Source organism: Podarcis raffonei, chromosome 8, assembly GCF_027172205.1.
Source record: "Podarcis raffonei isolate rPodRaf1 chromosome 8, rPodRaf1.pri, whole genome shotgun sequence".
NCBI classification, from domain to species: Eukaryota; Metazoa; Chordata; class Lepidosauria; order Squamata; family Lacertidae; genus Podarcis; species Podarcis raffonei.
Window position 1 is genome coordinate 49,678,301 of NC_070609.1, and position 556,778 is coordinate 50,235,078.

The 556,778-nt window shown below is 45.3% G+C and overlaps 4 protein-coding genes and 1 non-coding gene across 13 annotated transcripts; 4 read left to right on the forward strand and 1 right to left on the reverse strand.

Moving 5' to 3' along the window:
- The first annotated feature begins 38,330 nt into the window (after positions 1-38,330).
- On the forward strand, positions 38,331-283,574 carry ZNF469 (zinc finger protein 469). 2 transcript variants are annotated; one of them, XM_053399953.1, is made up of 5 exons: positions 38,331-38,524; positions 113,080-113,146; positions 212,119-212,265; positions 263,437-263,507; positions 269,125-283,574. In XM_053399953.1, the coding sequence occupies exon 5, from the start codon at positions 269,327-269,329 to the stop codon at positions 282,023-282,025; it is 12,699 nt and encodes a 4,232-aa protein (XP_053255928.1). In that variant the 5' UTR covers positions 38,331-38,524; positions 113,080-113,146; positions 212,119-212,265; positions 263,437-263,507; positions 269,125-269,326; the 3' UTR covers positions 282,026-283,574. The 2 variants fall into 2 exon arrangements, with proteins under 2 accessions (XP_053255928.1, XP_053255929.1); XM_053399954.1 differs by lacking the exon at positions 263,437-263,507.
- Positions 181,294-181,372, forward strand: TRNAA-UGC (transfer RNA alanine (anticodon UGC)). The gene has a single exon. It is a non-coding gene; the product is annotated as a tRNA-Ala (tRNA).
- A 19,029-nt stretch (positions 283,575-302,603) lies between the features above and the next one.
- On the forward strand, positions 302,604-414,368 carry ZFPM1 (zinc finger protein, FOG family member 1). 6 transcript variants are annotated; one of them, XM_053399955.1, is made up of 10 exons: positions 302,604-303,059; positions 355,178-355,309; positions 361,687-361,782; positions 390,293-390,426; positions 401,913-402,018; positions 404,747-404,956; positions 405,823-406,047; positions 406,891-406,986; positions 408,354-408,509; positions 410,205-414,368. In XM_053399955.1, the coding sequence occupies exons 1-10, from the start codon at positions 303,020-303,022 to the stop codon at positions 412,487-412,489; spliced, it is 3,480 nt and encodes a 1,159-aa protein (XP_053255930.1). In that variant the 5' UTR covers positions 302,604-303,019; the 3' UTR covers positions 412,490-414,368. The 6 variants fall into 6 exon arrangements, with proteins under 6 accessions (XP_053255930.1, XP_053255931.1, XP_053255932.1 ...); XM_053399956.1 differs by having other exon boundaries at positions 406,942-406,986; XM_053399957.1 differs by lacking the exon at positions 406,891-406,986.
- Positions 414,369-457,350: 42,982 nt separating this feature from the next.
- LOC128419368 (thyrotropin-releasing hormone receptor-like) lies at positions 457,351-464,076 on the reverse strand. The gene is made up of 3 exons (XM_053399963.1): positions 463,575-464,076; positions 462,249-462,684; positions 457,351-458,549 (listed from the first exon to the last, which is right to left on the reverse strand). The coding sequence occupies exons 1-3, from the start codon at positions 464,033-464,035 to the stop codon at positions 458,130-458,132; spliced, it is 1,317 nt and encodes a 438-aa protein (XP_053255938.1). The 5' UTR covers positions 464,036-464,076; the 3' UTR covers positions 457,351-458,129.
- A 22,345-nt stretch (positions 464,077-486,421) lies between these two features.
- ZC3H18 (zinc finger CCCH-type containing 18) lies at positions 486,422-545,831 on the forward strand. 3 transcript variants are annotated; one of them, XM_053399964.1, is made up of 19 exons: positions 486,422-486,580; positions 496,401-497,041; positions 500,732-500,816; positions 502,089-502,243; positions 503,921-504,013; positions 506,268-506,425; positions 508,617-508,649; positions 509,355-509,481; positions 510,504-510,766; positions 523,206-523,406; positions 523,916-524,041; positions 526,510-526,611; positions 528,005-528,148; positions 529,690-529,842; positions 531,050-531,210; positions 539,639-539,844; positions 541,496-541,592; positions 543,108-543,204; positions 544,899-545,831. In XM_053399964.1, the coding sequence occupies exons 2-19, from the start codon at positions 496,415-496,417 to the stop codon at positions 545,101-545,103; spliced, it is 3,033 nt and encodes a 1,010-aa protein (XP_053255939.1). In that variant the 5' UTR covers positions 486,422-486,580; positions 496,401-496,414; the 3' UTR covers positions 545,104-545,831. The 3 variants fall into 3 exon arrangements, with proteins under 3 accessions (XP_053255939.1, XP_053255941.1, XP_053255940.1); XM_053399966.1 differs by having other exon boundaries at positions 539,642-539,844; XM_053399965.1 differs by lacking the exon at positions 486,422-486,580 and adding an exon at positions 486,893-486,915.
- Positions 545,832-556,778: the final 10,947 nt, after the last annotated feature.

Consider the following 556,778-nt stretch of genomic DNA (forward strand, 5'->3'; position numbering starts at 1 on the left):
ATAATTGTATGCAATTGGCAGAATTGGATTAAATTTGCAGGCATAGGCATCCCTATTGTATGCATGAACATGGCATACAACTTAAAGGTGTTCCTAGGCACTGCTGCTGATATGTTACTTCTGCATCCCTTCCAAAAACACTGTAAATTGGAAGTAAAGAGAGAGCCCTGCTATAGTTGCTGAAAGCTAGACCTGCCAGTCACAGAACTACACTCCCCTCCCCGGCCTCTCCCTTCCCCTCTGCCAGGCATTTTCTAGTTTTGGTGAGGTTGGAGGAGTGTACAAAAGAGTATCAAACTAGTAAACTAAACAAAAAAATAGAAGTCCCCCCAGCTCGGTTCTAAAGCTTCAGAGCCAGCCTGCTTTCTCTCATACTACCTCAGATCCAAATATCTCTGAAATGAACCTCAGACTCATGCTTCGTCTAAAGTGAATACATAGTCATCACTGGGTTGGGCCCAGCTACCCCCCTATCTAGACAGGGATAGTCTAACTTCTGTAATGATTCAGAAACCAGCTGGTACAGAATTCAGCAGCCAGGCTGCTCACCAGGGCAAGACGGTTTGAGCATATTACACTGATCCTGGCCCGACTGCACTGGTTGCCAGTTAGTCTCCAGGCCCAATTCAAAGTACTGGTTTTGACCTATAAAGCTTCAAATGGCTCAGGCCTGCAGTACCTGAAGGAATGCTTCTCCCCATATGAACTGACACGAACCCTGCGACCTGAGGCCCTTCTTTGTGTACCCCTTTCAGGAGAGTGGCAACACGAGAACGGACCTTTTCTGTGGTGGTTTCCTATTTGTGGGATGCTCTCCCCTGGAATGCTCTCACCGGCACCATAATTACTTCTTTGGTGATCACTCGTAGCCGAGTAAGATTGTCTGGTGCCAGGCAAAAGCATTTCTCTTCTCCTAGGTCTTTGGATAATTAAACCATCTATGGCCCTTTAAATTGTGTGGAGATGGTTTATTGTTTTGTTTGTTCCTATGTTATGTATTTTTGTATCTTTGTATTGCTAACCACCCTGTGATCCTCAGATGAAGGGCAGTATAGACATAATAATGATAATGATGATGATGTCACTAAAGTGGGTGCCAGGCCATTTCAAGCCATGTATGTCATGGGCAGGTCTATGAGTTGCACCCAGGCATCTAAATGCATCCTACTTCATTGCATGCCTTGAGGCCCACCACCTCCTGGAGGCAGGTCATTAGGAAATACAAAGTCGTACATTCCATTTTGAAAATGATTGCAGACTGATTTTACCCATATACCTCTTGGCAATCAAATATTTCTTCTTCCCCCACTTTCCCCCTCACTTTTGGTTATATGGCTCCTGAAAACTGGCTTTTGCAACATGAAAAATAACTATTGCACACTTGTGGGATGTCTTTCTTCCAAATAGATCTCAAAGCAGTTAGCTGAGATTTCTTTTTTCCCTGAATGCAAGGGCGTGTGTTTGTGCGTGCATACGCGAAGATCATTCCTGGAAAATGATGCTTTGAATTTTGGTTTGGGGGGGTTGCATTTGTAGTATGCTGGAATGAGCAAGGAGATGCAATTGTGTTGAGCCAATTGGGATTATCTGGTAGCACAGTAAATTAGTGTTACTTGATACATGCAAAGGGCAACAGTGGAGAATCCAGCAAGGGGAATTTTGCATGGTGGAATGCAATTAGCCATTTACAACATGGCAAGAAATCCAAGGTTAACACCCTTGTTCTTGTAAAATAGCATTTTGGGAATTTTCAGTAATGTTCTCTCCTGCAGTGTAATGAATTAGTCTGGAAGAGAATTTTACAAAGGAACACTTTGCTCTCAGCAGCAGATATGCATGGGAAATTGCAATTGGGGAAAAATATTTTGACTTGAAACAAAAATGTGTTCTGGGCTTGACAATTTTGTTGTGGTAGTGTATTTCCTCCCCCCCCCCGCCTTAATAATAAATTAAAGCATAGTTAAATAGAAAGCTAGGCTGAGCAAATTTGACAGATTGCTACGTACCCCAATCTAGAAGAAGGAAGATTAAGAGTTTTGGTTTGCCAAATCTTTCCCAGACTTCCTGCCTGACCTTGGACTTCATCACTTACCTCTGGGACTGTGTAAAACGGAAGGGAAAAAAAGTTGGGCTTTTGAAATTCCATCTCCCATGCCAAGAACAGCCATATTCCTGTACCAGATTAAATTATGTGACTTAAAACTTTGCCTACATTTGCTGATTGGTGAAATTACAGGAGGGAAATTCTCTCATTTCAAGGCAAGTAGGAAAAAAAGTATTATTTTCATGCCCAGCAAGATTGTAGAGTTCTGTGGTGGGACAGAATAGACATTATCTAGAAATGACATTTCAAAAACGCAACTTTTCTAGATTCTATCAATGAAAAACAACTGCTTTAAAGTGGAATCAATCAGGCAACTGTAAAGTAGGCTCCTTGCAAAACAAGGTAAGAAAAGCCAACACTTTTCTTTTTTTTCTGATGCAGTCTGGATCCCTATATTTAATTTGTTTTAGGAGGGGGAGAATGGGTTTATCCTGTTTTCAAGCAATGCTGATTTATGCTTGCCTTTATTTCCCTGAGTCATCGTTCATTTGATTAAGACATTTGTATACAGTCGTACCTTGGTTTTCAAACAGTTCTCGAACGTTTTGGCTCCCGAATACCGCAAACCCAGAACTGTTCCGGCTTGCAAACTACTTTTGGAAGTCAAATGTCTGACGGGGCTGCCACGGGCTTCTGAATAGCTGCAAGAGCTTCCTGCAGCCAAACAGAAGCCACGCTTTGGTTTCCAAACGTTTTGGAAGTTGAACAGACTTCCAGAACGGATTCTGTTCAACTTCCAAGGTATGACTGGACTGCTTTTCCAGAAGCTCAAAGTGGTTTACACTGCAAAAGTTGGCCACTGTGAGTACAGGATGCCAGGGTAGATGAGCCCCTGGTCTGATCCAGCAGGCTCTTCTTATGTTCTAAGTGCTGCATGGCTTTAGCTTTAATTGGTACTGACTCTTGTTAAGTCCCCTTGAAAGAGAAAAAAGATAAGCTCCTCTTTTCCCTCTAAAAAAAGGGGTGGGAGAAGGAGTCAGCATCAACCATGTAATAACAATCTTCTTTAAGATATATACTAAAATGTGTGATATGCTTATTGGAGAATTAAGAGAGCAGCTGGATGCAGGGCCATCGGAGGCAGTCACTGCTGGACCAAGCCTAGATTCTGAGCTTTCATTAAAGAAAAGTAAGTAAGTAGACCTTTTGGAATGAAAGTTATGAAGCAAAAAGTGCAGGCACCATTCATAGCTATTGCTTTGTGAGAGATGAGCCTGCTCCTTGCTTTCAATGTCTTTAGCTAGTTTTGAAATGGCAACATAGGAAGCTGCCTTATACTGGGAGTCAAACCATTGTCTATCCAGTGCAATGTTGTCTACACTGACTGGCAGTGTCTCTCTAGGATTTCAGGTAAAGGACATTCTGAGCCCTACCTGGAAACACTGGGAATTGAACCAGGAGCCCGCATGCAAAGCAAATGCCGTGTCACTGAGCTGTGGCTCTTCCCCTATGTAACGTAATATTGACAAAACTACAACAGCTGAATTAAACTGCGGGTTCTTCATGTGTATGTATGTGTAACAGAGCTGAGCCAGAAAAGCAGAAATGTCTTAATGCTTTCTCCCAGCATTGCACTCTCTCCTCATTCTCCTCTTGCCTTTGGGAATCTGCAGAGAGTATCTTTCCTGATTGTGTCCAGGAGGAGGAGGGTTAAGAATGCACAGAGGAGGGTGGGAAGGGAATCCCTCGCTTGGAACTTGAGACTTTCCAGCTGAGAGGGGGATGCAGACGTCACTCTCCTCACTGCTGCGCTCAGCTCCCATGTCAAAGGAAGTCCAGGGAAAGAGCATCAAGGAATCCAGCACCACTGAGAATACAGATATGTAATGCCATCACTTCCGACTTCGGTGAGTAGAGAGAAAAGTGTCAGTCTGTGAAATAGCTTTGCAAAGGTTTTGAAACTTTCTCTTTGGAGACGGCCTCAGGACCGGATACGGGAATCAATTTAAGAACAGAAGCCTGCTTTGCTACCAGGGGCTCAAGAACAGTCTAATACAGCTTATGCAAATGCTGTTACGATCCGGTGAAATCAAGTCAAAGAAATGTCCTGGGATGGTTATCTGTGATACATGCACACCTGCCAAGAACGCAGAACAAAAGAGAGAGAGAGAGAGAGAGAGAGAGAGAGAGAGAGAGAGAGAAATACACAGGGCTCTTAAACTGTGAATGTTCAGGCAGCTTCTGGAAAAGGCTCTTTTTGGTTTGGGTAGCTGCCTGCTTTGGTCATCCCATGCCTTGAGACTGTTTGATGCTGTGCTTCTTAAGCTTGTGACCTTTAAGCATTAGGGGTTTCCTCAGATGGGGGGGGGATGTCAAGTCATCCACTTTAACTCAATGTGGGGATGCATTGGAAAGAAGTAACAGGGGGCATTGCCCATCTGTAGGTCCCTTTGCCCTGCCTTAAAAAAGTAAAGTGCGGCCATGAATCTCCTCCCAACACACAGAGCATGAATTTATCATAAATGAAATGTCTAAACAATCGATGGCCTTTTAAACTGAGGGGTGGGAGGTTGTTTGTTTTTGTTCGTTGCTACAGTGTGTATTTTTGTGTTTTTGTATTATAAACCTCCCTGTGATGAAGGGTGGCATAGAAATTTAATAAATGATAATGATAATGTTACAGCTGAATGGTTTTCTGAATGAACAATAGTGCTGTGGTGGGTCAAAGTTTTTGCATTTGTGTTTGTCCCACAGAATGAGAAAGGCAGCCAATATCTTTCCTCTGGATCAAGCAAGATGCAAGCTTTCAAGCTGCACAGGAGTCTTCAGGCTGCATCTTTTGAGAGTGTGGATGTTTGTGTGTGAAAGACACATTTTTTTGTGTCTGGTCATGATGCTTACTCACCCTATGTCTAATTATTCAAAAGGACTCTTCTGTGGATTCTGCTTTACACTGCACAACAAATTGGCTTGGGGAAAATACCAGCATACTTTTTTCTTTAAATGTAGTTTCTGCAAGGAAAGAGAAAGAAATACCTGATGAAATTTTGGAAACTGGGGGAAGAGGGGCAGTCATAGAAGGGAATAATGGAAATATGTGTATTTTCATGCTACTTATGAACAGAGGAAGCAGAATAGATTATGAGAAATGAATAAGCTTGTGTATATTTGCATTTGCTACTCAGGCTTTCAAGTTTTATTTTGTTTTTAGTCACAGGGTGGTGATGGGGTTGGGGGTAGTGCAGGCCAAGAGATAGACTTCAACACCCTCTTCCTTAAATTGGTTAAGAAAGGATTCTCAGCTGAACCTGCAATAGTCCAAATGAATTGCCCTACCTCTCTTCCCTCTCTTGGCTCCAGTCATATCCCTCTGAAATCTAAAGTGGTCAAAGATCAAATGCAGTCGCTATCAAATACAAGATCAAATACAAGTATCTTCCTGCTAAAAGCCTCTGATGATGACACAAACATCACCTGGTGCTTAAGGGCTTCACTAGCTACATATTCAAGCCCTTAAGTATGTTTTTTTAATTAAAAAAATTAAAAATTAAAAACCAAACTGCCAGCATGGAGGGCCTGATCCAAATTGGGACCCTAGTGGGTGGGTCCTTGACTTCAACTCAGATGCCTTTGGGAAGCCTGCAAGCAGGGCCTTGGGATAACTGGGTGCTAGCCTGTCTAGGGATTTAAAGGTCAAACTTTTAAAAGCTGCCAACCAACCAGAAAAAAATAAGAAACTTCATCTGCCTGGTGGTTTTGCATTTGGGTCCACTTGCCAGGAAATAAAAATGATCAGTGGGGCCAGGAAGAAAGGAAGAAAAGTGAGCAGTGGATGGGATGAACACATGATAGAACATTCTGTGAGCCTGGGGTGGAGGAAGTGAAGTCCCCCCCCCCGATTCCCATGGAAAAAGCAATTTCACACTCACCCTTAACTATCCCCTGGTCCTCTGCTATACACTGTAGTGGAATCAGCAGATTTTGTATCAGGCTCCTCCCCCAATTTGATGGGGGCCTCACAACACTAGACTCCACCCCATTAGGCCCCACCCCCTTGCTCAACTCCCAGACCCACTCTTGACCCTGACCCCAAAGGCTCCACCTTTGTCCCGCCCAGATACGACAATCATTATTTTCTATTTTGAGGTTTGGCAATGCTCTCCGGGTGGTCTCTGTTTTTGATTTCCGCTCTTGTCTCTTCCCCCATGCTGCTTTTGTTAAGTGCATGTTTTCCATTACAAAGCTTTGAGACAGGCTAATGGGACAGCCACATTTTCCTAGTATAAATGTATTCCCCCCCCCATTCCTTAGAAACCATAAATTCCAGCTGTGCATCTCAGAAGGAGCCATATTTGAGGCAGGTAGATTTACGAGTGTGGCAGGCTTCTCTCAGTGAGGTCTCCCTTGCAGGGAGAGGAGAGGCCTCTGGGGAGTCAAGTGAGACTATTTGTTGTGGCTGTAGTGGTGGCCATGTGGGAGACTTGAGACCTCTCCAGATGGTTTTAACGGCTCTTGATTCTGTTTGCCTAAAGCTTGATCCGGTTTTGGGGAGAGATGCTTTGAGTGGAAATGCATCACCAGAAGAAAGGAAGCAAATTAGCATTGAAAATTGTGTACTTTTTAAAAATAAGTATAGATGCCTGCTGGATCAGGCCAATGGCCCATCTAGTCCAGTGTCCCCTTCCACAGTGGCCACCCAGATGCCTGTGGGAAGCCCTTAAGTAGGACCTGAGCACAAGAACCCTCTTTCCTCCTGTGATCTCCAGCAACTGGTATTCAGAAGCATTACTGCCTCAGACTGTAAAGGCAGAACAATAGCCATCCTGGCTAGTAGCGATTGATAGCCTTCTCCTTCGTAAATTTGTCTAATCCTCTTTTAAAGCCATGTAAGTTGATGGTCATCACTGCCTCCTGTGGAAGAGAGTTCCTTAGTTTAACTATGCATTGCCTGTAGAAGTATTTTGTCTGTTTTATCTGCCCTGAATCTTCAAACATTCAGCTTCGCTGTATGTCCTTGAGTTCTAGTGTTACAAGAGAGGGAGAAAAACGTTTCTCTATCCACTTTCTCTGTGCCATGCATAATTTTATGCACTTCTATCATGTCACTTCTTGAAGTGAAGGACATGAGGCAGGAGTTGATAATGCAGGTGAGCTGCGCACAGGTGGGTGCATGCAAGCTGCCGGCCAGCAAACCCAAGCAGATACATTTTGGGCTGTGACCTTTATATGTCTTCCGGTCCCAAGATCGTGGGGTGGTACAAAGTTATTTTGGCACCTGTTTCCACCGCGTCATTTTCCCCTTGCACAGTATATGACAAAGGAGACAAAAGGTCTCAGGGACAAAGGTTACAGGCAGGACACCGCAGACTCCTGAGACCGCAAAAGGTTAGACAGAGGCAACGATGTTCAGACAGCTGTGGCTTGTCAGGGGGGTTGCCCTGCACCCCAAGGTCATGCGTGCAGGCAGACTGTGGCTGCCTGCTGGTGGGGAGTGTGCTCCCTCCGGACCCCATTCCCCACTCCGCGATCATCCCTACAACTTCTTACTTGCCTTTTCTCTAAACTAAAAAGTCCCAAACACTGCAACCTTTCTTCCTAGGAGAGCTGCTCCATCCCCCTGGTCATTTTGGTTTCCAACTCGACAATATCCTTTTCAGGGTGAGATGGCCAGAACCGTACACAGCTTTCCAAACGTGGTCACACCATTTGTATAATGGCATTATGATACTGAAGGATTTATTTTCGATTTCTTTCCTAATGATTCCTAATATGGAATTTGTTTAGATATGTATGTTGGGTCCATACTGGTTGTACCTTTTATGTCTATTTGTGGTTGTTTTGTGTTGATTGTTTTGATCTTGTTGTCAGAAGCTTTGGGTTTCCTTTCAGATGAAAAAAAGCAGAGTCCAAATATGAAGTGAAATGAATTGGTTGGTGGAGAGAATGGGTGTGCAGGGTGAAGGAAACAGGTGCATGTTGGATGTGCACAGGAAAAGCCTATTAATATGGTTGGCTCCAGTTCATGGCCTATCTCCTGTCCCCCCCACAGAATTTGGCACTAGTTAGGGGCCTAGTTTTTCTATTGCTTCTCTACAGGCCCTCTAAACTGCATCCTCTGCCTAGTGGTGGAGAATGCATGGATGGCTTGCAGTGGGCTAGGGAGAGTTATCACATCAGGTGAAGCCTTTTCCTGCAACTGTCACATGTCCAGTGATTGTACAAACAGGCCCTGGCAGAGGAGGATTTAGGGGAGTGCAACTAGTTCGGTTACACTGGATGCAAAGCCTCGGGGGTGCCGCTGGGGGGGAGGGCGCAAGTATGATTTACAATGGGCACCAAATTTAGGTGTCGCACAGGGTGCTGCTGAAATTTGAGACCCCCAAGATCTGCCACTGGCCCTGAAGTTTGTACTCAAAGAGCCACAATGCAACACAAAATTTGGTGGGTCTAGTTAAGTCACCTAGTTTAAACATGCTTAACTCTGTTTTTTGAATTTGGAGTGCAAGATAAAACCCTGAAGCAGAGTTCTTTTGACATGTTGGTTACTGATTGTTTTCCAGGTTCCATTCAAGGTTTTGACCTTTAAGGCCTTAAATGGCTTGCGATCCGGTTCTCTGTCTTGTTATGAGTCTGCTTGGGTGAGATCTGCAGGAGAGGCTCTTTTGAGACTGTTACCCTTACAAAGGAGAGAGGAATAGCAACGCCACTCTTAGTGAATCAGAAGCTGCATATGTTTTGCTAGCATAACACCTCCACCTGCAGAAGCCAGCTTAATGGGCTTGCGTGGAGAGGGCTTTCTCCAGTGCCGCTCCACAATATGGAATGATGCACTCCCCTGTAGTTCATGCTGGTTCACTCTGCTTTCACATCTTTTTAATTTGGCCAGTCCAATTGCTTTTAGTATGCTGCTTTGGTGGTATACAGAAAGGCACTGTGATAATAAAGTCTATTCACTCCATTTTTTCTATCCTTAATCAGCAAATATATATATATTTAAAAAAATAGTTCCTAACTTTGCACATTGAGGAAACAAGGTGCAGGAACACCAGAGCATATATTTAAGTAGGCTGCCTCTTTGACCCATTCACCTACAGTGCTGGACTCAGAGGCATTTGATCCGAAGTACAGTCTACGATTTGCAGTGGCCAAAGAACAAGCCTTTTCCCGTTATTCTTGTAAACCTTCAGAAAGTTTGTTTAGATTTCTGCTTTTTATTTCCTTTTCCTTTTTGCATGGGCACGCACCCCAAGCCTGTGTACATGTGGAGAGGGCAAAATGAATCCATTTCATGGTTTAGTCATGGTGGAAATTTCATCAGATTTTACGGTTTCTCATGAATGCGGGGGCGGCGAATCACATTATAGTGCATACCTAATGATTATGTAGCATGCAAAAGATTTTCAATGGTTGCATATTAAAAGCTGATAAGATGGCAGTTGTGTTGTGATAATGGTTTTTTTGGACGGACGATGAAACGATGTGTGGCGTGAGCAGAGTCTTATTTGTCAATGCGTCATAGCTGGTTGCTGTACCTCTGCGCCTATGTAATCCTTTCCAGAAATGACAACTGGTCTGAGAAATTACCTTTCCCCTCTCTGGACAGCTTTGTGCCTCTCTAGGCTAAAAAAGCTGAAGGTATGAATTACCGGCGGACTGGGAGGGCTGTGGTGAGCACAAGTAATAATGATGGTTCCTGGCTTAATCCCAAGTAAAGGTAGCACTGAAGTAGTTCCCTCCCTCCCTCCCTTCCTAGTATTTATAACCAACTCTTTCCTAAAACTATGGAATATGCTTCCACAGGATGTACAGTAGTGATGGCCACCAACTTGAGTGCCTTTCAAAGAAGATTAGACAAATGGTGTCCACAAGGCATCAGTGGACCTTCGGCTAGGCTCTGTCACCTTCCTTCTGGTGCCACCCACATGTGCTGTTCCTGCTGAACCTCCAAGACTGCAGAACCAGCCTACCTGAGCATTATTTCTTCCAGCTTGGCCCCACAGACCAATCCATGCTCACCAAGCTCCAGACATACCCACCACTGGTCCCTCTGTCCCTTGCTGACTGCTCTAGAATTTGGCTTCTGCCTCTTTTGGACCATGCATCTGCTTGTGTACCACTTTGACTGCCTGCCCCTTCTCCCAGACCCTGCAACTTGATAGGGTCATAGAATTATGGCCATTCTTAGGGAACCGTGATGGATGATGGGGACTAGGGAATAAGTCATTTCCAGTCAATTTTGGGAGGCTGCAGTCTAGATACATTTTCTTTTATGTTTGAAAGACACCGGTTCCTGTTTTCCCATCCACTTGGGCTGGCTGTGTTCTCTGGCTCTGTGCTAAGGGCTTATAAAGGGGTCAGTGTAAACAGAGCTGAGGAGGACTTAATTATGTGAGCTTGTTGGGATATTTACCTTTTTCACTCTCTCTTTTATTAAAAAAGTCCAAACTCTTGATTGGTTTGGATGCACAACGTGACTGGGACTGAAGGAAGTCAAACTTGCAGCCCCAAAGTTCTCTGGTTGGTTTTGAGCCATGTGCCCCCCCTTTTTTTTGCCTGGTGGTCCCATGTGGCTGGTTTTTCTAACTAGCTTCCTGTTTCCTGGGAAATAAAGTTGACATGCTTGGATGGTCCTGCCGCAAAACGGCTTCCTTCCCCCACCTTTTCTCTTGCTTTAATGCTGACCCAGACTTTGCAGAGAGACCTGTCTAGCACTGCTTGCTCTTTAGAATGTTAGATTTTCCCTCAGGACCTAGTGCTCACATTGAGGCTCAGATCACATTATTGATGCAGACCACAGAGTGCTAAGCAGTACTGAAGAAGAAAGTTCTTTTGAGCATGTGCAGATTGACAGTTTGGGATGGGGGGGCGTCATAGATCAGAGGTTCTAGACCAGATGCTGGGCAGATTTTAGGCTTTCAGGATTTACTTTTTTTTTTACTAGGATCCTCGACAGCCCCCCCCCCCCGTCAGCTGGAACCAGTTGCAAAATAGTGTCCCATTGAAGTCCCATTCAGAACGACTCATAGAATTGTAGAGCTGGAAGGGACTCCCTGCAATGCAGGAATCTCAGCTAGATCATACATGACAGGTGGCCATCCAACTTCTGCTTAAAAATCTCCAAGGAAGGAGAGTCCACCACCTTTTGTGAGAATTCATTCCACTGTTGAACAGCTCTTACTGTCAGAAAGTTCTTCCTGGTGTTTAGTCAGAATCTGTTGTCTTGTAACTTGAATCCATTGGTTCAGGTCCTAGCCTCTGCTCTATCTTTCATGTGACAGCCCTTTAGATATTTGAAGATGCCTATTATATCTCCTCTCAGTCTCATCCAGACTGAACATACCCAACTCCCTCAACCGTTCCTCATAAGGCTTGGTTTCCAGACCCTTTGTCATCTTGGTTGCCCTTCTCTGTACATGTTCCAGCTTGTCAATATCCTTCTTAAATTGTGCTGGCCAGAACTGGACACAGTACTCCAGGTGTCGTCTGACCAAGGCAGAATGGAGTGGGACTATTTCTTCTCTTGATCTGGACACTAGACTTCTGTTAATGCAGTCTAGAATAGCATTAGGGGTCGTCCCCCGGCATGCTGCATCACACGGTTGGTTCAGGTTAAGCTTGTGGTCTACCAGACCCCTAGATCCTTTTCACATGTACTACTGGCAAGCCAGGTGCCCCCATCTTATATTGGTGCAGTTGGTTCTTCCTGCTTAAGTGTAGAACCTGACAATGAAATGGTTGAATCTGTAAATCCTGATTTTGCAGTTTTCTGATTCTTTCAAGTCTGATTGAGCCATTGAATATGCAAGCGTCTTGGAAACCAACATGAGTTTACGGGTTGTTTCCCCACAATAATGTACACTTGGCATGTAAAAGCTGAAAACTAATAAAAGGGGGAGGGCACAGGGCCATAATCCCCGGGAAATGTCTCCCACTGAAGCCTTGTTTGGTGGGAACTCTGCAGGAGCATTTGCTGGCTAGCCTTGCACCTTCAAGAGCCTGCAAAATTCCCACCACCCATGACTGGTGTGTGGCCATTGCAATTCTAGTTTAGGTATCTGAAGTGAGACATAAATCTGAATGCGTTTGAGCATGGTGCTGTCTTCAGGATGCGCTATTTGCAAAGCTGAGTCCATTTTCTTAGCTGAGTTTCTGTTGCAGACACCCATTAGTCATGAGGCAGGTGATGGATGAGTTTGTTTATGGGCTTTTAAGTTTTCACACAATTGCGTCAGCACCTTCCAAAGGGACTTGAGAGATGGCTACAGGATTTTAAACAGGAATGACATCTAAATGCACTAAATGTTAATCAGAGACAGCTGTGAGTGGCTCCAAGGAGGCCTCCCCCTTCAGATTAGAAAGCGTTAATAGCAGTTTAATGTTGCTGCAGCAGCCATGGCAGCCAGTCCTTTGCCTTGCCATCTTGGCCAGCCTTTCCTGATCTGATAATGTGCCGCTTGGAGAGAGCTTTGAGCAAAGGGCAGGGCCTCCTTGTGAACCCCCAGCTCAGGGGCTGCATCCAGATGTGAGTCAGCATCTGTCCTGAGGGTGGGTTTGGGTTGGGTGTGCAAGAGCCTCTCAGTCTTGTCAAGAAAAGGACTTCAACCCAAACATGACAAGCTGGGCGCGAGAAGCAGTGTCTTGGCGCTGGGTGTGTTTGCTTGCAGAGCAATCTGGGTCTTGACAACAACGGCTGGCAAGGAAACAGGCACTCCCCCACCCCACCATCAGCTTTTGACATCAGCCTCCCTCTGTGCTCTTCCAAACCTGAGAGCAGAAAAGGTTTTATTTGCTCTCCTTTCCAAGCCTTCCCCGGGGGCCCTTTCTGACTGCCCGTGCTCTGCACGCAAGATCCCCACCTGCTGCTCTTGCTGCTGCTGCTGCCTGGAATGGAGTGGCCTGAGAGGAGACAGATGGCTGCGGTTACCTCTCTCCACCCTTTCCCGAAGAGGAAGCCGAATGATCCAAATGAATGCATGGGAATGAATAGGAAGAGGCAGAACCACCTGCTTGATGGGTCCCTTTTGCAAAAAAGGAATCTCCTTTCCCAGAGCAAGGAGTTGCTTGGGGATCTGATGGGGGAAGCAAATTCACATGGCCTCGGTGCAGATGATGTGAAATTTTCACATTTTTCGTGGGGGATTCAGCTGGCTTGTGGTGGGGTTTGTGTTAGCATACAAAGCCCAGCGTCCCTCATGTGAGCCTCCCTCCAGAGGAAAGACAAGCATGGAAGGCTTGTGCTGCTCTTCCTAAGAATTTTGCATTAAAATAGTGAGCTAAATCATAAGAGTGTAAGAGTCAGTGCTAGATTTAAGGCAGTGTAGGTGGTTCCCTTGCACAGGGTGCAGAATCATAATCATGATAAACAACTTATATTTATATGGGGGGAATTGTCCTTGCTCAGGGCACCATATTACCAAAGTCCTCCCCGGAAGAGTCTTGAAGCCGGTAGTCCAGCATCCAGTGGCCAGCCTAATACCCTAATGGGAAGCCTACAAGCAGGACCTGTCATCAGCCTGATTACCCAGCCATTGTCTGCTGTGGTCAGCAGGGGCTTTCTGAGGACCCAGGGAGAGAGGCATCATTTCCAGCCAGGCTACCTGAGAGTCTTTAACTGGAGGTGGCAGGGATTGGATCTAGGAGCCATGGTGTCTGCCACTGAGTTGTGGATGCTTCCCGTGCTCAGGAGAGACCCATATGGACAGCTTGTGGATATTCTAATCATTTCAGAAGATGGTTGCATCTGAACCTATTGTCCAGAGCATGGTGCACCTACCATCAAAATCTGCAGTTCCCTTGATCCAAATGCTGCTTTTCCTTTTGGCTTATACTGGGCAGCTTGGCTGTTGTTCAGCCTCCTCCTTTCTGTAGACTCGCAGCCTTGAGAACAGTTGTGCAGGAAGGCCGAGAGGGAAAAGGTTGCTGTGAGGGGAGGGGGAGTACGAAAGAGGAGGGATGGGGGAAGAAATTCATTTTGGTTCACATTTAAAGGTGAACGTACCTAATTTGCACTTTCTGATACAATGCACAAACTGAAACACAGCCATCTATCAGAATTAACAACTCCTCCAAATTTTGCAACCCACTTCTCCATCCAAATGCATATGCTAGAGCAGGGGTGGGCACCCTAAGGCCTGTGGGCTGGATGTGGCCCAATCGCCTTATCAATCTGGCCCATGGACGGTCTGGGAATCAGCGTGTTTTTAAATGAGTAGAATGTGTGCTTTTATTTAAAATGCATCTGTGGGATATTTGTGGGGCATAAGAATTTGTTCATTCCCCCCCCCCAAAAAATATAGTCCGGCCCACCACATGGTCTGAGGGACAGTGGACCGGCCCATGGCTGAAAAAGGTTGCTGACCCCTGTGCTAGAGTAATGTGTGCATCAAAATGTATGTATCGTTGAAAATAACATTCAAAAACTGCATTATATAAGCGGAAGTTGCTTTGCAAAAATGTCTGTGCTAGGCAAAACGGCATGCAAAAATGTGTTTATTAAGAGAACTTGGCACTAAAATACTGCTGAATTTTTATGAGGGCTTTTTTTAAGATCTGCAAACTGATGTGGAAATGTGGACAACTAAACTTTAGAGTGGAAATGTAGGAAATGGGGATAAATTAAATTTTAAAATAATTGCCCATCCCTACTGAAGTGGAATCTTGGTGTTCAAAAGACAGGCCTCTGCATTGCCCCCACCCTCTTGCCCCCCTCCTGGCTGGCGAGAGCAAGACACATCAGATCAGGAGGGAGAAAGAGCTGCTTAACGTGCACCATTTATTCAGTGGGCTGGACCTGAATCTCCTTGGGGCCAAAGCAGGACATGCTTGGAGCCCCTCCCCTCCCCAGCATTGCAGGCAGGTTCCTCCAGAGAGCCCTGGCTTCCATTAACCCTTCTGTTTCCTTGGTTTGGCCCTTTCCCCATCCCAACAGCAGGTGACCATGTGTTTGGCATCAGGCAGCTGCCCAGCCCTCACATGTTTGCCTCTTGGCGGTGGCGGCTCCTCCTGCCATCTGGAACGGCCTCCGCCTTTATCTCTCTTCAAATCTCGGTCGAAAACATGTCTGTTCTTCTTTGCCTGAGATGCCTAATGTGTCTCTCCTCCTGCTACTATTTACGACTTAGCTCCGTCCCTCTTCGCTCTCACTTAATGAAGCTGAGGGCTGCACAGCTTCATTTCTATGGGCAGCGGGGGAAGCAGTAAACCTTTGCTCTGTGCTTCATTGGCTTGCAAAAGGGGTGCTTTGATGCCGAGCTACCAGGTGCAACGTACACATTTTAAAATTAAAATTTCCCCAAATCCCGCATCTTACGTGGTACAAGCAGCCTGTACAGGTGTTGTTTAGTTTAAACTGTGCAAACAGAGCAGGAGACTCTTCAGCATTGAAAGGACCACAAGATGAAGCATCTTAAATGTTGTTTTATGCAGTATGCACAAAAGGATGAGTGACTCCAAATGTTGACACATTGTGTGTGTGTGTGTGTGTGCGCGCGCGCATGCATGCACACCCACCCACCCACACAACCACCCACCCACAGCAAATATTTGAGCCTGCAACAATTGTGTTCTCCATCCAGGCCAGGCATACACTTGTTTTACTGGTGTGTTGTAATTTGCTGATTTCATTCTCTCCATATGCTGCTGCCGCTGCTGCTGGCCAAACCTTCACTCACACAACCAACCCAAACACTTCTTTTCCTCTTCTGAAATCTCCATTGGAAGCCCAAACAAAGGAACTGGAAACATTCACTTTCTAGAAGTCTTGGGTATTAATCCCACTGCTATTGCCCTGGTGTTGTTTGCACATTAGGAAAGCTTATTTACGTAAGCGCACCGAGCCTTTGAAGCCCCTGGGGCTATGGTGTGTAAGAAAGAGGGGGCAGACAAGTGTGCTAAACTGCAGGAGTGTGTTGTGTTAAACGATGGAACTCACTCCCACATGAGGCAGTGATGGCGAACTTAGACTGCTTTAAAAGAGAATTAAACAAATTCATGCGGGAAAGGGCTATCGAGTGGCTGTGCTCTGCCTCCACAGTCAGAAATTGTAATGCTTCTGAATACCAATTGCTGGAACTACAGGAGGAGAGAGTGCTCTACTGCTCAGATCCTGCTGGAGGGTTCCCCAGAGGCATTTGGTTGGCCACTGTGAGAACAGGATGCTGGACTGGATGGGCCCTTGACCTGATCCAGCAGGTTCTTCTTATGCTCTTACTGAATGTGTTCTGTCTTTTGCTTTTATTTATTTTTTATTATTTTTGCCTTGAGGAAGTATCCTCGACGTCTCTGAGAGAAAGTCATACACTTTCCTGTTATTTTTGTTCCCTCTGTCTCCTTTGGCCAACTTCATGTGTTGGGTCTGGAGACCTGATCAACAGACATGACCAGCCACCAATAGCTTGAGATGATCGCCCTCCTAAGGTTTGCAAATCAAAAAGAGCAAAATACTAGCTCCTCTGCTGACCTACAAGTTCCCTCCAGCTTGTCTCTATGTGACAGAAAGAGGGTTTTAAGGTTGTGGTAGAAACCGGCAAGCAGACTTGGGCTTCCCCTGAAAAGCACTGCTGGCCCTGAAGAGTTAAAGCTAAATGCCAGCAGAGCATTATTGGTTGTCATGGCGGGGCTCTTCAAGCCTTTGGTCAAAGGGCAGGAATGCCAGCCCCCTGCAACCCACTTCCCTGAAAATAACCCTGGCACCTTGAGGAAAGGGGACAAGGTGACAGCCACAGCCCAGCTAACTTTACCTGTTTGGCCCTTGGGGTTGGGGGCAGGGAGATATGAATCCAGTCACCAGGCCGGATCCAGTCCCCCCAACCCTAACATATTAGTTGGAGGTAAGGCTCATACAAATTGTTAAGTGTGTTAATGTTGATTATTGAGCTGAGATGTTGTGTATAGGAGGGGAAACACAGTACAATCAAGTCAAGCTTAGGGGATGGAAACAAAGCACATAAAAACATGCTATTTCCATTGGCTTTTGTGTCATTGGAAGCCTCTGGTCTTGTTTTGGAACTGGCTCAGCTTGCTGGTTAAAAGCTAGATTTTGTGGCCAGCAGGACACCCCTCAGTTAGGTTGAGTGTTGGGAACTTTTGACCCTCCAGAACCTCTGAAATGCAACTCCCATCATCCCTGGCCATTGGGATTTTTGGTTCAGCAACATCTGGAGGGCCAAAGGTTCCCCACACCTAGACTACAGAGAAATGAGGTGTCTGGGTAAGAAGTGAGCAAGGAATGAGCTGCTGGTACCTTGGAGAGGCAGAATGGCCAGATTGTGGCCAGATATGAGCAGAGTGAAAGTAAGGTCCATTTTGAATTCCCCAGCCTGTGATTAGCACCCCCAGAGTTAATATGAAAAGCTTGTATAAAGTTCAGTGAAGCAAGAAGACTGTTCTCTCCCCGCCCTTCATTATTTCATTATCTTGTTTGTTTGGGCTGATTTCTGTTGAAAGAGTTATTTAGAGTTTGAACCTGTTATTAATGAATGTTTATACTTTGATTCCATTCCCAGTATGGTTCAAAGGTTGATATGATCCCTAAATTTGAGTTTTCTCTATTATCTCATTGTACAGGCTGAAGTTCAGGCTCTCAACCTGGGAATCAAAATAATTACGTACTTTTAAAAAACATCCATGTACACTTGAGGGTACACTGGTTACTGAGAAATGGTGGCTGTGTAATCTTACATATCAATGTTTGGGGGTGGTTGTTGCTCTTTATTCTACTTGGCTGTGCCATCCTTGCTTCTCTCTCCACCTTCACAAGCCTTGGACCCTCTAAAGTTTGCTTTTCTAGAGCCTAATCTGTTAGCGGCATGAATGGGAATAAGCCCATTTGTTTCTCCTGATTGACCAGCGAAATCTGACTGTGTGCCCTCTGGGGGATGAGCAGTTGACAATGAACGATCTGCTTAATTTCTTGTGCATTTCATTAGCCGCCTGTTAAGTGGCTCATTGACTGTTGAGTAATGTTAAGTGGCAGGCTCAAAGGCTCAGGGGCAAGCGTATCAACAAGGGGCGCCAGCTGAATGCAAGAATGGTTTGGAGTAGGGCAGTGGATAGCCAGCCTTGCATCTCAAGTGCCCTAAAAGTGGCACAGGCAGTGGGAGTTTGCTGCACACCTGCGTATCAGCAGGAGGCACTGATTAGCCAGTGGGGAAGCAGGATGCTGGAATAGGGTGAACCCACCTCCTTCTGGTCCTTTGGGGCTCTTCTACTTAGGCTCCCCTTGCTTCTATCTAGTACTGCTGTCCCCCCTATTTGGGAACTGCCACCACTGGCCCAGGTTCACAGGAATTTGAGACTGAGGCATGTGAGTCTTACAAATCATTTGGAATACTGTGTGCACGTCTGGTCGCCTCACATCAAAAAGGATAATGTAGAGCTGGAAAATGTTCAGAAAAGGGCAATCTAAATGATCAAGACGATGGAGCTACTCCCCTACAAGGAAACATTGCAGTGTTTGGGACTTTTTAGTTTAGTGAAAAGTTAAGTAAGAAGCGACCTGATAAAAGTTCATAAAAATTATTCATAGCGTGGAGAAATGGACAGAGGAAAGTTTTTCTCCCTCTGTCATAACACTGGAACTCATGGATAGCCAATGCAGCATAATGCTGGAGGACTCATGATAGGCAAAAGGAAATACTTCATGCGGTGTATAGCTAAACTATGGAACTCACTGCCACAGGAGGCAGTGGTGGCCACCAACCTAAATGGCTTTAAAGGGGGATGGGGCAAATTCATGGAGGAGAGGCCTATTGACAGCAACGAGTGAGAAGGGTTGTAGCTAAAACAAGGTGAGGCCTCCCCCTTTTCTCTTTCTGCCATCTCTCTCTCTCTCTCTCTCTCTCTCTCTCTCTCTCTCTGCTACCTGTGGGTGACTAGGCTGAGGGCCACAGGTTACTCACTCCTGGGCAAGACTGGCAAGTACTTTGCCCTGGGTGTAAACATGGCAGCATGTTCTGCTCCTTTGCCTGTGATTCAAGAGACCTGAGGGTTGGGCTCAGCTGAGGTCCTTGGGCTGCTGAGCCCCAAAGTTCTGGCCGCAGCTTTCCCCTTTGCTCTGGCTTTGGATCTGGCCTTTGCCGTCTCCGTCCTTCTCCCAGACTGCCGAACAGATGCTCGGCAGGCCCTCTGCCGATTTGCCTACTCCATGTGTAATGTGACCTCTGTTAAACAAATAGCCGCAGTAATCGCCTCCAGATCTTCCGCTCACTTTGATCAGCTTAAGTATCGGTTTATCTTATGATATAAATATGTAAAATATCCCACTTGTTTTTCCTTGCTGGATGCAAATAAATCATTGCCTCAATTTATATACACCAGTGGGGGAGTGCAGAAGGGCGGGTGGGTGGGGCTGGTCGGAGAGGGCCCATAACTCATGAGAGGTGGAGACTTGAAGGTCAATACTTCATGAATGTTGATGGGTCCCTTTCCAGCACGTCTGCACTCAGCGTTATTTAACGGTGCTACTCTCCATCATGGGCTCTGACTGCAGCAGCAATTTCAAAAGGCGTGTCACCAAGAGGCTTCTGCTGGGTTCACTTTGACTTTTTGCATTGAGTTTGCTCGCAGCGTTGCTGTGATGGATTGCAGCACCTTGGTGAGTCGCCGCAATGCCTGGCTGGATGGCAGACTTGGCCCCAGCACGGGCCCATCCTGAAACAATTCTCTCTGTTAACTCTTTCCAGAGGGGCAGCTGTGTGAGACTCTTGCAGGGCATCAGAAAGATACAATGTCAGGGTGCCTGTGTTATCACCAGCAACTGTTTTGTGGATGACTACTGTTTACATTATTATCACTTTGCTTTCTGCATTGCATTTTGCTCTGACCTCACCGTTTGCAATGCCCTTCCAACCATTTATACTCAGCGTAATACTTTTGCATCTGCTAATATGAACTGTGGTCCACCCATGTTTCATATTTAAGGTACTACAAAGCCTCTTTTTTGCTTATCTTTTTCGATGTGAGTGTGAGCCTGTTCCACCATTGAAAAGGAGCAACAACCTTCCTTTGTTGTTAAATATGGCTGACAAAAACAAACTGATGCCATTATTTTTTTTTTGGAAAAGACTTTTAGTACTGTAAATTTTTCCATTATTTGCACTAGAAATGTTAGGGTCAATAGAAATCCAGCGTGTGTGTCCATGCCTGCCTGTACTGGTGGGGCATCTTATGATACTTTGCACATGCCCAGATGCATCTTCTTCTTTGGAATTACTTCTCTTGTTCCGAGGCTGAAACTTAAGCATTCAAAAAAAATTTAAGATGGAGCCCAGGCTCAAGAGAAGCCCTGACCAGTTCCTGTTGCCTCTGTGAGTAGCAAAGGCGCTATGCAGACTGGCCCAGATGCAAAGGAAGATGCTAGGCTGCCTGTTTCTTTAATAGTGGCATAGAAAAAGGGATTTTTGCACATGCCTCTGGTCTCACTCTGATTTCAGCTTCACCACCCCAATTCCATTTTTGTCACAGACACCCAGAGGCTCTCCTTTGCAGTGGCTCAGATGATGGCAGTCCGTTGTTTCATATAACAACAATGTCCCTTAAATGTATGGTGTGTGTGGTTGGGAATTGTAACACAGTGAGGTTTAAATGGCAGTTCCAATGATTCATTTTTTGGGGGGTGGGAGGTGGGGAAGAAGTCTTGTGCTATTAAATATACGGTGATCTGAGCTTAATGGCTGCTGCAACAAGAGTTCCCTTTAGATTTCCCTGTACCAATGAAATTGATCTCGGGGAATGGGCACCATTCCAATATCGGCCAGCCAGTGAGATCTGTTGCCAAAAACACCTAGTTTGGCAGCTAGGGGGACCCAGGGACATCTCTCAGGGGCCCAGGCTTGGCCCCCTGATGCACCAGTTGCTGACAGAGCGGTGATGGCTGTGTTTTCAAAAACCGAACAAGGAGAGAAACGGCGACTCCCCTGAAAGGAGTTGGATATTGAAAACAGGTGGGGGCTTGATTATATGATCATTTCCCCATGTTTATTTTAACAGGGGATTGCCGATGATTTGTGGCCTAACAGTTTATAATAATTATCGCAATGTTTTGACAGTTTGAATTGCACACTCTCCTGTCAGTAAAATAATACAATATAAAAGTGGGAAGTAAAACACAGCAAAGATAACAGACTCCGTTTTTGTGAGTGTTATTGCAAATGCGCTTAATTACTGCCCAAATAAGGGGGGGGGATCCAAAATATGTAGAAATCCACATATTTTGTCTTCCAGTTGTAAAGCCTGGGTTTGTTCAATACTTTCTTTCAGAATGCTAATTTGGCCACCCCCACCCCCCAGCACCCTCTTAGAAGATTCAGTTTCTTGCATTATTTTTTCTGGTTCCTTTGAAAATCTTGGAAGGAACCTGCACCCCTTGGTAACAGCCATCATGAAATTGTCTTTTGGGAATTCCCGCTTGCGCTATTTGACCAGTTATGTTTGACAAGCTCATGAAAACCTTTCATTGGGGGAAAACCAGATTCTGTGCCTTTGCTTCAAGTCATCTGTATTTATTTTATGAATTATATGAAGGCCAGGGAAAATTGCAGATGCAAATGTTTGGATACTTTCTGGGAATGGTTGCTAGAATGATGATGGAGGCTTGCATTTACAGCAACTTCTGATGCTCTTAGTTTGATATTTTTGATACAATTGCTCTGCTGGACAGGAAACCTCAAGGACCTCTGGCTGGGGATTTTTTTGGGCCCCCAAACCTGAGAACCAATGTTTTTTAACCTGGAAATTCCAAAGATTGGACTTCTGGATGCAAAGCATGTGTTCTAAGTACTGATATAAGCTCCCCTGGGCAGCACAGGTGGGATTGGGGAGTGCGTTCTGACATGCATGTGTATTTGGAACTGAGTAGATTGTGGCATAAACTGAACTTTCTGTGAATAAGTTTTATATCCATAAATCTCTCTTTGTGTATGTATGTCCCCACCCACCAATCTGCCCTTTAATCCATTTGCATCCATTTATCCACCCATCTATCCATCATACAGCACTTAGGACAAGTTTGTTCTGGATCCTAGTAGCATGCAGTGAATCACAGAAATCATACATTGGTTACACTGGCCAACAAACCAGAGATCAATTCTTCATGGCAAAATGTTTGGGCTTCTGCAAGTGCTTTGATGTACAGGATCTGCTTTTATATACATGCGTGCGCAATTTATTTATAGAATTTCTATAGCACTCCTCATCATAAGTTATCCTGGGGCAGATCACAACAATATAAAAGCTACCTAATGATAAAAGTACAATTAAAATATTCTGGCAGAAATGCACCTACCTTTCACATCTCTTCCAAATATTCAAAAACAAAACAAAACAGAGATCCACATTTTGGGTACCACAGGTAGAATTGGGGTGGGGTGAGTGCCTCTGTTCTGAACTGAGCAAAATTCCAGCAGAAATCCAACCCCCTAGGAACATGCTTTGGGTCCATCAGTTAAATATTAATAATGCTTAATCCATATTTTATTGGCGCAACTGTAGCTTTGTGATGTCCTATGGAGTGAGCTCAGGAGTGATCCCAAGATAAGATATCCTGCATAAAAGGGCATGGGAAGATTAATGAAACACATTTGCCCTGGTGAGTGAGATATCGCAGGCAGTGTCAACAATATTTATATTGTGTTTTAAATATTCTTCTTATTCCAATAGTATTTTGCTATCTCTCGGTGCTCAAGGACAGATGGAAAAGCTGATGAGAGCAATGTCAAAAATTTGAAATCTTCCCTGGCTTAATTTTATTCTTTGATCGGAAAGATTCATTCCCCCATTGCGTGGTTTTGTGTCTCTTGTTGCTTAGTCTTTGCATCTTGCAAAAGTACGGTCAGTTTCGCAAATGAGGCCTTTGCTCTTTCCAGGATTCTTAAGATATTGGAAGCGGGAGTGGCCATCACTTATATCTCTTTTAAAGAACCATGAGCTGCCATAGCAGCTGCTTGCAAAATTGTTTTCTTCTTTGCTTTTCTTTGCTTTTGCACTGGACAAATGGGCGGGGGACAGAGCACCCTAAGTAGCGGCTTCAGTGCAGCATTGTGGACAAAATAGGAATGATAATCCTCATCCATTTGTAAGAAACACTGAGGTGATATCTACACAAAAAGTTAAGGTAGCGAGGGCTTCTGGGTTAGCGCCATCGGTAATGGCGGAATTCCTCTGACTAAGAGGAATTTACTCCGTGAAAATCGGGTCTAGCCGTCACGGCGAAGGCAGAGACCCTTCAGAAATCATAGGCGGGTGAAGCCTGTGAACGTGGGATTCGGCGGGCACCCTTTGCGCCTCCCCTACTCGCGGGGAAACCCGTTTTCGGGGCTCCGGAGCGAAGTGGGGTGAGCAGCGCGGTGCTGTGAATCGACTGCTTTTTCCACGGAGTGAAGCCGCACAGCCGTTGCCGGAGAGCGGTGACTTTTTCCTGTGAACAATTGGACTCTAAAAGACACTACCCGTGAGTAGAACAAATTGGAAACTTACAAAAGAAGAAAGATTCAATTCGGAATTGTAGCGGGGAGGCATAAACAGGAAGTCCGCCTTCCGCTTTTGTAAATAGAACAAAGCAAAGAGGCTGCAAGCTAGAGTCTTGGAAAGCCGATTGGAAAGGATTAATTTCAACCTCAAAAAATAGTACAACCCCCCCTGGGAAGCAGGAGAAGAGGGGGGGAAGTTTTGGACTATATATACCTGCGAGAGAGAGGGAAGGAAGCTAAAATTCCATTGCTCAGAACCTGGGAACGGGCTGCAAATAGGACAATAAGGCTGCCATATCTGAAACGCGCTCTGACTGCTAGCTGTCAAAGAGAGATACATTGTTTTTAACTGTTTTTAACTGTCCCCCTCTGACTTTAAAAGGGAGAAAAAAGTAACTGAAAATTGAAACTAAATTTCTTGCTTGAGTTATGTTTTAAAAGGAGTTATTTTGAATCAATACAAGTACGGATTGTAACTGTTTCCCCCTAGAGGAAGTTTCGGAAACTGTTATAAGAGCTGGATCAGGGGAATTTTCCACTAGAAAGATAAAACTGCCTGACTGTGGGATTGACCTTGGACTTTCTGAGTGTTATGGCAGATGGGAAAGAAAAAGCAGATTCGTCACTCCCAGAAAAAACAACAAGATCTGGGAAGTCTTGGCAGCGAAGAGCGTCAGCATCTGGTCCTTCTGCCTCACCTGCAGCTGTACCAACACAACCTAAACCAAGAGGAATGTCATCAGAAGAAGTTTTAGCGATTGCATTAGGTAAGATAAATGAATCTTTGGAAAAACTTAGCAGGAAGGTAGATGCGACAAATGTAAAAGTGGATGCGTCAAATGCGAAGGTGGACGCTGCAAATACCAAAATTGATATAAATACAGAAAGTATAAATAGTTTGGGACAAAAGGTGAATACCAATATAGAAGCCATACAGAAATTGATACAGGAATCTGCTTCGACCCGTCAGATTGCAGAGGAAACTAAGGAAAAAGTTGTTGCAGTGGAAGTCAAGGTAACTCAATTGGAAACAAAGAGAGTCCCAGATATACAGAGACAAGTTGAGGACCATAAGTTGATTCTTTCTATGATTGAGCTCAAGGAAAAACAGATGAACTTGAGGATCAGAGCTGTACCTGAATTGGAGAAGGATAGTTTGATAGAATTTCTTATGCAGGAATTTGCAGAGTTTTGGAATCTGGATTTGGAACAAGAAGGAGTGAAAATCGTGAGTGCTTTTAGGCTTGGAAGAGGAGGGAAGAAGAATAGAGTAAGAGACTGTTTGATTACCCTCCGATCTAAAGAAGAGAGATATAAAATTTTGGGTTGGCACTTTCAGAAGACTTTGGAAATACTGCAGACAAGAGTGGAAATATTCAAAGATATCCCGAAATACCTTTTGGACCTTAGGTCCAATTATGGAGATTTGGTTGCTCTGCTGAGAAGGAACAGAATCATCTTCAGGTGGGAATTTCCCCAAGGCCTATCCTTTAGCTTTAAAGGAAGGAAAATAAAAATAAGATCAGTTGAGGACAAAGAAAAATTTCTGAGCAATCACAAAGAGGATCTACAGAAGGGACTTGGAAAAGAACCAGGAGCATCGGACAGAAGATCACCAGATAGAGGACTAGAGCAAAGAGTACTGGACAGAAGATCACCTATTCTGGACATAGCAAAGCTATCTTTTGGACTGGACTGCCCAGCGAAAGGGATACCAACACCACCAACAGAACAAGAGCAAGCACTGGGCGCAGTTGGAGGAGATTTAAAGTAACTATATCATGGCACTGCAAATATTAAGCTGGAATGTTAATGGGATGAACTCCCCTGAAAAAAGACGGAGAGTCTTTCATGTATTAAAAAAAGAACAATTGGACTTGATTTGTTTACAAGAAACACATGTGATAAGGCTACATAGGAAAATATTGACAAATAAAAGATTGGGACATGAATTCATTTCATCAGACAAAGTTAAAAAAACAGAAACATTGTAAAATTAATGAATGTTAGAAGGATGTTGGAATGATGTTATGTGACTTTAGCAGGAATGATATAAAGGATTTGGGAAAAACTGACTGTTAATTGGTGAAAGGAGGGAAAGTAAAGCTACATTATACTAAGATAAATTACAGGACTAAAATTTGAAAAGATGGAAAGGATTTGCTGAAATAGATAACCAATCTAGAATACAAAAAAGGGAGGTGTGAGGAGGTCAAGGAAATAAGCTAATGAAAGATAAGTAATGGGAAGATTTGTTGTATTTTTCTTTGTTTTTTCTTTTTTGTTTAATGGATTTTATTTTTCTGTCCCCCCCCCCTTTGTATCTTATCCTTTTTTCTTTACCTATTGTGATGTGTTGTATTGTTTTTTGTTTAAAATGATGTTTTTTACTTTTTCTTTTTGTACCCCTTAAAACTTTAATAAATATTATTTTTAAAAAACAAAAAGTTAAGGTAGCCTTGCTAGCCCAGAATCAAAATCCCAAACCCCATGTTACAAAATAACCAGCAAGCATTTGAGTTCTCCAGAATTCTTAATCTGGCTAGATTATAAACTGAGCTAGGAAGATGGTGAAGAGTTCTGGAGAGCTTGAAGCTTGCACACTATTTTGTGATATTTGGTAGAATTGTAGTTTGCAAGTTGAAATAGGGCAGCCTAGCATGATGGGAATTGTGGTTTGCAGTGAACTCTGCTGAAAATGGTGTCAAGTCAGTTTCACCAAACACTTTTTTTTTTGTGAGGGGGTGGAAAGGCGGTCTCTGTCCATGTACATCTGGAGGATTCTCTAAAAGATTTTCATAGGGTTGCATTAAATGAACAAGCAAAACTCAGGCAAAAATGATTCTGCAACTTGATAGACGGATTTGTTCACTTTCAGCTATGAAGGGGGATTAAGAAGTAATTAGTTGCAATTTATTTAATTGCCATTTAATTAAGCCACCTTTAATTGGGCTCTCATTTAATTAACCTAAATTGCACAATGCAACACTGTGCTTCCTGTAAGATACCTGCTAATTGCATTGGCCCGGGTAGGATAAAACTCAAAACATTCCTGGCAATTAAAAGCAGTGCTCATCTATGATTTGTAGCTTCTATTAAGCCAGCACTGGGCTTCTTTTCCTCCCCCCCCCCCCCGGTTCTCCATCTCTCTTCTCCCTACCCCCAAGATGTAAACAGTGGCAGGAAACATCTCAGCTGACACATGGGCATTCACTTGCTTTCTTTCCAAAGATCAGCTTACACAGCCTGAAAGCTGAAATGAAATACTCTGCAGCAATACTGGCGGATTGACCTTTTCCTGCTTCTCTGGATATTGTGTTTTATACCCCTTTAACACCCACACCTCCCCTCTGGCTCCTTAGCAGTGGCTTGACAGATCCTTGCGTTGGTGCAAGCCAAGCCTGGAGAGCATTGTTTTTTTTAATAAAATAAAATTGTGCTTTCCATCTCCCCATCTGCTCTCCCCATCACCCTTGACGGCCAGCCTGCCTTGTGGCGTTTGGATGTCTCCATATATGCCGAAAAGCACAAAGCAGACAGCACACAGGTAGCAGGTTTTATGGGACCCCCTCCTCCCTGCTGGAGAAGTGTTTTGTCCCAGTTCTCAGAAAATATACATTTCATTGCTATTTAAATCACCGAGGATGGTGAGTGAGTCTTCACAGCGAGTGCTCTTGGCTGGATATGAAGACCATAGACACGGCACTGAGCCAGTGCCTCCCTCCCCAAAGCAGGCTTGCTGCTCGTCCTGCCTGTTTTCTGAATCTGGTAAAATGAGGCTGTCAGGTCACCTGCAAGGTTTAGCAGACGGGCGCATAGAGGCACACAATGAAACATAAGGATTTCTTTCAGACCAGACTTTGGAGTTTGACTCCGTGGGTAGTGGGGACGAGGGAGGGCTCCAGCTAGATGGCTCTCTGAGATAGGAATGGCCCTTGCTGCTGCACCACATCTCTGGGTGCATAGGGGAAAGAGCGTTGTCTTCTCACCCACTTACCCTGCAAATGTTTTCCTGACTGCAGACCCTTTTCCTTGGTCCATAAATGAATGGAGTATAAGGAAGGGTCTGCAAGTAGGAAACTTATGGGGGAATCATATAGCCAACTGTTAAGAGATCCTGGCAGGGGGGAACCCGCTTGAGCGCTGCTTTGTTGTTGTTGTTAATTAGCATTTTAATCCCAAGCTTTCGCCAAGGACCTTAGAACTAGTACAGCCCCCCTCACCCCTGTTCCGTTTTATCCTCACAACAGCTCCTGTGAGGAAAACGAGCCGGGGAGAAATGGGCTGGCCCAAAATTACCCAGTGAACTTCAGGGCTGAGTGGGGTCTGTTTGGCCTGGGTCTGTTTGGCCTGACTCTAACTTCCTAACTCAGTGTTGTCTGGTGCCCATTGGGACTGGTAGGGTGGAAAGCAGGGAGGCTAACAGTTGGTGACGCCAGGACAGGCAGAACCAACACATTCTAGCTTAGGCCCCATTTGCCTTCTCCCTGCTGAGTTCCACAAGGGCTATTCTGAGAGTAAGGAGGAGGTAACTGACAGGCAGGGCTGCCCCCTGGGCTGATTGTAAGAAGGCAGACGGGCTGGCTGAGGTCCTGCTGAGGTTGGCGGAACAATGCCCCTTTTGCCCTGAAGGGCCGGCCTGCTCTACACTGACTCTTCCCAAAGGAGCCCAAAGCCTCCTGAATTCTGACACTTGAGGCATCAGAATATTGCCCATTGAGTGCTGGCTGGTGTTTTTTTTCCCCGCTGGAACTCACCGGAATTCAGTTCCCGCACCTCTCCGGTGGATGTCATTGCCATTACAAGTGTGATTTCATGGAGAGTTTCGACACCAGTTTTTCTAGAAAAATAGCAAGAGTCCTAGCAATTATGGTTTAATTTTTGTTTTTAATGACAAAGGTCATATTTGCACGACCACTGCGTTTTTTGTTGATGTTGCGCTTGTAAAAAGCTCTGTTTGTGGTGAAACTGTCATTGGACCATCCTGTTGTAAGCACAGAGGCAAATATATTGGACTCCACACTTTAGGAAAGCTACTTTAGGAAAGGGTCACAGTGGCATGATTCAGTAATTACTCCCTAAAACAGGACCATTGGAAGCGGTCTTCTACTGAGTCAGACACTTGGTCCCACTAGCTGATTATTGTTGACACTGACTGGCAGCAGCTCTCTAGGGTTTCATGCAAGTGTCTCTCAGAGCCCCACTTGGAGATGCCGGGGTTTGAACCTGGGACCTTCTGCATGCCAGGCATGTGCTCTATTCCTGAGCCACAGCCTTTTCCTAGCCTGTTGTTGATACAGCTGTTTTAAGTGACTGCTTTATTTGGCACTTCTGTAAACTCCCGGAACGTTCTGCTCTGGATGGTGGGTTAGGATGGGCAGCCACAGTATGTTGAGCTTGTTGCCTTTTCACATGGAAAGTTCTAGTTCCTTCCAGCTTCCTCCTTATCTTTTAGGCAACGGAAGCCAATCTCTTATTGTGACCAGGCCGCCAGTCCTCCCTGCTTCCTTTCCCACAAGCGCGAGCCCAGACCTATGCCAAGAAACAGAATATTGTTGCCCAGCTCTTTCCTCTGCCATGGCTTTGTCCCTCAAGTTGCTCGTCCAAGAATGTCCTCCGATTTCCCAGTGGACAAATTGGCTTGGCTGCTTTGGCTGTGAATGCCTTTTGGATTTGCCAAAGGTTTGGCTTGGAGTGCCTGTTTCAGCCTTGATGTGCCATTAAGCTCACTTGGCCCGTGGGCTGCCATTTCAAACAGCAGGAGGCGTGGAGGTTCTGGAGCCCTTGCTGGGTAATTTTGCCTCTACAGGATGTCTTCTTGTAGATATCCAAGACGCAGAGGTGGAACTGCAAGCCAGCAATCCTCGCCGTAACTCTTTTGTGTTTGAGCAGAGGGTGGAAAAGGAGAGCTTCATTGCATAAGTGCATCTAAACAAAAACAGGTGATGAGTATTAATAAATATAAATCTTTTATTCTTTGGTATGTTATTACATAATAGGTCGTGTGTCAGAGCAGGAGCCAAAAATAAAGAGCTCCAAATAACACTTAAATAAGGAGATATTCTGCTGTCCAGAGTTAAAGTAAACACAAAGGGCTGGAGCTAACTGAACCTTACTCAGAGTAAACCCACTGAAATAAATGGACTTAAGTCTAGTTGCCTCCATGAAATTCAGTGGGTTTATTCTGAACAAACCAGTGGGTTAGATCCTAGTGGAATCATAAAACAGTAGAGTTGGAAGGGTCCTTGAGGGTCATCTATTCCAACCCCCTGCAATGCAGAAATATGCAGCTGCTCCATACGGTGATTGAACCTGCAACCTTGCCATTATCAGCACCATGCTCTAACCAACTGAGCTATTATTCTTAGCGCTACACTGATTTCACTGGGCCTATTTTAAACATACCAAGGCCCCATTTGGACTACACATTTAAAGCAGTATGATTGCAATTTAACAGTCATGGCTTCTCCCAAAGAATCCCGGGAACTGTAGTTTGTTAAGGTGCTGGGAGTTGTCAAGAGACCCCGTATTCCGTTCCCAGAGCTACAGTTCCCAGAGTTCCCTGGGAAGGGAGACTGATCGTTAAACCACTCTGGGAACTGCAGCTGGGGGGAGGTGTGGGGTCTCCTAACAACTCTCAGTGCTCCTAATGAACTCCAGTTCCCAGGATTCTTTGGGAGAAGCCATGACAGTTAATTTGCAAGTGTTTAAAGTGGCATGATACTGCTTTTAATGTATAGTGCAGACAGGGCCTGAGGCTGGATTCCATGTATCACATCCAATCCCCTCATTCCACAACTTGCCTACTGAGAAGGGCAGCTACCCAAATGCCTTGGACAGTGATCGTGACTGGTCTGTAGACCAGGGTAGGGGACCTGCAGCCCCCCAGATGCTGTTGGCTCCTAAGACCCTCAGTCATCATGGCCAATATAACACTGCCTCATGGGAAGTGATTCATAAACGAAATGATAAGAATAAGAACGATGAGGATGTCCGTATCAGTGAACAGGGCCTTCTTGGGCACACACTGGCAGCAGCATCGGATGGGAATGCTCCTGTTCTCGCCTTTTTTCTCGTAGTGCCGTCTTCACAGTTGTCCTCCCTGGGTGGTGCACTTTGCATCCCTCTCCCCGCTGTTTCTCCTCCTCCTCCTCCTCCTCCTCCTCCTCCTCCTCCTCCTCCTCCTCCTTCTTCAAATGTGTGGGTTTTTCACACACTGCATTCCTTGAGTTTGTGGTCTGTGTATTCAAAGAGTTGAGATCTTGTACCTGGCAGCAGCTCTGTGTGCTCAAAAGTGCTAATTTTTATGGCTGCTGATTTACGGCCCTATGAAATTGGCTTTTCGTCTTGGAAAAATAATGCATATGTGGTGTGGATCCCAGGATTAGGGCTGCTCGCTTTCCATCACCCGCTCCAGCATTCTGAAAGACCTGCTCTGGAGGGGTGTCATCACAGCTGCTTCCTTCGCAACTGTCTGAAAAAAAAGGAAAAGAAACACCCCCCAAAACATTGTGCTGGGAAAGCAAGACTTTTTGCAGATTCCAATTCTTTTGTTTCATCTCCAAAGGCAGAATCGTTATTCTCAATATGCTGTGAGTGTACTTGCTGTTAGGAGCTGCACTCCGCATGTGTGTTTTAAATATATCTTTTTAATATCGCAATTTTAATAGTACAAAACAATCCCCTCCTCATCTTGTAGAGGGATACAAGGAGAGTCTAAAGTAAAACAAAAACAAAAAGCCACCAAAACCATTAATCTTGTCAGTACATCCCATCAGAAAGTATAACAATCAAAGACCACCATGTTCATAGCAGCCAGAAAGCTTTTTTTGCTGCTGGAATATGTCTCTGTTTCACTTTTGGTTGCACAAACCTCAAAAAAGCACCAATATGCTAATTTGACTCTTCATATTTTGTTCCTTTAGCCAAACGTAGGTTATTTGTTAATTCCTCCATCAAAGCAACTCATCAAGTCATCGTATACCAATTAGCTATTTTAGTGCCATTTAGGTCCTTCCAATATTGAGCAACAAACTAGCTGGGCAGCTGCAAGAATATAACCAAGTAGAGGTTTGAAATGGCAAACCCTGTTGTTGCTTTGAAAAACGCTTAATCTGGAGATTACAATAGTTGCTGTCCAGTCATTTTAGTAATTTTTGCAAAGACCACAGTCCAAAACACCCAACATTTTTTGATGAGCCTGTCACATATAGGAGATGCTCCTTTTAAGAGATGTAACACTGGAAATGGGCTGTCGACTTCAGCATTTTAAGGCTGCAACTGATCAGTTTCATTGGGCAGTTTTGTCTCGACACTATAGCTTTGGGAGAGCTATGAACCTCTTTAATACCTTTTTGCTGTTGCTTTATTTCCACCTTTCTTCTTCTGTTCTTGAACAATTTGGGGTATGTGTGTGTCTATTGAACTTTCTCCTTCCTAGAGCATCCCTAGCCAATCAGAGATCACTTAGCGAATGTGAGAATGTCATGCTGTGATGTAGCTCATCAGATTTGGCTAAGTGAGGACATTCCTGATGGCAAAGGTGATTGAGAATGAATCTTCACCTAGGTGATTCCAGCCAATCACATCACCAATCCCTCCCCACATCTCACGTGGCAAATGTTACAGCTACCAGTAGTTTTTGTCAAAGATTTTCCCATTTGACTTAACCCCCCCCCACATTTTTTCTGATGCACAGTTGAGGGAGAGGCTAGATAAAAGTTTATAGCTTCTTGTTTCTGACATTATTCAGTTCTTGTTTTTTTTTAGAAGATATTTATTAAATTTTCCAATTTTTTATACAAACAAAAAAACAAACAAAGAGATTAAAAAAAACACATATAGTTCATAAAGCATACTTTTCAATAACAAATTTCTCTGACCTCCTCATACCTCCCCTTCTTGTATTCCATTTCAGATTATTTGTTCAGCAAATCCTTAACTTAAAGCATTACAGCTTATAATATCACCTTGTTTTCTATCCAAATCCTTTTTTTTCATCCATGTTCCTTTATGACATTATTCAGTTCTTGGAAAGCGAAAAATATCCCAGGAAAGTGCCTTTTTCCAGGGGGCTGTTTTGGCAGGAAGGCTTTGTTCTGCAGTTAAAAGGTACTTACAGTAACTTACTGCGTGGGGAGGAGGAGGAGAAAACCCCTCAGTGCAAACCAATATGTAGAAAGAAATGCAAAGTGACAAATGATGTCAAAGGTTGCCTCTCACCAGCACGTGCCTTAATTTTGTGTGTGTCTACAGATGTGTCCAATTTAGTTTCACAAGCCTCTTTTGGGGAATCCAGATGGCCTTTGAACAGGGTGACTACAGACCTTATCCAGCCAGGGAGACGTGTCTGGACAGGTGCCTGGATGCAAAATATCCGTTTTAAAATTCAGAGAGTTTTGTGACCAGCTCTTTCAACTTTTCACTGCATTATCTATTGTCTACTGCTCAATCAAAAAGTGCAGTTCTGTATATCCCTCTCTACTTGTTCACTCCCTCCGGATCCTCAATAGTGGTGTGTTTTTGGAGGGGGGAGATATAGCTGAATGTTAGAGCATCCTTTTGCATACAAAAGATTCCAGGTTCAGACTTCAGCATCTTCAGACAGGACTGGGAAAGACACCTTCCTCTCGCCTGAAACCCCAGACAGCCACTGCCAGTCAATGTAGACGATACTGAGCCTATGCAGTATAGAGCAATAAAATGTCTCAGCTTGAAGCAGCTTCCAGTGTTCCTATGAAATGTTCCTCACACAAGCTGCTGTTGAAATCCAAACAACTGCATCTAAATGGTTTAACCTCAAGGTTTTGCTTAAATGCTCTGCTCTTACGCTTTCCTTTAAAACCCTATTCAAATGTCAGCCTTGCAGCTGTGAAGTCTCCACGGGTAGCCAGTTCTCGTTCTTTGCCTACAGCGAGGGGTAAACCCTCTATTTTTGTTTTGTGAGTGAAAGATCTACTGTTTTTCCACTGTCCTCTTCCAGGAGGGTCTTCTGATCCGAACGACACTAAAGGTGTCTGCAAATATTTTCTCTCCTCTCCAAGGGGCTCTCTTTATCACTTCCTGATCCCGGCAGGTGGATTTGGTAAAGCTCTTACTGTTTATGGCTGCCACATGTTAACAGTGCACTCCTTTGGTCCCCCTTCTGGTGTTCTTCTGAGTAATGGCTTTTCTTCTTACTCTTCTCAAAAAGGACAACAGCCCACTTAAAATTAAGCAGCTATTATTGCAGCATTCTTTTATGAACTGCTCTTTCAGTTTCTTCACTCACCATTGGGTTGCAAAGATGTGACTCACAGTCCTTCACCCATGAATTGCCCGCATGAGACTCTCTGCCTTCAAACACATTTTGGGAGCATCTGTTGGCCCAGAATGTGGCTGCCAGGATGTCAGCTGGAGCTGGCTGATTAGAGGAATGTAACACCAGGAATTTAGGACGATGCCTTATAGCAAGTCAGACCATTGGCTCACTTAGCTCAGTGTTGTCTACACTGACTGGCAGCAGGTATTCAGGACTTCAGGCTAGGGAGGTTTTCCAGCTCCACCTAGAGATACCAGGGTTGGAACTTGGGACCTTTTGCATGCAGATCAGATGTTCTACCACTGAGCTACAGCCTTTCCCAACCAAGTCATTGATCAATCTAGACTAGCGTTGCCCTCTCTGACTGGCAGTGATTCTCTAGGACTCTCCTGCACTTTGAACCTTTTTGAACTGGAAATGCCAGGGACGTTCTGCCTGCAAAGCAGGTGCTCCATCCAGTGAGTTGTGGTCTTCCTCTCCTCTTTGGAATAAATAGCACTGGTATCCATATCATCTGCATTAGCTTCCAGTTTGTGGCAGACTAATTCCAAAGTTTTGAGTTTATTTATTTTGTTCCTAAATTTCTCTCCCACCCTTCCTCCCAATGGAGCCCAGAGTGGTAAACATCAAAAGGTTAAAATAATACAATTAAAGGTGTGTTTTTTAATCGCACAACATTTGAAAACCATCTCAAAACAGTTTAGAACATCTAAAAGATTTAAAGGCAATCCCATTCCCTCATAGTTGCTAATGTCCAGTGTCTTTCAGCTATCAAATGTTTTAAAATGTCTCCTGAAAGTCAATAACGAGCAAGACAGACACACCCAACCAGTGGGTGTATTTCACAAATGGGGAGTCACCACTGAGAAGGCCACCAAACCAGGCAGCGGCCAGAGGGAGCACCTTTAATAACCCTTAAGTGGCCTGGGATCAGCTGATCTCCTCCTGTACTAATCATTGTGGTCTACTTCTGGGATCTTCCCATGATCCCTTCCTGCCATTGGAAGTGCAGTTGGTGCAGGGAAAAGACAGTGTTGTGGGTCCTGGGGCTGCTCCAGGTTTTGTTTTATACCCAGCGGCTGCTAGGCTAAACCTGGCATGGACTTCTGGGGGCTGCTCTAGGCCTTGTGTTGCCTTGGTGGCTGCCAGGCCTGGCACGGCCTTCCCAGGGCCACTTAGGCTCACATCGTCTGGAGACACATCGCCTCGTGAGCAGGAAGCCAAAGACAGCAGGCGGAAGGAGGGGGAAGGGGGGGGAGAGCAGGAGGGCCAGGGAGGGGGAGAGCAACAGAGTTGCGGGATGGTTGGGGGGGGAATGCCCTGAATTTTCCTCACAAAATGTTGAAGGGTGTGTCATTGCAATTATTAAATATTTCAATACACCTTTTACACTGTTACTACTATTCATTGTTAAAGCCCTCTGAGAATTGCCACTCTGTGAGGGGAATAAGGGCCTCTTAACATAGGGTTGCCGTATTTCAAAAAGTAAAAACCAGGACACCCCGAAATTGATGAACTTTTTTTAGACAACCCCAAGTTGTTAGGCCAAAAAACATGACTGACTTGCCTAAGATCCAGGACAAAGTGCCACCTTTTGGAAATCCCCCCCAATTCTGCCTTCGAAATCTTGGTAATGTCCGGGAAAATCTGAACGTATTGCAGCTGTATCCTAACAGTGCTTGACCCCCTTAACCAACTACAGGGGGAAGCCATGGCTATTTAAAATGGTTCCACAGTGCTTAAAATGTGTGGTGTGAATGTGGATACTCTCACTCTCTCTCTGTACATAGATAAAGATATTCTCAACCAAGAGTCACCACTTTTGCTGTAAAAGCTTTCCAGCCTCAGGAAATGTGGCTTTGATTGTGACAGTCCTCACTCTTTTCCCCCCTCTTCAGCTGCCTGAGGCAGCCATTTTGTGCTGGCAGCCATGACATTTTTATGCTACCTATCAATGACCATTTTGATATGCGGTTTTATTTTGATGCATTTGTTTTATGCTTTGGAGACAGTAGGATAAGCTAAGATAAAAACATCATAAATAGAGCCATTAGTCAAAGACCTAGTGTGGTGTAGTGGTTTGAGTGCTGGACTAGGACCTGGGGGACCAGGGTTTAATCCCCACAGCCATGAAGCTCACTGGGGCCAGTCACTGCCTCTTATTCACCTCACAGGTTTGTTGTGGGGATGGGAACTATGTGCACCACCTTGAGCTGTGTCCTTGAGCTCTTTGGAGGAAAGCTAGAATATACATGTAGACATATTCAATTATTCTTTTTATTGCACTTTGTATACAAGGAAACGTTTTGGATAGCCACAGGCAGCCTTTCTGGCCCGCACCCTGCCCCACATCCACTCAGAGCAAACACTGAGCAGGCATTCAGTGCTTCTTGCCCTATGCAATTGTACTCTGCAAACAAATTATTTTGTGACATTAGCTTGATATTCTCAAATCCAGTAAGTGCTGAGTGAAAGCTGAATCGGCATAGGAAGCAGGTAAAATGATTATATTGTGGAGCTAATGCTCGGCCTATTTAACGTCTTGTTCTCAAAAGGAGATGGCTGCCATGTTGATTATCGGAAAGACTCACTCTAATGGAGTCTGTGCAATAAAAGGAAAAATAAGATGAAAACCAGGCGGGATTCAGTATGTGTGATTGAATCTTGGCCTTTTTGTGATCAGAGTTCCTTTGTTGCTGATGAAGCAGGATTGGTGAATAGCCAACCCTGATGGAGGAACCAGCTAAGGTGTCATTAGGCTCTTCATTCAGTCCAAGCTCATCCTTCCCTCCTTTCAAGAGGGAAGAGAGCATCCTCTTTGTTGATGAGCACAATTTGAACATTTGATACTTTAAACTCACTTTTCTTTGCTGATGAGCTATTTATACCAGAGCAAAATCAATGGAAAGGGAGGGTCCCTGCTTTGGTGCAGTGCCAAGATTGCGGTCGGGGGGGGGTTAAGTTCAAGTTAGATTTTACTCATTTCTTAATTTCAAGCATTTGGTATTGTAGCAGTGGAGTTTTCCCCATTGTTTGTAAGTGGACCCACACCCTGAGTTGCTCATTATTTGGGTTTGGGATTCATTAGCTAATAGCACCATGATTGCAATCTCAGAGCCTCTGGAAAAAAATACTTGGGAATAGAAAGAAATGAATAATTTAAAATAAAAAGAATAAATCTAGATACAAATAGCAAAAGAGCAGGGTCAAACCACTTGGAATCAGATGTGGATGTTTAATTATCCACTTTTGCATGGCAGATTGTTCTGTTGCTCAGTTGTTTCAAATGAACCTGCTGAAGACTGCCTGCTCTTCATTATTTTATGTCTCTTTTTCTCTTGGGGGGACAAAAAACCAAACATTTCCAGATAATCCCAAGAATTTTCAAAGCAGTTTAGAACAAATATATAGAATCATAGAGCTGGAAGTGACCCTGAGGATCATCTAGTCCAAACCTCTGCAAGGCAGAAATATGCAGCTAGCTGCCCCATATGGGGATCAAACATGCAACCTTGGCGTTATCAGCACCTACACCTGTAACCCGCTTTGAGGTGTTGCTGCTGCTGCTGCTGCTGCTGTTGTTAATCAAACTGTATAAATTTTATTAAATAAGACAAATTAATAAAACAGCATTTTTCCTTTAAAAAAACTCTCTAAAACAATAAAAGTAGTAGCTAAGCAGTAAATAGCATATATAAAATATTAATTGTGTTTAATATATGCTTCTTATTGTGCCCTTCCCTGAAATCCCAATAGAAGAAGTGACCAGGAAATATAAATATACTGTATAAAGCTCACAGGAAAAGCATAAAATGCACATCAGGTTATGCACTTTAAAAGTCTGAGCAATTTTGCCATCAAGGTGTGGTTGGTTTCACCTGTGCTGCTCTTGAAGCCTTCAGAAGGGAGTTGTTTAATGGATACTTTGACTTGGTCTGTTGGTAAGCTGCATGCTTACTTAAACATTTATGTGGGTTAAATGAACTGTTCGTTGTTGATTTTTAGTTTCCCCCCAGAATTATGTTCCTGTGATATTATATGTCTTATTATGTATTGTTATTGTATTACTGGAATAGATACTAGATACTAGAAACTGCTTCTGGGTTTTGTTTGTAGGGCAGCAGATTGTACTATAAGTACAAAGCTAAGGGATTTCAGCAAATGAGGGGAGAAGTTCTGCAACTGAGAGGTGCAGTTTGGTCCCAGGACATTTTGAACTGTGGTGGTTTCTTTATAATGGGGAAACCTCTTTATCCTTTCTTTGCTTTGGTGTGTGGGTTTTTTTATCATCACTTTATAATAATACAATCACAGCATAATAATAAACATTTCAGAAAATCATCTAATGCATTCTTCTTCGTACTCAAACTTTTCAGAAATATAATACATGAGTTATATTTTTCTTAAAATATAGATTAAAAAAACCATCCAGCAATAAATTCCATCTTACAGCTCAGTGGTGGATATAATTTTCTGATTTTGGAGGGAGGGGTGTAACATTCATTTTGAAGATAAATATTGGTAGCTATTCAGAGATTCCCTCCCCCATGTTTAATGCTTTTTAAAAATTGTATTCACACAGAAGTCCCTCTATACATGTATTTTGTTTTATTTTTTCTATTCAAGGTTGGTTCTGAAGCAGCAGGGATGATTCCTCCTCAACAAAACCACTTCTTCAAGAATCCTGAACTAGGCATGCCCTCATTATGAGGAAAAGTAAGCCACATTTCTCTCTCTCTTGCCTGTGCTATACGGAAGGGAATATACTCTACCTTACTCTCACATAATTATGTATACCGAGGTGAAACCTCTAAAAGCTTTCAATTTTCTGCTTTCCCTCTTGCCCTTGATGAGTAAAATCTTGTTCGTTTTAAAAGAATTGTGTAAAACAACCTGGCTTTTAGTTTTTCTCAGTTGATCTAATCTTCCTGCCTGAATGCCGTTGTACCTAAGCGGAAGGAGAGTTCTCAGTGATGCTGTTATTAAGCTGAAGGGAAAACATTATTTCCACAGGATTGCGTGCAAATGTTACATGCACCTCATTCTCTCAGCAGTTAGGGAACAAAGGGGGCTTGGTGCATACCTTGGCTTTGCTTTTGTTGGAAGGAAGGTCTCTAGAAGCTTGTCTTTATGATGTGTGGTTCTATTTGCTCTTATATACAGGCAGAACGTAAGAGAGAAGGTTCATAGTATTAACACTCCCCAGCAGATCTTGGCTTTCCCCCAGTCAATTAGGCATAGCTTTGTTTTCTCACAGAGAACAAAATCCAACCCTCATTGTGCTTTCTAGCCCCCACTGACAAAACTGTGTGGTCAGTTCCACTTTTTTCTTACAGTCACTGACTTTTGCAGCCGGAGGAGAGGAGAGGACTTCTCTGCGACTTACCTTCTAGAAATCTCCCCAGCTATTTAGTTCCTACTCAACACTTTTGCCCAAGCTTAAAATAACAAAGCCAACATTTAGCAAACTTGGCTAGGTCTATTAACATAACAAAGTGACTGCTTTGACCTACTTTAGCAGTTTCTATTACTTTACAGAAATCCCATCTTACAGATATACAATTTCAGGTTTGGAGGGAACCCCAAAGATGACACCTAGAGGAAGCATTAGCAGGACCATCCTATAAAAGCATAAAAACCAATGGCCCATCTAGTCCAGCATCCTGTTCTCACAGTGGCCAGCCAGGTGCCTTTAGGAAACCTGCAAGCAGGACCTGAACACAAGAGTGCTCTCCTCTCCTGCGGTTTTCAGCAACTGATATTCAGAAGCATTGATGCTTCCAATAGTAGAGGGCAGAGAACATAGCTGTGGTAGCTAGTAGCTATTGATAGCAATGCCATCCAGGAATTTATCTAATCCTCTTTTAAAGCCGTCTGAGTTGGTGGCCATCACTGCCTCTTATGGGATCCAGTTTCATAGTTTAACGATGCTCCGCATGAAGTACTTCCTTTTATCTGTCCCAAACTTTCCAACATTCAGCTTCATTGCATGTCCACCACTTCTAGTATATCATGAGAGAGGGATGCATTTTCCATAAGCCTGAATGATTTTTGCTGGATCCACACATGCAATTAAAAATTGTTCATGTGCAACAAGTCATGCAAGCTGGAGCAGATCACACGAGCTTCTGATTCTGCACCATTTTCTGAATGGCTTGGAATCTGATCTATGCCTTGATGGGATGGGAAGCTGCAGGATGCAGTTTTGAAGGAAGAGCAGTGTGGCAGCAACTTATAAATTCATTGCAATGTGCCCTACCGAGAGAGAGAGAAAGAGAGAGAGAAACATCTGTTGCAGGCATACCATCATTTTTCACTACAAGCCTGTAATGTTTCATGGCTTCCCCCTTGAGGATGGACTCGTGACTTCTCAGAGCTCCATTCATTTCCCAGCTGCTCTCTATCCTCACACACTTAACATGTGTAAGAAGAAAAAACCTCCCCTTCCCCCTCTAAGAGATCCTGAATTTCTGACATGCTTGTGATGCTTTCTCAGCCCTTGGAATCCCAGCCTCTGGTCCATCCCTGCTTGCATTAATAGCCCACAGCTGCATAACATTCACAAGTGACCGCAACACTCCTGGGAGAAGGGAGAGGTTTTGGCTATGCCACCGATGGAGGCTCAAGTGTTCCCCTTGCTTATGTGAGATGCGCCATGTCCCTGGCTGGCTGTTTATGGCCCTGGATGTTATTTACAACTTGGAGAGGCAAAATTATTCTTTGAGAAAGCAGCCAACATTTTAAAAGTGTCTTGAGTGAAGCCACTTCCCTGGAGAGGGGGAGAGAGAGCCAGCACACGACATGTTTGTCACAGTCTCCCATCCTTGGGTGAAACCAAAGCAACACAAAGGCCCCATATTGGCACCAAGACAGTGGTTGAATTGTTTCCAAATAGTACTCACTGTTTGTTTCATCGTTGTTTGTGTTTATTATCCAGCTCGCTCCGGAAGCTTTCAGTGGCAGAAATAATTGTGAAAGGTGGAATTAATGTGCATGGCGAGGTTAGAATGCCAGAGAGACAACCGGCATTTGACCCCCACTCATATAGTATATACTATATATACTATATAGTATATAGATTAAAGTATATAGATTAAAAAGGCCTGCAACATTTAATCCATGGATCAGTGAGATTAGATGGTTAAAAATGAAAATCTTGTTTACTTAGCTGAAATCTTTAGAATCTGTCAATCTTCTGCTTCATCAGTGTCGTTTGTGAGGTTGATGGGCAAAATGCTGTTTTTAAAACAATCGTCCTTCTTTGTTTGCTTTTTCTCAAATCACTAAATCTTACTCAATTATTTTGGGACTTGCAAGAATTGGATGGTGGCACTTGCCCTTTCCTTGGCAACCCAGTGTGACTTTGGAAGACAGAACTGTTGCATTCTTCTGAGGATGCTTCTTTGTGCATGGTTTTTGGTGTGTGTGTGTGTGTGCGCGCGCTCATGCACGCGAACCAGAGGTGCCATGTTCAGTTCCACTTCCAATAATACCAGTGTTGGATCAGTGCCTCAGTCCATAGACACCCGTAGCTGCCTGCCTGCACATGCACCCAAGGGAAGACATGATAGACATTTCATAAATAGTTAGAGGAGGATCTGCACCTGTGGAACAGTTGCCTGGCACTGGATCAACAGATGCCCAAGAGACAAGACTTTTAGAAAGGGTTCCAAGGGCGGGAGGGAAAATCTGTCAGTTTGAGTGTCTCTCAGTTTCTCATTGTCCCAATCTTAAATTCAGTTCTCCACAATTCCACAGAAAATCGTGATTATTATTATTATTATTAAAAAAAACTCTTGAAACTTTTCTAGCATTTAAGTAATAATTAAGAAAAAACAACAAATGCACCAAGCAACATCAGCAGGAAAATATAGTAGCAAGGAGCTATACACCACACACACACACACACACACACACACACACACACACAGTAAGAGAGAGGGGGGGAGAGAAGACTGAGCAGCCAAAGGTTCTGATCCACATCAGATTCTGTTGCTCTGATGAGGTGAGAGCCCAGGCGGAAGGCAAAGCTGTGAGTTGGAGTTGACCTGAAGCCAAGGGACACCCAAAAATACCGAAGGTGGTAGTCCAGAGGCCAGTGGCTAAGTTTCAGAACCATGGCTAGTGATTCTGCAGCAAAGGCAAGAAGTTTGGGACACAATCCTCCCTTGTTCGAGCACCCAGTTTATAAAGTCGTACAATCTTACCTCTCTTGCAGTTTGTCGGCAAATTGCGTGCCAGTTTGTGGGTACCAACCACAAAGCCCAATCTGGGGTTGGATTTGGCCACGTAAAAGTGTCCTGGGCACTTAGCCATGTGTGGTGTGGAAATGGCATCTCAGCTGCCAATTAATATCACCCTGTACTTCCATCATGGGTTGGAAATCATTTATATCCATCTGTTCCTGCGTTTGGTCTTGGAAGAAAGAGAATAATATAAAATATATAATTCTGTGGGCCTCTTCCCCCCTCCCCCGGCCCCAGCCATTAAATGTAAACAGATGTTTGAGACATCCTTATGATATATACACATGGTGGAATAACAACTCTGTGGTAATCACTTTAAAGCGGCGGCCAGGGAGATATGAATCTTCCGGTGGATGTGGAATGCAGTGCTGAACTTCTTATTTGTAATCTTGGAAGGGAACATGACATTCACGGGCCGCTTAAGGACAGCGGACGTCCATGGTATGTCCTTATTGACATGCAAAGTTTTATGGGGCTGAAAATTGGTTCAGGCTAATTATGCTGGATCTATCTCTGCCAACGATGCAGTGGGACACAGGTTGGGGGGCATTTAAGCTGAGATGAAGCTCTGCTCTTAGGGATTTAGTCTGAAGTTTTCTGCTGACTTTCAGGGCTAAAAAGCAGCAGCTCAGAATGGCATCATACAGTGATATATATAAAACCCACATATATGTATATATTGTATTTATGTATATATTCAAACAGCAGCATAGATATTGCAGTCTAGGCCAGAGAATGAATCTTGGTATAACAATGGAAAAAACCAACAAGAGTTTTGGGAACTCCAGCCCGGCATCATCAATTAAAAGCAGATCAGAACAAAAAGATGTTTAAGGCCCCATGAAACTCATATAATAAGAGAGCCAAATGTGCATCCAAGTGGGAAGCAGTTCCACAAGAATGGGCCTGTGCCACTGAAAAACAACAACAACTGTCAGGATTCAGCCTGGCTCAGATTTGGGACATGGGGTCTCCTTGGAAAAGGAACAGCAGAAGACCCTAGGTGATCTCCACACTTCCAGTGGTTGTTCCTCCCCATCACCCCCAGGGGGGCTACAGGCAGTGGTGGACTTCCAGCTCTAAAATTTCAGCAGCACCCTGTGTGACGCTAAAATTTGGCACCCCCCCAGCTCTCGTGCTCCGTTCAACAGCGTTGTTGTGGTGCCACCTGCAGTGTGCTGCCCAGTGCTACCCTAACAGGGTATAGATGAGATGGCAAAATAGGCAGGATCCAGGAAAGGGCGAAGTCTCCAGCCCATATATCATCTCTGAGTCTGATTAGCTTCACTGCTATAGCAACAGTTAATTTAGAGCTCTGCCTTCCTGAGCTGGGGAAATGGAAAAAGGCCCCGTTGTTTCAGCATGCCTCCAAAAACCCAATGTTCTCTCTACACTGTTTTCAATGTATTTTGGAATTCTTTGCTTCTGAAATCTATGCAGTCAAACTGGGGTTAGATACTAGCAAATTATATGAATGTATACTATGTCTCTTAGAGACACCAGGACCTGAATCTTCTGCATGAAAAACACATGCTCTACTGCTGGGCTTGATAGTCTCCCCTTTTAAAATGGGTCTAAAAGAAGAAACTGAAGAGTAAATGAATGCTCCATACAGAAAGCAGAGCAGATCCTGGGGAAGCCTGTAGCTCAGTGGAAGAGTATCAGCTCTGCATGCAAAGTCCCAGGTTCAGACCCCAACGGTATCTCCAGCTAGGGCTGCAGATCAACTCTGTCTGAAACCCTGGAGATCTACTGCCAGTCAGCGTAGACGGTGCTGAGCTAGATGGATCCATGACATTCTGTCAAGCTTCCTGTGTTCCTAATCTTCAGCAATGTGCAATTGGGTGTGTGTGTGTGTGTGGTGGTTCAGGAGCTGGGATGTGACAAGACTGTCCTTATTTTTATCTATTGGAGAAGATCATATCCTCACTGGCCGTCCTTTCCCTTTCCTTGGCCTCCTGCGTCATGTTGCTTTTGTAATAAAACAAAACAAACTATTCCAAACCCACAAAATATCACATAATGTAAGCATGTAAATTGAGCAGATTTAATCTGATTTTATATACCAGGCGGATACTCACATAATTTATTTGGAGGGCTGGATGTCAGTACAAGATATGGGGTTCCTTGGGAGGGAGAGAGGGGAAAGTTACACATCCATTAAAATATTTTTATATGTTATATGCTCTTAATTTCTGCACAGCCACAAAATGTCAGCTGAGGACAAATCTGACACTGCTCGGGGGAGACACCTGTTTTTCTCAGTCTTTCCCTTTCTCCTGCCATTCATGTAGCACTTCTGCGTCAGCCTTGAATCTGACCCCAGGCACTTTGGTTCAGGTTCAAATAATCCCTGAAGCGTTTGGCTCCTTTTCCAAAGTGCAGTCAAATCTTGGAACTTTTCTTTAAAAAAAAAAAAAAAAAGACACCCACCCCAAAGCGACATTTTCAGTGTCCTGGATGGATCCCTTTGCCTCTGAATTCTGGATTTTCAGCATTCACTAGCAAAGAACCTGCAATGCTGGCCTGTAATTGCTGAGTGTCAAGTTTGTTACACGGAGACTAATGATTAAACACTGAGAAAAACTGATAAAAGTGGTGAGATAAGGGCGATTTGGCTTTTCAGATGGAAATGCCTTTGGGGAGGCTGGCTGTTTGAAGTGGAGGATAATCATCTAAGACACGAGACTGTGGGAGCTGTTGGCTGTTTTGCTCTGGATCACGTCTAATGACTTGGGGCTAGCCAAGCACAGGAGAGGAGTGGGCTGTTTGGATTATGGGTAACTGAAGCACTTTCTCTCTCTAACTCTCTCCTACTGAGCTAAAGTACACTGCCCTCTGGCGTAAGTACGAATGGTGATGTTTTGTGCAATCTAGTATTTTTCTTCTACTCTGCTGATTAAGATAACCACTTTGGAGGAAAATGGGTCTCCTCTTCATTTAATTGTTGCATAGAAAATTGGGTTTTGTTTTTTTCTACTCACAAGCCCCGTCTCACCCGCCAAAATCCCACCTTCTGCCCACCTGGCGAGCTCTACACAGTCAGTCTCCTTCCTATCTCTCGGTCTTAGGGGTCCTGCTATAGAGCTAGTAATTTTTATTGTATTGCTTATATTTATTGTTTTAGATTGCCCATCCTTTGGGGTTGAATTCCTCACTTTAATTCTATGTACATCAGAGACACCATATGAATAAACGCTAATGCTAATGCTAATAATAATAATAGCAACTTGTCAAAGGCACCACAACCTTGTACTCTCAGACCCAGATCTTGGTGGGTGGGTGCATTAAAAAGTGTCCTGACTCTCACTCTCAGACACAGTTTTCAGCCTGAGATTCCTGGAGGCTTTACTCCAAAGTCAGCACACAGTTAAGGTGTAGATGAAGATGCAGGTTACACACAGTCATTACATCAGATGCAGACCTCTAAGATGCACGGCGAGGTACAAGCTAAGACACCTCAACCCCTGACATGCCCCTTTTGTTCTCTTTGTGAAGAGCAGAGTGGGCACCGTCATTTGCACATTTGGTTCTTGTTCCAAGCAAGTGGACACTCCTGGGAGTAGGCTGGGTCTGCCAGTGGAACCTCAGAGATGGGACTTGGGTCTCCTTGACCAGCAAACCTAACTTACTTTGTGGCAGTAGGGATGGGTGAATCAGTCCATTTCGGTTTCTTTGCTTCTCATTTGTACAATCTTAAATTCAGTTCTCTACATTTCAGCAGGAATTTGTGATTATTTTTTTAAAAAACCCTCTTGAAAAACCATCAATATTTTAGTACAAATTTCTCCTAATACTCACATTTTTGCAAAGCAGTACAATCCCAAATACAATGTAGTTTTGTGTGTTATTTCCCCTAATGTAATCCATTTTAATGCACACTTTACACTGACATGGTCCAAAGGAAAGCAGAGCAATACATTTGGCACCAGCTTGGCTGCAGGAGTTGACAGAAGGAGCCATGCAAGGCACCATCCAACCATCTTAGGTACTCTCCAGTGGCACAAAAAATCTGGCTGTTAAACAGAAGGTTGGTTGCTCAAGCCTACCCAGCAACTGCTGTGGGCAGGATTCCTACATTGCTGGGGGTTGGACTAGTTGACCCTTGGGTTCCCTTCCAACTCTACAATTCTATGATTCTAGGGTTTACTCCTTAGCTGTCTCTTCTCTCAAATATGTGCCGCAAGGCTGTGAGTACAGATTTTTTCTTGGGACTTCCTGGTGCACATCTCCCCAGGGGTTTTGCTAGGTACTCAAAGCACGCAGTGGGCAGGGTGACAGGCCCATAACACCAGTTTGCATATATGTATAGCAAATTAAGACTGTGAGTGGCTGTGAAAGGAGTCTCACCAGTGCTGCACTTTGCAGGGTATATTGCAAACTGAAAAGTTTGGAACCCACTCAGCCGGAATACTGTTGGAATCAGCAGAACCATAGAGTCAGAAGGGACCCAAAGAGTCATATTGTCCAACCCTCTGCAATGCAAGCGCTGTCCCAACCGTTTCTTTGGTCTTTCTTTCCTTTCCTTTTAAATCAATCAGAAAAGCCAACCTGGAGGTTTTCCAGTGAAAAGAGTATAAAAACTATTTGAGAGGGAGCGAGAGAGAGAGAGGGAGAGATTGAGAGAGGGATGCTACTAGTAAATTTTGGAAAGATCTAATGGAAGGCATCACAAATGACAACAAAGAATTATTTTTTCGGAAATTTGCAGTGCCAGGGTTTAGGCAAAGGAAAGCAGTGATGGAGGGACAAAGTCCAATGTCAAAATTGTTCTTATGTTTTGAAAATATGGCTTTGTTCAAGAGGCTCCAACAATGCCTATTGTGGCGAGGACAACTTTTGAGATGTTATCGTATTGGCCGCTGGTTAGCAAAGCAGAAGCAAAGTGCCTTTTCGAGAGACTGCTCCCCAAGGCCACCCACTCTTCCCCAAAGCCCTGCAGAGGCATGCTATACCATTCTGATTTATGACTAGTGACACACAAATGTACAGAACTGCTGAACTTTTCAGGACCCTCAGAAATGCAGACTTGGTGTGCTTTTTTTATTCTTTAAGGAATGCTGATGTGCGCATGAATTGGTAATATCATAGTGGACTTTGGCTGGTCTTGATATGAACGTCCTCCTAGTTCTATGTGTTTTGGGCCAGAAGAACTCTGAGACCACCGGGTCTCAGCTATGCTCTTGGTTACACCTCGGTGCAATGTACAGATGACTCACTTGTGAGCTGGGTGGGCTCCCTCCTTTGCAATCAGAATTGAGAATAATAATTCAAGGATGGAGAATTGGAAAGGGTTGGTGAGAATATCCTTGTTTGGGGAGAAGGAGGGCCAACTTTAGCTGTTCCGGAAGGGGAGATGGACAAGCCTTTTAGTTTTTGGAATGGGGTTTTCAGAGGCTTTAGTAGATTGGCTTATGTCCATTGTGTTTCAGGGATGCTTAAAAAAACCAAGCTCAAGTAAACATGCAGCCAATAAAGTGTTCAGGCATTATTTCCCTGAACAGAAAGAAGATAAAAGAGAAAAATTATTATTATTAATCAGTGCAATACAATTTGAGCTGACTGTTGCTCAAGCTGAGATTGATCTTGTTGGTTCTTGGTGTTGAGGTTTCTTTTGTATGGGTAGACTTGGTATCAGCATTACACAGTGAGGTATTTCTGCACTGTGTGCCACTTCCCTGCATATTTATAAGTCAATTCCACTCCATTTTTGCATTAATTTGCATGTTTTAACCCCTCATCCTTATTTAAACATGCATGTCTAGATATGCATTTTATCTCAATGTATACATTTCTAAAATAGCACATTTTGAGTATGTTTCCTGAGCCAAGAACTGTATTGCAAAATTCCGAGAAGTGCAAAATCTATGGGGTAATTACATTCTGATCCAGAAGCTGCAGTTAGCACAGAATGCTGCAGAATAGTTGCTGACAGGTGTGAGATTCTGTCAGCATATATTACCCCTTTTCAGAGATCTGCATCAGCTGCTGATTTGTTACCGGGCCAAGTTCAATGTGTTAGTAAATAAATCCCTTAACAGCTTGGAATCAGTTTTCTTGAAGGATTGCATTTATCCCATATATGCCCACTTGACTGCTTTGATCTGTGGCAGTATTACAACTGACCCATCATGTTCATTTCACACTTATAAGGATCTCTTAGTGTGGCAGCTCCTACACTTTGGAACTCTCTGCCTACTGACATTAGACAAGTACGTTCGCTGTTGTCTTTCCAACGCATACTAAAAAATGTATGTATTTAGGCAAGCCTACCCAGCCATATAACGCAGACATATATTAACTTATATTGAATATACTTGTAGATTTTTTCTTTTTTATAAACTTATTTTCAATGTTGATTTTTTAAATTGACAATTTAATATTAACATTTTAACCAACCAACCAAAATACATAGTATTAGTCCAAAAGATGTGAATTAGGCCAGTTCATTTCAAGTGTGGGTCAGTTCGCATTCTCCCCCATCGCTAGGTGGGAGCCATTTGTTTAAAAAGTCAAATACTTAATATGTAGCTAGAAAATAGTGAAATGACTGGAATCCCCCTCATCAGTCTTGAGTTTCCTTGTTAGGTTTGTCTTCTTTTCTGTTTGTACAATGGCTACATTATTTTATTAAAATATTCCTTCAAATGAATAATGTGAATATATTTTGAAAATCTAAAACACTTTTAAAAAGACAATTAAAACACAGTTGTGTATTTTCTGCCTCTTTTTGGACAACATTGAGTAACACCAGATTTGCAGTTATTTAGATAAATGTAATCATCAAGACAGGATCCTTCAACTCAGATAAAAATCTTTTTAACAAATGAGCACATGCTGGATATTTAGAGGGTGTTGCTGGTTACCAAAACTTTTTAACTGCTGGAAAAAAACACTCCTGTCTTTTTGCAAATTAGACTAAATTGAATTTTATTTCCATTCATGTGAGGGCTTACTTACTAGTAAATTGCATTAGACGCTCACAACCTCCCTTTCTCTTGCTCAAAGGCTTATTTGAGGCCTGTTGGATTTCAGCTTGGAAAATGAGCTGCAAATTATGTAAGTTCAGGGGTTGGGGGTTCGAGACGGCAAGCTGAACGCATCCAAACGGTGGTTTGTAAACACAGTTTAGAGTTTAACAAGAGTTTAATTCCAGACTGTATATATTTCTAACATCTGTGCAATTGGAACCAGACATGGGTGCTTTATTAATAGAGATCTATAGGGAGAGTTTTGTAAAAGAAAAAAAATAAATCCATAGCTAATTTGCTTGTTTTCAAATGTGGGTTTGGGGCCTCTTTTTGTTTTGGAATAAATTTCCTCATTGGACTCCAAAATTTCTCTTTAATAATGCAAGGGAAGAACTGATCTTGAAAATAGAACATCTCAGGGCACCAAGCCATTGAATTCAATATAAGATTATGGAAAGACCCCAAAGCTAGCTAGGCAAGCTCCTCTGAAGCTTTCTGGGCTGTTGAATCTCACTTCAGCACTAGCGATGGGATAAGATGGCACCTGAGGACAGGAAGAGTCAGGAGTGTATGGCAGCCCCGGTGGGATGCACAGCTAGCTGTCTTCCAAAAGAGGGGAACGGATGGGGGGACCCCAGAGGATGGCGGCTGCGGCGGGGGGGGGGGGTTGTCTGCCACTGCTGCCCCCACAGTTCTTGCTGCTTGAAGCTGTTGCCGCACTGCAAATCTGCAGTTTTGACTAATGTACTGTTTTTGTAAGCAATTTCTCCTGATATTTTTGTGGATATATTACTTTTTAGGCACACATTTCTCTAATATGTATATTTTCATTGTTTGGAGAACTGCATTGCAAAATTTTGGATAAGTGTGAATTTCATAGGAGGGCTGTGTTTCAGTTCTCGTATTGTTTTGGAAAGTGTGAATGTAATAGATACAGCATTGGGCACAGCACTCAACCGTGCATGTTTCCTGCTCACTATGCATGGTCCCCTTTGCCTTTTCTCCAGCCCCAGTGTAGAATCCAGCCATTTGTCAGTATGGAAATTGGTCTTAAATGCATCTAACACAGGGACAGTGTTGGCAGAGAGGAGCGTGTTGGAAAACTGGGCACCTTGAAACTTTATTATATGCAAAGGGAAGCCATATGCGGAGCGTGAAATGAAATCCTCTGAACCGGTAACTAGCGATTACGATTTATGTGACTGGGTGTTAAATGAGAGGATTGTTCCTTTCAGCATCATCAAACCAGTGTTGTTTCTGGTTTCAGCTTGCTTGGACTAAACAATGCTTTGGAAATGTGAGTCTCTTTCAATTCTGTTATCAGGCTCCAAAAGAGCAGGGGCTGGTGATATCCAAATTCAGGGCACGAGACTAGCCATCTTCAACTTAGAGGTCTCTTACTTAGCATCATGCCTCCGATTGTGGGCAGCATCTCATCACTTAGAAGATTATGTGGTCTGAGGAGAAGGAATGTAGATCAGTGACAGACTGTCCCCGGTTCGATACCTGGCATCTCTACATTTTTTTTAAAAGGACCAGGGAGCAGGTGGTGGGGAAAGGCCTCTTTCTTCCTGTGACCCTGGGAAGAGGCTGCCAGTCAGAATAGACAATGCTGGTGTACAAGAACAACTTAAAGCTGCTCCTTAGACTCCCAGAGTAAATAATAAGGTGTGACTAGTGACCAGTATTTGTCATATTCATTAAAAGCCTGTTAACGTCTTCTTCTCTGTTTTAGCATTCTCAGATTCTGTATTTCAAAACCCTCACTCAGGTCCCCAGGCTCTGAGCTTGCATGGAGATTTGGAAAGTCTGAAGATCTCAAACACCTGGATTTTGAAAGTGATATTTGGGTTCTATGAGCCTATTGCCAATTTTGGGGATTGACTTTCGTTCTTAATAAACCTCAATGCTTGTGGTCAAGTCTTTGGGAGAAGATCCTGCTAGCAAGGGAAGTCTGCCCCCCATCATAGGCTGTGTGTGAGATATAACTGCTTGGCCCCACTTGCTCTGAGGACCTCAATGGGCTTCTGCCTGGTAGGTGGAAGGCAAAGGGCAACACCAAGGAAGAGGGCAGGAAATGCCACCTAAACAATCCTGGCACCATATGGGCACCATTATATTTCTATTCTTCTTACCACACTTGAATGGGATTTTGTATTCTGAGAATCTTTTGTAAGCCACTATGAGAAGCTCAAGGGAAAGAAATACTCAGAAGCAATAGTTTGTGAAACAAGGTATTTCTATTCCTCAAAACACTGTGTAATCCCAGGACACAGGCACAGAACAGCAGTAACCCATCATGCTGACAAAGAACACAAACTCTGTGATCTTCTAGTCCTTGCATGGTCTCTCTTTGCACATTGGCACCACTATGTGTCATCATAGTGACGCATCCAACACAGTGGAAGATCTCCATGCAGGCGTTCTCTCCCTGTGCTCCCGTTCTGAAGCACCTCCTTTCTCTAAGTTGGTTTTCCATTCCTCTTCTCCCACAGTTAACAAGTGTGCTTACGGAATCCATGAGTTCATTGGAATCCTGTTCTTAGATCCATTTCCAGGAAGTCTTCCCCCCCCACAATGCACCAGGCTGTCTCCATTACCCTCTGGAACGAACAGCGTTAGTGGATGCTGCGAGGTTTAGCCCTGTAGGCGAAGGTGGTTTGGTGTACGTGTTTTGCAAAGGGGGCAGGGGTCGGGAATTAAGCCATACAGAAATGTAGTCAGCTGCTTTGGCCTCTGCATTCTGCTGTTTATCCCCAGACCGCCTCATGGTTTGAGTAACCACCAACAGCCACAATCGCAGCGCACACAAAAGCTGTCTGAGAACAGCCCACCAAGAAAACATCTGGAAGCAGCAGTAAGCAAATCACATGCTTTCCACCACCAGGGCTTGAAACTTAGAACCACAAGACATGTGAGTGGACAGCCAGCCAGGAGTTGGGTTTCTTTGTTTTTTGAATACAGATTTGGGGAGATAGTGTCTATGTGTGTGTGATTTGCCATCCCTCTGCAGCCAGTAAGAAGGGGATGTTGTTTGGCTTTTCCTGGTGGCTGGAAACAAGAGGTGAAGCTTGGAAAGCATCCTGACTACTACCTTTGGTCAAAAATCTCAGACTCTTGGCCTGGGAAACCCCCAAAGCCTTATTGATAAAATTGACACATGGTCTCACATTAGCTCCAAGTGCAGGATACAGAGTTCACAAGCAGAGTTCTGGCATAAGCAAAGATATTGTCCCAACATCTGACCAATTATTTCCATTGCTTTGAAAGAGCAAGGTGAGTCTTCCTACAGGGGGCGCTGCTGGGTCTGTTCATGCCATCACAGACTATGGCACATCCTTGGTGATGGGATGTGAGTTCAACCCTCCACCTCTCCCTCTGCCTCCATCTCAGCCAGCTCCTCTGATTGGCCACTTGCCTCTTTGGCTTCTCTGGGACCTCTGTTCTCAGGAGGCACAATAGGGACTGGCCCAGCCAATGCCCCTCCCTTACCTAAGAACATATGAACATGTTGGATCAGACCATGTCCATGAATTCTAGTGTGAGGGAAGAGGGAGAAAAACTGTTCTCTATCCACTTTCTGCATGCCATGCATAATTTTTATAAACTTCTACCAGAACCCAATTAAATACAGAACCAAGCCTCAGAGGATTGTGAGCTCATAATTTAAGGGGTCTGAGTCACAAGATCATCTATGAACTCATATATGTGCTCTGGAGTACTGGTGGTTATGGAAATCGTCCTCAAGCTGCTGGCATGAATGGTACATTGTTCCAAGAATGGGTGGTTCCCGGTATAAGATGTGAAAGTGCTCTTCATCCATGTTTGTCGAAGTGAGGTCAGTCACCTGAAGCGTTTTCTTGTTGAGGTTCAGGATGGCCCTCTTTATAGGAGAGGGGAGCAGAGAGCCATGATATGAGTATGTCAGCAGCCTGGGAAAGTGGAGCTTCAGATTTCCTGGATGGCTTTCACCGGTCCTTGCTGTGGACCGTGTAACAGCCAATGCTGTAGATCTGATGAGCACTGCATTTTGCTCCAAAACGGAGCAGCTTCTGAAGTGTCTCACTGTCACTCTGGAAAACTGGATCCCTGCTTAAGTGAAGCAATACAAAAGCAGCCGACTGTAATATTTTTTGCTTGTTAAAGTTACGGAGTTTCCACTTTGGGGGCTGGCAAGGAAATCTCTGAGAATCTCAGGGCCTGGAGTGTGCGCCTCTGCCCCTTTCCAAAAGAAACCTCAGCATGTGCCAGTTCTCATTATTTATAATGTTCAAAGCGTCCGAGCCTTTTAAAAAAGGTATTATTGAGAGAGCTGGGCTTAACAAATAGATCATTTTCATGGGATTAAGCTGTTCGAAGCAGAGCAGGGTCCCTTTGCACAGAGAGAATGTGTCCCATTGCCTGGATTACATGCTGAAGCTTACTGGAAACTTCCTGGCTTAAAAAGAAAAATGCAAAGGAGTTTATAATTTTCAAGAAAATAATATCCAGATATCTAACCTCAAGCCACAGTGGAGAAAAAATCAGACTGAACTCTTTGATTCACCACCTGATTATATTTAGTCATTGAGTGTTGTGTGGGTTTTTTAAATCAAGGGTTTTTTTGCAGATAGCTGGGAAGAATTTGGGATGACCTATAAAATGGGATTAGGATTAACAAACAGGATCAGCAATAAAAATGTTGCCACATGAAGTGCTCTTGTTCAGGGTTCCAGCCAGTCAGTCAGCCAGCCAGCCAGGACTCTCTTTATGATGCTCCGTTCCACCCCCACCCCAGTTTTTGTCCCTCCTCCAAAAAAAGAAATTGATCAGAATTCAGTGCCCATTGATTATGCTGAATCCTCATTGGACTGTTCAGGGTCCCCCACTCAATATTTTAAAGAGACTTTTTGTACTTTTTCAAACCTTGAGGCTCCCCCAAGACATTGGTGCTTCCTGCTTTTGTATGTATATGGTGCTGATTTGCTACATATGGATAGGCAGTTGAAGAATAGCCCTCCTCAGGCACTGGGGTGAGGCTTAGTACTGTGAAGAGTGTCAGGGTAGTGGCAGCTGTGCTCTTGGGACAGGTATTGCAGAAGGCAGGGAGGTCAATAGTAGGTGGAGCCAGAGCCAATGACAGGCAGAGTCATTTTGTCTTCCTCCTCTTCCTTGCTGATTTCTGCAAGGACAGCACTTGAGAATGAGGAAACTGACATCCTGTGCTGGTTGTAAGTAAGAAAGCAGGCAGGCGATGGGCAGAAAGAGCTTGGAAAGGCAGCACCCCATTTCCCCTTATGGACTGGGAAGCGTGTGCACACAAGTCTGTCCGCCAACACCCACACATGTGGAGACTTATTTTAGACCTTTGTGCATTGAGCGTGAACATCCTGAGGTGGTGTCTGTGCACAATTCATTTTGCTGAGTGCACACAGAGAAACCTCTGTGATGGGGAACCCGGATGAGGCAAGGTTCCTGATTGTGCTGAGGCTTTAAGCAGATTCGGCTAATTGCAGACAGAACCTACCCCCTTCAGATCTCCAAAGGTCTGAGAGGAGCACCCCATACATGGAGACATTGGTGGAGGCCTGTCGGCCATGCCCCACCATCCCCTGCACATTTTTAACCTTTGCATGTGTCAGCGGAAACCTGAAGAGAGCTTACAAGTTCTCTGTTCTTATTTGTGATTTGATTACTCTCCCCCTTCTTCTCTGGATGGAAGTGTGTGTGTGTGTGTGTGTGTGTGTGTGTGTGTGTGAGAGAGAGAGAGAGAGAGAGAGAGAGAGAGAGAGGATTGTAGGTGTTTACTGGAATTTGGAAGATCGTTCCTGGTTCTAGCTGAGGGATGCACAGTTGCAAAATCTCAGAAATACTTTGGAAGGAGTAAAGAGAATGCCTGCTCAAGCCTGTGGGTGGGAACTACTTGAAGGAGATAAGCTACTGACACAGAGAGATAAGAGGCTGATAAACAGGAGAGTTAATGTCAGTTCTGTAAGAACAGAAGAAATTAAGAAGAGCCTTGCTGGATCCAGGCCAGTGGCCCATCTAGACCAGCACCCTGTTCTCACAGTGGCCAGCCTTATGCCTGTGGGAAGCCTGCAAACAGGACCTGAGTGCAACAGCACTCTGCCCACCTGCGTTCCCAGTAACTGGTATTCAGAGGTCTAATGCCTCTGACAGTGACTCATAGTCATTGTTGTTAGTAGCTGTTGTTATTGACTTGATTTTAACTAGACCCATTTCTATGTGAACAGACCGCTTAAAGTTTGGTGTGTGCCACTTATACTGCTGCTGCACAGTGACAAACTCCTCCCCTCCTTGTAGTTTTTTTAACTCAATTCAATTCAAAATCCTTTATTAGGCATATCACACCTCACATTAACAAACAAACATCATATACAGACTGTATAAAATACGGGCTCAGCGAACACAATTTATCCCAGTCCTATCCCAGTTTTTTTAACTATAAGGAGCAGCAACGCTCCAGAGCGGCTGCCTCCTGGCATCTGCCATTTTCTCCCTGCTCCTTCTCAGTGCAATGGACTGATGCAAAATCTGGTGCATTGTGGGAGAAAGCAATATGGTGGCTTGTAGTTCGATTGTATCTTCTGCCCGGATCTCCATCCTTATAATAATAGTAATAGTAATAGTAATAGTAATAGTAATAGTGATAGTGATAGTGATAGTGATAGTGATAGTGATAGTAATAATAATTTATTTGTACCCTGCCCATCTGGCTGGGTTTCACCAGCCACTCTGGGCGGCTTCCACAAAGACCAAAAATACACTAAGATGTCACACATTAAAAACTTCCCTGAACAGGGCTGCCTTAAGATGTTTTCTGAATGTCAGGTAGTTGTTTATCTCTTTGACATCTGATGGGAGGGCGTTCCACAGGGCGGGTGCCACTACTGAGAAGGCCCTCTTCCTGGTTCCCTGTAGCTTTGCTTCTCGAAATGAGGGAACCGCCAGAAGGCCCTCGGCGCTGGACCTCAGCGTCCGGGCAGAACGATGGGGGTGGAGACGCTCCTTCAGGTATACTGGGCCGAGGCTGTTTAGAGCTTTAAAGGTCAACACCAACACTTTGAATTGTGCTCGGAAATGTACTGGGAGCCAATGTAGGTCTTTCAAGACCGGTGTTATGTGGTCTCGGCGGCTGCCCCCAGTCATCAGTCTAGCTGCCGCATTCTGGATTAGTTGTAGTTTTCGGGTCACCTTCAAAAGTAGCCCCACGTACAGCGCATTGCAGTAGTCCAAGCGGGAGAGAACTAGAGCATGCACCACTCTGGCGAGACAGTCCGCGGGCAGGTATGGTCTCAGCCTGCGTACTAGGTGGAGCTGGTAGACAGCTGCCCTGGATACAGAATTGACCTGCACCTCCATGGACAGCTGTGAGTCCAAAATGACTCCCAGGCTGCACACCTGGTCCTTCAGGGGCACAGTTACCCCATTCACAGTTACCTTGAGATGGTGAAGACAGGCAACGTGGAGGGATCTGCCAGAGTATAGTGGGCTCTGTCCGACAGGTTCCCACGGATGCTATCCAGTAAACCCTGGGCTCAGTTTCTCCCCAGAGGTGTGTGAAGTGTGCTGGTATATAGTTGACTAATTATTTTGTGTAAAAAAATAAAACCCTGATCATTTGAATGGTCATCATTTATCGTCATCTGATAGGCCTGGTTGCAAGCTGCTTGGAGAACCTTCATCCCTACAGATAGTCGTGGGAGGGTTTTGATCGGAGCTGCCTTCTGTCTCCACCTTAAAATGTCTTATTTTGTTTATGGAGGAATTGGAGAGAGGGACAGCGTGAGAAGTTGGGAAAACATCCCTCGCTTTGGACAGCTTCTCTGATGATATAAAACACAGATAAGGCCAATTGCCCTGTAACTCATACATGGAGGATGGAGGCAGCTTTCTCGCCATTTTCCACATATGTGAATTCTCCTGTGAGCCTGCAGATTCATAACAAGAATTCCAGCCAAAGGGGCTTGGAGTGTGTGGGACCATTTTGAGCCTGAGAAGGAGAGCATCTTAAAAGTTTTAATGGAGTCACAAGCCGAGGCTCTGATGATGTAACAGGAGTTGGTTCCAACATCTGACAGAGTACGTTTTGCTGTCATTTATTTTGTTATTCACACATTATCTCTCATTTCTAGTACGGTTTTCTAGTAACCCATCTCTTTCCATTCCTTTCTTCCTCTTTTTATATCTCAGCGTGACCAGTTCATATAAGCAGTAATCATTAAATGGTATGTTGTGAACTGACTTCAGCTACTGATTAATGTTTACATATTTCACACTCTAACCCTCTAACCAATTAAAATATAGTTTGCCCTGCCAGCAGCCCAGTCATTAGCACCTCAGTTTCCAAAGGCCTGTCTGAAGAGGAAGGTCTTAGCCTGCTGGCAGATGGATAACAGAGAGGAAACCAATCTAACCTCTCTTGGGAGGGAATTTTGCAATATGGGAGCAGCCACAGAAAAGGTTCTCTCTCATTGTCACCACCAACCATGCTTCTGAGGGTGATGGGAATGAGATGAAGTTGCTCACTCAAATACCTTAGTACCCATGATCCCCCCCCATGACTACTTGGAAATATGTTGGAAATATTAAATTCTTTCCATCCCGCCCCCCACCTTTTTCTCTTTCTCTTTTGGTGCTCTTCTCTGCTGTTGCCCTAAGCACGAGCTTAGTCTGCCTGTTGGCTGATCGATCTAGCTCAATATTATCCACACTAATGAAAAGCAACTGCCCAGGGTTTCTTCTTTCACTACCCTAGCTGGTGATGTTGGGGGTTGGCCCTGGGACCTTCTGTGTACTAAGGGTGTGCTGCACACCAACTTATGGCCCCTGCTGACTCCAACCTTCCTGTGTGACATATGAGGGGGAAACCCATTATTGTGGCCCCTTAACCTCAAGCACAGCCCACCCACTAGTCCACCTCTACTTTTGGCTCTTTCTCCAGTATCCTCTTTTAATTCCCATGTGACTTTCTGTCCAAAGAAAATGGACAACTGGTTTGTTTGGTCTGAATGAGAAATCAAATGGTCATTCAAGAAAATGGTGATTAGCAGGCATCAGGGGTATGAATGAGGAAGGCAGGAGTGTCAGTTGGGGAAAAGTCAGCATTAGGAGGAATCTTCTGACAGTGGAGCGGACTACCTTGGAAGCTGGTGGACCCTCCTTCATTGGACATTTTTAAACAGAGCCTGGATGGCCATTTGTCAGGGATTCTTGAGCTGCGATTCCTGCATTGCAGGGGATTGAACTAGATGACCCTTGGGGTGCCACCCAACTCAACAGATCTATAATTCTATGAATGTACTACATCCTTGTTAATAATCCAGCAAAAACATTTGCTGACTTTTCCATCTGATCACATCAGTTCCAGAATTGCCATTTTTGGTTCCATTTTCCATCTGAGAAAAACAGTGGAGCAGTTTGGAAATTGTAGTTGGAAAAAAAAACACACGGGCAAACCCCCTCAACAGCAGACATATCTCTGGCTTGGCCACAAGTCAACCAGACACTTGAGTACATGTGGCTCTCAAGCCAACCCAGTCAACAGTGAGGCTGTCCAGATGAATTTCCCATAAGTTGCCGCCTGGCCGAGAAACGTTTGTGGTCTCCTCAATGGGTAGCTGTTCTGTCAGGTGAACTCGAAGGAAGGAATCCTCCTGCCAAATAGTGTGTGGAATGTTGCTATGTGTGGGATGTTACCCTGCATACCTCTCCAGGGAAGGGCTGCAACAGCTCAATGTTACGATATCATAATGCCGTTATACAAATTTATGGTGCGACCACATTTGGAATACTGTACAGTTCTGATTGCCTCACCTTGAAAAGGATGTTATAGACTGGGAAAAGATTCAGAAACGAGTAAGCAAAATGATCAGGCAGATGGAGTGGCTTCCTTATGCAGCGTTTGGGACTTTTTAGTTTAGAGTAAAGGTAACTGATGACATGGTAGACGTTATAAAATTGTGCATGGCATGGAGAAAGTGGAACACAGGAATTTGTGGGCATCCAGAGAAGGTGAATGTTGTTTGTTGGCCAAGTGGCCAACTTCTAAAGACAAGGCAAGGGACCACAACAGGACAGCCACAGATGTCTTTCCCAGGTGGTTCATCTATCTAATCACCAGTGTGATGTAGCGGTTAGAGCAGGGATCCCCAAACTAAAGCCCGTGGGCCAGATAAGGCCTGTGGCACATCCAGGTCGGAGGAGGCCCGTGCACATGCGCACAAGCTATTTCTGGTGCTCCTCCGATCCGGAAGTGCGCCAAAAATAGTGTGTGCACACGCGTATGGGCACACGCTCCCCCGCCCTCCGACATGCCGCACGATTGGCACTGGAGACACCGGCCCAAGGCGCAGTAAGTTTGCTGACCCCTGGGTTAGAGGGTTGGACTAGGACTTGGGAGGCCAGGGTTTACTGGTTGACCTTGGGCCAGATATTGCCTCTCAGCCTAAGCTCATATGACTGTTGTGGGGATCAAATGAGGATTGGGGTGAAACCATGTATGCCACCTTGAGCTCCTTCAATAAAAAGGTGGGATATTAATCAGTCAGTCAATCAGTGGCCTCACCTCACACTCTAGTTTTTTAAAAAATGGCAGGGGAGTCAAAATAAAAGTATTCCCGGCTTCTATTTTTATTTTTCCTTGACTTTGTGGTCTTAAACAAGCAACACCCCCCCCCCCAATCGCATCATCTTTCATATAACCATTTTGTTTTGCTCTGCTTTTTACTCTCCTCTGTGGAAAAATCCTCTCTCTGTTAGACCAGATTATCAATGGGGAAAACCGAGGCGGCTTCCAGAGCAGGGCTGTTGCCTCTTCCCCCTCATCTCTTGCCAGTTGGCGTCCAATGCGGAGGGCTGCCAGGGCCGCTGCAGCAGCAGCATATTTTGGGGGATGCTCTGAGGTTTCTCCTGTTCCCTGAGGTTTGCTGCTCTATACTTGAATTTCAATGCAAATATTGAGCATAAACACACACACAGGCGCATAGACAGCAGCCTTTAATTGGGCCAGCAACTGGGAATGAGCTGATACGGTGCCATTGAACCACCTCTGATCCTCTTTTCCTGTCCTCCTCGCATTGTTGCTGAGGAAAGCATCCTTTCCCCCATTCGGTGGTTGGTTTGCTGCTATCCTCCTTTGATAAGGCAGCCGATGTTTTGTCTCTCCAACGGCAGCAGACAATGCTGTTTTGTTTAGATTCCTGTGTTTTTATCTGTGTACCGAATACCGTACACGGAGAGCACAAAGGGACCCCAGCACGGTATTAATATTCTTCATATTCTTATTTTTCTTCCTTCATTTCCTGACCCAGCTGTGGTTTTGTTCCTGATCGTTTGGGACGCCAGATGTGCTCAGAAGTGAAGTGTCAGCTGAATTAAAATGAAAATGAGGGCACTTTTATGTGACCACTCTTTGTAGCAATGATGGAAATTATTATGGCTCCGGTGACTGAAGGCTCCTTTGTTTGTGTCCACAGGATCTGGACCATCAGGCCACCTTGCTGTGCTGTTCTCTCTCTCTCTCTCTCTCTCTCTCTCTCTCTCTCTCTCTCTCTCTCTCTCTCTCTTTCTCCCATTGCTTTGGCCTTGAACTTTCTTCCCAGGCCTGTGGATCAGCATATTTGTCATTATTCACTATGGCCATGTATATGGAGACTCCAGGTTCAGGAATAGTCTAGCTCTGATTTACCAGTTACTGGGAACTAAACAGAGAGGGGGCTCTCTTGCCTTCATTTCCTGCTTCTGGGTTTCCACTGGCCATCATGACAAGCTGGATGTATTGGACCTTACATTTTTTTTCTCTCTCTCCCTCTCTGTTAAAAAACCCTAACAACCATCAAACTTAATGAACACCTAATTTAAGGAAGGAGAGTAAATGATGCAAATTTGCAGAAATGTATTTAATTTTTATCATTGGGATTTCCTAAGTTCAAGAGTTGGCCTTTTGTTTGATGCAAGAAAAAGCCCTGAACCTGGGAATGGTTACTTTGGTGAGCAGCAGGAGGACAATTGGGTAACAAGGAAGTTTCCGCAGGAGTCATATTCAAGAAATTTTCTCTTGGGGTGGCTGTGAGCAATACGTGGGCCCAGCTTGTGCACACGTTGTATTTAAGAGAGCAGGAATGAATAACTGGAACTTGCCACATGGGCTTTGGAAGTACAGCTGATGGCTCTCCGAACCCCTATTACATTACTTTCCACAGATCAAGAACAGATTCACTTTAAAATAACACTGCTACACCATACTGGTATCATTTTTCATGTAAGGTGTCTGAATTAATAAATATTTATTCATAACATACTGATCATCACATGGTGATAATTACATTTGGTTTAACTGGGAAAGCTGAGAACTTCGGAAAGAGCTGCCAGCCACCATGTGGGCTTTTTTTTTATTTGTGAGTGTTTGCGCCCCATGGGTTTCGTACACTAAGGAAGCTCTGAAGAGTTTTCAGTGTTCAGTTTCAGCTTCTCCTCTTTTGGCAAGGAAGATGTAGCTTCTCGCCCGAAATGGGGAGGGGGTTTGCAAAAGGATCTTGAACCTTCAGATCTCTAAATCAGAGGGGCTAAGCTCTGGCCCCCAATATCCCTTCTCACAGGCTGTGTACATGCTATACTTTTAGAGCGCCCCCATTCAAGAATCCAGGGAACTGTAGCTTCCCCCCTCACAGAGCTACAATTCCCATCTCCCTTAACAAACTACAGTTCCTATGATTCATTGCAAGGGAAGGGAATGCGCTTTGAATGTGCACCTGTCATTTGAAGGTGCATTGTTAGCCTGGATAGCTCATTTGGTTAGAGTGTGGTGCCAAGGTTGCAGGCCACATATTCCTGCTTTGCAGTGGTTGAATTAGATGATCCTCAGGGTCCCTTCCAACTCTACAATTCTATGATTCTGTGATCTGGCCTTGTCTGTCCATCTGCCCCTACTCCTTTTTCATGAAAGACTCCTTTGGGTGAACATAAACCACAAACAACCGTGCCTGTAAAATCGTATCCCTGGTTTTCTGACACAAAGGGATGGGCAAAAGTTCAGCAGTCAGTGCACAGCCACACACCTTAGCGTTATAGTCTTTCAGCAGATATTGCAGTGGTAAGTTTTTTTAAGTGGGATTGGAGGGGAAGAGATTCTCACTCTCCTGAACAGTCAGTCCACTTCGCTCAAGGAGCAGTTTTCAAATAAACTTCTAATTCCCAGCAATAAAAAGAGATGGGTTTTGGAAAGTACAAACAAATTAAGATTACGTGCTGCTGACTTCTTCCAAATAGTATGTTTGTGAAATGAATTCCCAAGTTTTGCTGAAGAAACAACATCCTTGCAGATGTTGTGAATAATTTAAATTTTGAACAAATGAACCTCTTGATCTGTTTTGTTGATCATTCTTTCTTTTCTGAAAGATGGGAACACTTACCAGTACCTTAAAGGAATGTCCATGACAGATACTGTCTGAAGAGTGAGACTCACAGCTAGGTCATTTTAGACCTCTCTCTCCCCCCTCTCACCTTTAGATTGCCCTAGTATGTACAGTATTATTGCAGTTAACATTTAGTTTCCCTTCCCAGGCTTGCAACCTTTGTTCCATGCTTTACAACTGCTTCTACATCTACTATATGTTTTGGGAAGTGGTTTCTTCACTATGGATTTGGACACATCTTAACCAAATTTTGCATGGTGGTTCCCAATATTAAGGAGCAGGGGGTTTTTGAGGCAGGGCTTATTACTTAACCAGACTATACCTTTAGACCCTAAACTTGCTTTTTTTGTTGTTCTTTTACTCCAATGCTCTGGATCTGTCTCAAAAGGATCTTATTTTTCATCTTACAAAGGCGTCGTGGCTCACCATTTTGAATCATTGACAGACTCTCAGAAGTGTGAAGTCTGGTTGACAAAATTATCAATAGATAAGTTGACAGATAAGGGTATGTAGGGGAAGTAATCAAACCAACACTTTTGCTACTACATGGTTCAGTTTTATTTCTTATAAGCTTGGCTGGTTGATAATAATCAATTTAATGCAGGTATGATCACATCTTGATCATACACATGACTTCCTCCAAAGAATCCTGGAAACTGAGCTTTGTTAAGGGTGCAGGAGATTGTGTGGGCCAAACTACAAGTCCCAGAATTCTTTGAGGAAAACCACATGCTTTAAATGTATTTTGTGGGTAAATATGTGTGGGATATACATAAAAACACGCCTCAAATTGTGTAAGCATTCACATTTCCCCCTCTTGTTCAGCACCATTCTGCGCACCCACCCCCATGGCTGTGAGCTTCTGGATGGGCCACTGTTGCGATCCTTCCCAAGCGGGATTGTGATGCAATGAATATGACGACATTACAACACTGTACAGTCTGTTTGATGAGTTCACTGCGTTCATGCGGGGAGCAATATATATGGCTAAGTGAACATTTTCACAAGGATTGCCAAAAAATCTGTCGAAAGGGTAGGCTCCCTCCCCTCTTTTGCCCTGCCAAAAATGTTCCCTAAATTTGTATGCGGTTTTGGCTTGGCTCTAATCTAACGCAGGAGTCATTAGAAAAATATATCTCTGTGGCGGATATTAGACCTAAGATTGCAGCCAGAGGTGCTTCCAAGAAACCCTCTGACCTTACATGGAGTCCTAATCATCTGACATTAGCTGTGTTTGTTCCGTTAGTGAGGTCTTTCATTGTGTAAGGCACAGTGGGAGTGCAAGAACAGTTTTTCACTTCCTCTGAGCCTAATCCAGAATGAGCCTGCTAAAACAAAGATTTGCATTTAGCTGGATAGTCCCTAAGAGGCCTAGTGCTTAATGCGTGTGCTGTGCTCTCTCTCTCTGTGTGTGTAAAGGCACAAACTTTGCCTCAGGTGGTTTGCGGGTGTGCAAGTAAAGCTGCCTTTTCCTGACAGCCCAATCCTAGGATCTGCTATAAACAGCACAATCCTCTATGTGTCTGCTCAGGATAAACTCCCATTGGGTGCCTGCCTTCCCCCTAGGTGAGTGAGTATGGGAGTGAGCATCCCACCCATACACATACTACTAGCTGCTCCTGCCCTCCTCATCTTCTTTTGCTTGGTTGGAAAGTGATGACCCCTCTTCCATGCCCGGATGGTGTATAGAGAGATGGGTGTGTAGAGGCAGCTGACTTTTGCGTGGCTGGAATAAGCGCCACGCCCATTGCTCCACCCACCCCTGGCATGCAGCCCCAATAAGTTTGCTCATGAAATGATGCGGCCTGTGGGCTCAAAAGCTTCTCCATCGCTACAGGATGCAGTGTAGGGTTGACATGTGAATGCGGGTCCTGCCCAGACCACCAACAAGAGGCTCGTACTTGAGAGTAAGGAAGAAATATTGACTGAGGTGGAGAATACAGATAGGCTCAGCAGTGGTAATGAATGGCAGCAGCCGCTATGGTCAAGCTAGGGGACCAGAAAGCTGAGAGGCTAGCCAACCTAGAAGCAGCGGTCCAAGCTTACAGAGTCCAAGATCGGGGCAAGGAGTTTGGAACTGAATGGAGTTGTTCCAATGGGTTTGCAAGCCCACCCACCACACTTTTAAAGACAGAGCAAGGCTAGCTCACTTGTGAGGCTCTCATGGCTTGTGAGATGGTTGAGTGTGCAGATGCTCACCGGGAGGAATTACTTGTTCCCAGTGATGGGAGCACTGTGGAGTCCTTGCTGACCAGGTTGGGCCCTCCCCTTCTTACTCTGGTTCCTCCAACCCGGTGGTCGGTTGACACCCTTCCTGGGTCCCTAGAAGAGAAGAAAGGAAATGGGAGTCCTGCTTCCCCTTCCTTTGTTATTCTCCTGTCCTCTCTCTTCATCTGCCTCAGGACTCCTGACAGGAGGCACCATCTCCACCTGCATATATGCATGACTCTAGCCTTAGTTGGGCATTTTGCTTTGGCGTTTTATCAGTGCATTATGGGCATAGAGCAGCTGTCTTAAACCTTTTCAGACGCAGGACCCACTTTTAACCCAAAGACGTATTTGGGGACCCATTTCTTAAACTTTTATCATGTATTTGCATGGAGGTAGTGTTCCTGTTGCGACCCACCTTGGATCACGTTGTGACACGCTAGTGGGTCAGGACACACCAGTTGAAGACTAGCAGTGTAGAGCATGGATGAGCACAGAAATTCTGCCTCGCCTTCGTTGGGAGAAATAACACCTGCAATGAGGAGTCATTGCTCCCCCCATAATTTTGAACGTGGCGCTCTAGCTACAGCCTGTCTCCAGTGCTAGCTGTCTGGAAGGGACACTTAAACCATGCTTCAATTTTACACCTTTTGATATATGTTTTAACTGGAGCTGCTCAGAGAATGTTGAAGAAAACAGAGGAGTTTCCTGGAAAAGAAAATTTCCCAGCAATGGCTCCACTTTCCATTTAGCTGTACTCTTGGCCTTTAAAAGAAACACAAACCCACAGGAGCTGATCCTCTCCCTGCACCTCACCTATTCCATTTTCTTTCTGGAATGGCAGAGCATCCTTCACAGAGGACAGCTGTGTGCATGTGTGTGGTGGTTTTGTGTGTGTGTGTGTGTGTGTGTGTGTTTGTGGTTAGTTACTGGCCTTTGAAGATATTATTGTTTTCCAAGAAGGCTTCCTTTCCTTTGTAAGGTTTTGGAGGAGCCAGCAGTCCTGGCTGCTTACCCTCTGCACCCACAGATGAAGCCATCGCAAGCCATCCGTGGATGTAATTAAATCTGTTTTCCAATCAGATAAGAGCGGAGACGATTAGGCCTTTCATTTGCTGTGACTAGTGGGGGAGGGGGGAGTTTACAAGAAATAAACAAAGGGGGCTGCGCTGAAAATCTATTAATACATTTCCATCCTTTCCAGAAGATACAAGCGATAAAGATGTAGGCCCAGATGTGCAAAACCGTATGGCGATTAGCATTCCTCTCGCGCGGGGGGCTGGGGGCAGACAAAAGAGGTTGCATTGCAAAATATAGCCCTGTGGCCACCCAACATTAATCCCTCTATATATAATGCAATGCATGGAAAAAGTGGCTGGAGAAAGTATTTCTCCCCCTCTCATAACACTTGAACTTGTGGACATCCAATGAAGCTGAATGTTGGAGGATTTGAGACAGGTAAAAGAAAGTGCTTCTTCATGCAGTGCACAGTTAAACTAAGGAGGCAGTGATGGCCACCAACCTAAAAAGGTAAAGGTAAAGGACCCCTGACAGTTAAGTCCAGTCGTGAACGACTCTGGGGTTGCAGCGCTCATCTCGCTTTACTGGCCGAGGGAGCTAACGTTTGTCCGCAGACAGTTTTTCCAGGTCATGTGGCCAGATTGACTAAGCCACTTCTGGCAAAACCAGAGCAGTGCACAGAAACACCATTTACCTTCCTGCTGCAGCAGTATCTATTTATCTGCTTGAACTGACATACTTTCTTTTTTTTTTTAAAGATATTTATTGAAATTTTCCACTTTAATACATTAAAAAATCAAAAAACAAAAAACAAAAAAGTTAAAAACACATAAAGTTTACAATCCTTATTTTTCTATAACATATTTCCCTGACTTCCCCACATCTCCCCTTCTTATATTCCAATTCAAATTGTTAGTTCAACAAGTTCTTATCCCCAATTTTTGACCTTTTTGTATTTAGTTCATTTTAGAAAAACCAAAACTGGCATACTTTCGAATGGCTAGGTTGGCAGGAGCTGGGACTGAGCAACAGGAGCTCATCCCCTTGTGGGGATTCGAACTGCTGACCTCCCAATCGGCAAGCCCTAGGCTCAGTGGTTTAGACCACAGCTCCACCTGCATCCCATGAGGCCACCAACCTAGATGGCTTTAAAAGAGGGTTGGACAAATTCATGGAGGAGAGAGAGCCATCAATGGCTACTTAGGTTTGCCATATGTCCTCTTTTTCCAGGACATGTCCTCTTTTTCATGGGTATATAAAATGAGAGTCATCATAGCGATCCATAGTTAAAAGTAGAAGTCAGCAAATGTGTCCTCTTTTTTGCTCTTTAAAACATGGCAACCCTATGATGACTATGCTGTGTTTCTATGATAAGAAGCAGTACAGTGGTACCTCGGGTTACATATGCTTCAGGTTACATACACTTCAGGTTACAGACTCCACTAACCCAGAAATAGTACCTCGGGTTAAGAACTTTGCTTCAGGATGTGAACAGAAATCATGCAGCAGCAGCAGCAGCAGGAGGTCCCATTAGCTAAAGTGGTGCTTCAGGTTAAGAACAATTTCAGGTTAAGAACGGACCTCCAGAACGAATTAAATACTTAACCTGAGGTACCACTGTAATGCTTCTGAATGCCATTTGCTGGAAACCACATGAGGGTAAAGTATTCTCCTTGAGAGTTTCCCACAAGCCTTTGAGAACGGGATGCTGGACTAGATGGGCCCCTGGTCTGATCCAGTAGGCTATTCTTATGTTCACAGCTATATTCGAACAGTGGTAGCCATGGCAGCAGCTGTAGATGGTTCAATTGACCATGCATGCATGACCAATGCAGCCGAAGAGCCTGGCTTTTGTTGAGGAAGCAGGTGTTGGCATGCAAAAGACCCACCAAGCCAGCTTCCCTGCATCCTTCCCTTCTTCCTCTGTGTCTAGCATCCCTCCCTGTCCTCTGAAACCCTGGGAGCAGAGGCAGCCCTGCTAAGGGTCATGGCTCTCCTTGTTGCAGCCAGCACAATCTACAAGCCTGGTCCAAAGGGAGAAGAACATGAGTGGGAGACTTGAGAAAATTTGGCAGCTCCCTGGAATTGTTTTCTTCTCCCCCCGCTTCCAAAGTTGTCTTAATTATTTTTCACTCTGCTCTGTGAGCTGGGAGTTTGCCTATAGTATTTTGGTGGTCTGACTTTCCTCCTTCCTTTCTTGTCAATGAATCAAGAGGCCTTTTGTTTTCTCACAACACACTGCGAAACTGCAAATGAGCACAGTCATTTACAGCAGGCATGAGGGACATCTGCGGCCCTCCAGGAAATGATGCTGGACTCCAGCAGCCAGCAGCCCCTGCAACTAACATGCCCAATGGTCAGGGAAGATGAGTGTAGCAGTTCCCCCAATCCTTTTTCTGAGTCTGCACACTGCCTGCTTTGATTTTGTGATTCACTCAGATTAGGTTTGATGTTCCTTTCACATTTACCTTGAAAAACTAACCTTTTCTTTAAAACAATAATAGATCAACAGAAAAAAAGCTTAAAACAGAATTTGTCACTCCCTCCATTGAGAATGATCTCCCCTGCCAAATAGCAGGCTTTGTCTAAGAATGCCACTGCAGCCTAGAGAGCCCCCCTGGTAGATCTTAACATTGTCTTGTTGCATTCAGTGGGATTTCTTACCTACACTGATTTTTACTGCGCAAAGAGTTTGCAAGTTCTTGGTCTCAATTTTTGGTTTTGTGTCATGGAGCAAAAGAAGAGATTGATTTAGAGAGAGACTTAGCAGATTCTCTTCAATGTTATGGGGGAAATAGAGTTTTCTTGGGGGTTGAGAGAAGATAAGTTTCCTTGTAGTCTGGGCCATTCTGTAGTTTACTGGGGAGCACAGTGCATGATAGTTGAAGTTCAGTTCAATCACTAGGCGTTCCTTGTTCTGATGAATAAGATGTGAATCAAAGCATTTTTTAAAAAAAAAGCAACTTCCCCAAAAGCTGCCCTTGGGACTTTCTGACCAATCTGACCTCCAGGAATGACTAAGAGCCATTTCTTAATGGAGATGAGCAAGATGGACCATTGATTCTGGCGCAACAGATTCTGTTCTGGTCTCACATGAATCATTCATGCCTTAGTTAGTTAGTTCATTGTCTCTTTCTCTTATTACATGAAGGAGATCTGCTGAGTGTTCCTGGAGTGGTCAAGAAAGAATGGTGCAAGCCCCTTGAGGAATGTGATTGCATGGTGACCAGACACAGCTGGAGTCATGTAAACAAACCAGAGTGTATCTGATGTTGTCTTGTTCCAGGCAGGACTTGAACCCCATTCATATAAATGAGGGGTGATGGAATGGCCATTGTTAATGACACAGATGCTGCCTAGCACAGGAAGTGGCTTGTACACGATTGCTAGCCTTGCAAATCAAGAGATCACCACTACAAACCACCTCCAAAGTCCGACTTGGCTTAGGACCAGGACTGCAAAGCTGCATTGAGCTGGAGGGCCTAATCCCTATTTCACCCACCCACCTACCTCTGTAAGCCAAGACTGGCAGGTGAGTGGTTCCACCCACCTGTCAATCACCTGGTGTCAGAATGACATCAGGTAGCCTGGTATTACCTAGTGCAGGCATCCCCAAACTCCGCCCTCCAGTTGTTTTTGGGACTACAATTCCCATCATCCCTGACCACGGTCCTGTTAGCTAGGAATGATGGGAGTTGTAGTCCCAAAACAGCTGGAGGGCTGAGTTTGGGGATGCCTGACTTAGTGCTTCGCAAGCCTTTGTCTGCCAGATGAACAAATGAGCTGGCCTGTTAGAGCCGTGGGCATAGCCAAGGGGGCGGCAAGGAGAGGCAGCTGCCCCCATAAATAAATAAAACTGACTGAGGTTCTGCCCCCTCACAACAAAAGGCCTGGCCCCCTAACAAAAATCCTGGCTATGCCCATGGAACTTAGAGCTGCTTAGCAGTTGCAGTGCTAAACCTTGGATATCAGGGAGGGAGGGAATGGGGGAGGGGAGGAAAGCAGGATGGAAGGAGGGAGGGAGTGAAGGATGTGCATGCTGGAGGGATCCTCTTCTTCCCTAGAACTTCACTGTACACTGCTAGGTGTCTTGCATCACCCAGCGGGCTTCCCTCCTAGCTTGAGAATCACAGTGCTATCTATGTGTTTAGCAAGATGTCACAACTGTTCCTTGTGTTGCTCAACAATATAATCCAGATTTTTTTAAAAAGCAACAAAACACTACAATGCTCCTAAACAAGCACCACTTTGTGACAAGGAGTGGGAAGAGGCATTCTGCTGGGTTGTGCTTCTTGTGAAATGTGTTTCTAGCTATGATTTGTTATAATACACCCTGCTTTTGTTTTTTTGGACAAAACAAAGCTTTATTCCTGAGGTTTTTAATTCTGGCCACCTTGGTGAGAAGTGACGTGATTTTGCAAAACTGGCAGGGGTCACATGGCTCCCCCCCGGCTTATGAGATCATAAACCAATTTCTATTTGGCTTCGTCCTTTTTCAGTAAGACAAGATGTTAAACTGTGTATGCACACAAACTTTATTTTTTTAAAAAAATTAGGGGACAGGATTACGATGAAATAGCTGAGTTCTTTATTCCCTGGTTGAGTCTCACCCACAGAAAAGGCTTCAGGCACATTCTGCTTCTGGTGCTGGAACTGGGGAACATTGCGGAAAGCAATGTGTACTTGTGGATGTACACACTTCTGCACCACAACTATTTGGACCGGAATGGTTGATGCCCCACTTTCTGACACAAGCAAAAAGGAAATCTGTTTTTCAGCCTTCTCTTTAATATAGGACTTGGGTGATAAATTCATTTCTTTAACTCGGCATGACCTTGCTTTTTGTGCAAGGAACAAGGCATTTGGGAGAAATTGTCCTTGCCTCTCTTTCCTGCTAAGGCTTTAACTTCCTTGGTCAATTTTTCTGAAAGTGCCATGGTTCCAAATTTTTGTTTCCATTGCGTCATTTGCAAATACTCCAAAGATTTCCAATTTGGGGCAACATGATGTCGGGCTACTAAAATGAAAGTAAACAATCTGTTGTATCTCAGATTGACATTTTCATTTTAAAAGCCAGGTATGTTTTTCTTGAAGGGCTAAATTTCGCACATTGTTCCACCAGTGTGTAATGTTGATATCGGAAAAGTTTTCCATTTTTGAACTATTGTGCAATTAATAGCTATTAATAAAAACATTAATAGATCCTTTGCCTTCATTTATCCATTTATTCAAACGAAGAAAGCAAAACCAACTTGGGTGAGAACTGAATCAGATAATCTTCTGTATTTCTGCAAAAACCAAAATAGTTGCACCAGTGGGCACTTCCACCACAAATGGAAATAGGGACCCTTGTTCCTGCATCCCCTCCAGAACAAAGAAGAGCTGGAAGCAATGCAGGAACTCTTTATGGGAGTATAATACCATCTGTGGTACATTTTTAAAGCCAATTTGCATGTACTGTATCAGCAGAGATAGCCTTAAAAGGACGGCCTCTCCATGCTTTCCCCCATTTTCCTTCATCAGTACTCTTCTCCAGGTCTGTCCTGTCATCTCTTGACATGTGCCCTGTCTGTCTGTCATTGCTGTGGTGTGAGAATCACAACAGTCTAGCTCTGAAATAATCAGTACAACAAATGAATGGGCCACTCAGCTCATTAGGAGCATCACTTTCCTGGGGTCTATCTGCTTTATACGTCAGTGAGTTTAATTGCCTGTGGCATTTGTTGTTGTAGTAGTTGTCGTTTTAAGAACCATGCTTTAATTCCCTATTTAAAAAGTAAGAAAAGTGTGGGTTGGATTATTTCCTCTTTGTTTACGCAAAGTAATTATGAGCATATTCTGGGAACGTCTCTGGAGCAAAGATCTGGAAATAGTGGAAGCGGAGCAGGAATGTGCAGGCTTTGAAACTGGCATCCTCAAACAAGTTTTTAAAAGGACAGGAATAAAAATAAATGTGCAGCTCCAAACTGCAACATGTGGTTGCTCTTCTGCCTCCTTCTCTGCTGTCAGGTGAGTGATTTACACAGGATCAGAGTCGTTCCAGAAATTGAGCGCAGATTAGCATGTCTTTTGGAGATGCACGAAGCTCTAATATGTTTTTCTAAAGGTGTGGCATGCCTACGGTGCTGTGATTGACAGTTTCCCATAGAGAGCACATTCTTGCCCCCAACTCTGGGATTTGTAGCCACATGGACATGCCTGCTTATATCCACAGTGAGGTAGCACAGGGGCACAGGAGTCTGCCTTATACTGAGAAAGATCATTGGTCTGTCTAGCTCAGTATTGCTTACACTGACTGGCAGTGGCTCTCCAGGGTTTCAGATAAGGGGACATTCCCAGCCCTGCCATTTTGTTACATTTTTTGAGCTGTAAACTGTCCCACAAAATCTAGAGAACTGCAGAATCTGATGGATAATTGTGTTCTGATCTGCACATTAGTCCAATATTATTATTACTCACCTACCATTTTCTAAGCACATGTATTTAAAGATAAGACAGTCCTTGCCTGAAAGCTCACAATCAAATAGACATGATTCAAAAGGAAAAATGAATGGGGAGGGGAGAGGAAAGCAAGTGTTGGAGCAGCTACACCTTTACTGGGCAAGGTTGGCCTCCCCTCTGTCCCTTGCCAGGATGACATTAAGAACTGACCTCTTCATTTTGGAGCCATCTTCCTTTGATCTCTGGGGCAGAGATGACATAGGAAAAAGAACGAAAAGGAGGATTGAAGGACTACAGTGAAGAAACTGTAGCTACACATATGTAAACTTTGTTACAGTTGGAGACTAGGTCTCCAAGATTAATGGATTTAGATTCTAGGAGAATTGCAACCCAGCACTTGACTAATGTGGAATTGCTGGAGGGTTAATAACTGAAGCCAACCTATATATGCCCCCCTTGTTCTTAAAGCAGCCTCCTCCCAAAACAATAGTTTGGAGAGCTACATGTTGATAAATAACCAGATACCCCCCCCATAAGCCAGTCCCCTGAACAACTCTGCAAAAATGGCTTCATTGCTTGAGACTCGGGCTGCTTTACAGTTATGCTCTGTTGTCCCACTTATAGACTCTCAAAAAACTCAGAGACAGGCCTAGAATTTTTCATTTCAAGGATTTTTAATTTCAAGGATTTTTAATCCTGCTCATTAGCCAAAGCAGGCCTATATAGCGGCTGGAACATCACTAAGTAAATAATATTTACACAGCAGCTTACAGATAACTAATAATATGTTGCCCTGATGCTTGCTATCTAAGAAGTCACAGCATGAAAGGAAAATGGATTGGGAGGGAAGAGGAGGTGTTATGCAAACTTGGGTACAAGTTTTTAGTTTTGATGACCAGTCCAAGGGAAAGAGGTGCTAAAAATTGCTGGCCTCTCAGCTGCACTAGTGGAGTGACCCTGTTTCCTTCCTCGGCTGCAGCTTGATGTAATGGCTGCTGCCAGGTGACCATTGATGGAAGCAGGAATTATCATATGTGTATAAATGTTGCATATGTTTGTATGGTTGTTGTTGACTGCAGCCCATTTTTCTGCTTGTGTAACGTTTCCCTTGCCCCACTCTGCAAGATAAAAGTCTTCTAGCTTTCTTGTGTCCTGACAATTTTGGTCAAACCTTGAAAGAGCTGCAAATCAGAAGCAGCCAATGCACAGCGGGTCACCTGGCTGAGGGCTGCCCACATTCCAGCTATAAAAACACACCACTTGTTCCGTTCACGCAAAATGCACAGATGCACGGCGAGTGACTGCCAAGTAGGGTTGGGAGGAAGTGCCATTTGGATATGAAAGGAGAGCAACTGTGCATCTCATCCCAAAAGGGGGGAAAATACTACTTTGCAATGCAGTCAAAAAATGCTGCTGGCAAGAAGAGGCAAAGGATGGGGAGCACATTAAGATATTTCCTTGGTTTGGCCCACGTTGATGTTATTGTGTCCACTGATTCTGGCAATGCTCTGTTGCCATAACTCACCGTGACTTTCATGGAGCCCAGCTCTGGATGGAGCATAAAATTGTATTTCCACTGATTTCAATTCCTGCAGACAGGACTGAGGATGAGACTCGACACATCCACCTAATCCCAGGAGCAGGATTTTGATCACGAGTCTATAAAATTCTAGATGTGGAACAGAGTCAAAATCACTGCTCTTTAGCTCACAAGAAGCCCAGCACCAGATGGAAGCGAGAGCTCAGCTGCACTCTGCCTCTCCAAGCCAAATAAAATGCTCCATGTGAGCCACCCGCAATCATAGAATTGTAGAGTTGGAAGGGACCCTGAGGGTCATCTAGTCCAACCCCTGCAATGCAGGAATCTGTCAGGGGCTGGGCAGAGGAGGAGGAGTGCAGGAGACCGCCTCCCTATCCTGATCCTTCCAGGGAGGAGGAAGAGGAAGACAGTAAAGATTTACAACAGTAGTTTGCAGGAGGTCACATCTCAGAGGCAGATGAAGGGAAAAGTTGGGAAATAATGGGAGAGGAGGAGCAGGCAGAGCCGGAGCAGCAGCTGACTAACACGTTGTCACTGGAAAGCATTCCAGACCCACCATCTCCCAGAACCCGGCAAGCCTTAAAAGAAGGCACTTAGTGGCACCCGTAGAGGAGATGATGATGATGATGATGATGATGATGATGATGATGATGAATGAGGAAGTGGGAGAGAAGGGGGGCTGGAGATTCACTCGGGAAAATGCCGTTATCCAATAGGCTGGTTTCTATAGCGTCTCTCTGTAAATTTTGAAATAAAAAAGGACTGTAAGAAACTTTTCCTTGTCTTTATAATTTCCTTTTTTTTAAAAGCGTTTATTAATTTTCCAATAAAAACATCTAATTAACATATCAAATCAAATCCAATAAAAATAAAAAATAAAATATATAAAAGTCCAATTGTCTTCCAAATTATAATAATTTTTGTTTTGGCTTCCCACGGTCTGAATTTCGAAGCGCTTTCAACATCATAGTCCTGTCTCTCATCATTGTCTTTATAATTTCCTGGGCAACCAGCCGGGAGCTGCTGACAGCACCCTGACAGAATCTCAACTAAAGCATCAATGACAGATGGCCATCCAACCTCTCATAGGAAGTCTTCAGGTCCAAATCAGCTTGGAGGTCTGAAATGTACGCTGTGTGAAAAAGTCTCCCTTTTGTAGATTGGGAATAACACAAATCAGATCAGCAGTTAGGAAGAAGCATGCAGAGTTCTGGTCCCTGTGACGCATGCAATGACTCAGAGGCAGAGCACCATAGTATACAGGAGAGGTGGTTGAGATGCTAGACTGGTACTTTGAGGTGATAATTTCAATAAATTGGTGTGGTCTAATAAATTAAGGCTGAATCCTGGAAAGACAGAGGTGTTAAATGTCCTGATTTTTTGAGAGTGGGTGGCGAGATGGCCTGTTCTGGATGGGGTTGCACTCCCCTGGAAGGAGCATAGCATGGGGGCGCTCCTGGATCCAACATTGTCACTGGAGGCTCAGAAACCCAAAATACAGATTCACACATCCAACCTAGACTTGGGCAAGCTTCAAAATGGCTAGTGGACAGCTTACCAAGTGACCAACAAATGCATCACTGGGAAGCTTACACTTTAGAAAATAGACATCTGTATCAACCCACAGGAAATTTACAGAGCGAGGGACCTAGGAAGCTAGAAGACTTTTTGTACGATTGAGCAATCTTCTCATCCAACACTTTGCAAGACAGTGGAAAACAGAGGAGCCAAGTCTCTGACCTCTAATGATGCAGCCTCCAAGTTATATTGCATTAAATTGCCATCCGTCATGCGAGGTCATGTGGTGTACCATCCAAAAAGGCCTGCAACTCCAGACACAACATGTTATTCCACCTGCCTCTGGTTACAGGAGGGAGCATCCAGCTTGGCGCGTCAATTGACTCCATCCTGAAATTCCCTGAGAACAATCAGGCCACCCTCTGTGGGATACTGAGTTGTGTTTGTGTTGGATAGTCTACCTGCACAGCAGCTTGTCTTGGTTCCTGGTGGTATCTCACTGTGAAGTGACCGGGGCGGGGAGGGTGGGAATCAGCTTACAGCGAGAGGGAAATGGTTGCGTGAATCTATCCAAGGGTCAAAGGCCAAGAATCCACAGTGCAATTCTTTGATTTCTTTTTCTCCTTATTCCCTATTAATCTTTGGAGAGAGAAAGGGAGATTTCTTAATTTCAGTACAGCAGAAGTAATTGTTCATCTGTATTAGTTCTAAGAAATCCATAGCATCACCCTGAACCCAGGAGCACTTTGTGGAATAACATCAATCCGAGGACAGATTCCCACTCCAGGAATATTTCAATTAGGCCTGGAATACAGGGAGAAGGGTCCAATAATACAAACTACATTTTATAATATTAAATCATCAAGTTATCAAACAAATCAAGGGGATGATCAAGGGGGATGAAGCAACTCCCCTATGAGGAAAGTGTACAGCATTTGAATCTTTTCAGTTTCGTGAGGAAGAGGTGATGTGAAAGAGGCATATAAAATTATGCATGGTGTGGATAGAGTAAAGGTTTTCTCCCTCTCTCATAACACTAGAAGTCAGGGACATCCAATGAATCTGAATGCTGAGACATCTGGGACAGACAAAAGGAAGTACTTCAGGCAGCTTATAGTTAAACTATCAAATTCACTCTCACCAGGAGGCAGTGGTGGTGATTCTAAAAGAGGATTAGACAAATTCATAGAAGAGGAGGCTATCAGTGGCTCCTAGCCACAATGGCTATGTTCTGCCCAGTGGCGTAGCGTGGGGAGGAGGCCACAGGGGTTGTTCCCCTGGGTGCAAAATTGTTAGGGGCACAAACTTTCAACTTCCAGTGCTGCCTCAGTACAGCTATGCACTTCCATCACTGGGCTCCATTGAAAATGACTTCTCCATGCAAACCAGGAAATTATTTCTCCAGACAACAGAATAATTCTTCTTTTCTTACCTCTGTGGCTGTGATCTTCTGGGTGCTGTTAGGCAGTTGAATGTGCATACGTACTCTGTCCCTTTTCCTCCCTCCGTGCGGCCCCAGGCATGGGCAGCCTATGCTATACCACTGGTTCTACCCCTCCCCATCAGAGGCAGTAATGCTTCAGAATACCAGTTGCTTGGAACTGCAGGAGAGGAAAGTGCAGCTGGGCTCAGGTCCCAGTTTTGTGCTTCTCATAGGCATCTGGTTGGCTTGACTGATCCTGGGTGGGCCAATAGCCTGATCCTGCAGGCTCCTCTTATGTTCTTAAACAATCTGAAGTTAGCCAGTGTTCTAATCAGAGAGAATATCTTCAAACATAAATCATGCACTATACTCATTCTCTCAAGCAATTTCCCTTTCCTGACTTTGGCAGTGGCAAATTCATAAATTGCTCCAAGTGGCTCAAGCTCTGGGGGTCACTCCAGGACTTGAGGTCACAAGGCTGCCTAGGTAGAGGCTACAGCACATGTGGGGGAACATTTGACCCCCCATATTTTGCTGAACTACAACTCCCATCTGCCCTGATAAGTAGCCATGGATGATGGGAGTTGCTTTTCAGCGACATCAGGAGGTTCAAAGGTTCTCCACCCTGGGCTGCAACAGCCAGTTAAGTGGCTTAGCATATGGGGGCACCTATACACAGGCCCAAAGGTTCCAGGTTCAAGTCCAGACAGCTTCTGAATCAGCTCATCTTTTCTTTTCCCTCCTTCGTTCTTTTCCCATCATGCCATTCTAGATTGTAAATGATTATTGTAAACTGTAAACTGTGTGAAATGCTTGGGGAGAAATGTGGTATAGCAATACACACAAATAAATGGAAAATGTTTGGTTTCCAGTGGGGTAGTCAGGTCTGTTCCAGAAATCAGCACCCACCTGGACAGAATAGGGAAGGATGCAGGAGGGATCCCTTGGATGGCCATGACTGCCTGGGAGAATGTTTCTGGGGCTGTGCGAATTTGCTCTTGGCTCAGCTCAGGGGCAAGATAGTTGCTGCAGGGTGAGGCAGGGGAGCAATATATACATTTTCTTCCCATAAAAGATTGAAAGCTAAGTATGAAGTGAACGGTCTTAGGAATAACACAAATCCCAATGAACTCTAACCCTTTGCTTGATGCGCTTCCAAAGCAAACTGTCTTGATGTCATATCATTTGTTCATTGCCACAACTGGAGGCCACACAGCCTCACACAAAAAGTGTGGGAACTGTCTAGAGATGGGGCCGGCTTGGTTTGTTAAATTGAAAGGTTGCCAGTCTTCTTCTGGTTCAGTCATGGGCAGTGCGATTTATTGACCCCGCTCCAAAAAGAAAAGAAAAACACACACCATATTTTGTGCCCCAGAATAAATGTATGCATTGGGAGTACATTAATGCACAAACGCTTATCTTGCATGTGTAATTTGAGTTCCAAAATGAAGGTTTTCTAAGAATTTAGGGTTGTTTCTAGTGTTATTTCTATCCAGAGTGGACCTGTTGAAGTTAGTGGACCTAAGCTTGTTTATTTTTAAATTTTTTTACATATGTATTTATCATCCACACTTTTCTAAAACATCTTTCATGACAGATAGCAACACAGGAGAATAAAATCAGCATAAAAGCTTCATTAAAAACATAAATAAATACTGATTGGTTAAAAAATAAAAGCCCTGTCTAAATAGTATACACTTTATTGTTTCAGAGGCCTGCCCCAAACTTTGTTTTGTTTTGACCGGCTTGCCTTGACAAACAATTTAGTTTCTTATATTCGGTTTGAAAATTGTATTGATTTTTATGCATGTGTTAATGATTATGGTTTTATGTACATTTGCTGCTTAGCAAATGCAACAGTTGTTTTATCTACAAAACTGTGTTTCATCTACAGTTTTATCTGTGCCCTGCTTGGAGAGCTATTTTTTTATCAAGCAGTTTATAAATCTTCTAAATAAGTAATCAACTAACTAGCCAGTTTGATGGACCTTAGGTGTGATGTGAGATTATCGCACTAGGGATGAAAATGGCCGTACTGTTGTCTGCCCCTTGCAAACTGAAGAATCGTTTTCTTTTCATTTTAAAACGAGTTTCAAGATATCTAGATGGATAAACTTCTTGTTTTGGCATGCCAGATCATTTTGTTTTGGTCTGAGTTTCTGACATTTGTCTTTTTCCACGAGAGCTTTCAGCACTTCCAGCTCAAGGGAGAAACGGATATTTGAAATGTCGTCATTTTTGCAACACAAATCTAAAAACATTTGGCTGACCCATGCAAAAAGCAACAACACAAGGCTGCTGACACCTTTGGGGTGCCAAGGGCGGAGTCTGTGACTTGGATTCTTTTGCACAGGAGGTTTTTGAGGAGAGCTGGTTGCTTTCTAGGTGTGTATCTGAGTAATTCTGCACCTTCTCTCCCAACATCTCACTCCCTGGACTTTGAGTGTTCAAGCCAAGCTCTGATCTGTGTTCATTCCTTGCACTTGAAGGAAAGCACACAGAAGTCACTAGAATAGCCATAGACCAGGGTTTCTTTCCTTGACCATGGATTTGGTAGTTCTTGATTTGTCAGAGTCCAACATCTCAACTCATAATCTCAGCTTGTGACCCAAACATTCTCTTGCAATCACAAACGTCAAAATTCAGCTTCAGATTCTTTGTTTCAGTTATCGTGTTAGTCTGATGAATCATATCACTAAAGTTGAGCAAATGATTAAAGCAAAGAACTCCCCCCACCCTGATCTGTCTCCCTTTAAACAAACCTCAGAGAGATACCAAACTATATTAAGAAACTTTGGATACCAAACTGTATTATAAATCAGTCATCCATCTGTCATGTATTTTCCCCCCACAAAGCAAACAAAGGCACAGCTTTGCAACTTGACTATCTAATGAAATCATAGTAATATTTATTACATTTTCTTGCTTACTTTGAGAAAGCAAGGCTGGACTTGCTTGTGTTATGATCCCTCCCCCTATTCAGGAGGAATTGATTAATTTCCTCCTCCTTTTCTTGGTGACATGAAACATTCATGCAGATACCAAACTTGTTACACTCAACAGAGGAGGCACATTCATCCTTTATGGTAATTAATTTGAGGCTTCATCAACTTATAGAAGGGGTTTTCCAGGAAGAAGTCCCACCACTCCACCACTGCTAGTCTTTTGTGAACATAAATGCACCTATATTTTCCTGTATGTTTGTTCATTTGATCTCTTAGGGTATGGTTTCTAATTAAGAGAAACTTCAGTCGTGTGCCCAGCCCTGAGCACTTACTTAGACAAAGACCCTATGGAAGCAGGATCAGAGCCAGCCTGAGGCAGTGGCTAGAGTGTTGTGCTAGGATTTAGGATAGCCAAGCTCAGATCCTGAGTCAGCTATGAAGGTCACAGGTTGATTTGGTTCAGTCAGTATCTCTCAGTCTAACCGACCTCACAGGGTTGTTGTGGGAATAAAATGAGAAGTGAAGGGCCACAGGTGCTACTTGGAGCTCCTTGAAGAGAGGCAGGATAGAGATATAATAAATAAGTAAATACATGTCTGTATAATCCAAAGGTTAGTGGTACTTCCATCTGAAAAGGAACAAATAGCAGTCCTCAGTACAGATGGCGACAGACCCACATCTTAAACTCAGGAATTAAGACAATCTGAGTGACCAACTCAAGCTCTCATTTGACTTGGCCTATTCAATGCCTAAGGCTCCTGCAGATCTTTTTCCTAAAACACCAGCAGGACCTACTTTAAACCTACTGAGGGCAGAATGCAATTTACAAGAAAAAATAAAATAATATTAAAAAATTAAAAGCAGCCATTTAAAACCTTCAAAACTATTTAAAATCAACAGTAGGATTGAAAAACATGTCAACATTCTAGTTATCTGGGTAGACTCGTGTTAAACAAAAACTTATTTAGCAGGCACCAAAAAGAATACAGCAAAGGCACTTTGTCTGGTGTCAATAGGCAGGGAGTTCCAAAGTGTGGGGGCTGCCACACTAAAAGTTTGATTCCTTACAACTGGTGCCAGGTAGGGAAGGGAAGAGTGGTTTTTACCTCCCCTCCCACCCCATCACCATTTCCCTAAACAAAATTACCCTTGCCTGGCTGCTGCTTGCCTTTGGCGGGTGGAGGGAGGAGGGCAGTTCTGGTCTGGTAAAAGGGAATCTCTCTCTCCCCCCTCCTCTTGCTGCTCCAGATTGGCATCATTCCCCTATGGCTGCACTTTAGCAAAAACAAACCAGACCTCACATATAACTCATCTTGGTCCTCATCAGAGCCATCCTTCTTGGCTCTTGGAGCTGTCCAGGGTCTGGCAGAGCCCCTCTGCGACCTGAGACTCTTCCCCGTGATTCTGCTTTTCAAGCTGACCACTGTTTGTCCCTCCTTCCAGTGGGCTTTCTTTCTTTCTTTCTTTCTTTCTTTCTTTCTTTCTTTCTTTCTTTTTCTTTCTTTCCCCTACCCCATCTCTCTTTCTAAAGAGACCAAGGTGACAAACAAGCAGTAACACAGATTCAAAAGAAACATAAAACCCTTAAAAAACTCCAAAGATACACTCAGATTAACAAGACCCTCAACTAATAATTGTGAATTGATTGACTACAAAGTCAGTGGCTGAAAATGAACAACCAGAAATTTATGCAGGTTTGAATGTATTTTTCCGCTTCTTCAGTCAGGCTCTTTTGGCTGCCCGTCTCTCACCTGCCTGCATGCTGAAGTAGGCTTGCCAGGTCAAGAGCACCTCAGACCCTGATATTCCAAGGCCCACACCTGAGACCTAAGGGCAGCCCCTGGTGATGTCCCAGGAGAGGGAACTGAGGAGGGCAGATCCCTTGCAGCGGTTCTCAACCTGTGGGTCCCCAGATGTTGTTGGACTACAACTCCCATCATCCCTGAGCTCTGGCCTTGCTAGCTAGGGGTGATGGGAGTTGTAATTCAACAACATCTGGGGACCCACAAGTTGAGAAAGGCTGCTTTAGAGTGTATATGCTATAATGCACTGCCAGCTCTTGCTGGGCTGAAGCTTGCAAGGTGAATACAGTCTTCTTAATTTTTTAAAAAATTTAAAAGCACACTCATCCAGCTGGAGATTTAAGCTGTTCACTTGTCACCTGGAGAGGGCCAGGCCTACTCCTTTTAACTAGCTGATATAGTTTTTATACTGCATGCTGCTGCCTTTTTCTAATACGTATCTTGTTTTCTCTGCTGTTTTGTAAATGCCAGTCAGCAGCTGGATGAGTCTTTCTTCCACCACCTTCTCTGTCCCAGCCCTCTGCCTGGGACCCAGCTGGTTTTCCTTGGCCCAGGGTAGTGTTACAGTTAAGGAAGTCAGAGGTGGACCAGATTACCCCAACCTTGTAAAGAAGGCAGTGCTGTGCACACTAAAGACCTGCAGGGTTTTGGCAAGTGAGAAGGTACGTGAAGCTCCTCTGCTGGCCCGTTCCCATGCAAGATGTGCAAACTTCCCGATGCAGCTGTCTTTCGGATGCATTGTGGTAGATTGACATGAAGTCTCAGCGCTCCACAGCTCTAAGGTGGCCTGTGATTAAGGGATGATGACAGCATGACGCCAACTCTTGGCAGCCAAAAGGATTAGCCTTGCGGACTTTTGCTGTGTGTGCATCATAATAAGATCTTACATTAATTTCTCTGAAAGAGCATCTCGGAGCCAGGAGCTGGTGGGGGGAACCACACCAACCCTCCCCCTTCCTTTTGGCCCTGTTCAATCTGCCTTATTAATTTGCTTCCCGAGGTACATGAATGTGGGAGGCAAGCATGTGAGTGCAGGTCCTGGGGGGTTTTTGTAACTGAGAGAGAAGCCCGTTTTCAGCCTATTGAATCCCTTGGTTGTCTCATGAGTTTGAATATTGCAGTAGAGTAGGTAAAGAACCGAGCAAGTAAATGGCACAAAGGCAAGAGCCAATTCATTGAACAGCGAATGAATGTGTGGTGTCAGAAGTGCGATATGTGGCTAAGGCTGAATTGAGCTGAAGGGACGGCTGCTGGGGCCTGAGTTTGAAGTGCAAGGTGGCAGCTTACAAGAAGTCAAGTACAGTGGTACCTCGGGTTACAGACGCTTCAGGTTACAGATGCTTCAGGCTACAGACTCCGCTAACCTATAAATATTACCTCGGGTTAAGAACTTTGCTTCAGGATGAGAACAGAAATCACGTAGCAGTGGCGCAGCGGTAGCAGGAGGCCCCATTAGCTAAAGTGGTGCCTCAGGTTAAGCACAGTTTCAGGTTAAGAACGGACCTCCAGAACGAATTAAATTCTTAACCCGAGGTACTAGATAGTAGAGGAGAGAAGCAAACAGGCTTCCCATAGGTCAACACTAAGCAATGACTGAGGAGGGGAAGAGGTATCTAGTGACCTTAAGAGGCCAGATAACATCCTCATTTTCTAGCTGCATAAGCCATTATGGGCCTCTGTATGAGACAGTGTGGCACTTGCAATATGCTTCTGACACCATGGAGGCTGGTGCAATGATCTCTCTCTCTCTCTCTCTCTCTCTCTCTGATAGCCAGTGGTTGCTGGTGCCCATTGAGACTAGTGGGGTGGAGGCAGGGAGGTGGAGCCAGAGCCAATGATTGGCTGAGCCAGAGCCAATGATAAGCAGAGCCAACAAATATTCTAGTTGGCATCCTTCTGCCTTGAGAGACAATGGAGTCCACCAACAGGGGTGAAGTCAAGCAGCTGTGTTAGCAGCACCGAAGTGACCTCCCTAGGATGCAAGCCTGGGCAGTGTGTATGGAGGTTCTGAACTGCCCAAACGACAAGACCCCACACTTGGCCTCATTGATATGGTCCAAAGGAAAGCAGAGCAATACATTGGCACCAGCTTGGTTGCAGGAGTTGCTGGAAGGAGGTGTACAAGGCACCACCCAACTGTCTTACGGATTCCACTCTGGATTTGTGTAGCATTTACTCCTTAGCCCTTTCTTGCAGAATAACTGAAGGTCTGAGTCACTGTTGCATGCAAGTGACTTCATTGCCCAACAGCTTGTAGATCCAGTTGCTGCCTTTCATTTTGCAAATCTGACAACCAGGATTCTCAAACCCTGTTGGTTGTTCAGGAAATGTATCCAGAAGAGCAGATAGTTGGTTTTCACATTGGAAGAAAAAAACAAAAACCACCTGTGTAGCATTCCCTATGTGGCATTGTCCAAAGAAACGTCTGATTGGGGATTTTATCTGGTGATGTGGAGGTCACACACAGCTTAGGAATGCAATGTAAGCTCCAAGCCAAGCCTCAGAGCCTCTTAGATTGCTTCTCTGTGCAGGTTTTCCATAGAACTTGGCAGCTGTTTGAAAGCTTTGAGATTGAGCAAGGAAGACAAAGGCTGCCTTCCTCTTGAGCTTAGTTGCTGGCTCCTGTTTTACTCTGCCTGGAGGTTAGAAAGGAGAGGAGTGATGTCATCAGAGGCTGCAGGGCAGGGAGTAGCTCCTTTCCTCCTTCCCAGCATGCATTTCTCTTTTAGAACTCTCACCCACTTTGGATGAAATGTCCCCTTCTAAAAAAGAAAAAGAAAAAAAGCCTGCACACACCATACATTTAAAGCACATGACTCCCCCCAGATAATTCTGGGAACTGTAGTTTACACCTTACAAAGCTACAATTCCCAGCAACCTTAACAAACTACAGTTCCCAGGATCTTTGGGTTTTTATGGTGCTTTAAATATATGATGTGTATGTAGCCATGGCTTCCCTCAAAGCATCCTGGGAACTGTAGTTTGTTAAGGATGCAGGGAATTGTAGCCCTGTAAGTGGTGAACTACAGTTCCTTGGATTCTCAGGATTGTTGTGTGATTTAAATGCATGGTGTGTATGCAGTCATGAAGCTAAGTGGTGAATGTGTCCAGTTGATGGGTGAAACTATTTTATTTTTTATTACATGCCTGCCCTCATTGGGCTGTTGCCATTGACATTACAAGCTTTACTTTTGAAAATGAGTCTTTAAAAATGCTTCAGATTCTACCATCCCATTAATAACTCACACAGACATTACAGCTCGTTATTAGTTTTGTCACATTGCTAATAAAAACAGATGGGAGCAGCCAGGAGGGAAACTTGGGGTGATGAGCTGGGGAGGGGAAACAATGAAAGGCGGTGGTTTTTCAAGGTCTGAGAGAGGATTTCAGTTATGGAATGGACTGGATTTCACCCACCGCAAACTGGCAGGTTCTGGCATTTGGGGGAGGGGTGTCACTGTTGGGCTTATGATGGAGAGAAGGGCCTCCTTTCCTCTCCAGCTCCAAAGATCATTTCCATAACCATAGTGTCTCAGGTTTGGAAGTGCTTTTTCCATGGTGGATCCTTCATGTGGAATTCCCTCCCTCCTGAGGTGCACCTGGCCCCATCTCTCCCTATATACAGGTGCTTAGCTAAGACACACCTTTTTCAGGTGGCATTTGGAGGAGGAGGGTTCAGTCCCTGGAATCTCCAGACAGGGCTGGGAGAGACCCCTGTCTGAAACCCTAGAAGCCAGTGCCAGTCGGTCTACTGAGCCTGATTGCCCAATGGACTGACGCATTGTAAGGCAGCACCCTATGTTCCTATAAGCAGTGTGTGCTGGTTCTGAGAGCCAGCTGGCAACCAGCACAAGAATAGGAGGGTCACCACCATGTGGTCAAAACTATGAAAGAAAGACGTGAACTAGGCCACCTAGTGTTCAGTAGAGGTGAGATGATTTAAGACAACAGAAGACCTGAGAGGAGGAGATTGCATCGTCTAGGCAAGAAATGACCAGGTGCCAACCAGAGTTTTTGTTGAGGGAGAACAAGGGAAGGGTTGTTGTAGAAGGGAGAATACATGATTTGGAGTGTGTTTATTAGTGCTGGACAGAAAATTCCCTTCTGTGTTCGAGCATCCAACATCAATTATTGAGGAAAGAAATGGCACCTCATAATTATCAAAGGGAAGAGAAGATTATAGTGAAATCCTCATGGGTGGGGTCAGTGATGGGCTTTTGTTGTGTTTCTTTTATTTTCATAGGGTTTCGTGACTGCCTTTTCTTTCATTCCTCAAAAAAATCACTGCAGCAGGCTCTGTTCTGCAATCTTGCTGGGTGTCTGCTCTTCCTGGAAATTTCATGGCATCCTTTGCTGGGCTTTCTTGTAAGTGGGAGAAATCCAATGGCTGGTTTTTCTTTTTTCACCAGTCTATGAGATTGGATGTCATTCCAGCAAACTCCCCGAACTGTGTTTGGAGGGGTGTGTGTGTATGCACAGCACAATCACACAACCTGCCGTGTTTATGAAGCAGACCTTTCTGTAACATCAGTGACTAATGGTGTTAGGAATGCTTGGCATCCCCTTTCTTGTAATGCTAGACCCCCATGTGGAGTTCCTTTTCACTATTCATCCAGCAAGACAGCCAGGGGAAGTAGGGGAAAGTGAAAACAAAACAGCACATTAGCAACCAGGGCAATATCCCAAGCATGTGTGAGGTTCCTGCTGCTTGAGAGATGTGTGAGAAGTAGAAGAAGAAGGGTTGAACAGTGTCCCCACATGGGTAGAACATGAGGGAATATTCATTATTCATAGACCTTGCATTCTTGGGAGTCTCTTCTGCCATTCTCAGAGAATCACTGGACCTTCATAGCACCCCCACCCCTGAAATAGCTGAAAACTATTAGAAGTTTGGGTGCATCTCAGCTTGCCAAGAGAAGTTTGCATGGGTTAAAATAGGGAGAGTAAGAGACTTCCAGAATCTAACTTTAACTTTATCTTTATGCTGATTTCTATCTGTTTGATGTTTAGACTGATGAGTCTTAGGTTGCATCCAGTTCACAGCTTTCTGCTCCTCCTCTCAAACTTTCTCTGGACCTCAAAACAAGAGGCCACCTTGGATAGATCTTCTGATTACAAAGGTGCTGGCCAAAGGTGAATGCAGCCCTCAGGCTAAAAAAGGTTACCCCCTACTTGCTCTAAATCAGGGATTGCTCTCATTTTGCCCCTTTGTTGAATTGTTTTCCCCATTCATCCTGAATTCCAATTTAACCAGGGTGATTTTTTAAAAATAAATAAATTACATCCTTTCTTAAAGATAAAAGTACTACAATGACATGATATGAGATGCAGTTTAGAGTAACAGAGCATCTAAATGAACAAATTAACATCCAGGCAATAAATCAGAATAATTAGGAATAGTAAAAGGTACAGCAAAGTTTTACCTTGATGTTTGTAGAAAATAATTCAGCAAAATGCATAACATCTCATTGGACTGCTAATGTAGTGTCGAAAAATATCCGACTGGCCTTTTGGATTTCCAGTCAGCCACTCCAAAGAGCCAGGCAGCATTTCCCAATGAAGCTGTCATTGAATTTGGGACTAGCTCAAGCTGGACCCTTTAATTGATGCGTGAGAGTATCAATAGTTAATATTTCCCATATCTTGTCATACAATATTTGAATAGTAGGATCCACTCCCCACCCATTTTGCTGCAGTTTGGAATCAGAGGTGGATTTAAGGGAGCACAATGATTTGGTCGTACTGGGCTGGGTGCAGAGCCTCGGGGGCACTGCAACTATGATGTTGAATGGAAGGGGAGAGAGCAGGGCCCCCCTGAATTTTGGTGTTGCACAGGGTGCGACAGAAATTTGAGACCACCCAGGACCACCCAGGTCCAACTGTTGGAATGTTGCTGTTAAAGGAAGGGCAACCGGGTCTCTCTTAATTAAGGTTACCAGTTTTTTTCAATGAATCTGGGGACACTTTTCAACTTCAATGGATTTTGTATGGGGACTGATTTGTAAATCTGGGGACTGTCCCCGGATTTTGTATGGGGACTGATTTGTAAATCCGGGGACATCTGCTAACCTTACTCTTAATTCCGTCCAGCTCCCTTTTAACTCAGCCTGACTATTTGTAGGAATCAAAGAGCGAAAAACACCCTTCGCATTTCTTAATGTGGGCAAGAATCCTTTCCCAGTTACTAGGACCATTGAAATGAATGGGGTAGGGTAATGAATCAACAATGTAATTTATGTAACTTATGCAAGTTACATAATTAGCTACACTCATTTCACAAGTTACATAATTTCACCACAGACCACAGTGACACACGTTACGTTATTTTTTGTGGAAGATAAACTGCAGCAGAATGGAAACAATGGAGCATGCCACAAATAGAAGGCAAAATGAAAAATGGTGCTCTGCTTCCTGTTGGGCTCCCTGCCTTCCAGGTTGTCAATCTCTTTTTTTGCTTTTATAAATTTTTATTCATATTTGCACATATATCCAGGAAAAACATAAACAAAAAATCCACCACATACCTTATACAAATTATATCCACTTCACAAATCATAAATAAAATACATCAATCTCAATGGTCACCAGCCACCACTGCTTGGGTGTTATTCCTGCTGGGTTCCCCCTAACTCACAAGACAATGCCTGTTCTTCATGATAGTTAGCCAGAACCTGGGGGTCCTGCAGATTCAAGAGGTAGCCGCCAGAACAGGGTAGATGGATTCTGTCTCTAGCATATTGTGACTCTGGAGGGCCTTTAAAATAGCACCAGCCCAAATTTTCCAGTGAATCAAAACTTTTATCTGACTGAGTACATTGTTTTGTTTTTATGTGTACTACTGGATGTTGTACAATCAAGTTATTCTAAGCTGGAACTCCTGGCCGGTTGGGGCTTTGGAAAGATCCTTGTCTGGAAATGGCGAACTTGCACATGGACTGGAAATGCTTTCTTCCAACTCAACCTTGTTACAGCTGGCCCCGATAGGGCTTTCTGTACTTCTTTTACTACATCCACTTTGATTTCTCCGGACTCGTTCCCGACGCTCAGAAGGTTCCTGACTTTCCTTTTCTCCTTTGCCCTCTCCTTGCTGCGTGTTTCAGGACCATAAACATGATTGATCGCCATTCTCTGTGACCTGCTGAATTATTTACGGATCTGCTGGGACCTCGGGGCTGCCAACGAACAGGCGTGCTTGGCCAGGGGAGCAAGGGGGCCAAGGGTTGAAAGGGAAAACCTCAGCGCATCCTGGAACCTGCTTGGAGCAGAGTTGAGATGCAGTGCCAGTGACCTCCCAAAGAGCTTTTATCTTGCACTTAATCGAAAGGGGTGTTTCGCGCGGGGAATCTCTGAACAGTATCGGCTTGGAGGCTTTTATGCCTGGACTGTGGGGTGTGCATATTAAGGAGATTATTTTTGTTCTTATTTTAGTGTTGTGCAAATTCATTCCAGACTGAGAACCAAAAAAAGGCTTCACCTCCCTATTAACTCTCTCGCCCAATTGCTCCGAAGCCGCATGCTAGACTGAACTGGCCGTGGTTGCATATGTGGTTAGGGTACCCGGGGAGTAAAGTACCGTCAAGCCAGGATCATGTGGCCCCTTTCTCTATGTGGCGCAGCTTCTCCATCTGGTGGGGATGAGTCCATGTTGAACGCTGACATGGCATTCTGCTGTCCACATAATGTTTATTCTGGGGTGGGTCTGGGAAGGTGCTTCCTTCCTGGGAGAGCTGCAAGAAAACTATACTGCAGCTGTGGCATGCAGAAAAGTGATAGGAAAGCTGGTAAAGAGAGGAAGACAAATGCTAAATGGTAGGTCCTACTTCACCTTCTCTCTCCCACTTCGGTGAATTAACAGAGGCCCCTCTGGAAAGGAGGAGGAGAAATGGAATGAGAGAGCAGGGCTGCCACTTTGTTTTTGAGGGCTGGGATGATACGGAATGTCTCAGTAATTAAATAAATCAAGGTGACAACATTGTTTTTTATTATAAATATTTTTCTTCCTTTCATTTTATAACACATATTAACAGAGAAAACAATTCAAACAACAGATAAAGATTAAAACAGAAAAAAACAAAACCTTTAGACAAGCAAAGTTACATATGGGTTAAGTAATAAAGTCCAGGTCATAAAAGGGAAAAAGAGAATAAAAGTTGTCTTCACATAAAGAAAGGATATGAATGTTATTTGACAAAATTCTATACAATTTTGTTTCTGGATATTAGCAGTTTTGCAGTGTTTAATGAATAAGTAATTGGTTAGAGTCATCAGTTACAAATTCAACTAAGGTTCAACAAAAAGGACATCCCTACTGAACCAGGCAGCAGATTTTGCTGAGGATGTCAGTGTTCCCTGCTTAGAAACCAACCTGCCTTTATCTGTGCCCCTAAAAACCCTGCTGCCCTATGAGGGATGACTTAGGGTTCCTCGGACAATTGCCCTTCTTCCCCACTTTTCTTCCACTTCCTGTGCAGTCAGTTGCCATGCAATTAAACTGAGAAAATGAGATTTGCCACAAAGAAGCTGTGAGTGATTAACAGCATCGGTGGGCAGGCTTTTGCTGAGCTGTTAAAACCCATTGAGCTAATGACTGCTTTGAGAAAGCACTGAAAGTCATGCCTTCTTCCTAGCAGCAAAGATAGGTCACTACTAGAATTTAGTATCTTCAAAGCCAAATGGTAGGGAGGGAAAGAGAGGCTCCAGAAGGATGGACCTGGGTACAAAGTGTAAGAGAAATTTGATTGTTTGCACTTCATTTGCACTTTTGAAAACAAAAGTGACACAAAACTCAGCCACCTGAATTTTGCAGTTCTTTGAATTTTGCAATGCAGTTCTCCAGCCAAGTGACATTTAGAAAAATGCATATACTAGAGGAAAGTGTGCATAAATACATATTGTTATAAGTGTGGCAGGTCAGTCTGGATGATATCTTTGGGTCCCTTCCAGGCCTGTAGTCCTATATCCAGTGAGGTTTAGAATCGTATTAGAAGAGGCCGCTGAACTAGGCAGACAAGTTTCTTTGTAAAATAATGGCTTTAACTGGTTGTTTAAGTACTGCCATTTACATGTCCACAAGACATGTTGTCATAGAGATAAATGGGTGGATCTTTCCCTACCTGATTTGACTGGAGGCCACGTCATCCTAGGCTGCAGAGCAAAAGACCAAGGAGGCACTGTGTATGAGAGTTTTGGCTGATGCTGGAGACACATCTTGCGCTGTGCTGGAGCCAGAGTGCCAGCTTCTGAAAAAGGTTTATGGGAGTCCAATGCGATGTCCTTACGTTATATGTGTGAAGTTGCGAGGAGTCAGGGAACGGAGGTGAACACAGCGGCAGCACAGCCCCCCGAAAACTGAGCCACACCTCTGTCTGACTATCTATCATCTATCTGCAGCGCATGGAAATGTGGAACACTGAGCTTAACATTGAAAAATGAGAAATTGTGAGATACTGAAATTGACAGACTTGCTCATCCATAGCTGAGCAATGGCCGAGGCTGAAGATGAACTCATGCTTTGCTCTGCAACTTACACCATCAAAGAAACGTGAGTGGGGTTGCCTCAGTTAGGGCATAACTACTCAACAGAACCCATTCCCTCCTTGCCCTGGGGAACCCTCAGAGCTATGAAGGAAGTGGCTGTGGATCTTGGACAGAGAACCCTTCATGCCCTTCATTTGGGTGAAGCCGCAACAGTGAAACAGGAGTAAGCCTAACCCATTTTGTACAAAACCTCATTTTCTCCAGGAGCGGCTGCAACTTTGGATGCCTCCCTTGGAGATGAAAGATGTGAGGAGCATCTGGAAGTTTCTAGGACTCCGGGTGCTCTGGTTGAAGATTTATGGAGGGCAAACAATTGAAAGGCAGATTTCCACCACTTCTAGCCAGGAGGCTGATTACGCTAGCAGGGGAAAATCTTTGTAGTTGCTTCAGAAATAAGGCTGCTAAAAAAAATTAAAAATGCTTGGATGGTTTGTTTGTTGGTTCATGTTTTTAAAATGATTTTTAAGAGTATCTCATTGTTAGGAACATAGAAATCTGCCTTATATCAAGTGAGACCAGTGGTCTGTCTAAACTAGATTTTACTTAAATCATAATTTGAGTAGGGACTTGTGAACCTCTGTCTGCCCAGCCCACGAGCTGAGCCAGAAGAGGATTCCAGAGCAATCTGAAAGACATAGCACAAAAAGAAAAGGGGCAGGAGGAGATGAGGAAAACAAACTCAGACACTGGTTCTTAGTTACATAACCCTTATAATAATTAGCTGGAATTGACGGAACCATGTGAAAGCACAACTCTCCTGTGTGACATCAGCAGTACAGAAAGAGGAAGGAAAACTGTGAAATGATCCAATTTTAATTGTGATTTGCTTTGTAAAACTGAGAAGAGATACTAGGGGTTGCTGTTGTTTCCCTGCTGATCTCCTTCAAAATAATGGGGCTGAGCTTGTAATTGTTAAGTCTGATTGCATCCCTGCTAGGCTATGTAGGTGGGATCAAAGTGCTCCCCCTCCCTCCCCCCCTTCCCCAATTTTCTTTTGCTGGGCTCAAGAGCTGCCAGCTGATCCGAGGCCAGTTCCCAATGGCTGCCATTAACCTTAAAACAGTCTCATATTGTTGGCTTAATGAGTCACCCTTGTATCAACAGAGAGGCCAGCCAAAGATATCATTTCTTCAAGGGGAAATTACTGGAAAAGACAATCCCTTCTTAAAATCTAGCCTCACCTCCCGCACTGGCACCCAGTAGCCAACCTCGGCCCTGACTTGGCAGAGCGCTATGAGGTTGGACGGGTGTTGTATGAGGGAAGAGGAACGAAGCTGCATGCAAAGGAAAATGGAGATTGCCCCCCTCCGTCTTTCTTAAAATATACTCTGATGTCACCCACTCCTTGGGTGAGGAGCATGTTTTGTGTCTTGAAAGGGAAGGGGGAAATAAATGAAGATTGCAGCATGTTCCCCTTTGATTAGGGCTTTGCAGGAGAGAAATGTCTACCTCTCCTTTAAGAGCCAGCGTGATGTAGCAGTCAGAGTAGACCAGAATGCAAATCTGTACTTGGCCATAAAACTCACTTGGGTGACCTAGCGCCAGTCACCGCCTCTGGGCCTAACTTACTTCACAAGTTTGTTGTGGGGATCAGATGAGGATAGGGAGCACTGTGTACACCACCTTGAGTGGGATATTAATGCAAATAAATAAGAAAAATAACACAGTTGCATCAGTCCAATGACCCATCTAGTCCAGCATCCTGTTCTCACAGTGGCTAAACAGATGCCAGGACACAAACACAACAGTACTCCATGCCCCTGCCATGGCTTCCAGCAACTGGTGTTGAGAAGCATTGCTGCCTCTGACAGTGGAGGTAGAACATAGCCATTGTGGCTAGTAGCCACTGAAAGCTTCCTCTTTCATTAATGTGTCCAATCCTCTTTAAAAGTCATCCAAGTTAGTGGTCACCATTGCCTCCTCAGGAAGGGAGTTCCTTAGTTTAGCTATACGCTGAGTGAAGAAATCCTTTTTTCCTGTCCTGAGGGGAGAAAGTTTCTCTTCTCTATGTTTCAAGGCTGAGCTAGCAAGCTGAAGCTGCTGCCCAATTAACAAAACCCCTAAGCCCCCTAGCTTCTCCCATAGCTTTGTCAAAATGAGTATATTAGGAAAAAAATTATTCACTCAGTTGATTTCGATTCTGAACAAAGGACTAATAAGTGAGCACCATCAATTCCTGTTCCTGGTTTATTTTATTTCAGAATTCTCTGACATCCCTATTGACAACATAGCATAGGACAATTATATTTTCCCACCATACCATATGTTTAGCCTGGAGAAGAGAAGACTTGAAGGTGATATGCTAGCCATCTTCAGATATGAAGGACTCTTACATGGAAGAAGGAGCAAGCTTGTTTTCTGCTGCTCCAGAGGGTAGGACCCAAATCAATGCATTCAAATTACAAGGAAGGAGATTCTGAGTCAACATTAGGAAGACCTTTCTGGCTGTAAGATCTGTTCAAAAGTGGAATGGACTACCTCGGAAGATGGTGGACTCCCCTTTGTTGGAAGTATTTAAACAGAGGCTGAATGGCTATCTGCTAGGGAGTCTTTAGCTGTGATTCCTGCATTGCAGGGGACTGGACTAGACCACTCTTGAGATCCCCTACAACTCTACAATTCTATGATTCTGAAAATTGCCTCATGGCCTTTTACATCAGTGGAGGACAACTCATGACAGAATGAGTGGATGAATGCAGCATCATAATCAGGGTAAAATACCGACAGCAGGGCCATCCAGGCAGGACTACGGGGCAGAGATCCAGAGCACCCTGCTCAGTAGAATGAACAGGAGAACTCCCAAGCATTGTAGGACTGGCACACCACACGAGGAAGCAAGTGAAGTAGTACTGTACACAGACCCACCCCCAAGACCATTAAGTCCAGGATCCAAAGTTACCAAACAGCGCCACTGACGAATGGTGGGGCATGCTAATCAAGATGTGTCCCGAAGGCTTGTGGTATAAGGGAAGTGAAGGTGTAGCACCCTGCTCGTGGTTAACGCTTAGCTGGAATGAAATATTCAACGCAGCAATAGAGAAATTAAAATAATAATTTATTTGTCAGACAAATAAATAAGAGGCACAGTGGTATATGGTTACCAAGCTCTGGCCTGGCCTCCTGCCATTATGGCCAGCACTTATATTCCCTCAGCTCAGCCCCCTTGCTCCTCCTTTGGCTGCCTCTGTCCAATCAGCCTGGTTAAAATTCCTATTGGCTGTTTGCTAGAACCAATCATAAAAGATACACCCATTTCCTATTACCTTTTATGGGAGACAAAGAGCTATATTTCCTTCTATTTATAATTGGCAAATAAGTAGTCATATATCTTACATTTACCTCGACCAGGCACCTTAATTACCAAATAACCTTTTGCCCTAGACTAGGCGCCTTAACTAACATTTCATCTTTTGCCCTATTGCCCTATTCACTCCAAAACAGATGATGGCTAATTTTATCTGAACAGATCTTTTTGTTCATCTCCCCACACATTATCAATGAAAGATCTCCTTCTTTGGAGGTCACCAAGCAAAGGCTCGACAACCATATGTCAGGAGTGCTCTGATGGTGTTTTTCTTTGCTTGGCAGGGGTCTGGACTCAATGGCCCTCATGGTCTATTCCAACTCTTCTATGATTCTATTTAACATTTCTTACTTTCTAAATCCTTTGCATAATTACATTTAAGCCAATATTTCATAACATATATAGTTTTTTTTTAGAAGAAAGGGAACTTAGTAAAAGCTAAGCTAAATTCTAAATTCTAAAGATTCAAAGCAGTTTCAGAGAGAAGCCTCTTCCCTAGCCAGCTGCTGTTTGTATTAGCTCTTGCCCTTTTAACCTTGGGAAGATGTGGCTCAAGTTTAATGGGAGGCACCATAATTATTACTATTTGTGTTTTTGCAACCTTGATTGTATTCTATAATTTGTATGGTCAGTGTGACCTTTTGCTCCTAGCCTGTAATTTCCTTTTACAACCCTGAGACACTGCTATAGATCAGGGGGGCCCTTGATCAAGAAGATAAACAGCTGCCAGAGTATGGTTTCTGCCTGGCATGAGAGATACAAACATTTACAAATATATATTTCTTTAAGGTCATTTTTAGAATACAGGAATCTGATCAAAATATAAGCCTTGATTAAAATGCAGGTTATGATCAGATGCCTCATTCCCCCCTTTCAAGCTCAAGGACCTTCCCAAGTGTCCTTGATAGCTTGACCTTCATCATATTCCTGAGGTAAAGCTCTGTATAGGGCCATGATATGAGGTAGAGTTTCATTTGAAATCATCTTGCTAATTGTACTTCTAAAACATGAAATGATACATGGCACCATACACAAAACCATTACTACTACCGTCAAGAAAAACAAGCAAGACAATAGTATCACCAATTGGTGAGCCATCCCATATCCCATCCTTCCCATGTTTGTACTGGGACATGTGCTATATTCTCCATCTTTGTAGCCAACACACGGATTGCCTCACCATTATCAGAAATGTTAAAGCAACAGGCATTCCCTGTCAAGTTCAAGACTCCACATAGGCCTCCCTGCCTGGCAAGTACATAATCCATTCCCATTTTCAGCTGCAAAATGGCGGCTCTACTTTCATCCAACTGTTGTGCAATAAGTCTCAAACTCTGGGCCGTTGCATTGGTTACAAGTTCCACTACTGCTTGCAATCGAATTATTCTGTTTAGATTATAAATAGGATCCCGAGCCCCTTGTATGAGCTCATCAGGATTCCAGGAGGCAGGTTCATAATAGGCTATAATGCGCTCTGGTGGCCAATCATCAGTATCGCTCCAACTTTGGGTACTTCCTCCTGCTATATGAGAAATATCAGCGTTTCTTCGTGTACGCTTGGCTGAACTAGTGGGCATAATCCACATTGGTGGTAATACCCATCCCAGGAAACAAAACAAGTCCCACTCCATTTGGAAGGGAGTTTCTTGTATGCCCATTCTCCACATATCCACCACAACCATCGGGTCTGAGGTTTTTGGTATGTGGAGTGCATAAGGCGAAATATCAAAAGGGGTACAGAGTTCACAGTGCAGTATGTTAGATTGCCTTTTTCTGTCACAGTTATGTTCCACACCATTTTCCATGCATGAATAAAAGGAGGTGCACAGGGCAAGGTATTCCGAGTTCGATAGGTAGTACCGTTTGCCCAGGTTTGACTATTCTTAATATAATCCCAAGTATAGTGGCAATGAGAAGAGCCTATCATGGTAGAATCAGCTGCCTCTGATGATTTATGTACACAGAATTCCCCTTGTACAGGTATAACTCGTATTGGTTTAGTTGAGTTCCATCTCAGCTAAGCCTACCCACATATTGTGGTCATGGCGGAATCCATATTTAGCAAATTTGGTCAGATTCAAGGACCCTTCCCCTTCCCAAGGGATCAGGATTAATAATAAAATCATGTTGATGTCTAGTATATGCATTCCTTCCACAAAAGATTACCTTATTGTGATAACAAAAAAATATTAGCCCCAATATAATTCCTCCAGTGACAGAAATGGGGAACCACCAAGACCAAAACATATATCCCAAGGATCCCCAATGAGTAATATCTCTGATAATTGTTCCACGGGGGGGGGGGGCAGTCAATCAATTGTATAAGAGAATCTTCCCGTTCACAATCGCTGGTTCAGATGCTCCTCAAGCTTCAGGCGTGCGCAGGTCAGCCAGCTTCCAGGTTGTGGCTGCAGCAGGCCAGTCGTCTAATGTTGCCCGTGACCTAGCCTGTTCCCCGTAGGGCTAGATACAGGGGTTTTTGGAGAGAGTCAGTTTTAAAGGATTAGAGGGGTCACCTTTGCACGTCCAACTGCCTTCGGACTTCTTCAAACGGGAGTGATGAATCCAGGGGGTCACCTCAGCTACCTTCACCGCTGTTGGAGTAGAGAGCAAGACGGTGTAAGGTCCACGCCACTTAGGTGCAAGTGGATCATGTTTCCACTCTTTCACCCATACGCTATGCCAGCCTGGAACTGATGAATCGGCTGGGCAATGCTGCAAGGCGTGTGCTTGAGGGCCCACCTGTTAAGATAAACAACAACAAAAACACGGGAGAGAGACAAAAACACGGGAGAGAGATTGCACTTGTCCCTGTGTCACATGGTCTCCTATTTGTTTGAGGTCAGCTGGAATATCCTGAACAAAGGAGGGTGGCCTCCCATACAGGAGCTCAAAAGGTGACAACTTAAGTCTTTTTGTGGGTGCGCACCGAACACGAAACAGTGTTATGGGTAACACATCATTGCTGTGGCCAGCATTACCATCTTTTCTTTCTGCCACTTCTTCTCTTGTTTCTCAGCCTCATCCCTATTCCGATAAACTCGGCGTGCAATGGCCATAATTTGGCTCATCAGCATCCCTTCCCATCCTTCTGATTTCTGAATTTTCTTACGAATGTCAGAAGCACACTGGGCCACAAATGTAGCAGTAATCATTCTGCTGTTTTCAGGGGCTTCAGGGTCAAAAGGAGTCCATATACAATAGGCTTCCTGCAGCCTCTCTAAAAAGTCTCCCGGACTCTCATTAGGTTTCTGTTCTACTTCTGAGACTTTAGACATATTAGTGGGCTTCTGGCATGCCCTGCGGATACCTTGCACAAGCGTCTGGCGGTAGGTGGTAAGCCTGGCCAGGTGAATTGCATTGTTTGGATCCCAATTAGGATCTTCCAAGGGAAAGTTATCCTGGAGATGACGGGCAATATTAAAAATATTTCCCACTCTGGCCTGCTCACGCAAATATATCTGTGCCTTTTCAATTATGTCTCTCCTTTCCTCAGTGGTGAACAGAGTATTCAGGAGCTGGCGACAATCTGTCCAAGTAGGACTATGAGTATTTACTATTGAAGTCACCAAGTCCATCATAGCCTGAGGTTTTTCTGCGAAAGATGGGGTGTGTGTTTTCCAATTCATCAGATCCGTAGTTGTGAATGGAATGTACTGGAGGGTCGAAGTTCGAGGTGGCCGTGGTCCGGGTTGCCCGTTAACCAGCACAGGCTCCTCAAGTGCATCAAATACTCTTCTAAGAGGGGCTACTACGTGACCTTTCTCTTCGCTTTGCTCTAGGGGCCTCAAATCATAGGGGATGGTATCTGTCCCAAGGCGTTCTTTTAGCAGCTTTATACGCCTTGCTGTATTGCTTGCTGACCGATCAAGGTCTCCCTGTAACTCCTGTAATAGTTCTCTAGGATTTGGATGTACAGGGGTTTGGGGTGGGCAATTGGTTGTTCCACTAAAGGAGACTGTAGATGGAGTTCTACTGGGACTCACAGGTGGAATAACCACTTCTGCTTGGGCTTTATTATAGGACTCCAAGGCCTCCTGAAGATATTTATCATAATCTATCAAGGAATCAAGTTCTGTGACTCCACCCCCATTATTCATTCCACTTTCTTGCCTTGGGGTTACAACTGGTGGAGTATTTGGATTAGGCTCCCCTCGATGTGGAGCATAGGGTGGAGGTGGAAGCACCTCTTCCTCTGGTCCCTCAAAAATGGGTTTGAGTTTATTTGGCAAGATTCCTTTCCTAGCTTCGGCTTTTACAGCCAATAATTTGCATCGTTGGACTTTGCATTCCCTTATCCATGGAGGATTTTTATTTAATGTGCTCAGCCAAGAATCTATATATGAAAATTGTTCTGGGCACCCTCCAGTTTCTTTGGCGATATTAGACCAAAGTTTGCTTACTAAATTTATATCAAAGGTTCCCTGAGATGGCCATTCAGTATTTTGTTTCGGCCACTCTAATTCACATAACGTTCTCAAGCGCTCTGGCGTCATTTTGACTCCATATGCCCCTGAGAAGGCTTTCTTAAAATTATTTAACATACATTCAAGAGGTGTATTTCCCCCCTTTGAACCTCCAACTCCCATTATATGGGCCTGTGAAGTATCCACTCAGTCACTCACACACTCGCCTTACTGAGAAACGAAGTAGTACCCACTCCACACTTACAGATTGTACTTTCTCACACATACAATGCGCTGGATACTTCACCACACTCTACCTCCCAACCTTTCCCTTTTCCCTACATCAGATCACCATCTGATGTACCCAGCCATGTAGCGTACTCAGTTTCCCCTTACTGAGACGCAGAAGTTTGATCAGGACTTCTCTTCCTCCTAATTAATTGGAGGGCCAAACCCTTTGTGCACTTACCCTTAGCTGGTTCCCAGTTTATTTCTCTGGTTACCCCCGGTCCGTCGCCGTCGGTGGGCAGGGTATCAGACAGACGAGACTTCTGCGTTCCCCTGGAAAAATGTTCCAGTGCGCGCTGGGTAAGCAGTCAGTGGTCCTCCCTCTTGTACCCTGCCCAGTAAGGCGAAGGGGCTGCGATCCAGCAGACCACTTATCCGAGTCACAGAGGCACCATAAAATGTAGCACCCTGCTCGTGGTTAACGCTTAGCTGGAATGAAATATTCAACGCAGCAATAGAGAAATTAAAATAATAATTTATTTGTCAGACAAATAAATAAGAGGCACAGTGGTATATGGTTACCAAGCTCTGGCCTGGCCTCCTGCCATTATGGCCAGCACTTATATTCCCTCAGCTCAGCCCCCTTGCTCCTCCTTTGGCTGCCTCTGTCCAATCAGCCTGGTTAAAATTCCTATTGGCTGTTTGCTAGAACCAATCATAAAAGATACACCCATTTCCTATTACCTTTTATGGGAGACAAAGAGCTATATTTCCTTCTATTTATAATTGGCAAATAAGTAGTCATATATCTTACATTTACCTCGACCAGGCACCTTAATTACCAAATAACCTTTTGCCCTAGACTAGGCGCCTTAACTAACATTTCATCTTTTGCCCTATTGCCCTATTCACTCCAAAACAGATGATGGCTAATTTTATCTGAACAGATCTTTTTGTTCATCTCCCCACACATTATCAATGAAAGATCTCCTTCTTTGGAGGTCACCAAGCAAAGGCTCGACAACCATATGTCAGGAGTGCTCTGATGGTGTTTTTCTTTGCTTGGCAGGGGTCTGGACTCAATGGCCCTCATGGTCTATTCCAACTCTTCTATGATTCTATTTAACATTTCTTACTTTCTAAATCCTTTGCATAATTACATTTAAGCCAATATTTCATAACATATATAGTTTTTTTTTTAGAAGAAAGGGAACTTAGTAAAAGCTAAGCTAAATTCTAAATTCTAAAGATTCAAAGCAGTTTCAGAGAGAAGCCTCTTCCCTAGCCAGCTGCTGTTTGTATTAGCTCTTGCCCTTTTAACCTTGGGAAGATGTGGCTCAAGTTTAATGGGAGGCACCATAATTATTACTATTTGTGTTTTTGCAACCTTGATTGTATTCTATAATTTGTATGGTCAGTGTGACCTTTTGCTCCTAGCCTGTAATTTCCTTTTACAACCCTGAGACACTGCTATAGATCAGGGGGGCCCTGAGTATGGTTTCTGCCTGGCATGAGAGATACAAACATTTACAAATATATATTTCTTTAAGGTCATTTTTAGAATACAGGAATCTGATCAAAATATAAGCCTTGATTAAAATGCAGGTTATGATCAGATGCCTCAAAGGTGGCTGTGAAGAGACAGCGCAAAGAAACGGACTTCACAGGGAAAATTCCCTCAGAGATGCTGATGCATCTTTCCAGAGTTTCTTCCTTCTGGCATCTGGTTGGTTTTAAAAGTGGGTCACGGTGTGTGCGCATGGGTTAGAGGACATCAGCAGTGGTGCACTAGGGACATACCGGAGGTCCCTTTAATCCTGCATCCTGCCTCTGATGTTGCCAGTGTTGTATGTTTAAGAAGAACATGTAAACCCTCCATAATGCACCTAATTGTGCAATATTCCCCTATGGGAGAGGCTGCTTCCTAGACCCAGCTGGCGCATCTGTGCTCCGTGCACGAGCCTCATCTTGATCTAATATTCGCTCCTTGGCTCTTCCAATAATGAACTCAGAGCAATTTCCCTCATGCTTTCACCTTTTAAACATGCTCTCGTGTCTTTGAGTGCACTTTCCGTCCGTCCGTCTCCAGAAGCTTTAACTTGTCCAAGAAGTAAAACATGCTCCCTGGAGGTCCCAGGCTCTCTAGCAAAGAGAGCAACGAGAGAAGGAAAGGCGAGTTTGAAGGTTGAGAGATGGGCTTCCTGGACACGGAAAGATTCCCCTCTCTTCGTCTGCGCAGCCTTGGCATTCAAATGAAGTCAATAACTCTGTTTGAAGGGCTGCTGCAAGATGTTTCCATAATTGGGGTTTGGGGGTGGGAGGAAGAAAGAACAGGCTGGGTAACTCAGAAGAGCATTTGTAGCAGGACATGAGGTCAGAACAAGGTCAGTTCTTTAGTTGTATCTACAGTGCAAAAGGCAAGACATCCAAGGCCTGATTTGGGTGTTGAGGATGCTTTCTGTTCTGTTATGGCCACAATTAAAAATGGCTAAACAGACCTCCACCCCTCATGCGGATCTTATCTGATGTCCTTGTGGGGAGCTTTTCCTCTCTGGTGCAATCTCCGAGCCTGACCCCTGTCTCCTTCCGCTGCACCTGGTTGAACTGAATTCCCCAGTGGACCTGTCCATGCTTCAGCTTCCTGCCTTCTGTTGCTTCTTTCATTGGCTCTTGAGCAATATATCAGGAGCACTGGAGGAGACTAGTAGTATCTACTCTTCGGTTACCCCTTCTGATTTAAATTATGACCCAGAAACATCTCCTTGTCTCCACATGTCACAGATTTCATCAGGTTAATTCTATCACCAAATAGACTCAGAGTTCATTCTGTTGTTCCGCAAACTGCAGTTAAAATGTGTGCCTGCCTGCCAATGAAGCGGATTTCTCCCTGCCCTCAGTTTCTTCCCCCTGCCATGTATTAATATTAGCAATTTCTGCAGTTAATTTTCTTTCAGTTTAGAAAAGTGCAGACACAAGAGCTGAATCTGGGAGTTGGGGTTGCCATTCTCTTTAGTGTTGGGGAAACCTTTAATGGAAGGGAAACTGCTGGCATTCTGCCTGGTACACCATCCTTCGAGAGCAAGGGCAACATTTCTCCCACTTTCTCTTTCTCATATATATTTTCTTTCTCCCCCTCTTATAACACTAGATCTCATGAACAACCGATGAATCTAAATGTTGAAAGAATTCAAGACAGAGAAAACAAAGTGCTCCTTAACACAGTGCACAGTTAAATTCTGGATCCTACTCCCATATGAGTCAGTGATGGACACCAATGTGAATGGCTTTAAAAGAAAATTAGACAAATTTATGGAAGATAATGCTGTCAATGCACATGGAGCCACAATGACTATGTGTCTACCTCCATTCTCAGAGACAGAATGCTTCTGAATCCCAGTCGCCAGAAACCGCAGGAGGGGAGAGTTGCTGTTGCACTCAGGTCCTGCTTTTGGGCATCTGCTCTCACTGGGAGAGCAGGATGCTGGACCCCATTTGACCAGGCTCTTCTTACATTTTTATGTTCTTAATTCAGTGGAACTTTCCCATGTTAAACTTGGTGTCAGTGCAACAGACCTAGTCAATGAGGTGGCACTGGATTATTGCAGGGAACAGAACTTCTGCACGTCTCTGCTGGGTGACTCATCATTGTTTATAGCAGGCTGCTTGGAGGACACTAATGGAGTGCAGAATTCTCTTACTGCAGTCTGGTTATTATTATTGCACCAATGTTGGGGGGCGTTACTGAAATCCCTAATCTTGGTTTATTTATGGAGTTGGCTTTAGTTGCTTAAAAACCCCCATTTCATCTGTGATTATGGCTGTCCTTTGTCAAGAGAAAGACTTTGGCACCGTCTTGCTTCCCTTTTGGATATTACAATCCTGGCTGTTTTGATATCTCTAACTTGAAGCCTCATCTTAAGGGATGGACAGTGATCATCAATTCCAGCCAGCCATCGGGGGAGACCGGCTAAATTCCAAAAATGATTTGCAAATGTTCTCTTCATGTTTTCTCAATAACCTAAGCATATTCTGAGGGAATGCAGTGTACCAAGGTAGTGTTCTTGGTCCTTTTTTTAGCTTGATAAAAGCGGGACCATTTCTTAGTGGGGCAGCCCCTCCTTTGCATGCTGAAGACCTCAGACTCATTTCCTGGAATCACCAAGTTTTTAAAAAATAAATCAGATAGGACATGATGGGGTAACACTCTGCTGGTCAGTCTAGAGAGCTGCTGCCCGTCAGAGTAGACCTTGGGATCAAAAAGGACCTGGGAGTAGAAGAGGCATTTTAAAAGTACAGTGGTACCTTGGAAGTCGAACAGAATCAGTTCCGAAAGTCCATTCGACTTCCAAAACATTCGGAAACCAAGGCGCAGCTTCCAGTTGGCTGCAGGAAGCTCACTTGTGGGTTTGCGGCGTTCAGGAGCCAAAACGTTCGAGTCACAAGGCGTTTGTCAACCAAGATACGACTGTATAGTGCAAAAACGTCTGAGCCTCAGAAACAAAACATATGGGCATGTACAAAGATAAGATAATTCCACAACACAACAGTATTTGTTATTTTTTCTTTACATTGTATGGTTCCTAGTAATGGCGACTGGTGATTAATAACAGTTGGTTATGTATTGATATTTCTTGACTTCACATTCGTATGAATTTGGTTTGGGGCTGATGGCAACTTTATAAGCTCATCAAGGCATCAATGAACTCAGAGGTTTGGGAAGCCTAGTGTGTGAAGATGGGAGAAAGTTTCAGAGACCTTTCCATCTGGAACCCTGGTGTACAGTATAAGGGTCCAATCTGTGTTGGTGTCTGTTAGGCTGTTGGATATGTGGAGGACACTTTGACAAAGCTTGAGGCTCAGGAAGGCAGGGGAAAGCTATTGAGCTCTAATACTGCAGATATCCAGGGTCCATGCTTACAAATTCCAAGGTGGAGAGTATTCCACTGGTGTCACTTTAACCAGAGTTTGCTGCTCTGCTCCTTAACTCTTATTGAATACTCTCACGCAGCACCTCTTTTGTTTCAACTTTTATTATTTTCAATTATAATTCAAAGCAGAAGACTTCAGCATACTTAGTGGTGTGGACTACGCAAAATAAACACATTCACTTTCTTGTGACACTTACAATATCATAATTTTTCAATATGAATTAGCTGATAGTTTATTTTGGACAGTATCTTGGCTGCATCTGCCCTTGTAGGAGATTTATGCCAAATGCAATCTTTTTGATATCAAATATTACTAAGCAACTGAAACCCCAGATGGGCTTGGACAGGAGTGGCTGAGTAGGATTATATTGTTATCACGTTCCCTACATTAGTAGGTGAGGAATGCTTAAAAACAACAACACAAAAACCTCCTCATATGTGTTAGTGCAGTTTAAATCAATGGGGGGGGGGGTAGAATCTGGTATCGTTCAGATACCTTTCAGTCTCCCATTAGTCCTGCCTGAAATAACGTTCTGTGTGATCTAAAAGTTTGCCAATGGATTTTACCAAAAACAGGGGACGTGGGTGGCACTGTGGGTTAAACCACAGAGCCTATGACTTGCCAATCAGAAGGTCGGTAGTTTGAATCCCCGCGACGGGGTGAGCTCCCGTTGCTTGGTCCCTGCTCCTGCCAACCTAGCAGTTCGAAAGCACGTCAAAGTGCAAGTAGATAAATAGGTACTGCTCCAGCGGGAAGGTAAACGGCATTTCTGTATGCTGCTGTGGTTCACCAGAAGCGGCTTAGTCATGCTGGCCACATGACCCGGAAGCTGTATGCCAGCTCCCTCAGCCAATAAAGCGAGATGAGCACCGCAACCCCAGAGTCGGCCACGACTGGACCTAATGATCAGGGGTCCCTTTACCTTTACCTACCTGTTTTTCTAAGAAGCACAAACATTGGAATAACCTGTGTGTAGCTGTTGTGAAACCCATAGAATTGTAAAGTAGAGATGGACACCCGAGTCCTAGACAGGCTAAGTGAAAGTGAACCCCATGGAAGCCAGAGGCACCTTTCTGGTATGGGCACACAAATGGAATCCCTGTACACAGGTAATTTGTAGCCCCAGAACATGTGCAGCACACCTTGTGGATCTGTGTAGTGAGCAGGATTATGTCTATGATGAGGACCAGGAGTTTAGGGTCAAGACTGTAGCTCAGAAGACAACCAACAAAAATGGATTTCATAAGTCCTTATGGTTGTTAAGAGACTTCAAGCCTGGAAAGATAAATACACACTATCTATTACACAGGGGTTTGAAGACCATAACACCCTGGCTGCATTTGAACATGCTTAAAAAAATTAAATTAATTAAAATTAAACCCTAACTTTCTTTGGATACCTGTTTGGACATTTGGATGGTATATAATGGGATGCAGCTAGACTGGCAAAAAAAAAAAAGTGATTTATATGCGTTGTTTATGCGATATAACATTGTGCCACCGGATGGCAATGTGGAATCCCATTTTTCTCTACCTGTTTTCCCTGTTTTTTCCCAGGCCTCTCTGATGTGTCTAGATCCAGCCTTGATTTGTATGTATAAACTTTAGAAGAATGTACTGGTGCTTATTGTGTTGGTAATGGGAGCTCCCCGCCCCCTTGTCTCTCTCTCTCTCTCTCTCTCTCTCTCTCTCTCTCTCTCTCTCTCCATTCATTTTGTTTTCCTCTTTAATAACTTTGATTGAAAAAAACTGTATCTCAGAGCACATGCTTTGCTCAAGAAGAAGGTTGCCTCTCGTTTTGATCAGCATAATGAATTGAAGATGGAGCTGTCTTTGTAGATGATCCGGAAATTGCAGTTAGCACAGGATATGGCTCCTTGACTAGAAACTGGTTCTAGTTGTTCGGGTCATATTAAATATCCCAATCTGTTTCTAGTCCAATTGTGACAGAATCAGGAGTGCCAACTTGGCCCCGTGACAGTGGGTGCCCGGGGCCATGGGTGCCATGCAGTGTGCATGGCCCTGGCACCCAAATTTGTGGGTGCCCAGCCCCTTCATGGGGAATTTTGTGGGTGCTCAGGTACCCAGTGCCCCAGGGGGTTGGCATCTATGCTCTGAATAGCCACTTATTTCCATACATACCAACCCAGTTGAGATACCAACCAACCCCTGAGATCATCACTGGAGGCTCAACTCTGTGTACCTCACACTCTGAGATATGGAAGGTGACTATCACTGAGGTGGGCAAAAGGTACATCTGGATTTACTCTGGCTGATTTGCAACAGATGGGCAAGGATTCTGGTTTAAGAAATAGCAGCAACAATATGACACACACACGCCCCAAATGTATGCTCTGAATTGAAGAGAGGTTGGGGTAACCAGGAGTGGGGTTTTGTCTGGAAGTTCTGCTCGGATCTAGGACTCAGAACAAATCCCTGGGCTCAGAATTCTCAGATTCTAAATTTATGTCTTGTGCTGCCTGAAATCCAGGAGAGCCACTTGCCAGTACAGAGCTAGGTGAACCCAATAGTCTGGCTTGGTCTGAAGCAGCTTCTCACAATATGAGCATGAATGGGCAAAAAAGTGCTAGAAAATTGCCATGGAATTGTCACTGCAGCACAAACTTTAAGAACCTTTTAAAAAATAAAAATGCAGAAACTGCATTTTCTTCCTCCTGCCCCTTCCCATCTGCTTTCTCTGAATCAGTTTCCAGCTTGTAAATCTTATTCCCAGTAGGCTCTATACTAATTAGGTAACTAATAAAATTTAGCAAACGCCAGGCATATTATGAGAGTGATTGCGTGATTGCTGAAATATGCCTCATTAACACCCGGCAGGCACATCCCTTTGCTACAAAAATAAGCAATCACAGCAAAGGCCTTGCAAGTGGCGGTGAGGATAATTGTCCTCCCTGCAAACGAACTCCAGAGGACTGTTCAGCAAATGGATTCTTTGGCGATGTTGCATTTGGAGAGGTGTTTCAAAACGTGGCATCCTGGTCATACACAGTCCCTACATGTGAGCAGGTGCTCATATTTTGGGCTTTCGGTTCAGACAACTGTGGGCAACACATTGTTTAAGGAAGGAGGCGCGACGTTAGAGGTGAAGCTAGGAACATGGCCTCACCCCCATGTAAACATGGCAGTGCCTTACATGCGAGTAATGTGTTGCCATGCAACTGCTGGTCCATTACAGAGTTTAAGCAAACTGTCCCCAGCTAGCCCCTACCAACCTGTTTCCTTACTTGTAACCAGCTGAAGGGGGGCACTCCTGAGTGTCAGAATTGCCACGGTAAAACTCTGCAGAGAGGAGGATGAGGCAAGACTAGAATTAGCTGGCTCTGCCTGTTGTTGGCTCTGCTTCTATCTACTGTGAACTCTCTGCCTTCTGCCGTACCAGTTCTAATAAGCAACAGCCACCACTGCCATGCAGACTTTCTAGGGGTCCTGTTAAGAGCTTACTTAAGAAGAGCCTGCTAAATGAGGCCAGTGGCTCATTTGATCCTGCATCCTGTGATCACAGTGGCCAAGCAGATGCCTCTGGAAAACCTGCAAGCAGGTGCGCTCTCCCCTCCTGTGGTTTTTAGCATCCTGGCATTCAGAAGCATTGCTGCCTCCAACCTTGGAGTCAGAGCATAGCCCCCATGGATAATAGCCATTGATAGCCTTCTCCATGAATTTGTGTAATCCTCTTTTAAAATTGAGGGCCATCACTGCCTGCTGGGGTTCTGCAGTTTAACTGGATAGCTTTGCTTTCCAGCCCAAGTATACTTCCAGGGCTGCTTAGCTCTGCCTGATGGACAGGTTCCCACATAGCCGTGGCAGGGAGGCGGGGGGCAACAACCCACAAATGAACAGATAAATCACAGTTTGTGTATTTTCCATCTACCTCTTTTGTTTATTTATGCATTTCCTTACATCATTTTAACTGCCTTTCAGCTTAAAATACACTGCTCAACATGCCAGGGTATTGAAAAACAGCCGAATCAGCGCTCCTGATCTTTTTGACACATATATGTTTTGGAATTATTATTATGTTTAAATCTTTCTGTGTATGTCAGAATTTGTACTATGTGTTGTGGTGAAGAATCAGAAACCTCAAATGGTGAAAAAATCGTTTTGTGTCAAATGCTTGTCCTTGAGTTTGGTAGTGAAACTTTCAGACTTCTGTCATTGCGGCTCTAAATAAAATTAAATGAACCATGTGCAGGGGAGACCACAAAAGCAGAATTTTTTCTTTTGGGGCAAAATGCTCAACAATTTGTTTAGCAGCTCCACTTAAACTAATAGCCATAATTGGGAAGTTGCCTCCTCCCCCAATCCAGTTCTCTGATTGCTAATAAGAAAGTGACAGATCTGTAATTTTCCAGTGTGTTCTTTTGCTTCTGAATTCTATTGGTTGAAATGTCAGCTGCCCTGCTGGGTCAGAGTAAAGATCCATTTAGTTGTCAGGATTCAGTCCTACCAAAACTTAGAATCTGGAATCTCCTCAAGAGGAGGAGCTAAGGGAAATGGACCTCTCAGATGATCTGTGCACCATCGGCAACACTGAGGAGTTGGCCAAATCCAGGCCCAGATTAAGACCCTTAAACACTAGAAAGATTATGGTGCCTCCTGCATGCAATTCAAAATAAAAACAATATTAAACCATACAATAAAATTTTAACAAAGAAAACATAAATTTACTGAAACACATGGCAAGATCAGATTTCCTCACATTATTTCAGTCTATGTCAGTAGGATGCCCCGGTGGTTTAGGTGGGGATACTTAATAAAAAGGAGAACAGGAAAGATTGGAGAGGAGTGTGGAGTAGTGCGTAAAGAAGGCTAATGAAGGTCTGATTTTCCTCATGGTGACTACTTTGATGTTGTTGAGTTTTTATAAAAAATATCAAACTCTTTCATTCATATATATATATAGAGAGAGAGAGAGAGAGAGAGAGAGAGTGTCCCTGCTTTGCCGGGGCTCTAACCATGAGCTTAGTCTGCCTATTGGGAGATCTAATGCATTAATTCATTCATTTTCTCTCTCTCTCTCTCTCTCTCTCTCTCTCTCCACACATCAGCTTTTGCCAACCTGGTACCCTCTAGACGTTTTAAGACTACAACTCCCATCAGCCCCAGCCAGCTGGTTGTCAGTTCCTTGTTTTGGAAAGCCACACTGACATGATGTTTGTGAACCTTCTTGCAATAATAATAATAATAATAATAATAATAATAATAATAATAATACATATCTCAGCTGATATTGTGACTCAGATTTCATGCACCTGCTCCTACCTTTTCTGCCAGGGAAACTTGACAAGAGAGAGTGACAGACAACCTGTCTTTCACTTTGACTTTCCCGATAAAACACATGGCTAGTGAAGCAAAAACCCCACATCTTTTTGGGGGCCCACATCTTGCAGTCTTTCGACACGCTCCAGTTTGAGAAGAAAGGGGGTGGCTATTGAATGCATGAGCCAAGCATGCAGAGTCTGTGTTTCAGAAGATAACAGGTCATTGCCAGGGTAGCCTTTTGCTTGGAGGAGGCAGTCTCCTAGCACCAGGCTAATTCCTTAGCCAGCAGTGGCCTTGGTTTCTCCCATTCCTTTGGCTAGTGCTCTGCCTTTCCAGATGTGAGGTTATGAGTGACTCACTAGCCGTCATTGTCCCACCTTCTCCAAGCTCTTCTGAAGCCTTTTCTGTCTGCCCTCTAGGGTCCATGTAACACCTTCCTACAGATGCAACTGGAATGGGGGGAAAGCAGGGGGCAAATTTGGACCCTGGCTCATTCACTTCTAAACCAAAAGCAGCTGGGGGGGGGGAATCCAGAAAATGTTCTCTAGAAGCAATAGCAATGATAAGATTAATTATTAGGGGTGGGAAGAACTTACCCTGAGTAGCTTTTCATCTTTTTTTCTACTTTGTTGAGCTGACTGGTGGCTGCTTTCAGATGAGGTGGCAATTTGGTTTGCCAGGACCACTGACTCTGTTACCTTGCCCTTGTGGAGACCTTGTAGGACTGCATCTTCATTGCCAAGGCTAGGGAGATAGTAGACTTGTGGAAGTGGGTAGAGAGCAGCAGTGGAACTCTCCCCAGACCAAATCCATCAATGGCCCTTGCTTCATACGTCAAGTGTTTTTGTCCAACTGGAATGTGTCTTTGAACTCTGATCATGCCTCTTAGGAACATAGGAAGCTGCCTTATACCAAGTCAGGTCCATCTAGCTCAATATCCTCTACACTCACTGGCAGCAGCAGCTCTCCAGGATTTCAGGTAGAAGTCTCTCCAAACCCTACATGGAGATGCCATTGGGGATTGAACCTGGGACCTTCTGCTTGCAAGGCAGATGCTCTACCACTGAGCTATGCTTATGGCCTTTAAATCATGCCTCTTGTTTGCCCAGATGCAAAATAGAGAAGGGTGTGTCAAGTGTGTGTAGGAACTAGCCTTCTGTAAAAAGGTGATTTGGGGGGGGGGATAACCAGCCACAGATAACCAACATGCTTAAGCCTAATTAATGTGTGATGGGGTTAATGCCATAGAGTAAGATTCCTGCCTCTCTCCCTCACCTTGGGTAATCAAGCCTATTGCTCCCCTTCAGTCTACCTGAGAAGCTCAGTGTGTAAAGAGGTCTGAGCTGGTTGCTCCAAGCTCAGTCCACATGACTCTTACAAGATTCTCTTGTGTTCCTACACCAATAATTTGGAAACTTTCACCCCTGTAACTAAGCCAATTTTTATTGCCTGTTCAACTTTTTCTGAATGTTGTGTGGAAAAAGCACATGATTCTGACGTTTGGAGAGTTTGTAAGTAAAACATTTTAAACTTACCAAACATTTAGTCTTTTTCTACGTTATGTAAGAGGGAAGCTTTGGAACTCACATGGACATATTTTAAAGGTCTAACTGCCTATATTTCCATGCTTTGCTGCATATTGTGATTTTAAATCTCCTGGAGCTTTCTTGCCAAAGAGTATTTGCCCCAAACCTAGATCTTGGAATCCTCCTTTTTCTATTTTTCCACTAACAAAATCTGCATTTTTTTCTCTGCCCTCTTTTACTTCTGGTCCTGCCCACCATGGGCATGTGGCCATTGGAAGAATGCCCATAAGGGAAAGTGTCCCTCAGGCTTGAAACGGCATTGCTCTGATGTCAGTGTTGCAGTACATTGATTGGGTGACCTAACCTGGGCTGCTTGACAGCATTGACCTGTAAGCATAAAGCACTCACTGTTGGCAGCTGCCTGATGGTGGAGGCCAGAAATTGTAGTATAGGCCACTTAAGTAAAACACTGATTTCAAGAAGAATCGACTTGGAAGCCAGTGTTCAAGAGCATGTGCTACAAAATGGTCTTCAACCAGAGCTCTCTCATCTAGGGACTGGGAGGGACCAGGCAATTCTTACACTCCAAGAAAGGCCTTGGCAAGGATATTTATAAGCCTTGTGTATTCAGCAGCTCTTGGAAGAGATTGGAGAGGCATGGCTCAGTCCTGGATCTAATTTTTTTGTGGCATCCCAAGTGCTTCCTTCTTCTTCATCTTCCTCATCCATAACTTTTCATGAACGATGTGCCCTAGCTGCAAAGCCTGGAATGGGATCCAGGACTCATCGGATGTTTAGAAGTCTGATTTTGGCTTGGGAGACCCATCAGCCTTTGTCAATAACTTCCATTCTCAAAGTTTACAAAGCAGCGGGTGTTTGTTGTTGGCTCTGCCAGTTAGGCCTGGCAGCCTCAACTGTTCCCGCTGCTGCTTATCACTTCTAGACTTCATTCAGTGCTGGCAGTCTCAGGTCCTCCATCTGGACACCAGATTTGGCTGGGACCCTTTGGCGGATGATGCATGAGGCGGAACCGAGTATGAGAGCCCTCCTAGCTCCCTCCTTCTCCAGCCTTGTTGGCTTCTGACAAGAGTGAAATCTGTAAAGTATTAGCAGATACGGATAGGGACCCAAGGGGGACGTGTAAGGACAACAGCTGAGACATCAGTTAAAAGTCACAGCCAACTTTATCTTTCGGAGGATCCCAATGAGGAACCTTGAATGTGGGACCTAAGCAGATTTTGCAGGTTTTGTTTTCCATGTGATTTCTCCCACTGCCACCCAGTTTGGACTCCAAGTTCTGGGGGGCCCTTGGGCAAGGAGCTTCCAGTTGGTCCTTCCCCTTTGTGAGCGGACCAATATCCTCCTTGCCCATTTGCTTGCCCCCTTCCTCTGGGCCCAATCCACACAATCACATGGAAGGAGAGTGCAAGAGAAGGGGATGAAGAGGCTTTCTTTCTTCAGGCCTCAGGTTCAATCCCCAATGGCATGCCCAGTTAGGCTGGGAAATATCCCCTGCTTGAAACCCTGGAGAGCTGCTGCCAGTCAGTGTAGGCAATACTGGTCTGCCTCTTTACTGCAGCTCCCTATGTTCCTAGGTAGGTGGAAGAGAAGCAGCAGCAGAGTCTGGGGGGGGGGGGTGTCAGTCATGGCCCCTTCGCAGGGTTGTGGGCATTGGCAGGAGCCCAGCAATTCCAACTGCTGATGCTGGCTCTGTCTTGGGATCTGCTGCATGAAAGTTGTCCTGCACCCTCTAGCCTGCTGAGGGCTAGTCTGCTGCCATTTGAGGATGTTGAAGTAAGGTTCAACAACCTCAAGGTGGCATCCTGCCCTTTGTTTGACTCATGCAGCAAAATGCTTTGGGCCAGCCCAGGGTTAAACTGAGTCAGATCAGTGGACCGTTTAGACTATGGCTATTCTCTGTGACTAATACTGGCTGAAGGTCTTGCAGGTTTACATTTATTTATTGGAAAAAAAAGACTTTTATACTGCCTATTAGTCCCAACAAGGGCCCCTAAAGCTGTTTACACAAAATAACCAAGTCAAACACCATCAAGGAACATGAATTGAAGCCCATGAATCAAAAGGAGCAGCGTTAAAACCTTCACTCAACGCTTAAAATGCCGCATAGGATAGGCATCTTTTCAGTGCTTGCCTAAAGGCCCTCAGGGATGGGGCCGATCTCACAGTTGGGTGTTGCCACAGAAAAGGTCCCATCTTATGTTCTCTCCAGCTGAATCTGTTCTGGCATTGGGACTTCTAACCAGGCTTTTGAAGGTTATCTTAGCCCATGAGGAGGTTCATGGTTTTTGAAGCAATGCAAAACCCTGCAAGTTCTGTTTACCAGAGGTGAAAATGTGATGGCTGCCCACCATGCTGCAAGCAGTGATTTGCTCTCAAAATGCCTTCAACTCTCTTTAACAACCCGTTGCCTGTTTGCAGAACTATTGTCTATCAAAACAACTTTTTGTGTCCAGCGAACTATACTGTACATTCCCTATCTTTTAAAATATTCTTCTTCTTCTTCTTTTCACAGCTGTCCCAGCACACATGCAAATCCAGGCATTTAAACATTTCTTGCTAACTGCTGACAACTTTTAAAGGTAAGCACAAAACATCACTATGTGAATTGTTTCTATTAACTACACTGTTTCAGTTATTTATTTCACTTGGGAGTGAAGATCAAGTGCGAAAGGGGATAAAAATACCAGTTCTCTGGTCATACCTATCAGATAAAAGTCTCTCGTTGCAGAAATAAATATATTCAGAGCCAAGGCAATATGCAAATTGTGTTAATGGAGTGATAGAGATGGAAGCTGACTATGACATTCATGGTATTCAGAACTGACTGGAGACGTGAGACTCAGGTTTTTGGATTCAGTATGTCTCATGGCCTCTGATCCTGTGTGCGGTTTGTGCTTCTGCCCAGTTATGGGAGTTGTGAACCTGACTTCCATCAGCAGTGTACATCAGGCTGTGCAGTTAATAAAGCCTCAGGATGACGGGTCATTGTGGTATGTAAATGTGGGTAGGCAGGAAGGTTTCACTAGGAAGGTGCCTTGAAGGTAGGAAAGGTGGGGAGGCAGGGGGAGAGAAATTAATTCAGTTCACATCTTAATGCAAACCTACGCAATTCACAGTTCCTGAACAAATACAAGAACCAAATGCAGTTATCCTTCAAAATTCACACTTCTCTGAATTTTGCAATGCAGTTCTTCAACCAAAAAACGCCTATGAAAAATGTGTACGTTAGAGGGAAGTGCACACAACAATGGGTGTATTGGCATACTGTATTTGGAAAAATTATTTGCAGAAATGCATATATTACAAAAAAGGATATGTTAAGAAAAATGCCTATGAAAATGTGTAGGAATTCATAGACTTTAGAATGGAGAAATTAAAAACTGAGCAAATCTGAAATTGTCAACTTTGTCCCTTCCTCCTTGAAGGCACTGAGCAATGGGTTGGCTGCCATAGCTTTGGTGTTCTGTTTCATGGCATTGCCTTGTTTTGCGCATCACCCATCCAGCTTGGGCAGTTGGCAGCAGGAGTTAGGATTGTTGGTTGTGGACCAGGGTTAGCAGCCATCTCTTTTTCTGTCATCTGCTGCAGGTTCTGTTATCTCCCTACTACTTTGTATAGTGTTGAACCAGAGGAATTAAATCTTTGTGGATTGCTTATGAACAGGGTTGATGTGCATCTCCCAGACTAGTGTGCAGATCAGAACTTAGACTGTTAACCAGCATTTGCACATCCTGATTGTTCCAGCGTAGTTGCTGGTTCAACGACAACAACAAAATCAATATGCATTTTAAAAAGCACAAGTTTTGGCATGTATTTGCATGGAAGCTCAGTTCAGATATTGGAAGGAGCACACAGTTTGGAATGTATATTTGTATACAGATTCTAATAAACATATTTATTTTTTATAAACTTCTGAAATATAATTTGTTCTGAAACCTATTTCAAGAGAACATGTCTGTATGCATTTAAATGTGAATCTTTACACGCATTTTTTTTTGTAAAGAAGCTGATAAATGCAGAAAAATGGGACAGAGGAGATTGACGGATGCATGCATGTAAAAGAGATGCAGATTGAGAATAGGCTGGTCAATCCGTCTCAAGCTTCAGAGAACATAGGGGCTCTGCCTGCTGTTTGTTCACCTTGGCCCTTGATGGACCAAGATCACCGTTTCTACTACACCATCTTTTTGCCACCTCCAGGCATTTGGTACTTTTTAGTTTAGGGGAAAGGCGAGTAAGAGGTGACATGATAGAAGTTTGTAAAATTATACACGGCATGAAGAAAGCGTACAGATAATTATTTATTTTCTCTATCTCTCATAACACCAGAACTTGTGGACATCCAATGAAGCTGAATGTTGGAATATTCAGAAGGACAGATAAAAGAAAGTCCTTCTTCACACAGCACATAGTTAAACTATGGAACTCACTCCCACAGGAGGCAGTGATGGCCACCAATCTGAATGGCTTTAAAAGAGGATTAGACAAATTCATGGAGAAGAAGGCTATCAATGGCTACTAGTCATGATGACTATGCTCTGCCTTCACAGTTGGAGGCAGCAATGCTTCTTAATACCAGTTGCTGGAAACCACAGGAAGGGGGAGTGCTCTTGTGTTCAGTTCCTGCTTGCAGGCTTCCCATGGGCATCTGGTTTGCTACTGTGAGAGCAGGTTGCTGAGGCAGATGGGCCTCCCTTCAGACCTCCACCATCTCCCAAGCACTACAGCAGCTGCCTGTGGGGACTGCGCTTGCTAGCTTAATTCCCACCATTTGTGCTCAGGTTAGATTCAATTCATTGATTTCCTGTTCAATGAAGCCATCATCCGTGCATATGCTGTTGCTCCCGGATGCACAACAGATGTCAGAACTGTAACAAACCCCAGCTTAACTCTTGTGATTTCAAATCTGGTGGAAGATGGTGTGAGGGAAAACTCTTCAGAAGTATTTCTCAAGAAACTATAGGGATACCTATGGATTGTGGCTAACAACACGTGGACTTGGTTTCACATACCAGCGGTGGGTGTGCAATGGAGCCAGAGTAAAGAGTACTATATACACAGCTTCTATCTGCAGTTCCAAGGCTTACTACATGGGGCAGCTTCGCACACAGATCCTGGCATCTCCTGCCAACTTCTAACTCCTGCAATTTATTTCTTCCATTTAACTGTACCGGCTCAATTGCACCATGATGCATTTTTTAAAAAATGCTATGGAAAAGCAATATGTGCCACTTAAGAAGGGCAAAATACAGGAAGTCATCAGCCAACTAAAATAGTCTTGCAAAAGGATCCAGTAAATTTTACAATGTCTGGCTGCCATTTTTAGAATCTGAAACCAAAAACTATAACATAATACTAGGCCAGGCAGACTGTAATGGGTGGATTTTTGGAATGTGTTCCTCAGGTTCAATGTTTATTACCATTTCATTTTTTGCATTGTTTTTCAATTTGAATTTTGCGACAAATTAGAATAATGAAGTGGATTTTTTTTTGTTTTTTTTTTTTAAAAAAATAACAATCCTATTTTTAGCAAGAATTAGCCAGCTATTGTGCTGAAAGTATCCTGGATTTTGTAGCTTCTATAGCCCAAAGGCAGTTGACCTGGAGGGAATGTATGTATTTGCAGTGGGGTGTATGTATGTGTGTGATCGTGTTCATTGTGTAGAAACAGACAGAGAGGCAGAGGCACCGGCGTGTACACTGAAGTAAGTTTCTTTGGTTTCTACCCTGCTTTACAGTCAGGATTGATTCCCTAAGCAAAATATAAAGGAAATCCACACAAATTGATATCAGCACATCTTGTGTGTTTGTGTGTAGGGGAGAATAGTTCTGACCCCTAGCATTTGGTGATGCTACCCAGGTTCTAGTGCTGAGTGAAGCTGATGGGAGTCAGATGTCCAAAACAGCTGAAGGGCAAGAGGAATTTGCTCTAGAGAAATAATAATAATAATAATCCTTCCCAGAGAAGGATCTGGGTTGAGTGGTGTCAAGTGGGAAGAGGGCTGTTGCATTTGTGTCCTGCCTGCAGGCTTCCCTTGGGGGCATCTAGTTGCCCCCTATGAGAACAGGACTTTGGACTAGATGGGCCACTGGCCTGATTCACCTGCAGGAACATGTACCTTCAGACTATTGTTCTTTATTAAGCTCTTTAGTTCTTTTTTGCCAATGCAATCCGGAATCATTAAAATCATCATAAAACAAAGTATAGCAAAATACAAAACACATTCATATTTTTAAAAGGCAGGATTAAAAGATTCCACCCGCTAAAGTTGGTGTTATACGCTGAAACCATCTTGCCCCGGTGAGCAATCTGGCTGCTGAGTTCTGCACCAACTGCGGAACAGTCTTCAAAGGCAGCCCTGTGTATAATGCGTTGCGGCAATTAACCTACAGGTTACTAGAGTGTAGTGACCAAAAGTGGCAGAGAAGGGTCTGTCCCTCAACTGCTTCCTGGGACCATTTCAGGCTTGAACTTTGAACTCAGGACTTCCTCATGCAAGCCATGTGCTCTACCGCTGAGCCAAAAAGACAGGAAGGCGCGTGGAGCTGTCATTGAAGCCAAAGGGGTTTCCAATATCTTTATTTCATTATTCTACAAGATATATGTGTGTGTGTATGTGTCTCAGATTGCTTTATGGTTTGGTGCTGCTTGTTTTAAAGCCATTCAAGGCTGGTGTGCCGGCAAGGCTGGGTGCCAGCCAGGAAATTCCATGAAACTAAAGATGGACCCTGTACAAACAGCCTAACATGCCTCAGATGTCTTTTTAATATCGGAAAATGGAGGGTAATAAGGAGCACATGGGAGTTGCAAATAATGAGATTATTAACAAATATACTGAAATGAAGACATTTGACTGCACCATTTAAGCAACAACAAGAGCAACACCCTGCACGGCTCCCCCCTCCCACCACGTTTCATCTGGGGTTACTTTCTCTTCCTCTCTGCTCCTCTCTTTAATGGGGATTCTCACAGTTTATAGCTCCATAATCGCTTGTAGACATATATATTTAGATGTTCCCTCCCTTGCAGACAGAAGAAAGCTGAGTCTAGCACAGAGAATTGCATAAAGATGGAGTGGTTGGAAGCGATTCTAGTAAAACAGAGAGTGGAAAACGAGCCCTGGGTCTGAAATGGAAAAGAGGGTCTTCTGGAAGGAAACAAGTGAACCAAGAGAAAAGGAAAACGTATAAAGGATGGGTGAGAGTTCAGCAACAAGCCCATGGCTGGAGGCTGCAATACTTCTGAATGCCAGTTGCTGGAAACCACAGGAGGGGACAGTGCTCTTGTGCTCAGGGCCTGCTTGCGGGTTTCCCTACAGGCATCTGGTTGGTCACTGTGAGAACAGGATGCGGAACTAGATGGGCCATTGGCCTGATCCAGCAAGATCTCCTTATGTTGCTAAGATATTATTATACAGGAATGAACTTTATTGCGTTCTCAGTCATCTAGAAGCAAGGGCAATTAAGGCAAGAGTTTCCAGCCATAAAAAACCTACATAGGATGAGATGTTACATAAGACAGAAGCCATATTACACTCTCTGTAAAAATGGGAAGAAGAAGAAGAGTTTGGATTTGATATCCCGCCTTTCACTCCCTTTAAGGAGTCTCAAAGCGGCTAACAATCTCCTTTCCCTTCCTCCCCCACAACAAACACTCTGTGAGGTGAGTGGGGCTGAGAGACTTCAGAGAAGTGTGACTGGCCCAAGGTCACCCAGCAGCTGCATGTGGAGGAGCGGAGACGCGAACCCGGTTCCCCAGATTAGGAGTCTACCGCTCTTAACCACTACACCACACTTAGAGAGACCTAAGTCCATTAAAGGGTCCTGCCCCTTTACCAGGCGGGTTTAAAGACATCAATGTCTCTGTAGCAATTAAAATGGCTTCGTCTTCACCTTACGGCTTTCATTGGCTTCATTCTGCTGCTTTTATGGAGTAACTGCTTTCTTTTATTCTGGTTCTTTGGCTTTTTTCCATTGTCAGTTTATTTTTTTGTTGGAAGCATCCTTGAGGATCTTTATAATGGAAAGGTGAGGTTCTAACAACAGTGATAAGCAAACCAATGGTACCTTCACATTGTCAGTCTGTGACCTCCTTTTCTAGTCAGCAGTGGGTGTCCATCAGGTTGCCAAACTAAGATTCAGGGAACAAGTGAGACCATTCCAAAGTGGCTTATAAAATCTTCTTGAAGCCACCTAATCAAGCCAGTATGAAGGTGGTTTGATTCAGTGGATCTTGATCAGGGAACTATAAGTAGCCTTAAAACAACGGAATTCTATCCTGAAAGTTGTGTGTTTCACAAATGACATCATTCTTCTGACAAGCGTCACAAATGACATTTATTTATTTGTTTGTTTTATTTAACAAGACAGACGTGGCTGCTTAATCATCCCCCCCCCAAAAAACCCCTCTAAAAGAGCAATCCTAATCATGTCTACTCAGAAGTCAGCCCTATTGAATACAATGGGGCTTACTCCTACAATGGCAGGTTTAGGGTGGCATTCAAAGTCGTTTGCATAAAATAATATAAAAAGTTCACAAGAAAATGTTGATAAAACCAACTGGCATTTAAAAGCAAGGAGGCATAATAACACTGTCAAAGCACAGATACAAACAGCAGTTCTACAGACCAAATGTGCATCGTAAAGTTACATGTCTAAGTAGGCTTGCCTGAACAGAAAAGGTTTTAGCAGGCATCGAAAACAGCACAATGAAGTTGGCTACCTCATATTAACGGGCAGGATGTTCCAGAGAATAGCTGCTACCATAACAAAAGACCGATTCCTCGCAAGTGCAGAAGGAATGTTATACAGCACTTGTCCATAATGCTGGTATTAGTGTTATTTCTAGGAAATTAGAAAGGCTATTTCTGAAGAGCACCTTGTCACCAGGTTTTCATGCCCTTTATCTGAGCCCTGAATCATGAGAACTAAGTGGGAATTGGAGAGGATGAGAAACATGATTTTAGCATTACCTCGCTGGCCTTGAGTAAGTTTTTTATGGAGCAATTTTCCTTTGGACAGCACACTTGTAAGGATCATCATTACATCTGCTTGCTCCAGATTGTCCCGGAGAATTTAGTTCTTCCTTTTGATAAACTAATAGTTTTCACGTTGCATTAGTATTGGGGTTTTGGAAAGGGGTACGGAAATGGCAGATGTGCCAAAGGAAAATAAAAGAATAGATTTGTTGGAAAGAGGCCTCCTTTGTTTGACGGAGACCTACAGATGCTGCAAGCCATCACATGGGCTTGCCTATCCTGAGTTCTTTCCCAGCAGAAAGGATGAGTAGTTTTGCAAGAGAGGTCATGATGATCCTGCCTCCCATATATATTTTCTGGCCCCACTACTTTGTAAAGACACAAAATTTCAAGAGGTGTACCCTTTAACTGATTGATGACTTCAAGTAATCTCTTAAAAGCCATTTTAAACAACGAAAGAGGTGCATCTGACTAATCAGGCAACATATCTTTTTTTAAAATGCTTATTTTAAAAAGAAGCACTTATATGCTTAAAAAACTATTACTACTACTACTACTATTACTATTTATTACCTGCCCTTCACCCTAAGGTCCTGGGGAAGGTTACAAAGATTAAAAACAACATTCATATTAAACTACAATATTAGACAAATTAAGAACAGTGTACAACAACTCTGTTGCGGATGCATCATCCCCATATTCATTTTCTCCCTTTCTTCAGCAACAATAGTTTCTCAACCTGCTGAATTCTCTATCAACTCCTATGGATGCATAGAATAATTCAGCCTCCTGGCTTAAGTTTCTAGTCCTCATTGTGCTATCCGGATATAGGTTCTGCTGGTGCAAACACCAAGACTTGGAACAGCATAGAGTGCAGAAAAGGATGACTACTAATCATCCATTGCTACTTCTAGTAACATTTCCATCTCTACCGAGCAATTTCCCTTTGTCTGGTCTGCTGGAGCCTACGTTGCAGTCGTGTCATTAAGCTCAAGTACTAAAAATATCTCCAGGCACCGGGGAGGAAACTGTTGCTAGTGCAGGTAACCAGATCCACACATTCTTGGCTTTGTCTCCTGTAAGGAAATGACATAGGAAGGAGAGAGAGAGAGAGAGAGAGAGAGAGAGAGAGAGAGAGGGAGCGCAGGGAAGGGACCCTGTTAGTTACAGATTTGATTTATCAAGCCCAATACTGCCTTGACAAATAGGTTTTTAATCAAGCCTCTTTTTGAAATGAGGAGTTTCGAAATCAAGGTGAAAACCAGCAGGCCATGCATGTGATGTGAGTGCCTTCATGGGACACCTGTTACATATATTTGCTGTGATGTCATCCCGCTGGCCCAGTTGTGCTAGCTAGGATGTGCCATAGCCTCAGGAGGTTCATGAAATGGTGTGTTTGGTAGATGGCTCCAGAGAGTGGAGTAGTGTGTTGGCAAAGCATCCTCTGATTTCACTGGGCCTCTTGGCTGGATCAGACCAATGGCTCATCTAGTCCAGCATCCTGTTCTCACAGTGACCTCTCAGATGCCCCATTAGTAGGTTCTGAGTTGTGATTATAGTATTCAGAAGCACACTGTATCCAACAATAGATGCAGAACACAGGCATCATGGCTAGTAGCCACTGATATCTGATCTCACTGGGAGGACCCCTGGCAGCCCTTCCAAGACTTCTGAAACAATGCTGATCTTTGACCTTCAATGACTCTTCCCCCTGGTGATAGCATGCAGTTGCTCCCATGTGCAGGATGGTTGTTTTCTGTATTAGGACCACAAAAACACCATAAACATGAGTTAATGGTGATGTGCTAAATTGCAGTGCTGTGCCTGGTGGCGGCTGCACCGTACTGGCGCTCTGCAGCGAAAGTGCCAATGCAAACCCTGATTTTAAACAGCCATAGTGTGCCCAGATAGTTATGCAACTTGCAGCCCAAATTAAGTAACATCACACAATTTGCATGATTTAGTCTACCCTTCATGAACTGGAATAAGAAGTCAGGCTTTGAGCAACAAATTTTATGCTTTTTGGCTTGCATTAAACGTGGCTGCACATGTTTATTCCTAGAGAGCTGGGATCAGGTACCACCTTCCTATAAAATGTAGGCTCTGTTCTCCAAACTCCTTGTAGCTGAAGGGGAATAATTATCAGAAACAAACAAAATTAGCCCTGCATGCTTTGCTCAAAACAATAAAGCTCTCCCATTTCCCAAACACTTCATCTTATATAGGCATCCCCCCCCCTTCTGTGACATAAGAGCCATTTTCGTATTCCTGTTAAGCAGGAATGGAATTACAGGGGCTTTCCTTTTCAATGGGGCCACATGGATTTGCTTATGGAGGGCAGCTCTAGGAAGGGCCAGAGATCCTTCAGCCTGAGCCTCAGAGCTTGCAGTCAATAAAGTCATTGACATGCTCCTCAGTAGATAAACAAACACTCTTCTTTCTTTCTTTTTTTTGGGGGACAGACAGGAAGGATGGAAAATGATTCATAGGAAAATGGAGTATAAAATATACACTAGCATTAGGTATTACATGTGCCGAGTTTTTGTTGGCTGCCCAAGAATGCTGAGGTTTCTCTCAAAGGCTGATGCCATTCTGGAACAATGTCATTGTGGAGAGTTTGGTCAAGATGAGACAATCGTGTCTGGCCAGTGCTCACCAGCGAGAGGACTAATGTGTTATTTGGCATTTGGAAACTCTTTGGCAGGCAAGATTTCTTGAGTGTCTACTCATCTAGTCGGCTGTGGCATTTTGCAAAGAGAGCTGGCCACTGTGCTGAGAATGCCCCACCCCCACCTTGGCGGCCTGCCTTATTTTCTTTCCTCCCTCCACAGTAGCCACAGAACCAGCCCCGAGTCACCATGTAACATCCTTGGGCAGTTAGCAGGGACCCTGATGCCCCAAAGAGCTGGGCAGCTGCTCTTTAAATTTCCCACAATGCCTCAGAACAATAGTACATCAGGGTGACTGTCTCTTGAAACAAGCATGGAGAACCTGTGGCTCTCCAGGGGATGCTGTTGGACTACATTTCCCATCATCCCTGATGTTTGGCCATGCTGCTGGGAATTGGAGTCCAACAGCATCTGGAGGGCCAGAGGTCAAACCTCACCCCCCTCTATAATTTTTGTGATAGGTTTTCTACAGTGCTTGGGGGCAGAGGCAGAAGCCCACCAGCCGCCTCACCAGAATCTTAATCCCCAAACTAAAATTGGTTGTGGGGATATTGCAGCATGTCTGCTGTCTCTGTATCGGCACAGGGTTCTGAGTACACAGAGAAAAGTCAAAATTTGCAAGTGGGGCCCACTGTTGAATGCATTTTATGGTATGTGCACATACTTCTTTATAAATAACTTGGATGAAGGAATTGAAGGCATACTCATCAAATTTGCAGATGACACCAAAATGGGAAGGGTGGCTAATGCTGCAGAAGACAGAATTGGGGTTCAAGATGACCTTAACAAATTGGAGAACTGGGCCCATACCAAAAACATGTATTTCAATAGGGGCAAATGTCAGGTTCTACTCTTAGAACCAGCTGCATCAATATAAGATGGGGGACACCTGGCTTGCCAATAGTACATATAGAAAGGATCTAGGGGTCTTAGTAGACCATAAGCTTAACTAGAGGCAACAGTGTCATGCAGTGGCAAAAAAATTGTAGGCTGCATCTACAGTATAGTGCCTCAACCAAGGGAAGTCATAGTACTACTCTATTCTGCCTTGGTCAGGTCACACCAGGAGTACTGTGTCCTATTCTGGGCACCACAATTTTAGAAGGATATTGACAAGCTGGAATGTGTGCAAAGGAGGGTGACCAAGATGATCTGGAAACCAAGCCTTATAAGGAACAGTTGAGGAAGTGAGGTATCTGTAGCCTAGAAAAGAAGAGATTGAGAGGATATACAAGAGATATCTTCAAATATCTAAAGAGCTGTCACATGGAAGATGCAGAAAGCTTGTTTCCTTCTGATATGGAAACTAGGACATGAACCAATGGCTTCAAGTTACAAGAAAGGAGATTCAAATTAAACATCACCAAGAACTTTCTGACAGTAAGAGCTGTTTGGCAGTGGAGCGGACTACCTTGGAAGGTGGTGGACTCTCCTTCCTTGGAAGTTTTCAGGCAGAGGTTGGATGGTCATTTGTCATGGATGCTTTAGTTGAGATCCCTGCATAGCAAGGAGTTAGACTAGGTGACTCTCAGGGTCTCTTCCAACTCTACTATTCTATGATTCCACATCATCTGTTTAACATTTCGTAATCCTGTGTTGGTAGTCCACTGTAAATCACTATTCCTAGCCCTGCCAAAAGCTTTGCAAACTGTTGGACAGCTGCCCCTTTGCCTCTACTCTCTCTCGCTGTCTCCCAAAAAGTTAATTCATACCCTTTGGGGCATAAACCTTCATTAGCGTGATTAGTTCCCATTTAAGTCAACTCAACGGCAGCTCAGCATATGGTGTTTGGCAGCACCGAGACCTCGACTCGCTGCCAGACCAATGGCAGCCGTCGAGTGAAGTCACCGGCGGATCTTTTGGAGAAGGGGGGCTCCATTTGTTTGCTTTGGCAAGGTGAGCACCTGCCTGAAGGGAGCCGAATATGAAAGAGTGACATTAATTGTTTTATTTTTAAAGGGCCAGGCCAAGCCTTTGGCAGTGGCCAGAGAGCCTTAATTAATCCCCTTTGTATTCTGACTGACGTGCATTGAAATGGCTCTGGAAAAGTCTGATCCATGCCGAAGCAGCATTAAGTGCTTGAAAGGGAGATGGCGGGAAGAGACAGGCAAGGTGGAGAAGGGGATGGGGAGCAATCAGAATGAAGAAGAACAAGATTTCTGGAATTTTCTGCCATTTTCCTTCCAAATCCTTCAGGTTGCCTGTTTATGGGAAGATGTCAGAGCACCATTTGCACACACCTTCTCCCAGCTACATGTAGCAGAGTGGCCCATGCCCATCTCAGGGGCAGGGAGTCTGGAGGGAGGGGTGTAGAAGAATTTCAGTGAAAGCAGAAACAGGGGAGGAAATTGCCGACATTGACTAATTCGTCCCATGCCTGAAACAGATATCAATCCAGTGAATATGGTTGGTATCCGTTCTTGTTGCTTTCAGTTCATGATGATACATAATGGACTATGCCCACCCCCCATTTGCACTGTGTTTACTTTGCATTGAAACAAATGGGGCAGAATAACATAATTTATGCATTTAATTACATACATACTGTAAGTTACATAATTTTGCCACAGCAGAGAGTGCAACAAGCAACATAGTTTTGAGTGGAAGATGAACTGAAGGAAAACGGAAACAGTGCTGCATGCTGCAGCTACAGGGCAGAATGAGAGATGATGCTTTGTTACATCCTAGCTGGAAGACAAGAGAGTTATTCCAGTGGTGCAGCTGGGCAGTGAGCTGGAGTCCTGCTGCTGCTGTTCTCCACCTGGTCTGCTCATGAGCCATAAATTAAGGGGCCTGGTGTGGTCCTCTGCACTGTTGTCACTGAGGCTGTGAGTTAGAATTTCCCGGCAATTCTGCCTCTGTGATTGGGCTGGGAAGCCTTCTATTAAGGACTTGCTTGAAGGGCTGAAGCTGAGATCAGCATCAGACCACTTTCACTCCTCCAAGCCAATCCTCCAGCCTATGTCAGCTCCAGGTTCTGAGAATCGGGTGCTGGAGCAGGTGGGCCATCAACCTGACCCAGCAGGCTCTTCTTATTTTCTTATGGCAGCCAGAAAACTGTAAGTGGGACCCACCATGGATCTTATTTACATTTTCCCATTCACATCATCTATTGAACTTCATGGAGGTTTGAATTAACATATTTTGAAATTAATGTCAGACACATGAGCACATGCCACATGTTCTGCAAGAATGTGACTCATTGAACACACATTCTGGATCCATGAGAATCCTTGTTCTCCTGGCTGTTTCTGTTAGCACATGCCTCAAATGTTCCCTAACAAAATGCTGATTTAATACAGCTATGCTTTTCTCCCCGAAAACAGCATTGTGTGTGTGTGTGTGTGTGTGTGTGTGTGTGTGGAGTGTCTATTGTATGGTTTTGGGTTTAGGACTCCAGAAAGCGGTGAGTGTTTCTTTTTAAGCTATAGAGAACTTCATCACTGAATCTATGGCCTCAACATTAAAACTTGTTTTCAGTGCATGGGCTCAGCCCCAGAAGAAGTTAATAAATAAGTAAGAAAAGAAGGCCTCTAAGCATGCACATAATACTTTTCTCTTATGAATAATGACAGCCTGCTGCATATGAGCTAGAAGCAAAGTCTTTCAGGTGCTAGGGATTCCAGACAGATTTGAACAGAGAACCGTTAGGTAGAAACAAGCTGAATAGGGACCCCCCCCCCATTGCCTGCAGGAATGGAGTGGCTGGAGAGAACTTGCTGGGTGTGCTTGGACCCCAGTCACCATCTCGCAGCTGAACCTACCTTACAGGGTTGTTGTCATGATAAAACAGAGCAGGACACACCATGTACATAACATTGAGCTCTTTGGAGAAGAAGCCAGGTACAAATGAAATAAGAAGAGGTCTACAGAGAGCTTCTCCAAAGGCAAATGTTCAGTGGGCAAAAGAAAGAGGAGAAATTTGGGGGTGTTTGGGACAGAGCAGGATGAAGGTCCTCATGAGGTTTGGGTTAGGAAGGTGCATACTGTTTCCTGGGGTGACCTGAAGCATTGGCTGCTTTACACTTTTTCTTTACTGTTGAAAGAGAGCTGCATTTTGGGGTCAGAGGGCCCTGCACTGCAATCCTCTGCTTGGGAACTGGGATCATTTAAACCCCTGTCAACAATAATATACGCTGGCAGGGAGTCTGGAGGGAGGGGTGTAGAAGAATTTCAGTGAAAGCAGAAACAGAAATTGCCGACATTGACTAATTCGTCCCATGCCTGAAACAGATATCAATCCAGTGAATATGGTTGGTATCCATTCTTGTTGCTTTCAGTTCATGATGATACATAATGGACTATGCCCACCCCCCATTTGCACTGTGTTTCCTGTGCATTGAAACAAATGGGGCAGAATAACGTAATTTATGCATTTAATTACATACATCCTGTAAGTTACATAATTTTGCCACAGCAGAGAGTGCAACAAGCAACATAGTTTTGAGTCCTTGGACCACCTTGTCAAAGTGTTAGTAAATACTACAATCTCCTTCAGTGTGGATTTACCCTCCCCCCTGCCTCCTCAATAAACCTTGACTTTGCAAACAATTTACAAAAGCCTGTGGAAACATTTGCACACCGATGTTTTGCAAATCCCTAGTTACTTCCTCTCCATCTAGTTGTCTAAGTGCTTGGGAAAACACTGAGATTCACACAGTGTATAGTGAATCTGGTATTTGCTCCTACAAGAAGAACTCTGGTATTTGCTCCTACAAGAAGAAGTGATGGGCACCAACATGGAAGGTTTTAAAAAGAGGATTAGACAAATTCGTGGAGGCTATGTTTTACCTCCATTGTCGGAGGAGTCAGTATATCCTTCTGAATACCAGTTGTTGGAAACTGCAGGAATGGAGAGTGCCATTGCGCTTGTGGTCTTCCCATAATAGGTATCTGGTTGGCCACTGTGAGAACAGGATACTGAACTAGATGAGCCCCCTCTGTCTCTTCTTATGTTCTTACATTGTGCTGAATTCAGCAGTAAGACTGGTGTGGGGACTGGTCCTTTCCTCCTGCATGGGAAGGCAAAACAGAGTGAAGGGCCAGCATCCCTTTCTGATGACTAACAACTCAGGTGAGTAATGGAGCAATTGCAGGAAAATTTTCAACTCTGAAGCCAGCTTTGTTTGATCTGCATCTGGGTGAGTACAGAGAGTCATGAGAATTGCCACTCCCCCCCCCTTCCCTTCATTTTGGATATGTTTGTTAATCACATGTGACACATCCTCTGCTTTGAAAACAAACATGAATGAACGAACGCAGCAATTAGAAGATGAGAAAGAAAGCCATTGGAAGAAAGTTGCGGTTCTAAGCCCTTTGTTAATGATACTTGCCAATGATCCAAATTACTCTGTGGCTTTAATCGGTTGTTTGCTGTGACTGATCCTTGCGAGCTTTGCCAATACAGTCTCCCACCTTCAGAATGGTCTCAGAACTCTGGTCGCGCATGAGGCAGATTTATGGTTCCAATGCATTAATGTATGTGAAGGATCTTTCAGAGAGCAAAGGATTAGTTTGCGGTTTGAGCGCTTTGTGAGTCATACATGCTTATATGGCTGTTTACATGATTATGGATTAACTTTAATGATACTGGAATCAAATCTTGCTTATTTGAGACAAACATGATTATAGAGGCCTTAATTCTTCCTTTTACACACACGTGCAGTTTGAGACAGCAAAGTTAACAATTTATGCACATTTCAGACTCAGATTTGTCAAAAAGTGATTTGGTATAGTGCATGGATGGGCGAACATCAGACTTGGGAACCAGATGTGGCCCTCTAAGACTTTATGTCTGGCCCCCAGGAAGCTCCTTGGGCTACACCTCCTGCTCAGTCACCAGACTCACTTTGCACCCTCCTTGGGTATTTTGTCTGGTTGGAATGTGGCTTGGAACTCTGATAATGGTGCTTCTTATCCTGGTTTCTTAATGCTGGTCATTGAGTGTAATAATAAAGATTTAATTTGCTGCCTGCAACAAATACAGGGCTGAATGGAAAATGATGCCTTCTTACATCCCAACCTGTACCACAGACTTATTATATGCCAATCATCAGATTGCTCTCTCTCTGTCTTGGTTTCTTCATAACACAAGATAAATAATGGCCTTCATTAGAAGATGGCTTCTATGGGATACATAGTAAAGATTTCAGCTGTTCAATCCTCTATGTGTCTACTCAAAAGTAAAATTCCAGAGGCTTACTCTCTGGTAAGTGGATATAGGATTGCAGAATTATCACAAGCATGCCATCAGGAACATACACTGTGTGTAGCACAATTATATCATTAATGTGTTACTTATATTATTATTTTTAAAAATACCAAATAAACTTGCTTTCCTTAATCAGAATAAACCCCAAGAAGTGGATGTAAAGTTTAATAAAAACAACACTTTAACAGCACTTTAACTATAAGTACAGTTACACAACGGCAGATGAAACTATTGACCTGTGATTTGAACTTGCTGCAGACCATAGCATTCAAGGAATCCTAAATCTCTGTTTGCTGTGAATAGATTGGAAGATGCAGCCCTGCTCTTGTCCAAATGAATGCTTGAGATGGACTGAATTCTGCAGCCCCCCCCCTCCCGCCTACAAACTCTGCCTTGTGGGCTTTTCTTAATTGAAAAAGTCATCACGAATCACCTGTAGGCTCTATTGAGGAACCCATTTTTGGTTGATTAGAGATGCCTTCCTATTAGCCATGACAGAATGTGTGCCCAGTGGTCTGGAAACAAACTCTTGGCTGTCAAAAGAATTGAGGCTCCTCTCCCTCAGTTTCAGCCTGAACATTCATCCCTGTCTGGTTACTGCCATAACCAGAGGGAAAATCCAGTCTACTGCTCCATCCATTATAGCATCATCTTCCTTCTTGACTTCTGACTGGGGAGAGGGAATGTGCATGGACTCTGCGAGATACTTTGTCAAATTGTAATGAATCTGCAGACCTTTCGGATCTGTATCATCAGAGGAACAGAGCTAGGAAATTGCAATGGCTTGTTCATGATCTGTTATCCTTGGATTGCAATCCTCAACTCAGTTCAAACTATGATTTAATATGCTCCTCCCAGAGGGGGAATTGGAGACCCAAAGCGACACAGGATCAGAATCTTTTGATACATTCTTCTTCTTCTTCTTCTTGGGATAAGCAATCATATAGTCAGGTCCATGGTTCAGTGGTAAAGCACACACTTGAATGCAGAAGGTCGCTTTGCAGTTCCTGGCATCTCCAGAGAGCAAGGCTGGGTTGGGGGGACCTTTTCTCTGCCTCTGAGACCTTGGAGAGTCCCTGCCAATCAGGGAAGACAATACTGAGTTAGATGGACCAATGACCTCACATATTATAAGCCAGCTTCATGTGCTCAAATGCCTGGAGTGTTGCTGGTGGGATGTGGTTTGTAGCCTGTGATGTGTCAGCCATAGGCTTAGTTCACACATCCATCTGGCTTGAATAGAACTGGCTCGAAATGTCTGGGGAGAAACTCACACCATAAGTAGAGTGACTACATCTCCTCCTCCACAGAAGACAGTCCCCTGTTTCTAAGCATCCCCTGTTAGAAAAGCTATCTGGGCCAAACCTGTTTTCTAGATAAAGAACCCTAAGATGGACAGACCAGGTGTGTCTGTCTGTATGTGTGTGTGTGTATGTACGTGCATGTGTGTGTGTGCGCGCACACACACACACACACACACACGTGGGCCAATTGTCATGGGCCTATGATTTTGAGGGGGGGCTACTCTGATTCCCCCTGGTAATAGGGGAGCCTTTGGTAAAGATTATTGAAATGGAGCCTACATTTCCCATCTGGTCTTGGCCTGTTACCACATACCTTCCAACATCCAGGTGATCCAAATCAGGATGCTTGCTTTTTTGTTCCTGAGCTTTCACAGGAACCAGCTGACTTGGGATAGAGTGCCAGACCAAAGAGCAGGACATTCCGGGATCAAATCAGCACCCTGGAATGGCTTCTGTAATTCCAAGATGTCCCACTTAAATTGGGGCAGCTGAACGGAATGTTACCAGCTTTGCACAGCCCTGAAGATGGGAGAGCAGGAGAGGCGGTGTGTGTGTGTGTGTGTGTGTGTACAGTGAGCACCCGGACAGAAGACTGTGCAGGCACACTGTTCATTTGGCCACAGGCAACCCCATCTCTCTTCTCTCCACTGTCCCATGCCAACTGAGTCTTTCGGTGTGTATCATCAGTGATCTGGCTGTTACAGGATGCACCTCTTAACACCTCCAAGTTGCAAAGGGCAGTGGTGCTGGTGTTCATGGAGCCTTAAAATCCATCACCCTGCAGGGAACTTAAGAGACATAACTGAAGAAATCTGAGAGAAGGCCATACTCAAAAAGTGATCCCTGAGCCCCTCCCTGCCATCTGCAGACTTTCTCTACAGCAACTTGGTTCATAACCCCTCGTAAAATCTTGCCAAAGACAAGTCATTAGACAGCAGTGAAACCCTAGACTTCCTTCCCATCTGTCTCTCTTAGACGCTTGGAGAACGTTTATGGCTTGCTGCTATTTCAAAACATTTTGTCGTCCCCCCCCCCATTCTTTCCCACCTCCCGGTGATCTTTCTGATATATCTACTAACAGTTGCAAGGTATTATTTCATTCAAGGGACTGTGGGGAGAGGAAGTCCTCAGTGTAAATCCAGTACTACCAGTCCACCTATTGCAGCTTGCAAGTTCTGAGGCCAGCCTTAGGCAGATTGCTGGAGTTTACTCTGTGGTGTGTTCAGTGCTGGATTACCCAGTAGCTGGACTAGCATGTGCCTAGGGCACGAGCCGAGCAGGGGTCCCAAAAGTAAGTAAATAAGTAAGTAAGTACATCTTTAAAAATGATATATGTATATATTAGAATTTTGACATTTGATATTTCAAAAAAGGCATCAAAGTAATCATCATGGAGGGAAATCAAAACTTTGTTAGAATTTCTTACACTCCACTGCAACTCCCCCCCATTTTTCTCTTATCTTTTTATTGCTGACCCCCCCCCCCAAACCAGGGAGCATCCTACTAACATAGATCAAAATAATGCAAGGAAATAAGATCCTGTCTGCAAATGTGATATGAAGGCTGGCAACATTAATTTCGCTGTATGGGAATCCCTTGCAGACGACCACAGTGGCTGGAGACACTCGGGTTGTGTATCCACAGCAGTGACCAGAGGAGGAATGACCACTGGGAGGAGCGCAGGGAGAAGAAATGCCATGGTACATCTGCAGCAGCAAAACTGGACGCCTTCATCCGCCCCACCTGCAGTAAAACAGATCTCTCTTCTGTTGGTTTCTACAGCCACAGCAGGCGCTGTAACTCTCCAACGGTTTGACTTCACCCCTGAACGTGCACTCTTCCATTGTTTCCTGAGACAGACAGATGCCAACAACAATTAAAAGCAACAAATATCAAGTTACCCATTTTATTTCAAATTTGGTGGTTAAGTCGCATGCCCTTCAGTCATTGACATCATTTGAAAACTTAATTTTGAACACAACTGAATGATCAAAGAAAAATGCCGATACCTTATAAAATAATTAATGCTCTGACTATTGGACAATGCTAATCAGTCAAACAATAATGGGAAACAGACCTAGGTACTGAAATTGAAGCAGTGGACTGGAATAATTCATGGGCAAAAAACCCTCTAAGATCTCTGTCAACCTGCATAAGAGAAAGTTCTTTTAAGTTAATATATAGAAGGCATTTAACTCCATTAAGATGCAGCTGCATTAACAAAACATCCTAACCAATGTTCTGGAGAGGGTGTAACACAGTTGGTATGACATTCCATATGTGGTGGTCATCCGAACATGTGCAGCCATTCTGGGAGAGAGCATTTGTGGAAATAAGCAATATTACAAATCAGTATGTACAATATAATCCAAGTCTGAATTTATTGACAATATTCAAAGAAGAACAGTGCAATTTACAGTCCAAGGAACTACTTTTCTTTCAGTGGTGGCATGACTCCTCATAGCACAGAACTGGAAAGTACTTGAATATCTACATATCACACAATGCAGAGAATGTATGGACAACTGCTTTATCAGAAGAATTGACACAACGGATGTCGCCTTGAACAGCACACGTGATACATCTGACTTAATTGAAATATGGTGCCTTTTTATAAGATTTTCTAACAAACATTACAACAACTGGCATCCACTGAGTTCACAAACACAAATGTTGACAAGGCTTGTTTGCCACTGTCTCATGTGGCTCCCTCCCTTACTTGCCTCCTCAGGAGGGTTTTCCACCCTCAAGTCTTATTTGCTCCTTCCTTTATTTTTTTGGCCTCTTCTCCTTCTTATCTGATTGACTTTGTCTGCACTGTTGTTTGTTTTGGTAGCAAAAGCTTAATTCTTAATTTGGAGAAGTTCATTTCCGCCTTTAGGCATTCTCACAGTTTGTTCCTGTAAGTGAGAAGAGGGCTGCTCCTTCCAAGAGTATTTTGCCTTAGTTCCTGAAATTCTTCCGCTCTTGGCTTAGGGGGAATCAGGATTTCTATTTCTGCCCTTTAAAATCTACTTCTGAACACTATTTACCAAAGGATTCCCACTCTGCAAGAAAGGCTTTGTGTGTGGTGAGGGGCACTTTTTAGGTGGAGTGGGGTGGGGGAAGATGAGCCTAACACATTGTAAGGATGGATTTGTTTTTGGTACGAGAAGCGGATCACTGCACAGTGTGATCAAATGCAGAAATATTTCGATGGGGGTTCTTTGTGTTCTGTTTTGGTTCTGCAGAAGTGCAAAGTACATCTTGAGGTGCTCATCTTTAATTTTTCTTTCCCTTATCTTTTCATAAAGATAGAGTTGAAAGCCTCAACTCAATGCAGTAGTAGCAAGGAGAAAGCTTTTAAGGAAAGCAGCAGTAGCCCAGAAAAGCCTCAGCGGTGATTTGCCTGCCCACACTGGGAAGGCTGATACTGCATTTGTGTTTGATTGCAAATAAATACTTTCCCCCCTGCCACAGATGTAGCTTAAAAACAGACAGGATGATGGCATGGAAAAATACCACTGTGCAACAATTTGATGCTGTCTGAATTCTCCGAGTGAACAAAGAATACCTATTCCAGATAAACTGGGTAGCAAACACAACCAATTGGAGAAGCAGGGAGAGAAGGAGAAAGTAGCAACTATCATTAGCAGAGAAGCCTATAAAAGCAGAAGGGAGGATAGGGTGAAGCTTGCATGCCAAACCCCTCCACCCACCTCGCCAGACCTTTTAACTGGCCTCTCGCTTTCTTTGTTGGACCAACCTCATTGACGTCCTCTTCCTTCTGTCTCCAGCGAGTTGTCTAGAGAGACAGGAAGAAAAAAGGGAAACAAGGGAAGCCTCCCAAATCAGGTGTGAATTGAATTCCTCGATGCTGTTCCTATGTTATCCTAGCAACCAAGCCGCTTCAGTTGTGTTCCAGACAGACCGGCCCAAAATAGAAGACTGGGGAGTACCCAAATGCAGGTGGTTGTCATGTCAACTGGACTGTTTGGGTCATGAGCTTTAAGACATTTTGGAAATGAACAGATTAATGAGAGAAGCTGGCCAAATGTTCTGGCTAGGGTTTGCCCGGGTGTGGCCTGTTTGCTGATAGATGATGAAGCTCTCAGTGTTAACAGCAGTTCAGTTTGCTGCTCTGCAATCCCTTCCTACCTCTTGAGAAGATAACCCAAATTTTCATTTCACTTCACTTTTAATTTGTATACCGCCTTTCTGTATTGCTGTATATGAGGCATTTTTCAAGCCATAGAAACAACGAATATGCACATCCTATAATAATCCAATCTAGTGCAAATAAATCATAATAAAAATATGACTTTATGAATTAAGAGACTCCCCCACCCACATCTTTTTGTGAATGTATGCTAAAAATATCTTACCTCATTTTTGTGATTTAATATACTATATGATAACAGCTGCACAGAGTTAGGTCAGGTTTTGGACAGTGTTAAAAGCATTGTCAGTGACTAAATGGGAGGACAAATTATATGATATATTTATAAATGATATTTGGCTAAATATATAAAATAGCTTTATTCAAAATCTACCTAGCAGTTCAAAAGCACGTCAAAGTGCAAGTGGATAAATAGGTACCGCTCCAGCAGGAAGGTAAACAGCGTTTCCGTGCACTGCTCTGGTTCACCAGAAGCGGCTTTGTCATGCTGGCTGCATGACCCGGAAGCTGTACGCTGGCTCTCTCAGCCAATAAAGCGAGATGAGCACCGCAACCCCAGAGTCGTCTGCAACTGGACCTAACAGTCAGGGGTCCCTTTACCTTTTACTCACTGATCACTGAAGGACTGGAACACACTTATCTAATGAAGTTGCATTTGCTTTGAATTTATTGTGATACTAAGGAGATAGGTATGTGTGTTAGAATACTAGAGTAAGTATTGATTAAGGCTTGCATGTTTATTAGTTGTACATTTTGATAGGCATCTATATCTTCAAATTGGATAATGCTGGTGTTAGGGATTGGATGAAACTAGCAATTTTGCTTTCTCACCGTTTCTCCCTTTTCCAGTCTTCAGTTCAGTTTAGTTCACCTCAGTCCCACAGCAGTTTCCTTCCTTCCTTCCTTCCTTCCTTCCTTCCTTCCTTCCTTCCTTCCTTTTTTTAAAAAAAGCTTACATGAAAATTCATTAGCATTTTAATGCACCTTTCTCTTAAAATGATATGCATGTTTTAAATGCATTTTTGCATAATAAAATGTTTTTGCAAGTGAGGTCTTTTAATAGGATGTACCTATATAAACATTCTTTGCAGTAATATATGTAATTTTTGGCACATACCCCTCCCAATCCAATGCATTTTTGTATACTTTTTTGGTTGGAGAATGTTGCATCCCAACATTCAGATAAATGTGAATTCTAAAGAATTGCTGCATTTTAGTTTACATATTGCTTTGGGAAAGGGCAAATTAGGTATGTCTTCATTAAGATTTAAAGTGAGCCAAATCCCCCTTCCTTACCCCTATCCACTGTGCCTTAGTAATTATGTCGTTCAGTTTTCTTCCCATAGTGTTTTGTGTATTTGCCTGCAGTGATAAAATGCAAGAAAGCAGGTTTCTTAATATTATCTTACGAATGCATAAGATTATTTTTCTGTGGAGACTTACTGATGTGCCCCCGTGTATGGCTACACCACCACATTAAAGGAGTCTTGACTGGGACTTGGGGAGCAGCAGTGATCTGGCCAAAATGTTGTGAAACTGCCCAGTAATTATTTTTTTAAAAACAATTTCATGAATTTGTCTTACCCCAACTTTATTTCACTAAATTCTCCAGCAGGTTTAGTTAGCAGATTCATACCATATAACTAAATTTTATTTAATTGTTGCAGTTCTATCCCACCTTTTCTCCAAGTAACTCAAGTGCCTTTTTATTTCTAACAAAGCTTGTTTCTGTCACTGCCTTTTCTTTAGAGGGGGCCCATATTGAATTCCCCAGAAGTCAAAAAGCACCTCAGAATGCATATTTCTGTGAGGAAAAAAAGGCAGCTGTTCTAGGCTTCTAGTACGTTTCCAAGCACAATTCCAAGTGTTGGTGCTGACCTTTAAAGCCCTAAACGGCCTCGGTCCTGTATACCTGAAGGAGCGTCTCCACCCCCATCGTTCAGCCCGGACACTGAGATCCAGCGCCAAGGGCCTTCTGGCAGTTCCCTCATTGCGAGAAGTGAGGTTACAGGGAACCAGACAGAGGGCCTTCTCGATAGTGGCGCCCACCCTGTGGAACACCCTCCCTTCAGATGTGAAGGAAATAAGCAGCTATCCTATCTTTAAAAGACATCTGAAGGCAGCCCTGTTCAGGGAAGTTTTTAATATTTAATGCTGTACTGTTTTTAACACTTGATTGGGAGCCTCCCAGAGTGGCTGGGGAAACACAGCCAGATGGGCGGGGTATAAATAAATTATTATTATTATTATTATTATTATTATTATTATTATTATTCCCTTCCCACCAAAGAATTTTACCTCAGCCCTGAAATATGGTTGGCACAAAACAGCTGATTTCAAGGTGGTGGAAGTGACTACAAAATGGTCCTTGCCATGAGCCCAGACCTGGACTTGATATAACTATACATGCAATAGAATTGAGGTTAGGTTAGATAATTTTGATCATGTTTTATCAGTGCACATAGGCAGCTATGGTAAACTACGCCCTGACAAAATTCAGAAGAAGAAAAGCTGCAATGGAAAAGCAGCAGACCTCTAGTGTGTCCATTCCACTTTGGAAAGGGGATGAGATAATCTGGAACTCCAAAGATCTAGAGAAAATGAGGAGAAGAATTTAAGAAGCAACCCAAGTTTTGAAATGATCTGCCTCTGAAGTGTGCAAAAAAGCCATCCATCACACAAGCACACTGTCTGTTCTCTGGATTGCTCCACTGTCTAAAAATAAGCTGCTTGTCGAAAATAGAAAGGTTTAGAAAACTGACAGCTTTGCAGAGCAGTCCGTTGAAATCTGTCAGCCGCTTCTTGTATCTTGCTGTTTATGGTGATGACAGGCTAGATAGCAGCTGTGTCTAACTGGCGAAATTCTCGTCTTCCCCTTTAAACAGTTCGCCAAAAGGTCAGTGCAGGCAAGATTGGATTCTTCTTCCTGCCCTTCCCAATTTTAACAGAGAAAAGATTCCTTCATTTACTCTTATCCTGGAATCAAAATTGGCAATAATGTCCAGTCAGCTTCGCTTGGCCCCAAGATAAGCCTGGTTCCATACGCATGTCAAGCAGCCATGCTTAATGGACATCAGACATGACAACTCAGGTCTTATCAAGGCTGTCACCTGAAGGTGTTTTCTTTCAGCAAGGGAATTAAGGCATCTCAAGGAGAACTTCCAAAAAGTGCGCCAACGTGTCTCTGGAAACGATCTCCCTTTGGCCTCCATGTAGCACAAAGGTTTGTCAGCAACTAACATGATTTGGAAAATGCAAAAAGCTGGTTTCTGCAGCCAATTCTCAAAGCCAGGGATAAATAATTCTTGGAGTCATCATGGGCCCAAAGCACTCTAGGGAGCCATAACATAAAATTGTCTATGAATTGCACTGCTGGCTTGTTATTCCATACTACAAAGTTGATTTATGTTGTATGATATAGCTATATCTATAAGAACATAAGAAGAGCCTGTTGTTATCAGACCAATGGCTTATGTAGTCTAGCATTTCCCACAGGCCTCTGGTTGGCCACTGTGAGAACAGGATGCTGGAATAGATTCAGGAGGCTCTTCCTATGTTCTTATCCTGTTCTCACAGTGGCCAACCAGAAGCCTGTGGGAAACTGGCAAGCAGGACCCAACCACAAGAGCACTCTCCCCTCCTGTGCCTTCCAGCAACTAGTATTCAAAATTATTGTTGCTTCTGACTATGGAGTAATCAATAGTAATATTGATGATTAGTTGAATTCAGGATTTTTCATACTAAGAATTTCTTCATTAAGCCCATCCCCTTTCCAATTCTGCAACATCCCTTCCTGTATTGTAAACAAAAAACCAGTTTATCAGAATTTCTTCCAAAATACTTCCTATCAGGCATTTCAACTGTGTTAATAAAAGCCTGCTAAAATGCTTGGGCAACCCAGTCAAATGGGTGGGGTACAAATAAATTACAGTCGTACCTTGGATCCCGAACGCCTTGATACTCGAATGTTTTGGCTCCCAAATACCGCAAACCCGGAAGAGAGTGTTCTGGTTTGCGAACATTCTTTGGAACCTGAATGTCCAGCGGGGCTTCCGTGGCTTCCGATTGGCTGCAGGAGCTTCCTGCAGCCAATCAGAAGCCATGCTTTGGTTTCCGAACATTTTGGAAGTCAAACAGACTTCCAGAACGGATTCCATTCAACCTCCAAGGTATGACATCATCATCATCATCATCATCATTAGCTAGAAAATCATGTTTTTAAGAAGAGAGGAGTGTCTTCCTTTCCTTTCCTTTCTACTGCTGAAGTGTTATTTGTATGGTAGCTGTTCTGGCTACTTTTTGCACTGAAAAAGAAGTAGTGATGAGAGGTAGCCTCTCACCCTCCCACACCTCCCACTTTCTCACTGAAGTTCCTACTCCACAGTTATCTTCTTCAGCATAGGATCCCAGACATACGCTTAACATCTGGGGAGGGAGGAGAGTGTCTTTGGGGTGATAGCAGAGGTGTGGTAGAAAAGCAGTGGTTGGGTAGAGGATTAAACATGGCATCTCCACTGAAAATTACACACACACGAGCAACTGCCGAAGGCAACTTGCTCTCAGCAGCTTGCTCTCTAAGTAAATTGGCTCATTGGGACTTAGCAATGCACATGGTTGTTTGTGGTGTGTAGTATGGCCCTGAGAACTGACAGGGAGCAGAGGGATTGAGCTTTTGAAGCAGTGTGCCCATCAGACCGGCAGCCTCCTCAAGCCCAGGTGCTGTTGGAGTCAATTTATGGAAACTGCGCTCCAACACATTCTGGCACTCATTAGGTTCCCAGTCACTCTTCATCAGCTGCAGAAAATGAGAGAAAGTTTTCATGTTATCACTGTGATCAGGAAGATGATTGACGGGTCTCCGGTTCACCATTGCGCAACACCTGCAGGGAGCAGATGTTTCCCAAATGCCAAGAGATTCTCTAATGAGCAAATGCAGATCTCACCGGCTGCCTCTTTCCCAGTTTTGTGGCCGTGGCTTCTGATGAAGCAGAGGGGAAGCAAACACCTCAAATAAGCCTGCTCCTTTGCCAGCAGACGGGCTTGATGGGCAGGGTTACTCATCTGTGTTGTCTCTAAAATGCATCCCAATGAAGCCCCCATGCAAGTACCAGTTATGGGGGAGTTTTCTGTCAAGTTTTACCAAGCCCTCCTTATTACAATGTTGGTTGAAAGCTGGGTCTCAGTCTTCCCATTTTCTCTCTCTGCCTTTTTCATATGGCTGCTGGTTTCTGACCTGTTTGCTTTTACAGGGGATTGTGCATGTGTTTTGCTTTATTGTATATTAGAAACTCTTTTTCTAAGCTGATTTGTGTATTTTCAAATGGAAAAGTGACAGTAACACTCCTTCTATACTTATACAAAAAAACCATGTAAATAATAATACAAATTATTAATTAATTGTATTAATTAACACCAGTTTCTAATAATATGAAAGCTTTACCATATTCTCATGCCTTATTGAATATGAGACCGCCTACTCGTGTAATACACCAGTGTTGGAAGTTTGGGTGAAACTCCACTTGCAGAAGAGGAGTATGCATGGGTTAAGACAGGCAGAGATGGGCAGGTTGATTCCTAGACTACCCTTCTGTCTTTAATCTCTTGAGCTGACCTCTCTATCTCTTCTTTTATGTTGGACCGATATTATCTGGTTGCATCCCGTTTACAGCTTCCTCCTCCTCTCAAACTTCTCTCGTGGCCCTCAATATGAAAGAGCTAAGCAGCAAGACTTGCTCTTCTCTAGATTAGTGAGTTAGGTTAGAACTAGAAACTTTTCTATCCAAGTTATGCACTTCCTACAATAAACAACTTTTATTATTTTCTTGCCTGCAAATATCTCTCTGTGTGCAATTGCAACACGTATAGTCTACTCTTCAACCAAGAGGTACTCACCAAATGCTGCTAACTTTGGATACAAACAGGTTTCAATAGGTAATTGACTCAGTTAATCCCAACACTTAGATCATCTGGGGAAATTCTATAGGTGGTACTACACTGCTTTTATTTATTTTTTTGAGTTCCCTGAATTCCTGTTTTTTTCTGTGCTTTTACGCTACTGTTCTTCACTGGTTTTATGTTGCATTTTAAAAAATGACATTGTTTATTGTTTTCATTCTGTACACTGCTTAGAGATTTCCATGTCAATTGTGGGTGTGGCCAAAAGTAGACACAGCCACCTCACATTCTCATGCAAACACTACCATGCATGCACAATATATATTTATTTATAAACCTGTTTGGATACCGCTATACCAAAACTAAACAAACAAATAAATCCCTGCAGATCAGCTGGAGCAGGATGTTATCGCTCCCTCTGTTCTAACCAAAACCATTAGTCAGGTTATTTGTGGGGAGGGGGTGGGGGGTGATTCACACCCTAATCAGGGCACTGGTCACCAAAATCAGTGACCTCCATTTCCCCCAGTCCAGTTGTCCACATTTCCTTCCTTGGCTGGAGAACTGCATTGCAACGTTTGAAAGTGCGCAAATTTCAGAGGATGTCTGTGTTTTGGTTTGTGTATTGTTTTGGTGAAATTGGGTAGGTTGACCTGCAAATGTGAACTGAATTGAATGCCCCCTCCCTGCCCCCAGTATGGATGCAGGGAGGAGGAGCAAAATTGTGCCAGCTGCATCCAAAGCTGTGAATAGCACCTGCGTTCACATGCAACATGCGAATGCTGCTCAGGAAAGTGCTTGCATCAGGGATCCTGACTGGCTGCTGCTCTCTGTCCAGGGCCAAACTAGGGTGGACTGAGTGGCACTGCAATGTGTGGAACACTTCTCAAGAGCCTGCCAAAGCCTTCTTGACTCTGCTAGTTGACAGCTTTAGATTATTAGCAGCTTTTGAATCTTTTCCTTGTTCTTAAATCACACAAATGAAGCTTTCGAAAAGCCTCGTTGATAAGATCTCGGCTTCCCTTGGTGAAGTCATTAATTCAATATACTTGGAATGCCATTCCAATTAGCTCGCAGAATGGCCCCGAGAGCCGAGATGATCGTTTTATGTTTTGGGATTATTACGTAACTCGCACGCTGCATATAATTCTGCCCTTTATCTCCCTGAGCCCTGCTCTATATCATGGGCAACAAATGTGCAGCCCCCTCTCACTTTCTCCTTTGGGGATCAAGTCAATTGTCCCAGCTTAAGTACATTAAAACAACGCTGTCACTGTTAAGTCCCCCCCCCCCCCAAAAAAAAGCCAGGGAAAAGCAGGCTTAAGGCAGATTTTAATTGCCTGTGCTTCCTGCCTGTTATTACAAAGCCTCAAGGAAAGCACATAATACTGCTTGCCATTATGTCATGAGGTTCCTGCGTCTTTCTGCTGGAGATGAGAGGAGAGGGTATCTCCATGCAGACCTCTTAAACACTGGATGGCTAAGACCTGCCTGCTATGTGTCTCCCAGACTCCTGGAACCAAGGCTTGTTTTGAGCCTAAGATGAGTCCCAGGAACATGCTACAAGAACACATGAAGAGGAACACATGAAGAGAATTCTCTGTAGCACTGTGCATGAATGCCCTGGAGCATTTACAGAGGGCACGAGCACCTAGTTTTGCTGTTAGGGTAGGGTACTGCTGGATCAGATGGTGTGTCTTCCTGGTGGAGAGTTGCACCCCAAGATCTTTCTTTTTTCAGTTCATATTGATGGATGTAGTGCAGGGGAACCAATGTGGTGACTTCCATAAGAACATAAAAGAGTCCTGCTGGATCAGACCAAAGGCCCATCTAGCCCAGTACCCTGTAACCATTCAGGTGCCCATGGGAAGCCTGCAAGCAGGACCTGATCACAACAGCACTCTCCCCTTCTACCGTTTCTAGCAGCTGGTATTGCAGGACCAGGCATTGGACTTCCCATACCCCAAGCTGTATAATAAGAGACCAATAAGACTGGGTTTGGAGTCAAAACGGGCCACAACCTTATTGAATACAGATGAAAGAGGTTTGGCTTGGGCATGAGGCAATCTAAATATTTCCAGCCCGCCCACCAGAAGTGACGCCTGGTCAATTCAGGCAGGGGTTCCTAAGACTTACATCCAATAGGGTGACCCCCGCAGGGACCGCCATCTGGGGGAGTACCTTCAGCCCAGCCCCCCCCCCCAGGGCACATGGCCACTTCCACCCAGATGCCTTTAACGGGATACCCCAGCATTTAGAGGGGCAGGCGGAGACTACCAGGCAGAGGGCCTTCTCGGTAGTGGTGCCCGCCCCGTGGAATGCCCTCCCATCAGTGTTGAATGGTTTCTTTAAATGTAAAGGTTCATCATTGTTCCACCCGATGTGTATGTCTTTAAGGGGGCAGAGCAAGGGCCAGAGCAAAGTAACGAGACCCAGTCTTACAGCTGTGAAACATAGCAGGTGCTGCTGATTTGTGTTACTCAAGCTGTGTCAGCAATTGGGTATAGTATATAAAGAGCAGCACCTAGCTCTCCCATTACCCTGGGGGATGGGTTGGTGGTTGGGTCATGTTTGTTTGTTGATGTATTTAGTGTATAAGGAGTTTTTGTTTTTGTTATTAAAACCTTGTTTAAGTTATTTTTGAGTCCCTTTTTAATGCATGGTCTCCCTAGCAGGCTTTCTGCAGCGCTACTAAACTGCAAATAGCCAACAATCAGATGTCAAGGAAATTAACAACTATCTGACTTTTAGAAGACATCTGAAGGCAGCCCTGTTTAGGGAAATTTTTAATGGTTGGTGTTTTATTGTATTTTTAATATTTTGTTGGAAGCTGCCCAGAGTGGCTGGGGAAACCCAGCCAGATGGGCAGGATATAAATTATTACTACTACTACTACTACTACTACAACTACTACAACCTTCCCTCCATCCAAAACAAAGGATTGCCCCAATGCCCAACCAGTTGTGACAATTGCTATGAGGTAGACAAAACCACCGGGTCAGTGCCAATTAGCCTGGTGGGCAAATTTCTATCCAGCCCCTTGAAGGATGGTGACCACCGTAGCCACAGCAAAGTCATTGATTATCAGTTTAACCTATGGGTGGGTGGGATGGGGAAACCTGGCGCAGGAACAAACAGGCTGAGTCCCAGGTGCTTGCTGCTTAAATGGGCAAGGGGCAGATCCAAGGGAAGCCCACTGTCGGCTCCATCGGCGTCGCTCCTGGCACAGCCTCCGCCTATCAGGAAGGGCACAGCAGTTTGAATTCCCATGTTGGGGCCCCAGTGAAGCCTCCTCTGTCCCGCAATGCTGCCGCACACAAAGGGGTGAGCAGGCTTCAGAGACAGACTACCTTCAACAGTGGGGCTATATTGTTGGACTCCAACTCCCATCATCCCTCACCATTGGCCTTGCTGGCTGGTGTTGATGTCCAACAACATTTGGGGGACACCACCTTGGCTTAACTCTGGTGTAGAGCATATTCTAAGCTGTACCAATGAAGTTTGTGCATGTGTGTATGTGAGAGAGTGTCCACCACCTTCCAAGGTAGTCTGTTCCACTGTCAAACAGCAATTACCACCAGAACATTCTTGTTTAGTTCGAATGTCCTTCACTGCCTCTTGACTTTGAACTGTACTGAGAAAGTTTCAAAAAGTCTTCTAAACTAGTGCAACCTCTCCACTTCTCTCCCCTGTGAACCAAATACGTAGGAATGTCAGGCAACCTTTACATTCCAACTGCAGCTGCAGCAGCCTTCTTTATCGTAGAATATAAACGGCAAACCACAAAGAGGCTGTTTTTGACTCTCTGTAAGTCAGATCGTGTACCATAGGATTACAAGTCAGCAAGAGAGGAACTCCTAAACTCCTCTAAACCATCATGCCAAGCAAATTACAGGATGAGGCAGACGGCGTAACCAGAGAAAAGTTGACATAAGATGGTGTGTTTACCAAAGTGTGACTGGAGCATGTCAGAAAGGATGTGATTTACAAGGCACTTTCCTGCTTCAGCCATCAAAATAAGATGTCGTAAAGGATTACTCGGCGTGTCAGTGGAAAGCTGTGTATGGAATGTCTTAAATGACACATGAATAAACACAGTGGATGTTCTCTTTATCCCTGTCAGCCTATCAAAATCAGTGGCAGCGGAACAAAACGATGATTGTAAAGTTTCCATATTAAATCATGTGATGTGTAAATCCCAGATTGTTTATGATATCCCAAAGAGATCTATTTCAGTGCCTTACATTTCAGTAGGGTTTTCTTGCTGTTGCTACTGTCAGAATTGCAAAAGATGTGGAAACTTGTTATTGCTTACAGGATTGAGCAAAGACATATTTCTAGATATAATAGAAAGCATTTGTTCAGGTATGAATCCTTTTGCTAAGTTTTTTCAAAATTAATTCTTAGGCACAGGTAATTAACACAGCTGCTCACCTATTCCTCTGTTAATTACCGTATTTTTCGCTCTATAACACGCACCCAACCATAACACGCACGTAGTTTTTAGAGGAGGAAAATCCGTAGGCATGCCACCCGTAGGCATTCCCTCCATAACACGCACAGACATTTCCCCTTACTTTCTAGGAGGAAAAAAGTGAGTTTTATGGTGCAAAAAATACGGTACCTCATTGTGCTGAAAGCTCATTCACCCCAAGGTGTGAGAACTGCATGTGGGCTTTCAGAATCACATTCTGCATGTGCTCAGGGGCAGATTCTTCTTTATCATTTACCTGTTACTCACAGGCTGGCCTGGCGGATTTGAAGCCAACCAGTTTACCAGCAACCTTCTTATGCATTTTGTTGTGCAGAAACAACATTCTGCTTGTGCACAACATCTCACTGGTGGAAAAGGTATACTGCAAATTGACCTTAACTTAGTGTAATACTGGATGGAACACTGCTTTGTTTTTAAAATGCAACAACATTCATCTCTAAATATGGATTTTATTGCATATTTATATAAAATGCATTTAAATATACCTTTTATTTCAAGTCAGACATTTCTACATGTACTGAATCCTAAAATGCACATTATTTCGTGGTACATTTTGGGGGCTGAGAAACTTCACAAATTTCAGAGGAGTGCAGAATTGAAAAGATAAGTGTACATCCTAATCCAAAGGCTGCTCTAGGAGGTGCTAATCAAGTCAGTTTCATTTTAGAAACTGCAGAATTCCTCAAGCATCCCTATTGAGAACGGGTGCCATCTAAATCTTGAATACCTGCCTACAAGAGACAAATTCTTAGCTATTCTCAGCCTGGGGTTGCTGCTGGATTGCAAGAGGAGGGAATGTGTGAGATTGTCTCGCACCAAGCCCCATTTTGGTCTGTCTAGCTTAATATTGTCTGTGTCAGGGGTGGAGGACATGTGGCCCTCCAGATGTTATTGGACTCCAACTCCCATCAGCTCCAGCCACCTTGGCCCAGTGGTCAGGGATGGTGGAAGTTGTAACCCAGCAATATCTGGGAAACCACAGTTCTAGCCATCATGACCCTCTTGCCAGATGCCAGGGGCTCCGAGGGCTGTGAGTCCCCCACTTCCTCTTGGTACAGCTGCCTCATATGGTGAGCCACTAGGGTTACAAGAAGGCTGGAGCATCTACCAAGGCACAAAATCATGTCTAGCTTATGCTCAGCACTTACGGACAAGGGGATCTATCTGTTTCATTTTTTCATACATCTAATATTTAATTCGGTTTTCCACATACCCACACCAGTGTGCAGTTTTATTTTAAAAGTTCTCATGAAAATTCATCAGTGCTTCACTGTGAATTTCTCCTACTATCCACGTTTTTATATGCAATCTTGTATTGCATATAATACAAGATTAAATTTTCCCTAATACAATGCATTTTGTATGATGTTATGTTCGCTATTGTATATGCATTTCTATGCACACTTCACTGTAGTTGCATGCATTTTTGCACACATTACTTGGCTGGAGAACTGCATTGCAACATTTGGAAAACTGCAAAGTAAAGGACCCCTGTTCCAGATTTTACCTGGTTACTAATATTTCTGGGCTTTTGAAATAAAACAGAGGCCTGTGCTTTTGAAACCCCTGGAAGAAGTCAGAGCCTACTGTCAAAATAGTGGGTCTTCAGGGCCAGTTGCCTGGGCATGGATGCATTCCTATTCTTTGCTTCCTATCCTGGTGGTGCTTGCAGACCTACAGCACTCACTTCTAAAACAAATGGGGCTATTAGCCTCTTAATGTGTGTGTCATGGGATTCATTCTAATTTTCTAATCTGACATAGTGCAAATACTTTATTACATAGTGTGGCCTCTTTCCAACCATAGAGTGAAATGAGGGTGGGGGGATGTCTCTCTGAACTGTTCCCAACCTCCTTCCCCAAATGGCCTGATGGCTTTCTTTCCAATTAATGGGGAATGAGAAGCGTATGGGAGATGCCACTGGGGCATTGCAAAGTGATGAGGTTAGTTAGAAACTAAGGCACACAAAGCAGAGTAATCCCTCATAGCCAGTGCTGAAAAGATGGTATCTCCCTCCAAGCCTATCTGTTCTGATGCTGGGCTGTCAGCTCAGGATCTTGGCTCCAGCCTTCAAAGCATACTTGCTTTAATTGTTGCTGCTCTCTTTCTGCCAAATGAGAAGCCACAGAGAGGTTTCTTCTCTTTGCTGTAAACTGGGAAGTTATTAGGAACTGAGCCCAAGCTGTGCTTGCTTCTTACATGGGCATTATCCCTTGCAAATCTCCCCACTTAAGATCTTTGCTTCTTGGAGAAAGCTGCCCATCTTTTCTTTAATCTTGCAACACTATCTGTTTAATCTTGATAATACGCCTTCAGCCCACTTCCTCCTTTTTCCTTAATGGCTTCTGTTTGCAGTTTCTCAGGATGAGGCTCAGTGCTAGTGCCCAAAATGAGCACAACTCATCTAAGCCCCTTCTTTCATTTAAGTGGCTTGGAGAGTTATTTTGCAAACGTGTCTCTGCCCCGTAAGATGCAATACAGAGAGTAGGCATGGGTTTCTTGAAGAAACTCTTTCTGTGGGATGTCCGTGTTGGTGGCTGTCCAGAGGCATGAGAATGGGGTTGCTGCTGGATTGAAAGAGGAGGGAATGTGTGAGGATGTCTCGCACCAAGCCCCATTTTCGGTTTATCTAGCTCAGTATTTTCTGTGTTGGGGTGGAAGTCGTGTGGTCCTCCAGATGCTCTTGGACTCCAACTCCCATCAGCTCCAGCCACCATGGCCCAGTGGTCAGGGATGGTGGAAGTTGTATCCCTTCCAGTCGGGATTCAGGCCTCATCATGGGACTGACACTGCCTTGGTCGCACTGGTTGATGATCTCCGGCGGGCTAGGGACAAAGGTGAGAGCTGTTTCCTAGTTGTGCTGGATCTCTCAGCGGCGTTTGATACCATCGACCATAACATCCTTCTGGACCGTCTTGAGGGGCTGGGAGCTGGGGGCACTGTCATACAGTGGTTCCGATCCTTCCTCCTGGGCCGTGTTCAGAAAGTGGTGGTGGGGGATGAGTGTTCAGACCCCTGGGCTCTCACTTGTGGGGTGCCTCAGGGTTCTGTCCTCTCCCCCATGCTTTTCAACATTTACATGCAGCCACTGGGAGAGATCATCAGGAGGTTTGGGCTGGGTGTTCATCAGTATGCGGATGATACCCAGCTCTACCTCTCTTTTAAATCAGAACCAGTGAAGGCGGTGAAGGTCCTGTGTGAGTGTCTGGAAGCAGTTGGAGGATGGATGGCGGCTAACAGATTGAGGTTGAATCCTGACAAGACAGAAGTACTGTTTTTGGGGGACAGGAGGCGGGCAGGTGTGGAGGATTCCCTGGTCCTGAATGGGGTAACTGTGCCCCTGAAGGACCAGGTGCGCAGCCTGGGAGTCATTTTGGACTCACAGCTGTCCATGGAGGCACAGGTCAAATCTGTATCCAGGGCAGCTGTTTACCAGCTCCATCTGGTACGTAGGCTGAGACCCTATCTGCCTGCAGACTGTCTCACCAGAGTACATGCTCTGGTTATCTCCCGCTTGGACTACTGCAATGCGCTCTACGTGGGGCTACCTTTGAAGGTGACCCGGAAACTACAACTAATCCAGAATGCGGCAGCTAGACTGGTGACTGGGAGCGGCCGCCGAGACCATATAACACCGGTCTTGAAAGACCTACATTGGCTCCCAGTACGTTTCTGAGCACAATTCAAAGTGTTGGTGCTGACCTTTAAAGCCCTAAACGGCCTCGGTCCAGTATATCTGAAGGAGCGTCTCCTCCCCCATCGTTCTGCCCGGACACTGAGGTCCAGCTCCGAGGGCCTTCTGGCGGTTCCCTCACTGCGAGAGGCCAAGTTACAGGGAACCAGGCAGAAGGCCTTCTCGGTAGTGGCGCCCGCCCTGTGGAACGCCCTCCCATCAGATGTCAAAGTGATAAACATCTACCTGACATTCAGAAGACATCAGGGAAGTTCAGGGAAGTTTTTAATATGTGACATTTTAGTGTATCTTTCATCTTTGTTGGAAGCCGCCCAGAGTGGCTGGGGAAACCCAGCCAGATGGGCAGGGTACAAATAATAAATTATTATTATTATTATTATTATTATTATTATTATTATTATTATTATAGTAGCCCAGCAATATCTGGGAGACCACAGGTTCATCACTTCTAGTCTACGCAGACTGGAAGGCTTCCAAGCAGGGATCTTTCACAGCCCTACCTGAAGATGCCAGAGATTTCACTTATAACCTTTTTGCATGTGCTCTACCACTAAGCTACAGTCCTTCTCCAAAAGGTACCACCACTCTATCACCCTGGACAGGAAGTGAGGATCATAGGCCTCTCCCCAACAAACCAGATCAAGAATAAGATTGGGTTTTAAATGGGCAAATTTGCTAAAATTTCTGAGACCACCCTTTTTCTTTAATTCATCCAAATTCATACTGTTTTTGTTAAGGGCCATAGCTCAGTGGCAGAGCATCTGTTTTGAGTACAGAAGGCCCCAGGTTCAGTCCCTGGAATTCTTAGGTAAGGCAGGAAGAGACTTCTGTCTGAAACCTTGGGGAAGTGCTGCCAGTTAGTGTTGACAAGACTGAGCTAGATGGACCCGTGGTCTGAGTTGGTGTGAGGCTGATTCCTGTGCTCCTCAGTTGCATGCAAGTAGTGATTTCAGCACCACAGCAGCAAATTAGAGCATAAGGAGAACAGGTCAATGGCCTATCTAGTCTGGCATCCTGATCTAACAATGGCCAGCCAGATGCCTGTTGGAAACTCTCAAGCACAACAGCACTCTTTCCTCCTGTGGTTTCTCGCAACTGGTATTCAGAAGCATACTCATGCAGCATTCATGCAACCTCTGACCATGCAGGGAGAGGATAGCCTTCCTGGCTAGCAGCCATTGATAGTCTTTATCTTCATGAAATTGTCTGACCGTTTAAAGCCATACAAGTTGGTAGCCATCACTGCCTCCTGTGAACATGAAATCAATAGTTTTACTATGCACTGTGTGAAGAAGTACAGTGGTACCTCTGGTTACAAACTTAATTCGTTCCGGAGGTCCATTCTTAACTTGAGGTGCCACTTTAGCTAATGGGGTCTCCTGCTGCCGCCACACCGCTGGCCCATGATTTCTGTTCTCATCCTGAGGTAAAGTTCTTAACCCGAGGTACTACATCTGGGTTAGTGGATTCTGTAACCTGAAGTGTTTCTAACCCAAGGTGTTTGTAACCCGAAGTGTTTGTAACCCGAGGTACCACTGGACTTTCTTTTATCTGTCTCGAATCCTCCAACATTCAGCTTCCCTGGATGGCTACAAGTTGTAGTGTCATGAGAGAGGGATTAGAAACTTTTTCTATCCACTCCCTCCATTCTGCACATTATGTTATACAATTCTCCTATGTCACCTCTTACTTGCATTTTCTTTAAACTTAATAAGCTGCAAATCCTGCAACCTTTCGTCATAGGGCATAACTTCCACAAAGGGGATAATTAGCATTCTCATGATCACACCCCCTTTTCAATAGTCCAGAGTAACCCTTCTAATCTAATTCATCTTTGTGGTACCATATTTCCAGTGCTTTTTTTCTTAAAAAATGTTTAGGGGTACTCTCATTTTCCTACTCATATTGAAATACTGCCCCTCAATGAGGCCAAACTTAGATTCACAAAATGTTGAGGGGTATGCGTACCCCTGCATCCCCCCAGAAAAAAGCACTTCATATTTCCATGCCAACATCAGTTTAAAATTGTGAATTATTCCAAGAGGACATTATGGTACTTTAAGACGACAATCCTATAACATAGTGTGACCTTGAATGAAATACACATTTGTGAGACGTAGAAGCCAGTGTAGAACCATCAGAATTGTATTCATTGAACCATGAAAAATGTCTCCTGAGATCCCCAGACACCTTCTTTCCTACACCCACTGACAGGAAGCACACCAGAATAATGATGAGTCCATTACTCACTGCACAGTTAATATCACTGCAGGGGACTGGAGGGATATCTAGTGAGACATTCTTTTTAAATAAAAACTATTTTCCCTGTGCTTGGGAGGCAATATTTTATACAAGAAGCTCTGCATTTGTTTTGCTTGCTGTAAGAAAATACAATAAAGGAGAGTGCTCTGTTTTTATCCTTATTTTATGGGTGGATATATGGCTGCAGAGTGTGCAAGGAATGGATTTTCAAAAAATTGTTTCTGTGGTTAGCAAGCCAGGCAGCAAATTCCACAGCTGAGGCCTACTTACACCTTGACCGCAGTCATGACTAACACTGACGAGGTGTTTGAAAACAAAGAGGCGTCCTTCCCTGCCCTTTCCTTCCTTTCCTCTCCTGCCCACTCCACAACCAGGAGTTAACTTTAGAACACACAGCTGTTGGCCTCCATTCATGAATCAGTGTTTCCTTTCAGAGCTCACTTGAATAGCTGAGGAATGTTTCCTGAAACATCGGAAGCAGAGCACTAGAACTGCCTGCTTCTGAGGAAGATAGGGTGGGGAGGTAAGCAAAAGGGTGGAACGCCCATGCCAAAAGGTAAACTCTATAATACCATTTCACAGAATCTTGAGGTCACTAGCCTGTTGGAATGCAAAATTTTGATCATTTTGCAAAGGAGGTATTGTATTCAAGAGTCCATCTGTGCCAACCTTGTGTGTATGATCTTTTCCCTCCCACTGGGAATTGGGTTAGAGAACCCAGCAACCTGGCCCTTCCACTCACACCTCCAGGTTCCACCTTGGCTGCTCGTTTGCCCGTCTCTGTCCATCTGTGTAAGCCCTCTAAAGCCACCACACTTTAAAAACAGCAGTGTTTTCACATAACTGGGTATTGCTGCTTACTTCTACCAAGACAGGCCATTTGTCTAGCTAGCTTGGAATTGTTTGACCCTGATCATTTAGTCTAATTTGGGGATGGGTACCTTGCTTCATCAGCTAACAAGTGGCATGTAGCACAACATAAGGAGATCAGACCCATCTAGGCCCATCTTCTCCAGCATCCTCTTTCTGACAGTGGCCAACCTCTTAGAAACTAAAAAGCCAGACATGAGCATGACAGCACCCTCCCACCAGAGCTCACCAGCAACTGGTATTCGTAGGCATTCCACCAAACAGAGGGTAACCATTGACAGCTTTATCTTCCATTAGGTGAATGTGTGTAATACCTTTGTTTGGATGCATGCAATATATTATTAGTCTTAATATGCCTGAAGAGTGCTCATCTCCCATCGTCCCTTGAGAATCTACCTTTTTACTTCGGGCCACACCTGGTAAGAAATGCATGTTGCTTGAAGGTGTGTGTGAAGATGAGTTATTTCTTAATCTTTTGGGATCCTCTGCTCATTCCCCCCCCCCTGTATTTCCATAATATGTAAAGGTGAGAAATGTGGTTTGCTTATGCAACAAGTTGTTTTGTTTCATTTCATCTTACTGCTGGTTTGCTATTTGATTTTCCTTGTGATATTACAAGAGCTCAATAAAAAGACATTTAAAAAGACATGCTGTAGTTTCAATGTAGGAAGTAGGTTATCCTTTACAAGTGGCATCCTTCCCCTCCCTCACTCTGGCACCCAATAAATCTGTAATCAACCTGTGAAAACTGACTTAAAAGAGTATGAAAGCCAACAGTTGCACTGGCACATCCAGGCTTGAGCTAATATAATGCCCCTCCACCTTTATTACAAGGGAACTCTTCAGTAGGTTGTATATAGGTTTCACATGTGGAAGGGTGTGATTTTTCTTTGACAGGGAGTTTATGTAATGAACTTAATGCACTTGTAGCTGAGGGAGCCAGAAGTGCTCTTAGTGACATGAGAGAGGTTTGCATGGAGTTAGGATCAGACTTTACGTTGACATTATGAGCTGTGTTGCTGGTGGACATTACCTTTCATGCTAGACTTAGAGATAGTCATATCGAGCCTGAGCAGAGTTACTCCACAAGTAAAGTTATGGATGAAATATATTTGTGACCCACCCTGACCCTTTGGGGAATGATGGTAATGAGACCATCAGTCAGCAACTAAAATTTCAAAAGAAGCCATATCTTCAGCTGAGCCAAGCCTCAATGGTCACCAAAATTGGCTCTGGCCCTTGATCTGACTCCCCCATGAGCAAGGACAAAAGGCTTGTACACACTTTGCACTGAATGCAGGTGCAAGCTGCCTCTACACAAGTGTTTGTGTGAAAGAGTGTACACATGTAGATTTATGGAGCTCAGCTGTTACATACGCAAAATTCACACTTGTTTGACATTGCATGTGAATAACTATACGAGTGTACAGCTCAACTGGGAACAAAAGATTGTACATTTGTTGCAGGCATTCAGCGTCACTGGTCTCATGCTGTGGAACACTCTTCCAGCAGAGAGTCAGCAAGCATTCTCGCTTTTGATTTTCAGGCGTCTCCCCCCGAAAACGTTCAAGTGCCACTTGAGTGCACTTAAAAGCCCTGGAATAGAAATGTGTTTGTGTGTGGGGTGTTTTAGCAGAACTCTTGTGAGTTGTGGCTGCTTTCCCAGTCCACTGCTAATTTTACTATCATGCGGTGTCACCCGTCCTATTTATAGGCCTGCCTTAGGACGCTGCAACACAGCGAGCGATCGTGCTGTTTTGTGCTTTTTTCATCAGGACTTTCTGTTATTACATTTTGTGCCAAAGTTACAGCGAAGCAATTATTGGCAGGACTTTGGAGGACTGAGGAGGAGGAAGAGGATGAAAGAGGAGGAGAGTACTTCTTTATGCAGTACACAGACAGTGAAACTCAGTCCTGCAGGTGGCAGTGATGGCCACCAACTTGGATGACTTTAAAAGAGGATTGGACAAATTAATGGAAGAGGGTGTTATCAATGACTACTAGCCACACTGTCTATGCTCTGCCTCCACAGTTGGAGGCAGTAATGCTTCTGAATACCAGCTGCTGGAAACGTCAGGAGTGGGGAGTGCCCTGATGCTCAGGTCCTGCTTGAGGGTTTCCTACAGGCACCTTGTTGGCTACTATGAGAACATGATGCTGGACTAGATGGACCATTGGCCTGATCCTGCAGGCTCTGCTCATGTTCTTAAAAGAGGGCCACACAAAGCATAATCAAGAAGCAGAGATGAGAGAAGAAATTGCCACTCCCTGTAAAAGCAAGAGAGAACGAGCTCTGCTGAATTTGGACACTTTGACATCCCAAATGTGAAAATTGTTAAGTTCTTCTCCAGCATCCCAGCCTCAAGGGCCAAGCCCAGCATCAGCATGTAATACCCTCAGGTGTCTCCTGGAGCCTTGTTAAAATATTAATTTCATGTGGGTTTGAAGTTCTAGATCCTGATCATTTGGATTCTAGCCAAATCACAGAAAATATAACCCAATCTGCTACTGCTTTTCAGCTGCATTATTATTATTGGGTTGCATCCAATTAAGTTCTACTCAGAGTAGTACCACTGAAATTAATGAGCCCAGGTAGGCCATTTCCATTACTGTCAATGGATCTACTCTGAGTAGAAGTATTTTTTTCTTTTCTTTTATGAGCTCCCTTTCACATGACCCTCAAGGGCATCTACAATCATACAATAAAAGCAACTAAAATAGATTTTTTAAAAACAATACAAAAAAAACCCTATCATCTCCTGCTAAATTTTATGGCAACAGAGCCTAGGTCTTGCTAGGTCTGCCTGTGAGAATTCGGATGGGAATAGAGAACCTATGGTCCTCCAGATGTTGCTGGACTCCCAGCGTAGCCAACCTGGAATGAGGGAAGTTGTCATCCAACAACATCTGGAGAGCCACAAGTTCCACACCCCTGCTTTACACATTTGCATATAACACCTTGGGTTTAGCATAGTTTATCTTAATTGCTTTGCTGAAAAAGCAAGACCTTACAAGTCTTTGATCAGGATTCTGCTTTGTATAGCTGATATGGTGTGTGTGTGTCCGTGCGTGCGTGCGTGCAACTGTAATAAAGTGTGTAGAACAATAACCACATTTAGATCCAATTCTACAAATTATTGTGCTTGTATTGCTCTGAAATTTGTCACTTGGGCGGTGGCTGAACATAAGGGAAGCTGTCGACTGCAGAGGCTTGAGTGGTGGCAGCTCAGCGCTTGATCATACAGCCCCATCTGTTTGCCCCACCATCTCTTTCCCGTCATTCCTGTTCTGTACATTAAGGAGGTCCCGTGCCAGAGAGTGATCTGAAGGTTCCACTATTTCTGCTTTTCCTTCTTCGATTTTTTTTTTTATAAATATGAACAATCTTGACTTGCACGTTAATGTAGTATCAGAATAGCCTGGCAAAAGGGAGATGCTGGAAGTAAGTCAGGAAAGTTCCTTTTTCAATCTGTTTCCATTATTCTTGGAAAGACACAGGAGTGTAGAAGGCAAGCCTTGCAGTGTATGTCTCTCTGTGTGATGGAACCTACTTTGCAGCCTCTTGGCTTGTCTTGGGCCTGGGATTAGAATCTGGGAGCACAAGGAGAGACTTATTATTGACAGCCCCCCTTTTTGGACACAAATGAAGTATTTACACTGGCAGCCTCCGGGGGCAGAATCAAGACAGTTGTTTGTTAGGTTGAAACCATGGTGGCTTTGCCTCTTGGATGCAGTAGCTTTGTGCTCCACCAGTGTCCATGGGCACCAGCCACCATATCTCAAATGGTCCCTACACCTTCTTGAAGTGCACCATTTATGTTGCAATAGTTGCTGCTGCACTGAATTCCTGTTTTCAGCCGTCACATTAAGAACCTAAGAAAAACAACAACAAAAAGAACATCTGGTCCAGCATCCTGTTCTCACCGTGGCCAACCACATGCTGTTGGGAAACTCGTAAGCAGGACTTGAGCACAAGAGCACTCTCTCCCCCCTCCTGCAGCTTCAGCAACTGGTACTCAGAAGTGTTGCTGCCTCCAGCTATGGAGACAGAGCATAGCTATTGTGTCATTAAGTGCTAGGCAAAAACATCAGGTCTTGGGCTTTTAATTATCTGTGGCCGTTTTGAGTGGGCTGTTTTAATCATTTTTTTAAAAAATATCCAGAATAATATTTTAGGTTAGATAGTGGCCATCACTGGCTCTTGTGGGAGCAAATTCCATAATTTAGCTATGTGAAGAAGTCCTTTGTTTTATCTGTCCTGAATCTTCTAACATTCAGCTTCATTGGACGCCCATGAGTTTTAGTGTTAGAGCATCTGGTTGGCCACCGTGAGAACAGGATGTTGGACTGGGTGGGCCACTGACCTGATCCAACAGGCTCTTGCTATGTTCTTGGCATCTAGTTCTTTAGCTGGGACTCACAGCCTTGCCAACCTTGGGTCCTCCAGAGGTTGTTAGTTCACATCAGCTGCAGCATCATATAGCAGTGCTGGCTGGGGCTGAAGAAAGTTGTAGTCCACCAAAAGCTGGATGGTCCCAAGCTGGTAAAGGCTAATTTCGTATGGTCGAATTTTATTCATCCTTTGTTTGCTTTTCATCTGTAGAAGGCAGCTAATTCCTTTGTGTGTGGAACTCTCTCCAAATGGCTTTTCTATCAACAGTCCCATGTTTTCTGGGGGGGGGGGACACTTTTGTGACCCCAAGTTTATTGCTGCCCTTTCTTGCTGTTTATTTTTTAAATATAGATTTAAAAAATTATCATTTCTTTGGTTTGGTATGTGTCAAGCGGCTGAAATCTTTGCAGGCCCCAACCCGCCAGGGGAGCCTTGCGGGCAGGAGGAGCTTAGAGCAGGTGTGATTGGAAACAATGGCCCACGCTGGAGAGGTTCAAATGAAAATCTATAGCCACAGGCCGTTAGAATGTTTGCTGCTATGCAGACTAGAAAGGTGCAGGGTTTGGCAGGGAGCCACTGGTGACAGCCGCTCACTCTCTTGGGGGAATCACCTGCCCTTTCTGAGCCAAGGCTTCTGAGCAGTTTCATCTGCCTCCCTGCGAAAGCCCACCCCTTCTCTTCCCCACAGCAGCCGCTCTCGAGGAAGAGCCGAGTCCTGACCTGCCTTAGCGGAAGCATCGGAGAATCCTGTGCGTGTCAATGTGATAAATAAATAGCAATAAACTCATCCTGATCCCCTGCAGAAACCCGTGGAGCTGAATGAAAATGCCTTTCTCACAGCCCCAGAGGCATGCTGGTTGAATTTTGGCTGCTTTTGGTGGGGCAATATTCACAAAGAGGGATTCCATTACAAAGCTTGGCTCCTAGGGGCTGTTGATAAAGGAAGGTGGCGGATACCAGTGGCAGCTGTCATGAAACACTCAGGAAGCTGCAGTGACATACCCTCTGACATTTAACTCATGAAAATAGGGACATCCCATTTCATAATGATAATTTTACTATTTATACCCCACACATCTTACTAGGTTGCCCCAACCAGCATATATAAAAATATAATAAAACATTAAACATTAAAAAGAAAATTTCCCTGTACAGGATTGCCTTCAGACAGGTTGGGGGATGGATAACTCCATACCCTCCAATGAAAATAGGGGCATCCTAAGGAAAAGTGGGACATTCACTAAATCAGGGACGTCCCTGGAAAACAGGGACACTTGGAGGGTCTGCAGTGAGTTTTGCCCTCACATGACTTGCAATCTCCTGTTCCTGAAAATTGAGCTGGGGGGGGCGGGCGGAGAGGAGAGACATTGGTCTCTGTTTCTCTTCCTGCACCCCTTCCCCCCAAAACAAACTGAAAATGTTTCCAGTACTTATGATTCACACTGTCTCCCCACTACAGTGGTACTTCAGGTTACAGACGCTTCAGGTTACAGACTCCGCTAACCCAGAAATAGTACCTTGGGTTAAGAACTTTGCTTCAGGATGAGAACAGAAATCGTGCTCCAGTGGCGCAGCGGCAGCAGGAGGCCCCATTAGCTAAAGTGGTGCTTCAGGTTAAGAACAGTTTCAGGTTAAGAACGGACCTCCAGAACGAATTAAGTGCCACTGTATCTGTTCTTTATTGCTTTTCCCTTCCTGTCAGCAAGTGCCAACCACTGCCCCATGTGGTGAGTCTGGTAACTACAGCCTCTTACGGAATAACCTTCCAGATCTGACTTGGCTCCACCCACCCGAACTGGCTACTCACCCTCTGGACTGGAAGGTGTATAAAGTACTTCCTGTCCAAGCAAAGCATTGGTGAAGCAATAAGGTCGACTGGTGTGTTATGTTGGCTAGCCTAACACAGTGGACCTAACCCCCAGCTTGTACTTGTTTGCCCTCTGGTCCTGATTGCTATTTGGTCTCAACTCCTGGCTTGTTTCCAGGTCCTACTTCCAATCTTAATGGCCCTTCAGTCCTGGCTGCAAGGGAGGCATTCATGGTGAGCTCCGGCACCTTTTTTTCTAGAAAAATAGCACTGCTTTTGTCCATCCAGAATCTTCCAACATTTTGTTTCATTAAAAGGCCTTGAGCTGTAGTATCATGAAACAGGGAGAAAAACCTCTCCCTATCAACTTACTCCACACCATGCATCATCATTTTTTAAGCCTCTGCCATGTCCCCACTTGCCTTTTCTGTAAATCAAAACCTCCCAAGTGTGGGTTGAGTGGTGTGTGTGCAGCTTGGGAGCCTAGCCAGGCTGGCACCATCAGTAGCTACAGCACAAATGTTATGACACCCTGCAAGTTGCCAGTTGATTCGGAGACCTGATTGGTGATGTGTCTTGCGTCATGTTTATTTATGGACTGAAGGCATCATCCCCCCTCCCCGGCCTCCTTTCACAAAGGAGTTCAGGAATCCCCCTGAAATCTGTTGCTTTTTGGACCGCGCTAGCTCATTTGAGACTATGGGCTTGTGGCTTTTACTGCTAGGCAGGATGGCTGAGCCAATTAGGAATATAATAAGCAGACAGCCCAGAGAGCCTGAGAGCTGGCCTAGGCTGCAAACAAAAGCTTTGAACCAAATTGAGCTTGACTCTCTGTAAAGAGCTTTTTTGGAGACATTGGGCCTTGTTTACATCAAACGCTATCAAGGGACAATCGTCATCATGCAAGTGTGAGATTTGGCACCAGATGCTGGGTCCAGTATCCTGAGAATCTCGAAATGAGCTTCTAGCGCTTAGCAGCCACAGAGATAAGGCTGGGAATGATTGGGAAATGCCTGGTGGAATTTCTGAAGCCAGACTGGGACTGAGCTTGGCTGGCGGAGGCCAGTAGACTGCATCCGACCTCTCCCTGCTCCAGTGTGGCTCACAGGAGCAGAAGAACAAAAAATGTTTACATATTCAGGATGTATAATTCAACTTTTTGGTGCAGAGCAGCGGAGTAGCCCTATAGATGTTACTAGATTCCAGTTCTTATCATTTCTGACCAGTGGCCAATCTGGCTGGGGTTGATGGGAGCTGAGCAACCTCTGGAATGCAGGAGTTTGGCTACCCCGGTGAAGAGTCTGGATTTTTTTCAGTCAGTGTCTGTCCATGACTGAGGCTAATTTTGTGATAAAGTGAGTGTGTGTTTCCTTTCAACTTAAGGTTGCTTGGCTCTTTCATTGTTCTAGGGTTACAAGTTCTCTCTATATATTTTCATCTCGCAGAAGCATCCTCCCACTCCAGCACTGCTAGGAGCCGTCCCTACCATCAGGCAAAGTGAGGCCACCATCTCAGGCAGCTGATTTTGGGTGTTATGAAAGAGCAGGAAGTTGTTAGCTATTTCATTTTTGTATTTTAACTGCTGAGGAGATAAAGAGCAGTACCGTCTCAGGTATGAAGATAAAGTGGTCGGCCTTGGATGCTTTGTGCCATGAAGAATGGAGTGAGTGGCAGTTCAGGCAGCAGAATGACTAGTGATGGCCCTCTCCATCAAATATTTATTGTGGGGTTGGGGGCTCACCACATTCTTTCTCCTCTCTCTAAATCTAAGGCCAGACTAGTGGATAGCTCAGCCTAGTATCTGTGCCCTTAAGTGCAAGGTGGCTTTTTTTTAAAGAACTCAAATCACTAGTGAGCTCAATGCATATTGGGACCAAAGCATAGTGGGATAAATTCTGCTGTGTGGCCCCAGTGTGGATCCCACCACCACCATTAATCTGCATAGAAAAATAACTTCCCATTTGCTTCATGGAAGCTCCTCACCCCCATCCATGCAAATTGCTGTGGCAATTTGCCCCTGATGTGAACTGAGACCCTAGCAGCGTTAAGAGGTGCAAAAAGTTACCCCCCTACCCCTATGCTAGACTCATGATCCAGATTACATCCTTGCCACACTGGCAATTTGTATCTAAACCCCCTGCACTTAAGTGTATAGGAATAGAACTAAAGTATTGTCTAAAGTTTGGCTCTCAGTTCATAAGAACGTAAGGAGACCCTGAATGCTAGACCACGCCAAAGGGGACCCATCTAGTCCATCAGGCTTTTCTCACAGTGATCAACCAGATGCCCATGGGAAGCCTGCAAGCAGGAACTAAAAGTACTTGTGATTCCCAGCAACTGGTATTCAGAGCTTTACTACCTCTGACAGTGGAGGGAGAACATATTCATTGTGGCCTTCTCCTCCATGAATTTGTCCAGTCCTCTTTTAAAGGTGTACAAGTTGGCGGCCCACACTACATCATCTAGGAGCAAACTCCACAAATTAACTATGTGCTCTGTGAAGAAGGACCTCCTTTTGTCTGTCCTGAACCTTCCAGGTTGTAATTTGGAATACCAACATATGAGTTCTTTATCTTGATCAAGATAGATGGAGGGATACCTAGTGGGAAATGCACCAGCTGATTCAGCGTGTTTCCCCTCCCAATCCATTCCAAGCTTTCATTTTCTAATTCCTTGAGAAATCTACCATGATGCCCACTGCTGAGGATCTATGAATGAGGGGCTCAAAACAGAGCGGAGCCAACATTTCTCAGAAGACTTCCCCCCCTCCAAAAAAGCATCTGAAATTTGTTTTTTCTCCCCTTGAAAAAGAAGACCACTTTGCAGAATTTTCTCTGAGTAGTCTCCTTTACGATATCCTGGAAAAATGTTAGATTCAGGGTATTTGTGAAAGATGCAGACTGGTGCCTAGGCTTCCAGCACAATTGCTGCTGCTCAATATTGTAACAGTGCCACCTTCCTCCCCTAAAAAAAAGACTTGGGGAGAAAAGAAGAAGATTCTGCTGCTGCCACTGCTAATGGTGAGCCCCACAATGAAACCAGAGAAGGAGAAGGACCATAGTTCAGTGGTGGAGCATCTGCTTTGCATGCAGAAGGTCCTAGGTCCAATCCCCAGCATCTCCAGGTAGGACTGGGAATTCATTCTTGTCTGAAACCCTGCAGAGCTGCTGCCAGTCAATGTAGCCAATACTGAGTTAGATTTGGCAAAGTTCTTATACAATCATACCTTGGGTTACAGAAGCGTTGGGTTGCACGATTTCGGGTTGTGCACCGCGCCAAACCCGGATGTACCAGAACGGGTTACTTCTGGGTTTCGGCACTTGTGCATGCGCAGAAGTGCTAAATCACGCTTTGCACATGTGCAGAAGTGCCGATTCGTGACCCGCGCGGGTTGCAGATGTGCTTCCCGCACGGATCACGTTCACAACCCGAGCGTCTTCTGTACTTGGAATAAGACAGCTTCACATGTTCTTATTGGAGAATTTTTCTGCCTCCTGGATAAATTCAGTGTAATGGACACCCCATTTCCCCATGTGTCTTTGCCTCCAAATAGGGAGGAGGATTTCTAGAGCCGCCTTGGTGCACCACTCTATTTGCAGAGTTTGGCTGCAGGGATGGAATTGCCACAGGTTGGTTGATAAGCTGTGGGTGACTCACCCTTTGGCAGCAAGTATGTTATGAGTATGAATGTCAGTTTGTCAGAGTCTTTAAAGCTGTTTTAACATATGAGTGAAGGGTTTGTTTTTTACAAAAAAACAACAACCCTAATTTCTCTGTTTTTAACAGTAGTGTGCTCCAAAAAAAGGGAAAGTGCCAAGGGGCAGATGAATGGGAGCGAGGGAGGGAGGGAGACGGAGGCTGTGCCCAGTTTCAAAAGGAAGTTGTGGCCCTTCTCCAACTAGGCTGCCAAGTAGTTCAGATAGGAGCCCAAACTGTTGGGAGGTGGGGAGAAAAAAACACTGAGTTTTCTCCAAAGGAATTTCACCCATCAGGAATGCTTGGCTTATGTGGCTGGAAGGGCAAACATTTGCCCCTGGAGCATCAAGGAACTGCAGAGATACAGTGAATAGGCCATGACGGCTAGGCTCTGCCTCCACAGTTGGAGGCAGTAATGCTTCCAAATGCCAGTTGCTGGAAGCCACAGGAGAGGAGAGTGGTTTTGTGCTTGAATCCTGCATGTGGGTTTCTTGCAGAAATCTGGTTGGCCACTGTGAGAACAGGGTGCCCACACATGGCCCACAGGCCTGATCCACCAGGCTCTTCTTAAGTTCTTAACACCAGAGAGAGTTTCTTCCATGCTAGACTTTTGGGGCTGGCCAATGAGTCTCCACATACCACACCAGTATCTGTCACTTGCCTTCCACACCTTCAGCTTTTATCATTCTCACCACTACCTTTCCAGCTCTTCTGGTGAAGAGATAGAAAATGTTCCACTTGTTCAGATGGGCTTTCGTTGGTTGATTGCTTTCTGGCAGGTTTTTAATTTCATCTGCTGATCCTCTTTGTCTCTTTTTATAGCCCGAATTCCCTCTCTCCATCCCTGTTCCATCACTCCTGCAAAGCCAAGAGCATGTTCCTTGCATTTGTTGGCCCAGCCTGGCTCTGGAGTCACGCTTCATTGCGTGCACACAATTTCATGACAGCATCTTGCTTGGCTCTCTTGCACACCAGCCCTCATGTGACCTGCAGCAGCAGCAGCAGCACTGGTGTGGAGGGCGCCCAGCTCTGGTGAGGCATGTGACCATCACTTCGGCATTGTCCTTTGCTGAAATGGAGGGGAACAGGCGGACTCGCCCAGTGCTGCTGCTGCAAGTCTCCTTTTGGATATAAATTTGGAAGCAAACAAACCCAGGGTGGAATCTTGCCGTCTGTTGTGAATTTTTCAAATAACGGTCGGTAAATGACTGAGAAAGCTCTCAGAGTAGACTGAGAAATCAGTACAATATGTCCATGAAACCCAGACTTGCCTGGGAACATCCTCCATGGTGTACAGTCTCTCTCTCTCTCTCTCTCTCTCTCTCTCTCTCTCTCTCTCTCACACACACACACACACACACACACACACACGACATGCTGTCCTTAATTACCGTATTTTTCGCACGATTGGACGCACCGGACCATAGGACGCACGTAGTTTTCAGGGGGGGAAATCAAGGAAAAAATATGATTCCCCCCCCCCAGCTCTGGGAGCAGTGGACAGGCTGCACGCAGCCTGTGCGCTACTCCAAGACCTTCTCCCTGCTTTTGCGGGAGGTGGCAGAATTCCCCCACCTCCCGCAAAAGCCCACAGGAGCCCCGCGTGACTCCTGCGGGCTTTTCGACCAGGAGGGAGAAGGGACTGAAACGGCCCGTCAGTCCCTTCTCCCTCCTTGGGGAAAAGCCCCCAAGAACCGCTGGCTCTTTAAAGGCTGTGCGGCTCCTGCGGGCTTTTCTAGGAGGTGGGGGAATTCCTAGAAAAGCCAGAAAAGCCGTGCAGCCCCTTTAAAGAGCGCACGGCTTTTGCCTGCTTTTGCGGGAGGTGGGGGAATTCCCCCATCTCCCGCAAAAGCCCGCAGGAGGGAGAAGGGACTGACTCGGCCCGTCAGTCCCTTCTCCCTCCTTGGGGAAAAGCCCCCAAGAGCCGCTCGCTCTTTAAAGGGTGCGCGGCTCCTGCGGGCTTTTCTAGGAGGTGGGGGAATTCCCCCACCTCCTAGAAAAGCCAGCAGAAGCCACGGAGCCCCTTTAAAGAGCGCCTGGCTTTTGCCTGCTTTTGCGGGAGGTGGGGGAATTCCCCCATCTCCCCCAAAAGCCCACAGGAGGGTTGGAGAGTAGCGGGAAGGCGTCGCACGCCTTCCCGCTGCCCCCCAATCTCTGGGGCTGGCGATGGGGGAAGCCCTGCTTTCCCCACCGCCAGCCTCCAACCCGGGTTGGAGAGTAGCTGGAAGGCGTTGCGCGCCTTCCTGCTGCCCCCCATCCTCTGGGGCTGGCGATGGGGGAAGCGCTGCTTTCCCCACCGCCAGCCTCCAACCCGGGTTGGAGAGTAGCGGGAAGGCATCGCTGCCTTCCCGCTGCCCCCCAATCTCTGGGGCTGGCGATGGGGGAAGCGCTGCTTTCCCCACCGCCAGCCTCCAACCCGGGTTGGAGAGTAGCGGGAAGGCATCGCTGCCTTCCCGCTGCCCCCCAATCTCTGGGGCTGGCGATGGGGGAAGCGCTGCTTTCCCCACCGCCAGCCTCCAACCCGGGTTGGAGAGTAGCGGGAAGGCATCGCTGCCTTCCCGCTGCCCCCCAATCTCTGGGGCTGGCGATGGGGGAAGCGCTGCTTTCCCCACCGCCAGCCTCCAACCCGGGTTGGAGAGTAGCGGGAAGGCATCGCACGCCTTCCCGCTGCCCCCCAATCTCTGGGGCTGGCGATGGGGGAAGCGCTGCTTTCCCCACCGCCAGCCTCAAACCCGGGTTGGAGAGTAGCGGGAAGGCGTCGCACGCCTTCCTGCTGCCCCCCATCCTCCGGGGCTGGCGATGGGGGAAGCGCTGCTTTCCCCACCGCCAGCCTCAAAGAGCAGACTCTCCTGGCTTCAGCGGAAGCAACGCAAAGCCTCCGGAGCGCAGGCTTCGGAGGCTTTGCCTTGCTATCGCTGAAGCCAGGGAGCCTGCATTCGCTCCATAGGACGCACACACATTTCCCCTTCATTTTTGGAGGGGGAAAAGTGCGTCCTATAGAGCGAAAAATACGGTAAGTACAGCCACTAGCGATTCTTTGACCAATTTTTAATTAATGGTCTCCCCACTTCCTTGCAGCTAAGCTGCATGGAATGTATACAGCACATTCCCATCTCCTGGCGACTTCCTGGTAAGGAATATCCACCTCATAACTAAATGTGCCACCCTTGCACTGGAACAGGTAAATCTGTCATTGTCACACCCTTCACCATAGGGTCCTATGGTGGGTTACAATAATATCATAATGCAATGCTGAAATCAGTTAAAACAATTTGTAACCAGGATGCAACCCAGTCCAGAGAGACAGTGTGGATGGGTGCACAGCAGAAAGCTGTTTCTGTCCCCTCCCCTCATCCAGCAAGTGAGCTAAGCCTCACATTATGTTTGGGTCAGTTTAACTCATTCTGTTGCCTTCATCCAGTAGGTTGGGGCCCTCAGGTGGATCATGAGGTCACCCCAGGCGAGTTGTGGCAAAGCTGTTGCTGCCATATTAGACTCCAGCTAAGGTTGACCAAACTAAAGGAGCACTTACATGCGGTGCCTGGATAAAATGCCTTCTCCTGATGACACACACATTTGATCAATTTCCATGAGTGCTGCAAAGTGGCAGGAGAGAGGCAAGAGCATTTTTCAGTAAGAAAGATATTTTTGGCCAGCTGTATGCAAGGAAGCTCTCTGTGGAGCAGGGACATTCTGTTCACTTTCTAGTCTGTTTCTTTGGTTTTCTAGATTGCTCCCAGAAGTGTCTACTGCTCTGGGTAGCTTGGCTGTGCAGTGCTTGCCATCATTTAAAAAAACAAAAACTACTGGTTTTCAGTAGTTTCTCAGTCTTTCAGCTACGAACAAGTGTAAAAATCACCAATTTTCATTTAGTAGCAATCCTAAGGCAACACTATGTCTATTGCTCGGTGAATTGTCATTTTAGGATTAATAATGTTCTATTAAGTATAACTCAACAGTGAATATGAGAAAGTGGATCCCATGTTTCAGGCTGTCATTGGGCAACAAACTGGCTGCACACTACACACCATGCATCCAAAGAATGGAGGAAACTGTTGTTTACCCCTCTCAGAACTACAGTTCTCATCACAAATTACAGTTCCCATGATTCTTGGGGGGAAGTCAGGTGCCTTAAAGGTGCCTTAAATGCAGTGCTATTTTTCTAGATAAAGAGGTGCTGGAACTCATCATGTACGCCTTCCTCATTCTCTTAGAATGGCAATGGTGCCCACCCGAGAAGTGCCAGAACTGAGTTCCAGTGAGTTCCAGCTGAAAAAAGCCCAGTTTAAATGTATGGTGTGTATGCAGCCACTATGAGGTTTGGACAGTCTGTTAGCCTGCCTGCATGTCTGGCACGCTCTTGCCTGATACAGCATGGTTTATTTGCAAGCACTATTTTGTGGATACCATGTTTTAACTCACATCCCCCTAACACCACCAAGTCTTTTGTAGTCTTTAAAGAAAGAATGTGTTGGCCTGGCTCTCTCCTGTGTATTTATTCTAAAGTTGCCTTTGTTGCAAGTGAAGGAAGGAAGAGAAGATTTGTCTGCCGGGTTCTGCAAGCACAAAAAGTGGAGAGATGTGAGGGAGGGAGCTACCTTGACCAACTCAGCATATTCCGCTGACTCCATCACTTTCTGTATTTTCTCAAAGTTAGAGGTAGCACCTATCTACTGCCCCATTCACACCATGCATTTAAAGCACTACAAGCCCACTTTAAACAGTCCTGGTTTCCTCCAAAGAATTATGGAGGCTGTGGTTTGTTATGGGTATTGAGAGGTGTTAGGAGACCCCCTACTCCTTTCAGAAAGCAACCGTTCCCAGAGTGGTTTAACAATTGATCCCTCTTCACAGGGAACTCTGGGGATTGTAGCTCTGTGAGGGGAAAGGGGGTCTCACAACAACTCTCAGCACCCTTTAGAAAATGCAGCTCCCATAATTCTTTGGGGGTGACTTTAAAGTGGTAGTGTAGTGTTTTACATGTATGATGTGGCTTGAGTTGTACTCAAGCAGACGCACTGAAATTAATGGGCCTATGTTAGTCAGGGGCATTGTTTACTTTGAGTAGGAATAGCATCGCATGCAATCCACAGTCTTTGTGGTTAACTGGGCTGGCTGTGTTTGCTTTTGGGGCAGGTGGTCATTCTCCAGAGTGCGTTGTTGGTAAGATACCTGCCATCGTAATTATCCCAGAGATACCCACTCTATTGCTGCAGATTTGTTGCGGTGATGCAGATTTGATGGTTAGCTCAGGGCTTTTTCCATTCTTGATTACCTTCCTTCTGCTTTCACAAGTTATGCAAGATTGGCTGGAAGCAGGAGACAGGGCGAAGGAAACTGAACTGTCGGCTCCAGCTGAGGAGCAGCATCTGAATGCCAATTGCTGTGAATCACCCCTGGAGGGAGCTGCTGCAGTTGTGTTCAAGTCCTGCTTGTGGGCTTTCCAGAGGAGCCATCTGGCTGGCTACTGTGGTAACAGGATGGTAGACTAGAGAGGCCTCTTTTGGCCTGATGCTGCTGTAGGGCTCTTCTTCTAGTCCTAGGCATCACAAGCTTCAAGGCTATTTCCTTCCCATCAGGAATAGGAGGAGGCTGAGCAGTGCCAGTCAATTCTTGGGCGATGCAATGGTTTGTGTTGTACTCATGCTGGTCAATAAACAAAGCAATTAGGCTGGTAATTCTCTGTGGCTTTTTGCTTCTCCTATACTTACTGGCTTCATGACGGCTGCGTTTTGTTTTTGTTTTGTTTTTTTTAAAAACATATAGCTCACTCCTTTTTCTGCTAAAGGCACTTGGGTTAGTCATAATTAATCAACCCCAGTCACTCAGATATCATCAATAGAGTGTGGGTGCAGTAAAGAGAAATATATTATATTGCTGCATTTGCCATAGTAAAACTGCATACCCTCCAACATGGCGTCCTATTCAATAATACTGTAATAATAATACCCCACCCATCTGGCTGGGTTGCTTCAGTCATTCTGGGTGGCTTCCAACATATATAAAAACATTAAAAATTCAAAAACTTCCCTATACAGGACTGCCTTCAGGTGGCTCAGGGGTCGTATAACTCCATACCCTCTAACATTTCTCCAATGAAATAGGGACATCCTACCATACCCTCCAATATTTCTCTGATGAAAATAGGGATGTTCTAAGGCAAAATGGGACATTCTGGGAACAAATCAGAAAGTAGGACAGCTTCTGTAAATCCAGAACTGTCCCTGGAAAATAGGGACACTTGGAGGTTCTGAAACTGTTGTTAAATGCCTGCCCAGATCAGTATGTTTTCGTAGTACTTTTGAAGCTATACAATAGTTCGGGGGGGGGGGTTGAGGGGGGTCTCAAAGTAGGTAACTGTGACTTTCTTTGTAGCACTCCATAGAGAAAGAACTGCAATTCAGTTGTAAGGCATCTGCTTTGCTTGCCAAAGGGTCCCGGGTTCAATCCCTGATGCTTCCACATAGGAATCAAAAAGACGCACACTCCAGCTGCCTGAAACCCTGGAGAGCTCTCTGGAGTTGCTTCTCCCTGCAAAAAAAGGAAGAAGTTCGGCCATCTTTTTTAAACACACGCACACAAAAACCACAGAAATCATCAAGCTTCTAGTCCCTAGTTAGGAATGTGGGCCCCATCCCATAGCTAGGCCTAGTTCAAAGGAAGGGCTTATCCATACTTCCTTCGCTCTTTAGCTCTCAGTAGAGCAAAAGGCAATTTGAGTTATCTCCAGATTGACATTTGCTCTGATTTAGCATTGAAAAATGGGTTTTCCCTAGGAATGGAGCAGGGCAAGGGGAAAACTGCTCAAACCTGTGTTTTCTAGGCATGAGATAAGCAGAAGTGTGGATGAGCCCTAAGCCTGTTTGTATTGCATCCTCCTGTGGGTCAGACTGAACAGCCGTGGGCTCTCTCCTGACAGCTCCTTGTCTCTTTGTCCACCCCAGAATGCCGGATCATGGGCAGAATACCAAACCCCACCCTTGTGTGATAATCCTGCAGGCATGCAGAATACTCCCTTAAGAGCTGGCTGCATGCTGGAATGGTTTCCCCCCTCCTTTACATACCAGGGCTGCACTTACACCAGGTGTGAAGCTAACAGGTCCTTCAACTGCGTTGGATTTCTTGGGAACTGAGGAAGCTTCGCTGCACCCCAGGATGTTTGGGCTGGCGTCCATGAAATGCAGCTGGGAAACTTGCAAGAGAACTCTTGCGGCAACCTGCTGAGAAACCCGGGTGTGAGGGAAAGATGTCCTCGCTGACACACTCTGTAAAATATGTGACCTGCACGGGCAGACTTCTATGGACAACAGAGCCAGCCCGTGGCTCCATCTTCAAAAGAAAGGCAAAATATTTGAGATGAAGTGTCTGTTGGGCTGAGTGTTCTGCCAGTGCAGAATGTAATCCTGGGCAGAGAATCCAGCACCCCAAACATTTCAGCTTCAAATAAAGAAAAGAAAGTAAGTTCAAGTTTCTAGTCCCTGACGAGCAGCAGGTTGGGCTAGAAGCCTGCTTTGAACATGGCCTCTAATCCCGTCGCTCCCCCCCCCCTTTTCATACCTTGTTGTGGTAGATCATGCATCCACACTCTTTTTCTTTTACTTCTTGGTTTGCAGCTGGGGGGGGGGGCGGGAAGCAGTCAGGGGCTGGATTTGGTGTAAGGAACTCCAGTTGCTAATTCATATTCCATCCTTTTTTATGCCTTCAAATATAAACCTGAAAGTATGTGCGATGCCTTCTGGCTCCCAGGGTCACAGTCATCATGTATCTGCTGTGCAATGCCTCTATATAATAATTGAACTTTGGGGGCCGAAGGGAGAGTGCTGTTGCACTCAGGATCTGCTTTGGAGCTTCCCATAGGTGTCTGGTTGGTCACTTTGAGAATAGGAAGCTGGACCAAATGGGCCACTGGCCCAATCCAGACTGAGAGCTCTTATGCTCTTATTTGATGAGTTGAAACCAGAAATGAGAATGAAAAAGGGGAATACTGAGCAGTATTCATGGTCATCAGGAGATGGCACAGTGTACCTTCCTTTATGGAACATATTAGTGCATCTAGCTCAGTTTTGTGTACAACTTGGTGTTTTGGGCTGTAGTTCGACATCAGTCCCAGTCAGAACAGCGACGGTTCGATTCAAAGCACGAGTGCTCTACCTTTGATCTATGTTGCTTCCTTGCACTAAGTTTCTTCTTTCCCATGGCTAGCAGAAGCCAAAATTAATTTTATGCATGTTTGCACATGTTATAGAGGCTCAAAAATTAAGATTTCTGGTGCACAGAATCAGCATGGTGTTTTTTGCGTAGAGTATACACAAAGTGATGGAAAGATGGAGGCTGGGAAATGTATTGTTCCTCAGGAACCAGGAATGGGGTCCTGTAGTAAGAGTGGAGTGTTTGGGTGGGTCATGCTGTACCGTGAGCTTCCCGTAGATGACAGCGGCACAGTCAGGGTGCCATAGTGCTGGTTTGTACATCTTTGATCTGTCTTGAATCTCCAGTGTGGCACTACGGACCTCCTTCCCCTCTCTTGCCTCCAGCCTGTCATCGTAGTGGGGGAAATACCTGGATGGTTTTGCCCCCAAATCATGACCTACCTCACAGGATTGTTGTGAGGATTAAATGAACCATGTATGCCACCTTGAGCTCACTGGAGAAAAAGCTGAGATATAAACCCAACAGATAATAATAGGTAATATTATAAGAGATAACAGTAACAACTACTACTTGCAAATCTTAACCTTGCCACTTATTTATTTAGATTTCAATTATTTGAAAACATTCATACACCACTTAATTTTTTTTAAAAAAAATCTCCAAATGGTGTACAATATAGGAGCAGTGATACCAGTAAAAGTGAAAGTACAATTTAGAACCAATAAAATAGCAGCATAAAAATAAGAATTCAGATGATTCAAATGCATGAATATGTAAAACAGAATCCAGTAGTCTTATGAGTCATTTCATCAGACTTCATGTCTTTTTAGCACCTGTGCGAAGGATAGAAATTCAACAGGCAGAGTGTTTGCCAGTGTAGCATGACCATGACAGTGAAAGCGTCATCTGTTGAACTATGTCACACTTACGCTGCCAGGGGAGGAAGTAAAAGGAATGCTTGTGAACTCTGCAGGTGAGGTTTCCTACACGTCAGGCCTGTAGTTTAACACAGGCTGCATTTCCTGCCAGAGAAATCCTCAGCAAGCATGAGGTGGGGAGGCAGGGGGGTGGGAGCGATCCATGCGTTAGGAGTGAAACACTTTAGACTCTCCAGGTTTCCATTCCAGAGGGAGCCCCACATCTCCCTAACCTTGGATTCCTCTCAGCCTCTCAGAGCATCTCAGCACACAGCTGAGGCTGTGAATCAGTTGTCAAATATGTGGGTCATCTCCTGTGCAGTGAAATGGATGTCCAAGAGAGCCTCGCTTCCCTGAGGTCATTCCTGTTCCGTCCGAACACAGCCTCCAGGATTGCCGGGTCCCGCAGCTGTTCTTCTCACCATTGCGCCTTTATGCGCTCTCACCGCTCCTGCACATGAGGCCTCGATTAGGTTTCAGAGCTTCCCGGGGGCCAGTTTTTGTTTTGTTTTGGGTAGGTTTTTTTGTAGCATTTGTAGCGGAGGGGTGCTAATTGAATAAGAGTGTGGGAGGGACTGTGTTTTTGTTGTAATGCTAATCGGGTGACATTAATGCTTCCAGGGTTGATGGTGTTGGCCCAAAGCTGTGATAGTTCTGGGCAGATCGCCCAGTGCCACATGTGTGGAAGAGGGTGCATATGAGCACACACACACACATGCCAGTTGTGTGGTGCTTTTGAGTCATGCTGGCAGTATGTGACAGTTGTAAGTTGATCACACTGATTTAGAGCTGGAAGAAACTCAAAGGCAGATTTATTATAATTATTATAATTACTAATTAAAATTGAATTATTAATTAAATTATTGATTAATATTAATATTATTTAATACTGTTGAAGGAATCTTCCAGTCGCCTTCCAGCCCTCCTTTGTTAACCCACTGCTTCCTTCACCTTCCAGTGTGAACTGATTATATAGTTTCGTTCGGTGTTAACTGAGCCAAAATTTATCAGAATGGAACTTTCTGATAATTTTTTTTTTTGCCATATCCCTGATTGTTAGAGAATTCTACCTTCTGTTGATGAATATTTGGCCAAATCCCCTCCTCTGCCTGTAAACAGGGTGAAGGTTTTTTTGGGAGGGTTTTCTTTTTTTAGCTCAGAATCCTTAGTCCTGATTACCCTTCAAACAAATATAATCAAATTTAGTGATAAATTGCTCTTCAAAGGTTTAAATTGGCATCTCCTGCCAAAGTTCTCTTGGTGTCATTTGGGTCAGCAACAGAGTGCCCCTGAAGACTGAAATATTCTCCCACTTCTTTCTGGAAGTTGCCCTATTAATGTTCTGTAACAGGGTTGCTTGAGAGGATGTAGGCAGTGGCGGAGGAAGAGGAGTGCAGGGGGAGCATACCGCCCCCAGCAGTGCGATCCCAGCAGGGTGCCATCGCGGCTGCCCCCCCGCCTGCGCTGGGCGCCCAGTAGGCGGCCCACCCTGCCCCCAGGATGCACCCCCCACGGGCAGCACGCCCCGCCCCCAGGACGCGTGCCAGCCCCATCCCCGCCTGCTCTCCACCCCCCAGTGCCGGAGCATGAAGCTCCGCCACTGGATGTAGGGATAGAGTTTGCCATCTGCGTTTCTTCACAGGGCCTGGTCCTTTTTGTTGACCTTTCATAGCTGCTGAGTGTTCTTAAAAAAAGAGAAGAAAAAAGATCAGGGGGATGTTGAATCAGATTTAGAGCTAGAAATTGCAACTTGTGGAAAACGTGATTTGACCACTGTTCTCTAACCAGGTGGGGGAGAAATCAAAATGTATCTAATCCACATGATGCAAATAAAAGCGAACAACATGTGATACTCCTGGAGGGGATGTTTCAAGAGGGCATTCCATACATCTGTACTGTTTACACACAATTTAAAAGCTGGAGTGCTGAGTGCCGTCTTGGATCACATTCAAGGACATTTTAACTGTTGCAGCCATGTGGTGTGACACATGGCCTTGATGCTGGGGCATGGTTGTCACGTTTAAATGTCTGCAACCGCACAGCATTGGATCATTCCCCCCCCCCCCCGATACTGGGATGGGCAACACTTTCATGTTAATGATGCATGTTTCTATTGATTTATTCTTGATTAAATTTCTATTCCACCCTTCCTTTCCAAAGGAGCTCAGCAAACAAAAGTAGCAAAATAATTAAACATAAAATGAAAACACATTTAAAACTTTTTAAAACATCAAAGGACATCTCAAAACATTTTAAAACAGTTTCTCTCGCAGCTAATAATTTGCAGGTTATCAGCAGTGGTATGTTTCAGCCATCAAATGCCTGAGTGAACAGGAATGTTTTTAAATTCTTCCTGAATGTTAATAGCAAGGGAGGCAGACACACTTCGCCAAGGAGGGCATTCCACAAATGGAGAGCCACCAACAAGAAGGCCCTGTTGTGAGTCAATGCCAACTGTGCAACATTGGTCATGGCCTTTCAGTTCCAAGCTTTTGAATGTTACAGCCATGTGGGTGGGCGGGGGGCAGAATCCACAGCAGCATTTGTTTAAAGAGCACTTTGCTGATGCAATGGTGGGATATCCTGTAATTTTCCTGAGTTCTACTTCCTGAAGCATAAGGAGAGCTTGTTTCCATAGGTGGACAAAGACACCCTGAAAAAGGGAAGAGGGATCTGTATTTATGCAGTGTTCAGGACCCAAAATCTTTTCCATTCTAGTCTCCTAAATTCTTCCATTGATTCCTCTCTCCAGAGTTGATTAAAATATTCAGAAGTTTCCTCTGGCCTCTCATGGGATGTGTCATCTCATTTGAAATTGCTCCTTTGGAAGTCAGGAAACCCTCTGTGTTGACAAGTGACATATCAAGTCAGGATGAGCGGGTTATCCAGAGGCATTCAGACGATTACCTCTCAGCTGGAGCTGTGGGCAGTGGGCTGGGAACAGAGCCAGACCATTGTTCCATATAGCAAAGCTTTTCCTGGGATCAGGGCCAGCCCTCCTTTAGACAGAGTGAGGTGACTGCCTCAGGTGACACCAACTGGGAGTGGTGACCTCCTGGCTGTTTCTCCTGAGCTGTACCCGTCTGTTTCAGGGCAGGGCTGTGTGTGCCACATTATCTGTCCTGCTGCCTTTGGGTATTGGACTGAGATTGAACTACCAGCCCAGTTGGCTTCTGCACATGGAATGATGCAGGTACCACCTTGTCCTTCACCCCAGAGTAGCAAAATATTTTGGGCTAGACCTGCCAGGGTTTCAAGCGGGGTGGTGGTGTCTTTCCCAGCCCTGCCTGAGATGTTGGTAATTGAACCTGAGAACTTCTGTGTTCAAAGTTACTTTGACATAGTCCCTCCTTGAATTTGGGGGAACCCCACCAGCAAGAGCTGGATTAGTGGCAAGGCTACTATAGAGCGGATGATAAGGCTGTCAATGGGTACTTGTCACAATGTCTATGTTGTACATCCATGACTGGTTTTCAGTGGCCACATGGCTGACTATGAACATTCAAAAGTCTGATCAGCCTGCTGGGAAGGGGCTGATTTTGGCATCTCCATGCTAGAAATGCAGTAAGAGACTGTACGGGTCAAAGAGTTACGACGCAAGGCCCCATAACATAGTCTAGCACCAGTCTGCCCCTGTCTCATTTCGGCCATCTTTGGGTTAGGAATATGTTTCCAGGCGATGAGCCATGGACATCGATAGGATTTATTGCTCTTGGCCCATGTGCTGGAGTTCGAGCTCTCACTCTTGTGTTCTTCTCCCCACCTTCACCCAATGCTCCTTTCTGCTCACCTCACTGGAATTTTGCCTCTCCTCTCAGAGTGAGGAAATGGTTAAGCACTCCAGAATTTTGATTAGCAGAGAGTCTTAAAGTCAGTTTAAAAAAAGAAAGCAGAAAAGACAGTCTGAGGGAACTATCAGAAGCATGCTAATGAGGTGAAGTCATCAGCAGACACCAGAGAGGCTTTTTCATGCCTCTTCCTCTGAGGACGAGGGCGACGGTCACACTGTAGGACCTGTGGAAGGATGGCTGCAGGTGGGCTGCCCTGCAGAAGAGCGATGGGCAGAAGCCTGCCATGGGGAGAGACTCCCTGCCTTCTCGGAAACCTGGACTCCGGTGCTTTTTAACCCAGTGATCTCTCTCTCTCTCCAGAATCTGAGTGCTTTCCCCCAGTCCCGAAGGCTGTCGCAGGGAGGGAATAGCACCAGGCAAAAGGGAGAACGTGGGTCTGCAAAACAGAGGGAAGTGGGAGCATTGTTTTGGAAGGAAGAGCTCCTCACCGCTGCTGGGTGGATTGTGGAACGGCCTGGGGTGAGCGCTTGCTGCTCCGAATGTTTTTGTATATTTTTTAAAATAAAAAAGTAAAAATCTGCAAACGGCAAGGCTCCCCATAAGCTGTGCACCTGGAAATCTACCCCTGCTGCAAAAGAAGCCCCGTGGGTTCTGTAAGGCAACACCGGGCGAAGGAGCACCGCTCACTGATGTTATCCGCTAAGCCTGAGCAGGTAGGGGAATTAACTCCCATGCCAGACAGTCAGGGGGGAATCCCCACTCTGTACTTCAGAAGGGAGCGCATCAAGGAAATAGACCAGAAAGGTAATTAAAATCTGGTTTGTATGTTGCAGATTTGGAAATTAGCTTGTGTTACCTCTTGGGAATAAATACCAGGAATTTAACAGGTCCTCGGAAATAAGCATCTGTATCCCGTCTGAGGTTTTGTTTTTTTAAATAGACTTTCCTGTTAATGTGCACTGCATGCATGAAATGGAGAACTGTAAAATCAATTCTCTCTTCCCGTTTTCTCCCCCCTCCCCCTTCCTTTCTTAAAAAGTGCTGCAGGGTTAATAGTTCAGTTCAGGGGTTAAAAGCCAAAGAAAATGTTTTCATTCAAGTCAAGGGAGCCAATCCCTCAGGGACCTTCTCCTCTGCAAGCTCCGTTGCAATTAATGGGCTAGAGCACAGCAGGGGTGCCATTCATTCCCACGGAGCAGAAGAAGCTATTGATGGGCAGATTGGGCTTGATGGGTGCAGGCCAATTTAGTTGCACTTAGTTCCTACTGAAATCAAGGAGACTTGAGTTGCAGCTAACTTTTGCCCCATGGGTTTCAACGGGGCTTTAAGTTCAGCTGACTGTGTCTGGATCCAGCCCACTGTCTGCGTGCTAAAGCCAGCAGAGCACAGATGCTTTCAAAGAAAACTCTGCAGCACTTTTCAGTTCCTAGATTACCGTACCTCACTAGACATTCCCTTTCTGCAGGCGTGCATTTTCTGCCGCTTAAGCTTGTGAAGCAAAAATGTACCAACAAGAAGCGTGCCATTTAACCCACACCTATGTGTCAATTAAATGGATATGCTTAAGTTCACCAGGCATGTGTAACTGTGGCCTGGACAGCTGCCAAGGATTCCGCTTTTCAATTAGCTTGCATTAACCCTTTGGGAAACCCTGAGCATTTTGAATTTATTTATTAGAATTCTTTGTTTTATTATTTTTCGAGGTTCCCATTGCTTGTCGGTGCTTAGGAGAAAAGAAAAACAACCCCTTTTGAAAGCAAGCTAGCATCTCTTCAGGGCAGCAAGTGAATATATTTTAGGAAACAATTTGCAATATTGCTATCCAAAATAACAAATTGTTAAACACTTACAAAAACAAACAAACTATTTTGCTTTTTATAGATCATATCAAACAGGCTATTTTCTTATAGTTGCCATAAAGCATACAAATAATTTTATTTCCAAACAGTTTGTGATGGTGCATTGGGCAGACAGTATTTAGATATTAACATTCCTTAAAAAGAACATGTGCTTGTAAGAGTTATGAGCTGATATCTGATTTTTGTATACAGGAAAACTTTGGTTTTTAATAAAAGTGTTACTCAATTGCAGGGTCTAAACACGCTATGGAAACTTTTGTTTGCTTTGAAGAGAGAGAAAATCAGACTCCACCACCTGCAATTGATGAGGCTATATCTGATGTGTTGTTGCTAGTAAAGGCATTTCAAATATAAACTTTTAATAATATAGCATTGCCAGTTACTTAGGAGGGATTTTGGAGGTGGTGACTGGGATTAATTTTTTTATATTAAAAAATGGAAGTTACTTGCCATTCCTATGGCAGCAGGATTCGACACACGGTCCAGTGGGGAGACAATGGGAAATATGCACGATATAACCACATTAATGCAACTTCCAAAGAGGTGGACACGCTTGTTGTTTCTACTGCAACAGATTAAGGGTGGTTCCAAGAGACCTGTTTATTGAGCATTTATTCTGGCTTCTTTGCATGGAGATTAAGTGATGTTGACTATTTAATGAGCATTCACTCTCTTTTTTTTGGCGGGAAGCATAGATGACATTGCATTATCACACATTTCCCGAGGCCTTTTTCTGTCACTTTCCTTACTGCAAAACAAACAACAACAAAAACAGCCACATTTGGGGAAAGTGGGTTTCATTGTGGAAGACTTCCCAATCAACCATAATTCTGCAACCTGAATTTTCCAGTACATAATTGAATCCCAGCCCCAAATAGTGACTGTTTGGAAGTATTATTAAGAGCCTTACAGCACTTCAAGACTACCACATTTATTCCATCATAAGCTTTTGTCCGGGTTCAGTTTCTTTGAACCCAGAAGTTGCCTCTGATCCATGCGCTGGATTGCAATCCATCAGGATGTTTCTTTTCATCCCCACCTAAACTGCACCTTTGGACACCTCCAAATCATTACCGTGTAGTTCCTGTAGGAGTTGCTCTACCTGCTGCCCAACTCCCTCCTGTGTGAGCTGCCCTCATTGCCACATTAGAAAGCTCCCATCCAAAATGCCATTGCTAGCTACCAAACATCAGGCCGAGTTCGATTAATGATGAGAGGTGGGGTTTTACGCTGCATACAGATCCTAAAAAGTGAAAGTTGCACAAAGGGTTGTATCCAGCTAAGCCCTACTCAGAGCAAACCCACTGAAATGATTAGATTTAAGTTAGTCATATCCATCAACTTCAGTGGGTCTACTCTGAGCAGGAGCTAGCATTGGATGTTCCAAACTTTTCATTGTGGTGAGGAAGGTTTGATGGTTTCTGTCCTCAGAGCAAAAGCGAACCGTGCCGGATGACTTTAAGCAAATTTCTGTTAAGGCAGGAGGATGGACTTTTGGGGGTCTTCTTCATCCAGGCACTCAATAAAAGTAATATTTAGGAATGAGGATTATGGAGGCTTTTGACAAGGAGAATTTTGGTTATAAGTCTTGCTTATGGCAGAGTTTTAACCTGTGAAATCTGATCCAGGGCAAGCGGCTAAGATTCTGCCAGGGGAAATGCCGCCAGTTCGGAACGTAGCAGGTTTTGCTCAGTAACAACCGCTGTTAATTAATTCACAAGGTCAAAATAGTCACAGGGCCATATCCAACTAACCTCTACACAGAGTAGACCCAGTGAAACTAATGATTAACCATGTCTATTAATTTCAGTGGATCTAACTCTGAGTAGGACTAGCATTTGCTCCAACCCACATTCAAGAATCTCCCATGTAAGATTTGTCCGATCTATTTCAGAGAGTTGACTTGATTCACAAGTCAAAATGCTCTAGCATGCGTGGAGCATCACACATGGGGCAGTTGCCATATTACCTTTCACAGATCACGTCAAATCTCTCCATGTGCACTGTGGAGATTTCTCGCACTGTGTTGTAGATGAAGAATTTCTTTGCCTAGGAGAAAACTAGACGAGCACTCTGTCTGTGCATCAGAATCTCGCAGGAACGTTCCAAAGCTATTGCGGTTTTCATGGCTGCTGAGTTTGCCATTGTTATTTTGCTCTGTTATTATTATCCTTCTGTAGCCATTTTTATTAACTTAAAGTTTGTTTTTATGGATGTTTGCACCCACTGTGTAGGTTTTATCCTTTTATTTGAAAGCTGGCAGAAAACAAGGTGTTCTTTTTTACAGACCTGTTTAATAATAGTTTAATAGTTTTTAAAACAACAGCAACAAATGGATTTTTGTTTGTTTGTTTGTTTTGTAAGGAGCTTTGGGAGCCAGATGGTCCCAAAGCAGGGTATGCCTTTTTAAATGAAAGAAAACCAACCACAAATAAATTCAGATATTTCCCCACTGCAACAGATGTTGAAAGTGAGCACATTGCCACAGTTAAGTTTACATTCTCTGGGGGAAGGCCCTGGTTCCAAAACTGCCTATTTAGGTTTAGCAAGGCCGTCTTCTCCCAGCCTCAGTCTTCTCTTTCTGTAATATGGGGATACTGGCCCAACAGAAGTGGCAAGTTTGAAGATTGCTGCGATGATGTGCGTGAAATGTGTTGAGAACTCTGAAACCTTCTATCTAAATGCTAGTTTATGTATTTAAGAAATGTTTTAGGCTGCAGGGCATAACAGTGATAAAACAGCAGTGTGTAAAACTGCAATTAAAACAGATGTGGTTCAATTGAGACAGCAATAAAATAAAACAAACAAAGCAGATAAAACAGTGTTAACACCCACTCCCATTACATGCTGGAATGCATAGGCAAATAAAAATGTCCTTCCTGGAATAAAACCACAGTTGCGCCAAGGAAGCCTCCCTGAAGAGGGCATTCCATAGGGCAAGAGATGCTATTGCTGAAAAGCATCTCTTTCCAGACATTGCCTACTTAATTTCAGGTAGATGGGGGACCCAAGAGGGCCCCTTCAGATAATGAATGCAGAGTCCCTCCCAAATGTTCATGTTTCCCCCACCACCACACCCAGCGAAATGTGGCCTGGCTATCTTTATAGAGGCATGCATAGGGATGGGCGAATCTGTCAATTTCAGTTTCTCTCAGTTGCTTTAAGTTCAGTTCTTTACATCTCCACATATGTTGGTGCATTTGTTTTTTTTTGGGGGGGGGATGATGTCCTCATGAATATTTGTAAGCATTGTAGTGTGAATGGAACCTAATATGCACATTTTTTTGCAAGGCAGTTTCTTTTAATGTAATGCTTTTCTGTATGTTCTTTTCACTAATATATTAGTAATATGCACTAATATGCATTTTTATGTACGTTGAACCTTAATGTATGCCTTTCTGTACACATTACGTGGCTGGAGAACTGTGTTGCAAAATTCAGGAAAGTGAATTTTTAGGGAAATTCACAGTAAAATTCTGTGGGAAAGTGAAGAACTGAACTTAAAATCAGAAAAATGAGAAACAAAGAAACTGAAACTGACAGATTCAGCCATCCTTAGAACACAGGTTCATTTTCGGGGTGCAGTCAAGCTCGTGGCCAACATGTTTTATGGCAGAACTGCCAAGGCAACAACAGAGCAGTTGACTTGTTGGAGAAGAAACAAATGCATCATTATGTTTTGATGTTGAAGCAGCAGTGGAAAGTGGGAGCTAATCTCTTTGAGAGGAGGCATCTCCCCCAATGAATTATGTCGGGAAGCTGGAGGCTGGGATCTTCCGGTGGCTTTTGGCACACCTGCCTTGCGTTCATTCTATCTAGAGCACAATGTCTTTAAGTTGAAATAATGCCAATAGAACTTTATAGCTCTGCTGAAGCAACAGGCCCTTTTGCGCATAAGGGGAGGCCTTTCACAGGCCTTCTGGGAAGCCTGGCAGAAATCTGCTAGGGTTGTGGTAAGTGGGAGGGTCACTTCCCCCTCCCCAAATACAGTGGATTTGTGGAGGCAAATATCCTAACAGATAACTCATAAGATTTATTTTCTTGGGACAATGAGGAGGAATTAGGAGGACTCTGGTGTCCTCCTATGCATGAATGGATCCTGTCTGGTGAGGGTTGGGATGGATGCGGCCAGTTTTCATATATTTTTGTAATGTGAAGGCCTCATTGCAGAATTTTTTATTATGCCAATAGCGTCCTATAAAAATTCTGTGTTTTCTCTATACGCGCAGAGTCGGTTCACCTAACGTTCATGATTCTACAAGTGGAAGTTTCATCCTCTTTGATTTTCAGGCCAACCTGAGGATCAGAAAAAATCCATATTCCAGCCTCCACCTCCATATCTGTATGCAAGTAACCAAACAACCCATCTTTCTTCACAAGATCTGTACCTTTGGCACTGTAGACAAACATGTTTCTGGGGTTTCCCTGCAGATGTGGTGCTCTCAAGTGCCAGCTGCAAAACTGTGGCATGCTGAATCCAGTGATTCTTTCTTGCGTTCCTAAGGAAGCAGTGAAGGTTTTTCAGAACAGGAATGCGCCTCTCCTCTCTAAGTGCTGAGTTTTTATATGCAAACTAGAGTATAATTTCAGATGCAGTGCAGTTGTAATTGACTATTTGCATTATTCCCATCCAGAATTAAATTCGCCAGGAAATGACATTTTATCCTGATTGTTAGCTGGTGTGCTCTGTCCATCAGTTTCTCTCTCTCTCTCTCTTTTTCCCGAAAAATAAAAGGACTCACAATGGCTCTGAATGCAAGGTTGTATCATCCTGGCATCTTGAATGGCCTCTGGGTAAAACTGACTTTGGATTCTGAACATCCGCCCAGCTTACCTTAGGGCAGATAGAGGAAAGAGAGGTCTGGGGGATGGTGCCTGGCCCTCCTCTAAGCAACAGTTACCAACAACCTCAAGCAAATAAAAATATGTGTGATTATGAAAGCAGAGGAACACTCCATGCTTTCTCCCAGCACCACTTCAATATGAGCTAGTATCTTTCTGCTTTGCTGGCAGAAAGTGATTGAAGCATCGGATCCATAAATGCTCATAGCAGATTCAGAATTCCTGGTGCTATGAAAGTTCCCAGGATCATTCTCTTTGCAAGCTGCTTCAAGTAACACGAGTAAGAAGAAGTTAACTTGCTTCTCTCTCTCTCTCTCTCTCTCTCTCTCTCTCTCTCTCTCTCTCTCTTTCTCCCTTGTAAAATTCTTGAGTCAGATGTGGGATTTTTTCCCTTTTCTCTTAACAATGCCAACTCTAACAATCCAATGAAGCCCAGAATGATCAGCAACAGGATTGGGCCACTGAATATGAATTGCAGATTTGGATAAGAAACAGAAGGATGTCTTGTGGATTATAAACAGGAGCGTTTTTTGGTTAGTTCCCCCTGGGTATATAACACTATAGGGGATGTGCCCAGGAATGCATGCAAAGAAAGGACTTTTAACAGCTGCTCTCGGAAAAATCCTGAATCCAAGGGAATTGTTCCAAGTGTAGTTTTCAAGGGACAGCTAGAGCGAAGTGTCTTGTAGAAGTTGAGAGTCCAGAAGTAGACTCAGTAAAACTCAGTCTGATTGGGGGTGGGGAGTCTGGCTCAGTGGTAGAGCATCTGCTTTGCACACAGAAGGTCCTAGGTTCAAATCCTGGCATCTCCAGGTAGGGTTAGGAATGGCTCTTCTCTGACACCTCAGAAAGAGCCATTGCCACTCAGTGTAGACAGTATGGAACTAGATGGATAAGGGTCTGACTTGAGATAAGGCAACTTTATATGCGCCACAGTGAAGAGGCCCCAAATTGTGATGCTCACTTTGATGAGGCTCTGTGCAGGAGATGCTGCCGGTGGGTCACAGCCACCCTTCTCCCTCCCTGCCACTCCAAAGATGGAGGCCTCATCTAATTTTAAAATGAGGTTGATTCTGATGGGGAGATCTGTGTACAGCTTGGCTCCAAGGCCTTTCCTCCCTCATCCCCATTTACAAGTGCTTCCTGAAGTGTAGTCCTTTCCCCTTTAACCATATCTGTGTTTTTGATTTCTGCATATCCCATACCATCTTGCTATCTGCTCCTCCACCGCCAAATCCACTTCAAAGCCTGATAACTTCAGACTTAACCACCCAGACTTGCTTGCATTGGTTGTCTGTCTTCCTGGTGGTTTGCTGTTTATGTTGATTCATTAATTAAGGACACAATCCACTGGGAAGATGGCCAGCTTCTCTGGCACCAGCAAGTTCCTTGGGTGGCTCTGGATTGCACATACTGTTTTGTAACATCTCCTCCAGGTTTAAAACATAAAAATGAAAATGGAGGATTCCTTCCTTGCAGTGCTGGAGCAGATGGGATTTTTGCTGTCATTCCCTGCTGAGAGGAGGCTTCAGGCGGTAACTGCAAACAGAACCTAGGGCATGTGGCTATGGTGAGATCAAGCAGGGAATAATTGCATCAAACGAATTTCTGGAAGAGGTTCTGAGCTCCACTGAAGATGAAGCAAAGGCAGAGTTTGGGGGCTGAGTTAACCCTGCAGGCAAAACACAGCACAGCCTCTGTTCCCTGTGTGGGCCAAAGGAGAGTATAGGGGTACCTTGCTTTGATTCCACTCCTTGCTTGCAGTAATTGTGGGTGGGGGGAAACCCTTCTGCCTCCTGCTTCTAATCTGGACTAAGAAGGCCCACAGCATCTGCCTTAGACCTAAGTAAACCTTACACTGCATAGAGGAGAGTCTTTAATCCTAATTGTCCCAGCATTCTTGCTGAAGCCAAATAAATCATTCCTGAATAGCCCTTGCTTTAGATCTGAAAGTCAGAAAATATTATAATGCAGGTGAGAATGCCTCTGTGCATGTTCAGTGTGCACCTATAGCTGAATAACCCGGGCAGCCTCTTTGTATGCAGGCGATGGCCACAAGCTTTCACACTGGAGACTGTAGCTGTTCAACCCTGTCTTACAAACAAAGCACTTTGCAGACCTGGTTAGAAAATGAGTCCAGCCGCTTGCAGGCCTTGAAATACATTCTAAGGTATTAGAGCAGGGTTCATTTGATTTGTCAAAATTATGCAGATAAAGCTGAAGGAAATGGATTTAGCCTCAGGTGTGCCTTATTTGTTGAACTTTCTCCATTTAATTTTGGAACAATTGAGTGAAATCCTACACCGCTTGTAGATGGTTACCATATGCATGACAATAATGATTATGTGTCACGGTGGACATTAATGCAAACCAACACAAGGATGGGATGTTATAGCTATGGTTGGCTTTTGTTGCTATTGTTGATTTTCCACTTTTGTTTATGTATAATTGAAACTTTTTGATGGTGATTTTCACTACCCTAAATAACTTTTTGTTTTCCCAGGCTTCCCTTCTCTTTTTTAGCTTCTAAACTGACACCTCATATTTGCCAAATAGTTTCTGCTGCTTTTATATTTCTCCATATAGCCATCCTGGGAACTGTCTATAAATGCTTAGAATAAACCAGCGCATAGCTAATGAATGACCCAATCCTATGCATGTTTACTCAGTCCTAGTGACCTAGTGAAGTCAGTGGAACTTACTCTCAGGAAACTAGGATTGCAGCCACAGTTTACCATCTTAATATACTAACCTAGAAATAAGTTCCACTGAAGACGACAGGGCTTACTTCTGAGAAGACGTTGCACAGGCTGGCTTGCTGCAAATGTGTTAAAGAGAGGGATAGAGATGCTTTAAATAAATAAAGCTTTCCTCTTCCCCAAGCCCAAGCATCACTGGTGTCCTAGACACTGAGCAGCCATATAATCTAGGGTTTCCCAAATCTCTGAGCTCATTGAACCCTTGGTGAGCATATAAAGTTACTGACCACAACCCAAATTCCTAGGAATGTAAATGAAACAAAGTCATGAAATATATAATCAGTGTTTAATAATCATCAATCACCATTACTTTAGGAATCATGAAATGTAAAAAAGAATAAGAATGTATGACAATAAAGAAGCATGGACTGAGAATACAGTGGTAGTGTGGAATTATCTTATTAAATGCAGAGGCAACTCTCCATTTAAAAGCTTGGCAGGAGGGGAGATGTCTCAGGGCATCTCTGTATCTTCTGTTTGGCTATGAATATCTTGCCTTACTCATGTACCTTTGAATCTTGACTTCTGGACCTCATGCTTGCTGCTGAGCCTGTTTTGCAAGTAGCCTTAATAAATATATCTTCCTTGCTTTCAAGTAAGAATCACTGTCATTGTGTTTTGGGGTGGGAGCCTGACACACCCACCCACCCCTACACACACACATATCCTGTATATCGTAGTTCTGTATCCTATCTAATATTAGTTCTGGTTAAAAGTGAGTTAGAAACAGATTGCATGAATAAACAAATAAATAAATGCAAATATTGATGCTTAAAATCCTAAGGTTAACTGGGTTTCAAGATTAAGTCTAAATAATGTGTGGTTGATCTTGCAAGCAAACTTCTAGTCTGCTTTTACACAAGGTCCCCAGTTCAGTCATCATGCAGGGCTGGGAATGTCCCCTGCCTGAAATCTTGGAGAGCCACTGCCTCTTCGTGTAGAAAGTTCTGAGCTAAGATGGATCATTGGGTCTGTGTTGGTGTAAAACAACTTCCTAGGTTCTTCCTACCTTGGTCTGATTTCATACTACAGCCTAGAGTACACTATGAGCAAAATGGGACTGAATTCTGAATAAACACTCATAGGTTTGCACCATTAGAAATTGGCCGTCTAGATATGCAAGGAATAGGAAATGCTTTTCAGTTCAAGGGTCACATTCCCTTCTGGGGGCCACATGCGTGTCAGGTGGGGCCTGGGGTAATGGTGGCTAGAACAATAAGGGCACATTTTTACCTTTGTACAGCAAGCAGGTTTCTACACACACACTTCTCTATCCCCCATCCAGGCAAGCAGCAGTACAGTGGTACCTCGGGTTACAGATGCTTCAGGTTACAGATGCTTCAGGTTACAGACTCCACTAACCCAGAAATAGTACCTCAGGTTAAGAACTTTGCTTCAGGATGAGAACAGAAATTGTGCTCTGGCAGCGCAGCGGGACGCCCCATTAGCTAAAGTGGTGCTTCAGGTTAAGAACAGTTTCAGGTTAAGAACGGACCTCTGGAACGAATTAAGTTCTTAACCCGAGGTACCACTGTACTATCAGATGTCAGGGACCTATTTCTGCCAGGCAAAAGCACACAAGGACAGTGCAGAGCAGGGCTGGTGAGGGGTGTGGCTGAAGAAAGTCTCAAGGGCCAGATAAAGAGGCTTGACAGGCCATATTTTGCTGCATGGCCTGAAATTCCCCACCGCAATATACAGTACAGTGGTACCTCGGGTTAAGTACTTAATTCGTTCTGGAGGTCTGTTCTTAACCTGAAACTGTTCTTAACCTGAAGCACCACTTTAGCTAATGGAGCCTCCCACTGCCACCGTGTGATTTCTGTTCTCATCCTGAAGCAAAGTTCTTAACCCGAGGTAATATTTCTGGGTTAGCAGAGTCTGTAACCTGAAGTGTCTGTAACCTGAAGCGTCTGTAACCTGAAGCGTATGTAACCCGAGGTACCACTGTAATTTCTCCAAATATTTTACCTCTGGAAGCACCTTATGTTTACCATGCTTAGAACCAGCTGTACTTTCTTCCACCGCTTTGCTCTCATGCTGATAAATGGCCTCTCCATCTGCACAAGGGATTCCATCGAAATGGGATCTTTTACTGTGCATATTCTGACGTGGTCAAATGGTCTGCTGGAGGTTTTTACACCATCCCGACATGACGGGTGAATCTGTCTTCCTTGCTTGGGTCAGCCTCTGGCTTGGGGTGGCCTGTGAGTTGAGCTAGAAACCAAGACCATTTCAGGCGCTCCATGGTGGGCCACCCTGCCCGCCTCTTCTAGGCACTCACTATATGTGCCCCATAACTCATCTCTCTTTCATTGACAGCATTCGCTCCTCTTAGCTTTCCCACACACCCCCACACACCAAGGGCCGTCCACCCCCGCAGCTTCTATTTCAGTCTTTTGTTGCATCTTGGTGCCAATGAAACCCAAGGCTCCTTTGGCTGGGTCCTTCATACTGCTGTTCAACTTGGCCTGTGCACCCGCGCTCGGATCCTGCCAGCTAAAAGCACGCTGGCAGAAACCTTCTGACGCCTTCTGGCAGGGCCTGACCTGTTAGACAAAGCGATTGCAAGAGAAGCCGCTGCAACGGCAGGCCAGGAAGAAACTCTGTCCCTGGCAGAGCTGCGCCAAACCTTCCTTGGCATCGCTCAGTTTTGGCAATTTGGGGGGTGGGGGGAAATTGTCTGAATTTGGGGGGGGGCATTTCTTGGAAAATCTCATGGCATTTGGAAGTTATCTCAGTGTAAAATGAGGTGGCCAAGAGTTCCGCTCCCACTGCTTTTGACAGTTTTTAAAGAGCACAGCCAGATCTGCTTGTAGCGGGTGATAGGCAATGGTGTTTGGGCTCCAGAGTAATTGGAGGAGGGGTGTCAAAGACCTATTCTATTTCTGAAGCAGGGTCCCTGTCTCTATCATCTTAGAGCTGCCCAATCAGCATGAAAGGGGAGCATTTAGCCAAACTGTGTTGCAGTGCTAAGCATTTAGGAACACAGAAAACACAGGGTGCTTCAGTTCCAAGAGAAGGGTGCGCAGGTTCTGTTACATACCGTGGAACTTCATGGCAAACACAATTAATCCACTCCAGAAGAAGAATCCAAATCATTTGCCCACATACGTGCACAGAAAATATTAGATCTAACTGAAAGGCAACACATGGAGATCTGCATTAATCATTGCAATGTATCACTAATTATTATTACTGAATAATTAGAAGATTATTGTATCATATTAGTAGGTGTGTGGCTGTGAGGGGCTATGGCTGTGATGATCATGATGGGGCTCTGCACTTCTGAATTTTCAACTACACTTCTGGTGATGCGTCTGTAGTATTATTTGTTTCCTGATGACTGGGCTTCAATGATGCCTGGGAACACAATTCTAGTGGAGTCTTGGGTTGCCTTACAATCAAACACAGTTATTCGTTATGAAAGTCCCTTTTGCAGATGCATGAAGTGTCAGAGGGCTGTGAAACCGTAAACATGACTGACCATCTTATGTGATGTGCCTACCCTGCTTTTTTCACTTCTTCAAAGGAGTGCACAAATCCTGTTGGCTCTCATTTGCTGTTCTTATGCAGCCCATGGGCCATGGGGCTGAATGTTGTGAGCACAAACCACAAGTCTGCACACTGCCGTGCTGTGGATTGCAAAATGTCTGCGGCTGCTTACAGCAAATCATTACATTTGGATTTAATTTGCCCTGAGCCTAGCCCAATATGAGTGTGTGAGAGAGATCAGAGCAGTCCAATCCTGTCTATCAGCAGATGGTTGGTCAGAGCGCAACTATCTCCCAGCTTCATTTTTGCAACCGCATCATTGTGCTTGTGAAACAGCAACTGCATTTCTTGAAAGTTTTCTTTCCAAAAAACCCACTTTTCCCAAAATCTCTCACTTCTCCCTGCAGCACAAATAGATGACTGAGACCTTTCTAAAGGACGAATATCTTGGAACTGGTTGTTTTAATCAGCCCAGGAGGGACAGCAAATAGGTTAACATTCCAGGGGGAAGAATAGACTGTTCTTAAAAAAAAACACACCAAACAAAACACTGTGAAGATTGCAAAGGTCTAGAGGTGCTACTGGAGGTAGATAGCTAAATAGCTAAGAGCTTATTTTTCCTTTACAGAGCAATAAAATTCTGGAGAGCAACACCGCCACCTGTTAGGCACAACAGAATGTGCAGCTCTGAAAAGCAGCTCAGTCAGTGAGGCGAGGGATGGAGAGGCAAGGTGCCTCTGCTGAAGCCTGTAATCAGCGTAATCCAGTGGAGGGCAAGCTAGGCTGTATCCTGAAAGCTTTGGGTTCAGGTCCTCCTCCTACTCACTTGGATCCATGCTAAGTATGTGTGCTAATGACAGAAAGAGTAGAGACTGAAGGATCAAAAAATTGACATCGCTATGAATGCTTGGTGTCTGGAGGCAGTTGGAGGATGGATGGCAGCTAACAGATTGGGGTTGAATTCTGACAAGACAGAAATACTTTTTGGGTGGGACAGGGGTTGGGCAGGTGTGGAGGACTCCCTGGTTCTGAATGGGAGTCCAGGGCAGCTATCTACCAGCTCCATCTGGTACGCTGGCTGAGACCCCTACCTGCCCGCAGACCGTCTCACCAGACTGGTACATGCTCTTGTTATCTCCCGCTTGGACTACTGCAGTGTACTCTATGTGGGGCTACCTTTGAAGGTGACCCGGAAACTACAACTAATCCAGAATGCGGCAGCTAGATGGGTGACCAGGAATCACTGCCGGAACCATATAACACCAGTTCCAAAGGATCTTCATTGGCTCCCAGTGCATTTCCGAGCACAATTCAAAGTGCTGGTGCTAACCTTTAAAGCCCTAAACGGCCTTGGCCCAGTATACCTGAAGGAGCGTCTCCACCCCCATCGCTTATCTCAGACACTGAGGTCCTCCTCCAAGTGTCTCCTGCTGGTTGCCTCACTGCAAGAAGCGAGGTTACAGGGAACCAGGCAGAAGGCCTTCTCAGTAGTGGCACCCTCCCTGTGGAACACCTTCCATTCAGATGTCAAGGAGATAAAGAACTATACAGTGATACCTCAGGTTACAGATGCTTCAGGTTACAGACGCTTCAGGTTACAGACTCCGCTAATCCAGAAATAGTACCTCGGGTTAAGAACTTTGCTTCAGGATAAGAACAGAAATCGCTCGGCAGCAGCGCAGCGCCAGAGGGGCCCCATTAGCTAAAGTGGGACCTCAGCTTAAGAACAGTTTCAGGTTAAGAACAGACCTCCAGAACGAATTAAGTTCTTAACCCGAGGTACCACTGTACAACTTTTAGAAGACATCTGAATGCAGCCCTGAATCAGGCAGTTTTTTATGTTTGATGTTTTATTATGTTTTATATATTCTGTAAGCTGCCCAGAGTGGCTGGGGAAACCCATCCAGATGGGCAGGGCATAAATAATAAAATTACTATTATTATTATTATTATTATTATTATTATTATTATTATTATTTGGTCCCCACAAGCCAGCTACCCCTGTGGCATGGGCATAACCAAGGGGGAGCAGGGGGGGGCAGCTGCCCCCCTAAATCAAGTAAATAAATAAAAATACTTAACTTGCTGACCAAACGCATCATAGATAGCTCGGTTCTGCCCCCCCCAACATAAAGCCTGCCCCCTAACAGAAATCCTGGCTGTGCCCATGCCCTGTGGTCACTTTTCTGACACCTCCTGCTTGGTTGCACCACTTCTCCATTTGCAAAATGTGACCCATTTCACAGGGTTCAATTCGCTTTAGCCGTGCTGTAGAAATGACAGAATTTGTTAATTTAGAACAGGCAGTGGTCTCTAGCCAAAGAGGCCTGGGAGCAGAGCCCTCCTCGTGCTGTCAAGAGGAAGAAGAGTGCAAGGCAGGTGGGCCAGAGAATGTCAGGGCCTGCTCCAGTCAGATGGCCTCCCCAGCCTCCCCAACCCAAGCCCAGCTAACTTAGACTGGAACGTTTTAATCCTTTAAAATTGTAAACTACCTTGGGTGGCATATAGTGGTAAACTACCCTGGGCAGAAAGGTGGAATATAAATGCAATGCAAAAATAATAATAAATAATAATAATAGTGCCTAATAGATGCCAGTGCACTGAAGAATCGGTCTTCAGCAGCTGAAAGGAATACAGTAGTACCTCGGGTTACATACGCTTTAGGTTACAGACTCCGCTAACCCAGAAATAGTGCTTCAGGTTAAGAACTTTGCTTCAAGATGAGAACGGAAATCAGCGGCGCGGCAGCAGCAGGAGGCCCCATTAGCTAAAGTGGTGCTTCAGGTTAAGAACAGTTTCAGGTTAAGAACAGACCTCCGGAACGAATTAAGTACTTAACCCGAGATGCCACTGTAATTGAAAGAGGCAGTTGCTCTGCAGAGATCAAGGAAGAAAAGATCAGAGGAGGAGGAGGAGGCCTCTCTTGAGCTAATGTGGCCTTTGGGTGTTTGAAGAAAAGACAGGTTTATGGGGTGAGTTTAGCGCTCCGTTCCGTTCCTCCTGTGGTGGTGTATTTCGGTAGCACTGCCTTTCTTTTTTATGTTTTTATTACCGACTCCAGAGATGTGCACTACACACACCCCATATTGAGCTTCTCCTCGGCAGCTGCTTGGCCACTGTGAGAGCAGAATGCTGGGCTAGACAAGCCCTCTTGGGCCCAATTCATCAGCCAGACTCTTAGGCTCTTATGGGCTTCCCTTCATTAATGACCCTTAGTTCTGTGCACCAGTTTAGGTTGTTATGGCACACTCCTATAGAACAACTTTTTTTTCATTTTCATCCCATGATCAGCCATGTCAATTTTTCAACTTTAACTTACACACACGTGCGCGCACACACACATTTCTCAAACATCATTATCTACATCTCTCTCTGGCAGTTGCTATTTAGCAGTTATGTGCTAACAAAATGCATCATTTACTAAACATTCCAATTATGAAGCTGTATGCTAATTCCTTCCCCCCCCCCTTTGCAATGGCAATTCATTTTATTTGAATATAAATTATTGTCTCTGTTATATGTTACGATAGACATCAAACAATAATGATGGGGTCTTTTGTGAACTCAAATAACATTTTGATTTGAGGGGAGTGGGGGAGAGAAACTCAACCCAACAATTTAGAACCTCCAAAAGAAGGACTGTGGGAAGATAGTGATCCACCCATGCAAACAATCCATGCCCCCACCCCTGTGCCTCTTTCCAGCTGGAACTTCCAGTTCTGTGAGCACTGAGTTCCTGGTTTATTTATAATCGGTATACACATACATACACATATACATATGCACTTGTGCTTTGGGCCCAAAGCTACAATTTTTAGAGTAGCAAAAAAAATTACAGGGTTCCGTTTTGTTTGCTCGTCTCTTTTCAGACAGCTGTAACTTCAAAGCAAAAATTGGTTTAACTCTTAGGTTCTGAAGAGCCTTGTCATTATGAAACATATATTTGGGGTCAAGGTTGACCTGGGATATGACTCTATGGCATTAGTGCTACATACTTGAGTCCTGGCAACATTGCTAAAGAGAGAAGGAAATCATCTTGACCCCTTGTTCCTTTTGCTAGTCCAGATTTAGGGAAGGGGTAGGGAATGTGGTGCCCTCCAAATAGGGAGGGGCTGTAGCTCCATGGTAGAGCATCTGCTTTGCATGCAGAAGGTCCTGTGTTCGATCCCCAGATAGGGCTGGGAGAGACCCTTTGTCTGAAACCCTGGAAAACCACTGCCCGTCTGTGTTGATTATAATGAGCAAGATGGACTCTTGGTCTGAGCTGGTATAAGGCAGCTTTGAATGTTCCTATGTTGTTGGACTACAGCTCCCATCAGCCACAGCCAGCATGGCCAATAGTTGCTCCAACCACCACCTTCAGTGGCAGTAGTACCCGGGTTTGGAAATCCTCTCCACAGTGACAAGGAGCTGGCATGTACCACTAATTGTTTGGGAAGGAAATGATGCAGGTTTCCTTTATCTGAGCTTTTAATGGATGGCAGATTATCTCCTTCCAATTTCTCTGCTTTTATTGCTGTTGTGCTTTGTTTATTTTGTCGCTGAATGTTGATCGTTGAATTTTTGTGTTTGTACCACTGGTTGCCTTGGAAAGCAATTGCTGAAAGTCAGTAGAGGGATCTTTCAGACAAATGCATAAATATCCCAGGCTTCTGGGCTTGCCCAAATTCCGGCATCGTGCTATGCAACAGTGACTCTACAATAGTCCTAGCAGTGCCATAAATGTCACTTTGCACACATATAAAGAAACTCCCACACTGTTTTAAACTGCAGGCCACAGGCCCATGCACATGGTCCAAAGATCCTTGAATGTGATGGATTTTAGAGCATTCCTTCACTTGAAAGTCTTGGAAGTGGGAAGGGGTAAATTAAGTTTGTTTGTTTGTTTGTTTGTTTGTTTGCAAGCTGGCAAAGACCAGTCATTAGGGTTGACTTTTCTTTTTCTTTTGAGTCACAGTGATTCTCCTGGTTAGTAAGAAGAAAAAAAAGAAGGGAGTTATATGATGCTTGACTTTTACTTCTCTCCCCCTCAAGGAAATAGTCACAACAACCTTGAGGCCAGACAGTAAAATTGTGGCTCAGCAAAGTAGCAGGACTAAACATGCCATTCTGACTCAATTGATTAATCTTTTTTTTGGGGGGGATGGTGTGGGGAAGGACACAGAAATGGGGCTGAGCACAAATGTGCTACAGGAAGATGAGAAGGTTAGAAATTGTAATCGGAAGAGATGGCAAAGGCTGAGGGCAACATCACTGCCCACTTCCCAGGACTTGCTGCTGTACAAGGCAACGCAGCAAACAAACCAAAAGTGAACATTACCATGGCAATAGTTTAATGGCGAAGTGTACTGCAATCGCCTCGAGGTCCCCAAGCAGGCACTTCGCCATGTTGGCCATAACTGTACAACACCATCTGCTGCTTGCTGATGTTCTCCAGCCAGAGAACCTGCCTTACTCACTACACTTGCTCCCTCACCCAGTAATCCAGCTGGAAATCCAGTCCCTGCTTATGGCTGACTGCATCCTTGATTCGGGGTGAGGCAGCTTGCATACTGGCAATGCCCTTCCCAATGTTGCTTTCTTGCTTCCTCTCAGTTTTATGAACTCCTTCCTCCTGGTTCCTTATGCAGACAATTCACTGGGGTCCCTTGTTATGGTAAAGTCAAACAAACCTCAGCCCCTCACCTTCCCTTTTGCTTTTTACATGTAAGCCTTCTTAGCACAGTTTCCAAACCAGAGTGGCTGGAATTGGAGCCCCCCACCCACCCTGGGGGAGAGGGGAAGCAAACACCCTCAATAAATGCTTGATTGTCTTGGCTGTTATCAAGCCCATGGCAGTTATTTGCTGAGTCTTTGATGGGCGACCCTGATGCAACCCAACACCTGAAGCCACGTTGATATCCATCTGTAATGCATCACTTCAGCGGCATCGAATTCGGCCACATGTGATAGAGCAGCGATGCCAAGGAGTGCCTTCTCCTGTTGCACCAGACAAAGTATTGGCAGGAGGTGCGATGTCAAACGTGACATTCCTGGCATAGCTGTATGCAGTAAACATGTCCTTCTGGGCACCTCGGCAATCGGCGAGCGGCAGCCTGCTGGCCTGCGTGTTATGTCATCCTTTAGATTCCATTGCTGAAATCTCCCCTGTGAAGAAAGTTTGCAACGTTTGGGACTTTGGGGTTTAGAGAAAAAGCAAGTAAGAAGTAGCATTATAGAAGTTTATATAATTATGCATGGCGTGGAGAAGGTGGATAGAGAATGCTTTTCTCCCTCTCTCATAACACTAGAGCTCAGGGACATCCAACAAAGCTGAATGTTGAAAGACTCAGGCCAGATAAAAGGCTTCTTCCTGCAGCGCATAGTTAAATGCTGGAACTTGTCCCCCACAGGAGGCAGTGATGGCTACCAACTTGGGTGGCTTTTAAAAAGGGTTAGACAAATACATGGAGGAGAGGACTATCAATGGTCACTAGCCATGATGGCTATGCTCTGCCTCCACAATTGGTAGCAACAATGCCAGTTGCTGGTAACCACAGGAGGGGAGAGGGCTCTGCTGTTTGTAGGTTTCCCAGAGGCGTCTGGCTGGCCACTGTGAGAACAGGATGCTGGACTAAATGGGTCATGGGCCTGATCCAGCATGCTCTTCTTACGTTCTTATGTATTTTTCTGAGTCTTTGTCTCTGAAAATAGGCAATTCTTATACTTCCACCGAGGAGCGACCGGTTTGGGACGGTCCATAACTCTATTTATACATATGAGTAGTGTCATTTTTTTGTCCCCAAAAATTTAAATTAGTGAGTTGGTTGTTGAAATACAAATATATTGCCTGGAAGGTGGAAGTTTTGTCACATTAAGTTGCCTAAGAGGAGGGGGTTCTCCGTGGTTAGCTTCAGGGAGTAGGTATAACAGCGTCTGAACATGGAGGTTTTATTTTGCCGGTGGGGGAAGGGTGAGTAGATTCAGGACTGTCTTTAGATCTTCTGAGATGCCCATCAGAAACCTGGGAAATTCAGGAAAGAAAAAAGGAAGTACTTTTTCACACAGCGCATAAGCTATGGAACTGGCTCACAGAAGAGATAGTGATGGCCACCAACTAGGATGGCTTTAAAAGGGGTTAGACAAATTCATGGAAAAGGCTATACAAAGGAGGAACAAGGCGGGGTGGGGTGGGGAATAGCGATCTACATTGGGATCTGCTTTCCCTGTGAATTGTGCCACTTGAGGTGGTTACCTCAAGAGTGTGTAAGTTTGTTGATTTGTGCAGCTCAGCTATTGTGGGCACACACTGTACATTCATTGGCTGTGATGTGTGAACCCCGGTACTGAGTCAGACCTTTGATTCATCTAGCCCAGTACTGTCTGATCGGCAGTTGCTCTCAAGGGTCTTAGACTCCGGGTCTCTTCCAGACCTGCATGGAAACGCCAGGGATTGAATGTAAAACAGATGCTCAGATGCCACTGAGCTATAGCCCTTCCTCATCTTCAAACCCTTCATGATCATATCTCCCTAATTCACCAGTCTCTCTGCTCTTATACTGGATAGTTCAAACTTTTAGTCCATCTAACCCAGTATTGTCTACTCTGACTGACAGCAGCTCTCCCGGGTTTCAGAAGGAAGCACTTCCCATCACCTGCTTAACTGGAGATGCTGCCAGAGATTGGACCTGTTGCTCTGCCACTGAGCTCTGTATGGCCTCTCCCGGCTCTGCATGGCTGGGTGTGGGCACCTATCCTTGTTTGTCTCTGGCATCTGATGTGCCAAAGGATTTTCTGTTCCATTTCCTCAAACTGGCACCTTTCAGTTTGTTTAGAGTCTAAACTTTAGACTCTGGCACACTTCCTCTCAGTAAAAATGTGCCTGGCATGTGCCATCTTTCCATCCCACTCCGCAGCATCTTGGTAGACTGTTGTCTCTTTCGCCTCCGCAATGCATTTTGTTACAAAGTCCGTCTGAAAAACCTGCCTGCAATTTGCCTCCCCCCCCCGCCTGCCCGTTTACTTAAAAGTGCCAGAGTTTAGCGTCTCCTTGCGCTGCGTCAGAAGGAGAAAGCTGACATTGTTCCGTCCTGAACACCCGCCAGCGTCACTGCGCCCTGAATTCTGGAACTGGTTCAGTCATGCATGTTTGCATATGTTAAAAATATTTAGTCCAGTGCTTAAAAAAATATTATGCCCCAAGATCTGGGCCAGCTAAACATAATGCCATCTATGTGTCTAGCTGAACTGGAAACCGTGCAGCACAAAGCAACACTATCTTCATGCAGGGTTTGACACGGCCATGTATTTAACTATTGAGTGTGAACGAAAGATATTCCCCTTTAGGATTTCTAGCATGCTGACTCCAAAAGGTTTCAAGAATTACCTTCTCTCTCCCCCCCCGGCCCCCAGCTCCCCTGTGTTTTATTTAAACAACCTACAAGCCTGTTGTCCTCTGAGAAAAAAGACGGCACGCTTCTCGAGAGGTCAAAGATCGCCCAGAGTTTCTACCCTATTGACCTCCGTCTGCTAAAACTGGTGTTAAATTGGTGCTCTGGAGCAAAGCTTTAAGCGATGAGTGACAGGAACAATTTCAGAGCCCTCTTGCTCTGTTGCGTCCCTCCTGCCACATGCGGTTTGGGTGGTAATGACTTTTCTCCATCCAAGTTTAGCTTTTGCGATTTCTTATGTCCTCCTTTGAACAGCCCTCTATAGATTGGGAGATTGCAGCCCAGAATCTTTCCTTCACAGCCTGATAGTGGCATTTGAAATTCAAGGCTATGTGGGTGGGTCCACAGTTCAAGGACTCTTGTGCCGGTGTCTGTGATGTTGTACCTTGTGATTTTGCACCAATGGAGTTAAACTCCAAATATACTAGTTGCCGTATGCACTAATTTACAATATCCATCAAAGTTGTTACAGAAGTCGCCGAAAACTTAACTCACAGACTTTGTGTACTCAAAGGCAAAGAACCTGAGGAAAACTTTTTGGGGACTTGGTGGGACTTTATATCATATGCAACAGCTAACACTTTGCATGACTCCTTACCCGCATCTAGAAAAGCAATATGGACTTCCTGATGAATTTGTCTGCTTAAACTGGATTGATAGAATTGTGCTTACCTATAATGTATGAGCATCTCCTCAATGACTTGGCAGGTTTTGGGGTTGGATTTTCTTTGTTTCATTTTTGCTATCTACAGGGGAAAAGTGGTGTAAGATAATGTTTTTGTAAATGCAATAAAAAAGGGTATTTATATATATAGAAAGGTCACAAGTCAGATGTGAATGGAGGAGGAGTGTGACCCACACAAAGTGGGAAGGTGGAGTTCACATTGGCAACTTTAGTCACCATCTCATCCACAGCAAGCAGAACCAAGGAAGCATCCATTGCACTGGCACAAGTTTGTGATCAAAAGCATCGGAATACTGTGTTTGTCACCTGGGCTCTTTCTGTGTGTGCTCCCTCCAAAGGAGCTGCAGAGGGTGGCAACACGAGAATAGACCTTCCCAGTAGTGGTTCCCCGTTTGTGGCATGCTGTCCTCAGGGAGGCTCACCTGGCACTGTTACTTTCTGTTTTTAGGCACCTGGCAAAATCATATTTATACACCTAGGCCTTTGGACCTTAACTTTCTGTTTCTTTTTCAGTGGAGTGGGCTGAGTTGAGTTGGATCTGCTCTTTCATACATGTGATTAGTGAGCATTTTAGGTTGTTTCTACATTTGTTTTTAATGTTTGCTTAAGTTGCTTTTAGTTTACATTTTTAAAAGAAAAAAGACCACCAAATACCATAATAGCAGGGGAAATAGTACTTATCAACTCAAAAATGTGGGTGCTGATGTGGAACAGGATGCTGCCCTGAGCCACTAGGATGAATGCCACTACAGTGGTACCTTGGTTCCAGAACAAATCGTCTCCCGAACACCGCAAACCCGGAAGTAAGTGTTCCTGTTTGCGAACATTTTGTAAGTCGAACAGACTTCCAGAATGGATTGAGTTTGGGAACCAAGGTACCACTGTACTGATTAATTATTTGTGCTAATCACACCCTATGTCAGAACCTCAATACTTTTACAATAGAATCAACACTCCCCCCGGGCTCACTAATATTCATCTTCCCAACAACAACAAACCATCCTTCAGATTTTAATTGTTCATTTTGAAGGTGTGATGAATGAATGAAATGGACCAACTAACAGCGGTGGAAGGTTCTGTCGGTTTAAGTTCTCTCCATTTCTTATTTTTCTATTCTTAAGTCCAGTGCTCTCCATTTTGCAGCAATTTGTGTGGTTTTTGTTTTGTTTTTTCAAAATCTGGATAAGGGCAAATTTCAAAGAATGGCTGTGTATCGGTTAGCATAGCAAAGTATGGATTTGATAGAGTTGACTTTAAATGCACACTGAATCAAATTTCCCCTCCATCCCTTCCAACTAATCAGGTAATGTTTTCAGCCTAGCTTGGGACAGTGGTGATGCTACCGATTTTCCAGGAATCATTTTCCTCTGAAATGCAAAACAGGAAGAAGTCAATTTTGCCTGCACTGCAATGACAACATTGGGTGGCTTACAATTTATTTCTGTACAAGCGTATTGAGAAATAATAATAATAATAATAATAATAATAATAATAATAATAATGTGTAAAAATCAGAGAGAGGGAGACACTGAAAGGATCTTTATTCCTTCCTCCACACACCTCATTTCCTGCAGGCATTTTGAGAGCAACTGTAAAAGTCTATCCGGTACACTGTAGCTATTCATGTCTCAGTTGGGGGCCAAAGTGCGTCTGAAGTATATATAGAAAGGAAAAGGGTGAAAAATATGTGTGTGTTGTTTATATATATATATATAAAAGGTGCACACGGACAGGCATGGCTAAGAGAATGACTTGTTCACAATGTGACCAAGGGGCATAATGAGTCAGTTGTTTTAACAGCGCAGTATACGTAGAGGCTGGCATTGAGAAGCAGAGAGGCTGCTTGCTAAGGAGGCTGTTAAATCAGCTGGACGGAACTGGCAGGAAAGTAACTGTTAAGTTATCCCTTGGAGACAGAATTACAGGAGGGGTGGGGAGGGGGAGGATGGAGAATAGTTTGGCTTTGCCCATTTAGAAATGGGGGAGCTTTTCCTCTTCATCAAAGGAATAGATAAGCATATTTCACCCAGCTCTTCACCATCAGAATGTCAGATCTTGAGAAATGTTGCAAGCAAATGCTGAATTTTGAAGGAAAAAAAAATGTCTTAAATATAGTCATGCTTGCCTGGTGATATGAGTGTAGCTTGGCGGCAGAGCACCTACTTTGCATTGAAGTAGGTCCCGACTGAGCCATCACCACTGATTGGTATTGCCAGGCACCTGCCAGGGCCCCCAACACTTCAGGGGCCCACCACTGACTCCAGATCCCCCAAGCCCTTATCCTGTTGCTACCTAGGAAACTGCATCGTGCTTAGTCAGACCACTGGTCCATTGAGCTCAGTATTGGCCACACTGACTGGCAGACATTTCCCCCAATCCTACTTGGAGATGCTGTTGGGGATTGAACCTGAGATCTTCTGCATGCAGTTGCTGCCTATTCACCTCCCACTCAGAGACCAGAGTGAAGAAAGGGAGCGTTTTTGTCCCCTTCTCTTTCACTCTCCTGGGTAGTTGTGTGGATTGGGGCCAGAGGAAGAGGGAAAGCAGATGGGTTGCAGTGATGGTGGCAAGGAGGAGACTGCACCTGAGGGCAGGAAGCTATCTTAGGGGGTGCAGGACACGGATCTCTCTCTGCCTCTCTGTCCCTACTGCATGAGACGGCTGCCTCACTCTGTCTCTTGATAGGACCATCCTTATGTATATCATAAGGGAACTTTGAATGTTCAGACAGTCACATACAGCTCTGATTCTTCCTCATTCATTCCAATGGAAGGAGGAATGACTCTGCTTGAAATGGACAGGCTGGAGACATCTGTGCAGACTGCTGAAATGGAATTGCTCCCTGAAAGGCTTCTCTGATTCGCCAATTGCAAATTCATAAGATGGATATTCTCCTAATATTTTCTGGAAATTCTTGTGATTCCCAAACATATGCTGGTCATCCTCAATATTCCATTTCTGGATGCATCTTGATATATGGCAATAGTGGATGGTACTGATGGTATTTGACAGAACGTTGCGTTTACATTTTGCCTTTCCTCTGAGACACTCAGGACAACATCCTCTGAGACACTTCACCCCTCCTACCAATTTCTGTCCTCACAGCAATCCTGCGAGGTAGGTTAAAAAGTGACCAAGGTCACACAGAGAACATAATTTGGCTGAGTGCAGATTTGAATGGGTCTCCCCAATTCTAGTCTGATGCCCTAGCCACTACGGCACTGTGCATCTCTTTAATAAGTAGAAAGGTCTTCCTTAAGCAGATAGGGTTGTACATGAGCTGTGATCTGGCAAGTCCCCTGCCTGGAGTCTCACCTTGGCCTCAACATCTCTAGATGGGTATAATAATGCTAGTCAACTTCACAAAGCTGTTGTAAGGAGTGCTGTGACACAGACATAGAGTAGAGCATGGATAGGCAAACTAGGGCCCGGGGGCCATATCCGGCCCAACTGGCTTCTAAATCTGGTCTGCAGACGGTCTGGGAATCAGCGTGTTTTTACATGAGTAGAATGTGTCCTTTTATTTAAAATGCATCTCTGGGTTATTTGTGGGGCATAGGAATTCGTTCATTTCCCCCCCAAAATATAGTGCAGCCTCCCACAAGGTCTGAGGGACAGTGGACCTGCCCCCTGCTGAAAAGGTTTGCGGACCCCTGGAGTAGAGGAACTGCAAACAGTGGAAAGAGGCATACAAATGCCACAGGTAGTAGCTCAGTAGAAGAGCATCTGCCTTGCATACAGAACATCCCAGGTTCAGTCCCTGGTTGGAATTGGATTTTCCACTGCCTGAAACCCTGGAGAGCTGCTTTCAGTCAGTGCAGACAAGCGGCCTGGCTCAGTTTAAGGCAGTTTCCCAAGTTCCTTTCTAAGGGCCCAATACAGTTGTATGTGCAGGACAGCTGTTGACAAAAGAAGCAGGGGTAAATGGCAAGGGACTCCCTCACAGGGAGCAAAGCACACATAAAGGGGGGAGGGGGCAAATTGACCCCTAAGCATGATTCATATGCAACCTTTCCAGTGTCGCATTTTCGGTGGAAGAGAGGTGGGCAATGCATGCAGATTGTCTTCCTGGGGTCCTTCCCAGAGATCTGAAAACTGTCCTGCATCCACCTCCTCCTTAACCTTCTTCCAGGGCAAAGTAATTCCTCCTTTTCCTTTGGCATTTCCCCCCTAGACTCAGCCTTCAAGAATCATTTTTGTAGTCCCGCCCCCCCCATACAACTCCTTTCCAATTTGTCAACATTTTTGTCAACTTGTCAACAGATATCTGTGCTGCACCCTTTCATCTCCCATGACAGCACTGTCTGCTTGCGGGTGCTGAGAGGAGCGTGGCCTGCCCCCCCCCACCACCACGAGAGGCTGAGCCTGCTAATTAAAGGAAAGTTCTGTCTCCTTATTCCTGGAGTGTTAATGGATTCTGCTGCCCGGTTTGGATGTACAGGAGTCTTTGAATTCCACAAGCTTGTGTGCCACCGGCTTTCTCTGGACCACAGTGAAAGCTTCCATTCATGCCGCCAGCCCGGCTTTCTTAAATTACCACACCCCAGGCCTCTGCTCCTCAGCCTCGCACTGTTTTCCTTTCATTAACAGGATTCCCAGATTGAATGTCTATGAGAAGCTAGGAAGAGATGCTGTTGCTGTATTTGCTCTCAAGGGCTGTGCAAAAGGGCTCTCCATTGGAGGGAGTCTGGCTGCTGCTTATCAGGTGGTGGAAAGAGAGCAAGACATTTTTATTTTTATTTAATCCAGCTCCAGCTTTGCTTTGTGCATATTATTTTTTCTTTAAATGTGGATTTAAAATGGAATGTATCGGACTTCCGGAGGCGGCGCGAAACAGCAATGGCGGTCCTCTTCAGTTGTTGAAGAGGGGCTCCGCGGAAAAGGGTCGTGCGCTGCGGCACAGCGACGACCCGTTTAGGAAAACCACGGGTAGAGTGAGCCCGTGGCCGTGGGATTCGGCGGGCACCAGGAGCGACCTCGGATACGCAGAAGGGACCCCGTAAGGGGCTCCGGAACGTGGAGGGGGTAGCGGTGCTGTGAATCCATCGCTCTTTCCGCGGAAGCGAAGCCGCGCGGCTGCTGCTGATGAGCGCTGACCTTTCTTCTTTGAACATTTGATTGGAAACAACAAACTCGTGAGTAAGAAATTTGAGGCTTTATTTGGACATCAAATTGGTGAATTTCGGCTGAAAGCGGGAGACGCTAAAAAGGAAGTCAGTCTTCCGTCCCTGTTTAAAGTACTGAGCAAAGTTTTTTTAAAGCGGAAGCGTTGAAAGGAGTTTAAAAGAAGTTGGAACTTACCCTGCAAGTTTGGATTTGATTGTGAGACTGTGCTATACCTCTCTATATTTTGTGGATTATAAAGTTATAAGCCCCAGCTCACGGGCTGCCTGGATACAAAGTAACATCAGACTGTGGCAACTGTGTATAGAGACATAAAGTTACATTGGGCTACTTTGCAGTTACAAAAAAGGAACTGTTGTTCACACCTTCGCAAAGAACCTTTATCATCTGCAGTTTAAAGTGAATTTAGAGGGTTTCCCCCCCTTATTTTGGATTTTACCATATTTGGGAATTAAATGGTGGAAACTTTTGGGGAGCTCCCCCTGCTGGATTGTGGAAATATAAACCTCTGAGAACTGCTGGTTGTTTTGGAAATCTTTTTGCCTGGATGATTGCTTTTCCCATGGGATTTACAATTTGACCTTGAAACCTAGACAGTTGTGGAATGAGTGTGGCAGGAAAAACAAGGGCTGCCAAGAAAGCAAAACAAACTGAACTATTGCAATCAACTTTGCCTGTGCAGCCACGTAGATCATCTGTTCCAATTGTGACAGGTCTGCAAGAAGGACAATTTAAACAGCCAGTTTTGGAGGATATGGCTGCAGGAGGATTAGACCCTATTTCTAAAGAAATATTGGATCAACTGGCAGCATTAAATAAGAAAGCTGATGAACAAGCGGCTAAATTTGACCAGGTTACAGCAACGATTAATAAGTTGACAGACCAAGTTGCTCAAAACACACAGGCGATAGGAAATTTTGAAAAGACTATATCAGAGAACCGAAAATTAGCTGAGGACGCAAACACGAAAGCAGACCAAAACAAAAAAAGGATTGAGGAATTAAGAGGGGAAGTAAGACCACTGAGTAGACAGGTCACTGAACAACAGGCCTATCTGTCTATGGCGGAGCTGAAAAACCGGGAAAGTAATCTTAGGATTAGAAATATTCCAGAACTAGAAAAGGAAGATCTGGCTGGCTTTTTGACTGCAGAAATATCCAAGTTCTGGGGTTTGGCAGAAGAGAAAGACTTCAAAATCGTCACCGCTTTTAGATTGGGAAGAGTGGCCAAGAAAGATAAACCAAGGGATTGCTTGATCATATTGAGATACAAGCAAGAAAAAGACAACATACTTGGCCTACATTTTAAAAACCCATTGGTGATACAGGGAAAGACAGCAGAAATCTTCAGAGACATACCAAAACAATTGTTGGACTTAAGAACTACATACAAGGATCTGGCAAGATTATTAAGAAACAACACAATCCCTTACAGGTGGGAATTCCCCCAAGGATTATCTTTTAATTTGAAAGGGAAGAAGGTGAGAATCAGAACAGCAGAAGAGCAAGAAAAATTCCTAAACGATCACGGGGAGGACCTTCGAAAAGGGACAGCAGGTACCTGGCCACCCCCCACGCCTGGTACAAAAGATCCACCTCCAGACATAGACGAGAAGGGAGACAACCCCATCGGCTAACAAGCTGATCCAGGATGTCTCTGCAGCTTTTTAGTTGGAATATCCATGGGGCAAATTCCCCTGAAAAAAGGAAAAGGATTTTTCACATTTTGAGGAAAGAACAACTAGACGTCATTTGTCTCCAGGAAACCCATGTGACTAGGCTCCACAGAAGAGTGCTAATAAACAAGCGACTAGGCCAAGAATTTATTTCATCAGCTAAAGAAAAGAAAAGGGGAGTCGTGATATATGCAAAGGAGAGCCTAGCACCAAAATTTGTGTTCAAAGATGAACAAGGAAGAATTTTGGCGATCGAAATACAATCACAAGGAGAAAAATTTTTGATAATTGGAATTTATGCACCAAATGAGGGGAAATCTGAATTTTATGGGAAGCTGCATGAGACAATGCTGGACCATATGGACTATAATAACATCATTCTGATGGGAGATATGAATGGGGTTGTCTCCACACACATGGATAAGTCACAAAATCAAAATGTGACTAAAGATGGCAGACTACCAAAGACTTTTTTTGAACTCACAGACAATATGGACTTGATTGATATCTGGAGGACAAAGAACCCCCTAGGTAGAGAGGGAACATTCTTTTCTGAGGCCCACCTATCCTGGACAAGAATCGACCAAATCTGGATATCTAGAGGACTGGCACCCAAGACCAAAAAAGTAGAGATCTGCCCTAAAACTTGCTCCGACCATAACCCCTTGAAAATGGACTTGAGACTTACACCAGCTGGATCCTTCAGATGGAGAATGAATGATGCATTGTTTAGAGACCAGGAGATAGTGAAGAAGGCCCAAAAGACGATGAAAGACTACTTTGAACTAAATTTGAACACTTCGGTGGAAAAAAAAACAATCTGGGACGCAAGCAAAGCTGTTATGAGAGGGTTTCTGATACAGCAGAATTCTATTAAGAAAAAACTCTGGAACGGTAAAAAGGACAAGATCTTGGAAAGGATAAAAGACGGAGAGAAAAAGTTGAGACTAAATCCAAAATCAAAAGAAGTTTTGAGAGAAATAAAATTCCATCAAGCACAATATGCAAAACTGATAAATCAAGAAGTTGAATGGAAAATCAAACAGATGAAACAAAGATCATTTGAATCGGCAAATAAATGTGGGAAGCTGCTATCATGGCAGCTGAAAAAGAGACAAAAACTGAACTTTGTTACCAATCTAGAGGTTGAAGGAGAATGTATTCAGAAACCAGAGGAAATTAGAAAGTGTTTCCAGAGATATTTTAAAAAATTGTTTTCCCAAGGACCCCAAGTGGAGACTGAAATAAATAAATTTTTAAAAAGCTATGGCCTACAAAAACTAACACAAGACAAACAAACTGACCTGAATTATAAAATAACCCAACAGGAAATCGAAAATGCCATTCAGAACATGCAACTAGGCAAATCCCCGGGCCCAGATGGACTTACCTCCAAATACTATAAGATATTGAAGGAATACCTGACTCAGCCATTGATGGAGGTATGTAATCAAATTATGGAAGGGAAGGGGGCACCAGAATCGTGGAAAGAGGCATTCATCACTTTGATACCAAAATTGGAATCTGAAAAGACTCAACTTAAGAACTACCGTCCCATCTCACTCCTAAACGTGGATTACAAGATTTTTGCTGACATTTTGGCAAATAGATTGAAAAAAGTCTTAAATGGAGTTATTCATAAAGACCAAGCAGGCTTTCTCCCTGGCAGGCATTTGTCAGATAATACTAGGAACATTGTTGACGTTCTGGAACTTCTACAGACAAATTTGAATACAAAAGCAGTTTTGATATTTATAGACGCGGAGAAGGCCTTTGACAATATATCTTGGAAATTTATGAAGAAGAATTTGGAAGGGATGGGAGTGGGAAGGGCGTTCCAAAATGGCATAGATGCAATATATTCAGAACAAAAGGCTAAATTGATAGTAAACAATGTGGTGACAGAAGAGTTTAAAATTGAAAAAGGAACACGACAGGGGTGCCCCCTATCACCCTTGCTATTTATTTCTGTCCTTGAGGTTTTGCTAAATTTGATCAGGAAGGATCAGCAGGTGGAAGGAATACAGGTCGGAGGAAAACAATATAAACTGAAGGCCTTTGCAGATGACTTGGTTTTGACATTACAGGAGCCGGTGTCCAGCACAAAAAGAGTATTGGAATTAATTTCTGAGTTTGGTCGGGTGGCGGGATTCAAGTTAAACAAACAAAAAACTAAGGTTTTGGCAAAAAACTTGACACCTTTAGAAATAGATGGGTTTCAGAAGGAAACAGAACTAAACGTTGTTAATAAAGTGAAATACCTGGGGGTCAACTTGACTGGGAAAAATTTGAATCTGTTTAAAGATAATTATGAAAAATGTTGGTCTGAAATTAAAAAGGATCTAGAAATCTGGTCAAGATTGAAACTTTCCTTGTTGGGAAGAATTGTAGCAGTAAAGATGAATGTATTGCCAAAAATGCTGTTTCTGTTCCAGACCCTACAGATCGTGGACAGAGTGGAATGTTTTGGAAAGTGGCAGAGGGACATTATGAAGTTTGTCTGGCAGGGCAAAAAGCCCCGAATAAAATTTAAAATATTAACAGATGCAAAGGAAAGAGGGGGTTTTGCCCTGCCGGACTTAAGGTTGTATTATGAAGCTGCATCCCTCTGCTGGCTGAAAGATTGGTTTTTGCTAGAAAACACTGATGTCCTAGATCTGGAAGGGTTCAACAATGCTTTTGGGTGGCATGCATATTTGTGGTACGACAAGGTAAAGTCTCATAAGTTGTTTAAAAACCATATTGTAAGGAAATCTCTGTTTTCTGTCTGGACTAAATACAAGGACCTATTTGAAAACAAGACTCCGAGGTGGTTATCACCGATGGAGGCTAAAGCCACAAAAATACTTAATATGGGGGGTGGCTGGGCAAAATACTGTGAAATAATAGAAAGAGTGGGTGACACTTGGAGGTTGCAGAGCTTTGAAAAATTGAAAGGGAAGGTGCGAGACTGGTTTCACTATGCCCAAATTTTAGAGATCTTTAAAAAAGATAAAAAAATTGGTTTCCAGGTGGAAAAATCAAAATTAGAACTAGAATTACTTGAACCTAAGACGAAAGTGCTTTCAAGAATGTACAACTTGCTGCTTAAATGGAATACTCAAGATGAGACAGTCAAATCAGCCATGATAAAATGGGCACAAGATATTGGATACAACATTATGTTTGAGGACTGGGAAAGGTTATGGACCACCGGTATGAAATTTACGGCATGTAGTGCCTTAAAGGAAAATATTATGAAAATGATGTACAGGTGGTACATGACCCCAGTCAAACTTGCAAAGATATACCATTTGTCTGATAATAAATGTTGGAAATGTAAGGAGGCTGAAGGAACTTTTTACCACCTCTGGTGGACATGCCCGAGGGTGAAGGCCTTCTGGGAAATGATTTATAACGAGTTGAAAAAGGTATTTAAGTATACCTTTCAGAAGAAACCAGAGGCCTTCCTCTTGGGCATTGTGGGCCAGAGGATACCTAAGAAAGACAGAACCTTCTTTCTATATGCAACGACTGCAGCAAGAATTCTCATAGCTAAATACTGGAAGGCACAGGAGCTACCCACACTGGAAGAATGGCACACACAACTGATGGACTATATGCAACTAGCCGAAATGACTGGCAGAATCCGAGACCTGGGAGAAGAGGCTGCGGAAGAGGATTGGAAAAAATTTAAGGACTATTTACAAAAACATTATAAGATATATGAATGTTAAAAATTTGCTAAGGTTTGAGGTAAATATGCTTCAGTATTGAAATTCGGAGTTGATAGAAACAAAGTTAATGATCGAGAAAAGTTTTAATTTCAGAGTGAATAATTAGATGAAAATACAAAAACACAGGAAACAAGGTATTAATTTGCTGTTTATATTTATTATAAAGAATGCAGGGATGGAGGAGATGGGGAAGTCCAGTGGATGATGAAAAAAAAAAAAAAAGACTTCGAAAAATGAATTTTTTCTTGTTTAATTTCTTTTTCTTTCTGTAAAACCGCTTTTGTTGTGTTATTGATGATGGATTTAGATTCTGGAAAAAAGCAATAAAAAAATTTATAAAAAAAAAAAAATAAAATGGAATGTATCATTTCGAACAGTGGTTGTATGGGATGAAAGGGGGGAGAGGAAGAAACACCAGGTCTTGGGTCAAACTTTCCAAGTCCTCCTGGCTGAGAACTTGATATGATGGTCCCATTTTTTTTATGAAGCTGTGTTGTAGGAAGGCAGACTGCTCCCCTTTTTAACTCAGTATAGTCTACTGTGACTTGGAGTAGCCAGGTCCTCTGAGAGGCAGATACAGGGGCTACTGATGCACCAGATCCAGAACTAGCAGATGGCACAGGTGTTGAGCTTTCTTCTTCTTCGTTTTTAAAGTATAAAAAGCCCTCCTAGAAAGAAAGTTATGAAGCAAAATGTGTAGGTACCCTTCTTGGCGATTTCTGGGGGATGAGTTTGCCTCGTTGCTCCCACCTCTCAGTCTGGCAAGGCTACTATGGAGGCCTTGTGAACTTCTAAATCAGACTCCTATAATGCATTCTGTGTGGCGCTGCCCACAAGGGACGGAGGTTTAAACATTACAGCTGGTGCAGGATGCTGCTACCCAACCAGGGACTAGTGTAGGTCAGCCAAGCCCCATTACACCTGCAGAAATGACAGCATTGGTTACCTGTGGGTTTCCATGTCCTCTTTGAGTCACTGCCTTTGAAGTGTGCCTCTGGGTACCAGTTTTTGGGACACCTGAGTGGAAGGACCCACTGCCCTCAGTCCCTGCTTGTCTCTTCCCCACAAGAGAAATCTGGTTGGCCGCTGTGGGAACAGAATGCTGGACTAGAGAGAGGCCTTTGGTCTGATCCAGCTGCGGTGTTCTTCTGATGTTCCCTCCACGGTTGGAGGCAGGAAGCCTCTAAATAACAGTTGCTAGGAATCACAAGTGGGGAAAAGCACTGTGGTCTCCAATTAGGAGGGTGAAGGACTAGTTGATGGGGAAAGCTCAGAAACGTTTTCTTTTAGAATAAATGAAGCCCATGCTTTGCCACAGACCTTGCATTGCTCATCAGCACTGGGGTGTCCATTGAGGAAACCATCTATCTGCTGTGAGTTTTGGCATCCTCTCCAAAAGGCATGGTGGCAGTGCTATGCGCTGGTCTCATACAGTCTTGCTCCAGCAGTTTTCTTTTGATCTGCTCAGGGTTCGCTCCCAAGGGTGGCAAAGCTGGGCATTTGCAGGGGACCCAACACCAGCCAAGAGCTCCTGCCCAAACAGTACCTTCATTGTAGTAGCCCCAAAAGGCCCAAGGCAGAATTCTCAGTTTGCACACCTCATACCTTCCAGATTGAGAGGGCCCATTACTGTGGCCTCCAGGCTTTTGCAGGAGGGAATTGAGTGCATTCCACAACTTAAGGGTTGCACAATTAAAATGGATTAAACTGGGATTAAAATGAATTAAAGTGGATCATTTGTGGTTAAAAATGTGACAAGAAAACACACTGCAAATCTGGGACAAATGATGGCTAGAAATATGTATAATGCTAGTCAAGCAAGTTAGGATGACTGCTTGTTGCCATATAACTATCCTGCAAACAACAAAAAATCCAGTACGAAAGCTCAATGAAAGCAGCAGGAAGGTTGTCAGCAAGGAGAAGAAACGAGGGATAAAGTTAAGATGCAATGAAGTCAAACTCCATTATATATGGGTTTTAAAAGCAAACAATTTTACAAGTTTTCTGAACCAGAAAACTTAAGACTAGTTCTTTAACTAATAGCATACAAATATAAGCATCTTGAAGCATTTACGATTACCTTATGGGTTTTATAGCCCATTATTATTTACGGCAAATACCATGAACAAAATGGGAAATTGGCATGGATAGATGTTTACTTCGTGATTATTTGAAATTCAGTCTCAAACCTACATAACATGTTAGCAGTCTTATTTGTCAGTTTTATCTTTCATTAATTATTTTATTTCTCTTTCATTTATTTTTCTTTCTTCCTATCTAGGCAAGCTATATAAAGTGTGAGATTCATTCAGGCTGAATTTATTGACAGCATTTGGTGATTTGGGATACATTGTATACACTATTTTGATTTTCAGTAAATACAATTTTAAAAGAAAAGGCGGGGAGGGAATGAATGAAAGCTCAATAAAGACTGGAGACAGCCTAGCCTCCACCTATTTTATGCAAGCAAATCAACAAACCGGCCATCTGGAGAAGCCCTAAGTGAACACTGCTTGACTCCAGCCCACTTCAATGTGGATCTTCTTACCTCTGGGCTGAGGAAAGGAGTGTGTGCATTGCCAAGTGAATGGTCTACCTTAAAAGTCATGCTCATGTCCATCTGTGCACATCATGCACACTGCATGAGACCTTTAGAGTTAGGGTGGTTTAGTGACTGGAGTGGAAAGCAGTGCCTAGCATGTTGGATTAGGATGGACAAGACCCAAGTTCAACCGCCCCCCCCCCGGCACAGTGAAGCTCATTGCCTGACCTTGGGCTGCTACCATCTCAGCCTAACCTACTTCACAGGGCTCTTGTGAAGATAAAATAGAGAAGCAGGGAGTCATGTATGCAATTGTAATAAAAAGGTCTTTGGTTCCTTGGAGGAAAGGCAAGGTATAAATGTAATAAATAAAAGTAATGCACAAGATTTGCATTTCAGTGTATGGTGGAAAAAATGTCTTTGGCAGACAACCGGGAGAAGAACTGGTTGTCAAAATGCACCTCCTAATTTGGGAAAAATTCCGCAGAGGTTTTAAGATTAGACCCCTTGCTTTTCTTCTCTCTCCCCTCCCCAGCATGCCTGTAAAATGTAAATATTTTTTGTTAAACAATTAAAGTGTTCCACTGGCCGGTCTTAACAATGTGCAGTGTGTGTTTATGTGTGAAGTGTGTGTGTGTGTGTGTACATACACATACATACACACAGAATTCTGTGTACCGAAGAAAATGGTCCAGGGTGAGACGGAAATGTATATTAGGCACTTCTTGAACTTGGCTCAGTAGCACACAGGCTGCCAGTGCAGGGCTTTCAGAATAAGTGAAATGCAATTCCAGCATTCTGCCCCACTTCATAGCTGGGTCACAACTTTCTGCACCAGCTGCAGCTTCCAAACCTTCTTCAAGGGTAGCCCCACATAAAGTGCATTGCAGTAGTGCAGCCACGAGGTTATCTGAGCATGGGTTCCTGAGGCTAAGCTGCCCCTGTCATCCAGGAATGTCTGCAGCTGGTGTACTGACCTCTCCTTCTGCTTAGAGAGATTTCTTGATATAAAAGAGCAGTCTGAAGCAGTACAGTTGGTTTACCTCCTCTGACTGCTTCCAGTGAGAAAAAGCCTTTGAGCCAAGACGTGCAGGGTTAATGTTTCACTGGCTTGGGAAGAGATCAGTGAGTGGTCAGAAGTGAGGGTCCTTTAACAGACGGGTTTGCACAATATGTGTGTTTCTTGGTTGCCTGTTGGGATGACACTACAACTCAGCAATGTTTGGTTGCTTCTGAGGCCGCCTAAACTAGAAGATAAATGTGAGCTATTAGAAACCACACATGTTTTATTACAAACAAAGCTAAAAGTCATCCCAGCCCTGATATTACAAACGACAAAACCCAAGCCCTCGTCACCCTCCCCCGAATCATATTGCAGTTATCTCTGGTAATAAACGTATAGACACAGAGGGGAAGCCTTTCCCCTTGGAAGAGCTGGTTGGCTGGGCTCTTTATCCTGTCTAAGACTTTTATTGAAATTCCACTTGATTGTCAAGATTAGATGGCAAATAACTGTCTGCATTTATGGGGCTACATAAATAACTAGCATCTGAGAAGGAATTTGATCGCATCCTATGGAGATTTGTATTGCCCCATGTGGGGGTTTCAAACGATCAGCATCTCTCCTTCCACTAGGAAGTGGGTACCTTCAGTCTGCTAATATTCTTCCTCCTTTTCACAGTGGAAAACCCAGAGCAGGGTTTTGTTTCAGCCAGGCAAACACACTGTGTGGTTTGTTCAAAGGAGGGCAGCCTGTGTCTGTCCCTCCCACCTTCTTTATTTTGGTGTAAATTGAGAAGAGGTGATTGCTCCTTTTAAAATGCGAAGCACCAAAGGTGAAACCTGCCTTGTGACCTGGAAAATGAGCATCCTTATCCTGGGTCTATGGGAAATTGTCTGTGATTACTCATCAGTGATGGGAAATGAATTCTGCATATGCCCAGAGACACTTTCCTTTATCATTGCATTTCATATTCCTGGGCTCAATCCTGGATTAAAAAACAAACAAAACAGATACTGGGACACTACTTTACTGAGCCAAGAGAGGAACAGTGCCCAAACCCTGGGGGAGGGGTGCAATCCTGATTAATCTTCCATGCTAGGACAGTTATAGTACAGGTGAAATTGCATCCTTTACAAAGGCAACTTGATTATTCAAAACACTGAATGCTTTTTAACCAGACGTATTCTTTGTTGGCCACCAATGTTCATTGTGCACACAAAATAGAGTTGTTTGTGCGGTGTTCGTTTTGAGGACTAGCTGCTTGGCATAACTGCACACGTATTGTTCTCTGTATTTTAGATTAGTACTGATTTGCACTTCTCAAACCAAGACCTGAACTGAAATGGCTATCCTTTGAAATTTCCCCTTCTCCTGATGTTTCATTGGAGTTCTCCAACTAATGTATGTGTCCAAAGATGCATGCATTAGGAGGAAATGTGCACACAGATGCCTATTTGGGTGAGAATAACATGCAAAAATGCATTATATGGGGGTGCTTGCCAAAATGTGTACTTTAGTTCAAATAGCATACAAAAACATGCATATTCAGAGAGCTGTGTGTTTATTGGGAATTGTTCCCAGTTGCTGGGAATCACAGGTAGGCAGAATGCTGCTGTTGTGCTTGGATCCTGCTTCCGGGCTTCCTATTATGGCACCTGGTGAGAACAGGATGCTGGGCTAGTTGAGTCCAGCTGCAATTCTCAGAAATTTGCACTTGAGTGCTGATGAATTGTCAAGAGGGTTTCAAAAATCAAAGCAAGCAAGGTCTTCGTGAATTGCTGCTGAAGTGTGGATAACTAACTGGGGGGCGGGAGAGAGAATGAGGAACAGTGAGAGCCAGACTGGACAGAGGCCTTCCATCCCTCGCTTCCATTCCTTCTCAAAGGGTGAGATGTTCCCACACACCTTGGCCCTGCCACTTCTGGACTCTCTGTCTCTCTCTGCCTGCCTTCTCTCTCTCTGGGCTGTGCCTGGTGCTGCTGCTGCTGCTGCTGCCTCCTTCTCCTCCTGGAGCCTTGACTTCTGTTTGCTACTGGCTGGTGCAGCGGAGAGGAGGCGTGCGCTGCCTGCGAGGAGAGGCTCCCTCCGTGCCTGTGGTCAGTCATGAAACATTTCTCTTTTCCTCCGCAGATTACTAAGCAACTGCACAGCGCAAGGCGCTCACTGGATTTGCCCGTCTGCCTGCCTTTGCCTTTCCAGAGCTGCTACCAGCCTCCCCCTCCCAGGCCAGTCCCTCCAAAGGCTCAGCCTTGCAGCACTCTGCAACTCTATAATGAGGTAAGCCTCCTTCCCTTTGTCTCTGGTGCAGTGGAAATGCTCTGTGTGGTTGTATGTGTGTGAGAGAGAGGAGTACAGTAGGGGCTGAAATTGCAGCTCATCCCCCCCCCCCATATATGAGGTTTGGGGTTCTGTCCTCAGATCTTCCAGCTTTTGCTCTCTTTTATTTATTGTAATTTATTGTAATTTTTTTTACAAATTGTGGTGCAGTTGTTATTATCCTCCTCCTCTCTGTCTCTCTCTTTCTGCATTCTGCAATAAAAAAAAGTTGCATCAGTATTTTGGCAGGAAGGGGGGGAAATGAGTTGCTCTGTGTAGTCTGTTGAACTTTTTCATTCAGTCTCCCAGCAAAAAAAGGGAAGGAGACTTTGCAGGAGTTAAAAGAGCAGAGCCAGGGGATGCGTCTCTCACGCACCCCTGAAATATTCCAGCTATTTGTGTCATCTCTCTCAGACCTCTGCAAGAAAGTAGACCAACCCTTCCATCTGCCCCCTTGCCATAGAAGCGTGTGAGTTCTTGGAGGAGCTCAGGCTCTTGAGTATGGCACCAAGAGGAGCTTGACTTGTGCTGCTAAGGTCTACCAGGAAGGGGGTTCTCAGAGATGCTTAGAGACCCCTCCCTCCTCCCCCCACCCTGTGGCTCTGAGGATGTGAGGTTGCTGGGAGGTTAGGAGTTAATACCTCATTTTTTCTCTCCTCCCTCCCCCTTCCCATCTCTTGGGTTCATCTGTAAAAAATAAAAAGTGAAGATAGATCTGATCATCTGCTGAGCAGAGAAGCTGCCTTTGATCTGAGCTGTTCCTCCTCTTCTTTTTCTCTATGGGTGTCTCTCTTTTTAACCCTTTTTCCTGGTGGCTTCTGGTTGTGTTTAAGGAACCACATAATTTGCCTGGGAAGATGCATCAGTAACCTTCGATCACACAGGCGGGATAGGGTCCTACTTTGCAGAGCTGCCAGGGGACAGTCCTCTGTCTCAAAGCATCTTCTATTGGAAGGGCTGTGTCCAGTCCAAGTCCAGTTTGAAGATAAGGAACCCCAAGAAGGGAGAGCAGGAGGGAGTCTTGATGTTCCCCATCTTCAGTGGGTACCTGGGTGGCAGACAGGCACTCAGCTGGTCACCTGCTCACAGCCTTCCCAGCCCAGCCCACCCTGGTGAGATGTATTGTATTTCTATTTCAATCATAGTAATTCTTTATAAATTTGCATCTAGACATACCTATAAGCATATACATATTTTATGCAATTCTGTGTGCCCTTTTGTTCTTCTTGTGGTTGGGCATTTGTGACTTTTTGGCTATGTGACACCTTAAGGTGCAGTGTAATATCTTAGTGCATAAATACATTTAAAGTGCTGGAAGTTGGTTTGGGGGCAGCAGAGAGGATCCAGGATGCATGATTCCTGCATGTTTCTTTACAGTGCTAAATAAGAGAATTCCTCTGAGCATGTACAGAGAGTGGACAAGGACTGCTGGCTGCCATGAACCTAGGGTTGGAGGGAGATTATTTTGATTAGCAAGCTGTTAGCTTGTTTGAGTGCCAGCACCTGTTTGTTCATGGTGGTTTTTAGGAACTAAGCACTGTGACAATGAGATGAGTTTCCATCATATTGTGTTTTTCGCAGTTCTAGAAGAAGCCAAATAAAATATACCCTTGTCATTGCAAATGTGTACAAACCTACCAGTACAAATGGTAGATTGACAGTACAAGCTTATATATGGCTGCTCAGAAGTGAGCCCCATGGAGTTCAACAGAGCTTTCTTCTGGGGAAGAGTGTATAGGATTGCACTCTAACTTGTTCTTTCATTCAAACAATCAGGGCAAATGAACAAATTGCTTTGTGCATGACTAGTCTCTCCCATTCACCTTTTATACCCACTCAGCCAGAGGTAAGCTCCCTTGAACTCAGTGGGATTCACTTCTGTTCTGAGTAGCAGGCACATCTAGAATTGCACTGTAAAGCTGTGCCTTTGCACTTTATTATGTTTCTATCTCACCTTCCCTCCATGGAGCAAAAGGAGACAGATTGTGCCACTTTCCTCCCTTTACCTGCACAACAACCCTGCAAGGTAGGTGAGGCATCAGGTCTCTAGCCCAAGGCTGCCCAGTGAGCTTCATAGTGGAAGTGGGGAGACCTTGGCTCTCCCCAGTCCTAGTCCAGCATTTCAACCACTGTGCTGGACTCACCCAGATCAAACTCGATCTTCTGAATGACCTGGCCACGTCTGTACCAACCTCTGTACCTCAAATAAAATAAAGTAAAAAGTAAAAAAGCAAAACAGAGAATGGGTTGATGTGGAAGGAGAGCTTTCCAAGAGCACCTCTCTCAATGCCATGCAAACACCAGAACCACCTTTTGATTGCCACAGCCTGCAACGTGGTCTCTGAAACTTGATGGGAGTCTTGTGGGCCACTGGGTAGCCAATGTAGAAGCGGCCTGTGTAAGGGCACCAATGAGTGGAATGCTGAAGGAACATCTATTCCACCATCCTCTTCCAGTACATGGTCTGGCTTTTAGATCCTCATAGTGCTTCATTCCTAAATCAGGAGATGCCACCAAGGCCCCCACTGGCCTTGAACTGACTGACTCCCTTCCACAAACGTTTGAGTCCGTGATTGCATCCCAGGTTAGGGTGGCCACTTATGCATCACCCCCCCCCCAATGGAAATGCATCCTCAAAATGAAGAGAAAATATGGCACAGACTTGCAAAAACCCAAACCAAAAGGTGTATATGAACTTAAATGTATGGCTGTAGATTTAGAAATGCTTACCCTAATTTAATAAGAAATGTTGTACATCTTACCATGGTGGGAAAGACTATGAGAAGCTGAGTTGTGTGTGCTGGCTCAGTCCACTTTCCAGGTGCTCCCTGTTGATGGGAAACTTCTAGTTTAGCCTCCCTGCCCCCAGCGCTCTCCCTTCGTAGGAGTCTTTATCCTATAAACCAAAGTTGGATGGGAGTGGCCTTCAGATCAAGGACTGTCCTCTCTCAAGTTGGACACATATCTGGAGTTTGATTGCAGGGGGGTGGAAGTGGGAAATATGATCTGCACATGCTCAGGGATACTATCTTCCTTACTTTACATGATCCAGGGTTGAACTTCTGCATTGGTCCAATGCTGGCTTGACATTGTCAAGGGCTGTGGTTTGGAAAGCACCTTCCTGGGTCAAGTTCTGAGGATGTTTGACAACCATCTGTATGCACCCAGGTGTGTATTGGAGAGCCAGGATGGTGCAGTGGTCAAGAGTGTCAGACTAGAACCTGGGAGACCAGAGTTCAGATCCCCCACTCAGCCATGAAGCTCACCAGGGTGACCTTGGGCCAGACATGGCCTCTCAGCCTAACCTACCTCATAAGATGGTTGTGAGGATAAAATGAGGAGGGGGAGAAACATGCACACCACAATGAGTCCTTTGGCGAGAGTGAGAAAAAGCTGGTATGTGAATGCTATAAGTGTGAAATGTGAAGCAGTGCTTCCAAGGAGACACCTTCCCTCCAGACCCTGCGTGGATGCTCATAATCCTGTGAGCCGTCTCCTCCTGCAGACGTCTCTGGATCTAGAGGAGCACTCAGAGAGATAAGATAGTGAAGAGAGGCAGACAGGGGGCTTTGGCACTGGCCCGCCATGAACCTGTTTTGCCTTTGCTCATTGCAACACTGTGCAACAGTGAACTTGCTGTGGTCGCACCATTCCCTGCTGCTGCACTTCTTCTTGACCAGGGAAACAGGGCCCTGCCACTTTAACACGGGATCCCCCTTTAAGTGACTTTCCATTTGCTGCGCGCAGAGTGCTGAGAAGTGTGGTTTTACAGATATCTTTTGAATTGTGAGCTACAGAGCAGTAAGAAAGAAAGAAAGAAAGAAAGAAAGAAAGAAAGAAAGAAAGAAAGTCTTGCTCAACCACTGTTGTAGTACTCATCATCCTTCCCTCCCTCCCACCAGGCTGGCGGGGAATGGGGGAGGCATCCTGGGGCAGAGGGATCCTCCTGACTAGTCACTTGGCATCTGTCCTTTTATGTGGGCCGAGGAGTAGATGGGAACACTGCGATTCAGAGGCCCTAGAAAGCAGTTTAAACACAGGTCAAGCAATCTGTGCCTTAAACATACCAATAAGAAGACCCTGAAGGAGATAAATGGTCAGTTAAATTGTGTTTATTTTGTCTCCCTCACCTCCCCAGTGTTGTAAATTCCAGATGTTTTTACTTTGCTCTTACTGGTTCCCCTCTGTTTTTATTTCCTTGCTTGACAGTGTGACCTAGCAGTTAGAATTGTCAAGCCGGGAGTGGGGAGACCTGGGCACAAACCCTCACTGAGCCACAAACCTGCCTGGCTGACGTTGGGCCAGCTGTTAAGCTGAACCCACCTGACAGGATTGTTGTGAGGAAAAAAGGAGCAAGGGGCTATGTCTGCAGACTGGAGCTCTCTATAAAGGACAGGATAAAAATGTTGGCCTGCCATGTGTCAGTGACTTTGTCATTGCAAATCTTGTGCTGAGGAGCAGGGTCGGGCTTGATGACTTTAAGGACCCTTCCAGCTCTATAATTTCACGATTCTGTGATCATCGACCCGTCCCCCTTTCCTGGCCAAAAGAGAAGTGGCAGAAACTGCTCACTGCAAAAGGCCCATTTGGGCCTGTTTCCTCTTTAAAAAAGAGAAGGGTGGACTCTTTGCCCCTCATAGATCAGGTGTGCTTTTGTGGTGTTGTGTTTCGTGGCGGTGGCATGCACCCAGGGTTTGTGCGTTGCTGGCAAGAGCCAAGTTCCCACCAGCTGGAATGTGTCATAAATTACTTGAGGGTTGACCAAAATTAATTTTCATTTTATTTTCATAATGTCTGCTGCTGGAAACTGAGCAGGCAGCTCGGCGGAGGCAGCGGATGAGGCAGAGGGAAGGGTTCTGTTTCCTCACTTAACTAGGATTTGCCTTCCTCCCCCTGACAAACGGAAGGCAGCCCTTTCAGCCTCTGGATTTGTGAAACTTTCTCCGAGTGCCAGCTCTGCTTAGATGGGGGGACTTCTGAGTGTTAGTGGGAGAAATCCGAGTCTTTAGCTTTCTGCTTAACTCTTTCGAGGCTCGGCTGCCTCTGTGCACCACCTTTTTAAAGGAAGAATTGGCAACATGCTTGAGGATTTGGCAGGGAACACTTGGAACTGGATTTCACCATGGTTAGGCCTGATCTAGCAAAGGATCAGACATTTTTATTCATTTGTTTATTTCAGAATTTATATGCTGCCTTTCAGGGCAAAACCCTACCAATAATGCAATAATGGAGAAATACAAAACTTGCTAAAACTGGTTGCTTTTTTGCTTTTAAAAGGGAAAAGGGTGAAGGGAAGGGCCATGGCTCAATGGCAGAGTGCCTGCTTTACATGCAGAATGTCTCAGGTTCAAGCCTTGGCATCTCTAGGGAGGGCTGGGAAGGAACCCTGCCTGAAGTCCTGGAGTTCTGCTGCCAGTCAGTGTAGAAAATGCTGAGGTGGATGGACACAATATACATCTGATATTTCACCTGCTTTCATTATAGGGCTGATGTGTTTAAACTTTTTGTTAGGTCAGGACTGTTGCTTAGTGCTTTGCATGCAGAAGGTCCCAGATTCAATTCCTGGCATCTCCATGTAGGAGGGGAGAGACTCCATCAAGCAAGGCCTCTTTCCACCTGCCTTGCCCCACCCTCCAGCCCTAGGAGTCCTCATAAGGGAGCTGGTCCTGGAGGAAGAACTGTGAGGGGAGAGACTCTATCAATCAAGGCCTCCTTCCACCTGCCTTGCTCTACCCTCTAGTCTCTGCTTCTTAATGTGTATTGTATTATTTTATGTACTGTGGCTTGCGGTTGTTTTATGGATTATAGTTTAGATATTATTTATTGTAACTGTTGAGTGGATTTCTGTTTAACTTTTATATGTTGATATTATTATTTTATACTATTCTAATGATTGTTGAATGTTACTTTTTTGATGTAGGTTGCCTGTTTTAAAGTTATGTTTTATTATCACATTTTTGTATTGCATTAGATTGTTATAAGATGTACATTTTTTGTTTCTTCAGCTTGTAAACTGCCTTGAGTATTGTAAGATAGAAAGACAGTGTGCAAATTAAAAATGATGATGCTGAGGACAAGCCTGAACCCCTGGAGAGCTGCTGCCAGACCCTGTAGACAGTACTGGGCTAGATGGACCAGTAGTCTGATTCTGTATAAGGCTGCTTCCCTTTGTTGCTAGGCAAAGTTTATTATTTCACAGACGCATACAGAGAACTTACAGTGGACTGTGCCCTTCCATGCTTATTAAAGCATCTCTCTACCAAGAATGGGCAATGTTGGAGCAAGGAGATGCAAGCTGACAGTCAGCTTGATGGCCCAGTAGTAGCAGCACATTCAGAGCCACCCTCCTGACACTGTCATTGCTGCTACTTACCTGGATGGGGTGGGGCAGCAGAGAAACCAAGGCCACATGGTTGCACCGGATTACCCAGCAGCAATCCTGCCATGCAACCACCTCCAAGGAAGTAGCAGCAAGCTGGTGTTGGGAGGACAGCTTTGCTCCACCCCCAGACCACTACTGAGATGGAGACGGGTATGGCTCAATGGTAGACACCTGCCTTGCATGCAGAAGGTCTCAAGTTCAATCCCTGGCAGCTCCAGGTAGAACTGGGAAAGATTCCTGTCTGGAACACTTGCAAGCCTAAAACCCTGACAATACTGAGATAGATGGACCAGTGGTATAAAGCAACGACCTACATCCCAATGAAGTACAGCATGTAGATGGCTTTCAATGGCTTTTAGACAACTTAAAGGAGGATAAGGCAACCAATGGCTACTGACCCTGGTGGCTGTGACCTGCCTCCACTGTTGGAGGCAGCATGCTTCTGAATACCAGTCGCTGGAAACTGCAGGAGGAGAGAGTTGCTGTGGCGCTCAGGTGCAGCTTGTAGGCTTCCCATTGGGGCACCTGGTTGGCCTCTATGAGGATGATGACGGGTATTTAAAATTCTGCAATTCACAATTTCTCCTTTAAAGAACATAAGATATTATTGCTAAATAACATGGTGATTTTTTAAAAAATGCATAAAATTAACACTGAAAAACTTTTGCAATAACTAAACTTTGTAAACCTTAAACTGGGCAGGCCGCAGGTCAGGTCTTCCTGTTATATACCTGCTAGGATTGACAATGCATCTGACCTTCACCTGGATTTCATAGCTCTCCTGACAAGTGCTTTGGTCTGTTACAATCCTCTTCTCAATTAAGTAATCAATTTTAATCTAGAATTTAAATTCTCAAAACTTTCCTATTTGTTAATTCAAGCAAGTAAACTACTGCTCTCACTTCATTACAAACAGTATTTCTACCTGCAACACACTTGCAATTAACCAACTAGAAGGATTACTGTTAATAGCACCAGTTTTTCTATAACTTGATATTGCTGGATAGTTTTGATGAACTGCAAAAGCATTTTAGTTTGCTTTCTGTTGCTACCCTGGAACTTTTCTTTATTAGTGCCACTTTGTTTTGTACGATTCATTGCAAATGAAGGAAAACAACTTTTCTGCTTGTATATGTTGATAATATAATTTTGGTTACTGAGGACAAACAAGATTGTACAAAAACAAGATTGGGTGCAGGCCTGGCCAGGACATAGGCGTCCTGACTGTGACAAAGGTGGCCTGTGTGCTTGCTTGCTTGCTTAACAGCTGTTGGGAACTTCAAGGTCCCTGCTCTCCCTTCTTATGGTCTTTGTACTGGACCTGGAGACTCCAATAGAGAGCATTCCATGTCAAGAAGAAGGGCAAGTATCAAATATCAGGGCAGGGGCAGGTGCTACACGGAGCAGGGCCTTTTCACTGGTGGTGCCCATTGTATGCCTCACTCTTCCCAGACCTGCTCTCTTTTGGCCTGTATTTTGGAGCTTTATAATTTAGGAAGACCTTGGAAGAACTGGTTGACAAGTCTTATTACTCGCTGACGTATGAGCGGATTTTATTTGCTGCTATTCTGGGCTTCTGGTGCACCAGAGTTTACATCAGCCAGGATGCCAGAAGGGATGCTGTTTACGAGCTTTCTCCATTATCTACATCAGGGGGTGTTCAGTCAACAGTACAAAGGCTGAGCTGAAGCATTCCCTGCTGGTTACCTGCTTTCAGCAATAGGGGTCGCTGTTTCGTAGCACCCAATTGAGTGCTATGCTGTTTCGTGGCACCCAATTGTTTTCGTAGCGCCCAATTGGTCAGATTCTAGAGCTCGAAATTCACGAAATACAGAGTCCATTCATAAAACACAGTGCCCCCCTTCCCTCCCCCCATAACAAGTCCTTGAGTCTGTACTCTGAATAGTGACACCAGGGACCTAGAAGATGCAGGGCTTGTCAGTCCAACCCCTGCAAGTCTCCTCAGGGCTGACCTTAAGGCAATTGGAGCAATTGGGCCAAATTGGGCCCCGCGTGCCGCTCCTAAGGGGTCCCCGCACGGGGCAATCTAGATGGATTTTATATAAGATTTTCAGACTTTGGCTATGAACTGGGGCCCTACAAAAAAAAAAAAATCAAGTTGCGCCCCACTGCTTCAAATTGGGCCTCACTGGCTAGCCCTGAGTCTCATAGTTGCTGGGCCTGAGTTGCCCTGCCCTTGCATGAAGTCTTGGGTTTAAAATTTTGGGAGAGGGGAGACTGTGGCACTGGGGAGTGGGCAGGCTGGCAAGGCCCCCTAGATTTAGAGGCCGTAGGCTTAAGCCTACTTAGCCTTATGCATAAATCCAGCACTGACTGCCAGCCCCACTGTGGCTTTGCCCACACCACTACCGTTGCCACCATTGCACCGTTGCCCTCCATGCTAAGGCTGCGCCTTCACTGCAGCATTGTGGGGCCAGTGTAGCTGCGAGCAAGGGTGTAGTTGCAGCAACAGGGCCAGAAACAGCACAAGTGCAATGACAGGGGCAGAGTTGGAATACCCTCCAACATTTCCCAGACATTCAATGAAGCTGAATGTTGGACAGACAAGAGAAAGTCCTTCCTTCATGCAGTGCATACTTAAACTGTGAAATTTGCTTTCTGCAGGAGGCAGTAATGGCCGCCAACTTGGATAATAAGTTTCTCAAAGGCTACTACTCATCATGGCTCTCTGAGCGCTCATTCCCTCATCCCCATGCCCAATCTGCACAGACCTCACCCACTTGATCTCCATGACTTCTCCTTCCCTCATCCCCATGCCTGATCTGCAATTTCAGATATTGTGATATATCGGAATATTGTGATGTTTAGCTGCTAATATATCACAATGTTGAAAACCAGATATCACTCAACCCTAGTCTGTTTTTTATTATACCTAAAATCCTTTGCTTATTAGGGGCTACCCCACATTTTGTTCAAAAAAATGCTTTGCAGAGGTAACTATCGTAAGAGTTAACAAAATTTTCAAAAGTAGGGGAGTCTGTGGCTTAGCTGTTGAAAAAACTGGGGGTCCTCAGTAATTAGCTAATTGGGAACCACTGCCCTAAAGTGAAGCCCCCAAGCAGGAACTGAGTGCAATAACCCTCTCCTCACTTGTGATTCTCACCAATTGTTATTCTAATTGTCTTCTTTTTGCCTTCAGCCTAGTGCAGAGAGCATGGTGGCTGCTTCCTTGGTGGTGCTGAAGGGGCAGCTGCCTGCTTTTCAGTTGCAGGAGAGGTCCAGGCAGGGCACATCTCTACCATTCCATTGATTTGGAGACTTATAAGTAACATGAATGAGAAGTGAAAGCAAGCAGGGTGGGGGAAAGCAAAAATGCCTTCCTTGTGCATTTCTTTTCTCAAACAAGACCTAAGAGACACCCAATAAAAATCTGCAGACTGTAGAAAACAGACCACTCGTTCAGCAACCAACCACCTCCTTTGTCCTGCCATGAACTCAATATATGGGCTTCATTTGTCTTGGGTTGCTGACTAGCGGCTTCTGATTCAGGCAACCCAAATCCCACCAGCCAGGAACACAGGAAGAGGTCATATATTTGTCTGTATACCTCTTCACATAGCACATAGTTAAACTAGGGAATTCCCTCCCACAAAGTGTACTGTTGGCCCCCAACTAGGAAGGCTTTAAAAGGGGATAATTCATGGAGGGTAAGGCTAGCAATGACTACCAGCCATGATGGGTATGTTCCATTGTTGGAGACTGGACGCCTTTGATTACTAGTTGCTGGGATTCACAAGTGGGGAGAGTGCTGTTGTGCTCAAGTCCTGCTTGCAAGCTTCTCCCTGGGGCATCTGGTTGGCCACTGTGAGAACAGGATGTTTGACTAGATAGGCCTTGTCCTGATCTAGCTGCAGGGCTCTCCTTGTTTTCTTATCTAGACTAGATATTTCTCCTTTGATTGGCAGGGTTGCTACTCATGAGCCTTGTACGGTAACTTGAGACACTAGGCAGCGATTGAACCTGGGACCTCTTGCATGCAAAACAGGTGCTCTGTCACACTGAGCTGTGGTCTTTAACTCCATTTTCCCCTCTGCAGTGCTAAGGCTCTTCCCGTATTGTGCTGAATATTTGTAGAATGAGATTGTAGTGCAAAACTGTTCTCTGTAATCTCCCATGAAGGTCACTTATTGCCAGACAGCAGAAGCCTGATTGTGCGATACCAGCCGCCTTAATAGCTGCTTCCAACATTACCTTTTTCGCTTGTCATTTTTCAAAAGTGTGTAGGGAGGTGACTAGGCATAACCCACCTTTGTAAGCACAGGAATCATCCAATGTAGGTATGAAGCAGGCATTAGGTAGACCTTCTCTGGAGTTTGTGAACAGGGTACTTGGATCAGTTCTAGTCAGTTTCATTTGTCATCCACCGTGCAGTCAGTGCAGATTCCTCCAGCAAAGCTCTTGAAGGAAAGTTCCTGGAAGCTGGTTTGCAAAATGAAATATTAGCATATTGCTCTTTGCAAGGAGCTCATCTGTGCTGTTGAAAAGCTGCCTTGCAAGAGATCTAGCAATTCAGGGCTGCACAAAGTTCACTTCACAAACTGACTTCTCAGGAAGCCCTTGACTATGATGGTTTAAAGCAGGGCTAGCCCAACACGTTTTGGCACCTGAGGCAGACACAAAATGGTGTTCCTCTCCCCACCAGGGAAGGATGGAGTCAGGGAAAATCTACATCAGGAACAAGGGTGAGGAAGAAAGAAAGACTGACATTGGGATCTGTTGCCCCTGTGGACCCTGCTGCTTAGGGTGGTTGCCTCACCTTGCCTAATGGGTGAGTCAGCCCTGGCTTAAAGATAAAACTGCAAATTAAGAAAAGTTAGTCCAATTGTATATTTTGCATACATGCATGCAGATTGCAGAGTTCAACTGTTTGGCACAGAATTCTGAGTGCAGAATTTGAATGTGTTCAATATGCAGTCATGCCCACTGAGCCGTTCTCAAATTTTACAGGGCCAGGTGTTGCCCCCCTAGCTTTTTGCAATGCCCTCTTTCTGCTATTGGTTTAGAAGGCTTTGGGGAACATGATGTGCCTGCTACCTGTAATCCAGGCTTCGGTGTGTGCCTGCACTCCCACTGCCCAGCGCCACACCATGTCTTCCTGTGTTCTTGCACCTGTCTGCATTGATTTCTTTTCTCAGGCTGCCAACTCAGAATTCCAGATCTACCCAAGTTCAGTCAGTGCCTGACTGATCCCCCATTACCTACTGTTTTGAGAGTGCAACAAGGGCTCACAATTTTTCTAACACCTTGAAAAGTCAGGGGTTGGAGTTTGTAGATTTCACAAAGACCTTCCACCACCTTTCCCCCACCCGCTATTTAAAACATGGCTCTAGGGTACTTCCAGTTGTACGTCAGTGGTAGAGCATTTGCTTTACATGCAGAAGGTTCCAGATTAAGTCCCCAGCATCTCCAGAGAGAGACCCACATTTGAAACCCTGAAGAGCCGCTGCCAGTCAGTGTAGACAATATTAGGCTAGATGGTCCAATGGCCTGATCTGTATAAGGCAGCTTCCTATGTCCCTTTGCCAACCATTCCATTACAGTGTTTTAATGGGTCTGTGTAGAATGCAGCATAGAGGCCGTGTGGTCTCTGGGCCGTAGCACACAACGACCCAGTGGAGGTTTCAGCGGAAAAACCTTCCCTCAAATGAGCTGAGTTCCAAACAATTCTTCATTATCTCGTTTTCCTGTCGTTCAGAGCTGCAAATCGCTTTGGCTCTAAATGGTTGAGGATGATGAGTCATATTGCAAGATGGGGTTTGGCGTTTTTAATGATGCTCTCTGGGGTTTTACGCCCCCTCCCTTAATAGTGACTTCCTGGGAAATCTGATACAGATTTTGCATCTTTGTTATCGTAAATGAAACAAAGGAATTTTCTTGTGTCGGTGCGGGTGGGGGTGGGGATAGTGAAACAAAACAACCTCCTTCTTCCAACTTCCTCTTGGACTGAAGAACTGGGCTGGTGTTCATGAGCATCTCAGTCTGATTCTCATCTCTCCACCCACCCAAACCATTTGGGCCCTACAACAGTGGAGGTCTTCTGGGAATGTTTGGTAAGATTTTTCCCTTATTGAACTCTGCAGGCTCTATCAGGCCTTCCGACATTTTGCAAATGAATCGCCGAGCCGTAAAAGTTGAAGCAGGCTTTGGAGGTCATCTTGACCAACCCGTTGCTCAGTGCAGAACCCGCAATCTCAGCGGCAACAGAGAACAGAGTCTGCTCCATCTTTTGTGAGAGGAAAGCTTGTTTTGCAATGCAAACTGTGGTGATGTAGTGAGAGGGGCTCTACCTGGATTCTGAAGTGACCTCAACAGAGGGCAAAGAGTTACCGTAAATTCCCCAACCTCTACAATGAGGCCTGATATGCTGTGTGTGTGTGTGTGTGTGTGTGTGTGTGTGTGTGTGAGAGAGAGAGAGAGAGAGAGAGAGAGAGAGAGAGAATAACCTAGCTTTCAAGGGCAAAACTCTGCACAATTAAGGCCACATGTAATTTGGCTCTAAGACTGTATACATATTCTCCCTTTCATTCTGCATCAAGCATTCCCACCACTGGCTTAGAAAGTAATGTATACATGGTGTTAGCCACAATCCATATCTATCCTATATCTTTCCTGCTGTTTCTTGCAGAAGTCTGAAAGATTTGGTTGAGATTCTGCCTTTTTCCTGACTCCCAGATATCCCACTGATATGACCTCTGTTGGTTTTCTGCAGATTGAAAAAGCATTGTGTCATTAAAGGTTTTTCCTTTTTTGGTGGAGGGAATTAGGGCAATGGTAAAATGTCCCTTTGGAAAAGGAGTGTTTTCTTCCAGCTGTTTTTGAGTGGCAGATTTATTAAGCCCCCTCTCCATTGCAAATAGCAATAGCATCTTGCTTTGTCACACCCCCAGGGGTCAACAGGCATTTAATTGCCAGCCTGTCAACCTGTCCTATTTAATGAGCACCCTTCTGACTCATGTGCAGGTTTAAAAGCATATTTTGTCAAAGATGTAGTGGTAGATTTTGAAGTGCAGAAGCTCATCATGACAGCTCCATAGCAACACACTCCAAAGGAGCGTCCAAAAACTCTACAAGCTGTGTTGCTCCATTATTACGCACATCCATGCAATCCTTAAAGAGCATCAGTACATATAATCCCCAGTTTTTTAGTATCAGCATGGCTGCAATCCCGTGCATAGTAAACTGCTTTGGCTGTAACTTCTGATTGCATAGAGTCAGGGTACAAAACTCACCACGTTTTAAACAAAGATCTTCTGCCAGTTGAAATCCAATCTGTAGCTTTTAATTAGAAATGTGAACAATTTTGCAAAGAAGTGTTTCCATTTCAACTGCTAGCATGGGGTAGGAACCCCATCAAAGGAAAGGAAAGAAGTAGCCATCCCCTGCTTGGTTGTTTTGCTCCTTCCCTGACTTCCTCTGTGCTAATCTGTCATGAACAGTAAGTAATAAAAAGTGAAAGCCTTACCATCACCTCATTCATTTGCCACGGCACTGGAAGAGGTATCAGTCAGTTAGTGTGACACTGGGAGATAGCACTTTACAAAAAAAGTTTCAGAGTTGCACACCTCTGCCTTCCCCTCCCCTCCACTATACTACTACTCTGCCTTGGTGACAGATTAGGTTGTGTTGTTCTGGGGGTCTCTCACTTGGGCCTTGAGGAAATCCCTCCAAGGGCCATGGGATATAAGGTAGCACAGATTCACCTTTTCAGCAGCAAAGGGAAGCCAGCAGTCCTCTAATGGGGAAAGAAGCTTGCTCAGATCCACCCTTGCCAGCTGACCCTGAGCTAGTTGACTGCAGACCAATAAATCACTCATATTTGTGCTTCCCCCCTAAACAAAATCCTCCTTTTTTTCTTTTTTAGCAGCAACAAAGCCTTGAACTGTACTTCAAAGTTGGGTTTTCGGAGAGAGTTGCATACCTTTTTAAAAATAGCTTCCACCCATTGCCAAGTGCTAAATGAGTTGCAGGGAGATGAGGAGGGGGTGAGGGAAGATGAGTTCTTTCACATGGCGCTTTAATACAACCAGTCTGGAAGGGGGCTGTGTCACAGTCTTTCTTTTTCTGTAACCTAAAGCTTAGAAAGTTAATGTTTAGCTGCCCCATCCCACATATAAAGAGAATTCTACAAATGTACTGATTTTGTCATTTCCATGCCATGGAATCATATGGTGGCAGTGGCTGATGGGGTGCCATCAATTGAAACTAAGCCAACTAACCTATTGCAGCCCTTTGATGTGCAGCTTGTGAATCTGGCTCTGACTTTACCTTTTGCAGCCACACACAGAGAGGTGCTTGTTGAGTAGGAAAACTACAGAGTAGTCTATTATAGGAAGTACATAACTTGTATAGAAAAAGGTTCCTAGTTCTCACCTAACTGATCTAGAGAAGGCAAAGGCACCAATGCTTGCTCCTTTGTTCTCAGAGGGCAGATCCAAGGTGACCTCTCATCGAGGTCTGGGAGAAAAGTGTGAGGAGGAGCACCTATGCATGTCTTGCTGCTAAGTTCCTTAAAGGAAAAAGGAATGCTGTTGGACACACACTCTCTCATGTCCAGGGTGGGGCAGGTAACCAACAGAAGTGAATACTTCTGGCTTTGAATAAGGGCCTTCAAAACCAACACCGGCAAATTGCTATCTGCCCTCAGTGAAGCTTGGCTCCCGAGGAAGAGGGAGACTGCATTTAAGTCTGGGAACAGCTCTCCCAGCCTGCCGCCTGCTTTTCTTGGAAGGCTATGCTGTACTTATGTAGGCTAGTATGTTGAATAGTAATTAGAATCTCATCCTGGGCTCTCGGCGGATGGCTTTTCCATCTGAGATGTTGACAACATGGACGAATGAGCTACCTATGCCCCTTGAAGCCAGAAGCTTTCCAAACAAGAGCAAGAACAAGCCGGATCTCCTGGGGGTGCAGATGACTCTTAAAGGGCTGGTCTGGGCATGTGGGTGCATTGCCTGGCTTCCCATCACTAGGGTTCTCAGCATTTGATGACTTGTATCTGATGGTATAGCTTGTGCATCATTGGGGAAGGGCCATAGTTCAGTGCCTTACGTGGAGAAGATCCCAGGTTCAGTCCTGTCAATCAGGTAACATCCCTTTCTGAACCCTGGAGAGCTGCTGCCGCTGGTCTCCATTGCAAGCAATTCTGTGATTCATGGACCATTGGTCTGACTTGGGTATAAGGCGGCATCTCCTAAATTCCTAGAAAAGTCCAGGCAGGATCTGCAAAGGAGATGATCACATAATGCATGGCAGTGGGAGGGCTGTAGCTTAGGAGGAAGGGCCATAGATCAGTGGCTGAGTATCTGCTTTGCATGCAAATGTTTCCCAGATCAATCTCCAGCATCTCCAGGCAGGGCTGAAATCCTGGGAGAGATGCTGCCAGTCAGGGCAGGCAGTTACTGAGCCAGTTGTCCTAAGGGTCTGATCTGGTACAAAACAGATGAGATTATTCCCTCTGTTCAATTTCCATTGTCTCAAAGGTTTGCTCTGCCTTGTGTTCCCAGTACTCATGAAGTAACTAGGAGGATTTCTTTTCATGAATTGTAGACTGCACAGCTCTCCGTTCGTGGACATATTTGTTCTCTGCTGTATTACTCATACATTAATAAAAACTGCAAAGAGAGAGAAAGAGAGAAACAGTCTCAGTGGGACTGAGCATACGATCATATAAGAATTATATTTTGTGTGGTGTTTTATGAATATGTACACACTATCCTGCACTTTGGTAAAGCAGCACAAAATCGATCAGTGTGCACAACTGTGCATGTGTAAAACTGTGCATCTGTAAACACCACACAAAAAGGACCTTGGTGCAGTTGTGTATATCATTACCTTAAGATTCCAGGCTGCAACACCTTGAGCCAGTTGTGTGTCTGGTATGTGCACAACTGAGCATGGATTAGTGGAGGACCTAGGGGTGAAAAGGTCTCCCTTGGCATGCCAGATGTCTCCAGTCCTGCATGGTTAGTGTAGTGGGTATTCATGAGTGTACTATACCCACCATCCGTATATTTGTGGACTAGCTCAGAACCAGCTCTGTGCCCACTCTAGAAACACATCCACCCTTGATCGGACTCAGGTCTGTAATCTGTTTGAGAGGGAAATCCAGTGCATCCATCTGTCTCCTTTTAACAAAAACAGAGACCCCGTTTTCATGCTGCTTGCTGCTAGTGCAAGTTGCTATTCTTCAGGACCTCATTTCCTCCCAGGGGTCTTAGCAGTGTAATCTTTCCCCTAGTCCACATGTAAGACCATGTAATATGCACCCTAATATTAGAGACACAGCTGCCACTGAGGCATATTTTGAACTGAGTGCAAACATACTGGAGGCAGTAGCCTTTTTACGTTGTGGCATCTTTAAGCAAAAAAATGAAAGTCCCCTTGGTGTTTAAATCAGAGGAGGGCAGGGTAACTGCAGAATAAATGAATACAGCAGGCAGATGTTAGAACATAGCCTCTGTTGTTATGTAATATTGGGGTACAAGGCTTGGGTCCTGCTCCTGGGTAACAGAATTGGTAGGTGTTACAGAAGTATGCCCCATTGTTCATTTGTGAACTGTCACAGTGTCTGCACATCTGTTTTCACATGCACAAGCTTAACATCAATCAGCTAGGGTGACCACTTATGCATTGCTAGGAAAGTGGAAAGGTATCACACCCCCCCAAAGAAAAGAGGGCACAGATTTGCATAAAAAGTGTGTGTGTGTGTGTGTGTGTGTGAGAGAGAGAGAGAGAGAGAGAGAGAGAGAGAGAGAGAGAGAGAGAGAGAAAGCGAGCAGATGTACTTAGGCAAATTTAGAAATAATGACTATAGAAATAATGACATCTCACTGTACTTGAGATTATTCTGGGACCTGGTGACCAGTCTCTGCCAGCTCAGACTGCTGTCCAGGTGTGGCTAACTGTTGATGTGCAACTTCAATACCTCTGGTGGTCTGCCTTCTTAGGGATTTCTAAACCAGACTTGGATCACAGACCTCTTCAAATAGAGGACTCCTTTACACAGAGGGCTTTCTACAGTGAAGTAGGCCGCAGAAAAAAGAGCAGCATTTTAGGTGGTAAGCTCTAATCATAGAATCATATAATTATAGGGTCAAGAGGGATACCAACGGTCATCTAGTCCAACCCCACAATGCAGGAATCAAACATCAGTACTTCCTGAGTTCTACCCACAGGACAGAGGGCCACGCAGCTGGCTGAATTTCAGGTGTTAACCTCAGAATGTGCTGATGAAAAAAGCAGTTCTGCCATTGGGGCCATGTGAGTGTAGGAGGAATCAAGGAAGAGCTGGGCACAGGAAAACTCACCGTGCCGTTTTGACGTGCACAAACAACTGCTTCTCCCCACCCGCCATACTGATGGGGTGACGCCCTGGCCTGTATCTGTTGTCGTCATCCTCTCACACTTTCTCTCTCACTCTCCAAAGGTTCCCCTTTGCAAGCCCACAGGCTGAGGCAGGATGCCCAGATGGAATGGATTAAACATCTGCTCTGCTGTAGCCTCTGATTAAGACAGTGTGCTGATGGGGGGCTGCGGAGCTGGAGGAGAAGACAGTAGCTTGATGATCAAAACAGCAAGGCTGGATTGGGGTGGAAGAAGGCAGCTGCTAGAATGACCAGGTTTGCCATCGCTTGAAAACCAAACTCCTGGTGCCAGCGTGCAAGGCATGTGGGCAGAATGTGTAGCTTTGGGGCAGGGAAACTTTGTAATTTTGATTGGTCTAGGATAGGGGTGAGGGAGAGATTTGATTCAGTTCACATTTAAAGGTGAAACCAACCACATGTGCACTTTCTGCAACAATACATGAACCAAAATACAGTCATTCGTGGAATTTTGCTCTTCTCCAGATTTGGCAATGCAGTTCTGCAGCCAAGTAATATGTGCATTAAACTGTATATATTCCTGGAATTAAACTGCAGAAGTGCATTATATTAGAGAGAACTGCTTGACAAAAATGTATATATTAGGAAAAATGCACACTAAGATTTAATGAATTTTCACAATGGGTTTTTTTTAAAAAACACGCACAAAAACACAAACTGCTATGGGGATCTGGAGAACTAAACTTAAGATTGGAAAAATGAGAAACTGAGAGAAACCAAAATTCTCCTAACACTGTATGCACATTTTTATATGCAATTGTGCCTAACAAACACATTTTGTAAAGCAATGTCACCAAAAGTAAGCCACTTTTGTATGTTATTTTCTTATCCATTTTCGTACGCATTACTTTGCTGTAGAATGGCATTGCAAACTTCAGAGAAGTGTGAAATTTTGAAAGGGGGCTGTGTTTCACTTGGTGCATTGTGTCAGAAAGTTTGAATTATGAAGGTCCTCCTTTAAATGTGAACTGAATCAAATGTCTCCCCTTCCCTATGCATGAAGTAACTACCTCCCTCTGCTTCATAGTAGGGGTAGGCCTCTCCCTCTCCATCTCCCCCACCCTCCCAGATGAATATTTTTATGTCTCTGTACTATTTCCGACTCACTCCATCACACTTTTTGGAGGGGAAGCTCCAAAGCCCTGAATGTTCTTTTGTCTTTCCTTTTAGGGAAGGTGCACTGGTCATTTGGGTTGCTCTTTGCTGCATCCACCTGACTGCAAGGGCAAGAGCCTGATGTATGTACCGTATTTTTCGCCCTATAGGACGCACTTTCCCCCCTCCAAAAATGAAGGGGAAATGTGTGTGCGTCCTTTGGGGCAAATGCAGGCTTTCGCTGAAGCCTGGAGAGCGAGAGGGGTCGGTGCCCACCGACCCCTCTCGCTCTCCAGGCTTCGCGGACCTCTCCGCAAGCAGCGGGAGCGTTCCCGCTGCTTGCGGAGAGTTGCCTGCATGCTGAAGCCTGCGCGCGCTGAGATCAGCGCATCCAGGCTTCGCGGACCTCTCCGCAAGCAGCGGGAGCGCTCCTGCTGCTTGCGGAGAGTTGCCTGCATGCCGAAGCCTGCGCGCGCTGAGCTCAGTGTGTCCAGGCTTCGCGGACCTCTCAGCAAGCAGCGGGAGCCAGTGCTGGGCTCCCACGGCTTGCAGAGAGCTGCCTGTTTGGGGGCTGGGGTCGGGGGAAGCTCGGGCCTCCCCCGCCCCAGCCCCGCGCCTGGGGGGAAAATAATTTTTTCCCCTTTATTTCCCTCCCAAAAAACTAGGTGCGCCTTATGGGACGGTGCATCCTATAGGGCGAAAAATACATACATGTCATCCGAGCCAACTTGCAGTGCCTAACTGTGGCCAGCAGGGGATGTCTGCAGTGATCCAGCAACCCTTGATGAAGCCCAGTAATAAGTGCAATATATACCAATGGCATCCTGTCTTTTTGAAAAACCCTTTTCTTTTTTCTTTTTGAATAGGTGATACAAAACTCACTTTTATTGTCATAGATCTGTAATTCCCTGAAGGTCATGTCCTTTTGTGATTCAGTGCTAAAAAACATTGTGGCATTTCTCTTAGCGGGTATTTTTGCAAGGAGCGAGTTAGATTCTGATTGTACGTTAGCGTTTCTCTGTCAGTTGCTGGCCAGGTCTTGCATTACTAATGGAGGTCAAAGAAAGTTCAGGAAGGGTGGAGAACCCAGGATTCTTTTCTGTTTTACCTGGTGAAGAGTCTTATGTGACTCACAAAATTATGTATTCATATTGCAACAGAAAGAAATATATAAGGTATCACCACAGCCATTTTGCATTGATTAGTTTGAACAGTGGCAAAACTAGCAAATCTTGTCTGAACAGACTGCTTTCCTCCATTTACATGCCTGAAAATTAGCCACCTTAGCATTCTGCCTGACAAAGACTTCTGTGTAACTCAAAAGCTTGCAATCATCAGTCTACCTAATGATAGATATCACCTTTCTCCTCTTTCCTCCAAGGAGCTCAGGATAGGGTACCTAGCTCTTCCCCAACTCATTTTATCCTCTCCATTTCAACCCCAGTGGGCTTTGTGACTAAGCAGAGATTGAATCTGGGTCTTCTCAGTCCTAGTCTCACAATCCGACTTCCACACTATGGATTTAAGGGGATTTTCTTTCAGTTTTGGGATCTAATAACAGACAGCTGTTAATTTATAGCCTAGGAGTGCACTTTTCATATATCTTCTGTCTCCCCTGCCTCCTTAATAATGCATATTTCAATCAGCGTCTTGTCGCCGCTGCTCATGTCTCTTAACTTTGATTTGGTGGTTTCCTTGTGCTGACCTTCTTCCGAAGTGTAGTGGCTGAGATTTTAATAAGACCAAGCAAATTATAGATGCCAAACGGTGGGAATTGGTTAAAATATTAGCCCTTTGCTTTCATGGAATTGTTTTTATGCTGTAGACAAGGTCCCTGTGGGGCTATAATAACTTGGTTCTCAGGACTTTGCTCCTCTCCAGACTCTGCTCTGCAAGTTTTCTCTACTTGCCAACAGGTTCCAGTGGGGGAAAGTTGACCTGCCTTGCACCTACTGCTCATCTTTTGTGGCAGAAGCCCAAGGCCTAAAGGCTCTGTGTCTGGGGGCCCTTTGTCAAAAGCCTGATCTCAAGGGCAGCTTGCATTTCTCGTTTGCATTGTATCCATGTTGAATCAGAAGCAAAGTTCAAATTTGAACCCAGGTCTCGCCAGTCCAGATCCAGCGATGCTGGTCTTCCACGGGTGGATCATCGCCTGACTTAAGGTGGGCCAGGCTCTGGTAGGAACACCAGTTTATTTTTTGTTTGTTGGTATGTTTTTAAAAAGAAGCATCAACATGGAGAAAAGTGAATGCAAAAGAGAGAGAGAAAGGAAGAGGACTGGACACCAAACTCCTTTACTAAAAAGAGTTTCAGCAGGGGTATGGCAAGCAGCGTCAATTAACTTGTAGAACTCATTGCCACAGGAGGTGCTGATGTATTTTTTAAAAAGGGTTAGGCATATGCTTGGAAAAAGATAGTCAAGTCAAGTCATTACTTGATCGAATGACTTGTATGATCAGTCAGTTTCCAGATGGGTTCCAGACATGCTCATCTCTTTTAGCAAACATGACAAGTGTCTTGTCACACCTAAAAGATTGTTAGTTATCACCATTGCTAGTCCTGCTAAGAGTAGAGCCTTTGAAGCTAATGAACATGAATGGCTTAGGTTCATTAATTTCAGCGGGTTTACTCTGATTAGAACATTCTTTGATACAACTGTGACATAGTTATTACAGCAAATGTGTTTGTGGACAACAGTCCTCTTCATCAGATGCATGGTGTGAGATCCTCAGTTGTGTTGCCTATGTATATAGATAAGTTTTTGCGGGGTGTGGGGAGAGACTGTAAACAGTGATATCAGAGGGCCTTCTTGGTAGCTGCCCCCAGACTTGGGAATTTGGGAACTCCTCGTGAGGCTCGACAACTCCCTCCTTCATTGTCCTTCCACTGGCAGGGGAAGACTGTCTTCTTCCAACAGGCTTTATGTAATTAACAGTGACCATTAAAAAAAACCCCAATTGTTGGTAACGCAGATTAAGGTATGTTTAAACTGGTGATGAAAAATTCAAACATGTCAGCAGATACGCATATTTAAGTCATGTCAGGTGTTCAACTCAGGCTGCAGTCTTGTAGGTCAGACTGTTGAATGCCTGCCTGCATGAGCTTCTTGTCCTCCACCCTGGTCCTCTGAAAGTTGCATCTTCCTACCTCTGGTATCTTGCCTTGCAGTTTTAAAGACATTCTTTGAGCAATCTTCTAACTTGTAACTCCCTGGGGAAACTCTGTGGAAAGGTCAAGTATTTATTTTGGATTATTTCATTGCAAATGCCCCAGCTAGCTTGGGCCGCAAAACTACTCTACTTTTTCTTCTTCCCCTGAGAGATTACCAATTTACCCTTGTCACTGAACATTAGCATTTGCTTTGTCAGCCCTATCATCTCAAGCTGACAGTTCATTAGAGCCTACCCCCCCTGCCCCCCCCCAGCAGCCTGCCTGGTCCTGCTGTTCATTTGCTGCTGGGACTTGGGAATGGGGCAAGGAGAGACTTAGGAACAGCTTTTGCTGGCAAGGTGGAATGGCATGTCCGAAAATCCTTTTCAGTAGCGGCTCCTTGCAATCGGAAACATCTGTTTAAAAGGCAGCCGGTGATAGCTTTTAGGCTAACGAAAATGAAAGGCTCCCTAGGTAACTGCTCTGTATGCAGTTATCATTCCTACAGCATCTAATGTGAAACATGAATTATGTGCAAGCGTCTGATTATTGGCATTTCTCGTGGGCTCCTGTCAGGCAGTTCCTTTGCTTGGATATACAGAAGGCTCATTCAATTATGGAACCGCCTCCCCAGGGTGATCTCCACAGTAGCCCCGCTTGAAGGAATCCATGCCTTCCCTTAAGCTTCTGAGTTCAACCCTGTGTGTCCCCCCCCCCACTTCACCCCCAACCATTGTCAGCTTTGATTTGCAGCATGATTCCTGGCATCTGTTTTTCATATGAGGTATTTTGAATATGGAGAGCCTGCTCTCACTGCTGCTGCCACTGCTGCTACTGCCCAGACCTATTCAACTGGGCAGTTGGAACAGGGCTGGCACCAAAGTTAGGGATAGCCAGGCATCTGCCAAGGGGCCACACCCCAGCTCCAACAGTCCACCCCCCCCCGGAAACCGGATCCTGCTTTTCACCATAGCAACCTGCAGCCTTATTCATCCACCTCTCACCTTGACTCAGATAAGGATGGTGGGAAGAAGGAGCAAAGTGCCTATGTCCACTTTGGTTGAAATGTCTCTGCCTAAGCCAGGACCCTGATGGGGATGCAAATCAACCCTCGACAGCCTTCCTAACTGATTTGTCCAGATCAGCTGAGGGTGGTGTGTGTGTGTGTGTGTGTGTGTGTGTGTGTGTGTGTAAGAGTATGGGGTGACCAGAGTCACCACTAGCATGTGACCCCTAGAAGGTTTGAATGTGGCCAGGGGAAAAAAGCTAATCACCTCTGGACTATGGCTCCAAAGGCCAACAGTATATGGTAAAAAATTAAGAAAGGGGTCCCCAAATGCATGTTTGGGTTAAAGGTGGTCCGTTTATTTGAAAAGGTTGAAGACTACTGTTCTGTCTAATATACCATGAATATGGCTCACTGAGTCCTTACTGGTAAAGAGGTAAGAGGCGGTTTCCATTCTGACCTGTATTCACAAACACAATCACAACCAGCATTGTTTCCATTCTGCTGCAGTTCAGTTTCCACCAAATTCTACATTATACATTTCACTGTCTGTTAAAAACCCACAACAATGGTGTGAATGAATACCAATATTTGCTGGACCAATTTTCATTCCTGACCACAGACAAACACCCAAACTGCAGCAATTTCCACTTCCTTTTCTGTTTGGGTTGGAATTCTCTGACATCCCTATTCATCAGCTTGCTATATCGAGGTCATCAGCAGAGGCTTGTGTCTGTGCACCTGCCTAAATGTGCCTTGTATCTTTGGGGTTTCCCAAAATTGGCAGTTATGCAATGCCTTTGCTATCACAGCTGTTAACAACTGCTGGAGAGAGAACAAGCCAGAGAGGAAAAAACAGTGACTGCCCCAGCAGGAAGGGTTTGCTTCTTTTTTGGGGGAGGGATCCCTGTTTTTTGACACTTTAATTAGTGGCCTGATCCATGTGGCTGCAGCATTGTGAGACTGACTCCCTTGCAAAGCACTGGATGAGTAATACTGGCTCTGCCTATGGAGCAAGCCTCCAATTTGTCATTTGTTATTAAAGGTCAGATTCCTTGAGGAAGCCTCTCCTGCGCTGAGGCCCTCTTAAGTGAGGCAAGAGTCTACATTATCCTGACGATAATTTGCAGTTGAGAGTAGATTTCCCTTGCGTGTGCAGAACCAATTTCTTCAGATCTTTTCCAACCAGGGCAAAATGCTCAGAATACAGAAAGCTTCTCCAGTCTGATCCCAACCATATAACCAGATTAAGTGGAGAGGCTTCTGGGAGTACATTCAATATGCCCTACCTTCACTCCCCTTTTTTTGAAGAACCAGGCTGAGCCGAGGGCCAACGGAGGTAGTGGTGCAACAAGTTTTGTTGACAGTGCTGCTCTGTTTCCTCCTCAGTATGGGAGGTGTCTTCTCATGGTTATCTGAGAAACAGAGACCGTTTTTGTTCTCCTTATGATGGTGTCAGATTGTTTCATTGCCTTACCTGGGAACCTTCCAAGGTGATTGTAATCACTGCTGGGTTGAGTTGCTCAGTCAGAGCAAATGCTTTGTATGGCATAGTTAACCTATGACATTTGCTTCCCAAATCTATTGTGATGGCCACTGCTTTAGATGGAGGATAAATCTATCAGCAGCTACTGGACACGGTGGTTGTGTCATACTTCCAGTGTGAGAGGCAGCCTGCCTCTGGATGCCAGTTGTTGGGGAGCATGGATGTGGAAAAGGCTAGTGCACACATATCCAACTTATGGGCTTCCCATTAAACCTGGGCGATTAGAGTATCTGGCTGGCAGTTGTGGGAACAGGATGCTGGACCGGATAGGTCTTTGGTTTGATCCTGCATGGCTCTACTCAGGGTTCATATGTCTTTGAAAAATGTGAAGTTAGTATTGCTGCTGAAATCAAACTTAGCTTGTTTGTAAGTTGAATCTAATATGTTTGGAGTTCTAGAATGTATAATGAGCCATGACTTGGATCCAACTTCAATATTTTTGTAATTTTAGCAGAAATTGATTACAAATTACCGTATTTTTTGCTGTATAAGACTCGCCTTTTCCCTCCTAAAATGTAAGGGGAAATGTGTGTGCGTCTTATGGAGCGATTGCAGGCTGCACAGCTATCCCAGAAGCCAGAACAGCAAGAGGGATTGCTGCTTTCACTGCGCAGCGATTCTGGCCTCTTGCTGTTCTGGCTTCTGAGATTCAGAATATTTTTTTCCCTTGTTTTCCTCCTCCAAAAACTAGGTGCGTCTTGTGGTCTGGTGCGTCCTGTAGAGCGAAAAATACGGTAACTTAGCATTTAGGCGAGGTCTTAGTAAAGTTACAGAAATACAGGGTAGTTCAAGGGCATTTAAACCATTTCCCACTTATTTTCCTTCACCTTCCTTAAACTTGGATTGCTTTAAAGGAGGATTAAACAAATTTAGGGAAGACAGGACTGTCCATAGCTGCTAGCCATGATTGTTATGGCTACCTTCACTGTCAGAGGCAAGTTGCCTTTGAATACCAGTTGCTGAGAATCACAGGCAGGAAGAGTGCTGTTGCTCTCAGCTCCTGCTTGTGGGCTTCCCATTGTGGCATCTGGTTGGCTACTTTGAGAGCAGGGTGGGCTTTAGGCCTGATCCAGCAGGACTTCTCTTATGTTCCTGTGTAAGGAGGAGCATTCAGCCATGCAAGGACCCCACCTGTCACCTGCAAGTGACACAGTCCAGACACAACATTGCCTCCCCATCTTCTTTTTGTGAAAGCCTCAGCCTGAGATGAACAGCTTTTCCTGGTGTGTTTTGACCTGTGCTGTCATCACTGTGCTTTGAAAATCAGTAGAAACACTTCACCTGATGAGTTATGGGCTTCGAAGCCAGCAACCAATCTGAGCAGCTTACCCAGTAGGCCTTGGCTGTGCAGTTTATTGCATAATATTGGTTGCTACAAATTATTGAAAGTATGCACACTGGAGACGGGAATATAAACAAAGCGATGTTACTCTTAACCCTGACATGCCAGTTAACGTAGCTCCTGTCTGATGTTGTTCCATTTACCAGAAGTTCACTTAGGTCCATCTGCCTGTTCTACTAGACACTTTAATTCTTATATTGCCAGAGCAATCCTCAATGTGTTTGCTCAGAGGTACGTCTCACTGAGTTTATTTCCCAGTAAGTGTGTTTATGATGGCAGCCTGTGCCATTTCAAGGCTTACCTGGAACCTGCAAGTGTTTGAATACTGCATACAGTTACTGACTCACACCTGTGTGCATGAAATAGTTAACTTGAGCCCAGAGCTCAGATTATAAGTAGGTGTGGCTTAGCAGGCTCTCGGCAGGATCTGCTCCCCACCTTCTCAGTCTCTTCCTGCTTCCTGGGACAAGTAAAGAAGGAGCGTGCAGAAAGAGCAGAAAGATAAAGGGCATTAGCTTCCCCATCAATGGAGGAAAGGGCACCACCACACTCATTCACAAGGAAAATTGTGTTGCCCCTCTCCTCAGAGCATAAGGGAAGGTTGGTTTCCAGTCCTGGCATCCACTGAAATGCAAGCATGTTTAAGGGGACATATTTTAATGTAGGAGAGGCCAAGCCAGGGCAAACAGGAAACTGAGGAGGAAGAACAAAATGCCCCTCGTGCACTGTGAATTTTTGAGGAGATAGTAACTGAGGACTTTTGTGGAAGTCATCAGTGCCAAATTTAGGGTGGTGTGGGTGGTTCGCCTCAACAGGGCGCTGAGCTGAGGGGGCACAAAATAGTAATAGTAATAATAATAATACCTACATTTATATGAGTACCCGATGACAAGATCCATAAAAGCAACTGTACCAAAAGGTATTATTGTGAAAATAGAAATATTTACCAAAGCGCCAAATTTTGTGTTTGCTTAGGGCACCATATTACCAAGGTCCACCCCCAGAAGTCATAGGGAAGTACCAGTGGGCATCCTGGCACCTGAGGGCCCTGTGTTGTCAACCCCTGTCTAAAAATGCAAATGAAAGTGATTTGAAATAACTGATCCCTCGTTTTTAAAGTACAATAGGAGAAAATAATAGGAGAGGTTGATTCAAGAGATGTCTACTGATAATCCTGTGATGAGAAAGTGGGACAGATTTTGACACCCCGGCCTCCTTTATTTAGGCCTGTACTGTCCTTTTTGGCCAACTGGAGAGCTTTAAAGGAACAGATTTTATTTTTGGCCTTTTCCTCTATTGGGGCCCTGAGAAAGAAGCCTTTGATTCTACCTCCTGATGTTATCGGGTAGGAAGCTGCAGTTCTTTGAAGTGGTTCTATTTAAGGGATTCTCGTTATTATCTTTGAACTATCCGGGGGCTTCCAAGGCTTCGGTCAAAGGCATGTTCTTCCAGGAATATCCTTGCACCATCAGATTTTGTTTGTGAGGGGGACCCAAACTGGGACTCAGGGGGCAGACTTGAGGAAGGGGCCTGAAAGAGGTTGGACACCAGCCAGGGAAGATGGAGCTTAGTATCTTTAATTGAGCCAAACACCTTGAAGAAGATGAGAGTTCATTTGTAATTCTTCATGGCTAATTACCATAATGTACTCTGTGTGGGGCAATTTTCAAGGCAGGGGGGAAACGTTTGGGAACCACTGCTCTGCACCACGCTGGAAAGACATGCTGCCCTCTCAGTGTGCCTTTAGCAAGCCTGAGATCAGACCACAGAGAGTCACCTCTGGTCAGAGTAGACGTCCATTGGTCTAGATGGACTAATGGTCCCACTCAGTCTGTCTGTTTCATCAGTTCACATGTGTCTCCAGGAGCAGATGTCCCTGGGGGAAGCTGAACTCATGACTGGAGAATAGAGGATGATCAGCACATGGCACACATTCCTTTCTCCCATTGTTTATTGCACAGACGAGAAGAATGCTCAGGTAGCCTGATTTTCAGGGGGCCTCCCAAAGCCTGGTTTAAATATAAAGGATGTAAAGAAGGATGACGTGTTTTTATTCGTGTATTGTTTCACAAAGTGTGAATTAAGTTGATTTGATGCAAACTGAAGTGAAATTCTCCTCCATGGCACATAGCAGTCTGGATAGAATGGGGGGTGGGTCTCTTTGGGAGAGGGCTGGCAGCAGGTCTGTGCCTCTTCCAGGCAGCTCCCTTGTTCTGTGAATTCTCTGTCACTGACCTCTCTTATGGCCCTCTTATTCCCCCATTTTACCCTCACAACAACTCTCTGTGATACATTAGGGAGATAGTGACTGGCCCAAGACCACCCAATGATTGATTCACAGATAAGATGTGTGATTAGAACTCGGGTCCTTCCCTAACCTAAACTTCCTCAATCGAGAGCCCTCCAGGTGCTTTGGACTATAACTCCCATCAGCGCCAGTCTACATGGCCATATGATTCTGGGGTCTGTCCAAATCATTTGGGGTGGGAGCACCAGGTTTGAGAAAGTTGCTCTGTAGGCTGATAGTTGTTCAAGTGAGAGCTTCCCTTCTGCCAGCATTCTGGGCTTTCCATTGAGTACTAAGTGGAAGCAAATGGTTTAAGAGGAAATTAAATTTACAGCTCTATTTTTTTCTTCCTTTCTTTAAAAAAAAATGCATTTTATTGCTTTGCCTTTGTCATTCCATCAAGGCCAGGAGATAAAGGAATGTTCTGCATTTGTTCCTCATTTAGCGGCCCAGAGGCAAAAAATGAAATAAAAAAGTTTTAAATAAAAAAAAATACCCACCCCACCCCCAGTCACACAATGATGGGGGCATTGCCAAAAACACAATTCCAAAAAGGACAATGGCTACTCTTTGTTGACTAAGTGCTGTGATTTTCAAACTTTGTAGCTTCAGGGTATGCTTTCCACATTGACTTCTCTGCTAACAGATATCTGCGGGCCGGGGGCCGGGGGAGGATTCTGGGATATGGTCCCAGGGTCATTCTCATACCATGTGAGGAACTAGCTTGGCTTGCAGAGCCTCACGATGCCTATCTGTAGCTATGTTCACACCACTATGATACCACTTTAACTAGTCATGGTTTCCCCCAAGGAATCCTGGGACCTGTCATTTGTTACAGGTGCTGACAGTTGTTAGGAGGCTCTCCTATTCCCCTCATAGAATTACAATTCCTGGGGTGGTTTAACTATCAGTTCTTGTTCCCAGGTAACTCTGGGGATTGTAGGCCAGTGTAGGACTACAGGTCTCCTGACACCTCTCGGCACCCTTAATAGACTGCAGCTCCCAAAATTCTTTGGATGAAGCCATGGCTGTTTAAAGTGGTAGCATAGTGCTTTGAACGTATAGAGTGAATGTGGCCTGCGACAGGGCTGGGTAGCTTGTGGTCCTCCAGATGTTGCAGCACTCCATCTCCCATCATCATTCCTGACCACTGGCCATGCCCCCGGGGCTGGTGAGAGTTGAAGTCTAGCAGCATCCATAGGGCCAGTGCTGGTTCCAGTGCTTTCAAAGAGCTAGCCTCTTTTTTCTGAAGAAAGGAGCCAATGCCTTGAATATGCTTTGCATTTATCAACTACCCCTTGATTCTAAATGGGGTGCCTATACTAAAGCTACTACCTCAAATTACATTGGAGGCAGGGAGCGAGAATAATTATATACAGAGAACATTTTTTATTCATTTTTAGAAGGGAATCTAAATGTTGCCAAATGATAGATGTCTCCTATTAAAATGTCACAGTATTCATAATGCTTCTTCAAGAAATTAATGGTTTTTTTATTATTATTTTTGCTGGGGTGGGGGTTGATAATGGTAGGAGGCCACAGTGGTAGGAGGCCAGCTTGTTTCACTTGCAGACAGCTGGAGGATTCCTACCCCCCCCCAAAAAAATCCCTTTGTGGAATAAGCTACTGGATGCACTGCCAGACTCCATGGGAGGTGCTTGTTCACACTGCTGGGGTGCTGTACCCCACTCTAAAGAGCTTCTCTCATTCCTGTAATGCAAGCCAGGTGTGCTTCATTTCATCTGCTCAGCCTTGGGAGGGTTATGCATGCAGGTTATGGTGCAGAGAATGAACATCTGGTTGTTCTCTGTCATTGGCATCCTGCTGTTCCAGACACAGACAAAGATGAGACCTAAGGGCAAGGGTTAATTTGAGCCAGGACTCACCGGGACTTAGACCCATCACATTTTCCCCATGCTTGCAAAAAGAAGCCGCCCTTAGCCCCAGGATTTGTGAAATGACGCTAAATACATGGGAGTGTCTGAGCATGTGTAAAGTGCATTTTTAAAAACACAGAATGAAAACAAAGCCATGCGTTTGGGATGGTAGATCGTTACCACAGCATCTGTTTTGCATGCAAAAGGTCCCAAGTTCAGTACCCCAGCAGCCCCAAGTAGGGCTCAGAAAGAACCCTCTGTCTGCAACCCCAGAGAGCTGCTTCCAGTCGCTGTAGACAGTGCTGAACTAGATGGACTCATGGTCTGGCTCTGTATAAGGCAGCTTCCTATGTGAAAGGGAAGGGCCAGAGTTCAGGGGTAGAACACTTTCTTTACTTTCAAAAGTTCAATCCTAGCATCTCCAGTGAGCCAGTGTGGTGTAGTGGTTAAGAGCGGTGGACTCGTAATCTGGTGAACCGGGTTTGATTCCCTACTCCTCCACATGCAGCTGCTGCGTGACCTTCGGCTAGTCACACTACTCTGAAATCTCTCAGCTCCACTCACCTCACAGGGTGTTTGTTGTGGGGGAGGAAGGGAAAGGAGATTGTTAGCCGCTTTGAGACTCCTTAGGATAGTGAGAAAGTGGGATATCAAATCCAAACTCCTCTTCCTCCTCCTCCTCCTCCTCCTCTTCTTCTTCTCCTCCTCCTCCAAGTAGGACTGGTCATCTATCTCTGATCCAACAGGATTCATCTGGCGTAGACCACATTCACCCCATAAACACTATGATATCACTTCAAACAGTCATGGCTTCCCCCAAAGAATTCTGAGACCTGTAGTTTATTAAGGGTGCTGCTGAGAGTTGTTCGGAAATGCTTGTTCTCCTCCCAGAGGTAAAGTTGCCAGAGTGGTTTAACCATCAGTCCCTCTTTGCTGGGAATTTTAGCTCAGAGAGATGAATGGGTGCCTCCAAACTTCTTCCTAGGGTGCTTTGGGGAAAACCTGGACTGTCTAAAGTGGTATGGTAGAGCTTCAAATGTATGGTGTGAATATGGCCATATTTAAGCCTGGTGATGGCCTTGGCCTAGATCTAAGAAGGAACAGCATGGTGTTTTCCCCATTCACCTCAGTTGCATCCTGCAGCACACTTGGAGGTTCAGATCACCTCCCAGCCCCCCTATTTGATGAGGAGGAAGAGGGAGGTCTTCTGAGTGCATTGTACAGGAGAGCAAGAGAGATGGGCTGCCTTACAGAGCAGCTGGGCGTGGACGCCCACCACGTGGGATGAGGAACGCCTCTGCCCCAGCTCCCGTTCCTCCTTCCCAGCTGTGTCAATAGACTCAGAGGAAACAGAGCACTCTGTCTTCTTTTGTTTGGATGGCGGGGCGGTTGGGTTGTGACATTCGCTGGCCAGCAGAGCCACGCGCTGGAGTTGGCCTGGACAGCTGCGTCCTTCGGGGAGCCCTCGAACAATGGAAACCATAGCTGTGCCGTATAAAGGGGGGGAGGCCCACATATGTTTCATATCTTTACTGCATAGAGAGGCGATGCCGGGACATCAAAAGGAGTGCCCGGGTGCAGGATAAGGGCACCACCCCCTCCTACGCATGCACATGCAAAGCTTTCAAACTAACCACAGGTTGCAGCTGGGTAGGAAGCAGCGGGCAAGGCAAACTTTATAGGGCAGCTGCAACATCGGCTCTCACTGGCCCCACACCCCCCGCTGGTGCTGGTTCACCCCTCCTGTTGTTGGTTCTGGCCTCAGATGACTTGGGACGGTTGCGGGCTCTATTGCCCCCTCTCACAACTGATGCAGCAAACTGTTTTTGTGTCTATTTAAAAATGGCCATCTTTTTTCTTTTGCTTCCAGGTTGCAGCCATTTGAACTTGTGCATCTAACCCAGAAGCAATATGTTGCATGCTTTGGGTGGTGGGCTTATGCATTAGAATAATAAAATCAAAGAACTGTAGAGCTGGAAGGGACCACAAGGGTCATCTAGTCCAACCCCCTGCAATGCAGGGATATTTTGCTCACTGTGGGGCTCGATTCCACAACCCTGACATTAAGAGTCTTGTTCTCTACCAACTGAGCTATTAGTTTGTAGGGTGTGCTGGTAACATGTCCAGTCTTAATTTGTTTTTGTGTGAGGTTGTGGGCAGTGCAGGCGGCATCCTACTAAAGTAGATCGAAATAATTTTGCAATCTGAAAATTTTTTGGGGGGGAGCTATTTTGTTGCTATTATTGTACACTGGTCTCCAGCTTAGAAATTCTGGCAAACTGAAGGTTTGTGATATAGATCTTTTTCAGATAGATAGATAGATAGATAGATAGATAGATAGATAGATAGACAGGAACAATCTGTGGCATTTTGCCTTGTACAAATAAATGAAGGACTGTGACACGGAAGATGGGGGCAGGCTTGGACAGTGTACAGCTGTACACACCACAAGGCTTCCCCCCAAAGAATCCTGGGAACGGCAGATTATCCCTCACAGGGGGTTGGACACAGCCCTGCTGGATTATGAAATGTAGGCTAGGGCTAGAACCAAGGGCTGGAAAATATAGGGCAGTGGGTTTTAGCTCAACATTAGAAGAAATTTCCTAAAGGCAAGAGTTGTTTGACAGTGGAGCAGATTGCCAAGAAGGGGTGGGTCCTCCTTTTCCAGAGGTGTTTATGCAATGCCTGGCTGGCCACCACTTGGGATACTGGAGTTGCAAGGTTCCTTCACTGAGCCATGGGCTGGATCAGAGGACTTTCATGGTCCCTTCCAACTCCAAAATACTATGATTCTATAATTGGAGGGGAAATCCATTTTCAGGACTGATAACCAGCATCTTGCACTTAATGCACAAGTTTACAAATTCATGGTTTGAACGGTTTCCTGTGTTTCTAGATCAATAAGTTATTTTTCAGTTTTAAACATGGGTTGTTTAGAACACGCAAACATGACCAGGACCATGTATTTCCAATCTTAGCAGATATGTGGGGGGAAAGCAATCTAGGATTGAAAAGCAAACCGCTATTATCACGTCAGTCTCTCCTGCGGAAGCTCTCCATAGCTGTTTGGACATCTCTGTTTGGACACCAGTCTGTTCAGATTTAGCTATAATCTCCAAATCAGCTGGGCATGCAGCACGGCTGCAATCACGAGCCCACTTCCCAAAACATAGCACTATACCATGTACTTCCTCTGCTTTCTAAGTTTGGTGTCTGTAATTGCAGCTGAAGGATCCAGGGAGCATCTGGGCTCTGCTGCTGGCCTTTCAGGGATTAGGGCTTGGCTGGCTAAGTCTCATGCTGAAACCCGGCACTCTGCACCAAGAAAGGGAAAAGGCAAGGGAGAGTGGGGAGAGAAAAAGAGAAATGTTGTATTTTGGGGGCTGTAATTCCCTGCTGAATCTCTTCCAATGAGTCTGCTGTGCACTGCCCAGTCACAGGAACATATCAAAAAGGGAAACCCTAAATGATTGAGGGGCTGAGACAACTGCCCTATGGGGAAAGGTTGCAGCCAGGCTCTTGCGGAGTGGAGGACAGCTGGGTACACTTGTCCCAGGCCTTTGAGGACTGCACCAGCCAGGGCCCCCTGCCATGCCTTCTAGGATGAAACTGAAAAGAACCACAGTGGAAGATATAGGACTCCTACCCTGGGCCCCAGACAAGCTCTGCACAGGCCTGGTTGCAGCACTGGGGACTTTTTAGTTTAGAGAAAATATGAGCAAGAAGTGACATGATAGAAGTGTATAAAAGTACGCATGGCACAGAGAAAGTGGATGTAGAAAAACTCCCCCCCCCCCAATAACACTAGCACTCATGGACATCCAATGAAGCTGAATGTTGGAAGATTTAGGACAGATAAAAGAAAGTGCTTCTTCGCACAGTGCATAGGTAAACTATGGAACACTCCCCCACAGGAGGCAGTGATGGCCACCAGCCTAGGTAGCTTTGAAAAGAGCATTGGACAAATTCATGGAGGATGAGGCACCAGGCATGATGTCTGTTCTCTGCCACCATGGTTGGAGGGAGTGATGCTTCTGTATACCAGTTGCTGGAAACCACAGAAGGGGACAATGCTCTTGAGCTTGAGTCCTGCCTGAGGACTGCCACAGGCATCTGGATGGCCACTGTGAGAACAGGATGCTGGACCAGATCGTCCATTGGCCTGATCTAGCAGGCTCTTAGGTGATTATGAAACTGGCCAAAGGACCAAATGGGAAGGCATGAAGGTAGCTAAACAAGGCTGAGTGGGAAGTGTTTGAGCACTGATAGGACTTTTCCCATATCTTCATTGTTTTTTATTGGTGTTGTTGTTAGCCATCTTAGACTCTTTGGGGTAAGGCAGGGTATATATCTTTTTAATTAAGCAAAACATTGGGGTGCTTCCATACCTTTGTCAGGTGGGATCCAGTCACATAACGGCAAGTTCAGGTTGCAGAAGATTTTGCGCTCTTGTGTGAGAAAGCTGCTTCCTCAAGAAACCGACTTTGCTCTGCTGCAATGTTGTTTCGCCTCCCTGCAAACATGTCAATAAATATCCAATGCTGTTTAACCTCCATCGCCACCCCAAAGAAAAACCAACAGCTTTTGGACAAACAAGTCAAAATGAACACTCAATAGACAGGTCATCTGGAAGTGACTACGCTTGTCCTCATGAGAGCGTGATGGTGCCACAATTAATTTGATTGCCTACAAAAAAGTTTTTGCTGAAGGGGTCTTCATGGCTGTAAGCATGAAAGAAAAATTTGCAACTGTCAAAAAAACGAAGGGAAGGGAGGGAGGGAGGGAGGGAGGGAGGGAGGGAGGAAGGAAGGAAGGAAGGAAGGAAGGAAGGAAGGAAGGAAGGAAGGAAGGAAGGAAAAGATTTTGGTGCTATCTCTGCCCTGGTTGCTCTTTGTCAATCTCAATTTAGCAACATGTGGAGAGGAAGATTAAAGGGCGCTGTGTGTTGAGGTTGGAGTCGGAGGAGCAGCAGGTCTCTCCAACTCTATTCCTGCCCCAACAGCTGTTGCTCCGAACAGCTACTTCCCTTCCTTTTCTCTGGGGAGCAAAAAAGCTTAATTGAATAACTGCCTCTGAGCACTCTTGGCTTGTTGTTCCGGAGACCGTGTGTCCTTTTTATGTTTTCACAGCGGGGTGTGTGTGTGTGAGGAATGAGGGAGAAATTTGTTCCCATTTCAGCACAGGCCTTCCTAATTAGCACTTCCTGGACCACAAGCGAGGAGAGCGCTCAGATCCTGTTTGTGGGCTTCCCTTTGGGGCATCTGGTTGGCCAGTGGGACTAGATGGGCCACTGAACTGATGCAGCAGGATCTTCTTGTAGTGTTATGTTCCCATAGGCATCCAGGTGGCCACTGTGAGAGTAGGGTGCTGGACTAGACAGACCCCACTTTGGCCTGATCCAGCTCCAGAGCTCTTCTGATGTTCTGGCGAATAACAGCAAAGGAGGGGCTATTGCCTTTGTATGGTTGGGCTTCCTATTTAGGCATCTGATAAGCTGCTGCACAAACACACCACTGGACTAGTTGGGCTCACATTGGCCTAGTTCAGCAGCCAGGCTCTTCTGAGAAATATCTCATCTTAAAAGGCTTCTAGAAGACAAAGGTCTTCTCAGTAGGCTCTGAAAAAGCAGCAGAGATTGCATGTATCTAATATTCAAGGGGAAGGAATTCCAGAGGGTAGGTGTCACCACAATAAAGGCCCAATTCCTACATTGCGTGGAATAGGCCTTCTGAAATACTGTGTCTGCAGGAGGACCTCAGCTGCACTGCACGGTTTGACAGGGCATAGAAGGGGTGAGACGATATTTCAGGTATGTTTCAGATGTTGCACGTTTGCTTGAGGAAGTTAGAAAGTAAAGAGAAGACTTTATTTCTGCAGAGAGAGATTTTGGACCCTTCCTGTGCTTGTTTTGCTCACTTTGTTTACTTAGGCCACATTCACACCATTGTTGGCATTTGTCTGTCGTGAGAGATAGTGGAAGAGTGCACCATCAGGGTTAAAGTCAAACCATTGGAGAGTTACAGCTTCTGCAGCATGGTGTTCCTTTTCTCGGACTCTAGTTACCGTTGTGGATATATGACCTGTCTGCCTCCAGGCACTGCGGTTGGCTGCAAGGGATTCCCACATGGCAGAGTTGATGTTGTCAGCATTCATGTCTCATTTGTAGACATCTTTGTAGCACAGAGTTGGTCTGCCAACAGGCTTGGTACCTGAGGCCAGCTGCCCATACATACCATACATACTATGATACCAATTTAAACAGTCACAGCTTCCTCAAAGAATTCTGGGAGCTGTGGTTTGTTAAGGGTGTTGAGAATGGTTAAGAGACCCCTATATTCCCCTCTCAGAGCTACAGTTCCTAGAAAGGATTGACAATCAATCCCTCTTCACAGGGTTCAATCCCCGGGCTCTCCGGTTCAGCCGAGAGGAAAAGACCTGTTGCCTGACACCACCGGAGAGCTTCTGCCAGTCAGAGTAGACAATGCTGGGCTAGATGGAACAATGGCCTGACTTGGTATGAGGCAGGTTCATATGTTGTGAGATCCAAAGCTTATGCAGAAGGTCCCAGGTTCAAGGCTCAAACAGTAACAAGTGGGAAAGGCTGCAGACTGGGACCCCAGAGAGCTGCTTTTTATTCAGCATACAATCAAAAGTTTGGCTAGAAAGCAGAAGTGGGAGAGTTAACTTTTAATATAAAAAACCACCCCCTCCTTACCTCCCCACACATCATTATGACATCCAGCCTCCTTCCCCCAACTCTGCTTTGCTACTAGAAATTTTGGGCTGTTTTTTGACAGTGAAGAGGTACTTAGGGGTCGAGGCAGGTTTCCCAGAGACTGCTTTGGTTACGTGTGGGTTTGCCCAGGCAGGAAGCATCAGGAAGGGAAAGCGATGCCCCCTCCCAGCCTAGTGATATTTTTCAGACACAACCCCCCTCCCATTCTTCAGCCTGACAGCTGGCAGGCGATTAACTAATGACATAAACATCTCCTTTGCGGCAGCCTTGGCAGCATGTGGGGAAGTGATTGGTGACGAGGTCTCCATGGCAACTGAAGGAAGCCTGGTCAGTCAGATTCTGCTCCCTGACTGTTGCCAGAATCCTTCCCAAGGTGATCTGTATCAATTCGGGTAGCTTTGCAAATTCGCCTTTAAATCTTCATTCGACCAGCCACATAATTTCAGGACTTTGCTGCAAATGAGTTTTTAGAGAGAGGGAATTCTAACCCCATTGGTAGAGTTCAGCTTCAGTTGTGTCACAGACATGAGCCACACTTAAGCATGGAGGAGGGATTTGTTTGCTCTAATTTGCAGTTCCGGAACCCAGTCGATGAACCAAAACTCAGCTATCCTCTGAAATTTGCACTTCTCCAAATTTTGTGATGCTGTCCTCCAGTCAAAAGATGTGCATTGTGCTAGGAGAAATAGCTTGCAAAAATGTGTTTTAGTTAGTGAAATGCATGTGTAAATGTGTACAAAATGTTGTCTAAAAAAACACCCAACAACAACTACTACAAACTGATGTGGAAAAGGAGAGAATGAAACTTAGGATTCAAACTGTGAGAAACTGGGAGAAACCTGAAATGGCAGATTCATCCATCCATAGCCACAATGTTGGAGGAAGGGACTTGTGGAAGCTGGCTCTGTCCGCCAGTATCCCATCAAGACCCTTCTTGAGGGCTTGCTATTATGTATTGCCAGTGCAGATTGGCAATGCCTGCCACAGCCCTTCTGTCCCATGATTGATTGTCATCTATATAGTGCCATCAATGTGCAGCTTCGTAGTAATGTGCAGCAATGTGTAGCTTTACAGAACCCAATAAGACAGATCCCTGCCCTGAGGAGCCTGCAAATCTATGAATTTGAGACATGATAGATGACAGGCTACATGCGTGCTCTTGCATGACACAGACATTGTGTAGTAAAGGCAAGTGGGCAGCTGTCAGTACCTGCAAGCATTTGAATAGGCCTGGACATAGAGATCCTCTTTGGTGAGGCTGGAGTTCTAAAACAAAAGGAGTCAGGGATTAACCCTCTGCCATGAAACTCTTCCTCCAGTGTGGTTGTGGAAGGAAGGAAAGTACTCTGCTCATGCTCAGAAGCATCATTCTTTATACCTCGTATTTTCTAGGATATCGGGGGGGGGGTAGAGATCCCCAATGACCATTCATTCATTCATTCATTCAATATACCACCTTTTTCTTCAAGGAGCTCAGGGTGGCATACATGGATCCCCCCTTCTAATTTAACCCCTACACAGGAACTCTGTGAGGTAGGTTAGGCTGAGAGGCATCGCCTGGCCTAAAGTCACCCAATCACAGCCAAGTGGGGATTTGAACCCTGGTCTCCCAGATCCTAAGCCAACACTCTAACCACTACACCACACTGGCTCTAATTATATTGCATTCTTTCAGTTACCAAGACTATTGGGCTGCCCATCTGAGTGGGGAGGCATGGGGGAGCCATTTTGAGAGTTGGAGGGGGGATGTGGGAGGGAAAAGCAGCACACAAAATCAGAAGCAGCTTGCCAATTGGGGCAGAGCCACTACACTAGCTCCCTGGCAGGTGGGTCACTGTTGTTTATCAGCAGGGAGAGGGCCCAGGGAGGCCAGTGTAGTGCAGATGCACCAGCAGAGCCAGTCTGCTGCTCCTTTCAGTGTCTTTGCACCATGCCAGTATCCCCTTCCCTGAAAGCAACAGAGACCCACCGGCCGGGAGGCGAGCACCTGGTGAGCCATTTCAGCAGAAAATCCTCCATCCTCAGACCAAAAAAGCAGTCCAGAAATAGAAGTCTTTTATAGAACATGACCCCAGAGGCGTATGGCCCAGGGTCAGGAATGTGCCATAGTCCTGAGATCACCCTGAGGCTTCACAGAGGGATGTCACCCTGAGCAAAGACAGAACACTCTGGCAACTAGCAGACATGTGGTGTAACCCTAGCTGTGGTCACTTGGAAGCAAATGCCACCCTGTTCAATGGAGCTTATTCCCTGGTAAGCATCTCTGTGTGCAGAAGGGTATGTAAGGTTGGGCAGTAAATCTTGTGAAATCATCAGTACTGGGGTGGGGAACCTCATGCCCAGGGCCTGAATGCGGCTCTCCAGGATTGTCTTTCTGGCCCTCAAAACTCTCCCCAGGCCTCATCCCTTGCTCCTCCCAGGCTGTATCAGGCCAGTGGACCATGGAATCCAGCATCCTGTTGCCACAGTGGGCAACCACAAGTAAGCAAGATTTGAGCACCAGAGCCCTCTCCCCTCGTGTGGTTTCCAGCAACTGGTATTCAGAAGCATTGCAGCCTCCAACTGGGGAGGCAGAGCATAGCCATTGTGGCTAGTAGCCATCAATAGTCCTCTCCTCCATGAATTTGTCTAATCCCTCCAATTGGTGGCCATCACTACCTCCTGTGGGATCAAACTCCATAGTTTAACATTGTGCTGCACAAAGAAGTACTTTCTCCTATCTGCCCCAAATCTGAATGTTTTTGCCATTTTGGAATGTGTCCTTGTACTCTGAAAATGCATCTTGCTTGCCTGGCTGGAGGAAAGAGAGGGTTGTCTGTGAGTTTGTGTAGAAACAAGCCAAGTGTACAGAAGTAAAAATCTGCATTTGTTGCTTTGCCCACTTTTGCCACTGGCCCTCTGATCTAGAGCTCGAATGTCCAGCTGCAAAGCCCTTACAGGGGAGCAAATGCCCAGCCTGTTGCCCCTCCAGGAGAGATATGAGGACCCAAAGAGGAGCCACTCGTAGATGCAGTTGACCGTTTGGCCTTTTGCGAAAGCCGCAAACAGCAGCCACAACTTGTCAGGAGGGCTTGACTTTAGTGGGAAGATGCAGCAAAGAGGGCAGGAAGAGTGTGTGAGCATTGCTGCTGACAACCGTCAGGACCTATTTTTCCTTGCAGTTTCTTTAATTCAGCCTTTTAAATCATTTCTAGATTGCCCTCTCCTATTCTTCCTGCCTGCCAGCTCGCTCTCTCTCTCTCTCTCTCTCTCTCTCTCTCTCTCTCTCTCTCTCTCACACACACACACACACACATTATGCTTTTCAAAAGGAGGAATGCAGAAGCTGACCCACACTGCAGCCTTCTGAACAGTGGCCCTTACACAACACCTGGCGCTCGCAGGCCTCCTTCTCTTTATTATCTAACGTCAGGCTTGGCGTGCCGGAATAGAGAGAGTCATCATTGTGCCGAAAATACTTCTTTGGCTTGCGCGGTGGCAGTGCAAGGAAAATATTTTCACAGCCCCCTTTCTCCAGGCCCTCTGAAATATTCCATTTTCATTTTTTGAACCGATGGAAGAAAAATACACAAGGCTGCAAAGGGAGGGGACTTTGATTTGCCGGAGAAAGTAGCCACCCAGCCAAACAGAGGACGGGCTTGTCTGGCTGATGAATATCGGTTTTATTCGATCACCCTCTCTTGTGGACGGGGCCTGTTTTCAGAAACCCCAGGCATCTCTAGCATTTCCCTTCCTCGGGATCTTTGGGTCTGTAGCATGCCATTGTTGGGAGATAGTGATTTTATGAAAGGCCGGGTCTGTGCTCGCCTGGTCTGCTGCTGGCAGCCGGGGCAGTTTATGAAGTGTGTGTTTACTCGCCGCGAGAAATGTTTTCCTAGACAGATCTACGATTCACACTTTATTTCATTGATGGACAAGGCTAGTGGCTGGGAGAGAAGGGATCCTTTCCCTGGAAGGGGAGGGGAGGAGGAAGGGCTGCTTAATTGCTGTCACATTTTCTGTTGGAGGAATGGTCTGTGTGTGCTTTTTTGTTGTAGCTGTTTGAGTTTTTGTAGGCTTGCGAACCGGCTGGAAGGCACAGAGGTGACTTGTGTGCCATGCGCTCATTGGCTTTGTTTTGATGCCAAGCAAATTGCAGTCTCTAGCCGATTCCTGTCATGCTATGCCCAACGGGCATTGGCCTGCATAGGTTTTCCATGGCCTAATAACCACTAATAAGACTGGGGGGGTGCTAACTTGACTACCCATGGCCCCAACTTCCAAGAAGAAGAAGAAGAAGCAGGTTGCTCGAGAGTAGGCTGGGCTGGTGCTTCTGTTTCAGAGGGATATGTATGTGCCCTCCAGAGAAGCCCCCATTGCCCTTGGGCACCTACCCTTCCTGACTCATTTGGAAACTTGAAGCTGGCCACCTGATGTTTGCCCAGTTCCCTTTGCTTTCTGGCTTTCGGTAGTCTCTCTCCACCGCTAGGTTTTTGGATGCAGTTCCGTCATACTTCTGTCCTAAACCCCCTTACATTGTGGCACATCATCTGAAAATGATCACATTTTGCTAGACCTTCTGCCCTTGATTCTGCTTTGCCTTCAGCTTGGGTCTGCTCACTGAGGAGCCAAAGCAAGGAACCAGCGAAACAGGGGCACAAAAAGAGAGATTTAAATTTTTTTTTTAAGAACTTAACATTTGATTTTGATTTTTTAAAGCATCAAAGTAGTCATTATGGGGAAAATCAAAACTTTGTTAGCTTTCCTTACTCTCAACAACTGCCCCCCCCCATTTTTCCGTTCTCTTTTTGTTACTTATCCCCACCTAAATTGGGGAGGAGGGATTTCGCTAACAAAGATGGAAATAATATGAGGAAATCAGATCCTGTCTGCGTTGTGCATTTTCAGCATACATGGAACTTTTGCATCATTTCAAAGAACATTTTTTTTAAAAAAATTATTGTTTTTATTTTGAATGATATCCAGGGCAGGGGCACCATAATCTTTTCAGTGCTTAGGACCTCTAAAGGTCTGAATCTGGCCCTGGGTCTGCTTTTGCACAAAATATGATCCTGCCCACTTTTCCCTGGCCCTGGACTTGTAAAAACTCTGGAGCTGGTTCCCCTAAACCCACCCATGGCCCCACATTTGCTAGCCCCATTTTTGGCATGTATCCCCCTCCCCTGCACTTTGAAATCATCCTTGTTAACCTCCAGTGTCCTTTTCTGCGATGCTGCTGAAGGGCATCACTGCCTGGTGTTCAGAGTCAGAGTTTGGGGGTTAGAGCTGGATGGCACAGAGCCTGACACCCCATGCTTGTTTTGGACACTGGACTGAGATTCAGCTCAACGTAGGCAGGGCTGGTGATTTGAGGGACCACGTAGGAACCATCAAGTTTGCACAACGGACTTGGCAGGGGCTGCAGCATTCATGGCTAAGCAGGAGATATTGCCCAGCTGAGCCGGCCGTGCAGTATTAATTTTTGGCAGAAGGGGAAAGAGAATTCGACAAACTGCAGAGCTGGAATAGTGTGTGTGTGTGCGTGTGTGCATGTGTGAGAGAGTTGCATATAGTATGCCCTCTTCTCACGCCAGATGATGGTCTGGATATTGTACATAAAAACAGCACAGCAGGGGGGGGACCTTTTTTAAGGGGGAAAAGGGGGGAAATGCTCTAAAAGGAAAGCATTGCTGGATCACGTCAAAGGACCTGGAAAACAGACAAAGCCTTCAGGTAGTTCTTAACTGTTAAAACGGAACGAGATCGAGATCTGGAGGAGGAATAGTCTCCAGACTGGGGAGTCTGCTGTAGCAAAGGCCTGATCACTAACTGACTGATAGCATAATAGCACACACACATACACTCCAAAGCCCAGGCTTTCTAAGAGAGGGGCAAGGAGACCAGAGCAGGCCTTAAAGGTGGGTTTGCCCTGTGCCAGGCCAATACTATGTTCCTTCCTTCATAAGAGCTACCCTGTTGTATTGAGCTTCCTGTTTCCTTCCTTGGCCTACTAGAAGCCCCCAAAGATCCCACTGATGAAGGCAGCAGCCCTTTCCTGATGCTACCTGCTGGCAAATTGTATTCAGAGGTATACTGCTTCTGAACATGGAGGTTCTATTTTGCCATCACAGCTTTCCTCCTCCATGCATTTGCCTGATCCCCTTCTAAAGCCACCTCTAAGAATGGGACTCCGGTATGCCAGTGGTGAACTTTTCACCAGCAGTGGACTAAACCAGCGCACCATGCCAACAAGCTATTTATTCATTGGTCACAATCTAATAGACACAACATAAAAGGAAAAAATGGAGTCCAGAGAAGAAGGACATGAAATGAAGGATTGGAGCAGTGGTTCTCAAAGGGTGTGGTGCACCACATTGTTGTGGCAAGAGAGGATAGCAAGTGTAGCATGAAGATTCAAGGACAATCAATATATTTTGAGAATGATTCATGTTCTTATGTAGTTGCATTGTTCTATACTTTCTGGATGCCTCATGATCATATTATAAAGTAGTTGTGTTCTATGTTATAAATCAAGCACTGCTAGGAGTTGTTTCTTTTTGTTTCCCAAGGTATTTCATATCAATAATAATAAAAAAATCAGTGTGGAGGAAGCAATTTTTTATTCTGAAAGTGTGGCCCAGAGAAAAAAGTTTGAGAACCACTGGAATGGAGAAACTGCTGTTTCAGTGGCTGAAGGATGGTGTGTGAATTCCTCTCCATCCGCACCCTATATAAACTGTGGAACTCACTTCCACAACAGACAGTGACACTCGCTTGCATGGCTTTAAAAGATTATTCATGGAGGATAAGGCTATCAATGACTACTAATGGTTGTGTTCTCCCTCCACTGTCAGAGGCAGTGTGCTTCTGAATACCAGTTGCTGGGGAAGAGTGTTGTTGTGCTTTTGAGAATAAGATGTTGGACTAGATGGGTCTTTGGTGTTATCCATCAGGCCTCCTTTCCTCGTGCAAAACCCTGTTGGAGGTATCCCCTGCCTAAAATGATCACTCAAAGTGAGAGAAGAGAGCAAGGTGCAGGGAGAGGGTGGAATCCAGAGCATGACTTCATTTCCAGCTCCGTATTGGGCCATGGCCCGCCTGCAAAGAAAACAGTCTTGAATTGCTGGGGATTGTCTTTTTGAGAAGGAGCCAGGGAATCACTGCACAAACTCCTAGCATTTAGTCCTGCTGATGAGAAGAAAAGATAGCCAAACCAGTTTGTTTATAGCAGGGGTGTGGTTGACCAGTGGCACTCCAGATGTTGTTTGACTCCAGTTTCCAGCGTCCCTGACCACTGACTGCACTGATGGGAGCTGTAATCTAATAACATCTAGAGGACCACAGGCTTCCCACCCCTGGTTTAGAGCATCAGTACAAGTTGGAATGAAGAACAGTAAAGATGGACAGATCATTCTGTCCTGGTCCTTGTCAGTTTTGCTTGTGCATGAGACCATCCCTCAGGGAAGGAGCTGAGCTCAGTGTGGTGGTGGAGCATCCACTGAAGGTCCCTGGTTCAATCTCCAGGTAGGGCTGGGAGAGATCCCTGCTTCAAATCCTGGATAGCCTCTACCAGTCAGTGTAGACAATACTGGGCTAGATGCACCAATAATCTGATCCAGTATAACACAGTTTCCAACATTCTCACATTTCTGTTTCCATATCACTCTTTGATTAGAAACCAAGTAAAAAAGTTGTGTAGTTTTTGATTGATTTTTGCCCTGCAGCATACATTCTTTGTGTGCATTTGAATTTAAAATACCCATTTTTATTCATATACCCATTTTGCTATGTTTTAAAGGCAAGAACAGAGGAGTATGAAAACCAAAGGGTAACTCTTCTGATCTGTATTTTAGTCCAGGAATTGTAAATTAGGTCAGTTTGCTTAAGGTTTTGGACCGAACAAAAGCCTTGAATATAGACAAGAACTCCTGCCTCTTGACACCCACTAGGTGTATTCTGCTTCTCCTCCAAATTCCCCGCTCAGCTGATCCTCAGCTGAAACCTCTCAGAAATGTCTAGGCAGAATTTCTCCTCGCTTTGGTCTTTGGGCCACAGCATGCCAGAGACTACCAGTGTGAGGCTCCTGCTGTCAGTCAGATGAAATGAAATGAGATCTAGCCAGCCCAAATGAAACGGCAACCCTGTGGGTTTGCTTTTCTGTTTTTCTCTCAGCTTGGGAATTCTCTCAGTCTGAATGAAGACCTTGGTTCCTCATGTGGAATTCAACAAAGTCCAGCTTGACCTATTGTGAAGGAGTGTGCATGGCTTGTGCTGGTGTCAATGTGCCCCACCAGCTCTGACTTGATGGGAAGTAAACATGCGTGGGGTAGTTTGAGGCAGCCTCAGCAAAAATATTACGCATGCTCTGTCCTGCCCCCTATCTGCATATAGAGGGGGAAGCACGGCCAGAAGAGGAGGAGAAGGAGGATTAAGTTTCAAACACAGCAGTAGGGAATGACCTAATAAGAAGACCCTGCTGGATGGAGGATGGAGAGACAGAGACAAGAAACTAGGCAACTGTACAAAGGGAAAATGTACATCTGTTGATTCACCTGCTCTGGCCTCTGTCCCTGACCACTACTCAAAAGTTTGCCGAGAAAGCAATGTGTCTCTCAGGCTGAGAAAGGACCCCCACCCTTAGGCTAAATATTGTTCATGTCTCTTTTCAGCACTGACATATCGGAGTCCCAAAATAAAGCCCAGAAAGTATGGGTTTCACCAGGTGCATTGCTGTCATCTGCTCTGACGGCTGCTTGGTGGCAGGGGGTGGGGTAGATTCTGAAGACCTGCTCAAACATCTTCTGCAATCTAGTTTCTTCCAACCCCATGGGCAGAAGGGCTTCAGTCAGGTGCGGAGGCCATTCAGAGGGGCTTGATCTGCAGGGTCCCTGCCTCCGCACTTCCCCATCACCTGGAGCGCAAATTCCTTTCTGCACACTCTGCTCTTTCATGGAGAGGGTGAAGTGGGGGCACAGGAGCCATAAATCCACCAGCGCCCAGGCAGGCTGGCCTCGCATTCCTTTCAGAAACGGTTGTCATTAAGAGCTTTCCTTCCAGCTGTGACGTGCGCACTGGCCTCGTGTGGGGCTCTGCTTTCCTTCCTCGTAGAGTTCCTAAACTCAGTTGCCTAAACTCAGGAGAAATTAGAAGAAGTAGGAGGATGCTAACTGGAGAAGCGGTTAGAAAGAGAAAATCTGAGGGCAAGCCATTGGTGGTTGGGGAGTTATTACGCCTTCCGTCTGGAGACCTGATTTTTCTCTGTGCGTTACAGCAGCAAGCTGCCTTATATTGTGTTAGCCCATTGCCCCATTTAACTCAGTGCTGTTTGCACTGACTGACAGCTGCTGTCCAGGGCCGAGCTTGAATTGGGGGCCTTTTACAGGAAAAGCAGACTCTTATCACTATCCTCTAACCCAGGAAGCTGCTTTGCCCTGAGTCAGACTGGTGGCCCATACAGCTAAGTATTGTTGACACTGGCTGGCAGCAGATCTCCAGGGGTTCTTTTCCAGCCCTTCGTTCTGATGCCAGGGATTGAACCTGGAACCTTCTGCCTGAAAAGCAAGTGCTTTGCCGCTGAGCCACAGCCATTTCCACTGTGGGATGGGGGTTAAAATTACTTATTCCCACTGAAAGGATCTTTGTGGGGCCACCCTTACCATGACACAGAGTAAAGTGGTTGCGTCAGATGGAAGGTGCAAAGCGGGTGGAGGTGGTGAGTTGCTGAAGGACAGAGAGAGTTGCTGGAGGACAGAAAGATACTCTCCCACTCTCCCCTGTACCGAAGTCAGATTAAAGGCCATTTGTATCATGGGAGGGAGCATCATCTTCCATTGCCTCAGGAAGCAAAACGCCTTGGGCCAGCCGTGTGCGCAGCAGAGGCTGTGACTTACTGCTTGTGCATAGTGGCTAACTGCATGGATTGCAGCTTTTTCACAAAAAGAGTGTCTATGCCATCACCAGCTGCTGCAGGGAACATCCTGTGATGGTGAGGAGACCAGCAAGGACAGGCAGCATCTGCCCGGCAGCTGTTCCATGAATGACAGGCCTGCAAATCCCAGTTGTGTGGTTTTCTAAATCATATTTGCAAAGCACATTTCAGACCACTGAGGCAATGTGAGAGGGGAAGGTGAATGCATTCTCCCCTTTCCCCAAATGTTCCTACTTGTTTCTGAGACTATGCATTGGTGGATGTCTTGAGACCACAGAGATTATTGCAACCTCTCTCTCTCTCTCTCTCTCTCTCTCTCTCTGTTTGTAGAATGCATAGAAAAATATAGAAAAATACTTTCCACAATTTCCCATAGTGGAAACTTCATTTCAAACTTTGGTTGAGGGGTTCTGATTAGATGATTTGCTAATTGAGTGATTAAAAAGCAGATTAGTGAACTAGGATTTCTTTTAACAAGGCTAATCGCATAAATTTTCGAAGTTTGCACTAACCGCAGGAAATTCAATTCAGCTGGCTTTGGCGCCATCTGCTGGAAATGTGTATCAATTGCAACCCTGTTCTTCCCGCCCGCCCTGCCCCCCTCTGTCCAAATTTTCTGGGTCTTCTTTATTATTACCTTCTTATACCACTTTTTCCTTCAAGGAGCTTAAGGTGGTGAATGTGGCTTCCCCCCTTCTCATTTTATCCTCGCAACAGCCCTATGAGGGAGATGAGAGCATGAAAGAGTGACTGGTTCTTCAGGAACTGCTTATTCAGTTTAAAATGTTTTTTTAAGTCAACTTTTCTTTTGTAGACTAAATTATAATCATTTTAATTGATTTCCGCCTCCCCTATTTTAAGCTGATAACATTTTGAGCTAAATTTCTGGGTCAGAATAATTAATGGGGTAATGAAACCACAATTGAAATGCTCGTTAATCGTGCTTTATAGAAACAAGTTCTCAAAGAGAGAAACAATGAAAGCTCACTTACAAAATTGGCAAAAATTATAGGAGCATAATTAGGATGGGCGTAGCTTGGGATAGGCGTGGCTCAGTATCAGAACATCTGCTTGGAATGCAGAAGGTCTCTGGTTCAATCCTTGGCATCTACAGGTAGAATCACGGAATTGTAGTTGGAAGGGCCCCTGAGGGTCATCTAGTCTAACCCCCTGCAATGCAGGAATGAAGGTAGTGCAGAGAAAGACTCCCGTCTGAAATCCTGGGAGTCGCTGCCAGTCAGTGCTGGCAGTACTGACCTAGGTGGGAAGGGCTGTAGTATCATGGTAGCACATCTGCTTTGTGCTGCAGATCTAGTTGGACACAGGCTACAGATCCAAAGGACTGTTTCATCCTCACAGTGACCCTGTGAGATAGGGTTAGAATGAGGGCGACTGGCCCAAAACCCACTAGTGCACTTTATGGTGGAGAAGGGACCTTTAAAACAAAAAACCATTTGTCTTCCTGTATACATAAAAATGTAATGTTGTCGTCATGCTGCTGTTTGTGTGGATGCTGATTGGCGGCTGTGCCAACTCCAGTGTGATGACAGAACAGCAGGCAGGTAGGTGGCAGGCCGGCCAGGCAAGCTCTTTAACAGATGCAGGAGAGACCCTTTAGAGAGTGGCTTGCCAAACTGCACTCTGAAGCTCCTCCTCTTTTAAACGTGGCTATAGAATGGTTTAATTGGGGGAGGGGGTTTGCTTCACAGAGCAGTTTGACAGACCTGAAGCACCTACCACCCTCCTTTAAAGGGGGTTGGAGGTTGGGGTGAGCTGTGAGAGGATGAGGGGCTTGGGGTGAGCTGTGAAGGGCAGGGTGGGATGAGGGGTGAGGCAAGTGGCCAGGTATAAAGGGAGGAGCGTTTGGCCAGGTGTGGGGAAAGGGGGCTTGGCAGGTAGATGGGGCTGGCCAGCAGAGCAGGCAGGGATGGCATCCCCTAGTTAAATGTGTAGTTCATAACACAAAACACACCTGAAGCAAAATAAAAGAAACCACCAGGGGGGAAATGAACCCACGTGTTTAGCCATTTCCAACAACGATAACTGAAGAGAATATCGGTATAAAGTATTATTTTATGTCTTATGCGCCAAAGTGGCTTCTAATGGCATCTGAAAAATATAAAATACAGTGACATAAGCTCAAATAATAGATCCCAGGTGTAGGGACCATGTTATCCTCACAACAACCCTGTGAGGTAGGTTAACCTGGTGACTGCCTCAAAGATACAATGTGAATTTCTTGGCTGAGCAGGGACTTGAAGCTCCTTGGTAAAAGAACCAGAGCATATCCTGAGCTGGTCCTAAGCACAGCCCCTCTGGTCCCCTCCCAGCACACTCCTTGCTATTTCCCATCCTTGAATGCCACCTGGAGGTCCCCCCCAACCCCCACCAAAGTCCTGTCCCTTTTATCTCCCTTAAATGATCTCAAATATGTGATATGATAAAGACAAGCGCCCATTCAATTTAACTCACCCTAATGCCAGATTCTACTTTTACCAAAGTAATTAAGATAAATGCAGCTGATAATTTAGGAAGCATTCTTAAATGTACCTTTCCTGGCAGCATCAGAGATATACTTTTACCTTAGAAGATTTATCAGCATACTTAGGTAACAGATAATTCCTTAGCGAATGGCAGCATTTAGAAGCAAAATGAGAGATAAATATTTCTTAAATAAATGTCAAAATAACTCAGTCTTTATTACAGTCCCTCAAAGGAGTTGCAGTCAATCCTGCGCCTCTAGACAATTTCTGTACGATATCGAAACCTGCAGCGGTTGGGTGGTGTCATTCGTATCAAATGTAATTGTTTGCACACAGTTCTTTATGGTTTGGGGTTCTGAAATAAATAAAGGAATTAATTTAATGCTGGCAGAAAATCTTCAAGCTGAAAGCCCTGAAAAATGATCTGTGCGCTACAAACCCTTTCATAATTGCCCTGAGCCAAATGAATTGATCTAAAGTTCAAGACATACCTAACAAGAGAGATGTGTGTTTGTGATTAAAGAGCAGATGACTGTATCAAGGAGGCGAATTAAGCTGCTACTTAATTTATCGTTGAGTCCCACCGTATGTGACACTTATGTGCATATAGCTTCATTTGCTCACATCTATCCCACCTTCCTCCTCCCCACTGCCAAAAAAGTAGATGTGAAGTTCCTAAACATTAGAAAGAACTTTCTGACAGCAAAAGCTGTTTGGCAGCAGAGCGGACTTCCTTAAAAGGTGGAGGACACTCCTTAATTGGAGGTTTTTAGACAGAGCCTCTGCCAGGGATTCTTCAGCTGTGGTTCCAGCACTGCACAAGGTTGGACTAGATGACTGCCACAGACTGGTTGGATGCAGAGGAATAGTTGGGGGAATGAGCTGGGGAACCCCCAAGGGAAGATGGCTCTGAGCCTAGGAATTGATGGTGGGACAACAATGAGTGGTCAGAGGGAGAAGAGAGAGCAGACTGGGAGGAGGAGGTCTTGGAAGCTGAAGTGGTAACAGGACTTAGTGAGTGGGGGGAGTCTGTGGCAGAGAGAAGTCCAAAATCAGAGGCAGAAGCTGAAGTAGGAGAGTAGGGGGAGATGAGTCAGTCTGGTGAAGAGGCACAGCTGCCTCTCCCTCCTGCTGTGAGAAGCTCCCTTTCCCCTGTCTACCAGAACCAGGAGAGGCATTAAGCGTGAGGAGCGAAGACTGGTATACATGCTCAGTCTCAAAAGTCACCCATCCTCTGAAATTCCTTCTCTGAATTTTGTGATGCAGTTCTGCAAACCCTTCCTCTGAAAGAGTGAACCAAAATACATATAATATTAGGGGAAAGGATGTATAAAAGTGCATATAAGATACAAAAAATGCAAAAAGTGATTGGAAAAGATGTATACACTAGTTAAAATTGCATACAAAAATGTGTAAATTTGGATAAATGCACACTAAAAAAACCTGACAGATTTTTGTAAAGACTGAATCTGAAATGGACAGCTTTGCCTGTGATAGACATCCCTCTCTCTGAGCTGGGACAGCCATGGCTGCCCTGATTTCGCTCTAAAGGCTTTGGAAGTGGCTCTGGGAATCAATCAGTCTCCGGGTCTCCCTTGCCTGTGCTGAGGACAGATGCCCTGAAATGGCAGCCACTGTCAGATTCAAGGGAGAATGGGCAGCCAGCACCTTTGGACTGCCCTGTGGAGTGTGTGCTGAGAAGCCAGCTCAGCTGAATCACTCGGAGCCGGCAGCCGAGCACATCTGTACATTAGTCTCCCGGGAGCACCCATTCCCAGCACGTCCAACAGCACAGCCGGAGGAGAACGCGCCTTTCACGTCCAGCTCTGGCAAGGTGCTTGAATGAGCTTGTGATCTGTGGCGGCCATGGCAGCCAAGCCAAACAAAAATTCCTGACATATTTTTCACTTTGCTTGCAGCCAAGAAATTCATATTTCACGGGAAGTTAAGCCGAGACCCAGCAGTAGCTGAGTGACGGAAGTTTTCCAAGGTATGGCCAGTTGACAAGTGGCGGCTGTGGGAGGGGGAGGGGCTGTTTGACTTTTTAAAGCAAATGTTCTGAATTTCTTTTTTAATCCCCCAGCAGACTGGAATAATCCCCTTGCGCCTCTCACCCATATATTTCTCTTTCTAGGGCCCATCAAAAAATAGAAAACCCCATTCAGGGCCTGTTAAAGGATAGACTGATTTAAAAACACACACACCACCAACAACAACAACAATTGAGTGTATTTGTGGTGGAATAACCATTTAACTTTTTTTTTTCCATAACCATAGCCAAACTTTTGACTTCAGAAGCTTCAGTTTAACCTGCCTGGATATAATTTAAATCTTGATGAGCCACTCAAATGGTCTTCTGTATACTTGCCATGCACAAAATATAAGGGTTTGCTTCATTATTAACCCTCCCCCTCCCTCCCCCCCCTCGGGGAAATTGCTTAAAACTAATAAGTTGGTGGAGGAAGTCAAAGAGGCACTCAGAGGCAGCTTTGATTTCAGTGGCTACTTTTCTGCTGCGTGGGATCTGTTTTTTCTCTGCTGAAAAGTCACTGAGCACCTTTTCACCTGGATGGCTGAAGCCTCCTCCCACCTCCCTCCTCAGCATGCTGGCTGCGGGCCCCTACTTGAATCTATGGGGAATGTTTTGGAATCATTCTAAAAGTGCCATTGTTTGAATCAATGGGGAATACTTTTGGGATAATCCATGGGTGTCAGGTTTATCCACCCAGCTACCAGGGTTCTTTTTCAGCTTCCAGAGTGGCAGGTGTCTTAAGTCTGGTGCAGTTGTCAGAGTGGGAAAAGGTTCAGAAAAGGGCAACGTGAAATGATCACGGGGATGGCAACTAGGCAACCGGTGGGCAGGGCCCGAGCTCAGGAGTCCTATTCCCTCCTGTGGTTTCCAGCAATTGGTATTCAGCATTACATTACAGCCTCTGGCTGTGGAAGCAGAGCAGAGCCACCATGGCTAGCAGCCAGTCGATAGCCCTCTCTTCCATGAATTTGTCTAATCCTCTTTGAAAGCCTTCCAGTTTGTTGGCCATCACTGCCTCCTGTGGGACTAAGTTTCATTGTTTAGCTATGCACTGTGTGAAGAAGCACTTTCCTCTGTCTGTTGGGTGTCTTCCAACATTCAGCTTCATTGGGTGCCCCAGAGTTCTAGTGTTATGGGAGAAGGAGAAAAAGTTTTCTCTATCCACTTTCTGCAAGCCATGCATAATTTTATACAGTTCCATCATGTCGCCTCTCACTCGCTTTTTCTCTAAACTAAAAAGTCCAAAATGCTGCAGCCTTCCTTTGTAGAGGAGTCGCTCCATCCCCTTAATAATCTGTGTTGCCCTTTTCCAACTCTACAACATCCTTTTTGCGGTGAGGCAGCCAGGAGCATGCATCGTCACTCAGATCCTTCCTTATGTTGCTATATTTCCCTGTGTTTCTCTTCCACACACCCTCCACTTATCTGTTCATGGAATCAACTGCTTGAGTTGGAAGCAAAGCATTTATGTCTTCTGGCTGCCTGCAATAATGCAGCCATCAGCCTAGGCCCCAGCAATGCAAATGTTGCAAGTTTTATTGAATCCCCACGAGAAGGCTTTTTTTAAAAAAAATCATTCCAAAAGGCCTTCTTTATGTGGCTGAGTGAACCCAACTGTGATAATGTAACTAGCTCTGGTTTTGTCGGTTGTTTTGTCTTGGCAAGGTATCTTTGCAAATTTCAGCAGCAGTAAACAGGCTTGCCCGTCATGGCTCCAAATGGCATACAAGTGGCACATTGTTGGCTGGCAGAGAAGGAGAGCAATAGGACCCTCTCAGCTACCTCTGTCGGGCTGGGATTTATTTTGCTTAGCGAAGTGTGAAACTGTGGAGAGGTGGTTTTTTGTTTTCTTTTTTAAGGCTATCAAGGCTGCATCAGACTCTGTCCTGGTTGATGGACAGGGCTGATAAAATGGGCAGATCAAAGAGGCAGCAGCCAGTGACCTCAGGCAACCCCTTCTGCAACATTTTGGTTCCCAAGCTGGGAGTAGAAGCAGCAGGAAGGAAAGTGACCGAGGTTAGATCTCTTGGTAGAGTACTTGTCCATCAGCCCAGTTGCCTAGCTGGAGATTTTGACAGCCCCACATATGTCCCCCCTCCCCAAGCTTCAAAATGAGAGCTGAAAGAAAATCCAACTTTCCGGAGAATACACTTGGAAATAACCAATCTAAGCTGCTTTACACTTAAAGTTAATGTCAGCTGAGGAATTAGCACCAAATTACTCCCGCTCAAATACTGAGCCTGTAGTAAGGGCAAATGAAGCAGTTGACACCGACTGCAAATGTCCATAGGAAGTTCTCTTACTGAGTTGGACCATTGCTCTATCTAGGTCAGTACTAGCTAGACTGATTGGCAGCAGCTCTCTAGGGTTTCAGGCTGGGGACATTCACAGTCCCACCTGAAGATGCCATGGACTGCACCTGGAGGCTTCTGCATGAAAGGCAGATGCTGTACCACTGAGCTACAGCCTTTTCCCTTCAACTGTGGTACCCTTGCTAAGAGGAAGCATGAAGTACTTTCCAAATAGCTGTGGGTTCAAGTTGCATATAGTTTACCATCATCACAACATGTGACCTCGCAGTGCAATTTTGGCTGCAAAATTTAGCATCCTGAGCATCCTTATTTATTTCTTGTTTTAAGGTGCTAGTCCTTAAGATTGCAAAGTTAAGCTGAAAGAGTGTGGGCAGACCCAACCCACTGATGACCAGAAATCTTACTTGGCAATCTCTTTGGCTTCTGAGATTTCACCATACAGTGCCTACACATTTTTGAGTGCCTCCTCAAGACCCTGCTTTGTGCTATTTCTGGGCCAGTCAGGAGACTAAGCCAGAGACTCTCACAAGATTGATAACAGGAGCCTTTAGCAAAAGAGAATAAATACATTTGAGAGGGGTTACTTATATCTCAAAAAGCAGGCCTTTCGATGCAGTAGGCAGGACTGCTTCGCTCAGACAAAAGCCCTCAGCTGGCTGCATGATGTAAATGCACGTGCCTGTGGTCAAATCCATTCCATCCATTCCATGCACTCAACAGTTATGGCATCCCCGAAAGTATCCTGGGAACCATAGCTTGTTATGGGTGCTGAGGGCTCTTACAAGACCCAGAACTAGCTGCCATTCCAAGGATATTTTGGAGGAAAACTCTGGTGTAAGAGCTTTAAGTGCATAGTTAGATGTGACATATGAGCACAGGAAGCTGCTGAATCAGGCCATTGGATCCTTACATCTTTTGGTCTACTCCAGAGGTTTTCAACCTTTTTTAGTCCACGGCTCCTTTGACCAACTACATTCTTTCTGTGACAACCTGTGGGGCTCAGGAGCCCAGTTATGTCACCCTTTGCCTGCCGAGCTAGCAGCCTCTCACCTTTTTTCAAACACCCTTCCTTGTGGAGTGTTCCCTTAGCCTCCTCTCATCGGGAGTCCTCTGGGCAGCCACAGCTGCCCCCCTGGTCTCTGAGCTGCCCCACCCCAAAGAGAGGTGCCTCCTCACAATGCCCTGCAGGTGTCTGAGAAGCTTCTCCTGGCCAGCCCTAGAGGCACCATTCACCTGGGGAGCTTGTAGCCAGGGCCACTGCAATAAACAGCCATGCAAGCCAGAGCTAGAAATGCAAGAGGGCATCAGAGGAAGGAGGGAAGGGGGACAGAGGCCAATGTTGCCCTCGGCACCCCTGACCATTGTCCAAGACACCCCAGAGTAAACCACTGGTCTGCTCTGACCAGAAGCAGCTCTTTAAGGTCAGAAGGAAGCCTTTCCCATCTCCTCCTGCCTGATGGTTTCAACCAGAGATGCTGGAGATTGAACCTGGGACCTTTTGCATGAAAATCATGTCTGTCACTATGGGACCCTCCTTGGAGCATCAAACATCCAGGTGGTTGTGGCTTCCCTTGTATAACTCAGCTGGCCTTTCAACAGCTGTCATCCAACATCTGGAGGTTACTATGTTGGCTAATCCTGGAAAAGAGGATGGCTTTTGGGAATGACCCTGAAATATCTTCCATGTCATCTCAGAAATTGTCCCCCCCCCCAAAAAAAGGTCAACATGCAATAAAACATATTATGTGCCCCTCTGAGGCCCCATGTCCAGATTTTTGCATTTGGGGGGCCTGCCCATCTTTCCACACATGGGTGCCTAGTGCCCAAGACTGGCACATGTATTTGAGCCAATCCCACAGTCGTAACATCACAGACTAAGAGACCCTTGGTGCTCATGTGCTGCTTACAGGCACCACTGGAGCATTCCTGTGAAAACAGGATGTTGGACTAGAGGAGACCCCCTTTGGCCCCAAGTAGGTGCTGCCGGGCTCTGCAGGTGTCCTTCACTTTTGCATGCAAGTCAAGTCACCTTCTGCGCAAGGCCTTGCACCAACAGAGGCTGTGCTGCCATTCAGCTGCCAGCAATCAAGCAGAAGAAAAGGGCAGAGCAGCTGTTTCTGGACATAAAACGATGATCGGTGCCAGGAGAGAATCTGGGGGTGGGGGGTGGGGGTGAAGGGAGAAATCCAGAGAGCCCAGCTTAAGAAATCAAAGGTAGAGCTTTCCCCTGACTATAAGCCATAGGCGGGGCACTTCTGTCATCTGCTCCTGCTAAGAGAAATATCGTTTTAAGGCAATAAAAATGCCACCCTCAGCAGGTTTTAGCCAGAGGTAAATTACTTATAATAACCTTTGAAGTGCTGGAGGGATGCTGGTGGGAGTGGGGGGCTGATTGCCGCAGCTGGGTATGTCTGTCAGGAGTGTGGACTCCCCCCCCCCCCGTAAGGCCTGTAAATAGCTTGGGTTTCTCAAAGGTACTTTTGCACAAAAAAGCTTGGTCCTTCCTACTGTTCGCACCTGGGCCGGATGGAGAGGCCCTAAGCGCTGAAAATATTATGGTACTCACCCCCCCCCCATAAATAATTCAAAATACAAACAATGGTAAATTATAAAACAATTTCCCCCCAAAATGACACAAATGATACATGTATGCTGAAATGTGCATGCATATGGTTCATGTGCAGCACCTGACAGTATCTGATTTCCTGGCATTATTTCCGCCTATGTTAGTAGGACACCCCACTCCTGGTTTAGGTGGGGATAAGTAATAAAATAGAACAGAAAAATAGGGAAAGAATGTGGAGTATAAGGAAGTCTTAGAAAGTTCAGATTTTTCCTGTGGTGCTTAAAAAAACCCCCAAAACCAATTGTCAGATTATTTCAAAATTTTCTCATTTGCTGGTGCCCTGAGCTTGTGCTTTTTCTGCCTCTTGGGTAACACAGTTCCCTGGTTCTCACCCAGGATGGGGCCAGTGCTAACCCCAGTAGGCAGTAAGTGACAGGGGACTCTGTCCATTTCCTGACATGGCCAACTCTTCCCTCAAAGCACCCTGCTGATTCCTGGAATCAACTCATTCCAATCTCAAGCAAAGTTTCAGCCTTCGGCATGAGTTTGATATGTTTTTGCTTACATTCTGCTATCAGGGAGAAGCAGCCTTAGTCCTTGGGTTTTGTCACCAAATATTGTAAACGTTTAAATATTTGAACATTGTAATATGAGACTGCAGAGCTTCTGAATCTCACAAGGCTTTTCTCTCTTGCAGGTCCCATGTGGAATCCTGAGATGAACCCCCAACAGGTCTCATATGCAAGTCCTGCCCCATAGCCAGGATGGAACTGGGAGCTGTCCGAGAGGTTGAGGTGCCTCACAGCTGCTGGAGAAGAAGGGATGATGGTTGCCATGGAGGACTCCCATGCTGAGGGGCTGAAGGAAACCAGTTCCTTTTAGGCCTGGTCCTTAGTACCATGATGGGAGAGACACAGCATGCTTATGCCACCAACGATACTGAGCCCAGCGCCCAAGACAAAGATATTGGCTTTGAGCAATTTGGCAAGAAAGACGTGGGCAAATTTGATGGTCAGCTCCAGGAAGGCTCAGAGTCATGTCTCCACACTGGGACTGAGAATGGGTCCAGCTTCACTGGTGTCAAAGACAAGGAGCCGCACAATCAAAGGGAAGCTGTGATCCGGCCTCAGCAAGCAGGCAAGATAGACTTCAAGTCCCTCCACAACAGGCCCAAGTTCCTTAGTGATGGCCCTTGGGGTTCTGTCAAAGGAAGCCCCCAGTCTCCCCCTGGAAAGAGCAGAGCAAGGGATAAGAACAAGCGGTCTGGAAAAGGAGAGCGTGGCCACCAGCAGCTCTATAGACTTACTATCAGCAATGCCAGACCAAACCCCACCATTGGTATTGCTTATCCCCAGCAGAAGGTCACCCCGCCCAAGAAGGTCGAAGTGGGCCGGGGACCCATCTCGGGGAGCTACAGGTTCCACGTCCCCAGCATCCCCGAGAGAGAGGTAGAACTGCAGCAGGAAGACCTCAGTTTCGCACGGTGTTTTCCTGAGGCCCCCTCAAGCCATATCTCCAGCAACTTTACCTCCCCGACACCAACTGCGCGCCCAGCCCATGGCGCAAAGCTTCAGCTGCCAGCCGGTGTTCCTCATGAAAACTCTGGCACCAACGGGCAGCTGCATTATGTGGAGTTCCAGGGTAATGGGAATAGCTCGTGGCCTTTGCCAGAGAAAAGCCTCCCAGGTGCTAACAATGGACTCTCTGCCCCCAAAGCTTGCCCCTTGTTCCCCGAGAGCAGCAAACCTAGCGCACACTGTGTGGGGCCCTTGTCGTTCCAGTACCCCTTCCAGACTTTGCACAGCTCTGCTGGGGACCCTTTCCAAGGCGACATTCATGCTCAAGATTACATCGATGTGTCACTGGCCGCCAGTCAGGCTTCTCATGGTGCTTTTGCCTTCCATCCTTCCTCCAGGGAATGGAAAGAGGAAGCTCTCGCCGGTGGCTCCTATGACCACGTTGGCCCGGAGGGCAGGATGTACGGGTTGGCTCCCCAGCAGGCTCCCTTCCTCCCGTCACAGACTCAAGGGCATTTGCCTTGCTATAAAGGAAGGAATGAACATTCCACTGACCACAATGGTGCTATCTCTCCTTCTGGTGCTATCGACCAAACTTCAAGCACTTTCCAAGAAAACCAAGGCGTTTTCCCACCCAGTTTACACGTCTCTAGTTTGCCAAAGCCGATCGGGAAGAGGCAGTCCTTGTTGACGGACAACGTAGCTAGTCAAAGGATACTGGATCCCGGTGGTGCTCTGAGAAGGAACATGCCACAGGTCTCTCTACCCCAAGTGCACTTTCAGAACAAGCCTTATGGCGACCCCACGGCCAGTGTTGCCAGCCTGGGCTCAGTGCCTTTCGAGAAGAGCCTTCCCACTACTGTGCAAGCCCAACCCCGGCTCTTGCAGTCTTGGGAGGGAGGCAAGAAGGCTTACCCTCCCATGGAACAAAGCTCAACCGTGTACCCAAGCCCTGCTGGGAACCAGCTCTCGTTTGGGTGCCACCCAGGGGCAGAACAGAGGCAGCACATAAAGAAGGCCTGGCAGCAGCTGCGCCTCACCTCCTCAATGCCCGGCCAAGACCGAATTGAGCTGTCAAGGAAGCTGGCCAGCCAGAAGCCACCTTTCCCCCTTGGGGCATCAGACTGGGACAGCAGCAGCAAGGTTCAGAAAAACTCCACTCCCAGCTATCCAAATAAAGCCCTGCTGACTGGGGAGGGAGTCGTCAGGCAGCAGCATGATCCAGGATCAAAGAACTGCACTCCGGCCAACGCTTTTGGCTTTGACGGGCCAAAGGACACGGAACTTCCTGGCATGTGTGTTTCCAGGGGCAAGCCCCTTTTCTTCAGCGTGAGCCAAGCACTGCCGCTAACTTCCTCTCGTCTCTCTTCCAACCCAGCTTTGGTGTTGCCACCGTCGGCCTTGACTGCCTCCCCAGCCGATTCTCCTCTCCCATCACCTGCCCCCCACCCTGCCAGCAGCGGCAGCACCTGCTCATCCCTCTCGCCCACATCAAGCAGCCCTAACAGCCACAGTTTTGAAGATGGCGCTGTGCTGACCACGTCGCCCTTCTTTCACCACCAGTGCCACCCAAAGGATGCCAGTGAGCCTTTCCATGCCTCCGACTCACTGAGCTCCACCGCAATCCACTACCAGACAGCGGACCCTCTCAAGGGCTTTCATCTCTCCCAAGGTGCCTCAAAGGATGAACTCCTCTACAGAGGCGTCCCTGTGGACAGCCACGTCCACAAGCCAGAAGCGGATGCCTCCAAAGGGTGTCTGGAGGGCTTTGAGGCTGAGCTGCCTCCACCACCTTATTCTTCGCATCACTTCCTGGCAAGCACACTGAGCAGCACCAGCCTTGACCAGCTGGATGTCTTCCTGACCTGCAAGCAATGTGACCAGAACTTCAGCACTCTCTCCTCTTTCCTGGACCACCGTCAGTTCTGCAGTTCTCATGCAGCTCTCCAGGGCCCATCAAAAGGCTCTTCCCGGGGGGCAGAGATCCGGAGGCAACATCAGGTGCCTCCTGAGTCCACAAAGCATTCACAAGCTGGCCTGGGCCTCCTGCTGCCTCCTGTTGATTTTGCAGATGGAGAGAGCAAAGGGGAATCCAAGGAGGACCCTCTGAAGGCGAGTCAGCTTAACGGCCTTGCCCCAAACCCCATGCCGCTTAGCGCTTCTGACTTGGAGATAGACGATGCCAAGCTCGACAGTTTGATCACGGAAGCTTTGAATGGACTTGGGTACCAGTCAGATAACCCTGAGATTGACAGCAGCTTCATCGATGTGTTTGCTGATGAAGAATTGGCCTCTGTGAAGGTCACCAATGGTGGGACCACTTACAAAGCAAAAGAGAGCGTTGCTTCGGGGAAGAAAATGAAGCAGCACCCAGGGATGGAGGAGAATGTGAAAATGTTGAGCTGCTATGATGATCATCCCGGCATGGACTTGGCAAAAAGGAAACCACCCGGGAAGCAAAATGGGCATAAAGAGAGAGTGGCGAGCTGGTTTCCAGACCAGGGAGAGGAAAGGCTCGAAACACAGAGCAGCAGGGAGTCCGCTCAGAACAAGGCTAGTGACCTGGCAATGTATGGTGAGGCCAACGTTGATGCAAATGCCCAAACCAAGGTCAGAAAGAAAAACTGCAGGAGCTCCTTTATGCCTCTGAAGCAGGAGGCCAAAACCATGTCAGAGCTGAAGCAGACCAAGAGCCTGAATCGCCCTCCTTCTCCAGGGAACAGCCTACTCTCTGCGAAGGATGCCAAGAAGCGCAAGCTGCGGAGCGGCACCTGGAGCAAGGAGCTCATCCACAAGATTGTCCAGCAGAAGAACAAGCTGCACAAGCTGCACAGCAAGGGCAGCAAAGCTGTGCCGCTCTCCTTGCTTGCTGAGCGGATGCTCCCCGAAGCCAAGGACAGCAAGTTTGGCGAGTACGAATACATCTCGGAATCGGACGACGAGCGCGTGGAATACGCCAAGCGGCACTGCAGGAGGAAGGCGGGGCAGCGGTTCAGCGGGAGGCTGAGGAGCAGCCTCAGTCGGAGGCGCCAAGGGAGAGCAGGGAGGGAGAAGGACAAGGAGCCGGCGTGGAGGTACGGTCAGAGGAGGGGCAGAGAAGAGCCCCAAAGGGCTGCCAGCAAAGAACCTGGAAGTAAAAACGAATGCATGGGCAGAGTGTGGCGCAGGTGCAGCCGCTCTTCCACCAGCAGCTGCCAGAGCACCAGCCTGTCCAGTGAGACGAGCAACAGCCCTCAAAGCACCGAGAGGGCCGATTCTGACACTGAGAAGGAAAGCGAAGAGAGGAAGAGGTTGCTGCACGCCACACCACATCCACGAGAGCAGCCGGACATTCCTGAGAAAGAAGCGGTAGGAGGAAGAAGCCAAAGAATGACCTCTGAGTTGTCCAGAGAGCGAGGCAGCGTCAACTCACCCCCAGTTCAGGCAGCAGGTTTCCAGGTGCATCAGAGCCCCAGCATGTCCCCAGTCCCTTGCACAAATGGAGACAAAGGTTTGCTCCGGGCCAAGGGGAAGAGCTATCACAGCAGTGGCCTTCTTAACCAGAACCCCACTGGGCTCTTTGGCACTGAGGATGCAGAACAGTCCCACGGGGGATCCAGACACAATGATGATAAGCCCCTGGCTGCACCGAAAGACGCCGAGCAATGTTCGCTGGAAAGGAATCAGTGCTGGCCCCAGTTTGCTGCCTACAATGGAGAGGCCTTGAAATACCACCTGGACGAGCTCAGTGGCCCATCCTCTGATGGCAGCCATGACATCCCCAGTGACAAGAGCAACAGCTATGAACAAGTAGACCTCAAGTGTTCAAAGAAACCATTGATTGTGGCTCCAATCAGCTGTTTCCGAGACAATCCCATGGGCATAGGGATAGCCAGGAAAGGAGCTGCTGCGCTCGTTGATGCTGCTGGTTCATTTTATGACTGCAAAGGGTTATCTAACAGCTTTGAGTCATCGGGCCTTTTCTCGGATGCCCCAGGTGTGGAACCATCACACAGCAGCAATGTGTTCCTGTGCCAGGGGGGCATTGACCTCAGCTCATTCAAACAGAAGCACCCTGAGATCACGCCCTACGAAGGTGATAATCATGAACAAAGCAAAGTCCCCTCACCTCTTAGCTTTGATTCTTCATCAGTATTCGGGGAGCTGCCTGTGGCCGAGTTTGACGCCACCTTATATGATGGTGTGGTATCAAGCAAGGACAATTATGTGGCCTTTGAGTGTGCTGGCCATCATCAGCTCAGCAAAACCACCCCCTTTGACCAGCAGTATTCTCCATTCCCACAAGAGAAAGACTGGAATCTGATGGAGGGGACATCCCCAGTTTTGCCAGAAGACATTGCCCAGTTTCACAGCCTCCCTGTTGAAAAAACAGCCGCTAAAAGGTACCCTGGCGAGATCAACCAAATCCCTTTAGCCGAAAGGATGGCTGATTACAGTATGGCTTTCATGAGCACTATCTCAGATGACGAGCTCGAGATCAAAAGGTTAGTCACTGAGTTGGAAAGCCAGCTGCAAGCAAACAAACTGAACATGGAAGTATCCGATGAACACCAAGCCCCCAGACAACCTACCAGCACAGATAAGAAGGAAGCCACCCACCAGTTTTCACTCTTAACCCTCGACCAGGAAAGCAATGGGAAAGGGCTGTTCCTAACAGAAGCCGAGTTTGAGAAAGCAAGCCTCCTTTCTACAAAAGCCTGTGTCTGTGAAAACTCAGGGAATGAGAAAAGTCTCCTTGCAACTTTAGATAGCAAGTACAGAAGCCACAGGGACCCTTGGCCATGTCCGGTGCCATTCAGCCCAATACACTCCACCATGCACACACCATCTGCCGCTGATCTGATTTTGGGAGGTCCTTTTAACTCCAAAGAGGACCAAGACAAGCTTCATGACAACCTGAAGGGTATTGAAATCTCTGAGGAAGATGACTTCAGTGAAATGCAGGCTGCACCTGCCAGAATCATGCCAGATCCATGCTCTTCAGGCATCTCTGACGATTTGCGAGTTCCAAGCTACACAGAGCATTTGATACAAAGCCCTGATCCATTGTTCCCTAAAACTCTAGAGGCAGCTGAGCTAAATGCACATGAGCCTTTGCCTCTGAGAGGGGAGGCATTTGCAGAACTGCCACCAAAGGAAAAATCTTTTGATGGCGCTGCTGAGTTGGAAACGTACGGGCAGCAAGTTCTGTGTTTGAAGCCAGATTTTGGACTACAAGATGTTGGTGGTCCAGAGCTTGATGGCAACTTGCCCTCTAGTGCCCAAAGCATCAAGGACCCAGAAATGCTGGAGAGCATCACACTCTTCCCAAGGGATGAGGATGGATCTGCCCTTCTGGATAAGTCCCGACAGACTGTTTGCCACTCTCCAGCCCTACACAATAAAGCTGGAGATGGGAAAATGCTGGTTTTTGACACATTGCCATTTTCGAAGGAGATGAATGGGGAGGTAGAAGATGTGTCTGCTCCCCAGGAGAAGGCAGGCAACCCATTGCAGCAGCTGCAGTTGTTTGTGGCCAGGACGGCCAAAAGCAACGAGGAGGACTTGCTGATGCCATGCTTCCCAGCCCTGCAGCCCACCTCCCACTTGCCTGCAAGTGTTGACATTCAGTCTGAACAGGAAGAGGCATCTATGGGCCCTGTTGCAAGTGAGGAGGTGGCTGAAAGTCCCACAGTGAAGGAAAGGAAGAGCTCCCTGGGAGACGAATCTGAGAACAGGACCAAGGCATCTGATTCAACTGAACTATTTTTTGAACCAGGCAAACAGGCAGAATATCTTGGTGAAAGGGCTCCCTGCACTACAGAGCAACCAGCCCTTCAGAGCCCTGAAAGACACAATCCCATTGCAGAGGAGAAGGAGCAGGAGCAGCACCTAAAAGATGACTGTTTTGAGGTGGTGAGTGACATTAAACTGTGTGCAGGTGGCATTTCCCCAGTGCACAGACACCTCTCACCACTCAGCGGCTCAATGGTGACCTCATTGCTAAGGGAAGAGAGAACGCAAGGCTGTCAAGGTACAGGAGAGGTGGTAGAAGATCAGCAGAATGCAACCCTGGCATTTAGGAGCCACAGAAAATCCCCCTTAAGCTCTGGATCATTTGAAAATGAAACACCAGGCTGTGCTTTGCCAGCCACACTCAAGGGACTTGTGGCTCACTGCACACCTTGGGGTGAAGCCTGCTGTGAGGATCAAGTGTTGTGTGCTGCAGAAGTCCACCAGATGGAAAGGAGTGGTGATCAGGTGGGACAGTTGCAATGTCATGTGACTTTGGCTCCCAGCAACTCACCTGAAAATCAACATCAGGATGATTACTCTTTGCATGGGAGAGGTTTCTGCTTGGGAACCAGCCCAGTTTCAGAAGAATGCCAGAACTTGGAGGAGCAAGCCAGCCACTGTGCAGAAGCTTTGTCTCTGGAAGTCAGCTTGGCTAGTCAGAAAGAAGTGCTGAAAAGTGACCCAGGCAGTGTAACACTCTCTGACTTTGGAGTACCACCATCTGAAGAGAGTCTGATTGCTGCTGGGGAGCAGCAGATTCCCCTTGTGTGCAGGTGCTCCTCTATTGCTGAGAAGACTGTTGTTGGGAATCCCATGCAGGATTATTCGGAGCACCAAGAATGGACAGAAGCACCACAATTTCTACCCAGCATGCTCCCTTGTGGTGCCACCTCTCCTGTGCTGTCAGATATGATCAGTAGTAGTCAACAGCAAATTGAAGAAGATGCCACCAGCACCTTGGCAGTACCTGAAAAGGTTGTCCGTACACCACCTGCCTCTTCCCTGTGCTCTGGCGACCTGGCAGCTCCTCCTGTAGAGATACAAATACCCTTGAAATTACAAGCCAACAGCTGCACATCTCCCAGCCTGCTACCTTCTAAAAATAATGATATTCCCGAAGAACTATCCAAGCATCCAGGTCATGAAGACAGTGGCATGTGCTCTGTGACGGATGTGATTACCTGTTCTCAGTCAGCATCCTTGCAAAACATCATGCTTGACCAGCCTGCATCAGAGACAGATTCTGCTCAGCTTACAAATACAAAGACGAATCAAAACAGGGAGTTAATGTCAAAGCCTCAGGGGCCAAAGGAGGCTCAGATTTGCCTCCAGAAAGGCAGCAAAGATCAAGCTCAACCAGAGATCCTTAATGATCAAGAGATGGCCACTGCTGACCTTGCAGGAACAGCTAATGCCAGTGAGACCACAGAGACTGGGATCAAGAAGGCTTCACAAGACATGGACAGCAGAGGCGACAGTTTGAAGAATGAAGGCTCTGAGAGTGTGAAAGGGTACATTAGCTACACAGAACAAGAGGAGGGCAATGATGAAAGTCTGAAAGGTGATTTCAAGACCAAGCAAGCAAAAGAAAAGAAGGGGAAAGGACTGCAAGTCACCTGTGATATTTGCACAGTTCGTTTTAGAACCAAAACTGGGTTGATGAGACACAAAACTGTGAAACATCAGGAGAAAAAGGAGACCACTCCGTTGCCAGGCCTGGACTGTGCTCCACTGGAAAAGGCATTCACGGCAAGCAAGCAACTCTCTCGGAGAAACAGCAGGGCTTCCATCAAAGAGAGAGCAAGCAGCTCACACCTGTCAAAAGCAGGCGTTAGCCAACCATTTCCCAAATCCTGCAGGAGCCAAAGGAAAGAGCCCAGTCCAGAGATCCAAGAAGTTGTTAGTAAGGTGCTCGGTGAAATAAGTGTGATTTCATTTGATGTAACCCAGGAACTCCAAAGTACAGATGTTCCAAATGAAGACATGAAAACGACGTCGCTAAGGACAGAGGCAGAGAGATTGGGCAACTCAGCACCTGGCTCTAAACCAGGGCCAGACACAGGAGGGAAAGACAAAGAGGCTGGTGCTGGTGGGTTGGGCAGTTTTGCCAGGAAGAAATTGAAGGAAAAGGCAATAAAAGCCAAAGTATTTCCCAATGAAACCATTGAATCTTCTCATCTAGAGAGTGAGATCCCTGAGCTTCGCTCCACAATGATTCCCTGCACTGTCAACCTCCTTCTGACCACTGTCTCTAAAGAACTGGAGAGCAGCACTCCATCACCTGGCCTCCAAGAGCAGGCAAGGGCACAGTCACCATTGCCACTTCACCCTCCAATAGTCAAGGACTTGGAAGAAGTTGGTGAAAAGACATCATCAGCCCAAGAGATGGCTGGGCAAGAGCTTCTTCAGGATGTAGGGAGCTGTAATGAGCAATTGGTGGATCCAGGGTTGAAAGGACACTTGCCAGAGAAGTGGATGAGCAGGTACCCAAAACAAGTTGAGGAAAGGTTGAGCAATGTCTGTGAAGAACCAGGTGAGGATATCAGCATGGAAAAACCAGAGTCATCTGAAGAGAATCCACCCAAAGAGATTTGCTGTAGAAATCAAAAGAGGCCATCAATGTATACACCAAGTCCCAACAGCCTCCAGCAGTCCTGCCATGCTGGAGCAGTTGAAGAGGACTTCCCTGAAATCATATCAGAAAAAGCTTCCAGTGGTGTCCCTTATCCCATGGAGTCCAAGCCTTTGAGGATGGAAGAGCTTCAGATGAGGAATGAATCTCAGGGGGATGAGGGTCCAGACCTGCAGAGTTTGTTTGATGATGACTCCACGTTTTCACAACTCTTCCCCAGGAATGACCGGTTTGCCCATCGGAAGTGCAGGCGGGTGTATGGAAAGCGGACCAAGAAGCCCAAACCTGTCATAGAAGTGAACCCCAGGCCAGAAGGCATGGTGGGTCTCTTTACAACCAGGATGGCTTCAGATCTAGGAGAAACCAGCTCTTTCTGTGTCACCAGGGAGGACCCTTGTGAGTACGACACCATCTCCATTGATGATGCTCTGACTCTCAACATGTGTCATGGCAGCAAAGCAATAGTAAGTGATGTCAATTCCGGATCTACCAAAAAGGTTCTGCAGCCAGAGGATGCCAGGCAAAGGGAGGACATTACTGATTTGAAGAGCGATGGCACAATAAGGAGTCCAACAGAGGATCTTCCAAGCTTGAGTAGTTGGGGTAGTCTTGAGAAGAAGACGGAAGGCATTTCTGTTGACAGAACATTGCTCAGCCCATCCGTGGAACTGACAAATGGGCAATCATCAATGGCTCCCAGTCCAGAACCTCCTGACCTGGAAGAAGAATCCTATGACACTAGGATGAATGAAAATCCTGGCTTGTCTGAGTTTCATACAATTGATATGGATATGTTGAGCACAAAGTTTGAGATGAGAGATGTGTGCTTCTACAGCATTGGGGAAGATCATCTCAGCCACACTGATGATGAATGCACCTCAGGGTTCAAGCCACCATCTCCAGCCCAGCAAGGCAGACCCATCAAAAATAAGCTAGGAGAAGGAAAGCAGGGGAAAACCCGTAGCGACTTGAATCTCAAGGCTAAAGACAAGCAATACAAGTGCAAGGTGTGTTTCCAGTGGTTCCTCACTTTAGGGGAGCTGGACTTCCACAAGCTCACTCACAACCCTTCTCCTCCACCAACATGCTACATGTGTGTCCAGAGGAAGTTCAGCTCCCGGGAGCAGCTAAGGGACCATTTGAAGGAGAAGCATGCCAAGAACAAAGCCGGCTTGTGGGCCTGTGGGATGTGCCTGAAGGAAATATCTGATGTCTGGATGTACAATGAGCACTTACGAGAGCATGCCACTCAATTTGCCCGGAAAGGCCAGGCTCAGAAATCTGTCCTGGGTGGGTTGCCCAGCTGCTTCAGTGATGATGATGATGCTGTCACGCATTTCCTGAACTCTATCATATGCCGGAAACCCAACAAATCAGCCAAGCATGCTGAGCCTGGCAGCAAAGCACCTGCTTGCAAAGAGAGCAAAAGTCCCAAGGAGCCCCAAGGAGGGCAAGAAGTGACTGTCAACAACACCTTGGAGGTCCCACTAAGAACCAAGCCAACTGTTGCCTCTCCCAAAGCAACAGCCCCATCTCCCGACCCTGCCCCTAAAGCTGAAGGGGCTCCAAAGTTGGCTCCCATGCACCCAGAATGCAAAGATCCCTCTCGAGATTGCCATCACTGTGGGAAGCAGTTCCCCAAGCCCTTCAAGCTCCAGCGCCACCTGGTGGTGCACAGCTTGCAGAAGATCTATCTGTGCCACAAATGCCCGATGTTCTACCAGGAGACCAAAGAGCTTCGGAACCACCTCAGCCAAGAGCATGGAACAGCCGAGGAAGCAGACATCAAGCACACCACGCTCTATGCCTGTGAGCTCTGTGCGGATGTCATGCATGTCATCAAGAAGTCTTTCATCTGCAGCACCTGCAACTACACCTTCTCCAAAAAGGAGCAGTATGACCGGCACATGGAGAAGCACCTGGTGGGGAGCAGCAAGACCTTCCGATTCCGAGGAGTGATGCGGCCAGGAGTCTCGGCCAAGGACGGGGATAAGAAAGTAAAAGAGGAAGGACACCTGCGGGAAGACATACCAGCAGCCAAAAAGAAAAAGATGGTCCATCGCAACACCTTGCTTGCACCAGGCTTACCTGTGCAGGCAGATTGCACCTGTGTCCCCCAACTAGGGAGTGAACCTCTGCTGTCTCCAAATGAGCCTCTATCCACAGCAGCCAATGTGGCCACAACACCTCGACCCCAGACCTCCGTAAAAACAGAAGACCTGGTGGGCCGCTACTCCAGTCTCCTGGGTGAAATTGCAAAAACCCAGTGTGATGGTCTGCCTCCACCTCTACCAGTTTTGCCCCAGGATGAATCAGGTGGCCCAGAACTCAAGCCCACCACTGCACTTTCTGCAAGACAGCTGGTGAAAGGAGACTCCCTCGGCGACACTCCACCTCCTTCCATAGACTCTCCTGATGCAGTTAGTATTGATCTGGCCAGCTTAACACATAAGCAAACAGCAGCACCAACACAAAAGCTGCCTCCAATTCATCTCTCTGAGAAGCACAGCAAGGAGGCAGTGGCCCCAGAAAAAGTCACCTCTAACGGCAAAAGTGAACATGCCATGGGAACCTGGGACAGCCAACATTTCCAAGAAGAACCTGTGAGCAAGATGCCTGACCTTTCTGCTGCAAATCTGGGGGCAACAGAATGCAAGGGGACTCCCAAAACAGAGTGGAGTGGCAATCCTGATCTAAGTGATACAGCTCCTCAGGAAAGTGCCACCAAGATGCACTTAGCTGAAGCGACCTTCCACATGTTCCTGCTGAAGGACAAGACCTCCTCACTTGCCCTCAACCGGTCTGCCAAAGAGATGCCTTCAAAGAAGGTCACAGGTGGGCAGACCTATGCCGAGAACGACCCCAGTGTCCATTGCTCCCTGGGCAGTGCAGAAGAGGCTCAGAAGCCACCACTCTTAAAAGACAAGGCTCTCCCAGAGATGGGTGCTGCTTATTCCAGAGATAACGGCACCAGTGTTGGCATCAAAGAGATGGGAAGCAACCCTGTCAAGCCTGTGAGCGGCCACCTCCGGAGCGAGGTGGGAAGTGCCCAGGCAAAGCACAGCCACCCTGACCTGAGCAAATGCCCAGAGAGACCCATTGCTAATGGGCTGACCAAGCTTCACCCCAAAAAGCGGAAAGAACACAAATCCACTCACAAAGGAAGCTCAGCCTCCCGTGAGAACATTGAGGGGGATGGCAACAAGAAGAAAAAAGCCCGGACGCCAGATGCTGGGAGGAGCGACGCCGCTGGAGGGTTCAAAAGGGCTGATTGGCCCAACAGTGATGCTTTTGCTCTTTCCCCCCGGAGGAGGGACCCTCACTGCAACAAACTGAGCCCTACGCTCAAGGTGTCCATGGCTGGCGGCCAGCTCAAAAAGATGGTGCTTGACCAATGCTTTCAGAAGAAGGCAGAGATCCGCCACGCCAATGGAGACCTGAAACGCAAGAAGGACCTCTTGGCCGGCAAGGCCTTCCACCACCCCCTTTTAGCCAAAGACCCCTCTGCCTCCCTGCCAGGCTCTTTGAGCCGGCACAGAGCTGTCCAAGGTGCTAAGCTGCCCGACTCTCACAATTACAGGACAGCTGAATCCCAGAACAATCTCCTAAGCCAACTGTTTGGGCAGAAATTAAGTAGCTTTAAAATTCCTTTAAGAAGAGATACTTCTGAGTAATTTATGAAAGTGACTTATGGTGATCCTTCGCTGCTTTCATTGGGGTTTGCAGGGGGGGGGAGAGAAATTATCAAAGCATTAAATTCGTTTGTGTAGCGTGATTTCTCTGTCTAGCTTAAATGAACTTGCACTGCAGCCTCTGAAATAGTTTTGCTTTGTGTCTTGCTAATCTACTTTAATTCACCTGATTTATCATGCAAATGCTAGAACTTTGATGTTGCTGATGATGTTCATGAACTAAAACTGTAATCGCTTTGGGCAGAGTGAAGCGTCAAGAGGAAATGCTTTATTGGAGAAGTGCTGAGGTTATAAGGATACTTGCAAATCCCAGCCCCTTTTCAGACTGTCTCTGTTATCTTTGTACAAAGTACTTGAAGAGATGAACTTCATTCCAGAGACGTCTTATTCATAAGGTGCAGCACACTGTAGAAAGCATTTTTTCCTCCTCCCAAAGATTTTGCACAAATAATCCCGAACGATTTCATTTAATTGGGAGCCAGCCTAAGAAATAACAATTTTAAAAAATTAAATTAAGAAGGAAGCGGGCCACAGTTTTGACAGACAGACATTTCCAAGAATGTGGCATTAAGAACTGCCATGCAGCATTTGGAAAGTTACTGCCTTTATTAGACCACTGTAGATGTTGCTAAAAGAGGGTTATATTTTTTATTTTTGCAAAGAGAAATGTACACGCCTTCCCCTCTAACCTAGCTAAACTGCACCTTGAAGATTTGTGACATAGTTTTTTTATTATTGTTTTTAATTATTAATATTTTCCAGTGAGAAAACTGCCAACTTACATCTTCCCCACTCCCCTGCAGTACTGTGTCTCAAGGACCTGTAAGGTATCATTTTTATATTAAAAACAAACCAACAAACTCTTACTGTATTGAGGTAGTTGCTAGACTTGGTATGGGCTTTACACTATGCAGTTAAACTGGTGCTATTTTTATTTTCATAATGTGAATACAGACAGGAACACACACACACACGAGTCAAGGAAGAGGGAGAAACTTGTGAAAGAAGTAAACAGTTGCCTGTCTAAACCTAACACGGAGAGTGCAGGATGGTGTTCTGACAATGCTCCTCCTGCGACGCTAATACTCTGCAGTGTATGCAGCAAAGGTTACATCTTGAGGCTTGAATCTCAGGTGCAAAAGGCGACTTGGAGGATAATCAGCTGTTAATAGGGACCTCCATGTTTGATAAAGAGGAGGAGACAATGCACTGAAGGGGTTAAGGGGGGCACGCTCTCAGAGTAATTTGCGTGTGTCTTGCAAACTATATGTGTTTCATTTTTTTTAAGGAATTAAATGGCTTTATCCTGTTAATATGTACCTTTACAGTTCTTTGTGTAAAAAAAAAGTAGGTTAATTATACGTCAGGTGCAATGCATTATGTTAAAAGTTTTTATTTTGATATTTGTCAGAGAACAGAGAAAAGTACAGAAGATGCCATTTTTTAAATAATAAAAAAGATGTTGTAAAGGTGCTATTTGAGCACCTCTGCCTCTTTTAATATTGTTGAATAAAGTATGAGATGAACATAATGCTGTGGTACTGTAAAACGGGGCCCGGATTTATCTTCTCAAATATAGTCCAATATTTTCACAGAAGCTCACCGGTCTGTGTGGCGTTTTTCAGACAGTCTGCCTTCTATTCATTTCTCGTCCTTTGGGGATGCAGTGAGTGTGGGAAGGTGGTTCCCTGGTAGGCAGGACTGGACTACCATGTAACAACTGAAATTGCGTTACGGGGGGTTGGACTAGATGACCCATGGGGTCTCTTCCAACTCTACAGTTCTATGATTCTGGGTTAGTGTTCTTCTGTTAACAAAGAGCAGCCAGCACATGACTTGGGATGTTGTGATGCCATTGTCAAATAATAGAAAAGGTTTTCAGATGACTTTCAGATGACACCTCGGTTAGCCAAGAGCAGATCTTCCATTTTCAGAGACAATGGAAAGTTGTGGTGCTAACATGTCACTCTGAGCCCTAAGAGGAAGGGCAGCATGGTACAATATCCAGCCCTCACTCCCACTTGCACTGCTAATGTTCTCCAGCATGCTTGGCCCACAGTTTATTTGTGCTTCTACAACATACCCCAGCATTTCTGAACACTGATTGTCTGGGCTTTGCTATGCGAGTCTTAATCCTTGGCTGCTTGGCTCCCTGATGGACATCACCCTGACTCCTGTTTCCTAACTCCACCCTTCACACATCTCTTCCTATTCCTGAAATGCTGTACTTAAAATATCCCCAAATCTGCTTCCCAGCATCCCAAATGCAGCACAAGAATCTGCCAATTACCTTAATCACACGTGCCCTAATTCTGTCCATGAGCAATCCCCTGTACAGAGAAGAGAGGAGCAGCTTTGGCTTCCCTTGGTGACTGTCCACTCCCCTGTATTCTCAAGGGGGCTTTGTTGCATCATGAGCCACTGTCTCAGCTTGTCAGGTTTAGCAACAGGAGCATTCTGTTACATTAGTGGAATACAGAAAGTAATAATAATAATAATAATAATAATAATAATAATAATAATAATACCAGCACTTGGTAGAGAAAAGCTTGTCCAGGACCCTCCTGGTCAGTCTGCCTTTGTCCTCAAGATGACCTCTGTGTGAGTCTCCCTAAGTTCCAAAGGCACGGAGGCCGCCGCAAAGCGACGGGTATATTATATTCTTTAATTACTGTTGCAATCATAACATTTAAACACTGTCAACGAGAGATAGCTCATAACCGCAGGCTAGAATCCTGCCACTTGGGGCTTGTAACTCAAACTGCAGGATTAATTTGATTAATTGATAGAATTATTTTCCAAACCACTCTTTTGTTTATGGCGGCTTTAAATGCTCACCGCCCGCACCCTCCCTGAGTGTTGCGAAGGAGAGATAAAGCCAGCTGAAAATAATTAGTATGGCTTAATTTAGGGAGGGGGGGCGTGAGGAAATAACCTCAAAAAGAATTTTGTCAGGAAATTTACAGCGGCGCATATTTTGCAAGCGGGTGCCGGGAGGAAATATGAGGGGCTTGAAAATGGAACTCTGGCGCCGTGTCTCTGATATATTTCGCTGTGGATACAAAAGCATCAGGCAGAGGCATAGTTTGTACCTGCTTGTTCCAGATTTCTCCCTCCTCCAGATTAATAGCATTAAGTGCTTTTGAAAACAACAGGCTCCCGTGGAAGGAAGTCCTCCGGCAGGCTTAGAAACAGCCACTTCCAGGTGGCCAGTGACATTTGAAAGCAGCTGGGATCTCATGTTCCTTATCTTATCTGATTATTTTTTTAAAAAAGAAAAAAATATACTAGGAGAGTAGCAGCTCAAGCTGTCCTGTAAGCCACACCCAGCCAACGTTTCTTCTTCTCCCGACCGTTTGGGAGCACCAGCTGGGATTACTCAGCAACAAAGAGAAGGCACTCTGTGTGCGCTTTGGCGCACCCTCGGCTATTACTTCACATTTTCCCAAATAAAACAGGTTCTGGGGTTAAGCCCCGTCAAGTTAACCCTGCTGTTGTCTTCATGTTTTGTGTTTGCAGGGCTCCAGCAGGAAACAGATGCTGGCCTAGATGAGTCCTTGCTCTGATCCAGCGTGGCTCATCTAAGACTGGCCTCTTAGTCCTAACAGGGCCCTGCCCCACCAGCCTGCAAGTCAGCCAGCCTTCACTTTCCTACCTTCTTGCTTTCAACGAGTCCAGGCGGTGGCACTCCCTGTCCTACCTCCCCATTCTTAGTCTCACTGTTGGCCTTGTAGAACTCAGCAAAGAAGAGAAGGGTGGAGACAAAGCCTGAATGATTTGGCTCTGCCTGTCTTTGGCTCTGGTGCCACCTACTGCTGGACTCCCTGCCTTCTGCCCTACCAGTTGCCAAAACAGTTCTTATGAAGGGTCGCAGGGAAATCTCAGCACCTATGAGCAGAAAACACCCTAGAGAGCCCTTGAGGAGACACCCAGGAGAACCAGCCCATCTTTCATCTCATTGCTCTGTAGCTGTGCAGTTGAGAGACAACGTCCTGGCCCTTGTCACCAGCCGATGAACTCATGCTCAGGTTTCTTTCCCTGCCAAATCCTTTAATGCATAAAACCGAGTAATGGATAGGCAACGGTTAAGGGCACAGCAGGGGGGTTGCATGGCTAAGCAGGAGCCAAGATGTTCTTTATTTCATAAAATGTATACAGCTCTTGATTTTTTTTTTTAATAACAACAACATTCAAAAGCAGTTGACCAACAAGCTCTTCCTTTTGAAGAGTGGGGCAGACGTAGTGGTTAGAGTGCCAGACTCTTACCTGGGAGACCACAGTTCAACTCCCCTCTTAGCCATGAAGTTTACTTGGTGACATAGAGGGTACTTTACCTCATAGGGTTTCTGTGGGATTAAATGAGGTGGTGACAGAACCATGGATGCCATATTGAGCTCCTTGGTGGGAAAAGGTGAGCTATAAATGCAATAAAATAATAAGCGACAGGCATCTCTTCTCTGGGTCAGCAAGTGGACACTTCTGGGAGTGGGCTGGGCCTGTGAGGTTTGTTCACAACAGCACCGACGTTTCGGTTTCCTTGGCGACAGGAGGTGCCAGCTCAGTATCCTGCTTACTCTCAGGCACTTCCCGTGGAGGAGGCTCCTTACCAATAGGAGTGATGGGGGAGCTGGCAGCAGTTGAGGCCTCCTATGAGGTGCCTGGCTAGAGGGGTTCAATGCCACAGGATTGGGACACCTCTCTTGACACTTGAGCCTGCCTCTCCCCAGTTCCTGACGCTTGATCACTGGTCCCCTTCTCCACCTCAGATATTTATTGGGCCCCATTTCACCTCCCTAAAACACTCTCCCAGGTCATTTAGCTCCACCTCTCTGATCTGCCCCCCTCCGCCTTCCTCATGATCTGCCCATCCCCTCCATGACATCTCCACAGGACCCATAACATATCACACAGGTCTGGAAGCATGGTCTGGGGTTTGTCTTTTGAAGACAGGTGGAGCTCACGGGGCAGGCAGGGGAAGAAACCCAGTGAGACTGTGCAAGATGGTCTTCACCAACCTGCTGCCCTCCAGAAGTTTTGAACTACAGCTCCCATCAGCCCCAGCCAGCATGGCTATATGGTGCTGGGGCTGATGGGAGTTGCAGTTCAAAGCAACATCCTTGCCATTGTCTTCCCTTCTGTGAGGGCCTTGAGCATGTCTGAAAGGCCAGGGAGGTTGCCAACCACACCCCATCTCTTATAGGCCTCAGTAAGTCTGTAGTCTTTATTTGTATGCCACCTTTGGACCCCAAAAAGGCCCTGAGGCGGCTCACAAACAATAAACAAATAAATGCAAATAATGTACAAAAATAATGTCAATGCAAACCATACAAGTAAGAAACATTCCCAACAAGGTCATGACATTTCCAAAGTAAAAACCCAATACAGCCATGGTCCTGCCAAAAGGACAAAGAGCACTCCCCATAAAAATGTTAAGAGAACAAAAGTAAATACAGTACTTAAACAGCAGCTGTACCTCATAAAGATCCCAAGTGGGGTTGGGTGGAGCAATGCAGGTGGAAAAGGTTGTCCTTGATAGGTCCAGCACTCCCTCCCCCCCTCTAGTAATGGCTGCCAAGCAGCAGCTGCTCCTTATAAGGTCCAAGGCAGGTGGAAATATTTGTCCCTTGATGGTTCCAGCAGTCTCATCCCTGTAGTCTTGGATCTGAACACCAATGGGCCACTCTGTCCTGATGCTTGAGGGTGGCACCCGGCCACCATAGGAGGTAAGTGCTTTTGGAACTTATTTATTACTTTAAACAGCTGTGAGGAGCCTGTGTTGCTGGACCCACCCCCAACTTCCCTCTCCCCCAGCCAGCATGGCCAGCTATTGGGTATGATGGCTACTGCAGTCCAACCACCAACCACTGGTTTAAAACCTATATATCGCCCTCTGCCCTTAGCCACAGTTTGCATTCACTGTAATCTGTGGTTAGCATTAGCTAAGGTTTAGAAACCAGCTACAAACCTTGGTTAATGAGCGACCTTTAACCATAGCAAAGAAGCCATGATTAAACTGCTGGGTTGCTAAGTCATAATTTAGTAAGCCATAGTTTAATGAACCACCATTTAATGTTAAGTCTGAACTGTGCCCCCATGTGCCTTAGAACATGTCCAGTCATACAAGGGTTCCATTGCAGGCAGTAGAGCAAGGAGTTCCTGAATAAAGAAAGTTTAAAAACTAAGACTCTCTCTTGGACTATCTATCACACTGATTTGGGAAGGCTGGGCATTGCCAGCCACTTCCACGGAAGCAGCACACAGGTTTGCATGGAGGCTTCCGTCCCTTACCCATGCTACTGCTAATATAGTTTTTGGCTCCTTTGACATTGCTTTGGTATGGCAGACAAGATGATATTTCCAGACTGGGAGCTACTTAGCCTCCCTATTTTCTCTCTGTGTCATTTTTCTCCCCCTGGAAGATATTGATGATCCACGTCTTTTGCAGCTTGGCAGAAATCTGTTGGCGCATAATAAGGAGATTTGCAGGACCTCTGCCAGAGCAGGTGATCTGCCCAGATTGAGCTCTTGCCTGGGAAAAGAGGAAAGGAAAAGAAAGAGAGAGAGAAAGAAAAACCCCTGTCCATCAGTCAGACTCAGCTCCACAAAGCCCTCAAGTTTGCTGAGCCTTGCTTTATCACTGAGCATTTCGGGCGCTTTTGACACTTGGAAGATTGCAGGATGCCGCCGTAATTCCAACGAGGAAGGGAAAGCAGGATGGCTTTGAGCGGCTGCAGATTAACATGAGTTGCGCTGTGGGTGTGCAATGGCCAGGGAGAGAGGAGGAGAGAGAGAAAGCGGGGAATAGGGCCAGGAAAGGAGAAATGGGTGGGGATTATTTGGGGTGATGGGGGAGCCACAGTGCAACTTGTATAGCAACCAGTGCTCTGCATGCAATAAAAAAGGAGCTGGCCTGGAGCTGAGCCTGACTAAAGATACCCTATCCAGATGATACAGGAGGCCAGAGCCCAAGCTGAGACCTCAGTGGTCTGGATCTGGCCCCTGGGCTGCAGGATCTAAGTGCATGCCCGAAATACAGAGCCTCACAACTGCACCCTGGGTTGATCAGATTGTTTGGCTTACAAATTGTTCAGGCCACCTTTAGTGATTTCAAATTATTGCATAAATACCACTTCCTGTCCCTGTTCAAGCATTACACTATCTAATAATACTGGGCAATATCTAATGCCTGTCATACTTAGAGTAGACTCACTGAAATGGATGATTGTAACTAACTTCTGTCCATTGATTAAACTGAGTCTGCTCTAAGTGAAACTTTGCTTGATACAATCCATTATTATTATTATTATTATTATTATTATTATTGTTATTATTATTATTATTATTACTACTATTACTACCAGTAGTACTACATTTATAACATTCTCCACATGCATTATGTACAGTAGTTGTAATTCAAACAACAAGCCTGGGAAGTAGGCCAAGTTCATTATCCTCCTGTATTGCAGATGAGGGCACTGAGGCTGAGAGGGACTTGCATGCCTAAAGCCAACTAGTGAGCAGGCTGGATTTTTGAATCAATGACTTGCTGCATTCCTATCTTTTAGCCACTGCACCAACAATGAGGAACCTGTGGTCCTCCATCAGCTCCAGGTAGCATGGCCAGTGGCCAGGGGTGGCAGGAGTTGTAACCCAGCAAAGGAGAGTTCTGGGCTCTCTTTCTCTGCACTGCAATTTCCCAGCGCACTAGCAGTGTAATGCATGGATTTTCACCCCAAAAACCTCCAGCATGGAGAGAGAATGATGCCATTGCATCAGCCTTTTTCACACTGGTGTCCTCCAGAGGTTTGATACTGCACTTCCCAGAAGTGCTGCTTGCTGGGGATGATGGGAATTGTATTCCAAAGCCACCAGTTTGGGGCTTTTTTCCAGCGAGAACTCAGTTCCGACACCTCTCTGGTGGGCGCCATTGCCAGGTGGGCGCCATAAGAGAACAAAGGAGGCATTCATGGAGATTTCCAGCACCTCCTTTTCTAGAAATAATAGTGCTGGAAGGCTGCATTAAATTATAGCTCAATCCTCTAGGCTCCTGTAGCTGTGCCATCTTCAGCTGAAATCTGTTGTACTACAATACCTTCTTGGCATCTTTTGAGACTCTCCCTCCTCCACTGCTCTGAGATATGGCTGGCACCTACTTTTTTCATTTTTTACATCAGCTGAAGACCTGGTAATTTGACCCAAAGCTAGAACTTCTTGGTTTCCAGATCATTCGCTGGGCTACTGTACCAATAATGGGGGTCCTGTGTCCCTCCTGGTGTTTCAGGGATGTAATTTGCCCAGACTTTTAGTGGATTCTGATGTCAGGTTAGCTAAAATTATCTGCTCCACTTTTTAAACAACTGTTATTATGCATGTTAGATTTGTTTTAATTGCAACCCTCTTTGGAACTGCATTTGGAATGAAGAGCAGGTAAAAGAAATATGTTTTGATTGAAATATTAATTTAAATAAATGCAATGCTATAAAGAGGCACCTTATACCAAGTCATGCAATTGCCTACTTGAATGAGCAGTGTGTCTCCATGGTCTTAGCTAGAAAAGGGCCTTTTCTAGGCTGGCACCTTTCCAGTAGCTCAGAGGTAGAGAATCTGCTTTGCATGCAGAAGGTCCTATGTTCAATCCCCAGCATCTCCAGGTAGGGCTGAGAGAGACTCCCTTTCTGAAACCCTGGAAAACTGCTGCCAGCCAGTGTTGAGTTAGATGGATCAATGTTAATGCATGTTTCCTATGTTCAATGGTGCAGGATCCACACATTTCCAAACGTGGGCTTGCCGTGGTCTTATGTTGCATTTTAAAATGTATGGTACATGTACCATGGGATGCGGATGGCGCTGTCGGTTAAACCACAGAGCCTAGGACTTGCCGATCAGAAGGTCAGCGGTTCGAATCCCCGCGACGGGGTGAGCTCCCGTTGCTCTGTCCCTGCTCCTGCCAACCTAGCAGTTCGAAAGCACGAAGTGCAAGTAGATAAATAGGTACCACTCCGGTGGGAAGGTAAATGGCATTTCCGTGCACTGCTCTGGTTCGCCAGAAGCGGCTTAGTCATGCTGGCCACATGACCCAGAAGCTGTACGCCGGCTCCCTCAGCCAATAAAGCGAGATGAGCGCCGCAACCCCAGAGTCGGTCAGGACTGGACCTAATGGTCAGGGGTCCCTTTACCTTTACATGTGCCATATATTAAAAAGAAAAGTCATGTGGGAAGAGGCCCAGAACCACCCTGTGATCATTGGATTTAATAAATAATAACAATAACTTTATTTCCCCAGAACTCTGCACATCATTGTCTTCAAACAGTGTAAGCGTCTCTGCCCCAAGAGCTTACAATCTGATTTCCCCCCACATAGGAGAATAATGATAGAAATGGGCAGAAGGGGGCAATGAGGGTAACCTGGGAGGAATCCGTAACTTTCAAGTGTTCAAATGAAATAATAAACAAATAGCCAGCCTCAAAGGCAGGTTCCTGAGAAATCACACATTGAGACCTAACCAGTAGGTGGCAGACTAAACTCCTTAACTCCTAACCATTCCCCATCCCATCCTTCCTTTTAAAAATAAGCAAACCCATAAAACCTTAATAAAAATTTATTGGAGGTGTTTCAAGGATCCTAAACTGCAGCCACACACCTCTGGGTTTCAGAGTCTGTGACTTCCAGAGTAAAGAGATCAACTTGAGAACCCCTCTTTGTAAATTGAGAACTGAATTTGGGCACCTTGTGCTATTCTGCTTACCGTATTTTTCGCTCTATAACACGCACCCGACCATAACACGCACATAGTTTTTAGAGGAGGAAAATCCGTAGGCATGCCACCCGTAGGCATTCCCTCCATAACACGCACAGACATTTCCCCTTACTTTCTAGGAGGAAAAAAGTGAGTGTTATGGTGCAAAAAATACGGTATTTTGTACATTTACTTAGAAGATTTGGCCCCGCTCTAGGGGGCAGATGTGTGGGCTCTCTGGATTTCCTCCATTGACCAGTGTGTACGTAAAGCCTCCCCCCTCCAATTTTATGGCAATAATTAATGAAGGAATAAAATCACTATTTCAGTAGGCCTTACAGCAGCCTTGTAATGTGTTAATTAATTAATTATATATTTTATGAGTCTGATTTCTGCACTCCAGTGCCTCAAAGTGATGTACACAGTAAAAATAAAATAGCCAAAGACATTAGAATTGGATAAAGCCAGCAAAAAAACTACAACTAAAACACGCATCTGACAATACATTTGAAAGGAACAAGTCCTACATACCCCACTTAACGGAGGGGTGGCTATATTATTCCATAGTTATTAGAACTGCCTTGTCGGGTAGGCTTTATTCTTCTTCTTCTTCTTCATCATCATCATCATCATCATCATCATTATCGTGTATTTATTGTTACTTAGTGAACCTTTTGCATCCTTAAGTGATTTTCTGGCCAGACTCCCTGTCATTTAAAAAAAAAAATCTAATGAAACCTCATCTAGTCCAGTGTTATTCAAGACTGGGTCCCAGATGTTGTTGGACTATAACTCCCATCATCCCTGATCACCGGCTAAGTTAGTTAGGGAAGATGAGAGTTGGTAGTCCAACAACAACTGGGGACCCAAGGTTGAATAACACTGTTCTAGACCACAGTTCTTCAACCCTGGGTCTCCAGATGTTGTTGGGCTACAGCTCCCATCATCTCCAGCCAGCTTGGTCCCTTTCCTCAGCCAATGGTCAGGGATGATGGGAGTTGTAGATCAACAGGATCTGAGGATCCAAGGTGGAAGACCTGTGCTGTAGACACCAAGCAAGGGTTTAGACACATACCACATAGCTTCTCTAAGCATATAGCCCTGATCACATGGCAAATGCCTGAGTGGCTGAAGTCAGCCCTGTTATGTCCTAAGATATCCGGCCAAATGGTGTGTGTGTGTGTGTGTTTTAGCAAGGCATTCCATCAGAGCATCTCTGGCTTCCAGCTGCCCCTTCCTCTATCTCCCTCCCCCCCCCCGCTTCCCTTTCCCCTTAGCCTTTGGAGCCTTGCATTCCTCTGCTCAGCTGCTCCTTGCCACCCCCAGCTTCCCCCACCCCCAAGGCACCTTCTCTCTGCGTTGCTTCTAATATCGCCCCTGATTAATTGGCACTAATACAAATGTACACAGCTCCATAAAAAGATGTCACTTTGCACACAATGGGAGTCACACATTATCTCTCCACTGCAGGCATGTAATTCAGTCCGCGGGAAAACATTCTATTTATTCTGGGGCGTTATGACAATCTCTCTGCAAACACAACTCAAGCAGGGACACACACACACACTTTCACATGCCTGCACACACACACACACACACACACACACACACACACACACACATGACAGAGCTACACTAAGTCACTTAAAAAGTGCCATTAGTAGCGGGAGGAAGAACATTCAGCCCCACCAGAGAGCAGAAGTGCACCACATCCTAGGGATTAAAAGAGAAACCAAATGGAGCAAATAGCCCTGTGGTGATGGTGGGCTTTTGCTGCCAGAAGTTCTGCACAGCAGTTGTTTAAAAGGAGGTGAGTGTGTGGGTCTCATGGTGGAAGGGTAAGGGTTCTCCTTGCATCAGAACAGTAGAGTCCTCTCCAACAGTGTAGTGGCAAATTCAGGCAAGCCACACCCCACCACCACACCCCCTTCTAAGATTATACAATACACTCAAAATAATACAATAATAATTATTAGGGATGTGTTGAGACGATCGATGCAGATCTTCATGGGTTGCCTTTCACCTAGATCTACTATTTTCTGTGCACATACCTGGGCAAATGCTTTGATTGCTTCCCCCTCCTCCATGAATTTGTTTAATCCTCTTTTAAAGCCATCCAAGTTGTTGGCCATGACTGCATTACTGTGGGATTCCACAGAGGGCACAGTGCTTTGAGCTAACCTATGGTCTGACTTGGAGGATTTTCTACCTCATAGCACACCTTCTTGAAGCATAGTGGTACATCAACTCCAGACCCTCCAAGTGTTTGCTTTCCAGGGATGTCCCTGATTTAGAGAAGCCGTCCTGGTTTCTAATTTGATCTTGGAATGTCCCACTTTTCCTTATGATGTCCCTATTATCATTGGAGAAATGTTGGAAGGGTATATGGAGTTATCCGACCCCCAAGCCGCCTGAAGACAATCCTGTATAGGGAAGGATTTTTTTTAATATTTAATGTTTTATTATGTTGTTATATATTTTGGAAGCTGCCCAGAGTGGCTGGGGCAACCCAGTCAGATGGGCAGGGTATAAACAGTAAAATGATCGTTATGGAATGGGACGTCCTTATTTTCATCAGAGAAATGTTGGGGGGTATGCAATGCAAATAATGTCCTGCTTTCCCTGCTGTGCAACTCCCCAAAGAGGATACAGATCTGAAGCACTAAAACCTGGTCCAAAGTTTTATGCCAGTTTGTGCTTTTCTGTCCCTTTCAAAATGGTGGCCATTGGTTTGTCTGTTTTTTTTTTCACAGCACAAGGAGCTTCTTTTGAGATAGCAGCTGCTAAGGAGGCCTACAGACTGTCATTTCTTTCCAGGAGTGATTCAAGTGCATACCAGAGATTTAGATTTGTGCAATTAAACTTGCTTCAAGGGCTCTGCCACCCTAGCCAATGCAACAAATATACAGTACTTTTTATATTAAAAAAAAAACTTTTTGTGGTTAGGAAAATGGCAGGGAAATGCACCGAGAAGTGTGAGATGAATATATGATTCATGAGGAGGCACACAAACAAATCAGGATGAGTGCTCAGTAAAGGCTAAGCGTTGTCTAACCCAGGCATAGGCAAACTCCAGCCCTCTAGATGTTTGGGACTACAGTTCCCATCGTCCCTGACCACTGGTTCTGTTAGCTAGGGATGATGAGAATTGTAGTCCCAAACATCTGAAGGGCCAGAGTTTGCCTATACCTGGTCTAACCTGTGCATAAGCTTTGTGCAATCAAATCAGGATGAGTGTGTAATGAACAGGTCATCTGGAAGGGTCCTAAGAGACCGTGGACCTCAAAGAAATCAAACCTTCTCCACTGTGCTTAGTTAGGCTCTCAGGGCAGGACTTTGGGGCAGAAGTCCAGTGCTCCACGTAGCAGAAAGACTCCTGGACACAGCAGGGCTGACTTCCCACCTGTTGAAGGCATACCCTGCAACATTTCTCTGATGAAAATAGGGACACCATATTCCATAATAATAATAATAATAATAATAATAATAATAATAATAATACTATTCTGTAGGTAGCTCAATGTCAGAGCATCTTTGCATGCAGTAAGGTCAGGGTTCAATCTGCAGTGGCATCACCAGGTATAACTGGGAAAGACCCCTCCCTGAAATGCTCGAGAACCATTGCTGCCAGTCCGTGGAGGCAACACTGAGCTAGTTAATGGTCTGACTTAGTGTAAGGCAGCTGCTATCTATGTTCTGGGTTTGAGGTCCAGCTGCCTGTCTGTTTGCAGAGGGGGAGCGGGCAACACCCTGTCCTTTGTCTTGGACAGCAAAATGTCTTGTGCTACCTCTGGCCTCAACGCTCCTGAAAGGAAACTGTATGGACCCCCCCTTCTCCCTCTTCTTGGTGCAGGGGGGGGGGAGACTCCCCAGCAGCCTGAGAGCTGGCTCCATTTTGCGGCCTCCTAGCTGCTCCTCTGTTCCTTTTCTCAAGGAAGACGCTCGCCTCCGCAAACGTGCAAGGTGTTCAAGTAAATAATGCTCCGCTCATCTGCATTTATTTATTTATTATGATAAAATGATGGGAAATTTATATGCAAATAGGCCGTAGCCCCTGGGGTTCTGGCACAACGCCAAGGCAGCCTGCCTCTCTCCCACCACCTGTCATTCTAGGATTTTTTAAACCTTTGCTGCATTAGCAAGATTCCAGCCTCATCCAAGAGAGACGAGAAAACACACAGAGAGAATATCTGCATTTCATTTACCCCTCAAAAAACTACCACTGGTCCCTAGAACATGAGGTCCTAGTCAAGGCAGGGCTATAGCTCCCTAGGAGAGCACCTGTTTTCAGCCCTTTGAATCCAAAAGGTCCCAGATTCGATTCCTGGCATCTCCAACCATAACAGATCAAGTGATGGGGAAGGCGTGTGAATCTAGGAAGCTGCCTTATACTAGATCCTTGAGACCAGTATGGATTAGCAGCAGCTCTCCAGGTTTTCAGGCACAGGACATTCCCAGCCTTACCTGTAGATGCTGGGAAGTGGACCTTCTGCATGGAAAGAAGATGCTCCTCCCCCTGGAGAGAGACAGATTGTTGGAATGGACAGTACTGGGCTAGGTGGAATAATAGCTTGATCCAGTAAAGGTCTGGGATGTTCCTTAGGCTTTTGAGTGGTGGTGGCGGCAGCAGCAGCAGCAACAACAGGGGTGTTACCAGTTTGAAAATGAAAGTCTTTGAGGCCTGGAAGCCATTGCCACCAAATGTGGAAAGGGGCTTTACTTTCCACCATGAGACCCCTCTCTTGCGTTGCTGCACTTCTCTGCTGGAAACTTTCCCCCTGGTTCCTAACTTAATTTATGTCAAAATCCTCCCTGCATAGCTTGACCTCTTTCCTGGAGTCATGTGGTGCTTAAAACTCATTATTCCTCCATTGAAACAAGAAGTTAATTAAAAACCCTTTATATGCTTTAAAAAAAGTTTTGATGAGTTGTCAGCAGTCTTGCCTTGCTGGACTAGAGATAGCACAACATGCAAAAGTTTAGCAGGCGATCGGGAGATGCCTGCATTTCCCGTCGCTTTGCAAGAGGAGTACTGAGGGCGCAGCATGCAAAGCCATTTTTGCAGCTGCCATCCGCTCCATGGGCCCATCTCTAGCAATGCAGATCTCTCAGCTTCTTGCCGTTGGGTGAAGAGCTCTGCTCTCCCCTTCTTCTGAGGTGCAAACTTCCCAGAGTGCAAAGTTTTTATTTCTGCATCTTTTAGGGTTTTGGAAAGCCAGAAAAACAAACCAAAAATCTCACATCAGGCAGGGTAGCCAAATAGGGTTGTTGTGGTTGGATTGCAGTACCCATCAGCCCCAGCCAACAGATACAAAGGAATGAAAGGTGTTGTAGCCCAGCAAGGTCCCGGGGAGCCCCACGTTGGCTATCCCTGTGTGAGCCCCCTTTCCATACCGTTTGCACCTGCAGATGTTTCAGGGTGGGCATACTGCTTCATTTTTATGCATGTCCCAGAACTTGTTGCTGAAATCCTGTAACTTTCCTTAATACAAATGTCCCAGGAGGTGTTTTTTTTCATGTTTGGGGGGAGGGGTTGTCCCTCTTTCATTGCACTCATATAGCACAAGAGTGCCCCTCCAAATGGCAAACATGTGGTAGCATTGGGGAAGCATTGCAGAATGACTCATAAAGCAGAATGATGTGTGGATGGTCCTGTATAAATCCCCTGCTAATGCACTGTTATGGTGTCAATGAAGTTGCAGAATACATCCATTAAGAGGCACCAGCCTGGAAGGGCCCTCTTAAGTCATTGCTGGGCTTAACCCCAACACACCCATTGTTGCCTGCTTCTTCCAGCTTTCAGAGAAGGAGAGTGGAGTGCTGGCTGGTTTAATTTGCACGCCAGCTACCCAGAACCATCTCCAGTCCAATCCACAGCTATGATTTCAGAGCAGTTTGGCTTCCCAGCTCTGGAAGCAGGTTTTTTTCTTGGCATTGCCTGGAGTTATCCTTCTGTTGCATTATTGCCCTTCTGCGTGCATTGGGTGTCAACAGAAGGCTGCGGGGAAATAAAATGTCACACCCCACCATAAGGAAGAACGTGATTGTTCAGTGTGTCGATCTGATTGGCAGGAGTTGAGCAGGTTTAGGGTTAACTTTAAAATCTTATATGTAACAGAAACAGCAAGTGTAATTTACTGAATTTGGGATTCACCCCAAAGGTTTGAAAGCACCTGTCATTTTAAATCAACACACTCGTCTTTCTTTCTTTAAGCGCTGTTTTGCTTGTATGCTACACATGCCAGGTGGCTTGGGAAGCATGTTAAATGAAGCTCAAATTATTTACATTGAACTGATTCCACCTAGGCTCTTGTGATGCCCAATTGCACTTTGGTTGCTAGGCAAAGGCTTTCCCAACAGATTAAGGTGGTGGGTGCACAGCGCCCCGTGGTAACTCATAGTATGCAAAGTCTGTGGGTTTGGGAGCAAGCCTGTCTACTGAAATGACCCTCTCTAGCAGCATTTACCCATTACATGGGTGGAAGCAGAAAGGGAAGCTCTGTTACTCCGAAGAGATCCATATAAGTGGTGCTCTATTTATGCTTCATGAGTATATTGTGACGGGAGGAGCCATAGCTGAGTGCTGGGGCTTCTACTTTGCATGCAGAAGGTTGCAGGTTCAATCCCCAACATCTCCAGGCAGGGGTCCTCTCTAAAACCCCAGAGAGATAGGTAGGGATGCTAGGGATTGAACCTTGGACCTTCTGCATCCCAAGCAGATGCTCTACCACTGAGCTTTGGCCCTTCTCCTAAGCCATCCCAGTATAAATGCAGACTGGGAAAGATATGTCATTGAGAGTATTGAGGGAAGAGGGAGGTCTTCAGCAGGAGTCCCCATTCCACACACCCGGACCGTGCAAAGCTGATAATAGGCCCAGACCAGATGGGAGATGGAGACCCCATTGTAGGCCCATGCCAATTACGGCCACCCAGCCACCCCATTGTTTTGCCACACACTTACCAGTTTTCTGTTTGGAGGGTGGAAATGAGAGAACTGGCTTCCTCTCTGGTGGTCTTCCTGATTGTGGCATGCCTTCCCTGTCTGGCAAAAACCTCATCATCCTTCCTGCACCAGGCAAAGTTGTTTTGATTCTCTCTGGTATTTGGACAGTGCTAATGGTCTGACTTACGAATGTTTATATTTTAATGCTTGTGCAATTGTAGTTGATACTTGTAAACCACTTAGAAGCCTATTTCGGCGTTAGGCAGTAAATAGTAATAATTTATTAAATCTCTATACCGCCCTTCCTCTGAAGATCACAGGGCACTGTACAAATAATAATAACAATTAATAATAATAATAATAATAATAATTCCATAAGAAAATCTTCTGGTTTTATGTATGTGCTGAATATGTTTTCCCAAACTGCTCCATAAGAAAGAGAAATGTTCAATCTAAACGGGCAGTGAGGGAACTCTGATGAGGAAGACAGAGAAGTAAGTTAGAGAAGAGCTAGGGCAGTTTGTTTTGGTGCATTTCCATTTTGATTCAGGTTGTTCCTCCTCCCCCTTCTATGGTCCCATCTCTAACACCCACAGTCTTCTTTCCTTGGGTTAACTCAGAGTAACACAGCTTGGCAGGCTTGGCTTTCTTCACCTGTCCTCATCCTGCCAGACGCCTGCTTTGAGATGTATTATTAATATTGATATTTTGCAGAAGCTGCCTGCACACTTTTGTTTTCTTAAGTCAATGAGGACTAGAAAGCTGCTATTTAAACTTCTGTGCGTTTTGTATCCACAGGCTAGATTTTAGCATGTGAAAGGGCAATCAGGAGTTCTGTGGAGTTCTAACTGCCTTTGAGCTTGACAGAATATGACTCATTATGATGATTCCAGAATTTCTGGCGATGTTATGATGTCCTTGGGTGGGGTGGAATGACAGATTTTATTTTGGAAGCAGGTGACTTCCTTCCTGAAATCTCCTGGGCAATTCATCAGGGCCATGGGAACATTTGCCAGGAGGCATTGCTCCATCTGTCCCTGCTTGGCTCTCAGGGGGCAACATTTTTTGCTTGCAGTTTTTGTTTGCTGCTGTTGTAGCTTTTGAAATCACATTTTGTGCTCTTTGAATTTGCCTGCACAAGGCAACTGGGTCACACCCAGCTGTGTTTATTTATAACAGCATCCAGGCCATCTTTAGGTCTCGTAAATGGACTTATTAAGAGTTTCTTGAAGTTCCTTGCAGAGATGGAGCAAATGAGGGGGGAGGTGAAGTCCCCAGATAGAAAACAGCTTAACAGGGAACATGATCCCCAGTGTCTCTAGGTAGGGCTGGGGAAAGATCCTGAGACCCTAGGAAGCCCCTGCCAGTCAGTGTAGGCAATGCTGAGCTAGATGGACCAATGGACAACATAATGCAGCTTCCTATGTTTATATCCAGAGCACCAGTTTCTTCCACATACAGCTCAATATTTTTTTTAACAAAAGAGACCTTTGGAGATTGGGCAATGTTGTTTTAATTCAAATCTATTTCTTACCCAACACTTGTTTCTGTCTCCTATTTAGAGCTGCAACCTTTAAGTCATCACTTTAATTGGGGATCAGGCAACACCTATCTAAGTAATGTTAATATGTATTCAAACCCATAGCTGGGTTGCCGGACCTCTAGGTCTGTTCCAAAGTTCCCAGACTGTGCATGCAGCTTGCAGGCTTCAGTCTGGCTGAAAATTATAGCATAAACACTCAGGCAAGGGGTTGTCCTCTCCCTCCACTCCTCCCCTCCCCTCTCTCAGTTAACCTCCATCTCCAGGAACTTCCCCCATGACATCGCCAGGGATCTGAGTTTGGGCCCTGGAATATCAGGGTCTGAGATGCTCCTGACCTTGCAGCCCTCTGCACAGCAGGGTCCCATCTTCTTTCCTAGAATTAAGGGTATGTGTGGGGCTGTCAACTGAATTAACAGTTCATCAAGAGGTTCAGAACCTGTGGCTTGAATCAGGAGAGTAAAGTGTTTAAAATAAGTAATGCCACACTACAGGTGGTGACCAGTGGGGTGTATGAACTGGGAAGGGGTGGGAATAGAGGCCTCCTTTTGTCCTGTTCTTCCTTGAGAAAGGGTGTGCACAAAATTATGCCTTGTTCCATTTCTTTTAGGGAGAACAGAACGGAGGAATGTGTTGCTAAAAGATGCACTTCCACAATTTGTCTGTCCCATAAATGTGTTTTCAAGAGCAAGGCTCTTGATTCCACTTTTTTATTCTTTAAATTATTTTTATTTAAACATTTATTCCAGTTTAAATCCTACAAAAAACAAAATAACAGCAATATAAGCACTCTGGCAGAGAATGGGGGTGGGAAATACGGAAAACAAAGGAATATGTAGAGGAAAGGAAGGAAGAAAAATAGTTTACTAAACATCACAAACCAAAAAATGATCACACTGTGAATTAAAACTACCATTCTCTAAGAGACTGTAGGGCAGATGTGGGGAACTTTTGGCCCTCCAGATGTTGCTGTTCCAATCATCCCTAGATTATTGACCATGCTTGCTGGGGCTGATGGGAGTTGTAGTTCAGTAACATCTGGAGGACCAGAGGTTCCCCACAACTGTTTTAGAGAGGACATTTTTACTGATAATTTTATTGGGGGGGGGGTTGTAAACCATTTTGAGGTTTTATTACACTCAAGGGGTGTATTAATCTTCTGAAACAAATTTGGCTCTATGGAGTCTACACTGGAATGAACAGGTGCAGAGCTGCCTTGTGGGTACTCCTCACCTGTAATTGGTTGTTGGAGCTCCAGGTAACTTAAATAGCAAAAAGTGTTTGCCCAGCTATACTTGGCTCACCAGCTAAGGCCATTCCCAGATTGGGACAGACTGGTTTCTGTAATCTGTCAATTTCAATGTGTCTACTGTGGGTACAATTTAGTTGGATACAAGGGGGGATAATTTGTTTTTGTTGCTTGCTTCAAAACTATAGTGTATTGTTTTACTCATTTGCAAATGCATGGAATTTAATCAATGGACTAAAGGATGATTAATCATGTAATGCACAGGTGGGCAACCTGACACCTCCCTGAAGCTGCCCCTTCCCTTCCATCCTATCAGTGTCTCTTCCTTCTTGCACATTTCCTCATTTTCCCTGGCTTTTAAAACATCCCCCCCCCCCGCCACTTTCTGTGCAGATCTCATACACACAATATTTCTTTGAGAGTAACTCATCAAACCCAGAGAGGCTCAATTCTGAGTTGCACAGGAAGGGGAATTCTCATCTCGGCTAACTGTGGAACAGCTGAAGTGGGACCCTCAGTTAATGTGGAATTGCTACTTCTTTGCTTTGACTGTGTACCCACAGTCAGCATGTGACGCCAGAAGGAATGCAACCCTCCACAGAAAGAGGTTCCCCATTCTTGGACTAGGATTTTTTTTTTTAAGAGTTATAGACTGTGGCATTGCTTGTTGGGGCGCCAGTGTGGTTTAGTGGTTAGACTGTCGGACTAGGATGTGGGTCATATCCCATCTGCCTACAAAGCTCAGCCACCATTTCTTAGCTTAGCTAGCCTACCTCACAGGGTTGGTGTGAGGATAAAAGGCTTCGGGTGGGGAGAAAAACCATGGAAGCCAATTCTAATCTCCGCGGAGGAAAGGCAAGATATAGGACGCGAGCAATGACTTAATCAGATGGGTTGAATCACCGCGGAGGCTATGCCATTCGGGTCCTCACCTCTCCCCAATCCCTAATTTACTCTCCGCGCGGCTGTAGCTCCGCCCACTCCCCCTTCTTGCATCCACCTTATCCGGTGGGCGTGGCTAGGATCCGAGCGGCTGCCCTATGAGCGGCTGCGGCTGGGCCCTGCTCGCTCCGAGACCACGCCCCTTTGGAACGTTCGGCGGTTTTGATACATTTTCAGGTTCCATTGAGAAAAAAACAGACACGCGCGCAGAAGCCCCCGTAGAAATCTTGCAGAACGGGAGCCGGGAGGAGGAAGAAAGAGAACGAGAGAGCGGCGCTGCGGGAAGGAAGCCGGAGCCCGCCGAGTGCCGGATCGTCAGCGGGGGACGCCGTCGCTGGCGGCGGCGGGAAGCACCAGAAGACGACGCGGAGGAGAGCGACGGAGGCGCTACCGCCGGGCGAGCAGCCCTTCTCCTCCTCCTCCTCCTCCCGGCCAGCTCGCCCTGCTTGCCCGCCGCCCAGCCCTGGGAGCGCCGGGTGGGCATGAGAGCCGCGAGCCGGCCGCCCCCCGCCAACCTGCCTCTGCAGCCGCCGCCAGAGGAAGACGAAGCCGCCGCCGCCCCGCGATGTCCAGGAGGAAGCAGAGCAAGCCCCGGCAGATCAAACGTGAGCAGCGCCGCCTCCCCGACAACTTTGCTGTCCGCCCGCTCCCCTCCCCAGTACACACCGTTCTTGGCCGCTTCCCGCCCGTAACGTCCCCCCCCCATCCCGCTAATTTCTTCGTTATTTGCTTTTCTGTGTCCTGTCCCCCCCCCACCCCCCATGGCCAATTCATCTAAAGTTAGTGGTCGCGGTTCCCCCCGCGCCTTCCCAATTTCCAGATGTACTCAGAGTTGGTGCTTGGAGACTTCTTCCTCTCCCCCCACCCCGCCAAACTCTGAAGGGTTCTCCTTCCCCGGAGGTTTTCTCCCTCCACCCTTCTTGTATATTTCTGACTGGGAAATACTCCTGCCTTGCGGCGCGCTTAGACACCCCCCCCTCGCCGCCGCCAATTATCCAGGAGTGACAAGGCGTGTGTCTGTGGGGCGGGGGGCTTTCTGTCCCCGACCCTTTCGACGCGGGGCTAATTGCCAGGGACCGTCCTCTTTTCTCCACTTCCACGCTTCCACCACTTTGATCTTTACCTTTTCCCGAAGGCTTCGGGTCAGTTTCACGTCCCACTTCCATGCAACTCCTGGATCGGGTCCTCCCCGCTCCATCCCCCTCCCAATAGTCTTCCTTGCTGGTTTAGGTTTTGGGTCAGTCCTAAGAGTCTCCGGGCGGGAGGGGGGGATTGCGCGATCCCATTCTAGTCCCTCCCCCGCTGCTCAACCGCCTGCCTTTTACTTGACCCTCGTGGGAACGAACTTGGCAGTCTGCGGGGGGGGGGGGGATGAGGCGTCATTTTGACAGCTGCCCTGTAGATGGAGGCGGGGGGGGGCGGCGGCGTTGTCGCTCCTTGTTTGTCCCCGGATAAGAGGAATTGCTACCACCCCACCCTCGCTAGCAATGCTTCTTATTTACACAATGACCATTCTTGGAAGCTCCCCCCAGCGCCTCCTCAGAAAGCGGCAGCCTGCAAGCCAGACGACCCGGTGATGGTCTCTCTCGGGCTCCGTGGCGGCAGAAGTCCCCCCTTTTGGGGGTTGGCGGCGCGATGTCCTTTGCCCCCCGATCTTCCTGCTCCATCCCCGCCCCCTCCTCTCCTCCTTCCCTGGTGCGATCGCCAGGCCGATAGAGCCGCCCCTGATGAGAGCCGAGATAAAGGCTTTAAAATATTCCTTTCTGCAAGTCCCGTCCTGATAAGATCGCCCTGTCGGGATGGGCTGAAATTGCGATCTTATCTCGCGCTTGACTCACTCCCATCTCCTCTTGCATTAGGAAGCCTCATCTTGAGGGACTTTTGCAAATGTTGGCTGTGCGTGTTTTTAAAGGGGAGGGGGCTTGGGAGAGGGTCTCCCTTAGGAAATTTTTTGGAGGGGGGAGAAAGTTGAGGGGACGTTTGGTGCCTTAAAAACACCTACCTCTGAGTGTCTGCAGAGTGCGTTCTGGTACTCCTTATTTATATCCTGATGAGCTTGTTGTCCCTGGAGGAGGAATAACAGAAAAAGGAAGTGAGAAGATTAAATCTTCTGAACTAGGTGGGTGTAGACTTGTGAGTTTCACAGCACTCTTCATCAAGGCAAATGCTTTCGCATGTGCATCATTGAGGCATTGAGATTTGTATTTGTGGCCTTTGGAGGTGTGGACAGTTGAGGTGCATGCTGTGGACGGGATGCTCATTGAAGGAGGACCCTCTCTGTTTGATAATGTCCGATACAGAGAATTGTGTTGCTGGAAATCACTGGAAGCGAGGCCCCTGTGAGAATGTATCCACATGCAAGGTGCAGGAGCAAGCTCACTGCTGATAATGGGCTCCCAATCAGGTGAAGAGTTATGTGAAAGTTGGAAGCTTGCATAGGCCATGCTTGGACCACTCATGGACGTTTTCCCTGTTTTACATCTCCTACTTGGTCATTTCTTAGTAACTATTACTGCATCTGGAGAAAAGGAGATAGTTTTGGTTTCACTTGACTATTTTTTTTAAGAAATAAAGTTTTTTTTAAGGTACATGTTACAAAATCCCAATGCTCCCCCACTTTTCTTTTTTGCAGTTATATATTGGAAATTAATAAAACTGTATTTTTTAAAAGGTACATTTTAATACTCTGCTGGGTTGTGGGAAGGGCCATCAAACCATAGAGATGTAGAGAGCTAGAAGGGACCCCTCAAAGGTCATCTGGTCCAAACAGTCTCAACACACACTGTCCCCCATCCAGTTTGAAACCATACTGGACCCTGCTTAGTTTTGCAAATGTGCCAGCAGTTTTTATTGCTGAACCACCAGGGGGTGCTTTCAAGGTTCCAGGTCCAATCCCTGGTACCCCCTGCCTGAAACCCTGGTGAGCTGCTGCCAGTCAGAGTAGACAGTACTGAGTGAATTAGACCAATGTTCTGCTTTGGGATGAAGCGCCTTCCTATGCTCCATTCCCACAAGTTCTCTTTATGATTCTTTCTCCTCCTTGCTCTTGTGCTGCTGGTTGTCTTGTCCTCCCTGATGCTTCCGCTCCACATATCCATAACCCAATTAAGTTTTGGTAATCCTTGATGATTTCCATATCCGGGAACATCAATGTTAGGCACCACCCTCTCTGCAAGTTTAACTCTCCTGGGCATTCATATTGGTGTCTCTGGATCAAACAGTTCTCTTGAGGTTCTCAAACTGATCAGTCAAAGGTGGTCTGGATTCAGGTCAGCCATCTAGGAAAGTGATTGTTTGTTTTGGGGGGGCACGGGGGATTTTAATATCAACTACTGGAACATTCCCACTGGCAGGTTTGACTGCTTTTTTTCTGTTCCCTTCCTTCCTGAACAGATCTTAGCCGCTGATAAGGCAGAGAGAGAGAGAGAGATGTGTGTGTGGATAGGGAAGCAGGGCCCCATGTGATAATATTGCTTTATCTTCCCCTGGAAATAATTGCTATACTAAGCTGCATCTACCTGTTTGCCTGCCTGAGGTGATTCCTTTTACTGATAAGAACAAAGCAAACTTTTTTTTTTTAGGGTGATAGTTACCCCTGCACACACCCCTGCAATTTCCACTAAGTTTTCTGAATATCCAACTTCTTCCTTGCCTCACAACAACTTTTTTGCTTTAGCCACTCCCCTTGTTTGTGGGGGCGGGACTTTCATGCCATCAGCTGCTTCATTATTTTGGTTGTCTTCTATTTGGGGAAAAAAGCCATAGCTCAATGGGAGAGCATCTGCTTTGCATGTAGAAAGTCCCAGGTTCTCTCCCCTTCCCAGCATCTCCAGGTATAGGGATGAGAGAGACTAGTGCCTGAAATCCTGGAGAGCTGCTGGCAGTCAGTGTAGACTGTATTGAGCTTGGTGGGGCAACACGTTCCTATACAATAATAAGTTTGTAACAATCTGAGATCCTGCTGGGTTGAAAAGCGGCTTATACAAGGGGAATTGGCTCGATTTGACAGATTTCCACCCATCACAGTGGAAAACCAATGTGAGGAATTTCCCGTGTTCAATATGAGCTTAACTCGCCCCCCCCCCATGCCTCCCCTGCCCCAGTTCTTTAATTTCCCCAGGTTTCAGTCCAGGAACATATGAAACAATAATGAGTGCTTTTGCGCGCATGCAGAGCGCATCTTTCCCTTGAAATATTTGGGATTAGGCATATGAGCTTCCAGTTAGAAGGAATGGGTTGCAGGTGGGATTATATATGGAACGCTTGAAGAGAATGGGCGGGAGGCTAAGCCCCAGGGGTTTCTGCGATGATGTTTTTGGCATTCAGCTGTGCTGTGCAAAATGCTCCCAGATTCCCTCAAATGATCCCGTGACATGCGTAATCTGTACACGAAGAGTGAAGTTCACGAGGGGGTTGAGGGGCTGGTCACGTTCGTCCATTTCTTTTTGTGTAACTGGAGGATTGTGAATTATCCGGTGTTGGGTGCGGACCTTTAAAAGAAGAAGAAGAAGGGAAACTTCTTAATGACAGGCAGGCTGGGGTCTGCAAGGAAGGCCAAGCGCTGCTTCAGTTGTGGGCTTAGGAAAGGCGCAAAGTGATCTGCCTGCTTCTTTTCTTTGGCTGAGGAAAGTGGCTCCATCCAGGACTGCAGGCCTCTTAGCCGCCCCCTGGCACATGCCTAGCAGAGATCCCGCGGCTTCCATCTTCCGGAAGATGCCGTTTGTTTGGGTGGTGTGTCTTCCTCTCTCCCCCGCCCTTTCTCCTTTCAACTTTCCACCCTGTTTTGTCTTGCCAGGAGTTGTTAGGTCTTTCTGAGCTGCTGTTGTGCATTAATTTCCAGCTCCTTACTTGTCACCCCTGTGCGCTGTTCTCCCTTAATAAGGAGCCAAAGGTGATCCGAAGATGGATTGGGATGTTTGCAGGGATGGGCAGCTCTGTGAATACATTAAGCTGACTTGCACTTGAAAGCTCCAGGCTGCTGCGGCTCCTCCTCCGGTTTCTTCAAAGATGCGAAGGGATGATAAAGTGGAGGATGTTGATGGGAGGCCAGATAGAGATGGCCAGAACTGATGAAGGGGTTGGAGATGGCAGATAGGCACCCTTTATTCTCCCCACCCCACCCTCCATTGGCATGAAAATGGCAGTCAGCAAGAACACAGGGCAGCGAAATACGTGGGCGTTTAGGAAAATTGTTCTTTTTGTTACTTTGCTTTCTCTCAAGGGGGAGAAAAGTATGCATGAGTTAAGGCTCTTGTAACTGAGCTGCAGACCTTTTTTTCCTTTTTCTTTAAGTAGATGTCAGATCATCTCTGCCTTCCTGATTCATATCTGCTGACTTGAGTTTGCTTCACTGCTTCTTGGCTCCATTTCTATTCTCAATCTCCCCCCCTCCCCCCAATGCCTGATGTGAAATGCAGATAAATTTGAAAGGAGGGGGAGGAAGCCTGGGAGATTGACAGAAAGTGATTAGATGAAGATGAGACCCTGGATTATATTTAACCAGCTAGTTGGTGTAAGTTGTTATTATTATTACTATGATAATGAATTGCTTCTCAGGCCACAGATATGCTGCCGTTTGTTTGCATTTTTTAAATAGGAAAATGCTATACTAGTGGTTCCCAAACATTGCACATTTATTCAAAATTCATTTATAAAACTATTTGGTTTAATTAATTCAACCAAATTTATGAACTTGGTCCAGTGATGCCAGATTTCAAATCTGATAGTCATTTACACCTCCAGCACCCCCCCTCCAAGCACCCACTTGCCTCTTAATGCCCCCTAGGTAATTTCAGTGCCCCGGGGGGCTGGTACCACTCACTTTTGGCTTTGCCACAGGCGACACTTTGCCTGCAGGTCATCTCGAGTAGGACCGGGAGCGAACCCCGCCTGAAGTCCTGGGGAGCCACTCCTAGTCAACGTGCCATGGGGAAGTCAAACATTTAAAGCACACAATTTGTTCCAAAACTCCTGGGAATTGTAGTTTACCCGTCAGAGCTACAGTTCCCAGCATCTTAACAAACTGAAGTTCCTAGGATTCTTGGGGGCGGGCAGAAGTCATGTGTGTAGGATGTACTTTCAGTGTATGGTGTGGATCTGCCCCTATAGACGGCCCAGTGGTCCGACTCATTCTAAGGCACCTTCCTAGGAAGATGTCAGTCAATCAACCTGGTGGGCTTGTATGTGCAAAGAGTCAGTTCTCCTTCTGTCCCATCCTGCGGAGGATGTGTGTGCCTTCCGAAGCGCCACAGCAGTTACTAGCCGTGACTGTTCACTACAGAGATGACTAAGAAAGTTGTCCCTTGCCACTGGCGGTGTGAAGGTCACTCAGATTTCCACTGGAGTTTAACCACATCTGTCGTTTATGGTTTGTTTATTTTGGGGCCACCCCTCAGCTGAGGTGTTTGTGAAGTGAGGGCAGTGCACAATAAAAATGATAATACAATAAGAAGTAAAAGTGCAACCTAAGAAGGGCCCAGCCTTGGAACCAGAGCATTTTCTTTCTTATAGCTCTCAAGAAGAGGAACCTTCCTGGACCAGACCAAAGGCTTGTGTAGTGTAGCCTCCCATTTCCCAGGAGTAGGCAAGGTGATGTTCCCAAACAGGTGCCAAGAAGCCCTGTTCCTCCTCAGCAAGAGGCATTGAAAAGCGTACTGACTCTGATCTTGGAGGTAGAGTATAGCCTTTGTGGCTGCAAGCCATCAGTAGCCTTACACTTCCCAAATCTGTCCCAACCCTGTCTTAAATTGTTGGCCATTGCTGCATTTCATGGTTGTGAATTACAATGACGTGCTGTCTAAAGGAACTCTTCCCTTAGTCTGCTCCACATCGCCCACCACCCAGCATCAAATCCAAACAGCGGTAAAAGGTCGGCAGAGCAGTTTGAAAGCCAGCTTATGTTATGTGCTGGCCTAAGAAAAACTACTTTGGAGAGAAAATTGTATCACGTCTGATGCCAGGCAGACCCTCTACCCTTATACTGCTCCTTTAGCTCACTGTGGCCTAGTAGGGTTGGGGAAGCTTTGACCCTCCAGCGTCAGCTGGATTCCATCTTCCTTCAGCACCAGGCAGCATGGACAGTGGTCAGGGATGATGGGAATTGTAGTCCAGTGATATCTGGAAGGCTGCAGGTTACCCAGCCCATGCTGCACTGGCTGGCAGAAGACCGATGGCTGTCAGAGGGATTATGCCCCTGAATACCAGTTTGCTGGAAGTCGCAAGTCGGCAGGGTGCTACTCAAGTCCAACTTGCAGGCTTCCCACAGGCATGTGATTGACCCCTCTGAGAACAGGATGCTGGACGGGTCACTGGCCTGATCCAGCAAGCTCATCTTCTGTTCTTAAGGAACTTCTAGCTAGTATTTGCTGAATCTCAAGAGGTACTATTCCGCCCCTTTTTTTCCTCTGAAAAATATTTCATAAGCTATTGTTCCGTTATTGAAATGTTGCAGTCTGATGAGCAGAATCCTTTTGGGAGAGATGTCATGGCTTTTGAGAGACAAGTCCTTCCATCTGAGGGCTGGGAGGCTTGGCTGCTGCAATAATTAGGACTTGGTAGATCCCATTTCCTGGACCCTTTTTATTTTTTAATGCCATTTTTCTGCCACAAAGGCCTTTTGAATAGTTCACTGTCTAAAGTTTAAATGTTTGTGAAGGGTTTGTTTAGAGCTCTTGCTTTGTATGCAGAAAGGCTCAGTGTCCAACGCCAGGCATCTCTGGTGAAAGAGGATTCTTGTGGCAGACTCCCTACTAAAAAGGCCCAGACTGTGGCAAAGGATAATGTCACTGTGGCAGCAGCAGCTTTTCAGACATGCTTTTGTACATCATGTGTACATATGGTGATACACTTCCTGAATTATCCTGGGTTCATAGCATTTAGGACAGCCTCCCCCAGCTTAGTGCCCTCCAGACCTTTTGGAAAGTTTGGGCTTTCAACTGGCATTTGGTTGGCCACTGTGAGAACAGGGTGATTGATGGATTAGGTGGGTCTTGGGTCTGATCCAGCAGGGCTCCTGTTATGTTCTTATGACCACAACTTCCATCATCCCTGACCATTGGCCATGCAGGCTGGGGTGGATTTAGGCTGTTAAATGTGAAGATGCAGGGCCTTCCACTTGGCCCAGAGCAAACTAGAGAAGATCAAAAGGAGCACCTGGGGGGAGTTAACAGCCTCATTCCAGACCAGCTTCTCACCTGTTTTCAGTGACAAGCCTTGTGTGTGTGGCACATGGCAATGCCCAGGTTGAGAGGCACCCAAAGCATGATAGACTGTACCTTTGTCAAAAAGGAAGTCCTCCATTGTACAGTGCATAATTAACCTGATAGGTTAGATACATCAAGATGGCCTTAAAAGGGATTGGACAAATTAATGGAGGAGGAAAGGGGCTGTTGATGGCTACTAGTCATGGCAGTATGGAACCTCCAGGTGCAAAGGTAGTCTATTTCTAAATACCAGCTGTGACCAGACATTTGTAACTCAGTAGCAGAGCATCTCCATTGCATCAGATGGTCCCTGGTTCATTCCCTAGCATGTTTAGGAAGGGAGTGTAGAGGATACACCCAAATGAAGTCCTGGAGAGCTTCTACCACTGTAGGTGATACTGTGCTTGACGGACCAATAGCCTGATTTGGTAGAAGGCAGCTCTCTTGTGATCCTAGCTGCTGGAAAGGCTGTTCCTGTCATGCCCTGCTTCTCCGATTCCTGGAGGCTTCTGGTTGGCTCCTGTAGAAGCAGGATGCTGGATTTGATGCACTGTCAGACGGATCTAGCAGGGCTCTTCCTTATTTTCTTCTTCTTCAGAATACGGCTGAGTCTCTAAAAGCCAGAGTATGGTGTTGAAGGCGCATGAGGCCACCACCGTGCTTAAACCTAGCACATCTGGATCAGTGTTAGGGTGGGTGACTGCTAAAGAACCAGATGTATGCCACCACGATGGGAGGAAGTGAAAAGCCAGGCTGCATTCCAGAGCACTCTTCTCACACGGCAACATGGTTCTTTGAGAGTGTGCATCCCGGTCGCACATCCCTGCCACATATCTAGGTCAACCAACCTGTATAGCATTTGCATCACTCTCCTGTCTGTCTGGATGTTGGGTTCATCTGTCCTCATCTTATGCCGACTTTGGGCGGTCCATTTCCAGAGCCAAACCTGATGATGAGAGTAAAGGAGAAAATAGAGCTAAGTGTCAGGTGTCATCAGCATACTAGCCCCCTGAATGACCTTGCGCAGCCTCCACCGCAGCAGCATATGGCTGTTAAAAAGCATGGGAGACAGGATGTGAGTCTTCAAAACTCTGTAGGACAGTTCACCCCAGGAACAGGAGAAGTTTCCCAGTATTGCCGCCTTCCGAGGTAGGAGCAGAACCCTGGCCAAGCATAGGCTCCCATCCTGTCCTAAACTGCTGAAGGATACTATGGCTGTTGGTTATTAAAAAGCAACCAAAAGGCCCAGGAGAATCAATAGTGCCACAGTGTTTCTCCTGGTCGAGGTCATCTACCAAAGCAAGAAAGGCAGTTAGTGCCCCATAGCCTGATGGAAACAGTTTCCTCCCAAAGTGCTTGAAGATGATAACATCCTAAGAGCTGGTCTGCTGGGGGCCCATCTAGTCCAGCATCCCTTGCTGACAGTGGCCAACTTGATGCTGAAATGGGAAGTCCAATTGTGATTCCCTGCAAACTGGTATTCAGAGGCATTTCGAATCCTCTTTTAAGGCTTGTTAAGTTGGTGGCCACCACTATGTCCCATGGCAGCTAATTCCATATTTTAACAAAGTGATGGGTGAAGTCCTCTTTGTCTGTCCTGAGTCTCCCACCACCCAACTTTATTGGCTCTGGTATTATTAGAAGAGAGGGAGGAAAACTTGTCTCTGTTGGATCCGCTTTTTAAAAAACACAAAGTGCGTAATTGTACAGAACTCCATTTGCCTTCTCCCCTTTTACTTGCACCTCCCCTTCCCCAAACAACAAAGTTGTGGTGCCTTTCCAACCGCTTTGGCCACGAATGGAGCCGGTAAAACACAAGGCAACTTTGACCCCAGCTAGCAGCTGGATGCTCTTCCCCCCTGCCCCGGTTCAGCCAGCGGTGGCAAGCGCCCTGTGGAGGTTTGGCACGTAATTGCTTTCACTATTAAGGGTTTTCAGAGAGCAGCCTTAAGCGCAGCGTCTCTCTCTCTCTTTCATTCCTCTTCCTTTTTGGCTGGAGCGTAGATGCTGCGTTGAGTTAAGACAGTAAAAGCTTGATTGTAACTGGGAGCTGATGGTGACTCCGATAAGGGGATCAGAACATCCAGCTATCAGGCCATGCCGGGGCTTTAATTTTTAAACCCACTTTTCTGTGTTCTCCTGGGCTTTTGCCCTGGCAATCGACTAGCTAGTTGTTGTTGTTTTAGTCCCGCCCCCCCCCCCGCGCCAAGGTTGCTGCAAGTCAATCAGATAACTGCAACCGTAACTATAAAGACTATTTTAATACCTTCGTCCACCCTTCATCCTTCATTTTTGTTTTCTGCTCCTCCCATCAGGTTTTTCTTTTCTTTTATGACAAACCTACATAGCAACCTCAAGGTGCACCCTGGCACCAGTTGTTTTGTTTCTCTCTCTCTCTCCTTCTCTTTTGTTCTGCTGTTTGATAGTTGTGGACAGCTGATAATAAAATAAAAAAGAGAGAAGAAGTCAGGGAGCTGATCCCTAGCCGAGATAGCTGGTTACATTTATTAACTTCAAACACGGGAGTGTGGGCACACACAGAAAATGATCAAACCTCTTGGCAGCTGTGTATATGCGTTTCTGCAAGCAGTTACAGTCCTGGGCTCTTTAGATTGAGGGGAATGATAAAAGCCTGCAGATTGATCTGGTTGCGATTGGGTGGTTGTGCACATTTAATGTTTTTTAAACAAAAACAAAAACACGCACGCGCACGTACACACACCTCTCCAAACAAAGCAAAACTCTCTTGTGGGAGCACGGAGGCAGAAATTGTCTGTAAAGTTTTGTAGGAGCATTTCTCGCCTCCCCACCCCGTTCCCCGAAACCCTCCCCCCTTTCCGTTTTTTGCTTTCTGCTGAAGCAGATCTGAGCTGCTGATAAGCAAGGGACTCGATCTCTCCTCTGATAAAGATTGCCAAGTAAGATAAAGGTTTCCTTATCTCTACCAAACAGACGGCAGCAGGATTCGCCTACTACAATAACAGACCCTGGAAAGGGGAGGCAGGAGGGCTCCAACGATTTGTTCCATTGCAAATGTGATTAATGCAGGCATTTTAATTATCTGATTGAGATGGGGAGGGGAGAGAGGTTGGGCCCTTCCCCACACTCTTGCTGTAGCGTGCGCGCATATATATATATATATATATATATATATATATATATATATATAATGTGTAATATAATGTGTCCTTTTTCTTTTCTTTTTAGACTTGATTTCTCTTCTGGGTCTGTTTATCAGCCCCAGATGTTGCTTCGTTCGAAGTAAGCTTTTAGATCCTTATCTTCCATTCTGCTAAGTGTAGCAAATATGTCTTTTTAATAATCTCGAAAGGCGAGTCTTAAATGCTTGTGGATAGTCCCTGAGCTGTGGTACGGTGGTGTCGCTTAGCTGGCAGTTAGGCGACTCCTGTCCTGGATCTGACCTCTCTGCTGCAATGCTTTAGACTGAGTGGCTCTTGCTTACGGGTTGAGCTTAATCTCTTGCACCCCTACTTGGCTGCCTTGCTGGTAAAGGGAAGTCGGGCAAGTCAGCTTCAAGGAACCTTGGGCAGTTTAGGAGATGGAATATCCCAGATTCTTGTTGTTGCTGTTTAGTCGTTTAGTCGTGTCCGACTCTTCCTGACCACATGGACCAGAGAACGCCAGGCACCTCTGTCCTCCACTGCCTCCCGCAGTTTGGTCAAACTCATGCTGGTAACCTCGAAAACACTATCCAACCATCTCGTCCTCTGTCACCCCCTTCTCCTTGTGCCCTCCATCTTTCCCAACATCAGGGTCTTCTCCAGGGAGTCTTCTCTTCTTATGAGGTGGCCAAAGTACCGGAGCCTCAGCTTCACAATCTGTCCTTCCAGTGAGCACTCAGAGCACTCAGGTGGTAGAATCCCAGATTCTACCACCTCCCAAACACAAACACACCACATGGTGTAGGATGCTTGTTGAAACTATTTGCATAGTTCCCCCCCCCCAATTAACAGACTCTTAAAGCAAACATACTTTTTGGAGGGTACTGCTCTTGCTGAGTGTGGAGCGTTTAAGGACATGGGAAGCTGCGACGTTTTATTTATGTTATTTATTAAATTTCTGCTTCAAGGATCACGGGGTGCTTTACAACACAAAAATACATAGCATAGTAACAAACAAGAACAATACCCCACCCCCCACCCCCCGCAGTATAAAAAGGCACAGATAGTTAAATAGCCAAAGGCCTAGGAAAAGAGGAATGTTTTTGCCTGGTGCCTAAAGATATGCAATGAAGGCGCCTGGCAAGCTTCCCTGGGGACAGCATTCCACAAGCTGGGAGCCACAGCAGAAAAGGCCCATTCTTGTGTTGCTGCCCTCCGCACATCTTGCCAAATTCTGCACCTGCTGAAGTTTCCAAAACTGTCTTCAGAGGCAGCTCCATGTATAACACATTGCAGTCATCTAACCTTGAGGCTGATGGAGCATAGACAACAGAAGATAGGCTGTCCCTGTCCAGATAGGGGCACAGCTGGGCGACTGGCACCGAACTATGGAGCCCCTCCCACATGCCCAAAGGGGGTCTATGCAGCTGCCTTTTACTGGATCCGACCCTTGGTCTTCCTAGTGGCTGGCAGAGGCTCTCCGGACTTTCCTGATCCTTTTTACTTGGAGATATCCAAGACTGAAATTGGGACTGCCTGCCTGCTGAGCATGTACACAGTCACTGAGCTGAGTCTCATATGGGCCCTGCCAGCTCCTGAATGTCTTGTTGGTATGAATGTAACTACTTATTTATTTGATTCCTATTTGATTTATTCTGTCCTGTGTATATATATGTCTACTCCAACATTAAGCCCTATTTGACTTCAGTGGAGCTATTGGGCAGCAGTCTTACTGATTAGAACACTGTTCATTGATTTAAAAAGATCCTGCCAAGGTGTGTGTGTGCACATGTATAATTTTTAATGAAAATAGTTTTTTCAAGCTGCAGGCAGGAAGCACCCTCATTCCAATAGGCATTCCAAATTTCCCTTCTGCTTTCAAGATGATGCTTGCTATGAAGCATTAGTGCATGGTCTAAAAACAAAGGGTGGTTTGTGTGTTAGAAGAATTGTTTTATGCTGGTGCACATTTGATGAACCATTTGACTAAATACCAGCTAACATTCCTTTATTAAGGTGACAGCACTAATTAAGAGGGAGGTCCTGAGATTTTGGGGTAGGGGAGGAGTAAGCCTTGCTGTAGTTGAGGAAACATCCCACTTCTGGCAGATATTGGGGGAGGAATTTGGCTCAGTTTGTATTTAAAGGCGAACCAACATAATTCACACTTTCCGAAACAACCTGTGAATAGAGATGCGGCCCTCCTTTGAAATTCAGACTCCTACAAATTTTGTAGCAGATCTCCAGCCAAGAAATACATACGGAAATGCACACACTGTGATAAAGTGTGCATTAAAAATGCACATATTGGTGAAAATCACACACCAAATCGTTTGGAGAAATTAGGAACATTTGCATATAAAAAGTGCATGTTAGGAGAAATTCACACTAAAATGCAAATGAAATGCCATGAGGACTAACTGGTAAACAAATCTAAAATTGATGGAGAAGACTGAAAAAATGAGAAAGAAAACCGAAAGAGGCCAAAATTGAAATTCTGGCCCAACTCTACCAGTGGGGCCATCCAGAATTTGTTGGACTGTGATTCCCAGCTTCCCTGATCACAGGACATGCTGGTTCTGGGGGCTGCTGGGAGGTATAGTCCAACAGCACCCAAGGGGCCATGGGTTCTCAGTCAAAGTGTCAGGTGGCACAACGGGTCAGTGTTTCTGGCTGCCCACCCAGGGAGAGTTGTGGGCAGGATTCCTGCTCTCCAGCGGGTTGCACTAGCAGACCCTCAGGGTCCCTTCCAGCTGTATAATTCTATGACTTCTATGACAGGTTTCAGCCGAAGAAAACGGGGAAAGGGCTGGTTCTTGCAGCAATTTTTGCTTAGCTTTGTGGTGCATGGGGGGGGAGGGGGACCCAAAATACGTTGTGTTTTCAGTTCTTACGGTTACTAGAGCTTTCCTTCTCTCCCCACCCAGCTCACCGGTTCCAGTCTGGCATTTGTTGTGTTGATGCAAATCTGATGTGAGTCTTTGCTTTTGGTAAAAGTGTCAGCTCCTGCCACAGACAGACCTCACGGTCCTGTTTGCTCAGAGGGAGTTTGTGCATTTGTTTGAGGCTGCAGTGACCGGGAATGGGAAGTTTGGAGGAATAAATTAGGAATCAGTTTGAGAGCGTGCTGTTTTCCCCAGATGCTTCGTCCTTCAAGGCCTGACCCTTAATTTCAGAAGTATGAGAGTGGCTTTAGCTGGCCTCATGGTCAAGATGGGACACTTGGTGAGCCCACATGCCTCCTGAAGTTTAGCCGACTCTGAACAGGGATCAAGAGTTTAGTGTGGCCGGCCGTGCCCTGTGGAACTCCTTGCTAGTAGAAGTTCAGCAGGAGTCATCCCTGTTGTCCGTTCGATGTCTTCTAAGCACTGTATCATTCAGACGGGCCATTCAAACCTGAGATTATTTGCCAACTAGCTTTACGGATGTCTTTGACCCTTTAAATGGTTTCAACTGTGGGGTGGTGGTGGTTGTTTTAGATTGTATACATCCTTGAAATATTTTACGTGAAAGTGTGGCTTATAAATCTGTAAATAAATAAATGCACACTGTGCATGCATGGAACACCCTTCTTTAATACTACTGCATGATTTCTGAATTCACCTCTGCTGTTACTCTCACACTCAGTTTGGGGCTACCTTTTGAATCCTCCTTGTGGTCCTAAAGACCAGTTCACCTTCAAAATGGCTTTGCCTGTGATTTACCGTATTTTTCGCTCTATAGGATGCACCCAACCATAGGACACACCTTGTTTTAGAGGGGGAGAACAAGAAGAAAAAATTCTCCCCCTCTCTGCGCAGCCCCCCTTCAGTGAAGCGGCAGGAGAAATGGAGTCCCTTCCATTTCTCCTCCCGCTTAGCTGAAGGGGCACTGCGCCTTAGCTGAAGGGGCACCTACCCTTCCGCAAAAGGAACCCAAAGCCTCCGGAGCGCAGCAGGAGGTCCCACTGCGCTCCAGAGGCTTCAGGTTCCTTTCGCTGAAGCCAGGAGAGTCCTGTTCTCGAGGCTTCAGGCGGCTATCTTTGAAGCCTGGAGAGCGAGAGGGTTCAGTGCGCACCGACCCCTCTTGCTCTCCGAGCTTCAGCGAAAGCAACGCGAAGCCTCCGGAGCGTGGCAGGAGCACTCCCACTGTGCTTCGGAGGCTTTGTGTTGCTATCACTGAAGCCAAGAAGCCTGCATTCGCTCCATAAGACACACACACATTTCCCCTTAATTTTTGAAGGGGAAAATGTGCGTCTTATAGAGCGAAAAATACAGTATGCTGGCAATGTTTCTGAGTTCCTTGGTCATGAATGCCATAGCTCTAGAGAAAGTAAGCAGGGTGGTGTTTTTCTTCACCCACTCTTTAAAGGCTGCAGTAGCCAGTCTGGCATCTATTTTTAGCTTTAAATTCCCCCTTTGCTCCTCGCTTGCTGCCTGTCACAGGCAGTTTGAGCATTTTCATAGTGTGATCGTGCATGTCCCCCCAGTGGCCTATGGCTTAGCTTGGAACTTTTTATTTGCTTAGGTTAGTTACCTTTCACAACAATGTGAACTTTTAGACTTTCAAGTCGCTGCATGATACTAGTCCTCAAAAAAGGAAAAAAGGAAGGAGGGAGGGAGGGAAGAAAGGAAGCTACTTTTTCTCAACTAGGGGAGAGAAGGGCCGTAACTCAGTGCTTAGAGTTCTGCGCTCAGATGGACCCAACAGTCTGAGTTGGTACAAGGCAGCTTCTGATGCTTCCATTTCTTCTTTTTCTTTGTGAGCATGGAGTCAAAGGGAGGCTGTGGGCATCCTCTGTTGCTGCATAATCTGGCTTTGGCAATGCTTGCCTGGTAGCAGAACCCGTTCTGCAGAATTCCAAGCACATGCCCACTGGCAGCTTCTCAGCGCATAAGAGCATTGCAGGGATGGCTCCAAAGTTAATGCTGCTGGTTCCTGATTTGGCTACAACAATACTGATAGGTACAGTTCCCTGGATATCTTTCCGGGGGGGCCAGAAAGATGCATGCTTGAGCTTCCATTTTTAAACATGTGGGAGGGTCTATTTTATATTTTTAAGGATGTACAGAATCCTGGCTGTGCCCTCAATTTTTTTGCATTGTCAGCAGGAGGAGACCCCTGTCTGGCACCTTTTCTTTTGCCCATTCCTAATTTTCCTCCGCTGCCACCCCCCAAGATCTTGGCAAGATTATTTCTCTCCCATCTCTTGTTAGCACATATTGCATATTTCCAAGCAGTAGGGATAGGGGAACGGCTTGGGGATGGGTGGAAGGTAACTTGCTGTTTTAAGTAGGAAAAAATATTCTCTTTCCTAAACTCAGGGATGGTGGTTTAGTGTAATCTGCTTTGGATAATTTGGTATGAGCCCTCCCCTCCCTTCTCAAAATGTATGAATTCTGTAGGTCATTAAGCAGCTACTCTTCCATTCATTTGTTCCTAATAAGCAGGAATGCTATTATGGTGTGGCCCAGGAGTACCCTCCCTCTTTCCTTTTTTTTTTTTTTAATCTCGTTTTACTTTTCTTAGCGGGCAACTTTCCTTCTGCCAGTCAGCCGAAACTTGAATCGGCACATATAAATTAGCATGTGCTAATTTTGTGGCTACGTACAAAGTCTTTAAAGGCTCTAGCAAGGCCCTTGCTAATAAATCAAGTGTGAGTGATTTACTAGCCACAGCTGTCCAGCTGTTCACTCAGAAACAGTCATTGGTCCTTTTAAAAACACATTTTTATTTTTTTTTTTAAAAAAAAGCCAGATTCTACACCCTGCCTATTGGGAATCCTGCTCAAATCTGCCTCCCTCTCTCCTCCAGCTTCTAAATTTTTGCTTGATAGCATCAAAATGCTTTCAAGTTTACGTGCCGCTATAGGGCCCAGTAAATTGCTTTTAAATATGAAATTGGGGGTATTGGGGCAGTGCAGCCTCTGCCAGGTGATAATTTATGCCCTTACTAGTGTGTCCAGAGACTACAATCCACAGTACAAAATCTGGTTGCCCCAGAAACTGTACAAAGAAGCGTCAACTCTCTCTCTTGTTTGGTAAGAGAGCAGCCTTCCTTTCTCTGAGTCAGCGGCCACCTAGGGAGTAAAAGATTCCTCCAAGGCATATTGCAAGCTGTCCAGGTGAGATGCAAAGGACTTGGGAAACAGGAAGGAGGGAGAAGTTCTGATGGTGCAGAGATGGCAATTAGATTCTTAACTTGCCTTTTCCAGAGGGGAGGTTTAGGGTGTTGATAGTTTGATCCTCCTCAGTGCATTGGTGATAAAGAGGGCCAGTTATTTATACTGGTGGGGTTTCTGGGGAAGTCAGCCTGGTTTTTGGGAGCCCCCAAAAGCTGCGTGGTTCTGTGTTTCTCTGCTTGGCACTGTAACTTGACCAGATTCTAAGAATTGCATGGATGGGTCCAGCAGGCCAATGTTGCAACGAGAGCCTTGCGTAATGTACCGCGGCCTCCAACTTGGTTTGTTGATATTTGGGTTCATGAATGGACCTTTTGTATCAGTTTCCTTTTCCAGAGCGTGAGCATGAGCTTCTGTTGGAAGCTATGCACTCAGAAGGTTCCAGTTAATCATGCTTGACAGCCGTTTTGCAATTTTAAAACCAGACATTGTATCCACAAGTGTTTCTTAATTGGGGCTGATTTTGACAATCAGAAGTAGCAGGTAAAATCCTGCTGTGTTCTACTCATGATAGATCCCAACAGCATTAATGGGCTGGGCTAAGTGGGCCTAAGTTAGTCCTGCCTATTAATGCCAGTGGGTCTACACTGAGTAAAACTTACCTGGATGCCACCCAATTACATGTGCATCAAAGCAGACGTCAGCATTCCAAGGGAACCCTGCCAGGGAAATTTCACATTGTAGATTAACCTGCAGATTTTGTAATGGAGATTGATCACATCTCTGATCTGTGGGAGTCAATTTTAGGATTACAGCATTCTGCTACAAGCAAAGTGTTCCAGGTAGTTCACATGGCATGCTGCAAAGTTCAGGACAGCACCACATTTAACTTAATCCCAGACTGTTGCAGGGTTGCACGCTAGTTTCTCAAAACTGGCATCTGATCACTCAAGCCAAAAACTATATTCCAGTAACATTATCAGGGCAGGTATTAAGCTACATCTTAGCAGCATCTGATCATCCTACTGTATGTGTGTGATTTTTGACATTAATTCTGTATAATCTTAAGTCCTGTCTTTAAGGATAACATTAACTTTTTCCTTCCTGGGTGGAACTGAGAAAATGAAGCCAAGTTGTGGGGGAGAATAAATCTCTGTATTGGAATGAAGTGGAGAACTTGTGAAGGGTGAAACTGGATATAAAATAGGAGGGGGTTCTCTCCCCCCCCCTCTCTCTCTCTGTGTGTACAGTTTCAAAGCTCCCAGTCTTTTATTATGTGATCCGTTGCTTTTAAAAATGCATCCGCTTGTTTTTAATGACTGGTTTTCTTGGCTAGTTCACCTAGGCCAGGGGTCACCAACTCTTTTGGACAAGTGGACAAGTTTTGAAATTTGAGAGTGTGCTGGAGGTGCCAGTCATGGAAAAGCTGCTGGGAGGGGCGGGGGCATAACAGCACCAGAAGGGCCGGCCCAAAGCATTTAGGCACCGAAGGCAAACCACAAAATGGCACACACACCCCAGACACACCTGCCTGCCTGCCAGGGAAGAAGGGGTGAGTGACAATCTACATCAGGAACAGAGGGGATTAAAGACCTGCATTGGAAATGGGTGGGTGGGTAATCAAATCAACCTTAACCGATGGGTGAAGTGGGAATCAAAGGCTGTCGGAGGGTGGGGGAAAGGGCCCCCCCGAATCACAGTGGGGGTGTGCAGAGCCCAGGAGACCCCAGAGGGCAGCCCCTGCCATTTCCTCTCTGGAGGTGGCAGCACATTTTGCCAAGCACATTTTGCACCATGTGAATTCCATCAAAAAAAGAAAAAAGAAATCAGATTGGTCTGGCATGACTTATTTTTGAGAAACCTATGCTGGGCCTTAGTAATCACAGCATCCTTTTCTAAATGCTCACAGACCAACTGTTGAATTATCTGTTCTAGGACCTTCCCTGGTATCGATGTCAAGCTCACCTGTCGGTAGTTATCTGGGTCTTGCCCATCTGCCTCTTCTTTACTAAAGCCCTTCAGCCTTGGAAAGCCTTCCCTCTGCACACTTGAGGGTGTGGGAGATGTGGGAATGCCAACCTTTGCCTTTTATCAGGGGATAGTTTTTCTGGGCAGAACAGAACGAATTCTGCCTGAGTACCGCTATCCTCAACTCTGGCTGTGCTGCCTTTCTAAGGAAGGAGTAACTGCCTTTAACATGCTTCGGCCAAAGAAGATTCCTCATTGTTCTATAGCAATGTTTTGTTGTTGTTTTTTGAAAGGATGAAACACTGACAGGAATGTAACAGTTGACCTTGGGCTGGAATAGGGTTAAGGAATGAGTGCTTCTGAGTCATTTCAGATAAGGGCCTTCCACTGCCTTCCCCCCCCCCCTCTCCTCCAAAATATCTGTTATCTCTTCTCTTCTCACATCAACATGCTTTGGTGACATCTCTCATTTGCCAGCAGAGAAAGGAAATGCTTTTTTCTCTAATTCGTTAATCTCCTGTTTTTATAATCTCTCTGAATATTGCCCTGTCTCTCGGTTGTTATGAATGCAAACACATTTACTCTCCCCACACAACTCGCCAAGTCTGAAAATTAGCTCTTGATTCACACAAGCATCTACAGCTGTCACTTGATGACTGGTGGCTCAATGTGTGAACAGGCTCTGCTGAGAAGCCCTGTGGTATGTGAAAGTTCTGTCCGTCCATTCTGTGGCCCTCTGGAAGCTTCCGGACTCCTCTGACCATTGGCCTTGCTGGCTGAGGTTGATTGCTGGAGTCCAACAACGTCTGTAGTGCCGCAGGTTAGTTAACCCTGGAGTAGAGCCTAGAATGGCAATAGCCTTGAGCTAAAGTGGAAATATACAACATGCCGATTTTGTGTTCTATCAGTGGTAGCCCATTTGTATGCTGCAGTTGTCCCTTGATGTTGCAGTCAACACACGGTTGGCATATGTGTAATACGCAAATTATTAGAATAAGTGATTCCAAGCTTCATGAGAAATGGTTTCAAGTACTTAGGAACTAGCCCTTCAGGAACTGAGCTAAGTATTTAAATTTGTGCTTGCTAATGTCAGACTTTTATGAAATGCCCACCCCCAGCAAAACACACACAAAAGAACTGCAGCTTTTAACTCGTTAGATGGACTGCTTTTAAAAAAACAACACAACTTCTTTATTGCTGAAAAAGACATCCCTGGTTAACACTTTCTAAAGAACTATTTTCAACCTTGGACTCGCTGTCCACTGACTTCTGTCTTCGTATCTTGGAAGAGGCATTCTGCTCTCTCTCACCAGGTGGGAAGCCTCTTCTGAAATGGCACCTGTTGAAACATTTACCATTTGCATGTACAAAGAAATGAAGTGTGTTTTTCTCTCTTGGTTTAGTTACATGCAGACTTCTGCAGAATCAATTGATTAATTAACCAATTAAACTAATTTGATAATGAAACAAGATATCTTTCAATCCGGAGGTAACGTCCCCTGCCCCACAAACGAAGAAGAGGAGGAGGAAGAGTAAATCTTGTGGTGCCTCAAAGGCTTATAACGTGTTGTGGCATAAAGCTTTTGTGGACTGGAGCCCAGATCGCTCTGCATGATGGCAGCCTTTGGACTTGTATGGAAATAGAATATACTAACTTGGCTAAAGGGTTCAGTTGTGTTTCTTAGCCTGGCATTGCTGCAAACTGGCAAATACTGAAAGAGCAATTTGAAGGGTGACAGATGTACATCCAGTTGGCATCCCAGTTGTTGCTGGAGTCCAGTTTCATTCAGCCTCAGGAGCATGTCAGGGATGATCTAAGTGCACCTGTCGTGTGAGAGCCAGGGTGGTGAGAATGTTGGACTGGGTCCTGGGAGACCAGGATTCAAATCCCTGCTTGGCCATGGAGCTCACTGGGTGACCTTAGGCCAGTCACTGCCTCTCAACCTAACCTACCTCACAGAGTTGTTGTGGGGATTCAGTGAGGAGGAGAACCATGTATGTTGCCTTCAGCTCCTTGGAGGAAAGGGTGGGATATAAATGCAATAAATAATAATCTTTCCCTGCACTAGACCCCACTCATGTGTGTCATGCAATAGCCAATGAACTCCAAGTCACAGGAGCAGCCCATTTTATGTGTGGAAGGCCCCAGATTCAACCCCTGACATCTCTTGGGTCATACGGCTGAGAAAAAAATGGGAGACTTGGAAAGCCATTTGTGTAAATGCATAAGGAACCTGTGGCCCTCCAGTTGTTGTTGGACTACAGCTCCCATCATCCCTGGCCTTGGTGTCTGGGGCGGACTGGAGTTTGAGTCCAGTGATCTCTAGAAGGCCACTGGTGGACCAATGGTGTAGTCCATTATAATGTAGCTTCCTGTAGAAGCTGCAGCTCACATGTAGACTAGCCAGAGGGAGGTCTGCTTAGCCAGACTAGCCAAGGGGGAAGTGGCTGGTTCTCTTCTTCCTCCCCCAGCCCCTCAATAGTTCCCTGATTTGGCCAACAAGGAGACAGGTTACAGTCTGACTTCCCAAGAGCCTGGTGTTCCAAATCACAGTTCTCAGCTTAGGGGCTGGAGTGAGTTTGGGGGGAAATGCAGTCTTCGCAGGTAGTTCCAGTTGTACATCCCTTGTGATCGGGGGATAGTATTTGTCTGTCTTTCCCTCCAATTTCTTTGGGTTCTTTCCTGCTCACCCCAAGTTCATGTCCTTTCCCGTGGTGCCAAAAGGAACACTTTCTTAGTGGCCAAAAGGGCGTGTTGAGTCTGCATGCATGTGTTAAATTGGCAGCAGTGCTTCCAACTGACAATCTTTGGTAACAGGCAAGGTAAATAAGTTTCTTAAAACTGATATCGCTGGCTGTTGTGCCACGTATTAGCTTTTCCTGTGATCATTAAATTTATCCGCTGATTTGTATGATGTTTGCTGCCTTCTTCCCTTCCCCCCATGTTCTTCATTATGTTCTCCAGGCCTTTCTATCTGGCCCTAGAACTTAATTCATAGTAGCAATGAATGGATGGATGCCAGTTGAATGCACTGAAACTGTCATGCCTGCCCAATTGCAATTTTTTAAGCTTTTTTAGTGGAATCATAGAATTGTAGGTTTGTGACAGACCATTGCAGGAATCACAGCTAATTACAATACTAAATACGGCTAAATGCAATACTAAATACAAGCATAATAAGCATGCTAAATTAGATTACTATCTAGAGCATCAGAAAAGTTTCTGATGGAAATTGCTCTAATTTTCCAATTCAAGGAAAATCTTCCAATTCAAAATATTCCTGAAATCCCACATCACTGATCATAACAACTGTGTTAGTTTTCAAGGAGACACAAGACTCTAATTGTGTATGGGTGTTTGTATGTTTTGCTATTTGCTTGTCATTTCATTTGAACTCTCGCTGATGTTATTTTTAGAAACTATTTAAATTGTCATTGCAAACCGCCTTGAGAACTCACCTGGTTAAAAGGCACCCCGGTGGTGTCAGGTGCTGTACATCATGATGATTTGATAACAGCACCAGTTTGAAGAACTTTGCAGCTGATGTTCTGTTGGGATTGTGGGAACGCACAGAGAGAAGGGCTGCAGCTCAGTGGTGGAGCATCTGTTTTGCATGCAGAATGTCCCTGGTTCAATCCCTGCCATCTTCAGGTAGGACTGGGAATGTCCCCTGTTTGAAACCCCAGAGTGCCGCTGCCAGTCAGTGTAGACAGTATTGAGATAGGTGGACTCAGTGGTTTGACTTGATACAAAGTAGCTTCCCAGCTTGGTATAAAGTTGCTCCACCCACTTTTGCAAAGGCCACGCCCATTTTTGCATTTGACATGCAGCCCCTGGAAGGTTGTCCACAAGAGAATGTGGCCCTTGGATTGCAAGGTTCCCCACCTTGCACCTTTCAGGAACGTGGGACATATAAGTAGACATGCGTACGTTTTCTCTGCCAACAAGTGGGGTGTTTGAACAGAAGAGACCAAAGGTGCTGGGGTCTTCAGCATCAGGGTGTGTGTGTGTAGTGACTGACAATCCCCAGATGGCTCTCTGCTTCCACAGGAGTCAGTGTGGGTTGCTGTTTCCCCCTCTGTTGAGGGGCTCCTGTCGCAACTCTGCCATGGATGATGGCTCCTTTTGTCAATGCTGTCAACGGAGGACAAAATGAGTGGGCCCCAGAGACAGCATATTCTCCCCCCCCCCCCATCTCTTATCCTGGAAGTCTGCAAAGGCTGAGATGTGTCATTTTGGCCTGGAGGGGAAGGGAGGGTCTTTTGTGGGGAACAAAAAAGAATAATTCTCCAGGTGTCTCTGCAGAGTTGCTGCAAGAAATTCTTAGTGTTCAAATCTGCATTTGTTGCACTGTTCGGTAGGATTCTTCCCTCCTCCTGATGATGATGATGATGATAAAGTCCATTAATGACCTTTTGGAGTTCATTGCTTTCACATCCAATGTTTTTTTAAAGAACTGTAACTGTGTTGCACAGCTGCTCCTGTGTTTGGCACAACCACCAAATGTGTAGAGCAGGATCTATTCAAGGTTGGATATGGGTTTTTAAAAATTATTTTTATGGACGTTGTAGTCCAAAACAGCAGGAGGGCACTAGGTTGGCCAAGACTAATCTAGATAGAGATACTTGGTTTTGGGACCAGCTCTTGCAAAACAGTGACTTGCCACATGCACACAACTAAGCAAGTGATTGTTTGACAACTCTACTGTACTCCAGCTCCTTCTGTAAGTTTTGGGTTAATATGCTAGGGAATCTGCTTCTTACTGGAGCATTTCCTATTTTAAAAAAAAATTCTTAAATTAAATTTGCATCTTGCCCTTCTTCCCACAATGGCACCTGCCAATTAATGGGGGAAATCCAACCTAGGAAGAATGATGGACTTAGCGGAGAGTTTCCTACCATCCAGGTTTCTTGGCTTAACCACCTGGAATGCATAGGCCAGGGACTGCCCACATGATGCTAGACTCTAGCTCCCATCATCCCCAGCTATGGTGGCCAGAGATTCCAGACCCTGAGCTTTCAGAGTCTAGACCTGAGACCTGGGAGAGGCCCCTGATGGTGTCATGGGGCAGCCCCCAGTGACATCACAGGGACAGGCCTTGGAGACAGTTTAATTAGGAGAGGGTAGCAGAGGAAGGCAGACCTCCCACACCCGAGTGTCTGCGCTATAATTTGCGGCCAGCTCCTGTCTAGCTGAAGCTTGTAAGCTGCATGTATAGTCTTAATATTATTATTTTAAGCAACACTTGCATGCCCTCTACCTACTACTTTGAGGGGACTAGGCAAACCTGGAGACTTAAAGTCAGACCTAACTGGGGGGGGGGGCTGATGGGAGTTGGAGTCCAGGAACAACTGGAAAGCACCACTTTGGCTATCCCTAGTGGTAGGACCTTTCTGGAAATTAAGCTTCAAACAGGCCTCTGAGATCTGGGATGCTGTGTGCTGGTTGTGTGAGATGTTTGGGTGGGTAGTGGAAGCAGCCATGTGTGCTCTGGGGTTCCTTAGATTTGGGCTCCTTTTAGGAGCCCACAGTGTCAGTTTTGCCTAGCGCTGGTAGCATCATCCTTACTGTTCTCTAGGAACCCCTGAATTGGCAAAAACCAGCAGACTTTAGGGCACCACAGGTCTCTGGTGCGCACCACTCTCCAGAGAAAGTCTCTGGGTTTTGCACCATTCAGGAAAGGGCAACAAAGCAGCCAGCCGCTCAGCATGCATCGCGTCCTTCTCTAGCTTCCGCGAATCTGGATTGATTCATCTGGCATTTTTCTCATACCACCTCCCCCAAATAGCCCCCATTCCAGTCCTCTCCTCCCTCCCTCCCTCCGTCTTTCTTCCTTCCTTTCTTTTTCTTTTTTTTCAAACGTGGAGTTCAGTCGCTCGCTCACTCCTCTGTCTCCCAGCTGAGGCCTCTCATGCAGGTTTCAGGCGGATATGATAATGCGGGAAGTTGAACTGGCCCCATTACTGCGCCACTGATGGTTGAATTGATAAGGGCTTGATAATGGTGGAGATAGCCAAAGCTCAGTAGCCAATCGCTCAGCCTCTTCTCCCATTAACATTCCCCACCACGGGCTGGCTCTGGAGCTGCCTATCTCCTCTCCATTTCCACTCCTCCACTAGATAAGAATGGAAATACTGACTTCATAGCTCACTGATTAAAGTGTCTGGATTTCTTGATAATACACAGATAAATTATGTTTTTCAAAAAAGAAGGTAGGGATGGGAGTGTGAGGGCAGAGGAGGGGGGGAAGGAAAAAGCGGGGGGGGGGAGAAAGAGAGCCTTGAGTCGTCGTGCCCCCTCCCCACAATATTTCTTGTGTTCTGCCCCATGTTTCAACTACATAAAGGCCTGGCTCTTCCGGAGCGCTCTGAAAAATTCATTGTGGCCCAGACAATTAAAAAAATGCAAGCATGCGTTGAGTGAGCCTGATGCCTTTTTAAGCGATGGTGCTGCAAATGAGACGATTGGAATTTGCTTTTTTTTCTTCTTAAGCTGTTGGGAGGATTTTGTTCCTTTTTTCTTTTTCTTTTTGCTGGGGATGGAGCAACCTTGAAGCACCAATTTTGTGCCTCTGTGTGTGTCTCAGAGGAAAGGGTGGGCCGGTGGGGGCTTGGGGATCATGTCAAGGAAGACATTTCTCCCCCACAGTGCCCAGTGAAAGAGTTTTATTGTGGGTTTGTGTGGCTTTTGAGGCCTCTGGGTGGAGGAAGCAATTTAAATGGAACACGGCAGACAGTTTTCTCTGGGCTTTTGATCCCAACTGCTCTGGCAAGGAAATGGGTGCACTTCATAAAGGGACACCCTATATTGTTGTTTTCCTTTGTAAAGAAAAGATCTGGGTAGCCCAGTGGCTAAGGGAGCAGGCAGAATGGCTCAGGTTCAAATCTTTCTTCCTCCGCAATGGCCTTGCCAGGTGAACTTAGAGGGACTCACCAGTCTCGGCTTTCACCTCCTGGCTGTCAGCTGCGGATAATAAATAGCCCTGGCATTACAGGCTTCTTTAGTGATTACAAGTGAGCACAAAGTTCTTTGACCACTCTAAGGCGTTCATAAAGGCCACATCTGCACCAGCAGATAACAGCACTGCTATACCCTTTCTAACAGCCATGCCTTCATTCAGGAAAGAACCCCAAAGACATTCCCAAAGAATCCTGGGAAGTGTAGTTTGTTCAGAATGCTGAGAGTTGTTAGACCTCCAGTCGCCTCACAGAGCTACAATTCCCAGAGTTCCCTGGGAAGAGGGATTTGAGGGTTAAGCCACTCTGGGAATTGTAGTTCTGTTAGAGGAATAAAAGGTAAAGGTAAAGGTACCTCTGCCCGTACGGGCCAGTCGTGTCCGACTCTGGGGTTGCACGCCCATCTCGCTTAAGAGGCCAGGGGCCAGCACTGTCCGCAGACACTTCCGGGTCACGTGGCCAGCGCGACAAGCTGCATCTGGCGAGCCAGCGCAGCACACGGAAACACCATTTACCTTCCCGCTAGTAAGCGGTCCCTATTTATCTACTTGCCCCCGGGAGTGCTTTCGAACTGCTAGGTTGGCAGGCGCTGGGACCGAGCAACGGGAGCGCACCCCGCCGCAGGGATTTGAACCGCCGACCATGCGATCGGCAAGTCCTAGGCGCTGAGGTTTTACCCACAGCGCCACGCGCCACCCCAGGAATAGGTGTCTTCTAATAACTCTCAGCACCCTTAACAAACTACACTTCCCAGAATTCTTTGGGGAAAGCAATGACTGTCTAAAGTGGCCATAGACTACTGCTACTATTGCAGAGTTAGTGACCTCGAGCTCTTTTTGCATGCGCAACAGCAATTCCTCGAACCAAGATTCCTTGGTTATAGTACCCAAGTCCGGTCTCATCACAAAATCTCCACCCACATCCCAGGGGAACTCTGCGTGCCATTGCTAACACTTTCTACACTGGTCTATGGGAGGCTGTAACCATTTTACATCTCCATCTACACATGATGTTAGTCATATGTTCCACTTGGATCGTAGCTTTGTGAACTCTTGGGTACTTGGAGTTTAGGGACTGCCACAGACAGAGCCGGGGGTCTGATTGTGATGTAGGCTTTGTGCCAGGAGATATTTTACTCTCCTTTTCAGCTCAGGAGATGCGTTTTGTCCTTGTGCCAAGAAGGGTGATGATAAGGGGTTTGCCCCTAAATCAGGTTGACACAAAGGTCATTTCCCCCACTCCTACAGTGGGTGGTCCAAAGCATGGCATGGGTAGATGCCCCCCTTTTTGAATGCACTGGCATGGGAGTATTCAGGATTTGATTTGAAGAGAAGTTCTTCTGGATAAAGCTGCAGAGCATCGATATGAACACTTGTGGCACACATAGTCCTTGTAAAAATGAGGATGTGCCTGAACATATGCAGAGAGACATTTTTAGCTGTGAGTATCCACAACCAAGTCTGGGATTAGGGGCAAGACTTTAATTTACGACCCTATGTTAATGCGTAATTAAAACAAACTCCCCAAAATACTTTGTGGAATTGCCCTTTTAATTGCTGTTTGGCAGGATGGGAATAATTTTGTCCTTTTCACTACTCTTTTAAGCATCCTGATTTTTTACGTGAATGACTGCAAAGCAGGATTGCAAGTTAGCCTCATGCCCATTCTGCCGGGATAACTTTTATTTATTTGCTTGTTTTTACACCTCTATCCCATCTTTCCTCCAAAGGGCTCAAGGCGGCATGCCCAGTTCTTCCCCCTCCCCATTTTATCCTCAAAACAACCCTGTGAAGTTGGTTAGGCTGAGAGACAGGGACTGGTCCAATTTAACCAACTGAGCTTCCTGAGTGAGGATTTGACTCCTGGTCTCCGAGGTCTGTGTCCGACACTCTAACCACTACACCACACTGGCTCTCCAGTTCCTTTTGGAGGAATAAGTTTCCAGATCCCCTGGGGAACCTCTACCCTAGCAAGATGATACATGTACAGTGGTACCTCACTTTAAGAACAACCCTGTTTACAAATGACTCGGTTTACGAACTCCGCAGAACCGGAAGTAGTGTCCCAGTTTGAGAACTTTACTTCTGTCTAAGAACGGAATCCGAACGGTGGAAGGGCACCAGCGGCGGGAGGCCTCATTGGGAAAAGCGCGCCTCGGTTTAAGAATGGTTTCGGTTTAAGGACTGACTTCCGGAATGGATTAAGTTCGTAAACTGAAGTACCACTGTATATGGATTGCTGTTAGGATCTGGCAAATGTTCAACTCTTATTTGCACCGCAGGACTAAAGATGCAACTCTCTTCATTTCCAGTTCAACACCTAAACATTTTTTGCAGGTGTTCCTTCAGTACATTGAAAATAACCCATCAAGGAGGGGGTAATTCCAAAATCCATAAATAATCACCTTTTTAGGGGCTGTATTTTAATATATATATACATAAACCCTGTGCAAAATAAATGTCAGTTCTTAATTGTTCAGGGTTTACTGACCTTTGAAGTTATCTCTCTTTCAAATCTCAAGTTTTCTTCCCTCTAAATTTTCTAACTAAAGACCAGGCAGTATAAAGTTCATTTTCAATGAGCTTGCCCCATTCCAGTTGGGCTGTTCTCTTCTCTTTATTTTATTTTTTTAAAGGAACTGTGATAAAAAGCAGAGATAAGTCCAGGGCTGTTTTGTGTAGGAGTTGATATCTGCGTTATCTATCTCCCTTTTTCACTCTCTGAGCAACTCTGTTGTTTTTTACTCTTATCTCGCTCTACCAAAATGCCAAGAACAGAAAACACACAAACCCTGGTGCCTTGATAATTCATGGAACTGGTGATAAAATGTTACCATTAAATTAAAATTGCACATTATTTTTTTATTTTTTATTTTTGCAAATGAAGTCAAAACACAACCCCAGGAACAAAAAGAAAAAAAGAAAACCCACAAAAAACACAGAAGGAGGAGAGAAAGAATCCTGCTCATGAGAATAGAATAGCTGACTCTTTCTCTCCCCTCCCCCCACTTTTTTTTACTCTTTGGTCACGTAATAAGATCTGGAATAGGACTTACTCACATGTCTACATGTTTCAGGGTGGGGTTGGCGGGATGGGAGACTCCTTTCATTCCAGGCCCACTGTGCAAGATAGCAAGGAATAATTATTTTCAGCAAATTGGTGTATGGCCTAATAGATTGGGAATAAGGGTCTGATCCACCACAACTTTCTCCAGTGCAAGCCATGCTGAAAATGAAAACTTGAAATGTGTTCGAGTTGAAAAGGAGGCAGAAGGTTCCTGCAGATCCTTTTATTGAGCAAGATTTGCGCTTATGATGGTACATGGAACAGTTTTACGTGACCCTACTTTCTCTCCTGTTTGTGCCTTGCAAATGTTTTGGGGACTGCTTTGTTTCCAATCAGTCCTGTTCCCTAGTTTTCCTGCTAAAATTGAGTCACTTTTCACACCACAGACTGTTGTTTATTTGCCCTTCTTTTGTTGCAAAAGAGTGCTTTTCCATACTACCGCTACAACAATAATTTATTAAATTTATAAATAATGAAAAAATCTAGCAGACAATCCTGTGGGGAAAAATACAGTGAAATATCCCACCCAGTGACAAAATGCAACCGCATTCTGAAGGGGCCTAGGCAGGAAACTGTTTTTAGTGATTGTGTGATTTGGGGGTAGGGGATTACCGTATTTTTTGCACCATAACACTCACTTTTTTCCTCCTAGAAAGTAAGGGGAAATGTCTGCGTGTTATGGTCGGGCGTGTTATGCCTACGGATTTTCCTCCTCCTCCAAAAACTACGTGCGTGTTATGGTCGGGTGCGTGTTATAGAGCGAAAAATACGGTACTTTCTTCAGTGATGTACTCTGTTGTAGCTCAGTGGCAGACTACCTATTGGAATGCAGGAAGTCCCAGATTCAATTCCTAGCATCTCCAGTTAGGGCTGGGAGAGACCCCAGTCTAGAATTAGGAAGACAGAAAAGCCTTCTTAAAACAAAAGGTAAAGGGGGTGAAGATGATAATTCAGACCAAAACAAACTAACAAACTCCATTCACTTTGATAGCAGGATGTGATCTGAGATTTGCACCTTTCCATGCATGGAGATGCCTCTTCCATTGAAGTTCATGGGGAAGCCTGTGTGCAGAAGAGCTGTATTGCAACACAAGAAGGGGTCTGCATTGGGACAATGAGCTAGACACAATGAGTGAAACTAAGGTAGGCAAGTGGAGAACGTGGATAGAGAAGTTCCCCCCAATACTACTGGAACTGATGACGCTGAATGTGGAAGATTCAGGACAAACCAGAGGAAGGGAAGGGCCAGCACCTGCTTTTCACTCGGAAGGTACCAGTTCAATCCCCGACATCCCCTGGTAGGACTGGAAGAGAACCCTGCCTGAAACCCTGGAGAACCACTACTGGTCAGCACAGTGAGCTAGAAGGATCAATGGTCTGACTCAGTATAGGGCAGCTTCCTATGTTCCTAAGGACTTACTCCATTCATTAAACTATGGAATTTGCTACCACAGGTTGCTTAGAGGCAGTATGCCTCTGACTACAAGTTGCTGGGGAGCTCAAGTGGGGAGAGTGATGTTGCACCCGTGTCCTTCCGGTCTTCTGAGAGGCATCCGATTGTCCACTGTCAAGAAACGAGAGAATGGACTAGATGGGCCTTGGGACTGATCCAGCAGCCAGTCTCTTCTCCCGTCTTCTCAGGGAGATGCTAAAGCTGTGAAAAGTTTTCAGTTTGCTGAAATTGCTATGTTTGAGGGAAGCTAAATCAAGTTACCCTGGCTCTGATCTTGCTGTCCAGCCTCTTAGGAGATTTCTTACTGCTTATGTGTTGTCATGCACAGCTTTCCTCACTGTCTCCCCCTGCCTCTTCCATGGGGTAGCACACTCCATGTGACTTCCACAATGCCTAGAATTCTCTCCCCTCACCCCACCCCTGTGCATATTGAAGCTACTCCATTTATATTTTAACCTTGATCATTCACCGTTGCCCTAAGATGGTATAGTTCTGCCTTGACGTATTTCAGCTACAGGATTTGATCTGCTTTGGAATCCTGCTTAATACCTTATTCCCTTTGGAGACGGCATCTGTTATCAGGAAAATGTTACATTATGAAATTGAAGTGATATAGAAAACCAATGTTGAAGGAATCACTTTTTTCAGGGATTGGAAGTTTCTATTCTCTGCCCCATAAGGAATGTGAGAAGACCCGTCATAATTCCCTGTGTGCCTTTATAGAAGAAGTTTCCATTTAATCAATGGGGCTTACTCTCATGTAAGTGTTTATAGGTACAAGTCTTCAGGTACAAGTAGCGGAGCATTGTTATGGAGAAACAATCGTGTTTTTAGCAGACAGACCCACTGTATCCTGAGGCTTTGTCTGCTCTTTCCTGCCAAGGCCATGGGTTGGGTTAAATGTCAGTACACTTCACTCCAGCTAAACAAACAGTAAGGCAACATTTCTCTAACATTTGAAAGCTGAAACAAATATCTCCCACCATCTTTAAAATGGCGTACTTCACGTGGTTTTATTTTTTGTGGTATGAAAGTGAAATAATGGCCTCACTTTGGAGGCATCTTTTTATATTCATCTATACCTAAGTGTGTCACTGTTCTGAGTGTGCCTCCAGACTGGAAGAAGAAAAGGCCAGAAAAGTTAATTATATAGAGGTGCAGTGGGGAACCTCTTCTGTGTTGGAATCACTGGAGCCTTTGACTTAACTGATTTCTTTCTTTCTTTCTTTCTTTCTTCAGGGCTGTATATGGCCCTCTAGGTCTCTCTGTCAGGCCCTTGGGACTATCCTCAGACCACACCTCTCCTTGGCCTGGGTTTTCTTGCCAGACTAGAATGTGCCCCAGATCTCTGATAATGCCTGGATGGAGGAGAGGAACTAGCCTAGCTGTACAAAGGTCAAATTCACATTCATTGTTCCACCCACTGTTGCTTCTGGTATCGTCCACCATTGGTATTTGCCCCCCAAGAGATTTCTCAGAAGGAAATGTGGCCCGTAGGCTGATACAGTGGTACTAGTTGATGCCTTTCTGGGGAAACATTGAACAGGGAATTCTTCAGAAAATTCTCAAGAGCAAGGACCACACTCACACCCCACTGCCATGTGGCTTGTGTAACATCCCCGTTCTGTGGGCTGCATCTGATTTTTTTTTTAACCACCACCTGAGGAAACCACAAAGGAATAGAGATCATTTTTTCTTTTTTATTTTGCGTCTCTCAGAGAACTGTTTCCTCCAACCTCAAAACCACCTTTGCAGCAGAAATGTTTTCCTTCCTTCTACCTCTTGGATTGAGTGCAGAGTAAATTGGGGCCTCTCTTATTATATTATATTTGAATGGCACCAGCAGGTTTGTTCCCGCCCCGTCACATAATAACATGAGGCATTTTAACTATAGACTTGATAATGTGCAAGTTCAATAACATGTAGTATTTGCAAACACACTGGGTTTTGCAGATGCACTGGGCTCCAGCCCCATGTTGCATGCTTTCACAGTAGCAAGCACAAGTTTTGCGTCTGCGTTGTATGTGAAATGTCCTTTTGCATATGTAACAATAATGCAGTGAACTCACACTGGCTGCTATTGAAGGTGGTAATGAAAGAGATGCTCTGCACAGCTGGTTCATTTCAGTCCTGAGTTTGTATTTCCTCCTGATGCTTCTAGCAGGCAGGTGGGGAAACCTTTGCCAATCTGGTGCCAGCTGTGTTGACCAGGGTTGATGGGAGATAAAGTCCAAAAGGTCTCTGAAGTACCAGGTTGGTAAAGGCCAACACAGAGGCAGTAGGTTCCCATCTGCTTTGCTCTCTCCATATCCCTGTTCTTCACAGAGAGCTATAGAATCATGCAGTCTCCCGTAACCCAAATGAGGGTATCCTTGCTGAACATTGGGGCCAGTGCATTTCACGCTCAACCTAGAAGTGTTGTTGCCTTTACTGCAAATGATTCAAGATGTTGATATTACAACAACCACCCCTCCCCGACCTGCTACCCTCCAGATGTTTTGGACTACAACTCCCACCCAGCTGCATCTAGCATGGCCAATGGCAAGGGACTATGGGAACTGCAGTTCAAACTGGACGCCACCAGTACAAATTTCAGATCATTCTAACACAAATGGAAATGGGAGCAGAAGTCACTGATCCATTCCATGTCTGGAACAAAACCAATCCAGCAAATACAATCAGCATTCACTGTTGTTGTTTGCAGTCTGCTAATGATGCATAATTGTTTGTGCCCCCACCCCTTTAATCCTTTGCATTGAAATGAATGGAGTAGAAGAACAGCAACGTAACTTATACAGTTTATGTAACCGATTATGTAATTTTGCCACAATGAGTTGCAAAACCAATAACACAGGTAATTTCTGCCAGAAGATGAACCGCAGCAGTACAGAACCGGGCTGCATGAGACAAATACAAGGCACAGCAACAGAGATGGTTCCCAGGTAGGTGAGTCAGTGGGCCCGAGGAGGGTGTAGACTCATCGTTCTGTACCAATAGGAAATGTCTCATGTTCAGATTATTTAGAGAGATCCCTGCTCTTCCTCTGCTGGAGGTCAGGAGGCTGACTGCCTACAAATCCTAATCTTCCCCATTCCAGCGCTGCACCTCTGTCCTCTTGCTCACACCTCCAGTGCTTCACTTGTGGACAAGGTTTTCTTTATAAGAGTCTGAAGATCAAACACTTTTTGTGCCATTGTTGATCCATTTGTTGCCTTCTTTCCCCTTTCTCTCCATGTTTTGGTCTTGCTCACCTGTCTTTATGTGTAGATTTTTGGTAGCTCAAATGGAAATAACAGGAATAAAGATGAGCCAGGATGATTTCCCAAGGCCCCTTTGGTTGTCTGCATGTCCTTCCCATTTATACCAGCTTTCCCCAAGCTGGTTTGGACGATGACTCTCATTGGCTTCAGCCAACAGAGCCAGTGGGCAAGGATGATGGAAGCTGAAGTCCAAAATAACTGAAGGGCACCAGGTCAGAGAAGGCTGTATTAGATACCATTCCCTGAGCAATTTCAGTTCTGCATAATATATGGAGCAAGATATCACACCTAATTACTAGTAAACTGCCTTCCTTCTTACTCTCTCCTTGGCATTGGATGACTGCTTCACCCTCCCATCACACAGAATTGATTGAGGTTTTTATTTTATTTTATATTTCAACAGTCAGTCTAGGAAACCGGCTTGTTGTGAAGAGACACATTTTGTGTTGAAAGTATTCCTGACAATATTCTTGGTTCCTGTTAGGGAAATAATCAATGTGAAACCATTTTGAACGGCAATGCAAAGGCTAAGCACAAATTTATTTAGTAATTATTATACACGTTATAGTGTTGAAATGCAGTCTTCCCCCCTCCATGGAGCTTTTATACTGTTAATTTTATTTTTTGCAATATTGAGCAATGGAGAGAATTTGAATCTGTATCTCTCTTCTCTCCTCTCCTCACCACCTGCCTATGAACACACCCCAGCCCTCTGTTCCTTCCCTGTTCCAGACTCCCCTTTTCCCTACCCCTATCAGATGAAAGGCTCAGCATTGCATTAGAAGTCGCCGCCTCCTTTTTGCAAAGCAATCTTTTCCTTTCCATCTGATGTGTCTGAGGACTGGGATAGCTCTATTAGAATCTTTCCCCTCTCTTAAAATCTATCAGTGCGTTATCGGCCCCCATCTGAAACGTAAAGTCACTTCATTGCTATTGCCCTCGTATTTTCTTTCTCATTATTTCTCTTCTTTCCTTCTCTCTCTCTTGCTTCCCTTCTTAGCTTGATATGATGTGTGAGAGAGAGCGCGTACACACACACACACACACACACACACACACACACACACTCACACTATTAGTATTAGTAATCGTGTCCCCTGAAGTGAAACAATCTTTTGTAATCTATCAGTGGTTTATCGGGCCTATCTGAGAGCCGAGAATGGCCGGCCCCTGAGATGGCGCCATACTCAAGAACTGATAAAGTTACAGAGTTCAGTCCGTGATGAATGTTAAGTAACTGCACCCGCCTCAGATAGGATATGGACTTGGCAGAGAGAGGAGCTCTGTCTGAAACCAATCTCCCTGATAGCGGCAGCAGAGCTGTTTTTTCTCAGGCTGTGACTCTCCTCCTCCTCCTCCTCCTCCTCGCTTACCCCCCTCTTCTCTTTCCTTTCCCAAGAGATTTGGGGAACAGGGAAGGGTTTTTCTTTTTTGCTGAAGTAAAGCCAAAAAGTTCAGATGCTCTCTTGACCTTTGAGCAGCCATCTTGTTGTGAAGGGTGTCTTCAAAAACGCCTTTTGAGCATTCCACTGGCTTTCTCGCCTTCCTTCTTGGATATGTTCAGCTGAGAATAAATGTCATTAATTAGTGCTAGCGCCCAAAGGGCCTTCTGCCCCACTTTATTTTGTGGGGGTGGGTTCCTGTATGCTGCATCAGCACAGGCTTACCAGGATACATTGTTGTGGATGTGACCAGGTATAGGGGGAAAAATGAGTTTTTAAATTGTCCCGTTTACATCTTGTCAGCTGTTACGAATTTTGGCTTATTTCACTCTTTTTTAAAAAAAAAATACTTTTTTTAAAAAGACACAGTTATGATTTTAAAAGGCAAAATACCCTGCCCCATGACCCATTGGGCATTTGAGCCTGATCTCCCAGGTCCTAGTCAGAAACTCATAACACTAGTGTAGTGGTAATTTAGCATAGTGGTTTTATTTAGTGAAAACTATATACAAAATGCATTATATTAGGAGATATTGTTTGCAAGGATACATGCTTTAGTCAAAGTACATTAAAAAAACCTGTACTTATTTGGAGAAATTTGCACAAAAATGCTGATGAATTTTTGTGAGGATATTTTGTTTGTTTTTGTTTCTTAAATTCAAATTGCTGCAGAAATGTGGAGGACTAAATTTAACGTTGGGACAATGAGAAACTGCATGAGTCGAAATTGACAGATCCTTCCATCTAGATAGTCTCAGTATTGTGCCATGGAGAATTAGTTTTTTTGTGGCACTGTTTGTGTGAACAAAGGGAGCCATGGAGCATTTTCCTGATGCTTCTTAAGAACAGCTCTGCTGGATCAGACCAAAGTCCTATCTGGTTCAGCATCCTGTTTCCTGCACTGGCCAGTCGCATGCCTCAGGGAAGCTCACAAGCAGGGCCTGAAAGCTATAACCCTCTCTTGCTGTTCCTCCTTGTCAACTGGTATTCAGAGGCAGGCATCACTGCTGTCGTGACTTAGTAGTCAGGGGTAGCCTTCTCTATTATTATTATTATTAGTCACTTTTCAAAAAGTAATTCAAAGCAACATACAATAAAAGACACATACATTAAAATTAGCATAAAGCAAAACAGAGAAAAATCTAAAGCTCATATTTTTTAAAGGGCTGGCAGAAAATAAATGTTTTTTGCTTGGCACCTAATGATATGTGATATGATAATGGTGCCAGGTGAATCTCCCTGGGGAAAGCATTCCACAAACTGGGAGCCACTGCTAAAAAGGCCGGTTCTTGTTTTGCCACCCATCATATTGGGGGCACATGGAGAAGGGCCTCGCTGGCGATTGCAGGGTCCATGTTGGTTCATATGGGGAGGAGTGGTCCTTGAGGTTCTGGGGTCCTGAGTCCATTAATTTGTCTAATATCCCTTTTAAAGCCATCCAGGTTGGTGGCCATCTTGTGATAACGAATGGTCACATTTTAACTATGTGCTGTGTGACAAATTCATCATTTCTACCTCCTCCCTGAAACTTGCATCATTCATCTTCATTTGTTCTCATGTTACGAGAGGGAGAAAAAGTCCACTTTGAATGATTGTAGAGGATATTTATTGGCTGTTGCTTTCAAAGCAGTGCAAGCTGTTCAGATTGTGGACTAATGTACACTGCAAACTCTTAGTTGTCATGGCTTTTCCCCAAAGGACTCTGGCAATTATCAGATGCTTCCTTCTCCCCACCCCACAAAGAAGCCCAGTTTCCCAGGGAGTGACTGCTACAATTTGCTGTGCAGTTTAGCAATACCTCTTACCAGAAACTCTGGGAATTGTAGCTGTGGGAGTGGATTAGAGGTCTCCTAACAACTCTTGGCAACCTTAACAAACTACAGTTCTCTTATAACTATTTGGAGGCAGCCATGACTGTTTAAAGTGCCATAGAGCTTTCAATGTATGATATGAATGTGGCCTTTGTGCAGTCTGGACCTTATATGTCTCAAGGAGGTAGAAAGAATCTGAGAGACCTCTATCAACCACACTTCCTGGCTGAATCGTGGTGTTTTTAAATTAGGCAAAGAGCTCTGAAGCAGAGCAGGGAGAGAAATAGTAAAATTATTGGTCTTCAGCCTCTTCCCTCCCCAGTTCTTAGCATTTTTAATCACTGGGAGCGTGTGGAGGGCATACCGTGCAGAGGGGGCACCTGTGTTACTATGGAGACTGAAGTGGAAGGTCAGGCTCAGTTTATCATCTTGGAGCAAAATGGAGAAGGACTCCTCATTTAGAGAAAGAGAGAGGTCCCTCTTTGCTGCTGGGCGTTGCCTGCACACTTATCAGCTGCTCACACCAGACTGATATTAAACTTATCTTTGGACAAGTTTTTAAGTTGTCAGGGGAGGGCTGGAGAAAGAGAGTAGTAGAAACCAGCCCAGACTGAGGCTTTTGAGTCTGGTGCTGGGCTGATTGCGATATGATATGGGGTCTCTCTGGCGGCATACGCACCATATATTTAAAGCACATTTCACCCACCTAAAACAAATCCCAAGAACTGTAGTTTGTTTGGGGTTATTTGCGCTCGTGATTGTATTGGAGCGGACATACCGCTTTGTTTGCAATCAGTGGGTGTCTCATCAATTCCTGCTGAAATCCTGTAACTTTTCATACCCCAAACGTTCCAGGGTTGTTATTTTTTGGCCCTGCTTTTCTTGCGCTCTCTAGTCTAGCTGGCAATAATAGAATAACATTAGGGAAGCATCACAGAACAGCTAATAAAGCAGAATGATATGTGTACAGTCCAGCAAAATCTTCCCCACCATTAATGCATTATGATTGCATCAATGGCATGTTGTAGAATACATACAGTACATAAATCCGCACCACCAACTTTACCTAGTTTTTATGTGCCAGCTGAAACCATGCAGTATGTATGTATGTATGTATGTAGTCAGGCCTTTGATGGATAATATGCTTGGACCACTGAATATAGTTAATGGTGGACTTTGGGAATTGTTTTTAATTGGTTGTTCCATTTCTTATTTTGATCTGCACTGGGCAGTCTGCAGATGAGGGATGGGATATAAACAATGAACAATACATTAGTAATCGACTGACAATATTTAGCACTTGATGCAATGTGCTTGGTGAATACTCAAGGTGCTTCATGTATCCTAGAAATACTTAAGAACAACCTCGTAAGATAGACTGGCGTTGTCATCTTTGTGTTAGGAAGTTGGAGGGGGGGAGAAGGTGAGTTTCATAAATGAATTACCTAGGGAAGAACTTACTACACACTTACAGTTCTGAGTTTAAAACCAGCCAATGTCATTGAGTGACCCCATCATTCCTAGTCATAGAGGGGAAAATACTTTGTTCTCCCTGTACATACCAGCTTCTTAGGCTCCAGAGGGAAAGGAAACCCACTATGGGCAGTAGGTTTCTGATTAACAATTTTTGCATCTTTGTGGGTCTTCTATCTGTGGCTTGCGTCTGGTTGAGGACTCTTCTTTTGCTTTTATCTGCCCAACATCCTCTTTGGTGGTATCCACCGCTATCTGCTCGCTCACCCATCTTCCCCTTATGCAGATAGGAGCTTGTCTGTATAGCTTTCCTTGGGCAGATGTCTCCTCTGTGTGGAGAGGCCTCGTCCAAATGAACACGGGGAGCATGAGGTAGCTTTGAGGTGAGATCCTGAAGTCCCAACTTGGTGCCCGCCTGATATCTTCTCAGACAACTCCCATCAGCCCTGGTCAGCCTGGGAGCATGGTCATGCTGGCTGGGGCTGAGAGGAGTTGCTATCCAAAACATTGGGGTAGCCTCAGGTTGGGGAAGCCTTCTGTACCTCCCCTTTGGTCTGAATGGGGTTTAGCCTGATGATGGGGCTTCTGTTGGTTGACAGCTCAGCGTGTTTTTCTGAAACTTTCAGTCAAGCGTGGAGCAAGATGCTGTGTCCGTGGCTATATGTGTTCCTCATTAAGGGACTTTTTATCAACCTAGCTCTGAGTCCAGATGTTGATGAGGTTGCAGATTTATCAAAAGGTACACTTGAACCCACCTTTTCAATACCCCAGCAGCTTAGAGCAGAGCTGTCCAGTCAGCAAAATCCACATAGCATGAGACCTTTTTGGACCATACTATGGTGGGGGTGCTAATCTGATTGTGTTTGTGTTTAAAACCATTCAATTGGGTGGGGTGAGGGAATGTTTTAGAGCAATATTTCTTGTTTCTATATTTCAGAAATTATTGCATGGAAGAGCATTCAGACGTAGCATCTGCTACCTGTAGGAGATGGTGGTATAGGTCAGGAAAAGCTCTTGTGAATAATGTTTTTTATCAGTGCTTTTCCTCACTTTAACCTGTCCCTGTCGTGTTCATGCAACCAAACACTTGGTCTATAACCAAATTTAAAAGCCCTATACCCCCACCCCATGCCTTAAATGGGTACAGAATGAAGAGAGAACTTGTCCCCATCTTCCTGACTGCATTGCTATTCCTCTCCTCCATGAATTTGTCCAGTCGTCTTTGAAAGTCATCCAAGTTGGTGACCATCACTGCATCCTGCAGGAGTGAGTTCCATAGTTTAACTGTGTTCTGCATGAAGAAGTACTTCCTTCTGTCTGTCCTGAATCTTCCAATATTCAGCTTCACTGGATGCCTACAAGTTCCAGTGCTACCAGAGGGGGAGAAAACCCTTCCTCTACCCACTTTCTCCAGGCCCTGCATAATTTTATAAACACCTCTCATTCTCCCCCAATTACTCGCCTTTTCTCTAAACAGCCCCAAATGCTGCAACCTTTCCTCATAGGGCAGTTGCTGCATCTCCTTGATCACCAGTTTCGCTTTCCTCTGGTCAAACAAACCTGGCCCAATCTGTCTCAGGAATTGCACAGTGAACTCATGCGCCCCACAGGGGATGACTAGCATCCTTAGGGGATGAGCATCCATCTTCCCATGCCATCTCCAATTAGGGCCGGGGAAAGCACCAACCTGAAACCCTGGAGGGCCACTGCCAGTAACTGTAGACAACAGTGAGCTAGATGGAGCAGTGGTTTGACTCGGTATAAGGCAGCTTCTCTATGTTCCTATGAAACAGATCAAAAGCTGCTGGCAGAAACAGAAGTGACTGTGGAAAAGTTATAATGAGAAAACATTAAAGCAATAGGTGCTGGGATTTTTTCCACCCCACCCCCTTATTATAGATCATATCTAAGGGTTTTATTATTTACACAGATATGCAATTTATCCTCACAAAAGCCGTGAGAAGTTAGGTATTAATATTCACATTTCACAGATGAAGAACTGAATTGGGTGTGTTGAAATCGCATTTGTATCCCACTAGTATTCTAAGGGCAGCCAACTATATCTGTCTGTCTGTCTGTCTGTCTGTCTGTCTATCTATCTATCTATCTATCTATCTATCTATCTATCTACACATTTTATCCTCATAACAACCCTGTGAGGTAGGACAGGCTGAGATGGTGCCGTGCCCAAGGCAGCCCAGGGAGCTGCTTGGCTGAGCATGGTTTGGAACCTGTGTTTCTTTCTTTAATACCTGGTAGTCTTTTACCGGCTTGCCAGACAGAGGGAGAAAAAGACTAGCCCAAGGCCACGCATCCTAAATCACTTGGCCAGGCAGAGATTTGGACCCAGATTGTAGACCACACTGAGGTCTCTTGTCTGCCTTGTGTTCCCTCCTGGGTTTCAAAGTGTGCCTCTCCCTCTGTGTGTGTAAAGCATCCTGCCTGTTGAGAACCCTTTTCTATTGTCTGGTGGGAATGACCTCAGTTGACTGCAGGGGGAACAAGCCTCCTCCCCAGAGATTTTTGTATTATCTCCTACGGGTGGGTGTATCTATCCTATCCTGCTATCTTTGCTGCTGCAGAGCTGTTTGTCCTCGTTATGTTCCCCTGCCAGAGAGCTGCAGGTTCTCTTGGAGGAAGACTTCATTACAAAAGCAGGAATAGTTGCAGGAGTGAATGCCCCAGCAATGTACCTTTAAGGGAAATTTTGCAAACTACCCCACCTCGCTTCCTTCCTTTCTTGCAAGTCCCTCTCTCACACACAAACTGATCCACAGGACCAGGTGTATCCCACTTCTCCAGATAGGGAGCCTGTTCCTCTTCTTCCCCTCCCTCCCTCTGTGGGTTTGATGGGTATGTGGAAGGGAGGGAGAGGGAACAGAGAAACTGTCAGTTGTGCTGCCGAATCCCTGCCTCCCCTGATCTCCAGGCTGGTGGGAAAGTTTGAATCTGTTGCTATTTTCTAGCTGTTATCGCAGCTTCTTATCACTAAGCTCTTGTCTACATGCCTACTTTCGGATAGTCCAGGGTCTCTCTCTTGGAAGGCTTGTGGGGGGGGGGGGACTTCTATATATATAGATAGATATAGTTGGGTTTTTTTTAATTTACTGGATAAATGAGAAGGATCAAGAAAAGGTTTATTGTTCAGACGCTGAAAGAAGTTTAATTTGAGTGCAATGATCAAATAATTACTCATCTAATGGTGATTTGTGCTGACCCATGTCTCTCTGCTTCCTGAAGGAAATGTTTCACATGCCGTTCCTCTAGCAGCGTTTTATCCATGTGGTGCCATTGTTCATTGGATGGTGCTTTATTTTATTGAATATATTGGGGTGTGTGGAGTAGAGTACAGTAACGCCTAGGAGATTAATTTGGCATGGGGGGGGGGAGAGAAGGCAGACTTGGTGCATTCACTGTCACATGTTGAGTTAAAATATCAGCTGAATATCCTTGCCAGATGGTCAGTTTATAGCACAACAAGGAGTTGTTGCTGTTTATTTATTGCATGGGGTCCAGATGTGTATCTCAAAGGAGTACTTCTGTTGCAGGAATATCACATTTCCCTAGCATCTGCCAATGTAATGCCGGTCCTGGGGGCTATGCTGTGCTTTCCTTAGAAAGCAGGGCTGTTGTAATCTGAAAGCACTTTTTGGGATTTGGTCACACATGTGATGGACACCTGTTGATGGTGTCTGCACTGTCATGAAAGATGAGCCCTACAGCTTTCTCTTGCCCGCCCCCCACCATGTGGCTGCCCCTGCTCAGACCACAAAGCTGTGACCCACACAGGTGCTGTAAACTAAGCAGTCCCTCTCTCCCTTTCACATTGCGTGTCTGTCTCTGACTTTGACACTTTGGGTGCTTCCAGGGTTCTGAATACTGTATCAGTGGCTGGAAACTGCAGAAGGGAAAGGTGCTCTTCTGCTTGGGTCCTACTTGCAAGTTTCCCACAGGCATCTTATTTGCCCCTGAGAACAGGATGCTGTGCTAGATGGGCCGTTGGCCTGATCCAGCAGATCTCTTCATATGTTCTTATTTTCCCTATTGAATCCCTATGGGAGGGATTCAAGTGCATACTGGAAATTTAGCTTTGTGCAATTAAAGAGGAGTAATGTGCTCTTTCACACTAGCACAACAAATCAACTTTAAAAACAGGACAAAAGCACTGACTTTTTGCAGTTGAGAAAGTGATGGAGAAGTGCATGGAAAAGTATCAGATGAACAAATAATGAACAGGAAGACTTGTATATGCCCCACAAGCAAATCAGAATGAATACCCATTATATAACAGAACCACCCTGGAAACAAATAAGAAATAATGCTTAATAAAGTTCATATATAGTCTAATTACCATAAAAGCTTTCTGCAAGCAATTCCCAAGAAAGTTTACATTCCTTTGTCTGTGGTCTGTCTCCCCCCCCCCACCTCCCCCGGCACCTTGCAACCTCACCTTGAGGTGGAAGGTGCTTCATCCAGCCTTTTAAAGTGGAAAGGGGTGAAGCTCTCTTCTCCTTTCCCTGCCCTCCAGGATCAGTGAACTGGACCTCGCACTATTGCCTTTGAAATGGGACTTGCACGGCTATAATAATGATTGGAACCGCAGCTCGTACAGCAACACAATCCTATACATGTCAAAAGTAAGCTCCATTAATGCTAGAGCAATCTCAGTGCAGGAAAGGGATGCTTTTAACAGATCATCTGGATAAACCCAGAGAGAGACAGAGGCCAGACTTGATGGAGCAATAGCTGGAGTGCTTAATCCCTATTAATACTTTATTGTTGCATTGACCTTGCAACAAGACTGTGAGGGGAAATGAGCAGGAAAACACCCAGGAGAGGTTGCAGTGAACTCATTGGGAGCTGAACCACAGGCCTTTCAACCCCAGTGCCTCTAATCCTTCTGCTTTGTTGGCCTTCATGTGTCTGGAGATCCCAGCCCTCTTCCCAAGACTGGGAACTGAAGGTCTTTGCATGAGGCAGTGGGAGACCCGCTCACCCAAGATCATTCTGGCACTATGACTACTGAGGATGGAGGGGGGTGGGAATCACCTTGTAGTCACCTGGCTGCTATACTACTCCAGGACCAGAAGCCTCCAATATTGGTTGCTGGGGATCAGCTGTGGGAGCAAGCTATTGCCCTAAAGCTCTGATCATGGGTTTTCCAGGGGCATCAGGACACTGTGGGAAACAGGATGGTAGACTAGGTGGACCTTTAATCTGATCCAGAATGGGTCTTCTCATGGTTTTATGACTCCAAAATGAAACACATTTTGTGAAGCTGACAGTTTACATCTCTTTCCTGAATGGGCATTGCTGTAGCTTAGAGACTAAGAACAGGAACGGTAAAGCCAGGGTGCCTGCAGTTCAGCCAGGAGCTCAGTTGAGTAGAATTGGACAAGCCCATCTTTTTTTGACTTGATGGAGCTGCTTCTCCCAAAATCACAATGAGGTCATCTGCTGAAGGCTATCTCTGCGAACCCCTACCAGAGGCAATGAGAGCAGTGATGGGAAGGGAGCGCATTTTCTCCTTGTGCAGCACCTTCCCAAGGGAGGGTTTCCTGGGGCCTGTGATCCTTTCTCTTCAGTACCAGGCAAAAGCCTTTTTAAAAAAATTCTCCCAGAACTTTGAAACATCTAAAGCTTTAAAATTCTTCAAATCTGCTGCTGTTCATTAACTGCTGTCATCAGTTTATATATAGATGATATATAGATATATGTGTGTGTGTGTGTGTGTGTGTGTGTGTGTGTGTGTACATATATGTATATATGTATATATATAATTATTTTCTTTTTTAACACAATATTTCAAACATTCAAACCTTCATTTCACAATTTTGTTTTTGTTTTTTAAAAGATATTTATTAAGATTTTCAATTTTTTATACAAACAATTGGTCACAATTTTGACCAAGATTCATACTGGATATTGTACCCAAAGTCTATAGCCCATTTTGTCATCACTTCTTTAATTTCTCCATCTTTTGTGTGCCATTCTAACAACAAGTTATACATCTTTGACAACAATTTGGTTTGAAATCTGGATTTTTTGTTTTCAAAACCAGTATTTCTTTTGGCTACACTAAATATATTGTTTACTTGATGATATTGCAACCAACCAGTAAATACTTCCCCTATTTGATCATATGGTTTAAGTCAGGCTTCCTCAACCTCAGCCCTCTAGATGTTTTTGGCCTACAACTCCCATGATCCCAAGCAAGCAGGACCAGTGGTCAGGGATGATGGGAATTGTAATCTCAAAACATCTGAAGGGCCGAGGTTGGGGAAGTCTGCTTTAAGTTCATCATTTGGTTTTTTAATGGCACTGCTTATATATTTTTATATTGCATGCTCCCCTGAAATCTTATAGCAAAGGGCGGTTATGTATAAATCCAAGATGGAGGAACATGTGGTCCTCCTGAAGTTACTGGACTACAGCTCCCATCATCCCTGACCACTGAACCATGGCTAAATAGCCTGGGATGACGGGATCAGTGAGTGTAACTGAGGAGTTCGTGAGCATTAAGGGGCACTACATCCATGCTAAACAACACTGAAGATGCCTTCTAAGGGTCCGTCCACACTGCTGCTTCTCCCGTTCCTAGAAAGCATGGCTGCGGAAGACATGATTGTCTCTTGTTATGGTTCAGTGCTAAACTGCAGGTTTTCCTGGGGGAAAGTAATGGTGCAAACTGGATGATGGAACTCTTCCTTGAGCGCAGGGAACCTCCAGCCAGCGCAGAGATGCAACAAGTTCTTTGTGAGTTATCTCCCATCCCTGCCTGCCAGCCCTGTAAAGCATCCAACACGGACTCAGCTGTCTCTCAGAGGTGGTAATTAGACACACGGGGTAACTGATGAGCTAAATATGAACCTGACATCCTCCTCAAAATGGCTATTTCAAGGATTTGTCAGGGAATTATCTCAGCTGCCTTGAGCCTGAACAAGTTGACGGACAGCCCACACATTTTAGTATGTCGCTCCCTCTGTTCATGGTGCGTTTGGGAGAAAGAAAAGAGAGTTGGCGATCCAAAGTTCCTTTGTGTGAGTTTACAAAGAGACTGTGGCAAAGTCAAAAACTTGACACTGGCGTTCACAAAGCTGGAAACATTCTTACTATTTATTGTGGAACTGCTGTATGTAACCTCTAATGCAAAATTTGAGCTTTAGCTTTAAAAACAAAACATGCTTTTAGGGTAAAAATGTGTTTCCTTTGCATTGAAAGCATGAAAGCACGTGGGTAATTTCTGTTAAATTTTGAAACGAGAAAGGGAGTTTCTGGTTAGCACACGTTGTACTTCCTAAATTGGTGTAGGTCCTTTCCTGTTTCTGTTATCCCTAAAAAAACCCTCATTTGTTCTCTCCTATCCTACTGACCTTTATTCTGTGAATTCTATGAATTTATCATTTCATGTTACAGGGAACTGTAATTCACAATTGCTTCAGTTATTTGGGGGAAGGGGGGAAAAAACAAAACAAATTGATCTGCAAATTTAAACCAAGCAAGCCTATGCAGATCCGAATATCATGCAGTCTGTTGCAGAATTCTTGTTTTTCAGAATTCCTGTATTTCAGAAAACCTGGGGTGGGGGATAATTTTTCATACAGCATTTCAGATCTAACACTTTCATACAGCATATCTGATCTGCTGAGCAGAGTCTTTCTTGGCCGATAGCAGCAGGATATCTCATACAAAAGACCCAAGATTGTCAGGGCTTGTGGAGAGGGGAGGAAGACCCCCAAACTAGGATTTGGGATCCATAGGAGATATGCTCGTGTGTGTGGCTATATGTATATGTAATGGTCTATTGAGTGAAGTGCCTCATTGATTTGGCCCAGTTCAATCCCAGACTAATCCTAGTATTGTCTACTCTGGCAGGAAGCAGCTCTCCAGGAGTTCAAGTGGAGAGAAGTCTCTCCCACTAACCTGACTACCTGCTTCTTAGCTGGAGATACCAGGAACTGGCCAGGGTCCTCCTGCCTGCCTGCACCAAATGTGTGCCTTTACCCCCATGAGCAATGGTCCCTTCCTTGAGATATGTAAGAGTGCATTTTGCTGGAGCTTTTGCAGGGCATGATCTGAGCTACATGTGTGCCTCTTGCATGCTAACCACACACACACACACACACACACACACACACACACACCTGTGAACACCTGGTATTTTATTTTTATCTGTTAATGGAAGTGAGGTGGCGAGAACCAGTTAGTATCTGCACAGTGAAACTTTGTCGCATCATCTCAGATTTGCGCAAGTTCTTCCTTACAGTAGTTTTCAAAAAGAGAGAGAAATCCTTCCTTGTTATCAAAAAAGGCGGGGGGGGTGGAGGGAGAGGAGGGAGGGAGCCCCAGTTAATCGTCTAAGCGGAGTATCTGGGAAGTGAGTGGGTTTCTGGGCTCATCCTCTCTCTGTAAAGCCAGCCTTCAGTAATTCAGTTTTAAAGCATGAAAAAAGGGAGTTGATGAAATTCCACTATCAGCACTGAACCAATATGCAAAATATCTCGCCGAAAATCAAATAGCTATTATGTTTTCATTTCCATTTCAGCGTATTTGCTTAATGAAGAATAGACAGATCAGGCCGACTGAGGGAGCCTGCGTGAGGTGATAACTCCGCTAGGCTTCCAGCAATCCCGCAGAAATGAGGCTCTGTTTGCTGCCTTGGCTTCTCTCTCTTCTCTTCCATCACCCCCACCCCCAGTTTTCTTTCTTTTTTCCTCCCCCCCCTCCCTTCTGCCTTTTTTTTTTTTTAAATCTACTAGCTCAGTTAACCCACACTGCTTGGCATGGGAAAGCTGATGGCATGTTTCTGGCTATCAGTGTTCTGCAAGAGCAAAGTATATGTTCAAAAACTATAAAAAGGTAAAGGTACCCCTGACCGTTAGGTCCAGTCGCGGACGACTCTGGGGTTGCGGCGCTCATCTCGCTTTACTGGCCGAGGGAGCCGGCATTTGTCTGCAGACAGCTTCCGGGTCATGTGGCTAGCATGACTAAGCTGCTTCTGGCGAACCAGAGCGGCACACAGAAACGCCATTTACCTTCCCGCTGGAGTGGTACCTATTTATCTACTTGCACTTTGATGTGCTTTCGAACTGCTAGGTGGGCAGGAGCTGAGACTGAATAATGGGAGCTTACCCTGTCGCAGGGATTCGAACCGCCGACCTTCTGATCGGCAAGCCCTAGGCTCTGTGGTTTAGACCACAGTGCCACCTTCATCCCTCAAAAACTATAGTATGCTTTTATTTCCCTTTTTTGAGAAAAAGAGGGAGGGGGGATGTGTGCAATAGCTAATACAGTGGTACCTCGGGTTACATACGCTTCAGGTTACACACTCCGCTAACCCAGAAATAGTGCTTCAGATTAAGAACTTTGCTTCAGGATGAGAACAGAAATCGTGCTCCGGCGGCGCGGCAGCAGCGGAGGTCCCATTAGCTAAAGTGGTGCTTCAGGTTAAGAACAGTTTCAGGTTAAGAACAGACCTCTGGAACGAATTACATACTTAACCTGAGGTACCACTTTATTTAATTTGTGGGTTGGGGTTCAGCTCTCCCTGGGGTACCATCCCTACTGCCCGAGAAGCTCTGTCTGCAAGCCCTGCGAAGAGAATCGCTAAAATAGCTCATTTATGTGGAGTTGTCTCCTGTCTGCATTACAGTCGAGTCACTGAAGCCATCACCATTCCCCACGGGCGACTGGATTAGATCAAAGGTGCAGGGCTCCATTTCCCACAGCAGCCATCAAGATGCCTCCTGGAAGCCCACAAGCAGGCGTGGCAGTGATTTCCCTCCTGTAGTTGCTCCTGAACGCAGAGCCCTCAGATGATTGTAGTGGCTGGTGAGATTGCAGTATGGCACAGGGATTAGAGTGCTGGACTCGGATTGGAGAGATCCAGGATCAAAACACCAGTTTGCCGTGAAGCTCGCTAGGTATCCTTGAGCCACTTGCCCCCACCATCTGCCTCACTTACCTTGCAGGGTTGTAGTGCAGGTAAAACTGTCTTGGTGGCAATTGTGATGTGACTTCCTTTTGTCTATATTGAACCTCCTTCCGGTCAGTTTCTTTAGACAGTAGCCCTAAGTTCTCATAATAAGAGAGATGGAGCAAAACTTTGCCCTGTCCGTTTCACCACACCACAAAGCACACCTCCCCTTCGCTCAATGTATAAGAAGCCTCCAGCCTTTCTTCATAGGCAAGCAACTCCAGTTCCTGGAAACCACAGGAGGGGAGCATGCTCTTGAACCCGGGTCTTGCTTGTGGGTTTCCCATGGGCATGTGGGTGGCTACGGTGTGAGCACAGGATGCTGAATCAGCAGGCTCCTTTTATGCTCTCTAGACCCTTGATCATTTTAGTCACCCTTTTCCACAGTGTCCTTTTTAAGAATTAAGGGGTGGGGGCACAGGAATTGAGATAGAAGGGGGAAACCTTGGTTCTCTTGGAAGGAGCCCCCATAACCGTTGCTCATTTTACAGGCTTAAGACCACTAGGATTTGGAAGCCCACAGTGAAGTTATGTCAGGTCCAAGTAAATGTGTTCCGGAAAACTTAAGCTTTTCATATTTAGTATGGATTACATTATTGAATTGGTTTTTTAAAATGTATAGCCCACCCTGCATCTTGAAATCCCCTGGTAGGAAACAATAAAGGCAATACTCTGTTTGTTCAACAGCTGCTTCTTCCTGCTCTTTCTGTCCCTTTTCCCCCCTCTTCCCTGAACCCCAAAATATCTGGAGGTTTTAGCCAACCCTCCTGGATCCCAAGATTTCCACAAGCATTGTGCACATATTTTCAAGGTTGCCTCCTTGGCCAGAAGGACAAGACGCCTGTTTTTATTATTATTACCCTATTAATCATAATACAGTGGTACCTTGGTTTAAGAACAGCTCCATATTAATCATAATACAGTGGTACCTTGGTTTAAGAACAGCTTAGTTTATGAACAACTTGGATTAAGAACTCTGCAAACCCGGAAGTAGGTGTTTTGGTTTGTGAACATTGCCTTGGAAGCAGAACATGTTGAGTATGTTCCATTTGTAAACTGAGTCCCCCGCTGCTATGGGAAAGCATGCCTCGGTTTAAGAATGGACTTCCAGAACGGATCAAGTTCGTAAACCAAGGTACCCCTGTAAATACAGTGGTACCTCGGGTTACATACGCTTCAGGTTACAGACTCCGCTAACCCAGAAATAGTGCTTCAGGTTAAGAACTTTGCTTCAGGATAAGAACAGAAATCGTGCTGCGGCAGCAAGAGGCCCCATTAGCTAAAGTGGTGCTTCAGGTTAAGAACGGACCTCCGGAACAAATTAAGTACTTAACCCGAGGTACCACTGTAATAATAATGGACTCTTAGGTTTCTCAGGTGCTTGTGCTGTGCCACACATCGGGCTCGTTCAGGGTGCATAAATACAGCCTCGCTAATGCAATGGACACCTGCCCCAGTGTTGATTGTTTTCTGGGGGCCTCTAAAAAAGAAAAGAGGTCTTGCACCATTGCAGGGGTCAGTCTGCCCTTCCTGGGAGCTGGCAAGTGCTGCTGCTGGGGGTGCAGCACCCGCCTTCACCCTGAAAAGGCAAACATTTCAACGACAAAGGAGAAGTGGGCTGGCACGGGGGGGGGGGGCGTTGCATGCGGTGCATTTCCCCAGACCTCAGCCACTCTCTATGACTCTAGGCATGTATATTTACGCTGGGAGAACAAAGGGCCCATAATCTATACAAAGCAGACAACAATGAGCGTGAATAAAGAGGCTGCCGGAGAAGGGAAGGCAATTTATTCTAATTCTACTAATTTCAGTTCCAGCACAATTAAAAAGGCTCTGATAATATTCAGAAACAATCGCCGGCTAACAAATCGTTTCTCTCGCTGTAAATGAAACATCGTTAGGCTAATTTTTTCTTTCACGCCTTCACGGCTCTCGGGTTCTGATAAAGTTAACCCCCTCCTCTTCCATCTCCTCTCCCCCCCCCCCCCCCGCACACACAGAAACTTATTTCACCCAGATGAATAAGGCCGGAGCGAGAGAGAGAGGCCAGAGAATGGCAGACTTTGCACCACACAGAAAACCCGCTGGCTTTTCTCGTTCGTTATTGTATTGCCCTCTTGGCAAATAGGGCTGGCCCAGATGTTTGGGCAGTGTCAACATTGGCCATGGGGTGCACAATTAATAAGGGGGTTCATCATGCCAGCTGCTGGTGTGAAGCAGCCATACACCCAAAAATTCTCAGATGTGTCCAGGTGTACTTTTGGTGGGGAGTGGGGAGAAAGGCTTCCCACCATCCTTCATACTATCAAGAACAGGTGGGCATGGACAAATCTCTCAAGGTCAGTTTCTAATTTCCCCAGTCTTTAGTTCAGCTGCCCACATTTTCTGCATTGCATTTTTTTAAAAAGAAGAATCCTCCTGAAAATTCATGAATAATTTGGATCACATTTCTCTTAATCTACACATTTAGACAATTTCCTCTTAACAGAATGCACTGGTGTACATTATTTTTGTTACTAACTGCATTTTTGCTCACATTTTTGCGGCTTGTTTCAACCCCCCCCCCAATATTTGGAGAAGTGCAAATTTAGGAGAGTAGTTCACATATTTTGGTGGGGAAGAACACAACTCCCCCACCCCGTCTCTAACAAAAACCCCTTAAGGCAGCTGTGCCAAGGAGAGCCTAGGGGAGCGTTTCTGCCCTATTCTTCCAATCCATTGCCCCAGATATGCAAGCAGCAGACACCAGTCCCCAATAGCATCTCCCAAGTTGGAGGAAGGATTCCCTGCCTGAAACTCTAGAAAGCTGCTGCCAGTCAGTGTAGACAGTACTGAACTGGATAGACCACTGGTTTTATTTGGTATAATGCAGCCCCTCAAAGTCACACCTTTGGGTTTTGGGGAGGCATACTGAGCATTTGAATTTCTATTGCCGCTACTGCTTTTATTTGTAATTAAAGTCTGTACAGTGGTACCTCGGGTTAAGAACTTAATTCGTCCCGGAGGTCCGTTCTTAACCTGAAACTGTTCTTAATCTGAAGCACCACTTTAGCTAATGGGGCCTCCTGCTGCTGCCGTGCCGCCGGAGCCCGATTTCTGTTCTCATCCTGAAGCAAAGTTCTTAACCTGAAGCACTATTTCTGGGTCAGAGGAGTCTGCAACCTGAAGCGTATGTAACCTGAAGCATATGTAACCCGAGGCACCACTGTAATTCATTTTATGCATGTTTGATTTTGGTTTACGTTGCCCATGGTTCCACTCTGGGACCTTTTGAGTGGAGGCAGCTTAAAAAGACTTCAGATGAATGAATAGGAGGACAATGCTACATCTGAGCCAGGACAGATGTTGGGAATTCTAGCACAAAGCTTTTCTGTGTGCTTAATCTTCCAGTACTCCACCTCATTTTCTGTCCCCGAGTTCTAGTATTATGAGTGCTAGAGAAAAATATTCCTGTTTTCCTGGTGAGCAACATGGAGCCTAAGCAATTAGCACAAGGGCAGTCACGGCCGAGAGATTTACTTGCTGCTGTTAAATTATTGCGATTCAATGCACTATAAATCACCCAGGGAACACATTCTGCCTTCTGCCCACCACATCCCTGGACAATTTTATGCTTGCGTCCTGGTATACTTCTAGAGATAACTTTTTCTCCTCCTTTTCCAAATGAACACGCAACCAGAATCCACCCATATGTGACAGAAGAGGCTGCTGTTTATTGCCAATATCCTCTCAATGCGCTATTGATTTGCCAGGAGACCTCAAACTCTGTGGATCGTTAATTGCACTGTTCTTGGTGCATTTAAAAAAACAAATGTAGCATGTTATTTGAGCGTCTCTTTTAAATTGGGCTGGTGGAATGCCTGCATAATTTCTGACCTAGTTTTGCTCTTGCAGGCACCTTTGGTGAGATGGAAGAAGGGGACGAAGTTCCTTTGGAGGACCACAGCCATTCAGAAAAGGAGGGAGGCGCTTCTGACCGCGAAGGCTCTGTGGAAGGCGATTTGTCCAGCTCCCCTTGCAGCGAAAGTAAGTTTCTTTCTTGTGCTGTGCCTCAACTTGCAGATGGTGTTGGGGTCCAGCTCCCATCAGCCACAAGCCAGCGGGGCCAGCGGTCAGGGATGAAGGGAGTTGTGGTGCAGCAACATCTGTCAGGCTGCAGGTACGCCCCCCCCCCCCCGCTCTAATACATGAAAGGATTGCTGTGGTCATTCTGTAGAGAAGGAAAGGCAATCTGCCCATGCTCAGAGGTGCAGTCTTTTATTACTCCTGTTTCTCATATGGGAACAGAAAAGGATGCAGTTCAGTGGTAGTGCCATGGCTCAGCAGTAGAGCATGTGCTTTGCACACAGGAGGTCCCAGGTTCAATCCTCAGCATCTCCAGATAGAGGTGGGGATCCTGGAGAACTGCTGCCAGTCAGTGCAGGCAATATTGGGCCAGATGGACCAAGGCTATGACTGTGTAAGGCAGCTTCCTGTGTTCTTCCACTGCAATCATACTTAGGGTTTGTAACATTTGCAAAGCAGATTGTGCATGTTAACTTGGAATCCTTACAAGAGACTTGTAAGATAGGTCAGTACTATTGCCCCCATACTGCAGATGAACAGCCTACCCTAAGGGCTGCTCACGGCTTCGTGGGAGAGGCAAGGCTTCAACTGGGGATTTTGTAGCTCTGCTTCTTATAGCCTCTGTGCTGCTGCTGTTGCAGCAGCAGCTCCCTGCTCTGGCTCAAATTTCAATCAATAAATTCTGCTCTCTCTCCACAGCAATTTGTAATCTAATTAAGGGTCTGAGTTTCTTGCTACTGCGCCTTGAAAGACTGCAGACCTGGCTAGGTAAATGCTGACCTAGAAATGCAAAACACACACACACCCTGCTTCTGTCTCCCAGCTTTTTAGAAACATGAGTTGGCCCAAACAATAGTGACTGTCTTATTTGTCCATAGAAGCAGCAGGAATATTGAGGCTGTAATACTATGTGTGCTTACATGAGAGAAAAAGTCCCTAGAAAAGAGGAAGATTAACTTCTGAGTGTTAATGTTGACAAGATCTAATTGGACTACTTTTACCTCTCCACACCTCCCTCCCTCCCCCTCCTCTCATTTATTTATCTATAAAGACATTTTTATTATTTTAGACTATTTTATAAATGGTTAAATGTTACAATTGAAAATAGAATTTAAAAACACATTTCTCAAAAAGGAAATCAGATAACTGCCCATGAGTCAACTCATCCTTCTGGAGAAGGCTAGACAAATAAGAAAAGTTTGTGGCACCCAACAAAATGTGTATAAATGTTTGAATGTTACAAAATAGCTTAGCAGCATGCAGCAGGAAAAATACAATTGAAAACAGAATTTAAGAACACATTTTTCAAAACAAAGAAATCCGATAACTACCTATGAGTCAACTCATCCTTCTGGGGAAGGTTGGACAGATAAAAACCGTTTCTGGCACCCAACGAAGTGTGTACAGTGTTGGAGGCTGTGTTAAGGCCCCATCTGTGCTAAACATTTAAAGTTAAGAGGCCTCTGTTGCCCTCACAGAGCTACAGTTCCCAGGATTCCTGAACCCATTAAACCACTGTAGGAGTTGTAGCTCTGTGAAGGAAATAGGGGTCTCCTCTCAGCGCCAAGCAGGCAAACTACAGTTCCTGGGGTTCTTTGGGGAAAGCCACAACTGTTTCAAGTGGTATGATAGTGTTTTGAAAGTACAGTGCCCGCGGTGACTACCCCCCAACGCACAATGTGTGCTCTGCCAGGTAGGGCTGCCATGTGTCCTCTTTATCCAGGACATGTTCTCTTTTTCAGGGGTAAAATTTAAGACAAATTGCATCTATTTGCTTTGAATGGCCGTCATGGTGTCCTCTTTTTTGCTCTTCAATATAATGGCAACCCTACCCAGGTAATGTGCTCCTGTGCCTTTTAGGCCATAACAAGGTTCCCTAAAAAAAGATGATGTCATAGAACCCAACTATGGGTATATGATGATTATTATATACTTTTTTCTTTTCATTCTCCCTGCCCCAGTTTCTTTTCTTACTTATTTGTTTCATTTATATGGCAAGGCACCCAATGGCATTTTAAAGCACTATAAGAAATGATATAACATGTAAAGTTGGCTGCAGGGGACGGGGCAGTCCGACTGGAGTAGCCCTGATGTTGTGTGTGCCTCCTTCGCTCGTCCGCTTCTTCCTCCTCGCAGGCCAAAAGCAGGCAGAAAGGGCCTGCTTCATATTCCTGCCAACCGATTCCCATTTGGCAGTGGGACATAACCTACAGCCTAAGTTGTGTGTTTTGGTTTCATTTTCTGCTTCTTAAATGGTGGGTGTGCTTGGATCCTAGGCAGAGGGTCAGCAAATTTCTAAAGCTGTTTTCTTTATATATTTATATATAATAAAAAACAAGGGAGCATAAATAGTAATATTCATAATTTGATTATCTCCCTGATAAATGTCAGGCATTATTTGGTGACCCTTGGCCATCTAATCTTTCCTCTTTCATGCACACGTATGCACACACATTGAGCGTTGAGCCAGTGTGGTGTAGTGATTAAGAGCAGTGGACTTGTAGTCTGGTGAACCGGGTTCCATTCCCCGCTCCTCCACATGCAGCTGCTGGGCGACCTTGGTCCAGTCACACTTCTCTGAAGTCTCTCAGCCCCACTCACCTCACAGAGTGTTTGTTGTGGGGGAGGAAGGGAAAGGAGATTGTTAGCCCCTTTGAGACTCCTTAGGGTAGTGATAAAGCGGGATATCAAATCCAAACTCTCCTCCTCCTTCTCTCATCCTCCTGGCACGGTAACTGCCATTGTCCACGCACAACTGCATAGATGTCTATTAGGAAGCTATTAATCTCTGAGGGACTTGCAGGATGTTTGGGACCTGGGGAAGGGGCAGTGAAGCAGTGAGTTTGTGGGTGGGTGGGAAGCCAAGTGTTTTGTGCAATGGCAGACTTTGACCCACCGAGCTAGTCTGTAGAAAAGGAAGCAAGAGATTCCTTTATCTGATTTTTAAGGCTCTCTACAAGAGCCTCAGGCTGAGGGGTGGGGGGTTGCGAGGGGGGGGGAGGTTAGGGAGAGCAGAGAGCTCTGAAAGCTCCAGCCTGAACAGTGCACCTGGCACTAGCGCGTCGTGATAAAAGGAGGCGATAGCGCATGATAACGCACCGGCTGCAATAACTGCTGCTCCTGTGGCGCATAGCAAAAAGCTTTCAGCGCGATGGATAACAATCAATATGCCAGCCACTTTGATTTATAGCCAAAAATAATGGGACTTTTATACCCGGCGATTGATTTATTTGATGTTAATCATCCACCCCACCCCCCCATTCCCACCTTATCACCTGTATTAATAATCACCAATCGCCGGTGACGTCACCACCCCCAGGCGCCCTTTATGGCGCCAATCGATTGGGCCATGGTTGTGGGGCCTTTTTTGGCGGTGGTTATTGGGGGCCTGGGTGCAAAGGCAAACATGCCCTCTGCCCGCTAATCTTTCACGCTGTCTTATGCAGATAGGCTTATCGGCAGGATCTTGAACAGCAGTTAATGGGGAAAATAATTGTCATCAAGTTGCTATGAGTCTGCCACCGGGAGAGTTGGCCCAGGAAGTAAGTTCTCTTTCCCCACCCATTTTTCTTTTGTTTTGTTTTTTCTTTTCGTCAGCCAGCTGGCGCTGGGAGAGGGCGGATGGGAGGCCTGGAAAATAAGGAAGCAACTCTGAGCCCCCCAAATCATCCAGTCACGGTTGATGTTTGTATCACACAAGCTTAAAGTGAAGCATCCTGGGAGTGTTCTGGGATTGCCAGCTCAGTGAGCAATTCAGCAGAGGCTCTCTGTTATGTGCCCTTTCTACATGGGCTGCGTTAGGTTGGGGAATAGCCGTTGATTGGTGGAAGAGCTCATGCATTGCTCGCAGAAGGCCCCAGGTTCAAACCCCGGCATCTCCCTGTAAGTGTGGGAGACTCTGGACAACTGCTGCCAGTCAGTGTGGACAGTACTGAGCGATGTGGAGCAATTGACCTGGCTTGATATTATGCACTTTGAATGACTTGAGAGAGAGCGTTCCTGAGCAATTGGCGTGCTCATTCTGATGGCTTGTTGTATTTTATTTTATTTTGTTTTGTTCTATTTTATTTTATAAAAAAGCATTCATTTTCTGGGAAGTTCTTTTTAATCTCTTTATAACAAGGTGTGATTGACCCTCCTGATATTTTAGTGCCGAAACAGCTTGATAGGTAATGGTACTGTACGACATCTTTATTTTCAGACTGCTTGATACTGATTTTATCTGCTCTTTTATTTTATATTATCTTTTTCTTCTTACCCCTTTTCAAGCTGTTGTTAGCTGACCTGGAGATTTTATGGAAAGGCAAGGTATAAATGTCGGCTGTGGCTTCTTCTCTTTTTTTAGGCCTTACTGGCTGCAAATAAGCTTGAAAATAGATCGAGAGTGGCTGGTAAAACCTGATATGCCCAAGTGAGTCTTAGCAAGAGAGGTAGTGATTAGCACTTTGCATAGCTCCTTATTCCTGCTTGTTGCCCCGCCTTCAATTTGAATAAATTTTAATTTGCACAATTCATTTGGATTTTAGGCTTTGCCTTTTCTTCACACAGAACACAAGCTTCTTTAATTATTAGAACTTCATTGAGTTGTTGTTTTTTAAAGTAAGTATTGAGCACCAGTGCAGCATAGTGGTTAGAGTGTCAGACTAGAACCTGGGAGAGCAGGGTTCAAATCCCCGCTTGGTCATGACGCTCACTGGGTGACCTTGGGCCAGTCCCTCTCCCTCTCAGCCTAACCTACCTTACAGGGTTGTTGTGGGGATTAAATGAAAGAGGGGGAGAACCATGTATGCCACATTGAGCTCCTTGGAGAAAAAGGTGGGATATAAATGCCACAAATAAATAAAATATTGCAAAGTATGTCTGGTTTGTGGGCTCTATCTCCAAACATCAGGTACAGGGAAGATATAGAGATAATACACAGGTAGGGGTGCCAACTTAAATAAAATATTGGGGGGGGGGAGGTAAGCCACGCCCAACACAATCACAAGATGCAGCACACACACACCATTTGAATGGCAGTGCCCATCAACTGGGGGGGGGCAAGCTCAAATATTTTATTGGGGGAGTTGAAGGGGCCTCGGCCCTTAGGAGTTGGCTGTTATGAGGATGAGTGATGAGGCAAGGACCGCAGCAGTCAGATTCATTATTATCTAGCAAGCAGCTCTGTATGTTGATTGTCACCTTGTGGGGTTTCCTGGCATCCTATGCATGTCTTTCTATCCCTGGTTGGGAGCCAGTTCAACATATTAAATGTCATTATTATTCCTGGGCCTAGTTCTTAGACATCAGGTGAGAACCCAACCCATTCACTGAAGTCTAATTCTCCCAGACATTAGGTGAGGTGATAAACAATTCACTGGACCACTTCTGTCTTTGAAAGCTGAGGGGTGGGGGAAGCACAGCTCACACGGTCAAATAGTCTACTAGAATTAAAATGAAATAATTTCCTGCACTTAGAAAACAGTTGTCTCCAGAAGACAAGCTAAGCTTGAATCCCTTCCTGCTGACACACTCCTTTCCAGTATGCAGGGGCTGGTGTCATTTTGGATAGAAGGTGTCAGGGAACTGCCATCAGCTCAGAGGCGAGAGGTGGAAGGGCAGTTGTGTTATAGGGAACCTCCAAAAATCTTGCGAAGCAGTTCCTCCTCTGGCGAGGAGGGAAGTCCCACCTCCAGTGGAGAGGAAGTGGTGGGAGCAGGGGATGCTAGGGAGAGCCTCAACACTGAGCCTGAGCAAACCAGAGGGGAGGGAAGTACCCCTTTGCCAGCGCCCAGTCTGCGCAGTAGGTTTAGGTGCAGGGAAGGGAGGAGAAGGTTGGGGGTCACGCGACTGTTATGCTGGAGGAGGTATAATGACCGCCCACTCCCAGATTCTGCTAGCGAGTGAGCCAGACATGAACCTGCGATGCTCTTCACTGTAAATAGGTTGCACTAATAATAAAGCCTGGAAAAGACAGGTCGGAGTCTTGCCTGTTTGCTCTCGAGCAACCACACCAGCACCTGACAGAAGGGGTATGGTATTGACCCATGTGCATCCCCACGTACGGCGTGAAATGGTACAGACCAGACTCAGTTCCATGCAGTACAATTACGTCCTGATCGTCCCACTTGCTGTGTGGGGGAGCTAGGTCTTTTGCTTTCTATCTCCAAAGAACACCCCCTTCTTAGCCATGGCGAGCACTCTGTTCATGATGCAGCTGTGTGAATGGCTGTCTTAAAGCTGGCTCATGTGACTTGCCTCATAAAAGCCTGGTGCACCTGAATGGCTGATCATATTTTCTTCACAGCCCTCAATGATTCTGAGTGATGATTCAATGATTTCATTACTTCAATTTTCAGAGACTGAACTCAGAGAGAGCTTGGAGAGCCCAAAGGAGCCAGATAAACAAGAGTTTCTGGAGAAGCCCCAGGAGCCGAAGCTTTGGAACGGGCCAGGTAAGTACCCCCCCCCCCCGCTCCTCCTCCTGCCTTCCCTGCTAAACCAACTCCCATAAGTAATGAAAGAGATCTCATGCAGGTAAGGGCAGGCTCTCATGGAGCTGGTATCTTAACTAAGTTCCAAACTGAGCACAGATCTCTCCAACCAAAATTGGTTTTTAAATGAAGGCAATCAATCAGAGACTTTTAATTCGTTCCTCCTTGATTGATTGACACCTTTTGGGGAATGCTGAAGGACAGTGTCTTTAAGAACGTGAAGACTTCTTTAATAATTTGAAGCAAAAATCGCCACTCTTAGGGAGAAAGTCCACCGTTAATGTTTCCTTTCTACGTCAAATGTGGGGATGTTACAGACAGAGCAGAGCTAAAAGGCTTCTGAAGGCTAGTAAGCTCATGAGCCCTGAGTATTGTGGGAAGCCGTGAGTTTTAGGAAAGCTGGATGCTGCTCATAGTCGTCGTCCCCCCCCCTTCTCACTGGACTTTCATCTGTAAACCAGCAAGTCATGCAGAGAAACAATTGGGTGTGCCAGTCTCCATCTGTCAGTGGAAAAGTCTGTGAGTGTGTGATGAGCTGGCGAACAGCAGCTTGGTTATATATGATCCGGGGTGGAGGGGGATGGATGTGTATTTAGAGTGATAGGGAAGGATCCTTAGCTAAGCACCTGCTTTGCATAGTCCCAGGTTCAATCCCAGGCATCTCCAGGTAGGGCTGGGAGAGAACCTTGCCTGAAACCTTAGAAAGCTATTGCCTGTCGGTTTAACTAATTCTGAGTTAGATGGCCCCATGATTTGACTAAGTATCAGGCTGGCACCTGTAGGGATAACTCTCCTGACAGTGGAGGTAGAGCTTGGCCATTGCGGGTTGCTTTTGTGTCCATGAATTTGCCTAATCTTCTTTTATGCAGGTTGGTGGCCATTACTGCCTTCTGTAGGAATTAGTTCCATAATTTAACAATGCGCTCTGTGGAAAAAGTACTTCCTCTTGTCTGCCTTGCATCCTTCCAACATTCAGCTTCATTGGAGCTCCATGAGTTCCAGTGCTATGAGAGGAGGAGGGACATTTCTCCATCCATTTTCTCAATGCCATGCATCGTTTCATGAACTTCTACCATGTCGCCTCTTACTCACCTTCTCTCTAGCCCAAAAAGTTTCCTCAGAGGAGAGTTGATCCCACCCCCCTCGATCATTTTGATTGCCCGTTTCCGAATGAAGCCAGTAAGCTTCCTCCTCCTTAGTGTTGCCCTTGCAGAACTCATCAAGGAAGAGGATGGGGACGGATCTAGAATGGGTTGGATCCAAATGGGCACCAGGCATCACGGTGTGTCACTGAGGATGGCAGCCTCTGTGATCTAGAATGGATCAAGGATGAGAAATCTAGTTCCATGTCTGTGAGACTGCCTCAGGTGTCTTTTTTAAAAAAAAGTTCATCATTTCTTACTTATTTGTGGAGGAGGGCCCTTTGTTGTTTTCTTATCCTTCCTCCTTTTCCAAGCACATCTCATAACTCCAGCTTTTGCTTTATGGCTTTTGCTACTTGAATTGAGAGGATGACCAAATTCATCCTAGCAAATCCACAAAGACACCCCACCCCACATATACACACAGCCTCTCTGTCACTTTGTAAAGAACTCCCAAGTCCAGACTGCCTTGAGTCTTCTCCCCCACCCCCCACATGCCCTGAGTGCGAATCCCATCTCCCTCTGCAGCAGCAGTTGCTTGTGAGTATTATAATATTAACAAAAGGCTTTATACACCGCCTTTCATTACAAGAAGAAATACTAGGGCGATTCAAAGAAATGAATAAAAGCCTAGCCAACAGCAAAATAACAAGAACAAAACCAATTCTAAAAATGCAGCTACCCATAATTAAAAGGCACTGTGAAGCAACAACATTATAACATCCATAATTAAAGTATATAATAAACAAGGCAAATTAAAGCAGTGTAACAATAAAGAGAAACCATTAAAGCAACAATGAAAGCAGAAGATTCAAGTCAGGAGATAGGAAAGTGAGAGTCGCTTCTAAAAGTGTTTGTCTGCTTTCTTCTTCTCTTTCCCCTGCCCCAACACACACACAGAAACACACACACACACACACACACACACACACACACACCACTCCCTGTTCAGGAAGGGAAATGTCTGTTCACAGCCAGGCTGATATCCCCAGCCCTTCCTAGATGTATTGGCCGGAAATATATCTGCAGGACTTCCCTCGCCACTACCTCCTCTGGCTCTTCCTTGGTTATCTTCTCTTTCCCACCCCAGACCTTTTGGCCTCGATGGACGGATGTGAGGCTGCTCTGCTCATCCTTGGCTGGCCACATGGCACAGCACCCCCTCCTTCCTCCCACCCACCCTGCCTATGCCTGCTCTGTCCACTGATGCTCTTCATTCATCTCAGAACAGCACAAGGGAGACTCAAGATGCCCAAATCCCTTTTGCCAACATACTAAGAGCAGACTAATGGTTTATATCCAGCTTTGCTTACGGGACCCTTAACCTTGACTTTGTCCCTGGCTCAGCCCCAAGAACTGGGGGGTTGTTGTCTTCTCAAGGGGTAGGATGCTCAGCTGATGGCACAACAACCAGATAAGACAAAGTACTCCTTCAACACTTTATATTCTTTCATTGGTAACGTAAGAGGAAAAATTACTATTACTCATACGTAATCTAAGCACCACCACAAGGGATCCTGATTAAGCATTTAGCTATTTGATGCTGAATGTTATCTGTTAATTCTCTTCTATCCTGTTTCCCCATTCCTTTTCGTAGAATCATAGACTTCTAAAGTTGGAAGGGACCACAATGGTCATCTAGTCCAACCCCCTGCAATGCAGGAATCTTTTGCCCAATGTGGGGCTCATACTCATGACCCTGAGATTAAGAGTCCCACGCTTTACTGACTGAGCTATCCATCAAAAACTCTTTTCATTTAAACCATTTCATGAACCAAGAACCTATACACTGACCGCTAACAATACACCCGTATATGGTAAATATTAGTGCAAATTTATTATGGTTGTTGTGATATACAAATGACATGAGAAGTCTTGGTCTGTATCATTTATTATTCCGATGATCCTTGTTGATAAAACCCAACAGAAAAAATGACGACAAGGTTCTCCTTCATGCAACACATACTTAAACTGGGGAACTCATTCCCACAGGAGGCAGTGCTGGCCACCAACTTGGTTGACTTTAAAAGAAGATTAGATAAATTCATGGAGGATAAGGCAATTAATGGCCACCAGCTATGATAGGTATACTCTGCCTCTCCACCGCTGGAGGCAGTACTGCTTCTGCATGCCAGCTCCTGGAAACCACAGGAGGAGAAAGTGGGTGGCCACTGTGAGAACAGTTTGTTGGGCTTGATGGCCCTTTGGCCTGATCCAGCAAATTCTTATCATGTCCACATATATTAGGGGTGGTGAATAAATTTGATTTAGTTTGCATTTAAAGGTGATCCCTCCCTAATTTGTGCTTTCCAATACAATGTGCAAACCAAAACACAGCCCTTCTTCGAAATTCGCATTTCTCTGAATTTTGCAATGTAGTTCTCTAGTCAAGCAATGTGTACAAAGATTTGTATACTAGCGTGCATAAAAATGCATGTATTGTTGAAAATAGCACATACCAAAATACATTATATTAGAGATAATTGTTTTTAAAAAAACGTGCATATCAGGCAAAAGTCATATTAAAAGGTGAATGTTATATTATCCACATGAAGATATTGATGAATTTGCATGATGACTTTTTTAAAAAAATAGTAACTGATATAAAACGTGGAGAACTGAATTTAAGACTGGAAAAATGAGAAACTTGGAGAAACTGAAATTGACCCATTCATCCATCCCTTGCTCTTGGTTTATTTGTTACATTGATATTTTTCCTCTCCTCCAAGGAGCTCAATGTAGCATCAAAGGCCTCCCCCCTTTAAATCTGTGCAACAATTCTGTGAGATAGGTTAGGCTGAGAGAGTAGTAATTTGTCCATGATCATCCTGTGAATTTTGTCACCCAATAGGGATTTCAACTCAGACCCTCTAACCACTACACTACTGCAGCACATTGCATCCAGCTGCACTGATCCTCAGTCTTGTCTGCAGATGGTGGGTGATGATAGGACCAGCACATGAGGAACTGTGTACACATGGTCAGGATTGGAGCAACTTGGACACAAGATTTCTCCCACGTCTCTTCTTTTCTTGTGTTCCCCAGGGACGGCATATCTCTGTACTAGGAATTGAGAGGAATAGAGTGTACAGCTCTGGCTACCCTGCATGCCTTAAGACCATGTATAGGCTGAGTTGGGGGATGCATATCAACCATAGCTCAGTGGTGGAGTGCACTGATTGGTGTGCAGAAGGAGCTAAGCTCCATACCCGATGTGTTTATGAGATCTGGTGGCAGTGGATGGGAAGAAGAAACCTTGTGAGGATCTGGAGAGCCACTGCCGGTCAGTGTGGACAATGCTGGGCTTGATGGACCAAGGGCCTGACTCAATGTAAGGCAGTTTCCTATGTTACTGTGCATAAAGGGCCAGCCATGGTGTCATGGTTAGAGTGTCAGCAGTAGCACCCTTCAGACCAAAGTTCAAATCTCCACTCAGCCGTGAAGCTCACAGCATGACTTTGGGTCACTCACAGTCTCAGTAACATAGGAAGCTGCCTTATACTGAGTAAAACCAATGGTCTGTGTAGCCCAAACTTATCTACACTGACTGACAACAGTTCTGATGAGTTTCAGGCAGGGTTCTCTCCTAGCCCTGCTTGGAGATGCCTGGGATTGGACCAACGACCTTCTGCAGAACAGCCATTCTACTACTGAGCTTACGGCTCTTGGTCTCTCAATTTGACCTACCTCACAGGATTGTTGTGAGGATAAATAAGGAGGGGGGCGGAGAGTCAAGTTCCATCTTGAGCTCCTTGGCAGAAAGGTGGAATATATACAAATGTAACAATAAATAAATAAACTGCAGCCACTAGTCTTCATATCAAGTACATCTTGCAAAATATACTTTTCCCATCCTGTTTTAAGTCTGGCACCAGGTTGTTGTCAAAGCTTCCTTAGAGCCCCCCCCCCTTATATTTCATTGCAGCTTTCTTAAAAGGTCGGGAACAACACCTTTTACTGTTTTCTATCCACTCTCTGCATGGAGGGGCTTCCTTGCGTCTGTGGAACCCATGCAAGTCTGAATATGCATGGTAGGATCTTCCTTGTGTAGACTTCTGCCACTTCATGTTGTGGGTGTTCTGTTTCTAATTTCTGTTGACGGTATGTGAGCTGGGACTCCAAAGTTCTGCCATCCACTTGTGTGAGGGAAGTGCACTCTGAACATGCTCGTATGCACCTTCCTACCAGAAAAGTCCCAGATGTTGCAAATGTTGCAGTCAGTGGTTTGCTCAATTAAGTTCCCTGAAGTTGAAAAATAGGTCCTGACACTGTATCCTGGATCAAATTCATAAGCAACCAGAGTAAGGGTGGCAAGTTGCTTCCTCTTCCTTTCCCCCCTTGTTCCTCCCTCCTCCCCCCGCCCGCCCCCACTGGAGTTGGTTATTTGCATTCTTTATGTAAAAGAGATTTTATTATCGCCGCTGTGCAGCCCATCTCCACTCTGGTAATTGGAGTGATATTAATTTCTGTGTGGCTGGGAGTTGATGTGAGTCCGGCGATGCTGCGGCGATAGGCTTTTCCTTTCTGCGCTAACCGCCGCGATAGGCCTTCTATCAGTCTCTGTGCAGGCACCACACTTATCAGGAATGGAATGGGTAAAAAAAAAAAGGGAAAGAGGAAAAAAAAGGGAAACTTTGAGCAGCCTGAATTTCTTCTTTATCTGGCAGGATCCGCTGTGTGTCAGCAGTGGCAGGCTAGGAGGATGCTGTGGAGGCCAGGCCAGGCGGGTGGGTGGGGGTGGGTGGAGAGAGTTGTGTTTTTCAAAGCTGCTGGGTGCCATCCAGTTTTGTCCCTCCCAAATCTTCTTTTGCCAAATCTTCCTGCAGAGCCTCGCTGACTTATTGAGTGGCCAGGTTGGCGTGCCTCAAGCGCTTTGCCCAATCAGGCACCTGTCGACATCCTAGGTGAACATAGGATGCTGCCTTATAATGAGTCAGACCATGGTCCAGCGAGCTCAACATTGTCTCTAGGAGTGTTTCCGGCCATGGCTTGAACCTGGGACCTTCTGCATGCAGAGCAGGTGCTCTGCCACTGAGCTGCAGTCAAGGTGAAGTTCTGTAGGCACAACTTTATGGCCATCATTTGTTAGATAGGGCTTCCATGACCAGACTGGGGGCCAAGCCCATCTCCCCTTTCAGGTTCCTCACTAGCAGAGCTCCAGAATCATCTGCAGCTTCTTTCCATGTTCTGTGTTTCCTTTTCTTCCTTTGGTCCCTGGAAGGGCATGGGAGATCAGTAGAGGGCTGGCTGGTGGGAGTGGGGAAATCCTTCCCATTCAAGTATGAGGGGAAAAAAGGATTGGGGGCTGATGAAGGATCTGAGCATGCCTTCTACCTGTTGCAGGGCTGCTGCATGGAACTGAGAAGCATAGGGGGAAAGCTCACTTCCATGTACTCAGCGCACTAAGGTTTTCTTGGGAAGTTGTAAAAACTTCTCCTTTGGACCCCTGCAAGAAAAGCTTGGCTGGGCACATCTGGCAGGGATGCCTGAGCATCTGGAATCTTGCATTGGAATAAGACAAGGATAGGGAATATCTAGCCCTTCAGATGTTGCTGGATTACAGCTCCCATCATCAGTTTGGGTTTCTCTCATCTTACCATTTTTCCAGTCTGAACTTCAGTTCTCCACATTTCCACATCAGTTTCAGGTGTGTGTGTGTTTTTTAAGGCTTCATGAAAATTCATCATATTTTAGTGTGAATTTCTCCTAACGTGCACATTTTGCGTAAATCACACATTTTTGCAAATGCCAATATGCATTTTTGTATGTCACTTTCACTTATATTTCCATTTCTATACACACTTTACCTTAATACATGCACTTTCGTACATGATTGCTTGGCTGGAGAACTGCGTTGCAAAATTTGGAGAAGAGCAAGTTTCAAAGTGGGGCTCCATTTCAGTTGGTGTATTGTTGTCTTTAAATGCCAACTGAATTAAATTTCTACTCCACCTCTGTGGGCTCTGCAGGCTGATGGTGTCATGGGACTCATTACATTGTTTCCCCCTTCTGATTCTGATTCTGTTAAAAGTATTAATGAAAATCCAAGACAGACCTTTTCAAGGTGCAGTTCTAGGAAGAACCCTGGCTACTTAAGAAGCTGGCAAAGGAAGTCCTTATATGCTCCTCCTCTGATTTCAACAACCCAATCGCCAACTTGGATGGGCAGAGCCAGGCCTGCTTTGCAAGCTTCTACCCTGGAGACTGCAGTCCCGTGGTTCACCACATGGGGCAGTGATCATCACTTCCTGAAATTATGTTGATCTAATCCAGGGTCCTGCTTCCCACACGGAGAGCAGAAAGGCGTAAGAGCCTTGTCCTTCAGTTGCCCACCCCCTAATCTGAATATAGAGAAGTTTACTGCTTCTGAACCTGGAAATTTCAGTTGTGTGTACTGAAGGTCCGTTTGTGAGGAACCCTTCCTGAAGGGCAAGGATGCTCTACCACATCTCTCCAGGGATGTGCTATGGAGCTTGGAGTACCCCATTACTCCTGTTTCAAGTGCCCAATGTTTTTGCACCACTCTTCCTCCAGCACAGGCCTCAGCAGGGCAGGCTGCCAGGCGTGGTTGGGTGGGAGGGGATGAGCAGCTGTCCTTCACTTTTCTGATAGCCCCGCACATTCATGCGCCTCACTGAAATGAGAAAGTCAAGGGAAGGAGAAGAAAATGAGAGGGAATTTTTTCCTCCCCTCTCTTTCTCTTTTTAATCTTTGCTATGACCTTGTTCGCTGGAGGGGTCTTGGCTGCTTTAAAATTCTGATATGCAAATAGCTGATAGCTATAATCTATAATCCTCAACTTGGGAGCGTTTGCAGATGTAGCTGCCCATTCTGTTTGACTTCCTGTTCTTGCAAGTCTGGCTCGTGGTGTGTGTGTGTTTCCCCAAAATAAAATATATATATTTAAAAACCTCCTGAGAGTTTCTAGTTGCTCCCAATAGAGTGGGTTGCCATTTCTGAATTGTGCCCCAGAAGTAAGAGAGAGGGGAGGAAGCGGGCAAAGTCTCCCGAATTTGTTTCTTGGCAGATCCCATTCGGTAGCAAAGGTGGCCTGGACTAGTCGCTGGAGAGTAGCTGGCTGGTTGTCGCAGGAGCTTTCAGTCTGCAGCAGCCAATCACAAAAGGAGTGTTGGTGGCTAAGATCCTACGGCTGCAATGGCCTTGTGAAAATGCTACCGGTGAGAACAGGGAAGATGGTGGGTCATTATATTGTTGTCCTCCACCCAAATCTCCAAGCGGTGCAAGATTCCAGGGGTCCCAGGTGCTTATCCATGGCTCCTTTTGGGAATGAGACTGAGTCTTTTTAATATATTGTTTATTTACACATATATGCAAACTGAGCCTATGATGGAGGGGTCCACAGCATCAACACCCCAAGAGGTTCTGGTTTCTCCCATATTCAAACACAGACCAACCATCATGCCCTGACCCTCTCTCCAGCTTGCTGCCTTACCAGCCTGCAACCTTTTTCCTTCTAGGGTACATCACAGCCAACTCTCAGTTCTGCTTCAAACTCTGGCTTTGTCTTCTAACCAGCTGTTTGAGCAGGAGGAGGGCCCCCACTCATTTGCCACCTGGTCCAGAGTCCCTTCTCTTTCTTCAAGGCCCATCACCTTTCCCTTTGTTCGTTCTTAATGGTTCCATGGCAATTACCCTGTGAGGAAGCTAGCCTGGCCTATGTTGTAATCCTTACTGGATCCAGGGGTTCAGGAGGCTTGATTTACTTCCAACACTGACTAGGCCTAGGAATTTAAGGGAGTCTGGCACCGCCGAACTCACAACACTATTCTTCCTATGTGGACTTCTTCTTGCTGTAAGAAATGTCTCCCCCCAAAATTTGTACCCTCCAGTGTTTTGGGCTACAACTCCTAGTGCTGTCTGATCTGATGGGAGCTGTAGTGCAAACTTCCTAAAAGGAGTGCCAGGTTGCATTGGGTTGGGGGAACAGCTGCCGTAAGAGCTGGAAATAACTACTGGATTGGATACCTTTCAGAGGGAACTGGGCAAGGTCAATGAAGTCAGGTCTATCTGCTGCTATCAGTGCCTAAATGGAGTCCTCATGTCCAGTAAGTTTTTTGTGTTGAAGTTGCTCCAGCCCCTCTGGCTTCGTATAACTTGAGCCCTTGTGTTCTTTGTACCTGATTTATACCATTTGTACCATTTATATCCCAGCTTTCCTGCAAGGAGCTCAAGGTGGTATATAAATACTTCTCCTTCCCATTTTATCCTCGCAACAACCCTGTGAGGTAGGTTAGGTTGACAGCAAGAGACTGGTCACCCAGTGAGCTGCATGCCTGAGTGGGGATTTGAACCCTGGTCTCCCATGTCATAGTCCGACCTTCTAACCACTACACCACCCTGGCACACTGATGGTGCAGACACACCCCTGGTTGATGTCTGCAAGTGAGAGTCTCTTCCCATTGCCCTGAGTGTTATCGCCTGCACACAGTCACACCCACACACCGGCTTTGAAAACTGGGCTGATGCTCTGTGTTGCTCTGTGCTAATAAGCCAGGCAGAGCTTATTATGGGCCCGCATCCAGATCAATATGTGCCTCAGCGTCATGGGATTAGCAGAGAGGGCCCTCCTTCCATTGCAGCTTCTCCTGTGCTGAGTGATATCCATGCCTTGTGGATAGATCAAGCTCCGCAAGCATATTTAAAAGAAGCGGGGGAGAAATAATTGGGTTGTGACGGGGCACCTTCTCCACCTGTAACTCAGCCTTGTGTTTTACTGCCCTAGTTCCTTTTTATGGGCTCCTTTATTTTCACACCCTATCGAATATTCAAATGTACCTGCGACCCCTGAGCCTCTTTATGGGGGGTCGTTTGTCACCTTTTATTTCTTTTTTGTCTCCCGGTAAAGAGCTCTTGCCATTAATTACAGGGGCTAAGGACCTTCCTGCCAGCCTGCTTTCTCCTTCCTTCAGTAACTCTGAGGCAAAGAAGGCTGCTGCGTTCAGATGCCTGAAGCTTTTGTTTTTTCACTCCCCCTCCACGGAAGCTGCTAACATCCCCTTGCACCCAAGCCCACGGGCCTTACCTTTACCTGCTCATGTCTGTTTCTCACCTTTCTGGGACTCAAGATGGCAAAGCTAGGGATTCCAGGGAGGTCTCCTATCCAGCCACTGGCCTGACCCAAACCTTCAGCTAGGTTGCCACACAGCATGCCTTCCGAATATTCCCTAAGACCACATTCCTGAGCTAGTCCTTTGGATCTCAAAGAAAAGGGGGGTGAGGGATAGGAAGACACAACTTCTTGTAAATTTTCTCTGAATGATCTGTAGGTGGTTCTTAATTTGCCACAGGCAAGCGTCTCTTTGTAAGCCTGCACTCTTAATTAGCAGGCCTCTTCAGTATTTCTGGGCATAGGTCAGCTAGCATTAAGGCATGTTGCTCATTTAACTGTATGAGTTCTAGGCTCTCAATTTAAATACACGAGGGAGAAAACAATATTTCCAAAGGGACAAAAGCAAACATCCTTGCATTTTAAATGGTGCTCATATACGTCACAGTGGCCATCAACATAGAGTTATCCCCTCCCCTTGTCTGTCATGTAGAGGACATGCTGGTTTTAAGATGCTTTCAACCTGCCGGGTTGTTTTTCTAAAACAAATAGTTTTAAAATAATAATTCTTGTTTTTGAATTTGCTGACCGACAGGTGTAAGCATCTGCTTAGCTTTCCCACCAAAATATGAAGGAGATCAAGGTGTCTAGTTTTTGGATTGTACCCTCATACTGTCCCAGTGGTGAATGCCATTATTTTATCAGATTTACAGAGGGAAAGGTAAGGCAGGGAAGGAGATCAGTTTGCTAAGGCCAGATGATGAACCCATGGCAGAAGAGATGGACACAAACCCAGATCTCCCCGTCCAGAGCCTTGAGTGAGTTTGCTTTCCAAAGGGCCCACAGGGCCACCCGCCCACACCTGTGATTATAGGAACATGAAGAACAGCCCAGACCAAGGTGAGCTTATGTATCCCAGCATCCTGATTTCCACTTTAGCCAAGCCGATGAGTCTGGGAAAGCCCAAACAAGGCATGGCAGAAATAATACTGTTTTCCCAGAGTTCTCCCCCAACAGGCACGCTGCATTTGAGCATAGATTGCCTCCAGACATGGAGGACCTGCATGTCTCCTCCAGCAGAAGTCTTCTTCTGGGATTGAAGATGTCACTTCCAAGCAACCTTCAGTTCCAGCATTCTCAGTGTTTAGGAACCGGCTGCTACATAAGCAGTTGCCTTGCTGGATCAGTAAAATCTACCCCGTCCACCTTTCTCTTTCCAACTGTGGCTGGCCAGGTGCCCTTGGGAAGCTTGTGAGCAGGGCATGAATACTGTTGGCTGATTGAACCAAGGTACCCTGCCACTGGACTTGGAGGCTCCATTTTCCTATTACAGCCGATGATCTTGGATATTTTCTTAGCCACAGCCAAGGGGCGACTGTTGCTATCGAATTAAAACAGTACACACTAACCCCCCCCCCATTTCCCTGGCCTTTATTTTTGCTCCATCTCCCACCCCCAGCCCAGCTCTCTTTTTCCTTTCCTTTCCTTTCTTTTTTTATCTGTGCTGCGACTCCTGTCTGAGTAATCTCTCCCTGCCTGAAGTTTTCTCTGCAAACCTCAAGGTTTATTATCAGGCAGCACAGGGCAGCGTGAGGCGGGACGGCCCGTTCTGATGGACAGGGCAGGGTTGGCCACCATCTTCCTGATTATCTTTTTGTGCTTTGTGTGTGTGTGTGTTTCTCTTCCCCTTCACATTGGTATGTGTGGGTGGGAAAAATTATTCCAGCTATTTTTCTTTATCGCTCATAGCAGAGTTTTACACTAGATAGTCCTATTTGTTTTAGATTACCGTGCTGGAAGGGAAGGGAGGGCAGGGCTGCAGGAGCCTGTTGCATTCTGGGGCTGAGGCCAGCCTTGATCCACGAAGCACATGATGCTTTGCAAAACATTCCTCGTATTGGGAACTGGTGTGGTACTGAGAGTCTAGTGCTTATAGTGTGTTGAACTGAGACCACCCTGACCTGGGTTCACTTCCGTTCTCAGCCACAAATTTGTCCTTAGCCTAACCTACCTTGCAGGGTTGTGGTGAGAGGAGAAGGTAGGCAGAACCCCTTAAGCTAATCAGAGTTCCTGGGAAGGGAGGGCAAGCAGGATAGCAGAAATAAATCTGCTTTCCTCTGTGCATGCTCAGGAACACCCTTCCGATGCCGCACCAGGTGTTCTAGGGTTAAATGGCTCTGGGGTGACGCCCTGTGTGTGCTGCCGGACTCTTTAAGCAAAACCACTTAGGAAGAGAATTTTTGATTGGGGTGGGGGGAGAAGCAAGGTGGGTCATGCTGGCGCTGATAAGGCAGGCCAGCGTAAAGCAGAAGAAAAGGCAGTGAAGAGTCCCTCCTTTTATGAGACACAATAACCCACACCCTGGCGGGGGAGATAGGATCACGGTTCATTCCAGGCCTGAATACACCGCCCTTGCCTCCAGGATATGATCAGACCCTCCAAAGCCCATCTCCCTATTGTCCCTTCTCCTTGGAGCTGATGGTATCAGGGACCAGCCGGCCAGGACTCCGGTTTATGAGAAATTCTCTAAAGGGGTGTGTGGGGAGGCTGGAAGCAGGGTGGCGAGGGGGCAGGGTGGGTGGGATAAAGAAATAAGACCTGATATTGGGGGTGGGGAAATAGCAGGATGTTGGGGCTTCGGGCTGACAGGGCAGCCCAAAAATAGGTGCTGGGGTGCGAGTTGAACTATTAAGGCAAGGTTGCAACAGCATCAGAATAGAAGGAGCTCCCTTCTGGGTCAAACCAAGTGGCCCAGCTAGTTCAACATCCTGTTCTCACGGTGGCCCCAATGGAAGCCCACAAGCAGGACACAAGAGCAGCAGCAGCAGCAGCAGCACTCTTTCCCATTTGCAATTCCCCTGTATACATGTGAACGCTTGGCTAGCTGGCTGTTGCACCTGGAGGACACATGTAGGTGCCCTTGCACACTGCCTTGGGTCCCCACACTGCTCTAAGAAGAGGGGGGAATGTGAAAGGAGAAAATGGCCCTGTACATGTAGTGGTAGCTTTACCACTCAGAAGTGGTCCTCTGTATCTGTCACCCATTGGCAAGGGAGGATCTTTTGAACTTGCATGCTGTCCTCCCCTCCCCTCACTCCTGGAGGCTGGCTCCACCTCGTTCTCGTAACGGCAAGCCACAGTTTTCTTTGGGGATCTGAGGGCAGCTGTTTAGGAGGCTACCGCTTTGCGGCAGATTCGGCATCATGGCCAAAGCTCTCTTCGTCCTTTAAGGGATGTTTGCGAGGCCTGTGATTAGGGGTAGAGAAGTTGAAGAGTTCTAACAGGAGCTGAAATTGCCAGTGTTCCCTTATTCATCCGGAACGGAAATCAATCCAGTGAATATGATTGGTATTCACTGTTGTTTTTCTATCTTCAAACAATATGGAATCAATGACCTCACCTCCTATTTACATTGCATTTCCTTTGCACTGAGACAAGCAAAGTGATAATGCAGCATTAATAAAATAGTTAATTATGTCCGCAGCGGACAGCAAGATGGAAAACATAGCGTTTAACAGAAGCTAAACTGCAGCGGAAGGGAAACAGTGCTGCAATGAATGTGGGGCAGAATGCCTTTTTGCATCTCCAATAAGGGATAAGGGCAGGACATTGGCTACCTATGAATGTTTCCATAGGTGCTGAGGACAAAGTACGTGTGCAGAAGGGGAATGCTTGTACTTCCTCTTTTCCCATTCCCTCCCGTCTTCCTCCGCTTCCTCTGCCACCTCCCCCTGTCAGATTTCAGATTGAAAAGCTCCACAGGGCAGGGCTCCACCTTATTCCCCGTTACACTGTAAAGTGTCATGCATGTTGACGGGGCTCCATAAATAATGATAGAAAGAGCAGCGATAATAATAACGGTGGCAGCTAATATCCCAGCGCCAAAAGTTCTGGCTACGTTCTGCACTCCACAATTAAACCACTTTCAAGCTGCTTTGAAATCTTTGATTACCTCCAAAGAATCCTGCGAATGGTAGCTTGGAGAGGAGGGTCTCTGAAAATTGTATGGGAGTTCCCCCAGCTCTTTTTGCTCCCAAAACTCCTCGGTGGGATGTTGTGATGGCTTTGAAACTGGCTTATATTTGAAGTATAGGCATGGCCTTTGCTGCTCAGAATTTGGGTGCTCCACCCCTGCCAATCGTTGCACAGGGTAGCCGCTTTAAAAATTTGATGGTAGTTTGAACTCTTCCCCCACTGCGACCACCCACCCTAGTATAATCCAAATCCTGGTGTGTTAAAACTGTTGCCTCCATTGCCCTGAGCCTGCAAAGAAGAAAGAGAGTGGAAGGGGGCTGTGCCTTAGTCACGAAACTGCCTTATTGGCAAAAGGGCTCCCCTCTCGTCCTGTAACAGTGACCCTTTGCCTAAAACTCCTGCCTTGGAGGTTGGGGGAAGGGTAGACAGGTCCACGTTGCTATCCAGGCTTGGTAAGAGCCTCCTCCACTAATGGGGTCAGGGTTTGCAGAGATAAAGATTTGCTGTTGTTAACTGTGTCAAAAAATCAATAAATCCCCAGTGATGCTTGGCTGTGATAGGAGAGGAGAAATCCCCAATAGCCAGCTAAGTGGCGGGGGCTGGGCATGTGCTGGCAGTGAGGTAGGGAGGGGGGGTTGGCGGCGGTCTGGATAAGCGGAGACCCTACAGAAGAAGAGAGGGGACTTGGGGGTATGTGAATCGCCAGCCCCATACTTCCTGAAATGCAGTCCTCGGTTGCCAGGGCGCCATTTTGAAACGGAGAGGGACAACGGTGAGTGGATGTCAGCAACCCAGACGCAAAGGTGAGGGGCAGAGCAGAGCTCTGAAGACTGTTGCTGCCGAGGGAGGGAAGGAGGGCCGCGTATCGGATGGGCTGTACCTTGCCCCACCTTGCCTTGCTGGCAGGTCTGAGCCGCTGCGGCTTGAGCGTACAGAGGTGCGACAGGGCTCTCTCTCTCTTTTGGTGGGGAACTTGCATTGGCAAGCTGAAGAGACCTGCTCCCTGAAGCCACCATTGGCAAGGAGCACAAGGGCTTAAGTTTGGTGGCGCAATTTCATCACCCAAAGTGTATTTTCTGTTCACATTTAGTCTTGGGATTGTGAGCAACTGGGCTAGGGGGAGGGAGGCACATTTTTTTAAAGGTGAATTTGCCTGGTGTGCAACAGTATAGATGTGTGTCAGAGAGATGTCAGAGAATTCTGAGGAAACCAGAAACAGCAGCAGTAATTGTCAGTGTCTGCTTATTTGTTGCGTGTCCAGAACAGAAATCAACCCAGCATATATGAATGGTATTGTCTGTTGTTGTTGCTTTCAGTCCACAAACAATATGTAATTGATTTCACACACACACACACACCCCAAATTTGCACTATTTCCTTTGCACTTTAACAGCAGGAGTAGAATAAGGAAATGACAACATAACCTATGTGATGAATTATGCAATTTATGTAATTTCAGCATGACGGACAGTGAGACAATGTAGGTTTGGGCAGAAGACCAACTGCAGCAGAACAGAAACGGTTCTGCATGTGATGGATACTGGATGTAATGGAAAGCCATGCCTTCTTACAAGTTTGCTTCCCCTCTTCTGTGGGCTTCTGACTCCCTAGATTCCACTAATAGGCAAGTGGGAATCTGCCACAGACATGGGGGAATGAAGGCGGGACCCCTCCAAGCCCCTCCTCTTTTTCTCTTTGTCTAATTTTAACGCCCAACAGCTCCTTTGTTATTCCCAAGGCTGCCCCTGATTACTTGAGCATCCGAGCTGCCAAAGCTGGGATAATCTCCTTAGCCCCTTTAAAGATATTTTCTTTTGTATGGGAAGGTGAAGTGTAAAGACGTTGCTTGTACGCAGCTTAAAAATGCTCCCCAATCACCCCCTTCCATCTTATCAGGCCAGTGCTATCACGCATCGTTTTGCTACTTGAGTTGTCACTTTTAAAATATGTATAATTCCCTCTGCCTCGTGTTTGAAACTTCTCAAAAGGAAAACCACCTTTTTGACAAACATCCTCTTGGTCCATTTCATCAGCACCCCTGCCCATCAGAGCCGGGGAGACGTCTCTCAGAAGCTCACAAGCTTGGGTATGATGGCACCGGCCAGCCCTTATTTCTTGTTCCCAGCTTATGGTACGCTGTCCCCGAATGTAGAGGTGGGCAAAAAGCAAGTCCATCTTTGCACAGTGCCTAATTAACTGATGGAATTCCCTGACACATGATGTGGCGGTCCCCACAGCCTTAGATAACTTTAAAAGAGAACAGCACAAGAGTAGGAAGAGGAGCAGGCAGTCAACCGTTATTAGATATGATGGCTAAACTTATTTATTTATAATAATTTACATCAGCCTTTCAGGTCCCATCAGCTCCAGCCAACTGAGTTTTTTGTTGGAAGATTCAGGACAAGACACAAAAAAAGAACTTCTTCGCACAATGCATAGTTAAACTATGGAACTCGCGCCCACAAGAGGCAGTGACGGCCATAAACTTGGATGGCTTTTTAAGAGGATCGGGCGAATTGACGGAGGACAAGGCTATCAATGGCTAGCAGCCATGGTAGTTTTGCTCTGCCTCCATGGTCAGAGGCAGTAATGGTTCTGAATACCAGATACTGGAAACCACAGACAGGGAGAGTGCTCTTGTGTTTGGTTCTGCTTGAGGGTTTCCCATGGGCATCTGGTTGGTCACTGTGAGAACAGGATGCTGCTGTCTTGTGCACGTTGACCCTTTATATGTCACCTGTTCCCTTGAATATCTTCACTGAGAGTCACCAAAAGGTGAAGTCAGTTGCCATCATGCCTCACTGGTTAGCTGACCACTTTGGAAAGCAGGAAACTAGGCTACATGAGTCCATCTACACAGCTTAGGTTTAAGCCAGTGATGGCCAAACCTGGCCCTCCAGCTGTTTTGGGACTACAACTCCCATCATCCCTAGCTAACAGGGCCAGTGAGGGGAATTGTAGTCCCAAAACAGCTGGAGGACCAGGTTTGTCCATCACTGGTTTAAGCTATCAGAAAGACTGTTTTCCTTCATAAGAACCTACCCTGAGTTTTGAGATATTCGGGGAGACCCTTCTCTCGGTCCCACAACCTTCATAGGCATGCTTGCTGGGGTCATGGGAGAGAGTATTCTTGGTGGCTTCTCCGGATTTTTGGAACTCCCTCCCTAGAAAAGCTAGACTGGCTCCCTCCTTGCTGAACTTCCTTTGGCAAGTGAAGACTTTCTTGTTCCAACAGGCCTTTGGGAATTGACTGCTTTTAGTTAAAGGGATGGTGCCATGCTGTTTTTATTGTAATAAATTTATTTTATTGTAATAATTTAGTAGTAGTAGTAGTAGTAGTAGTATGTTTTAAACATATTTTATTTATGTACAGTTGTACCTTGGGAGTTGAATGGAATCCGTTCCGGAAGTCCATTTGACTTCTAAAATGTTCGGAAACCAAAGTGCAGCTTCTGATTGGCTGCATGAAGGTCCTGCAGCCAATTGGAAGCTGCAGAAGCCCCATCGGACATTCAGCTTCCAAAAGAACATTCGGAAACTGGAACACTCACTTCCGGATTTCAATTGTTCGGGAGCCGATTTGTTCAGGAGCTTTCGAGATCCAAGGTACGACTGTGTATGGTTTTGAAACTGTCATTGATATACTGTATTTTTCCGTCTGTAAGATGCCCCCATATATAAGATGCCCCCTAATTTTTGACATTGTTTTTTAGGGAAAACCCTAATCTTATGCATGGAAAAATATGGTAGTTTAAATTCTATCAATGCTTAATTGTATTTTTCTGGTTATTGTTTTTATCGGTAAGTTGCTTTTAGTCCCATCAGGTAAAAAGGCGGGGTATAGAGAAATAAAATAAATAAATAAATATTCTTGATCTGAGCAGGGCATACACTGTCTTTCTGCAGTCTTTGAAATGTTGATTGCCTATGAATCTTACAAGAATGCAAGTCCTTCCAGTGTGGGTCAGTTAGGTACCAAGCTGGAGTTGGATCTGGGTTGAAAATCCCATCTTTGCCATGTGGTGGGGTGGCCTACCACACAGAACAGTTATGCAAGTGAATACAATGAAATTTTGATGTCCTGATGAATCACAATGTGGATAATCCTGGACCCTTCTTTCAGGTTAGGATCTTGGCCCAGAGAGATACCACCACAGTCAGGAGAAAGCAAAAATTAGAATTGTTGCTTTTGCTTGCATGGGTGAGGAGGTGACATTAGCTGAGAATTTCTTATTTCTATTCTAGAGGAACTAACTGAAGCTAGCATTTTGGGGAGTGGTCGGGTGGCCACTTTGTATTTTTCCCATTTCTTTTTCAATAAAACAATTCTTACTATCTTGCTATATATATATATATATATATATATATATATATATATATATATAAAAAAGCTTTGCTGTCATCCTTTGAAAACGTTTTTATCCTCCACATTGTAGTTAGGGGCAAGCAAACCCAAGGGCCACTGCCTGCCTCTACATGCTTCCTAGTTCCTTTCTCATTTTCTTAGGCCCCTTTCCCAGCAGTGCTTTTTTTATCAGCTTATGATACTAATAGTTAATATCCTCAGTATAAATAGTGCTTTGTAGAATAACACAAGGTTGGGGTGTCTTCTATGTTCATGTTGCTCACAGTCTAACTTTAAGCAGCGAATAAGTCGATCAAGGGAGAAGAAGGAAGGAGCAATGAGACTCTTGTCATTGCAACTTGACAACGTTCCATGTGGCAGTTCTAATCACGTGATAGGTTGGTTCTCTGTTGCTTCCAGGTTGAACACTGAACTCAGCACTGCCGTATCACTTCCCTTTATCCTTTCCTGCGGGATGCAGTCTACTTGGTGCTACTCTTGTGAACCAAGCAGGCATAAAACTCCCAGAATGAGGCAGTCATGTTCGCACAAGCAAAAGGGGAGCCCTTTTCCTCACCTTACCAGAAGTGGTCCTTTTCAGGTTTAGAAAAAAAAGATAGTAGATGGCCAATGCTGGATATATGCAAGATCAAAGGTAGTGCAGAGGGAATGAGTAGAGGAAAGTTTAGTAAGTCAGCTGTCCCCCGAAACTGGTTGGCAGTGAGGTGAAGGCAAGTACAGAGGAAGGACCTGTGGAACGCTTGGCCGCAGGATGTTGTAACAGGCTAAATTAAATGACATACATGCTTAAGCAGTGGGTATTGGCTGCATTAAGCCAGAAAAATGAACAAGGACATACACACATGCAAATTTATTGAAATGTGTAAGGAGAATTTATTTCAGGCTGCTGGAAGGCTTGTGCATGGGCTGTACCATGCCGCCCTTGCACTTTTGACTGGCATCAGTTGGCCCACTGTCGAAAGACACAATTGCTGAGCTATCTGGACCCGGAGTGGCAGGTTTGAGTTGCTTCTCATCTCCCCCAACCCCACCATTGTGGCTGAGATCCTTCTTACTCTGCCTGAGAGGCACCCCCAGGGAACGGAAGCGTTTTTCAGACGGCGTCCCTCGCCTTATTTTCTTTTTTCCTCCATTCCTTTTGTAACTTTATTATCACAAGCGCGCAGGCCGATACCAGCCCAATTTGGTTAATGATCCCGGAGATAAGAATTATTCCGATAACTTCCAGGCCAGCTGGCTTGCGGGAGCCAATCGGATGCCGGCTTTGCCAGGAAACTGATGGGGAGATAAGATAAGGGAGGAATTGTATTAACCTGCAGGGTGGTGAAACTGAGCGCCAGCACCACCGATCCCAAGATTAGGGGCAGTGAGACGCACGCACACAAGCAGAGCAGGAGGGAGGGAGGGAGGGGGAAAATGGACTTTGTTCCTTGCGATAATCTGCAAGATTGTTCTGACCATTAGCTAGGCTGGGCTGGGCTCTTATTAATAGACACGTCATGGCTTCCTTTTCGTCCCGGATGGGGCTCAGAGAGCTGGCGTGTGTGAACAAGTGTGTTTGAGGGTCTCAAGTGACTCTCAAGACTGTGGAATCTCCAGCCTTTCCTGCCCCATTGTAGTATTTCATGTTCCCCATGCTCAAATCTCTCTCTCCCTCTCTTGTGCAGTCTGCATAGGGCTTTATGGGTAGACCCAGATATGCTCACTTAAGCGTAAGGATGGAGGAGAGGTTTGGCACAGTTCACCCTTTAATTCAATCCTACCTAACCCTGGCCTTTCCTGAAACAATACATCAGGTATCCCCAAACTCGGCCCTCCAGCTGTTTTGGGACTACAACTCCCATCATCCCTAGCTAACAGGACCAGTGGTCAGGGCTGATGGGAACTGTAGTCCCAAAACAGCTAGAGGGCCGAGTTTGGGGAAGCCTGCAATACATGAACAGAACCACAGCTGCCCTTCCTTCTCTGAAGGTTGCAATGTAGTTCTCTACCCCCAAAATGTCTAAATTAGGAGGTGTGCATAAAAATGATTATTAGTAAAATAATAATAATAATAATAATAATAATAATAATAATAATAATAATAGCAATAGCATCAGCGGGTGTATTTTATTAGCAGGAAATGTTTACAAAAATTTGTTTCTTAGTCAAAATTGCATAGAAAAATGCCTCTTTGGGGGAAATGCACACAAAATATTGTAGAATTTTCATCAGGACTTTTTTTTTAAGGTAAATATGTTGTAGAATGGTGTGGAAATGTAGTGAATGGAGATTAAGACTAGAAAAATGAGCAACCAAGAGAAACCAAAGCTGACAACCAAATTGCTGTCCTTCCCTCTGTCAGCTTCTTTGAGTCCCTGGAAGCCTCACAACAATTCAGCAAAACCCATTGCAAAGATGGCAGCAGCAATGTTGTTTGAGATGATGATGGCTGTCAGGAAGGGTTTCTTACAAGTGAGAAGACCTTCATTTGGTGGGTGAAGGAGTGCAGGAGGCGGGTCGTACGACAAGGGGTTCCATAGGGCTTAAGTTCTTAAGAGCCTGGTTTTTGGATCAGACCAAAGGGAGCCCATTTCCTCCAGCCTCCAGTTCCTACAGGTGCCAACTAGATGCCTCTGGCAAGCCAGGAAGTGGAACCCGAGCAGCGCAGCAGCACTCTTCCCACTTGCAATTCCTAACAACTGGAATTCAGAGGCCTGCTGACGCTGAGCCTTGGGGTTTTTTAGAGCCATATACAGACAGCCAACCATCGTCCATTCTCTGAAAGGGTACAAGTTGCTCTCTGGCAGACACAAACATGTGTTGGGCACACTTTGCTCATATGTTGTGTGATCCCTCCAGCTTTGAGGTACTGTTAACTATTGACATCTCTCTACAAACAAGCCCCAGTTAATCGGATTACTGGCGGTTTCTGCATTGCTCCCTAGCAGCTGGAGGTTAGCTGGGCTATCCCTGGCCAGGTGGCCCAGTGCTTGTGGGCAGGGAGGCGGGAGAGCAGCTGGAGAGCCTCCTGGCCTCAGTGCTGCGGTTGGGTTTCTGCTCTGCTGTGCCTCGGTTTCCACCTTGCTTTCCTGGAGCTGCCCTTCGGCATCCGCCTTGACTTTCGACGAGGGGAGTAGTTCCTGTTATGTCCTTTTTAGCAAAATCCGGCAGGGACGGAGGGAGGGAAGCGGCTCGGCTTGCCCTATTTTCGTCCCCTTGTGTCTGGAACGGTTGCTTTCTTTATCAGTGGCTGTGTGTTTTCTCTGGTGGGGATTGATACACAGAAGATGGAGTGCTCTGACATGGAAAGTGTCAGGCAAAGGCTCTTATCTTGGAGACATGGTCGCCTGACCCAAACGCAACTGATTAGCCAGCAAGAAGCTGGAAGAGGAGGAAAGGGGGCAGGAGGAAGGGTGGCAGTTGGGCACAAAACAGGTTTGTTTGCTAAGCTGGACAGAACTTGCTCATTACTGCTCACTTGGCTGCGGCTCTCCTTGAGATTCCCTAAAGGGAGGAACCTTTTTGCAGAGGGCTGACTGATCAGAAACTGGATTTCACTCCCTCGCTTCTTCCCAGACGGGAGTGATGCATTTCAGTAGAGGCTGTCCTGCTTTAAGGGAGGGGCCATAGCTCAGTGGCAGAACATCTGCTTTGCATGCAGAAGGTCCCTGTTTCAATCCCTGGCTTCTCCAGCTGTGGCTGGGAATGGTCTCCTACCCAACACCCTGGAGAAAACAGCCATGGCTGTTGTGAGTTGTAAGTGGATAGGTGAAGGCTCCATTATTACCATATCAGCAGAACTTGACTGGACCAGCAGAGGCACACCTTTAAAAAAATGCTGGGAATTGCACGGTTTGTGAGAAGCCTCCTGAATGGAGGCAAGATCAAGGGCAGGGTTTCCTATTAGTGTGCTCTTTCTTGGGGCAGAAATGTAAATGAGGTGTAGCCTCAGTAAGATGTTGCCAAGTGCACAGAAAAGAATTTAAAGGAGCACTCCACAGACGGCAGCTCCCCAGTGACCTGCCACTGTGCACAGAATGTCTCTGCTCTTGCACATGTTGTCTTCCCATGCGCAAGGCTGTTGGGTCTGGGGATCAGTTGCCATGGCTAAAGAACAGGAGTGAGGAGTTGGCTTCACCCCTTTCTTCTGGGTCTCCTGGAGGCATCTGACTGGCTGCAGTTAGATACAAAAATGGCCATCATAATGGCTATGTATGTTACCTTCAGGATCAAAGGCTGTATGCCATGAAATACCAGCTGATGGAGAGCAAGAGAAAGCGCTGTTGCTTTCATGCCCTACTTGTGGGCTTTCCGGAGGCATCTGATTGGCCGTTGCCCAAAACAGGATGCTGTGCTTGGGCCACATTCTCACCATGCAGTTTATCTCTCTGATACCACTTTAAACGGTCATTGATTCCCCCAAATAATTATGCGTGCTGTAGTTTGTTAAAGGTGCTGAGCGTCGTTAGGGGACCCCCATTCCCCTCACGTTGCTTCAATTCCCAGAGTGGTTTAACAGTCAGTCCCTCTTCACAGAGAACTCTGGTAATTGTAGGGAATAGTGGCCTTTTGAGAACTCTCTGCACCCATGAAAAACTACAGCTCCCAAAATTCTATGGCTATTTAAAGTGGTGTAATAGCACATTAAATGTATGTTGTGAATGGGGCTTTAGATCAGTCTTTGATCTGAGCCAGCAGGGCTCTTGTACAGGTTGAATCCTCCCACTCCTCGTGTGCGCAAGGCCACCTTGGGAATTTTGCTGAAGCTGCTCTGAGCCCAGAAACTCTCCAGCCATGGTCTCCCCTCCCTTCACCTCACCTCTGCCCTGATAAGCTTTAGCACATGGGGACCTTTGCCTCCCTGTCCACCCCAGTGCCTTTGATGTGTTTTGGTGGAACGAGCAGTCTGATTCCAAGGCCTTGTTTCCCACGCAAGGAGTTGGATCTGGACCCTCGCCAAGCCTCCCTCCTGCGCCTCTGTCCGTCGCTCCCTTGGAACACCTCGACTGCAGGGCTTTGGGGAGGGAGGGAAAGAGGGCGAAATGCAATGCCGACCCCTTTCTCCACTTTCAGATGTACAAAGGGGGACTGCTGGGAGTCTCCGTTTAACATCCATCTGAGTATTGCTTAGCTGCCATCTTATCTGTCCGCTGAAAGATGAAGGTGCAGCTAAAACATTTTAGGCTGGTCTTCCCAGCCGATTTACATGTTATCTAACCCATTAAACCGAGAGGCTTATCGGACCATCAAGGCCATTACAGCTCAAAGCCGTCTCAACCAAGGGTCCTAATGAAGCAAAATAAGAGGCTCCCTTTTTGATGGAGGGATGCCAGCAAGCTTTGATCCGTCCCCTGCGTTGCAGCTCCTTGCAAAGTAACCAGAGAGGGGCCACAGTGGGCTGAGGTGATGCCAGGAAGGGTTGGATCTGTCCATTTTGGTTTCTTTCAATTCCCTGTTTCTTCCCATCTTAAGTTCAGTCCTCCACATTTCTGCAGCACTTTGCAGTTTCTAAAGGTCCTCATAAAAATTCATCAGTATTTTAGTGTGATTTCTTCTTTGCATTTTTGCCTAACATGCACACATTTTTGCAAAGCAATTTTCCCTAATATAATGCATTTTGGAATATTATATTTACTGATACAGGCAGTTTTATAATGCTCTACTCTAGCACATGCATTTTTCTACACGTTACTTGACTGGAGAACTGCACTGCAATATTCGGAGAAGAGCAAATTTTGAAAGATGGCTGTGCTTCGGTTCTTGTATTGTTTTGGAAATTACAAACCTGGTAGTTTCACCTTTTAATGCAAACTGAACTGAATCCCCCCCCCCCATCCCTACATGATGCCCAGACAGGGAAAATCTAGTGCTTTCTGAGTCATCTTACAAAGGTTGCTGCAAACACGAACTCTTACCTTTAACCATTGTTATTGTTAAAAGCACATTGATGGATTTTGTGTAACTCAAAAGCTCACCAGGCAGTGTAGAGTGGTGGAAATTAAACTAATATGCCATAATGTTGATGTTCTAGAAAAGTTAAGTAGGATTGCCTGCACGAAGGAAGGATCTGTGGTTCAACTGAAGAGTATTTGCATTCAATTTAGAAGGTCCCAAGTGAAATTGGGCTGGCGGGTGGCGCTGTGGGTAAAACCTCAGTGCCTAGGACTTGCCGGTCGTATGGTCGGCGGTTCGAATCCCCGCGGCGGGGTGAGCTCCCGTAGTTTGGTCCCAGCTCCTGCCCACCTAGCAGTTCGAAAGCACTCTTAAGTGCAAGTAGATAAATAGGGACCGCTTTATAGCGGGAAGGTAAACGGCGTTTCCGTGTGCTGCGCTGGTGCTGGCTCGCCAGCTGCAGCTTCGTCACGCTGGCCACATGACCCGGAAGTGTCTCCGGACAGTGCTGGCCCCCGGCCTCTTAAGTGAGATGGGCGCACAACCCTAGAGTCGGACACGACTGGCCCGTACGGGCAGGGGTACCTTTACCTTTAAGTGAAATTACTGGCATATCAGGTAAGAGCTGAGACAGACTCCTTGCCTGAAACCCTGGAGAGTTGTTGCTGCCAGTCAGTGTAGATAAAGTAGAGGCACCCTATGGTCTTGACATTGTCCCAAGTTCCTATTAAATCAGCTATTTACCCTGAAGAGTTAAGTAGAATCAGCTATTTACCCTGAAGAGTTAAATAGCTGGCTTACTGGGCTGCACACCCTGGACACCCAAGTGGACAGAGATGCCACTCACAAAACAGGCAGGTCCTTGAGGTAAAAGGTGACTTGCCCTGTCCCCCTCACTTTTGTGGGAAACACACACTAAATATTTTGCTGCAAACCCTTTAGTATACATCCAAGAGTTGCTTGATGCTGTCAGAGCAACATGAAAATCTTACCTTAAGCAGGTACAGCCATCTTGGGCGTGGCTGTTGAGGTGCAACTTTCACAGGGGGACCCCATACTTAGCTGAAGCACCAATTCCACCTTTGAATTGAGGCGACAGCAAACCTATTCATTGAAAGCCCTGGCTTCAGAATGTGGGCAGCTAATCGCAGTAGAAGGCCACAGGGGAAATTTTTGGAAACGACAGGTGAGGGACAGGTGAATATCTGGAAGAAGAGCTGCTCTGGTTCTTGTTCAGTAGGTCAATGGCAGCAGTGATGTAGCGGTCAGTGGTCATCATGGTGGCTGGCATAACCACACTCCCTAAACTATAGGCAGCTCTGCCGATCCTATATGTGCTCATATTCTCCTCCAACTTATTTGGAAAGCATAAAGGGATTCCTTATGCACAGTGGACATGCCTTTGTGGTACTGGGGAGGTGGAAGACGTGGCACATTCTCTTTTGCACTTTCCCTTATATAGAGATCTCAGAGCTCATTTCTGGAGGAGACCTTTGGAGAGCAAGAGCTGGCTGGGCCCTGCCTGATATTATTTGCAATCTGTTGGCAGAACATGGTAAAACCATTGCAAACCAGGTGGCCACCTCTGCAGTAGCAGCTAAAAAAAATTCCCTTTAACCAGGTCTTTGGCTGATTGACATCCAAAGCCCTTTTAAAATTAAAAAAAAGTTGGAGGGGTTGTTGGGTTGTTTTTGTTATGTCTTTTGTGTTGTTATTTTGTGTTTTTCTGTTGTAACCGCCCTGAGGCCTGCGGGTATAAGGCGGTATACAAATTTAATAAATAATAATGACAACAACAATAAAGGCTTTTGTCGTGGAACGCAAAAAGGGCTATCCACAATAGTATCGTGACATTGTTGTTCATCTTGGTTTGTGCTGATAATTATTAGTGTCAGTTGTTATTATTAGTGCTGTGCTTTGTCCTTGTTTCTCTGGTGTTTGCAATTGTGCCTCACATAAGTACCATATACCAATGCAAATGTTTTTTATAATTAAATTTTGAATTATAACAAATAAATAAAGAACATAGCAAGTAAAATATCAGAAGTCAGTGAAATCGTATACAGCATAAAGTCCAGCATGAAGAAGAAGGAGGTTACAAAGTTTACTATGCAAACAATAAACCCAACCAAAGTAAAACCTCACAAGATCCACACCTTTGCATAGGCAGGAGAGACTGCCCAGCCATGCGCTTCATCATTTGTAAATGAAGTCATAGAATCATAGAATCATAGAGTTGGAAGAGACCACAAGGGCCATCGAGTCCAACCCCCTGCCAAGCAGGAAACACCATCAGAGCACTCCTGACATATGGTTGTCAAGCCTCTGCTTAAAGACCTCCAAAGAAGGAGACTCCACCACACTCCTTGGCAGCAAATTCCACTGTCGAATAGCTCTTACTGTCAGGAAGTTCTTCCTAATGTTTAGGTGGAATCTTCTTTCCTGCAGTTTGGATCCATTGCTCCGTGTCCGCTTCTCTGGAGCAGCAGAAAACAACCTTTCTCCCTCCTCTATGTGACATCCTTTTATATATTTGAACATGGCTATCATATCACCCCTTAACCTCCTCTTCTCCAGGCTAAACATGCCCAGCTCCCTTAGCCGTTCCTCATAAGGCATCGTTTCCAGGCCTTTGACCATTTTGGTTGCCCTCCTCTGGACATGTTCCAGTTTGTCAGTGTCCTTCTTGAACTGTGGTACCCAAAAATAGGGGGTGTGTCTCTTGTACAGTACTATGTTCTTCAGCAACTTTTAATTAATGGGAAATATTTTCTAGAAGAGCGTTTGCCCTTCTAGATCTTTGATCTGTAAAACTGCCACTGGTACAGGTGACACATGATACCCATTCCACATCTGTAAGAAAATGATATTTTTGTGTGGTGGCACCTACACTTTGGAATTCCTTGCGTGTTGATACAACGAAGCAAGCAGGTGCCTTTGTTGTATTCTTTTGGCCATCTACTAAAAGCACTTTTCTTTAGACAAGTCTCCCCAGATACATAGAATCTGATGTGCTTTTAGTTTATTGCTACTTTTACTTATCTCAATGTTTTACTTGTCTTTACTACATATGTTTATTTTTGTAAACCACTTTGATGGCTTGTTTGTTTTTACAATCAAGTGGTATATAAATTGTAAGAAATAAATAAATAACATTTGCAAATAACATTTCCTGCCCCCAGTGGCCTCGAGGCTCGCTCAGCTGGGGACAGGAGCCTTTCTGCCCCCCACCCCCCCGGCTGAGCAGCAGGCTAGGGCCAGCTGTATTGGCCACAGCCCGTGAGGTACTGGGGTGCAAGCGCCTTGGTTCCCACAATGAGAACTGTGGCAGTTTCACTCGGCATCTTGCCATCTTGGGCCAATGCAGTTTTTCCCAACATTGCGGTATATCGCCAAACCGCGTTGTTTTCCTGGTGATGTTGAAAACTCAGCATCGCCCAGCCCTAAGACATACATACCTTCACTCTGCAGAAAGCAACAGTGCATAGTATAATTCCAATTTATTATGATCAGCCAACAGCCACAGGAAATATATGTTTGTATATGTTTGTAGAATTAATTCAACTTATTAAGCATATTGAACTTTAAAGAAAGAGCTTCCCCCAACCTTTGTCTTTTAATAAGGAAATGTGAACAATTTTGCAAAAGAAGTGCTTCTGCTTCAACTGCTAATATGAAGTAGGAACCTCATTAAAGAATAAGAAATGGTACCTAGCCTCTGCTCAGTTATTTTGCTCATTCACCAAGGTCTTCCATGCTTTCACAAGCAAATTTGAAAACCCCATTTTCACCTGCCAAAACAAGGAGGGTCCATCTGTCACCCTGGTGTGCAACCAGATGGCACCGTCTCTCCCACTCAATTGGTTGGTAGATGTTATGGGAACATTGTAATCTGGCCATTTCTGTGGTTTGAAGAAAGGAGGAAGGCCACGCCACCTAGTAGGGAGATCTCTTCTTACTGGAAGCTTCCTTGGAAAGTTTATGTATGGTCTCACCTCACTGATTTCTGCTTCCCTGATCTTGCTATTTTTCCTCCTGTCCCATCAGGTGAACTGGAGCTGATGACATCAGAGGGCGAGAGCAAAGTGCGTGCCAGGCAGAACGTGCCTGAGGGATTGTCCTGGGGTCCGTACCAGGGGAATATCCACAGTGAGCCTGCTTCTCCAGGGAACAGTGAGCCAGTAAGTAAAGCAGTCAGTAAGTCAGCAGAAATGAAAGCAAGCACCCCTCTCCTCTTTTCCTCTCTCTGCAGAAAACAGCTGCAATGCCCTTTGGTGGGTGGCATCATTTTTATCCCACCTTCCCTCCAAGGAGATCAAGGCAGTCCATGGCACTCCAGTTTTATCCTTGCAGAAATCCTGTGAGTTAAGGGATGGGCAGTTGTAGAGCACCTGCCTTGAATGCAGGAGGTTCCAGGTTCAGTCGTCTGCATCTACAGGTGCCACTGCCAGTCAGTGCAGGCAGTACTAAGTTCCATGGACTCTTAGTCTGGCACTCTGGCCACTATACCATCCTGGCATTGGGGCTGAGCTTGCACCAGATGGCATTCCTAGCCTGGCTGCACTTTTAAGGCAGTCCCTTCCACTTCCTGGGACTTAAAAAATCTATGTATGTTGTCCAGTACAGGTGAAAGCATGGATATCTCAGTTGGTTAGAGTGTAGTGCTGATAATGCCAAGGTTGCAGGTTCAATCCTTGTATGTTACAGCTCTATATTCCTGCATTGCAGAGAGTTTGACTACATGATCCTCAGGGTACATTCCAACTCTACGACTCTATGATTTTATGATTCTAAGCCAATGTGGTGCCCTCCAGATGCCTTGGGACTACAAATCCCATCAGCCCTGGCCAGTCATCATGGATGATGGGAGGTGTAGTCCAGGGCATCTGGAGGACACCGTCTTGGCTAGCCCAGACCTTGCAGCATATCTCAGGCACCTCCACAGGTAATAAGTGGTGGTCATCATAACCACACCCCAAGGCAATGCTTCTGATTCTTCCTGTTTCTCACTTGCAAGCAGCATCCTTTTAGCACAGGCCAAGCTACAATGGTGTGTTTAGCACCACACACAAAGTGCCCGTCAGCAGGATGCAGCTTCTCCCATGCAGCTAATCTCATTAGTGCGGCTCATGGCAGGGCTATATCCCATCAGCATCAGGTTCTTAAAAGCTCCTTTCTGCACAGGCCTGTGGTATGTTTTTGAAATCCCGGCTGGAAGGCCTTTACCCTGCTGGGTTTAATTTCTGGTTTCCCCAGTTGCCTTGCCGTTCTGTCTCGGAACTGGTGCTGCTTCGCTTATTCATCAGCGATCTGGAGCTGGGCTGAGCAGGGAGGTGGCCAAGTTGCAGGTGACCCCAAATTGTTCAGGAGGCCAATGAACCAAGCAAGGCTGTGAAAAGCTTCAAAAGGATCTCTCTAGGCCCTGTAATGAGCAGGCAAAAAAGTAGTAAATGAGGCCCCATGTCAATCAAGTAGGAGCAAGGCTCATTGCAACCAAAAATAATCCCATGTGTATCCCAGTTTCATGGATGGCAAATTGCAGAGCCTGTAATTCCCCCAGAACAATTTTTTTCCACATCAGTGCCTCAGCTTGGAACATAATACGAGCGCCTTTGAGGATGCACAGAGTGCTTTCCTTCTGCTGCTAAATACCTACAGCCAGCTGCTGTATTGGAGGTGGCTAGCCAGATCTTGTTGGACTTCAACTCCCAGCTGCCCCAGCCAACATGGCAAGTAGCCCCGGGCATGATGGGAATTGCAGTTCCGCAACATCTGGAGGGCCACAGCTTCCACACCTCCATCTCATTTGGGTCTTCATTTCTCCAAGAGCAGGGGTTTGCTGGCTGACCCCACTTCCCCATTGTGTTCATGTGTTCAGCCCCACCACCCTCCACACAGGTGTCTGCATTGGGGAGCTTCCTGACTGGCCAGGAAAGAAGTATTGGGGTCATTGTGGACAGCTCCCAATGGTGACAATGGAAATGGGAAATTCTATGTTAGTGATGATTAAGGAAAGGGATTGAAAGTAAAACAGCAAGAATTACAATGAAGACAGGATATAAATCTTAAAGTGGACCTGCCTTTGGAACAACTGGGCCCCATCCACACCGTACATTTGAAGCAGTATCATACTACTTTAAACAGCCACAGATTCCCCCAAAGAATCCTGGGAACTGTAGTATTTTAAGGGTGCTGAGAGTTGTTAAGTGACCCCTTTTCCTCTCACAGAGCCACAGTTCCCAAAGTTCCTTGGGAAGAGGGATTGGTGGTTAAAGCACCCTGGGCGTTGCAGCTTTGTGATGGGAATGGGGGTTCTCCACAAGGCATCTCTTCCGTAAGCATCCCAGGTCACGAGGCTGGGCAAGGCCCCTCTCAGCCTGAAGCCATGGAAAGCTGCTGCTAGTGAGTATAGACATCCCTAAAGTAGCTGGACTGATGGTCTATCACAGAAGAAGGCAGCATAATATGTTGTTTGTGCATCTTTGGCTTCTGTTGTTTAGTTTGTTCCATTTGTGCTCCTCTTGGGTGTCCAAACCTGGGTTTTGTATTGACTTACAAACCCAGTATCTCATCCTCACAACCTCTTTTGGCCCTGCTTCCTTTTCCTCTTAAACTTCTCAAGTTTTGGCAGAAGAGGGGACGGACGTCAGAATCAAGATTGTTTTGTGGGGTTGTGTGTGTGCATGAGTATCTCATTTTGTGCAACAAGTACACGTCTGATTCCAATAAAAATATTGCAAAACCTTTTAGAACAAATGATAAGAATAATATAGCAATGTGCATGCCTCCAAAAAAACAGCTATGGACATGATTTATAACTAGGCTCAGGGAGTTCTGAAATGACTTGGAATTCAGAAAAGGGGAAGGGGGTGGGAAACACAAAGGATTCACCCTTCCTCCTACAAGAGAGGAGTTGGGCACTGGAGAGGAGCAGCAGTTTGGCCCCTTCCACCCCCTCTTTGCCCCCCACTGGAGGAGGCAGGAAGAGCAGAATGGGAGCAAGGCAGTGCTAACTTTCTTCGGAGGATCTTGTTCCATAGCTCTGGGTTTTTCTGTCTGAGCCCTGACTGTATTATTGCCATTCCTGTTGTTAGATTTATTACCTGCCTTCAGCAGAAGGAACCTGGGGCAGGTCATAGCAATGTAAAAATACAACAGTCAAAGCAGTTTGAAACAAATTACAATCACAACTAGAGTGGGTCCTAAAAATAGACATCTCAAGTAGAGGAGGTGGACACTGTCAATGGCTACTAGCCATGATGGCAATGCTGTACCAACCTGGTCCAAGGCAGCTATGTTTATGTATACTAGCTGCTGGAAACCACAGGAGGGGAGAGTGCAGTAGTGCTCAGGTCCTGCGTGAGAGTTTCCCACAATCTTCTGGTTGGCCACCATGAGAGCCGGACGCTCAGCTAGGCGGGACCTTTTCAGCCTGATCCAGTGTCCTTAAGTTCCCAAAGGTCAGGGCAATGAGATGCATCTTCAGCATATGCTGAAAGTCGCACTTCTGTGGGGGAAGGAATTTCCAACTTGGGGGGGATGCCTGGCACCCCCATACCCACAATGTTTCATGCCCTGCTCTATAGGTGGTTAGGCTGCCCCCAAGTGCTATCCAAGGGACCTTGGCCTGGGCAAGACCCGATCTCTGCCAGTGGGAAAAGGAGGAGGCGGCGGTGGCTCTTTTGGGATTTCTTCCAACTCTTTTTTATGGGGCTTTGTGAAGGATGTGGGACAGAAAGCCCTGGCCTCTCCTCTCCTCTCCCTTCTCTCTCTCTCTCTCTCCCCCTCCCCCCCCCCCAGCTCAAGCCTCCCCGTTTATCTTTTTTTTTTTTTGCCAAATTAAATCCTTGATTAACCCTTATCTTGCCAGTTTGGCGGCTATCTCTCCTGTGGCGCCGTATGTCCAGACAACCGGTACGGGATGATTGATTTCTTAAAGATATGCCGCTGCTTTTTTCTGATACTTCATTTATTGTCTAAATATTTTTGCTCCCATTTCAGCAGCTTCCCTTATCAAGTCGTGTTGATGATTCCCAGCCCTGCCCTCTCTCTCTCTCTCTCTCTCCCTCTCTCTCTCTCCTCTCCCCCCCCCCCGCCCCAGTTTCTTCCTTTTCTTTATATTTTCAGTTGCCTCCCTTCTCTGTTGTTTTTTTAAAACCCAGAAGACAGAGGAAAGGGTTGTTGCTCTCTATGGCCGAAAGTGACTATCAGTCTCTTTTCTTGCCTGGGGAGGGGGAGGTTGGGGAAGCACGGAAAAATGAGTCTCCCAACTCTATCTTTTCTTCAGTAACTGGTATGAAAAATCTCCAGTCTATGATGGCCATTAGGGAAGGGAAAGCAGGAAGCTGCCTTATATCATCAGGCTATTGGTTCATCTAAGACAGTATAGTTGTCTCTGACTGGCAGCAGCTCTCCAGGGTCGCAGGCAGAGAGAGAAACATTTCCCATCATCTGCTGGATGACCCTCTTAACTTGAAAGTGCCAGGATTAAATATGTTCAATATGTTGATTATTATATTTATTTTCCACTCTTCACCAGAAGGCCCCAGGTTGGGTTACAGCAATATAAAATGCAGCATTCAAAACAGTTTAAAACAGTTCACAATCACAGCTGCAGTGAGTCCTAATAGAGACAAAAAGAGAAGCGTGGGGCGGGGTGTTGCCTTTGCACCCTGCTTGTGGGAGCAGCCAGGAGGCACGTTGCGGGAATCCGGGTTGCTGGACTAGATAGATCTTTGAACTGATGTAGCTGCCCTCTCCTCAGGCTCCCATGCCATTGATGGGCAGCAGAATTGAGTCTGCCAGGCCCTACTAGGAATGAGGGAGGAATCTGCATTTTGCAACAGACCAACCTGACCTGATGGCTCCAACCCTGCTTGTGGATCATAACACAGCTCCCAGTTGGACGGTGGATTTTGCAGTGCATTTGCAGTCTGCAAAAAGTGCACACCAAAATCCGCATGTTGTGTCAACAGTGCATATAAAACGCGTGTTTTGAGGTGAATGCATTGAAGAGTGTGTGTTTACACTAAAAAGTGCACACAAGATGCATGGGACAGGCTCACAACTGAGTGGCAGCAAGGCCGAAACAAGATGGAATTAACTGCTCAGCCCATCCCTAGTCTTTGTCCATCCTAATGCAGCTTTGTAAAAAAAATAGACTGTGTCCAGCTTCATGCTACAATGCCATAGGCATATAGGAAGCTGCTGTGTCAAATCCATTGGTCCACCTAGCTCAGTACTGTCAACTCTGGCTGGCAGCGGCTCTCCAGCTTTTCAGGCAGAGGTCTCACTCCCAAGCCTGCCAGGGATTGAACCTGGGACCTTCTGCACACAAAGCAGATGCTCTGCCTCTGGGCTATGGCCTTTCCCCAAGCCAGGCATGTGGGAAGATGCCATTAGCACACATTCTCTGCATCCTTACCCCTCCCTGCAAGACTGGCACTCCTTGCCACAATGAAGTGTCTCTCCCCAGCCTAAAAAAAAAAAGGCAGGCAAAAAAACCCAAACCTTCCTGTGGGGCGGGCCAAATCATCCTGGAGGTTAATGATTAACCAGCGTGACGGTTCTCCCTTCCCTTGTTTGGCAAGGGGTCCGGCTGCCCCAGATAAAAAAAAAGTCCCAAGCGGATGTTGCTCAGATACAGTTTCCGATGGTTATCTGGGCCGCTGCAGATTGGAGACACTGACCTCTTTGTTAAGGGGAAAACAAGGAGGGTTTCTCTGCCTTGCCTTCCTGCCCGGACCCACTTACCACGGAGGGGCTGGCATGGAGAGTGTCCGGGAAGGAAGCCACACCTTGCTTGCCAGTCTGTCTCTCTCACAGCCCCTTTATGCTCCCAATGGGGCATTGTGGGGAAAGGCATAAAGGGGGGGCTGTTTTGGGGAGCCAGGTTGGGAGCTTGTCGCCTGGAGTTATTTGTAGGAGACAGTCTTGTTACTTGACTCCAGGCCGCTCTCGAGAACCTGGGGGTGGTGACGACAGGGCAGGGCTAATGGAGCAACAGAATGAGCCACTTCCAATGTGTCCGTCGTGGTTTGCGCAGGCATCTTTTTACACCCGTATAGCACCATAAGCTTGCAGGGAGCTTTGCAGGTGAGAATGTGGGGGGAACTCCTTGCCCCAAAGAGTTGTGAATAGAGTTACAGTGAATGGCTGACTTACAGAAGGGCAGCCTTTGCCAAGCTGGTTCCCATCCTGGAGCTCTGGACTACAGCTTGTGCCCATGGGGCCTGATGGACAATTGTAGCCCAGGGAGGCACAAATATTGCAAAAGCTGCTGTTTATAGTAAGGGGAACCTTGCACAAAGCCCCTGAATCTTCAAAGGAAATGTGGGCTTTCAGGAGGGATCCTGGGAGAGGTGGCTTTGTGCTGGGTAGTGATTCCAAATATATGGGGCAGCAAAGGAGAAAAGCTTTTTTTTAATGGAAAAAAACACATTTTATTGAAAATTTGGGATTTATATGCCACTTTCCGGTCAAAAGCAAACCCCTGAACCATAATGAAAATACCAAATGTACAAACAGTTGAACTAAATTATAACAAGATTAAGAACAAGTTAAATAAATAAAAGTATTTAAGGATGTAAGAAGGCAAATGCCCATCTAGTCTAGCAACCTGTTCTCCTAGGGGCCAACCTGATACCCTAATGGGAAGCCTGCAAGCAGAAACTTAGTTCAACAGCACCATCCCCACCCACTATTCCCTGCAACTGGTAGTACACAGACTTACTGCCTCCAACAATGGCAGCAGAGTATAGCCATCCTGGCTAGTTATCATGGATAGCCTTATCCTCTGTTAATTTGTTTAATGCACTTTTATAGCTGTCTGAGAGTGGGTGGCCATCATTGCATCTCGCGAGAGAGAATTCCATACTTTATTCACTGTGTGAAGATGTCCTTCCTTTTGTCTGCCTTGCCTCCTCCAACACTCAGCTTCATTGGACATCTTTTAGTTCTAGTACTATGAGAAAAGGAGAAAAAACATCTCTCTGTCTACTTTTTCCACACCATGGATCTAATACGCCCCTATTATTCCCCCTTTACTAGCCTCCTCCCCCCCCCAGCCAAACTTAAAAGGCCTTAATGTAGTAAACTTTCTTCATACTAGGGTTGCTCTAACCCAGGGGTTGGCAAAGTTTTTGTGGCTTGGGCCGGTTCACGGTCCCGCAGATGCCATGGTGGGCCGGAGTGTGCACATGCGCGCATGTGCAAACACTATTTCTGGCACAGAGGAGGCGTGAACAACTTCCCATTGGCTGCAGGAGCTTCCTACAGCCAACGGGAAGCCGGCCAGTGTCGGAGAAGGCGGTTCCCGCTCTGCTCCGCGCTGGTTTAGTGCAGTGCACAGGAGCCGACCGAGCAGGCGGCAGGGATCCATGGGTGGTTAATGACCCCCATGGGCCTTCAGTTGCCGACCCCTGCTCTAACCAGTTGATTATTCTGGCTTCCTTTCGAGGATGTAAATCAATGGGTGAGAGGTGTCAGTTTGCCCATGGTTTTCTATGGATGCAGCTCTTTGCAGTTCTCTTCTCCCTAGTTTTACTGAGCATGAGCCAATTGCACCCACTTCACTGAACACTGGTAGTGTGCAGAGGAAACAAACCACAATCCCTGGCTTAGCATCACATCCAACCCAGAGACGATGGTTTGTTTCGCTCATAGCAGAGCACGGTCAGTAAGCCCAAGGGCAAACCTTTAGCCACAGATCTTGGCTTGTTGCAAATGTTGCAACCAAAACAAGCCGCTCTCCACAGTTCAGATATGAGTCTAAGCCAGGGATTGTGCTTTGTTCCGCCCTAGCAGGGAGGTGCATAGCAGGTGCCAGTGGGCCATGTGTAGTAAGCCATGATGGCCAAATGTGGCCAGTGAACATGGTGAACACTGAGAAGCCAGAGCGGGGCGGGGATGGTCTTCATTGCCCCCCTGCACAGCTCAATAGGGAAGAGAGCTAAAGCCTTTGAAAATTTTGCTTGCGTTGCACAATTGATCCATGACATCTTCGATTTAGTTGCGCCAAAATGTTATACAGTATATGATATGATAAATTACTTTTAAGTTTACATTCTAGAGGAGGGATCTAAAGGAGAGTACTGTTTGATGGGGGAGGATGGCATGGGCCCCCATCTCTATCTTTAGCGAACCATTATCAGACAGTGAAGTGTCCCATACTGAACTGAGGCTTTGGGCATCTTTCCACCCAGTGAACACGGCCATTCACTGTGGCCCCTGTGTACCTTTCATGGCTTTGTGGCCAGCCAGGAGCAGAAATGCTGAATCAGCAGATTGGAGAGAATCATCCCCCCCTTTTTTAAAAAAAAGACCCAGGCACGTGGATGTGTCTTCAGTGACACACTTCTCTCCCACCCCCAAGATATATCTTACTTGCGCACTCTCTCTCTCTCTCTCTCTCTGAAGTTAGAAATGTTTCTTTTCTTGCAGCATCAGCAAAAGTGTGTGTGCGTGTGTGTAAATGGGGGGGGAGAGTTTTGTGTGTGTGGTGCATGTGTGTGCGTTTTATCAAGCCGTGAGCACTCTGCTCCTTGGAGTGATAAGCTCTAAACCGACCAAGACTGTCAGTCTGAGTTGGAGGGTTTAGAAATATTGGGACGAATAATTAGATTTCATATCGTTACTGCTGCAGCCATCGAAGGATCAGGCAGATTAATTTTTCTCCTCTCTCTCTCTCTCTCTCTCTCTCTCTCTCTCTTTTTCCCTCCTCTGCTCATTAATATTCATTAGCGGCACATGAAGGCAGAGAGGAGCCGAGGCAAAGTTGGGGGGGGGGGAGAATGAGGAAGGCCAGCGCTGCTGCTCATCTCAAAGAAAGTGTCTCTCTGCCCAGGGCATGGCTGTAAACCCTGTGGATCCTCCAGGTGTGGTTCAGGCCAGCTCCCATCATCTCTGACGATTGGCTGTGGGGCTGCTGGGATCTGGAGGCCAGGCACACCACAGCTTCCCAAATCCTGACCCAGAGCCGCCTCTTCCTCCATCCACACTCCCTCCAACCTTTCCTGAGCCTTTTCTTAATGCACACTATCCTTTGTAAGGCACAGCAGTTAAGAGTTAAGCACAGTATTCTAAGTATGTTTTTGCACCTTTGTTCCTGAGATGGAGCACCCATACGTACCTAATGCTGGATTTAGGGCACTGGAGATGCACATGTTCCATGAATTAGCCTGGGGGTGTTTTTTTACTTCTTCTTTCGACAGAGGCAGTGTGGATGCTGAATTGACAGGACAGAGTGCTTTACACTAACCTGCCGCCTTTTAAAGAGGGGGACGTAGATCTGTGGGTCACCTGAAGGGGGTGTCATTGTCAATTTGTGTTTTTTTATTTATTTACTGCACACTGGCAAGCATAAATGTTAGCGAGGCAATTTGCATTCATTAGAGCGTGTGTCTGCCCTGGAAGGTCTCATGAAAAAAACTTCCCTAGGCTTCTTCCGGACACACCTTTTTTGTTGCTGTACCAGTCAGAGGTTGTACTCAGGGCAACCCTGTTTAGCTCTAAGGCCTTGCCATTCTTGATTCACTGGATCTTTTGACTCTCGCAAGCCTCCTTTGGGCTGGGACTAGCTCCAAGAACAGTCTCATACACACAAAAGTGAATGTTTCGTCGTTTTCTTCTTGGGCTCAGGGAACACCTTTTATGTTGGGATCAGGGGAGAGAAGGCTCAGACCAGACACCTGTCAAATCTAGCCTGTGTTTACAAGTGCCACTTCTTTCATGGGGTGGAAAGAAACCTCAGTTGGGCAGTTGGGCTTCTTGTCATGGCTTTGGGCCTTGTGGTTGGCTTGGCCTGCCCCAAAACAGGGTGCTCTTCCCATCTCTGCTGACCATCTGTGGCTGCGTCAGCAACACAAGGATTGTTCGCGCGGCCCGGGACACCATCGAGGCCCTTCCTCTTGTCTCCCCCAAGCAGCGAGAGGCTGCTCCAGCCCCGTCCCATCCCTCCTGCTTCCCTCCCTCCCTCCCTCCCCCAATCTCTTTTCCTCCCTCTGCATGGCTGAGGTTAGGGGTGAAGTGGCTGTTTCCTCCCCAGCCGGTGATGGTCGGCCCTCAGGTTAAGAAGAAGAGGAAATAACAAGCTTGTTGTGTTCGCAGTCACGCTCCGCCAGCCGTTGGCCGTGCCACGGGGTTGCCCAGGCAGCAAGCAGTGGGCTCGGTTTCCCCATGGGGGGGAGGCCTCTCTGTAGAAGGCTTGCTGGGACCCCTTTGTTAGTGCTAAGCCTGGGCTTTCTTTCTGGGAGACCCAAGGATGGCAGACTGACCGGTACGTGTGAGAGAGCGAGGGAGGAGATGGGAGCAAAGTGGTGTTCCCAGTTGTGTATTCAACCAGGCATGCAGCCGCTGCGACCTATGCCACATTCACACCATACTTTTAAATCACTGTGATGCCACTTTAAACAACCAAAGAATTCTGGGAGCTGCAGTTTGTTAAGGGTCCTGAGAGTTGTCAAGAGGCCACTATTCCCTTCACAGAGCTACAATTCCCAGAGTTCACTGCGAAGAGGAATTGACCGTTAAACCACTCTGAGAATTGTAGCTCTGTGAGGGGAATCTCTATGATGGCTTCCCCCAAAGAATTCTGGGTGCTGTAGTTGGTTAAAGGAGCTGAGTGTTGTTAGGGGATTCCCAATCCCCTCACAGAGTTACAGTTCCCCGCGTGGTTTAACAATCAATCCCTCTTCACATAGGGAACTCTGACAGTTGTAGTTCTAGGAAGCCAACAGGGGCCTCATAACACCCTTAACAGACTACAGCTCCCAGAATTCTTTGGGGGAAGCCATCTCTGTTTAAAGTGGTATCACATGGTGTGAATGTGGCCTTGGTCTTGTCATCTTTGACCTAGATTTGGCTGTGATCATCAGTTCCCTCTCTTGCTACGTGACCAAACTGATCTTGCCACTAGGCCAGTGAAAGGATGAATCAGCTGCTTGGAGGTTGGCCATCTCTGGATGGAAGCAGCCATACAGACATATACCACTCATCATTCACGCACATTGTGCTTCCTTTCCCTATCCTCATGACTCCTCATGGGAGGAAAGGCTCCTTGCACATGTAGTGGGAGGGTTCATGTTCCACATGTTGGGCTGGAGCATATGGGAAGGGTGGGACACTTCAGGGCCTGGGACCTTCTCCAACTGGCCCTCAGAACTTTGCAGGCTACACTGGAAGCGTTTTTGCCTGACTGAAATGTGCCTTTGAACCCTTGTAATAACTCTTGTTTGTCTGCATGGAGGATAAAGAGGGATGGGTGTAGGAACTAGCCTATTGTACAAAGGTCAAATTTACATTTGTTGTTCCACCCACTTTTGCCTCTGGAACCTTCCACCACTGGCATGTGGCCCCTGGAAGGTTGTCCATTCAACCTCTCCCCCCCCCACCCCCATTTATGAAACTTATGCAAGTGTCTATTTTAGAGGAATTAGCTCGCTGAGACGTTCACACAGGGCATTTCAATGGCCGGTGTGTAACATCTGTTCTTGAGTTGTAGCCCAAAATATTTGGAGGGCCCCTGGTTGACAAAGGGTGCTCTGTATATACACACACTCCACACAATGTGGAACCAGGGTAACAGCTGAAGTGAAGAAACCACAATGTGCTGGTGAGGGTCCGGTTGTGTAAGTGACACATATGTTGTTTTTTATATTTCTGTCTCTAGCCAAACCCACCTGTGACCCTGGTGCTGGAAGATGACAACTGCTGGCTGTTGAAGCTGCCCTTGGTTTCTGGAGAAGGCGATACCAACTCTGTGATCTACAAGAAGGGTAAGTATTTGGACAGTGGCCTCTTGGCACCTGGCAGAAGTTGGAGGCATTTGATCTGTAGTGTTTTCTCAAAACAAGAACAGCGTTGCTTCACAGAGCCAGGTTTTTTTTTATTGGCACTTAAGGGCAGAGTTAGATTCCTAAGGGTTTTCTTAAGCCACAACCTAGTCTTTCTGTAATTGGTCCATTCTCTGGGCAGAGGGATGTCCCATCCCTTTTCATCTTCTCTGAACATCTTCATCTCCTCTCTCCAGTTTCCCTTTGATTAAGCCACACTTTGGCCAACCCTCGGCCCCTGTCTGCAATATGAGGATAATCAAACTAGCGCACCTTAGAGGGTTGTTGTACATATTACAACATAACAGTGCAGATTACAACACAGTAGTGTGTGTGTGTGTGTGTGTGTGTGTGTGTGTGTGTGTGTAGCACTTTGAGCTCACAAAAGCACTCTGTAAATGCTCAGGGTGATGGTGATGATTATCGCAACATATACAACACCATTAGTGTATGTAACTGCCCTTCAGATTATCATAGGCAACAAATTGGCCTCTGCCCTCTAAGATAAACAATATGGAAAATAGCAGAGGAAAGGAGAGACAAGAATAGCAAGGAATGAAGGTGGGCAAATTACAGTAGCATGTACCCAAAATAGAACTACTGTTGGGCATGAGGGTTTGACAGTTAAGCTAAAGCCCACTTGGGGGGAAAATGGGTTTGGAGACAGATTTCAAGAGAAAGACATGAAGGCAGGCAGATGTGGTACTGTGGAAAGATTTAGGGAGGGTGTTCCAGCCATAGGGGAGGCCCAGGATAATAAGCAAGGGACCTTCAGGTGGCTGGGAGTAAAAAGAAAAAAGAAAAAAAGCTATGGGCAGCAGAGTGGCAAAACAGGGAGGGAGAAGGAAATGGTTAATGCTAGCTTTTGACAAGCCATGGGCTGATGCTGCCACCTCTGGGTGGTTTTGTGTATTGCATGCATCAGCTACTACAACATTATTCTTATTCAGTTTATTTGGTCCCACTTACATCCTATCCTTTTGCCTCCAAGGGGACTCAAGAGTAACGGTTTAGCTGCAGCCTAACCCTGCAAGGTACATTAGGCTGATAGTGATTTGCAAAAGGCCACTTAATGAACTGTGTATGGATTTGAACCTCAGTTTTTCTCACTTTCAGGTTTTAATTGAGAATTTATTTCTCTGGTACTCCGATCTATGTGTACCAATAGCCATGATGCAGTGTTAAATACCCAAACAGGTTTCTCCCCCTGAAAAACCAAAAAAAGATCCTGGGACAACCAAAGCAAAAGAAGGAATCTGTTTCTTACCGTCACTCGGATGCCTTTTCATCCTGGCCAGTCTTAACATATCCCATGGCATTTTCCAAACAATATCTAAGCTAAGCAAAGTGCCTTAACTGCCTACCCAACAATCATGGCTTTCTTTTGGGACATTTTACTCCTCTGAGGATACACTGGAATTTAGCTCAGGGTGGAAAATGTCCCCCCCCCCCAATCCAATTGTCTTATGCTTTTCATGGGGTTATTCAGAAGTAGGCATGAAGGAGAAATTTGATTCAGTTCACATTTAAAAGCCAACCTACCAAATTCACACTTTCTGAAACAATACGTGAACCAAAACTCAGCAAACCCTTCAAAATTCATACTTCTCCGAATTCTGCATTGCAGTTCTCCAGCAAATGCATACATTAGAGTAAAATGCGCATATTATGGTAAACTAAGAAGTTGGAAGTGGAGAAGTAGGGAGAGAGAGTGCCACGAGTGGAGGGCTGTCCTTTTCCCATCCTTGGGACCCCCTCCCAGGAAACTCACCCAACTTTCTGCTCCATGGAAGTGGCTGAGTGCAGTGGAGCTGATTAACTGCTGAATAGGACAGAGCTCTGAGGAAGCTCCACCCATTTTGGTGCCTGCCCATGAAAGCAAGCCTGGAGTGAGAGGCTAGGATGATGCCAGCAGTTTCCAGGAAGAACCCTCTTCTTTGTCAAATTATGTGGGTGATCTGTGAGCTTGTTTGGGCCCTGAGTGAGAGTCAGAGTGGATGGGTGGAGTCCTGGGTAAGAGCGAGGAGACGGCGTGGGTGTGCCAGATGGAGACACAATTTATGTTGGTCTATCTTTATTAGCCGTTTGTATTAATGTAACATTTTTGTCATGCTGGCCACATGACCCGGAAGCTGTCTGCGGACAAACGCCGGCTCCCTCGGCCTATAGAGCGAGATGAGTGCGCAACCCCAGAGTCGTCTGCGACTGGACCTAACGGTCAGGGGTACCTTTACCTTTAACATTTTTGCATATGTAACAGTGTGTATTTTTGTAACATTTGTTGTTTAAGTTGTCTTTGCTGTTGCTGCTTTAGTTTTCTGTACACCGCATGGAGATATTTTTATATATTAAGTGGTACAGGGATGGTGCAAAGAAAGGTAATTTAAAAAAGGATATAGCAGTTTAAAAAAAACAGCATGTAAATATGCATTATATCAGTGGAAACTACTTTGTGATAATGTGTATATTAAGAGAAATTAGCTCTAGAATGTCGATGGTGATCTACATGAGAACTTAAAAAAAAAAAAATTGCAAGTGTGGAGACCTGAATTGAATACCTGAGAAATGAGAAACTGAAAGAAACCCAAATGTGACCAATGTGACCATTCTTACTGAGAAGTGGCTAATCTAATGTAATGGTCTTTCTCCCCACCCATTGCCATATCTGCAGATGATTCTATCTGGTGCAAAACCACCAAAGCCATCTCAGAAGGAGACGCACTGAGCGCGTTTGTCATGGCTGAGCCAATGGGCATTCCCAACCACACCGTGAAGACTGAGCCTGAGGGGCCTTCTTACCCAGCGGCACTGGCCCCTGAAATCCAGCTTCTGCCACAGCAAGCGGGCATGGCAGCCATCTTGGCCACAGCGGTTGTGAACAGTAAGTACCCAGGGTATGGCCCATGCTTCTTATGCCCCCTGGATCCCAAATTTAGGGCACCTCCAGATGGTCATTATTGTGTGGAAGGGCAAAACAGACATTGAGGTTTGCTCAATTAAAGAGGATGAAAGTGTTTTGTCACCCTAGCACAATAAATGCACTCACTTTAAGCCAACAATGCATACATAGCCCAAGTCTTGTACAGTAATACCTCCGCCGCCTCATCTAGCGTCCATTCCGGCGAACATCTGTGGCAAACCCGGAAGTACCGGAACAGGTTACTCCTGGATTTACCGCATGCACAGAAGCGCTAAATCACTCTTTGCGCTTGCGCAGAAGTGCAAACCGCTCAATGCGCAGATGCAATGCTTTGCCCTGTGTCCTTTTCGGCTAGCGGCCAGGGCTCCGGAACAGATCCCAGTCGCAAAACAAGGTACAACTGTAAAGAGAGGTTGAAGGAGTTGCTTATATTTAGCCTGGGAAAGAGGCAGCACAGAGGTGATTATATCTGAAGGGCTGTCACACAGAGGATTGAGCAAATTTCTTTTCTGGCACTCCAGAGGGCAGGGCCCAAGTGAACAGATTCATACTAAATGATCTCAAAGACATCTGGTTGGACATTGTGGCGACAGGATGCTGGACTTGATTGGCAACTGGCCTGATCCCATAGGTCTCTTCTGATGTCCTTATTAGAAGGAATTTCTGGAGGCTACAATCTGTTCAATAGCAGGCGAGACTGTCACTTTGGAAGGTGGTGGACTCCCCTTCATTTGATACTGGAGTTGAGGAATCCAGATGGATATAGCTAGTGCTTCCTTTATTTTATTTTCTCCCTCCCTCTCCCCGACTTTCTCCCTTCTGTCCAGAGGACGTCTTTCCCTGCAAGGACTGCGGAATTTGGTACCGGAGCGAGAGGAACTTGCAGGCCCATCTGATGTACTATTGCGCCAGCCGCCAGAACGCCACATCTCCCACGGTGGATGAAAAACCCAAGGAGGCCTATCCGAATGAGCGCATCTGCCCTTTCCCCCAGTGCAAGAAGAGCTGCCCCAGCGCCAGTTCCTTGGAGATACACATGCGGAGCCACAGTGGTACGAGGGTGCTGCCTCTGTCCTTCTGGGATGGGGGAGGGAGGTGGCTTTGGGCTTGTTGGAGGAATGTGGAGGAGGTGTTAAAGACTGAACTAATTGGATTGCAAGAGAAGGGCAGCATTTCAGAAGGTGGGGGGTGTATGTGTGAGTGAGAGAGACTGAGACAAAGAGTGCAGGCATGCAAAAGACACAGCAAGGTTTAGAGCAAAGGTAGCTAACCTCCTGCCCTCCAGATGCTGAGGTTGGCAAAGCATTTTGGCAGGGGGTGCTTTTCAACTGCATCCCAGAAACGTTGCAGAAGATCTTGATATGTTTCTCTGGGAATAGTCTACTAAAGTATTGGTAATCTTAGGTGAAGTTGTAGCAGAAGTTCCAGTCACCACACAGAGGCAGCTTAAGGTCCCAAATTTTACTGCAGCAGAAGATAAGGCTTCAATTAACACAGTTCCAGATGTTGATATGTGCATACCGTTTGTAGTCTTTGCAGATACAGATGCATACATACAAGTACAAAGTATTTCTGTAGCTCCAGCCATTTGAAGCATAACAGACTCTGACTCACTTCTCAAGACTGACCCTGACACACAGCACAAGACCCACTCACTGCCTGATGAGCTGACACACCTTAATCACTTACATAGACAGCAGCTGGCTTAGCTGTTGGCTTATCCCATACATGAGGCTATTTGTGCATCTGAAAAAAGTAACTCCTTCCTCCATGTCCAGTTTCTCCAACATAAAGGGCACTGGAATGCTCTGGGCCCTTCCCTGCTGTTTGGATGATGGAACAAGTCTTGCGGTCACCTTTCTCATGCTGTTGTCTCCTTCTGGCTTCTCTTTCAGGAGAGAGGCCATTTGTGTGCCTTATCTGCCACTCTGCCTTCACCACAAAAGCCAACTGTGAGCGTCACCTGAAGGTCCACACAGACACACTGAACGGTAATCCCCAATCAATATTGGAGTGAGAGATCCAGCTCACAAGCAGTGCTCCGTAGAGGTAGACCACTGGCAGTACTGTTTAGCTAGAGCACTGTTTGGTTTCAATGGGGACAGGCTTGTAAGAAGTGGTTCAAACAAAAAAGTGAGATGGTCCCCATCCCAGAGTATGTTAGCCAGTGCGGTGTAGTGGTTATAGTATGTTGGACCTAGAACCTGGGAGGCTGGGATGCACATAGACGTGAAGTTCACTGGGTGACCCTGGACCAAAGTCTGCCTCTCAGCCTAACCTACATCGCAGGATTGTTGTGGGAGCTGAGTGAGGAGAGTGGGAGAACCATGGATTGGGATTTTTGTTTCTTTATTAAATTTTTATACCGCCCTTCATCCAAGGATCACAGGGCGGTTTACAATATAGAAACACAAAAATGCATAACAAAAACAATACCCCTGGATCCATGAATTGTTTAATTAGCCAAAGGCCTGGGACTAGAGGAATGTTTTTGCCTGGTGCCTAAGGATAAGTATTGAAGGTGTCGGGGTGAGCCTCCCTGGGGAGAGCATTCCACAAACAGGAAGCCATCTTGAGCTCCTTGGAGGAAAAGGTGGGATATACAAATGAAATAAATAGACACAAAAGTGCTGGTCCTCCTGCCCGCGCAACAATCCAGTGGCAACTCATGATGGCATTATACCACCTTGAGGATCAGAGACAGTATGGGTGGTATTCAGCTCAGTTTTACTCAGAGGAGACGTATTAGAACTAATGGACCTAGCTTAGTCATTCATTTACATGGGTCTGTTTTGAGTAAGACATAGTTGAAAACCACCCAGTGACTCTGAGCACCAGCAGCTGGGAATTGCAAGTGGGAAGAGTTGCTGTTGCACTCTGGTTTTGCTTCTGAGCCTCCCAGAAGAGGCACCTGAATAACCACTGTGAGAACAAGATGCTAGACTAGATGGGCTGGGGGTGGTCTTAGGTGGCCGTGTTCTTTGTGTAGCATAGCAGAGCTGTCTGGAGGTCCTCTTTGCAGTCAACTGCTTCCCACCATCAACTGACCTCGCACCCTTGCTAATGTGTGGAGCTCTTGCTCACCTACTTCACACTCAAAGCCCAACAAAATATTAGGCCATGGTTCAGTGGTATAGCACCAGCTCTGCATTCAGAAGGTCCCTGGGTTCATCCCAAGCATCTTCCATTAGGGAAGCAGTTGAGTATCAGGGCTCAGAAAGGACCCTTCTATGAGACCTGGGACAGCTGCTGCCAGTCAGAGTGGGTGGCACTGGATTTAGGTGGGCTGGTAGGCGGTCTCAGCCTGAAAGCAGCTTCATGCATCTTGATTTCTTAACGCTCTCCCTTGTTTCTACAGGTGTCTGCCACAGCTGTGGATTCATCTCCACCACCAGGGACATCCTCTACAGTCACCTGGTCACAAATCATATGATCTGCCAGCCAGGTTCCAAGGGGGAGGTCTACACCCAAAGCACCACCATTGCTGCCCCAGCCGCCAAGCCCCTGGCCCCAGGTAGGTCAGACACGTGGCATGGTGTGGTTTGGGTCTAGAACTAGGATCAGGAAGAGATCAGGTTTAAATCCCAGCTAGGCCAGCCTCACAGGGTGGTTGTGAGGATAAAATGAGAAAGAGCTATGCACACCACTTTGAGCTGCTTACAGCGGAGGTGGGATAGAATTTTTATGTTGTGTTTCTTACCATCATATTAATAATTGTTTTAATTAATATATAATTATTTATTTCAGTGAGTCTACTCTGAGTAGGACTTAGCTGTATGAAATTCATTACCATTAATTTTTACTTTATTTAATAATATTATTAAAGGGATGGCCTGCCATAAATTGTTTTAAGAAGACAGGAACTTGCAGAGATTTGAGTCAGTTTGGGGGTTACAGCCACAGAGGGGCTTATCTGTGGGTGTCACATACACATCCAAGCATTTGTAGAAGAAGCATGCTCAGGAAGATGAGATGAACGCCCCTTGTCAGGCTCAGAAAGCAGAATTGCTTTCCTCTGTGACTTGGAAACGTGCTCAATTCATTTTGAGTTCAATTCCAAGCTAATTCAGACCTCATTATGGGACTGTGGTAAAGCAACAGGGTCTGAATCTTCCCATTCCCCTGCCTGTCTACATGACTTGCTGCCTGGGCCAGAGGAGCAGTAGAAGGGAGGAAATCTCCCTTCCTGCTGCCCCCACTCTTTGGCTACCTAGAAGCTTGGAGCACTGGGCAAAGTAGTTTTCCTAGTGCTATTGGCCAGTAGGGTTGGGAAAAGTACCGTATTTTTCGCACCATAGGACGCACCGGACAATAGGACGCACCTTGTTTTAGAGGGGGGAGAACAAGGGGAAAAAATTCTTCCGCTCTCTGCCCAGCGCCCCTTCAGCGAAGTGGCAGGAGGCGCTGCGCAGAGAGGGGGAGAATTTTCCCCCTCTTGTTTTCCCGCTCTAAAACAAGGTGCCGTTTAAGGTGCGTTCAGACGGCTACCTTGGAAGCCTGGAGAGCGAGAGGGGTTGGTGCACACCGACCCCTCTCGCTCTCCAGGTTTCAGGTTCCTTTCGACCTGCTCTTTGGGGCTGGCGGGGGGAAGCCCACCACCAGCCCCAAAGAGCAGGTCAGGGAGCAGTGGAAAGGCGCAGCGGAGAGGCTGCTGCCATAGTCACGCGTCACTTCTCCAGCCGGGAGAGGGTCGCGGGGGGCTGCCTTAGCCCCGCGCGCGCTCTCCCGGCTGGAGAGGCGACGCGCGGCTATGGAGGCTCCTGCCATAGCCGCACGTCACCTCTCCAGCCGGGAGAGGGTCACGGGGCTATGGCGTCTTCGCTCCATAGGACGCACACACATTTCCCCTTCATTTTTGAAGGGGAAAAAGTGCGTCCTATAGAGCGAAAAATACGGTACATTTCCCAAAATCCCTTCCATTCCACTACTAGCCAAGCATTAAGGAAGAAGGTATGTGGCCAGTGTTGGGGAGGAATTGGAGTGGAGCAGGACTTGTTCTTTTCTAGGTAGGATTTTAATCTGAGCCCAAGAAGAATCTGGGCAGAATAATTTCCATTTTGCTTCCCAGGCAAGCTTTACAAGCAGCCAGAATCAGTAGATCTCTGAGCCCAAAATTACAAGATTCAATGACCATGCTACAGCCAGCCACCTCAGGGCTGTGAGGATATGGCCGAGCCACTACCTAAGCACCTCTCCCTTCTCCCTACAGGTCTGAACACGCCGGGCCCAGCCTCCACCTTCAAGTGCAGCTTCTGTGGCTATGTGGCTGACTGCTTGCCCAGCCTCCAACAGCACGTGGTCCTGCACAGCACCGCTGCAGCTGTACTGCCAGGCCTGGAGCCCAAAGCTGCCCAGAGCCAGCTGGACACCCCTGCCAAACTGGCAACACAGGGTGTGATGGCGCCCCCTACGGAGGAAGCGGCAAATGGCTCCCCACCCCAAGAAGGTTTCTCCTCCACACTGGGGGATGGGGTGACAGTAGTGCAGATCAAGGAGGAGCCTGAAGACGAGGGGGAAGTCCTCAAGGGAACCTCCCAGACAGGGGCAACCGCTGCTCCTGAGCTGGAGCCAGACGCCTCCTCTCGCGCATCCTCTCCACATAGCCTGCATTCAGTAAAGGTGAAGTCTGAAATCACTAGCCCCACGCCCGGGTCCAGCCCAGTGCCCAGCGAGCCCGGGTCGAGCACACCCGGTGGCACAATATTTCTCCCCCAGTACATGTTTGGCCACGAGGCCACGGTGGTGCCCCAGGCTTCAGAGATCCTGGCCAAGATGTCGGAGCTGGTGCACAGCCGCCTGAAGCAAGGTCACACCGTGGTGCCCCCTGTCCTCTTCCCAGGCACCCCAGTGCCCAAGGGCGCCACCTGCTTTGAGTGCGAGATCACCTTCAACAACATCAACAACTACTACGTCCACAAGCGGCTGTACTGCTCCAGCCGCCGCTTGGCAGAGGAGAGCCCCCCTGGCCCTCGCAAGCTGAAGGCGGCTCCTTCAGTGCCCCCCAAAGGCCCTCCCACACCTGGAGTCCTCCTCTCGCCCCCACTGCCGGGAGACAGCAAGGCCCCACATGAGGGGGAAGCTGGGCCAGGCGCCAGCCCACCCAGTGTCCCAGAGGTCAAGCAAGAGATCAAGGTGGAGGAGGGTGGGGCTAAAACCAGCCCCTCTCCTGAGGCCGATGGGACGGGGCGCATCAGTGAGGACAGCCGAAGCCCTGGGGGCAGCTCCATGGAGGAGCCAGACGATGACCCCAGCCGGACTGTGTGCGAAGCCTGCAACATCCGCTTCAGCCGCCATGAGACGTACATGGTGCACAAGCGCTACTACTGTGCCTCCCGCCACGACCCGCCACTGCGGCGGGCTGGCACTGCGGGCAAGGTGCCCTTCCTCCCCCAGCCGATCCGTACACGCAAGCGGCGCAAGCTGTACGAAATCCACAATGCCGCCAACCAGCTCAGCGGTCCCCCGGATGCCACCCACCCCGAGGTGCCCCCCGTGGTCCCAGCTCTCATTCCCGTGGTCAAGGCTGCCCCCTCTCCTAGCTCGAGCCCCGACACGGACGGCCCCATTGACCTGAGCAAGAAGCCCCGCCTCCACAGCGGTGCAGAAGTGCTGCCGGCCTCCCTCCTGCCGCTGGCTGACTACCACGAGTGCACGGCCTGCCGCATCAGCTTCCACAGCCTGGACAGCTACCTGGCCCACAAGAAGTACTACTGCCCGGCAACACCCTTGCAGCCCAGCACACTCGAGCATCTGCAGAAGATCAAAGGGGCCGTCCCAGCTGTGCCGAAACCTCGAGGCAGCCCCGAAGGGCTGAGCGAGGAACCTGAAGCGGCATTAGTCAAAGTAGAGAAGGGGGTCCCTTCTGTGAGCCCTGCAGCACCCCCGCCTGCCTTCCCTGGCCTGGACTCTCCTCCGCAGCGCTACCTGGATGCCAAAGCCCTGCACCTCCCAGGCGCCAAGATGCCCCTGGTGGTGTGCCCCTACTGCCCGCTCAACGGAGCCATTAAGGGAGACTTGGTGGAGCACTTCCGCAATGCCCACGGCCTATTTGTTGCCAAAACGGTGGCTGGTGCCACGTTGATAGAGGCCACCCGGACGCTGGCGGAGGGCAGCCTGCTCCCGCCGCTGCCCACTGCCTCCCCACCACAGCCCCTCCCCAGACTGCGCAAGGACAGCTTCAACGGCAAGGAGCCTCCCACTCCTTCCGTCTCCAACGGGAGCCCGCGCCCTACCGTCTCCCCACAGCCCCTTCTCCCCCTCTCCCCTCCTGCCCCCTTGCCCATCTCCCCCTTGCCTGAGGCAACACCCAACGCTCCTCCTGGGTACACGGACAAAAGCATGCAGACCCCACTGGGCAAAGGACCCCCCACCCCTGTGGCCAACGGCAACCACAGGTACTGCCGCCTCTGCAACATCAAGTTCAGCAGCCTGTCGACCTTCATTGCCCACAAGAAGTACTACTGCTCCTCACACGCTGCCGAGCACGTCAAGTAAAGCCTCGTCCAGGCCTGGGTGTTGTTTGGCATCCCGGAATCACAGCTTCTGGTCACTCATGGCTATGGGGGGGCAGGGACGTAGGGCTTGGGAGCAGCCAGTCGTGATGGACTCTCCTGCCGTCGAGAGCGTCCCATGCCCCCTGCTCTGGACCTGGGGAAGGGTTGTTTTTGCACTAGGGCTGTGGAAAGGGGGCAGGTTCTTCCTTAAGGCGCCAGTGGAGCCCTGGAGAGGGGGGGCAGCCAAGTTGCAGGCAGGGGCTCGGAGGAGCTGAAGGAAGCCATGGGGATGTCTTCCTTACAAAGTGGGTGCCCCAATGCACAGGTTCGGTGTAAACCCTTCCTCTCAATCCCAGCGCTAATAAGAGATCAGGGATCACTCTACCCCACCCACCCCCTCCTTTTACATCTGGGGGAGTTTGAGGCCAGTTTGCGGGGGAGATCTGCCCCTTCTCCAGCCCTGATTGTCTAGAATGAATTGACCTGAAAACAATAACAGTGGTGGCATTTCAGAATGGGCAGCAACTGCACAGGTGAAATCTTGGGGCAAAGGGCCAGGTTGCCAGCTTCTGAATGGGAGCCTCTCTGCTTTTCTAGTGCATTCCCCAACTCAGCCAACCCCTCTGAAGGCCCAAGTTGCTTCCTATCTCTGCTTTCTATTTCCCCAATGCCATTCTCCTAGGTTTTGGGGACTTTTCTCCACCCAGGGGTGTTGGGGAAAGACTTCTCATACCCAGAGAGACCCCCAAGATATACCTGTCTCCTTTTTATTTTTTCAGGGCCTCACTTTAAGCCAGGGTTCCTGGACAGCAGCTCCCCCACCCCCACATCTCCTTTTTCTGCCCCACCTTTTTTTTTTTTTTTGCTTTTGGCATATGAAGTCAGAATGATGAAGCAACTCCTTGAGCATGTACAGAGTGCATACCCATGTACAGAGTGCATCCCACCATCGGGCACACACATCTTTCTCTGTGGGGAACTGGCTTCCCATCATCCCAAAGGCTTATGAGAGGTGGGAGAGAGCAACTGTCTTCACTTGGCAGTGAAGGAGCTATTCTCTGTATATGCTCAAGGGAGACCCTGATTTCTTGACATGCCTTGATGTCTGAAAAAGTTATGGGGTTAAACTGTGGATCAGTGGAAAGCATCAGGCTTTCCATTGCAGAGGCATAGCTGGGGGAGGGCAGGGCACTGGGTGCCACACTGCGGGGGGGGGCACTACCCATGCGTCTCTCCTGGGAGTGGCGCGGGAGCTCAGGTGCCTCCAAGGGCCTAACAAGGGTGGAATGACATACAGGCGACCTTGGGAACAGCTGGCTGTGCTTCTAGAGCAGTCAATCAAGAGTGAGGCACAGCTCTGCCAACTAGAATGGCCCAGGCCCAAATAACACAACTGGGTTTATTTCTACTTCAGTGGGCACTGTGCAAAGAATGGGGCTGGGCTGCAGTGCACTGACCAGGCAAAAAGCACCTTATGGTCCATCCACACTTGCCCCAGAACTCTTTCCGACTCCTTTTGCCCATTGACATCTTAGGATAGTGGCGTGAAGGCTCCAGGTGTTGGATCCCTAGATTCCTCAGTCAGGTAGCTTGCACCAGATGGGTGGGTGTCCATCCTCTTAAAGCAAAGCAAAGGAGCTCCCTCACATTGTCTGGTGGTCCCTTTCTGCAGAGGCAATGGGGTGTAGGAGGGAGGGTTCCCCCGCCTCTGGGTGTGCATTTCTCCCTTTCCCTTCCCAAATTGTCGTCCGGTGGGTTTATGTAGAATCGATGTGGACTGGAACTGAATTGCAAACAAGAGAGCACTGAAGAGGGAAGGCAAGGCCTCTCCGCTTGGGAACTGTGTGTATAAGTGTGTACATAAATAAATGTCTACTAAATCTGTGCCTCCAGTTTCCATTGGTGTGGATGCCCCTGGAAACATGTGAAAAGCTAGGGGCCCTTTTGCCAGAGGATTTGAAGTCCTGGCTGCTGATGAATGGAATCAGATAGTCGGGGGGGGGGGGAATGATCACAAAGCCATTTTTTGCAATTGTGATGTTTCATTTGCTTCCATTTATTGCTTAAACTCCACTTTTCCTTCCTAAGGGAAGCCCAGAAACCAGCTCAATTGGTATAAAAACTCAGCGTAATAAATATAGCAAATCTAAAATTATAAAATAAGTCAACAAAGCCACCTTCATGTCAACACAATATGAAATCTGTAAGAATTAATTCAGTAACAGCAAAGCCTTTCTTCTGGCCTTGATGTCTACACCCCGTGTCCCCATTTCATTTGTATACCGATGGAAGATGTTTCTCTGTGGCACAGTCCCATGCTGCTGCTTCTGAATATTCCCCCAGCCTTCTGATCCACACATTATGGACAAGGCAAGTGGCGCCCCATTGGGCCTCTCCCCAGGACACCCTAGAGTGAAGGTGTCTAACCTGTTGCCCTGCAGATGTTGAACTCCAACTCCCCATCAGCTTCAGGCATCATGTCCAACAGCTCAAGGGTATGGGAATTGCAATTCAGCAACATGTGGAGGGCCACAGGTTCAAGGCCCCCCCCCCCGGTGCTTCTATATCTGCCCCTAGCCTCTCTAACCTTCCTGCTGCTGTCATAGCTACTATTTGTATGTTGCCTGTTTATGGGCTTTGCACAAAGATTGGCTGGCCAAAGGACACAAGCCTCAGGCAAGCCAAGAAGCTTGTGTGTGTGCCTGTAGAACACAGTCTCAGATTCTGGCAGTTCCCCAGATCTGCAAGCCCTTGTAAAAGTTTTATTAATTTTAACAGATTTACGTATTGCTTAATCATTATCTAAATATAGATAAAATCAACAGATTTTTAAAACACACCTAATAAAATTACATGTCTGGCCTAAACAAAAAAGGTTTGAGTAGGCATCAAAAACAACAATGCAGGAGCCTGCCTAAAGCCAGTCAGCATAGCATTGATGCCAAAGACTTGAGTTCTCACGAATGCAGAGCAAACATTTTGTGATGACTGTAGGAGTGCCACCTTGGCAGATCGAAGCCTTCAAGAAGCTGCATTCAGGTTTAGGCTAGGGGTGGGGAACCTTTGGACCTCCCAGAAGTTGCTGAACTTCAACTCCCATCACCCCTGTCAATCATGCATGCTGTGGCTGATGGGAGTTGTACTTAAGCAACATTAGGACAGCAAAAGGTTCCCTGTGCCTGGTTTTAGACAGTCCTTCATGTAAACAGGTCACAAACTGTTGGTAGCTTTCCAAAGAGGAACATATTGAATTTAGCATGGTAACAAATTGGTAGCCAGTGCAGATCTTTGAACAGGGGGTGCCATATGCTGGCAGGGTCTTGTTCCTGTCAGCAATCCTGTCACAACAGCATTCTGCACAAAACACAGTTTCTGGACCACTGAGCACAAAGGAAGTCCCACAGGGTTAGCAGCTTCTGGAAGCATCATTCCAAGGTATGGGACAGAATCAGCCCCAGTCTGCAATGCAATACAAGTCTGGTTTAATAGGGCCTTGGGACACTGGGAAAGATGGTATGGCCAGAGGACCTCCGGTGCCTTACTGCTCCACCTGTCTGGTTTGAAAAATACAGTTTTTGGGCCCTATTGCCCCTGCCTGATGGTGCTTACTAAGATGTTACGACAACCACTATTGTGGTGCTTTGCTGGAGAGTACAGTTCTTTCCAAGGCTCAGGATGGGTAGTCTGAAAGGAGTACAGTACTCGAAAAGGTGGTGGAGCAATGTGAGGCTATGTGGCCGACAAGTGGAAACACTTCTGTTGGCAATATATCCACCCTGGATATATCCACACATTCAGTTATAATTAACCTGCTGCCTTCTGTTCCATGTGAACAAAGACAAGCAATAGAGCAAGTTTGCCTGTTAAACAACATTTCCCGCAATGATTCTGGCCACAGGGTGTCGCTAAAACACTGCTAGTAGCCACAACAAGTTGTTTCCCTACCTGCATTTCATATTTGCATCATTGACACCCCAGTAATGCCACTGCAGGGTCTCATAGGGCCTTTAATAATCCGTAGTATGTTAGGAAGGTAGGAAGCTGCCTTATACCAGGTCAGACCATTGGCCCATCTAGCTCAGTGTTGTCTGCACTGACTTGCAGTTGCTCTCCAGGGTTTCAGGCAGGGAGCATTCCCTGCCCTACCTGAAGATGCTGGGAACTGGACATGGTTCCTTCTGCATGCAAAGCAAATGCTCTACAGCTGAGCTATGAAAAACAGGAAGAATCTTGGGAAGTTTTGTACTGCATCATATGATTGGTCCATCTAGCTCATTATTGTCTACAATGAGCAATAGCCACATACAGCTTTGATATGAGCAAGAATTCAGCCCATGAACCTATGTTTTAGTGCCATGGGTCAACCCCTGGAATATGTGGAGTTAGAAAAGGACATACTGCTCCTGAGCTTGTGCAGAATGCATTTCTCTCCCAGTGAGTACCCTTATTTATAGGGTTTGGGATAAGGCTTTCAAAATTGGAATGCATAATTTCCAAACACGGTTGGGTGTTGGCATCTCTGCCTGAAGGATTTATGTCCCAAGGCCTCTGGCACTGGAAACTAGGTCTGAGACCAAGAGCTTTTCCAGGTGGCCTGTTTATTGAGCATTCAGCCTGATTTGTTTGTGGGGAGTGTAGATGATGTTGCAGCAAAGCAAGCATTATCCACACTTTTCAGGACATTTCTGTCACTTCCCTTATTACATAAAGTCCAGTCCTTTAGGGAAGCAAGCTTGTTTCACAAGACCTCCCAACTAACTGCACTACCTGCATGTGATGGAATCCTAGCCCAAAACAGCAAATGTCTGGAAGTGCCCGAAACCAGTCTGTTGGCTGGGGCTGATCAGAGATGTGGTTCAAAATATCTGGAAGGCAGCAGACTGGCACCAGCTGGATAAAACTCTAGATAAGGTCTGGATGAAACTCAGGGGGAACTCCAGCTCGGCATTGCCACAAAGCCACGTCTGCTGCACCCTCATATTTAAGATTCAAAGGTCAGTAGAGGAGTGGGTGGAAACCACCCTCTTCCTTCGTTGCAGCCAGACACTGTTCCCCTAGAGCTGTGCTCAACCTTTCCAGATCCGGCTCCCACCTTTAGGCACCACCTCCCCTTCTTCTTCCTCCTCCTGCTGTGTGTCATCTATGGATGTGGCACTTTATAAAGACTATGAAAACAGATCCCTGCCTGAAGGAACTTGCAATCCAAAGTTAACATGAGAGAGGAAGGGGTTTGCTTTTTAAATAAGAGCCATTCATCATCATCATTACTCTCACAGAGGCTGCTGCCACTACTCTCATTGATCACAAACCCTAACCCTACCCCTGACAAACCCTCCATTTCCTCCTTTTACACTTCACTTAAACACCTCAAATCCCCTCGCAGTGCCTTCAGGGGCCCCCCATATCCCCTCACAGATCCTCTGTGTTTCTCCATCCCTGTTTTAATCAAACCTTGGCTGTTGGTTCAGGCAAACATTTTAAAACCTGCTTTCTTTCTTGCTCCTCTCCCCTGCTCCTCTCCCTGACCATGCAAATCCATACAAACCCAACGGGGGCTGTGTGATGACAGCCTTACATTTTTATGTATATAGGAAGATGCTATTTATTACATAAAACCAATAAGCATGAAAAACGTCAGCAGCTCACAGCCATGACCATAGATATCGCCAGCCATGTAGTTAATCCATTTCCAAAAAGGAGCTGTACCTTAGTGGCAGAACACCTGCCTTGCATGCAGAAAGTCCCAGGTTCAATCTCTGGCATCTCCAGGTAGAGCTGGGAGAGACCGACCAAGAGATCCCGACTGAAACTTTGGAGAACTGTTGCCAGTCAGTGTCAACAGTACTGAGTTAGATGGACCAATTCAGTAGAAGTGCAGCAATAAAACTGCTAGCACATTTGCAAAGCTAAGCAAGATATGGTATGGTTTCCAATTGTATGGGGGACTGGGTGGAGTCGGGTCCCTTTCAGCTCTATGGTTCTGAGATTCTATAATTCCTATGTTCCTAAAAGCTGGAAGGAAAACAGTCATCTTCACATGACATCTAAAAGCACCAGTTGCTGGTGTGCATTGGGCTTAGTGGGTTGGAAGGCAGAGTGGCCAACAGTAGGTGGAGCCACAGCCAATGGTAAAGGTAAAGGTAAAGGTACCCCTGCCCGTACGGGCCAGTCTTGCCAGACTCTAGGGTTGTGCGCTCATCTCACTCTATAGGCCGGGAGCCAGCGCTGTCTGGAGACACTTCCGGGTCACGTGGCCAGCGTGACAAGCTGCATCTGGCGAGCCAGCGCAGCACACGGAACGCCGTTTACCTTCCCGCTGGTAAGCGGTCCCTATTTATCTACTTGCACCCGGAGGTGCTTTCGAACTGCTAGGTTGGCAGGCGCTGGGACCGAACGACGGGAGCACACCCCGCTGCGGGGATTCGAACCGCCAACCATGCGATCGGCAAGTCCTAGGCGCTGAGGTTTTACCCACAGCGCCACCCGTGTCCCAATGGTACAGCCAATGGTAGGTGGAGTCAACTCATTCTGACAGCCAGTGCCACCCCATTGGACTGGTTTGAAGTAACAAGGCAGGCAGGTGGAGGTGGGCTGAGGTTGGAGGGGCAGCAGGGTTGGATTAAGACCTTTAGAGAGGACTGAAAAGATGATGGTGCCCCCAATATGTAATTCAAAATAAAAAACTTTAAAAAATAAAATAAAATTGCACTATGTAAAATATTTTTACACACACAGATTCATGTACAGTGGTACCTTGGGTTACAGACGCTTCAAGTTACAGACTCCGCTAACCCAGAAATAGTACCTCGGGTTAAGAACTTTGCTTTAGGATGAGAACAGAAATCGAACAGCGCTGCCACAACGGCAGCAGCAGGAGGTCCCATTAGCTAAAGTGGTGCCTCAGGTTAAGAACAGTTTCAGGTTAAAGACCAACCTCCAGAACGAATTAAGTTCTTAACCTGAGGTATCACTGTATATATAGCTCAGAAGCGCATACCAATAATAATAAAACTTAGATTCATTGCAACACATGACGGGATCTGTTTTTCTCACATTATTTCCATCTTTGACAGTTGGACGCCCCTCTGGTTTAGATGGGGATAAGTGAATAAAAAGAGAACAAAAGAAAGGAGAGAGCGTGTTGAGAAGAATGCAAGTTCTATTTTTCCATGGTGACTACTTTGATGCTTAAAAAAAAAAAATTAAATGTCAAGCTGTGGTCCTGAGATATGTAAAGAGTCCCAAGAAGCTTAAGGGGGGCTTGGAAGACATGCATATTGTCCTGGAGTGAGAGAAGGATGAAGAAAAGGCTTCTAAAAGCTGCCCAGGCATGTTGGTGCAAGCAGAGCCTTTGGATCAGGACATTGCTGCATGCAAGAAGTAATTACTTTTCCTGCCAAACCCATCTCTGCCAACTTCCGGAAACCCTTCCCTCCTGTGAAATCCTCCACGCTTCACCCACGGTAGCAGCAAAGCAAGGGAATCTTTAAATAGTCTGGCTTTTAATAACAATGCTTATTCAAATCCTATTCCTAAATATATGCCAAAAAAAGCAACCATGAGAGCTTTAAAGATGTGTCAAAACCTGACAGCCATCCTTTTAAAGGGAAGGGCGGTGGGTGGGAGTGGAGGGTAAATTTATCACCATTTTCTGCAAGGCTGTAAATTCCAGGCGTAATTGATTTGCAATTGACCTTTTCCCGAAGCGGCTCCTGAGTAGCTTGATGGCCAAAGAGCTGCTGACATCTCAGGGGGAACTCCAGTAGAAAGCACCCAAAGTGCCAGTGACATATGACCTTCCCAGCCCCAGTGATGGTGACCCACCACACAAAAAGCAGCGTGAGCTAAATCCGCCCACTGGCAAGTCCAGAACCAGGACTAAGGCAAAGGGTAAATTCACTGCCTCACTGAATTTATTTATTTATATTTATTTAATTGATTTATTGTAGGAATTAAACTCTAGTTCCCATTTACAGAGTTATGCGGAAGACAGCATGAATCATTTGACCCTTTAGTTCCCTTTTCCCTCCTATAAAAACTATGCAATACGCTCTCTAAAGTTTAAATAACATAACTTTTACTTAGTGTCATAGGAGGCATCTCCTAGAGGCTGAGGGGGTCTTCACCCCCTATAATATTTGAGGGGACCGGGAGCCCTCAAAGTTGATGGGCACTGCCACTCAAATGGTGTGTGTGTATCATGTCATGTGATCGATTATGTGGGGCGGGGCTTACCTTAGTGTACTTGCACTTGCGGATTAAAATATACAATGCAGATAGGTGTTACTTATGTTACTAATACATCTTACATAGATTTTTATCTAAGATAAATACTGTTATGGAATGACTAACTCCAAAGCAACAGAACAGAATAGATCTGCTACCTAGCTGGCGACTTACTGCCAGAAACTTGGAAATCACTGAGAATTGTACTCTTTCCTAAACCACACAAAGATCATTCTCTGGTGGAATCTTATCACCCAATTTCTCTACTTAATCTTGACTATAAAATCTTTAAAACAATAATGGTTACTAGAACGAAAGCATTTATTGGGAAATACATCCACCTGGACCAACCAGGGTTTGTTCCAGAATGCAAAATTGCAGACCCAATTAGAAAATTACTGAACTTAATATACCACAGCAAGCAGACTTCAACACCAACCTGTCTATCATTGTATGTATTTAAAGCATTTGAATGTGTAGAACCCAGGTGTTTAATTGAAGTGATAAAGAAAGTTTGGATTTGGCCCAAAATCCACTGGATTATTAGATTATTAGAGAACATTAATGGCACCACATTTGCTAAAATTAGGGTAAATAATATAGACTCGCAAAAATGTCAAATTGACCGTGGCAAAGCTATGATGCCCACTGTTGCCTTTATTATTTGCCATAATCTTGGAACACTTGGCAATTAGACTGCACCAAATTCTGGCAGGAAAGGGCCTAATCATCAATGGAAATGAATGTATTCTGGGTCTGTATGCAGATGACATTGTTTTATGCACATCAGAGCCAACCAACACCGGAAAACTATTGAGTCTGGAATTGGAGAACTTCTCCAATATTTCTGGACTTATGAGTAGATTTTCAAAAATCAGATGTAATGTTCTTTCATAAACCTGCCCCCACCCCCTAGCTTCAAAAAACCTTCTCTAAATTCCAATAGCTAAGAAAAGTTTGATACTTAGGTGTTCTGATTACTCAAAATTTAAATAAGTTATATCAGACAAATTATGGTAAAGTATGGAAAACAATAAACACGGATATGCGGCGCTGGAGAAAAATGAAATTTTCTATTATGGACCAACTGGCCACAACCAAAATGATGATTGTTCCAAAGTTATTACAGTCATACCTTGGTTCTCGAACACCTTGTGACTCGAACGTTTTGGCTCCTGAATGCTGCAAACCTGGAAGTGAGTGTTCCAGTTTGCAAATGTTCTTTGGAACCCGAACGTCCGACACGGCTTCCATGGCTTCTGGTTGGCTCCTGCCTTGGTTTTCAAACGTTTTCAGAAATTGAATGGACTTCTGAAATGGATTCCGTTCAAGAACCAAGATATGATTGTATTTTTATTCCAAACCCTACCAGTGTGGATCCCACCAGCCCACATGTCCAAGTAGCAAAGAAAAATTAATAAATTCTTATTTCAATCAGATGGAACACACATTAAAAAATCCCTGCTGTATCAGCACCCAACTGTTGGAGGATGGGGACTTCCAAACTTAAATAGCTATTATAATGCCTGTCAGCTGAGCAATATGCTAGTCCTAATGTCTGGTAATGAGGGAATCCAATGGAATAAGTTGGAGAATGTGGAAATAGATGGTATCCCTATAAAAGTAATACCTCTTTTAAAAGATAAACTAAATTCCTTACACAGATTGAACACTTTTAACATTTGGACCAAATGGGCAAAGCTCTTTGTCCCAGGCACTTCACCCTTAATGGCAATACAGTTTCACCCAATCTTTCCAAGAAATATAAAACCTATAACATAAAAGCGTGGAAAGAATTCTACTAACTGAATGATTTTTACAAAAACAGAAGGCCGCTTACCATTAATGAGATACAAACCCAATTGGGATATCCTCAAATACCGTGGCTATTAGGAAATCAACTAAGGTCATTTCTAATAAATTCTAAGATTAAAACTGAATCCATGAGACAATTAACATCATATGAAAAAATAATAGTAGAAGAAAATATAGCAACAAAAGGATTAATATAATCCCTGTGTAAATCAACTATAGAGGCATATTTCCCTCCCCAGAATAATTGGTGAGAATGGTGGGAATCAAATTGGAATTTAGAAATTGAGGAAGAGACATGGAATGGACTGTGGATCAAAACCCTGTATAAATCTATTTTGTCAATGACAAGAGAAAGAGCCCTCAAAATCTCACATGGCTGGTATTTAACACCTAGACGTCTAGCTTATATAAAACCCAACAGCTCTCCTATGTGTTGGAGAGGGTGTCCCACTATTGTGACATACAGACATATGTGATGGGAGTGTTCAAAAATAGAAAAATTATGGGAAAATGTCTTTGATTACAAGGCAGACAGTTCCTATGTCCCCAGGACTGGCATTGCTTAATATATACAGTCAGGACTCACCAAGAATTAGAAATAAAGATCTTATAACCCATTTATTGACTGTGGCGAGAACGACCATAGCCAGAACATGGAAACCATTGCAACTGTTGACCATGGATAAGTGGTATGAAGCGGTCTGGCAGACAGCTTTGTTGGAAAAGCTAACATGGAACCTGTGGGTAGCAAGAGGCCAAAAGAAAAGCAGTGACATCTACGCAGTATGGGGCGATTTTATTGAACACACAGGTAGTGAGGCGCATGGGTGAGTTGTGTTTGAGGTGGGTAACATAGTTTGGAATACATGTACATTTTAACCTTTCATATTGTTGCAAATATAATATATTCCTTCCTTTTAATGAGATTGGAGCACATGATGTGTAATTTTATGGTTTTTAGGATTATGAGAATGTTTGAAATGTATGCTGCTCTGTTAGACTGTAAATAACTGCCATAACTGAACCAACTGAAAATAACTGCCTCAGGCACATGACATCACAGAGTTCTATAGCCCTTGTGAGCATTAACCCTTTCCTTAGCATTTTGGATGCTTTCATCCCACATTTATATGCCACCTTTCTCCCACTTTGGGATTCAGTGCAGCTTACAATTAAAAACAACATTACTGAAAACAGAGTAATAAAAACAAATGAGTTAAAATACAATAAAACACATCCAGAACCAACATTAAAATACTGATTGCCTTGATAGCAGTCCACTGGTCAACCGTGTCTGCATCTTAGTTTCCAAAGGCCTGTCTGAAGAGGAGGAAGGCCTTAGCCTGCCAGCAGAAGGATAACAAGGGAACCAATCTAACCTCTTTTGGGAAGGAGTTCCACAAGATGGGAGCAGCCACAGAAAAAGCTCTCTTTCGTGGCACAACTAACCATTGTTGATGGAACCAAGAGAAGGTGCTCACCCAAAGATTTTAGCACTCACTGAGTTTCATATAGGGAGACATGATCTTTCAAGTAGTGGGGACCAAGCCATATAGGGCTTTATAGGTCATAACCAGCACTTGGAATTGTGCCCAGAAATAGACCAGAAGCCAGTTAACAGGGGACTAGCATGTTCCCTGTAACCAGTCCCAGAAAGCAATCAGGCCGCAGCATTCTGGACCAGCTGAAGCTTCTGAACAACTTTCAATGACATCTCTGCATAGATCAAATAGAGAAGAGGGGGCCTGGAAATGAGAGATGAGAGAGCTGTTGCTGCCAGTCAGTGTAGGCAGTCCTGACTCAGTATAAAGCAGTTTCCTTTGCTTCTCTGTATAACAGCCATGCTGCAAGGGGTGGTCCAAAATGACTGGAGGGCACCAGGTTGTGCTGCGGCTGCTCTTGTTGGTTATTTGACAGCCCCCCTCTCTGCTCTGCCCTCCCTTAAAAAATAAAACACCTGTAACTCTGGTAACTGCTTTGATCGCTTGAAAAATGCTCCATTGGTGCGAATTACATATTAATTAGCTGTTCTGGAGAGCTAAAGTGTTTTGACACAGTGCTCTTTGTGATTTATCACTGGCAGTTGGTTTTTCTTTTCTTTCCCCTTCCAGCTGGCTGACTAGCTGGCCCAGTGACTCAGAATGGGCACACAGGCAGCTGGCAATGGAATGAAAGAGCAGCCGGCAGCAAAGGGAGATCGTGGCAGCGGTGCCAAGCAGCTCCAAATCGAATCACTGTGCCCCTTGATGAGGGCAACCATACTGTTACGGCAGTGCAGGTAAAGCCCCTGCAAGGCTGGAAGCAGAGCAACTGTGAGGAGGGAGGGGGAGGGGTTGGATTCTCTGCCACCTAAGGCAAATGGCTTCATCGCCCCTCATGGGTAGTCCGCCCCTTTGTAACAGCCTTCATCTACCTTGTTCTACTGACCAGGTGCAACCCGTCCCGTTTTTCCACCTGAGGCAAAATGGTAAGGTGCCGCCTCTCACAGCTGAAGCCTCTCTTGCCAGGGTCATGTGGTGGTGGCGGCTTCCAGAAAGATCTTACAAGATCTCGCTGGAAGCTGCCACAGCTTCTCCTCATTTGTGTGGCAGGGGTGGGCAGAGTGCCCACAAGGGCACCACCACATGGGACTCCAGCATCCAAGGCAGCTGCGCGTCCCCTTCGCCATGCTCAGAGCACACTTATAGATGGGGTTTTCTAATCTCGTTCTGAGTGCAGAGTCAGTGGGCAGGTTAGGTAAAGGTAAAGGTACCCCTGCCCGTACGGGCCAGTCGTGTCCGACTCTAGGGTTGTGCGCCCATCTCACTTAAGAGGCCGGGGGCCAGCGCTGTCCGGAGACACTTCCGGGTCATGTGGCCAGCGTGACGAAGCTGCAGCTGGCGAGCCAGCACCAGCGCCGCACACGGAAACGCCGTTTACCTTCCTGCTATAAAGCAGTACCTATTTATCTACTTGCACTTAGGGGTGCTTTCGAACTGCTAGGTGGGCAGGAGCTGGGACCGAATGACGGGAGCTCACCCCGCTGTGGGGATTCGAACTACCGACCATACGATCGGCAAGTCCTAGACACTGAGGTTTTACCCACAGCGCCACCCACGTCCCAGTGGGCAAGTTAACCTAAAGTAAAAAGCTTTGAGTCATATAGTGAAAAGTGGCGGGTATTCCAGGCTTATGGGCATGGTGATATCACCATAAGAACATAAGAGGAGCCCTGCTGGATCAGGCCAATGGTCCATCTGGTCCAGCATCCTGTTCCCACTGTAGCCAACCAGATGCCTGTGGGAAGCCGGCAAGCAGGACTCAAGCACAAGAGCACCCTCCCCTCCTATAGTTTCCAGCAATTGGGATTCAGAAGCATTGCTGCCTCCGACTGCGGAGACATCCTGGCTAATAGTCACAATAGCCGTATCCTCCATGAATTTGGTAAATCCTCTTTAAAAGCCAACCAAATTGGTGGTCATCACTGCCTCCTGCGGGAGTGAGTTCTATAGCTTAAACAGAAAGACTTTCTGTTATCTGTCCTGAGTCTTCCAACTTCATAGGATGTCTCCAAGTTCTAGTGTTATGAGAAAGGGATTAAAAAAAAAAATTCCCTATCCACTTTCTCCACACCATGTATAATTTTATAAACTTCTGCCCTGTCACCTCTTCTCTATATTCAGGTAGGTAGCTGTGTTGGTCTGGCACAGTTGAAATAAATTTTTTAAAATTGTCCAGTAGCACCTTAGAGACCAACTAAGTTTGTCCTGAGTATAAGCTTTCGTGTGCATGCAAGAAAAGGTATCGGAAGAAGTGTGCATGCACACGAAAGCTTATACCCAGGACAAACTTAGTTGGTCTCTAAGATGCTACTGGACAATTTTTTTTTATTTACCTCTTCTCTATATTCACTCACAGCTGAAGAAGGCCTACAGGCATAGCTGTCAACTTTTCCCTTTTTTAAAGGGAAATTCCCTTATTCCGAATAGGATTCCTCGCAAGAAAAGGGAAAAGTTGACAGCTATGCCTGTAGGGATTGTGACTCCTGCTCGCCTTTAGAAAGGACCAGACTCAATGTGCATAGTGTGTGTGTGTAAGAGAGAGATTTTACTTTACATGCCCCCATTCCATGCCTAGCAAACTTCCAAATGCATCACAATTTCACTCCCTGAATAAATGTTACAGATGACACAGTTTTGCAAATACCTTTATACCCTGCCTGCTGAATCACCATCTCTCAGCCTATATTTGCAGCCTGAAAAGGACTAGACTAGAAACTTCCATTAGAGGGGGGGAAAGCTCATAATCATCTAAAACCAAATTCCCTGCATATGCAGGTGTGCCTGCAGAAAAGCAAGGTCCAAACAGAAACCAACCAAGATGAGTTTTTCAGTGATGAATAATTCACTCTGTTTGGATTTGTTGGTTTCTGCAGGCAGATTGAGATGGATATTCTGTGACTGATTATTTTTTTTACAAAAATAAATCATAGAATTAGCTTTTGAGATCTGTGGCTTGCCCTCAGAAAAATCTGGAGTGCCCTTTGGCTGAGAGAAAAACAGCAGAAGCACACAGGAAGGCTGGCTGGCTCAGTCTGTTGTAAGATTGTGATAACTGAAGGGCTCCCCCTGCTGTAAATTAGCTGTTAGGAAATAACAGTCAATAAATTCAGATTAGAACCTGTGGGGTTTGTTGTTGTTGTTGTTGCAGCTGTTGCTGTTGCTGTTGTTGTTGTTTTTAAAAAAGACCCACAAGGATAACAGAGTTGTCAGCCATCAGGCATCTGGCTGAAAGAAAAGGGGTGTCTTTGCCTGGCACAAAAAAACCCAAACATATTAATGGAGGTGACAATATGCTCTCTTTGGGGAGCACATTCCTCAAAGGACGGGAGCAGGAGGAAGCACCACTGAAAAGGATCAGGTAGCAGATGAAAAGGCTCTCTCTCAACCCTGAGACATTGGAGAGCTAATTGGAAGAAAGTCAGTTCTGGACTAGATGGCCAAAAGCGTCTGACCTGATATATGACAGCTTCCAATGTTCCAAAACTGCTCTTACTTGGGGTAAAGGTTTCTGTTGCAATTAGCACCCATGGAGTAAAAACTTTCCATTCCCCCTTTGCCTTTTCCCCACAGTCTGGGTCTCCTCTTTCTCACTGTTCTCAATTAGGCTGCATTACCTTTCTGGTGCCCCCAGTGCTGTGCTGGAGCTTTACTGCTGCAGCCGGCTTGCTTTGAAATGCCCCCTTCCTGCATTATTCTGATTTGTGGCTGTTAATTCTGATGCCTTCTTGCAGGAGGGCATGTCTCTGTGTGTGTGTGTGTGTGTGTGTGTGTGTGTGCGCGCGCGCGCACGCACACACACACACACTTGTCAAAGAATAACTGGAAAGGTAGATGCTTTAATGCATCCCCTTGCTGGCTGTGTCCCTGTAAGCAACTGAATCCCACACCAAAGTCAGTTTGAAAAATCCTCCTACTCTCCACCTCTGGCTCCATCAACACAGGTTTGACAAGAGTTATTTCATTTCCACCAATTTCACAGGAGGGATTGCATTGATTATGTATACAGGGCAAGCAAAGGTCTCCAGCACCCTGTGCAGAGCCTTTCAAACTGGATGTTGAGCGAGGCTGCCGGGGTCACTTAATGGTTGGCAGGGGCACAGTCTGTGGACTGCTGATGAGGTCCTGTGGCCTCTGCTCTCAGTTTTCTCTCTCCATTTCCGCAACCATTTCTAAAGGAGAATGCAAGAGAGCTATAGAATTCACAGCCAGGTGTTCAGTGTGGAACCATCTCACTGAAACACAATTATCCTTTTTTTTTTTTTACTTTTATGGGCTTCACCTCCATTGCCCATCTTTCATACTACACAGCCAGCAGGGGGAAGCTGGGGGAGTGCTGGGGTCTCCCAAGCAGGGGCATCAGAGAATTCCAGCAAAAATGGAAAAAGGAAGCAGAAATTGCTGCAGTTCGTGGGTTCATCTGTGGTCAGGGACAGAAATCAGCCAATATAACTGGTATTTGTTCACCTACAGTGGTACCTCGGGTTAAGTACTTAATTCGTTCCGGAGGTCCGTACTTAACCTGAAACTGTTCTTAACCTGAAGCACCACTTTAACTAATGGGGCCTCCTGCTGCTGCCGCGCCACCAGAGCACAATTTCTGTTCTTATCCTGAAGCAAAGTTCTTAACCTGAAGCACTATTTCTGGGTTAGCGGAGTCTGTAACCTGAAGCGTATGTAACCTGAAGCATATGTAACCTGAAGTACCACTGTAATTGTTGTCATTTTAAGTCCACAAATGATACAAAATGCAGTTATTTTAAAAAAACAAAAAAACCACTGTTACACAAGTTACATAAAAAGTTATGAAAGTTAACATTAAAAAGCAGGTGGCAAGGTGTATGAAGTAATACTTGGCAGAAGCAGAGTGGAGCAGAAACGGCACTGACCATGACAAATACAGAATGAATTATAGAAATGGAAGGGACCCCAAGAGTCAGCTAGTCCACCCCCTGCAATGCCAGAACCGCAACTAAAGAATCCCTGACAAATGACCATTCAACCTCCGTTGAAAACTTCCAATGGAATGCAACAGACACCGCCTGCCATCTTACACCCCTGGCCCAAGCTGCTCCTTTGCAGGCGCATTTAGCCCCAAAGTAAAAGGATAACCACAGCAAACAGCCCACGGCCAAAATATGCATTTCGAAGGACATTGCCCTACAGTCACAACACTTCACAGCCTAGGACCCTCGTACCTATGGGACCGCCTCTCCTGGTATGCCCCACGGAGAGCCTCAAGGTCCATAAACAGCAACACCCTAGTGGTCCCGGGCCCTAAGGAAGTTAGATTAGCTTCCTTTTCAACTCTGGCTCCGGCCTGGTGGAACACTCTGTCTCATGAAACCAGGGCCCTGCAGGAACTGATTTCTTTCTGCAGGGCCTGTAAGACAGAGTTGTTCCGCCTGGCCTTTGGCTTGGAGCCAATTTGATTCCCTCCCCCTCTTTCTTTTTTCTTTTTCCTTTCTCCTCCTGTGATGAGGCTGCATTTTAATATTTTAATGTTTCAATATTTTAATGTTGTATTTTAATCTTGTTTTTAAGCTGTATTCATTCAACTTGTTTTTATTATTGCTTGTTAGCCACCCTGAGCCCGGCCTTGGCTGGGGAGAGCGGGGTATAAATAAAAATTATTATTATTATTAACACAAATATAAGCAAATGCTGCCAGGTGCACAAGCAACTATTTCCCACCCTTTTACTAATTAATCACCCACATCCATATATTCAGTTGACTTTATCCAAATTATCAGTTGCTAAGGGTTCTAAAATATTATTCAGCTTCCCAACAGAATTCGTTTCAGTCATGAACCAACAGGATAGCAGGGAGGAGGAAGAGGATCCCAGCAAGGGGCGTAGCCATGACTGGGACACACTGGGGCAAGCTGGGGATGGGGAAGGAGAGGTTGGTGTAGAAAGTACTCACAAGGCAACAGAGGATGGTGAGGAGATGGACGTCAGTTCACAGGAGCCAGAGCAGCAGGACCCATAACCAGAGCCAGAGGGGCCCCTGTCTCCTCAAACACGGCAGGCTCTGAGGTGCAAGGAGCAGAAGGTAAACTCTAGGATGCTGAAGCAGACAAAGGCTCACTAGCTGGCCAGGTGGGGCTCATTAGCTCTGGGAGGAAGTGAGTGATTCCTGACCTGCAGTAGGCTTGGAACAGGTGAGGGTCATGTGCCTCGTTAAGCCCAGGTGCTGCAATCAGCAGGCAAAGTATAGAGGGAAACAGAGCTGAGGGACTGGGTCTGCTCAGCTTCTTGGATATTCCAAGACTCTCTTTGACATTGTGCTTGTGTGGGACTGACCTCCAGGTGCTGTGACCCCTGGATCAGCTACAGAGGCAGGAACCTGGCCTGACTGGACTTTGGACCTGCTGGACTACACACCAACATCTGCCATGGGATTGTGGACACCAGTGGGACTTGCACCCCGTGGTTCAGGACACCTACACCTGGGGGGATGATGATGATGATGATGATGATGATTTAAATTGTATATAGCCCTATATCTGCAGGTTTCAGGGCAGTTACAACATAAATTCACAATATAAAAACACAAAATGCATAATAAAAATAAACACAAAAAGAACCCAATAAACCCCCAATGACAACCTGATAAACTAACCCATTCGTGTGAGTTCCATTAAAGCCCTAAAGGAGGCTGAGACTATCCATGACAGCTGTGTTCTATCTCCACTGTCGGAGGCAGTGATGCCTCGGGATACCATTTGCTGGGAATTGCAGGTGGGGCAAGTGCTGCTGCACTCAGGCCCTGCTTGTGGGCACCTGGTTGGCCGCTGTGGAAGCAGGGATGCTGAGCTAGATAGGCCACTGGCCTGGTCCAACAGGCTCATATTACATGCTTATGTTGTTCTACTTTTGTAAATGTTGGTCTGCTTGATTTCTCTCTCCCCTGCTACTCCTGTTTTTACTATTGAGTGTATATCCCTGAACTATATATTCTCTTGTTTTGCTTTATGATATCGTAAACTGACTGGAGTGGGTATTTTCTTTAGTGAGGCAGGATATGAATATGAACTTAAATAATTCAAACAGGACTGTCGACCTGTTGCCTTTTATGACGAAGGCATGAAATATATTTATTTTATTTATACAGTACTAAGAGTTCTATCTCACGTCCCCTCCCCTACCTTCCAATGGCGATGCTCAAAACAGCTAACAATGTAAAGCAGACAATATCAAAAGTTAAAAATAGCAATAATCCCTCTTTTGGTTAATGGAATAAATAGCCACAGACCATCAGGAGAGAAAAACACACCACACAGATGAGAAGAGGAGGAGGAAGGAGAAAGAGCCAAAGTAACAGATGATAACTTAGTTAGTAGTACTAGCAGAATTAACAGAAGGGGAATGTCTCTCCATGTCTGTTATAATATTTTCATCTTCCCTGAAGGGCTGTCACATGGAAGATGGAGCAAGCTTGTTTTTTGCTGCTCCAGAGGGGCAGACCCAAAGCAATGTATTCAAAGTACAGGAAAGAGATTCCAACTAAACATTAGGAAGAATTTTCGGTGGCAAGAGATATTTGACAGTGGAATGGTGGTAAACTCTTCTTCATTGGTGGTTTTTAAGCAGAGGTTGGATGGTCATCAGTCAGGAGTTCTTTAGCTGTGATTCCTGCATTGCAGGACGTTGGACTAGAGGGCAGTAACCAAAGGGATGTTGTTTCCATTTGGATGAATGAGCAGCAGAGTGTCCTTGTAAAGTTTGCTTTATTTATAAATCTACACATTAGAGCATAAGGGGAAGCAAAAATCAGATCCTCAGGAGTAGTGCTGGATTTACATATAAGCTAAACAAGCTATAGCTTAGGGTCCCACTCTCTTGGGGGCCCCCAAATAAATTAAAGGGGGGAAAACTGGATGTACATTTCCAAAATATGAGATAAAAAACAAATAAAATAAAACCTACATACAGCAACAGTGTTTTGTGTTGTGTAGGCTCCTATGATGTAAGTAATGGGCCCCGCCTGCTATATAAAGGGCCCCATTACCTTCAGTCGCTTAGGGCCTCATCAAAGCTAAACCTGGCCCTGCTCAGGAGTGACCTGAGCAGCATGCAAGTGTTGGAATTGTGGGTGCAACTGAGCTTGCAGAAGAGGGATTTGTGAGGCTTAAGACAGGGCCTCCAGATTCCCAGTCTATTCCTGTACAGTGGACGCTCAGGTTGTGAACATGATCCGTGTGGGAGGCACGTTCACAACCTGCAGTGTTCGCAACTTGCAGTGCCGCATGTGCACACGCGTGGGTCACGATTCAGCGTTTCTGCACACCTGCAAAGCATGATTTAGTGCTTCGCACGTGTGAGCACCGAAACCCGGAAGTAACCTGTTCCGGTACTTTCGGGTTCGGCGCGGTGCGCAACCCGAAATCACGCAACCTGAAGCGTCTGTAACCCGAGGTATGACTGTATCTTTAACCTCTTGAGCTGAACTCCCCATCCCTGCATTGTTTAGACTGATATTCTCAGGGTGCATCCTGTTTTAAAGTCTAACCAAGTTTCACTATCTGAAACGCTGCTCATTCTGCATACAGTGGTACCTCGGGTTACATATGCTTCAGGTTACATACGCTTCAGGTTACAGACTCCGCTAACCCAGAAATAGTACCTCAGGTTAAGAACTTTGCTTCAGGATGAGAACAGAAATCGTGCTCTGGTGGCGCGGCAGCAGCAGGAGGCTCCATTAGCTAAAGTGGTGCTTCAGGTTAAGAACAGTTTCAGGTTAAGAACGGATCTCTAGAACGAATTAAGTACTTAACCCAAGGTACCACTGTACTCAAAAGGGGTTCAGTGGGTAATTGACCCTATTATCCTATTAGCAAGCCTACTTCCTCCTCTCCATGAACTCCAACAAAAAAACTCTGAAATATATAAATCTCCCTGTTCCAAGGGCAGAAGTACTGCTTTGAAAACACACACATTGGCCCACTTTCCTCAGCAGGAGGAGAGGGCCCTTAATCAAAGCACTGGTGGGTATCTCATTTAATGGGTATCTCATTTAAAATTCCAGAAAGAGTCACAGCTACCAGGAGGCCATTTCTTCACCATGAAACTGCCAGGGATGCAACTTCCACCGGACAATTCTAGGCATTTAACCAGAAATTGCAAACAACAAAAGAGTCATCTAGTAGCTGTAACCATATGTGTCATCGAGAGTAGGGGGGTTTGTGATTGGAAGCCCCATGTTCTTCAAATCCCTGCTGGAAAGGGGGAGCAGCTTCGGATAAGTCACAGGCTCTGCCTTTAGCCATATCAGAGGCTTATTTTGAAGATAAGTACACATTGCAAGCCCTGTGCACAGAAATGTTTTTCCAAAGCATGAAGATTGCAAGGGCGTTAGTGACTCTTCTGCAGCGAGGCACTTCTCTCTAACCCCCACCCCGGTCTTCCTTTCTGCAACAAACCTCAGTTTCCTCCTGCTTTCCCCCTCCAGGCCTGAGCAGAAGAATTGATTTCTAGTACAGCCCACCCTCTCCTTACTTTCCTACACATCAGAAGAAGCGTCTGTTCTTCGTCAGATCAGCAGGGCTTCCTTCCACACAGCATGATCATCTCCATTTTTTCCTCTCCATTTATCGGTATCTTTTCTGCTGTGCAGCCTCCGATCCTCAACACCCACTGATGCTTTTTGTGTGCAGCCTCCAAGGAGGCCATTGTTATCAAAAATAATTCAGCCCATCCTTGCCAGATGTCCTCCCTCCCCCCCCCTGCATTCCTGCTTGTTTCTTTTTTTCTTTTCCTCCTTGCATCACTCTTCTGATGATGAATAATTGCACAGCTGAGCTTTCTTCCTGTCTTTTCAGGTGAAGTTTCCAGACTGTTCTGGGCTGCTTCTACCTCTTCCTTCTAGATTTCCCCAGAAGACTCTAGAGCAGGCGACAGACATAATCATTCTTTTTTGAAGATGGTTCACCCATGTTCAGACTTGCTCCTAAGTCATAAAGATCAAGCCAGAGAGGGAAGCTTTCTTCATACGCAATAGCTAAATAAAACCTTCACGTTTCAAGGTAGTGTGTCTCTGAATACCAGGTGCTAGGAGGAAAATAGCAGAGGGTTGCCTTTGCATCATCAAACATTTATATCCCATCTCTTCTAGGAAGCTCAAGAGCATGCAAGGTTATGCCGCTCCCATTTTATGCTCACAACTCTCCTGCAAGGTAGGTTAGGCTGAGAGATAGTGACTGGTCCAAGGTCACACCCAGTGACATGGGCTGGTTGGATGCAGAGGAAGAGTGGGAGGAACCCGCTGGGGAACCACCAAGGGCAGAAGATGCCAAGGGATGATGATGAGTGGTCAGAGGGAGAAGCCAGGGAGGAAGAGTTGTCAGAAGCTGAAGAGGTAACAGGGCTTAGTGAGCTGGGAGAGTCTGTGGCAGAGAGAAGTTCAGAATCAGAGGCAGAAGCTGAAGCAGGAGTGTGGGAGGAGGGAGGCCAAGAGGCAGGAATGAGTCAGACTGGTAAATAGGAGTGTCTCCCCTCCTGCTGCAGCAAGCTCCCCTCCCCCCTTGTCTCTCAAAACCAGAAGAGGCATGAAAAGGGCGGCGGAGAGAGTGCATGCAGGTGTAGTCCCTGATTGCTTGGGGAAAGTCCTGATGAGGAGGCAGGGACGGTCACTCCTGGCAACTGATTTTCATGGAGGAAGACCACTGGGAATGAGTTGCTCTGCTCATTAGGCCAGACACACAACCAAGGTGGAATTCTACACACATGTTTAAAATGCTGTGAAAATGCTTTTTTGAAAACCGTTTTGAAAAATGCATTAAATTTGCTATAGCTCACCGTCGCCGTCTAGTGTCATAATTGTGTATTGCACTTTACAACACATTCAAAACTTTTTATTTGCAGCTGTATAGCCGAGTCCCATTCTTAAGGAAATCCATTCTTAAGGAAATCAGCCCTGAGTGCTCACTGGAAGGACAGATCGTAAAGCTGAGGCTCCAATACTTTGGCCACCTCATGGGAAGAGAAGACTCCCTGGAAAAGACCCTGATGTTGGGAAAGATGGAGGGCACAAGGAGAAGGGGACGACAGAGGACGAGATGGTTGGATAGTGTTCTCAAAGCTACCAGCATAAGTTTGACCAAACTGCGGGAGGCAGTGGAAGACAGGAGTGCCTGCCGTGCTCTGGTCCATGGGGTCACGAAGAGTCGGGCACGACTAAATGACTAAACAACAACAAGCCGAGTCCCAGGTCTGTGTGTTTGCTGATAAAGATTTCATTCCATCTTTGAACTATGTGATTACTGACTGGCAGGCTCCTGTGACACCTAGAGAACTTCCTGGCTGAGTAGGGATTTAAACCCTGGTCTCCCAGGCCATAGACCAATGCTACAGCAAGTGTGGGGAACATCTGGCCAGGAGCCAAATGGCCTCCCCCCCTGTCCCTTGGAATTCTCCACGGCTTGCACCCTTCATTGGTCCTGCTGTACACCCTCCCAGACCCTCCAAGTGTCCCTATTTTCCAGGGACATCCCTGATTTACAGAAGCTGTCCTAGTTTGATCCCAGAATGTCCCACTTTTCCTTAGGATGTCCCTATTTTCATTGGAGAAACATTGGAGGGTATGGAGTTAACCAACCCCCGAGCCATCTGAAGGCAATCCTGTACAGGGAAGGTTTTTTTAATGTTTAGTGTTTTATTATGTTTTTATATATGTTGGAAACTGCCCAGAGTAGCTGGGGCAACCCAGTAAGATGTGTGGGGTATAAATAGTATAATTACCATTATGGAATGGGACGTCCCTATTTTCATCAGAGAAATATTGAGTGTTTTTCTCTTGAACTCTAATAATTTCAATTAAGAGTCTGCATGGTCCTTGCCGCAAGTTATGCTTTGCTTCCTGTCCCTACTGGGTTGCTGAAGGGCAAGTCTGAAGCCAGATTAGATCACCAGAGCAACACTCTGCATCTGCTCGCTCTCCCAGACATTTTATATCCAGGTAAAATGTAATTAATCCCACCTGCTGGGACAGCTCAAAAGCATCTACACTTAATCAACTTCAATTGTCCCAGTTTCTTCAGTGAAATTGGGACAATTGATGCTGATTAAGTGGGGCAGCTTTACAGCGAGAGCTTCAGACCTGCCTTTCCTTGTCCTGGTTGCAAATGCTGTTTTTATTTCACATATTTGCAGGTCACAAAATCCCCCTTTATTATCATTATTTTGACAACTACAGTTGTCCTTAGATTTGGACAGATGGCTGCATGTGTTGGATTTTGGTGCCCATCCAGAAACTAAATGCTGGAATATTGACAACTCCTCTCATGAAAAGTTGGTCTGCCTTTATTCTTGCTACGTCCTGCTGAGGAAGTGTCAGAATGAGTGGTGAATCTTGCTGATAGAAATATTCCTCCTCATAGAAAGATGATAAAGGGAGTATAACTCAAATCTAGACAGCTTTCATAATTTGCAGGGTACTCTCCCAAGCCTTTCTATGAGCCTTCAAGTCCCTCTTTAAGAAGGCAACTGTGCTTGGCAGCAGCTGTTGCAATAGATTCTTTTGATTCCTGGGCTTGATGTGACAGCAGCAGAAACTTCCAGTGGAATTTAGGAGTTACATTTTGACTCTGGGAGCAGTGAATGTACCTGGTGCAATCTCACAAGAACATAAGTAGAACCTTGCTGCATCAAGCCAATGGCCCATCTTGTCCAGCATCCTGTTCTCACATTGCCCCGCTTGCAGATGCCGGTGGGACAGTTCTGTGGCTCACACCTGCCCAGAAGCTGCATCACCTGAGCTGGATTCTCTGCTCTTCATCCCAGGTATATGAGATGGAGTCCGCTGTGTTTACTTGCTAGGAAAGGAAAAGTACAGCCAGGAGCTCAGGACAGATTAGAGATGTCTTCAAAACACACACACACCACACACCATAGACATGAAATTCACAGGGTGGAGAGGAGCTTTCCCCCTCTCCCTTTCTTGCAATCCTAGCACTCTGGTGAAATAAATTGGCAGTAGATTTAGGACAGACAGAAGAAAATCCTTTTCCCCACAGTGCATAAGTGGACTACAGAAATTGCCACAAGCTGTGGGGCGGTAATGGCCACTCCCATGGCATCAGTGTCATCAAAAGGCAGTTAGACAAATCCATGGACAAGGAGAGTTATATCAATGGCTTTTAAGTGTGATGGAACATTCACATTCAGGGGCAGTCTACCCCTGAATCCTGAAACTATGTTGCTCTTATATTAGGCTGTGGTTTCATTCCCCCACAATGTTAGCAGAAGATGGACATTTGGAGTGATGGAGCTCCTCTTATGCTTTTCAGCCTGTCCTTTTGAATAGTGTCATTTTGGCCTTTCAAGGGTATGCACTCACCCCCATGGTTCAAGGCTTTGAAACTCTTCTCTGTTCAAAACATGCCTGGCAGTGACGTTTGCTCTAACATGGTGCTTGGCTTTGATTTGGAAATGAGGCTTGTTGTTCACATCATTAATTAGGGCTAATTAACAAGAGTTTGTTCAGAACGTTGGAGAGCCTCTCTGAAGAGGCTCTCTGTGCATGTGAGATTCCAGGAAATATTTATATAACCCCATCCAGCCTCGGAAGCTTCCAGACCTCAGAAAGAAAGAAGCTAGACCCATTGAGGGACTTGCCTCTAAGTAAGGACTCACAGGACCTATTTTTCCATCCTGCTTTGCTTGCCCAGAGCGTATGCGGAGATTAGATAGATTCCGGTTTCTTGAACATTCCTCCTGATTTGCTTGTGGGCTGTTGATACAGCTGCCCATTAATCATCTGCCCATTCTACAGTCTTCAATGATTTCCCCTCACTTTCTAAACCACAAAAAATTCTGTTCTGTTGTTTGTTTGTTTTTGTGGATTTGTTGCTCTAGGCCAGGGTGACAGAGCCCTTTCATCCACTTTAATTGCGAAAACCTAATTTTCTCCTTCCACAAATCCCTTCTACAAAATGCTGAAATCTGGGGGTGCCTGCCATAAGCCACCTAGTGGAAAAATAATGGAATCATAGAATTGTAGAGGTTGAAGGTACCTAAAGCATCATCTAGTCCAACCCCTGGCAAGGCAGCAAGCACTGCTGAAGAAGCCATGACGTGGCCATCCAACCTCTGCTTAAAAACTGCCAATGAAGGAGAGTCCACCGCCTTCTGAGGTAGCGCATTCCTAATATTCATTCTTGTAATTTGAATTCATTGGTTTAGGTCCTACCCTCTGGAGTAGTGGAAAGCAAGCTTGCTTCATCTTCCATGTAACAGCCCTTCCAATATTTGAAGATGACCTCTCTGTCATTTCTTCTCCAGGCTAAAAATATCCAACTCCCTCAACTGTTCTTCGTGAGGCTTGGTTTCCAGACCCTTGATCATCTTGGTCGCCCTTCTCAGCACACGTTCCAGCTTGTCAACATCCTTCTTAAATTGTGATGCCCAGAACTGGACACAGTACTGCAGCCGTGGTCTGACCAAGGCAAAATAGAGGAGGGATGCGGGTGGCACTGTGGTCTAAACCACAGAGCCTAGGGCTTGCCAATTAGAAGGTTGGTGGTTCGAATCCCCGCAATGGGGTGAGCTCCCGTTGCTCGGTCCCAGCTCCTGCCAACCTAGCAGTTTGAAAGCACGTCAAAGTGCAAGTAGATAAATAGGTACCACTCTGGCGGGAAGGTAAACGGCGTTTCCGTGCACTGCTCTGGTTTGCCAGAAGTGGCTTAGTCATGCTGGCCACATGACCCTGAAGCTGTACGCCGGCTCCCTCAGCCAGTAAAGCGAGATGAGCGCTGCAACCCCAGAGTCGTCCGTGACTGGACCTAATGGTCAGGGGTCCCTTTACCTTTACCTATGACTTCCCTGAATCGGGACACTAGACTTCTGCAACCTAGAATTGCATTAGCTTTTTTTTTTTTTTTTTTTTGCTGCTAATTTTGAGGGGAGGTTATACAACAAGCATTCATTCCCAATTTGCTTGTGAGAAGTTTCCACATCTTCCCTCTAATCTTTTGTTTATTCCACACTTGATGCATTACTGCCTCCAAATCGCACAGCTGAAAGTAAGGGACCATCTGCTTGATATGGCGGAGATGGAAAAATGCCACCTTTGCTGTGGCTGCAACCTGCACCTCCATGGAAAGGGAGGCGTCGAAGCTTACACCCAAACTCCTGACAGAAGGCGCTGGCACTAATTGAGCCCCCGCAAGAGATGGGAGTTGGCCTCCCAACCCCATGTCATCCCGACCCAGCCAGAGGACCTCTGTCTTTGAAGGATTTAACTTCAACCAGCTCCCACGCAGCCATCCAGCCACAGCTTCCAAGCATCTGGTCAGTGTGTCCGGGGCCAAGTCAGGGCGGCCGTCCATCAACAGATAAAGCTGGGTATCATCAGCATATTGATGACAACCCAGCCCCAAACTCCATACAATCTGGGCAAGGGGGAGCATAAAGATATTGAAAAGCATCAGGGAAAGGATTGTGCCCTGCGGGACTCCACACACCAAGGACTGCCACAGCAACAACTCCCTCCCTAGTCCACCCTCTGTCCCAGATCTGAGATAAAGGAGCGCAGCCATTGTTGGACTGTGCCCTGAATTGCTACGTCGGCAAGGCAGTGGTCCAAAAGATCATGATCAACCATATCGAAGGCTGCTGACAAATCTAAAAGAATCAGCAGTCCCAACCCGCCTCAATCCAGCTGTCTACAGAGATCGTCTGTTAGGGTGACCAAAGTCATCTCGGTCCCATAACCAGGGTGAAAGCTGGACTGAAATGGATCCAGAGCCAATGTTTCATCCAGAAACCTACCAAGCTGTTCAGCAATCGCTCTCTCAATTACCTTACCCAGGTATGGAAGATTCGAAACCGGGCGGTGATTGGATAGATCTAAAGGATCAATAAAATCAATAAAAAGCATTAAAAAAAGAAAATTCAATAAAAAAATGGGGGGGGGCTCTTCCCTCTTGGCTGGCTTTCCTCCCCTCTGCTCAACTTTGATCCTGGCCACACCCTTCCCCCTCCCTCTTCTCTCTCCCCCACCCCTGCCATTTTATTGCCATTCCAGTCCTGTTGCAACAAGCGAACTGCAGCCCAGCAGCTGCTGCTGCTCTTGCTGTTGCCCCAGCAGGGCTCTGCTGTCTCGCTAATTTGGGCCTTGATTAGGCCAACTGAAGCATTGCCATTTTTTTGCTGCTCCCAGTTGCTGCGGCTGTGCACACCGTACAACTTTACACGGATGGCAGGAGCAAGACGGGCAGATTAGCCAAAGCTCTCCTGCCAAATTGATTACTCTCATTAGACCATCACCTGGAGAGCAGGGGAGGGGAGGGGAGTTGAAGGCTTTCTATCTCTCTCCCCCATTTTCCTTTAAAAAGAAGATCGAATAGAATCAGGCCATAGCAAAGTGGTGGAGCACATGCTTTGAGTGCAGAAGGCCCCAGGTTCAATCCCTAGCACCTCTCAAGCACAAGGCTGGGGAAAAGGGGCCTTTTGTCTGCCCCCAGACCCTGGAGAGGCCCTGCTAATCAGAAGAGACAATGCTGTCCTAGAGGGGCCAATGGCCCAACTTACTGTAAGGCAATTTGATGTGTAAAATATCTACTTGCATATTGCAGAAGGAGGGGACAGGAGAGGATGCAGATTTGAATAAAATTTGCATGTACAATAGGTATAGGTGCAAACTGAGAAATAAAAGCTAAAATAGAAATTGAGAACATCTCACCATATGGAAAAGACTGTGCCCAGGGCCAGATTTACATCATCCGTTTAAGGTACTATGATTCCACTTTAAGCAGTCATGGCTTCCTTCAAAGAATTCTGGGAACTGCACTTTGTTAAGGGTGCTGAAGAGATGTTTGGAGACCCTGAACCATGAATGAAGGGGAATGATGGCCGAATGGTCCAGTATAAGCCCACCATTAATGCACTATGATTGCATCCATAATATGTTGCAGAAGACACCTGCAAAGATTGTGCAGGGGGCTAGAAATGAGCCTTTGGTCTGATCCAGCAGCCAGGGGCTTCTTATGCTTTGCAACAGATGAGCTGGGCCATTGATTAGAGCAGGATTTCTGCTGCCCCTCTTCCTCTTCCACCTAACAAGAGCTTACTCATGCTGCTTCCTGTTGCCAGCATGGCTCCAGATGGGCACAGGCTGCATCCTGCCTCATGCGAAGCCTTTGTTGCCAGCTCATCTCGGGGTCTGGATGCTCCGAAGCACCCAACAGCACCGACTTAACACATGTGACTCATGACCGCGGGAGGGGTTCTCAGAGGACTTAGCAACCAGATTTAGCAGCGGAAAGAACAAATACATATCCGTGGGCAGACTGGCTCATATTCTGGCAATCGGGAATGAGACGTCTGGATCACCCACTTCTTCTCTGGGATTAGCTGACACTAACAACAGAGAGGTTGCCAAAGTTCGAGACTGCCTTTGCGTCATCTCATCCAGAAATGTAGTCTTTTAATTCCATTGATTAATTCCATCAAGGTGTGGTTGTGTGTTGCTGATGGAGGGGCACCTCTCTCTATTCTCCTCCTGTGATGTTCTAGGTCAGAGCACAGGTATTCAAAGAGTCCCAGGCCTGAAATTCAGCAATTGCTCCTTCCAAAAGCAACGCAGTCAGGTGCTTGCTTAAGCTTCTGTTGGGAAGGAGAGCCCTGATCCGTCTGAGCAGCTCACAGGTCAAAGCTGTTCTCAGGAGTGTACCACTTCAGATTGCAGGTGGAATAAGCACGTAAGAGCCCCTGCCCTTAAGAGACAAAAGAACACAAGAAGAGCCCTGCTGGAGCAGGCCAATGGCTCATCTAGTACAGCATCCTATTCTCACAGTGCCCAATCAGATGCCTTTAGGAAGCCTACAGGCAGGACCTGGATGCAACAGCATCCCTGTGGTTTCCAGCAACTGGTATTCCAAGGCATACTGCTTCTATCAGTGGAGGTAAACACACAGCCTTCACCTAGTAGCCCTTGATAGCCTTATCCTCCATGAATTTGTCTATCCCCCTTTTCAACCTAACTAAGTTGGTGGGTATCATTATACCTTCTGGGAGCAAATTCCACAGTTGAACCATGTGCTGTGTCTCTCTCCAGTTTCTCAAGGCTATGCATAGTTTTATACACTTCTTTCATGTCAGCGCTTCCTTGCCTGCATGGGTAGGTTTAGTCCATGGAAAGCTTTACCATGTGAGTTGCTGCTCAGCTTGGCATGGGGTGACTTGCTTACTGAGCGTTCATCCAGATTTGCTTGCACAAAGCTTATGCAGAGGCTAGGTTGTTTCTGCTCTTCGCTGAGCATTCCTTCTGCTTTGTTTAAAGGGGCACTTGTAGGGCAATGAGCATTCCTGCTGTTTTCATCCTGATTTGCTTATGAAGTATTTATCCATCTTCCCACTGATCATTAGGGCACCAAGTTGTTGAAGACTTTTTAAGGGGTTGAACAAGGTATTTCACTCTAGGTTTGCCAGCTGACCTTCCCCCTTTGGCCACCTCTCTGTTGCCCTTTGCTAGCTTGGCATAGAGCAATGTTTTTTTCCTGAGAAGGAACCTTGGCTGAGTGGCAGAGTGTCTGCTCTGCATTCAGAAGATCCTGTGTTCAGTTCCCTGGTGCAAAAGATCATTGGGTAGCAAATAACACAGAAGACATCTGCCTGAAACACTAGAAATCTGCTGCTGGTCAGAAGAGACTTTTCTTGTAGAAAGTGTCTTTTTCTGTTGATTCACTTCCTCCAGACACCGGCAGCTATTTGCTCTGTCAGCTTCTTTCTCCCACTCAACAGTTCTTTGCTTGCACCACAGCAATGTCTGGTTTGCTTGAGCTGATCCGGCAGGTGGGTGCATAATTCTGCCTTTGGGATGACAGCAGGTTGACCAGATAAGCCTGAGTCCTGCATTGTTCTATGCTCTTAAGTGCACAGATCTGTCTAGACAAATTAATTTCTTCTGTTCACTGTTGGTGGAGTCTCTGCTCACACAAGAAGTAAAAATAAAATAAGAGATTCCTTGTTCCCTCTACTTTTCCTTCCCGGATTTCCCCTGCTTTTCTTGGTGGGGCGAATGTAATCCTGACTTTTTCATGCTGCCCTCCCCATTTTCCAACTGTGCTTAAGTAATTAATGTAGACAAAGGACCTGTATACCAGAACAACAAAAGGGAAGCTGCCTGTTGTTTACTGACATGCTTGTTCAAAGATTGAACACACACACACACACACACACACACACACACACACTGCTGCAGCAGCATTGGTACACAACTCAAGAGCTGCAGAATAGGAAAGCTTTCAATGCTTTTCATGGCACAGTCCAAATAAAGGTCTCTTCAGAACATTAACTCTATTGGGGAAGATGAGACGGGGTGATGAAAAGCATTTTCCCTGTTGTTGAAAAGTGCAAGAAGCCATCAGATGCACTTTCAACTCTTGTGCTTTCAGAGCTACATTGCCATTTCCATGCAAAGCTTAGCAGGGGGCCCCAAGATTCTGGGTGGGTGGAGGGGAGATAATAGGACAAAAGGCAGAAGAGAGGAAATAGCCAGCTAGCGGTGCGGTGTGCTTATTTCTGTTCAAACCCAACAGCATTTCAATTCGTGATGCAGAATGCATTTTCTTTTGTAAGCTGAGCTGATCCATTTACAGCGTTTTTCTTCCTTTCTTGACTTAAAGGTGGATGGTCTGTTGTTGTTTTCCTTTGCTGCACCAAATATTACCCTCAGGAAATGGACCTGCCTCTCATACCTTGGAGAAAGAACAGCCAAGCAAGCCCAAAAGCAATGCATACAAAAATTATTGCATGCTAAATTTCCTTCCCGGTAGATGTGGTAGACTGTTGAGCTAAGTACAAACGAACATAGAGATTTCTCGCCTCTGCTGTTCTCACTTTCTCTGTGTGGCATCCCGACATCATGTATAGAAGTGTACATCTGAAGCACCTGCATCTTAGGATACCTTTAAACCCTGCTGGGAGATCTCTTACTACCAGCATCAAGCCACCCAAAACCTAAGGCACAATGACACACACAGGATCCTCTCCAAGTTAATGGAATAGGAAAAGGTTGCTGGCATCCATCTGTCTCAGAAGACAGTGGATGCACCTCTGAGTGTGAAGTCAGACTGCTAGAGAATCACAGTGCATGAAGTGACCTGTCCAGGGCAATGTATAGGGAGAATCTGGGCTGACCAGATGACAAGATCCCCCTCTTGGCCTATCTGGAGATGCCAAAGATTGAAACTGGGACATTCTGCATACAAGTAGATGCTCTACCACTCAGCCACAAGACTCAGGCTCTTTGATAGGAGCTGGTCTGGACACTTTCACCTGCTCTGCTACCGGATCCTTGGGGAAGAGACAACTTCCAGAGTCGGGGTGGGGTAAGCCACTCTGTATCAAGGGTAAGACACCCAGAACCACCACTGGCAGGGGTGCAGAGTTTCTGCTCTTAACTGCATCATAGGAACTGTGTCTTGACAACTTTTATTTGAGCTTGCTTTATCCCCCTCCCTCCTAATCCCTTTTTCCTTATATGTCATGTTTTTTTCGGACTATAAGCCTTGAGTGGAGAGGCAGCCTTAATATTGATTTCCACAAGCTGCCCTTTTTGACTAAGGGCAGGGGGCTATAGATTCAATAAAGAATAAAACTCAGAGTTCCCACAATGATGTGGCCAAACAGCCACGGTAAAGGAGGTCTTTTTGCATCTCCCTTCAGGAAAAACAGAGGCAGTGATTAAATGCTAGTGTGCTAGTTCTGGTTTTTAACAGTGCTTGAAGAAGTGCTTTCCTCCCTGCATTAAGTGTGCTAGCAAGGAAAGGGTACAATAGATGTATACCCCCTCTTTTAAAAAAAGTTATATAACTACTTTCATTCCCTCACAATGAGTGCCCCCCCTTTAACTCCACTCTCCTTTTGTCTCATAGTTTTTAAAGAGTTTGTTTGTGCCCTGTATTTCTGTACAGCACATAGCACATGTTGGGCACTTTTACAAGTAATAAATAATGCTGGTGACGTATGTTGACTTAATGCGCAGTTAAAACAGTGGTCTGGAAAAACTCAAGCCTCCATCCTTTGCAGTTCAGTACCATGGACAGCAACCCACGGAGCTGCCTTTTGAAGCGGTATGGTGCTGCAAGCTCCCTGTGATCTTCCATTAAGCTATGCTTTCATCCTTCACGATGCTAGTGAGAGTCTGATGTCAGTACTTTCCATATGAATATAGGATCAGATGGCTATACCTGTCTTTTGCCCCTTAATGTTCTCCTTCTTGGAAAGTTTTATCTGCTCCATTTGTGGCTTTTTGCACAATTAAAAAAACAGACTAGAAGAGTGCTGAATAAATATGTGAAGGGCAATTGCACAGATCATTCCACCACCCACACCTACAGCATTGAAGTGAGGGGTTCAGCACTAACTCAGAAAAAAAAATCAGACAATGAAGAGAGGATGATCTTCACTAATGATGGTTAGCATACATGTTTAGGACTGTCCATGAATTTATTATGACAGTGAAGAGTTGGAGATTGATGGGAGAATTTGGCATATAATTTAGGGAAAGCAAAATTCTAATCCCCTTCTCACCCTAATTAAGAAGGCAGCTTGGCAATATCAGCTCATGACTTCAGTGCCCTCCAAGCCTCCCCTGCTCCTCATCCATAGCTCATATTCTGTGCATCCTGTCATCCAAGCTGCTGCACACCCACTTCACGGATGCTTTCCTTCCCATACATTTCCTTTTTGCAGACCCAGCCAAATATCCTACCTATCTTTAAAATCCTGAGTTTCGAAACCAGAATAACCTCCCCCCCTCTCTCTCTTAAAGTTGTACCTAATTTGCAAAGCACAGGTAAGCGTTGTTTGGGGTGCAGCACTGGCAAACACACCTACTCCATTCTTAAGAAGAAATTCCAATGTGCAACTGAAAAGGAGAATCACAAGGAAGTACCACAACTCTTTTGTTGAATGATCAATGGGCAGAGCAGGAGGGATGAGTCTTGCATCACTTACCACTGCCATGGAGCCATCATTTACCACTGCCAAAATAAGCATATGACCCAGTAGTACCTGCCCAGCAGCAGCTCACTGGCTGGTGGGGAGGGGCTATGCCCTGAAGTACGTCAGCAGCTCTTGGGAGCTTCTGGAAAGGAGCCTCACATCATCCAGGAAGCCTATGGCAGGGATCTGTTCCTCACTGGTGCTTTGGGTGTAGTAGCTGGTGGTGTTATTGCTGAGCACCTCTGCTACTTTGCACCCACTGTCTGGAAGCTTGACTCTGCTCTGTTGGACTATGACTCTGTTCTTCTTCTGGATGTGACCCTGCCAGTGAACCAGTCAGTGCCATTGCTTCAGCCCAGCTTTTCCCAAGAGCCTTGAGCCATGCTAGGACAGGACAGCTCCTGGGATGTGAGACGCAGCCTATCAACAGCCTGTGTGCCCAGGGACTGGCACTTGCTGCTTCCCCTCACTCTTGTCTTTCAGCTGGCCAGCCAGCCATCCCTTCTGTGCCCACGCTGTCTGCAGCTCCCAGGCAGGCAGTCTGAAGTTGATTCTGAAAAGCCCTTTTGCAAACTCCCAGACATTTCATCTTTTCCTTGCAATAAATGGAAGTCCCGTCTTGCATTTAAACACCACCTTGCTATACACTACAAATCCAAGGCAGCTTGTAGCAATTTAAGAAGAAAGTAATGTAATAATAAAGCTGATTTAAAATACAGTAAAATAGCAGGTACTGAGCAGTAAAATAACAGAAGCAATCAAAGAAATGTAAAGACTTTAACTTAGAAGAGTCTAACTTGATATGAAGTTGTGTGTGTGTGACAACCTGATATTCCTGATATTTGGTGATTATTGCCCATACCCAGCCCATTTGGCTATTTTGTTAGTTTAGTACATTAAGTCAGACATAATTTGCTAGTCCAGGCTTAGACTTGACCCTCTGTTGTTATGTGCTACCTGAGATGTGGATAGTGCTGTGGTCTAAACCACTGAGCCTCTTGGGCTTGCTGATCGGAAAATCAGCAGTTCAGATTTGTGCAACAGGGTGAGCTCCCATTGCTCTGTCCCAGCTTCTGGAAACCTAGCAGTTCGAAAGCATACCAGTGCAAGTAGGTAAATAGCATTTCCATGTGCTCTGGCACTCATCAGGGCCCTCTGTGTGCCAGAAGCAGTTTAGACATGATCTGGAAAACTGTCTGTGGACAAGCACCGGCCTTCCTCGGCCTGAAAGCGAGATGAGCACCTCAACCCCATAGTCACCTTTGACTGGTCTTAACTGTCCAGGGGTCCTTTACCTTTTACCTTTTAATTGCTACCCCATTCTCCAAGCAGTGAGAGATTCCAGGGGTGCCTGTGTTTACCTGAGGTTCACTTTCCTTGAAATGAAGGCAGTGGATAGGATAGATGGTTTTATTTACACATATATGCAACCTCAATACAGGATGGTGGGCTCACAGCATTAGCACCCTAATAGATCTTGCTTCCCCTTTAGTTTTCCAGGGGAGCCCCAAAGTCCACTGCAGAGCAAATGTCTATGTGTGTCTCTCTCTCCAGGTTCCAGCATCTATCCTCCCCTTCCAGCATCCAACTTTGGCTGTTGTTCTTCTACCTACCAGCGGGGGGGGGGGGAGAGACCCACCCATTTGTTTCCGTGGCAACCTCTTTGAATTTGTTAATCACAGTACTCCAAAGTCATTACCTTAGCAAAGGAAATGGTTTGGCTGGTTTTCTTTTATAAACTACCCCCCACACACACACACAGGATCAGTTTCCCCTTCGCATTAGTAAAATGGGAGCAGCCAAGATCAACTGCACGAGTTTGTTGGGAAGGAAAACACAACAAAGGTGATGAAATACAGAATTTGCTTTGCTTTAGACTTGGCTTTGAGCTTCATTTCTGCCAGGAATTCTGCAATGCCAGGGATTCATGGTGTGAGCTTACGTTGTCAGCCTCACTTTTGTTGTCAGTCTCACTTCCCTCAAGAATAGGGACAGCAGGGGATCTGCCTCACAGGGCTGTTGTGAAAGAAAGCAACCATAAACACTTTGGCATCAAATGTGAATGTGCATTCTTGCATTTCAGTCAGGTTTGTTGTTTCATGTGCTTTGTGAAAGGTGAGGAGACATGATGTGCTTGGTTCAGGTTCTTATTCTGTCACTGGAACGCTCTGGAGACTGGGACATGTCCCTTGTCATTGGGTCAGTTCCAGTTTCTGATTCAGCTTTGAAAGCTCCCAGGAATAAAAGCTGAACCAGTTGATGGGAGGACAACAGTCACAGCTGCCATCAGGATCCCTGAGGAAATCCTCCCTGGGTCGCTCTGCAAAGTTATTGAATTCAGAATAAGAGAAGTCTTAATAAGCAATGCTCAATACTGAGTTACAACAACCTGTGTATCTGAAGAAGTGTGCATGCACACGAAAGCTCATACCAAGAACTAACTTAGTTGGTCTTTAAGGTGCTACTGGAAGGAAAAAATTTTTTTGTTTTTACAACAACCTGTCCAGCTCACACAGGGGCTGGTTTGACATGAATCTATAGCACCCCTGAAGGCCAAAGGATGTGTCTGTTTATTATTATTATTTTTATTTGTTGTTGTTGTTTTACAATTTATATACCGCCCTTTATCAAAAGATCCCAGGGTGGTATACAACATTGGTATACCAATGGTGGTAAGAACACATAATGGAGCATCAATAATAAAAACACAACAAAGGGGTCACTCTCTTTTCAATGCAATTCTCTTTTCAATACCCCCTCCCTTAAAGTTGTTTGTTGTATGACTTGCATTGTGCACACAGCAGGGAATATAGAGATCAGACCTCCCAGGAATCTGATATTTGCAAATTCTGATGCAAATTGACCTGATCCACACCATCTTTGTCCTCCCCACATACCACCCCAGGGGCCTTGTAGTGAAGGGCAGATAAGAGGAGGAAAAGAGCAGCAAAATACGAACTTCTCTCCCCACTGGAATATTATCACAATGCATGCAGGTCATTCCTGTGTAACTCAGCTAAGCTCATTGGGAAGCAACAGTCCAGAATCCTCCTTCAATGCTTCAAGAAATATCAAGCATCAAGTCACAGCCTGGTCCCAAGCTCACAAAAAAAATGTAAGGACATAAGGAAAGCCCACTGGATCAAGGTCAAGGGCCCATCAAGTCCAGCATCCTGTTCTCACAGTGGCCACCAAGAAGCCTGTGGGAAACCCACAAGCAGGATCTGATCACACAAAGTGATGCTCTCCGCCATTCCCTCCTGCTCCTGAGCATCCTTGACCACAGATGACCCCTGCCTTTCTGCCTTCCGCAGGCAGCTAACACGGGAAATTATTATCTGAGTGTACTCAAACTTCGCACGAGAGCCACGGCTCAGGCGGTGGTGACAAGCAAATAATTACACTTTGTGAGGGGGTGCCATCCCTGGAGCGGACACATTCAGAGCTGGCTGGTTCTCTCTGAGTGATGAGGGGCCTCTTTCATCAACACATAACAGCCCTTCTGTACGGAAATCTGTTTTGCTGCAGACCACCCACCCTCTCTGTCCCTGGCTCCACTAGATGCACCACAATACAACTGGGCTTACCTCTCTTGCCATCGTCAGCAGCTGCTAATTACAGTTTTCATCAGGAAAAGCCACTCTGCTTAATTGGGGTTGTGAGACAGTATGACAACTCATTTTCTTTTGCCTGTTTCTGGCTGTAAATGAAAAGCACACACAGCCTTGTCATTTGCAGCTTTGTGCCAGCACCTCTCGGCAGTAATGCACAGTTTTGGATGTGCCACGCAAGCCGAGCCTAAGCATTATGCTAAGCGTTGGGGTGCAGAGTAGAGAACCAGACAAAATGGAAGACCTTTTGCTTATATTATTCTCTGGCCTGTTAATACATGGGATGATGAAGGTATTTGTGACTACCTTATGATACAGTCACAATCCACAGCAGGACTGATGAGAAGGCAGCAGATTCCAGCTGGACCTCAGAAGGCTGAGGCCCCACTCTGTAAGGCCAGCAGCTTCTGGCTGCATTACAGTCACTTCCAGGAACAGATGGGTCAACACCAGGCTGTGTCTCAAGACCTGTTTTTTTCAGCTATGAAGAGCCCATTTCCATCTGAGCTGGTCGTGAAATAAAGGTAAAGGTAAAGGGACCCCTGACCATTAGGTCCAGTCGTGACTGACTCTGGGGTTGCGGCGCTCATCTCACTTTATTGGCCGAGGGAGCCGGCGTACAGCTTCCGGGCCATGTGCCCAGCATGACTAAGCCGCTTCTGGCGAACCAGAGCAGCACACGGAAACACCGTTTACCTTCCCACAAGAGTGGTACCTATTTATCTACTTGTACTTTGACGTGCTTTCGAACTGCTAGGTTGGCAGGAGCAGGGACCGAGCAATGGGAGCTCACCCCATCGCGGGGATTCGAACCGCCGACCTTCTGATCGGCAAGTCCTAGGCTCTGTGGTTTAACCCACAGTGCCACCCGTGTCCCTTTCGGTCGTGAAATAGAACCTTGTAAAATTGGTAGCCAATTTTGCTTGTTTTCCTCTCCTCTCCTCATCCCTTTTTTCTTTCATGACATGCCTTTTCAGATTGTAAGCCTCAGTGAAGGGACTGTGTTGTTTTTGTTCATCTGTAAACCACTCTGAGGGCCTTTCTGACTGAAGAACAGGGCATATATTAGGAGTGAGCCAGCTGGAATTTCTTTTTGACCTACTGAAAATGAAGCACTAAATTACAGTATTTAAAGGGTTGGTGAGGAAGTGGTGAGGAAATGTCTCAAATGGTTTTTAGCTTCATGTAAATACTTTCTGCTTATTATTTTTTAAACCTTTTCAGCCTAGAACATTTTCCACAAACATATCCTGCCCAGCTGCTGGTAATTAGAATGGTTTTTAAAAACCCTTTTGCGAAACAGTTGCGTGTCTTTGCTGCTGTGTTTCAAGGAGAAACATTTCCACTAACTTTTTTAGCAGAGAGTTTGAATGTTCATGGTAGGGAATTGTCTTTTCAAAATCCTGCTTCCGATGGCAGATCTTGCTACAAAAGTGCAGTTTGGTGTCTTCCTCGTTTGGTAGGGAAACTGTGTTCTGGATCAAATGGAATACACCTCCTGTAAGCTCTGCTGGCTGTGGCTGTGGCAGATGGGAATTGTGGGGCAAAGCATCTAGGAAGTGCTAGGTCAGGGAAGGCTGCCCTAGGTTAATTGCAGAAGAAGATTTGTGCATCCCACTAATTAACACCCAACAAACAGGAAACCCAGCTTGGCGACATCTCGGAGCCTGTAACTTAGTGCAAAATCCTCCAGAACAGCTTTTCTCAGCAAAGGATTCTGTTTTTCTCAAACCATGGCACAGCTTTTTCAAAAACACTCCTTCCACCTTTCGAAATGCCAAAGGAGCAGTTCTTTGCTGGCCTTCAGGCCCCGGTGCCCTTTGCCTGAGCTCGCCTACTGCCAATGTTTACTGCAGTAGCACCAATTTCTCTCCCCGTCTCCCTTGAGCCCAGCTGTGCGGATGTTCTAGAAGGCAGTGTAAAAACCCTTCGTTTTTAGAATGGCCTTTAAGAAATGTGATGCGCTTGGCAACAAAATGTCATGGTGGCTACCAAACCAGATGGCTTTAAAGGGGGATTAGAGAAATTCATAGGGGGTCAAGCTATCTGTAGCTACTAGCCCTTGGAACTCAAATACCAGAATGCGCACGTCTCCTTGCACCAGCCGCTCTGTGGTTTGCGATCTGGAGCTCAACTACCTTCTGTTGGCAGAATAGTATTAAGCATGGACATATAATAGGACTTCCTGTCTGATGGAACCCCACCTGTGGAGCCCCCTTCCCACAGAGCAGTGTTCTTCAACCATGGAGTTCCAGATTTTGTTAAACTACAGCTCCCATCATCCCTGACCATTGGCTAAGCTGGCTAAGGATGATGGGAGTTGTAGTTCAGTAACATTTAAGCCCCAGGATGACTGGCACAGATAATTTTGTCATTTTAGAGCCAGATGAAAACTCACCAGTATGCCTGTGTTTTGGGCAGGGGGCACAGTTAGGAATTATGTTGCAGCTACAAGTGATGCGTTCTGGTTGTGGCTCCCCAGGTGTGTTTAATGATGTTGGGTTTTTATTTGCTTTTATGAGTTATGTTATGAGTTAACGCGGGTGGCGCTGTGGGTAAAAGCCTCAGCGCCTAGGGCTTGCCGATTGAAAGGTCGGCGGTTCGAATCCCCGCGGCGGGGTGCGCTCCCGTCGTTCGGTCCCAGCGCCTGCCAACCTAGCAGTTCAAAAGCACCCCCGGGTGCAAGTAGATAAATAGGAACCGCTTACAAGCGGGAAGGTAAACGGCGTTTCCGTGTGCGGCTCTGGCTCGCCAGAGCAGCGATGTCACGCTGGCCACGTGACCCGGAAGTGTCTCTGGACAGCGCTGGCCCCCGGCCTCTTGAGTGAGATGGGCGCACAACCCTAGAGTCTGGCAAGACTGGCCCGTACGGGCAGGGGTACCTTTACCTTTACCTTATGAGTTATGTTGACTTGCTTTTATTGCTGTGTTGTTCTTTTACTGTTCTATTGTGTCGCAACTTGTCCTGGGATCATATGACAAAGAGCAGGCTAGAAATTGTCTTGGAAACAAAATGAAATATTTACGGTGGCTATGTCATCTCTAAAATCAGAAGCAATGTGCCTCTGAATAGCAATCACAAGTGGGGAGAATTGCTGTTGCAGTCGGGTCCTGCTTGCAGGACTTCTCATTGGGGCCTCTGGTTGGCTGCTGTGAGATGCTGAATTAGATGGACCATTGGCCTGATGCAGCAGACAGGATTTTCTAACATTCTTCTATTATAAGTGGCGTCATCTGGCACGCTTGCAATCCCCTAGTTTCCTGGGAGTAAGCTCCGTTGGACTCAGTGGTCCTTCTGGTTGTGTATAGTTTCAGCTTGTAAAATGCATTTATCTTTAGCAAAAGGTCTTCAGCCACCTGAAATGCAACCTTTAGCTTTTAATTCAAGATACAGTCTTACAAAGAAGTGTTACCTTTTAAGCTGGGCTGAAGTCAGGACACTACTGAAGAGAAGAAGTAGTAGTACCCAACCTCTGCTTGATTATTTTCCTCTTCCTCTTCCTCTACATGTCACAAACAATAGCAAAGCTTGAAAGCCTCGTTATCACCTCATCCACTTGCCAGAGCAAGGAACATCCATCAGTTACCTTGGTGCTCCTTGTTCCTGTTCCTGCTCTACCACACCACTGGGCTACCCTATGTGTAATGTCTTAGTAAGCATATTTATTAAATTTATTATACACCCAATTACTCTCTGAACTTGCTGAACTTTGGGGGCTCTGCTGAGTCTGACATGGGGCTGGATCAGCTTGTGCTGGTTCTAGCAAACTTCAAATTCCTCTTCCTCCTGCATATTTTAACTCAGGTGTTGTAGATTCCCCTGGCATTCTTCTCAAGACAACACTGACCCTGAAAACTAGATTTTCCATATGTATTCCCCACCTTCCCATCAGATATTGAGGTGAGTCTTGCCTGTGCATACCTTATAGCTGTTAGAGAAAAGCTATAGGGTGGGTATAGGGTGGTAGATAAATTCAATAAATAATAATAATAAATAATACAAAAACAAATTAGTTCCCTTGAAGAGCTACTAGTGGAAAGACGGGGTAGAAATCTTTTCAAGCAAAACAAAATAAGCATTGGCAGCGCCTTTTCTGTTGTGGCCCATGTCCTAAAGATATGCCTGGAGCACTCTTGCTAGTGGGTGGTATATAGCCCTTGAAAATGGATAGACTAAAGCAGGATGTCCACAATGCAGTCATAGTGATGCCTTTCAGATGTTGTTGGACTATAACTCCCCTCTTCCTTGACCCTTGTCCATGCTAGCTGGGGATGATGGGAGTTTGTTTGTTTCTTATCGCATTTATTTCCCACTTTTCCTCCACAATACGGTAATAATTTTTTAAAAAAATAATACTCCTCATGATCTTGAGGTTGTTCAAATTTCCTGGTGGCTGATATTTACATGACCAAAAAATTTAAAAATGTTCACATTCATTACACTCATCTAATTAACCACAATTAACATCATCATAACTAGTTTAGCCCTTGGCTACAATTTTGGCCCCAATTTTGCTGGAGCATTCCTAAAGCCAGGGGAGATTTCCACTGCCACACAACAGGCTGTGCACCTCCCCTACATCCCCACCAATGGAGCAATAGAAAGCCAATCATACTGGTTGTTTCTAAGATGTGCAATAAGAAGAGAAAGAGAGCTCACTTCGCATATTTAGTGTGCATAAATCATTTGGCCTACAATAACCAAGATTAAAGAGCATTATACATTTTCAAATAAAGCTCACGCACGAGTGTGGCAACGGAAATCAACTTTGAGCTGGAGACCATAAGCTAGCACTCTCTGTCTCTTTCCAGTCTTGTGGGAGGGAGGTGTAAATAAGTGATTTTTCTTTTGAACTTCCATACTGAATTATGCCTGGGAGGAATAAATTGCTCATCAGCTGTAGCTTCTGAGTTGAAGCCAGCATGCTTAATGCTGTTTTGATTCGATAGGTCTGAGGACTGACATTTTAGAAACCGTTGGGAGAATATTCTGAGAGTCTTTGGATTTATTTGCATGGGGGCAGGGGATCCTTACCAAAGGACAGAAAGCAGACAATGAGAGGTGAACATTTCTGTTTTGAAAGAGGTGGGGAAATCCCATTGACAAAGAGTAGAGGTCAGCAAACTTAAAAACAAAAAACTGTTCTCCCTGGCATCCTTTGATGCTTTCCTTCATTTTTTACTCTGCAGCGTTACTCTTTTGAAATTAAGCAATGGGACAGGTTGTTCCCAGTGGTTCCCTAGTTTTTCAAGAACACCCACCTTCCACTTGTTGTTGACTGTGATCTTAAGACAGGGTGGTCATTTAGAACATAAGATGAGCCATCTGGATCAGGCCTAAGGCCCATCTAGTCCAGCATCCTGTTCTGACAGTGGGCACCCAGATGCAAGCAGGACCCGAGCACAAGAGCCCTCTCCCCACCTGGGATTCCCAGCAGCTGGCATTCATAGGCATTCTGCCTCCAACAGTGGAGGCAGAACATAGGCATCTTGGCTAGCAGCCATTGATAGCCCTCTCCTCCATGAACTTGTTTGCCAGTTTAACATTCTCTTTAAGAGGTGGACAGCAAATTACAGCAATGCAGGTTCCTTCAGAATCCTGAGTCTGCCTCTGGGTTTTAGAGGAGACCCAGTGAGGATGTTATTCCTGCACAAAGTTCCAACCTCTTTTCAACCCCAGAAATGCAAGTTTCAAACGATAATTGTTTTTCCACCTCATTTAATTAAGTCTTATACACACTCTGCTGTTCCATTCTTTCTTATCCACCTCTCTCTCTGTACAGAGTTACATCACTCACAGTCTTTGCCTGGTGACACTCTCCAAATTCTGAAATACTTATCTATTTTGTTTAGCTTTCCTCCCATGCTATATGAAGGGCTTCAAAGTTTCATGGGCTGTGGAGATTTCCAATTATAAGGCTGCTGCTCATCCTCTAGCTGTTGGTTTGACTGTTTATATAAGGTGGGGCCAGTGCTTCCTTCCCTGTCCCATCACACACACCCTACTTCCAGCCTGGGCATGTTTGCATTATCATTATCATCATTCTAATTACAGTGGTACCTCGGGTTACAGACGCTTCAGATTACAGACTCCACTAACCCAGAAATAGTGCTTCAGGTTAAGAACTTTGCTTCAGGATGAGAACAGAAATTGTGCTCCGGCGGCGTGGCGGCAGCAGGAGGCCCCATTAGCTAAAGTGGTGCTTCAGGTTAAGAACAGTTTCAGGTTAAGAATGGACCTCCGGAACGAATTAAGTACTTAACCCGAGGTACCACTGTATATTTAATTTTATTACCCTCTCTTCACCAGCAGGTCCCAGGGTGGTCATATTTCCAATCCAGGGACTAGGACCCTGGGCAGACAGCAGCATTGAAAATACCTGCTGCCCCAGCTAGGTTTGCACAAGCTGCTGGGGCAGCTCTATAAAGCCTGCCTGTCCTTGGCTGGATAGTTCCTTTGCTGTGTCCTACTGGACAGTTCCAGTGCCAAGGGGAACAAGCCACATAGCTCAAAGTGAGCAGAAATGAGTCACCAGCAACTTGCACAATAGCGTTTACTTTCCAGAGTCTACTTTGCCACCATCATGTGTACACCTTCCCCCTGATCCAGAAAAGCCAATGTGAGGTCGTCCAGATGTTAGACTACGATTCCCATCATCTCTTGCTGAGACTGATGGGGATTGTGGTCCAGCAACATGTGGGTGGCACCAGGGCACCTGCCCCACCCCCAATGGATGCTACAGTCCACCACTGAAGCCTTGTAACATTTTATTCTGTGTCTGTTGCCATGCAATGCTATGCCCAGTAGTTACCCAATTCAAGTCACCAAATATCTCATAAAACATTTTCTTAAAGGCCACCCTTGACTCATTCCTAGATGTGGGTGGGAAAGGGTACATATCAGTTCAAAGGCTTAGTTGCAAAGGTTTAGATGCTGCTGTTTCAGACAGCTTGTCCCTGTTGAACTGAGCACCTTCTAGGTGACTTTGCACTTATAGAATTGTAGGAACCCCAAAGGGTCATCCAACCTAACCCCTGCCATGTAGGAATCACAATTCAGGCCTGTGATGCAACTGTGTTTCTGCCCATTGTAAGACTAGCAAGATAATTCCAGCACAACCTGTCTGCAGCCTTGAGAGCAGCTTTTCCCAACCTGGGATGCTCGCCACACATCACTAGCATCCCTGACCACTGGCTATGCTGGCAGGGACTGGTGGAAACTGGAGCCCCAAACCTTTGGAGGGCACCAGTTTGAGGGAGATGGGAGCAGAGAGAGTTAAGCACACCTTGTCCCTTGCTTCAGGAGCAGCAAGGCAAATAAAAAGGAGAAATATCTATCATCTATCTATCATCTATCTATCTATCTATCTATCTATCTATCTATCTAATCTATCCTCTCTCTCTCTCTCTCTCTCTCTCTCTCTCTCTCTCTCCCCTGTATATCAAAGAGGCCAAAGCAAAGCAAGTCATGGTGAGTGGACTATGGAGTGACCCTTTTCAAGGAGGGGTTTGTGCCTTCTTCTTCCCCCATTTGCAGCTTTCTCATACCTGGGCAGCAAGGGGAAATGTACTGTCTCTAGGTACTCAGCTTAGACCTGTGCACAAGCTTAAGATACCAGCTTTTTATAGGGGTCCAAGAGCGTCAGCTGGCTTGCCCTGGCCTCTCACTGCCAAGAGGCTTCCTTGGCTGGTGTGGTCTGTCCCCTTGCAGCTCTTGGGGTGGAGCTGGTACACAGTCCTGATTACGGCCCAGCATCCTTTAGGTCCTGAGTACAGAACTCGTAGCAGGGCTCCAGCCCTGACAAACTTCTTCCCAGAGTCAGAAACACAATTCTGTTCAAAATGGTGGGTGAACCCTGATTTGGGCTCCTGAAATATAGCTCGGGGGTTGCTCAGAGCACCAGTTTTGCCTGCAGATGGTCCCAGGCTTGATTCTGGCATTTCCAGGCAGGGCTGGAGAAGCCTCCTGCCTTATGCCCTGAAGAGCCACTGTCAGTCAGCATAGACAGGACTGAGCTAGATGGGCTATGGGTCTGACTCAGTAAGGCAACTTCCTATATCACAGTTACCATAGCTCACCAGCTTGGCATGCAGAAGGTCCCAGGCCCATTCCCCAGCATCTCCCCATAGGGCTGGGAATGTCGCCAGTCTGAAATCCTGGACAGCCTCTGCCAGCCAGTGAAGACAATCCTGAGACGGATTGACTCAGTAGAAGCAAATGCCTCTCTTCCTATTTAAACAAGAACCATGAGACCTTATTATATTTAAAGGAAGTGTCATGGCTCAGTGAGATCACTTGCTTTGCATGCAGAAGGTTCAATCCCTGGCATCTCCAGGTAGAAACCGAGTCAGTGTAGGCAATTCTGAGCTGGATAAACCAGTGGTTTGACTTGGTCTAAGTCAGCTTCCTCCCTTCCTATAGATCTAGTTTACTAGGAGAAGTAAAGCAAGTCCTTTACTGGGAAGTGAGAAAGGAGCCAGGCAAGGGGAACTGGGGCATTTAGAGCACGCTGAAATACGGCTCCTTCTCTTTCTCAGGTGCAGGCACCTGCTCCAAAGCAGGCAAGTCCTCCTCTTCGTCTCCTCCTGGGGACGGTGGCCCCTTAGCCTTAATGTCCCCATGCGGGTGGGAGTCAGGTTCCTTCTTCATGCTGGAGGCTGCATAGAATCTGTGCCTTGGCTGCTGCTCCACCTTCCCGCACTTGCAGAGCTTCTTGAAGGCCAGGCGGAACTTCTGGGACATGAGGTTGTAGATGATGGGGTTGATGGCGCTGTTGGCGTAGACGCAGACCCTGCAGAAGAGGATGAACCAGCGGTTCAGGTAGGGGCGCTCCATGAAGGAGTTCACCAGCACCAGAGTCCGGTAGGGCATCCAGAGGAGGGCAAAGAGGACCACCACCACGGCCAGCATTTTGGTCACCTGCAGAGGAGCCAAAAAAAAGAGAGAGGTGGCTTGGATGTCTTTAACAAGTTGCAGGTTTTCAGTTGCTTTTTCCATTTGCTTGCCTGTTTGGAATGTCATAGATCAGAAAATTCTACACCAATTCTACATATTGCCAGGATCTGTTCCAGAAAGGTGTAGGAATGAGACAGGCCATTTTTATATTGCATACATTTTCTTCGTGTTGACAAGATTTTTGCAGCAAAAGTAAATTTTCTGTCACCTTGTATGTTTAATGGGCATTTAAGAGCAACCTGCATTTGGCAGATGATGGATATCTGTGCAGTAATTGAACCGTACTGAGACTCTATAGGTTTGAAGGTCCTTCAGGTTTGAAGGAGATGGTGGCGTTTCCCTTGCACATGATACAGATTTACTTGTGCTGCATAACTGCAAGATAACCAACGTGTATTGTGGTCTCAGGATAGTCTTGACACTTAATTTGACTCTTGCACCTGGATTTTAAATGCTCAATTTAAATGCATGAATAAAACTGATTTTTAGCTTATCGTAGATTTTAACTAGTTTTGAATGTTTTAAATAGTTGCTTTTACTGATAATCTCATTGTTTTATTCTTTTTGTAAATCACTTTCAGATTTATTCATTTGCAATTAAGCAGTATATCAATTTTAATAAATAGATATGAGCAAATAAAAAGGGCATGGGACAAACTCACAGAGAAGGAGAGATCCACTGTATGGCCATTTGCTATGAAATCTGGATGGAGCCTCTCTTTTCAGAGGCAGTCTATCTCACAATACTATTTGCTGGGGAGCAACAACAAGGGAGATGGCTCTTCCTCTCATGCCTCTGCTGGAGGGTATCTTGAAAGCATCTTTTGGCTACTGTGGGAAGCAGCATGCTGCAAAGCATTCAGTTAAAAAATAATAATCCAAGTCAGTAGGGCTGTTTCTTATTTTCTTAGTGCCTGGGGCCCAAATGCAGCCCTTGCACCACCATTCGACCATTGCTATCTTAGAGTACTCCTTTCCTGTGTGTAAACAGGGAGAGATGGAACTGCAAGGTCTCTCCACTGGCTCACTTGGAAGACTAAAAACTTTTGGCTCCTCTTTTACAAAATGTTCCATTTTGGCTGGTCATTACAAGAGCTTTGCAGCTAAGAGTTTTGCTTTCCCCCCCTCTCCCTCCCAACTCTTCTTTTTGTGGCTTGGAGGGAGTTGATAGAGAAATGTTAGAACACAGCCATTCAATGAAGCTGAATTTTGGAAGATTCAGGACAGAGAAAGGAAAGCACTTCTTCCTTCAGCGCACAGTTAAACTATGGAACTTGCTCCCATGGGAGACAGTGATGGCCACCAATTTGGACAGCTCTAAATGAGAATTGGGCAGACTCATGGAGGAAAGGGCTAGTGATGGCTGCTAGCCATTAGGGCTATGCTCTGCCTCCATAGCTGGAGGCAGTAATGCTTCTGAATGCTGGTTGCTGGAAACCAAAGGAGAGGAGAGTGCTGCTGTGCTCATGTTCTGCTTGAGGGCTTCCCACAGCTGTCTACCTGGCCACCGTGAGAACAGGATGCTGGACTCAATGGGTCACTGGCTCGATCCAGCAGTGCTCTTATGTCTCTTAAGGGCAGGGGATGCCCTATCACTGGTATCTGGAAGTCTTTTTCAACTGAAGTGTGGAATAAAAGTGTTTTAAATCCAACACATGCTTTTAGCATCGTGACACCAGTTCTCTGGAATTCTCTCATTCCAAAAGTGAAGCAAGCCCCAGCATCATGACATGTTCAACGTTTGTCAAAAGCTTTTCTCCCAAGCCTTCCCAAATTAGCTGGCTTTATTTCTGTCATTTTTAATTCTCGTTGTTTATGATCTGTATTTTTTATATGTATATTTTATTTCTCGGTGTTTCTCTGGATGTTGAGCAGTTTTACAAATCCACCAACGAACAGGTAGGAACAAGAGAAGCATTTCCCAAAGCCATCATCAGCCCTGGATTTGCGGGGTGGGAGCGGCACCGTCTATTGTGCAGCTTCACTTTAGAATTCTCTTTTCAGCCTGCCCTTTTCATACCAGGACTCTTCCCAAAGAATTGAAACAAAACAGTGTCAAAGCCATTGCCACCGTGCAATGTTGATGAAGGCTCTGAGAATGCTTCTGGCTCCTTGCTTGGCAGACGGCGGTGGTGATAATTCAATTCCATGCAAAGCCAACGTGTTGGCATGCCAAACAAGACAAATGTTGGCAAAGGGAAGGTGACACATCATATGAGTGATTCTTTAAAAAGGACTTGGATCTGCTTGGAAATTCACGTTACTATTTAGAAGCCCTTCGTCCCTCCCTGCTCAGCTTGGGATTTATTTGTTTGTTAGTTGGGGAAGCAAATGCATTCTGCACATGCCCAGAAGCACATCCTGATTCCTTATGCTCCATATAGGCCACCAACATCTTCTGATGAGACACTTTTGGTGGCCCACGGTGTCCCTGAGTTCTGGTCAGCCAATCCTGACCAAAAGTCAATTCTGCTTTCTTTCGGACATGTTTTAAAAACTGCATCGTTCGGACAGGGTTTTGGAATGTGCTGGGTTGTGTGGTTTTTTAAATCAACTGTTTTTTATTGATAAGTTATTGATGTTTTTACTATTGCTACTTTTGTATCATGGTTTTATGCTGTACCACACATTGTTACATTTTCTCTGAAAGTGTGCTTTATAAATATTAATATTAATCAGAGCATTGATATTAATTAAGAACTGAGAGGGGAGGTAAAATAAACCAGGGAAACAATTGGAGGCTACAGCAGTGGGTGGAAAGATGTAATCTGGATGCTGGGTCTATCCACAGATTAGAGCTGCTAAATCAAGGAGGATGGGAGCACAGCCCCCCCCTTTAATAGATGGGTTAAATAGGTGATTTCAGCGGATGTATTTTGCATGACAGCTTCCTGCAGTTCTATATCCCTACCTCACCAAAGATCAGGGCCGGGCAGACTTTAGACTTGCAAGGCTATCTATGGGTCCCTCCAACCCCCCCCCCTTTATTGCACATTCATCATTATTTGTGCTCATGATGGTATTGGGGTGGTCACATGCAATTCCACTTTCAATCCTCTTTCCACCTGCAAAAGCTTTGTGCCAGACATACTGCTTGGTTTCCAGTCTGTGCAAGCCCCATAACCTTCCTTTGAAACCCTCTAACTTCTTATCTTATAAACGTTCCAGTTTATTTTACTTGTCCCACTTCTGTTGTGCTGTCATGCAGATATGCCCTTTTACAGTAGATGGCAATAATGAAATAATGTATCTCCCTATATGATCCTATCTGGATGCAAAGATCCTCAGTTTAAAAGGGTTTTAATTTTTGTTTCTAACTAGTTTGTTTTTATTTTTCTGTTTAATAATCAATATTTTTAAATGTAAGCTGCCTTCAATCCCAACTTGGGAGAAAGGCAGGATATAAACATATTTAATCCATTGATCAATAACACTGGGGGAGCATCACAGAACAAATAAGAGAGCAAAATGATGTGTGGACGGTCCAGAACAAATTCGCCACTGACACACTATGATTGTGTCAATCATAGAATACACTGCTGAGCTTTAGGACCTCTTGCCAGCATAACACTGTTCTCTCCAGTCCCCCCAAAAAGCTGAACCTGCCTGCCCATTGGCCTGAACTTGGCAGCACCTGGCAATCTCCAGAGGGCTTTGTGTTACCTGCTTCCTGGAGGAGACGGGAACTCTGGTTCTTGAGCCGCTGGCCTTGCTCCGGCTGGCCTCTGTGCCATTCCTCTCTTTGCCGATCCTTACTTTGCAACTCTGGTCTTGCCAGCGTTGGGTGCAGGCAGTGGGCTGGTGTGGGATGGGGCTGCGGAAGAGGACCCTCCCGATGAGACCATAGAGCACCGTGGAGAGGAGCAAAGGGGTGACGAAGAAGAGGGCGAAGTCAAGGAGGTAGATGGGTAGGTAGAGGTTGCGGGAGACCTTGTAGCCGCACTCCAGCTGCTGGCTTTTGTTGACAGCAGTGTCCACCAGGAAGAACCACAGGGTGCAGTACACTGAGGTGAGGATCCAGACAAAGGTGATGATGCGCTTGGCCCGTGACACTGTGCACATTGCCTGCGCTTTCATTGGGTGGCAGATAGCAATGTACCTGGCAGAGATGAAAAGGAGGAAGTTATATGTGAGTAAAGACATAACACTGTGCTGAAACAGCAGTGGGGAACCTCTAAGCCATGGGCCTCAGGGGCCCACCTGGCCTCCCCATTCAACTTGCCAGGTTGCTTTGACTAAGCCACACGCACTTGCCCTACATGGGATGCCACTTATTGTTTAACACTGATTTGGGGTAATGTTAATTAATTGCCACTGCATAGAAACAGGCAAATCAGACCCACCCAAAGGGCATGTTTCAAGATGGAGAGAGAAGCTGGTCAGGCAGTAGACAGCAGGCTGCCCAGTGATGGTCCAATGCCACTGGGAGCCAAGGACCACATCTGTATGGTGGCAGAATGAGGATGGAAATACCCTGAATGATGGGCAGGGATATGAAGATCTCCTGGGGGAGAGACTGGGAGAGAAAGAAAAGCTCCCAGGTGATACCTGGGAGGGGCTGTCATTTTCTCTGAGGGTGGGGATCAAGAGCTACTTTTACTTAGAGAGAAGATTGTGTACTTGTGCATTGTTTTTGCATCTTAGACTGATTTTCTCCTCCCTTACTTTTTAGGCTGCTGCTGTTTAAGGTTTATCTGGGTGCACTGTTTAATTCTGTGTTGTTAACCACTCTGTGGTCCTTTGACAAAGAGTGGCATATAAATTTAAGATAGAAATAAAACAGATGGATATCCCTGCTCTAAGGTCTAAATTGGGGATGTGGAACTTGTGGTTCTCCAGATGTTGCTAGACTACAACTCCCATCATTCCTGGCCATTGACCATGCTGGCTGGGGCTGGTGGGAGTTGGAGTCCAACACCATCTCGAGGGCAACACATTGGATACCTCTGGTCTAGTAGAACGGAGCTACTCCTAAGAATCTTTTCTTACCTTTCCACAGTGAAGGCAGTGATGGAACAGGATGATGCATTGATGCCCAAGTACTGAAAGAAGGTGATGCCAAGACACCCAGCAAATCCATAGATCCATGTTCCTGCCAGGCTGTCAGAGATGTTGGGCAGGCCAGCAGCCACCAGAACCATCAGATCAGCCACAGCCAGGCTAACCAAGTAGCAGTTGGTGGGAGTCCTCATCTCACGGGTGGTGAGGACCACCAGCACCACCATGACGTTGCCGATGATGCCAACTCCGCAGATGCCCAACACCAGGAAGACAGAGATTACCTTGTATTCGAGAACATCCAGTGGACTATCGCTGCCTACCAGGGATATGTTGGTGGGACTGTCAAATTTGCTGCTGCTGTTCTCCATGGCTGGGATGAAAGCGAAGAAGGTTTGGGTCAAGAGAGGCACAGAATCAGATTTCACAGAGGAAGGTCTCCTCATTCCCATTCAACTCCATCAGCACTTTCCTTTAGCCAGACAGGGAAGTCCTGAAAGTAAACAGATCAGACAATTAAAAAAGGCGAAAGATTTATACGATCTGAAGAGGAAAAGGACTTCCGGGTTGGCGCCAGCGGTTCATGGCGGCGTCCCTCTGTTCTTCTGAGGGACGTGCTCCATGAGTTCGGGTCCTGTCCACTACAGCGAAAGCGGGGACCGTCTTAAAACACAGGCGGGAGAAGCCTGTGACATGGAGACTCGGCAGGCACCTTTTGCGCCCCCTCCTTCTGTAAAGAAACCCCCCTTTTTGGGAAGTTTCGGAGCGGTGAGGAGAGAGCAGCGCGGTGCTACAAGGTGATCGCTACCTCGCGGAGTGAAGCTGCATTGCCGGGACCGGAGAGCGCCAACTTCTTTCCTGAAACTAATTTGGATTATACAACTACCCGTGAGTAGAACAATTTGGAAGACTATTAAGAACATATTAAAGACTGCTTAAATCTTGGGAAGATATATAATTTTTAACCTTAATTCGGAGCTACAGCGGGAAGGCTTAAACAGGAAGTCCGCCTTCCGTTTTTGTAAATAAAACAAAGCAAAGAGGCTGCAAGCAAAGTTTTTGGAAAGTTATTTATAAACGTCAAAACCCAGTTCTTTGAAGGACTCTCCCCCCCTCTTTTGGCAGGAGAAAGAGGGGGTGCTTTTTTATGGACACTTTGAATACCTGCAGGGGTTTAGTTTTTTAAACAGGAAGAAATCCACCATCTTAAACCTGGACTTGGTCTGCTGAGGGTTTGCTATATTTTGTTACTTTGTTACTTGGAATGAACTCTCTCTGGGTGAGAAAGTAAAGACTTTGTTTCCAGTGGTTCATAAACTTATAAAAAAGGCACAAAAGCAACAAATTTGGACTATAATTGAAACTTTAAAACTTTTTTTAAGTATCAAAAACTTTGGGAAGTATCAAAACTTTGAGAATAAATTGCAACTATCTCCCCCAAGAGGTTGGCTTTTGAAATTGTTACAAGGACTGGCATTAGGAAATTTCCATTGCCATAAGAGATATGTGAGGCTGGGGATTTTCCACTGGTAAAACAGACTGTGAGACTGTGAGACCGTGAGACTCTGGTGTGACCTTGAAATTCCTTTTATTGTTATGGCAAAAGAGCTTCGTGAGGGAACTTTGAGATCTGGGAAACAGTGGCAACATACTCGAAGGCAGTCAATAGCAGGTCTTTCGTCATCCTCTAATATACCTCCAGCCCCAACACAACCTAAGGTAATGATTTCAGAAGAGACTTTCGTTAAAGCTTTTGAAAAAATAAATGCATCATTGGAGCAATTAAATAAGGATATGAATAGAAATACACAATCTATTCAGGAATTAATTGAGGAAAATAAAGTAATAAAGCAAACAGCGGAGGAAGCTAAACAAATAGCTGAGACTGCAATTAGTACGGCATCTGCCACTGAATCGAAAGTACAAAAGTTGGAAGTAGAAGAAATTCCAGACCTACGAAAACAATTGGACGACCATAAACTGAAATTGTCTATGTTTGAGCTGAAAGATAAACAAGCTAATTTAAGGGTTAGAGGAATTCCAGAATTGGAACCTGGCAGTTTGGCAGATTTCATTACCAAAGAATTTCAGGACTATTGGAATTTGGAAAAGGAGGAATTTGGAATTGTGACAGCATTTAGATTGGGAAGAGGAGGAAAGAAAGAAAAGAACAGAATAAGAGATTGCCTGATTACATTACGATCCAAAGAGGAGAGAGACAAAATTCTGAGTTGCCACTACGAAAAATCCTTAGAAGTCTCACAGTCAAAAGTGGAAATCTTCAAGGATATACCGAGATTTCTTTTGGAGTTAAGAGGGGACTACTATGATCTAGTAGGCCTCTTGAGGAAGAACAAAATCAACTTTAGGTGGGAATTTCCCCAGGGCCTATCTTTTACATACAAAGGAAGGAAAATTAAAATCAAATCGGTGGAGGACAAAATTAGATTTTTGGAGAAACACGAGGAAGATCTACACAAAGAGACAGGACAACAGCCGGGTGTATCTGCATTGGATGTACTGAACCTATCTTTTGGATTGAACAACAGAGTGAAACCAACAGAGGAAGAACAACTTCAAGGCACAGTTGGAGGAAAAGCAGAATAAGTACACCATGTCGCTACAAATATTAAGTTGGAATATTAATGGCTGTAACGTCCCCGAAAGGAGAAGGAAAAATTTTCATATATTACAAAAAGAACAACTGGATGTGATCTGCCTACAAGAAACGCATGTGACTAGAATACACAGGAAACTCCTCAGTAATAAAAAATTAGGACAGGAATTTATCTCATCGGACAAAGTAAAAAAAAGAGGAGTTGTGATTTATGCAAAGGAAAATCTATCACCGAAATTAAAATTTAAAGATGAATATGGAAGAATTTTGGCAATTGAAATTCAGCTGCAAGGAGAGAGATTCTTAATTGTAGGGATTTATGCACCAAATGAAGGAAAATCGGAATTCTTTAAAAAGCTACATGAGATTTTGCTGGACTATTTGGACTATAATTTGATTCTGATGGGAGATATGAATGGAGTGGTTTCAACTAATATGGACAAAGCACAGAAACAGGTAATTACCAATGATGGTAGATTACCAAAAACCTTATTTGAAATGACAGATATCTTGGATTTAACTGATACTTGGAGATTTAAGAACCCTCTAGAAAAAGAGGGAACTTTTTTCTCTGAGGCAAAAATGACATGGACAAGGATTGATCAAATATTGGCAACCAGAGGACTGGCTCCGAAAATCACGAAAGTGGAAATTTGTCCTAAAACTTGCTCCAACCATAATGCAGTTAAGATGGATTTGAAATTAATGCCAACTGGATCCTTTAGATGGAGAATGAATGACTCTTTATTCAGAAATGAAGATATGATTAAAAAGGCCCAAAAAACCCTGAGAGACTATTTTGAGATAAATTTGAGTACAACGGTCGAGAAAAGAGTAATATGGGACACGAGTAAAGCTGTTATGAGAGGATTTTTGATACAGCAGAACGCAATCAGGAAAAGACTACAAAATGAGAAAAAAGATAAAATCTTGGAAAAAATAAAAGAAGGTGAAAAGAAACTGAGATTGAATCCAAAATCACAGGAGATTTTGAAAGAGATAAAGTTATACCAAGTACAGTATACGAAATTGATGAATCAAGAAATAGAGTGGAAAATTAAACAAATGAGACAAAAAACCTTCGAGTCGGCGAATAAATGCGGGAAACTGTTGGCTTGGCAATTGAAAAAAAGACAAAAATTGAATACCATAACAAACTTGGAAGTGGAAGGAAAGAACATACAGAACCCAGGAGAGATAAGAAAGTGCTTCCAGAGGTATTTTAAACAGCTATATACACAGGAGCCGCAGAAAGAAATAGACATGGATTGCTTTTTGAAACTAAATGGTCTACCAACAATTTCACAAGAAAATAAATTAATGCTGAACTATAAAATAACGGATCAGGAAGTAGAATTGGCCATTCAGAATATGCAATTGGGCAAGTCACCAGGTCCGGACGGTTTGTCCGCGAAGTACTACAAATCACTGAAGGATTGGATAATACAACCATTAAAGGACGTTTGCAATGAGATACTGGACGGGAAAAGGGGTCCCGAGTCGTGGAAGGAAGCTTATATTACACTTATACCAAAAACAGAATCTGAAAAGACACAGCTTAAAAACTACCGCCCCATATCCCTACTTAATGTGGATTACAAAATATTTGCAGACATTTTGGCTAAAAGATTGAAAAAAGTATTAGCTAAAGGAATCCATAAAGATCAAGCGGGCTTTCTCCCGGGCAGACATTTGTCTGACAATACAAGGAACATCATAAACATTTTGGAGAAACTACAAGAGGACATTAATATTAAAGCTGTTCTTATATTTGTGGACGCGGAGAAAGCCTTTGACAACATTTCTTGGAGTTTTATGAAGAAAAATCTACAAGGGATGGGGGTTGGTCAGGGGTTTGAGAATGGTATAGGTGCAATCTACTCAGAGCAAAAGGCCAAGCTAATTGTTAATAATGTAGTAACAGAAGAATTTAAAATTGAGAAAGGTACAATCTGTTTTGGAGGTCCTGTTAAATATAATAAGGGATCAATTGGTTAAAGGTATTCAGGTGGGAGCAAAACAGTATAAATTGAAAGCATATGCAGATGATTTGGTATTAACACTGCAGGAACCAGAGTCCAGTACAAAAAGAGTACTGGAATTAATTCAAGAGTTTGGAATAGTAGCTGGTTTTAAACTAAATAAAATTAAAACTAAGGTGTTGGAGAAAAATTTAAGAGACAGTGAGAAAGAGAAATTCCAGAGAGAGACAGGATTAACTTTGATTAAGAAAGTGAAATATCTAGGGGTGAATTTGACAGCAAAGAATGTTAACCTATACAAAGACAATTATGAAAAATGTTGGTCGGAGGTGAAAAGGGATTTAGAGGTTTGGTCGAACTTGAAATTGTCATTGCTGGGCCGAATTGCTGTTATAAAGATGAATGTATTGCCTAGAATGCTATTTCTGTTTCAAGCATTGCAGATTATAGATAAGATGGAGTGTTTCAAGAAGTGGCAGAAAGATATTTCAAGATTTGTCTGGCAGGGCAAGAAACCCCAAATAAAATTTAAGAATTTAACTGATGCTAAAGAAAGGGGTGGGTTTGCCCTGCCGGACTTTAAATTGTACTATGAATCAGCTGCGTTTTGCTGGCTGAGGGAATGGCTACTTCTTGAAAATACGGATGTTTTGGATTTGGAAGGTTTTAATAATGCATTCGGATGGCATGCATATCTGTGGTATGATAAGGTCAAAGTACACAGAGCATTCAAGAATCATATTGTTAGAAAATCCCTCTTCAATGTCTGGATAAGATATAAGGACTTACTGGAAAACAAAACCCCAAGGTGGCTGTCTCCAATGGAAGCAAAAGCTTTGAAAAAACTCAATATGGAGGCCAATTGGCCGAAGTATTGGGAAATTTTAGAACAGGAAGGAGATAAGTTGAAATTACAGAGTTTTGAAAAGTTAAAGAGCAAGGTGCGTGATTGGCTCCATTATTATCAAATAATGGAGGTTTATAATTTGGATAAAAAAATTGGTTTTCAGATGGAAAAATCAAAATTGGAAACACAGCTATTAGATTCCAAAAGTAAAAATTTGTCAAAAATGTATAACTTGCTGTTGAAATGGAATACTCAAGATGAGATGGTGAAATCAGCTATGATTAAGTGGGCTCAGGATGTTGGACATAATATTATGGCGGCTGACTGGGAACAGTTATGGACCACTGGTATTAAATTTACGGCATGCAATGCCTTAAGAGAGAACATTATGAAAATGGTTTACAGATGGTACATGACACCAGTCAAGCTAGCAAAAATTTACCACTTGTCTGATAATAAATGTTGGAAATGTAAAGAGGCTGAAGGTACATTCTTTCACCTTTGGTGGACATGCCCAAAGATCAAGGCCATTTGGGAAATGATCTATAATGAAATTAAAAGGTTATTTAAGTATACCTTTCTGAAAAAACCAGAGGCCTTTCTTTTGGGCATGGTTGGCCAATTGCTGCCAAAGAAGGATAGAACTTTCTTTATGTATGCTACGACAGCAGCAAGAATACTTATTGCAAAACATTGGAAGACACAAGATTTACCCACCCGGGAAGATTGGCAGATGAAGATGATCGACTACATGGAAATGGCAGAAATGACCAGCAGAATTCGAGACCAGGGAGAAGATAAGGTGGAAGAAGATTGGAAGAAATTTAAAGACTATTTACAGAAATACAGCAAAATTAAAGAAGTTTAGAAAGAGACTGGTATTAAACAATTTGACTTTTGCAAAAGCTGTTTTTAAGATTGTGTGTAATATATTATTATGAAAAAGCAGGTAATGTTAAATCAGAAGGATTTGCTAAAATAACAAATTAAAATAGAATGCAAAAAGGGAGGCGAGAGGAAGTCAAAGGAACAAGTTAATGAAAGGACATTTTGGAAAGTTTAATTTTATGTGCTGTTTTTTTTTTCTTTTACGTGTTTGATTGTTCATCTTTCTTTCTTGTTTCGTATTTTTTCTTTTTTGTATTTGTGTAGTGTGTAGTGGTTTTTGTTGTTATTGTTATTGTTATCGTTGAGTTTATTGTTAAAACCTCAATAAATATAATTTTTTTAAAAAAAGACAATTAAAAAAGGAGCTGGGACCGAGCAACAGGAGCTCATCCCTTCACGGGGATTCAAACTGCCAACCTTCTGATCAGCAGGCCCAAGAGGCTCAGTGGTTTAGACCACAGTGCCACCCGCAGGTATAATTAAATTAGATTCTATAATGCCACATTCACACCATACATTTAATGCACTATGTTACCACTTTAAATATTATGGCTTCCCATCACCACCCAAAAAATCCTGGGAGTTTCTTTCTTTCTTTCTTTCTTTCTTTCTTTCTTTCTTTCTTTCTTTCTTTCTTTCTTTCTTACGGGTACTGTTAGCAGACCCCTATTCCCCTCCCAGAGCTGCAGTTCCCAGAGTGGCATAACACTCAATCCCTCTTCACAGGCAACGCGTTGAACTGTAGCTCTGTGAATAGGGGTCTCCTGACAACTCTCAGCACCCTTGGCAAGTACAGCTCCCAGGATTCTCTGGGAAAAGCAGTGACTGTTTAAAATGGTATCATAGGGCTTTAAATGTATAGTGTGAATGTGGCCTAAGAATTCTATTGGGGTACATGGAAGAGAATCAGACTCTGATTTTTAAAAAATATTATATTGTCTTCTGGTGGCAGCAAAATGTTTAGCAGCTCAGCACTGGGAGAAAGCAGATAATAACAGCAGTGAGTTTCAGGTGTGGTTAGTGTGTAGTTTTGCTGGTATTAGCTTAAGTTGGGGAGCGAGCAGCAGAAATGACAGCATTGCTGCTATCAATAAAAGCACACTTGCATATTTGGTGTGTGGGGCTAGTTGTCACTGCTGTATTTCCATATTTTGGATCTACTAGCAGGTATTATGGTCCTTGTATGTTAGTTGTTTCATTTTTATATTGGTGGTGTGGTATTATAATAATTGCGATTATTATTATTATGTTTATATACCATTTAATACCAAAATAGGCTTCTAAGCAGTTTTTAAAATATATAGAAACTAATTACACAATATTCTTAAAATGCACAGTAATTAAAAATACAACATTAAATGCACAACAAAACATACCATACCTAATTTTCACGCCTCTATCATCACCCCTCTTCCACATTTATTTTGTAAACTCTCCTCATTGCAGAGTTGCTCCATCCCTTTGGTTATTTGGCCACCCTTCTCTGCACCCTTTCCAGCCTGTTCCAGCCTGCTGATTCTGTGTGGTTGGTGCTGTTTTAGCCAGATTTCACCCGCAGCCTGAACATCAGAAAAAAGGGAATAATTCTCCCAGGGCTTAACTCCAAGTAAACATTAAAAGGATTTCACTGTTAACTAATTAACTGGCTATTGCTTTGTTGGCATTGTCCCATGACAGGGTCTTATTGTTGGCAGTTCTCTGTTTATGGAATGCCCTCCCTGGAGATATGTGTTTGTCTTCCTTTTTATTAACATTCAGGAGCAATTTCAAAACATTCCCATTCACCCAAGGCTTTATGGCTAAAATATACTATTCCAAGTAACCTTGAAACTATTAGCTGTGGTGGTATGTGACTGTTTTTTTTTTTAATAGATGTTCTTCACTATAATAATAATATTGTAATAATTTATTACTTATTACTGGTTTCCCCAGCCACTCTGGGTGGCTTCCAACAAGAGATTGAAAATACATTAAAACATCAGTCATTAAAAACTTCCCTAAACAGGGCTGCCTTCAGATGTCTTCTAAACGTCAGATAGTTTTTTTATTTCTTTGACATCTGATGGGAGGGTGTTCCACAGGGCGAGCGCCACTGCCAGAAGGCCCCTTGGTGATGGACCTCAGTGTCCGGGCAGAACAATGGGGCTGGAGACGCTCCTTCAAGTATACTAGGCCGAGGCCATTTAGGGCTTTAAAGACCAGCACCAACACTTTTAATTGTGCTCGGAAACATACTGGGAGTCAATGTAGGTCTTTCAAGACCGGTGTTATGTGGTCTTGGCAGCCACTCCCAGTCACCAGTCTAGCTGCCACATTTTGGATTAGTTGTAGTTTCCAGGTCACTGCTTTTTAAAGCTTTTAATACTTTAAAAAATTGTATTGTTTTGCTCTTTTGTTGTTTGCTAGCCTGTAAAGAGAAGATAGAAATCTGATCAGTCCATAAATAGACCTTTACCTTCAGGTAAAAATGTGGTCCCCCACTGAATCAGAGTGGCCATGACTCGAATGCTGACTCTGCGAGGCAGGGCTCTTAAAGGACCCCTTGCCATTCACACTTTATCAGGACCTTCTTCTTTTTCCACCGGCTTCAATGAAAAGGAAACCTAAAGATGAGCTTTTTACTTCCAGAGTATACCCATAACAACCTCAGTGTTTGCCTTGTTATAATGAAATGCCTATTCTTGCCTTCCCACCAGGCACGACACAAAGGAGCTGTGAGAAGCATAGGTGAGCATGGAAGTGTTGGGGAGGCAAGAATGTGCCAAAAAAATTGCCAGACATATAATGAGCAGTGCAGCTCTTGACTGACCTAGTCAATCAGCTTGATTTTAGCAAGAGCCATCAGAGCAGAGGAACAGGCTTGTGCATACTGATTGCCCTCCTGGAGATGCCCACTACCACCACCAGAGAAGGGGAGCCGGGGGTGAGGGGGTCCATGCTTGGTGCTCCTGAGCTGGAACATTGCAGTGCATTGATGTGTTTGCATTTAATTGAATAATGAATTGATTAATCCGTTAAAAAACCCCAGGAAATTGACCAATTTAGAAACCTTCTGTCGGTTTACCGCCAGAAGGTTTATTAGATTTTGATGCATTCCTTTGCTCCCCCTCTCTCTTGCTCTCTCTCTCTTTCTCTCTGCTTACTGCCTCTCCTTCCCTGATACGCTGCCTTATCTGGAAGGATGCTACACTCAGTGTGTACTGAGGAGGGATTTGAACAGAGCGGCTGCTTCCCCCTGATCTTAACTAAGCCTTTTTCTGCTGCTGTTGAGTGTAAAGGGTGCAAAACATAGCTGAAGTCAGTAGATGCCAGCCCGTTCCCACAGGCACACCCTGGCCCTCTGGGCTTTCCCATTTGATCTAATTTTGTGTCATCTTTGCCCTTCCTCTGGTACCCAGGTGACCGGCCACTTCACAGATTCCCACGGCAACCTGTATTATTCTCTCCAAGTGCCCACAATGTGAGTTTTGGATATAACACGCCATGGCCGAGAAAGGGAGACACAGGCACATGAATCCTCACTGAAATCATACCATTGCCTTGTCTTCCAGCAATTTATTTATTTATTGTTAAATTTATATCCTGCCTTTCCTCCCCAAGGAGCCCAGAGTGGCCATCAGAAGGGTAGATGGACATGGAAGTGGTGGAGAGACAAGAATGGGATCAAAAGATGCCAAACATTTAGTTTCATTAACCCTATATTGGCCTAATTTGCCCAAATGGCATCCTTCCTGCTGTTGATGGATTCTTCTCTGCTCCTTTTCTCTCTTTTTTGGGGGGGGGGAGGGGGGAAACAGCCTCATCAAGACAGGTCAGCACAGCCAGCACATTGCCAAAAAAGAAACATTATTGTGAAGGCTATTATTTGACCTCTGTAGATATTCGGTAAGTAATATTTGCTGTTAAACATAGCATACAATCAAGGGTTGAAAAAATAAACCACTCAGACATGCCTGAAAAAATATTAGGAAGGAAGGGTTTAAGCAGGAAGCCTGGGTGAGAATGCAATGTGTGTGCCACAGATCTGGTTGCATTCAATGTGACCCTTGCAAAGTATGCAGGAAGGATGCATTCAAGGTGTCTCTCCCAGCAAAGTGTCAAAGGGGAGAATTCTAATAGGAGATTAACTCCATGGTTTGCCAAGGCATCTTAAAGGTGCAAAGGTTACCTTGCCGACGGAGCTTTACCTAAACATTTACTGCAAAAGGGCTGCTGATGTTTGTTGGTTCTGTGTCCTGTCACCTAAAACCTGTTTGCTGCTCCTCCTCCTCCATATCATTCAAGAATCCCCAGATCTTTTCTGCTTCTTTCTCTGGGATAGGCAAAATATACCCACAATTGGGTGGGTGCCTTTACACATTGAAATCTATTGGATTGTCTCATTTAGGGAGAAGGGCGGTAGCTCAGCAGTAGAGCACCAGCATTGCATGCAGTTTCGATCTCCAGGGAGGGCTGGGAAATGCTCTCTGCTTGAAACCCTGAGAAGCTGCTACCAGTCCGTGAACACAATGCAGAGATAGATGAACCAGTTGCCTGGCTTGGTATAAGGCAATACCTTAAATGGTCTGGTAAAGACTTTCTCCAAAGCAGACAAGTAACCATCCAGGAGATCACCCTCTTTCCTCCTTCTTTCCAAAACCTATTGCCTTGGTTTTTAAAACAGCAAAACAAAACCGGGAACTAACTTTTCCTGCAAAACTTACCTTCTTTTTTTGCATCATTCTTAGATCCTGGACGAGACTGGAGGCAACAGAGGAAGGAGAGTTAAAGGCATGCAGCGTCCCTGTCCCTCACCTCCTCTCCTCTCCGTCCTGCTTTGCCGGAGTGCCTTCGTATCGCCTGCCTCTTCTACAGCATCTGCCTGCCTCTCTCTTTCTCTCCCTCCCTTTTCTGTGTGGCTCATGCAGTTTTTGCTGGCAGATATAAGGGGGACCCTTTGTCAGCTGATGTAACTCCACTCTGGCAGGGCTACGGTATGAGAGGAGAGACCCTCTCTTTGTTGCTTCCCTGGGATAAATTGCAATCAGCATTGTTTAACACACAATCAGGGAGTGTAGGAAGAGCGAATAAAAAAAGTGCCACTGCTCATCAGTTGTTTTTATTGCTTGCTCTGTTGGCCAAGTGAGGGATATTTTGACAGCTGTCACCAAGTGGAAAAGCACTCCAGTCCAGACAGGAGGCGTGACCTGGGGAGGGGCCTGCTGAGAGTCCTGAGGGCCAGATAGTGAAGCCTTGAGGGCCACATTCAGCCCCAGAGCCTGAGGTTCCCCACCTCCGCTTTACAGAATTATCTTCATCCCCAAGTCGAGCATATGAAGCTGGTTCTGAGTCAGACCTTTGGTAAAACTAACCCAGTATTGTCTACTCTGACTGGCAGAGATTCTCCAAGGCCATCTCTCTTAGACTATGCTATCAGGAGCTGTCATCCAAGCTGAGGGCATCAGCTTGGTGGCGCCTGCTCTTGAACCATCTCCGAGGGCAGAATTTTGCAACCACTGGCGAGTCCTGATATGTGACCTTCTCTAGGACACAGAGAGAGTGTCAGTTATGTCTTCTGTGGACAATATGGGGATTCAGTGTTTTGACCTCTTTGTAGGGTCTGGCCTACACAGTTATTTCAGAATGGATGCATCTGCCAAAGGGCTTGAGTTCAGTTCCTTGTCCATCCACAAATTCTCTCAGTGACCTTGAGCAAATTGCCTAGGCTTTGCAAAAATAGCTACTCTGGCTCTGAATATAATTCAGTGAGAAATGTGTCATTTTACGTCTTTGCCAATCATCCTTCTTAATATTTGAAAACAAATTATATCAATTACACACAGAAAGACAGACAGAAAGAGAGACACACTCTCTTTCCCCTTCTTGCTATAAGCTCCTGGGTTATTCAAGGAGTTCCAGAGCAAACTGTTTCAAAGAGAACAGCCCCCCCTGCCCCCCTGTACTCCTGCAGATCTTGTAGTTCCCCTAAGCCTACTGAGTGCTGATACCCCTCTCTGGCACAGGGGTAACAACTTGAGTAAAACATTGTGGGGGTCAAGGTAAGCCCTGCCCTGCATAACCAATGAGATGATGCAGTGCGCGCACACCATTCAAATGGTATTGCCCATCTAATTTGTGGGGGCCCGGCCCCCTCAAATATTTTATTTACTGAAGCTCCCATGGCCCCTAGGAGTTGGCTCCTATGCTCTGGCACCTGGGTTGGCTACATAAGAATCTACATTCAGAGATTGAGTCTACTAGTGGTATATTATGGCATTCAACCCAGTGCCCTCAGATGCTTCAGACTACAACTCTCAGCAGCTGCTGCCAACATGAGCAGTGGTCAGGGATGATGGGAATTGTAGTCCAGATATGTGGTGGGGGCCACCAGGTTGGGGAACCCCTGTGTATAGGATGGTGATAGAGGTGAGCAACCAACACAGGGTGTTATCCTCACACATATTGAATGACCTATGCACCTGTCAGGGAACTGCCATCGCAGCCAGGAGTGGAGGAAGGGCTCCCAGGCGATGCCGGAGAAGGGCCCAGCAGGGAAAGAGGGGACTCAGCGGCCGGGGAAGGAAATCAGCGTTACACCAGGGAGAAAGGCGGGCAGAGGCGGGCTTCGGAGAGATGGCTCCAGGACTCTTCGCCAGAGACCAGTGGGGAGAGCACAGGTCCTCCACTGCCCACACCCACCCTGCGCAGAAGACTTCCACGCAGGGAGGCTAGGCGGAGACTATCCGTCAAGGAACTTTTATGTTGGAAGAAGTTCAGGAAACGCCCACTGACGGATTCTGGCAGTGACTGAGACAGACGCGGAATCAGGACTGTCCAGCCAGGGAAAGGTTTATCCAGGCAACCTCGCCGAGAGTGGCAGCAACTTACGCACGAGCAACCCCCCAATTCCCATTACAGCACCTTTTGGAAGTACAACAGCATTCTGTGTACAACTTAGGGGTAAATTCCGTTTGTGAAGTCAACTAGCCAAGAGGGGGATGGATGGAGGTATTGCTTAGCAACCAGGTGGAGATGCATGATGTTTGCTGAAGTAGCATATGTTCAATTGGCTGAAGGAGTTTTTCTTCTATATATTTAGGTGAATGTCTCCCTGCTATATACAAGGCCTGAAGTAAGAAAGACAAAACCTGAAAAGTACAATTTTAAATGAATTTTTCTTAAATCTAGCTGACCCCTTCTAAATAGAATAGAATAAATTCAAATATATCCTCAGTAAGTTGGAAAAAAATGCAGTGAAAGGGTAACATTTTGTTATATATGGTAGACATGCAAAGTGATATCTAAATTTTGGACAGAAATCTTTGATGAAATTTATAAAATTGCTAACCAAAATCTTCAATCTAAACCACAATTAGCTTTATTGATAAAATTTGATAACTCAGGACAGAATATAGTTTTAACAGTCTTATTATTTTCTTGGTAACAGCAGCTAGATTGATAATAGCAAAACACTGGAAAACTTCTCATTCTAATTTATTTGAATTTTGGTGCCAAGAAATTTGGCAGATTTCCCTCATGGGAAATTTATTCGATAAAATGAAAGCACAAAGTAAAGATCCATAAGTTGACAAATGCCATGTTGTGTGGTATAAATGTATTAAATATGTGTCTATGTCAAAAAAAAGTCTTCACAATCCAGCTCTGTAAACCCATGAAACATTTTGGACAACTACACTTGGGAACCTGGAAATTTGAATAATAATGAAATGGACTTACATGCCAAAATGGAATGTCTCAAACTTTACAACTCCTTTTACTAGGTCTATCTATGTTATTGTTAATGATGTTGTGTGTTTTAATTGTTACACTCACGCGCACGCACACACACAAACGTATGAGAAAGACAAAACTTCTCTGTTTATTTCTCCACATATTATACACTGATCTTGTTTAGTTTTCTTCTGTAAAGTGTTATCAGGATTTCTCTCTCTGGAGAAATTGCTTACATTATTGCAAACAGTGTGGAACATTAATTCAACAGTCACAGTTCAATGGCAACACAACAGGAGATTTGGAGACTGCATAGACTCTCCACATTTCATTTTCCACAGGAACAAATATTTACATTGCATAAGTATAAGTATACAAGTAAGATACACCCCCATATTTATTTCTGGACACTACTTCTTGGTACACAAAAAGTGAGCAAGGAATTTTGGGATTCCTTAGCCAGAAAATGAAGTTATTTGCTTTCTGGGAATGATCCTGGTTCAACAACTGTGGGAACAACCTGCTATTTTATTTTCACCTTCAGTGGTTCAAATGATATTGTAAAGCAGTGGGATAAAAATGCTGCACATCCCTGGTACTTTGAGGAAGAGCTGAAGCTCAGGACTGCAGCACATTTTTGTATACAGAAGGTCCCAGGTTCAGTCCCTGATGTCATCTTCAGGCAGGTCTGGGACTGTCCCTTGCCTGAAACCCTGGAGAGCTGCTGCCAGTCAGTGTAGACATTACTGGGCTAGATGGACCAACAGTCTGAATATAAGGCAAAGTTCCCTTTGGGTGGAACCTTCTAGGAGACACAAGTCACTGGTGGTGGATGGAGCCAGAGACAAAAGTGGGTGTGGCTAGTATGATGGCCATGACTCTTACCTTTGTACGGTGGGCTACATTCCAACCATGCCAAAGTCAGAGCTTTCTAAACACATGCCTGTCTCTCTATCCATCTTCCACCCAGGCAAGCAAGAGGCATCCTCACAGTTCAGGAACTCATCCCAGTGAGGCAAATGCATTCAAGCAGGGCTAGTACAAAGGGTGTGGACTGGGCAAACTTCTGAGGGCAAGACAGAGGTTCATATTTGGCTCTTGGGTCTGAGGTTGCCAATCCCTGTGCTATGGGAAAAACACCACCTATGGAAAATAAGAAGCCTGCTTTAAACCAGTGGTGGCTTTCTACAGGTTGGGGGGGGTAGGCTTGAACCCCAACTCCTCTCAGCCCCAGCAGCATGTCCAATGGCGAAAGATGGCAGAAGCTGTTATCCAACAACATCAGGAGGGTGACAGGTTGCTCACCCCTGGTTTAAGCTCTGGTGATTCTTTCCAGTTTTAGTTCTGAGGGCAGCATGGGGTGGTAGCTGAGGGAAGGGGAGTCTCGTGTTTTCATCCACACCTTGTTGTTAGGGCCCACAAAGCAGAGGGGGTTTCAACCTGTCAGAAGACCAAAGACCAAGAAGTTGATTTTGTATTTCTGCAGCATCCAAAGGAGCAGGAAAGACTCGACTGTTGTTCTGGGTAATAGTTTGAGCTGAGAGGTACTGAGGCAATTCTGCCTTGGGAGATTGGAAGGGAAGATTTCTGTGGATTAACATAAAATCAGAGCAGAGCTGAGGTGGCAGTGAGGGTGACTCACTTGCAGGCCTATTATGAGGGGGTGGAGGGGAGGGGGAGAAGAGATTTTGTCTGCTTCCATGGTGGATCACTCATCATCAAGCATCCCCCACCTCACCTCTGTCTGTGCAGTTTTCCCAGCAAGCAGCCCAGTCCTCAAACCATTAAGCCACAGCCATTTCATCTGCTCAGCCAAAGGTTTCAGAGATGCCTTAGTATGGTTTTGCACTGGGCACCAGTCCTACCACTAGGCAGGGTCCTTTCTATTGTGCATTCATGTTTATTTAAGTTGATGATTGCGTTGGGATGGCTAGATGCCATTCTATTTCCAATACGGTTTTGGCTGAAAACACATTTCCGTGGACATATGTTTCATTTTCAACCAGTGCGTGTCCCATAGCTTCCCACAGAAATACTGTCACTTTTAAAACCACAAAGGTTTCAGTTTTTGTTTTTTGTCCTACTTCTGTTGTGCTATAGTGCATGAGTGCTCCCTCAGGGGGCAATAATGAGTTAACATGATGTGTGGACAGTCCAGTATAAGTAAATGATTATGGCGTCAATGGCATGTTTCAGAATACACACACACACAACCCACAAGTCTCAAGGGGTCCTGAGGCAGCTACCTCAGCTGGCAGATACAGGGGAACAGGGATCAGCAGCAAATAATGGATCCACACTGTAATTTTTAAGCACATCCAGTGCATATTTAAAGCACATGACCTCCCTCAAAGAATCCTGGGAGCTGTAGTTTCCTCCTCACTGAGCTAAAATTCCCTACATCCTTAGCAAACTATAGTCCCCAGGATTCTTTGAAGGAAGCCATGTGCTTTAAATGTATGGCAAAGATCTTCCCAAAGTGTTGGGGGGACAGAGCTGGGTGTGTCACGTGGCCTGGCCACTGTGCTCTCTAAGCTAGCCTGATGTCAGGTGTGATGTGGGGTGCTGTCCTGTCACCGGTGCTGAAGTAAGACAGAACTGCCAGTTCAGTTAGTTTCTCTGCTTGGAATAGGAGGGGGTGCTAGATCTGCTTTTGCTTAGGCCTCAGCAATGTTTCCAGATGGCTCTCCTTTGTCAGAAGCAAAGGTTTATTAGGCAAAGTCACTGTTAACACGTAGATACCTATGAGGAGCTACACAAGCAGGGCTTGAAGACACCAGTCCTCCCCTGTGGTAGAAGGGCCATAGCTCAACAGCAGAGCATCTGCTTTGCATCCAGAAAGTCCCAGGTTCAATCCCTGGCATTTCCAGGTAGTCTATTAATACTGCTATTATTATTGCTACTAGGAAGACTTCTTTTTTCAAAAAGCCCTTCGACCATAAGGTCCAAGGGCAGGTTATAGTAATATAAAAATACAACTTTAAAACCAGTTAAAAGTATTTCTGTTGTGGTCTGTGGGAAAACTCAGCAACATAAGATTGAGTTCAAGCATACCTTGTAAAATCTCAGGGAAATACTCAAGACTTTGCAGTATCCAGTCTTCTGAAACTGGTGTAAAATCAACATTCGTCTCAGGGTTGGTTTGTTTTAAGAATAAGAAGTGCCTTGATTGACTTCAATGATGGATTTGGCTCTGTTTGTCTACATATTTCACTAACAAATTCATAATCTCGCCTCCTTGCTCTTGTACCTCATTTCATGCTCATCAAACCGCTGAAATGGCACTGCCATCCCAACCCCAGACACATTTGGGCTTGACTTCTAATGTATAATACCGTACTTTATTCAAAATGCTCATTTCAGCTTTTCTTGGTGAGTCAGGAAGAGGGACCTGTAGGTAATTCTCAGCAGGCTGCCTTTGATTTATGGTGGGTTCATTCAGTTTGAAGATTCTGCCTCTCTGAAGATGTACAGTAAACTCCCCTCATGTGGGAAAAACCTGCATTCAAGGGTGGCCTCAATAACCCAGAATGTATTACAGTCATACCTCGGGTTACAGACGCTTCAGGTTGCGTTTTTTCGGGTTGCAGACCGCCAAAACCCGGAAGTACCAGAATGGGTTACTTCCAGTTTCAGCGGTCACACAAGCGCAGAAGCACTAAATCGTGCTTTGCGCATGCGCAGAAGCACCAAATAGCAACCCGCGTGTGCGCAGACACGGGTGGTGAACACTGTGGGTTGCAAACGTGCATCCCGCCCGGATCACGTTCACAACCCGAGAATCCACTGTATTCTGGTTTAATAAATCTGGATTAAATGTTACCTAATAATTTTGTGGTCTCAGCTGATTTGGGAGAATGACTAGATCACAACAACCTTCCAGACCCTCTTGGATGCTAATATTGGCAGAGGGGCCTTCTTGATAGTTCCTCCTCCCTCAGAAGACCGGGAGGTGGCAGCTTGAGAGGGGGCATTCTCTATGGCAGCTTCTAAATTGCAGAACTCCCTCCCCACAGAGGTGTGTCTTGCACTTTCTTTATACAGCTTTGGGTGAGTGCTGAAGACACACCTCTTTTGACACCCAAGATGTATATTTTTAGGACCCATCTTATTTCCGTAATCTTAAATTGTTCCAAACTGTTTTTTAATATTGTGTTTTAATGGCTGCAACTCGCCCTAGGACCTTAGGATAAAGAGCTGATAATACATTGTAAGAAGCATTGTCGTCCTCGTGGTGTTTATTTGTATCCCACAAAATTGTGCCTAAAGTGGCTTGCAATGTTATCACATAAACAAGAAGTATGACACTTCAAGAAACATATTGGAAACAATTGGATATAATATCATAAGGAAAAACATAGAAAGCAATTGTATGACATTATACAAGCAGTCTCACCTAATTTAACAGTGTAATCTTAACAGATGGGAGAATAACAACAACACAAAACATTGACTAGTAGTATGGAAGATATCACCATGCTCCAGACAATACACCTGGATCCACACAACTACAAACACCCACACCTTGGCTCTGACCTGGAGGGGCCCTATGTCAACCCTTGTTGTGGGCTGTCACACCACACGGCGGCCTGAAGTGAAGGCACAAGACAGGTATTGATCATCATGTGAGCTGCGCACATGTGAGCTGCGCACAGGTGGGCTGAAGCGAGCTGCTGACCAGTCCTGTGGAGCCTCCTTTTATTGAGACAAATATGCAAGCTAGGCAGATACATTTTAGGCTGTGACCTTTACACATCTTCCGTCCCGAGATCGTGGGGTGGTACAAAGTTATTTTGGCACCTGTTTCCACCGCGTCATTTTCCCCTTGCACAGTGTATGACGAAGGAGACAAAAGGTCTTGGAGACAAAGGTTACAGACAGGACACCGCCGACTACTGAGACCGCAAAATGTTAGACAGAGGGAACGATGTTCCAACAGCTGTGGCTTGTCTGAGGGGGGGTGTACCCCGCACCCCGGGGTCACGCGTGCAGGCAGACTGTGACTGCCTGCTGGTGGGGAGTGTGCTCCCTCTGGACCCCACTCCTCACTCCGCGATATCCCTACAGCGGCCAATAACTTTCCTTCCACACTCTTCCACCAAGCAATAAATATTTGTCTAGGCTGGGGGAGGGACATAAACAAGTTCTTTGGGTAGTGCCCTCACCCTCATCATGACCCCTCAAGTTGAAAACCCAAAGAAGAAAAGCCCCTTTGGTGTCACTTCACTCCTGTGGGGCTGACCCACCAAGGTAGGCCCACCACCAGTGACCTGTCATGCTGCCACAGTCTGCCATATTGTTTCCTACTCATGTGAGTATTTACCAATATGAATACAGTTGTTGTTGTTTAGTCGTTTAGTCGTGTCCGACTCTTCGTGACCCCATGGACCAGAGCACGCCAGGCACTCCTGTCTTTCACTGCCTCCCGCAGTTTGATCAGACTCATGTTTGTAGCTTCGAGAACACTGTCCATGAATACAGAGATAATACTTATTAAACACACAATCAAAATATACAGATTTACTTGTTTCTGCAGTGAGGAATAGCTCAGCAATTAGCTCAGCAATTAGCTCCACTAAACTGTCAGTATCAATCACTTCAGTTTGGGGAAATTAGCTAAATGACTCTGACCATGACTAAATCAACATATGTGCAATATGCCCACAAAAAGAGGTGGAGGAAGGGCAAGTCCATAAAGCAGAAATGTGAAATAAGAAGGAAACTGGAGGGGCAAGGCAGGGGTATGGTTTAGGAGGAAACATATGTCCAGCACAGCTCTAAGAGAGACTCTAGCCTGGTTTGTTCTTATCAGGCAGTTTCCAACAACAGAACTAAAACTCTCTCACACACACACATACACACACAGATAGGAATTTACCCCTTATTAACATTTTTAACAGTGACTATTAAAAAAGTAAAACTTAACCCAATTGTGTTGATAACACAAACATCCTGGCATTGGTACACCAATTAACACAAGTATTGCAGGGGGTAAATCCATGGTAGTTGTTCAATCCACAAGTGAACTGAACTTCCAGCAGTTTCAAGCTGCAGTCTATGAAATTCCTTTGTTCCAGTATCCCTTAAAGTCATTACAGAAAGTTCTGGGAGGTGGAAACGTTCCCCTGCTGGCTTTTGAATGTTTGGCCATTTATAGGTGGAAGGTAGAGCTTTGGGGACATTTGGACTTGAAAGGATTAAGAAACAAGATTCAGGCTCCACTTTTAAGTATGGAGGTCTGGCTGGAAGAAACATGGACCCTATTGGACTAGAGCTTCTCCGAGATTTGGTGCTCAATACCAAGGACTATCAAAAAAACCGGCAGAGAGGAATTGAGAGAGAATTAAGAGCCTCGGACGTGAGGTCTCCAGGCTGATAGTAGATGGACTGATGGACGTTTGTTGGGGATTGAAACCGGGAAAGGTGGGGGTGGAGTTTGGGAATCCAAAGGGTGTATAATCTAACTTGTTCTGTTTTTATTTTGTTTGGATATTTGTATGAAAATTGGGGAAATCGTGGAAGGGAATTTAGGCCGACTTTAGAAAAAGGTTTAAAGAATAAGCAATGATGTATAAATATGAAGTCTATAAGGCAAAATTGGTTTTTTTTTAAAAAAAAGAACTAAATATAAAAAGGTTTAAAAATAGGGATAAGAACTTGTTGAACCAACAATCTGACCTGGAATACAAGAGGGAGAGGTGTGGGGAAGTCAGGGAAATATGTTATAGAAAATAAGGATTGTGAACTGTATGTGTTTTTAAACTTTTTTTGTTTTTTCTCTTTTTTGATTTTTTATTGTACTACGGTGGAAAATCTTAATAAATATCATTTTTTTAAAAAATGAATGTTTGGCCATTTATGATGTCAGATTTGTATACATTTGTCCTTTTGCTTAAGAGACAAAAGGCTGCAAGTATTCAACTGTGCATCGTTGTTGGGTGTGAGCTCCCTCTTCTGTTGTATTTGGCAATAGCATTTCTCAGTTTCAACTTTTCCTTCTTAGGCCCAACCTGCTTTTGATTATCTCCATCTTAAGGTTTTGAGTCAGTTTATAATTGCTTGTTTATAGATCTATATCAACTGTGGGAAGCCTTTGGTCCTCCAGATGTTGCTGAGCTCCAACTCCCATCATCCCTGGCTATGCTTGCTGGGTGTGATGGGAGTTGTAGTTCAGCAACATCTGAGGGCAAAAGGTCCCCCACATCTGATCGCTATTGTTATTTATTAACCTATTACATTTACAACCCACCTTTCATCCAAGGAGATCAAGGTGATACACATGGTTCTCCTCATTTTATCCTCACAACAACAGGCTGAGAGACAGTGACTGGTCAAAGGTCACCCAGCAAGCTTCATGGCTGAGTGAGGATCTGAACCTGGGTTTTCTAAGTTCGTTCTCTCCTTCCCTGTTTATATTTTCTACTTTTCTATTTGTCATTTCTTGAATTTTGTGGGGGAACAGATAGACAGTGGATGAACACCGTATCTGCTGCCCTGTTTTTGCTAGAAAATCATTTTTCTGTGACCAAGTCAGCATAGACATCACTCAGACAGGAGTGCAAACATGCTGGGAATGTGGGTTTGGGAGAGCACATCTTTGTTTGAGACTCTGTCCTGCCATGTGATGGCCAAAATCTTCCTGACGCAGTGCCTGTGGAAGGTGTTGAGGCATTGCTCCTGGCGGTTGTAAGTTGCCCATGATTCACTTCCATAAAACAGCATGCTCAACAAGCAAGCCTGGTAGACCTTCATCTTGGTATTGGACATTATCACCACATTCTCCCATACACTTTTGGAGAGACCAACTAAGTTAGTTCTTGGTATGAGCTTTCGTGTGCATGCACAAAAGCTCATACCAAGAACTAACTTAGTTGGTCTTTAAGGTGCTACTGGAAGGAAAAAAAATTTTTTTTTGTTTTGACTATGGCAGACCAACACAGCTACCTATCTGTAACTGGAACTTTTGGAGAGGCAAGTCATTGCCATAGCTGGCTTGCTCAGCATCAATGGAGAGGTTGCTGGTTATGGTGGAATCCAGGAAGACAAAATCATCTACCACCTCACACAAGTGGTCACCAATACTGAGGCTCGAAGTGCTGGAGCTGTCCTGAAACAGGATGTTGGTCTTTGTCAGGCTGATGAGTAAAATGGTTGATTAGTTTCTGTAGAGCTTCCTCAAACTGCGCTGCCAAAATCAACTGGTGTATCTTTCACTAGACTCAACATACAGCACTGGGAGAAAGCTTCACCTCTTGAATTTCTGCCAGCAATGATGGCAACCATTGGCCTGCCAAAGGGTGGGGTTTAGAATCAACAACCCTAATCATCTGCTGCGATTAGCTTCGTAGGAAATCAGTTGCTGCAACATTGGATGGAAGCTTCAGGTTTTGAATTTCTGAGCCTTGTGTCGTTGTTAGGTAGACGGATGCCTGACACAAGGGATGGTGTGCTGGGGCGGGGAAAACACGAGTTGCAACGCTGGTGCTCTAGGCACTCTGCACGTGCTCAGAACCATTCTTGCTTTATATTACAGTGCCTATGAAACAAGTTCTGGACAGTAAAAGTGCTCAAAGGACTCAGTGCGCAAGCGCAACAAAGCTCTGTCTCCCGCCCCATCTCTAGGTTAGGTCGTCTGATTGGCTGCTAACCTTTCTAGGGGCGGTCCCCGCCCTCCGACTACTTCTCTGGAGCTTAACCATGCGCCGCCACACCCCTTTCTTTCTTTTTTTTCTTAATCTCTCGCTGCCCGGGGCGCCTCTGCGCATGCGCTTCCACAAACCCTTCACTCTCTCTCTCTTTAGCCGTCTCGTCGTCGCCGCCGCCGCCGGCGCGCTCGAATGACGTCACGCCATGGCCGCCTTGCTCCGACGCCGCCAGTAGAGGCCCTGTCTCGCGCCCTGCCGCTTCTCGGAGCCGCTTTCCCTCCCTCCTCGTCCCCTTCCCGTCCGGTCAGGTGAGGAGAGATGGACCCGGCTTCCAGGCCCGGAAGTGGGCGGAGGGTCGTAAGGGAGCTGGGCTGAGGTGCCCTGGAATTGGGGGGGGGCGCCTCCCTCACCTCCACTGCTCGCGCTCTGGGTCTTCGGAGGGCGGGGTGGTAGGCCTCTTCCCCAGCCCTGAACGGGGATGACGTTATTGGGGGGGGGAGGCTGTGAATTCCCCCCCCCCCCGGAGGGCTGGTTCAGGGTGGCGGGGTGTCAAAGGAGTGACCTCCAGGGCATCCCACAAGGAGGCGGGAAAAGGGGAGGTCGGCGTTGCTCTGTGGGGATGAAGGTGGCTTCGAGCAGAGGGGTAAGAGGGACGTTCCGTGTTAACAGTTGAAGCGGTCTGAGCATCAGGCAACCTAGCCCAGCCCTGTTCTGACTGGAAGCATCTCTCTGAAGTTTGAGGCTGCTCCCATGCTGCATGAGGTGGTTCGTACTGCCGGTAAAATATGGGATTGCTACATCCAGAGGGCCCCCCCCCCCGTGATGTTTGGACTCCCACTCCTATTATCCCTGATCATTGATCATGTTAGCTGGGCCTGATGGGAGTTGAGAGCATCATGTTGGCTACCCTTGTGAATGTTAAGCTTCCTTAAGATGCGTTGGATCATTGACCCAGACACACTGCTGTTGTCATCTCAACAGTTCTCCATGTTCCCAGGTACACAGAGGCCTTTCCTAGCAGTCTTACTAGTGATCCTTTTGATGGAGATGCTGGGGATTTAACCTGTGACCTTTTGCAAGCAAAGTAGGTGGTCTGCAACTGAGCTGTGGGTGCTTCTGATAAACCTGTGCAACCTAGCTGCTGTCTTTTCTAACCAGAAATGAATTTGAGAGCTTCAGTATGTGCTCTACCACAGAGTGATGGTGAACATCTAAAACATGGGTAGCCAATGTGGTTTCTTCCAAATATTTTTTGGTTCCATTTCCTTTTAGCACCTGGCAGCATAGCCAAATAGCAGGGATAATGAGACTTGTAGTTCACCAACATCTGGAAGGGCACCATGTTGATTTTATCCCTGCCCTATAAGAGTTGAGTTGGATGACTGCTCCACCAAGCCCAGTCTCATTCCTGTCATTGGCAGTTTCAAGCAGAGAACTCTCTCCTTGACATGAGATAGTACATTGGACCTTCTGCATGCAATGCACTGAGTTATGGCCTCTGGGATTGGTGGTGGTGGTGGTGGTAAATTGAGGAGGGTATAGTGAAAGGTTGATGGCTGCTCCTGCTTTGAAGGGTGTATTGGGACATACTGAGTACTCAATGAATGGAAAGCAAATTGTGATGACAAGTGCCAATGTGGGTTCCTCATTAGCTGGCTACAGGTTCTTTTCTGGATGGATTTGACAGGGGCCAATGCTGCAGATAGGGTATGTCAGGCAACAGCTCAGATGGGAAATGACTGAGTAGGTTGACACTGATTCTGCTGGGAGTCTTAAGAACATGGATTTGGTTACTGAAAAGAGAGTGGCAAAAGAGGGTGAGACGGAGGTATTAACTTATCTGCGGACAGCACAGAGATAGGAGGTGCTCTGAAGTTGCAAGTAGAAATTCAAAGGGGAGGTTTAACTGAAATGAAGATTTGAGGTTCATGCAAAGGATGCCTGATCAAGTTAAGTTTTGCATGAATGAACATGAAGTTATCATTGGTTTCTCTTATAAAGGGAGAAGGTGGGAACACACATCCCCTGACTGCATAATGGTAGTGGCGCCCTCCCTGTGGAACGCCCTCCCTTCAGATGTTAAGGAGATAAAGAACTACATAACTTTTAGATGACATCTGAAGGCAGCCCTGTATCAGGAAGTTTTTAATGTTTGATGTTTTACTATGTTATATATACTGTAACCTGTAAGCCACTCAGAATGGCTGGGGAAACCTAGCCAGATGGATGGGGTATACATAATAAAATTATTGTTATTATTTCATTAATTAAATGAAGAAATTGGGTGTTGCTTTGTATGGATGGAGATATTGAAAGGCTTGATGGATTGCTTGAAGTGAGGAAAGATAATACAATGGGGTCTTAATTTAAGATGCGAAAACTCAAAATGTGATTTGTATTAGGGAGCAGAAGGAAGTGTGAGTGCTGAAGAAGGGATAGGGTGTAGGAAAGATGAAAGATCAATACCTTTGTTAGTCCCGTCTTAGCTGGTGAAGACTGTGCATGTATTCCTAAATGGCCTGGTAGCTCCTGGATATCTCAAAGATAAGCTCTGTTAATAGGGAGCTCTTTGGTACCTTGGGAAGAATAACTAGGATTTGTTGTTGATACTTAGCATTTTCAGAGTACTTTCAGTCTTCAAATAACCAATCTTGTAATCCTTATAAGAAGTTTAGAGGGTAAATTAGTATTATCAACATACTGCAGATAAGGAAAGAGGCTGATGCTGAGAGAGAATGGCTTGCCTACAGCTGCCTTGCAGGTGCATAGCAGAGGCAAAATTCAAAACTTTACTCTCTTTGTGGGCCATTGCATTATATCACCTCCCTTGTGGTTGCCAGTGGAGGAAGATCTTTTAAAAAAACTCCTGACAAGTTGTTAAGCATTGTGGATTAGTGAGAGCTAAGTAAAGCCAAGATAAATCATGTTTAACCACTCATCAGCCCTCTGCATTTTGAGGAAATGTGTTTTCAAAAGGTAGCATGCTCCTTCTAGGCTCTTAATGACACTTCTCCATCTTAGCTTCATTTTCTCCTGGCATTGCATAGATATGTGGTATAAGATCCCATTGTATTATGTGGATCTATGTATAAGGAGCCGGTAAGTCTTATTGTTTTCAAGCACCTATGGCTAGAGCAACAGACTTTGTGATAGATGCCCATTCGTTACCGGGCTGTTAAGAACAGTACTGCTAAAGGTGGGTTGTTGTTGGTAGTATTTATTTGCTGGTTTTAAGCTTAAAACGTCAGAAAACAGTTTACATAAAATGACCATAAATAAAAATAATCAAATGCAGCAGAGAAAGAAAGTCTAAGCCAGAAAAAAAAATTAATCATACTAACAGCACAGTCCTCTACAGGTCTGTACAAAAGTAAGCCCCATTGAGTTCAACAGGGTTTGCTCCTAGGTAAATGGGAATATGATTGCAACCTAAAATACATTAAAAGCATGGGCTTTAGTTCTGCTAAACAAATTACTCTCAATGTATAAGCGCCAATTGCATTTTGTCCCTGTAACTGGACAGGAATAGAGTGGGTATGACATTTGTCAAACAAAATACTCTGCGAACTGCAAACCCAGTATTATTTCAGTCCCTGATCACCAAAGCCCCATCTGGCATGAGACTAGATGTTGCTCACCCTTCCACTCTAAACCATTTCATAGTCAGTACCATGGATAGGTAGCATTGGGTAGACTTCACAGTGATCAAACTACGTTCTCAACAGTGGCAAGTATTTTCATTTTTTTATTCTACTTTTGTCCTATCCTTTGAACCTCAAGGCAGTATACCTAGTTCTCCCCTCCCTGTGCTATTCTCCCCACAACCCTGTGAGGTAGGTTAAATTGAGATAACATTAATCTGAGATAGGCTAGCCTAAGGTCTTCCAGTGAGCTTCATGGCTGAATGATGATTTAAACCTACATCTCCATGGCCCTAGTTAGCTACTAATCACTACACCATGCTTAAATTAGATGGAGGTTCTTCTGGAATTCTTTGTAAAAGTAACAGATCATGGATTGATTTTCTCAGAGCGAGCTTTAGTAATACTCATTATGTAATCAATAATATAACAGAATTTCCTTCATTCTTGGCCAGCACTGGATAAAAATTCAAGGCACCTAGGAATTTAATGCTGGCACCTGGGAATATGCTGAAGGCCAGTTTCTTTAAAAAAATTGATGATTGTTATGGAAATAATTGAATGTGGCAAATACTTATTTTAAATGTTTTTGGGGTCTTATTCATTGATCACTTAACATTCCGTCTATTCCATGTTTAACCTTTAAAATGAGCACTTCATGGTTAGATTTTTCTGGGGTGAAAAGAATATTTCCTTTCTCTAAATGTTGTTCCCACAAACAAATTAAATTAAATGGAAGAAAAATGCTATTTCATCTGAGACCTAACTAGAGAAGCAAATTACCATCTTCAGGCAAAATTCCTTTGGGGAATGGTAACACAGAGACAAAGGCTAAATCTTGTTCACTGTAAAATCCCATGTTATTCACAATAGAGAGAAACATTTCTCTTGTTAGACCTTTCAAAATCTTTGGTTATGAGTATAATAACATATGTTTGAAAATACTGTTTTTTAGCTCACCCATTTATTTAGTTTCATTTGGCTTCTGTGGCACAAGATATTCATTCACTGTCCTCCATTCTCCAGGCTTGGTAATAGTTGTCTTTTATCCTGTGTTAGTAAGGATTGGCTGCAATTGACATGGTATGGGGTTTCTTTTTAATGGGACAGAATTACACTTCAGATTAAAGTTAGCCGAGCCACATGACAAGGGGGACACACAAATACACACACTCTCCTTGATTGGGAGCCATTTGACTGAGGGAGGAATAATGTCTTCCTATGCTCAAATATGTCCATCTGTTAATCAATCAGTGAAGCCCTATAAGTATACCAACTCAATATCTTCTGCCAGACTGATATGGTTGTTCACAGCTTTCTACCCTGTTCATTCTTGCTTCTTATGCAATTCCCTTTCACCCAGTATTCAAAATTAGCCATGCGCCTGGGGCATTTTGCACCTGGCTACCAGCCACTTGTGACCAAGTGAAGATGACTGGGCACCAGGATGGTGCCTGCACCTGTACCACCTGAAGGTGCATTCATTGGCTCTTGACTGTTTTCACACACTAATACGGCATTCTGTAGAATTCTATCAGTTATATATTATCTGCACAATTAGAACGAACTTCCGGAACCAAAATGCTTTTTCTATGCAGCCTGAGCAGGAGTGGTGAACGGTGTTATACTTAATTGTTGTAGCTTGTCTTCACTTACACCACCCCACTGCCCTGCTCACAGTAGTGAAGAACATTCTTATGTTATGAATGGTCCATGTCACCATTAACAGAAAGAGATAGAAATAGGGCAATATATACCCTATATATATAGAGAGAGAGAGACTGTCCCTGGATCAAGTGACTTTTATTCTTTAAGTTCTCAAAGTTCTTAACCTAGCTCAAGGTTGTCATCTGAAATAGCCAGATGTCACAGTCTTTAGAGCTGTCTTACCCCAAAATGACAACTAGACTTTCTGTTTTGGTGACTGTAACCTTAGTTTAAGGAACTGTTTGGTGCTTAGCTTATATATCTGAGTTTCTAACACTGCTATCATCATGAATTTAAGAGGGGTGCTGTATAAAACATAACTATTGTTTGGAAGGTGATAATTTTTCTAGTGTTTCTGTTGCTTTGTCACAGGTACAAGGGATATTCTTGGTGTCTGCACAACTTTTATGTCACTTGAGAAGTCATTGGGCAGTGTTGCACACATGGAATTCTGTGAGCTAAACAGTCAGTGAGCAAAATACCTCCGCCTCCTTTAGTCTTGCTGATGAAATATAGCTAGGCATTACCTTCCAGACTTACTAAAGTATCTCTGTCACATCCTCTCAAATCTTATTTGGTTTTTAAGCTGGCTGTTTCAGCTGGCCTTAGAATCAGTTATTCCAGCTCATCTTCCTCTGACTCTCTACATTTCTGTAAGCCTGTTAATGTCGACCTTAAAGTTTGGGTGTTTCAGATTGAAAACAAACTTCTGGGCCTGTCTTCAACAGGGAATAATTTCTGAAGTAATTAAACCATTTTAAATCATAATTGGAAAATGGCCAGTACAACAAGCTTTTGGTCATAGATGTTTCTGATCTCTAGCCTTTAAGTGCTTTTGAAATGGCAAACTTATGGGTAGCTCTTACAAGCTACACTTTATTGCCCTGAGCCACAATTTAATAGGAGGCAATTAGTAGCATTCTTTAAGCTTCCTGATAACATTCTCTCAGTTGTCTTTGGGAGAACTATGTGAGCCTAGAAATGTTGGAAATTCAAATCTATCCCAAAATTTGATGTACATGTATTCTCAAAGTATTAGAGTCTAGTGAATCAAACTGTGTTAAGGGCTCCTTCAGTTAATTTTACTTTTAAATAAGTCCTGTTTTATTCCCCCATGCTAATACATACGTGCCCTGGCATATATTACACTCTTACAGCATTCTAAAGTTAAAGATCTTTAAAGTTGGGAGTTTCTAACCTACCCAGACATTCTATGTGGTACTAATATCACTTTATCTTTGACACTTTGTGTCTTATGTCTACTTTTTGAATATTAGCTATTTGTTTTTGTGCCTGTATGAAGAAGGTTGACATATACAAGCCCAAATCAAGGCTAGCTGTAGAAATTTTACACCTAGTGCTGGGAGAAACACAATAATGCTGGGCAATATGGGGGAAGGTTTTTGTTCTCTAAAGCAAGTATTGGGTATCTCTGGTCCTCCAGTTGTTGCTGGATTGTAACTCCCATCATCTCTGACCCCATCATGCTGGCTTGGGCTGACAGGAATCCAACAACATCTAGAGGACTGCAAATTAATTACCACTTCTCTAAAGAAAATGGAATGGATTAAAAAAAAACAACTTCCAAAAATGTACTGTTCCATAAAATGAATTAATTTGCTTTTTGAATGTATTCAGCACAAAAAAATGGGCTATTTCAAAGTTGTACATAATATTTTTTAAGTGATTGTCATTACGAAGCCTAAATATTACATATATATTACACATAGTCTATTTATGTTTAAGGCAGAATATATGCAGAGGGTTCTAAAGAACCCAACATGCAGCTAAATCTTCCAGTCACTTTGAAAACTCAAAGTCAACCTATCTTTCCTGAAGGCTCAGTGGTTTTGCTTGTACTCAGGATATCCATGTTCACTAGTGATAGCTAGCCTGTTGCCTTCTAGATATTTTGGACTTCTTGTGGGAATGAAGTTATATGGCTTTAGTAGAAATGTTATAAGGAATTAAGTATAAATAGATTATACTTTCATAAAGACCTGCAAAACACTCTTAGGGTATTCCTTCCTATTTGCCCTTTGACTTTTGTAAGACTAATTATGTCAGCGGAAGCATAAGGGGAAAGGGTTAGAAGGGCAGAAAACAACTAGGTGTTCTAGAGTTTGGCAACAACCTCCAGGTTAACTACTTCTGCACATATGTAAAGGGGCAGTGGATTCTCCAGCTATCTGACTGTTTGTTTGATAACTCATCCCAGAACTTTAATTTCTTCCCACCCTGTGAGGTGTGATAAGAAAAGCAATACAATGAGAGCTTCAAAGGGAAAGAGAAAAGGATGGTGCTGTTGAAATAGCAATTGCAGGAAGCCTGACTGTCACTGCTTTGCCTTCAATATTGTTCTCTCCCTTAGCTAATTGGTTAGCTAATTCTCCTTTGCGGCCGAATTGTTGGCAATAGATAAATAATGGTAGAAGTGAAAGCCATGGCATTAAAATGTCAGCTTGGTCTTTCCATTGCTTGCTGTTCTGCATCATGCTTCTCACTCCAGCAGGCTGTTTGGGACCTACCAGTGGCTGATGTTGCACTCTTGCCTGCAGCCCACATCCCAAGCCTAGGAATACCATCACTCATCCATCCCCCAATTGTTGCCACTCTTGATTTTTGTTATATGCACCGTAGATGTACCCTTGTTCCTCCTCTCAGTGTACAACAATGCAAACGCAAAACACTGGCTAAAAACTGTTAGTGAATATATAATCGGTTATGATGTCATTCAAAATACATGAAAAAGCCACTTCAAAATTATGAATATATCTCACAAAATATACAAGTAACTAGAAGTTGTTATATATATCAGAGTCAAACAAAGAATGAAACAAATCAATGAATAGCGAGGAACACCAAGGCGTCTCTCAAAGGAAGACGTCTCTCCAAAGTTTCAAAAGGAGATATCCGGAATAGTTCAACTGTTTCAGAATAAAGTCTTCATCAGCTGGAAATGGAATATAAGGCATTGCAAGCAATGAATGACAACTAAACTGAGCAACCTGCATGTAAGTTATACAGTGGTCAACTTTATATGTCCTGTGCATTTGTGCTGTAAGCATCAGCAACTACACTATCCAGTGAGCACTGATCCACTAGCATGATCCCAACTAGTATGAATATTTCATTGATAATTATTTGGTATGTACCTCTTTATATATTTTGTTCTACTGTGTAACTTACATGCAGGTTGCTCAGTTTTGTTTGTCATTCATTGCAGTGCCTTATATTCCATTTCCAGCTGATGAAGAGTTTACAGTGGTACCTTGGGTTACAGACGCTTCAGGTTACAGACTCCACTAACCCAGAAATAGTACCTCGGGTTAAAACTTTGCTTCAGGATGCTTCAGAACAGAAATCGTACAGTGGTGGCGCGGCGGCAGTGGGAGGCCCCATTAGCTAAAGTGGTACCTCAGGTTAAGAACGGACCTTCAGAACAAATTAAGTTCTTAACCCAAGGTACCACTGTATTCCGAAACAGTTGAACTATTCCGGATATACTGTCCTTTTGAAACTTTGGAAAGACGTCTTCCTTTGAGACTTTTGTGAGACGTCTTCCTTTGAGAGATGGCTTGGCATTCCTCGCTATTCATTGATTTCTTTGATTCTTTGACTCTGATGCATATAACAACTTGTAGTTACTTATATATTTTGTGAGATGTGTTGTATAATATATACATCATTTTGAAGTGGCTTTTTCGTATATTTTGAATGACATCATAACTGATTATATATTCACTAACAGTTATTAGCCAGCGTGTTACATTTGCATTTTTGTAGATTGTTACATTTTGCAACACAGGGGTTTGTGTTTGTCCTCCTGTCTGTGTAGCTGTGGCTGCTGCCTTATGTCTTTAAAATTCATCTGCTCAGCCTTCTCTTGTTTAGCTGAAGAGTTTGGGGCATTAAGACCACCCACAATCCTGACAAGTGTCATAATTTTGCATCCAATTTGATACCACAAGAGTTTCTGGTGAAGTGGGCTTCTGCCACTTTAAGGTGCCACCTGTCTTTAAGGTGCCACAAGATCCTCTGTGATTTTGCTGCAACAGACTAAGACTGCTGTCCCAGAATTTTTACTGTCTAGGGGTTGTAATCTGTTCTAAGTCCTAGGGATAAAAATTCAAATGAGAACTGTGTGCATACCATTGTGTCATGAATTTACATGTCTACATTCTGAGTAAGTTTAAGAGTTATACAAATCTATTGACCTCACATTAATTATCCTTGCATGTTTTGGGCTTTCAGAAAACATGTTTTTTTCTGCTGACTATGTTTAGATACGGTAGTGCTGGGGAGGAAGAAATTAGAGGAGAATAAAGGTAAGGCATGGGGAAAGAGGTTAGATGTATTGTGCAGAGGACTTGGGAAATAACTGGCTATGTCCTTTTTAAGAGTTATGTGTGCAGAACACCTGGTGCTAGGTGCCTCCCCAACCCCAGGCAAACTGCACACATTCTCCTCCATAAGGATCAGAAGCTTGTACTTGGTAAAATGCTGTGGGCCTCACCTTTCACATACACCTACTACGGTCCACAAGTTACTGTCTTATATAGTCTACTCTGTGTAACTGGGAGCAGATGAAATTCTGGTTTGAACACTGTGGTCTTAATTGGTACTGTTAGGCAAGCAGGCCCAGTCTCTCTGCTTGGATTGTAAACTGAGGATTCATCTTTAAGGAGTATCTGTATCTGACAGCTGAGAAATGTAGGAATGCTTGAGGCTGAATGTTTACACATTATCCCATCCAGCTATTTATTTTTCTCCATTACAGACTAGCAGGCCCTGATGGATGTTTCCAAAAGCCCTGAGCAAAACCCCCGCTCTCCCGACGAAAAAGAGGAGGAAGAGGACGAGGACCAGCTGCTGTCTGATGACGAAATCCTCAAAGAGAGCGGCTCAGAAGACGATGGAGAGGACGGGCAGGGCACCACTTTGGGAGAAGGCAAGGAAGATGCTGACAGAATATTGAGTCAGGAGGAGGAGGAGGAGGAGGACGAAGAAGAAGAGAACCACTCAGGTGAAGAGGACTGCTTAAGTGAAACCAAGTCTCAGGACTCCGACAATAATGAGCAAAGCAGGGAGCTTAAGGGCTCTCTCTCTGTCAAGGAGGATGAGGAAGAACAGGCAAACGACTTGGGTGATGAAGCCTCCTCAGTCACTCGGGAACTAGACGAGCATGAACTGGACTATGATGAGGAGGTTCCCGAGGAGCCAAGCACCGTTGCTGCTGACGATGAGACTGACAAGGCTGGGGGAGAGGAAGAGGAAGAGGAGGAGGAAGAGAAGGTAAATGAACCACCTGAGGATGAGAAAAAATCTGGCACAAAGAGCGACGACGAAAGAGGTGGGCAGGAGCCTGTCAAAGAGAAGAAGAAAGAGGAAGACGGAGAAATTGATGATGGCGAGATTGATGTAAGTTCACCTCCTTCCCACAATCTCAGGTTTTGCCCCCAGCCAGTGTCCCTGGAAACCAGGGTTTACACAGCACTCCCTCTCCCACTTCTGTTTCCTAGACCTCCTGCATATGCAAAAGGACCTCTTGTGGGCTGTTTTCATAGGTACATTTTCAGCTAGAGGAATCCTAACATGCATCTCACAGCACTATCATCATTGGAATCTTCAGGTGCCAGTCAATCTCATATCAGGCCATTCTTTCTAAGCAACCTCATTCAGAAAAAGAAAACCTAGGAGCAAAGAGATGGAGAAGCAACTAGACAGAGCCCATGATCTTCTTTTGCAGGATCTTGGGAGGGACTTTAGTGTTGAGTTTCTTCCCCACATTCTCAGTGTATGCAGAGCTGCAGTAGCAGCAGGGGAGTTTCCCCTTTACTTTGGTTCATTCTCCTCCTGGTTCTCAGAAATAGTAAGGGACGGTCCACAGCTTTGAGTTGGAGCACATGCTTGGTATGTAGGAAGTGTCAAGTTTGCCCCTTGCATATTTCCAGTTAGAAGACAGACAGGCTAGGAAGGGCTTCCTTTTGCTTGTGGTCTTAGGGAAGAACTCTTAGCCAGAGTAAATCCTCCTGGGCTAGATGGACCAGTGGTGTAACTCAGAATAAGGCAGCTTCATGTGTTAACAGGATACCTAGGTTTGCATCTCCATGTAGTCTAGTGAGGCCTGTCAGCTCAAGTGAATATAATTTGACAGTTTCCTTCTATCTGCTTGTTGGTGGCAGGATACTTGATTGTGGACTGTCTGAAGCATACACATAGCCTGTGCCTATTCATGTAAGCTTGGCGTTTCTGCATTATCAGTTGCCTTAAAACCTACCTGCTTCTGGAAATGGATGCCAGTCAGTCTCTTAAAAGAGAGCATAGCAGAGGCATTACTCATCCTGGAAGGGTTCTTTTTAAAATCCACTACTGAGGTTCTCTCTGATAAATGCAATACAAGGCCTGCTCTTTCATGTTATTCATATGAACATGGAAAGCTGCCATATACCAAGCCAGCTATTTTGACTTTAGGTCCAGAGCCCTTTGCCATCCCTGCTGTCTGATAATTTTTTAGGCTAGGGTCCCCAGCATGGTACCCTGCAGGTGTTGCAAGCAACAACTCCCATCAGCCCAGCCAGCATGGTGACTGGCTAAACGCTGGAAAACTTGATAAGGGGTTACAATAGATTACTAGTAGCACAAAGTGTGGCTTTTAGCTTTTGTGTTAAAATTGACACTCAAAGGAAGAGTCCTATGTGGCATTTCAAAGGAAAAAAATCATTTCAGTTTGGTACCCTTTTCTTATGTATGTTAATGACAAAATCACAATTGACAGCCTCCTTCCCATTATGCCAGAATCTGGAATGCATGATCTCTTTCTTAACAATCCTCTGTCTTGGCTCGCTTTATGTGACTGTGTAAAATTGCCAACTAGTCTTTCCCATCCCTCAAACCATACGGGTAAATGTATTGCAAGGTATGTGATGACTCTGAATGTTTATGGCATTTATGTAACATCCTCTACTTGCTTGTAGTGCAGGACCAGTTCCCTGCATTTCAGTTCACTTACAGGTAGGTGCTTGTATAACTGCTTCCATTGAGAGTGGTGGGGCCATGGAGGGTATGTTCTTTTTCCATCAATTCTAAAGTGGGACAGAGTCAAATAACATATTTGCTAGCATTGTAATAAGGATGATAACGAGATGTGATGAATAGGGCTAGGTGATAACTGGTTTTCAACATTGCGATGTATCATCAGCTAAACATCCCGATATACCGATATTTCACAATGTGTGGAATAAGGATGGAACTACCGTATTTTTTTGCTCTATAAGACTCACTTTTTCCCTCCTAAAAAAGTAAGGAGAAATGTGTGTGCGTCTTATGGAGCGAATGCAGGCTGTGCAGCTATCCCAGAAGCCAGAACAGCAAGAGGGATTGCTGCTTTCACTGCACAGTGATCCCTCTTGCTGTTCTGGCTTCTGAGATTCAGAATTATTTTTTTTCTTGTTTTCATCCTCCAAAAACTTGTGGTCAAGTGCGTCTTATAGAGCAAAAAATATGGTGTGTAGAGGTGAACATCAGGATTGAGTGATAACTGGCTTTAAACATTGTGATATATCATCAGCTAAACATTGCAATATACCAATATATCACAATGTCTGAAATAAGGATGGAGCTATGTAGAGGCATTGGCTGGCTTCACAGTTTTCCCTGCATCGTGATTTTTGCCCATTCCTCCTCTTGTGATTTGCTGCCCCCTGCAGGAGGCAGGGAAGCGCTAAGCTGGCAGAGTTAACAGGGACTGCAGGAATTGAAAGAAGCATTGGCTGGCTTCACGGTTTTTCCCATATTGTGATCTTTGCATAGTGCGCACATACACATACACCATGATTTGTGATATATTGCCAGGTCAAAAATGAAATCAATATCACTATAGGGACTTCAAACCAGTTTTGGACAATATATCGATATATCTATTACCCAGCCCTAGTGATGAATTACTTTGTATTTACTATTTATTTATAAAATTGAATAAAATAATTAAGTAAGAAACAGAAAAGCTCATCCAGCATGGCCAATGATTAAAGCTGGCATCTCTTGCATGCAGAGTATGTAGCCCACCACTGAAGTAACTTCTCCCACCCCCACCCCCCCAAAAAAGATACCAGAGACACAGCTTCTGGCCTTCTGCATCTAATGCATATGCTGTACTGCTGAGCTCTGGCCCCTCATTTGGTTAAAAGCAATCTTGCTTTTACTGTCTGACTTTTCCGAGTTAATAGTTTTGAAGACTGTCATAAAGAGCACCCAGCTTTCTCTCTCCACATGTTGTGCTGTGGTGTGGCTTTTCATTTCCATTGCTATGTAAGAGCTGTACCACATTGTAATTCTGCACTGCTCTTCCTGAAACGGGGAGAGTTGGATTTTGTGGCAATGAACAGTGAAATGGTTTTATTTGCTCTCTTTAAGAGCTGCTTGTAAACAGATTGCCTTTGAACTTAATAGGGTGGAAACTCATCTGCATACCTGGCATCCTGCAGATCTATGACTAGGAGAAACCCAGAAATAAAATAAAGCACTTTTAATGTTCTGTGCCCAAGTGGGAGGCAGGAAGCGAGGGTGGGGAGATAAAAAAAATAAATCTGTTCCAGGTTAATTTATCATTCACCAAAGTTACCTTGTGCAAATCAAAAAGTGTCTGTACACTTGCTTTAAATCTTACAAGATTTGCTTGGAGCCCAGCTCTTGAATCTGCCATATTTTGGCAGTTTTGCAATTGGAGGAAAGGGATAGATAGCTGAGAAGAGATAGAGCTGTATGTTTAATAGTGGAAGATAACTGGCAGGTGAGAGTACTCTGTAACACAGAGAAGCCCTGCCCTTGCCATGCTGAACGTTTACAAATGTTTGACTTTTCTTAAGAGCCAAGACATAGCAGAGAAAGGAGGAAGAGAATGACAGACTCAGTTGGACCTGTTATGGCTGGTAGAACGTGGCTCACTGTCCACCTGTTCAGGAGCAGGTGGATAGAAAGTGTTTGGCTTCACCTGTCTCCCAATGTGCAACTACTTGATTGAAGGGTAGCAAAGCAAATACTCTATTATTGGCTGCATTGCTGCTGTAGCAGCATCTGCCTTTTACATACCTGTCTCTTTATGTCTTTCAGGATGACGATCTGGAAGAGGGGGAGGTAAAAGACCCAAATGACAGGAAAGTGAGGCCGCGTCTCACCTGTCGGTTTTTCATGAAAGGTAGGAGCCATGCCCAAGTGCTCCCTCTCTCCTGGAGCTTGCAGAGGCAGCTGTCAGGACTTACTGCCTCTGCCATCCTGCCTCCCGAGACTTGTGGCTTCTGAACATAGTACATTATCCAGGTTTATTTCTGTATGTTATCGAGTCACATCAGATCAAACGTTCTCAAATGTTGTCACAGCAAGCATCACAAAAGGCCTTCGTAAGAGGGAATCTTTTGGGATCAGACCCTGGCAGGGCCACTTGGTATGTTTGTAGCAGTGACCACTCAGATATTTGGGATAGCCAGAAGCTGAGCACGAGGAAAGAACCCACATCTATGGTCTTTAGTATTCCAATACATCCTGCATTTGAATTCAGTAATTATGACTCAGAAGCCATTTTTTATTATATCTGGATCTCAAGTTCCACCATCATGGCTACAGTGGGTGGCAGTCAGATTTCCCATGGCCTTTTAAAATATATGTTTAATTGGTTGGCTTTAACGCTGTTTGACAATAAAAACAAGGACATTAAAAATGCATGTCATTTCCAGTCTTAAATAGAAACTAAAGAAATCCTATGTGTTTTACTTGATTAATTAGTTATTTAAATTGGAACCTGGATAAATATATTTCTGAAGTAAGAAGCAGACTTGCTTTGTTTTTAGGTGGTGGAGAGAGATGCTTGTGTTGAGGTAGGCGTCCTTGTAAAAGAGGCATTTATTTTGCATACAAAAGACTTTCAAGATGGTACTTTCCATTCGTAATTTTTATAAGTACTTTGTGCTAAAAATTGTTTCATTAAAAATGTTTAGTTAATTAAAAATGCCTTTGTGATTAATCAATGGCACATTTTAAGTTGCTCGGAAGGTTTTTAATTGATTGAACAATTCTGAGATAACTTGTTTAAGCTAACCACCTTCCAGGTTCAGGGGGGGGTGGGTTAGATGGACACTTATATGGCAATGGAAAGAAGAGCTTCTCCTGGCACTTGGGTCAAAGATACAAATCTCTCTCTGAGCTCTGCTAGGTTTTAATAAAAGCTGTTCACCAAAGTTCTCTTAGGACCTGGGCAATTCATAAAGAAGCAGCAACCAAGAAATAAAATGTAAAGCATCAGTAGTGCATTTCTCCTTTGATGAATGCTTTGCCTTCTTTTTTCTTTTTCTTTTTCAAGTGATTTGAACATCTCTGCAAAGATATACATATGCTCTAGTCACTTTTTTGTGTGTTTTTTTACTGTTTCCATTCATGGAGATTTTAAATCTTCTGTGTGCTTTCCCCACCATAGGGCATTGTACTTGGGGTATGAACTGCCGGTTCATTCATCCTGGTGTAAATGACAAAGGAAACTACTCTTTGATCTCCAAGCCAGATCCTTTCTCTCCAAATGGCGCACCACCCATTGGCCCTGGGCCTCACCCTCTGATGCCAGCCAATCCTTGGGTATGGTACTATTACTTTTTTAATACATTATCATTCATGGTGTAAATTAAAATGCCAAGAGGTTGACCAGGCTACACTGCATTGGAAGATATGCAAACACTGGAGCAAGTGGGGAGTATCAAGTTGGCATTTCCATGTTCTACACCTTTTCTTGTGTTTGTCTGTTGATGCTTGCAGAAATCGTGGGTGGGTGAGATGGGGACTGTGCTGTCCCTCTGGGTCATGTGCAAGCTTCAGCGCCTTTTTGTTTGGCCTGTGGATTCTTATTTTAGAAAATCTCAGCTCTCGTGTTCCAAAAGCAGTGGTTCACTTATTCCTATACTGTCAGCCCTGGTTTGATTGGCCAAAAACCCCACACCAACCAGCCTCTGGTAGCAAGGGCTCATTTTCAGCCCCATTATTTGAGATCACTTAGTTGTGCATGTACAGTACCATGTTTGTGTGTGTAACGACCTCAAATTCTGACGCCACATGCATTGCCACTGAGCCACAACTTTAAAGCCACTTGCTTATAAGCATGGTCATAAGAGTAGCCTGACTGCTGGATCAGGCCAGAGCCCCAGCTGGTCCAACATCCTGTTTTCACAGTGGACAAGCAGATACTCCAATGGGAAGCTCACAAGCTGAGTGTAAGAGTCCTCAGGTGTATTACCTGGCAACTGCTGCTCAAGAAACATACTGCCTCCAACAGTAGAGGTTGCAAATAAAGTGATCTCTAAGCATGATGATTTATTTCCTAAAGCAGAGCTGGCTAACCTGTGGCCCTCCAGATGTTATTAGTCTAAAACTCCCTCCATCCCTGCCCACTGGCTATGCTTGCTGGGACTGATGAGAGTCCAACAACGTCTAGAAGGCCACAGTTTCCCCATCCCCATCCCTGAAAACCCAGACAGTGGGGGGGGGCTAGCTTTATGTTTGAATCTTTGAATCTTTGAATCTTGTTGATGTATCCGATTTTGAATGTTGTAATAAGTGGACTGCAAGACTCTGCATGGAGGTTGGGGGCTGCAGTCCTTCCTTACATTTTAAGATTGTTTTCCAGTAAGAAGCTTCATTAAAGGCCCCTTCACCCCTTTTCCAGATCATGCCTGTTTTTCCCTTGAAAACCCAATTTCCTTCATCAAAACTCTTTCATGCAAAGAGTTATGCATGTTAAGATTCTTGGAACACAACCTTCTGGCCAGATTTCATGGAAGATACACAACTCTCCTTGTGTTGAGAGAGTGCAGCTGCCATGTGAAGGAACATTCTCTTAATTTTGCTGAAATCCTAAAGCAAACCAGTATGAGTAGTCAGTAAACATGCACATTTGGAGCAAGAAGCTCTCCTAGGTTATTTGTAAAGGCATACATTTTTCCTGTCATTAGCTTTCTAAGATGTTTCATTTTCATGTGCAAATACTGCCAATACGTAAAGGACTAAAGTTAAAACAAAAACCTTTTAAAGATTTCTCCTTTCCCTTGGAGAAGGCAGAGACTTTGAGATAAAGCATTCTCTAAGATAGGACAGTCCAATTTCTTATTATTCTTTAAAAATAAATATTTTTACGCCCTTGGGCAAATTCATTTAACTTCCCTGAGCAGAACAGAAGCAATGGGCCGGGAGAAAGGGAAAGAGGGCCTAATGAAAATGTGTGTCACCTCATTCTGGAACCATCCTCTTCTCTTTTCTTAAAAGGGAGCCCCTGTAGTTGATGAAATATTGCCACCTCCGCCTCCAGACCCTCCAGCAGAAAGTGCTTGGGAACGGGGACTCCGCCATGCGAAAGAGGTAAAGCAGCTGTCTGGGGACAAACAGGAAAAATACATATGAATCAAGAGCATGTACTAGGCTGCTGTTCACAGGTATTCAGAATCTCCTCCAAATCAACACTTGGATAATTAGGAATGAGTAGGCATGAGCCTTGGGATTGTCTGCTCATGCGGAAGGGGAGGAAACGGGAGGCTTCTGAGGGTGGCATTTCCCCTTTCAGACAAAAAGGGAAACTCTGCTCTGCTCTTTCTGGCGACTAGTGACCTAAAGTGTCTCACCTCTGGAGGAGTAAAGAGAGCATGTAAGCTCAAGGCTCTCACTTGCTTGTTCTCATTATGTTGGAATTGGGGCCCTAGAGATAGGCAATTGATCTGCCTTGCTAAGGAGTATCTGCTCTTGACTTGAGTCGCTCTTCAAGTTATCCAGCAGTGATATATCTACACACACACGGCTCTGCTGCTTGAGGTTCTATGATGGAAGATTGCACCACTTTAAAGTTCACCCCTTTAGTGTTTGCATCTCATGCAAAACACGTGCTCTGCCAGTGAACAGTATATTGCCCTTTCTTATAGTAAGCAAATTGTTTCCTCAGTGACCATGCGCTGTGCAATCTTATCTCTCTCTCAAATTTTGGGCAAGTTCCCTAGGAAACCCTCTTTAAATATTGAGTTGAACAACAAAAGTGTGTGTTTTTCTTGAAAAGGCTGAGATTGCCACGCAGGTTACTCTTCAAAACACAAAAGCAAAAGCTGCGTTCACTGTGACTTATGCATGACAGCACGTGATAAGGCCACCAAGAGCCCGCATGGCTGAGTCAAGAGTTTTCCATACCCAGTTTCATTATTGTACTCCAGATGATGAGACTTATTTTTATACATATAAATGAAATTGGTAAGAGTGGACTGCTACAACCTCTTTGTTTACTCAGGCCTTTAGTTAATAAGAGTTGTCTCCTGCAACAGTGCTCGTCTTTTACTCAAGTAAAAGTATTTAGTGTTTAGTATGGCTTTAAAATTTTCTGTTTTTAAATTGCTTTTGTTGTATTTTACATTCCTGAATCACCTTAAGACTTTTTATTTTGTATAAAGCAACTGATAAATGTAATAAATTATAATAGTAATAATCTGAATCTCTGGAGCCTGTTAAAAGCAGCTAGCAACACAGTGAAGAAATAATAATAATAATAATAATAATAATAATAATAATAATAATAATAATAATAATAATTTATTTATTTATTTTACCCCACCCTTCTGACTGGGTTTCCCCATTCCAAGATGGTGCTTTTTAAAATCATCATTATTATCATTCTCAAACAACAGAAGGATACCAAGCATTCTTGGTATATCAGTTTGTATCCAAAATGCTTCATTTCCATTCTTGGTGATGCTTGTTGCAGTGAGTGGCTGTGAAAAAAGCAAGGCTAAAACAACAAATAAAGACCAAGCACATTTTTAAAATCCTGTTTCAGTGGCTACTTTTACTTTGAAGAAAACCTGTCCCAATCTGGATTGGGGTCTTGCACTTGTTTCCTTCCAAAAATATATTCTTTACCCTGACCCTGGCTGCTCTCTGCCTCTGAAGGTGCTATTTGCAGTAAACCAGTCCTTCCTGACCTGATGCCCTCTAGATCTTTTTCACTACAACTCCCATGCAATGCTGGCTGGGCTGATGGGACTTACAGTCTCTTAAAGCATCTGAAGGGCACCAGGGTTGGGAAGGCTTCAGTAAATAGCAAAGGCCAGTGTTCTTTAGGAAATGAATAGTGCTCATTTCCAGTTGGGAGATGGCAGCTGCTTTTATTCCAAAAGAATAAAAAGTGACACCTTTTCAAAACAAAAGGAAACGGCTTAAGCTTTTGAAAAAGTGTGTTTGTTTAGCTCAGCCTTAACATGTGGTCTGGGATTCTGTCATTATGATTCTAAAAAACAAAGAAACACAGAGAATTAAATATTACCTCAAAATTGTAGTGTGTTTTAAAATATGATCCACTATTTTTTAAAAAAACAAAACAAAACTAGGTAGTAGTTGATATTTGAAAAGATGAGAAATAAATTGTTGGGATATTAGCACTTCTGCAGTGGGTCATTAAGCCACAGAATGGGATTTATTGCCTCTGCTCTAGGACAGCCCTTGCCAACCTGGTGCTTGACAGGTGTTTGGGGGCCAACCAGTTTCGGGCCGATACACACTGTAGTCCAAAACATCTGGAGGGCACCAGGCTGGCAAAGGCTGTTCTAGATGGACGACTCCTTACCTCTCGCCCACTTAGGTGTTAAAGAAGGCCACAATGAGGAAGGAGCAGGAGCCTGACTTTGAGGAGAAACGGTTCACGGTGACCATCGGAGAGGATGAGCGCGAGTTTGACAAAGAGAATGAATTTTTCCGGGACTGGAACTATCGTATCACTCGGGATGTTCGGGACTCGACGTAAGACGCAACTGTCTAATTCTGTCTTGTGGCAGGAATGTGGACTTGAGCAGGCTGGCTTCTGTGGATCTGATTGCAGTCCTCCAGAGGGCAGTGTTGGCTTATCCAGCACTCTGTTGTGTTGTTCAGTAGCAACACACACTTGCTCTCATCACTTCAAGAGCCCTTCCTTGGTATTCAAGGGGAGCTCTTCTCCTCTGTGCAACAACACTCTTCTCCATATAGAGGGGCACACGAGAAGTGTGATAGCTATATTTCTTTCCAACAATTGTCTTCTGTTTACAGCCCAACTGAAAACAGTCACACAAGCCTGCCTTTTCCTGGTGCGCTATGTTGCTAAGGCAGTCATGACCTCCTGCTCTTGCCCCAATGCAATTCCCAGTATCATCCCAGCTTCATGCTTCTAATACTTAAAGGGTTTTTTTAACATTATTGTGTTGCAAGGTGGGCCCCATCATTTGCAAAAAGTAGGTCAAGCAGGCTTCTCTGGCGATCCAGCAGCCGTGAGTGGGCTGTTGTGTACGGATCACAGTCCTGGTTGGCATGACAGCTGATCCCAGCCTTCATGAGTCACCCCAATGGATCACTAGCTCACAAAGCTTAACCTACTTAGTACAGGCAGTGCATTGAGTAAAGGGAGCCTAGGTGGATAGAGAGACCTTCCATTTCTAGCATAATGAATGATGCCCTCCAGACAGGGAGATGTCTCTTCCCTGCTTCCTCAGCTGCATCACACACAAGTGCTAAATTTGGTATCATCATATTTTAAATCAAGGTTCTGGTCCATATGGTTGTGAAAAGAAACTTGGAAACAGTTACTGTGAAACCTTGTTGAGCAGGGCTGCAAGTGGGTCATGTTGGCTGTTGGGGGAGCTTTGGGGTTCAGTGTAAAATGAATTCTACAAAGATGCACCTTTTTGATCTTTTGTTCAGGATGCAGAATTCAGCTTTTCTTTGCACGTAGTTTTTGCACAACACTGAAAAAAGGCAGGTTTCCATTACGGAAAAGGGTTCTGACCCTATATTTTTGGACTGAAAGTTTTCTCTTTCCAAAACAGCATGGATATAATACCAGTCAAACTGAGTGCTTGCTGTTAGTTCATGTGCTCTTGAGGCTGGTAAAATTACGATGTTAATTAATATACTCCCCCAAGGATGGAGAACCTTCAACCCACAGGTCCAATTAGGCCCACGAGGCCTTCTCATTTGGCCTTCCAGGCTGTTTTGGCCAAGCCATGCCCCTATATGACATCAGATGAGAGGCAAGAAAATAAGTGGCTGGACCAAAGGGGATTTGCAGGCACCACTAAGCATTTTTTCAGTGAAGACAAAACAGCTCACCTAACATCATTGTGCTATTGAGTGATTGACAGGGGATGCCCGCCCCAGGTGTGAAGACCCACACAAAAAGAAAAAAATAGGAAAACCTCTCCTCCTCCCCCCCCCCCATTTGAAAAAAATGTTACATTAGGAAGTGTTTTCTTTTGGAATGATGTGATGAATGTTTAAGATAAAGCATCTTTTCGCTGGCCTTTGACAGCTGAGGTGTGTGTTTTCAGGGTCCACCCTATTCCCATTACTATGATCTGTTTCAACTGTTTTAAATTTTGGTGCTTAAATTCTTTCAACCTGCCCTGGGACCCGCTGGTAATAAATTTTATGATGCCAGTGCTAAACAGTTTTCAGTGCCTTTAGTTTCCCACTCAAAATGGAAAAAAATAATAGGAAACTGTATGCAAGTGAGTCATCATGTCTTAAAATATTAGCAAATATTCCAACACAACGAAATTCCAAATAAAGATTTGAATTTAATCATTGAAGCCACATTTTAATATGTATTATTGATCCCCTCTCTCCAATCAGATAGTTTACTTTTGGCTAAAGATGGAAAAAGAACCTTTGAGATTTATATAGCACATAAAATTAACACAAATATGCATCTTTGTCTATAGTTTTTGATTGCTAAATAGGTCAAATGTACTAAATCCAACCTCAGTTTAGAGCACCGAAAAAAATTCCAGTTCAAAATTTTCTAGAAGACTCGCATCACTGCCCTTCCCCTAAGAGTTATTTTTTTTACAAAACAATTTTAACATGCATTGAGAATGGCTTGTGATGTGTGAAGATGGCTGAGAGCTTCATAAATCTCCTCTTTTTTCCCTCCTCCCTTTGGTTTCTTGAAAAACTCCAGTGAGGTGGACATCAAAGAGAACGCTAACTATGGGTAAGTAGTCCCTAATCTCTGTTGTGCTTACAGCTGGCCCATGTTGCTTTCATTTTGATCCCTTGCAATTCTTTGAAATTCTTCGGTCAATACCAGCTGCTGCGTAAGGCTTGGCTTCCAGTTGACCAAATCTTAACTTGGTGCATTCAGGTGTGGAGGCTTCCAGGTGCTGGCAGCGTCTCATGAAAGTTTATAGTAACTGCAGCATTCCTAAATAACGAAATGCATATTGACATCTGTTCAGCGGTATGCATTTTCTGATGACATCCTCAGAAGGAAGGTCGTCAAGTAAAACCACAGCCATGGTTGTGGTGAAGTCCCCTCTATGCCCCAATATCTTAATTTACCAAACTTGCAGAGGCTTCACCTCTTCTCCCTTGACCAGAGCCCTCACAGCTTTCTGAGCTTTCCGTGGTTGAGGAGGGCCCAGCTCCAGCTGCTATCTTACGTTGTGATGCTAGGCATGCACACCTGTGCCTGTTTGTGTTGGGGGTTTTTTAAAGACACTGGGTGGATATAAACATGGTTGCTGCCATGTTTGGTGATAAGAGGTCACTCTTGAAAATAAAATTTAAAATATTTATTAGATAGCACATGTTGTGTGCTAAATGTGGCATGGGAGTCAGCTCTTTCTTTTAAGCAGTGATGGCAATAACAGTAGTTTTGTTTCATTTGAATGTTTACCCTCTCTTGATTCCTCTGCAGGCTTGACCCTTATGCGGATCCTTATTATGATTATGATATAGAACGCTTCTGGCGAGGCGGGCAGTATGAGAACTTCAGAGTACAGTACACAGACCCAGATCCATACCGGAACTACAGATTGAGTAAGGTAGGTAAATGCATCCACTTCTCACAAGCTGAGCTTTTATTCTGCAGTAGGTTGATCCAGACAGTTTAGCCCAAGTCATTGACCCAGTTCCTGTGTTACCTGAGTGCCGTGTTCACAGCTTTAGTGTGTGCATCTCGTGTTGTTCCAGTAACATTTAATAATAATTTTAAAAAATTATTTGTACCCCGGCCAGAGCCGGGCTCAGGGCTGCTAATATCATAAAACTAACACAGTATACAAAGAACATAAGAACATAAAAACAAGCAATCAGTTAATCAAAATACATCTTAAAATTAGTTCAGAGCAAATTAAAATCTGGACAGATGGCAGTCCATGGCTAAAATTGAGAGTGGTTAATATTCTCCAGGCCAACTGTTACCACCAGTAACAGGACCTGTGAGCGAGCTAGGAGGCCTCTTTAATGCTTGTTCTTATACAGAAAGAAAAGAATCAGACTGAACCCCGACCAAAGGCCTGGCAGAACAGCTCCGTCTTGCAGGCCCTGCGGAAAGATGTCAAATCCCGCAGGGCCCTGGTCTCTTGTGAGAGAGCATTCCACCAGGCCAGGGCCATAGCCAAAAAGGCCCTAGCTCTTGTCGAGGCCAGTCTAATCTCCCTGGGGCCTGGGATCTTCAGGATGTTATTATTTGCAGACCTTAAGGTCCTCCGTGGGGCATACCAGGAGAGGCGGTCCCGTAGGTATGAGGGTCCTAGGCCGTGTTGAGAATTGGAATCATCAGTCCTTGCTGCTGACATGGGGAGCAACCAGCTCATGGAAGCCTCTTGTGTGGTTTCTTTGTTTCATGCTGGGAGGGATACAACCACACTGCTCAAGTAACTCAAGATCTGGCCCACCTTGCAGAGGGAAACCATTGGAATAAAGGTTATCTCAAGGATTCCATCACGGCATGTGTGGCTAGTTGGGGGTGGGGGGAATTAAATGCCATGTTAGATTATTGAAGGAACAGCATATGAACATGTGGGTCAAAACTCCTAACGCAACTTAACCATTATTTTACAAGGAAAGGGAAAGAGAGAGGGAGAGGGAGAACAGGCAGCGCGAGCGAGAACGCGAGAGGGAGAGAGAGCGTGAACGGGAGCGGCGGCAGAGGGAACGGGAGCGCGAGAGAGAACGGGAGCGTGACAAGGAGCGCCAGAAAAGAAAAGAGGAATGGGAAAGAGAGAGGGAGCGCATCAAAAGAGACGAGAAGGACCGGCAGCACCGGGACCGAGAGCGGGAGAAGGAGAAGGAGAAGCCAAAACCACGATCGCCACAGCCACCAAGGTACAGGCTATACTTTTTTCATGCTGTTGATGATGTGGCAGAGAAGGGTGTGAGGAGGTTTAGTCCCTGCTGGCTGGCTGGCAACTCCGAGAAGCTGATGTTTTACAACGGCATGAGACAGCATGTCGAGGGAAACTGTTTCTCACGTTGGTTTCCATTCGTTCTTTATGTGGGAGAGCAAAGGAAATTGGGTGGCAAATGTATTCGCTCACATCAAACAGAAGCAAAAAGTGTTGTGTGTTAGATTCAGACATGTTCTTTGAAGATTTTGCACTGTAGAAAGTCTGGAATCTATGTAAGCAGCGTGTTTTACGATGTGAAATCTGTCAGAATGGAACCTCATGAGAGACTCCCTGCTCCATTTATTATTATTTTTAAAGTGAGCAGGTAGCCATTTTGGCTTCTGCTTTCTTTCTCAGTAGCTTTGGGTTTGGGTTCACAAGCAGCATCTGGTTTCTTACTGTCTACTTTAAGCCTCTTTTTTTTGCTCTTGGACTCCATGCATGAACTGGCACTTCTGTTTCTTTTATACATTGATTGTTAATCACCTTAAACTACTAGAGAGAGAGTCTGGTGCTAACTGAGCTTCTCCCATCTGCTCTCCCATGTCTCCATTCCAAGGCTACTGGTCCTTTTTTCCAAGCTCTTAATAACCACTTAGCCCCATTAGAGATGTTAAATTCTTGAGAATAATCTTTTGGAGAATATTCTCAAGAATATTCTCGATTAATGAGAATATTAGAGAGTTTTCATTTAAAATAGGAGAATATTCATTTTACTGCATTGAAAATGATATAATTTTAATGCATTGAAAATGATATAATTAGTTAATATACCTGTTTATTCATGGGTAAACTTGTTCAGATGGCAACCAAAAACTGTACAGATACTTTTATTCAGTGGGGCAATGCAGTGAATTCATGTTCTTTGATTTAGTAAAGGAACCACAGTGAAAATATATAAGCACAAGCCCACTTGTCACTTGCAAGTATCAAATTAAAAAGTAAAACATGTTTTATAGTTAAAGTTAAACCATTCTAAGGTGATGGCAACAGTAATTGTCATGTTAAGGTTTGGTATAAGGAAACTCAGTAGTTAAATCATATATTATTCTTCCATTAGAACATGTACATGTTATAAGACAAGTCAAAAAATACAATTGGCATGTTAAGGTTTGATACAAGTAAATTCAGTAATAGGCTATCTTGTGCTTCTAATAGCTCTAACAATAACTGTTTTGGTGACTCAAACACAGCTTGATAAACAAAACTACATATATGCAAACATATAAAAAAGAGGCCATTAACATTAAATATATTATCATTATATGATAATATATTTCAGTATGTCAGTCTCTGGTAAATGGCACCTTGTACCATTGAATGGCACTGCAAAAACCAGTTATTGACACTAAATAAAAATATAGAAATGTCAGCTGTTTAAATCAAGGCCACCTCACATGCTGTTACACTTAATTGTATAGGCCTAGGTACTTTAAGTGTATAAAGCATTAAAGCTACTTTCTGTAAAAATAAATAAATCACACTGTATGGCCAAGGGTATAGAATTGCTAAGAATAAGGTCACACCAAAATAGAAAAAAGGCTATTATATATAGTTGAAATACATACGAATTCAAATGTTCATCAAATTAAATGAATAGCATTTTTAAAACTAAAAAAAAAAAAAAGTTTTCTGTAGCTCACATTTCAGAACTGCCAGTGATGAATGACACAATGCCCAGTAATGTAACTGGATAAAAAAAATCAGTATTCATTACTTACACTGGCAATATCACAGCTTGACTTATTTACTAGATTTTTTTTATGTGGGTTGTAAAACTGGTTGTTACATTAGAATTTACAGTTTGTGGAGAATATTCTCTGGAGAATTTTCTAGCCGAGAATATTCTCACCTCACATCAGTAAGCCTCATTCTCCTTGCCTGTTCTACCCCCACTTCTTCCTCTTTCCACTCCAGTTCTTGGCAATAAACTACTACTACTACTACTACTACTAATAATAATAATAATAATAATAATAATAATAATTTATTATTTATACCCCGCCCATCTGGCTGGGCTTCCCAAGCCACATAGACCAGATTATGCAAAGTTAGTAGCTTGCATAATTCTGTGTACAGAATTTGGGTTCCTTTTGGCACTGAGTTCAGTTAGGGGTTCATTTGGTGTGTATGCAGCCCTCAGCAGAATAAGAGGTGGTGGGAGAGAAGGCAAAGGGAAGTGCCTGCTCATCCAAAAGAGGGCACTCCTTGTATAGTGGCCTCTGGCTGAAGACCCAGTTTGGGGAACTTGTAACCCTCCAGATGTTATTGGACTCCCATTAGCACAACTCAGCATAGCAAATGATGGTCAGAGATTGGAGAGGGGTCAAATCCAGCAACATCAGCAGATCCACATGTTTCTCACCTCTGCTGAAGATTTTATTTCTTAAACTTGGCCGGCGAGTATTTTTTTGGGGAGTACCCTCCCCCTTTCTGCAGTTCATTTACCTAACTTACAGTTATTTCCCCCCCCACACACTAGGCATGAGAATGGGGCCCAGGTCACAAAACCTGCCGCCAACGTATAACCTTTGTTCCCTAGAGTTCTCAGCCTTGAGTCTAAATGCCAGCTTCAGCTTGCCTTTCCTTGAGTCTTTAGTTAATATAGATAGCAAAATGCAGCCTTCCCCGACTCCCATCAGCCCCAGAATGCATGCCGCCATGCTGGCTGGGGCTGCTGGGAGTTGTAGTCCAAAACATCTGGAGGTTGGGGAAGGCTGGCATGATGTGTCCCAACTGCTTCTTCACGCTCATTATATAACTCACCCGGCTGATGAATAAGCAGGGTGAAGTAAGGGTGATGTAAGACCGAAATGTTCACAGGTTGCTAAAAGCCAGGTTTCCCCAGCTCACCAGCACTGCTATAAAGAATGCAGACCAGGTTCCCTATTGCAAGAAGAATGCATTCTTTTCTCTCTGAAACATTCGGAGGCTCCTTTTCCACACTTGCCCTTAATTGGGCCAACGTCATCTCATTCTGTTTCCTTGTTATGGCTCAGCTGAATTTGGAGAGAGGTTTTGAGTGTTTTTTGAAGCACAATGATGATCAGTTTTATGGGTATCCGAGGGATATATCCACCATGTCACTCTGGGTGGAAGCAGTTGAGGTGGCAACATCTCAATTGACAATGTTCAAGGATTTTATTTATTATCTGTTTGTTTTACTACATTTATGTCCCACCTTTTCTCCCAGAAGTTCAAGGTGGTGTCCCCAGTTCTCCCCCTCCTCCTTTAATCCCCGCAATAACTCTCTGGGATAGGTTAGGCTTTGAGGCAGTGACTGGCCCATGGTCACCTAGTGAGTGGCGATTTGAACTCTGATCTTTCAGCTACTAGTCCAGCACTTCTAATTGCTACACCACACTTCCTACCTCCCTGTCAGCAAAACTACGTCAGTCACGTCTGCAAACCTATGATGAAGATTGCTGTATGGATAACAGAATTTTATTATGTTTTTTTTCTGCTTTTATGATATTTTTCTTGACACAGTGTGATTCGATTTATATTTATTTTGTTGGTTTAGCCACTTCAATCAGCATATGACATCCTGTGTAACTATGATATGGTCAAAACAGCAAATTGCTTGCTTCCACATTTCCCTCTCCTTGGAAGTTGAGTTCTAATTATAGAAGTTCTTGAGTTCTAAATATAAATTTATAGCTTGAAAAGGGCAATAAATGTGCAGGTCTGCTAAATACGTAGCACCTTTAGGAATTCTTCGTGTTTAACTAGTCGGCCTTTTCCTTGGCAGTGGGGAGTGACTTCACATTAATTGAGTTTATTTATAGACTCCTGTGCTTTCCCTAATCATTAAATCCTAGCTCAGCTCTTGGCAACTTCAGCCTCTTGCGTAGTTTTGGGCTGACACTGTCCAAATTGCTCATGTGCCTTTGGTGAGGCTTCCAAGTCTGAAAAGCCTCATGCTGGTGGCAGCTTCCAGATAACAAGTGTTTCTGTATAACAGAGATTTTTGTCTTGAACTAACATTCCTTGCGGGATGTCTTAAAATCACAAGAGCAGAACAAAAAGTGGTTGCATAGGCCTGGTGTTTAAAAAAAATACATGCCTTCCAAAAATGCATTTTAACCAGTTAAATATATATTTGATGTTTTTATAACTGGAATAAAGGAAGTCATATGTGGTCCTTTCTGAGTGGTGCCAGCCAACAAAAGGGGGCCTTTTCACTTGTGCAGCTATTGCTTCAAGGCCCCCCACTGCTACCGCCAGGGGGCTCTCCCAGTTCATGGGGAAAGGAAGGGACATACCATCTGGGAGGAGCTATAGCTCAGTATATCTGGGCTAGGTGGACCGTATGTTCTGAACTCTCATAACAAATGTAGCCTGAAGCAACTGTCTTGTTATAAAGCACTTTTCACTCATAGCAGAACTCCTGGCAGTGTAGATATCATAGATACTGATTACTTATATTTGTTTCTTCCTCTGGCAAAGGGCCTACTTGCTCTGTTTTCTCTCTTGCACATTCTGGTCTGGGGAGTGGGGCTTGTTTCAACTCCTCTCAAGCATGCTGGAGAAGGGCGTAACTCAGTGGTAGAGCATCTACCTTGAATGCAGAAAGTCCCTGGCATCTCCACGTAGGGCTGCAAGAGGCTCCCTGTCTGTGTAGACAATACTGAGCTAGAAGGGTTGGTGGGTCTGTTTCTATCTAAGGCAGCTTCCTATGTTCCTGTGCTGCTCACTGCTGCCGCCTTATGCAAGTCACTATAACTGAGCCTAACCTACCTTCTAGGATAGCTGTGAATATAATGCCAAATCCTTCCCCACCCCTTTCCCTGGAGGAAGAGTGAGATACTAATGTGATAAGTAACCGGACTTTTTCTACTCCTTTTGCCTTTTGTTGTTGTTGTTTAGTCGTTTAGTCGTGTCCGACTCTTCGTGACCCCATGGACCAGAGCACGCCAGGCACTTCTGTCTTCCACTGCCTCCCGCAGTTTGATCAAACTCATGCTGGTAGCTTCAAGAACACCATCCAACCATCTCATCCTCTGTCGTCCCCTTCTCCTTGTGCCCTCCATCTTTCCCAACATCAGGGTCTTTTCCAGGGAGTCTTCTCTTCTCATGAGGTGGCCAAAGTATTGGAGCCTCAGCTTCATGATCTGTCCTTCCAGTGAGCACTCAGGGCTGATTTCCTTAAGAATGGATGCGTTTGATCTTCTTGCAGTCCATGGGACTCTCAAGAGTATTTGCCTTTTGTATCTGGTTCCAAAAACTGAACTTGAGAACAAGTTGATGCCCGGAAATATTGTATTGTGATGTGGCTCTTTCACCATGCAAAGGGTATTGCTTGTTGGTATTGTTCACGCTCGCTGTGATTTCATCTAAATGGATTCCAACCTGGCCCCTGAAGGAATTCTTTCCCTCCCTAACACCAAATAGGAACCCGTGAAATGGAATTGGCAAGAGCAGCAGCAGGAGGAGGAGTTAAAAGCGTCAATGAACATTTCTCACTCAGTCAATGGGAAAGCTGCCAACTTATTAAGGTGACTCAGGCTAAAGAAAGTTAAAAACAAAACAGCCCACCAGTATTTGCTATTCAATTCAAATTGAATCCAGTAGGGAAGAGATCAAAGGCAATTCTGTTCTGGTCAGATTATGGTTTATTTGAAGATAATCTTAACTAAATCAAAGATTCTACAAAACTGACCAGAAACCCATTTAGACACACACACACACACACACACTTTTTAGGTTAGCAATGGGGGAAATGAGCCAAACAATAAATTGCCACCTGTTCCTATGTATTCCAGAGGGTTAGCCACAATAGCCTGTTGCCATAAAACAACAGTCTCTCTCCTCAAGGAGCAATGGGGAGCCTGCAGCTCTCCAGATGTTGTTGGATTACAGGTTCCATCATCCTTGACCATAGGCCCTGCTGACTGGGGCTGTTGGCATCCTACAGCATCTGGAGGGCTGCAAGTTCCCCTATCCCTGTGCTGAGGACTAAGTTTATTGTGGTTTAAGCGCTTGCTGTCCGATGCAAGATGTAGTCATCTGAGTGGGTAGATGTATATGCTGTAAGGGCAGGAGGAAGCAGGAGTGGAGAGAATGTTTTCTGCCAGCAGGCAAAGTAGTAAGAGAGAGAACTTCGCAGAGTATGGATGAAAAACGACAACCACATCAAAAGGCTAATAGACCCAGTCAGTGGGTGTGGCCCACTCCAAGCTGGTGACAAACTATCTGTGCAGGATGAATAAACACCCAGTGAGGGACAATTACTTTCTGTAGTGTTCAAGCCACGCCCAGTTGAGCCGCAGTCTGATAGTGTCAAATTTGCAAACGGATTCCAGCTCAGCCTCTTGACGCTCCCTTCAGAAACATTCCAAGTGTGGCAGCTTTGAAGTTGGTTGCAAAATGTCCAAGAAAATCTAAATGCTTAGTCACATTTGCTGCCTTTGATGGTCCAGTTTTCTTCCTTGCAATGATGCTAAGAAATATCCCTAACCTACCGGAAATATGAGGCTATAGTGAGTAACCGTCTTTTTCTTCATATATTGCACAAGGGTTGCAGCTGATTCTGAATAACTGCTTGAAATCCCATTTGAGCTGTTCAAGGTTCTGAGCCCAAAGAATCCAGGTTTTGGGAAGTATATGCAAATATACTCATTTGCATAAAGCAGCATAATGTGTGCACTGCTGCTCCTTCTCCCTCCCCCCCCCAAAAAAATAATGTTAGTTTCCTAGTCCCCAGGGCAAGTAGCACAATATCTAACTCAAAAATCATGCTAAATAGAATGTATGTGAAAACCTCATTCTCAATTAAAAGCTTTTAATTATGGCTACGCTGTCAGCATAAATCAAAGGATGAAAGTACAACTTGGTGTATTAGCTATGATGCACCCAAACTTTGAGCAAGTCTGAGATTAATCTAAAGATTTTACATGATGCCTCTGTATATAGGATAAAAATTAAGAGTTAAATCTACTCAGAGTAGACCCATTGAAACAAATGGGCATGATTAACAGGTTCCTTGATTTCAGTAGACCTACTCAGAGTAGAACTTAGTTGGATTCAAGTGTTTGCCCTTTTCTTCTTTCCCCATAAGTACTGTGAGGTTGGGGATACCATAAGTGGGGAGAGCATTGCTTTTGCACTCAGGTCCTGCTTTATGGCTTCCCAATAGGGCATCTGGTTGGCCACCGTAATAACAGAATGTTGGACTAGATGGGCCATTGTCCTGTGCCTCCTCCATCCTCATGATTATCACATGAGCTACAGGCACATATGCAGAGTTCTCTTACTTGCTGGAGCTTCCCCACTCATTTCATGAGAAGGTCCATACAGCAACACATCTTCCTCTACCACCTGTCATTGCAACATTTCACCAAGCTTTAGATCAGCGATTTCCACCAAGAGGAAGAAGAGTTTGGATTTGCTATCCCGCTTTATCTCTACCCTAAGGAGTCTCAAAGCAGCTAACAATCTCCTTTCCCTTCCTCCCCCACAACAAACACCTTGTGAGGTGAGTGAGGCCGCATGTGGAGGAGCAGGGAATCGAACCCGGTTCACCAGATTACGAGTCCACTGCTCTGAACCACTACACCACCTCTTACAGTTTCAAGAGGGACACTTTGCGCCATGATTCCAAGATCCATGCAGGGGGTCTGCTTTGGACTCCCGTTTTCAGACAGGAGTCCATCATGCTGCACATGGACAAGCTGTTTTTGAAAGCAAGGAGCTTGTCAAAAGCCATTCATAAAGCAGCAGGAAAGAAATAATAGAAAAGGAACCTTTTAGATTGACAGCTCCAATATTGCAATAAGTCAATGTGAAGAATTAAGTTGGAGCTATAATAGTAGAATTATTTGCCCTTGTGAGTGAATTAGTTAGGGTTGGCACCCAGTTCAGTTTACCAGTCAAATGTTGTCAGCTGGTCAGTGAAACGATGATACTGTTGATGCTTCTGACTTGGCCAGCAATCTGCTTGGCACAACCACCTTTAAAAGCTGGTTCTTTGCTTTATTTCTTTTGGGTGCTTTGGGTTCAGTTGTTGTTGGTTTTTTAATGTAACTGTAGACAGACCCTGATGTTCCTGAGTGAAAGCCAGAGAGAATCGTCCAGTGAATTGTTCACATTCTTAGGAATAGTAATGTGTTTTTGTAATCATCACAAGCATCAAACTTCTGAAACTTGTTCAGGCTGCAGTCCTATATGCACATACCTTGGAATAAGTCACTGAACTTGGTAGGACTTCCTTCTAAGTAGATGTGCAATTTTTGTCATTCAAATAGGCATGTGTTTCTGTTCAGCTTAACCTGCTGTATCTGGTGGCAGTTGAGTAACCACTTCCAGGCCTTTTCATTTCCTCTTTTCAATCCTGGGAAATTCACAGTGATGTCAGAGTGACACCTTTCTTTTAAAAAAATGTATTTTGTTTTTGGGGGTTTTTTAAAAAAAACTTCCTTGCTAGATGGACTTTCAAAGTTGCAATGATGTCACTGATGCTCTTTAATGGCCATTTGGTCATTGAGTTTTCCTGCTTGATATGATTGGAACATCAGTGAAAAATGCTTGCTTGTGTCATGTATAGAAGAAGGGGAAGTAAGGGGGGAAAGTTAACTTTCTCTGAGCAGAAGATAATTCAGGCTGCATAACAAGGTTGCATGATCATTTCCATTAAACATTCCAAGGGATTTTTTTTACCCCCCTCAAATTCAGTGCCCTGGCAGAGTTCCACATTTAATCTTCTTGATTTCCTCCTAAAACGAAACAACCTGTCTAAACAAAGCAGAGAATGATTTGTTCACAGCAAATTTCCACAGCAAGTGGTGTGTTGAATTATGCTGTGATTTCCCTTCTAACGGGAACTTGGCATGGCTAAACAAATTTCCTAGCAAGCAGAGACCAAGCCCCAAAAACTAGTGCCCAGACTGAGTATTTATGATGTGTTTTTTTCCTGCAATGAACCACCAGCTATTTCAGACTTTACATTTCTGGGTGACACTCTAGGAAGCACTGGGCCCTGGGGCAGGTATGCATTGCCTCTTGACTTTTGTTAGAATCATAAGAATCCCTGCAAGAAAAACAACAACACAGAAAACCCAGTACAAAGAAGCCTGGGTTTCCTCACAATAAGCAAGAGCTAAGGTAGAGGAAGATGGGAAGATACTGTTTAGATTGTTGCTAGGGCCAGGAAGATAAAGAAACGAAGAAATCAATGGAAGCCACTCGAAAACGACCAATATTCTATAGAAAGCAATTAGGTCCAGATTCAACATTCCCTGACCACTAGTGCAAGAATGAAAATAAAGGTTGAGCAGTATGAAATGCAGTGCAACAGTTGCGCTAGCAGCACCTTGTTGCGCAGCAGGAAGTATCGGGACCCCTGTAGTCCGTTGCGCAACTGGCCACAAGAGCCATTACTAGTTTCTGGCACCTTCTCTTGTTCAAGTCATTCTGCTAGCACAACTGGCAACACTGCTAAGCAACTGCAATTCCAGTCCCCTTCTGTTTTGCAAGCCTTTCTAGGATGCCGCACACATGCTTTCAGGCTTTCCTTAGCTTCAGTGAGGGCGGGAATCTTGATATTTGTAACTGGAACCTGGGGATTGCATGATACCGGATTTGAAACTGCACCCTGGGATCTGGACTTGCAGGTGACACAGCATGTGTAGCACCCATGATTGCAAAGATGATACTGGCTAGGGCAGAAAGTCCGAAAATCTGAGCTTGGGATTGTTTAATTGTAGAAGCTATGTGGGGAAGTACCAAACTTCATAGAGTTTAGTATCATTATCTCTTGATTGCCATTTATGCTTACTTCCTCCTCTCCCCATGCCCTCACCTTGGGTTGCTCAATCTTCAGCAGGCAAAGTCCAAATCCCCTGACCAGGTGACAATCATTTCCTTTTTAAAAATATTTATTTATACTTTTCAGATACATACATTTCACTGATTTTACATTCATTTTTATATTTTAAAGCTTGACTTCCTTCCCCCTCTTTCTGTGGTTCCTTAGTTTTTGTATCCATTCTTCCTTTGATGGGACTTCTTCTTTCCATTTTTGGGCATGTAACATTCTTGCCACTGTAGTCATGTACATGAATAAATTTCTATACAATTTAGGTAGTTCTATCCCTATAATTCCCAGAAGAAAGGCTTCTGGTCTTTTTACAAACATTATTTTAAACATCCTTTTCATTACATTGTATATCATTTCCCAGTAAGCCTTAACCTTACTACAAGACCACCACATATGATAAAAAGAATCTTTTTCTTTACATTTCCAGCACTTATTTGATTTAGTTTTATACATTTATGCCAGTTTACTTGGTGTTAGATACCATCAATATATCATTTTCATATAATTTTCTCTTAAACTATAGCATGCTGTAAATTTTATATCCGTATTCCACAATGATTCCCACAACCGCCACCCCACCCAACAGATCTCCATCTTTGAGAGCCATACCATCATGCTGATTTTCTCCCCACCTGAAGAGGACGCTTTCTCTTTCAGATCTAGTCCTATATGGGTGATGTAGCTGCAAGAGGTTTTTGTTGCCTTATTGAAAGCAAAGGAGTAAAAAGGTTCTGCAGTATTAAGTAAACAATAAAGTGATATGATCTGTTGATTTCCTCTGAAAAGCTCAAGTAATAAAAAGCACCCTGGATAAGTGTAATACGTTTTGTTCTGCATTTTGTGCTTTTGTGTTGTCATCTTCACCTCCAAATGCCTTTGCAGGAAACTTTTTAATATTCTAGAACAGTGATTCTAAAACCTTTGTTCCCACTGTCCACTTGACAGTTGCTTGGGGGTCTTGGCAGACCATTTAATGATTTTTCTGCCTGTTGTAGCAATGGTAACGTTCTGTGCTAGTTGCTTTTTAATTGCTCCCACCCCCCTTATATGTTATTTTACAATTTGAATTCCATAGAATTTGCTTCCATAGAATTCAAATTGTCATATAATAAAATGCAATCCAATGAATAAAAGAAGCAATAAAAACACACTTTTAAGTCCACATGAGTATTTAATGCAATGGACGTGCCATCTCCTATCTTCCCCCATGAATCCACAGACATGCCATGGACCATAGTTTGGCATCCCCAATGTCTAGAGCCTGTGCCTGCCACTGCTGGGTCTGATACCACTGAGGTGGTAGATCACTGGCGGAAAAGTGCTGCTGCCATAGCTCTGAGAAATGAGAGTGGATTGGGCCACCCTGTACAGAGCTACTCTACATCACCACTACTGCTGCCCTGAATCTCCTATCTCTGCAACAAGTGGACTGCCTGTTCAGAGCGGGCAGGGCGGGGCAGTTGGAACACCCCTGTATCCTTTGTTCCAGCTAAAGGACTGGTTGCACCCCTGCATTGTCAATTGGAGAGATTCTAGTTTGAATCTATAGTTCAGGGGTAACCAACACAGTCCCTTCCAGACGTTTCTTGGCACCAGCTGTCTCGGACCGTTGGCCATGTCCACTGAGGCTGATGGGAATTGTAGTCCAAAACACCTTGTGGTCTCTTCGTTGGCTATCCCTACCCTAGTTACTTTGCTGGGTCAACCACTACAATGCTGTTTACATGGGGCTGCCTTTAAAAATTGTTTATTTATATTTATTTTAATATATATGTAGGCTGCCTTTCTGAGTACAACCCATCCATGGTAGCTTGCATTGTTAATCATTCGTACAATTGGTTGTAAATTTCTTTCCAGGCTCAGTTTAAAGAACTGGTATTAAACTGGTTCTAGACTGTTTATGGCTTTAAAGGCTACCTTAAGGATTGCCTTTGTACATCTGAAGCTGCCCAACCTTTAAACTCCAACTCACCTGAGATCACTTGGTCAGGTACAATAGATGGGCCTTTCTTGTTAATTGCACCCAAACTATGGACTTCAACTCCCACTGGAGATCTTTCAGGATGCCTATTGAGGGTGTTTCTATATCAACAGGCTTTCAGTGTTTTAATTACCGTACTTTTCTGTGTTTTTTTACTCTAAAATAATGTTCAAAATCTGGGCTCGTCTTATACACGGATAGTATCTCCCCCCATTTTCTTAAATCGGAATCCTCCAAAATAGGGGGCGTCTTATAGATGGAAACATATGGTACTTTTAAGGAATTGATGTTTTTTGCGGGGGGTTTTAAATATTGGCTGCTTTTATGTTTTATTGTTTTTACTGTTATATGAATTGCTTTTGGTTTTTAGCGGTGTCTTTGTGACTTTTGTTTGTATTTTTGTAAGCTGATTTGATTTTCAGAAACACAAGTTATAAAAAAGGTGCAGTTTGGCCCTTGTATGTAGCCATGTTTTGCATTTGGTTGCATTCCAAGAACGGGGGGTGGGGACCCAGGTCACTGGATGGCCCAAGAGAGAGCCTTCTCTCCAGCTAACTACATTTTTTATTCATTTTCCAGCCGCCAACCTGAGCCACCAAAGAAGGAGAAAGAGGCGACTACGACCACCCCTTCTCAGTCCAAGAGAGCAGATGAGTGGAAGGACCCTTGGCGCCGATCAAAATCCCCAAAAAAGAAGCATGGGCTGTCTGCTTCACCCAGCCGTGCTCGCAGGCGCCGGAAAACCTCTGCCTCTTCAGCCTCTGGCTCAGGTTCATCAAGGTGTGAACCCGAGATGGGTAGCAACTGATGCAAGGGGATTTCTTACAATCAGCATCACTCCAGATGGCTCCCAGGACTCAGTGCTAGCAGAAAGAGCAATGCTGCTGGTGGGAGGAGCATGTGAGCCAGAGACAAAGAGAATAGGCTGTGCGGCCAGGGGATTCTGTTGTGAATAAGCATCCAGCCCTTTCTTGGATGCACTAGGGCAGATTGCTCTGGTGTTAGTCAATGGAAAGAGAGCTTAAATCAATACTGTGACCTGTTGAGACTGAATGGCAGAGAGTGACAGCCTGTGCCCCTGGAAAGGTAGCCTCTAAAGGCAGGCTACAGCAGAGTAGGACATAGACATTTTGTGACCTCGTGTGAACCTACTAGAATCTCGGGGAGATTTTGAAATAAGGGAGCTTCTTAGAGCAAGTAGAACTGAAAATAAGAATTCATACAAATAATGTTCCAGTTGCCGAAATGCTGCTCCCTCATATGTACACATACCTTTTATTTCCTTTCAGGTCATCTTCTCGCTCCTCCTCCTATTCTGGATCCGGTTCTTCGCGGTCACGGTCCAGATCTTCCTCATACAGCTCCTACTCTAGTCGCTCTTCCAGGCACAGCTCCTTCTCAGGCAGTCGATCCAGGTACTGTTTCTCCAAATGTGTTAGCTGGCAGGTTCTTGGGCTACCATAGTGAGCCTCCCTGAGTCAAGACAGGTTCTTTTAGGTGAGTTTGGGCAGTACCCTATGGAAAGCTCAGGACAGCCACTTGATGTCAGTTTTAAGGTGCCGCTGGAAATCCTGGAAGTGGAATCCAGGACACGGACTAAGTTCAGAATTCATAGCTAGTCACTAAGGCACAGCTGCATGATTGCTGCCTATAAGTAGTTTTACTACAATTTATATCCTTTATTTTAATGCCCCTCCTTTAAAAAATTAAAATACCTAAAATGCTCGTCTAGATTGCTATTTTTTCTTCAAAATAAATCATACCTTAGTCGTTAATTCATTGCATCTTTGAGAGCACTTTACATATTAATATTGCGTTCCATATTTTTCAGGCCCATTTGCCCACTGCTGCTTGCTTATTGCATTTTTTTCCTATTGCAAGGAGCATTCTTGCACCTGCAAATAAAATGCTCACCAGTATTCTGCTCTATTCTCCCCTTCACACAATTTCTCATATCAGCCTAATGGTACCTGGAGGGTACCAGGTTGCAGAAGGCTGACATGGGATTTCTTGAAATTTGGACCCCATTTCCATGCTCACAAACTCACAGGTGTGGCCTGCTGACTTATGCACAATTTACGCACGACTAAGTGTGTTTATGGTTGTGACCCTGCAATGGCATTTCAAATAGACACAGTCGCCACTGTCACATGCACTGGAAAGAGGCAGTTTCCTAGATGGGCACCCTGCCAAACTACTTTGCGTGTTTGGGTTGGCTGCTGCTACTGAAAAGTTATGAAACGGTGATGAAATATCCAGGTACAACATGTTTACGGTCATCTGTTATCAGAAGAGAAAAAGTTGTGTAAACAAATGGTGGCAATCTTGTGACCCGTGGAGATGATTTTCTCTTCCAAATCAGCAGAGGAGTGGGAGGTGGGGAGAGAGAGAGATCTGGATGACTATCCAATAATTCAGTGATGCCTTCAGCCCCTGACCAGTCGGGGAGCTGCTGTTTCTCCACTTTCTGGAGGTTTACTGCTTGGGAGGGTTCCTTTTCCCAGTCCATGTTCTAGCTTCCTCTCTACCAGGAGATGTGACCGTTGGCTTAAAATGATTGGGCACGGAACCGTTTCTGAGCTACTTGGACCCTGAAGAAAAGGGAGTTCCATGTTGCTGGATCCTGACCAGGGTAGAGCTCAGCCCTTTTCTGGCCCCGTACTGAGATGTGGGTGGAGAAAGGCCCATCCTATGGGGCCGTTCAGCATCCCTCCCTTTCCTGCTCCAAATTCTGCAGATTAGAAGCAGTGATCAATTCTAATTCCAGGATTTGGGTCCTTTCCCCCAGTGAAGTTGCACTAGGGCAAGAGCCTGGAGGGAATGGGAAGAGGGGCAGTTATGGAATCTGAGGGCTGTTGGGACAAAGAGCCAAGTTGGTGGTGAGGCACCACCCCCAGTTACTGGCAGTCCTGCTGGGTGTGTTGCTTGGCTTCTCATTTCAGGCGGCCCATTTCTGCCACCCACCCATGCTAAAGCTTCCTTCCCTTCAAGGTGGTCTTCTTTACACACCCAGCTCCACTTCACCAACAGATGTTGGGTGCTGGTTTTTCTCCGCAGTACCTCTGATCTAAGAGTCCTGCGGACACAGATCACTCACAGCCTTGAATGCGGCATGGGCACCGCTTGGTGCACTGAAAAGTCGAAAGCCATCCTCTATCCAAAAGATGCTTCCAAAAAGTTTGGATAGTAGAGTTTTGTAAAAGAAAAATGGTACCATTTTTGAACTTTCTTCAGAGATTCTTATCAGCCTGCTGTACACAGATAACAGCAGAAGTGTGGCATTGGAGGTGAGGGCTTGCATGAGCTTAGAGCTTTTTTCCCCACAGTGGCAGGTGGGGGACCAGTGTTGTGATCAACAGATCCTCTAAAAGCCAATTCAGAGTGGAGCCCTGCAGGTGCTGCTTCCAGGGTTAGCAGGCCATTCAAATCTCACCAGTTGGCCACCTGTTGTTTGATTGTGCCCATATATTGTAAAATATTCCATGAAGCCATCATGCTTGAAGAATTGGCCCTGTTGCCTACTTAGCACATCCATCTGCCTTTAAAATCGGTCTTTTGCTTTTCAGTAGTTGTTGTTACTTCACTTTGTTACTTCACTTTATTTTGGTTCAGTCCAAAAAACCCAAAAAAAACTGTAGACTGATCCTCATGTTTCACAATAAAAACCAAATGGAAGAATATTCAGTGAATTGTTTGCATTGAGAAGGAACTTAGCATGGACATTTATAATGGACTTAACTGTCAGAGGTCCTTTACCTTTTTTAGAGGCACCCCTGATTCAATGAGGCTTCTGCTGCATTTAAAGGGTGTATCTAGATTTTCCCCTCATTCTCATTCTCTCTCTCTCTCTCTCTCTCTCTCTCTCTGTTGTCTGACTTTTCAGGTCACGGTCCTTCTCATCTTCCCCATCTCCTTCTCCAACGCCATCTCCACACAAACCTCTTCCCAAAGCTAAAGGAGAGCCTGCAGCACCTGCTGGAAAGGGGTAAGATGCTGTGTCCGCTCTGGGCAAAGTGACATTGGGACATTCCCTTTTGAGGTTCTATAGCAGTATAAAGGTGCAGGGGCACTTTGCATTTGTCACATTTAGAACTAGACCAGCAAGGTACTTTCCACCAGATCAGGTTTGTAAAGTGTGGTCCTGTGGTATTGTGGCACCCAGGCGTGAAATAAAGCAAACACAACAGTTGTCTGTACTTAAATATTGATTTTTAAATGGACGTCATCTCCCTTTTCCACGAACATGTGACACATGCTTCACATACAATTAAAGAGATGACACAGTTCTGCTGAGGGATGTCTACCTACTTGTAGCAATGTTGGTTCTGCGAAGCCTGCAGCTTATCTCTTGATATGCTGTCATTCACTGATTAGATGAATGATAAAGCAATAAAATGTGTTTATTTAAATATACACTCTTTGGGTTAGTCATCATAGGGCAACAGGAGACTTCAGGCTTGTGGGATCTACTTTTTTTTTTTAACTAAAACCCCAGGATCCAACGACTGGAGCCTAGTGAGTGGGGGGGAGGCCTACATTTCAAATCAAACTGTTCTAAGCCCAGACCTTTGTTTCGAATACCAGAACTGAACAGAGCTCACAGTCCTTCCACTCAAAAAGTCCATGCCTGATTTCCTCCTCCCACCAGGCCCCCTAAAACACTTTTTTATTTTAACAGTATAATTTGCAGTGGGGTAGAACTGGGGAAGAGAAAGTCACCCCATTTGGCCAGGGAGATGAGCTTGGAAACATGAGGCAGATTTGGTGAAATGTCCAGAGACCCCAAAATAGACTGAACAGGACTCACTGTGGTCCCAGGAGCTGCACTTTGGAGCTCTGTGCAAAAGTTTCTTCCAATACAAAATGCAAAATAAATATATGCATGGTCACCTAAATGACTCTGAAAACCCTGTTGCTGTACTGTCCATATTCGTTTCATTAAAAGTTTTGTCTCCCAGAATATTCCTCCTTTTGCAATTCATGTGAATTAAGGAGAGTGGGAGAGCAACTTCCCCAAAGCCTTACAGGGAGCTCAATTCCAGCATGTCCAGTTAGAAGAATTTGAGGGAGGAGGGTTAGGAAAGGCCTGTGACAACTCTGGAGAGCCACTGCCAGTAGAGTAGGCAATACTGGGCTTAAATGAACAGCAGCCTGTCTCTTTGAAAGACAGCTGAGCTTTGTATGTTCAACCTGGGCATCTGGTGTCCAACCCCAAGACGCTCTTTCACCATCCTCTCCCCCAGAATGTGCCAGACAGCTTTAGCATGGTCGCTAAGATTTGAGGCCAGACTTTCACAGACTTGAGTCCAGTTTAAAAAACCCACTCTCTTCCAGCCGGTCTCCCTGCTCCTGTCATCTTACCCATTTTACTTTTGCAGTGACAAGCCTGTGAAGAAACTACCTGCCCCTCCAGCACCTCCACCAGTCGCTAAAACTGCCCCAGCTGCCCCGGAGCCACCCAAGCCAGGAAACAGTAGAGAGGCGAGGCGGAAGGAGCGCCAAATGAGGATGCCACCCCGGAGGTAGGAGGAACAGGGGAGCTTCCTAGAACAATCTCCTAATAGGCAAGTCGAAGCATGAGCTGCTTTCTTGGGAACCTGGGGAGGCACAGCGGCCCAAGTCATTGCTTCATGCCTAGGGGCTTCCCAAGACATAGCTGTTTACTTGAAATGTCACTTAAGGCACCAGCGGCTAGCACTTCGTTTGCCCAAAGGGCCACAATCACCCTTGACCAATCCTCAGGGGCCACATTCGAGGAGCAGCTGTGTCCATAAGTGGGCGTGTCAACTCCACATTTCACAAACACATGCCCTGCTTCTCTGTGCAGATCAATTCAGGCAGGAGAAATTATCAACTCCTCTCCCTTCATCATATGATTGATCTGGTTACCAGGGAAGGGATTTCTGAGCATCTTGGGAAATTGGCTGTGGCAAAGCGGGGTTCTCCAAAGTGAAATTAGCGTGCAATTCAAATGTGTAGAATTTCTGAAACTGGCACAATATAAATGGGCCACATCCCAAAGGATCTAATTCCATGCAAGCAAAAGAAACCGCTTGTTTCCTATGTTCTCTTGGGGCTCTTTTGACCCTGCTTGCTTCATTGGCTGTGGGAGCTGCATCCGGAAGACAGAAGAGAGAAACTTCCCTGCCCTTCATGGCTTCCTTAGCATTCCTCATTAGAATCATGACCACGGGTTTTTAGAGTTCTGTGACTGAAAGCCAGGTGAGAAATAGGTCCATGCCAGGAAGTATCTGTGGGGAATCCCTTCTCTTCTCCCCTGTGATCACTTTGGGGAGGAAGGAAGGGCACAGCCTCCCTTTGCCCCACAAGAGGACTGGTTTCCCACAACTGGTAATTAGCGGCCTGCTGCCTCTGATTGTGGAGGCACAGCCATTGTAGCTATTAGCCATTGATAGCCTTATCATCTGCGATTTTGTCTAATCCTCTTTTAAAACCAGTTGGTGGTACCCCAGTGGGAGTCCTATAAACGCAATAGCCCTCTCCTGTTTGGAATCCCAGGCAACTGATTCCAAACACATCAAAGAGTGTAATGTATTGCTCAGCCAACTCACCACCCAAACTATCCCTAGTTAGGGCTTGGGCCCGTACGCCATGGGGATGGTCCCTTGTGGCAGAAGTCAGCTCACATGCAGTACCCATTGCCATAGAATAGATTCCACTGCCCCACAGCAAGGATTTTCAAGCAGAGTTACTCCATTATGATCCCTACTTGCAAGAATCCACTTTAGCCCTCTCCCTCCTGCTGTTAGGTGCCCAGCACATCCACATGGAAGCGAGCTATTATTGTATAAGTCACTTGGAGATGCCTTACATAGCAAGCCACTGATATGTTGTATTATTAATATTAATTATTGTTTAGAATTTATTCTGCTGATATTGTTGGTTTTCACCCATCCTAAGTAAGGGTTTGTGGGTGGCTGTGTATTCCTGAGTGCCCCTGTATGGCAAGCATCAAGATTTCCCTAGAATGACCAGCAAAAGTGTCTTGCACTGATGTCCACCTGGTATGTAACAGGGAGCTTGAACTTGTTTCTTGTTGCAGGCGGGCCATCAGCTGCAGCATGAGTGGCAGCGGCAGCAGCTATAGTGGGTCCAGCTCCCGTTCAAGATCCATCTCCCGATCCCTCTCTCGATCTCATTCTCGGTCCTCCTCAGCTTCCATCTCCCCATCACCGTCTGGGTCCAGAAAGTCCAGGTGAGATATTTCCTTCTGTTTCTGGGCTGGAAGAGTAAAACATGTGGCTACTTATGCGGAATGAGGCATCTTTCTCCTAAAGCAGGATTTGTTTGAAGGAAGCATCCTGCCAACCTTCATGGCTACTTGAGTAAAAACTGGGAAATGCCCAGAAATCAGCTTTTCTTATAAAGACCTTAAAATTGCTATGCTGGGTCGAAGCATCTGCCTCCGCAGCATATCCTGTGACTTTGCCCAGCCAGAATCGTCAGGATGGTTCAGAAGCAGAACATGCTAGGTACAATCTTCTCCCTGTGGTTAACCCCAACTGCGCCCTCTGAAAATGTTTCTACCTCCATGCCTTGTGGCAAGAAGCATCAAGCATGTGTCATCAGCTGATTTGACTTTGCATTTAATTCAATACGGTGCCTTGCAGTTCTTTCCTTATATTAATTTAGCTGTTGCAGGAAGACATCCTTAAATCTATTTCCAAGAAGGAATTGAAATTGTGAGGGTAGGGAGGAGATTGCAGAGAAAACAATGATGACATGAACAGTCTGTTTTGCATAATGTTATGTTTTCCTGGGGCTCCCTGCATCAGATTCTAGATTCCGCATCAATGAATACAAAAGGTTCCCATCTGAGCTGGTGTCCCAACGACATCTGGAGGGCACCAAGTTAGGAAAGGCTGTGCTGGAGCAGCACAGTTGGCCACCGTTTTGCTGCGGACAAGTGCTCATGAGCATCTTGACTGATTGTGAAAGTCCTCTTGATATCGCAGCAATTCAGCCCATGGAGGGGGGGAGGAACGACTTGTATCCAGACAGACAACAGGAAGAAACCAGTTTTTAGTCGAGTACTAAACTGGCCCGGTGCCCTCCAGATGTTTTGGGACTCCTGGAGGGCACCAGGTTATTTATTTATTGGCGTTTTCATCCCCCCTTTCTCTCCAAGGAGCTCAAGGTAGTGCACATGGTTTTCTCCGCCTCTAAATGAAGGGGGTATGACTGTGAGGTAGGTATGGCTGACAGGCAGTGACAGGTCCAAGGTCACCCAGTGAGCTTCATGACTGGGGTGGTGGGAATTGAACCCTGGTCTCTAACCAGTACACCACACAGGCAAGGCATAAGCAAAACTACATAAGCAAAACTATTCTCCACTGGGGTGCTGTTTCAACCCGTTCTTCTGGATCTAACTTGTATCTTTGCCCTCCTCGCACCCAACCCAGGTCCCTGAGTGTAAGTAGCGTCTCGTCCGTTTCCAGTGCCTCCTCCAGTAGCAGCTCTGTGCGGAGCGCTGACTCAGAAGACATGTACGCTGACCTAGCCAGCCCGATTTCGTCGGCCAGCTCCAGATCCCTAACCCCAGCGCAGCCGAAGAAGGAGAGAGGTAGGCCACTCTGCCTCCAGAATGTGATTTTCCTGTGTTTCTTCAAGCACCTCCTGTGGCACTGCCAGTCTCCATTCCCCTCTGCTGCTCACTTCCCCTCCCCTCCCCCCCCCTTACCGGACTTGCCTGTTTTTGCTGCCCTTATTTGCAGACTGCTTTGGAATGTTCTTCACTAGCAGACGGAAAGACGTGTGAAATCTTCATGAACACAGTTCACTAGCACTATTTATTCTGGATGTAGAATGCAGATTATTTTAGCGAAAGGTCCTTCTGCTGTGCTCATCATATCTGTTCACGATCATGGCACATGAGTAACGCAAGCTTAGACCATGTATGTGGTCTGTTGTTTCTAAAGGCAAAATTCTGCCCTTTTTAAGCAGTGGAAATACACTGCAAATTCATTGGCAACAGCAGGGAAAGCCAATTTCCCAGACTCCACCAGTGTAACATCAGCCGGCAAGGGAAGCCCAGAGAAGAGCCTCACCAATTATCTTTAAGGCCCAGGTGGGTTGATATTAGAGCAGGCCATCCTTGAGCAGCTTTTGTCCCAAACCATAAACAGCCATAAAGCTTATTGCCAGCACCCTTCTTTGTGCATGCACTAGAGAAATGTCGCCCATGTGGCTGCTGCATTTTGAGCCGACCAAAGTTTCTTCAAGGAGAATCTGGCAAGCCACATATTCAAGCCTGGATGTTACTAAGGCATGGGTAACAGTATCCAAACTACTTCTGTGTAGGAAGGGGCAGAGCTCTAGGACATTCACATATTTTTGGATTGGATTGCATGTATTTTAATATTTTATAAACTTCACTATATAACCATCTCAAAGGTCTTAATCAGAGCCTTGCGGCTTTTATTCCAAATGTGGTTGGGGCTGATGGGAGTTGTAGTTCAAAGCATTTGGAGAGCACCAGGTTGGGGAAGGCTGGTTTAGGTTGAGTCGCCACTTAAAAGGACCTCAGGTGGCAGGTAATAGGAGAGCCCTCCCAACTTTTCAGCTGGAAGCCTTGAAGAGCTGCTGCTAGTCAGAAAAGACAGCACTTCCAGTGTTGCAGCTCAGAGCCAGAGCTCAGTGCTTTGCGTACAAAAGATCCTGGGTATAATCCCTGGCATCTTTATGAAGGGCATGGAGAGAGCCTTCTTCTTTTTTATTAGTTTTCCAAATTGTTTTTTTTTTAAGATATTTATTGAGATTTTACAAAAACATAAGTTTACAAAATAGAAAAAAGTCATATAGAAAGAAAAAGATACAAAAAAGAGAACATACAAAAATACATAAAAAAGAAAAAAGAAGAATAAAAATACAAAATACAAAAAACAAATAGATAAAAAAGAATTAAAAACAAATCCGTTTTTTGTAACTTTAAACTCATTAGCTTGTTTCCTTGGCCTCCTCACACCTCCCCTTTTTGTATTCCCATTTAAATAATCAAATCAGCAAATCCTTACCCTCTTTCGTTTATCTTAACTCTATATCTTAACATATTATAACTCTATATTTTCATCCATTATCAATTCATTTTTGCATATTCTTATTAACTTTGTTGCTAATGCCACTTATTTTCAATCCAACATCATTTTAACATTCATTAATTTTACAGTGTTTCTGCAGATAGTCTTTGAATTTCTTCCAGTCTTCTTCCACCAACTCTTCTCCCAGGTCTCGGATTCTGCCAGTCATTTCCGCCAATTCCATATAATCCATCACCTTCATCTGCCACTCTTCCAAAGTGGGTAGCTCTTGTGTCTTCCAATACTTTGCAATAAGTATTCTTGCTGCTGTTGTTGCATACATAAAGAAAGTTCTATCCTTCTTTGGCACCAATTGGCCGACTATGCCCAGGAGAAAGGCCTCTGGTTTCTTCAGGAAGGTATATTTAAATACCTTTTTCATTTCATTATATATCATCTCCCAGAAAGCCTTAATCTTTGGGCACGTCCACCAAAGGTGAAAGAATGTACCTTCATTTTCTTTACATTTCCAACATTTATTATCGGGCAAATGATATATTTTTGCAAGCTTGACTGGTGTCATGTACCACCTGTAAATCATTTTCATAATATTCTCTCTTAAGGCATTACATGCCGTAAATTTCATACCGGTGGTCCACAACTGTTCCCAGTCAGCAAACATAATGTTGTGACCAATATCTTGTGCCCATTTGATCATAGCAGATTTAACCGTTTCATCCTGCGTATTCAATTTTAACAGCAAGTTATACATTCTTGAAAGTATCTTAGTTTTGGGATCTAACAGTTCTGTTTCCAATTTTGATTTTTCCACCTGGAAGCCAATTTTTTTATCCAAATTATAGGCCTCTCTTATTTGATAATAATGAAGCCAGTCTCGCACTTTATCTTTTAATTTCTCAAAACTCTGCAATTTCAATTTGTCTCCTTCTTGTTCCAGTATTTCCCAATATTTCGGCCATTTGGCCTCCATATTGAGCTTTTTCTGAGCCTTCGCTTCCATTGGTGACAACCACCTTGGGGTTTTATTTTCCAGTAAATCTTTGTATCTTATCCAGACATTGAACAATGCTTTCATGACAATATGGTTTTTAAATGCTTTATGTGCTTTAACCTTGTCGTACCACAAATATGCATGCCATCCAAAAAACGTTGTTAAAACCTTCTAGGTCCAAAATGTCTGTGTTCTCAAGAAGCAGCCAGTCTTTCAACCAGCAGAATGCTGCTGATTCATAGTAAAGTTTAAGGTCTGGCAAGGCAAATCCACCTCTTTCCTTTACGTCAGTTAATATTTTAAATTTTATTCTAGGCTTCTTGCCCTGCCAGACAAATCTGGAAATGTCTCTCTGCCACTTCTTGAAACAGTCCATCTTGTCCAAAATTTGCAATGATTGAAGCAGAAATAACATTTTTGGCAATATATTCATCTTTATAGCTGCAATTCGACCCAACAGGGAAAGCTTCAAATTTGACCATATTTCCAAATCTTTTTTCACTTCTATCCAACATTTCTCATAGTTATCTTTAAATAAATTTAAATTCTTAGCAGTCATATTAACCCCCAAATATTTTACTTTCTTAACTAATGTTAAACCTGTCTCCTTCTGAAACCTCTCTTTCTCAATTGGTGTAAAAATTTTCTCAAGCACTTTAGTTTTTGACTTGTTCAGCTTAAATCCTGCCACATTACCAAATTCTTGAATCAATTCTAATACTCTTTTCGTACTAGATTCTGGCTCCTGTAACGTCAAAACTAGGTCATCTGCAATGGCTTTCAATTTATATTGTTTGGCTCCGACCTGAATACCTTTAATCAGATGGTCCCTTCTAATCATATTCAGCAAAACCTCCAGAACCGAAATAAAAAGCAATGGGGAAATTGGGCAGCCTTGTCGTGTCCCTTTCTCTATCTTAAATTCCTCTGTCATCACATTATTGACTATTAACTTAGCCTTTTGTTCTGAGTAAATTGCACTTATACCATTTTCAAACCCTTCGCCCACCCCTATTCCCTGAAGATTTTTCTTCATAAAATTCCAAGAAATATTATCAAAAGCTTTTTCCGCATCTATGAAGATTAAAACTGCTTTGGTATTGATGTTCACTTGCAGCTTCTCCAAAATGTTAATTATATTCCTCGTATTGTCAGACAGATGTCTACCTGGGAGAAAGCCGGCTTGATCTTTATGTATCTCTTTAACTAATACCTTTTTTAATCTATTAGCCAAGATATCAGCAAAAATTTTGTAATCCACATTAAGCAGGGATATGGGGCGGTAGTTCTTGAGTTGTGTCTTTTCAGACTCAGTTTTCGGTATAAGTATAATGTAAGCTTCCTTCCACGACTCTGGCACCTTTTCCCCCTCCAAAATTTCATTACAGACCTCCTTTAGTGGCTGAATTAACCAGTCTTTCAAAGATCTATAGTATTGGGAGGTTAGACCATCCGGCCCTGGAGATTTACCCAACTGCATGTTCTGAATGGCACCTTCAACCTCCTGTTCTGTAATTTTGTGATTCAACATTATCTTATTTTCTTGAGAGATTTTTTGTAATCCATTTGTTCTTAAAAATTGGTCTAAATCAGTCTCTTTCTGTGGCCCTTGTGTATATAGTTGTTTAAAATATCTCTGGAAGCACTTTCTAATCTCCAATGGATTCTGTATGTTCTTTCCTTCCACATCCAAATTTGTGATGGTGTTTAATTTTTGTCTTTTTTTCATCTGCCAAGCTAGCAGTTTCCCGCATTTATTAGCCGATTCAAATGTCTTTTGTCTCATCTGCTTAATTTTCCATTCTACTTCCTGATTTATCATTTTCATATATTGTACTTGATATAGCTTTATTTCTCTCAGAATCTCTTGCGACTTTGGTTTCGCTCTTAATTTCTTCTCTCCTTCTTTTATTTTTTCCAGGATTTTATCTTTTTTCTCATTTTGAATTCTCTTCTTTATTGCGTTCTGTTGAATCAGAAACCCTCTCATGACCGCTTTGCATGCGTCCCAGATTACTCTTTTTTCAACCGTGGTATTCAAATTTATCTCAAAATAATCTCTCAAGATTTTTTGGGCCTTCTTGGTAACCTCTTGATCTCTAAATAAGGTGTCATTCATCCTCCATCTGAAGGAACCGATTGGTGTTAGTTTCATCTCCATCTTCACCACATTATGGTCGGAGCAAGTTTTTGGGCAAATTTCCACTTTTCGAGTCTTAGGTGCCAGTCCTCTAGTTATCCATATTTGGTCAATTCTTGTCCATGTCATTTTGGCTTCAGAGAAGAATGTTCCCTCTCTTCCAAGGGGGTTCTTAGTTCTCCAGATGTCAATCAAGTCCATATTGTCAGTCAGTTCAAAAAAAGTTTTTTGGTAGTCTGCCATCTTTAGTTACAACCTGTCTCTGCGACTTGTCCATATTTGTAGATACCACTCCATTTATATCTCCATCATAATAATGTTGTAGTCCATGTAGTCAAGCAATGTCTCATGCAATTTCTTGAAGAATTCAGATTTCCCCTCATTTGGTGCATAAACTCCTACAGTCAGAAATTTTTCTCCTTGTGATTGAATCTCAATTGCCACAAATCTTCCTTGTTCATCTTTAAAAACAAATTTCGGTGATAGGCTCTCTTTGGCATAAATAACAACTCCTCTCTTTTTAACCTTGTCCGATGAAATAAACTCTTGACCCAATCTTTTATTAATCAGTACTTTCCTGTGAAGCCTTATCACATGAGTTTCCTGTAAACAAATTAAGTCCAATTGTTCCTTTTTCAATAAATGAAAGACTTTATTCCTCTTCTCCGGGGAATTAAATCCATGAATGTTCCAACTTAATAATTGCAGAGACATGGTGTGGTTGTTCTATTCTCCTCCAACTGCTCCCAAAAGTTCTTCTTGTTCTGACTGTGGTATCGCTTTTTTTAGTTTGTCCAGTCCCAAAGGTGGTGGTACTATGTCTAGTACTCCTGATCTTAAAGCTCTTAGCTCTTCTAGTACTTCTTTTTGCAGGTCTTCTTTGTGGTCTCTCAAAAATTTTCCCTTATCTTCCACTGATCTTATTTTGAACTTTTTCCCTTTAAAGGTAAAAGATAGTCCCTGGGGGAATTCCCACCTAAAAACAATTCTGTTTCTTCTCAGTAGGGCCACCAGATCTCCGTAGTTGGTTCTAAGATCCAATAGATGTTTTGGTATATCCTTAAAAATCTCCACTCTCGAGTCGTTGATCTCCAAAGTCTTCTGGAAGTGCGCACTCAGTATTTTATCTCTCTCTTCTTTCGTTCGGAGGGTAACCAAACAGTCTCTCACCCTGTTTTTTCTCCCTCCTCTTCCAAGTCTAAACGCACTTACTATCTTAAAGTCTTTCTCCACCTCCAAATTCCTGCGTAAGGTAGTCACTTAGGTTATCTTTTTCAAGTTCCGGTACTGCCCTGATCCTCAGATTGGTCTGTTTCTCCCTCAGTTCAATCATAGACAGAAGTGACTGATGGTCCCCAATCTGTTTGCGCATAGGTTTTATTTCTTCCTCTACAGCCACTGCTTTTTCTTTTGCTTCCTCAGCTATTTTTCGATTAGACGCAGATTCTTCCAGCAATTTTTCAATAGATTCTGTATTGGAATTCACCTTCTGTCCCAGATTATTAATGCTGGCAGTATTCCTGTCTATTTTAGTTGATTGTTCCGTAACTTGTTTGCTTAGGCCTTCCAATTTTTCATAAATCTTATTTAACACAGAAGTAAAATCCCCTTCTGAAGCCATTCCTTTTGACCCAGCTTGTGCAAAATCTTCCCCCTGTGTCACAGGAGGGCCGGGAACAGATGATCTACGTTGCTGGGAAACTGTGCTGGGCTGCTGCACTCTAGCCTTGCCCGATCTTGTTGTCCTATCAGTCATCACACTTTTGTCTATGAATCAAGGTCGATCCCACGGTCAAGTCTTACCATGGAAAATCCCCAAAGTCCAGAATGGAAAAATCCCCCAGCTGGGTGTGCAGCTTCAATGTTCCTCTAGGGGGACACTGTAGCAGTCATTAAAGTTACAATAAAGAATCTTTTCCAACTTTCCTAAGTCCCCCTCAAGAAAACAAGCAACAGTTTCAAGTCCAGAGAAGACCTTCAACAAGTATCTCCTTTGCAGAGTTAACCATTAAAAAGTTACATTGTCTATAAATAGTGCGACTCTCAGTGCAACCATTCTAGTGGACCTGGCAGTCCGTTCCCAGGAGTTAGATAATTGTCTCTATTTTTTCCAGAAGTAAAAAGTCACTTTTCCCTCTTCCCCCCCCCTCCACTAGCCTGGGGGGGGAGTTCTTTCACTTTGATGTTCGGATTTGGAGCTTTTATTACACCACTCTCTAGGTCTTTAGCTTAAAGAGTCTTTGCTTTGAGCTGTGTACAGAAAACGGAAAGGCGGACTTCCTGTTTACACCTTCCCGCTTCAGTGCCGAATTAATCCTTTTTTTCTCCTTTAAGTCCCAATTCTTAAACTTCACCTACTCACGGGTAGTTGTTTAGCAGCCGAATTGTCACAGGAAAAAGGTCAGCGCTCTCCGGCAACAGCTGTGCAGCTTCACCCCACGGAAAAAGCGATCGACTCTCAGCACCGTGCCAATGTCCCGTTGCGCTCTGGAGCCCCTTACGGGGTCCCTTCGCTAGCCCGGGGGGCGCTACAGGTGCCCGCCGAGTCCCACGGTCACTGGCTTCTCCTGCCTGTGATTTTCACAAGGGTCTCCGCTTCGCCGTAGCAGACAGACCCGATTTCCGCGGAGCTTCTCCCTCCAAGCTAGAAGGAGACCGCCATTGCCGTTGGCGCCGCCTCCGGAAGCTAGTTTTCCAAATTGTTACAAATCAGACCTAATTACTTTAATACAATTTCATAAAATCAGGTTTCCCGTTCCTGTTGCAAACACATGTCCATCACTTCCTCTTGTGTCCATATATTCTTCAATATCCATTTAAACCTTCACATGATGTTAGTCCATTCTCGCAGCTGACCATAATTCTTTCCTTACATACAGCACCACTGTTAATTCTCATAAATATTAAATCCGTTTCACATGTGTAGTCCTTCATAAATGGTGTTCTCAGGTCTGGTGCGTTGGGAGAGATAATTGTTATCTTCCTTTGTTCAGTTCCCTGCAGTGTTTACAAAGTAATTTCACATTCCGTTCCCTTCCTTCCACTGTTCACCAACTTGTGTACAGGCTGCGGCTATAAATAACTCCCAGATAAGATGTCCAATCTCCATCATTAAAATTCCACTCTGGGGTTCTTCCTCAGCACAGCTAAGTTTTTTCTCAAATACAGCTGCTTCTTGCCAGATTTAATGAGCAGCCATTCATTTTCTTACTCTGCATTGCTCCCTCACACTCCTGGTCCAGTCCTTTATTCTGAATAATGAGGACTAGAATTGTGCTATATTTTTAGAGGAAGGGTCATAGCTCAGCAGTGGAACATCTGTGTTGCATGCAGGAGGTCCCAAGTTGAATCCCCAACAGCATCTTCAGGTACGACTGGGAGAGACCTCCTGCCTGACATGCTGGAAAGTCACTGCCGGTCAGTTTAGACCAGTAGTCTTCTACCTTTTCAGACCCAGGACCCACTTTTAACTCAAACACACATTTGGGGACCCATTCCTTAATCTTTTACCATATATTTGCATGATGCTAGTGCTTCTCTTGCAACCCACCTTGGATCAGGCCATAACCCACTAGGGAGCCCTTACCCACCAGGTTGAAGACCAGTGGTTTAAACAGTACTGGACCAGGTAGACCAATGGAACTCTGTATAAGGCAATTTCCTCTGTGAAATGCTCCATAGCTTACATAATGTTGCTAGTTTTCAGCACAGATTTTCCACAGTTGCTGTCATGTTGACTGTCCCCTGGCCTTGCTTACAGAAACCTGGGGAGGGGAGGAGCACTTTCTGGCTTTTTGATCACCAAAGCATGTTCTGCTCCTAGCAGGAAAGCCCAAAAAAGAAGGTGGCGGCAACATCAAGGAGGAGAAACGGAAACGGGAAGCCCCAGCACAGCCCCCCAAGCCAGCCAAGGCCGTGCAAGGGGGTAAAACTCAGCAGCCACCCCCACCTCAGCAGCCCCCACCGCCCCAGCCGCAGCCAGCCGGCTTCAGCGCCCACAAAGAAATCAAACTAACACTGTTGAACAAGGTGAGGTTTTTTGGGGGGGGGCTGAGAGGGTCTCCTTAAATATTTTAAGCCATCCCTCAACTTCCTTGCATGCAGTTGGAGGGGAGGGGGCTTCCCACTTCTCTCTGGGGCATTGATAATATTGAATAATACTTACAGGGGCCCAAGAAGGCTTCCTCTGACTTGGGGTCCGCCCAGCAGCTGCCTTTAGGTGTGACGACAAGGCGTCCTCAAAGCAAATGAGGGTCCTGCTTCAAGGATGAGGTGTAAAGGGCTGGCTCAGATAGCGGGCAAGTGGATCTGATCCACCACAGGCAGAACTTACTACTTTGCAAAAAATATGTCTAACTGCTTCATATAAACAAAAAAAAAATGTACAGATTTAAAGAGATCCACTATTAGAGATAGTTAATTGCATGCATAAGTTGGCAGCACATAAAGAGATTTCAGCAGCTGCTTAAGGAATAAAGCAGGTGCCTGCTGAATTCTGAATGGTGAAGAGAGGAGCTTTTCTGCCTCTCTCATATTATAGGACACCCAAGATCAGCCAGTTAAATTTGAGGTATATGGGATCCAGATAGCAACTGTTTCACCAAATGCAGGCTTCCACTTCTTTAGAGTTGGTCATCCAATTTGACTGATCAATGTCATATGGGAGCTCTTATCAGTGACTTCTTATTGGGGAAGGGGGACAGCAGGCAGATCACACTTGTGGGCTTCTTGGAGGCATCCGTTTGTCTGTTGTGTGGAACATAAACGCTGGGTTGGACGACTTTCTGGTCTGATCCAGTAAGAGGCTGCTCTGTGTCCCTGCAATCCTGCAGGGGCCTCTCTTGCATAAACAGCACTGAAGATGCACCCACCATGCAGCCCTGCTGGTTAACTTGTTATGAGCAAACTGCCTGTCATTAGAACAGGTCAGATATGTGTGATGGGAAGGACAGCGGCACAGTGGTACATTGCTGAAACACCTGGAAGGTGCATTGGGTGTTCTTGTATTTACAGCATGCGTGGCACCTTCCCCCAGGGGCCACTGCCAGTCACACCACCCAGAAGCTCTCGTCACTTTTGTCCCTGGGCATAGTTGAGGCATTTCTCTGTTAGTCACACTAGAGTGGGACAGAACAGTAGTAAGCAGCTTTTAGGTTTACACAAGAAAGCAGAGCACTGGGGACAGACTGAGCAGCATGTAGTCTGCTGGGAAAGCAGCACATGGAAATAGCAGGGATTTTTCTGCTTCTGGCCTCCCAGTTGGTTTCAGCTTGAAGAGGAACGGTTGACCTCTGCGAAGGGTGGGATTGGAGGTGCCATTGCTCTAGGGGGAGAGGACAGTTAAAAGTGGAAGCAGGCTGCTGCTTGCTTGATTGACTAACTGCCCAAGGCAGGCACTCACCTGACCAGTCGCATGCTCTCAAGGCCACAACACACACCTTTTCTGGGCCAGCCTCCAGCCGCACTCTGACCTTCTCCTCGGAAAATGTGCAACAGAGCCTCTGGCTAGAGCCAGCAAGGTGAAGACTTGGAGCACAAATGTCCTGCTGCAGGGAGAGTGCCTCGTTGACAGGCCAGCCTGTGTGTGTGTGTGTGTGTGTGTGTGTGTGTGTGTGTGTGTTTGTGTGGTGTTCCCATGCATGAGCCTGGCTCATTCTGATCCCCTCCATTCTCTTTGCAGGCAGCTGACAAAGGAAGCAGGAAAAGGTACGAGCCCTCTGACAAAGACAGGCAGGCTTCTCCTCCAGCCAAGCGGATGACCCTTTCTCCAGACAGAGGTGAGGAAGTGTGTGGGACCAGGAGGGGAGACCTCTGTTGCAAGGCCTCTCCACATGCAAATACTTCAGCTGTCTACTTCTGGTCTGGTCACCAAGCTGGGTTCAGCCACTTGTCTGTGTTTGAACTCTGCACAGATGCCCTTTTTGGTGACAGTTGCCGTGTGCGCATGCGCATGCATGCATACACACTCAGCTCATTGCCGTGGAATTTGGTGCACTTGTCAGATCCTTGAGAACCACTTCAAAAAGAGAGAGTTGCCTGTCTTTTTGACTTCAAAGGCAAACTTGAAAATGTGTGGGCAGCAGTGCGGTTGCCCAATGCCACCTTTGTTACAGCCAGCGGAAGTGAGGAGCTTAGTGGTGGAGTATGTGCTTTTCATGCAAAAGATCTTGGCTTCCATCCCTGGTGTCTCCAGGTACTGCCTGAAACTCTGAGGAGCTGCTGCCAGTCAGTGTAGACAACCCTGAGCTAAATGGACCCCATGATCTTGACTTGCTATAAAGCAACTTCCTACATTCCTGTCTTTATACATGGTTTTTTTCTTCAGGGTTCAGTTTCTGCTTTTATTTATTTACCTTTTTTAAAAAAAATGCAGGCGTGATGCTCAGCTGAAAACAGCTTAGTTGCAACATCCCCAGCTGCTCCCTGCCCTCACCCAAGTATTTGTTAGATGATCAGCTCTGACTCTTGCACGATAAAAGCCAAAAGCTGGCATCCCAGGCTTTCCCCTGACTGTGTTGCAAGCTCATTAAGGCCGACATGCCAGAGCTGCTGCCGGTATACTCAGCCTGGACTGTGCCTGCAGCCAGAGGCACAATCTGCCGTGCCAGGCTTGGAGTTGCTTAACTGTTGCTGAGGCAACAACTTTTCCTGAGAGCATCAGGAGCCACATTCCTTATGCTGATCTTGCCACCTGAAAAAAATGCATTGTACAAATCAAAGCTGGTGTTGCTAAGAAACCGGAAGCTGGAAAGTCCCCAGTTCAAATCTCACCTCTGCTGTGAACTCATGGCAGATGGTCATGTGTTCATTCTCTCTCTCTCTCTTTCGGCTTTCCACCTTCAGCACAGAAATGAGAACACTGACCTGCCTCACAGGGTTGTTGTTAGGGCTACTAAGATAATGTACATGAAATGTTTTGAACACTTAAGGGATCATTAATAACAGCTGCAGTTTGAATTGTTGGGAATTGTAATGTTGCTGTTGCTATTGAATCTCCCCTTTAAAACAGCCATCCCCAACTGGGTGCCCTCCATATATTTTGGACTTGATGTCTCCTCAGCCCCGGCATTGTACAGCTGTGCTACCTGGGGCTGGTGTAACTTGCACTCCAGTACATCTCATGGGCAGCTGGTTGCATTGAAATATACTGACTGCATTAAAAGGCTGCATTATGTAAAGGCTGCATTAAAATATACTGACCCCATTCCTCAATCAGTGATTTCTGAGGGAGGGCGCACCATATGGAAACAACCACCATACTCAGACTACCTGACGTATTCTTCCTTCCTCAGGTACCCGTGATAGGAAACCTGCAGGGAGGCTCTCCTCTCCCAAACAAGACCGCCAGCGGGGTCCTAACCTGAAGCTCTCAGCTGCTCAGGCAGATAAGTAAGTTCTGTGCTCCATGATCTTGGCCTGCTGCATTTTTTGGCTTCCTGCCTGGTTTTTTCCTGCCTGCGGTCTCTTTGAAGACTGCCATGCTTTAACTACATCAGGAGGCAAGGGCTCACATGCCCAGGCAGCAACTGATAGCTGCAACAGCCACCCCCGGGTGATCCCCAACCTCTGTGAGTCACAGGCGATAGAGCCCAGTTGCCCATTTGGGTCATCCCTTGCCCTATGACTCATAAAGGCTGGGGATCACCTGTCTGAAGGCCTGAAGCAACCCCAGAGGGCATGGGACAGGTGGTATATCTTGAATGTCTTGGGTGTAACCTCACAGGGCATCACCTAAAAGGGCAGGGGATGCTGCTGCGTGGGCATTAAAGTGGGGAATTACCACAGGGATGGAGATGACTGTCTGAGGACCTGAATAATGCCCAGTCAGAGCACCTGACTGCCATACTTTAAATGGTTGCTTTTTTTCTTCCCGACTGGATTCCTGTGATGCCAGAAAGCTTGTACATGAATCTGCTGCATCTTACACCCACCCACCCCACACTCAGTAACTTCCTGCAAAAACTGGGATTCCAGTGCAGGCTGGACAATGAGGTGTAAGATTGGAGGCCTTATTTAGCAAGTAGACTTTTTAGCTGTTTGCATTGTTGCCACTGCATTGCCAAGGTGAGGACTGTAGGTTGGACCTGATGGCTGATGTTGTGGCTCTGTTGCCCTCGAGGGTCACACCCAGCTAATCTTTACTCACAGCAGAAGCACTGAAATTAATGGATCTGTGTTAGTCATGCCATTTAATTTAAATGGGACTCCCTCTGAGTGTGACTAGCATTGGATACAACCCTGAGTCGTCTATGCTGGGGGTGGGATCATAGCACAGCATCCCTGGTCTCCAAAACGCAAAATGTCCCATAGCTCTTTTGTCTACATTTTTTCTCCAGCTGCAAAAAAAAAAAAAAAGTTTTAAAATCCCCTTGGTTTGACTAGAGCTTCCCCCTGCAAACATTCCTTTCCTGAGAACTCTGTACTGTCTACAACTTTGGATGCTAGAGGTTGCCTGGTGGGGAAAAGCGGTTGGCAAGCAACTCCCTAACTGGTGAAGTCACAGAGTGTGTAGCACTAGAAGTTGCCAACTCTCCTTTCTGGACAGAGCAGGGCCCTAACTCAATGATAGAGCATCCACTTTTCATGTAGTGACAATCTATGATTTCTCCAGTTAGAAGCAGACCTAGGAAAACTCTGCTTCAGACCATGGAGAGCTGCTACCCATCTTGAGGTGTAAGGAGCCCTCCTCAGCCTGGTGCCCTCAGATCTTTTGGGTTGCTGTTTCAAATGTTGCATGCAGTTAGCATAGGCTGCATCAATAAATCCCAATTTTTGTACTATTTTGTTTCTATTGTAAGACTCTTTGGATGGGTGTCTGTTCAGAAAAGCGGTGTAGTGGTTAGAGTGTTGGACTAGCACCCGGGAACAAATTGGGAGGGGGAAAGCCCTGTATTAATGCCTTGAGCTCCTTGAAAGAAGGTGGGATATAAATATAAAAATAAATAAGCATTAGCAAGTGACTCCAAAATACGTGTATGACTAAAAGATTATTTTTATTAATGGACCTGGAGGATGCTCTTCCTGGAGCCCCTGGCCTACATTCCTGGTTATTTCTTACCATTGTGTCTTTTTTTCTGTCACAGGAAGCGCCCGCTGTCACCGCAGTCCAAGAGTTCAAGCAAAGTTACAAGCATCCCAGGCAAAGCAGCTGAGCCCGGGGGCCCAGCTGCTGCTGCGAAATCAGGCAAGTCCAGCACATTGTCACGGCGGGAGGAGCTCCTGAAGCAGTTGAAGGCTGTGGAAGATGCCATTGCCCGCAAACGAGCCAAGATCCCTGGGAAAGTATAGTCTGCCTTGGCCAGCCTGGATTAGAGACTGCTCTCTGTGTTTTTATAAATAGCATACATACAAGCAGCCACTTCGGATTTTGCAGTTCAGTTTTATTTTGGCTGTGATCCTTTTTAAAAAAATAATAAATTGAAAAGAGAAGAGTTTTGTCAGCTGAACACCCACCCGCCCCTTATGGCGGTCTAAGACGGCTCCCTCCGGTTACCTCCCCAGCCCACGCGTTGCCGGCACCGTGGCGGAGGCAGCCACGTTGATGTTTTTTCCATGTCCATCATGCACAGAGGACTCTTAACTGCAGCCCTGTCCAGATGCCTTCTCTGCTCTGTCCTCCACTGCTAGCTGCAAGTTGTGTTTCCTTAGTTAGCCCTGCTGTGTGTTGAGTGTCTTCAGCAATGCAGTTCTACAATGCTGTGTAAGGAGAGAGAGCCAAAACTCGCTCTGTCATCTGCCGGAAATGTCCCCCCACCCACCCACTGCACCTCTGTTTGTTTGTCTTCTTCCCACCCCTCTCCACCTTACCCCCCACAAGAACTAAACCAGTTGCATAGATATCCTTGATGGAAGTCTGGTCGGAAGATCCCATGTGTCTTTTTATTTTAAGCAAAAGATTGTTTTCGTTGATTTAAAAAAAATGGAAAAGCAAAGGTTTCGTCAGGATGTGTGTCTAAAAAGAGGGGTCTTTTCTTTTTTTGAGGGGTTATGCTGAAAATAAAGTATTTTGATAAACAGCTTCTCTTCTTCGACATGCTTTGTTGCCATCTCGGGTCCTGTCTCAGAATGCCTGGTAAACTCCCACCATCAGTCATTTAAATTTCCTATGAAAGGTGGATTGGGAATTCCTGCAGGGAATTTAAAAATGTGTGGGTTTGAGCTTGTTCCCCCTCAAAATCAAAGTCTATGTCTAAGGTACCTTCTCCCATGAGATGGAAAGCTGAACATGCATCTCTTGCTGTCTAGCTGAAACCTAAGCCTGGCCAAAGTTCTCCTCAGGCTACCAGGTTTTGCTGCGTGTGTTCCATGATTGATAGGTTGTATTTGGCAAAAATGATATACCACTTTGTAGTAAAACTTTAAAATATTAAAACTATCAATAAAATACAATACTGTTCGGAATTGAAAAATCTCTGGGAGATTTTAGTTGCCTTCTTCCCTGCTTTGCTATGCAAGGAAGATTGCACTCCAGCTTAATGTGCTCAAATGAGCTGATCACCAGAGCTTGCAGACAGCCCTGCCAGGTGCTCAGAAGACCCAATTGGGCTTCAAAACAACATGCAGAAGAAAGTGGGCCAGCTGAATTCATTGTGGCATGAGATGACTGACAAATGGTAGGCCCAGCTCACCTGCAAACTTGGCTCACGGGGTGGAGGAGAAAAAGACGCAGTCCATTAGTCAAATCTAGTTGTCCACTCCTGTCTTTAAAGGTATCTTTCAAATTAGACACGCTAGCGTAATTTTCCGTCTAACTAAACTGGATCTTTGGGTCATTCAAATGGTTTGGCTTCCCCTGTTTTTCTTCCCTCATCCCCGTCAATTTTCTTCCAGTCCCCAGGAACTCACAGAAGCTAATTGTGAACTCCAGAAAAGGAGAAAGAGGGCTTGGGATTGACAACCACTTGTCCCTGACCTTACATTTTAAAAACAGGAACCATTGTCGTCCTCCAGCCCACTTGTGCTCACCACACAATAAAACACCTGTTAGTATCACTGTTCACATAACGTCACTGCTTATGAAAACTGTCAATAAAACTGGTGAGAAGTAAGCTCATATCAAGCAAATATATGTCATGTGATGCAGAATTAATTTATGGAATTTGCAGCCATAGGATGTAGCCATGGTCCCTGGCCTTAAAGGAGGATTAGACACATTCTTGACGAAGGCCAAGTGGGGGTTAAGTAAAACCTCCAGTTTCAGAGGCAGTATGCTACTTCTGGATGCAAGTTTCTGGAGAGCATAAGCAGAAGGCTGATGCCATCCAACTCTGCTGGTAGACTTTCTGGAGGCATCTGGCTTTTCACTGGGGGGAGCTAGATACTGGACTAGAAGGGCAACTCACTCCGATCCAACCAGGGTGTTCTATGGGCAAGATTATTCAAGGAGCTGTGGCCTCCCATTTTAATGGGCATGAGCTTCTACTGACTGTGCAGCCAGTATTAACATCCAATTCCCCCTTAGGCCACTGTTAGTTGTAGAGGGCATTTCACAGGCCACTGATCTAACCCCTTTCCAGGCTCTGCTTCCCATCTGCCCTCCTTGACTACGTCTTACTGACTTGCCAGAAACTGATGCTTGAATTGAAGAAAGGCCTATAGACATGGGGGGGGGGGCGGACAGAGAAATACGTAAATAAAGCTCCTGCGTGTCAGCATGACATGCACACTGGCCTTCTATTAACTTTCACTGATAAACAAATGTGTCATCTTAGGGTTCTTGTCAGTTTTTTAAACCTATCTTGATCAAACCAGCAATTTGGGTGTGTGTATTTTACACACTTCCAGTCGCTGGACTGGTCACTGATGCCTGAAGCCAGACCAACAGGCAAGATTGCATCACCTGTGCTTTGAAATCAGTTACACCTCCATTTTATGTTAGTCACGCAGCAAAGGGACGCAAATAGTGATATTCCCCCGCACCCAGCCCCACAAAAAAAGAGAAAAGGTCAGTACCCACACATCTTGGGACCAGAAAGCTGCTGACCTCACTTCAAGTACCCTTAAGCCTTTCAACACACTCCTCACCTATCCACCTCTGGTTCTACAAGTATCTTTGTAATTTGACGAATTATGCTAAACGCTCAGCTGTTAATTGCCATTTTCTGTGCTGAAGTTTGGGTGGGTGTTTATGGGCTTTATATTTTTATTCGGTTTAACTGCATTCTTTTGGTATTTATGCAGTTTTTGGTTCTTATGCTTATTACAAGCCACTTACAGAGACTCTTCCCAAATTACACTGAACACTTGTAATAAAAAGCTGTTTAAAACAACATCGTAAAAGCTTACGTATTTAAAACAGCACAATACCTCAAGGGAATATAAGGAGATACCTGTAGGGTCAGGCCAAAGCACTCTTCTTGTGTCTTGCTTTCCACACTCAAGGCTAAGACCCGGCTCTCCCAAGTCTGGTACTCTTATGTAACAGTTGCATTTTCAGTGGGCAGAAGATTATGGACTTGCTAAAAAAACCTGAGCAACAGAGGACAAGGCTATCAATTGCTACTTGCCACAATGGCTATTTTCCATCCCCATTGCTGAAGGCAGGATGCCTCTGAATAATAATAATAATAATAATAATAATAATAATAATAATAATAATAATAATAAAATAATAATTTATTATTTATACCCCACCCATCTGGCTGGGCCTCCCCAGCCACTCTGGGCGGCTTCCATAGAAACCAAAAATACAGTAAAATATCACACGTTAAAAACTTCCCTGAACATGGCTGCCTTAAGATGTCTTCTGAATGTCAGCTAGTTGTTTATCGCTTTGACATCTGCTGAAAGGGCGTTCCACAGGGCGGGCGCCACTACCGAGAAGGCCCTCTGCCTGGTTCCCTGTAGCTTTGCTTCTTGCAATGAGGGAACCGCCAGAAGGCCCTCGGCGCTGGACCTCAGCGTCCGGGCAGAATGATGGGGGTGGAGACGCTCCTTCAGGTATACTGGACCGAGGCCGTTGCTTGGAATACCAGTTGCTTGGAATCACTTTTATCACCCACCCACTCAGGCTCATGTTCTTCCGTAAGTATCTGGAGGACATAAGGTGGTCCTCCTTGCTGTGTAGGGCAACACTAATGTCACCAAAGTCTTAAGGGTTACCGCTATCCCAGAGAGTACCTGCCTGGGAGCAATACCTATTAAGCTGAAATTAAATGAGGAGAGGCACTCTCTTCCCCCACTTTCTGGCGAGGAGATGCTCTGATCAGCAAATCTGCACCTGCTGAATTTCTGCATTTTATGTACCTGTTGATGGTGCAGGTGTGCAACTGGGACTCTGTTTTGATCACTAAAATACATCCATGCATAGACCTCATACTCAGGGGCCTACAGGATGGCTATGATTTTAAAAACTGATATTGTGGCAAAAGGTATCGGCCAGCTATCTGGGACCTTTCCATTCTTGCTTAATTTTGGAGTTCTGGCCTTGGCTTTAGGTGTCAAGCTAGCCCAGGACATAAGTTGTGACCCTGGTGCTGGAGCGGGAACTGGCGGTGTCACCCTGGGTCTGTTTATGTAAGAGGTGTGTAGCCTTTACTGGGCCCTGATTGGCTGGTTGCACCAGTGACACCCGCAGTGAACAGAAATAGCTCACTTGAAGGTGCCTGTTAGCTTCAGGGGCTGGCAGTGAAGAGCCCTGCCCTGGATGAGTCCCTCCTTCCTATGGGAAACCAAAGAGGAAGTTCAGCTCAAGCGCTTATCAGTTCATCAGCTTCAACAATCACGCAATTCCTTAAGTTTCTGTTTGAGATGGGGGGGAGAGGGGAGGGAGGGAGAGGGAGGGAGAGAGGGAGACTAGCAGAGGCTGGTCAATTAAGGCAACCACCACCAACCTCAGTCTTCCCCTACCTGCCTGTCTTCCTACTTAACAGCCAGTCCAGGGGGTCGCCCTGCCTGTCCACTTCATCCTCCTTAGTTTCACTGTGGCCCTTATGGCTCTCAGCAGGGGACACAAGAAAAGCCAATGGCTGAATCAGGCCAGTAGCCCATCTAGTCCAGCAGTGGCCAAGCTGATGTCTGTGGTAATCCTCAAGCACAGGCATCAGCAAACATTTTCAGCAGAGGGCCGGTCCACTGTCCCTCAGACCTTGTGGGGGGCAGGACTATATTTTTTTGGGGGGGGGATGAAAAAATTCCTATGCCCCGCAAATAACCCAGAGGTGCATTTTTAATAAAATCACACATTCTACTCATGTAAAAACACCTGGCAGGCCCCACAAATAACCCAGAGATGCATTTTAAATAAAAGGACACATTCTACTCATGTGAAAACACGCTGATTCCCAGACCATCTGCGGGCCGGATTTAGAAGGTGATTGGGCCAGATCCGGGCCCCGGGCCTTAGTTTGCCTACTCATGCTCAAGCAGGACCCAGCACAAGAGCACTCTCCCCTCCTGGGGTTTCCAGCAACTGGCACTCAGAAGCATTTCTGACTGTGGAGGCTGAGCATAGCCATCAAGGGTTATGCACAGACATTGACAGCTGTGCCCTACATGAATTTGTCATTTCCTCTTTTAAAGGCAGCCATGTTGGTGGCCATCACTGCCTCCTGTGGGAGCAAATTCCGTAGTTTAACTCCACCGTGAGTGAAGGAGGACTTTCATTTATCTGTCTTGAATCTTCCAACGTTCACTTTTAGTTCTAGCATTCCGAGGGAGAAAAACCTTTCTCCATCCACTTTCTCTGTGCTGTGCATAATTTTATACACTTCTTTTGTGTCACCTCTTATTCACCTTTTCTCTAGACTAAGAAGTCCCAAATGCTGCAACTTTTCCTCCACGCCCTCAATCATTTTAATTGCTCTTTCCTGAACCTTTTCCAACTCTACAATATTCTTTTTGAGGCGAGGTGACCAGAACGATGCACTGTTATTTCGAATGCGGTCCAACCCTCGATTTATATCACAGCAATTTTATTTTCAAGAAGCACAAATCCAGAGTTGGTCTGCTTTACCTGTCTTTGGCTCCACCTGTGGTTTGGGTTCCCTGCCTTCTGCTATACCACTCCCAAGGGCCACCAGCCCCAACAGACGACGGTGACGCAAGGACAGTGTCCTCTTCACCTGTTCACCATACTGAAAAAAGAAGTAGAACTTTTGCATGTGTTAAGTCATCAATACTGAGGTTCCAGGTGATGAACAGGTCCTGGGGTAATCAGGAACCTCTTCCCTGCCCCCAATCCTAAATCAAAGTGACACTTTTCCTCCACGGCAATTGGATTATTATTTTATAAATCATTGGTTTTACAAATACAACATACAAATAAACACAAATTAGTAAAAACATACCTGTATAAAGAGATTCTCCGAATCTCAAGACTTTCCCCCCATTCCCTCCATGCGGTCTCGTTTTAAGAATCTGCACGTACTCTAATTTCACACGTACTCTAATTTTTATATAAAACCATATTGTCCATAGTATTTTTATACCAAAAGTGAGTCAAAATCCTGCTCTTGTTCCCTTCTGCTTACAGTGGTTTCCTAGGTAACTTATAAATTTTCCCCATTCTTTTATAAAGTTGTTATCCTCTTGGTTTCTGAGTTTTCCAGTCAGCTTTGCCATCTCAGCATAGTCCATCAGCTTGGTTTGCCATTCTTCTTTGGTAGGGACTTTTATCTTCTTTCCAACTCTGGGCTAATAACATCTGGGCGGCTACAGCAATTGGATTACTATTTAAGTAGCACGCACTTTGTACATAATACCACTTTATGCAGGTCTCTGTTCTGAGGGTCTTGCAATTTCAAATGCAACACAGGGAAGACAGTGGGTGAGCAGGACGGTGTGGGGGATAACGCAGGAGAATAATGTGCATACATTTAAGTTGAGGTACTTCCAGCAGGGCAGAGCTAGAGCATCTAGCCAGATGTTTCTGGGTTACACCAGGTGTTAGAGAACCTTTGGTCCTCTCCTCCAAACGCCTCTGAACAATAATTTCCATCAGCCCCAGCCTGTATGGCCAATGGCCAGGCAAGATGGGAGTTGTCGATCAGCAACATCTGGGGGCTCAAAGGTTCCTCACACCTGCTTGTATCTTCTCACATCAGCCCTAGCCAGCATGGGAATGAAAGAACTGCAGCTTTCCCAAAGAAGAGATGCTGTGGTAGACAAAGCTTCACCTTTGAGTGTCTGCCTGTTACACGGCTGTTTAAGACACAATATGCTTTTATTTGAACCTGTGAAGCTGTTGTCTATCTCTCAAGCTCGTTCCAAGCTCCACTGCTCAAGATCTTCTCATGTGGAGATGCTACAAATCAAACCAGGGTTCATCGACATAAACAGTCTCTGCTATAGGGCTCATCCCAACGTGGAACACAGAATCAGACCCTAAGAAGATCCCTACTGAATCGGGTCAACAGCCCATCTAGTCCTGCATTCTGTTCTCACAGTAGCCAACCAGAGGCCTGTTGGAAGACAAGCAGGATCTGAGCACTCTCCTCTCTCTCTGACAAACAGTGGAGGCAAAGCATAGCCATCAGGATTAGGCACCATTGACAGCCTTCTCCTCCATGAATTTGCCTTTTCTAAAGGCTTCCAAGCTGGCCACTGCCTCCATAGTTTAACTATGCACTGTATGAAGTGAAGAAGTTACTTCTTTTATCTGAGATTCTGAAACTCAGTGCACTTTTCAGAAGTCTCTTACTTCCCTTGGCCTCCCTTGGGGTCTGACCCTGGCCAAGCACTCTGAGAAAGTCAATATGGAGTCAGTACAAACTGCTTTAGCTAAGCCACCAGGCCACGGGCCTTTAAAATCACGAGTTAACATGACAGCGCATGTGATGATGGCCCAGGGAGCTGTCTTTTCCTCCTATCCGGCCTTGGTTTTCCCCCGGGTGCCTTTGTTCACTCACTGGCGTGCTCTGCCTGTTAACAAAAGGCAGCCACATACCAGGCGAGCCTTTTCTTGCATAAGAATTGTCAAGAGGCGGGGCAGCGGTGGGGTGGAAGGATGCTTCCGTGCAAGCCCTCAGAGCTTGCTAGACTGTGCAATTTACTGCACCGAATCAGAGTATTGGGCAATCTCTTATTTAAGATCTAGTTACAACCCTTTCCTTTTTCCCCTTTTTGAAAAAAGTGGTATAATACCTGTGTTTCATGCATCCCTGACTCCTTTCTATTGTATGCAAACTCCAAATAAATTTTATGATGCTTCATAACCACCCCGATTGCTAGCTGGTTATTGCCAATTAACAAATAGATTGATTAATTAGCTGATGATGCACCAGGCTCCAGTGCATACTCAGAACTCTATAGGCTTTAGAGTATTGGTTAGGAGAATGCATTAATTTCTCTGGATTTTCCACGTACATAGAAAAACGTACTATGGAGCAAGGAAGCTTGTGGGATTCCCCTTTCCACACCTTCCTCCATTCATGTCTTGTCCCTGCCATCCCTGCCATCACCCTGCCCAGCTGCCACTTTGCTCCTCATCCCATGACTGAGCTGGCTGGCAGTGTTGCATATGTATACCCTGCATATGTTTTTGGAGCCAACTTTATAGCAATGGAATATCCTCTTTTCCTCGGTGGGAAGCTGCTCTTTCCAACACTCACGCTCTGCCTATGTACCCCTTTTTGCTCTCACATGGAGGGAAACCCCCAATTTTTTTTTAATGAGACCTAACCACCTGTTTTAATGAGACCTAACCACCACAGCGGGTGGCACTGTGGGTTAAACCACAGAGCCTAGGACTTGCTGATCAAAAGGCTGGCAGTTCAAATCCATTGCTCGGTCCCTGCTCCTGCCAACCTAGCAGTTCGAAAGCACATCAAAGTGCAAGTAGATAAATAGGTACCGCTCCGGCGGGAAGGTAAACGGCATTTCTGTGCACTGCTCTGGTTGCGCCAGAAGCAGCTTAGTCATGCTGGCCACATGACCCGGAAGCTGTATGCCAGCTCCCTTGGCCAATAAAGTGAGATGAGCGCCGCAACCCCAGAGTCAGCCACAACTGGACCTAATGGTCAGGGGTCCCTTTACCTTTTAACCACCTGTAGATTTAAACTTCATTTCTGAATAAACACACAGAGCCCAGTAAAAGTCCATTTACATAGGATTGCAACTCTGCTCTGCCAAGTGATCCTCAAGATTCTTTTATCCAATTTTTAATTCTTCCTTGCCTGTGCTTTTTTGCTGATAGCATCTGGGGGGGTGGTTTTCATTGGGAGCACATCAGGAAAGGGAAGAGCTAATCCCTGCCTCCCATCACACCACTGTTCCCAGCTGCAAGGCTTGACATATCAGGTTCAAACTTGAGAGACAGTACATAAGTAGCCATCCAGGAGCAACATCAGACTACCTGCACAGGGTAGAAAGAGTAAAACTGGGCACTAAAATACAGTTTTTGCCTCACATGTAGTCTGCACCCCAGAATCTAGTTATGATTCCTGCATTGCAGGGGGTTGGGATCAGCTAACGTTTTCAGCAGGGGGCCGGTCCACTGTCCCTCAGACCTTGAGGGGGCCGGAATATATATATTTTGGGGGGGGATGAATGAATTCCTATGCCCCACAAATAACCCAGAGATGCGTTTTAAATAAAAGCAGACATTCTACTCATGTAAAAACACCAGGCAGGCCCCACAAATAACCCAGAGTCACATTCTACTCATGTAAAAACACGCTGATTCCCAGACCGTCCGCAGGCCGGATTTAGAAGGTGACTGGGCCGGATCCAGGCCCCAGGCCTTAGTTTGCCTACCCATGGTAGATGACCCTTGGGATCACTTCCAACTCTTTAATTCTATGATTCTTTTGGCCCCTGAAGCTACACTTTTATATTTTACGTATTTATTCAAGGATTATATTGAACCCCTGCAACTGTTACTCTGCTAAACATTTTGTAAGATGTCTGCAAATGGCGGTACTGTTTAAAATAAACAACAAATCGCACACAAATGGACTACTGACTATTGCTAAATCAAGGACAAGGCAAAAACTTTTGAATAGTTTTCTTTGGCATTAGCTGAGAGCAATAACATTATAGACACTGCTCAACTACTATTTTTAGCAGCGGGATAGCTTGCAACCAGAATTACAGAAGAGTTGAAAGCACTGCAGCAAACCCATTCTTGAAGGTGTGTGAATCAGTTGAAAATCTTGTCTCAGTTGGGATAACTTGAGAGGCATTGCTACTGATGGTGCAAGAAACTTGGTGGAAAGTAAAACTGGTGCAGCTGCAAGAATCAGTCAAGAGACAATGAAATTAAATGGCACACATCCCGTGCAATTTCACTGCATCATCCACTAGCAAGCCGCCTGCAGTAAGATTCTCCCAGTGTGATGTATGTTGGTTGTATCCAGCGTTAATCACTTACGGCATCATGGCCTTGATTACTGTCAGTTTCAAAAAAAATTATCTCAGAGATAAAAGCAGAATGCGGAGATCTGTTGCTCCATGCAGAAGTCAGGTGGCTTAGTACTCCTCAGGTGGTATTTTAGTCTTTTTATGAAGTTGATGTCTTACTCATGGGCAGAATACAAGGTCGAGAAGTACTACTTTCTGACCCCAAATGGATTTTTGATTTGCCTTTCCTGATATCACAGAGCATCTGAATGCTTTTAATATAAGGTTGCAGAGAAAAGGAAAGCCTACCGTGTCTGACATGTATTCTGAGTTGAAAGCTATGGAAGCAAAACAATTTTTATTTTATTTTATGAAGCACGTTACTGAACATAGCTGTTCAAACTTTTCATGCAGTAACAAACTAAAATCTGAGGACGGGAATTCACAATTCCATGTTGAAAGATGGCACCTACTGCAGGTGGGGTTTCAGAACAGAATCACTGATTGCCAGAAGCACAGAAAGGAAATGATAACGTTTCAGAACCCATTTGAAGTGGCACCAGAAGGTGCAAGTGAAGTTTTTTTTTCAAGTGGAACTCGCTGATTTTCAAGCCAGTGATTGCCTCAGAGACATAAACAAAATAAGCATTCTAACAAATACATTCTGTCAAATACATTACAAAACATTCTATCAGATACGTTACAAAAGCCCATCCCAATCTCTTGCTCAAATGGCTCTGCTTCCTAATTAATACGCAATTAGTACTTGGTGATCAAGATAACATTCTCAATGAATGAATAAACCACATGACCAGGTGCTAATTTATTCTCGCATAGTCTGCAAGTCATCAAAAGAGAGAGAGCGGAAGCCTGAGTGGTTATTAAATAATGTTCTTATGAACGGTTGGGTAACTCGCCCTTATTCACCACCAAAGTGGTGGCCCTCTTCTTTCTCAGAAGTTGTTGAGCAGAGCCTAAGGCAGACCACCCAACAGGGAGATTGGTGTCATGGATTCCCTGCACTGGTAAGAGATTGGACAAGGTAACCTTTGAAGTTCCATCCAACTCTAAGATTCCCTCCACCCTCCATGGCAAAGGCTGCAATCCTAACCTCACTTACCCAGAAGACCCACAGAATTGTTATTATTATTTTATTATTTATATCCCGCCTTTCTCCCAGAACCAGGACTCAAGGCGGCTCACAAAAATTAAAGCAAACATGAATAAAATGCAGAAAGCTAACAACATATATAAAAGCTGATGCTTAAAAAGGATTTAAAATATAGCAAAGTTAAATGGATATAAAAACAAACCCATTAAAATACAGATAAAAACAGCACAGCACTCTTAAAAGCCCTTTCCTTAAAAGCAGCCAGTTCCAAATACCCTGCCGGAATAAAAGAGTCTTCACCTGCAGGTGGAAGAAAAAGGAGCCAGTCTTGTTTCTCTACAAAGGGAGTTCCAAAGTCTGTGAGCAGCCACTGAGATGGATGGACTAGGACTTACTTCTGAGAAACAGGAATGGGATTACACTGTACAGTGGTACCTCTGGAGGTCCATTCTTAACCTGAAACTGTTCTTCACCTGAAGCACCACTTTAGCTATTGGGGCCTTCTGCTCCTGCCGCTCCACTGCCGCACGATTTCTGTTCTCATCCTGAAGCAAAGTTCTTAACCCGAGGTACT

What these genes read in the sequence shown, in the direction of transcription:
- LOC128419368 (XM_053399963.1), bottom strand. Translation starts at nt 464,035, where the DNA reads ATGGGAATGAGGAGACCTTCCTCTGTGAAATCTGATTCTGTGCCTCTC. An exon ending in ACTGCCTTCACTGTGGAAAG is followed by an intron (nt 462,685 to 463,574) that starts GTAAGAAAAGAT and finishes CATCTCTGCCAG; the next exon opens with GTACATTGCTATCTGCCACC. An exon ending in CCGTCTCCTCCAGGAAGCAG is followed by an intron (nt 458,550 to 462,248) that starts GTAACACAAAGC and finishes GCTCCTCTGCAG; the next exon opens with GTGACCAAAATGCTGGCCGT.
- ZC3H18 (XM_053399964.1), top strand. Translation starts at nt 496,415, where the DNA reads ATGGATGTTTCCAAAAGCCCTGAGCAAAACCCCCGCTCTCCCGACGAA. An exon ending in GGAACTACAGATTGAGTAAG is followed by an intron (nt 509,482 to 510,503) that starts GTAGGTAAATGC and finishes TTATTTTACAAG; the next exon opens with GAAAGGGAAAGAGAGAGGGA. An exon ending in TTCTCAGGCAGTCGATCCAG is followed by an intron (nt 524,042 to 526,509) that starts GTACTGTTTCTC and finishes CTGACTTTTCAG; the next exon opens with GTCACGGTCCTTCTCATCTT.
- ZFPM1 (XM_053399955.1), top strand. Translation starts at nt 303,020, where the DNA reads ATGTCCAGGAGGAAGCAGAGCAAGCCCCGGCAGATCAAAC. An exon ending in CTCTGTGATCTACAAGAAGG is followed by an intron (nt 402,019 to 404,746) that starts GTAAGTATTTGG and finishes CCATATCTGCAG; the next exon opens with ATGATTCTATCTGGTGCAAA. An exon ending in ACACATGCGGAGCCACAGTG is followed by an intron (nt 406,048 to 406,890) that starts GTACGAGGGTGC and finishes CTTCTCTTTCAG; the next exon opens with GAGAGAGGCCATTTGTGTGC.
- ZNF469 (XM_053399953.1), top strand. Translation starts at nt 269,327, where the DNA reads ATGATGGGAGAGACACAGCATGCTTATGCCACCAACGATACTGAGCCC.